Source organism: Pelobates fuscus, chromosome 12 (genome assembly GCF_036172605.1).
Source record: "Pelobates fuscus isolate aPelFus1 chromosome 12, aPelFus1.pri, whole genome shotgun sequence".
NCBI lineage: Eukaryota > Metazoa > Chordata > Amphibia > Anura > Pelobatidae > Pelobates > Pelobates fuscus.
The window spans coordinates 3,538,438-4,115,153 of NC_086328.1; the positions used below are offsets into that span (position 1 = coordinate 3,538,438).

The window sequence follows — 576,716 nt, forward strand, 5'->3', positions numbered from 1 at the left end:
TGATTTAACAGATGTTGGGCTCTTCCTATGGTCCTTATAGGTGTACTTCAACCACCATGACCACTTCTGCTGTATTAAGTAGTCATTGTATTAGAGCCTGCAAGGCGAAGCTCAAGCCTACTCTCACACTGATTGCAGCCCTCCCTCCTTATCCCATGCACTAAAATGTTGTATGCTCCCACTCTCTCCCCCTCCCTTTGCTGGTTCGGAGCACCCAGTTGCAATCTGCGTCCGTTAAATGGTCCAATCAAAGTCTAATACCCATCATTGCATGTATTAATCGTACAGAAGATATAAGGAAAAGCAATAGATGGTTCATTATTGCAAAAGACTCTAGAACAGGAGAGGCAGCATCTTCATGTACATTAAGAAGGTGACTAGCTCTAAAGCTTACCCATGCCTTGCAGGTTCCTGCTTTGATCCATGCTTTTTCAATGGGCAATATTTACTGATTGGACTAAGGTCCGACCTTCATATAGCATTATTGTCTAGGTGTCAGAGAAGACAGAGGCCACGTACAGTTTAGTAGAACTGTTCTGTCATCCCCTTCTACCTCCAGAAAACTCTCATAATAAATTGTTTTTTGCACCATTTGAGACCTTTCCTTTTTTTTTAGGGAGGGGAGGGGGCAGTCGGATCTAAAACAATGAATTACCTAATTGCTTCCTGTGCTGTGTGCTTACTGACAATATTTAGTCCATTCCTGACGTAAAACATGGCCATGAGAAGGGCATTCTGGTAAGGAGGGTAGAGAACTGGAATTGTATAAAATAAGTAGACATTAAATCCATGAATGTAAGTATTTTCAAAATGGCAGAATACATAACCAAGTCCAGCTGGGAAAGAAGAGATGACTGACTGCAGATTGGCAAAATCATGAACATCCGTATGGTATAAAATCACTCGCAGGAAGGAGACACAATGTGTCTTTTTCTTCTCCTACTTTGCAATGTGTGCCGGGACTGAATTGGAATATGATAAACGCCTAGTCACCTGGGGAGGGGGGGTTAATTTTTTATTTAGGGCCCCCACCCACCGCTCAGGGGTGGGGGCCAGGGGGGAGGACATTAGGTCCTCCCCCCTCATTCTAATTTAGGGCCCCCACCCACTGCTCAGGGGTGGGGGCCAGGGGGGAGGACATTAGGTCCCCCCCTAATTAGTATTTTAGGGCCCCCACCCACCGCTCAGGGGTGGGGGCCAGGGGGGAGGACATTAGGTCCCCCCCTAATTAGTATTTTAGGGCCCCCACCCACCGCTCAGGGGTGGGGCCAGGGGGGAGGACATTGGGTCCCCCCCTAATTAGTATTTTAGGGCCCCCACCCACCGCTCAGGGGTGGGGCCAGGGGGGAGGACATTAGGTACCCCCCCTAATTAGTATTTTAGGGCCCCCCCACAGGCTGCTCACTGTTTTTAATAGACATGCCCCTACTCGCGGTATAGCGAGTAGGGGCATAATTTACTAATACTAAGTAATCTTTACTTAGTGTTAGTAAATTTGGCTGAAAGACCAAATTAGGTCTTTCAGCCTTTTAGTAGATAACTCCCTAATACCGTGGGAATTAGGGAGCTATCTACTTATTCATTCCTGTCATTACATTGACTGGCTAAGTAACTTACATTTTATATGAATGTATGTTAATTGATTGTTGTAAGTGTTGCAAATGCTTACAGCTGAATCCTGGCTATGTTTGTATACTTTTTATTTAAAATTACTTTTTACTCTCCAAAGGGCCTTTGCCTCTGCTATGGGAGCAGTGTCGTCATCGTTCTCTTAGACGCTTGCACAGGCTCTTTTATTGCCCCCGGCGGCTACCCCTGCCCTACTGGGTACGGGACTCCCTTCTGCCCCTGCCTCGTCCAAGGCCTGTAAGGCTACGCCGAAGGCCAAACTCATCACCTCCCACTCCTCGATGCAGGTTTCGCCTGCCATGATGGACTCGCTTGAGGCAGTCAAAGATGGTGCGCAAAAGGGCCCCTGGTCGGGCAAAAACGACCAGATTGTGGAAACTGGCTAGATCCCGTGAAGAAGGGTCGGATACCGATCGGAGTGAGGAGAATGACTCTGAGGAGGTGGATTTTGCCACCTATGAGGCCGGCTTTGAGGAGGAAGCTCCCCCTGCCATGACCCCGCTGGGGTTGCCGCTCCCACTCAGGGTACTGTCGCTAGGGGGGGGGTGGATGGTGACCTGGGTCCTCAGGGTAAGCCCCTGTTTGATCCGGATGATCTGCGTCATCCCCACTTTGCTGAGTGGGAACCCCCTGGGCATATTGCTTGATAAATTGCGCATCGGATGCGCACTTCCCTCTCTAAAGAGGGCCTCGGTAAGCTGCAAGCTGAATGCCCTAGGCCTTCAGTGCCGGGCTCCGCATGTAAGGAGGTTGACCTCCAAATTGCCCAATTTCTCAACAAGTCGGGCTGGAAACCGAAAAAGGGTCTAGACTTCTCCCTGAGAAACTGCCAGGACAAAATCATGGATACTCTGGGGCCCTTGTCCAAAGTATACAGATTACTAGATTGTGCCAAGACTGGAGAATCAGAAATAGACTTGGATGTAGGTTGGGTACAATGGGCTATCTGCCTACTGGGCAACGCAAATATGACTGTGTCGGCCGAACGCCAGAAAGCAATTCTCCTTAAGATTGACCCCAAACTTGCTAGTATGGCAATATAGGAACCAGGTTTTCGGAGGGGCCCACCGTAGCAGGAGCCATCCACCCGGCCATGGATTCCGTGGGTCATTCAGAGTTAATCGAGGCTCCTTGTTTCCGTCATGGGTTTTCCACGAGCCCAAGACTCCTCCATTCTTCCCATCCAGATGGAACAATGGAATTCCCGCTACCCTAGAGGTGCCACGTCGGGTAGACGACCTTATGGTGAGTACCCCTTTTTTCCCTCATATTCACGAGCGGGTGGCTGACAGATTGGCCCAGTTTTACAACGGGTGGGCTGCCTTGACAGCAGACGCTTGGGTCCTCCAAGCTGTACGGGGTTACTGGCTAGAGTTTGTGTCCATGCCGTCCAACATTTTGTCCCCAGGGAGCTTTGCCTGTCTCAGGAACAGGAATCGACGGCCGATTGGAACTCACGTTATTTGAGAGACTCTGGAGACTGGCGCTTACACGCTTCGGCGTTCATGGGATTGGAACGGTTTTGGGGCCCGTTCGAGGTGGATCTGTTCGCATCCCGACTCTGTAGCGGAACCCTTTTTTGGCTGTCCCATCTATTGTTTTGTTTGTTGGCACTGCTGAGGTTTTTCATGCCTGGATTACACAGATTGACATTGCACCCTCTATGGACATACTTTGTTCGGTATACGAACAAAGTACCGAACAGTCGGACCACCCTGATGTACATTATTCATGCAATTTACCTCCCTGATCGTTTCTCTTATTCCCTTGGTTCATACGAATTCACTGCTGTATTCCCTGGGTGGCTGCCATTTCGGCAGCCGAACACGTGGCGGCGGCCATCTTAACCCCACGAACAGCAGTGTTTTGTCGTCGAGTGTCTGGAACTCAAAACGGACACTCGACTAGCCGAACACCGCTAAGACCTCCAGGACGGCAGAAAGTACCGAAAGCAACTCACGAATGGCCCGGCATTCGGTAGGATGAATCCCACGAACTAGGGGATTGATCCGGTTACCGTCTCCATTATGTGTGGCATAGCCTTTCGGGAGTTTTGGGGCACGAATAGAGACCGACCGCAGGGCCAGATTTCATGGAACTAATTTCGGCATCTTTACCCATGCGGCCGGTCAAAACTTTACCTTCCCATAACTCCCGAACCCCTGGTCTGATCTGGGTGATTTTTGGATATGTTGCTCACCCAGATCAGGGCTACCATATTTAAAGGTATATCACACATATTCGGGGTACATCTGGAAAGTGGGGAAACGTATGTACAGTATAATTATCTGTTAAGCCAAGGGGAGGAGATGTGTGGGAGGTAACGTCTATATGATTGGTGTAATGTGTAATTAATGTGAATCCCTCCCTTGCATGGGAGAATCTCATAAAAGCAGGAATGTTGCCATTAAACTTCAGTTCTACTCCTGATACTGTGTGTCGTCCAGTGATTGGGAAAGGTGATGGGATATTATTGGATTGTATTGCTGACTGTGCTGGATATTCTCTGGGATTTATTACTTGATCCTGCATTCTCTGGATATATTGGTGGAATTAAGCTGTGAGAAATCAGCTCTCTGCTACAGACTCAACGCCCAATTGCTGAGGTTCTACAGTTGGAGACCAGACCCGGCGGCTATGGCGTTCATTCAGGATTGGCCAGTGGCCTTGCCTTTCCCCCGTTCAACTTCAACGCAAAGGGAGGGGGGACCCTGAGGGGTTCTAAAGATGCTATAGTGTCAGGAAAATGAGTTTGTTTTCCTGACACTATAGTGATCCTGTAAGGGCAAAGGAGCCGATCTGGGATCATGTGGAGAATTTCTCCAGTTAAGCTATTTTGGACCTAAATTGGACCTCATTTTTGCCATTCAGATTTAATTCACTCTAAATCACAGTTTTTAACCTCTTAGCAGCGTTACCTTTTTGGAAAAATTTTCAGTTAAGCGATTTGGCCAAAATTAGTGAATTGGTGGATGTTTTCCAAATGGAGTCTGAAACGTGACATTCAGGTTGAGTTCCCAGTAATGTAATGCACACGCCTCGCTCCTGCTATCTGTACAGTGCCATATTGATATTAAATGGAAAGTTAGGGAGATAAAGAGTGTAAACTGTCACTGTATCCCAGCTCAATGTTCACCTTCCTGAACCTTCCTCAATAACCCCTTCAGCTAATCAGCCAGTGAAGGGAGTGTTTTCAAAGGGTGTTTTCTGTCTGTGTGGTTATTCTAAGCTGAAATGCCATAAACTGATTTCTGGAGATTTCCGATTTCTGGCAAAATCAGAGATAATTACTTTCCGAAGATCGAGGGGCGTGCCGCTTGGTGGTCTTCTGCCATGATGCCTGGCTTGTGCGGCATGTCAGTGCACGCCAGCTGCTGCGGACCCACGCAATTATATGGCCCCACGTCCGTCCACGGTGAAGACAAGGACGTGCGGGTGACGTCACGCAAAAGATGCACACTCATGTTTTGGGGTCAAGGGCTAGGTACAGCCAATCGGATCTGCAAAAGGGTTATTATAACCCAAATTACCTTTTGGTCAGTGCCCTGTCGTGGTTTCCCTTAGTTGGTTATCCAAGAGTGTGTTCCTGATCTCCTGCTCTGTAAATTTAACTTTAATCACCCACAGGGGGCTGCTGCAAGCCCTTGCAGGCATTTCACAGAGCAGGAGATACATTGTAAATTGAACAGAATGTGCAATAAGGGAATCTAAAGAAAGTTCTTTATTCAAGAATAATAAAAATGGACACAGTAGTGCAATACCTCCGTACATAAGCATGTATTCAGGTAAAGAAAGTCAACTCGTAGCCTACTTTAAAGCAGAAAATACAAAAAGTATTTAATCCCATGTCAATATCTTGATGTAGCACAAAGTATAAGAATTAAGTGTAACTTAGGCCTTTAAATATTCTTATTGTGAAGACAGTTTGCAGACTATCCTGTAATGTAGGGCATAAATCACTAACGTATTAAAGACAAAACGGGAATTGGGGCAAACCTGGAACATGCATTTTGTAGGAATGGTTCTGCCATAATGACCAAAATATATACATATTACAAATTAGGGAAGAGCGCACAGATAAAAATACATTTTTACATTTTACAGGGAGTGCAGAATTATTAGGCAAGTTGTATTTTTGAGGATTCATTTTATTATTGAACAACAACCATGTTCTCAATGAACCCAAAAAACTCATTAATATCAAAGCTGAATATTTTTGGAAGTAGTTTTTAGTTTGTTTTTAGTTTTAGCTATTTTAGGGGGATATCTGTGTGTGCAGGTGACTATTACTGTGCTTAATTATTAGGCAACTTAACAAAAAACAAATATATACCCATTTCAATTATTTATTTTTACCAGTGAAACCAATATAACATCTCAACATTCACAAATATACATTTCTGACATTCAAAAACAAAACAAAAACAAATCAGTGACCAATATAGCCACCTTTCTTTGCAAGGACACTCAAAAGCCTGCCATCCATGGATTCTGTCAGTGTTTTGATCTGTTCACCATCAAAATTGTGTGCAGCAGCAACCACAGCCTCCCAGACACTGTTCAGAGAGGTGTACTGTTTTCCCTCCTTGTAAATCTCACATTTGATGATGGACCACAGGTTCTCAATGGGGTTCAGATCAGGTGAACAAGGAGGCCATGTCATTAGATTTTCTTCTTTTATACCCTTTCTTGCCAGCCACACTGTGGAGTACTTGGACGCGTGTGATGGAGCATTGTCCTGCATGAAAATCATGTTTTTCTTGAAGGATGCAGACTTCTTCCTGTACCACTGCTTGAAGAAGGTGTCTTCCAGAAACTGGCAGTAGGACTGGGAGTTGAGCTTGACTCCATCCTCAACCCGAAAAGGCCCCACAAGCTCATCTTTGATGATACCAGCCCAAACCAGTACTCCACCTCCACCTTGCTGGCATCTGAGTCGGACTGGAGCTCTCTGCCCTTTACCAATCCAGCCATGGGCCCATCCATCTGGCCCATCAAGACTCACTCTCATTTCATCAGTCCATAAAACCTTAGAAAAATCAGTCTTGAGATATTTCTTGGCCCAGTCTTGACGTTTCAGCTTGTGTGTCTTGTTCAGTGGTGGTCGTCTTTCAGCCTTTCTTACCTTGGCCATGTCTCTGTCCTTGTGCTTTTGGGCACTCCAGTGATGTTGCAGCTCTGAAATATGGCCAAACTGGTGGCAAGTGGCATCTTGGCAGCTGCACGCTTGACTTTTCTCAGTTCATGGGCAGTTATTTTGCGCCTTGGTTTCTCCACACGCTTCTTGTGACCCTGTTGACTATTTTGAATGAAACGCTTGATTGTTCGATGATCACGCTTCAGAAGCTTTGCAATTTTAAGAGTGCTGCATCCCTCTGCAAGATATCTCACTATTTTTGACTTTTCTGAGCCTGTCAAGTCCTTCTTTTGACCCATTTTGCCAAAGGAAAGGAAGTTGCCTAATAATTATGCACACCTGATATAGGGTGTTGATGTCATTAGACCACACCCCTTCTCATTACAGAGATGCACATCACCTAATATGCTTAATTGGTAGTAGGCTTTCGAGCCTATACAGCTTGGAGTAAGACAACATGCATAAAGAGGATGATGTGGTCAAAATACTCATTTGCCTAATAATTCTGCACTCCCTGTATAAGGCTACCAAAAATCATCTATCTCGGCAAACAAACATGGGGATTCAGTTCCACCATATGACAATATTGTGCCAAGCCCACTCCTACGTCACAGTACCCCGGTATCGGTGGGTCCTACACTAATTCCAACATGGGAAACAAATTAAATAGTGCTAAGTAAGCTGAGATGTATTTAAATAATATATTGCAAGAGCATTGTGAATATACAGAATACAAAATTAATGTGATAAAAGCAATTTAAAAAAATGGTGTTGGGGCGGAACCTAACTGCCAAAGTGAACGGTCGCAAGTCACTGAAGCTCCAGGCATTAAGTGACGAAAATACCATTTATAGGGGCATTTACTCATCCTGACTGGCCCTCAGAGACCTCACCTGAATACACAAACATGGGACAAGCTGAAAAAAACCAAAAACGATCGACCCAACCTGGGGATGAATATCGTTGACTTGTGGAGGCAGTCACATGGCGCGAGTGGGTCCAAGATGGCCGCGCTCTCGGGAGTCTGCTCCGATTTCTCAGAAAACCTGTTCGTTGAAGGGGAAGAAGAACACCTACCAACACCCGTGAGGCCGCCATGGAACCGGACTCCTCTCCGGTCACTACATCTGTCCTGAAAAGGCTCCTGGCGGAACTGCAGATCAGCCCACAAGCAGACATAGCCACAATATGCGGGGGTCTGCATGGCCTGACAGGCCGCATTGGAGCACTCGAGGAAACCTCACACAAGGGCTCCCAACGAATAGAGTTGCTGGAACAGGCGGTGAGAGTCCTGCAGAGGCAGAATCAAGCACATGAACGCCACATCGCGGCACAGGAAGACCTCCGCCGCTGGAACAATCAGAAAATCAGGGGGATCCCTGAAGAGGTCCCCGAGGCGGAACTGCAGCATTTCATGAGGAGAATGCTGAGGGACTTGCTGCCACCACGACAGGTCAAAGCCGTGCTGGAAGGACTTTTTCATATCCCCAAACCGACCAAGGCACCTGCCACTGTCCCAAGGGACTTGATAATCCACTTTCGAAACGGAGCAGATAAGACGACAGTCCTGATGGCACTGAGGGGGAAACCCCACTACCAATTTCAAAACATGTCCCTGGCATTTTATGCTGACCTATCTAGCAGCACACTGGCCTGGCGATGGTCACTCAAGCCTCTTATCACACTTCTACAACACCGAAAAATTGGATACCACTTGTGCATGTCTCGCACACTCCGTGTGACACACGGGGACACCACATATCCTTTCCAGGACCTGCAAGAAGCAACAGAGCTACTACGGGACTTAGACCTACCGCAGAACTATCTAACCCGGACCCAGCCACTTCTAGGCCTCCATACAGAATCACTCCATTCACCCCACGACAGAACTGTATGCAGCAGCCATTACGCGAAGCCCCAAGACCTGCATACTGCAGGAATCCAGAATGTCACAGCTATGTTTACAGCCACTTAATTGACACCAATGTTATTATCACATTTTATGGTTTTTCTACTGTACACAACACATGACACTACATGCGGGCCGACAGGTATAGCTACTACACGATTCATTCCCTCCCCCCGCCTTAAGGCCACTCGCATTACACCACTATCCACTCCACAGACTAAAGAGGCGTAAAACCCCATAACTACCACCCTGCTTCAATGCAGCGCTGCCCATAACGCACACACTAGGTGCTAGTCTGTGTGGGGCAAGTCCCCTACACATCAAAGATCTTAGCATGCGGTATTGGACTCCCATTCTCACAAAACAAGTGGGCACACTCCATTATCTTTTATGATCTACACAATCAATTTCTACACACCACAAGTTTGCAACGTCCTGCTTTATGCTTTAACACACATTACATTTTTTAATACTGTGGTTATCCCTCAGTGGCAAAATGGGTGAGTTGTTCTTACGCACACAGTTGGACTCCCACTAATTAGGCTAAACATCCCTGATTTATTCTCATACTAGCCTGTTTATACACCACATGCCAATGTACTGGCAATAGCGGATTCATCGTTTAACGATCTATATAATCTACTCATCACATTTAGTGTGTCCAGAAGGTTTACCTAGTTATGAGCCTATATATATTTAACGATCTGGACGCATGTAGCAAGCCGGAATTAATCTTATTCTTAACAACAATGCACAAACATGTTTATTTAGCCCGTTTTATCATACAAATAAAACAAAAAATGAGGTATTACCAAACGCTTGTGAATTAACACGTCATATATGTGGTTCTCATATTTATATATTTCCTTTCTGTAACGTTTATAGTGCTCTGATCTATATACTCACAATGCATAAAGCCTATATCTGCTCTATGACAATTATAATAAAAGTGACATTAATTAAATATAGGGATAAGTAAATATAATATTAAATCCTGGAAATGTCTTTATTCCGTTCATTCCGCTGTATTCGTTAATGGAGCCAGGAGTGCACTGGCGCCCTCCCACTGTCATTTGCCAAATCATTTTAGAACAGCTCAACCAATTACCTGCCCATAGCACATCTAATCTCTCGCCGTAGGCAAAGCTGGATATCTCTCGCAGTTAAAGGGATTCTAATACAAATCTGTATTTCTTACACTAGCACCCTGGATTCATAACCACTACAGCGGTCTTAGTGAACACACCATGCTCTGTAATAAGATTATGTCATAGTGTTTGTGGCGGACCGCCTGGGTACCCCCGCCAAACACGCTTCCTAGTAAACACCAAGATACCATAAGCACTGCGCGGGGACACCATAAGCACTTCTAGTCCCTAGCCACCGCAGCTTGCCTGGAGTCTTGCCTCCTATTCCAACCCTAGACCAGGCTCCTGGATCCAGCTTTCAGTGGTTAGAGCTCTCCTAGCAGAAATGATAGCAGGTATAGCATTCCTCCCACACATTAGCCGAGACTTAATGCTGGGAGTAGACTGACTTTATTCTGGGCCACACACAGCCTTTTATGCATGTATGTACGTTGTGGGGAATCGCGATGCAGCCTAGTACATAAACTAACCCCATTCAACCCCCCAATAACGACAGACCACTTAGTATGGATGAAACAGGCCACAGCATTTATTATCACAAACTAAATTACTGCATAACACATCCATAACTTTATTAAATCTCTTCTTTTTCTGTAACCAAAAACGTTAGACATAAATAGGCATAAATTAACATAAATACATATATGACTCCACACATAGTGTTATACAGTGACCCAACCGTCCTTGACAAACATACAGTGGTTCCTCTCACCTCCCCCCTCGTCATAAAATCATATCCTTCCAATGCCCGCCATCAGCCGACCTTATCCACGCTCGATGGGCACGACACCTCAGGTAACTTAATGTTAACCGTTTGAAGCAGGGGAGGTGGAGACCTTAAAAACTTGTTCATCTCATTCCATATACTTAAACGTAACCCCTCAAACTCAATTGACAAGGACATACCCCCGCCACAACCCCGCTGTTTTACACCTAAAATCAGCAGGGGACCCCACCACAACCAGCCATGGCCTGTTCCACCACTTCTTGCAGCGCTAGATTAACATAGGCCTAGTCCGACCTCCAGCAAGCGCACCCATCCCCTCGAGATAACCAGGCCACGACCCGCTCAAAACCCTAAGGCGAACTGGAATCCCCCAAGACAAACCTAGAAACCCATCTCGTCCAAATTTCGACGACCCAGCCCCTGAGAACCTCTGGGAAGAAACAGAATGCGTAACATGTCCAGGTTTAAGAGCACTTAAATCCCAAACCGTCACCGAACCCAGGTCATTCCACCCAGGGATGACAAAACCCCCCGGTACCCCCAGGAGGCGGGACAGCTGATCCCGGATGAGGAGGAGCCACACCCCCCTCATGTATCTGGTGCCACACCACCGAACCTCCGCTCCGGAAGGCGTAAGAGCCAACCACTTGCCCCCCTGCCTCCTGGCCCAAATTACATATGAGCATCCCACCATCCCTATTCTGGGGGAGAGACTGTAACCACAGAGAAAAATCAATTCGGAGACCGGCAGGGTGAACCCAAGGAACCTACCACCCTGACTCCCACCATCCAAGCCCTTTGAACCAGTGGCGCAAGCACGCCAAGCCTGGCGGCGTCTGTAGCCGCCCCTAACCGAACTAAATGCACCCTGAACTCTCCACCATCCTTACCCAGGAATTTGAGCCCTAATTGGAGCACCCCAACGAGATGGACGCAGGAGAGAAAACCTGGCTTCGAGAACCAAACAAGGGGTGAGGAGACCGAATAACCCAGGGGCGGAATAGCCCTCACCGAAGGAAAACAGGACACATGTCAGAACCCGGCGCTCCCCCCAAACAGAACGGCATAATTCCAACTATCCTGGGAACCTAGTACATCCTGTTAGGAGCTTAACCATCACCCTGTGCATTCCATCTACCTCAAGAGAAAGCAGAAAAGGGACGGTCATATCAACCTCGCAACATCCAAGAATGGAACAGATTCTATTGATGAATCAGCCAACCGCTTCCAACTTACCCTTTCCAAATACAACAGCCGTCGAGCGGCGAAAGCCTGAAGGAAGTCCATTCCAATGCTTACTGGATTCAGCAAAACCCCTGCCCACCTGCAGATGACCGTAACATGAACGGAAAGCCGCCAAGGAAATGCTCTCATCCGGCCCGATCACACACACTTTACTGTAGCGGGTCCAACACCGCCTCGAAGAGCGACCCATGAACCAGCTTCATCAGCCGCTAGACCAAGAGGCCATGACTCCACTGCCTTATAATTTGGCCCCGCGGAGCCCCCGCCCGAAGTTCGTCCTACACTGAACCAGATAGAGCACCTACCAGTACCTAGTGAACCCCCAGGAAAACCACGCCTGACCAGACACTTCCAGACTCAAACACCGCCGAGTTAGGCGCCGCAACCAGAGTACCTCCCGGGTAAATGGTACTGTCACATGATAAAGACAGCCTGCACCACCTCACGATTGTCTCACTGGAAGAACTACCCACCTGTCCGTGAGCTGGGTACCCCACGCCTACCATTCAACCCGAATGGGAAGCTCCAAGACAGCTAGAATCTGTGAGAGCCCCGATGCTTGCCAGCTTACTGGGCAAGAGTCAGCACACTATGGAAAACCCAAAATGGCCCCCAAAAAGCCCCAAACCCGCTGCAGCGGCAACAGGTGGAAATCAGTGGAAGGGACTTAGGGGACCTGATTGAACAAGCCACCGTTAATTGAGGCCCAAAAGGAAACCCCGAGGGCAACACTGACAGGCAAAGCCCAGCTGACCCAGGAGAGCCCACGGGTAGCGCAGCTGAAACCCCCATCACCCCCAAAACCACCGACACCTTGCACCGGATGTCCTAAACCGCAGTCCAGGGCAACCGACGTTCTCCGGCCAGAATCGATCCCACTATCCAGGAGACTACTGCACGTATCCCGACCCACGGAACTCCGAAACGCTGAAACACTACCCCAAAAAAAAACACCACAGCAGCCGAGCGCGATGTGCAACACTGTCGGCCCTACACATAAGCGAAATTAAGAGCCACCCGTGCGGAGGCACATAGCCCCATACCACTGACCGTCAGAAATACGGCCCGGAAAACCATAACCTGCCGTGCGCATCAGCAGCACCCGGAAAACCGATTTCAGTGCTGCCTTTGTCAGCAAGGCCCCAGAGCCCTGCAGCACCAACCACGCGGACCATCGTGTCATGCCCTCCCATACCTTGGTAAGCTGCTCCCGCACCACCCGATGGAAGTCTCATATGGGCTGAAAGGTCCTGCTCGGAGAGCATCCACGTCCCCTATCCTGACAGATTGCCCGCATGAAAAACCGCGGGGGACGTGATGGACCCCCTGCGGCTGGAGCCCTCGTGCTGGAACGGCACGAGGACCCCATTTTCCTTTTTTTTTTCTTTTTTCTATTTTTTTTCTTTTTTTTTTATGCCACCAACCCAGCTCACCCTAGGAACAACATGCGTCCCAGAGAGTGTCCTGACCGAAGAACAACGTGGAGCATACGCGGGGAGCCCTCTCCCCGACAATGCTATCCAGAACATACGATGCCCTGACTCACTTTCCGCGCGTCATGGGGTGCAACCGATTACGGTATTTACCCCCCACGCCCCTCCTGGAGTCCCTCCCAAGTACGGGGCCCCCCGCAGCATGAGGGAACATATCACTAATAAACAACCCCATCACCACTGCTCCCTAGTATTTCGCGACATGCGCAAGTAAAGCAGGCCATACTAGTGCCCCGCAGCAGTACCCTGAGCCACCCTAACCCTGGTAAAAAATAAATAAAAAAAAAGAAGGAAAAAAGGTACACCGCCATCCCGGTTCCTTTTTTTTCTTTTATCTTTTATTTTTTGTGAATCTTTTATTTTTCATTCTATTCAGGCGTTTTGTTTTGTTGTTTTTTTGTTTTAAATTTCCCAATTTTTCTTTAATCATTTTTTTTTTAAATTTTTAACTTCACGTGCTATCCATGTATTCATTCATTTAGCTTTATTTTATTTAATTTTTTAATTAATTTTTTATTTATTTATTCTGTTTTTGGGGGGTTTTTTTGCGTGCCAAGACCCCCCCACCCCCCCCCCCCGGCACTAAAGGGACCCGACTGGATACAAGAAGGGACAACGTACTCACCAGCCAATGCCCGGTGCACTACCCGCAGCATAACAAGCGTAGAAGTCCAGGCAGAAGACATTGAAATCAGCTTATACTGTGTTCTTCCAAGGTGTTCCAGGCGCCACCTGCTGGGCATTTCTATGAATTGCAGCCAGGACCTGTGAGAAGGGCATGGAGAGGACGTGCCACCAGGAGGCAGCTGAGGTAAGTAACCAGCAGAGAGAAGAGCAGAGGGCAGAGAGAGAAGAGCAGAGGGCAGAGAGAGAAGAGCAGAGGGCACAGAGAGAAGAGCAGAAGGCAGAGAAGACCCAGGAACAGGTAAGAGCATGGGAAGGGGAATGGGGGGGGAGGGAGGACATAGAGGAGAGAAACAGAGAGAGGGGAAGAGAACAGAGAGAAGGGAAAAGGGGGGGAAAGAACAGAAGGAAAAAGAGGGGGGTGCAGGGGAGAGAGTCAGAGGAGGCCCCCAGGAGAGGTCTCCACCCACCCCCAACGGCATCGGAGCAATACTATCTCGGCCCCGCAGGGCTCACTCACCGCCGGCGCCCCGTCAGAAGGCCTCTGGCTGGCCACACAAGGCGCGGGACACGTCACCCGCCTCCTACTGCCTCCGGCGCGAATCCCACCCACACACTCTTTCCCAACCAATCCAATGCATCTATCCCCACACTCATACATGTGCTCTTGTCCACTTAGCTGCGCTATCTCCCCAGGGCCTTAGACCCCCGACATGAGGTTTCTCACACAAACATACAGGGTCTGATTATGTATGGATGTCTGTGTGGCAAACCTGGCCACTTAAGACTATGTTATATATAAGGGTTGCCTACAGGTTATTTTATGTGTAAGGGTTGTCTCCAAGCGATATGTGTGTAACCGTATGTTATATACTGGTTTGTATGTACTAGATAGCATTCGTATGCTGGCGGCACGAAAACCGCCAGCATTCATATGGCAGTTTCACGAACAGTGTATTTCAACACTGTTCGTGAAACGAACAAAGTACCGAATGGGAGACCACACAAATAGGGTCGTGTGTCTTCCATTAACTCTGGCAACAATGTATCCACCACTTGTTAATAGGTTTCAAGGTGGTCGCCGTTCGTGTACCGAACACGTAGCGGCGGCCATCTTTGATCACTCCAGCCCAGCGGTGTTTGGTCGTCGAGTGCCTGGAACTAAAATCGGCTACTCGACGGCACGAACACCACTGGACTTCCATACCGTTCGGGACAATAATTCTTTCAGTATTTTCATATAACCAGCCCATTCGTGTATTTCCGTGTGTGTTCATATTAAACTGTATTTTGTATGGCGTTCGGTTAATTGTGCAGGGATCTGAGCGGTATTTCACCAGATGGTGCGCTCAGATCCCAGCTATGTAAAAAGGTGTCATTCGGTTAAATATAATGAATGGTGTGGAAGTTATGTATTTTTCAGTAAAAAGTCATATTCTCTGCTGTACAGAGAGATAATTCAATTAACAGTGCATTCTGGGGTGATTATCTCTCTAGTACATCAGTGCATGATGGGAAATCAGCCTGTAAGCTAGGTCCCCCAAGTAGTCCACTACTGGATGCTGCGTTATGTGATTGTTACAATAGTGAGCGCGCGATGCCGCGTTATGTGATTGTTACAATAGTGAGCGCACGATGCAGCGTTATGTGATTGTTACAATAGTGCACGCGTGATGCCGCGTTATGTGATTGTTACAATAGTGCAAGCGTGATGCCGCGTTTTGTGATTGTTACAATAGTGCACGCGTGATGCCGCGTTATGTGATTGTTACAATAGTGCACGCGTGATGCCGTGTTATGTGATTGTTACAATAGTGAGCGCACGATGCAGCGTTTTGTGATTGTTACAATAGTGAGCGCACGATGCCGCGTTGTGATTGTTACAATAGTGAGCGCACGATGCCGCGTTGTGATTGTTACAATAGTGCACGCGTGATGCCGCGTTATGTGATTGTTACAATAGTGCAAGCGTGATGCCGCGTTTTGTGATTGTTACAATAGTGCACGCGTGATGCCGCGTTATGTGATTGTTACAATAGTGCACGCGTGATGCCGTGTTATGTGATTGTTACAATAGTGAGCGCACGATGCAGCGTTTTGTGATTGTTACAATAGTGAGCGCACGATGCCGCGTTGTGATTGTTACAATAGTGAGCGCACGATGCCGCGTTGTGATTGTTACAATAGTGAGCGCACGATGCAGCGTTTTGTGATTGTTACAATAGTGAGCGCACGATGCAGCGTTATGTGATTGTTACAATAGTGCACGCGTGATGCCGCGTTATGTGATTGTTACAATAGTGCAAGCGTGATGCCGCGTTTTGTGATTGTTACAATAGTGCACGCGTGATGCCGCGTTATGTGATTGTTACAATAGTGCACGCGTGATGCCATGTTATGTGATTGTTACAATAGTGAGCGCACGATGCAGCGTTTTGTGATTGTTACAATAGTGAGCGCACGATGCCGCGTTGTGATTGTTACAATAGTGAGCGCACGATGCCGCGTTGTGATTGTTACAATAGTGAGCGCACGATGCAGCGTTTTGTGATTGTTACAATAGTGAGCGCACGATGCCGCGTTGTGATTGTTACAATAGTGAGCGCACGATGCAGCGTTATGTGATTGTTACAATAGTGCACGCGTGATGCCGCGTTATGTGATTGTTACAATAGTGAGCGCGCGATGCCGCGTCATGTTATTGTTACAATAGTGCACGCGTAATGCCGCGTTATGTGATTGTTACAATAGTGAGCGCGCGATGCCGCGTTATGTGATTGTTACAATAGTGAGCGCGCAATGCCGCGTTATGTGATTGTTACAATAGTGAGCGCGCGATGCCGTGTTATGTGATTGTTACAATAGTGCACACGCGATGCCGCGTTATGTGATTGTTACAATAGTGCACGCGTAATGCCGCGTTATGTGATTGTTACAATAGTGCACGCGTAATACCGCGTTATGTGATTGTTACAATAGTGCACGCGTGATGCCGCGTTATGTGATTGTTACAATAGTGCACGCGTAATGCCGCGTTATGTGATTGTTACAATAGTGCGCGCGTAATGCCGCGTTATGTGATTGTTACAATAGTGCGCGTGTGATGCCGCGTTATGTGATTGTTACAATAGTGCACGTGTGATGCCGCGTTATGTGATTGTTACAATAGTGCGCGTGTGATGCCGCGTTATGTGATTGTTACAATAGTGAGCGCGCGATGCCGCGTTATGTGATTGTTACAATAGTGAGCGCGCATGATGCCGCGTTATGTGATTGTTACAATATTGATGCCGCGTTGTGATTGTTACAATAATGCACACGCGATGCCGCGTTATGTGATTGTTACAATAGTGCACGCGTGATGCCGCGTTATGTGATTGTTACAATAGTGCACGCGTGATGCCGCGTTATGTGATTGTTACAATAGTGAGCGCGCATGATGCCGCGTTATGTGATTGTTACAATAGTGAGCGCGCATGATGCCGCGTTATGTGATTGTTACAATAGTGAGCGCACATGATGCCGCGTTATGTGATTGTTACAATAGTGATGCCGCGTTATGTGATTGTTACAATAGTGCACACGTGATGCCGCGTTATGTGATTGTTACAATAGTGAGCGCGCGTTGCCGCGTTATGTGATTGTTACAATAGTGAGCGCGCGATGCCGCGTTATGTGATTGTTACAATAGTGCACACGCGATGCCACGTTATGTGATTGTTACAATAGTGAGCGCGCGATGCCGCGTTGTGATTGTTACAATAGTGAGCGCGCAATGCCGCGTTATGTGATTGTTACAATAGTGAGCGCGCGATGCCGCGTTATGTGATTGTTACAATAGTGAGCGCGCGATGTCGCGTTATGTGATTGTTACAATAGTGCACGCGTAATGCCGCGTTATGTGATTGTTACAATAGTGCACACGCGATGCCACGTTATGTGATTGTTACAATAGTGAGCGCGCGATGCCGCGTTGTGATTGTTACAATAGTGAGCGCGCGATGCCGCGTTGTGATTGTTACAATAGTGAGCGCGCAATGCCGCGTTATGTGATTGTTACAATAGTGAGCGCGCGATGCCGCGTTATGTGATTGTTACAATAGTGAGCGCGCGATGTCGCGTTATGTGATTGTTACAATAGTGCACGCGTAATGCCGCGTTATGTGATTGTTACAATAGTGCACACGCGATGCCGCGTTATGTGATTGTTACAATAGTGAGCGCACGATGCCGCGTTGTGATTGTTACAATAGTGTGCGCGCGTGATGCCGCGTTATGTGATTGTTACAATAGTGCAAGCGCAATGCCGCGTTGTGATTGTTACAATAGTGCACACGTGATGCCGCGTTATTTGATTGTTACAATAGTGCACACGTGATGCCGCGTTATGTGATTGTTACAATAGTGAGCGCGCGATGCAGCGTTATGTGATTGTTACAATAGTGCACGCGTAATGCCGCGTTATGTGATTGTTACAATAGTGCACGCGTGATGCCGTGTTATGTGATTGTTACAATAGTGAGCGCGCGATGCAGCGTTATGTGATTGTTACAATAGTGAGCGCACGATGCCGCGTTGTGATTGTTACAATAGTGTGTGGGCGATGCCGCGTTATGTGATTGTTACAATAGTGTGTACGCGACACCGCGTTATGTGATTGTTACAATAGGGTGTGCCCGATGCCGCGTTATGTGATTGTTACAATAGTGAGCGCACGATGCCGCGTTGTGATTGTTACAATAGTGAGCGCACGATGCCGCGTTATGTGATTGTTACAATAGTGAGCGCACGATGCCGCGTTGTGATTGTTACAATAGTGAGCGCACGATGCCGCGTTATGTGATTGTTACAATAGTGCACGCGCAATGCCGCGTTATGTGATTGTTACAATAGTGAGCACGCAATGCCGCGTTATGTGATTGTTACAATAGTGAGCGCACGATGCCGCGTTGTGATTGTTACAATAGTGCACGCACAATGCAGCGTTATGTGATTGTTACAATAGTGCACACGTGATGCCGCGTTATTTGATTGTTACAATAGTGCACACGTGATGCCGCGTTATGTGATTGTTACAATAGTGAGCGCGCGATGCCGTGTTATGTGATTGTTACAATAGTGAGCGCGCGATGCCGCGTTGTGATTGTTACAATAGTGTGTGGGCGATGCCGCGTTATGTGATTGTTACAATAGTGTGTACGCGACACCGCGTTATGTGATTGTTACAATAGGGTGTGCCCGATGCCGCGTTATGTGATTGTTACAATAGTGAGCGCACGATGCCGCGTTGTGATTGTTACAATAGTGAGCGCACGATGCCGCGTTATGTGATTGATACAATAGTGCACGCGCAATGCCGCGTTATGTGATTGTTACAATAGTGAGCACGCAATGCCGCGTTATGTGATTGTTACAATAGTGAGCGCACGATGCCGCGTTGTGATTGTTACAATAGTGTGTGGGTGATGCCGCGTTATGTGATTGTTACAATAGTGTGTACGCGACACCGCGTTATGTGATTGTTACAATAGGGTGTGCCCGATGCCGCGTTATGTGATTGTTACAATAGTGAGCGCACAATGCCGCGTTGTGATTGTTACAATAGTGAGCGCACGATGCCGCGTTATGTGATTGATACAATAGTGCACGCGCAATGCCGCGTTATGTGATTGTTACAATAGTGAGCACGCAATGCCGCGTTATGTGATTGATACAATAGTGAGCACGCAATGCCGCGTTATGTGATTGTTACAATAGTGAGCACGCAATGCCGCGTTATGTGATTGATACAATAGTGAGCACGCAATGCCGCGTTATGTGATTGTTACAATAGTGAGCGCGCAATGCCGCGTTATGTGATTGTTACAATAGTGAGCGCACGATGCCGCGTTGTGATTGTTACAATAGTGAGCGCGTGATGCCGCGTTATGTGATTGTTACAATAGTGAGCGCGCAATGCCGCGTTATGTGATTGTTACAATAGTGAGCGCACGATGCCGCGTTGTGATTGTTACAATAGTGAGCGCGTGATGCCGCATTATGTGATTGTTACAATAGTGAGCGCACGATGCCGCGTTGTGATTGTTACAATAGTGAGCGCGTGATGCCGTGTTATGTGATTGTTACAATAGTGCACGCACTGTGTTACACAATGACCTGGTGGTTAATACTTTGTACATTTTACTGAAATGGCTTAATCAGAACATGATTAACAAGAATGTTACGAATGAACAAGAAGCATTATATTATTGAAAAATTTATTAAACCGACTTGATTTTCTCAATTCCCATTTCTGCATTTGGCAATGCACTCGTAACACCTGAAGCATAGAGACCCCTTGAGAAATATACATCAGTCCTTCCATGTACAGATAATCTCTGCGTCTTCCAGGGCCCGCGTTAAGCTTCCTTCTTCATGCCGGAGTATTCCTGAACTTTAGGTGCTATCCACATTCTGCTTGTGTCATTATAAATAGAGGTGTATTTACATTTATACATGTAAATATATTTAATAGTGTCTTGTAATCCCGCACAGGTATCCAATTCAGAATCAAAATCAGATCCAATTAATATTCAGTTTGTGGAAGTTTTTAAAAACCGGTAAAAAGTGGTAATGATGAATAAAATCCAGGATCAGGCCTGTGCGGAGGCTGCGTTAGCAGGAGATCCTCTCCACTCCATAAAGCTGAAGAAGGCACTCGCACCATATGAGATCATCACCAAACAGCCAAAGAACTAAAAGAAAGAATAGAAAATAATGTGAGAATATTGCAGTTACAGGGGCAACAGTGCATATACCTGGGATTAGTACGTCCTGGTCAGTGGCGTACACACAACCCATGGGGCCCCGGTGCGAAAACTGACCCATGGCCTCCCCCCGCCCCCCCACACGCTTACTCTGTGCGGGCTGGGGCCGCAAAACATGGCGGCGGGCACCCGGTCGCAGGGCTGCGACCGCGGTATGTACGCCAGTGCATGCAGATACACATACACTTAAAGGACCACTACAGACACCCAGCTCAATGAAGTGGTCTGGGTGCCAGGTCCATCTAGGGTTAACCCTGCAGCTGAAAACATGTTTCAGAGAAACTGCTATGTTTACACTGAGGGTTAATCCAGCCTCTAGTGGCTGTCTCATTGACAGCCGCTAGAGGCGCTTCCGCGATTCTCACTGTGAAAAACGAGTAATGCTTTCCTATGGGCGGTTTGAATGCGCGCGCGGCTCTTGCCATTCGGAGCTGAGAGGCGGATCAGGGCGGATCTCACGAACAGATGCATACACACGAGCTATCAGACACACACATTTACTGACAGACACACACTCAGTGACAGACACTTACTCACCTAACACACACTCACTAACAGACGCACACAAACTAACACACTAAGTAACAGACACACACAGTAACACACTCACTGACACACACACACTCTAACACACACACTCACGTAAAAAAAAAATGAATCCCCCCCAGCCTCCTTACCTGTGGGAGTGCTGAGGGGATTCCCTGGGGTCCAGTGCTGTCACCCGGCGGGCGCGCGAGGGAGAACTCTCCCCTGAGTGCTTCCTCTTCAGCTCCCTCGCGCGCCGCGTACTGATAGTGGAGCCGGAATATGACATCATCTTCCAGGCTCTGGTATCCGTGCGGTGCGCGAGGGAGCTGAGGAGGAAGCACTCAGCCAGGGAGAGTGCTCTCTCGCGCACCCGCCAGCCTGTCCGCCAGGTGACAGCAGGGCCAGCCTCGGGGGGCCCTGAGGTGGCCAGCTCCTGGGCCCCCCAGTAGAAGAGGCTGGCCACAGTGGGTACATACCAGGTCGCAGGGCGGTCGGGCCGGGCCCAGGCGTAGCCGCGACCCCGATATGTACGCCACTGGTCCTGGTTACAGGGCCAACAGTGCATATACCTGGGATCACTACGTCCTGGTTACAGGGCCAACAGTGCATATACCTGGGATCACTACGTCCTGGTTACAGGGCCAACAGTGCATATACCTGGGATCACTACGTCCTGGTTACAGGGCCAACGGTGCATATACCTGGGATCACTACGTCCTGGTTACAGGGCCAACGGTGCATATACCTGGGATCACTACGTCCTGGCTACAGGGCCAACGGTGCATATACCTGGGATCACTACGTCCTGGTTACAGGGCCACACACCATGCCAGCCAGGACTGTCACACACACAGGGCCACTTACCACACACCATGCCAGCCATGACTGTCACACACAGGGCCACCTACCCCCATCCCTACCAATCTGTGTGTGCCCCATCCCTACCAATCTGTGTGTGCCCCACCCTACCAATGTGTGTGTGCCCCATCCCTACCAATGTGTGTGCCCCATCCCTACCAATGTGTGTGTGCCCCATCCCAACCAATGTGTGTGCGCCCCATCCCAACCAATCTAGGGTAGTAATAGTCCCCCTCACCGAGGCAGCAGCTCTCTTATTGTACGGCGAGGTTCCTTTATATGACCATGGGTCCACGGATGCAGCGCAGGTAAAGAACCCAGTGATATACAGCAGTAAGGCTGCCACATTATATATAAACAACTGTATGGGAATAATAGAGAGAGATGTTATACATAGCACTGCCCTATATAAATACTGTATAGATATCATTACATTTAATCAGACCCCTATATAAATACTGTATAGATATCATTACATTTAATCGGGCCCCTATATAAATACTGTATAGATATCATTACATTTAATCGGGCCCCTATATAAATATTGTATAGATATCATTACATTTAATCGGGCCCCTATATAAATACTGTATAGATATCATTACATTTAATCGGGCCCCTATATAAATACTGTATAGATATCATTACATTTAATCTGGCCCCTATATAAATACTGTATATATATCAATACATTTAATCGGACCCCTATATAAATACTGTATAGATATCATTACATTTAATCGGGCCCCTATATAAATACTGTATAGATATCATTACATTTAATCAGACCCCTATATAAATACTGTATAGATATCATTACATTTAATCAGACCCCTATATAAATATTGTATAGATATCATTACATTTAATCAGGCCCCTATATAAATACTGTATAGATATCATTACATTTAATCAGGCCCCTATATAAATACTGTATAGATATCATTACATTTAATCGGGCCCCTATATAAATACTGTATAGATATCATTACATTTAATCAGACCCCTATATAAATACTGTATAGATATCATTACATTTAATCGGGCCCCTATATAAATACTGTATATATATCAATACATTTAATCGGACCCCTATATAAATACTGTATAGATATCATTACATTTAATCGGGCCCCTATATAAATACTGTATAGATATTATTACATTTAATCAGACCCCTATATAAATAGTGTATAGATATCATTACATTTAATCAGACCCCTATATAAATACTGTATAGATATCATTACATTTAATCAGGCCCCTATATAAATACTGTATAGATATCATTACATTTAATCAGACCCCTATATAAATACTGTATAGATATCGTTCTATTTAATCGGGCCCCTATATAAATATTGTATAGATATCATTACATTTAATCGGGCCCCAATATAAATACTGTATAGATATCATTACATTTAATCGGACCCCTATATAAATATTGTATAGATATCATTACATTTAATCGGGCCCCTATATAAATACTGTATAGATATCATTACATTTAATCGGGCCCCTATATAAATATTGTATAGATATCATTACATTTAATCGGGCCCCTATATAAATACTGTATAGATTTCATTACATTTAATCGGGCCCCTATATAAATACTGTATAGATATCGTTCTATTTAATCGGGCCCCTATATAAATATTGTATAGATATCATTACATTTAATCGGACCCCTATATAAATACTGTATAGATATCATTACATTTAATCGGGCCCCTATATAAATATTGTATAGATATCATTACATTTAATCGGACCCCTATATAAATACTGTATAGATATCATTACATTTAATCGGGCCCCTATATAAATACTGTACATGACAGCCGGGGGGAGAGGGGTGGGTGTAACAAGGTTAACTTATAAAAGTGACATTTGCTATTGAAATCTGCACTTTTTGTAAAACTGAAAAAAGAGGCCACACTCTACACTTTAGGGGTCTGTCGTGTCACTTTAACCCCCACATTGCCGCCTATGGAGTAACTGAACAGAAGGGGAGTGCCAGTGGTCTCTCCTGGTAATTGTGGTAATAGTCTAGGGAGAAGCATTACACGTTTGTGGTATTACTTTAAATAAAAAAGCGACCAGGGATCTGTGTGCGGCGTGGCCCCCTCTCACTGGACCACCAGGTATCTGCATGCTCCCTCTCCCCCAGCAAACTTATAAAAGGGAGTAAATGGGATTTATTTTTTGTTTGACATTTTTTTTCCAATTATTAATTTAAACCCATATACAACCACTATATACACCCCCCTCACATACACACAAACATACTGCTCCCCTGCACTAACACACACTGCACCCCCTGAACTAACACACTGCACTAACACACAAACATGCTGCCCCCTGCACTAACACACTACACACACTGCACATACACACAAACATACTGCACCCCCTACACTAACACACAAACATACTGAACCCCCTGCACTAACACACAAACATACTGCACTAACACACAAACATACTGCTCCCCTGCACTAACACACAAACACATTGCACCCCCTGCACTCTCTGTACTAACACACAAACATACTGCTCACGTGCACTAACACACAAACACACTACACACACTGCAACCCCTGCACTAACACACACACACACACACTGCAACCCCTGCACTAACACACAATCATACTGCACCCCCTGCACTAACACACAAACATACTGCTCACGTGCACTAACACACTACACACACTACACACACTGCAACCCCTGCACTAACACACACTACACACACTGCAACCCCTGCACTAACACACAATCATACTGCACCCCCTGCACTAACACACAAACATGCTGCCCCCCCTGCACTAACACACTACACACACTGCACATACACACAAACATACTGCACCCCCTACACTAACACACAAACATACTGAACCCCCTGCACTAACACACAACCATGCTAAACACACTGCACCCCTGCACTAACACACAAACATACTGCACTAACACACAAACACACTGCACCCCCTGCACTAACACACAAACACACTGCACCCCCTGCACTAACACACAAACATACTGCACTAACACACAAACATACTGCTCCCCTGCACTAACACACAAACACACTGCACCCCCTGCACTCTCTGTACTAACACACAAACATACTGCTCACGTGCACTAACACACAAACACACTACACACACTGCAACCCCTGCACTAACACACACACACACTACACACACTGCAACCCCTGCACTAACACACACACACACTACACACACTGCAACCCCTGCACTAACACACACACACACTACACACACTGCAACCCCTGCACTAACACACAATCATACTGCACCCCCTGCACTAACACACAAACATGCTGCCCCCCTGCACTAACATACTACACACACTGCACATACACACAAACATACTGCACCCCCTACACTAACACACAAACATACTGAACCCCCTGCACTAACACACAGCCATGCTAAACACACTGCACCCCTGCACTAACACACAAACATACTGCACTAACACAAACATACTGCTCCCCTGCACTAACACACAAACACACTGCACCCCCTGCACTAACACACAAACATACTGCACTAACACACAAACATACTGCTCCCCTGCACTCTATGTACTAACACACAAACATACTGCTCCCCTGCACTAACACTCAAACACACTACACCTCCTGCACTTACACACAAAGACACTGCACAGACACTATACCCCTTATATACACACTATACCCCCCAGAACTCACATACACATAGTAAACACACTCGGTACCCCCTAAACATACACTGCACTCCCTACAGTCACATACTTTATACCCCTATAAACACACACATTACACCCCCCTGCATGCACACACACTAATTTATATCCCCTATAAATACACATTCTACACTCCCTGTACACACTACACCTATGCATACATTACCGCACCTTTACACATATGCTCTACAGCCCCTATATGCATACACACACTAGAGGCCCTAGATACAAACACACACTACATCTCCTAGGCCCACACACTAAATATGCCCTATAAACACACACACACTCTACAGCCCCTAGCCACGCGTAGTACGCCACAAACAGACCCTTTTACACACACAATACACCACAAACAGTCATTTGGTGGTGGGTGGGGTGAGTGTCAATGGTGGTGACATTACACGTCCCCTTTCTGGGCTCGCCCCTCCTACAGGGCTGCTCTGCCTTTAACTGAATCTTTGTCCCAGTCCTGCTCTGTCTGGGAGTACTGACTATCACTAGGTCTAGGGCAGGAAAAAGGAGGGGGCGTGTACCCAAATTGTAAGAGAGTGACTTCAATAATAAAGTTAAGACTTAGCGTTTAATGCGTCTTTAAGACGATACAGTAACACACAAGGAACAATAATAAAATATGACATCGCAGGGAGACGTCTATATAATTTGGAATCTCTCCCTCCCTGTGGTGTAATACTTTGTTATTATTACTCGTGTGTTACTGTATCTTCTTAAAGACGCATTACACGCTAAGTCTTAACTTTATTATTGAAGTAACCAAGTACGTATCACTCTCTTACTATAAATGCGTTAGTGATAGGAAACCCCTTCTGTCACTTACCGGAGTCCAGCACCGATATGCCTTAGCGGCAGCGCTGGTTCGGGTTGAGACGTCTGCCCAGGAGGGGAGGGGGGGGAGGGAGATAATGCACAAGAGCGGCATTGGCCGGGCTCGTATTAATATTTCCCCCATAGGAAAACCTGTATAATGCTTTCCTACGGGGTTTTACATGACGCTGAATGTCCTCACTCAGAGTTACCTAATGACCCGCATGTCCCTCTAGTCTGGTAGGCAGCCACTAGAGGTGGGGTTAACCTACAAAGGTAATTATTGCAGTTTATTAAAAAAAGGTTCAGGGACCTGGGACACTGCAATGAGCTGGAGAGATCTGGGTGCCTAGTGTCCCTTTAACCCTTTACCTGCTGCTTGCTTGAAGCAAAACTATCGACTATGAGACAGTGTGGTGGGCCAGTGGGAGATAGATGACTTGTTAAGGTGTGATGGTAGCCCAGCGGGTGGCTGCTGGGAGTGATGGGAGCTGGGGTACTTACCACTAAGTTCCAGGGAATGAACGTCATTTTCCTCTGTAGTTGCAGGATGAGCATCACATAGAGGATCAGGGTTACCAACCAGCAGAACACGCCAACAAATAACACGTACTCGTAGGGTGGGATAGAGAAATGGGGGCTGTCTGCCACTAGCGCCCACATCAGGAGCCCCAGGCACTGCAAGAGAGAGGGGGACACAGCGTTAACCCCTTCACTGATACTGTAAGGGAGAGGGGGACACAGCGTTAACCCCTTCACTGATACTGCAAGGGAGAGGGGGACACAGTGTTAACTCCTTCACTGATACTGCAAGGGAGAGGGGGACACAGCGTTAACCCCTTCACTGATACTGCAAGGGAGAGGGGGACACAGCGTTAACCCCTTCACTGATACTGTAAGGGAGAGGGGGACACAGCGTTAACCCCTTCACTGATACTGCAAGGGAGAGGGGGACACAGCGTTAACCCCTTTACTGATACTGTAAGGGAGAGGGGGACACAGTGTTAACTCCTTCACTGATACTGCAAGGGAGAGGGGGACACAGCGTTAACCCGTTTACTGATACTGAAAGGGAGAGGGGGACACAGTGTTAACTCCTTCACTGATACTGCAAGGGAGAGGGGGACACAGCGTTAACCAGTTTACTGATACTGTAAGGGAGAGGGGGACACAGCGTTAACCCCTTCACTGATACTGCAAGGGAGAGGGGGACACAGCGTTAACCCCTTTACTGATACTGTAAGGGAGAGGGGGACACAGTGTTAACTCCTTCACTGATACTGCAAGGGAGAGGGGGACACAGCGTTAACCCCTTCACTGATACTGCAAGGGAGAGGGGGACACAGCGTTAACCCCTTCACTGATACTGCAAGGGAGAGGGGGACACAGCGTTAACCCCTTCACTGATACTGTAAGGGAGAGGGGGACACAGCGTTAACCCCTTCACTGATACTGCAAGGGAGAGGGGGACACAGCGTTAACCCCTTTACTGATACTGTAAGGGAGAGGGGGACACAGTGTTAACTCCTTCACTGATACTGCAAGGGAGAGGGGGACACAGCGTTAACCCGTTTACTGATACTGTAAGGGAGAGGGGGACACAGTGTTAACTCCTTCACTGATACTGCAAGGGAGAGGGGGACACAGCGTTAACTCCTTCACTGATACTGCAAGGGAGAGGGGGACACAGCGTTAACCCCTTCACTGATACTGTAAGGGAGAGGGGGACACAGCGTTAACCCCTTCACTGATACTGCAAGGGAGAGGGGGACACAGCGTTAACCCCTTTACTGATACTGTAAGGGAGAGGGGGACACAGTGTTAACTCCTTCACTGATACTGCAAGGGAGAGGGGGACACAGCGTTAACCCGTTTACTGATACTGTAAGGGAGAGGGGGACACAGTGTTAACTCCTTCACTGATACTGCAAGGGAGAGGGGGACACAGCGTTAACTCCTTCACTGATACTGCAAGGGAGAGGGGGACACAGCGTTAACTCCTTCACTGATACTGCAAGAGAGAGGGGGACACAGAGTTAACCCCTTCACTGATACTGCAAGGGAGAGGGGGACACAGCGTTAACCCCTTCACTGATACTGCAAGGGAGAGGGGGACACCGCGTTAACCCCTTCACTGACACTGCAAGAGAGAGGGGGACACAGAACGTTAACCCCTTTACTGCAAGGCCATGCGGTTTATTTGCTAAATGGTGAATTGCGAATCAATTTCAGGCCGAAGTAGCAAAGGTTAGAGCAGGAGACGTTAATAAAGTCCTCTAGGTTGTTGAATAACCCCTGTAGTACGTTAATTGTGCCAGTTTAGTTCCTGTTATGAGATTATTTATAAAGCTTGTGACTAAATATTTTTTTTACGTTTTCTAATTAAATTTGATGATGTTTACACTTTGTAAAGGGTGGTATAATGCGGATTCTGTGTATTGCCTCCGTTTCATACTCACAGAGGCCTCGTGTGATATAAACGGTGTCTTTCTGCTCCCAGTATACTGGGCCGTCTTGTAAGGTCCCCTCGGAAAGGACTGATGGCAGTGATTGGGATCATATGGTTTTTACCAGCTCGTTTTACAGGTTTTATGGGAAGCCGAGATCGTTCTTTGTTTTTGCTTTGATATCCTAATTACATAGAACAGATGTCATGCAAACAGATTGTTAAAAAACGCCCTTGATGGAGATACATAGCGGAGTGTGTGGGCTCACCTACACTTTTTACATTTAAACCAACACACAGTGTGATATGTGCGTACACAACTTGTGTAATATTTCGTTATGTAAGAGCTATAAACATTCACAATCTAAATATAACCCGGCCATGAAATGCGCGTCTTTAAAATGCGTTTACACGTGCTCAAACTCTCCTCCTGCGTCCGTCACTGTGCAGAATATACGCATTGCCTGCGGAGGTTTATGTAAGAGACCTGCTGGAGGCCACGCTGTGGGGATCCTGGCAGTGTGATTAGTATTACACCCAAATAATGCACATCCCTAAACCAGTCTGTAATCCACAAACTTTCCATTTACTGAGAGCACTGTGGGCAGCCACACTATAGACGAGCAGTGTGGTGCAGTGCCCATGGGTGTCCACGGGGCGGGGGGGGGGGGGTAAGGGGGGGCACTTGCCCCCCCCCCCCCTGGATTTTTCAGCTTGTTCTGCTATTTTTGGTGTGATTTAAAATGAACTGCAATACCGGCGCCGGCCAGTAGGTGGCGCTGTGTATGGAGAGAGACAGGGACAGGAAGCTGCATCTATCCCTGCTTCTCTCTGCTGATTGAAACCGCAGGGGAGCAACACATGCAGCCAGAGACAGCCTACAGATCAGGGGAGTGAGGGTTAAAATAGCCTACAGATCAGGGGAGTGAGGGATGGGGGGGGGGCAGCCTATAGATGAGGCATGTGGGGGGGGCAGCTTATAGGTGAGTCATGTGGGGGGGCAGCCTATAGGTGAGGCATGTGGGGGGCATCTTATAGGTGAGTCATGTGGGGGGGCAGCCTATAGGTGAGGCATGTGGGGGGGGCAGCCTATAGGTGAGGCATGTGGGGGGGGGGGGCAGCCTATAGGTGAGGCATGTGGGGGGGCAGCTTATAGGTGAGGCATGTGGGGGGGCAGCTTATAGGTGAGGCATGGCGGGGGGGCAGCTTATAGGTGAGGCATGGCGGGGGCAGCTTATAGGTGAGGCATGGGGGGGCAGCTTATAGGTGAGGCATGGCGGGGGCAGCTTATAGGTGAGGCATGGGGGGGCAGCTTATAGGTGAGGCATGGCGGGGGCAGCTTATAGGTGAGGCATGGCGGGGGCAGCTTATAGGTGAGGCATGGCGGGGGCAGCTTATAGGTGAGGCATGGCGGGGGCAGCTTATAGGTGAGGCATGGGGAGGGGCAGCTTATAGATTAGGGAAGTGAGGCATGGGGGGGGGTGTGGGTGCAGCCTAAATGAAGAGTCTGCAAGGAGCAGAAAGGGACAGAAGGAGCACAAAGCTAAAGTAGGAGAAGGAGCAGAAAGGAGCAGAAAGGTAAAGGAGCAGAAGGAGCCAAATATAGAAGACCGTGTCAGAAGAAAAAGAAGACTGTCAAATGAAGGAGAGGTAAAGGAGATTGGAGCAGGAAGGACAAATTAAGTGAACCCTCCACTTTATTCTGGACACCACATCATAAGGCTTTGGTACCTGGGCCTGGCAGAGAAACTCTGGACCTTCTCATCTCCCCAGGTAAAAAAAAAATATCAGTGTTAATGTGTTCACTTTTATTTACTGAATGTCAGGAAGCACAGATTGCCGCCCGGTAGGGTGATTGGCTAGAGCGGTCAGCTGGCACTCTAAGCCAATCAGTAGCTCCACATTCATAAAAAAGTAAAAAAAAAAATTATAAACCGGGAACTAGCCATTTGCTTAGAGTGTCAACTCTAGCCAATCAGCGGCATCCATGCCTGACGTCAATCTGCACTTCCTGACACTCCGTTTCAGATGCCGAATTCCACTGAGGGACCTGGAGCAAGCCTTTGGGGTTAAACCATTTGAGAGCGGTTTAACCCCTTAAAGGAAAGAGCACCCAGGGGCTTCCTGGCATCATAGCATTTTCATTTAGATGAAGTTGTTATGGTGACCAGAATGTTCCTTTAATTTGCTTAAAGGAACACTATAGTGTCAGGAATACAAACATGTATTCCTGACACCTTAGTTGTGAAAACACTATTCACCCTGGCTTTATGTGATAATCACTATGCCCCTCCCCTTCATGACACTGTCAAAAAGGGGCCAGGCATAGATGTCATTACAATTATGCCCCCCCCCCCCTGGAAAAATTCCTGCGGACGCCCATGGCAGTGCCCCCTACAGGTGGCAATAGGGAAAGACATTAACTGTGTCATAACGCTGAGCTCGATCTGCGGAGGTATGATCAGTGCCCCCTATGGAGGGGGAGGGGGGCATAGCCAAAAGTGTGTGTGTGTATATATATAATATATATATATATATATATATATATATTGAGTATCTCTATCTAAATATATATATGAAACCAGGGGGCTGCACTCACCTGAACATGCATAAATGGGGTGCTGCTGGGGGCCAATTTATACAATACACAACATCCAGCGCACTCACTCATTCACTAAACAGAAATTGGAAGTTTTAAGGTAAAACTATTATATTCTGTAAAACTTCCAATTGCTGTTTAGTCAATGAGCGAGTGCGCTGTATATTTTGGCCCCAGCAGCACCCTATAATGTATGCATGTTCAGGTGAGTGCAGCCATCTTGGTTTCTTTTATATATTTTGGAGTCCGGGCCAACTCCTTGGCTTTGCCCCTCTCCCTGTCACAGGTGCCTTATTCCAGGACCCTATTTAGCCTTGACTTGCAGAGAGGCCCATGAGGAACCATTTCCCAAGGAAGTGGATTAATCTCATTAAAGCAGGCATTAGGCTGCTAGAGTAGGACCTGCCAAGAATGGGGTACATTGACGTTGTGGCAGGCTTATGCGATATTAGATCATATAATGTAACTAAACCCCCATTATTTTTATTATTATTGCCCAGATTGGGTGTTTTTAAATAAAACTATTACATTCTGTAAAACTTCAAATTGCTGTTTAGTGAATAAGCGAGTGCGCTGGATCTTGTATGTTATATATATCCACCTCCAAGCCCCTGCCTTGCAGTAAATTGAAGACAGGGCCCATGGGACACCATATTCCATCTCCAGCAGTGTCCTCTTGCAAGCTTCAGCTGTCGAATCGATTCTGCATGTTACCAACAATGCACAACCTGCATACGCTGCATACCCTGCATACGCTGCACACACTGCATCGAATACACACACTGCACAACCTGCATCCGCTACACAACCTGCATCCACTGCACAACCTACATCCTCAACCTGCATCCGCTACACACACTGCATCCATTGTACAACCTGCATCCAATACACACTGCATCCACTGCACAACCTGCATCCGCTACACACACTGCATCCACTGCACAACCTGCATCCATTGCACAACCTGCATCCGCTACACACACTGCATCCATTGCACAACCTGCATCCGCTACACACACTGCATCTGCTGCACAACCTGCATCCAATACACACTGCATCCGCTACACAACCTGCATCCATTGCACAACCTGCATCCAATACACACACTGCATCCACTGCACAACCTGCATCCAATACACACTGCATCCATTGCACACCCTGCATCCAATACACACACTGCATCCACTGCACAACCTGCATCCAATACACACACTGCATCCACTGCTCAACCTGCATCCGCTACACAACCTGCATCCATTGCACAACCTACATCCTTAACCTGCATCCGCTACTGTAACGGATCGCCTGGTACCCCGACTGAGTACCTCCGTTAATGGATGCTCCTAGCGCTTCCTGAGGACTCCAAGCACTCTGGCAGACACCACAATCACCGAACCGATGCAGCATATGAATCTTCTCAAGCATAGGAATGCTGTAGACCGTTGAATAGGAACCATACGAATAGGCTTACACTCCTAGCAGTCAACTGGAACAGCATGCAATAAATCCTTCCCCCAATAATGAGACGACACTTCACTTTGAGGGTAAAACCGGAACTCTGGACTGGCTCATCCAGCCTGGCTTTTATTACACTTGTACACTTACAGGCCACACCCAGGGGGAGGCATAAAATAACCAATCACATACATGGTTCAACCCACACATCCCCTCCCCTCAGATAACAGTAAACCCAATTATACGGTACACATTTTTAGCCAAGTTCTGGATGTACCCCAAAAACAAGCCCTTATTCAGGGGGACAACATATCCGAAAATCAGTTCATTCGGATAAACGGTTCGGGAGATATGGGGTTCCAAAGATTTGACCGACCGCATGGGTAAAGTATCCGAAAACAGTTCCATGCATTTTGGCCCTGCGGTCGGTCACAGACAAGGGAATGAAAACAGACGAATTGCCTGGGTTATGGAGCCTAAGGGGAATTCGAATGAATCCCTTAGTTCGTGGGGTTCTTTCTACCGAACGGCGGGCCGTTCGGTAGTTTCCATACGAACTTCTGGAAGTATGGAGGTCTCAGCGGTGTTTGCCTAGTCGAGTGTCCAATTTTAGTTCCAGACACTCGACGGCAAAACACCGCTGTTCGGGAGTTTAAGATGGCCGCCGCCACATGTTCGTTTCCCGAATGGCGGCCACCCAGAGGACAAAGAATACATTACACTGATTGTTGCAACCGGTAATTGGAGGCACACTTATTCCTGGGTGGTCTGGTTGTTCGGTAGTTTCACTCCATATAATGAATACCGAACAATCAGGTGAATGCTGCATACATATCCCAGGATAACTCAACATATAAATACATACATGATATTAAAGGATTAAAGGTAGCATTACTGTAATATGCTCCACAGTCCAAAAGTCCCAATATGTCCACAGATGATTTTAAAAGGGCCAGCAGCAGCAATATAAAGTACAACATGCCCAAATATAGTTCTTTAAACGTACCAATTTTCCAGGGGCCATAGTCAGCAGGTAGGAGGCAGGCAGCCAGGCCCCTCCAATGCCCAGTGGCGAGGCGGGTTCCGCCACAGCTACACACACTGCATCCATTGTACAACCTGCATCCAATACACACTGCATCCACTGCACAACCTGCATCCACTGCACAACCTGCATCCGCTACACACACTGCATCTGCTGCACAACCTGCATCCAATACACACTGCATCCGCTACACAACCTGCATCCATTGCACAACCTGCATCCAATACACACACTGCATCCACTGCACAACCTGCATCCAATACACACACTGCATCTGCTGCACAACCTGCATCCAATACACACTGCATCCGCTACACAACCTGCATCCATTGCACAACCTGCATCCAATACACACACTGCATCCATTGCACACCCTGCATCCATTGCACACCCTGCATCCGCTGCACACACTGCATCCATTGCACAACCTGCATCCAATACACACACTGCATCCACTGCACAACCTGCATCCAATACACACTGCATCCACTGCTCAACCTGCATCCGCTACACAACCTGCATCTGCTACACACACTACGTCCAATACACACTGCATCCATTGCACAACCTGCATCCACTGCACAACCTGCATCCACTGAACACACTCTGCATCCGCTACACAACCTGCATACACTGCACAACCTGCATCTTCAGCCTGCATGCGCTACGCACACTGCATCCATTGCTCAACCGGCATCCAATACACACACTGCATCCATTTCACAACCTGCATCCAATACACACACTGCATCCGCTGCACAACCTGCATCCAATACACACACTGCATCCATTGCACAACCTGCACCCACTGCACAACCTACATCCTCAACCTGCATCCGCTACACAAACTGCATCCATTGTACAACCTGCATCCAATACACACACTGCATCCACTGCACAACCTGCATCCGCTACACACACTGCATCCACTGCACAACCTGCATCCACTGCACAACCTGCATCCATTGCACAACCTGCATCCGCTACACACACTGCATCTGCTGCACAACCTGCATCCGCTACACACTGCATCCGCTACACACTGCATCCGCTACACAACCTGCATCCACTGCACAACCTGCATCCAATACACACTGCTTCCACTGCACAACCTGCTTTCAATACACACACTGCATCCATTGCACAACCTGCATCCAATACACACACTGCGTCCAATACACACTGCATCCGCTGCACACCCTGCATCCGCTACACACACTGCATCCACTACACACACTGCATCCATTGCACAACCTGCATCCACTACACACACTGCATCCGCTGCACACCCTGCATCCGCTACACACCCTGCATCCGCTGCACACCCTGCATCCACTACACACACTGCATCCATTGCACAACCTGCATCCACTGCACACACTGCACAACCTGCATCCTCAACCTGCATCCGCTACACACCCTGCATCCACTACGCACACTGCATCCATTTCACAACCTGCATCCAATACACACACTGCATCCGCTGCACAACCTGCATTCTCAACCTGCATCCGCTGCACGACCTGCATCCGCTACACACACTGCATCCACTGCACAACCTGCATCCGCTACACACACTGCATCCACTGCACAACCTGCATCCGCTACACACACTGCATCTACTGCATACACTGCACAACCTGCATTCTCAACCTGCATCCGCTACACACACTGCATCCACTGCACAACCTGCATCTAATACACACACTGCATACACTGCACACCCTGCATCCGCTACACACACTGCACAACCTGCATAGCTGCAGTTATAATACAGTGTGTGTGGGGAGACAGAAACATTCTTACAAGCCATAGGCATGGTGGCACCATAACCACTACATGGGTTTGCAGTTGTGGGCTTAGTGTTCTACGTGCAGACCGCCCGCTGTTATCTTTGTATAGTTGGCGATGTACAGGCTGTAAATGCTGTGATAGCCGGACACCGCGCTGGATTTGTAATAATCTCATTGTGACAGCGGACGCTTGGTTTAATCCCGGTGGATTTTGCTCCGTTCATGTTTTTTATTAATGCTTTGTTGCCGTGGCAGGAGTGTAATGTTTGGTGTATAATTGATGGGTGTTTTCCTGGCACCTGTGAACTCTACATGAGTTTTGGTAAGGGAACCTGTTAGACGGGCCTGTCCGCTGTTACAGGACGCCTTATTAAGAGACTCTGCCACCCTAAACGCTATTTAAAAACATTATTTTTCCTACACGTGAGAATTCTTGCCAGTTCCACTTTCTTTGTCAATAATATTTTTCCCAGAATCCTCCCCTTTCCATCCAGCGCTTCCTCCATAGCCTCGCGAAATTCTGAGCGCCACGCATGCTCTAGTCTGGGCATTCGCGGGAATTTGATGGCGGCGGTGAGGACTTGCCAGAACAGTGAAGATGGCGGTGCGCAGGAAACAGATTTCTCGATGTCACCATGAATCTGGTAACTTCAAATCGTGTTAAATAATTTGTTTCTTCCAGCCGAACAAAGTGATTATAACAGGAGAACAACAGCTGTGACTCTCCCCATGATTGGGCGGGGATAAGCAATACGATAAGAAATGGGACGATAAGCTGCACGATAAGAAATGGGACGATAAACTGCACGATAAGAAATGGGACGATAAGCTGCACGATAACAAATGGGACGATAAGCTGCACGATAAGAAATGGGACGATAAACTGCACGATAAGAAATGGGACGATACGCTGCACGATAAGAAATGGAATGATAAGCTGCACAATAAGAAATGGGACGTTAAGCTGCACGATAAGAAATGGAACGATAAGCTGCACGATAAGAAAAGGGACGATAAGCTGCACGATAAGAAAAGGGACGATAAGCTGCACGATAAGAAAAGGGACGATAAGCTGCACGATAAGAAAAGGGACGATAAGCTGCACGATAAAAAAAGGGACGATAAGCTGCACGATAAGAAAAGGGACGATAAGCTGCACGACAAGAAATGGGACGATAAGCTGCACGATAAGAAATGGGACGATAAGAAATGGAACGATCAGCTGCACGATAAGAAATGGAACGATAAGCTACACGATAAGAAATGGAACGATAAGCTACACGATAAGAATTGAAATGATAAGCTACACGATAAGAATTGAAATGATAAGCTGTAAGATAAGAAATGGGACGATAAGCTACACGATAAGAATTAAAATGATAAGCTGTAAGATAAGAAATGGGACGATAAGAAATCGAACGATAAGCTGTATAAATAGTAATGGTCTATGCAGTCTGATTTTGTATTTAATCAATTCCTAAATCTCACACACGTCAGACACCCTCTATGTAGTGTGTGTTAAGCTCAGTTTATAAAATATCAACTGACTCCTCAATGCTGTCTACATGTATCCCTCCTGCCCTGCTGATCCCCAGCACAATGCTCGCTCCCAGGGGACTGAACTCGGTAACAAAGACTGGGATTTTGTTGTTTAATCTTAATCAGCATCTCCATAACAACAGCGACCCTAAGGGAGAATCCTGTAACACTGTGACTGTGCCTGATCCTACCCATTCTGTAACACGGAGACTGTGCCCAATCCTGCCCATCCTGTAACACTGTGACTGTGCCCAATCCTGCCCATCCTGTAACACTGTGACTGTGCCCGATCCTACCCATCCTGTAACACTGTGACTGTGCCCGATCCTACCCATCCTGTAACACTGTGACTGTGCCAGATCCTACCCATCCTGTAACACTGTGACTGTGCCCGATCCTACCCATCCTGTAACACTGTGGCTGTGCCCGATCCTACCCATCCTTTAACACTGTGACTGTGCCCAATTCTGCCCATCCTTTAACACTGTGACTGTGCCCAATTCTGCCCATCCTGTAACACAGTAACTGTGCCCGATCCTGCCCATCCTGTAACACGGTGACTGTGCCCGATCCTGCCCATCCTGTAACACAGTGACTGTGCCCGATCCTACCCATCCTGTAACACTGTGACTGTGCCCGATCCTACCCATCCTGTAACACTGTGACTGTGCCCAATTCTGCCCATCCTGTAACACTGTGACTGTGCCCAATTCTGCCCATCCTGTAACACTGTGACTGTGCCCAATTCTGCCCATCCTGAAACAATGTGACTGTGCCCAATTCTGCCCATCCTGTAACACTGTGACTGTGCCCAATTCTGCCCATCCTGTAACGCGGTGACTGTGCCCAATTCTGCCCATCCTGTAACGCGGTGACTGTGCCCGATCCTACCCATCCTGTAACACGGTGACTGTGCCCGATCCTACCCATCCTGTAAAAAGATGACTGTGCCAATTCTGCCCATTCTGTAATAACGCGGTGACTGTGCACGATTCTGCTCATCCTATAACATGGTGACTGTGGACGATTCTGCCCACCCAGATATCCTGTAACACTGTGACTGTTGGCATTCCCAGGGTTAAAACATTCTTCTTGTATTTACAATGTTATGCAATTCATACCATCCTGGCAGTCACTGTGCTGGTATTCTCAGGGTTAATATATATTGACACTGTCCTTGCAGTCACAGGGTTAACACACAGTGGGCATTGCCGTCACTCTAGGGGTTAACATACAGTGGGCATCGCCGTCACTCTGGGGGTTAACTCACAGTGGGCATTGCCGTCACTCTAGGGGTTAACATACAGTGGGCATCGCCGTCACTCTAGGGGTTAACATACAGTGGGCATCGCCGTCACTCTAGGGGTTAACATACAGTGGGCATCGCCGTCACTCTGGGGGTTAACTCACAGTGGGCACTGCCGTCACTCTAGGGGTTAACATACAGTGGGCATCGCCGTCACTCTGGGGGTTAACTCACAGTGGGCATTGCCGTCACTCTAGGGGTTAACATACAGTGGGCATCGCCGTCACTCTAGGGGTTAACATACAGTGGGCATCGCCGTCCCTCTAGGGGTTAACATACAGTGGGCATCGCCGTCACTCTAGGGGTTAACATACAGTGGGCATCGCCGTCACTCTGGGGGTTAACTCACAGTGGGCATTGCCGTCACTCTAGGGGTTAACATACAGTGGGCATCGCCGTCACTCTAGGCGTTAACTCACAGTGGGCACTGCAGGCAGTCTTAGGGTTAACACACAGTGGACACTGTTTGCAGGTTTGCCCTGGTGTGGATGGCAGGGTGGGTACTCACGATTTCTACAAGCATTAAGATTCCTGGGATGGACCTCAGGAAGGCAAGGTCGGGGTTTAAGAAGCCCATTATGCCGTTTGATCCGGACGCCTCGGGAGTGCTGGTCTGGGTGCTGACTTTGGATGGAAATTCAGCCATGGTGAGGTGTAATTGGGATCCACTTGAGAACCAGTTTTTCAGGTCTATCCAGGTGACAGGAGGGAGGCTGTCTGCTGCTCGTTAAAGAACAATAGTACGGGGATTAATTTGGAAGTCAGTTCGGACTTGTGTGTGTCATGTCTCTCCACCAACGCCCCGTGATTCCCAGCGAGGTGCAGGGAGGCGTGTACCAACAGGTTAATCAGTAACTGGATCCCCTCATCCACCGGGCAAAGTCTGCCGTATCCTGACAGTGCCAATGCGTGTAGTACTCTGTGTTAACTCTTTCAACCCTCCTCCGATAATATCTGTATTCTCTCGTACAACGTCCGGCTCCCTGCCTGTCGCTGTTTGTGGAGAGTAACTATGCACACAGGACAATAGCCTACTACGATGTGAATAGCGAGTTACATTCCTCTAAATAAACACAATAAAAGGTTGTTACACATATAAAGGTTTGACTGAGAAAGGACAGCTAGCCTTACTGGGGCAGATAATAGTCTCTGTGCTGGCAGAGTGGAAATCAGCAGTTTAGAGCCATATAGGACCAGTGGACAGTCCGCCATGTTGAGAGTAACTGGAGTTCTTTGTCAAATAATTGGCAAATTTGTTGCTGCGCTACTGTCTGTGTGTTTCCAACTCCTGAGATCCATTGTAGGTTTATCAATCACACGCACATGTACAGCGCTGCATGGAGTTTCCCAGTTTGGCAAACCTGCATTCATTTATAGATTCCTGCAGAGAGAGTCTCTGTTCTGATTGGCTCTTTAGGGCTGATAATGTGCGTTTGGGGTTTTAGCTATATTTACGAAGCTAGAGGCATTTTCTTAATTAAAAATGAATACTTTTATTGATTTCATTTCAAGTGAAATTCATAATCGCTAATAAATATACAATATGTAACTTGTTACGATTGCCTCCGGTCTAGCAGGAGGTTGGATCGCTTGGATGTCCTGGTTCCCGAAGTCAGAGAGGCGAACGATGCTCCAGTCGGTAGAAACCTGCAAGTGTAGAATCTCCCACTAGCTATAGCAAAGCTAGGATTCCCGGATCCCTACAACACGAGTCGAGGCTGCGAGTTGAGGGTAAAACGAACTGACTTTACTGGCACGTAAACATGGCAATTTATGCAAGTCCCCAGGTCCAAGGACAGCCGCCTGTGGACCTGGTGGGTTACAGGTACAATGCAACAAGTCAACCAATCATAAGACATTGTATCATTTGAACTTGTTACCGCCCAGCTTGGAGATAATGAATCCAACGGTTACAGTAATACAATTATCTCCAAGCGCCCAAAACCCACGTTTATTTTACATACAGAAAACAGAATAAAAATACATAACTTCAACAGTTTAATAACTATTTCGGTACTTCCACCACTCAGTTTATAGCTCCAGTTCGTGTGTATTAGTTCCATGAATAGCGACTCAAACTCACAAACCCGCTGCTGTATTTCGTCGAGGGTAAGTCTGTTCGTGTGTTTGGGGACGCAAGCTGAAAATGGTGGCCATGTTTTCAGGTGTAACAATAGGCAGCGGGACCTCTGCATCAACTCGTGGAACCAATAATGGCTAGAGTTGTGCCCGAATTCCCGCTCTCTGGCTGGATGTCGTCACCATTCCAGATACGAATTTAGCCCGCCGTGAAGGGGCACTTAATCTGCGGTTAACCGCAACATTCCACATTCTAATTGAGGCCACACGCCAGATTGAAGGTGGTCCCTGTTCGTGCCTCTTTCGGTAGTTTAATCATCGGTAGGTAAGGCACGAACGGATATATACTGGGGCCGTCGATTAGCCTGCGGTTAACCGCAAACCGCAACCCCTGGGTGATCAATTGGTGGCACACGCTCTCAGCCGGGTGGTCGACTCTTCGGTAGTTTGAGAGGTGACCGGGGTTAAGTGGCGGCACACGCCAGGAGCCGGTTGTTCGTTTAACGAACTGGGGTATATATATTCCAATCGGGAGAGGGTGCAGCATTCATGTACCGAAGTCATAAGGTATAAAATAGTCAGTATAATCCTGGTTGGTAACAGTCTTGTAATATAACTATTAGACTATAAGTAAATAAGCTGTAATAGTACAAATCAATGCTCTCGATGAATGACGCTTGTGGCTGATTGGTGGCTCAGAATGATTCCATGACTAAGTAAATAAACAGAAACTCTCACACGTATTATCTGTTCGTATGGAATCTGTTCCAGACAGCTGTGATTTAGCAGCAAAATCTGTATAAAGAAATATGTACTGACCTCCCTGTACCATGCCACAACCACACTCCTGGTATCAGGGGCAACCTGGGGACTCCCTCTGCCTAACGTAGGCGTTTAAACTTTTCCTGCTCGTTTTATGAAGACTGCATTTATACAGCTGTAATCAAATTATTCAACTCCCACTGAAAATCAGGTTTATTTTCAAAATGTACAGACTTTCAGCGGTTTGCAATGAACAAATAGTTACATAGTTACATAGTTAGATAGCTGAAAAGAGACTTGCGTCCATCAAGTTCAGCCTTCCTCACACCTGTTTTTTGCTGTTGATCCAAAAGAAAAGAAAAAAAAAAAAAAAAAAAAAAAGAAAAAAACCCAGTTTGAAGCACAATTTTGCAACAAGCTAGGACAAAAAATTCCTTCTTGACCCCAGAATGGCAGTCAGATTTATCCTTGAATCAAGCAGTTATTACCCTACATTGAAAGATTATATCCTTGAATATTCTGTCTTTGCAAGTATGCATCTAGTAGCTGTTTGAACATCTGTATGGACTCTGATAAAACCACTTCTTCAGGCAGAGAATTCCACATCCTGATTGTTCTTACAGTAAAAAAACCTTTCCTTTGCCTTAGACGAAATCTTCTTTCTTCCAGTCTAAACGCATGGCCTCGTGTCCTATGTAAAGTCCGGTTTGTGAATAGATTTCCACACAATGGTTTGTATTGGCCCCGAATATATTTGTATAATGTTATCATATCCCCTCTCAGGCGACGTTTTTCTAAACTAAATAGGTTTAAATTTGTTAACCTTTCTTCATAGCTGATATGTTCCATTCCTTTTATTAATTTTGTAGCCCGCCTCTGCACTTTTTCTAGTGCCATGATATCCTTCTTTAGAACAGGTGCCCAAAATTGCACAGCATATTCAATATGTGGTCTTACCAGTGATTTATAGAGAGGCAAAATGATATTCTCGTCCCGAGAATGAATGCCCTTTTTCATGCATGACAATACCTTACTGGCCTTGGCCACTGCTGATTGACATTGCACATTGTTGCATAGTTTGTTGTCTATAACAATTCCCAAGTCCTTTTCGTGTGTTGTTATCCCTAATTCGCTTCCATTAAGGGTATACGTTGCTTGTGTATTCTTTACGCCGAAGTGCATAACTTTGCATTTTTCAACATTAAATTTCATCTGCCATTTGAGTGCCCAGTCCCCCAGTCTATCTAAATCCTTCTGCAGCAAAGTAATATCTTGCTCACATTGTATTATTTTACAAAGTTTTGTGTCATCTGCAAACACTGAAACATGACTTTCAATGCTGTCTTCAAGATCATTTATAAAAATGTTAAATAGAAGGGGTCCCAGAACAGACCCCTGAGGGACACCACTTGCCACCTCTGTCCAGCTTGAAAATTTACCATTAACAACAACTCTTTGTATTCTGTTTTTAAGCCAATGTTCTACCCAAGAACAAGCATTTTCATCGAGACCGATTTCCTTGAGTTTGAACACTAATCTTTTGTGTGGAACTGTATCAAATGCCTTGGCAAAATCCAAATAGATCACATCCACTGCAACACCCTGATCTATACTTCTACTTACTTCTTCGTAGAAAGCAATCAAGTTAGTTTGACACGACCTGTGCTTCATAAAACCGTGCTGATTTTTGCTGATAACCATATTCTTCTCAAGGAATTCTTGAATATTATCCCTTAATAACCTTTCAAATATTTTACCAGCCACAGAAGTTAAGCTCACAGGTCTATAATTTCCAGGCAAGGATTTTGAACCCTTTTTGAATATAGGAACCACATCTGCCTTCCTCCAATCCTCCGGAACACTTCCTGAAAGAAAAGAATCTTGAAAGATTAAAAACAGAGGTTCACTTATTTCTACACTTAGTTCCTTAAGTACACGTGGATGGATACCGTCAGGCCCTGGAGCTTTGTTTATATTAACTTTCTTTAGTTGCTGCAGCACATTGTCTTGAGTTAACCAATTACAATTATTCTGCAAGTTTTTAGTAGCAATCATTTGCACATCTATTGCCATGGGTTCTTCTTTAATATATACGGAGGAGAAATAGTTATTTAGAATTCCTGCCTTTTCTTGGTCTTCATTAACCAACACCCCCGTTTCAGTTTTAAGTGTACCTATACTTTCATTTTTGGGTTTTTTGGAATTTATGTACTTAAAAAATGCTTTGGGGTTGGTTTTGCTCTCTTTAGCTATCATTTTTTCATTTTGAAGTTTAGCAAGTTTAATTGCCTTTTTGCACGCATTATTTGCTTTCTTATATCTTTTATAAGATGCATCTGATTTGTCTGATTTAAATGCTTTAAATGCCCTTTTCTTATTTTTAATCTCTTGTTTTACTTCTCTACTAAGCCACATTGGTTTTAATTTGTTTCTTTTATACTTATTTCCCAATGGTACATACTGAGAAATGTACCTTTCTAATATTTGTTGGAAGATGATCCATTTATCCTCAGTGTTCTTTTCACTAAAGAGTTTATGCCAGTCAATATATTGTAAAGCTGCCCTTATCTTATTGAAATTGGCCTTTTTAAAATTATATGTTTTAGTACACCCCATGTGCTTTTGTTTTTTTGAGTTTATTTCAAAGGACACTATATTGTGATCACTATTTCCCAAGTGCTCACCTACTTGAATGTTGGTCAAAAGATCAACGTTGTTTGTTAAAACCAGGTCCAGACAAGCGTCCATTCTAGTTGGTGCTTGTACAAGTTGTGACATGAAGTTGTCATTTAACAAGTTTAAAAACCTAATTCCCTTTGCTGAGCTACTAGTCCCTATGTCCCAATTTATGTCCGGGTAATTAAAATCTCCAATAATTAAAGTGTTACCAAGATTTGCAGCTTTCTCAATTTGCTCAAACAGCTGTTGTTCCTCGTCAATATTAACATTAGGTGGTTTATAACATATCCCAACCAATAGTTGGTTTCCCTTCTTTTCCCCCAAGCAGATATTTACCCATAAAGCTTCCACATTTTCCTCATCGCATTCAATTTGCTTAAGATTTGGCTTTAAATCATGGTTGACATACAAACATACCCCACCACCCTTCTTGTTTTTCCTATCCTTCCTAAATAATGTGTACCCATTTAAGTTAACTGCCCAGTCATGTGTCTCATCCCACCATGTTTCAGTTATGCCTATTATATCATATTGTTTAGTGTATGCTAATGCCTCTAGTTCCCCCATTTTGTTATTTAGGCTCCTTGCATTAGTAAGCATACATTTAATATCATGCGTCTCTTGTTTATTTTGTGAATTACCAACATTACATAGCTTCTCTGTTCTGAGCTTGCCCCTCCCCCCGTCTCCACCCTCCTTATACTGTTCTAAAGCCCATCTCCTTTCTGTCCTATCTCCATTTTGTAGATTGCTATGACCCTCCCCCCCTACTACTAGTTTAAAATCTCCTCCAACCTTCTAGCCATCCTATCCCCCAGCACTGCAGACCCCCTTCCGTTTAGGTGCAATCCATCCCTACTATATAGGTTGTACCCAATCGCAAAGTCGGCCCAGTGCTCTAAAAACCCAAAACCCTCCTTCCTGCACCAAGACTTCAGCCACGCATTAACCTCTCTAATCTCCCGCTGCCTTTCATCATACTAAAACAATTGAAGTAGCTTAACACAAAAAATTCTTCAAGTGGTTTCCCCAAATTCAACTGAAAATGCAACTTATAATGACTTCTCCAGTCTCAATCATTCAACCTCTTCATGGCAAGCATCTTTAGTACGAAGTCGTGCACCCTTTTGCTGTTATGACCTGATGACGAGATACGTTGCCAGACACCAGCTTCTGACAGCGTTCCCGAGGAATCTTAGCCCATTGCTCACGAGCAATGGCCTCCAGTTTAGTAATCATCTTGGGTTTGGATGCTGTAACCGCCTTCTTCCAATCCCACCAGAGATTTTCTATGGGGGTCAGGGGACTGTGAAGGCCACTGTAGACTTTTCCAGGATTTCTTCTGCAACCAAACCTTGGTGGAATTTGAGACATGCTTGGGATCACGGTCTTGTTGGAAGGTCCACAGAAGCCCAAGCTTCAGCTTCCTCACAGACGGCATGACGTTTTCTCCCGTAATATCCGTATACTTCAATGAATCCATCTTGCCTTCCACATGCTGCAGGTTTCCAGTGGCAGAGGATGCAAAGCAGCCCTGGGGCATTACGGAGCCACCACCATGCTTAGCTGTAGGCAGAGTGTCCTTCTCAGTGTTTGCTTCATTCTTCTAACCCCAGACATAGCGCTGATTCATTGGGCTGCAAATTCACAGTTTTGTTTCATCGCTCCACAGAACAGAATCCCCAAACCCTCTGTGGCTTATTTGCATGATTTTGGAGCCGACTTTTCTTTTGGGTCAGTAGTGGTGTTTGTCTTGGAATTCTGGCATAGAAACCTTCTGCGATTAGTACGCGCCTTATCATGCTGACTGATATTTTAGAAATCTGGTTGCAGCCATTGATGGCTTCCGTTTTCTGCCCCATCCAAGTAGTATAACCACTGTTCCTTCAACTTTGAACTTACAAACTATGCTTCCAACGATGTCTCAAGGAACATTCAGTGCCTTCACTATCTTTTTGTATCCTGTTCCTTGTTTGTGAAGGGCGGTGATCTCTTCTCTTAACGTTGTGGACCATTCTTTTGACTGTCATATTTCTAACATGCAGTCAGACGTGACACTCAACAAACCCTTAGCCAGTTCAGGTATTTGAAGTGTTCCAACTCAAGCACACCTGGTGCAACTAATGAAACCCTTGATTAATTGCATCAGGTGTGCTTGAGAACTCCTGTTTTGCATATTTGCAGTTGTGAGGGATTCTATTCAGGGGGTTGAATAAATTGAAAACTGGTGAAGTCATTATAAGTTGCATTTTCAGTTACATTTGGGGGAACCACGTGAAGCATATGTCTTTCTGAGCTACTTCAATTGCTATTGTTTGATTTACTCATTACAAACTGTTTAAATTCTGTACATTTGAACAACAAACCTGATTTTCATAGGGGGTTGAATAATTGTGATTACAACTGTTTATGTTCCAGTTTTTATATAAAGTTTGTTGTTATCGGAGCGCGGCTGGTCTGTACGTATTATTGTTGTGTTATTCCTATTTAGTGTTTCGATTGAAGCACGCCATATTTTTACAGTAAAATGCGGACACAAAGGCATTGTGTATTAATGTTTATTGAGAGCGAGTGCGTCAAATGTTAGATTGCGATACATGTGGACACATTGTAATATATCTTATTATACACTATTCCACTGATTCCCAGGTGTCTCGGAACCCTCGGTTAGTGTCTCGGAACCCTCGGTTAGTGTCTCGGAACCCTCGGTTAGTGTCTCGGAACCCTTGGTTAGTGTCTCGGAATCCTTGGTTAGTGTCTTGGATTAAAAGCAAGGACTGCACCTCACAGTTTCTCTGGGTATGTGCATCCAAGCCTTCATGATCCACACGTTATACTGTCTGTGCCTTTGTGGGTTATAGTGATGTAGGTGAAGCATCACATTGGGTTTTATGTAACAATATTTTTTATTGTTTTTACATATAAAAGGTTACTGCAGTATGCAGCAATATAAGAATAGAAATCAATAGAAAATAAAAAACAAGAACCGTTTGTTTAGTTGGAATCTACATTGCATTATAAAGCGATCTATAAATAAGGAATACATTGTTGCGGACCGTTTCAGCATAAAAGGGGAAAAATCCGTTTAGGCGATAATCCCCTTTCTTAGAGACAGGCACAGCTACTGCAGAACACCAAACTCCCGATCTGGATACGAAATAATACTCCGAACTGGAACAGCTGAACAAGAAAAGCATACAATCCGCTTACACTCCTGGCAGTCAGCTTACAATCCAATTCCCCCCAAGAACGAGACGACACTTCATTTTGAGGGTTAAACAGGAACTCTGGACTGGCTCATCCAGCCTGGCTTTTATTTCCAACTCACACATACAGGCCACACCCAGGGGGAGGCATAAAAGAACCAATGACATAGATGTTACATCCCACACATCCCCTCCCCTTAGTGTGACACATAATCCCATTATGCATACAGTGTAAAATATACTTTTACACAACTTTCATAACTTTAAAACCATACATCACATTCACATAAAAACCACATATTCAGACTCAGCATACTTTAAACATAAACACTCTCAAAAATCATACCAATCCCTTCAGTAAATAAAAAGTTACACGGAAGTCCTTTTATGACTGACCGCAAGCACCTTTGTTTGCCCAAAATAGTTCCATGGATTTGGGCTGTGCGGTCGGTCCCTTCCTGGTATAAAAACGACTAAGTCCCGTTCGAAGTGTGTTCGGTACTTCGACTTTAGTCGAAGTGTCGAAGTGCAGTCGATGGTACGGGTCGGCGGTGTTCGAGTTAAAATGGCCGCCGCCACGTGGTCCTTTGTCCGATGTCGGTCACTTCGACGACTTCGACACCTTCGGTAACTTCGGCAACTTCGGCTGCATCCGAAGTGCCCTCTAGTAAGTGCCAATCCTTCTCCCATAGTCATTAAATGGGCGAACACTGTTCTTAAAGGGCCCAATCTCCCAGGGCCATAATCGCTGGGCAGGAGGCTAGCAACCAGGCCTCTCCAGTTCACAGTGGCGAAGCTGGTTTCGCCACATACATTGGAGACACATTGATGAAGAACAGCTCTGGACCTTTTTACTGTCACAAGTGGAATTAAATGATTCCCATTGAGAGAGACCCTTCCTGAGTAACTGGTGATTATTAGCAAACTTTGTGCGTCCTAAATTGAGTTCGCTCCTCATCTGTAAATTGTCTGACCTCTTTCTCACAATCTGTTCTCTAGTTTCGGAACAAACTGCAATGAAACCGTTTCTTGCCAGATATGTGTATCGCGAGCGAGTCTGGGTGATACTGTCGATACCCCAGGATGTGGCATCAAATGTTGCTAATCAAGGAATAGGCAACTCAACCAGACCTGTCTGCTCTGCAGTGTATGTGTTATACAGTTTGCAGCCTGTGTGTAATAGAGGTAAAGTGATTTATCTGTCAAACAGCTATACGTTTTGTAAACACAAATCCCAGCTGAGGGTTGGTGTTTGTGCTGGGTACAAAGAAAGGGGGGACCTGTTCAGAATACAGGCCTGGGGGGGGGGGGGGAGAGGGGTGCTGGTTGAGATTTGTGCTGGGGGGTTATTTGTACTTTGTCCCAGGGTATCGCGGAGTGCTGTGTCCCGGGTGCGGTTGTTTAATCTGTGGTTAAGATTGATGGTGACCATCCCACTGTTATTTTCCGATATCTAGTTTCACATTCCTGGGGACAAACCTGCTCTGTGAGGTGTTGGCAAACATTGGCCTCTCTGCTATTTAACCCTCTCCGGCAGGAAGTCTCCTAGGTTTCAGCCGCCGGTGTCCGGCCTGGCTGTCGGGGAGTGTATGCCGGATAGGGCTTTTGTGGGGCATTTATTGCACACCAGGCCCGTTCTCACTCTGTAGCCAGTTTTTCTCTGAGCTTTTGATACCCATTGTACAGCGCTGCGGACTTTGTTGGCACTATATAAATAATAATAAAGCCGGATTATACAGAGCTTCCCGTCCTATCCCCACCTTCCTTCTGACTGATTTCATTTACTTTGTATCTAACGTGGCACATTGCACCATAGCTGTTCTCTAGACACAGGGCTCTGTGGCAAGGTCCACAGATACCCGCACTTGGCATCGTTGGCATCATGTGAATGATCCTTTATCTACACATGACGTGTCTGGCCAACCTATATTACAAGTTATATATTTATACGCATTTTTTTATTTTTTACACCATCCAGAACGTTGCTTTTGTTGAATAAAATAACAACTAAAGTTTAACAATGAAATGTAAGGGATATGAGTCTTACGGAGGTTACAGATGCCACAATAAAAGCCAGTCATTGCGAAGTCGCAGGAAATGCTGATTATCCTGTAACATGAGGGAATGTCTCATGCCACGAGTCTCTCCGTATCCCCCCTCTCTCCCCCAATGCAAGTAGTTAAACCATTTTAGGACAGCTTGACCTCTTACTCAAGCTCCCCACCTTCTCTCAGCAGCTGGAAGCTTAGCTAAGCCTTGCAAGGCCTAGCTTGGCTCAAACAGCGAGTGTCCTACTCCTAGCCAGGCTGGCGGCTGCAGTGCAGGGGGGAAGCAGTGCACAGTTTGGCTTTTTTTTTATCTAATTTCCTGACAGTTCCCATTTTAGCAGATAGACTTGCGAGGAATGGACACCTGCAAATCACTGAACATTCATTTATTTTCAATATTACTCGGGTAATGAACCCATTTTCTATTTATTAATAAAATTACTTGTGATACAAACACCCATCCAGGGTCTGTGCCAGTGTAATGCTGTAAGTGTAATATATAAAACATTACTATTCGACATTAAATGAGAACACATTATTGAATGCCCAGTTTTGTGTTTAATCCCCGATTTGGCACAGTTATTATAGTTATTAGCCATTACTGCCCTATTCCTGGGCTGTGCTGAGAGATGCTGTGGGTTAAAGGGAATTTAGCTGATTGTGAGCGCCATCTACAGTTTGGAAACCGCTATTGTGCCTTTTAAATCACTCATAGGACAACGCACAGAGGGTATATCCAATGTGTAAAACTGTGCTGTCCTTAAGGGGGTGTATCTGTACTGTATGCGGTCTGTATCGGGTGTATCTGTACGGTATAGGACTGTATACGGTCTGTATCGGGTGTATCTGTATCGTGTAGGACTGTGCGTGGTCTGTATCAAGTGTATCTGTATCAGGCGTGTGAAGGAATAACTCCATCACTTTTGGCTCCTTTCGCAGAATTATGTTCTGTTCGTCTATATGGTTCGGTTCCCGCAACAAAGATCACCTCAGAGACCCATTAAAACGTGGAACGTTGAGTATCTTGTATGAAAACCGCAATGGAAAAATTAATAGAATGCTCCACTGGACCATTTTGCCTACCGAACACAGGCAGCGGGACTTGGTCGGCGAGTGCCTGGAACTAATTTTGGCTAGGCACTCCCGTGAACACCAGTCACCATGGGCCTGCTGCCCGTTCCCTTTCTGCTACACCTACATGAACGGCGTTTGGTAGTTACAGACTACCGAACACAGGGAGCATTCTACACTGGTCCATTTTCATCTAACTTGTGTGGTTTTCGTACAAAACCCCACGAACGGATACCGGCTTTTTGCCACAACCTCCCTGGAACTATTTTGGGATTCGACCTCGTGGCAGACCGGTCAGAACTTTGGCGATTCAAAAACTACCGAATGGATCTGGGTGATTTTTGGATATTTTGTTCACCCAGATCCCAGCTGTCCGGGGATATGACTTTTGTGGTGTTTCCATGTATTTCGGGGTGGTTAAAAATTGTTGTGATTTTCTGTCCCTGAGAGATAATGTAATTATAAATGTGTATTCAGATAATTATCTCTTAGGCACAGAGGATCCTGGTAGGGATTTCTCTGTATTTCTTAAAGAAACTCCATGTTGGGGCCTTTGCATAAAAGTCCGTGTGTGGTCCTGAATAAACCAGATTTCTCCCAGCATTCAGCCTCGGCTCATGTGTTGGGGGTTATGCGACACTGGCATCATTATGCCTCGTGGCTTATTGGCATTATTTTATTGGGAAAATAGCATCCGTGGCAGTGATACTTTGGCATACCGCAACATAGCGTATCTGTATCGGGTAGGACTGTGAGCGGTCTGTGTCGGGTGTATCTGTATCTGGTAGGACTGTGCGCCGTCTGTATTGGGTGTATCTATATCGGACTGTGGGCGGTCTGTTTTGGGTAGGACTGTGCACGGTCTGTGTCGGGTAGGACTGTTCGCGGTCTGTATCGGGTGTATCTGTATCGGGTAGGACTGTGCACGGTCTGTATCGGGTAGGACTGTGCACGGTCTGTATCGGGTAGGACTGTGCACGGTCTGTATCGGGTAGGACTGTGCACGGTCTGTATCGGGTAGGACTGTGCACGGTCTGTATCGGGTAGGACTGTGCACGGTCTGTATCGGGTAGGACTGTGCACGGTCTGTATCGGGTAGGACTGTGCACGGTCTGTATCGGGTAGGACTGTGCACGGTCTGTATCGGGTAGGACTGTGCGCGGCCTGTATCGGGTAGGACTGTTCGCGGCCTGTATCGGGTAGGACTGTTCGCGGCCTGTATCGGGTGTATCTGTATCATGTAGGACTGTGCGTGGTCTGTATCGGGTAGGACTGTGTGCCGTCTCTATTGGGTGTATCTATATCGGGTAAGACTGTGCGCAGTCTATATCGGGTGTATCTATATCGGGTAAGACTGTGCGCGGTCTGTATCGGGTAGGACTGTGTGCCGTCTCTATTGGGTGTATCTATATCGGGTAAGACTGTGAGCGGTCTGTATCGGGTGTATCTATATCGGGTAAGACTGTGAGCGGTCTGTATTGGGTGTATCTATATCGGGTAAGACTGTGCGCGGTCTGTATTGGGTGTATCTATATCGGGTAAGACTGTGCGCGGTCTATATCGGGTGTATCTATATCGGGTAAGACTGTGCGCGGTCTGTATCGGGTGTATCTATATCGGGTAAGACTGTGCGCGGTCTGTATCGGGTGTATCTATATCGGGTAAGACTGTGAGCGGTCTGTATTGGGTGTATCTATATCGGGTAAGACTGTGAGCGGTCTATATCGGGTGTATCTATATCGGGTAAGACTGTGAGCGGTCTGTATCGGGTGTATCTGTATCGTGTAGGACTGCGCGGTCTGTATCAGATGTTTCTGTATCGGGTAGGACTGTGCACAGTCTGTTTTGGGTGTATTTGTACCGGGAAGACCGTTTGCAGTCCATATGGTCTCTTATACACTGTGTGCACCAGTCAGTTCAACAAATAAAAAAAAGATGAAATTCATAAACTGCATAATTATCAGCCCTGATCTCACGCTTGAATTACAAGTTACAGAATTCATTTTACACTTGTCGACTGTAATGAAAATCCTTCCATAAGTGAGAGAGGCCAGGCCTTTTCTCCGCCTCCCACAGGGAGGATTCCCCATTAGCCTTACAGCTATCTCCCAGACTAGAGTTACTGCAACTCCCATCATGCAAATTGCAATCCAGTGCAGCCCTTGTCAGCAGAATATTATGTTTGTGGCTGATGTTCTTAATGTGTCTGGACTTAATGTAGTTTCTAGGTAAGTGCTTGTATTGCAGGCATGAGAGTAGTTGTACAGCGCTGCATCCTATGTTAGCAGCATCTAGGCAACAACATATTATTGTTATAAACACTGCCTGGGGTACGGTGTGTGTATGATCAGTGCTTTATCTCATACTGCTGCTGTTAGTCACCCAGCGAGGGCTACAGAGAACTCCACCTGCAGATACTCTGTGCCAGACGCCGATATCTCTGTGCGGGTTCCAAGTTCATTGTAGAGAGAATGCGGATATGATGATCATTGAGACAATGTAATGATGTTATCTTCTCTCTCAGCAGGAGGTTAAACAGCTGTTGGGTGGAAACATCCTGCTTTTACAGCAGACTACACATTCACCTTTTACCTGTGTGTGTGTGTGTTTATTTTACGATTTTAATGGCCGCAAGGCAGAATTGGTGATTTATTGTAATTAAAGTCACAGACAGCGAATCTACTCGTCAATATTTTTATTGAGGAAACGTAGTGAGTGCTGTACAACACAAGGCATCCTACAGCATAAAGTGACTTCACAGCCTGTGGTACAGATTACTTCATAATACTGCTCATTCCTTACCACGGTATTAAGGACAAGTCGCACAATATTGGGGCAAATTCCAACCCGTTTTACTATAAAACAAACATTAAAACACCAAGTCGTCTTAAAGCTATTTTCTTCATAAAATAAATACTGGGTAATAAGGCAATTATTTTATAATCTCTAAACCTGATTAATGATCGCCTTTGGTGCAATGGATAACATTCAAGATGAAGTTTCAGGCGGTTATTCTTTTGCTCTAAAACACGGGTACGTTATGTCAATACATGACAAGCGTCTCTCCAATTATCAGTCCCCCCTCCCAACTAGACCTTAAAGGGACTCCAGGAACCCACAGTTTGCGTGCATCGTCTTGCTTAGTCACTTTTTTCTTACGATTTCTTTTTTCTTAGTTTTGTGCCCTACGCTCACCCTCCCTCCCACCTTGCGATTACATGGGATGCCTAGTGGCAGTGCGGAGAGCGTCGTACAGAGACCGCTTCCTCATCAGCATGCAGACAGAGGGGATGGAAAATAAACTGCCCATCCGCGTTAGGAAAGTTGGTAAAAAAAAATGTTAGCATGTTTGTTGAGCCCTTTGTTAGGTAGATACCCAGGCCTGTAGGTGGTTGGTTGTCGCTGTTGAGAGCCTGGATTTTGCAAGCCATCCTTACTGGTGCCTGCTGTGCAGACATACTGGGGCTTAAAGGTCCACTCCAAACACACAAAGCACAGCTTGCGGAATATCGAGCATTAACAGCCATTTATAAAATACTCCTTTCAAAGCGACATCGGTACCTTTATAATTCAACACCTGCCTGGCTGGCAAAACACAGATTTGTTTTTTTTAACCTTTTTCGGTTAGCTCCAGTGGAAGGCTTGCAAAGGCTGCAGATATCAGGTGTGCAGCTTGTGAAAGCGGTTTCAGATATTTCCCCCGATGAAACATGCAGTAAAAATTCATATTCATATTTTTACTGGAGATATATCTAGCCCCTGCGCAGTGTTCCTTTAAACCATATGTAAATATACAGAGTGTGAGCTCTGGGATACTCTGACACATTGCTGTGATGTTTTAGTTCGTTGGAGCTCTGTGATTCTCTTACACATTGCTGTGATGTTTAGTTCGTTGGAGCTCTGTGATTCTCTTACACATTGCTGTGATGTTTTAGTTCGTTGGAGCTCTGTGATGTTTAGTTCGTTGGAGCTCTGTGATGTTTAGTTCGTTGGAGCTCTGTGATGTTTAGTTCGTTGGAGCTCTGTGATGTTTAGTTCGTTGGAGCTCTGTGATGTTTTATTTCCGTGGAGCTCTGTGATGTTTAGTTCGTTGGAGCTCTGTGATACACACACTGGGCGTTCCTGCAAGGTTTATTCAGTCTGACTCCCTGATCATGTATTAGATCAATGAAATCCCCAGCTGTGGAAACACTGGCAACCTCTGCAGTGCTTTTCACGGTGGTGTCATCCTGATTAGTGGTTTCAATGAATAGTTCTCTGCTAAACTTAGACCCCATGGCTTCAAATCACAGGGGACATACAAACACCTGCAGCAGGAAATCGCCCCAGGTGGAGTGTACGTCTGGAAGATTTAAGGTGTATGTAATGATCACCTTAACCTGAGTGAGCGTCCTGTGGGTTCGTTTTAATGAAGTGATATGTTAGAACTGGTGGAACTGAGAGCAAGCGTGTCATTATTGGTAACATTAGCTGGAGCCAGCTAGTCAGAGGGCAGGCCAGCCTAGCACACACAAAACAATGCCATTCAATGTCATAACTTCCTGTACAGAATGGAAAATGCTTAACAAATCCTCAGTCTCGTCCTCGCCCATAAAAGCAGTGGGGATCAAAACAGCCCAGTACAAAAAGTGGTTTTATTCCTTAAACACCAAATGGCAAAAGGAGGTCAAGTAACTGAATTTGAAGAATTCCAATCCCCTATACCCCGAGCTGGGCTATTTCCCATTTGGAGTTTAGTGTTTGTGTGCGTATAATGTAAGGCTAGTGATGTCAGAATTGGACGGGAATTCCGTAAGCACAATATACACGAGCTAAGCATTGTATTTCACACCCAGAAACATCCATGATTGCACAACAGGTAAAATCCACGTAGTTTGATCCAGGGCCTCTGACGTACTCACGACAAGTTTTACTAGAATGTGGCACTCTGACGTGTAGAATTCCTGCATGATTAGAGCCTCCTGGTCCTGCTTTCCCTACTGTAAAGAACCCCACCAGGAAGTGACTGGAAGCGGACATAGTGCCTTTGAGAGAGACTCTTTTATAAGAGCCACGTACTGTGGATACAACAGACCACGCAGCCCGAGAAGGGAACCATCCACTTTAGTGTAGTGCAGTCCAGTGTGGATAGAAGTGGTTAATTATTGCTGAATCCACAGTTGCTTACTTCTTCTCTGTAGCTGTACAAAGCGGTATCCACCTCACCCATTGGTTTCTGCAAGAGAGGTGCAATGGTCGTTCTGCTGACACTCCGGGTCCCACCACAGGGGGCAGCGAATTTACTGCTGAGCAGTCTCTCGCTGAGGAAGTCAGACGGACATTTCGGAGGATTTAGCCAATCCCAGCGCCTGCACCAGGTCCTCACTCAACCCGCTCTTCAAGGTCCGTCTCACTGTAAGACAAAGATCCAAAACTAGTGACGTTGCAGTGAGACAATTTAATAAGTGGAAAAAAACAGCTCATTGCAGTGGTTATGGTGCTATCATTGTAGGAGGTTCTTTTTTGGCCAAAAAAGCACGGCTCACCGACCTCTACAGATATCAGTCTTATGGAATATCTAATGGGAATCCATCCTTCTCTGGCTGGCGAGTTCGCTGCGGCCTATCAGTTCCAGCCATGCTGGTATGGATTCACACTTCATATCCCAAAAGTAAAAATACTCGCAGAGGGAACAACTTTGGGCGCCAGGAAGACTGCCCATTGATTCATAGCACCATAACCACTAGAATGAGCTAGAATATTACAATAAGCTACAGTGGTTATGGTGTCCCTCTAAAGGGCCATTACTGTCACCAAGTTGTCTCATTTGCAATTAATATAGACATTGCTTTCCAAAGTATTGGTTTCCTGTCAAATCTTTACTTGCCATTTCCATCTTTAGTTGCCTGTTAGGCAGTGAAGAAGAGAGGGCATGGCCGGGAGGCAGGTAAATTGCATGAAACAGTGATCACAGTGTCACCAACCCTTTATAAGCAGAGCAGGGAGTGAAACAGCAACACTGGGCTAGGAATGGAATCTGATTGAGAAGATAACACAGGTAACAAGTAACAGAAGGCGAGGGAGTCCTAGGGGCTCACCCCATGACTCTGGATTTATATACTTACAGGACTTCCTGTTTGCTCGGGATCGCTTGCGTTCCTTGGGGTTCACAACCCTCTGATTGGGGTTTTGTGTCACAGACTGGACCAGTCGATCCATGATCTCATCAGAAGCATCTGATGTGCCTCCTGGCTCTTCTTTATTGCCAGACAGGTCCGGAGGGCTGGATCGACCTAAACCTAGGGTTTAATGATAAAGAGAAGGGTTAATGTGTAACCTGCAGCTGTACTAGGACTGTATTTCATAGCAGCCCGGGTCTATGTACGGCTCATTATGAAACTAACTATGACCTTCTCAGTGCATAACTTGAACTCCCCCAACAGAGCAGGTTTTAGGATCTAACACAAGAGAACAGGTGGTTCTGTCAGTCACAGATCAGGCGTTGTCTAGTACGGAAGTCCTTACCGCCAGCCATACAGAGCACACATAGTGTTGTGTTACCACCTCGTACAGAGTTAGTCTAACTAGCTTGGTCCCTGTAACCAGCTCTTACTTCTCACTCCTCTGCTCCTCCTCGTCTGCTGATCTCCGCTAGAGATTAAGATATTCGTCATGTTTTCGTGGCCATCTTCAGATGACTGGCTGTGCAGCCTGGTACTGGTGATGGCTGGGCTATTTTCTGTAGTCCCCGCAGCGCTGGAGAACTTTGCAGTCTGTGGGAAAACGTAGATGGTCAGCTGAGCTAGAAGTATGGATTTAATGAGACGTTACATTCTATAAAACACCTGATCTCAGGGTCTTCAAATCAGCTTCTCAAGGAAGAAACAAAATGGGTTTATTCAATAAACTGGAAATTGTAAATATTAGACCAATATATGGGGGTGGGAGGGTGACACTATATATTGACTACCATTTGCATTTTCCTGGTAAATTCTGCTAAATTCTCAGCCTGCTGTTGGCATCCAAGTGAGCAAACTAAACGTTGATTTGAACAGAGCGTTATGGTTTGAAGCGGCATGGCCAAATCCAGTTGTTTTTTTTAACCCCCCCTCCCGACTCTACTACATCTAATTGTCCCCCTAGCTACCCCCGAATGTCCCTAAACCCCCCATCTTACCTATTTTATATTCTTTTTACTGCCCCTGATTGAAAATTCCAAAGAACTTTCCCACACTGTGTAAAATGACACAGAGCACTCTGATTGGTTGGCTTGAAATCCAACCAGAGTGCTGTGACTGGTAAATGTAGAGACTAATCATCCAATCAGAGTGCTCTGAGACGAATTGCAAGGCGTGGGAAGGCTTTATAAGCCTTTCCCCACCTTGCGGAGCAGAGTCTGTGCGGTGCCCTCCCTGGGTGAAGAGGCTTGGGGACCTCTAATCACCTGGGGGGTGGGGGGTATTTACACTTAGCCCCCACCTGTCACCCATGGGTGGGGGCAGGGGACAATAGGTCCCTGTCCCCCCCCCTCTCCGCATGGGTGATGGCCGGGGGGGGGGGGGTGTCGGAGAGGACAATAGGTCCCCCCCTTATTGCAAATTAGGGCCCCCACCTGCCGCTCATGGGTGGGGGCCGGACAATAGGACCACCCTTATTGTAATTACACCTGTGCCCCCACTCGCGGGGCACAAGTGGAAATTAATGTTTCCCCCAGGCTAGTTAAAAGATGCCCCACCATGGAGCCATTTATTTAAAAAAAAAAGATTAATTACTAATACCAACTAATTTTCACTTAGTGTTAGTAAAGTTGGCTGAAAGACCAATCTTGGTTTTTCAGCCTTTTGGTAGATGGCTCCCTAATACTGTGGGAATTATGGAGTTATCTACTAAGCGGCTGCAAGATGCAGCTGTAATGGCACCCCCAGGCATAAAAGGGGTTATCAGCCGTTTAGTAGATCTTCCCCTTCCAGAGACACAGGCACAGCTACTGCAGAACCCCAAACTCCCAAACAGGATACCAAGTACTACTCCAAACTCCCGAACTGGAACCTCACGAATAGCTGCTAGCAGCTGAACAGGAAAGCACCCAAGCGGCTTACACTCCTGGCAATCAGTCTCTAACAGCATACAGTAAATCCCCCGAAGAACGAGACAAAGCTCCGTGTTGAGGGTCAAGCAGTGAACAAACAGAGCTGTGGGTTTATTGTTCTTATATACACATTAGTACCCCCCACAGGGTTTTGGAAAACAACCAATAAACACGTACAATACACTCAGACACTCCCACACAAAATCCTCCCCTCTGCCTGTGATACAATTACCTTACACAATGGGTAATGTAATTATCACAAGCAGAGAAATACAGTTTTTCCACATTATTCATAACTTTAAAAGTATGCATCACATTCACATAACTTACATTTTCAGAATCAGCATACTCCAAATACAAACATACGTCAGATCGTAGTCCTTTGTGACCAAATGAAGCATGGCTTTTCTGCCCAAAACCTTTTATCCTGGAGATAATTGGGAAGTAATCCAATTATCTCCAAGGACAGAGGCAAAACACCATTGAACACATGGCAAAAAAAAAGACAATAAAATACATAAAAATATATAACTGTGCAGCCATTGCATAAACAGGTACATTCAACATATCCCCAGATAGCTTAGGTCTGAGCACACATTATTACTGAATGGCGCTCAGATCACACACATACAGTTCAATTACCATGGAGCCAAAGTCTTTCATTATACGAATGGGCTCCATGGTATAGCTATCTGGGGTATCACCGCTCAAATAGGGCAAGCACCGAATGACCCGGCTTTTGTGTCTTTGCAGGGGAAAATCAAGCGTTTCAACATGGGCCATAGTCTAAAGGCAGCAGGCGGGCAACCAGGCTCCTCCAATGCAATGTGGCGAGATTGGTCTTGTCACAGCAGCCACGGTAATGATAAGGATCGGAGTTTCATTCCTATCCAAACAAAGTCCTGAATTGCGTCCTAACACAAATGGACCAATTGATCTCATTCTGTTATGGCAAAATTCAGTAGTTTTGACGAGAACACGGAGGAAAGGTGAGAATTGTGGGAAAATTGCTCTGACCACCGGAAACGAAGCAGACTTTGGTCCTCCGCTGGTCAGAGATGGTCAGGCGTAGGAAACCTCCATAAGACAAGTAGTCCCTACTTTGTCTTATGTTTTAAAGAAAACTAGAGCAGACAGGAAGAAATGAAGAACAGAGCCTGAGAGAGGGAAAGCAGAGGAATCGATTGTGGAAAGGTACGTTTGGCATGACAGTGCCACTTTAATTTGATTCAGGGTCATTCATGTGTCTTTTTAAAAAAAAATTTCTAAAGGACGTCTGATTTCAGGCATTTTAGACTAAAACCTGAATTCACATCAATTTACCTCCCCCCCCCCCTTTTTTTTTAAGTAAGTAACCCTGCAAAATGCTGCTCTGACTCCTATAATGCAAATCCACCCGAATTCGCCCTGTGTGACTGACCTCGGTTATCATCCTGCCCCGGGTCTTGTTCCTCTCACGGTATGCTGCCCGTTTCTGCTTCTGTTGAAGCACACGATCCCGCGTCGTTCTGTACTCCAAGGCAAATTCGCTGATAATCTTACAGAAATAGGTGATCTTTGTGTCTCTGGCTGCAGAGTACGTGTACCCCAGATACAGGAGGAAGGATCGGAACCTGGCAGACAGATTATATACACAAACAAAAAACACAGTAATAAGCGTGGGCTTTTCAAAGACAAATACGAGGGATAGTGAAAAAGGTTGTGAAATTCTCCACCTGACAAGACTAGTTGAGGGTAATCCCACAAATAACAAAGAAAACAAGTTAAAGGGACACTACATACCATAACCACTACTGCATATGGTTACAGTGATTATGGTACAGTGCATTCTGAATTTCACCTTCATGTGGTTTACCCCAATGTGTGCACATGTTGTGCAGTGACAGTCTCTCCACTATGGGGTGTTGCAGGATTCGGTCATAAAATATCTCTACGGAGGTTCTGAGTCGCTGTTGAATGGTAAACCGTGAATTGAAGTACAGAAAGGGCTGCAGCACTCAATGCCAGCGATTACACAAAGCAAATATTTAAATATTTAAATGGAAACGGAGGGAAGTTGCTCATCATTACAACAATGGCGAAAGAGTGATGGAATCCATGCTTGAAATGGTTTGACAAAGACTGGACGGGCTGCACTATACCCTCCTGGTACCATAACCAATACAATACGCTGTAATAGTCATGGTGTTTGCAGTGTCCCTTAAAAAAACAAAACAGAAAAATCTGTATACCTTGGGAACAGAAACCATGGGGGTTCTCACCTGTTCAGCATCCGTCGGTGCACGATTTTCAGGATGACAATCTTCTCGGTGCAGCTCTTCAGGAAATCGTTCATCTTGTTCCTCAGACCAGATTTGGTTTCATGTTTTGAGATCACTTTCAGGCTGTCCCAGGACTCCCTGCACCTCCTCTCCAGCTCAATCAGGGTGTCTGCCAGCTCATCAAAGTCTACCTGCATGAACAGCACAGACCTGGCTGAGAGGTGTGCCCAACAATGCAATCTGACAAAGTTTTGTTTATACATACTTTTCTACGTTTTTCTTGCTTTATTTTGGGAAGTAAATTTGTTTAAAACCGTTTGCTTTCTGATTTAAGTACGAAATTGTCACGTGATGAATGTCCCTTTAACAAGGCAATGTTTGTGAATTGTTTAGTCCTGCGTTTAATGTTCAGGATTTATTTCTGATCTACGCAGAGCTCCCCATAAACCAGCTCTGGGGAAGATCTCTGAACGATACTCCTAGCTGGTGTAACTACAGAATGCACGCAATTCCCATCTTATTCTGTGCACAAGAAAGGAGTTTAATCACGCAACACCAAACCGGAAAGAATTGCAAAGTTTGGACAAATATAGCCAAATTTAAAAAAATATCTACAACTGTAAAAGGGGCATTTTTAAACCTTTCAGTGTTTGCTACATAAACATGTATATTCACTTATTTATTAGTAAAAATGTACGAGTCAGATTAAAAAGACAATTCTGAAATTTAAGGAAACATAAAGGGCATGAGTGGGTTCCTATAAGCTCGTTTGAACAGGGTCCTCATCACCCTATTGTTCCTGTAACATTTTGTAAATGTTCATTATTGTTTAATTTCCCCATTTTTATAATATTGTAAAGTGCTGCAGAATGTGCTGGTTATAGAAATACCAATAATAATATTCTTGTCTCTGCTTGTGAGTAGCCATTTAACCACCAGAGGGTGCCAGAGTATATCTGGAGGAAATGTCTGTGCAGTAACATTAACATTCCATTAGGGGGCAACATATAACACTGCATACAATAAGGTCTATTCCATGTATGGAGAGACTTACTTTAGATGACCTGGTGATGGCGGGTATCTCCGAGTAGAGGTCAGATGTGTCGGGGAATTTTTCGGTGACAAGGTTACACATGTGGTGAAGCAGGGTTTGTCTGTGCACGGTGTCCTTAACCTCAGACACTTTCTCCAGGTAGCTCAGATCAAAGCCTTTGGCCTAGGAAATGGCAAAGAAACGTCATGATGATGCTTAGACCGCCTTCTACTGGCTCATCCCTTCCTTAACCCCTTCATTTAAATCAACCCCATGAAAAGCTGCCAGTGGTGCGACCCTTGGGGGAGGGGCAGGATGGTGTCACACAACCGCCGTGGTGCCAGCAATACATTCAAATAACAGGAATAATTCTCCCTGAACACAGTGGGGAAAATTGTTGTACGGACCTTACCGTGTTACTGGCGTTCCAAAGGGATGTAATTAATGGTTACATTCCAAGCTGATAATCGGCTACTGAGTGATCAGTCAGATATACCATGAAAGGTACAAGACATATTAAACGGGTTCATTTAAAGGAACAAACACTCTGCGACCCATACCATCGCAGCTCATTTTTGTTTGGGGACCAACTCCCTTGTTAATGTCAAACCAAAACACGGGGCTCTCAGCGCCTACAGTCCGACCCTGTGCTGCAGCTTGGCTAATATACTACTTATAGTCCACGTGAACCTGTCCAGCTATGGCTGTCACTTGTAGGCTGAGAGCACTGGGAGTTGGACAGGCTAACATGTTAGACAAGGTGCTGGGAGAACCCCAGGTTCTGCAAACCTGTTGAGAAATAAGGAGAAGGTACACCATAACCACTACAATTAGTGAAAAACGGTCCTTCTCTAATCCTCCAACCATTATAGCAGCTCTTACTGCAATGCCTATGTTGTGCCTACCACCTGGCGATGAATGTACATGCTGTGCCAACTCACATTTGATCCATTTAGGAAGTTGCCCACTGCCAGGAGGGACGAAAGGATCAATTTGAAGGTCTTATTTTTGGAGAGTTGTTCCATTCCTAGTTTCAGGTCATAGAGCGGGTCAGCGATCTCCTGTGGAGGAGGGGGAATTATTACAGGTTAATTCTGTATTCTAGATTATCATTATTAGCATTTACATAGAACCAACAGCTTTATACACTCCAACCGTAACAATTCAGATATTAAATACGGTTTTAGCTCTGGTTTATTACGAGCGCAGTGTCCAGGAGATGTATAGATACGGGGGGATTAGAAGAATAAGTGTTTAGATCATTGTATCAGAGTGAAATCAACATGATGGCCATTTCCCCTAATTTCCCATTTATTAGTACTAGAATTAACCCATTAAACATCCTGCAAGTCCCAGCTCTCAGGCGCCACTTAGTGGTAACTAGCTACACTTACATTTCTCAAATCATATGGTCTTCCCTCCCATTACCTTCTCCATGGGCTCATAGTCCAGTTTAAAGGCCCAGAGCTGGAGCCGGGCTGCGAGACCACTAATGGAAGAAAGTGTCAGTAGGAACTGCTCAGCCGATCCCAACGGGACATCGGGCGTCGCAAGCTGGGCGTCCTGAATCTTCTGCTTCTCCTCTTCGGTCGGAATCATTGTGAGGATTTTCTAAACAGAGAGGGTTCATAAATGAGTAAACTGACTCAGCCGTCAGCATGGGCCATGGTTACCATGGCAACAACAAAATGTGACACAGAGGGCATCGAGATGCTTGACACGGCTGCACAAATTATTAAAACATTTCCCAAGATGCAGAAATTCAGTTCTTTGATCAGAAGACAGCTTGTGGTAATTGTTGCAGTCAGAAATCAGAGGTAAAGTGCCAAGGGAACCATCACTACTGCGGAGACTGGACCGACTGCTTGTCCACGAACATGGCCCAGCAAATGAAACGAGTTTTGTTGGAAGGTAATTTTAACCTGGGAAACAGCTCTCACAGGCTACACCACCAGATAGACTGAGAAGACTGGCAAAGCATCATGGGAGATGTAGTTCTAATACAACTGGGCATGTAGATTTTGGCCACAGTGTTTCTAGAACCTACCCATCCCTTGTATCTCTATGTATTGAAATATTCTGCAGTAGATCAGGGCAGGTAGTCAATGGGAGATTTACCTCAATTCCTTCCTTATTTATGGCATATTCGTCAAAGTTCAATATGGCCGTCTTAATGATGTGCACCGGGGGTAGCACAGTCAGTCCAATGTTGATTGCATTACTCCTCTTGGGGTCAAGTACTACCAGGGTCTGTTTCTTTAAGTCGGCTCCTTTCTGTAAACAGCAAGATCAGATATTACACCAACAGCACCAGCCTATGAAAGGAAGAAGCCACACCCCCGAGGAGCAACAGAAAGACCATTCTCCAATATTGACACAATGTATTTAGTCTAAAATTCCTCTAATGACTAATCAAAACTCTTTCAATAAAGACAAATGCAAGAAATATCTAGAGTTGGTGTTAAGTGCTACGTTCACATTGTGGGCAGATATTAAAGGGACACTACAGTCACCAAAACAACTTTAGCTTAAAGGACCACTATAGGCACCCAGACCACTTCAGCTTAATGAAGTGGTCTGGGTGCCAGGTCCACCTAGGATTAACCCATTCTGCTGTAAACATAGCAGTTACAGAGAAACTGCTATGTTTACTTTAGGGTTAATCTAGCCTCTAGTGGCTGTCTCATTGACAGCCGCTAGAGGCGCTTCCGTGCTTCTCACTGTGATTTTCACAGTGAGAATACGCCAGTGTCCATAGGAAAGCATTGAGAATGCTTTCCTATGGACTGGCTGGATGCGCGCGCGGCTCTTGACGCGCATGCGCATTCAGCCGATGACGGGAAAAGGAGGAGGAGAGTCTCCAGCACCGAGGGAGCCCGGCGCTGGAGAAAGTTAAATGTTTAACCCCTTCCTCTCCATCCAGCCTGGCGGCACCCTCAGGGCACTATAGTGGTCCTTTAATGAAGCAGTGTTGGTGTATAGATCATGTCTCTGCAGTCTTACTGCTCAATTCTTGGCCATTTAGGAGTTAAATCACTATGGTTTCTGTTTTTGCAGTCCTATCCACACGTCCTATGGCAGTGACTGACCTGATCTGCATGAGAGTAAAAAAAAGCTTTAATTTTAATGAGATGTTAACGATTTTAGATGTTTTTATCTCCTGATCTGTAAATTGAACTTTAATTACATACAGGAGGCTCCTGCAGAGTCTAGAAAGCTATTGACAGAGCAGAAGATAAGAAATTCTAGTAAACCGAATATGCAATAAAGGAAGTGTAAACATTAGATGACTCTTTACAGGAAGTGTTTATGGAAGGCTGTGCAAGTCACATGCAGGGGGAGGTGTGGCTAGAGCTGCATAAACAAAGTGATTTAACTCCTAACTGGCAGAGAATTGATCAGTGAGACTGCATGATCATGATGTACCAAAACTGCTTCATTAAGATAAAGTGGTTTTGTTGATCATAATGTCCCTTTAAACGTCCTCTTGCATGTCTGTAATATATCCAAGTTACACCATGATCTTATCAAATCAACCATGAATCTATAAAGCCAGGCATATTATACACAAAAATTATACAGCCTGGCATATTACAAACAGGGAAGGTATAAGATGGGGGTATTACACACAGGGAAGTTATTATACACAGGTGAATTTATACGATTGGGTTATTATATACAGGGAAGTTCTACGATTGGGTTATTATATACAGGGAAGTTCTACGATTGGGTTATTATATACAGGGAAGTTCTACGATTGGGTTATTATATACAGGGAAGTTCTACGATTGGGTTATTATATACAGGGAAGTTCTACGATTGGGTTATTATATACAGGGAAGTTCTACGATTGGGTTATTATATACAGGGAAGTTCTACGATTGGGTTATTATATACAGGGAAGTTATACGATTGGGTTATTATATACAGGGAAGTTCTACGATTGGGTTATTATACACAGGGAAGTTATACGATTGGGTTATTATACACAGGGAACTTATACGATTGGGTTATTATACACAGGGAACTTATACGATTATGGTAGTATATATAGGGAAGCTATATGATCAGTGTATTATATGGCCTGGCATATGACACACAGGTTGCCAGCCGTAGTCTCACAAATCTATCAACTGGCTATTCTCACCTACCTTGCTTGTAACCAATTCCTTGGCTTTGGACTCAAATAGATGTTCTAGTTTCTCAGTATCCACCAAAACCTTATCCAAAGATTCCCACACAGTTCCTTTACCAAATTTTCCCCGACTGGTGCCACTGGTATCTTTCATTTCTTTCCAGAAGAGTTTGACAGTCTTCCTCTTTTTATTGAAAGTACCCGTGCTGGACTCATGTGACATGCCTGTGAAGCTAGGAGGGGCAGGTGGTGGGGGTGGAAGGTGAGAAGCTCTAGCACTTGGAGGAGGTGGTGGAAGACAAGACAGTCCAGGGCATCCAAGCATGGGTGGAGGAGGAGGTGGAAAAGACATGCCAGAAAGAGGAGGTGGTGGAGGAACAAAGTTTGCAGCTGAAGCTCGTCCAGCTGACACATTTTCTGTGTTGTCAAAGTCTAGAACGTCAAAATCCTCTTCCTCGCACAGGTCAGAAAAATCCAAGTCTTTGATCTTTAGCTCCATTTGCTGTGGGGGTGCAGACTGTTCCCACAGAACTTCGGATGATTTCTTGAAAGGTATCATGAGGGTCTTCTCCAGGTTTTTAGCGTTGGTTTCGGCATCAATGCTGTACTGCGCTCTCAGGGCGGATGTGCGGTTTTCTAACACCACGTCAGTTGTGTTCTTTTTGGGAGAAATCTCATTTTCATCATTTTCTGCTTTGATTAAAGGAATCCTCCTCCTTTCTCTTGGGGACCTCAGTGGTTCATTGGATGGACAGCTTTTGGCACCAAGTACCTCAGTTTGTGGCTCTAACCCATTTTGTGTCTTGGGGTGCAGCATTTCCTTCATAAATGTTTTAGAAGTGGTCCTATCCATGGTGGGAGGGGGAACGCATGCAGGGCTCACTGCGAAAACAGAAAAATTAGCCATGAGACTACAATCCGGATCCAGGTTCAACATAGGACACGTTCACGGTGAACCAGTATGGTGCGGGTACTCCGTCCGTGCTATTAATAGATCATGCAACTAATTTTTATATACCAGGAGAAAAGCAAAGGGTTTAGTAGAATTAAACCCAGCTGTATATAGCGAGATAACGTGCAGTGTGCATCGTTTGTATTGATGGGTGCAGTAGCAATCTTCCAATACAAACAGGTTCATTCAGTAAACAGCTGAAGTCTCAATGGCCATGCTGTGACTATAACAAAGTTGGAGAATTTTCTGATTTTTTTTTATCCGAAATTTTGCCATTTGAATTTAATTTCAGTAGAATTTGGAGATTGTAGCAGGTAAACGCTTATTTACAAAGCTTCGAATCAGATGGCACATTGTGAGATCAGGATCATATTTACAAAGGACACCCCCTGCTTGAAATATCTTTCTACTTTATTTCTCACACTATTTCATGCAGTGTGTAGCAGGCAGAACAAGCTAAATATGAACGTTCTGGCCTCCTGTTTTGGAGCGGTTTGTCCCAATGTACGAGCTCATTTATTGAAGGCCAGAGTAAAGGTTACGCAAAGTCTCCCTGCTCCGCCCATTACAGTCTAGTGTAAGCATGCATCCCAACATTATCCCACTAGTGAAGACATTAATAATCAGTTTTTTTTTTTTTAAAACGAGTAATGTCTGAGCTGATTCACAATGTTGGGATTTCTGGAAAAAATGAAAAAACGGAATACAATAATAATAAAAACAAGTGCCCCCTCCTTCAAATTCCATGAGCAAGGGGTAAAATATAAATATTACATACAAAAGGTAAAAAACAAAGAGCAACGGGTTAAAAGAAAACAACCCAAATCTAAAACAACCCAAATCTATGAGCCAGGGTATAAAAATTCACACACTACCAGCCAGGGGGTAACAAGTCACACACTACCAGCCAGGGGGGTAACAAGTCACACACTACCAGCCAGGGGGTAACAAGTCACACACTACCAGCCAGGGGGTAACAAGTCACACACTACCAGCCAGGGGGTAACAAGTCACACACTACCAGCCAGGGGGTAACAAGTCACACACTACCAGCCAGGGGGTAACAAGTCACACACTACCAGCCAGGGGGTAACAAGTCACACACTACCAGCCAGGGGGTAACAAGTCACACACTACCAGCCAGGGGGTAACAAGTCACACACTACCAGCCAGGGGGTAACAAGTCACACACTACCAGCCAGGGGGTAACAAGTCACACACTACCAGCCAGGGGGTAACAAGTCACACACTACCAGCCAGGGGGTAACAAGTCACACACTACCAGCCAGGGGGTAACAAGTCACACACTACCAGCCAGGGGGTAACAAGTCACACACTACCAGCCAGGGGGTAACAAGTCACACACTACCAGCCAGGGGGTAACAAGTCACACACTACCAGCCAGGGGGTAACAAGTCACACACTACCAGCCAGGGGGTAACAAGTCACACACTACCAGCCAGGGGGTAACAAGTCACACACTACCAGCCAGGGGGTAACATGTCACACACTACCAGCCAGGGGGTAACAAGTCACACACTACCAGCCAGGGGGTAACAAGTCACACACTACCAGCCAGGGGGTAACAAGTCACACACTACCAGCCAGGGGGTAACAAGTCACACACTACCAGCCAGGGGGTAACAAGTCACACACTACCAGCCAGGGGGTAACAAGTCACACACTACCAGCCAGGGGGTAACATGTCACACACTACCAGCCAGGGGGTAACAAGTCACACACTACCAGCCAGGGGGTAACAAGTCACACACTACCAGCCAGGGGGTAACAAGTCACACACTACCAGCCAGGGGGTAAAAATTCACACACTACCAGCCAGGGGGTAACGAGTCACACACTACCAGCCAGGGGGTAACAAGTCACACACTACCAGCCAGGGGGTAACAAATCACACACTACCAGCCAGGGGGTAACAAATCACACACTACCCGCCAGGGGGCAACAATTCACACACTACCAGCCAGGGGGTAACAAGTCACACTACCAGCCAGGGGGTAACAAGTCACACTACCAGCCAGGGGGTAACAAGTCACACTACCAGCCAGGGGGTAACAAGTCACACTACCAGCCAGGGGGTAACAATTTGAAATTAATCCAATCATTGCAAGCAAGGTTTAAGAATCCAAATAGTACGTGCAAGGGGTAACAAACCCCCCAAATACTAGGGGCGAGGGGTAAAAACCTAAATATCTGGAAAGGAAGTAGTACAAAGCCAATCGTGTGACCGAGCTGTTACAGGTTTGTTCTCTCCATGCAGCCCCTTGCCTGGTTCATGTTCCTCTCTGTCTCCCCGCTCCTCTCGCTCCAACGTGCTGCTGGCCGACGAATCGCTGGAGCCTGAACACGCGTCCTTTTCATTTACACTTTCATTCTTCTCCTCCTTCTCACTGAGATCTCCCTGCCCTGCATCCAGGAGAGGCCACACATTACCCCTGCCAGCACCCACTGTGCACGTTTCAGAGAACAAAGGGGAGCAATAGATAAAGTGCACACCCGTGCCCTGGCTCAACCCTTACCCGTAACATAAAATACTCCTCCGAGTGTCAGCATAACTACTGGACTGATTAACACGGATTGTGATAAAAATCTGATTACTTTCAATTAATCGGTTTAATTATAAAACATCTCCTTGGCTTCACCAATATCACCGCTTTATACAAGTATTTAAATTATTTGGCCAGTGACACTAGTGGTTCTGGATGTTGCAGATTACTTGATATTCCTATCTGAATCATTATGTATATGTAACCCCCCCCCCCCCCCACCCCAACCATTTCATACCTTCAAACCACTCCCCACTTCGCCCCCGTGGCCGATACATAATCCCTCTCTGCTTTCCTCACTCATATACCCCCGGCCTAGCATTGCCCACCTCTCCTGATCACATACTTTTCTTGGTTGATGTTATCTCTGTTCCAGCTCACTTACCCTCTCTGGAACTGTCCTCAATGGACGCCTCCTCCTGGACGTTGGATGTTTCTTCTTCAGATTCTTTCTCCCCACCACGAACGGCTTCTGCTAAGATCTCCTGCCTGCCTTTGGATAACGCAGACATCTTCTCCAGCTCGGTGGCAGCCAAATTCTCCAAAAATCGGTTTCTAAGTGGAGTTTCAAATGACAAACAAATCCTTATTCCAACACCAGCCCAATGGTCAGTGTTCCCCAGTGCTGCCCATCCTGGCTATCATCGTAGTGTGCCGTGCTTCAAACCATAAGATATCGGGGTTAATATTACACACTTAATAAACCCCCAGTTAGTCCACAGCACAAACTGCTATCTATACCTCACTAAGGATTAAATGGGTTAATGATAGATTTTATACACCTTCCCAGGACTTAACACTTCATTTCACCGCACAGCAAATTTCCCCCCAAATTGTCAGTAAAGGGTTCCTCCTTATTGCGATTCAGTGCTATTCCATCATTCACACTAAAGACAATGTGTGACTGCCCACAGACACTATGTAATGGTAGAGACACTGGTTAGACCTGGTAATATTAGGTTACGCACTTTCCACGCCTTATAACATGCTAGAGTGGCTACAGCCGGCAAGCGGATACTTACTGGAAACGTTTCAAAATGGGCTTATCCCCAAACACATTCTTCTCCTCCCTGCAGGAAGAATGCGTTAGCGCCAAGTCGTGAAGGGCGGTGAGTCTGCATGCCCAGGGATTACACTCATATTGAACACAGCATGCATAACATTACCATGGCACTGTGTCCAGCTATACCATATGTCAATAAAAACTGCCTATCACCATGGCACTGTGCCCGGCTATACCATATGCCAGTTTGAGGTTTGTATTAGTATTGGTCATTCAGCACGTGCCAGTGTACACCATGCGTTTGCACCGGCACATCTCTAGGTTTAATGTTCACTTACTGGATTACATGGGAACACAAAGTGTAAATTCTCATTGACATGAAAGATTATATAAAAAGTCAGATAATTAGTCAGTGATGTAAGCAATCTTTTGTGCCCTGCAGCCGTGACTAGGAGCCGGCCGGCCTGCAGCCGCAACTAGGAGCGAGAGCTTGAGAACGATGGAATGGTAAAGTCACATACAGGGTGGATTATGGATTAAATTTACAGCAGCCTACAGCAAGCCTATAACGGCAGACCACTCCAAATCCTTCTCGTAACAAGGTCTGGAACAGACTCCATAAAACCATGAAAACAAAGCACACGGGTAACGCACAGGACAGAGAATTATAGTGAGAGGAGCACACAGCATACCAGAGCACGACAAGCACACTTACCAAACAGGGTCTGTTTGGTGAAGTCTGAAAAGAGAAAGGATTTCGATATATAGAGCAGAGTTTTCACATGCAGAATTATAGCCAGCAGTAAAGACAGGAGCACGCACGCTGCATAGGGCAGATTGCAAAGCATTTGTCCTGCGAGTTCATTTTGATAAAAGCCCCCCATCCGGGTGCACAGTGTCTGTAGCCCACCCTCCCCAGTGCAGCGCAGTGATTACCCATCATGCAAAGCGTCAGCAGTATTCCTGTGATTGAAAGTTATAATCTGAAATAACTGAAAGTTTACTATGTAACTGACTGACCTCTGGGGGGCGCTATACTGAGCGCAGAATGCAGGAACTGTGTCTCCATCCACCCGTAATACAAAGTGCTCTTACTCACGCCAGCCACGGCATTAATCTGCACTAAGCCTGAGAGCCCATTCTGTATAACGACACCCAGGCTTCAATGATTGCAGTTTGGGAAATCCACTGGTGTTATCTCTGCAGAGAAGTGACAGGTGAGTGATACTCACACAGAGCCAGCGAGTGAGTGGGGGATCTGTTAAAGTCCACTCACCCTACCTAGGAGAGACATGTCTGCTCGATAATCCTTCACAAACTCCATGAATCCACAGAAAAGGAGTGAAGTAATGGGATGCCAAGCCTCACTCATTACTATGGAAACCAGTGACAAAAAGCTCCCATCCCCCGTCTGTTCCTAACAGGGGACACAGCCTGTGTTTAACCCTTGTAAAACCTCACACTCTGGCTCTGAACTCAGACATGTGTACTATAGATTGACAGCTCTTTAGGTCAGACTTATTTCTTCCTAAATTATTTTGCAATAAATGTACTATTGATATTTTTTATACAAAAGACTAAAATCACATTTAAGAAAATAAAACTTTTTTTGGTTCCATGAAATGCCTGTGAAGATGGCTCTCTGGCTCAGGGTTTGCTGAAGTTTCTATTTAAAGTAATATATCCAGAGACCATGATGTCTAATGTCTTTTGTAGGAGTTATTGATATTAGTAACTCCTAAAGATTATAAAAGATACAAACAGCCTGTAATACCATACAGCGATACGCGGCAACCCGTCAATTAATATCATACAGCGATACGTGGCAACCCGTCAATTAATACCATACAGCGATACGTGGCAACCCGTCAATTAATATCATACAGCGATACGTGGCAACCCGTCAATTAATACCATACAGCGATACGTGGCAACCCGTCAATTAATATCATACAGCGATACGTGGCAACCCGTCAATTAATATCATACAGCGATACGTGGCAACCCGTCAATTAATACCATACAGCGATACGTGGCAACCCGTCAATTAATATCATACAGCGATACGTGGCAACCCGTCAATTAATATCATACAGCGATACGTGGCAACCCGTCAATTAATATCATACAGCGATACGCGGCAACCCGTCAATTAATATCATACAGCGATACGCGGCAACCCGTCAATTAATATCATACAGCGATACGCGGCAACCCGTCAATTAATATCATACAGCGATACGTGGCAAGCCGTCAATTAATATCATACAGCGATACGTGGCAACCCGTCAATTAATATCATACAGCGATACGCGGCAACCCGTCAATTAAATACCATACAGCGATACGCGGCAACCCGTCAATTAATATCATACAGCGATACATGGCAAGCAGTCAATTAATATCATACAGCGATACGCGGCAACCCGTCAATTAAATACCATACAGCGATACGCGGCAACCCGTCAATTAATATCATACAGCGATACGTGGCAAGCAGTCAATTAATATCATACAGCGATACGTGGCAACCCGTCAATTAATATCATACAGCGATACGTGGCAACCCGTCAATTAATATCATACAGCGATACGTGGCAACCCGTCAATTAATATCATACAGCGATACGCGGCAACCCGTCAATTAATATCATACAGCGATACGTGGCAACCCGTCAATTAATATCATACAGCGATACGTGGCAACCCGTCAATTAATATCATACAGCGATACGTGGCAACCCGTCAATTAATACCATACAGCGATACGCGGCAACCCGTCAATTAATACCATACAGCGATACGCGGCAACCCGTCAATTAAATACCATACAGCGATACGCAGCAACCCGTCAATTAATACCATACAGCGATACGCGGCAACCCGTCAATTAATATCATACAGCGATACGTGGCAACCCGTCAATGAAATACCATACAGCAATACGCGGCAACCCGTCAATTATATACCATACTGCAATACGCGGCAACCCGTCAATTAAATACCATACTGCAATACGCGGCAACCCGTCAATTAATATCATACAGCGATACGTGGCAACCCGTCAATTAATATCATACAGCGATACGTGGCAACCCGTCAATTAATATCATACAGCGATACGTGGCAACCCGTCAATTAATATCATACAGCGATACGTGGCAACCCGTCAATTAATATCATACAGCGATACGTGGCAACCCGTCAATGAAATACCATACAGCAATACGCGGCAACCCGTCAATTAAATACCATACTGCAATACGCGGCAACCCGTCAATTAATATCATACAGCGATACGTGGCAACCCGTCAATTAATATCATACAGCGATACGTGGCAACCCGTCAATGAAATACCATACAGCAATACGCGGCAACCCGTCAATTAAATACCATACTGCAATACGCGGCAACCCGTCAATTAATATCATACAGCGATACGTGGCAACCCGTCAATTAATACCATACAGCAATACGCGGCAACCCGTCAATTAATATCATACAGCGATACGTGGCAACCCGTCAATTAATATCATACAGCGATACGTGGCAACCCGTCAATTAATATCATACAGCAATACGCGGCAACCCGTCAATTAAATACCATACTGCAATACGCGGCAACCCGTCAATTAAATACCATACAGCGATACGTGGCAACCCGTCAATTAATACCATACTGCAATACGCGGCAACCCGTCAATTAAATACCATACTGCAATACGCGGCAACCCGTCAATTAATATCATACAGCGATACGTGGCAACCCGTCAATGAAATACCATACAGCAATACGCGGCAACGCGGCAACCCGTCAATTAAATACCATGCAGCGATACGCGGCAACCCGTCAATTAAATACCATGCAGCGATACGCGGCAACCCGTCAATTAAATACCATACAGCGATACGCGGCAACCCGTCAATTAAATACCATACAGCGATACGCGGCAACCCGTCAATTAAATACCATACAGCGATACGCGGCAACCCGTCAATTAAATACCATACAGCGATACGCGGCAACCCGTCAATTAATATCATACAGCAATACGCGGCAACCCGTCAATTAAATACCATACAGCGATACGCAGCAACCCGTCAATTAAATACCATACTGCAATACGCGGCAACCCGTCAATTAAATACCATACAGCGATACGTGGCAACCCGTCAATTAATACCATACTGCAATACGCGGCAACCCGTCAATTAAATACCATACTGCAATACGCGGCAACCCGTCAATTAATATCATACAGCGATACGTGGCAACCCGTCAATGAAATACCATACAGCAATACGCGGCAACGCGGCAACCCGTCAATTAAATACCATGCAGCGATACGCGGCAACCCGTCAATTAAATACCATACAGCGATACGCGGCAACCCGTCAATTAAATACCATACAGCGATACGCGGCAACCTGTCAATTAAATACCATACAGCGATACGCGGCAACCCGTCAATTAAATACCATACAGCGATACGCGGCAACCCGTCAATTAAATACCATACAGCGATACGCAGCAACCCGTCAATTAATATCATACAGCAATACGCGGCAACCCGTCAATTAAATACCATACAGCGATACGCGGCAACCCGTCAATTAAATACCATACAGCGATACGCAGCAACCCGTCAATTAAATACCATACAGCGATACATGGCAACCCGTCAATTAATATCATACAGCAATACGCGGCAACCCGTCAATTAAATACCATACAGCGATACGCGGCAACCCGTCAATTAAATACCATACAGCGATACGCGGCAACCCGTCAATTAATATCATACAGCGATACGCAGCAACCCGTCAATTAAATACCATACATACTTAAATATACTCCTGTCCCCAAGGGCAGCCAGCGGATCCGGATCAGACTTGGACAGCGAGAAATTGGAAGAGCTGTGATAATTGCTCCCATTTTCTGATCCCGGCCTGTGAATGACAGAATCAGTCAGTGTGAATTACAGCCCTCTCCAGTGGGTTAACGCTTCTAGATACATTGAACATTTCACATCAGAAGATTTATAAAAGAAAGTATTGATTGTGCGGATCTTCCTCTTCTATAGTAAAATGAATATAAAGCCACTCTGCCCCTGCCTTGTAAAGGGGTAAAATCAATGCAATTCATGCAATCCCACAATCCCCTTCTCATCGTAGAACACTTTCCAAAAGAAATCACAAATTGAATCGCTATTAAAGAAGCAGCAGAACATGTAGGATATAAATATTCATTATCCCTAACCGGGTGACAGCAATCAAACAAACTTGCAGTTTTCCTGGAGTCCAATATCCGGTTTATTTCAATCAGTTAAAATCATACAGATATCCTGAAACATTACCAGCAGAGTGAGCTCCACGCTGGGCTTCGGGCCCAGGATTAGGGCTTCAATCTACGGTGCACTTTATTTCTCTCCCAATTCTCCAGGATAATAATTATAACAAAGTATTTAACCAGGAAAGGTACATTCAGATTACTCTGGTTACCTTAGCCCAACATCCAGGGGTTGTTACTATTACCTAATTTAATGGTAAAAGACTGAAATAAACGGAGCCTGTTCTACAAACCAATCTTTAGTATTGGACCTTGACAGAAATGTCCTCCGTGAAGTCTGTGCTTCCCTGCCCCTTATCCTTGTAAAGTACATTATGAGATTAGTGTCTCAGTCTGACCGGCAGATTTCATTCAACATCCTATGTCTGAAATAGGCGTTTGTCGTGAGACCGCTTCGTTCTTTCTAGAAACAAGACATTACTAGCTGCCGGGGTAATGGTTGTGAGACCGCTTCCTTCTTTCTAGAAACACGACATTACTAGCTGCCGGGGTAATGGTTGTGAGACCGCTTCCTTCTTTCTAGAAACACGACATTACTAGCTGCCGGGGTAATGGTTGTGAGACCGCTTCCTTCTTTCTAGAAACAAGACATTACTAGCTGCTGGGGTAATGGTTGTGAGACCGCGTCCTTCTTTCTAGAAACAAGACATTACTAGCTGCCGGGGTAATGGTTGTGAGACCGCGTCCTTCTTTCTAGAAACAAGACATTACTAGCTGCCGGGGTAATGGTTGTGAGACCACTTCCTTCTTTCTAGAAACAAGACATTACTAGCTGCCAGGGTAATGTACTTACGGCTGTGCCTCTGTGCTCATATCTTGTGTGGGCTCGTCTGTATTTTCATCGACGGGGTCTGTTTGCCCAGAAGCTGGTGTCAGGGATGTGTCTTCTGCTGGTGGTTGTTTTGGTGGGGAGGGGGGTACAATGCATACTCCAGGAACTATGGGCGGTTTGCTAGCAGGGGAAACAGGGGAAGAGTTTTCACTTAATGGCTTTCCTGGTGCAGATGTGGAGTTTATTTTTGCCCAAGCCTCTGCACTGCTTCCAAGTGAACGCCTTGATCTCCGAACCTCCTCGACTCCTAGAGAGTTCTTCCTGCGATCCTTTCGAGAGCCGCCTGACGATTCCTCACTGTCTTCATCCTCGAGTTTTAAAGCGTTCTGCATTACATAAAGAGCGACAATATCATTCGGAAAGTCACAGATATTATGGATATTAAACTGAGACACAAAGGCTTAATAGAAAGTATCCCTGTAAATGCATATATATGGCAGAGTCAGAATACACTATTACAGCAAGAGTTGTTGATGCATGGAATACCCTCCCAGCACAGATGGTAGGCCTGATATAAAAGAATAGTCACAGTGCATTAGGAGCGGAGAGCCCTGAGGCAAGCTGATTTGTGTAAATTACGTTAAAGGTAAGCAGGGAGGCGAGTGCACTTTCTCACTAATTAAATACCCATCATCCTGCGTGTTGCCATCAGGACAGACAACACATGTAATCCCATTAAGTAATCTCCAGCAGAACGGTGAGCTTAATGCTTCAGGCCCAACTCAGGGAGAAATAAAGCCGTCCCTGCATCACTCTATTCATCAATATCCTAACAAGTAGAAAACATCCTCCTTACAAGAACATGGCTAAATATCTCAAATCAGTATACAGAGTGAGCGCACACCATCACGGTCACAATATGTCGCCACGTTCCTCAGTGTTCTGAAACAGGCAGGGGGTCTAGAACCAAATAACTGTCCCATGCAGTCAGCATCATTTATTTTATTTTATTATTTGCTTATGTCAAACATTTCCACAGCTGTTTAGAAACATGTAATTTGGAAAATTATGAATAGAGTTTCCTGCCAGAGCGTAAACACAGCTTTAAGTAATGGAGCGCAATATTCCGTTTTATATAACAGCATACTTGTGTACACTTCTGTGGATTTATCTTCTATTTGTTTTGACAAGTTTGTCATTTCTGAGGCTCAGCTTAATCAACATTAACTGCGTCAACATGGTTTCATCAAAATGCTTTTAATCCTACGTCTGTAAGCGCGCCATGTACTTGGAATGTTGCTATATAACGATACCTTAGCTCTGGGGTAAATATTCTGTCTGAGCGCAGAGAGATAAGGACTCTGATCATACTATGCTGTATGCAGTACAAGCCCAGAACATGACTATACACAATGACAACATTTAGACAAGCATTACACATCACTCATTTCTGGACCAGAGGAACAGATTTTTCTGTTGTATTTGTGGAATAATCAGTAATATTGACGCAGGGATTCCCTGGGGTTACATGGATAAGCTACGAGGAATCCCATGTAATTGGGAGCGAGTGAGCAAGGTTAGAAAAAGCAGGACGTGCCTCACACTGACCTCATACATGCCGAGTCGCTGCTTCAGGTCCGGGTCTGTCGCCTTGTTATTCAGAATGCGTTGAATGATCTTTTCCATTCCCTGCTGTTCGAGACAGTCAGTAACGTCGTAGAATGAATCCTGGTCAGGCAGAGCAGCCAGTGTCTGGGAAACAAACAGCAGCCATATTAGCAGGAACGAATCATGGACACAGGGGACGCAGGGAATGAGACTGTTAGCTCTTCTGCTTATTTATGTCTATAACAGACATCACCAATGTTAATCACCTGTTTAACGCCGCAATGACACACATCATTTCTAAACTCATCATCTAGACACATTATCTAACCGTTCAAGAAACAATGGCCGACAACGCTTTCTGACTTAATTCACACTTTAGTGAATAATGATGTTCATTATGCTGGGTATGTTCACATTAATCACTTTTTATTTCATTAATAGTTTGGTTCCATATCCTACACTAATACTGCTGTGCTAGATTCGATTAGACTGAGGTGGTTTCTAGGAGTTGTAGTCCGGCTGGAATTTTCAATAGCAGAGAGCTGGTAAGAGCTCACTGCAGACGTTCCACAGACTGGGAATTTGCAGAAAATGCAGGAAAGTCAAATAAGAGTAATATATTTAATTTATTGTGATTGCATACATTTTCACTGCATAATCTATATAATTAAATCATTAAAAACATCTACAGTGCAATTGGCCTCTGTCATCCCACGGGGCCACACATGGTCAGAGGAGACAAGCTGGGCTGGTGAGATTTGAAGACACCGACACAGGTTTTAGGTGCTATAAACAAAATCAGAGCAGGTCCTGTTCTCAAACAGGATATTGGAACTGTCTCAATGGGAGGCAGATAGAGGGCTCCTTTCTAATCGTAAATCTCTGTAAATATTCAGATCGTGTCACTTTGATAAATCTCTCCCGATATTCAGATCGTGTCACTTTGATAAATCTCTCCCGATATTCAGATCGTGTCACTTTGATAAATGGATAACATTTCGCTATCCATTTCTTGTCGCCAGAACCAGCATGAATAGTGCGTCAAACTGCTTCCAGCGCAGCATGGAATAGAATCTGGAGCGTGTGAAATAAATTGGGTGCACTGCGGGGACATATAATATAAAGCATTGACTGACCAGGGCCCTTACCTTGTTAATGAGAGTCATGGAAAAGACCAGCAACTCTGAATCTGCTCCGTTCTTCTCCTCGAGAATGTCTATGAGGTTTGACCAGCTTTTGGTACCTGGATAACAATACATTCAGTCCATTTAAACTCCCTTTCCATAACAAACTACACTCACACCCCTCGCTGACACTAGCGTGGCATTCCCTAATAACTTGTAAAAGTGTTTGTATTCATTTAAAATTCCATTTACGGACCGATCCAGCAGAGATATAAAAGTGTCTCATCCCTCTACAGTGTCCGGCTGAGGCATGCATGGGAGGGCTGAACCTTAGATACACCTCAATCACAAAAAGAGACCACAATATGGTGATAGCTCAGTGGTTAGTGCAACAACCTCTCCAAACCATAGTCGTCTTATCTCCCATCCAATCTATTGATTAATTTACTGATTAATGATAGCACTTAGATCATGAAATTTAGGAACGCTAAAGACTATGGCGTTGGCTCCTGATTATTCTGCCAGCCATATTGACAGCGGTGAATGTACGCTCAGTTGTTCGTTCTAGCCAGGGAAGATCCTCGGAGAGAACATGAAAGGGTTAACACAACTTACCACGGTTATGATCTACAGTGTTCACTGCTTTAATGAGCAGGGGCGCATTACTGTCAGCATACTCCACAAAAACTATCAGAAGCTTTAGTGCCGTTTTCACCACAAGCCGGTACTAGAAGAAAGAAGACAATCTACGATCACACCAAGTTTATGACTGCAGAAAGCAGCGCTGGGCATGGCGAGGCATGATAATATAATGCAGCACGCCAACATAACGCCAACTTACAACAAGTTATGTGTTTACATGTGGTGTGGACACCACCTTGATATCAGGTGTACGAGTATATCGCAGAGGGTAATGAGGTGTACGAGTATATCGCAGAGGGTGATGAGGTGTGAGTGTATCGCAGAGGGTGAGAGGGTATATTAGTGTATCACAGAGGGTGAGAGGGTATATTAGTGTATCGCAGAGGGTATATTAGTGTACCACAGAGGGTGAGAGGGTATATTAGTGTATCACAGAGGGTGAGAGGGTATATTAGTGTATCACAGAGGGTGAGAGGGTATATTAGTGTATCACAGAGGGTGAGAGGGTATATTAGTGTATCACAGAGGGTGAGAGGGTATATTAGTGTATCACAGAGGGTGAGAGGGTATATTAGTGTATCACAGAGGGTGAGAGGGTATATTAGTGTATCACAGAGGGTGAGAGGGTATATTAGTGTATCACAGAGGGTGAGAGGGTATATTAGTGTATCACAGAGGGTGAGAGGGTAATGAGTGTATCACAGAGGGTGAGAGGGTAATGAGTGTATCACAGAGGGTGAGAGGGTAATGAGTGTATCACAGAGGGTGAGAGGGTATATTAGTGTATCACAGAGGGTGAGAGGGTATATTAGTGTATCACAGAGGGTCAGAGGGTATATTAGTGTATCACAGAGGGTGAGAGGGTAATGAGTGTATCACAGAGGGTGAGAGGGTAATGAGTGTATCACAGAGGGTGAGAGGGTAATGAGTGTATCACAGAGGGTGAGAGGGTATATTAGTGTATCACAGAGGGTATATTAGTGTATCACAGAGGGTATATTAGTGTATCACAGAGGGTGAGAGGGTATATTAGTGTATCACAGAGGGTGAGAGGGTATATTAGTGTATCACAGAGGGTGAGAGGGTATATTAGTGTATCACAGAGGGTGAGAGGGTATATTAGTGTATCACAGAGGGTGAGAGGGTAATGAGTGTATCACAGAGGGTGAGAGGGTAATGAGTGTATCACAGAGGGTGAGAGGGTAATGAGTGTATCACAGAGGGTGAGAGGGTATATTAGTGTATCGCAGAGGGTATATTAGTGTACCACAGAGGGTGAGAGGGTATATTAGTGTACCACAGAGGGTGAGAGGGTATATTAGTGTATCACAGAGGGTGAGAGGGTATATTAGTGTATCACAGAGGGTGAGAGGGTAATGAGTGTATCACAGAGGGTGAGAGGGTAATGAGTGTATCACAGAGGGTGAGAGGGTAATGAGTGTATCACAGAGGGTGAGAGGGTAATGAGTGTATCACAGAGGGTGAGAGGGTATATTAGTGTATCACAGAGGGTGAGAGGGTATATTAGTGTATCACAGAGGGTCAGAGGGTATATTAGTGTATCACAGAGGGTCAGAGGGTATATTAGTGTATCACAGAGGGTCAGAGGGTATATTAGTGTATCACAGAGGGTGAGAGGGTAATGAGTGTATCGCAGAGGGTGAGAGGGTAATGAGTGTATCGCAGAGGGTGAGAGGGTATATTAGTGTATCGCAGAGGGTATATTAGTGTACCACAGAGGGTGAGAGGGTATATTAGTGTACCACAGAGGGTGAGAGGGTATATTAGTGTATCACAGAGGGTGAGAGGGTATATTAGTGTATCACAGAGGGTGAGAGGGTATATTAGTGTATCACAGAGGGTGAGAGGGTATATTAGTGTATCACAGAGGGTGAGAGGGTATATTAGTGTATCACAGAGGGTGAGAGGGTATATTAGTGTATCACAGAGGGTGAGAGGGTATATTAGTGTATCACAGAGGGTGAGAGGGTAATGAGTGTATCACAGAGGGTGAGAGGGTATATTAGTGTATCGCAGAGGGTATATTAGTGTACCACAGAGGGTGAGAGGGTATATTAGTGTATCACAGAGGGTGAGAGGGTATATTAGTGTATCACAGAGGGTGAGAGGGTATATTAGTGTATCACAGAGGGTGAGAGGGTATATTAGTGTATCACAGAGGGTGAGAGGGTATATTAGTGTATCACAGAGGGTGAGAGGGTATATTAGTGTATCACAGAGGGTCAGAGGGTATATTACTGTATCACAGAGGGTCAGAGGGTATATTAGTGTATCAGAGGATACACATTTTAATTTGATTATCTGCCGCGTTGCGCGATTACCAGTCAGCTCACCGGGCTGCCGCACAGCGTGTACAGCCACTGTATGGTATCGTTGTGATTGATGACCCCATTCATTCCATCCACAAACAACATGATCTGACTCAGAGCTGTGGGAAGGAAGCAAGACACCATTATCCACTGCGAGAGTATCACAGAGCTCTACAGCAATAAAACCCACAGTAATGTGCAGAATATGTATCACAGAGCTCCACAGCAATTAAACTCACAGTAATGTGCAGAATATGTATCACAGAGCTCCACGTCAATGAAACTCACAGTAATGTGCAGAATATGTATCAGAGCTCCACGTCAATGAAACTCACAGCAATGTGCAGTATATGTATCACAGAGCTCCACAGCAATGAAACTCTTTCAACTTTTGCTGTAAAGGTCTGGTATTCCCTCATACACCACCATTTCTAAGCCCCTCATAAGAAGCACACTTGGATCTGAAATGAGGGATTTGGGTCCTGTGGTGGGGTGTTACAAATCAACCCAAATTACTGAAAATGTGGCAGAGGTGTGAGCGGTGGAATCGTTTGGGCTCAGCGTCGGCAGACTCCATTCCTCCAGGCAGTAAAACGCAGCATGTCTAGTGATAGTCATTGGGGAGGAGCGACACGTTTCACCTACCTCTCAAGATGTAGTTTTGGTAGTTCTGGTCAGCCTCAGCCCCCACTTTGATCAAACATGTTAATCCCTCGGAGTTGACGAACTCAGGTACCAGATCTTTGTCTTCCTGGAGAAAGGGTTAGGAATTAAGAGAATATCACTCACCAACACTTCCATTCTCACCTGTAATAATAACCTTTGTTGTAACAGAGAGAGAATGTATCCATTAAATAGCCAATGGGATCAATCTATCAACGTATCAATCGATCGTTATCCACTAAAGTAAGAATTGCTGGAATGTCAAAGAGAATAGAACATATCAGACCAAAATAGCCAAACTAGGAACATATCTGACAGACTTATTGCAGCTGTGTTCGCTGTGAGTTTCCAGCCGTTCTCACTGTAGTAAATGCCGTGTTTAAAGCAGAAGTTATAGTGTCTGCTTGCAGGGAGACACCGTGTAAGACCACACAGCCGGTAATCCCCACCTGAAACAGCTGCTTCAGAGAGAAGAGGGATCTCCGCAGCTCTGGACCATTGGAATTGTAAAGCTTTTCTGAAAAAAATAAAAGAACAAGAGAATAATCCATGGACAGCGGGAATTTACACTATGATCAGTTACAGCCTGAATCACGTGCAACCAGAAGGAGCAGCCCAACTTCAATAAAATATTTTAAAAACTGACCACTTACCTAGAACTGCGTGCGCTTAAACAGCCTTACCTAGAACGGCGTGCGCTCAAACAGCCTTACCTAGAACGGCGTGCGCTCAAACAGCCTTACCTAGAACAGCGGGCGCTCTAACAGCCTTACCTAGAACGGCGTGCGCTCAAACAGCCTTACCTAGAACGGCGTGCGCTCAAACAGCCTTACCTAGAACGGCGTGCGCTCAAACAGCCTTACCTAGAACGGCGTGCGCTCAAACAGCCTTACCTAGAACGGCGTGTGCTCAAACAGCCTTACCTAGAACGGCGGGCGCTCAAACAGCCTTACCTAGAACGGCGGGCGCTCAAACAGCCTTACCTAGAGCAGCGGGCGCTCAAACAGCCTTACCTAGAGCAGCGGGCGCTCAAACAGCCTTACCTAGAGCAGCGGGCGCTCAAACAGCCTTACCTAGAGCAGCGGGCGCTCAAACAGCCTTACCTAGAGCAGCGGGCGCTCAAACAGCCTTACCTAGAGCAGCGGGCGCTCAAACAGCCTTACCTAGAGCAGCGGGCGCTCAAACAGCCTTACCTAGAGCAGCGGGCGCTCAAACAGCCTTACCTAGAGCAGCGGGCGCTCAAACAGCCTTACCTAGAGCAGCGGGCGCTCAAACAGCCTTACCTAGAGCAGCGGGCGCTCAAACAGCCTTACCTAGAACGGCGTGCGCTCTAACAGCCTTACCTAGAACGGCGTGCGCTCTAACAGCCTTACCTAGAACGGCGTGCGCTCTAACAGCCTTACCTAGAACGGCGTGCGCTCTAACAGCCTTACCTAGAACGGCGTGCGCTCTAACAGCCTTACCTAGAACGGCGTGCGCTCTAACAGCCTTACCTAGAACGGCGTGCGCTCTAACAGCCTTACCTAGAACGGCGTGCGCTCTAACAGCCTTACCTAGAACGGCGTGCGCTCTAACAGCCTTACCTAGAACGGCGTGCGCTCTAACAGCCTTACCTAGAACGGCGTGCGCTCTAACAGCCTTACCTAGAACGGCGTGCGCTCTAACAGCCTTACCTAGAACGGCGTGCGCTCTAACAGCCTTACCTAGAACGGCGTGCGCTCTAACAGCCTTACCTAGAACGGCGTGCGCTCTAACAGCCTTACCTAGAACGGCGTGCGCTCTAACAGCCTTACCTAGAACGGCGTGCGCTCTAACAGCCTTACCTAGAACGGCGTGCGCTCTAACAGCCTTACCTAGAACGGCGTGCGCTCTAACAGCCTTACCTAGAACGGCGTGCGCTCTAACAGCCTTACCTAGAACGGCGTGCGCTCTAACAGCCTTACCTAGAACGGCGTGCGCTCTAACAGCCTTACCTAGAACGGCGTGCGCTCTAACAGCCTTACCTAGAACGGCGTGCGCTCTAACAGCCTTACCTAGAACGGCGTGCGCTCTAACAGCCTTACCTAGAGCAGCGGGCGCTTTAACAGCCTTACCTAGAGCAGCGGGCGCTCAAACAGCCTTACCTAGAGCAGCGGGCGCTCAAACAGCCTTACCTAGAGCAGTGGGCGCTCAAACAGCCTTACCTAGAACTGCGTGCGCTCAAACAGCCTTACTTAGAACAGCGTGCGCTCTAACAGCCTTACCTAGAACGGCGTGCGCTCAAACAGCCTTACCTAGAACGGCGTGTGCTCAAACAGCCTTACCTAGAACGGCGTGTGCTCAAACAGCCTTACCTAGAACGGCGTGCGCTCAAACAGCCTTACCTAGAACGGCGGGCGCTCAAACAGCCTTACCTAGAACGGCGGGCGCTCAAACAGCCTTACCTAGAGCAGCGGGCGCTCAAACAGCCTTACCTAGAGCAGCGGGCGCTCAAACAGCCTTACCTAGAGCAGCGGGCGCTCAAACAGCCTTACCTAGAGCAGCGGGCGCTCAAACAGCCTTACCTAGAGCAGCGGGCGCTCAAACAGCCTTACCTAGAGCAGCGGGCGCTCAAACAGCCTTACCTAGAACTGCGTGCGCTCAAACAGCCTTACTTAGAACAGCGTGCGCACTAACAGCCTTACTTAGAACAGCGGGCGCTCAAACAGCCTTACCTAGAGCAGCGGGCGCTCAAACAGCCTTACTTAGAACTGTATGCGCTCTAACAGCCTTACCTAGAACGGCGTGCGCTCTAACAGCCTTACCTAGAACGGCGTGCGCTCTAACAGCCTTACCTAGAACGGCGTGCGCTCTAACAGCCTTACCTAGAACGGCGTGCGCTCTAACAGCCTTACCTAGAACGGCGTGCGCTCTAACAGCCTTACCTAGAACGGCGTGCGCTCTAACAGCCTTACCTAGAACGGCGTGCGCTCTAACAGCCTTACCTAGAACGGCGTGCGCTCTAACAGCCTTACCTAGAACGGCGTGCGCTCTAACAGCCTTACCTAGAACGGCGTGCGCTCTAACAGCCTTACCTAGAACGGCGTGCGCTCTAACAGCCTTACCTAGAACGGCGTGCGCTCTAACAGCCTTACCTAGAACGGCGTGCGCTCTAACAGCCTTACCTAGAACGGCGTGCGCTCTAACAGCCTTACCTAGAACGGCGTGCGCTCTAACAGCCTTACCTAGAACGGCGTGCGCTCTAACAGCCTTACCTAGAACGGCGTGCGCTCTAACAGCCTTACCTAGAACGGCGTGCGCTCTAACAGCCTTACCTAGAACGGCGTGCGCTCTAACAGCCTTACCTAGAACGGCGTGCGCTCTAACAGCCTTACCTAGAACGGCGTGCGCTCTAACAGCCTTACCTAGAACGGCGTGCGCTCTAACAGCCTTACCTAGAACGGCGTGCGCTCTAACAGCCTTACCTAGAACGGCGTGCGCTCTAACAGCCTTACCTAGAACGGCGTGCGCTCTAACAGCCTTACCTAGAACGGCGTGCGCTCTAACAGCCTTACCTAGAGCAGCGGGCGCTTTAACAGCCTTACCTAGAGCAGCGGGCGCTCAAACAGCCTTACCTAGAGCAGCGGGCGCTCAAACAGCCTTACCTAGAGCAGTGGGCGCTCAAACAGCCTTACCTAGAACTGCGTGCGCTCAAACAGCCTTACTTAGAACAGCGTGCGCACTAACAGCCTTACTTAGAACTGTATGCGCTCTAACAGCCTTACCTAGAACAGCGGGCGCTCAAACAGCCTTACCTAGAACAGCGTGCGCACTAACAGCCTTACTTAGAACTGTATGCGCTCTAACAGCCTTACTTAGAACAGCGTGTGCTCCAATAGCCTTACCTAGAACTGCATGCGCTCTGATTGCCTTACCAAGAAAAGCGTGCGCTTTAACTACCTTACCTAGAACAGCGTACACTCTAACAGCCTTACCTAGAATTGTGTGCACTCTCACTGACAGCTGGGTCCGCAGGATCAGAGTCGGTCGTCTGCCTTTGCTGTAAAGAAACAAAGAAAATGGTTTTGGGTTTGTGATGCCGAGTTTGAAGAGGGCAGTGCCCTGCGATGCTGGATGGTAGGAGGGCAGTGCCCTGCGATGCTGGATGGTAGGAGGGCAGTGCCCTGCGATGCTGGATGGTAGGAGGGCAGTGCCCTGCGCTATGATGCTGGGCGGGCAGAGGGCAGTGCCCTGTGCTGTGATGCTAGGTTTGAGGTGGGCAGCGCCCTGCACTGTGATGCCGTGTGTGAAGGAGCTAGTGCCCTGCGCTGTGATGCTGGGTGGGAAGGGGGCAGTGCCCTGCGCTGTGATGCTGGGTTTGAGGGGGGCAGTGCCCTGCGCTGTGATGATGAGTTTGAGGGGGGCAGTGCCCTGCGCTGTGATGATGAGTTTGAAGGGGGCAGTGCCCTGCGCTGTGATGATGAGTTTGAAGGGGGCAGTGCCCTGCGCTGTGATGATGAGTTTGAAGGGGGCAGTGCCCTGCGCTGTGATGCTGGGCTTGAGGGGGGGCAGTGCCCTGCGCTGTGATGCTGGGTTTTAGGGGGGCAGTGCCCTGCGCTGTGATGCTGGGTTTTAGGGGGGCAGTGCCCTGCGCTGTGATGCTGGGTTTTAGGGGGGCAGTGCCCTGCGCTGTGATGCTGGGTTTTAGGGGGGCAGTGCCCTGCGCTGTGATGCTGGGTTTTAGGGGGGCAGTGCCCTGCGCTGTGATGCTGGGTTTTAGGGGGGCAGTGCCCTGCGCTGTGATGCTGGGTTTTAGGGGGGCAGTGCCCTGCGCTGTGATGCTGGGTTTTAGGGGGGCAGTGCCCTGCGCTGTGATGCTGGGCTTAAGGGGGGGCACTGCATTCTGACGTACAGAATAAAAACAGCTGTTTCTGTGTTTAGGATGGAATGACTAAGATAGTGTTGATGTGTTCTTTGAGTGTTGATGTGTTCTTTCATTTGTCCATAAGGGGGAATGGAACACATGGGGCCCATTTACTTGGTAGTCACGTTGTAACCTGTGATGGACAATTCACCCTGGCACCATCTCTAGAGGGACACAGTGCATTGTAAGGGCAGATTTACATATTAATTAATAAAACTTTACAATCAGATTTCTGCCTGAGATCTTGATTATAAAAGCCAATGACATGAGATGAGGTTTTCAGGAATGAGGGTCCAGGGATAGGGGCTATAAATATGTTATATTACCGTGCAGGGAAACCTGATATTTCAGAGATCTCCTAAAAGTCCCTGGGTTTTGTGAATCATCTTTCATTGCAAGAACAAGGAATATTTCTTAACACAAACAAGACAGCTGGTCCATTCAGTCCTAGCAAGGACACTGAGCGAGGGCAGAGAAGCTGCTCCTACCACCACGTCTTCCCGGACACCTCCAGTCTGCATGCTGATGGGCCTCATATGAAAAGTGCTGCCCAGTAGTTCTCATCCTACAGGAAGATATCCATTCGTTAATCGGGCTTGCAGGAAACAGGTGAGCACATTTCATGTGAGGATCATCACACAGACAAGTGATGTGTCCAGGAAAATGTGGAGGATCTGGTAATCTTCAGGGGCCGTGAGCCTTAAACTAAGAGGAAAACAGACAGCAGAACATAGGATCACCCCATAACGGTGATCAACAGGATGGGGACATAATGCAGCATGTTTATGAAAGAGCTACAATGCAGGATATGTGGACATAATGAAGGAAGTCAATCGAAAAACGGGCACAAAGCATCGTTTGAATATCAGGAAGTAGTGTTATTACATCAATGTGCGCTAAGTGGCAGATTGCTGTGTTTACATTCCACATGATCCTCTCGGTTGGTGGCAGGGAGGTCTGGCTGCTGGTGATAGGAGTTGCTACCCCTCAGTAGGTGTCAGCACAAGACTCGTCCAGTGATTAAACAGCACAGAAAGAAATCAACTTCGATATAAATCTGACAAAACAGGCTTTGCTGATTTCCTAGGGACCTTATATTGGTTTAGGATTAGTTTGCTCTTTCATTTGTATCATAGTAATAATTATAGGGAGTGTTAAACCTTCAGAACCCACGATAATGTGCAATAAATTGTGATGCTGATTGTCCAGGGCTGTGTTTAGCTTGTGCTGGATCTGCCTCCTTGATAGTCACAGCCAATCCAATGCTTTCCTATGGGAAAGCATTGTGATTGGCTCAGATCACCACTTCTGATGATGTCAGCCAAGAAGGCAGATCAGGGGCAGAGCCAGCAGAAAACTGGAATAAAGGAATATATTTAGAGGGGTAATGGGGAGCTAGATGGTGTTTTTAACACAATAGGGTCAAAAATACAGTTTTGCCTTTCTGACCCTATAGTGTTCCAGTAATCATTGTAAACGTGGGTAGTTAGTCACTGGCCATTTAGACAGCGTTAACCCTATAGATTTCCGAGAAGGGAGCTTTCTCAGCTCTCCAGTGCTCACAGGGTAAAAATGTTGTGGCCATCTCCAGATCCATCATTAGCACAAGTTCTTGGCTTAATCTTGCAGGACGCGGCTTCCCACAGTGACTCAAGTCTTCTAAGAATACCAGCAATGACAGAGAGAGAAATATTATGACTCATTGCAGGAAACCAGGATGGAGAGTTCATCGGCCAGCAAGATCATTCACCGCTAGTGCAAGTTTTGCACTGTATTATTTCCAGGGATCTCCGATATCCATTCAGAAACAGCCTACTGGCTAGATCTCACCGGGCTTAACTATCCGACTGCTAGTGATGTGCCCACCCTATTACAAAGTACTCTGGCACTCAGAGGGTTAACACTGACCATGGCGTGTTGCCTGCCACAAGCAGAGCTTCATGGTTCAGCCCTGAGCACAGCAGACAGACACGTTTTACAGGCCACGATGCTTCTGGCATGACAGCCACTGTGGTTTATCCCACAAGCTGATCAGCATTTCCAATGATGCTGGGAGTGCTGGCGTTGGCTATAATTAGCTGTTTAATGGCACACACAGCTTCCATTGTACGCAGCTCCTGTAAACTGAACAGGTTTACGACTTTACCAAATAGTGCTGTGTACAGGGGTGTATCGGCTCCCCTCACCTGGTTTTCACAATCTCCGAATATGCCAGGAGAGATACTGTTACATGAATACAACATAAACTGGGTTTATAAAGTATCCATCTTGAAGCATCGTGTGCCAGCATTCTAAACCCTATCAAGATTAGAGGAGTGTAAGCTCTTGTGCATGCAGAATGCAGTGCTAGCGAGGTGTTTAATGTGTACATATACCCACATGTCTGGCACCGTGTTTGTTTTCTCTAGGAATCCGGTTTCCATGGCCAGTCTCCAACGTGAGGAACAGCAAGCGAGCGGCCCACACGCGTGACTTTTACTTTGTGTACCAAGTAAACACAGGAGACACACCTGGATCTGTGTGAATTCCCACCAAAGAGGGTGGGACGCAGAGAGCAGCGTAGGGTGGGGAAGACTGGTGCTGCCACCTCATGGAAGAGGATAATGTATGGCACAGATCTCTCAGAACATCCACCATCAGTGAAAAGGAGGAATAATCCCAACAGGTCCAACACCGGACTAAAAGAACCCACCTGCCAGGGACGTCTGCATCCAGAGAAAAATGCTTTGTATCCCTGCTGGTGAGACATCATTAAATGTCCTCGGCGTACCAGAAACAGATTGATTTGCACAGGATGGCTAATGACATTGAAAGAGTTTCTCCTGATTTATCTAATATAGACTAAACTTTTGGCTAGCACCAACTACAGTAAGTTTATTTCTGCCAACTCTTAGAATTCAGAAAACAAAGAAACCTCTGGGTGTAAATAAATATTGTACTCATTGAAACGTGAAATCATAGTACGAGATGTTAACGTTACACAATAAACCAGCTGGTGATCTGCAATGGAAACAATAAAAAAAACAGTATTACCAATAAACCCCCAAAATGATACACTACTTACAATTCGTATTTCAATAAACTCAATATATGCCCCTGTCATTAGAGCAAAGTGTTCCGCCTATGCTAAAATAAGAAATGTAACCAAATCTCTTTCAGCTCCATGTCTTCCACTCCCCCCCAGCAGGATGCAAAAATAAATGAGTGTCAGGAATGTCCAACTGGACCCAGCGGCATTAAAAAGGTTTCACTGCAAACCAGTACGGAAACTGAGCAGTACTAGGAGACACATACCGCCTCTGTTATAGAGTACGGGGACATTGAGCAGTACTAGGAGTCGCATACCGCCTCTGTTATAGTGTACAGAGACATTGAGCAGTACTAGGAGACACATACCGCCTTTGTTATAGTGTACGGAGACATTGAGCAGTACTAGGAGACACATACCGCCTTTGTTATAGTGTACGGAGACATTGAGCAGTACTAGGAGTCGCATACCGCCTCTGTTATAGTGTACGGGGACATTGAGCAGTACTAGGAGACACATACCGCCTCTGTTATAGTGTACGGGGACATTGAGCACTACTAGAGACACATACCGCCTTTGTTATAGTGTACGGAGACATTGAGCAGTACTAGGAGTCGCATACCGCCTCTGTTATAGTGTACGGGGACATTGAGCAGTACTAGGAGACACATACTGCCTCTGTTATAGTGTACGGGGACATTGAGCAGTACTAGGAGACACAAACCGCCTCTGTTATAGTGTACGGGGACATTGAGCAGTACTAGGAGACACATACCGCCTCTGTTATAGTGTACGGGGACATTGAGCAGTACTAGGAGACACATACCGCCTCTGTTATAGTGTACGGGGACATTGAGCAGTACTAGGAGACACATACCGCCTCTGTTATAGTGTACGGGGACATTGAGCACTACTAGAGACACATACCGCCTCTGTTATAGTGTACGGGGACATTGAGCAGTACTAGAAGACACATACCGCCTCTGTTATAGTGTACGGGGACATTGAGCAGTACTAGGAGACACATACCGCCTCTGTTATAGTGTACGGGGACATTGAGCAGTACTAGGAGACACGTACCGCCTTTGTTATAGTGTACGGGGACATTGAGCAGTACTAGGAGTCGCATACCGCCTCTGTTACAGTGTACGGGGACATTGAGCAGTACTAGGAGACACATACCGCCTTTGTTATAGTGTACGGGGACATTGAGCACTACTAGAGACACATACCGCCTCTGATATAGTGTACGGGGACATTGAGCACTACTAGGAGTCGCGTACCGCCTCTGTTACAGTGTACGGGGACATTGAGCAGTACTAGGAGACACATACCGCCTCAGTTATAGTGTACGGGGACATTGAGCACTACTAGAGACACATACCGCCTCTGTTATAGTGTACGGGGACATTGAGCAGTACTAGGAGACACATACCGCCTCTGTTATAGTGTACGGGGACATTGAGCAGTACTAGGAGACACATACCGCCTCTGTTATAGTGTACGGGGACATTGAGCAGTACTAGGAGACACATACCGCCTCTGTTATAGTGTACGGGGACATTGAGCAGTACTAGGAGACACATACCGCCTTTGTTATAGTGTACGGGGACAATGAGCAGTACTAGGAGTCGCATACCGCCTCTGTTACAGTGTACGGGGACATTGAGCAGTACTAGGAGACACATACCGCCTCTGTTATAGTGTACGGGGACATAGAGCACTACTAGAGACACATACCGCCTCTGATATAGTGTACGGGGACATTGAGCACTACTAGGAGTCGCATACCGCCTCTGTTACAGTGTACGGGGACATTGAGCACTACTAGGAGTCGCATACCGCCTCTGTTCTAGTGTACGGGGACATTGAGCAGTACTAGGAGACACATACCGCCTTTGTTATAGTGTACGGGGACATTGAGCAGTACTAGGAGACACATACCGCCTCTGTTACAGTGTACGGGGACATTGAGCAGTACTATGAGACACATACCGCCTCTGTTATAGTGTACGGGGACATTGAGCACTACTAGGAGTCGCATACCGCCTCTGTTACAGTGTACGGGGACACTGGTCAGTACTAGGAGACACATACCGCCTCTGTTATAGTGTACGGTGACATTGAGCAGTACTAGGAGACACATACCGCCTCTGTTATAGTGCACGGGGACATTGAGCAGTACTAGGAGACACATACCGCCTCTGTTATAGTGCACGGGGACATTGAGCAGTACTAGGAGACACATACCGCCTCTGTTATAGTGCACGGGGACATTGAGCAGTACTAGGAGACACATACCGCCTCTGATATAGTGTACGGGGACAGATAATTCAGAGAAAGTATGAGCCAACGGAAGAGCGAGTTTTTTTTTTTTATTATTTAAACATGTCCAGGTAATTAAAATGTTGCTGAGCCGCACAGATCTCCATGAATGGATGCTGCAGGTGTTCCTAACGAACGCTTGATTAGGAAGTCTCAGTGCCTCTGCTCAGACAAGTACAGTTTGGCTTCGGATTCCCCAAATACACATCGATGGAACGTAGCCTAGAGGATGAGGAGAGTCCAATTCCCCAAATATCAGCAGCTTCTGAGAGGAAGCAGCTATTCTGGGCCCCACCTTCCCCTTGCCCTGAGCAATTGCTGACCAAATCGTCATGGTTACAGCACTGCATTCAGACCGTCCTAAGAAAAAAGCTAAAGCAGGGACCCTGGGGTTGGATAGAGAGTGGGGTCAGCGCTGAAACAAGCAAACATGCCAAACAGGAGGTAAACACGCTGAATGGGATTTTAACAGAAAAGCTCCTAATTTACAAACACTGCAAGATAAATGTAAAAATATAATTTAAAAAAGGTCATAAAATAAATTAAAAAATGTTTTAAAAGTCCCCAATAGATTTTATAAAACCACAAGAAAAAAATTTGAATTGTCCCATGTTTCAGAAGCAAAGCAATTAAACGGAGGAAGATTCTATTCTATTGAAGGCAAGTGAAGGTCACATCCCACCAGCGAGGCAGGGTTTTTGCAGTGCCGTGTGTACACACAGAGGGAATGATTCTTACGATGTGGAGTAACGAGTGGGTGCACATTAAAGGAGTATTGGTTTGTTATGTTTTTACAGCTGGCCAACATATTCTGCAGCGCCGTGCATTGGGCAGCAAACATTATAGGGCACATGAGCTCACAATCTATAGAAAGTAAGGAATCCACAGATAAGCCTGTGCTGAATACAGGTCAGTAGACAGAACAGACTTCTGAAAAATAAGTGGTTCACCCGTAATCCTAAACCAGACAGTTCCTCCTCGGTGTGTTAATCCATTGTGTTCGGTGTTTGCAAATAAGACCACAGAACCACATACAATCCAAGATCACAGGAACGGCTCTATTTAAAACAGACAGCATACAGGAGAGGGAAAGAAATCTAAAAACCCTAATTTACCAATGTGGCGGAACCAGCCTCGCCACTGGGCATTGGAGAAGACTGATTGCCAGCCTCCTGCCCTGTGACTATGGCCCCATGTTGAACTGCTTGATTTTCCCCTGCAAAGACCCGAAAGCCGGGTCATTCTGTACTTTCCCTATGTGAGCAGTGTTACCCCAGATAGCTATGGAGCCCATTTGTATAACTAAAGACTATGTGAAAGACTTTGGCTCCATGGCAATTGAACTGTATGTATGTGATCTGAGCGCCATTCAGTCATAGTGTGCCCTCAGATCTAAGCTATCTGGGGATATGTTGAATGTACCTGTTTTATGCAATAGCTGCACAGTTATATATTTTTATGTATTTTATTGTATTTTGCAACCATGTGGCTAATGGAGTTTTGCCTCTGTCCTTGGAGATAATTGGATTACTTCCCAATTATCTCCAGGCTAGAAGACTCTGTGGAACTGGTTTTGGGCAGAAAAGCCATGCTTCATTTGGCCAAATAGCACTTTCCCTTAACTTTTTAACCCCTGTACCGATTGCCCTGATTTTTGAGTATGTGTATATTTTAAGCATGCTGATTATGAAAATGTATGTTTTATGTGAATGGCATGTATATTTTAGAAGTTATTAATATTTTGTAAAAACTATTTCTCTGCCTGTGATAATTACCCATTGTGTTCAGTAATCGTATCACAGGCAGAGGGGAGGATTTTGTGTGGGAGTGTCTGTGTGTATTGTACGGATTGATTGGTTGTATTTCAAAACCCTGTGGGCAGTACTATGTGTGTAGATTGTGAATAAAAGAGGCTGTATGTGCCAGTAGAGTCAGTTCTGCTTGACCTCAAAACAAAGTTGGATTGTATGCTGATTGCCAGGAGTGTAAGCTGATTGTATACTTTTCCTGTTCAGCTGTTTACAGCATTCATATGCTTGAGAGCATTTGTATGCTTCTCTGGTTCGGTGGTTGTGGTGTCTGCTGCAGTGCTTGGAGTTCTCAGGAAGCGCTAGGAGCATCCTTCAACGGAGGTACCCAGTCGGGGTGCCCATCGATCCGTTACAACCAAACTTACGGGAATAACAACAAACAGACATGCTCATAATTTTGACACACAAAGATGTTATAGAGCAGTCTAATGTACCAATTAGTGGGAACATTCCATTGGTTTCCACGGTGATTGTTTCAGCTGTAGAGCAATCAACAGGAACATTCCATTGGTTTCCATGGTGATTGTATCAGCTGTAGAGCAATCAGTAGGAACATTCCATTGGTTTCCATGGTGATTGTTACAGCTGTAGAGCAATCAGCAGGAACATTCCATTGGTTTCCATGGTGATTGTATCAGCTGTAGAGCAATCAGCAGGAACATTCCATTGGTTTCCATGGTGATTGTGTCAGCTGTAGAGCAATCAGCAGGAACATTCCATTGGTTTCCATGGTGATCGTATCAGCTGTAGAGCAATCAGCAGGAACATTCCATTGGTTTCCATGGTGACTGTTACAGCTGTAGAGCAATCAGCAGGAACATTCCATTGGTTTCCATGGTGACTGTTACAGCTGTAGAGCAATCAGCAGGAACATTCCATTGGTTTCCATGGTGACTGTTACAGCTGTAGAGCAATCAGCAGGAACATTCCATTGGTTTCCATGGTGATCGTATCAGCTGTAGAGCAATCAGCAGGAACATTCCATTGGTTTCCATGGTGACTGTTACAGCTGTAGAGCAATCAGCAGGAACATTCCATTGGTTTCCATGGTGACTGTTACAGCTGTAGAGCAATCAGCAGGAACATTCCATTGGTTTCAATGGTGATTGTTTCAGCTGTAGAGCAATCAGCAGGAACATTCCATTGGTTTCCACGGTGATTGTTCCACTATATGAATTTTGCTCCAGAATTGCTCTTTATACCCAAATATTATTAAAGCCTGCGTTAGCAGACTGGTAAGGACTTTTATAGTGAGCGCAGGACTGATGCCACAGATGGCATATGTTTACAGAGCATCAATGCCGGCCAATACCCAAAACAAAACAAATCCGAATTCTCAGAGACACTTTCCCACTGTGAGGCGTGAGGTCTCCATATAACAGAGTATACGAGGTAGGGAGATTATTATCAATAAAAGTGATAACCGTGCAGTATCGCACACAGGCCATGAGCCCTTCACAGATATCGCACACAGGCCATGAGCCCTTCACAGATATCGCACACAGGCCATGAGCCCTTCACAGATATCGCACACAGGCCATGAGCCCTTCACAGATATCGCACACAGGCCATGAGCCCTTCACAGATATCGCACACAGGCCATGAGCCCTTCACAGATATCGCACACAGGCCATGAGCCCTTCACAGATATCGCACACAGGCCATTAGCCCTTCACAGATATCGCACACAGGCCATGAGCCCTTCACAGATATCGCACACAGGCCATGAGCCCTTCACAGATATCGCACACAGGCCATGAGCCCTTCACAGATATCGCACACAGGCCATGAGCCCTTCACAGATATCGCACACAGGCCATGAGCCCTTCACAGATATCGCACACAGGCCATGAGCCCTTCACAGATATCGCACACAGGCCATGAGCCCTTCACAGATATCGCACACAGGCCATGAGCCCTTCACAGATATCGCACACAGGCCATGAGCCCTTCACAGATATCGCACACAGGCCATGAGCCCTTCACAGATATCGCACACAGGCCATGAGCCCTTCACAGATATCGCACACAGGCCATGAGCCCTTCACAGATATCGCACACATGCCATTAGCCCTTCACAGATATCGCACACAGGCCATGAGCCCTTCACAGATATCGCACACAGGCCATGAGCCCTTCACAGATATCGCACACAGGCCATGAGCCCTTCACAGATATCGCACACAGGCCATGAGCCCTTCACAGATATCGCACACAGGCCATGAGCCCTTCACAGATATCACACACAGGCCATGAGCCCTTCACAGATATCGCACACAGGCCATGAGCCCTTCACAGATATCGCACACAGGCCATGAGCCCTTCACAGATATCGCACACAGGCCATGAGCCCTTCACAGATATCGCACACAGGCCATGAGCCCTTCACAGATATCGCACACAGGCCATTATTTCTTCACAGATATCGCACACAGGCCATTAGCCCTTCGCAGATATCGCACACAGGCCATTAGCCCTTCACAGAGAGGCCTACATATTAGGACAGCACACACACATAGGTAGGAACTGGCAGTGGCAATGTGGGAGATAGCGGGGAGATTATCCCTAGGCTGGGATCTTGCCATTCTCCGATTTGGAAAGGACGCACACCTTGAAGTGATTACTCAGATTAACAAGAAACGTGATCCCTTGCTCCATGTATGGGAATACTCCAGGCTCCCACATGGAAATGATGTAAGCGGTCACAAAACGCAATGTATATCCAGTACCTGGCGCCCACTCAACCCCATTAAAGGGAACAACCAAAACGGCTCGATTCTTCCCCGTCACATGTCTGTGACCAGGCAGGAGCCCCGGAGTCTTTATCATAACTTGAGATATATATATATATATATATATATATCCCGAGACGCTCATCTAACATGTCCTGTACTCAGCATAGAGATACTGATTAGTTAAGCAGGATTACAGTGTCTTTTCCATTCCGTGGTATTTAAATAAATAGAAAACAGCTGGACACACTGGAACGGAGAGGAAGAAGGATCGGAGGCAGATAAATGTTAATACCTCTCAATCCTGACCTTCCCAAGACTAGAAAGCAACCCAAATATAAGTCATTACTAACACATAACCTTTAATAAACAGAACGTAAAATTGATTATAGAGTATACATCTCGTAATTAATCAGAGAATGCTAGCCTACACCAGGCTAATAAAACATAAAATAATGTGAAAAAAGGAAAATAGAAACCAAATAATAAATCAAAATAAATTAAATAAACAACCAAGCAAGCCGAAGCAGGAATTAAACGTGTAACTGAAACAAAGGTAACCGATGTAGTAACAGATTAAGAAGTATCTATCAGGGTGGGACTCCTACACTAGTTCTGTATCACAGCTGGACACACGGACCATGGACAGCCAATGATTTAATGTCTGACCTGCAACTATGCAATGAATTAATACAGGGTATCCCCAATCAATAATCAATAGTGAAACTGTTCTGCCAGGCCGTGCGTCTCCAGCACACTAGATTGCAGACAGATCTATCAGGCGGTGCCGGTCCCTGCCCGCGCGGTAGGCAGTCTCGGTGCCGGTCCCTGCCCGCGCGGTAGGCAGTCTCGGTGCCGGTCCCTGCCCGCGCGGTAGGCAGTCTCGGTGCCGGTCCCTGCCCGCGCGGTAGGCAGTCTCGGTGCCGGTCCCTGCCCGCGCGGTAGGCAGTCTCAGTGCCGGTCCCTGCCCGCGCGGTAGGCAGTCTCAGTGCCGGTCCCTGCCCGCGCGGTAGGCAGTCTCGGTGCCGGTCCCTGCCCGCGCGGTAGGCAGTCCCTGCCCACAGTAGATAGTTGTAACTGACCCTCCGTCAATCAATGCTCCTAATGCTTACCAAGGACCATCAGCACCGCACCAGACACCATAAGCACCACAGACCCCCACGAACCGCCGTAGCTTGGTTGGGGTCTTGCCGTCTCCTATCCATCCTGAACCTACGACAAGGCTCCAGGTTCCAGTGGGTGAACCTCTTTTTCCCCAGAGAGTGAAGCAGGAACAAGCTCTTACAAGAGCTTGGCGATTATTCAAGGGAGTACCTTAGGTAGTCTCAGTAATGGTGCCGGTGCCTGCCCACCTTAGGTAGTCTCAGTAATGGTGCCGGTGCCTGCCCACCTTAGGTAGTCTCAGTAATGGTGTCGGTCCCTGCCCACCGTAGGTAGTCTCAGTAATGGTGTCGGTCCCTGCCCATGATAGGTAGTCTCAGTAATGACGCCAGTCCCTGCCCACAGTAGGAGGTCTCCATAAATGGTGCCGGTCCCTGCACACGGTAGGTAGTCTCCATAATGGCGCCGGTCATTGCACAATGTAGGTAGTCTCAATAATGGCGCCGGTCCCAGCACACGGTAGGTAGCCCATGGTAGATAGTCTCAGTAATGGCGAGCCGGCAGAAATGCCGGGTTTTAGGGTGCTTGTTATGGCATTTTGTGGATTGACATTGAGCACCCCCATATCCATAGCCACCTACCCATATGTAGCAGTTTAAAGAGACATGGAGGTAAGACTAAATCCCCCCTATAACAGATCTCCGACATTAATGCTGTGCAAGATACGTTCAAAGTGCAACAAGTGGCGCAGTCACCATGGAAACAGAGTGAATATTCTAGTTGAAGCTACATTCCTATTTGTTATTACTGAGAGATCACACACAGAGCTACAGATACACAGGCCGGTTACGGAGATGATCAGATCGTTTCCCCACACACTAAGACTGTGTCCGTGTTATCGGAAAATGAGGTAAGAATGGGATATTTCTGACTGTGATTTATCCAAAGATTTGGAAAGTATAAATCCTCTCTCAATAACCTGTAAAGAGGAAACAATGCCCCCACGGGCCTTCAGGGTTTGAGAGGTACTGCACACACGACACGGGTCGGAAACAAAGTGGAAATCCCATTTTTTCACAATAAAGTGATTTAGGAAGAGTTTATCCTTCACAGTTATTTCCAGATGTATTGAGAAAGAGATGGGAATATGATGTACAGACATGTGACCTGACGTCTCCCCCAGGAATGACTCCGGAAAGAATGAGTGCTAAAACAGTGATGAACTGATCGTCCCGTGGAAAAACCAGGAAAGGGGCCTGTAGCGGAGTAATGTACATAGAAACACGGTCTGATCTGTTCATTACACTTTCATTGTACTTCTTCCTCTTCAGATCAGCAGCTAAATTCCCAGGGGTTTCACTTTATTTACTATCGAACACCCTAAAACCCAGCTGTGCTGAGTGGGTCCCGGCTAATGTCAACCAGGTGTCATGGTGGCAGTGACACGCGTCTGAAATCAGCTCAGCCGAATGTTTTCTTGTAGAACGCAGATTGTGAATAAATAAATGAAACACAGATCTAGGACTCGCTCGCACAGTTTGCCGGCACCTTTTTCACTTTCCAGGAAGCAGTAGCAGAGAGCTTCAGAGAAGACGCGATTCTAGGTAAATTATCACCAAGGGAACGTAATCTCCAGCCAGCAGCATGTAATCTGCCTCGGTCATACATGAGCAGCGCTATATGACATGTATTATAGAAACGGAGACTGGGGTTCGATAACTCTGGGAAGGGGTTACTATGTGTGTAGAAGGACAGGTTAAGTATTCACAGTCACTTGGCCAGGCTGACATATGTTTTATAAGACCGGACGTCATTCTCCTGTGCCTTCAGCGCCACTGTAATTCTTACTGCGAACAATGCATGACACTGTGATAGCAGGAATAAGCTGATAAGTCTGAACACGAAACCCTTCGCTGTCCATAGTCCCCTCCTGTCATCGGATACAGGACACGCACCAATAATACCAGCTTACCAAGCCAGGACTGGCCCCTAGCAGCTGCTCTCTCAGAGAATGACGCGTTCCATTCCAAACTGCTCTGAGCTCACCATGTGCCACTGTCTGATAGAAAGACTGGGAACAGGATCTGACAGTCCAATCCTAGTGAAGGTCTCACTGCTGGCCTGCCCACAGAATACCCACCCAACACCCAGCCCTGAACCAGATGCTGCCCACAGTATACTCAACATCCAGCCTTTACCCAGTGTTGCCCACAGTATACCCAACACCCAGCCCTGACCCTGTCCTAATCAGGTTACTCAATCAATAACGCTTCCTGGTCTATAGAGCACTCCTGCCGTGCTCCTATCTCAATAGACGGCTATTTCTGGTTAATGCAACGTGTATTTCTATATATAAATCAATAGTGCGAGAATCTCTGCATGTAAGGATCACTCACTCACACTGTGACATGATATTACAATGTAAGAAAAGACAATTCATAGCAGAGCCTGCCAGCTAGCAGTCATTTAATAAGCGTGCGGATTTCAAAGATAAATCACGTTTTCACACCCGCCCAGCAGTCTCAATACTTGTTCACTTTCAATGATAAATCAAGCTGGAAGCGACAGGCCGTGCCGATATCCGCCATTGATCACCTTCTCCATGGGCTGTAACTGATAGAAGTGTATGACTGGCCTGTCGCACGCAAGAGAGATTTGTCAATGAAGTCTGCGCTGGACAAAAAGGGGAATGCAGAAACGGGTATTGTACCCAATGCAAGCCAGCTTTTTCACCCCCATAAAAATATAAAAAATGTGTTTAGGGGATATCTACTAAACTGTATAGTTTCTGAGCCGCTAAACAGGTCACACAAAGCCTTATAAGATCAAATTGATATCCCTGAAAGGTTATTGATCTGATTGATTATCAATATTATTGCACTCTCATTGATCACACTGTAGAAAGATATTCCTGCTCTCTTATTGATCAGGTTGAGTATAGATTGATTTGCGGTGTCTTACTGCCATCACTGATAGAGCACAGAGCTGTCCTGGGACCAATCAATGATTTGCAGCTTGCATTGTTATCATAGCGAAAGGAAATATTGTATTATTAGAATGTCTCTTATCTTAATCAAGGAAAAGCTGACATACTAACACTTGGCCTGTATGTAAAGGACAGGAGGTGTCTGCTCATAGCGGGGCTATCACCTCGTACAATACAGAGTCACAGAAAGGGCAGGAGGTATCTGCTCATAGCGGGGCTATCACCTCGTAAAATACAGAGTCACAGAAAGGACAGGGGGTATCTGCTCATAGCGGGGCTATCACCTCGTACAATACAGAGTCACAGAAAGGACAGGGGGTATCTGCTCATAGCGCGGCTATCACCTCATACAATACAGAGTCACAGAAAGGGCAGGAGGTATCTGCTCATAGCGGGGCTATCACCTCGTACAATACAGAGTCACAGAAAGGACAGGGGGTATCTGCTCATAGCGCGGCTATCACCTCGTACAATACAGAGTCACAGAAAGGACAGGGGGTATCTGCTCATAGCGCGGCTATCACCTCATACAATACAGAGTCACAGAAAGGGCAGGAGGTATCTGCTCATAGCGGGGCTATCACCTTGTACAATACAGAGTCACAGAAAGGGCAGGAGGTATCTGCTCATAGCGGGGCTATCACTTTGTACAATACAGAGTCACAGAAAGGACAGGGGGTATCTGCTCATAGCGCGGCTATCACCTCATACAATACAGAGTCACAGAAAGGGCAGGAGGTATCTGCTCATAGCGGGGCTATCACCTTGTACAATACAGAGTCACAGAAAGGGCAGGAGGTATCTGCTCATAGCGGGGCTATCACTTTGTACAATAGAGAGTCACAGAAAGGACAGGAGGTATCTGCTCATAGCGGGGCTATCACCTCGTACAATACAGAGTCACAGAAAGGGAAGGAGGTATCTGCTCATAGCGGGGCTATCACCTCGTACAATACAGAGTCACAGAAAGGGAAGGAGGTATCTGCTCATAGCGGGGCTATCACCTCGTACAATACAGAGTCACAGAAAGGGAAGGAGGTATCTGCTCATAGCGGGGCTATCACCTCGTACAATACAGAGTCACAGAAAGGGAAGGAGGTATCTGCTCATAGCGGGGCTATCACCTCGTACAATACAGAGTCACAGAAAGGGCAGGAGGTATCTGCTCATAGCGGGGCTATCACCTCGTACAATACAGAGTCACAGAAAGGACAGGAGGTATCTGCTCATAGCGGGGCTATCACCTCGTACAATACAGAGTCACAGAAAGTGCAGGAGGTATCTGCTCATAGCGCGGCTATCACCTCTTACAATACAGAGTAACAGAAAGGACAGGGGGTATCTGCTCATAGCGGGGCTATCACCTCGTACAATACAGAGTCACAGAAAGAGCAGTAGGTGTAACGGATCCACTGGCACCCCGACTGGGTACCTCCGTTAAAGGATGCTCCTAGCGCTTCCAGAGGACTCCAAGCACTCCACCAGACACCATAAGCACCGCAGGCTGCAGCTATCTCCCTTCAGAATGAAGCAGGAACAAGCTCTTACAAGAGCTCAGTGATTATAGCAAGGGAATATGCCTAGCATAGCAATCCCTTGTAGCAGGTTCCCCCAATAAGAGACAGGACTCAAGTTGAGGGTAAAAATAGAACTCTCTGGCTGCTAGCTTGCAGCCCTTTTTATTAGGTGCTCCCATGAAGGGGAGGGACACACACAGTAACGTACATTAACCAATCACACAATAGTTACATCCCACACATAGCCCTCCCCTCTACCTGTAAACTAATTATCTGTACACACAGGAAAATACAATTATCATAGGTAGGGAAAATACAGTTTTTACACAACATTCATAACTCCCAAAATATACATCACATTCGTATAAAAATACATATTCACAATCAATCCATGCGGGGGAACAACATACTCAAAAATCATACGAATTGGACCAGGGGTTCAAAAGTTAGTACAAATGTGCATTTGACCTTCTGGAAGCATGGTTTTCCCAGCTCAAACTAGTTCCCCAGAATCCTCTATCCTGGAGACAATGGAGAAGCTGATTTAATTATATCCAGGGACAAACACAGCCTCCATTAAGCACATGTTACCAGCAACCAACAAAAGATATAAAAATACATAACTCCTGTTATACTAAACAGAACCCCCACATTCAGCCCATCCCCAGATGGCTTGGATCTGAGCGCTCAACATATCCAAACAGCGCTCAGATGCCACAAACACAGTTCAAACGCCATGGGGGTTTAAGTTTCGTATGGGCTGATGAGAGGGCCCATAATCCTGGGGCAGCCCAATAACCCACAGTATGCCCAAATACCGTGCATAAAGGGCCAAATCGCCCAGGGACCGTAGTCACAGGGTAAGAGGCGGGCAAGCAGCCCCCTCCAAAACACAGTGGCGAAGTGGCTTTCGCTACAGTAGGTATCTGCTCATAGCGGGGCTATCACCTCGTACAATACAGAGTCACAGAAAGGGCAGTAGGTATCTGCTCACAGCGGGGCTATCAACTCGTACAATACAGAGTCACAGAAAGGGCAGGAGGTATCTGCTCATAGCGGGGCCATCACCTCGTACAATACAGAGTCACAGAAAGGGCAGGAGGTATCTGCTCATAGCGGGGCTATCACCTCGTACAATACAGAGTCACAGAAAGGGCAGTAGGTATCTGCTCATAGCGGGGCTATCGCCTCGTACAATACAGAGTCACAGAAAGGGCAGGAGGTATCTGCTCAAAGTGGGGCTATCACCTCATACAATACAGAGGCACAGAAAGTACAGGAGGTATCTGCTTATAGTGGGGCTATCACCTCGTACAATACAGAGTCACAGAAAGGGCAGGAGGTATCTGCTTAAAGCGGGGCCCCGGGGCCATCACCTCACACAATACAGAGTCACAGAAAGGAAAGGAGGTATCTGCTCATAGCGGGGCTATCACCTCGTACAATACAGAGTCACAGAAAGGGAAGGAGGTATCTGCTCATAGCAGGGCTATCACCTCGTCCAATACAGAGTCACAGAAAGGGAAGGAGGTATCTGCTCATAGCGGGGCTATCACCTCGTACAATACAGAGTCACAGAAAGGACAGGAGGTATCTGCTCATAGCGGGGCTATCACCTCGTACAATACAGAGTCACAGAAAGGGCAGGAGGTATCTGCTCATAGCGGGGCTATCACCTCGTACAATACAGAGTCACAGAAAGGGCAGGAGGTATCTGCTCATAGCGGGGCTATCACCTCGTACAATACAGAGTCACAGAAAGGACAGGAGGTATCTGCTCATTGCGGGGCTATCACCTCGTACAATACAGAGTCACAGAAAGGGCAGGAGGTATCTGCTCATAGCGGGGCTATCACCTCGTACAATACAGAGTCACAGAAAGGACAGGAGGTATCTGCTCATAGCGGGGCTATCACCTCGTACAATACAGAGTCACAGAAAGGGCAGGAGGTATCTGCTCATAGCGGGGCTATCACCTCGTACAATACAGAGTCACAGAAAGGGCAGGAGGTATCTGCTCATAGCGGGGCTATCACCTCGTACAATACAGAGTCACAGAAAGGGCAGGAGGTATCTGCTCATAGCGCGGCGATTACCTCGTACAATACAGAGTCACAGAAAGGGCAGGAGGTATCTGCTTGTAGTGGGACAAGTCACTTGGCAATTAACTGCAGCTCAGCACAGTGGATCATTTATTGTAACGTGGATTATTCCATTTATGAAACATAACTACACACTTTACAAATGAACTATTTAACGCACAATGACATATCAGGCAAATTAACTTTCCCATGAGCCTCCCGTGCACCTAAGTTGGTTCAATGTCCATTTCTCCTATTTTTGTGAATGTGTCAGTATAAATTAATGAGAATATCACTTTTGAGTCCAATTTGCAGGAACTTGGGGAAAAAAAACTGATTACTTGGCATCAATCTTACCTAAACAAGTAAAAGTGGAATGTAACTTGATCAAAAATCACATGGAAAGGGCATTTGCTTCAAACACCTGGTGTTTGTTCCCTAATAAATTAACTGAAAATAGATTTTCAGAATTCGGACAGATTTGCTTTTGGCTTGATTGCAACTACCCCAAATCGGAGTAAACTTACACTAACTGAGACTGAACTTCTCACCGCTGTGATAAAAAATGTAAATATGTTTGTAGCACTCTCTGCCCCTGACACAGACAAGCCCTGAAGTCCCAGAGCAGCACAGAAGGGAGTCTGCTCCTGTCGGATATAAAGTGCATTCTGCAGGTGGGACGAGTTCAGGGTACCACGCAGTGCTTTGCACTCCTAACGATACATTCTCAACAGAAAGATGCACGTTGATATCTGTATCCAGAGACAGAAGTCTTCATTAACCAAATCTCACCATCATTTCAGATTTTTACATATTCAATAGGAGTTAGGGAAATGTAGTCATATTAAACCAACTCATGGAAAGAATAATAAACAGACCTAAACAGAAATGAATTTGATTTTTGGAGAATGATTTAGTACATGTCGGAATAATCTTGGAATAGTCACCCGGTTTGTCAATTCAGGAAGTCATGGCTCCGCAATCATTACAGAGGGCCCGGCAATTCTCCTGAATCCACGGCCCGAATATCAATTCCAAGCGAGAGTGAGATGAAGAGATAAAACAAGCCAAAGGAACCAACCCCCAGAGTGTAATACGGGGATTGTGTGTAGTATCCCCTCAGCAAATAAGTTAACGTACAGCGTGCACCATCCCAAAACGCCACATTCTGCCAATAAACAAACCGCTTCACAAAAAGGCATTTTAAGGCAGATATTGACAGAGTCAGACAAGCGGCACGGTGATAAATACATGGTGATTGCTTGGCGCAATCTATTTGGGATCCACGGCCACGTGGTAAATGGGGTTTACCATGCATCTCATTAAAACATCATATACCCCTGCAGAATCATATAGCGGAGAGCCGTAACATGTTCTGCTGCAGTACATGAAACGCATGGGACTGTGATATCCGACAGTTACGATACCCAGTAATATCCGACGGTTACGATACCCAGTAATATCCGACGGTTACGATACCCAGTAATATCCGACGGTTACGATACCCAGTAATATCCGACGGTTACGATACCCAGTAATATCCGACGGTTACGATACCCAGTAATATCCGACGGTTACGATACCCAGTAATATCCGACAGTTACGATACCCAGTAATATCCGACAGTTACGATACCCAGTAATATCCGACGGTTACGATACCCAGTAATATCCGACAGTTACGATACCCAGTCATATCCGACAGTTACGATACCCAGTCATATCCGACAGTTACGATACCCAGTAATATCCGACAGTTACGATACCCAGTAATATCCGACAGTTACGATACCCAGTAATATCCGACAGTTACGATACCCAGTAATATCCGACAGTTACGATACCCAGTAATATCCGACAGTTACGATACCCAGTAATATCCGACAGTTACGATACCCAGTAATATCCGACAGTTACGATACCCAGTAATATCCGACAGTTACGATACCCAGTAATATCCGACAGTTACGATACCCAGTAATATCCGACAGTTACGATACCCAGTAATATCCGACAGTTACGATACCCAGTAATATCCGACAGTTACGATACCCAGTAATATCCGACAGTTACGATACCCAGTAATATCCGACAGTTACGATACCCAGTAATATCCGACAGTTACGATACCCAGTAATATCCGACAGTTACGATACCCAGTAATATCCGACAGTTACGATACCCAGTAATATCCGACAGTTACGATACCCAGTAATATCCGACAGTTACGATACCCAGTAATATCCGACAGTTACGATACCCAGTAATATCCGACAGTTACGATACCCAGTAATATCCGACAGTTACGATACCCAGTAATATCCGACAGTTACGATACCCAGTAATATCCGACAGTTACGATACCCAGTAATATCCGACAGTTACGATACCCAGTAATATCCGACAGTTACGATACCCAGTAATATCCGACAGTTACGATACCCAGTAATATCCGACAGTTACGATACCCAGTAATATCCGACAGTTACGATACCCAGTAATATCCGACAGTTACGATACCCAGTAATATCCGACAGTTACGATACCCAGTAATATCCGACAGTTACGATACCCAGTAATATCCGACAGTTACGATACCCAGTAATATCCGACAGTTACGATACCCAGTCATATCCGACAGTTACGATACCCAGTCATATCCGACAGTTACGATACCCAGTCATATCCGACAGTTACGATACCCAGTCATATCCGACAGTTACGATACCCAGTCATATCCGACAGTTACGATACCCAGTCATATCCGACAGTTACGATACCCAGTCATATCCGACAGTTACGATACCCAGTCATATCCGACAGTTACGATACCCAGTCATATCCGACAGTTACGATACCCAGTCATATCCGACAGTTACGATACCCAGTCATATCCGACAGTTACGATACCCAGTCATATCCGACAGTTACGATACCCAGTCATATCCGACAGTTACGATACCCAGTCATATCCGACAGTTACGATACCCAGTCATATCCGACAGTTACGATACCCAGTCATATCCGACAGTTACGATACCCAGTCATATCCGACAGTTACGATACCCAGTCATATCCGACAGTTACGATACCCAGTCATATCCGACAGTTACGATACCCAGTCATATCCGACAGTTACGATACCCAGTCATATCCGACAGTTACGATACCCAGTCATATCCGACAGTTACGATACCCAGTCATATCCGACAGTTACGATACCCAGTCATATCCGACAGTTACGATACCCAGTCATATCCGACAGTTACGATACCCAGTCATATCCGACAGTTACGATACCCAGTCATATCCGACAGTTACGATACCCAGTCATATCCGACAGTTACGATACCCAGTCATATCCGACAGTTACGATACCCAGTCATATCCGACAGTTACGATACCCAGTCATATCCGACAGTTACGATACCCAGTCATATCCGACAGTTACGATACCCAGTCATATCCGACAGTTACGATACCCAGTAATATCCGACAGTTACGATACCCAGTAATATCCGACAGTTACGATACCCAGTAATATCCGACAGTTACGATACCCAGTAATATCCGACAGTTACGATACCCAGTCATATCCGACAGTTACGATACCCAGTCATATCCGACAGTTACGATACCCAGTCATATCCGACAGTTACGATACCCAGTCATATCCGACAGTTACGATACCCAGTCATATCCGACAGTTACGATACCCAGTCATATCCGACAGTTACGATACCCAGTCATATCCGACAGTTACGATACCCAGTCATATCCGACAGTTACGATACCCAGTCATATCCGACAGTTACGATACCCAGTCATATCCGACAGTTACGATACCCAGTCATATCCGACAGTTACGATACCCAGTCATATCCGACAGTTACGATACCCAGTCATATCCGACAGTTACGATACCCAGTCATATCCGACAGTTACGATACCCAGTCATATCCGACAGTTACGATACCCAGTCATATCCGACAGTTACGATACCCAGTCATATCCGACAGTTACGATACCCAGTCATATCCGACAGTTACGATACCCAGTCATATCCGACAGTTACGATACCCAGTCATATCCGACAGTTACGATACCCAGTCATATCCGACAGTTACGATACCCAGTCATATCCGACAGTTACGATACCCAGTCATATCCGACAGTTACGATACCCAGTCATATCCGACAGTTACGATACCCAGTCATATCCGACAGTTACGATACCCAGTCATATCCGACAGTTACGATACCCAGTCATATCCGACAGTTACGATACCCAGTCATATCCGACAGTTACGATACCCAGTCATATCCGACAGTTACGATACCCAGTCATATCCGACAGTTACGATACCCAGTCATATCCGACAGTTACGATACCCAGTCATATCCGACAGTTACGATACCCAGTCATATCCGACAGTTACGATACCCAGTCATATCCGACAGTTACGATACCCAGTCATATCCGACAGTTACGATACCCAGTCATATCCGACAGTTACGATACCCAGTCATATCCGACAGTTACGATACCCAGTCATATCCGACAGTTACGATACCCAGTCATATCCGACAGTTACGATACCCAGTCATATCCGACAGTTACGATACCCAGTCATATCCGACAGTTACGATACCCAGTCATATCCGACAGTTACGATACCCAGTCATATCCGACAGTTACGATACCCAGTCATATCCGACAGTTACGATACCCAGTCATATCCGACAGTTACGATACCCAGTCATATCCGACAGTTACGATACCCAGTCATATCCGACAGTTACGATACCCAGTCATATCCGACAGTTACGATACCCAGTCATATCCGACAGTTACGATACCCAGTCATATCCGACAGTTACGATACCCAGTCATATCCGACAGTTACGATACCCAGTCATATCCGACAGTTACGATACCCAGTCATATCCGACAGTTACGATACCCAGTCATATCCGACAGTTACGATACCCAGTCATATCCAACAGTTACGATACCCAGTCATATCCAACAGTTACGATACCCAGTCATATCCAACAGTTACGATACCCAGTCATATCCAACAGTTACGATACCCAGTCATATCCAACAGTTACGATACCCAGTCATATCCAACAGTTACGATACCCAGTCATATCCAACAGTTACGATACCCAGTCATATCCAACAGTTACGATACCCAGTCATATCCGACAGTTACGATACCCAGTCATATCCGACGGTTACGATACCCAGTCATATCCGACGGTTACGATACCCAGTAATATCCAACAGTTACGATACCCAGTAATATCTGATGGTTAAGATACCCAGGCTGATTCATACTGGTCATGTTTAATGAACAGAACTCTGCGTTGGCACATACAGGAAACACAAAGATGCCTGCCAATCCATATTACTGTCACAATACGAATCCCTGCTTGAAAGAATCAGAGTTCGGCCAAATGATAAAAAAACACAGCAACTAAACAACAAATCCACAGGTTAGAGAGATAGGACATGTGCCAACCACGCCACATTGCTGCGTTCCCTGATAAAGGAGGCATCGATGTTACAGAATGCCAGGCTCGCTGCAACAAACCATGAGAAATTCCAGCAGTGAACTCACAAAGCAGATCAATAAAATTAACAACACAAAATATGTCATCTCACAAATGAAACCCTCTGAATATCTAGCCACGCGTGCCCGAATCAGTCCGGGAATATTTGGAGGATGAATCAAATCGTATTTCCCAACTCTGCTAACTGTTAATAAGTTACCATAGTAACGCTCTCCGGCAGATCTTCAAGGACACGATTTGTAAAGGAATTGGTCCACAACTACCGAAAATGTTTGGATGTGACTTTTTATTTCACAGTAGATATTTTACGTCGACTTATAAGGGTTTATATAAAAATTATTTTAATTTACAGGGCCACGTTTTACCACTCTACTAGTAACCACAGAGCCACACATCACCTCTCTACCAATATCCACAGAGTCACACATCACCACTCTATCAGTATCCACAGGGCCAAAATCACCTCTCTACCAGTAACCACAGGGTCACACATTACCTCTCTACCAGTAACCACAGGACCACACATTACCTCTCTACCAATATCCACACGGCTACACATTACCTCTCTACCAGTAACCACAGGGCCACACATTACCTCTCTACCAGTAACCACAGGACCACACATTACCTCTCTACCAATATCCACACGGCTACACATTACCTCTCTACCAACATCCACACGGCTACACATTACCTCTCTACCAGTAACCACAGGGCCACACATTACCTCTCTATCAATATCCACACGGCTACACATTACCTCTCTACCAGTAACCACAGGGCCACACATTACCTCTCTATCAATATCCACACGGCTACACATTACCTCTCTACCAACATCCACACGGCTACACATTACCTCTCTACCAGTAACCACAGGGCCACACATTACCTCTCTACCAATATCCACAGAGTCACACATTACATCTCTATCAATATACACAGGACCACACATTACATCTCTATCAATATACACAGGACCACACATTACCTCTCTATCAGTAATCACAGGGCCACACATTACCTCTCTATCAGTAATCACAGGGCCACACATTACCTCTCTATCAGTAACCACAGGGCCACACATTACCTCTCTATCAGTAACCACAGGGCCACACATTACCTCTCTATCAGTAATCACAGGGCCACACATTACCTCTCTATCAGTAATCACAGGGCCACACATTACCTCTCTATCAGTAATCACAGGGCCACACATTACCTCTCTATCAGTAATCACAGGGCCACACATTACCTCTCTATCAGTAATCACAGGGCCACACATTATCTCTCTACCAGTAACCACAGGGCCACACATTACCTCTCTATCAGTAACCACAGGGCCACACATTATCTCTCTACCAGTAACCACACATTACCTCTCTATCAGTAATCACAGGGCCACACATTATCTCTCTACCAGTAACCACAGGGCCACACATTACCTCTCTATCAGTAATCACAGGGCCACACATTACCTCTCTATCAGTAATCACAGGGCCACACATTACCTCTCTACCAGTAACCACAGGGCCACACATTACCTCTCTATCAGTAACCACAGGGCCACACATTACCTCTCTATCAGTAATCACAGGGCCACACATTACCTCTCTATCAGTAATCACAGGGCCACACATTACCTCTCTATCAGTAATCACAGGGCCACACATTACCTCTCTATCAGTAACCACAGGGCCACACATTACCTCTCTATCAGTAACCACAGGGCCACACATTACCTCTCTATCAGTAATCACAGGGCCACACATTACCTCTCTATCAATAACCACAGGGCCACACATTACCTCTCTACCAGTAACCACAGGGCCACACATTATCTCTCTAACAGTATGTTGGAAGGATTGCAGTAAACTTTGCCGGGCAATAATGGGCTAACACAGTACGCTTCCAATAGAAGTGATTGGGTGAGAGCTGTGACTCCAACAGGTGTACCGTACCCTTCCCCAGAAATAAAGCATGCAGCCTTCGTAAGTAATGGGGAGAGCGCTGCAGGATGGCACCCTACCAGAGGCAGGCGAATGTGGAATGACACCAACAACAGGGTGGGAAGAGCACAGTTTCCCCAGAGAGGTGTCTGTATCTTCCATCCCCAGCGATAAAGAGATTGTCTGTACCTTATGTCATCAAAGAAAGCCTCCAGGTAATCTCTCTGCTCAGCCAGGGACAGCTCGATATCCAGATAATTCCCATTCGTGGATAACTGGAGGGTGCAGTCTTCGAGCTGCAGGGGAAATAAGAGAGGGATATGGTTACACATTCCCATACATTGCAGAAACACTTGACCTTGCCATGGGAAACTGTACGCATGGCAAATCCACAACTTCCAGGTTAACTCCACTTAATGGCTAATATCTCCCTGCAGCCACTAACCTCAAAAAGGCGGTCACATGGATTTAAACTGTGCAAACCAATTACATCAGTGTCAGGCAGGTGGGCAAAATACAGATCCCAATCTGTTACGCCTTAAAGGAAAATTGTCATCATTTGCTGGCAATTACTTACAATTATTTATTACATGTAATATAGCCTCTATTTTGTAATGCATACATATACATGACCACCTCTACTCAGGGAATCACTTGCTAACCTTTACTCCAAGTAGGCAGCCATGTTTAAATAGTGTCCTATATCCCACACCTTGGCAGGTGCCATTGTAACAATATAATCAATGTTATTAACTACACCTGTCAGTGGTGTTAGTGTTGTAGCTGATCAGTGTATATAGCGACAACATATTCTGCAGTGCCAAGTCATTTACAAACAGAATAGAACGGAGGCAAGAGGTGAAGAAGGCCCAGCTCTAACCATCTTCCAATCTATACAGGTTGAAATGCATCATGGGAGCGGGGGATCTAGATTTCGGCCAACCCTGGTACTATATGAAAGAAAGGAAAATGAACGTAGTGTGTTTTGAATTATAAGAGTATCTGAATCTCACCCATATGTGAGGAAGGCTGAACTTGATGGATGCAAGTCTCTTTTCAGCTATGTAACTATGTAACTATGAATCTGCTCTCTGGGAGAGGGGCATGGAGTGCTGGCAATGACTGAAAAAGTCACAATATTATAAGAATGTGTCAGTAATTCTGTTCCAATCTAATTACAGCCCAGGAATGTAAATACTCCTTCATTTAATAAGGACCCGGCCAATTCATGCATTCTTTACCTGGAGAATTGAGCATTTCTCAATCACCTTTGACCGGAATTAAACTTTACGTGGTGACGTGTATAGACGAAGCTAGCCTAAAACTGACCTACTCTGCGCCATCGTCATCCATTACGCACATTCATAGCCTGCAGGCAAGGCCTCATGGGAATGCTGTAAGTGCCGTGCCACGTTCAGGTTTTATATAAATATAAAAGGTAGAAACAATGATAATGGACAGGCATGCAAGGTGAACTTTGGCCAAAATATTGGAACTGAGAAAGCTCTCCAAATAAAGTCTGTATTCAGCGTGGTTATTAAAATCTTAAATTCATTCTCCGTTACAATCCATGGATCAGCAATCTGCAGTTTCACACACCGTCCATAGAACGCATGGTAACTGGTAATCACGGGAAATATGCAACCAGCAAAGTGCTTTTATTTATAGAGGTTAAACGAGTCACGAGCCTCGACCTTAACCCTTCAAGGGCCAAACTAATGCGGTAATATTTGGTGTTGGACTCATCACTCTGCACCTTGGCTGGAATCAGAAAATAGGCCCCAAAACGGCTCAAGCTGAATAAATACTGTTAATTGTTTTATAGTGAAGGAGGCCGCGGGCCACAGATTCAAAGCCAGAAACACAAAGGGATTAGTTAAACAGGAACGTCACGAGCTGGCTTATAAAGCATTGATCATTCTCTACAGATTAAACGAAAATCTTTTAATAGAGAAATCAGGAAAGCAGCCACGGTTCCAAAAAAAGAGCTTTAAACTAAGGGGACTGTACTGCATGCTGCTGCCAGTTAGACAGGCCGAGCCAGCAGGTATTGATATAGATATAGATATAGATATATAGAGAGAGAGAGAGAGAGAGAGAGAGAGAGAGAGAGAGAGAGAGAGAGAGAGAGAGTAACGAGAGGACTGTACTGCATGCTGCTGTCAGTTAGACAGGCCGAGCCAGCAGGTATTGATATAGATATAGATATAGATATATATATATATATATATATATATATATATATAGAGAGAGAGAGAGAGAGTGAGTAACGAGAGGACTGTACTGCATGCTGCTGTCAGTTAGATAGGCCGAGCCAGCGGGTGGGTAGATAGATAGATAGAGAGGGGGCTGTACTGCATGCTGCTGTCAGTTAGCCAGGCCGAGCCAGCGGGTATGGGTAGATAGATAGATAGATAGAGAACGTCTATTTACCCATGTGGAGTTGTGAATGGTGAGTTTCTGGCCTGGTGAGCGAGGGGACCCCCATTCTCTGCACACAGGATGTCTATTTACCCATGTGGAGATGTGAATGACTATGTTGTGGCTTGGTGCGCGAGGGGACCCCCATTCTCTGCACACAGGATGTCTATTTATCCATGTGGAGATGTGAATGACTATGTTGTGGCTTGGTGCGCGAGGTGACCTCCATTCTGTGCACACAGGACGTCTATTTACCCATGAGGAGATGTGAATGGTGAGGTTCTGGCCTGGTAAACGAGGGGACCTCCATTCTCTGCACACAGGATGTCTATGTACCCATGTAGAGATGTCAATGACTATGTTGTGGCTTGGTGCGCGAGGTGACCTCCATTCTGTGCACACAGGATGTCTATTTACCCATGTGGAGATGTGAATGACTATGTTGTGGCCTGGTAAGCGAGGTGACCTCCATTCTCTGCACACAGGATGTCTATGTACCCATGTAGAGATGTCAATGACTATGTTGTGGCTTGGTGCGCGAGGGGACCCCCATTCTCTGCACACAGGATGTCTATTTATCCATGTGGAGATGTGAATGACTATGCTGTGGCTTGGTGCGCGAGGTGACCTCCATTCTGTGCACACAGGACGTCTATTTACCCATGTGGAGATGTGAATGGTGAGGTTCTGGTCTGGTCAGCGAGGGGACCTCCATTCTCTGCACACAGGATGTCTATTTACCCATGTGGAGATGTGAATGGTGAGGTTCTGGTCTGGTGAGCGAGGGGACCCCCATTCTCTGCACACAGGATGTCTATTTATCCATGTAGAGTTGTGAATGGTGAGTTTCTGGCCTGGTGAGCGAGGGGACCCCCATTCTCTGCACACAGGATGTCTATTTACCCATGTGGAGATGTGAATGACTATGTTGTGGCTTGGTGCGCGAGGTGACCTCCATTCTGTGCACACAGGACGTCTATTTACCCATGAGGAGATGTGAATGGTGAGGTTCTGGCCTGGTAAACGAGGGGACCTCCATTCTCTGCACACAGAACGTCTATTTACCCATGTGGAGATGTGAATGGCGAGTTTCTGGCCTGGTGAGCGAGGGGACCCCCATTCTCTGCACACAGGATGTCTATTTACCCATGTGGAGATGTGAATGGTGAGGTTCTGGTCTGGTCAGCGAGGGGACCTCCATTCTCTGCACACAGGATGTCTATTTACCCATGTGAAGATGTGAATGGTGAGGTTCTGGTCTGGTGAGCGAGGGGACCCCCATTCTCTGCACACAGGATGTCTATTTATCCATGTGGAGATGTGAATGGCGAGGTTCTGGCCTGGTGCTCAGAGCAGCAGGGTCCAGGCAGACATGTAAAGCATTTTATAAGGATGCACATCTGATTCGAATTGAGTGAGCTTCCCTCAGTTTACTGAAAAGAATGGAAAAACAAATCGCTCATTAACACATTCATAGCTGGTCTGAACAGCACACGTCACGCAGGCAGAGAAAAACAGACCTGGATCTGAAGGGATCAGTAATAAATCCCTCCAGGTGTCTGTACAATGACTATACAGGGTTAAACCCGGCAAACTATCTATACGGTCTAACTGTTGCATTTAATTCCTCTCCTCTGAACACCAGCATGGGGCCTTGGGACTGTGTCTGATGGTTGTGCTGTGACTCTGGCGGGTCTCATACAACGTTCACTAAATCCAGGGACGCTGTACTGTTCAAGAAACTCGCAAGTTTGTCCTCTAACTAAAACCATGATCTCACAGCAGATATCTGGCAGAGCAAACAGGGGTCTCTAAACAGGAACACAGAGTTTCGCCAGCTTTATTTGGATGGAAAATGAAAAAACAGATACGGGAGAGAAGTCGAAGCATTACAATATTTGTACGTTTAAGCTGCATTCGTTGGCATTCATTGACATCGTGTTTATTACAAAGTACACAGAGGACAAAAGGGAGTTTATAAGGAAAGGTGAAGGAATCAGACACTTGATCTCCTAATAAACGGTTCTTAAAGTGACACTATAAGCACCAAAACAACATTCGCTTAATGAAGCAGTTTTGGTGTATAGATCATACCCCTGCAATGACACTGCTTAATTCTCTGCCGTTTAGGAGTTAAAGCACTTTGTTTATGCAGCACTAGTCACACCTCCCCGCAGGCGATAAGAAAATTTTAATTAAAGGGACACTATAGGCACTCAGACCATTTATTGTAATCGAGTTGCCTGGGTCCCGGGGGGAGGGGTGACCTAAACAGTGACTAGGGTACTATAACATCCTATATTTGTATTCCTAACTCTATAGCTTTCCTTAAAACACCCTGTGCTAAAAAAAGGTTTAATGATTAGATCGCTCTTTACAGGAAGTATGTAGGGAGACTGTGGAGGGAGGTGTGGCTAGAGCTGCATAAACAAAGGGATTTAATTCCTAAAAGGCAGAGAATTAAGCAGTGAGACTGCAGGGGCATGACTTGAAAACCAAAAAATGGCTTCATTACGCTAAAGTTGTTTTGGTGCTTAGGACGTCTTTTTAGATACTGCCTGAACAACTGTGATATTCCCATCATCAAATAGATTATCACAGAAAACTGAAACCTGAACCCAGAGACTTCCTATGAATATCATGGTATGTGGCTAAATCCTGGGCAATTATCTGGACTTCAAGAGTTTCAATCCTGTGGCAATGAGACAGATTGCCCAACAATGCTACAATAATAAAATCTGAGATACCTCAATTCCACAAATTAATCTCCATAAATGAGTTGTTCTTAAACGGTTATATAGTGTGTAAACAGATAGGAGCCATGGTATGATATTTAACCATAACGATCAGTTCATCAAACCGTTCCTATCATCATGTACTGGGATGAACTACTTACTACCAGGGCAGTTCCCAAAACAAGAACGAGATAATAGTCCCTCTGATTGTCCTATTCTGGTACGAACAGTTAGAAACGGGAAAATATGCAGTTATGAAGTAACAGCGCTTGAACTTTCTACCAAACGGTGTAGAGACACTAGAAATCTATAGAATATAAATACGATAAAAGCCGCACTGATAACGAGTCTGACTTCCGAATTACCTGGATCGGGAAAATGAGGTGTTTTGTATACGGTATGAAACATTTATAGGATTATAAAAACCCGTCCAATACAGAGCCGTTCGTGCAGATTCACGGTTTCCACGATTCACTAAGAAAGGCCATTGTGATGTAGATTAATACTGCATAGAGATGGGTAGAGTTTATTAAACGTCATTAACCTAGTATCTATGGCTTTCTAATTGCTGTAGGTAAAATAACTAACTGCACAGGTTAGACATCTACTATAATAAAGCAATAAAAGGTAAACATACAGAGCAGTAGGCTTGTACGGCTTGTTTTCAAACCCAGATAATACGAGTTTCCATATTAATCTTTAAAGGAACACTTTCACCCCCATAATAACTCACCTCCTCCTCTGCCTCCACCCTCAGCTTCCACCTCGGTCTTCTCACCCTCCTCCTCCACCTCCCTTCACCTCGGCCTCCTCCCTCCACCTCGGCCTCCTCCCTCCACCTCGGCCTCCTCCCTCCACCTCGGCCTCCTCCCTCCACCTCGGCCTCCTCCCTCCACCTCGGCCTCCTCCCTCCACCTCGGCCTCCTCCCTCCACCTCGGCCTCCTCCCTCCACCTCGGCCTCCTCCCTCCACCTCGGCCTCCACTCTTGCCCCATGCCACCTTCAATGTGCTGAAGTTGTTATAAGAGTGGGATGACTCCTTTATTAACCTACATTGTAAATAAAGTATACATTCTGTAAATATTAATCAATAATTAAATTAAGTATTTATCTAAATTTGGCAGTCTTGTTAAACTCAAATTTCTGTGAAAACTGGAGGAATTTACCGTACTAAAAATTTGACTTTGTAAAAATCCCTTTTATAACACTATAATAATAATAATATCATATATGATAATATATGGCACTCCTCCCCCAGAATGACTGCACAGGCTTAGATGGGAATATCAGAGCTAAGCCGTGACTCTGGGGTTACAAGAAGGGTAATACCACATGTTCTAAAGTCACTGTATCCCTCCCAGAATGCTTCACAGCTCGCACTATGACCTTTCTCGTGATTAGATGCCGGTATTTAGCCTGTTTAAGAACAGGTGCAGGACTCAGTACAGCATGGCTATTTCAAGGATAGGGGGTTCAACAAAGCGTATGCTGTTGAACAGGTGGATTTAATGGTTTTAGAAGACCGGAAAAAAACCTGTCAACTGTTAAAAATAGACTTTCTGCAGCTTCATATTCACTTGTTAAATTCACAATAAGTTTAATAGACAGTGCTATAAGTAAATGAGACAGGAAAACGGATTACAGGGAATACTTCAAAAGCGGGAATGTCAAAACGGTAGATCAGCTCCCATGATGTAGTGGTTGTGGTGCCTGATAAGGTCACTGCTGTGTCCCAGCTTTATGTTTGTGCCATTACACACATCAAGAAGCCAGGGGCTGCTAATGCTTCTAATAAACGTGCCAAGTGTAGCGAACACGTTTTCACACAATCTGAGCAGCACCAATTAATTGCAGCTCTCGTGCAAGAAGTGTTTATAGTGCTCGAAGTGTCCCGGTGCATTGCCTGCTTGCAGAGTAAGACATGCAAAGGAAATGTATGTCCACCGTAGCTCCAACATGGCAGTTCAGACGCCATGGTTTGGCATCCTGGACACAGGAACACGATAATTGTTAGAATGACGGAAACCCTGTGTGGTCGCTATCACTTTTTAAACCGTTCACACAGGAGGGGCCGAGATGGACAGAAACAGAGGGCGAACTGCATTACGCCCAGGTTAATATTAAATCCAGCAGTGAGCATATATAATATATTAATAGAAATGGTTACTGGTCGACGATTAGACGCTGTATAATAGCAGTTTGTTCTACAGGCAGAAACCATTGCTTTGAAACGTCTCTACTTTAAACCATGGAACTAGTCTAGCCTGTTTCTGTGGGATGAGAATATGAGCCCCGGGGCAAGCATAAAGGGAAAATCTATTCAGTCACAGGTAGTCATTCTGCATTAACCCTCTGGCAACCAGCACATTGTTAACACATTGGCCAAATGGTTAATGGGGAACGTGCAGCAAGATGGAAAACCCAAATGCGCGGCCAGGTTAGTCACGCATTAAGGAAACGTCATCTCCGTTTCTAGAAAGGAAACATTCCTCAGGGCTAAGAAGAAAATATAAATGACTGTTTAGCAGATATACCCCCAGTGAACATGCATGTGTTTTCCAAAACCTGTGTTCACTGGGGTATATCGTAAATGAGCTTGCAAAAGCTGCAGTTTTTACGATTTGTAGCCCTAGCACGCACCCCTTTCGGTTTCCTCATTGGGAAATCTTTAATTTATAAAATATTTTACCAGTAAGGACAGATTGAGATGACCCTATCAGAGGCTTCTCATTGAGAAACATCTGAAGCCATCCCCGCATAATGAATACTGGTCTGATCTCTGGTCTGAGAAGAGGAATGCGGGGGACGGACTCACGTAGAGCGCGCCCGCGACTTCCGTTAGCTCAGGGAAAAGATCAGGAGGAGGAAGTAAACTTCAATGGCTGATTGACAGCCAGGCCCTAATAACTTATTAAATAGTCATTATTTAATCATAAAAGCTATTAGAAAGGGCCTTTGAAATGGGATACTCCTGAAATGTAAATCACCTCAAAAGCGGCCGTGCATTATGGACACTGACAGGTCATTTAATAAACCATGTAGCCCATTTTTATTCGGATTTCTTCAGGAAGTCGCCAACACGGAGCCCAACAGATCTGCAAAGGTGTGTTAGACATGAGAGATCCCAGCAGCCATCTGTACACAGCTAGTACCAGCATGATAATCTGCTCTGTACTGTAGGGATGGCATATTACATTCAGGGAAGGCAACGTTTGTTTTATGAGTCAGTCACGGCATGTCAAGAAGGGGAAACCGAGCATTTAGCTTCTTATCGATTTTCTGAATTCACTACGAGCTGGGTAAAAAAAAAAAAATATAGGAAACTAAAACCATTCGCTTAAAGCAACATTTTCACACAATGTTATTGTACTGCACAAGAATCAGACATTCTACTTCAATCACTATTTAAAGTGTTAGAAGATACGGGTCTGTGAACACAAAACCCAACTGACAGCCCCAGGCTCATTCACTTAAATCAGAATTCCAGAAATTAACCCAAAATTAAAATAAAGCTGACCTGGCTATTCGGGCCTAAAATGTCAAGTTTTAGAGAATTCACATCTTGGTGAACAGCCCTGTTTGGTGCAAGAGAGCACCAGCGAGATAAGGAGAACGGAAGGATATTGACCCAAAGTGAATATTCAGATTAAGAGCAGTGCTTCCTTTGCAGTACAGCATTATTAGACACGTGAATCTGCTGCCGAGGAGTTTATCAGAAGCATACAGTCTGGTAAACTTGGTGAGCGGCCATAGGGTGATTTAATTCATCATACAGCTGCACCTAGCTCTCGGAATTCAAGGAATGTGTCAAGTGATTGCTCAGAATCCGCTGGGGTGCAAGGTGTCTGACGGCAGCCGCCTTGCTTTTAGTTTTATACCAGAACGCAGGGTAATTCCAGATCACGGGTTTTATCAGGGACTCTCACATTCTGCATTTAGGAGAGACTTCGATCAATTATTAGACAAAGTTCTGCCTGATCTGAACTGTATTATTACCATCAAGGGGTTAAATGCTAGAAGTCTGACTATTGCATAGCTCTGGTCTTTAACCCCTTCACTGCCGAGCACTTTTCATTTGAAAACATACCGGCATAACATTTATTTGAAGCAAGGGATACAAAGATAGCATATGAACATATCACAGCACAGCAATGTTGTGTATAATTTGCAAGTGTACAAAGACTGATAAGAGAGCACAATGAATGACAAAAGTTAAAATAATATAAGATATAAAAAAGCTGCTAAAATACACTTGAACCTTATTCTGTGTAGCAAGATACCCTTTCTACTCTCCAAATCACACACAGAAGAGAAAATAGCACAGTCAGTAAAAAAAAAAGGGGCCAAAACTTTTTTTAGATACATAAATGAGAAAAGTAAAGTAAAACAAGGATTAGTTTGATTAAAAACAAAAGGAAGGTATGTAGATGAGGATAAAGGTCTAGCCGACTGCCTCAATGAATATTTTTTTTCGGTATTTACAGATGAAAATGAAGGAAAGGGACCTCAGTTAGGAAAAAGGGCAAATGAGTCATTTATTACACGTGAGTTTACAGAGGAAGAGGTTCTATTTCAACTGTCAAAAGTAAAGACAAATAAGTCAGTGGGACCTGATGGAATACACCCAAAGCTATTAAAAGAGCTTAGTGGTGTACTAGCAAAACCATTAACAGATTTATTTAACCAATCATTGATAACAGGAGTAGTCCCAGAAGATTGGAAGTTAGCGAATGTTGTGCCCATTCACAAGAAAGGTAATAGGGAGGAGTCGGGCAACTATAGGCCAGTAAGCCTAACTTCAGTAGTGGGGAAAGTGATGGAAACCATGTTAAAGGATAGGATTGTTGAACATCTAAAAACACATGGATTTCAAGATCAGAGACAACATGGGTTTACTTCAGGGAGATCATGCCAAACTAATCTTATTGATTTTTTTGATTGGGTAACTAAAATTATAGATCAGGGTGGTGCAGTAGACATTGCTTACCTAGATTTCAGTAAGGCTTTTGACACTGTTGCACATAGAAGGCTTATCAATAAACTACAATCTTTGAGTTTGGATTCCAATATTGTTGAATGGGTAAGGCAGTGGCTGAGTGACAGGCAACATAGGGTTGTAGTCAATGGAGTATATTCGAAGCTTGGGCTTGTCACCAGTGGGGTACCTCAGGGATCTGTACTTGGACCCATTCTCTTTAATGTTTTTATTAGTGATATTGCAGAAGGTCTTGATGGTAAGGTATGTCTTTTTGATGATACCAAGATATGTAACAGGGTTGATGTTCCAGGACGGATAAGCCAAATGGCAAATGATTTAGGTAAACTAGAAAAATGGTCAGAGTTGTGGCAACTGACATTTAATGTGGATAAGTGCAAGATAATGCATCTTGGACATAAAACCCCAAGGGTAGAGTACAGAATATTTGATAGAGTCCTAACCTCAACATCTGAGGAAAGGGATTTAGGGGTGATTATTTCTGAGGACTTAAAGGTAGGCAGACAATGTAATAGAGCAGCAGGAAATGCTAGCAGAATGCTTGGTTGTATAGGGAGAGGTATTAGCAGTAGAAAGAGGGAAGTGCTCATGCCATTGTACAGAACACTGGTGAGACCTCACTTGGAGTACTGTACACAGTACTGGAGACCGCATCTTCAGAAGGATATTGATACCTTAGAGAGAGTTCAGAGAAGGGCTACTAAACTGGTTCATGGATTGAAGGATAAAAAAAACTTACCAGGAAAGGTTAAAGGATCTTAACATGCATAGCTTGGAGGAAAGACGAGACGGGGGGGAATGATAGAAACATTTAAATACATAAAGGGAATCCACACAGTAAAGGAGGAGACTATATTTAAAAGAAGAAAAACTACCACAACAAGAGGACAGTCTTAAATTAGAGGGGCAAAGTTTTAAAAATAATACCAGGAAGTATTACTTTACTGAGAGGGTAGTGGATGCATGGAATAGCCTTCCAGCTGAAGTGGTAGAGGTTAACACAGTAAAGGAGTTTAAGCATGCGTGGGATAGGCATAAGGCTATCCTAACTATAAGATAAGGCCAGGGACTAATGAAAGTATTTAGAAAACTGGGCAGACAAGATGAGCCGAATGGTTCTTATCTGCCGTCACATTCTATGTTTCTAAGTGTCACTGCTCAGTTCTCTGCCACTTAGGAGTGGGGAGGGGGGGGGGGGGGGATAAAGTACTAATATATCTTTTGTTTTGTATTTTTACTCCTAACCCCCACAGCACCCCTACCCTCCACACCCATACCACCCACAGCACCCCTAACCACCCACAGCACCCGTACCCCCTACACACAGCAACCGTGCCCGCCCACACACACCACTCCACACAGACACATACACTGCACCCCAATGCAGTATGTGTGTGTACTCAGCAGTCTGTCTGCGTGTGTACTCAGCAGTCTGTCTGCGTGTGTACTCAGCAGTCTGTCTGCATGTGTACTCAGCAGTCTGTCTGCATGTGTACTCAGCAGTCTGTCTGCATGTGTACTCAGCAGTCTGTCTGCATGTGTACTCAGCAGTCTGTCTGCATGTGTACTCAGCAGTCTGTCTGCATGTGTACTCAGCGAACTGTGTGTTTGTGTATGTATTTAGCGGACGGTGTGTGCGTATGTATTTAGCGGACGGTGTGTGTGTGTATGTATTTAGCGGACGGTGTGTGTGTGTGTATGTATTTAGCGGACGGTGTGCGTGTGTGTATGTATTTAGCGGACGGTGTGCGTGTGTGTATGTATTTAGCGGACGGTGTGCGTGTGTATGTATTTAGCGGACGGTGTGCGTGTGTATGTATTTAGCGGACGGTGTGCGTGTGTATGTATTTAGCGGACGGTGTGCGTATGTATTTAGCGGACGGTGTGCGTGTGTGTATGTATTTAGCGGACGGTGTGCGTGTGTGTATGTATTTAGCGGACGGTGTGCGTGTGTGTATGTATTTAGCGGACGGTGTGCGTGTGTGTATGTATTTAGCGGACGGTGTATGTATTTAGCGGATGGTGTGAGAATGTGTTCAGTAGTCTGTGTGTATGCATTGCATTTGTTGGAGATACTAATAAATATAAGCTTAATTGTATCTATTTATATCATTATTTAAAATTTGTATCATTGAACTCTCTGTTGTGTTCTTCTTTTAAAACAAAAGTTGTTAATTAGTTCGGACAACTGTACGAGTTGTTTTTTCTAAACTTAAACCTCAGTATTCAGGTTTAATTGCTGTGTTGGCACTTTGAGGGAAAAAAAGTTGGCATGTATTGCGGTTTGGGCACTCGGGCTCAAAAAGGTTCGCCATCACTGCTTTATAGGAAGTGTTTAGGAAGGCTGTGTGAGTTACATGCAGGGAGGTGTGACTAGGGCTGCATAACCACAGTGATTTAAGTCCTAAATGTCAGAAATTTGAGCAGGGAGACTGCAAGTGACTGATCTATACACCAAAAACTGCTTCATGAAGCTAAAAGCTGTTTTTGTCACTATAGTTTCCCTTTAAATGTACACAATTTTTATTTTTCCAAAAAGCTTTAGACAGAATACAGTAATCCTCCGTCTTGCAATAAATCACACAGTGTCTGAAATGTTAATATAAAAGTAAAAATACAATTTACTCACCAAACAGTAGATGTGATAAATCGTTCTCAATCTCTGCACTGCTCATGAAATGATAACTGTGAAATGGTAAAGTTCACCCCCCCCCTCCCCTGACTATACAAATGATATGACCCATTTAAAATTCCTGAACTGTTTGAAAGCAGCAGAGGGAGCGGACAATTTCAGCAAACCTGCAGGCATTATATTAGTGACTTCTGGCCAAGCCATTCTTTCCTCTATAAATCAGGGTGAATGAGGATCTATGGACTGGATTTCATTCTGCCAAATCCATGAAAATAAAACCATTTATATTCATTCCATTGAGGTAGCAAAATGGTTAATATGTCTCTGGGTGAAATCAATAACGGGTTCTTTAATCAATATTCGTACATTACAGCATTTCATTAATGTCTCATCTCTGGCCTTTAGCTTGGAAACAAACCTCTGTCACAATTAATCTGCAGAACAAAACGGCATTTAACACTTTAAACAAAAAAAAAATGGTTCTGTTAAAGAAGTAAAATAAATAAATAAAAGCTGCTTTGGCTTCTTTAAAGGAACGGTTAGTAATTAAAACCTATTTTCTATGATTTCATTTCCTTCTTCGAGCAAAGTCCAAAGACCTCTGCAGACAGCTCAGGCCGAGTAAATGTCAAATTGTGTCATCTTGTCAGACTGGTATCTACAGACACAGATCTTATTCCAATCCAAAGCAGACACACCAACTGTGCGTATCCAGAATGTGTCAGCAAGTAATGGTCTGATAAGAAGCAAAAAAACTAAACATTTATCAAAACACCAAACTTTATTTCTACAGATTTGGAGATTTCATATTTCGGCCATTTTAATGGAAGACCTGAAAGTGGGCACTGGGACTGGCCATCTCCTCTTCCTTTACCCCGCATGCAATCTGACCTATGACTAGTTGTCCATGCAGGGCTACTTTTCCTCATCAAACCTGCAGTTTGCCCTATGATTAGCTGCCCATTCCACAGAATGTTGCCACCACAAAGGGAAACCATACAATCTGTATATCAGATGGATTCTAGCCGATGGGAGGCTAAAGCCATCCTTTGGGGTTGGTCAGAGGTGGACTGTCTGCCCTCTGGTTGGAACCAGCCAGGCAAACTAATGGTAGAAGTAAGATAAACTGACACAACACATACAGTCATGTATTTTACTCCTGTGAGTGTTCCTTACACTTTGATGGATATTATGACTCATTTTTGACAACCGAAGGTCTTATTGACTCATTTGTACTTAAGCAATAATTTCCTTAGCAACTGGAGATGCTTGAGGTTGTTTTTTGGGAAGCGCAGATCTTGTCCGAGTGTCCTGATCATCTCATGTGATAATCACTGAGCACAGAGAGATTCTGTGAACTGAAATCATGCGATCTCTGGAATAACAATGTTTCACATCCTGGGTATCACACCCAACACCCTGTGTACGTTTATTAAATCACATGAATCTGGAGCATTATACTTCCTATTTTACATTAACATACAACTTACAGATTTAAAAGCTGCAAACAGTCACATCTTAGCAGCACTGGGAATAACATGCTACTCCATGGCCAACGTCACAACAGCGAGCCTGGCTCCAGCATGGTGGGCTATATCAAAGGTCGCTGCACAGTGAATGTGTAGGACGTGAGAACTACAGAAATTTTCTAAATGAGGACTTTACAAGAGGAAACACTTTATTTAACCAGAGCGATATAAAGAGTGAGTCGTCAGTCACCGAGATGTAAACATTTATCTGCTTAATAGTGGGATTCAGGCAAGGCAGGGCGCCAGGCCATTTCTCAATCCGGCTCCTGTGCCAGGGAAACTATCCTTGTACAGCACAGAATCTAAAAATGGGAACTGGCAGAGAGCATGCATAAACCACAACAGATGTTCCGGCTGAGAACCAGCCATGCTGTTTGCAAACACCAACAAAGCGAGGGTCGTAAACACATGTAAGGCAACACAGACTAGGGTTCCACTGTGTTATGGACCCCTGAGGACATCACAAGGGCTGCTCTTCATCTTACACGAGACACACATTCCTTATCAAGCCCAACCTGTGTGTCCATTATGATAACACCCCTGTTTTTTTCTGGTCATTCCTTGCTTGCTGCCTACCATTACCACATGGTGGACCAGCACCACCTGCCTCCCCCCTCCCCGTTTGCACCCATTGCCGCCTGGACCCCACCACGGCTGCACCCATTGCCGCCTGGTCCACACTCAGATTGGAAGATTGCGTCACCCTGTAAATGGGTGCATTCAGTGACACAAAACGCTTATTTATAGCTTAGGGTGCGGTGTTTGCTGGACCTGTCCACTTTACAGCAGATTTTATCACACAGGTACACAGAGATCCCTTTCCCCAAATTACTACCAGCTTATCTAAAGGAACTTCCGTAACTCAAATTATATCACATTGGCTTCCTTGGGCAGGGAGGGGGAGGTGAAGGGACAGCCATTCACATTTTTTTTTTTTTTTAGCAAATAAAGGAAATAAAACATTCACACAAGTTAAAAGGTACAAGCACAATTGAATTAAAATGTATTGTCCATTTAAACCAGTACCTCCCTCCCCCTGTGTATTGTGCAATGTTCATACACTGCATTCACGCACACAAGGAACAATTCACAATCACATTTTTTACATTCTTGTGACAGATAGAAACTCACCTAATCATAAAAGTGGAGATGTGGAACTGTTAATTAGCTAGCAAACAAAACTGCCAAACATGACCCTTAACCCCCTCCAAGACACAAACCAGTTCCTTCCCTGAGGGCAGCCATTTGTATTGTCTTTAAAAGGATGTGAGATATTGCAGCCTCCTCTGTGAGCAGCGAGGAATGTCTCCTCTGTGCAGGAATGTGCAGGGATCCACTAAACACCGCCGTGGCCAGTGACACTACCACACGCCAACACACAAACACACAAGGCTGTTTTGGGGTCAGTACACGGCCCACCACAAGGAACCACTTCAACTTATATATCCCAATCAAATTAAAGCCAAGGAAGACACCATGTGGAATGGATTTACAGAAATACCGATTACCAAGGGTTAAACATTATTTTATATGGAAATAGGAATTCAGCACGATGACGGAAAGTTGGTCGTAAAGTTGTGTTAATGTGCCCCAGAGAATTGGCCATTACAGCAATGGAACAAGCAATGTGTTTAAAGGGAAAATCAATAAATCATTGGACTTGTGAAACATCTTTAATGCCCAGCGTAAAACCGTACAGTCGAACATCGCAGGCTGCCAAAAACCAAACCTGGAAAACCTGGCAGACGTCTGACCCTCTAAGTGGTAACACCAACTCCTATCATCCGTGTGTGTTACACACCCGGCCTGATATCTACTTCCTCTACAGCTGTCTCTTTCCAGGTAAAAATGAAAAGAACAAGGCCGTAAGGGCCAATAAATAAAACTAGTAAACATTTTATGGCCGGGCTTCAGATTTCAAGAAATTATTGCAAAATCGCTATTTGGTTTAAAAGTTTGGATTGTTCCTTTAACCCTATAAGTGCCAGGCGCACCTCCCACCTTGCAAATAATATAAAACTTTTTTTTGCCCCAAATACATTTTTATTAACGTCAGGAATGTCATGTAACAAACAGTCAGCATGAGAAATGAAGCAGATTCAGAATTGGAAAGAGAATACAATAATACCCAGCAGCAAGTCCTCTATTGCTGTGAGACTGCCAGTGACAAGTCTCCCCCGCGTGAAAATTGGAGCAAGCACAGCCAATGCGCCACTCAAAAGCAACAATCGCCCAATAAAATGATTCTTATAGGGGAGCATTGATTGATGCTTCCCTATTAAAACAATCGTTCTCCTTAGCGCTCAGCTAGACTGCCGCAGGGTGTTCTTAAATCAATTCATAGAAGTCATTATTTCATTTTTCTGAACTGGGACAAGCCCCTCAGCTTTGGGGGTTTGGTGTGTCCCTTTAATGTAATTAAAGAGGAAACATTATTATAGACCGTGTATGTGCCAACTATATCAACTGCAACTTGCGTCAAGACATGAATTTTGGCTCCTACAAGCACCACTAAGAATACATTTCCTGTAATCAGACGGTCTGCCTTCATGCTTTGTATCGCACAGAAAGCATGTCACGTGTGATCCACAGGAAGTTGGATATTGCCATTAAAAGGGATTTATATTTATCAATGTTTCCCAGTACACCTGCCAGATTTTTTGTATAACCCAATAGCTAACTAGAAGTAAAAAAAAAAATTTATTTTTATAATTGTAAGTTTGTGCTATTGAAACATATAAATAAAACGTTAGGTTTCATACATAACTCCGCTGAAGAGCTGGGGATCCAAATATACGGAATGCTAACTATTATTTATAAAACGCCAACATATTCTACAGTGCGGTCCAAAGGGTGGACCAGCCACATGTGGACACAATGCGGAGGTGTAACTTGAGGAATTATTCATAAGTCAATTGCCAACTAAAATTTACCAATGTATTTTTTTTTTTATTTACATGGCCTGTCTGGCACAGCCTTGGCACAGTATGCAAATTAAATAACTTTGCTGTAACAGGACATGTTTGTCTTCCAGAAACAAGAAGGTGGAGGGGGCTCTGGCCAAATTAAATAACAGAATAGCGATTGTCTGAACCAGAGTACAGCATGAATGGTACTGGTTTATCAAAGCTTCCATAGTATTTTATATCCATGGCTTTAACACTTTGTTTATTGCTTTATAATCAGTCCTATTAAATGGGGCTGTTAGTCTTTTCTCGTCCGGTGAGTCTGATTTGACCATTAAACCTTACATTAATCCACTACTCACGGATTAATATTTAGTCTCTCACACAGGATACTCTGCACAATGTGTAATTAAGACTTACTCTGTTTATTATCAGCATTTCTCTGGGTGATTATTATTTATGTTCCTTTGTTGTAAGCAGGTGCAGTATTTGTCGATCTCCCTACGCTCCGTTCTTGTAGCGAGGGCACTGGTTTGGACCTGAGCCAGTGGGGCATTAGAAGTCGTTACTGAATTCCACCATGAGGGCATTGAGATCTCCAGATGACACCCCAATAAACATAACACCCATAAACAATGCCGTGAAAAAACAAAACACTAAGTCTAGATCCACAGTCAGCTTCCTAATGCCATAAATTCATTAGAAAAGGATGAAATACAACACAAAGTGAAGTGACTCACAAGCTTGTCCTGCAGGATATCTAGCAGTCACAATAGGAAGCAGCGCTAATCCTCTACAGAGAACCCAGATTAACAAACATCCCAAAACAAGAAAGAGCATAGAGGGGCTTCTTTACATAGAATATGCTCTTTACATACTATAGACCAGGACGCAGCCTATCCGTATTAAAGGACCACTCTAGACACCCAGACCACTTCAGCTTAATGAAGTGGTCTGGGTGCCAGGTCCCTCTAGGATTAACCCTTTTTTTTTTTATAAACATAGCAGTTTCAGAGAGACTGCTATGTTTATAATAGGGTTATTCCAGCCTCCAAATCCTCTAGTGGCTGTCTCACTGACCGCCGCTAGAGGCGCTTGCGTGATTCTCACAGTGAAAATCCGTGAAAAGCTCTTGCCGTGCATGCGCATTCAGCCGAAAGGGAGGATCGGAGGCGGAGAGGAAGAGGAGAGGTCCCCGCCCGGCGCTGGAATAAAGGTAAGTTTTAACTCTTTCCTCTCCCCAGAGCCCCGCAGGAGGGGGTCCCTGAGGTTGGGGGCACCCTCAGGGAACTATAGTGCCAGGAAACGAGTATGTTTTCCTGGCACTATAGTGGTCCTTTAATAATATGTCCCGTTACTATAGACCAGGCAGCAGCCTACCTGTATTAATATTACATCCCATTACTATAGACCAGGCCATAGCCTATCCGTATTAATAATATGTCCCGTTACTATAGAACAGGCCGCAGCCTGCCTGTACTAATGTCACATCCCGTTACTATAGAACAGGCCGCAGCCTGCCTGTACTAATGTCACATCCCGTTACTATAGAGCAGGCCGCAGCCTGCCTGTATTAATGTCACATCCCGTTACTATAGACCAGGCCGCAGCCTGCCTGTATTAATGTCACATCCCGTTACTATAGAGCAGGCCGTAGCCTACCTGTATTAATGTCACATCCCGTTACTATAGACCATGCCGCAGCCTGCCTGCATTAATGTCACATCCCGTTACTATAGAGCAGGCCGCAGCCTGCCTGTATTAATGTCACATCCCGTTACTATAGACCATGCCGCAGCCTGCCTGTATTAATGTCACACCCCGTTACTATAGACCATGCCGCAGCCTGCCTGTATTAATGTCACATCCCGTTACTATAGACCAGGCCGCAGCCTGCCTGCATTAATGTCACATCCCGTTACTATAGAGCAGGCCGCAGCCTGCCTGCATTAATGTCACATCCCGTTACTATAGAGCAGGCCGCAGCCTGCCTGCATTAATGTCACATCCCGTTACTATAGACCATGCCGCAGCCTGCCTGCATTAATGTCACATCCCGTTACTATAGAGCAGGCCGCAGCCTGCCTGCATTAATGTCACATCCCGTTACTATAGAGCAGGCCGCAGCCTGCCTGCATTAATGTCACATCCCGTTACTATAGAGCAGGCCGCAGCCTGCCTGTATTAATGTCACATCCCGTTACTATAGAGCAGGCCGCAGCCTACCTGTATTAATATTATATCCTGTTACTATAGACCATGCCGCAGCCTGCCTGTATTAATGTCACATCCCGCTAATAAGGATTTAGTAATGGGAGATCAGGCCGCAGCCTACCTGCATTACTACAAATAAGAGCTCTATAAAGTGGTGAGAGGAAGATATTTCTCCTTGCAAACCAGGGCTCAAATAAGCCTAGCATTTCTGACATGTTAGAATGATAGAAAAGGGTTCCTTGATAGATACTCCAGGAATCCTCAGTGTTCCATTTTTATTTCTCAATATGGAAATGTATAGTACATTTCCATATTGAGAAATAAAAACGGAACACCAATTTTCTCATAGCTCTGTGTAGACAACCCACACCAACTCTGTTTCGGACTGATGTAGTACAACATAAGACAGGTGCTATTCGAAGGAACGATAACTACCACCTGTACCTGCGCCCATGGGATCCTAACTGAATACCATCACTGCACTGGGCTGGTTTCAGTCCCACTCCATCCAGCGGACAACCTTACACGCAAAACTCTCAGACCATTCAGGTTACCACGTTCTTTGCACTATTTCATGTACAGCGCTACAGAATGTGTTGGTGCTGTATAATAATTCAATTTCTTTTCTAGAATTGCTATTTACATCTCCTTAGAGAAGGCCATCATAGTGAATTTTGTGGCATATATTACTTCCCAAAATCAACCGTTAGACGAACTGCTTTTTGTGTTACACCTCGCTCCATGCTGCCCATGTAATGTTCGTAAATAATAAAAATAGATCTGAGAAAGAGAAGCCGGGTGTGTCAGTTAGATACGGATTACCCACAGGTAATTTACAATAGGTCAATTAGGAGCTTTAGAGATCTTTAATAATCCCCAGGTAAACAAATAGCTGATGGCTTCAAAGCAAACAAAGGGGGAGGAAATGTTTAACCCTGTGCTGGCCAGCTCTGCGGGAATCCATAGAATGAATAATTGTATCTTGTGTGTAGTATGCTGTCAACACTGGAGCTCCTTGCTGAATGAGACAGGGTGCAAAACAAAACAAGGAACAATAAAAAGCACCATCTTTTAAACCTGGATTCACGACCAGTTTCACCAAGACTCATTGCCACAAGCCTTCTCAAAACCCATTCACCTTAGCACTTAAACAGGAGAACACAAGCATTTTATTGGCACTGAATGAGTTAAACTAAATGAGATCAAAATAATCTATGTGGCAAGGGCACATCCAAGGCACTGAGAGGTTTAGAGTAAATCAGAGAGAACATAGCAGGGGGAGAGTAAATCACACTGGCATATAATAGTGGGCACATCCTGGGCACTGACAGGGCTACTGCCATGCTGCAGGTGGAAGTGGGAATATCCTAGGCACTGAGGAGGTTTCATTAACTCAGTTTACACCTGTCAGGGGGCACATAGCTGGTTATAGTAAATCAAACTGCACAACGTAGAGGGCACATCCTGGGCACAGAGCGGTTATACTGACTCACTGCACAACAAAGAGGGCACATCCTGGGCACAGAGCGGTTATAGTAACTCACTGCACAACAAAGAGGGCACATCCTGGGCACAAAGCGGTTATAGTAACTCACTGCACAACAAAGAGGGCACATCCTGGGCACAGAGCAGTTATACTGACTCACTGCTCAACAAAGAGGGCACATCCTGGGCACAGAGCGGTTATAGTAACTCAATGCACAACAAAGAGGGCACATCCTGGGCACAGAGCGGTTATAGTAAATCACACCGCAGAGGGTACTGCACTGTGCCACGTTGGTCCATGTTATTTACCTACAACTGACAGAGCAAACACAATGCACAGCATTCTACCCGCAGACATTCCGGCCAATAACTAATGAACTAGTGAGTAAATGAAGGTATCCAAAGGATATTAGTCACGGTGACTCAGAGAAACCACAGGTGTATTTCACCAATAGTGAGCACGCTAAATGGTACTTTCTCTTGTAACGGGAGACCAAAAACGCGCGCTGCAGGTAATGTTTACTTAGAATCTCGTTTCACGACCTGATCCCACAAGGCAGTTTGTGGGTACACTCTTCCAGGGCCATCCCAGCCAGCAAGTAAGTACAGTCAGGGGGTACAGGGACTGCCTGGCATGGAACCTGAAACCACACTGAGCCAAGAGAGCTTTAACTAAAACCAGAGCAAGATCAAAGGGTCATCAGAGGAGCCAGACTGCACCGTGCTTGCCAAGACTTACTCCAGCTAAATTTGGGATAGTCGCATATATGGAATAAGGGCGTGCACATGTATTCCCAGACAGAAATCTTAACCCTTTCAACCTCACATCTGCTAGACTGCTCCATTCTCCACTGGTAAGGACGGTACAGAGAGTATGTTCCCCAAATATTGGCATAAACGCCAACATGTTTCTTTATCAACAGCCATTATCACTCATATTCTCGCCAATTACTGGACTGATACATTGAGAGAGGACTGTTTGTATACTCCATCCTTCACGAGATGTACCCCCAATTATCTACTCTCTACCAGCTGTGCCCCATTCCTCTATTCTCCGCCAGCTGTACCCCCCAATCCTCTATTCTCTGCCAACTGTACCCCCCAATCCTCTATTCTCTGCCAACTGTACCCCCAATCCTCTATTCTCTGCCAACTGTACCCCAATCCTCTGCCAACTGTATCCCCAATCCTCTATTCTCCGCCAGCTGTGCCATTATTCCTCTATTCGCTGCCAGCTGTCCCCCCCATTCTCTGCCAGCTGTCCCCCCCATTCCCTCATTCTCTTCCAGCTGTACCCCATTCTCTGCCAGCCTGTTGCTTGTCACTCCCCCATTCCCTGCCAGCTATACCCCCATTATCTGCCAGCTATACCCCCATTATCTGCCAGCTGTACCCCCATTATCTGCCAGCTGTACCCCCATTATCTGCCAGCCTGTTGCCTGTGACCCCCCCATTCTCTGCCAGCCTGTGACCCCCCCATTCTCTGCCAGCCTGTGACCCCCCCATTCTCTGCCAGCCTGTGACCCCCCCCATTCTCTGCCAGCCTGTGACCCCCCCCATTCTCTGCCAGCCTGTGACCCCCCCCATTCTCTGCCAGCCTGTTGCCTGTGACCCCCCCATTCTCTGCCAGCCTGTGACCCCCCATTCTATGCCAGCCTGTTGCCTGTGACCCCCCCATTCTCTGCCAGCCTGTTGCCTGGTACCCCCCCCATTCTCTGCCAGCCTGTTGCCTGGTACCCCCCCCCCCATTCTCTGCCAGCCTGTTGCCTGTCACTCCCCCATTCCCTGCCAGCTATACCCCCATTCTCTGCCAGCCTGTGACCCCCCCCATTCTCTGCCAGCCTGTTGCCTGTGACCCCCCCCATTCTCTGCCAGTGAGGTACAGTGATGGTACCTTGAGGGGGGCCTCCAGCAGTTTGTACACGGCGGGGATCTGCTCGCTGAGCGGGGAGCTCTCCGGGAAGGAGTAGACGGGCGGCCTCCGGGGCTCGGGGAAGTTGGTGCAGATAAAGGGATCCATATCATCCAGATACTGCACCCGGCACGGTAACCCGGCCATGGCTGCTGGGCGCTGGGACCGACACTGGCAGACTGCGGCCAGCTCGACTGGGGATAACCCCGCCCACTGACTGGACCCCGCCCCCTCCACACACAGCCAGGCAGCTCGACTGCAGCTGACCCCGCCCACTGACTGGACCCCGCCCACTGCACGGTGCCCCGCCCCCTCCAAACACAGCCAGGCAACTCGACTGGATCTAACCCCGCCCACTGACTGGACCCCGCCCCCTCCACACAAAGCAAGGCAGCTCGACTGGAGCTAACCCCGCCCACTGACTGGACCCCGCCCCCTCCACATACAGCCAGGCAGCTCAACTGGATCTAACCCCGCCCACTGACTGTATCAATCCCGTCCACAAATGCCAATCAATACTGGCAGCATGGCGATAGCCGTGACGTCATGATTGGCGGGAATCCGTGAGACAGAATTAGTGACAGCGCGAGACTGACTGAGACAGACTGACTGACTGAGAGACAGAGACAGACACTGACTGTGGGGGGGAGAGAGAGACAGACAGAATGACGGACTGACTGACACACTCAGAGACTGACTGACTGACACTGAGATACTGACTGACTGAGAGACTGACTGACTGACACACTGAGAGACTGACTGACTGACACACTGAGAGACTGACTGACACTGAGAGACTGACTGACTGACTGACACTGAGAGACTGACTGACTGAGAGACTGACTGACTGACACTGAGATACTGACTGACTGAGAGACTGACTGACTGACACTGAGAGACTGACTGACTGAGAGACTGACTGACTGACACACTGAGAGACTGACTGACACTGAGAGACTCACAGACTGACTGACTCACAGACACTGACTGACTGACACACTGACTGAGAGACTCACAGACTGACTGACACACTGACTGACTGACTGACACACTGACTGACTGACTGACACACTGACTGACTGACACACTGACTGAGAGACTCACAGACTGACTGACTGAGAGACTGACTGACTGACACACTGACTGAGAGACTCACAGACTGACTGACTGACCGAGAGACTCACAGACTGACTGACACACTGACTGACTGACTGACACACTGACTGAGAGACTCACAGACTGACTGACTGACCGAGAGACTCACAGACTGACTGACACACTGACTGACTGACTGACACACTGACTGAGAGACTCACAGACTGACTGACTGACTCACAGACTGACTGAGAGACTCACAGACTGACTGACACACTGACTGACTGACTCACAGACTGACTGACTCACAGACTAACTGACACACTGACTGAGAGACTCACAGACTGACTGACACACTGACTGACTGACTCACAGACTAACTGACTCACAGACTAACTGACTGACACACTGACTGACTGACACACTGACTGACTGACACACTGACTGACTGACACACTGACTGACTGACTGACACACTGACTGACTGACACACTGACTGACTGAGAGACACTGACTGACTGACTGACACACTGACTGACTGAGAGACACTGACTGACTGACTGACACACTGACTGACTGAGAGACACTGACTGAGAGACTGACACACTGACTGACTGACACACTGACTGACTGACACACTGACTGACTGACACACTGACTGACTGACTGACACACTGACTGACTGAGAGACACACACTGACTGACTGACACACTGACTGACTGAGAGACACACACTGACTGACTGACACTGACTGAGAGACTGACACACTGACTGACTGACACACTGACTGAGTGACTGACACACTGACTGACTGACTGAGAGACACACACTGACTGACTGAGAGACACACACTGACTGACTGACACACTGACTGACTGACTGAGAGACACACACTGACTGACTGACACACTGACTGACTGACTCACAGACACTGAGATACTGACTGACTCACACACACTGACTGAGAGACTCACAGACTGACTGACACACTGACTGACTGACTGACACACTGACTGAGAGACTCACAGACTGACTGACTGAGAGACTCACAGACTGACTGACTGACCGAGAGACTCACAGACTGACTGACACACTGACTGACTGACACACTGACTGAGAGACTCACAGACTGACTGACTGACTCACAGACTGACTGAGAGACTCACAGACTGACTGACACACTGGCTGACTGACTGACACACTGACTGACTGACTCACAGACTAACTGACTCACAGACTAACTGACACACTGACTGAGAGACTCACAGACTGACTGACTGAGAGACTGACTGACTGACACACTGACTGAGAGACTCACAGACTGACTGACACACAGACTGACTGACACACTGACTGACTGACACACTGACTGACTGACTCACAGACTAACTGACTCACAGACTAACTGACTCACAGACTGACTGACTCACAGACTGACTGACTCACTGACTGACTGACACACTGACTGACACACTGACTGACTGAGAGACACACACTGACTGACTGACTGACACACTGACTGACTGAGAGACACTGACTGAGAGACTGACACACTGACTGACTGAGTGACTGACACACTGACTGACTGACTGAGAGACACACACTGACTGACTGAGAGACACACACTGACTGACTGACACACTGACTGACTGACTGAGAGACACACACTGACTGACTGACACACTGACTGACTGACTCACAGACACTGAGATACTGACTGACTCACACACACTGACTGACACACTGACTGACTGACTGACACACTGACTGAGAGACTCACAGACTGACTGACTGAGAGACTCACAGACTGACTGACTGACCGAGAGACTCACAGACTGACTGACACACTGACTGAGAGACTCACAGACTGACTGACTGACTCACAGACTGACTGAGAGACTCACAGACTGACTGACACACTGGCTGACTGACTGACACACTGACTGACTGACTGACTCACAGACTAACTGACTCACAGACTAACTGACACACTGACTGAGAGACTCACAGACTGACTGACTGAGAGACTGACTGACTGACACACTGACTGAGAGACTCACAGACTGACTGACACACTGACTGACTGACACACTGACTGACTGACTCACAGACTAACTGACTCACAGACTAACTGACTCACAGACTGACTGACACACTGACTGACTGACACACTGACTGACACACTGACTGACTGACACACTGACTGACTGAGAGACACACACTGACTGACTGACTGACACACTGACTGACTGAGAGACACACACTGACTGACTGACTGACACACTGACTGACTGAGAGACACTGACTGAGAGACTGACACACTGACTGACTGACACACTGACTGAGTGACTGACACACTGACTGACTGAGAGACACACACTGACTGACTGAGAGACACACACTGACTGACTGACACACTGACTGACTGACACACTGACTGACTGACTGAGAGACACACACTGACTGACTGACACACTGACTGACTGACTCACAGACACTGAGATACTGACTGACTCACACACACTGACTGAGAGACTCACAGACTGACTGACACACTGACTGAGACAGACTGACTGACTCACAGGCAGACACTGACTGACTGACAAATACTGACTGACTTACTGATATAGACACTGACTCACAGACATAGACTGACACATAGAGTGATATACTAAAACAATAGTAGCAGATATCCAGGAGCTTCCTAGTAGAACGGGTATAATATAGGATCCTTAGTCTAAGATAACACACTTAGGTGATAAAAGGAGATAGCGTATAAAATATACAATTTGTATATAAATATCTTGAATATGTATGACAAAGGTGTCTAGAATCCTGGAGAAAAAAAATACCCCAGGGTGAATGAAACCTCTTGCCAAATATTATACTTCCATAAGGATATAATAATCAGAAGGCAATAGAATGCTGAAATGCTGACTATTAACAAACAGATATATTGTGCTGTCTGGAATAACCTAGAAATGGGGATGAGATAAGAAAATAGAATCGGTATACCGATTGAGGAAGCCGAGCGGCGAAACGCGTCATGGGCTGTCAGCAGGATTGAAGATTAATTGCACTATTATTGTTTTTAAACAGTTATTTTATTTTGTATAAGTGTTTTTACATTTTGAATACATTTAATTTTTACTCAACTTCTTCCTGTGGACGTGAGCATCCAGTGTTCCTGATATCTCCTATAGGGTTCTGTGTCCCCTCATTGACACACATACTATTATACTCAGAGCCAGGTCTTGGGCTCTGAATAAGGTGAGCAGTTCTGTTTACTTCACCATATATATTAGGATTCACCTTCATACTGCACTAAATGCATTTCTTTTCCTTTTAAAGGGACAGTATGACCTTCATCAACTGTAGGTTTCATGTGATCCCAAACAAGCTTGCCTAAGTGATCTGAGCCTGTCCTACTGAGGCTCAGCACCATGGGAGTGGTTCCATATATCTCCTTTACCACTCCACTGTTAATTAAAACGTATCACACCATTCTATTTTCTTATCTCATCCCCATTTCTAGGTTACTCCACAAAGCCTAAAAAGGGGGGTGAGTTATTTCTTTTTGAGCGCTCCACCTATTGACTTGTGTTGGTTTTTGAACCACACAGTCTATTATCACACTCTGTACATTTGTGTTAAATTGTGAGAGAACTACACATTGGTGGTAGCAGCACTATTCATTTTACTGATATATTAATTTTAAGTGCCTGTATACACAATACTTTGTTTGCGTGTTCTAAATTGTGGAATATAACTTAATAAAGCAATTCTGGCCTTCGTGTCAGGAGCAGTGAAGAAAGACAAGGAGTTAGACCATGGGTCATCAACCTGGTCCCTACCGTCCACTCGTGGGCGTTTCAGGATTCCAGGTGGGCGGTAGGGGGTTTGGCAGCACAACAAGCTGAATCCTCCTTCCATCGAGAGAGAGAGAGTGGGTGGGCGGGCGGGCGCGAGTGCACAAACGCGCATGAACGCGTAAATACGGGAACGAACTCCTGAGAACAAGAAAATGCGTGGAAGCGCGTGCGTGCCAACACAAGCGAGTGTAACACGTGGGAAGAGGAAGGGGACGAGTTGGAGCTGATGCACGGTAGCAGGGACAGGCAGAAGCAAAGGAGAGCACTTGTAAAATAGGAGAAAGAAAAGTTATAGGCAGGACAAGGAGAGAATTGTTGTTGGCTAATAATAATAAGTGGGCTAACTAGCTCAGCCTTACTTTTGGACATTGCCATAAGGAAGGTAAAAGAAAAGCATTTAAAAAAAAAGGGGGGGGGGGGAAGAAAAATAGAACAAGGGGATAAATAAAAGAGGAGAGAAATCATTGTTTAGAGTGGCTCATGTTTTGGCAAGTTAAGTTTTATCTTATAAAAGAAAGAAGGAATTAAATAAGTAAAGGAAGGAGAGGATAAAGAGAAGGGGAACAAGAGATCCCTGAGATATTGATATAATATAAGGAAGGTAAAGAAGCAAAAAAAAAGGGGGAATTTATTTTTATGGTGACACGTAATAAAATTGGCAGCTAATACAGCGTTGTTTTGGGTGTTTGTAATAAAAGGGAAAGGGGGGGAGCACTGTGTGGAGTGCAGATCAAAACGTGGTAAGAGTAAAAGTAGTTGTTAAATTGTGCAACAAATTTAGAGCCCACGTCTGAAAAAAAGAAATAAGCTCGTGGCTATTTACCAGAGTATCTGAAGACACTTGCGATAAAAAGTTTGAGTTACTGCAGCACTGGTGGGCGGTACGGAAATTTTACCATCAAGAGAGATGCATTAGTGGGCGGTAGGTCGAAAAAGGTTGACTACCCCTGAGTTAGACAATACATGCCTGTGTGCTTAGATCTGTCTGTTTTCTGATTGATTCTTCTGTTACTGAGTAAAAAATTTCGCTGTTATAGGAGCTAAGTAAAGGAAAATAAACATAATATGAAGCTTCCTACTATGAAGTAAAATTGAAATTCTAGTTAACATAATATGATGTGTTTAATGTTTTGCAGGCAGCTTCTTTTATGTGCAATCCCTGCTTGTGTGCCAGTGATATCACTCTGTGTTCATCACTTCATGTTTTTGCTTTAAAACAATCCAGGCACCATAACCACTTAAATTCCCCCGGTTCATTTTCAGAAGCTTCCAAACAGTTGAATCAAGGTCCTCAGGTGCCCACAGACCCCAATAGAGTGGCTAAAGAGGAGTTCTGCTCTGTCTCACTAAATACCAAATCATACTGGCAATTGCAAGCAGTGAGAGGCTGAGAGTTTCAGCTTACCTGTGTCCGTGTAATACTTCGAGAAAAACTTCATTTGGAACTCAACCGTAGTTGAAAGAATAAATTTGATACTGCCACTTTAAGAACCTTTGATTTGTTGCAATAAGTTATATTTGCTTTAACAATCTTCTGCAGCAATATAAACTGAAATGAATATTACATTTAGCAATGGTAATCTTGCTTAGAAATGCTTCACAGAAAAAATGGTATTCAAATAGCAACAAAATGAAATAAGGTAACTCCTTGATAGGAATAATGAATACAGTTCATTAGACTTTAAATAGAATACAGGAGAAACCGTTCATTCCTATTTTAGGAAAGTAACACAGTCTTTTAAGTTGCAACAGTAAATGCTGAAAATAAATAGAGCCTGAATTCGATAGTGGTTATAGTCCTTTCAGACACCAACAATTATGAATTAAATAAATTAGGACAGAGCCATCAGCTGTAAAAATAAATATGGGGGAATCCTGACAGTACCTCCCGCCCCCCTCCTAAGGAGCACACCCTGAGTGCTATTAATGAGGTTTACCAGGATATTTTTTATGGAGTGAGGCATGTATTTTTTCCTTGTCTTCCCATATGTCATCTTCAGGGCCATACCCTTTCCAACGGATTAAGTATTGGAGTTTTCCATTATGAAGTCGAGAATCCAAGACCCTATGGACTTCATATTCAGTTTCTCCATCAACCAGAACTGGGTCTGGAGGTTGTTGTTTATCTCTTGGAAATGGATCTGGAACGTAGGGTTTTAAAAGCGACCCGTGGAAAGCAGGATGGAGTTTCACCGTGGAAGGCAAAGTTAATTTGACAGCAACTTCATTGATAATTTTCTCTATAGGAAAAGGCCCAATGAATAAGGAACAAAGTTTTTTCGATGGTCTGTTTGTTTCGATATGTTTTGTGGAGAGCCAGATTATCTTTAACTTTATATTCAGGAGGAGGTCTTCACCTTTTGTCAGCAAATTTGTTTTGAATTGAGGAGGAAGATTTAAGATAACTTTTTAGGGTTTTGAACAAATTTGTCATTTCTTATATTTGAAAATTCACTTAAGGCCTGTGCTCACAGGAATCAACGGATAACGATTTCTAAATGTATACGTTACAGATTTATAAGATCCACACATTAATGCATGAAAATGATGAGGCATGCCCTATCGACCAAAGAAATGCCTGTATGGTATTCTGTAGCTTCTTTCTGTTATATCTGATTTTCATTTTATGTTATAAGTTAAAAAATACCAGGGAGAACAGGGAATCAGCTTTGTACTCTATGTTGTACACATTGCAGGATACATTGATACAGTAAAAGTTAGCTAGATATGTCAATCTATTGCTCTTAAAGGTTTACTGGGGATATGTCATACAAAATGTAACGACACCTTACAACGTATTGATATGTTATGTTTTCGATGTACTGTTCTACCTTGGAATAAATAAAGAATTTAAAAAAAAAAAAAAATTCACTTAAGGATTGGTACTACAAATGAGATCAGTAGGAAAAGAGGTTGAATGAAAACCATGATTGGAGTAAAAAGGTGTCATCTTGGTGCTTGACTGTAAAGAGTTGTTATAAGCGAATTCAGCCACAGGTAACCATGATGACCAATTATCTTAAAGATGAGTACAGAAACATCAAAGATACTGTTCTAGACATTGGTTTACTCTCTCGGTTAGCCCATTTGTCTTAGAGTGATACGAAGAGGAGAATTTATTTATAAATCCAAGACTTTTACATTATTCTTTCCAGAACTTAGATGTGAACTGTGATGCCCGATCTGAGATAATTTCATCGGGTAACCCATGAAGTCGTACAATATTAGAGATAAACAATTTGGATAATTCGAGTTAAGAAGGAATTTTTGAAATTGGAATAAAATTAGACATTTAAGTGAAACGATCCACAACCACAGGAATAGTGGTTTGTGTGACGAACTGAGCCTCGTCACGTGTTCTTGGAGGGGCCTGCAGGCCAGCCTCTTACCTCAGGACTATGGGCCAGGTCAGCGACTATAAAGACCCATATTTTATTCCCCCTGGTTCAGGACTTTCCATAGAACAAAACGCTAGCTCACCGTCAGACATTCGCATGGACCAAAACCGCAAATAAACTTCAGGGGGCCTTAGCCGCAAATGCCCTGGAACTATTTTCGGCATGAAAACTTTGCGGTTCCCAGTCGGTACCCCAGTGGCACTTAGCCGCGATTCTATGGAACTGTTTTGGGCATGGGACCATGCGTGCGGTCGGCCAAAACTATGACTTCCAGGAAATTCCTGAACCCCTGAACTGATCTGGGTGTTTTTTGGATATGTTGGTCACCCAGATCAGGGCTATCAGGGGATGTAACGTTTGTGGGGGTTTTGTGTGTTTTAATGTATTTTTGGGAGTTTGTAAAAATGTGTTTTTTTTTGTGTTTGGAGATAATTGAGTTAAGTATAGTGCTTGACTCAATTATCTCCCAGGCATAGGGAAGGGATGGACCTATTTTGTATGGGAGTGTCCTGGACCTGAGAGCCAATGTTATTGTGTATTTGTTAATACTGTGGTTTACTCCCAGGTTAAGGGGGGAGTGCCCCTTGCATGGGGACTGTCATAAAAGGCCAGTCGGGGCTACCATTATACAAGATTCGTTTTACCCTTCATGAAGTCTAGGCTCATGTTTGGGGGATGGGAGAGCTATATTCACACTCTAGGGATTGCTATAATCACTATACTCCCTTGGATCACAACACTTGCTCTTGTAAGAGCAGCCTTCTTCGCTCTCTGGACTAGGAGAGGTCTACCCACTGGACACTTGGGTCCAGGGTGGGTGGAGGACAGCGAGACCCCAACCAAGCTGCGGCGGTGTGTGTGGTTTATGGTGGTTATGGTGTTCCAGTGCAGTGCTTATTGTGCTCGCAAGTACTAGGAAGCAGCGACTTGACGGAGGTACCTGATCGGGGTGCCGGATGGTCCGTCACAGTTTGTTTTTGAGATATTGGCAGGTCAACAATAAAATCCATAGAGATGGATTACCATGGACGATCAGGACTAGGCAAATTCATCAATAATCCATAAGTATGTTGGAGGACAGGTTTAGATGTTTGACAGACGTGGCAGGAGGACACATAGGACGAAACAGTATTTACTAAATCAGGCCACCAAAAATGCCTGGTTGTTAGATGGTTTTCTTTATTCCCAAGTGTCCAGCAAGCGGAAGATCATGGACCATTTCTAATACTACGCTTCTTAGAGAAGGAGGAATATACAACTTGTCCCCTTCGAAATAGACACCTTCTTGTTCAGTTAGACGGGAATTTATAGGAATTTGAAGTTCTTCTTTATCAATTTGTTTTATTTTGTTTATAAATTGAGAAGTTATTCCAATATACTTAGAAGGTGATGTGATTAAAGTAGGTTCATTTGAGTTATCATCCTGAGAATGCATACGTGATAGAGAAAGAATCAGCCTTTTTATTCTTTGAACCAGGTCTATACACTATGTGAAACCTGAACCTTTGAAAGAACAGATTCTTTGTGCTGATAATGTTTTAGTAGTCTGTAGAAATTCAAGGTTTTTTTGGTCAGTGTAGACAAGTAAAGGTTTTTTACTTCCCTCAAGTAAATGATGCCAGTTTTCAAAAGAAGCTTTTATTCCTAAAATTATTTTTCTCCAATTGCATAATTATTTTCTCCTGGAGATAGGGTACGAGAAAAAAAGCAACAGGATGTAAAGGATCTTGAGGATTTATTTGTTGGGAATAAGAGAAGAACCAAATAATTAGTATTTAAAAAAAAATACAAAAACAAGTTCAACCTGGTTTGACCTAAAGCAAACCTGCACAACGTGGCAGTAGGTAGGGGCCAAAATTAAATATGCCAAACGTCTTCCGACTGCAGATAGGTTTTTAGTGCCTCACTTTACAAATTAAGTTATAAATGTACATATAAAAATACAGATACACACCACATAGGCAGGCATAAAGATACAAACACAGGAAGACATAGATACGCACACTGACAGACACAGAGATATATATATATACACACACACACACACACCTATAGATCCGCACACTGACAGACATACATATACACACACACACTGGGAGACCTATGGATACGCACACTGAAAGACAGACATACATATACACATACTGACAGATACAGAGATACATACACACACACACAGGAAGACATATAGATAGGCACACTGACAGACATACATATACACACACTGACAGATATATACACACTGACAGATACACACACACACTGACAGATACACACACACACACTGACAGATACACACACACAGGGAGACAGATACGCACACTGACAGACATACAGATACGCACACTGACAGACATACAGATACGCACACTGACAGACTTACAGATACACACACACACATGCTGGCTTTTGGGTGCTGTAGTGTGCCTTACCTTGTGTCTAGTTTACAGGTTGAGGATGTTGGGAGTTAGGGGCTGGCTCTTGCAGCCTACACCCCATCCTTTCCTGCCTTCTATTCTCTGCTACCTCTGTGCAGCTCCAGTCTCTCCCGGCCTAGCCTCCTACCCCTCTTTAGCGGCTCCGGTCTCTTGGAGGAAGTGACTCGCAGCACTCACGTCCTCCCAGCTGGCTGCCGATAAGCAAGGGGCTTGTTCACGCTGCTGACACATGCCCACTGGTTGGCCCTAAGTGCATGGGTCACCCGATGGGCCTCCTAAGTGTACGGGCCCCAATGCAGCACAGCGGTTGCACCAGTGGTAGTTCCTTGCAGGCCACCTGATATTATCTGGCGTGGTGCATGTTGTGCAGGTCTGCAGCACTGTATGCATGTAAATCCGTTTAAAGGACCACTATAGTGCCAGGAAAACATACTCCTTTTTCTGGCACTATAGTGCCCTGAGGGTCCCACTCCCGCTGGGCTCTAGGGGGGGGGAGTTAATCCATTACCTTTTTTCCAGCGCCGGGCTCCCTCGGCGCTGGGGACTCTCCTCCTCCTTTCTTTTTTTTTTAATTCTTTATTTTTGTTGTGCGGGTAGGTACAGAATATAATCAGGCGCCACAACAGCGTATTTCAAGAGTAACATACATTAGGTAGTGGCATGAGAATTCGCACATTTTTACAGTTTAAACAAGCTAAGTTAAACAATTATACTTTCAGCGTAATAGTGAGTAAAACAGGTGAGCAAAACCGATGCTTAACAGGTTTAGATTAGCTATGTTAGTGTCGGTGTGATGTGAGTAACATTGAGGTTTGCCTCGCCATAATGGCCGTATGCAACCACATATGCTAGTGAGAGTTATCTATTCTACATGTTATATGTTGGGCAGCGTTTAACACAGGCTGTTCCGAATATATAAGTAGGCAACTGTGAACACACGCAGTTTTGCCATGGGGCTGCGTAAGTGGCTGGGACGTTTAAGCCTGTGGGTAATCAGTAGAGCTAGGGCACATTTCTTAATATTTGCATATTAGGCAAGTTTGGAGCTTGCATTGCGCTGTAATCTGGGGCACAGTACAGAGGCATACAACATTTGCATCTAATATGTGCATACAACATTTGCCTGGAATTATGGGCTCGCTCAACATTACTAGTACGTTTCTAATAGTTGTGAGTTGCTAGCAAGAGATATAGGTTACACATGTTAAACAGGTAAGCAGGTTAAACAGGCTAAACAGGTTAAACATAGCGCAAGATATTCAGTGTAAGAAAGCGATTATATGGCATACTGGACCCGTGCATTTTCCAGAATAGCATTCATGAGGCACAGACTATCTAGTGTGGTAGTTTTCTGAGGTGAACAGCATAAGCCTCCGAGTCCCGGCTAGCATGAATCAGAGAGTTCTCGTAGTCTGAATGCCAGCATGGTAGATGGGCGTACTCATATACTGCAGTGGTATAGCCACCAGCAAGAGGCACACAATAGATGGAGGCATGGAATAAGGGTTTGTGCATATCTTGCCATTAGGGGTTCAAGAGGGGTTTTTCCACTTGGTGGCCATCTTGATTGACAGCACCACTGTGGGCGGAGCCAATCCCTGTTACCAGGAGGAGGGGCTTGGTATCCCCTTATTTGCTGCCGCGCGCTGCGCATGAACAATAGCTCCAGCTCCAGCATTTCAAACGTGGCCGTGACCACTGCACCTCAGCACTTTTATCATCATCATTTTGCACTTTGAACTTGCACTCTGCCCAGGCGGGGAAGACCGCGGGCATCACTGCTTATATTTGCATAAACCACCTATTTTTCCACTTGGTGGCCATCTTGATTGACAGCACCACTGTGGGCGGAGCCAATCCCTGTTACCAGGAGGAGGGGCTTGGTATCCCCTTATTTGCTGCCGCGCGCTGCGCGGAGCGCAGCGGGCGCAGGCGGCACTCCGGCGGCACGCCAGAGGGAAGCCCGTCTGTGCCAGTCCGTGCCCCGGACGGGCGGGACGGGCGGACCAACGACAATTTAATTACCTCTTATTTGTTTTTATTAATTTTCCCCCCTATTTTTATTTTCTTATTGTTTATCTATTTATTTTTTAATGCTGTTATTTTTATTTTTATTTTGGTAATTTTAGCCTGTCTTCAACTGTAAGTGTTACTCTTCGCATTTTTTGCTATTGATCATTTTTGCTAAAAGTTAAGATCGCATATTTTTGACAATTGGTAAACCTGGTCGTTATCTGTTATTGTTATATATAATCTGCAGATTGTGCATCAGTTGTTGAAGCTTTATAGCAACATGAGTAACTTGAATTACTCTGCCTCTGATTTGAAGGCTCTAAATACTAATGGCCCAATAGATATTCGTACTGCCCTCAAATTAAAGAAAAATAAAATATTATCTCACTATGGAAGCTCCCAGATTAAAACTATTCTTAATTTGGCTAGCAACCTTAGCAAGACTAATAATACTCTAAAGAGTAATCATGGCCCGTCTTTTAAGGGTGCTCTATTGAATGCCCGCTCAGCAATTAAGAACGCTGAGGCCATCAATATTGTAATTAAGGATAACAACCTTGATTTTTTGTTTTTAACAGAAACATGGTTTTCTCCCTCAACCCCACCTCGTCTTGATGAACTGGCCCCCCCTGGATATCACATACTTATGTGTAATCGGGCCACAAGAAGAGGCGGGGCGATTGCGATTATTTTTAAAAAACATCTTAAAATCAGTGAAATTGAGATGGAGGTGACATCCTTCACCACATTTGAATATCTCTCTCTCCTATGGCAGCGCACTGAGAGGGAAACGGCAGGTCTAGCTCTTATTTATCATCCGCCTAATACTAGTACCCCCGTCTTTATGGAGGAGATATCTGAACTGCTAACTACTATAAGTCTTAAGTTTACCTCCTCCATTATTTTGGGAGACTTTAACTTATGGGCTGATTCTCCTATGGACTCTCATGCCCAGAGTTTAATACTCTATGCTAAAACCATAGGGTATAACCAAGCAGTATCCGGCCCTACACATAGAACCGGACATACACTAGATTGGATTTTCCACAATGGGTTGATTTGCTCGACTGCCACTCCTCAACCCACGGCCTGGAGTGATCATAACTTGATCAAGTTTGAGGCAGTAGGTGTTGAAATGAAGAAAATCCCCCACATCCCAAAAAGAAATAATATCTGCTCATGGTCTCGAGATATTTCCAAAGTCACCGGACCTCTTCTTAGCACAACTTTTTCCAGCAAAATGGACCCTATTAAATTTCATGATCCTCCACACAGTAGAAGAGAAAATCTTACTGTTTAATTCAGTGATTGTAGAATCAATAGAACTTCTAGCCCCGATGAAAAAACTTGTCTAGTAAGACAAGTAGATAAAAACCCTCCCTGGTTTAATCAGGTGACCAGGGAGATGAAATGGCGATGTCGAGCAGCTGAAAAACGGTGGAGAAAAGATTACAATATCGACCTTAAATTGGAATATTTAAAATCTTTAAAATTATATAAATCTAGTATTAAAAATACGAAAAAACAATATTTTACAGATAAGATTACAAAAGCGAAAAACTCAGCGGCAGAGCTTTTTCGCACAACAAACCTCTTAGCAAATCCTAACTGTTCGCTTCCTCAAGAAGAAACATCTCAAAAGTTTTGTGAATCCCTTTCTCACTTTTTTAAACAAAAAATTGATCTAATTAGGAGCAACATAGTGGTGGAACCTGATGCAGAAATTCTTACACCCTATGATGGCTCGATGTTCTCGAATTTTAAACCCGTCAGTACATCTGAGATCTTGATCATCCTCAAATCTCTCAGGGCATCGTCCTCATCGCTGGATCCCTGCACTGCTCAGCTGGTGAAGGATGCCGCTGATGCTTTGGCCCCCTATATTGCAGACATTGTTAGTATGTCATTTGCCACCGGAGTTGTTCCTGGCATTCTGAAGCAGGCTGTGGTTATTCCTCTGCTGAAGACACCAACTGTGCCACGCTCCGAGTTGAGCAACAATCGACCTATTTCCACCTTGCCTTTTTTGGCCAAGATCATCGAGAGAGCGGCGGTATGGCAAATTCAGCCTCACCTGGAATCTAATCACATTCTGGATGACTTCCAATCGGGATTTCGACCTGGTAGAGGGACAGAGACTGCCCTGGTTAAAGTCCACGACGATCTCCTGTGGGCCTTGGACAGAGGGGAGGAAATTGCCCTGGTACTCCTGGATTTATCGGCGGCCTTCGATACCATCGATCATGATAGATTGACAGAGAGGCTACTTACTGTGGCTGGTGTGGATGACAGGGTGCTGGCTTGGGTGACCTCGTTTCTCCACGACAGGGTTCAAAGGGTAAAATTGGGGACATTTTACTCCTCTAACATCTCCCTGACGTGTGGAGTCCCCCAGGGTTCGGCTTTATCTCCAATCCTGTTTAACATCTATATGAGGCCACTGACCCATATCATCCGCCGCCACATGCTTCCCTATCATATCTATGCCGACGATACCCAGTTGTACTTTCGCCTGGCCAAGAAAAAGGAGGATCAAATCAATCTTTCTTCCTGCCTACAGGATATCCAGTCGTGGATGGGAGCCAATTATCTAAAACTTAATGGCTCCAAAACTGAATGCATCATCTTCAGTAACCAGGAGGTGAGCAGTATCTTTCCCTCATGGCCGGACTCGTTTTCTCCATCTCCGAGTCCTGCCACCAAGGTCAGAGATCTGGGAGTCATTTTCGACTCCAGGTTGACACTGAAGCCCCAGATTAATCAGGTGGTAAGCTCTTGCCACTACCACCTGAAGCTTCTGAGGTCTATTTTTAGATTCATTACCCCCTCCGATCAAATCTCGGTGGTCAACGCCATCATCGGTAGCCGATTGGACTACTGCAATGCTCTGTACCTTGGACTGCCTCAGAACATCATACACAAGCTACAGTTGATACAGAACGCAGCTGCAAGGCTACTTACGGGTGTGGCCCGCAATGACCATATCACTCCATCATTAAGAGCCTTGCACTGGCTGCCCGTTCGTGAACGGGTTCTGTTTAAAAATGGTTGTTTGGTATATAAGGCAATCCATGGTATGGGACCAGACTATCTGAAGGATAAATTCACACGCTATGCTCCCAGTCGATCCTTGAGATCGGCTGATTTAGCCTTATTGAAGATTCCAAATTTTAAAAAGAAAAAGTGCGGCGGGAGAACGAGTGATGTTCAGGGAGCGCAATTTTGGAACTCCCTGCCTCTGACATTAAGACTTGAGAATGATCTACTGAAATTCCGCCGGAGCTTAAAAACAGTTTTATTTGCTCAGGCGTATGGGATGACATGAAATTTTTAACTTGGTTCAAATGCATGTGATTATAATGCTGTGGTTTTGCTGGATATTGTTTTGTCTGTTTTTATTGCTGGTATGCGCATCGAGACCCTATGGGTAATAAGACTGCGTTTTCTTAAGAATTTTTAATAAATAAATAAATAAATAAGAGTCCGGGTCTGTGATTGCACAGGCTTTCTCCGTGCTCTGCCTCCGTGGCATGTGGGTGCATCTAGTGTCGCTCAGCCCACCCCACTTGCGGGCCAGGTTGCTGGTATCTCCGTTCGGGTTCCGTCTTCCGGGTCGCAGTTCTGTGGCTGATTTTGTCCCAGTGGGTACATTGAGAGGTTGTTGTGGCGTGTCTGTTCAGAGCCTCCAGCCCGGGCTACTGCGGGGGTCACGTCCCTGTGTCCTCGGGTCCCTGTACCATACACGGTGGGACCGTGGGCCCTCTGGGGCTCCGCTCTCCCGAAGCCCCTCCGGGTGTGTGGACGTTGGGTTGGATATCTATCCTGTATGGCTCCCAGCCCAGAAGGAGGTTCTTTACTCCGGGCAGTCGTTTGGGTACTTTGTGCGTGGTGGCGTGGTATCGTCGGCCTCGCATGCACTGAGAGTATCATGCAGCGGCCATTTTATGTCCCCCTCAGGGTGGTGTAGCTGGTCGGTCGCCATATTGAGCTTCGGTGCGTGGTTGCAAGCGCCTTTCCAGTTTAGGCCAAAATGCTTCAAAGTGTGCATCCAGCCTTGCCGCGTAGTCGGCTTGTGCTGTGCTGTGGACTGTTGATGTCGTCGTGCTCTCCCTGGGGCAGGCAAGTACCGTTGTAGCGGTAGTCCCAGGGGCACTACGTGTCTGCAGAATTTCAGGCTGTTTCACGGGGTTCTTTGTCCCCCGTGAGGACCGGGATATCCCCTACCGGCCCAGGGGGAGGAGGGGGCAGCAGGGCTGTTGTCGTTTCACGCTTGTGAGCTTGTTCCTTGCAGGGAGAGCAGCCGTCTCCCCCATGCATCAGGCTTCGTTCCAGGTTAGGCCGCATGGCCGGCTCTTGCCGTTGTGTTGTGTATCGCGTCCGGGCAGGCATCCCCGTGTTCCTCAGATCCTCCTGAGTCCCATTCCGAGCACCTCGAGCCATTTGCGTCGCTTGGTATCGGTAAAATTAGTGTGTTTTGCTCTCCGGTGCTGGAGCCCTCAGAAAACACAGTCAGCCATCTTGGCTGTCAGGCCCCGCCCCCCTCTCCTCCTCCTTTCTCAATGCTTTCCTATGGACGCTGGCGTCTTCTCACTGTGAAAATCACAGTGAGAAGCGCGGAAGCGACTCTAGCGGCTGTCAGTGAGACAGCCACTAGAGGCTGGATTAACCCTAATGTAAATATAGCAGTTTCTCTGAAACTGCTATGTTTACAGCAGGCAGGGTTAATCCTAGAGGGACCTGGCACCCAGACCACTTCATTAAGCAGAAGTGGTCTGGGTGCCTATAGTGGTCCTTTAAGAGAGAATGCAAAATATCAGGCCTGATTAACTGAACTGAAAGTATAGGTGAGACTGAGTATTTAGACCTAAAAGGGTTACTCCAACCACCGTGACCATTTCTACTTTCTGAAGTGGTTATGGTGATAGAAATCTGGATGTGCAGTCTTTCAGCTTAAAACACTGCATGTCCCAAGGTATTTGAATGTGTGTGCCGGGGGCTAGTTAATCCCTTGGCACATGTGACTTAGGAAACCCAGAACGCCGTCAGCGTGCACTGCACACTGGTTACAGACCTTCACTGCTGGAAAGCTCATGCCTCTCCTCCCACCTCCCTCCCTATCTCATCCTATAATATTTATTTTGCCTCCCGCCCTCCCGCCTCCTTTCCCTGACCACTCACTCTCCCCATCCCTTTGCAGGCTCAGAGCGTGCGCATGTGCTCCCAGACTTCTAGGAGAAGCCTTTGATTGGAACTCCACACGTCTGCTGTGACATCACAAAAGGGGCGTGCCGAGCGGCTCTGAGCTTTGCAAGAAAGGTAAGAAAAGCTTAGTTTAAAACGTTGTTTAGCCCTTTCTAGGGGGACCTAAAGAATAATGCTCAATAGGACATTATTCTAACAAAAAAGGGTTGGAGTAACTGCATAACCACGCAGAACCTTAATCTTCTTATTAGGGAACCGCCGTTTGCCAAACTTTTTAATACTATGTTTTCTTCTCCCGTGTATTTAACTAATATATGTTTTTTGGGGTTCTGAAAAATAAAGGTCAATGTAGAAATTGACACCACTGTAAAACCCTTAAAATGGATCACTCAAGAACTGTTAAATGGTGCATTCCAGTGACATCAGAACTACTGAACTGGCATGGATTGATTATGATGGCTCCATGAATTTACATTTATACTAAATCTAAGCATCATGTGAAAAAAGGGTAAACACACGTTATTATAATGATTTTCAATTCTTTATTCAGAAGTGTATTTTCCATAAAAAGCAAAGGTACTCCTTAAATGTTCTAAATCTGTTACTGGCATGCCCCGTCTGTGTTTTGACAGGTTAGCATTGAAAGAATTCCTGACCAATCACATACAAGTATCTAAGAATGAGAAATGATCTGTGTTATTTAAATGCTCAATGTGTAACAATAGCCCATGACAATGTGTTGTTACACAATGCTAGTGACCCTGCCATTTAGCGAGGAAATGTGGGCCTTGTCATAACAGCCTCACCTTGACAACCCCTTAGTGTACAGAGGATGTAGGTCTCTGCTTACCCTGTCATTAGCAGGGTAAATTAAAGGCACCTCACCCTCCCAGGGAATGCTTCCTGCTGAAAGGCTCTCTTATCAAAACGTCTCTGTTCAGACTGGAAGCGGGCATCTCCGTAAAGTATGTTACTGTTACAATGGGTTCTGCTGTATGTTATATAGTATCAGAGCTTACATGTATGTCTCAAGACACGTAGATTTTCCAATTCTACAAGGCTTGTATACACAGCAGCTATTCACTGAACCCTCAAGTGTCAGAAATCTAGCATTACATTTCAAATTTAAGGTCATAACTTCATTTGGAAAGTCTCGGACTCTGATTGCAGCTCAGCTATAAAACTGTAAATTGCCTTGTCATATCCCAAAAATGTATAGTTTAGTTTAACAAATTGAAACCTCTTTAGTTTAGAAAAAACGTTGCCTCAGAGGAGATATGATAATATTATACCAATATATCCAGGGCCAATACAAACCATTGTGTGGAAATCTATTCACAAACCGGACTTTACATAGGACACGAGGCCATGCGTTTAGACTGGAAGAAAGAAGATTCCGTCTAAGATAAAGAAAAGTTTTTTTTTTACTGTAAGAACAATCAGGATGTAGAAGTGGTTTTATCAGAGTCCATACAGATGTTCAAACAGCTACTAGATGCATACTTGCAAAAACAGAATATTCAAGGATATAATCTTTCAATGTAGGGTAATAACTGCTTGATCCAAGGATAAATCTGACTGCCATTCTGGGGTCAAGAAGGAATTTTTTTCCTAGTTTGTTGCAAAATTGTGCTTCAAACTGGTTTTTTTTGCCTTCTTTTGGATCAACAGCAAAAAACAAATGTGAGGAAGGCTGAACTTGATGGACGTCTCTTTTCAGCTATGTAACTATGTAACAACATTAATATTTAAAGGGAAACTATAGTGCCAGGAAAACAAACTCATTTACCTGGCACTACAGCTTGCCCCTCTGTCAAGCGTTGATGTCCCTCAGTGCTGGCTCAGCTCCGCCCACTCTCCTCCCCCACCCAATCGTTCGTATTAGGATCTCCCCATAGGAAAGCATTATTCAGTGCTTTCTTATGGGAATTCCGGTGACGCTGGAAGTCCTCATGCCTATCGTGAGGACGTCCAGCATCGTTTAGGCGACCACAGTCGTCGAAGCATCCAGAAGCCCCTCTAGTGGCTGTCTACCAGAGGAGTTAATCCTAGCAGGTTATTATTGCAGTTTATTAAAACTGAAATAATGAAATGCTCAGGTTTAAGGGCAATGGGCTGAAGTGGTCTGGGTACTTACAGTGTCCCTTTAATAACAGCCACTGCCTTGAATATAAATTATTTTTATTCAATGATGTGTGAGAACATCAGAGTACAGAAAGCACACGCAGGTTTACTGCCCTGTTACTTCCATAGTAATCTGACATACCATGTGCTTTATTCACTAATCTTCACATTGAAGCTAATTTGAATGGGGAAAGTTATTCTGAAATGGCCAACTGTAACTGGAGCTGAGTTGGGATTTTTTGGGCTCATTTAAGTAATTAAATCCCTATATGTTGCCCCACAGAGCGGGTATCATAATACAAAATGTTACCACAAATAATGTTTTGATTGTAAAATTAGTTCGGAATGGTTTGGTTGAGTGTAAGTGTGTGTAAGATTGCTATGTGACACAAACGTCGGTCTGTAGAATGATATCCAGACTCTGAGTGTTTACATTAAACGCTTGATTGAAATGTGTGAAAAAGCTTCATTAAATCATGGGGTTAGATCAGCAATATGAGTGCACATTAAAACTGCAATTTAGTCATCATGTCATTCGTAGTACTCAGCCATATTACTTACACGCGTTTTAAGAACTGAAAGTTCATCACAAGTGGCTCGCATGCCATGGGTATTATTAGAGGGGAATACAAGAATAGGAGATTTGTAAAGTAATATCTGGACAGCGTCACCGTGACTGATCAACGTCTTTCAGAGATAAATGGCAGGTGTGCAGTAGCTGGCACAAATATTCTAAAACACGTGGAAGATCGATGGGACATTTTGATTTTTGTGGATTAATCGGAAGGTTGTCTCTAGACAAGTTGTGGCATGTTGTGGCCAATATGTGCTCTGTGTGGAGCCTTTTCCATATCAATTTCCTGTATGTTATGTCATTCTGTCACGTTATACAATGTATTGATTGATGTATGAGTTAGTTCTGTTATATGGAGATGTGTAGAATGCTTGGAGACATGCATATTCAATGGAATAAGTTCCAATGTTACTTTGCTATCTAAAAAGTTATACAATATATCCCAGAACTATATATTTAATAGTCATTTCACACCCCCTCTGTACCCTCTGAGAATTTTTCTCTTGGTGGGTAGATATTTCACAAGTCTGTGTTTGTTTAACCAAGATTGACAAAGTTCAAATATGGGCCTTACATTTTTGGAAAACCCTTTTCTTCCAGGGCTAGAAGATACAAGTGTCAGCACCTCGCCTCTTTGCCACCTCTGTGTTACCACATTCCTTCCTTTTATACTCCTTTCAAAACGACCTGACCATAGTGGTGTGCAGTCATTTAGCAAAGTGTCATATTTAATTTAGCCATGCTTTATGTTTTTTTTGTTTCATTGGCTAGAACTTGACAAGAAAAAGCAGAAGTGGTCATAGTGGTTGGAGTAACCCTTTAATTACTAACCTAACTATACCTGACTAGTTTTCCAGGCACTATTGGGTTATTGGGTTCCCCCCTCCCTCTGGGCTGAAGGGGTTAAAACCTCAGAATCAAAAACTCCTGCAAAAGAAACCCATATATTTCTGGAAAGTACATCACCAGGCTATGTAACTAAGAGCATTTTGTCACTTTACATTTAATTCTTTTACTATGAACCTAGGTCAAGATGTTTAATTATTTCCCCAGCTCAAACAGTACAGAGGGTTCAATGAGCCGGGCATGTGATGCCCCACTACCATACTGGGCTATTTGTTAATAGACACACTGATCACATGGTTTGATTACCGTCAGAGCTCAATATTTACATTCCCAGTCTGCCTATACCCTTCAAAACCCTTATTTTTTAACATTTAAAACCGCTTGTATGTTGCAATGCCTCACTATTTTATATATCATATGTGACGAACCCTGCTGCATAGGCCTGTATTGCGGGTTCATCTGTTCTCCTTGGATTCGTGGATTTCCTGTCCGTACGCTGTTGTTTTTTCGTTTTCTAAAGTACCGAGTAAAACTACCGAACATCGGCCACCCAGGAGAGGAGTGTGCGGCTCATTAACACCTTGACCACAAATTAGAACGCTGTGGTTAGCCGCAAACACCTCTCCATTCCATCGTACGGGTGGTCGTCGTTCGTATGCCGACCACGAGGCGGCGGCCATTTTGGACACGAGGCGAATCAGCGGTGTTCGGTGCGAAACCCATGGATCTAAAAACGGACTCTTTATCTACCGAACACCGCTGGAGACGGCCGTCTCCCCTCCTATTCCCTGGGAGGCATACGAACCCTGTTCCGTTCGGGGGTTTCCTTCATCCGTAGGAACTTACCCAGATAGCCGTCCCATGGAGTCATTCGTGTACCGAAGGACTTATGAGAGACTTTGACTCCATGGCGATTGGACTGTGTACTTCGGATCTGAGCGCTATTCGGTAGGAATATGCCCTCAGATTCAGGCTATCTGGGGATATGTGACACGAACACTATGGATTCGGTACTTCGGATTTTATGTATTTTATTGCACTTTTTGTGTTTGTGTTTAAAATGGCGATGGTTCCTATCCTCGGAGTTAATTAGGTTTCTCCCTAATTATCCCCAGGATAGGAAGAGATGTATTATGGGTAAAATGGGGAGGGCTTGTGTTATAGCCACTGCGATTGGCTACTGTCTAATATATTTTACAGTCTTCCACCAGGTCCCCTAGGGGAGTGTCTACCTGGTGGAGACCTGCATAAATACTGGGCAGGTAGCCCCCATTAAACACATTCTGCTTGACCTTCAAAACGGAGCTTTGTCTCGTTTGTGGAGGGATTGACTATTGGGACAGCGTTTTCGTGTATTTATAGCTGTGGAAGGATTTCGGATGGATTGCTGATCGGGAGTTACCGTGTTCGTATGCTCCGGTCGGGAGTTTTATGATCGGCTATGCTGGAATTGCATTTCTGGAGAAAGGGGAATATCGACTAAACGGCGGCTTCACTCTCCAGGCGGTGAGTGTCGTAACAATTGGTGGCAAGCGACGGGATGAATCCCACCGCCCTGAAGGCCAGCTACACACCCCGGATTGGAAATGCAATATGAGGAGTTAAGGCGTGCTACCCTTAAAGACATTTTGGAGCGCAGAGGACGATCAGCGAGCAATCTCAAGAAAAGAGAGATTATTGCTATATTGGTGGAGATGGATACAGCACAGGGAAGGGAGATAGCTAATGTGCCTGGCCTGCTGGATCTAACACCCGAGGAAATAGCGTTTAACCGGGCAGTTCAGATAAGGCTGGCACACTTTGGCCCCAGCCCTGCAGCGGATATTGTGGTTCAAGTACAAGCCGCAGTAGCAGCACAACAGGCGCTCCAGAGAAGCGGAGCTGCAGCAGCAGAGGTACCCCATAATAACAATGGGAAGAAAAAGGTACCCTTTGCTGCTTTTAAAAACTTTATTGAGACTGAAGGAGAGATAGACGGGTTCCTGGCGGACTTTGAACGACAGTGTGCTTTACACCAGGTGCCCGCAGAAGAATGGGTTCCTATCCTCTCTGGGAAATTATCCGGCCGGGCCAGTGAAGCTTTTCGGGCCATCCCAGAGGAGGAACTCACTAGCTACCGGACAGTAAAAGATGCCCTTTTGACCCGGTACGCTGTTACTCCTGAGGCGTACCGGAGGCGATTCCGAGACAATAATAAGCAGGCTGGTGATTCCTATGTGGAATGGGCATGCCGGGTACACCGCACGGCAACCCACTGGATGGCAGGGTGTCGAGCGGTAACTGGGGAAGAGGTGCTGCAAGTGTTCCTGCTAGAACACTGCTTTGACAAATTACCTGCAGGAGTTCGAGAGTGGGTCAGGGACCGTAAACCCGCTACCTTCCATGAAGCTGCTCGTCTGGCTGACGAATACACTGATGCCCGTAAGCTCGATCAGACAGCAGCCAAGGTCCCTGCCCGAGTGGAATACAAACTGGCAGCACCTCCAACCACCAACCTATATCACCCCCCAGCACAACGTACCCCCGCTGTACCGCCAGCAACCAACCATGGGCAGTCAGCCCGATTCAACAAACGGGGTTACTCCAACCAGGTCCAGTGCTTTGGGTGCAAGCAGATGGGACATAAAAGACCAGAATGCCCTTTAAACCACGCCAACCAAGCACCATCCTGGAGAAACCCAGCCGGCGGAGCCCAGCAGCCACCTCAACCTTCTGCTCACTGCCTTGAGCAGGAGGAGTTTTGGGGTTTCCTACACGAAGCAGACCCAGTTCACGCAGCTCAGCAGGACAACCGCCAACACCACAGGCAGACCGTTAAGTTGAACGGGAAAGAGGTCACTGGTCTAAGAGACACCGGAGCTACTATGACCTTACTTCAAAAGAACCTGGTTTCGGAACACCAACACACCGGGAACACTGTGGCAGTAAGGGTGGCAGGAGGCGCCGTGTTCCGTCTGCCTGTTGCCCGGGTTCATTTGGACTGGGGAGCGGGAGCTGGACATGTGAATGTGGGGGTTATGAAGGACTTGCCTGCCGATGTTTTGCTGGGAAATGATTTGGCCCCTCTGATTTCTGCCTATGCTACTATGGGGCCTGGCGAAGCCAATCCCGTGACTACCCGTGCTCAGACCCGTGCTGCTGGAACCGGCCCACCTGCTGCTGAGACCCAGGTAAGACCCGATTCCCCGACTGACACCCCAGGGCAGACGTTAGCTAGTTGGGATTCCCCGGAGGAGTTCGGGAGGGAAACCCAGACAGATCCATCTCTCCAGAGGTATAGAGGCAGAGCAGACACTGGAGAGGAAGGAGCAGAGGGGGAGCGGTATGAGTGGGTGGGGGACAGGTTATATCGGATCCCTAAGCCGTCCCAGAAAAGTATTGCCCCTCCGCCGAATCGACAGCTGGTAGTGCCCGCGAAATACCGGCGGGAGATTCTGCGGATAGGGCATGATGTCCCGCTAGCCGGACATCTAGGGTCCCGCCGCACAGGCCATAGGATTATGCAGAACTTTTTTTGGCCAGGGATTAACCAGGCTGTGCGGATATATTGTAGCACGTGTGACACTTGTCAACGGGTAGGGAAGCGGGGGGACCACCCAAAAGGTAGGCTTATGTCGATGCCTATTATTGGGGAGCCCTTTGCCCGCATAGCCGTTGATATTGTGGGTCCACTGGCCAGGGCTAGTCCATCTGGTAAGAAATACATTCTCACCGTGGTGGGCTATGCCACTCGCTACCCAGAGGCAGTAGCGCTGTCTAACATAGAGGCAGAGACAGTTGCTGATGCCCTGGTTAGGATTTTTACCAGGGTCGGGTTCCCTCAAGAGATTCTCTCTGACCAGGGAACCCAATTTACCGCTGTGCTCACCCAGCAGCTGTGGAGGGTGTGCGGCATTAAACCGATACTTAGTTCCCCATACCATCCACAGACTAACGGTCTCTGCGAGCGATTTAATGGCACCCTCAAACAGATGCTGAGGACCTTTTCTGACACTTGCCGAGACTGGGAGCGATTCCTGCCTCATCTGTTGTTTGCCTACAGAGAGGTGCCCCAGGAATCTACTGGGTTCTCCCCCTTTGAGCTGCTTTATGGGAGAAGGGTCCGCGGACCTTTAGATCTCATTAGAGGCCACTGGGAGGGGGAGACAGAGCAGGAAGGTACCCCCATAGTACCGTATGTTCTAGAACTTCGGGACCGCATGGAGAAACTGTCTCTGATGGTAAGAGAGAACCTCCAGGTGGCCCAGGGGAGACAGAAGGAATGGTACGATCGGGGTGCCCGACAGCGAGTATTCCAGGTTGGGCAGAAGGTACTAGTGCTCAAACCTGTGAAAGCGAACAAGATGCAGGCATCTTGGCAGGGCCCGTATAAAGTATTAGCCCAGGTGTGCGATACTACGTACCTTATAGCCAGCTGTTCAGATGACAGGATCCAGCGATCCTTTCATGTGAACATGCTAAAGGAGTATCAGGAACGACCTGAGGATGTAGCCGCAGTGTGTGCCCCCGCTGCAGACGACACCGAAAGCTTGCCCTTACCCGACCTATTAGCCAGAGGTGCCCAGACGGATTTGACTGAGCTCGTGCAGCTAGGGGACAGGTTAAGCCCCGCGGAGAAGGAACAGGCGAAACAGCTTCTGTGGGAGAAGCAGGCGACGTTCTCCCAAGAACCCGGCTACACTACCCTAGCTGTACATAAGGTAGAGACCCCTGGACAGAACCCCTTACGACAGCCCCCTTACCGTATCCCTGAAGCAGTCCGAGAAGGAATGCGGAAGGAGATAGAGGAGATGACCCAGCTTGGGGTCATCGAGCACTCCGATAGCCCTTGGGCCTCCCCTGTAGTCCTGGTGCCTAAGAAAGATGGGACCACCCGGTTCTGTGTGGACTACAGGAGGCTCAACGAGCGGACCACCACTGACGCCTACCCGATGCCACGGGTAGACGAATTATTAGACCGCATTGCCAGGGGACGCTACCTGACCACCATAGACCTGTGTAAGGGCTACTGCCAGATTCCCCTGGCCAAGGACGCCATCCCCAAGTCGGCCTTCGTCACCCCCTTTGGCTTATACCAATTTAAGGTTATGCCATTTGGGATGAAGAACGCCCCAGCTACCTTCCAACGGATGGTGGATAGGCTCCTTGATGGCTTCCAGGAATTTGCTTGCGCATACCTGGATGATATTGCGATCTACAGTGAGTCCTGGGAGGAACACCTAGTACACGTAGGGGTAGTACTGGATAAAATTCGGGCCGCTGGCCTGACGTTGAAGCCAGAAAAGTGTCATCTAGATATGGCTGAGGTACAATACTTGGGTCACAGGGTGGGGTGTGGGAGCCAGAGACCAGAGCCGGCCAAGATAGAGGCAGTAGCGAACTGGCCCACACCTATCACTAAGACCCAGGTATTGGCCTTCCTAGGGACTGCAGGGTATTACAGACGCTTTGTCCCCGACTATAGCTCGATAGCTAAACCCCTGACAGACCTGACTAAGAAGAACCTCCCTAAGCAGGTCCTGTGGTCTCCAGCTTGTGAAGCTGCGTTTCAAGCACTTAAGCAGGCCCTCGTGAATGCCCCTGTCCTGGCTGCCCCCCTTCCTAACAAACGTTTTCTCGTCCATACAGATGCTTCCATGTATGGACTGGGGGCTGTGCTAAGCCAGGTCGGGGAGGATGGAGGAGAACACCCTGTCGCATATCTCAGTCGAAAGCTGTTACCCCGGGAAGTGAGTTATGCGGCAGTGGAGAAAGAATGTTTGGCCCTGGTCTGGGCATTGAAGAAATTGAGTCCCTATTTGTATGGACAGGAATTTTCCCTTATCACGGACCACAATCCCCTTGTTTGGCTTAACCGGGTCTCGGGAGACAATGGTAGACTGCTGCGGTGGAGTTTAGCATTACAACCATATAACTTCACCATCAGCTATCGACCCGGTAAGCAGAATGGGAATGCAGATGGATTATCCCGGCAAACCGACGTCCTTGCTACTTCCTAGTCCGGTCATCCCCACGTTGACCCGCTAAAGGGCCAAGCCGGGTCTGCCGGAGTGTTCCACAAGGGGGGAGCCGTGTGACGAACCCTGCTGCATAGGCCTGTATTGCGGGTTCATCTGTTCTCCTTGGATTCGTGGATTTCCTGTCCGTACGCTGTTGTTTTTTCGTTTTCTAAAGTACCGAGTAAAACTACCGAACATCGGCCACCCAGGAGAGGAGTGTGCGGCTCATTAACACCTTGACCACAAATTAGAACGCTGTGGTTAGCCGCAAACACCTCTCCATTCCATCGTACGGGTGGTCGTCGTTCGTATGCCGACCACGAGGCGGCGGCCATTTTGGACACGAGGCGAATCAGCGGTGTTCGGTGCGAAACCCATGGATCTAAAAACGGACTCTTTATCTACCGAACACCGCTGGAGACGGCCGTCTCCCCTCCTATTCCCTGGGAGGCATACGAACCCTGTTCCGTTCGGGGGTTTCCTTCATCCGTAGGAACTTACCCAGATAGCCGTCCCATGGAGTCATTCGTGTACCGAAGGACTTATGAGAGACTTTGACTCCATGGCGATTGGACTGTGTACTTCGGATCTGAGCGCTATTCGGTAGGAATATGCCCTCAGATTCAGGCTATCTGGGGATATGTGACACGAACACTATGGATTCGGTACTTCGGATTTTATGTATTTTATTGCACTTTTTGTGTTTGTGTTTAAAATGGCGATGGTTCCTATCCTCGGAGTTAATTAGGTTTCTCCCTAATTATCTCCAGGATAGGAAGAGATGTATTATGGGTAAAATGGGGAGGGCTTGTGTTATAGCCACTGCGATTGGCTACTGTCTAATATATTTTACAGTCTTCCACCAGGTCCCCTAGGGGAGTGTCTACCTGGTGGAGACCTGCATAAATACTGGGCAGGTAGCCCCCATTAAACACATTCTGCTTGACCTTCAAAACGGAGCTTTGTCTCGTTTGTGGAGGGATTGACTATTGGGACAGCGTTTTCGTGTATTTATAGCTGTGGAAGGATTTCGGATGGATTGCTGATCGGGAGTTACCGTGTTCGTATGCTCCGGTCGGGAGTTTTATGATCGGCTATGCTGGAATTGCATTTCTGGAGAAAGGGGAATATCGACTAAACGGCGGCTTCACTCTCCAGGCGGTGAGTGTCGTAACATCATACTTCATTTTATATTTTATGTTAACTTACGGTCATGTGACTGTGACGTCATATGATCATTATTTTCACATTTTCTACCTGCACAAGCCGCTCAGGTCCCTTTTTCTCTGTAATTACACATTTGATAAAGCCAGAAATTGGTGACACATTAAGTGCTTCAAATATTGTTATTTTATTGTTGTTCTGTTTTTTTTTAGTCAAGTACTTTTTTATTGGACCTATACACCTTGCTGCTGCTTGACTCCTGCTCTATATATCCTTGGTGGTGATAAATACCACCTACGCCCTCAGGAATGAGCAAATCGTTATTTGCTCTCTCATGTAAGTAGATTTGTAATTGTATTTACAGTTGTGGTGTGCACTATTTTTGTGTTTTATCTTTTCCTATTTCACTTCACATTTATCCTAGAGTGGGGATCATACCACTGTATGCGTTACCACAGAAGCCAATTTAGGAGGCTCCTTAACATGTGAGTGTATAATTGTATGCCAATCTACTTTCAAGATATTGTGTGCAAAATACTACACAATATTATTTTATCTGTTTTGCCCTATAGGTCCAACAATAATATCTCCCATTATCAGGCTGGTCTGCTGTACCATAACTACTTCATATCCTTAGACGAGGATCATTCTGCCCACGCGCTCAATTTGGAGCTGAGCTGAAGCTCCAGAAAAGTGTAAGTGTACATTTGACTTATTTAACTTCCTCCAAGAACATTAAGATAAACAACATTATCAGTTCCTGTTTGTTCTGCTTTTATCGTGAGATATATCTCCCAAGGTAAATCAAGGTGTCACACCAACCCCCTTGTTATATCTGACTATGAGACTACCGGAGAAGAAAAACACCAGACTTGGGTGTTAGGCTGCCTCTGTGAATTGTACTAGTTTCTCTAAGCGCTGAAGTCTTTCCTCTTTTTTTTTTACCAGTTATCAATTCCCATCACCAATCACTGGGCAGAGGGACAAGCAAGGAGATATCACCAGGGTTTTTTCAGACCCTGTAGTGTCTTCCTGATGCTGGGGGCACACTCAAAATTGCGTTGTATTTAAATGAATTGAAAGGGTCATGTGCAGATTTCACGGTGAACTCCTGAGACTCCTTGTTACCATCAGGTATCTAACCCTGCTGCTACTTTTAATGTATGACGGTGTATGTCATCAACAGGGATTTAAAGCCCTGCACTGCATAACAGCATGCCATACACCATCATGCGGTCCTTAAATGGTTAATTTACATATCATGTTTTCATTCTGTTAATGTCCCAAGCAATCAATGTGCCTTTCAGGTATATATTGCATTTTTATCTGCCACGTAATTATACCGCACTCCATTCAAGCTGGTTTCAGCGGGGCGCTAATCACCCTTTCCTGTATGTTATGCTGGTTTCAGCGGGGCGCTAATCACCCTTTCCTGTATGTTATGCTGGTTTCAGCTGGGCGCTAATCACCCTTTCCTGTATGTTATGCTGGTTTCAGCGGGGCGCTAATCACCCTTTCCTGTATGTTATGTTGGTTTCAGCGGGGCGCTAATCACCCTTTCCTGTATGTTATGCTGGTTTCAGCGGGGCGCTAATCACCCTTTCCTGTATGTTACGCTGGTTTCAGCGGGGCGCTAATCACCCTTTCCTGTATGTTATGCTGGTTTCAGCGGGCGCTAATCACCCTTTCCTGTATGTTATGTTGGTTTCAGCGGGGCGCTAATCACCCTTTCCTGTATGTTATGCTGGTTTCAGCGGGGCGCTAATCACCCTTTCCTGTATGTTATGTTGGTTTCATTGGGGCGCTAATCACCCTTTCCTGTATGTTATGCTGGTTTCAGCGGGGCGTTAATCACCCTTTCCTGTATGTTATGTTGGTTTCAGCGGGGCGCTAATCACCCTTTCCTGTATGTTATGCTGGTTTCAGCGGGGCGCTAATCACCCTTTCCTGTATGTTATGCTGGTTTCAGAGGGGCGCTAATCACCCTTTCCTGTATGTTATGTTGGTTTCAGCGGGGCGCTAATCACCCTTTCCTGTATGTTATGCTGGTTTCAGCGGGGCGCTAATCACCCTTTCCTGTATGTTATGCTGGTTTAGGCGGGGCGTTAATCACCCTTTCCTGTATGTTATGTTGGTTTCAGCGGGGCACTAATCACCCTTTCCTGTATGTTATGCTGGTTTCAGCGGGGCGCTAATCACCGTTTCCTGTATGTTATGCTGGTTTCAGCGGGGCGCTAATCACCCTTTCCTGTATGTTATGTTGGTTTTAGCGGGGCGCTAATCACCCTTTCCTGTATGTTATGCTGGTTTCAGCGGGGCGCTAATCACCCTTTCCTGTATGTTACGCTGGTTTCAGCGGGGCGCTAATCACCCTTTCCTGTATGTTACGCTGGTTTCAGCTGGGCGCTAATCACCCTTTCCTGTATGTTATGCTGGTTTCAGCGGGGCGCTAATCACCCTTTCCTGTATGTTATGTTGGTTTCAGCGGGGCGCTAATCACCCTTTCCCGTATGTTATGTTGGTTTCAGCGGGGCACTAATCACCCTTTCCTGTATGTTATGCTGGTTTCAGCGGGGCGCTAATCACCGTTTCCTGTATGTTATGCTGGTTTCAGCGGGGCGCTAATCACCCTTTCCTGTATGTTATGTTGGTTTTAGCGGGGCGCTAATCACCCTTTCCTGTATGTTATGCTGGTTTCAGCGGGGCGCTAATCACCCTTTCCTGTATGTTATGTTGGTTTCAGCGGGGCGCTAATCACCCTTTCCTGTATGTTATGCTGGTTTCAGCGGGGCTCTAATCACCCTTTCCTGTTGTTACGCTTTTTTCAGCGGGGCGCTAATCACCCTTTCCTGTATGTTACGCTGGTTTCAGCGGGGCGCTAATCACCCTTTCCTGTATGTTATGTTGGTTTCAGCGGGGTGCTAATCACCCTTTCCTGTATGTTATGTTGGTTTCAGCAGGGCGCTAATCAGCCTTTCCTGTATGTTATGCTGGTTTCAGCGGGGCGCTTATCACCCTTTCCTGTATGTTATGTTGGTTTCAGCGGGGCGCTAATCACCCTTTCCTGTATGTTATGCTGGTTTCAGCGGGGCGCTAATCACCCTTTCCTGTATGTTATGTTGGTTTCAGCGGGGCGCTAATCACCCTTTCCTGTATGTTATGCTGGTTTCAGCGGGGCACTAATCACCCTTTCCTGTATGTTATGCTGGTTTCAGCGGGGCGCTAATCACCCTTTCCTGTATGTTACGCTGGTTTCAGCAGGGCGCTAATCACCCTTTTCTGTATGTTACGCTGGTTTCAGCGGGGCGCTAATCACCCTTTCCTGTATGTTATGCTGGTTTCAGCGGGGCGCTAATCACCCTTTCCTGTATGTTATGTTGGTTTCAGCAGGGCGCTAATCACCCTTTCCTGTATGTTATGCTGGGTTCAGCGGGGCGCTAATCACCCTTTCCTGTATGTTACGCTGGTTTCAGCGGGGCGCTAATCACCCTTTTCTGTATGTTACGTTGGTTTCAGCGGGGCGCTAATCACCCTTTCCTGTATGTTATGCTGGTTTCAGCGGGGCGCTAATCACCCTTTCCTGTATTTTATGCTGGTTTCAGCGGGGCGCTAATCACCCTTTCCTGTATGTTATGTTGGTTTCAGCGGGGCGCTAATCACCCTTTCCTGTATGTTATGCTGGTTTCAGCGGGGCGCTAATCACCCTTTCCTGTATGCTATGCTGGTTTCAGCGGGGCGCTAATCACCCTTTCCTGTATGTTATGCTGGTTTCAGCGGGGCGGTAATCACCCTTTCCTGTATGTTATGCTGGTTTCAGCGGGGCGCTAATCACCCTTTCCTGTATGTTATGTTGGTTTCAGCGGGGCGCTAATCACCCTTTCCTGTATGTTATGCTGGTTTCAGCGGGGCGCTAATCACCCTTTCCTGTATGTTACGCTGGTTTCAGCGGGGCGCTAATCACCCTTTCCCGTATGTTATGCTGGTTTCAGTGGGGCGCTAATCACCCTTTCCTGTATGTTACGCTGGTTTCAGCGGGGCGCTAATCACCCTTTCCTGTATGTTATGCTGGTTTCAGCGGGGCGCTAATCACCCTTTCCTGTATGTTACGCTGGTTTCAGCTGGGCGCTAATCACCCTTTCCTGTATGTTATGCTGGTTTCAGCGGGGCGCTAATCACCCTTTCCTGTATGTTATGTTGGTTTCAGCGGGGCGCTAATCACCCTTTCCCGTATGTTATGCTGGTTTCAGTGGGGCGCTAATCACCCTTTCCTGTATGTTATGTTGGTTTCAGCGGGGCGCTAATCACCCTTTCCTGTATGTTATGCTGGTTTCAGCAGGGCGCTAATCACCCTTTCCTGTATGTTATGTTGGTTTCAGCGGGGCGCTGATCACCCTTTCCTGTATGTTATGTTGGTTTCAGCGGGGCGCTAATCACCCTTTCCTGTATGTTATGCTGGTTTCAGCGGGGCGCTAATCACCCTTTCCTGTATGTTATGCTGGTTTCAGCTGGGCGCTAATCACCCTTTCCTGTATGTTATGTTGGTTTCAGCGGGGCGCTAATCACCCTTTCCTGTATGTTATGCTGGTTTCAGCGGGGCGCTAATCACCCTTTCCTGTATGTTATGCTGGTTTCAGCGGGGCGCTAATCACCCTTTCCTGTATGTTATGTTGGTTTCAGCGGGGCGCTAATCACCCTTTCCTGTATGTTATGCTGGTTTCAGCGGGGCGCTAATCACCCTTTCCTGTATGTTATGCTGGTTTCAGCGGGGTACTAATCACCCTTTCCTGTATGTTACGCTGGTTTCAGCGGGGCGTTAATCACCCTTTCCTGTATGTTATGTTGGTTTCAGCGGGGCGCTAATCACCCTTTCCTGTATGTTATGCTGGTTTCAGCGGGGCGCTAATCACCCTTTCCTGTATGTTATGCTGGTTTCAGCGGGGCGCTAATCACCCTTTCCTGTATGTTATGCTGGTTTCAGCGGGGCGCTAATCACCCTTTCCTGTATGTTATGTTGGTTTCAGCGGGGCGCTAATCACCCTTTCCTGTATGTTATGCTGGTTTCAGCGGGGCGCTAATCACCCTTTCCTGTATGTTATGCTGGTTTCAGCGGGGTACTAATCACCCTTTCCTGTATGTTACACTGGTTTCAGCGGGGCGTTAATCACCCTTTCCTGTATGTTATGCTGGTTTCAGCGGGGCGCTAATCACCCTTTCCTGTATGTTATGCTGGTTTCAGCGGGGCGCTAATCACCCTTTCCTGTATGTTACGCTGGTTTCAGCGGGGCGCTAATCACCCTTTCCTGTATGTTATGTTGGTTTCAGCTCTGCGCTAATCACCCTTTCCTGTATGTTATGCTGGTTTCAGCGGGGCGCTAATCACCCTTTCCTGTATGTTATGTTGGTTTCAGCGGGGCGCTAATCACCCTTTCCTGTATGTTATGCTGGTTTCAGCGGGGCGCTAATCACCCTTTCCTGTATGTTACGCTGGTTTCAGCGGGGCGCTAATCACCCTTTCCTCTATGTTATGTTGGTTTCAGCGGGGCGCTAATCACCCTTTCCTGTATGTTATGTTGGTTTCAGCGGGGCACTAATCACCCTTTCCTGTATGTTACGCTGGTTTCAGCGGGGCGCTAATCACCCTTTCCTGTATGTTACGCTGGTTTCAGCGGGGCGCTAATCACCCTTTCCTGTATGTTATGCTGGTTTCAGCGGGGCGCTAATCACCCTTTCCTGTATGTTATGCTGGTTTCAGCGGGGCGCTAATCACACTTTCCTGTATGTTATGCTGGTTTCAGCGGGGCGCTAATCACCCTTTCCTGTATGTTACGCTGGTTTCAGCGGGGCGCTAATCACCCTTTCCTGTATGTTATGCTGGTTTCAGTGTGCGCTAATCACCCTTTCCTGTATGTTATGCTGGTTTCAGCGGGGCGCTAATCACCCTTTCCTGTATGTTATGTTGGTTTCAGCGGGGCGCTAATCACCCTTTCCTGTATGTTATGCTGGTTTCAGCGGGGCGCTAATCACCCTTTCCTGTATGTTACGCTGGTTTCAGCGGGGCGCTAATCACCCTTTCCTGTATGTTACGCTGGTTTCAGCTGGGCGCTAATCACCCTTTCCTGTATGTTATGCTGGTTTCAGCGGGGCGCTAATCACCCTTTCCTGTATGTTATGTTGGTTTCAGCGGGGCGCTAATCACCCTTTCCCGTATGTTATGCTGGTTTCAGTGGGGCGCTAATCACCCTTTCCTGTATGTTATGTTGGTTTCAGCGGGGCGCTAATCACCCTTTCCTGTATGTTATGCTGGTTTCAGCAGGGCGCTAATCACCCTTTCCTGTATGTTATGTTGGTTTCAGCGGGGCGCTGATCACCCTTTCCTGTATGTTATGTTGGTTTCAGCGGGGCGCTAATCACCCTTTCCTGTATGTTATGCTGGTTTCAGCGGGGTGCTAATCACCCTTTCCTGTATGTTATGCTGGTTTCAGCTGGGCGCTAATCACCCTTTCCTTTATGTTATGTTGGTTTCAGCGGGGCGCTAATCACCCTTTCCTGTATGTTATGTTGGTTTCAGCGGGGCACTAATCACCCTTTCCTGTATGTTACGCTGGTTTCAGCGGGGCGATAATCACCCTTTCCTGTATGTTATGCTGGTTTCAGCGGGGCGCTAATCACCCTTTCCTGTATGTTATGCTGGTTTCAGCGGGGCGCTAATCACCCTTTCCTGTATGTTATGTTGGTTTCAGCGGGGCGCTAATCACCCTTTCCTGTATGTTATGCTGGTTTCAGCGGGGCGCTAATCACCCTTTCCTGTATGTTATGCTGGTTTCAGCGGGGCGCTAATCACCCTTTCCTGTATGTTATGTTGGTTTCAGCGGGGCGCTAATCACCCTTTCCTGTATGTTATGCTGGTTTCAGCGGGGCGCTAATCACCCTTTCCTGTATGTTACGCTGGTTTCAGCTGCGCGCTAATCACCCTTTCCTGTATGTTATGTTGGTTTCAGCGGGGCGCTAATCACCCTTTCCTGTATGTTATGCTGGTTTCAGCGGGGCGCTAATCACCCTTTCCTGTATGTTATGCTGGTTTCAGCGGGGCGCTAATCACCCTTTCCTGTATGTTATGTTGGTTTCAGCGGGGCGCTAATCACCCTTTCCTGTATGTTATGCTGGTTTCAGCGGGGCGCTAATCACCCTTTCCTGTATGTTATGCTGGTTTCAGTGGGGTACTAATCACCCTTTCCTGTATGTTACGCTGGTTTCAGCGGGGCGTTAATCACCCTTTCCTGTATGTTATGTTGGTTTCAGCGGGGCGCTAATCACCCTTTCCTGTATGTTATGCTGGTTTCAGCGGGGCGCTAATCACCCTTTCCTGTATGTTATGCTGGTTTCAGCGGGGCGCTAATCACCCTTTCCTGTATGTTATGCTGGTTTCAGCGGGGCGCTAATCACCCTTTCCTGTATGTTATGTTGGTTTCAGCGGGGCGCTAATCACCCTTTCCTGTATGTTATGCTGGTTTCAGCGGGGCGCTAATCACCCTTTCCTGTATGTTATGCTGGTTTCAGCGGGGTACTAATCACCCTTTCCTGTATGTTACGCTGGTTTCAGCGGGGCGTTAATCACCCTTTCCTGTATGTTATGCTGGTTTCAGCGGGGCGCTAATCACCCTTTCCTGTATGTTATGCTGGTTTCAGCGGGGCGCTAATCACCCTTTCCTGTATGTTACGCTGGTTTCAGCGGGGCGCTAATCACCCTTTCCTGTATGTTATGCTGGTTTCAGCGGGGCGCTAATCACCCTTTCCTGTATGTTACGCTGGTTTCAGCGGGGCGCTAATCACCCTTTCCTGTATGTTATGTTGGTTTCAGCTGGGCGCTAATCACCCTTTCCTGTATGTTATGCTGGTTTCAGCGGGGCGCTAATCACCCTTTCCTGTATGTTACGCTGGTTTCAGCGGGGCGCTAATCACCCTTTCCTGTATGTTATGTTGGTTTCAGCGGGGCGCTAATCACCCTTTCCTGTATGTTATGTTGGTTTCAGCGGGGCACTAATCACCCTTTCCTGTATGTTATGTTTGTTTCAGCGGGGCACTAATCACCCTTTCCTGTATGTTACGCTGGTTTCAGCGGGGCGCTAATCACCCTTTCCTGTATGTTACGCTGGTTTCAGCGGGGCGCTAATCACCCTTTCCTGTATGTTATGCTGGTTTCAGCGGGGCGCTAATCACCCTTTCCTGTATGTTATGCTGGTTTCAGCGGGGCGCTAATCACACTTTCCTGTATGTTATGCTGGTTTCAGCGGGGCGCTAATCACCCTTTCCTGTATGTTATGCTGGTTTCAGCGGGGCGTTAATCACCCTTTCCTGTATGTTACGCTGGTTTCAGCGGGGCGCTAATCACCCTTTCCTGTATGTTATGCTGGTTTCAGCGGGGCGCTAATCACCCTTTCCTGTATGTTATGTTGGTTTCAGCGGGGCGCTAATCACCCTTTCCTGTATGTTATGTTGGTTTCAGCGGGGCGCTAATCACCCTTTCCCGTATGTTATGCTGGTTTCAGTGGGGCGCTAATCACCCTTTCCTGTATGTTATGTTGGTTTCAGCGGGGCGCTAATCACCCTTTCCTGTATGTTATGCTGGTTTCAGCAGGGCGCTAATCACCCTTTCCTGTATGTTATGTTGGTTTCAGCGGGGCGCTGATCACCCTTTCCTGTATGTTATGTTGGTTTCAGCGGGGCGCTAATCACCCTTTCCTGTATGTTATGCTGGTTTCAGCGGGGTGCTAATCACCCTTTCCTGTATGTTATGCTGGTTTCAGCTGGGCGCTAATCACCCTTTCCTTTATGTTATGTTGGTTTCAGCGGGGCGCTAATCACCCTTTCCTGTATGTTATGTTGGTTTCAGCGGGGCACTAATCACCCTTTCCTGTATGTTACGCTGGTTTCAGCGGGGCGCTAATCACCCTTTCCTGTATGTTATGCTGGTTTCAGCGGGGCGCTAATCACCCTTTCCTGTATGTTATGCTGGTTTCAGCGGGGCGCTAATCACCCTTTCCTGTATGTTATGTTGGTTTCAGCGGGGCGCTAATCACCCTTTCCTGTATGTTATGCTGGTTTCAGCGGGGCGCTAATCACCCTTTCCTGTATGTTATGCTGGTTTCAGCGGGGCGCTAATCACCCTTTCCTGTATGTTATGTTGGTTTCAGCGGGGCGCTAATCACCCTTTCCTGTATGTTATGCTGGTTTCAGCGGGGCGCTAATCACCCTTTCCTGTATGTTATGCTGGTTTCAGCTGCGCGCTAATCACCCTTTCCTGTATGTTATGTTGGTTTCAGCGGGGCGCTAATCACCCTTTCCTGTATGTTATGCTGGTTTCAGCGGGGCGCTAATCACCCTTTCCTGTATGTTATGCTGGTTTCAGCGGGGCGCTAATCACCCTTTCCTTTATGTTATGTTGGTTTCAGCGGGGCGCTAATCACCCTTTCCTGTATGTTATGCTGGTTTCAGCGGGGCGCTAATCACCCTTTCCTGTATGTTATGCTGGTTTCAGCGGGGTACTAATCACCCTTTCCTGTATGTTACGCTGGTTTCAGCGGGGCGTTAATCACCCTTTCCTGTATGTTATGTTGGTTTCAGCGGGGCGCTAATCACCCTTTCCTGTATGTTATGCTGGTTTCAGCGGGGCGCTAATCACCCTTTCCTGTATGTTATGCTGGTTTCAGCGGGGCGCTAATCACCCTTTCCTGTATGTTATGCTGGTTTCAGCGGGGCGCTAATCACCCTTTCCTGTATGTTATGTTGGTTTCAGCGGGGCGCTAATCACCCTTTCCTGTATGTTATGCTGGTTTCAGCGGGGCGCTAATCACCCTTTCCTGTATGTTATGCTGGTTTCAGCGGGGTACTAATCACCCTTTCCTGTATGTTACGCTGGTTTCAGCGAGGCGTTAATCACCCTTTCCTGTATGTTATGCTGGTTTCAGCGGGGCGCTAATCACCCTTTCCTGTATGTTATGCTGGTTTCAGCGGGGCGCTAATCACCCTTTCCTGTATGTTACGCTGGTTTCAGCGGGGCGCTAATCACCCTTTCCTGTATGTTATGCTGGTTTCAGCGGGGCGCTAATCACCCTTTCCTGTATGTTACGCTGGTTTCAGCGGGGCGCTAATCACCCTTTCCTGTATGTTATGTTGGTTTCAGCTGGGCGCTAATCACCCTTTCCTGTATGTTATGCTGGTTTCAGCGGGGCGCTAATCACCCTTTCCTGTATGTTACGCTGGTTTCAGCGGGGCGCTAATCACCCTTTCCTCTATGTTATGTTGGTTTCAGCGGGGCGCTAATCACCCTTTCCTGTATGTTATGTTGGTTTCAGCGGGGCACTAATCACCCTTTCCTGTATGTTATGTTGGTTTCAGCGGAGCACTAATCACCCTTTCCTGTATGTTACGCTGGTTTCAGCGGGGCGCTAATCACCCTTTCCTGTATGTTACGCTGGTTTCAGCGGGGCGCTAATCACCCTTTCCTGTATGTTATGCTGGTTTCAGCGGGGCGCTAATCACCCTTTCCTGTATGTTATGCTGGTTTCAGCGGGGCGCTAATCACACTTTCCTGTATGTTATGCTGGTTTCAGCGGGGCGCTAATCACCCTTTCCTGTATGTTATGCTGGTTTCAGCGGGGCGTTAATCACCCTTTCCTGTATGTTACGCTGGTTTCAGCGGGGCGCTAATCACCCTTTCCTGTATGTTATGCTGGTTTCAGCGGGGCGCTAATCGCCCTTTCCTGTATGTTATGTTGGTTTCAGCGGGGCGCTAATCACCCTTTCCTGTATGTTATGTTGGTTTCAGCGGGGCGCTAATCACCCTTTCCTGTATGTTATGTTGGTTTCAGCGGGGCACTAATCACCCTTTCCTGTATGTTATGCTGGTTTCAGCGGGTCACTAATCACCCTTTCCTGTATGTTACGCTGGTTTCAGTGGGGCGCTAATCACCCTTTCCTGTATGTTATGCTGGTTTCAGCAGGGCGCTAATCACCCTTTCCAGTATGTTATGTTGGTTTCAGCGGGGCGCTAATCACCCTTTCCTGTATGTTATGTTGGTTTCAGCGGGGCACTAATCACCCTTTCCTGTATGTTATGTTTGTTTCAGCGGGGCGCTAATCACCCTTTCCTGTATGTTATGCTGGTTTCAGCGGGGCGCTAATCACCCTTTCCTGTATGTTATGTTGGTTTCAGCGGGGCGCTAATCACCCTTTCCTGTATGTTATGCTGGTTTCAGCGGGGCACTAATCACCCTTTCCTGTATGTTACGCTTTTTTCAGCGGGGCGCTAATCACCCTTTCCTGTATGTTACGCTGGTTTCAGCGGGGCGCTAATCACCCTTTCCTGTATGTTATGTTGGTTTCAGCGGGGTGCTAATCACCCTTTCCTGTATGTTATGTTGGTTTCAGCAGGGCGCTAATCACCCTTTCCTGTATGTTATGCTGGTTTCAGCGGGGCGCTTATCACCCTTTCCTGTATGTTATGTTGGTTTCAGCGGGGCGCTAATCACCCTTTCCTGTATGTTATGCTGGTTTCAGCGGGGCGCTAATCACCCTTTCCTGTATGTTATGTTGGTTTCAGCGGGGCGCTAATCACCCTTTCCTGTATGTTATGCTGGTTTCAGCGGGGCACTAATCACCCTTTCCTGTATGTTATGCTGGTTTCAGCGGGGCGCTAATCACCCTTTCCTGTATGTTACGCTGGTTTCAGCAGGGCGCTAATCACCCTTTTCTGTATGTTACGCTGGTTTCAGCGGGGCGCTAATCACCCTTTCCTGTATGTTATGCTGGTTTCAGCGGGGCGCTAATCACCCTTTCCTGTATGTTATGTTGGTTTCAGCAGGGCGCTAATCACCCTTTCCTGTATGTTATGCTGGGTTCAGCGGGGCGCTAATCACCCTTTCCTGTATGTTACGCTGGTTTCAGCGGGGCGCTAATCACCCTTTTCTGTATGTTACGTTGGTTTCAGCGGGGCGCTAATCACCCTTTCCTGTATGTTATGCTGGTTTCAGCGGGGCGCTAATCACCCTTTCCTGTATTTTATGCTGGTTTCAGCGGGGCGCTAATCACCCTTTCCTGTATGTTATGTTGGTTTCAGCGGGGCGCTAATCACCCTTTCCTGTATGTTATGCTGGTTTCAGCGGGGCGCTAATCACCCTTTCCTGTATGTTATGCTGGTTTCAGCGGGGCGCTAATCACCCTTTCCTGTATGTTATGCTGGTTTCAGCGGGGCGCTAATCACCCTTTCCTGTATGTTATGCTGGTTTCAGCGGGGCGCTAATCACCCTTTCCTGTATGTTATGTTGGTTTCAGCGGGGCGCTAATCACCCTTTCCTGTATGTTATGCTGGTTTCAGCGGGGCGCTAATCACCCTTTCCTGTATGTTACGCTGGTTTCAGCGGGGCGCTAATCACCCTTTCGCGTATGTTATGCTGGTTTCAGTGGGGCGCTAATCACCCTTTCCTGTATGTTACGCTGGTTTCAGCGGGGCGCTAATCACCCTTTCCTGTATGTTATGCTGGTTTCAGCGGGGCGCTAATCACCCTTTCCTGTATGTTACGCTGGTTTCAGCTGGGCGCTAATCACCCTTTCCTGTATGTTATGCTGGTTTCAGCGGGGCGCTAATCACCCTTTCCTGTATGTTATGTTGGTTTCAGCGGGGCGCTAATCACCCTTTCCCGTATGTTATGCTGGTTTCAGTGGGGCGCTAATCACCCTTTCCTGTATGTTATGTTGGTTTCAGCGGGGCGCTAATCACCCTTTCCTGTATGTTATGCTGGTTTCAGCAGGGCGCTAATCACTCTTTCCTGTATGTTATGTTGGTTTCAGCGGGGCGCTGATCACCCTTTCCTGTATGTTATGTTGGTTTCAGCGGGGCGCTAATCACCCTTTCCTGTATGTTATGCTGGTTTCAGCGGGGCGCTAATCACCCTTTCCTGTATGTTATGCTGGTTTCAGCTGGGCGCTAATCACCCTTTCCTGTATGATATGTTGGTTTCAGCGGGGCGCTAATCACCCTTTCCTGTATGTTATGTTGGTTTCAGCGGGGCACTAATCACCCTTTCCTGTATGTTACGCTGGTTTCAGCGGGGCGCTAATCACCCTTTCCTGTATGTTATGCTGGTTTCAGCGGGGCGCTAATCACCCTTTCCTGTATGTTATGCTGGTTTCAGCGGGGCGCTAATCACCCTTTCCTGTATGTTATGTTGGTTTCAGCGGGGCGCTAATCACCCTTTCCTGTATGTTATGCTGGTTTCAGCGGGGTGCTAATCACCCTTTCCTGTATGTTATGCTGGTTTCAGCGGGGCGCTAATCACCCTTTCCTGTATGTTATGTTGGTTTCAGCGGGGCGCTAATCACCCTTTCCTGTATGTTATGCTGGTTTCAGCGGGGCGCTAATCACCCTTTCCTGTATGTTATGCTGGTTTCAGCTGCGCGCTAATCACCCTTTCCTGTATGTTATGTTGGTTTCAGCGGGGCGCTAATCACCCTTTCCTGTATGTTATGCTGGTTTCAGCGGGGCGCTAATCACCCTTTCCTGTATGTTATGCTGGTTTCAGCGGGGCGCTAATCACCCTTTCCTGTATGTTATGTTGGTTTCAGCGGGGCGCTAAAAACCCTTTCCTGTATGTTATGCTGGTTTCAGCGGGGCGCTAATCACCCTTTCCTGTATGTCATGCTGGTTTCAGCGGGGTACTAATCACCCTTTCCTGTATGTTACGCTGGTTTCAGCGGGGCGTTAATCACCCTTTCCTGTATGTTATGTTGGTTTCAGCGGGGCGCTAATCACCCTTTCCTGTATGTTATGCTGGTTTCAGCGGGGCGCTAATCACCCTTTCCTGTATGTTATGCTGGTTTCAGCGGGGCGCTAATCACCCTTTCCTGTATGTTATGTTGGTTTCAGCGGGGCGCTAATCACCCTTTCCTGTATGTTATGCTGGTTTCAGCGGGGCGCTAATCACCCTTTCCTGTATGTTATGCTGGGTTCAGCGGGGTACTAATCACCCTTTCCTGTATGTTATGCTGGTTTCAGCGGGGCGTTAATCACCCTTTCCTGTATGTTATGCTGGTTTCAGCGGGGCGCTAATCACCCTTTCCTGTATGTTATGCTGGTTTCAGCGGGGCGCTAATCACCCTTTCCTGTATGTTACGCTGGTTTCAGCGGGGCGCTAATCACCCTTTCCTGTATGTTATGTTGGTTTCAGCTCTGCGCTAATCACCCTTTCCTGTATGTTATGCTGGTTTCAGCGGGGCGCTAATCACCCTTTCCTGTATGTTATGTTGGTTTCAGCGGGGCGCTAATCACCCTTTCCTGTATGTTATGCTGGTTTCAGCGGGGCGCTAATCACCCTTTCCTGTATGTTACGCTGGTTTCAGCGGGGCGCTAATCACCCTTTCCTCTATGTTATGTTGGTTTCAGCGGGGCGCTAATCACCCTTTCCTGTATGTTATGTTGGTTTCAGCGGGGCACTAATCACCCTTTCCTGTATGTTATGTTGGTTTCAGCGGGGCACTAATCACCCTTTCCTGTATGTTACGCTGGTTTCAACGGGGCTCTAATCACCCTTTCCTGTATGTTACGCTGGTTTCAGCGGGGCGCTAATCACCCTTTCCTGTATGTTATGCTGGTTTCAGCGGGGCGCTAATCACCCTTTCCTGTATGTTATGCTGGTTTTAGCGGGGCGCTAATCACACTTTCCTGTATGTTATGCTGGTTTCAGCGGGGCGCTAATCACCCTTTCCTGTATGTTACGCTGGTTTCAGCGGGGCGCTAATCACCCTTTCCTGTATGTTACGCTGGTTTCAGCTGGGCGCTAATCACCCTTTCCTGTATGTTATGCTGGTTTCAGCGGGGCGCTAATCACCCTTTCCTGTATGTTATGTTGGTTTCAGCGGGGCGCTAATCACCCTTTCCCGTATGTTATGCTGGTTTCAGTGGGGCGCTAATCACCCTTTCCTGTATGTTATGTTGGTTTCAGCGGGGCGCTAATCACCCTTTCCTGTATGTTATGCTGGTTTCAGCAGGGCGCTAATCACCCTTTCCTGTATGTTATGTTGGTTTCAGCGGGGCGCTGATCAACATTTCCTGTATGTTATGTTGGTTTCAGCGGGGCGCTAATCACCCTTTCCTGTATGTTATGCTGGTTTCAGCGGGGCGCTAATCACCCTTTCCTGTATGTTATGCTGGTTTCAGCTGGGCGCTAATCACCCTTTCCTTTATGTTATGTTGGTTTCAGCGGGGCGCTAATCACCCTTTCCTGTATGTTATGTTGGTTTCAGCGGGGCACTAATCACCCTTTCCTGTATGTTACGCTGGTTTCAGCGGGGCGCTAATCACCCTTTCCTGTATGTTATGCTGGTTTCAGCGGGGCGCTAATCACCCTTTCCTGTATGTTATGCTGGTTTCAGCGGGGCGCTAATCACCCTTTCCTGTATGTTATGTTGGTTTCAGCGGGGCGCTAATCACCCTTTCCTGTATGTTATGCTGGTTTCAGCGGGGCGCTAATCACCCTTTCCTGTATGTTATGCTGGTTTCAGCGGGGCGCTAATCACCCTTTCCTGTATGTTATGTTGGTTTCAGCGGGGCGCTAATCACCCTTTCCTGTATGTTATGCTGGTTTCAGCGGGGCGCTAATCACCCTTTCCTGTATGTTACGCTGGTTTCAGCTGCGCGCTAATCACCCTTTCCTGTATGTTATGTTGGTTTCAGCGGGGCGCTAATCACCCTTTCCTGTATGTTATGCTGGTTTCAGCGGGGCGCTAATCAACCTTTCCTGTATGTTATGCTGGTTTCAGCGGGGCGCTAATCACCCTTTCCTGTATGTTATGTTGGTTTCAGCGGGGCGCTAATCACCCTTTCCTGTATGTTATGCTGGTTTCAGCGGGGCGCTAATCACCCTTTCCTGTATGTTATGCTGGTTTCAGCGGGGTACTAATCACCCTTTCCTGTATGTTACGCTGGTTTCAGCGGGGCGTTAATCACCCTTTCCTGTATGTTATGTTGGTTTCAGCGGGGCGCTAATCACCCTTTCCTGTATGTTATGCTGGTTTCAGCGGGGCGCTAATCACCCTTTCCTGTATGTTATGCTGGTTTCAGCGGGGCGCTAATCACCCTTTCCTGTATGTTATGCTGGTTTCAGCGGGGCGCTAATCACCCTTTCCTGTATGTTATGTTGGTTTCAGCGGGGCGCTAATCACCCTTTCCTGTATGTTATGCTGGTTTCAGCGGGGCGCTAATCACCCTTTCCTGTATGTTATGCTGGTTTCAGCGGGGTACTAATCACCCTTTCCTGTATGTTACGCTGGTTTCAGCGGGGCGTTAATAACCCTTTCGTGTATTTTATGCTGGTTTCAGCGGGGCGCTAATCACCCTTTCCTGTATGTTATGCTGGTTTCAGCGGGGCGCTAATCACCCTTTCCTGTATGTTACGCTGGTTTCAGCGGGGCGCTAATCACCCTTTCCTGTATGTTATGCTGGTTTCAGCGGGGCGCTAATCACCCTTTCCTGTATGTTACGCTGGTTTCAGCGGGGCGCTAATCACCCTTTCCTGTATGTTATGTTGGTTTCAGCTGGGCGCTAATCACCCTTTCCTGTATGTTATGCTGGTTTCAGCGGGGCGCTAATCACCCTTTCCTGTATGTTACGCTGGTTTCAGCGGGGCGCTAATCACCCTTTCCTCTATGTTATGTTGGTTTCAGCGGGGCGCTAATCACCCTTTCCTGTATGTTACGCTGGTTTCAGCGGGGCGCTAATCACCCTTTCCTGTATGTTACGCTGGTTTCAGCGGGGCGCTAATCACCCTTTCCTGTATGTTATGCTGGTTTCAGCGGGGCGCTAATCACCCTTTCCTGTATGTTATGCTGGTTTCAGCGGGGCGCTAATCACCCTTTCCTGTATGTTATGTTGGTTTCAGCGGGGCGCTAATCACCCTTTCCTGTATGTTATGTTGGTTTCAGCGGGGCGCTAATCACCCTTTCCTGTATGTTATGTTGGTTTCAGCGGGGCGCTAATCACCCTTTCCTGTATGTTATGTTGGTTTCAGCGGGGCGCTAATCACCCTTTCCTGTATGTTATGTTGGTTTCAGCGGGGCGCTAATCACCCTTTCCTGTATGTTATGCTGGTTTCAGCGGGGAGCTAATCACCCTTTCCTGTATGTTATGCTGGTTTCAGTGGGGCGCTAATCACCCTTTCCTGTATGTTATGCTGGTTTCAGCGGGGCGCTTATCACCCTTTCCTGTATGTTATGCTGGTTTCAGTGGGGCGCTAATCACCCTTTCCTGTATGTTATGCTGGTTTCAGCGGGGCGCTTATCACCCTTTCCTGTATGTTATGCTGGTTTCAGTGGGGCGCTAATCACCCTTTCCTGTATGTTATGCTGGTTTCAGCGGGGCGCTAATCACCCTTTCCTGTATGTTATGCTGGTTTCAGCGGGGCGCTAATCACCCTTTCCTGTATGTTACGCTGGTTTCAGCGGGGCGTTAATCACCCTTTCCTGTATGTTATGTTGGTTTCAGCGGGGCGCTAATCACCCTTTCCTGTATGTTATGCTGGTTTCAGCGGGGCGCTAATCACCCTTTCCTGTATGTTATGCTGGTTTCAGCGGGGCGCTAATCACCCTTTCCTGTATGTTATGCTGGTTTCAGCGGGGCGCTAATCACCCTTTCCTGTATGTTATGTTGGTTTCAGCGGGGCGCTAATCACCCTTTCCTGTATGTTATGCTGGTTTCAGCGGGGCGCTAATCACCCTTTCCTGTATGTTATGCTGGTTTCAGCGGGGTACTAATCACCCTTTCCTGTATGTTACGCTGGTTTCAGCGGGGCGTTAATAACCCTTTCGTGTATGTTATGCTGGTTTCAGCGGGGCGCTAATCACCCTTTCCTGTATGTTATGCTGGTTTCAGCGGGGCGCTAATCACCCTTTCCTGTATGTTACGCTGGTTTCAGCGGGGCGCTAATCACCCTTTCCTGTATGTTATGCTGGTTTCAGCGGGGCGCTAATCACCCTTTCCTGTATGTTACGCTGGTTTCAGCGGGGCGCTAATCACCCTTTCCTGTATGTTATGTTGGTTTCAGCTGGGCGCTAATCACCCTTTCCTGTATGTTATGCTGGTTTCAGCGGGGCGCTAATCACCCTTTCCTGTATGTTACGCTGGTTTCAGCGGGGCGCTAATCACCCTTTCCTCTATGTTATGTTGGTTTCAGCGGGGCGCTAATCACCCTTTCCTGTATGTTACGCTGGTTTCAGCGGGGCGCTAATCACCCTTTCCTGTATGTTACGCTGGTTTCAGCGGGGCGCTAATCACCCTTTCCTGTATGTTATGCTGGTTTCAGCGGGGCGCTAATCACCCTTTCCTGTATGTTATGCTGGTTTCAGCGGGGCGCTAATCACCCTTTCCTGTATGTTATGTTGGTTTCAGCGGGGCGCTAATCACCCTTTCCTGTATGTTATGTTGGTTTCAGCGGGGCGCTAATCACCCTTTCCTGTATGTTATGTTGGTTTCAGCGGGGCGCTAATCACCCTTTCCTGTATGTTATGTTGGTTTCAGCGGGGCGCTAATCACCCTTTCCTGTATGTTATGTTGGTTTCAGCGGGGCGCTAATCACCCTTTCCTGTATGTTATGCTGGTTTCAGCGGGGAGCTAATCACCCTTTCCTGTATGTTATGCTGGTTTCAGTGGGGCGCTAATCACCCTTTCCTGTATGTTATGCTGGTTTCAGCGGGGCGCTTATCACCCTTTCCTGTATGTTATGCTGGTTTCAGTGGGGCGCTAATCACCCTTTCCTGTATGTTATGCTGGTTTCAGCGGGGCGCTTATCACCCTTTCCTGTATGTTATGCTGGTTTCAGTGGGGCGCTAATCACCCTTTCCTGTATGTTATGCTGGTTTCAGCGGGGCGCTAATCACCCTTTCCTGTATGTTATGCTGGTTTCAGCGGGGCGCTAATCACCCTTTCCTGTATGTTACGCTGGTTTCAGCGGGGCGCTAATCACCCTTTCCTGTATGTTATGCTGGTTTCAGCGGGGCGCTAATCACCCTTTCCTGTATGTTATGCTGGTTTCAGTGGGGCGCTAATCACCCTTTCCTGTATGTTATGCTGGTTTCAGCGGGGCGCTAATCACCCTTTCCTGTATGTTATGCTGGTTTCAGCGGGGCGCTAATCACCCTTTCCTGTATGTTATGTTGGTTTCAGCGGGGCGCTAATCACCCTTTCCTGTATGTTACGCTGGTTTCAGCGGGGCGCTAATCACCCTTTCCTGTATGTTATGCTGGTTTCAGCGGGGCGCTTATCACCCTTTCCTGTATGTTATGCTGGTTTCAGCGGGGCGCTAATCACCCTGTTACGACACTCGCCGCCTGGAGAGTGAAGCCGCCGTTTAGCCGATAATCCCCTTTCTCCAGAAATGCAGTTCCAGCATAACCGATCATAAGACTCCCGACCGGAGCATACGAATGCGGTAACTCCCGATCAGCAATCCATCCGAAATCCTTCCACAGCTAGAAATAAACGAAAACGCTGTCCCAATAGTCAATCCCTCCACAAACGAGACAAAGCTCCGTTTTGAAGGTCAAGCAGAATGTGTTTAATGGGGGCTACCTGCCCAGTATTTATGCAGGTCTCCACCAGGTAGACACTCCCCTAGGGGACCTGGTGGAAGACTGTAAAATATATTAAACAGTAGCCAATCGCAGTGGCTATAACACAAGCCCTCCCCATTTTACCCATAAGACATTTCTTCCTATCCCGGAGATAATTAGGGAGAAACCTAATTAACTCCGAGGATAGGAACCATCGCCATTTTAAACACAAACACACAAAATGCAATAAAATACATAAAATCCGAAGTACCGAAGATATAGTGTTCGTGCAACGTATCCCCAGATAGCCTGAATCTGAGGGCATATTCCTACCGAATAGCGCTCAGATCCGAAGTACACAGTCCAATCGCCATGGAGTCAAAGTCTCTCATAAGTCTTTCGGTGTACGAATGACTCCATGGGCCGGCTATCTGGGTAAGTCCATACGGATGAAGAAAACCCCCGAACGGAACAGGGTTCGTATGCCTCCAAGGGAATAGAAGGAGGGACGGCCGTCTCCAGCGGTGTTCGGTAGATAAAGAGTCCGTTTTTAGATCCATGGGTTTTGCACCGAACACCGCTGATTCGCCTCGTGTCCAAAATGGCCGCCGCCTCGTGGTCGGCATACGAACGACGACCACCCGTACGAAATGGAATGGAGAGGTGTTTGCGGTTAACCACAACGTTCTAATTTGTGGTCAAGGTGTTAATGAGCCGCACACTCCTCTCCTGGGTGGCCGATGTTCGGTAGTTTTACTCGGTACTTTAGGAAACGAAAAACTAATAGCGTACGGACAGGAAATCCACGAATCCCATGGAAACAGATGAACCCGCAATACAGGTCTATGCAGTAGGGTTCGTCACACGGCTCCCCCCTTGTGGAACACTCCGGCAGACCCGGCTTGGCCCTTTAGCGGGTCAACGTGGGGATGACCGGACTAGGAAGTAGCAAGGACGTCGGTTTGCCGGGATAACCCATCTGCATTCCCATTCTGCTTACCGGGTCGGTAGCTGATGGTGAAGTTATATGGCTGTAATGCTAAACTCCACCGCAGCAGTCTACCATTGTCTCCCGAGACCCGGTTAAGCCAAACAAGGGGATTGTGGTCCGTGATAAGGGAAAATTCCTGTCCATACAAATAGGGGCTCAATTTCTTCAATGCCCAGACCAGGGCCAAACACTCTTTCTCTACTGCCGCATAACTCACTTCCCGGGGTAACAGCTTTCGACTGAGGTATGCGACAGGGTGTTCTCCTCCATCTTCCCCGACCTGGCTTAGCACAGCCCCCAGTCCATACATGGAAGCATCTGTATGGACGAGAAAACGTTTGTTAGGAAGTGGGGCAGCCAGGACAGGGGCATTCACGAGGGCCTGCTTAAGTGCTTGAAACGCAGCTTCACAAGCTGGAGACCACAGGACCTGCTTAGGGAGGTTCTTCTTAGTCAGGTCTGTCAGGGGTTTAGCTATCGAGCTATAGTCGGGGACAAAGCGTCTGTAATACCCTGCAGTCCCTAGGAAGGCCAATACTTGGGTCTTGGTTATAGGTGTGGGCCAGTTCGCTACTGCCTCTATCTTGGCCGGCTCTGGTCTCTGGCTCCCACACCCCACCCTGTGACCCAAGTATTGTACCTCAGCCATACCTAGATGACACTTCTCTGGCTTCAACGTCAGGCCAGCGGCCCGAATTTTATCCAGTACTACCCCTACGTGTACCAGGTGTTCCTCCCAGGACTCACTGTAGACCGCAATATCGTCCAGGTATGCACAAGCAAAGTCCTGGAAGCCATCAAGGAGCCTATCCACCATTCGTTGGAAGGTAGCTGGGGCGTTCTTCATCCCAAATGGCATAACCTTAAATTGGTATAAGCCAAAGGGGGTGACGAAGGCCGACTTGGGGATGGCGTCTTTGGCCAGGGGAATCTGCCAGTAGCCCTTACACAGGTCTATGGTGGTCAGGTAGCGTCCCCTGGCAATGCGGTCTAATAACTCGTCTACCCGTGGCATCGGGTAGGCGTCAGTGGTGGTCCGCTCGTTGAGCCTCCTGTAGTCCACACAGAACCGGGTGGTCCCATCTTTCTTAGGCACCAGGACTACAGGGGAGGCCCAAGGGCTATCGGAGTGCTCGATGACCCCAAGCTGGGTCATCTCCTCTATCTCCTTCCGCATTCCTTCTCGGACTGCTTCAGGGATACGGTAAGGGGGCTGTCGTAAGGGGTTCTGTCCAGGGGTCTCTACCTTATGTACAGCTAGGGTAGTGTAGCCGGGTTCTTGGGAGAACGTCGCCTGCTTCTCCCACAGAAGCTGTTTCGCCTGTTCCTTCTCCGCGGGGCTTAACCTGTCCCCTAGCTGTACGAGCTCAGTCAGATCCGTCTGGGCACCTCTGGCTAATAGGTCGGGTAGGGGTAAGCTTTCGGTATCGTCTGCAGCGGGGGCACACACTGCGGCTACATCCTCCGGTCGTTCCTGATATTCCTTTAGCATGTTCACATGAAAGGATCGCTGGATCCTGTCATCTGAACAGCTGGCTATAAGGTACGTAGTATCGCACACCTGGGCTAATACTTTATACGGGCCCTGCCAAGATGCCTGCATCTTGTTCGCCTTCACAGGTTTGAGCACTAGTACCTTCTGCCCAACCTGGAATACTCGCTGTCGGGCACCCCGATCATACCATTCCTTCTGTCTCCCCTGGGCCACCCGGAGATTCTCTCTTGCCATCAGAGACAGTTTCTCCATGCGGTCCCGAAGTTCCAGAACATACGGTACTATGGGGGTACCTTCCTGCTCTGTCTCCCCCTCCCAGTGGCCTCTAATGAGATCTAGAGGTCCGCGGACCCTTCTCCCATAAAGCAGCTCAAAGGGGGAGAACCCAGTAGATTCCTGGGGCACCTCTCTGTAGGCAAACAACAGATGAGGCAGGAATCGCTCCCAGTCTCGGCAAGTGTCAGAAAAGGTCCTCAGCATCTGTTTGAGGGTGCCATTAAATCGCTCGCAGAGACCGTTAGTCTGTGGATGGTATGGGGAACTAAGTATCGGTTTAATGCCGCATACCCTCCACAGCTGCTGGGTGAGCACAGCGGTAAATTGGGTTCCCTGGTCAGAGAGAATCTCTTGAGGGAACCCGACCCTGGTAAAAATCCTAACCAGGGCATCAGCAACTGTCTCTGCCTCTATGTTAGACAGCGCCACTGCCTCTGGATAGCGAGTGGCATAGTCCACCACGGTGAGAATGTATTTCTTACCAGATGGACTAGCCCTGGCCAGTGGACCCACAATATCAACGGCTATGCGGGCAAAGGGCTCCCCAATAATAGGCATCGACATAAGCCTACCTTTTGGGTGGTCCCCCCGCTTCCCTACCCGTTGACAAGTGTCACACGTGCTACAATATATCCGCACAGCCTGGTTAATTCCTGGCCAAAATAAATTCTGCATAATCCTATGGCCTGTGCGGCGGGACCCTAGATGTCCGGCTAGCGGGACATCATGCCCTATCCGCAGAATCTCTCGCCGGTATTTCGCGGGCACTACCAGCTGTCGATTCGGCGGAGGGGCAACACTTTTCTGGGATGGCTTAGGGATCCGATATAACCTGTCCCCCACCCACTCATACCGCTCCCCCTCTGCTCCCTCCTCTCCAGTATCTGCTCTGCCTCTATACCTCTGGAGAGATGGGTCTGTCTGGGTTTCCCTCCCGAACTCCTCCGGGGAATCCCAACTAGCTAACGTCGGCCCTGGGGTGTCAGTCGGGGAATCGGTCCTTACCTGGGTCTCAGCAGCAGGTGGGCCGGTTCCAGCAGCACGGGTCTGAGCACGGGTAGTCACTGGGTTGGCTTCGCCAGGTCCCACAGTAGCATAGGCGGAAATCAAAGGGGCCAAATCATTTCCCAGCAAAACATCGGCAGGCAAGTCCTTCATAACCCCCACATTCACATGTCCAGCTCCCGCTCCCCAGTCCAAATGAACCCGGGCAACAGGCAGACGGAACACGGCGCCTCCTGCCACCCTTACTGCCACAGTGTTCCCGGTGTGTTGGTGTTCCGAAACCAGGTTCTTTTGGAGCAAGGTCATCGTAGCCCCGGTGTCTCTTAGACCAGTGACCTCTTTCCCGTTCAACTTAACGGTCTGTCTGTGGTGTTGGCGGTTGTCCTGCTGAGCTGCGTGAACTGGGTCTGCTTCGTGCAGGAAACCCCAAAACTCCTCCTGCTCCAGGCAGTGAGCAGAAGGCTGAGGTGGTTGCTGGGCTCCGCCGGCTGGGTTTCTCCAGGATGGTGCTTGGTTGGCGTGGTTTAAAGGGCATTCTGGTTTTTTATGTCCCATCTGCTTGCACCCAAAGCACTGGACCTGGTTGGAGTAACCCCGTTTGTTGAATCGGGCTGACTGCCCATGGTTGGTTGCTGGCGGTATAGCGGGGGTACGTTGTGCTGGGGGGTGATATAGGTTGGTGGTTGGAGGTGCTGCCGGTTTGTATTCCACTCGGGCAGGGACCTTGGCTGCTGTCTGATCGAGCTTACGGGCATCAGTGTATTCGTCAGCCAGACGAGCAGCTTCATGGAAGGTAGCGGGTTTACGGTCCCTGACCCACTCTCGAACTCCTGCAGGTAATTTGTCAAAGCAGTGTTCTAGCAGGAACACTTGCAGCACCTCTTCCCCAGTTACCGCTCGACATCCTGTCATCCAGTGGGCTGCCGTGCGGTGTACCCGGCATGCCCATTCCACATAGGAATCACCAGCCTGTTTATTATTGTCCCGGAATCGCCTCCGGTACGCCTCAGGGGTAACAGCGTACCGGGTCAAAAGAGCATCTTTTACTGTCCGGTAGCTAGTGAGTTCCTCCTCTGGGATGGCCCGAAAAGCTTCACTAGCCCGGCCGGATAATTTCCCAGAGAGGATAGGAACCCATTCTTCTGCGGGTACCTGGTGTAAAGCACACTGTCGTTCAAAGTCCGCCAGGAACCCGTCTATCTCTCCTTCAGTCTCAATAAAGTTTTTAAAAGCAGCAAATGGTACCTTTTTCTTCCCATTGTTATTATGGGGTACCTCTGCTGCTGTAGCTCCGCTTCTCTGGAGCGCCTGTTGTGCTGCTACTGTGGCTTGTACTTGCACTACAATATCCGCTGCAGGGTTGGGGCCAAAGTGTGCCAGCCTGATCTGAACTGCCCGGTTAAACGCTATTTCCTCGGGTGTTAGATCCAGCAGGCCAGGCACATTAGCTATCTCCCTTCCCTGTGCTGTATCCATCTCTACCAATATAGCAATAATCTCTCTTTTCTTGAGATTGCTCGCTGATCGTCCTCTGCGCTCCAAAATGTCTTTAAGGGTAGCACGCCTTAACTCCTCATATTGCATTTCCAATCCGGGGTGTGTAGCTGGCCTTCAGGGCGGTGGGATTCATCCCGTCGCTTGCCACCAGTTGTTACGACACTCGCCGCCTGGAGAGTGAAGCCGCCGTTTAGCCGATAATCCCCTTTCTCCAGAAATGCAGTTCCAGCATAACCGATCATAAGACTCCCGACCGGAGCATACGAATGCGGTAACTCCCGATCAGCAATCCATCCGAAATCCTTCCACAGCTAGAAATAAACGAAAACGCTGTCCCAATAGTCAATCCCTCCACAAACGAGACAAAGCTCCGTTTTGAAGGTCAAGCAGAATGTGTTTAATGGGGGCTACCTGCCCAGTATTTATGCAGGTCTCCACCAGGTAGACACTCCCCTAGGGGACCTGGTGGAAGACTGTAAAATATATTAAACAGTAGCCAATCGCAGTGGCTATAACACAAGCCCTCCCCATTTTACCCATAAGACATTTCTTCCTATCCCGGAGATAATTAGGGAGAAACCTAATTAACTCCGAGGATAGGAACCATCGCCATTTTAAACACAAACACACAAAATGCAATAAAATACATAAAATCCGAAGTACCGAAGATATAGTGTTCGTGCAACGTATCCCCAGATAGCCTGAATCTGAGGGCATATTCCTACCGAATAGCGCTCAGATCCGAAGTACACAGTCCAATCGCCATGGAGTCAAAGTCTCTCATAAGTCTTTCGGTGTACGAATGACTCCATGGGCCGGCTATCTGGGTAAGTCCATACGGATGAAGAAAACCCCCGAACGGAACAGGGTTCGTATGCCTCCAAGGGAATAGAAGGAGGGACGGCCGTCTCCAGCGGTGTTCGGTAGATAAAGAGTCCGTTTTTAGATCCATGGGTTTTGCACCGAACACCGCTGATTCGCCTCGTGTCCAAAATGGCCGCCGCCTCGTGGTCGGCATACGAACGACGACCACCCGTACGAAATGGAATGGAGAGGTGTTTGCGGTTAACCACAACGTTCTAATTTGTGGTCAAGGTGTTAATGAGCCGCACACTCCTCTCCTGGGTGGCCGATGTTCGGTAGTTTTACTCGGTACTTTAGGAAACGAAAAACTAATAGCGTACGGACAGGAAATCCACGAATCCCATGGAAACAGATGAACCCGCAATACAGGTCTATGCAGTAGGGTTCGTCACACACCCTTTCCTGTATGTTATGTTGGTTTCAGCGGGGCGCTAATCACCCTTTCCTGTATGTTATGCTGGTTTCAGCGGGGCGCTAATCACCATTTCCTGTATGTTATGCTGGTTTCAGCGGGGCGCTAATCACCCTTTCCTGTATGTTACGCTGGTTTCAGCGGGGCGCTAATCACCCTTTCCTGTATGTTATGTTGGTTTCAGCGGGGCGCTAATCACCCTTTCCTGTATGTTATGCTGGTTTCAGCGGGGCGCTAATCACCCTTTCCTGTATGTTACGCTGGTTTCAGCGGGGCGTTAATCACCCTTTCCTGTATGTTATGTTGGTTTCAGCGGGGCGCTAATCACCCTTTCCTGTATGTTATGCTGGTTTCAGCGGGGCGCTAATCACCCTTTCCTGTATGTTATGCTGGTTTCAGCGGGGCGCTAATCACCCTTTCCTGTATGTTATGCTGGTTTCAGCGGGGCGCTAATCACCCTTTCCTGTATGTTATGTTGGTTTCAGCGGGGCGCTAATCACCCTTTCCTGTATGTTATGCTGGTTTCAGCGGGGCGCTAATCACCCTTTCCTGTATGTTATGCTGGTTTCAGCGGGGTACTAATCACCCTTTCCTGTATGTTACGCTGGTTTCAGCGGGGCGTTAATCACCCTTTCCTGTATGTTACGCTGGTTTCAGCGGGGCGCTAATCACCCTTTCCTGTATGTTATGTTGGTTTCAGCTGGGCGCTAATCACCCTTTCCTGTATGTTATGCTGGTTTCAGCGGGGCGCTAATCACCCTTTCCTGTATGTTATGTTGGTTTCAGCGGGGCGCTAATCACCCTTTCCTGTATGTTATGTTGGTTTCAGCGGGGCGCTAATCACCCTTTCCTGTATGTTATGCTGGTTTCAGCGGGGCGCTAATCACCCTTTCCTGTATGTTACGCTGGTTTCAGCGGGGCGCTAATCACCCTTTCCTCTATGTTATGTTGGTTTCAGCGGGGTGCTAATCACCCTTTCCTGTATGTTATGTTGGTTTCAGCGGGGCACTAATCACCCTTTCCTGTATGTTATGTTGGTTTCAGCGGGGCACTAATCACCCTTTCCTGTATGTTACGCTGGTTTCAGCGGGGCGCTAATCAGCCTTTCCTGTATGTTACGCTGGTTTCAGCGGGGCGCTAATCACCCTTTCCTGTATGTTATGCTGGTTTCAGCGGGGCGCTAATCACCCTTTCCTGTATGTTATGCTGGTTTCAGCGGGGCGCTAATCACACTTTCCTGTATGTTATGCTGGTTTCAGCGGGGCGCTAATCACCCTTTCCTGTATGTTACGCTGGTTTCAGCGGGGCGCTAATCACCCTTTCCTGTATGTTATGCTGGTTTCAGCGGGGCGCTAATCACCCTTTCCTGTATGTTATGTTGGTTTCAGCGGGGCGCTAATCACCCTTTCCTGTATGTTATGTTGGTTTCAGCGGGGCGCTAATCACCCTTTCCTGTATGTTATGTTGGTTTCAGCGGGGCTCTAATCACCCTTTCCTGTATGTTATGTTGGTTTCAGCGGGGCGCTAATCACCCTTTCCTGTATGTTATGTTGGTTTCAGCGGGGCGCTAATCACCCTTTCCTGTATGTTATGCTGGTTTCAGCGGGGAGCTAATCACCCTTTCCTGTATGTTATGCTGGTTTCAGTGAGGCGCTAATCACCCTTTCCTGTATGTTATGCTGGTTTCAGCGGGGCGCTTATCACCCTTTCCTGTATGTTATGCTGGTTTCAGTGGGGCGCTAATCACCCTTTCCTGTATGTTATGCTGGTTTCAGCGGGGCGCTTATCACCCTTTCCTGTATGTTATGCTGGTTTCAGTGGGGCGCTAATCACCCTTTCCTGTATGTTATGCTGGTTTCAGCGGGGCGCTAATCACCCTTTCCTGTATGTTATGCTGGTTTCAGTGGGGCGCTAATCACCCTTTCCTGTATGTTATGCTGGTTTCAGCGGGGCGCTAATCACCCTTTCCTGTATGTTATGCTGGTTTCAGCGGGGCGCTAATCACCCTTTCCTGTATGTTATGCTGGTTTCAGCGGGGCGCTAATCACCCTTTCCTATATGTTATGCTGGTTTCAGCGGGGCGCTAATCACCCTTTCCTGTATGTTACGCTGGTTTCAGCGGGGCGCTAATCACCCTTTCCTGTATGTTATGCTGGTTTCAGCGGGGCGCTAATCACCCTTTCCTGTATGTTATGCTGGTTTCAGCGGGGCGCTAATCACCCTTTCCTGTATGTTATGCTGGTTTCAGCGGGGCGCTAATCACCCTTTCCTGTATGTTATGCTGGTTTCAGCGGGGCGCTAATCACCCTTTCCTGTATGTTATGCTGGTTTCAGCGGGGCGCTAATCACCCTTTCCTGTATGTTACGCTGGTTTCAGCGGGGCGCTAATCACCCTTTCCTGTATGTTATGCTGGTTTCAGTGGGGCGCTAATCACCCTTTCCTGTATGTTATGCTGGTTTCAGCGGGGCGCTAATCACCCTTTCCTGTATGTTATTTTGGTTTCAGCGGGGCGCTAATCACCCTTTCCTGTATGTTAGGCTGGTTTCAGCGGGGCGCTAATCACCCTTTCCTGTATGTTATGCTGGTTTCAGCGGGGTACTAATCACCCTTTCCTGTATGTTACGCTGGTTTCAGCGGGGCGTTAATCACCCTTTCCTGTATGTTATGCTGGTTTCAGCGGGGCGCTAATCACCCTTTCCTGTATGTTATGCTGGTTTCAGCGGGGCGCTAATCACCCTTTCCTGTATGTTACGCTGGTTTCAGCGGGGCGCTAATCACCCTTTCCTGTATGTTATGTTGGTTTCAGCTGGGCGCTAATCACCCTTTCCTGTATGTTATGCTGGTTTCAGCGGGGCGCTAATCACCCTTTCCTGTATGTTATGTTGGTTTCAGCGGGGCGCTAATCACCCTTTCCTGTATGTTATGTTGGTTTCAGCGGGGCGCTAATCACCCTTTCCTGTATGTTATGCTGGTTTCAGCGGGGTACTAATCACCCTTTCCTGTATGTTACGCTGGTTTCAGCGGGGCGTTAATAACCCTTTCGTGTATGTTATGCTGGTTTCAGCGGGGCGCTAATCACCCTTTCCTGTATGTTATGCTGGTTTCAGCGGGGCGCTAATCACCCTTTCCTGTATGTTATGTTGGTTTCAGCGGGGCACTAATCACCCTTTCCTGTATGTTACGCTGGTTTCAGCGGGGCGCTAATCAGCCTTTCCTGTATGTTACGCTGGTTTCAGCGGGGCGCTAATCACCCTTTCCTGTATGTTATGCTGGTTTCAGCGGGGCGCTAATCACCCTTTCCTGTATGTTATGCTGGTTTCAGCGGGGCGCTAATCACACTTTCCTGTATGTTACGCTGGTTTCAGCGGGGCGCTAATCACCCTTTCCTGTATGTTACGTTGGTTTCAGCGGGGCGCTAATCACCCTTTCCTGTATGTTACGCTGGTTTCAGCGGGGCGCTAATCACCCTTTCCTGTATGTTATGTTGGTTTCAGCGGGGCGCTAATCACCCTTTCCTGTATGTTATGCTGGTTTCAGCGGGGCGCTAATCACCCTTTCCTGTATGTTATGCTGGTTTCAGCGGGGCGCTAATCACCCTTTCCTGTATGTTATGTTGGTTTCAGCGGGGCGCTAATCACCCTTTCCTGTATGTTATGTTGGTTTCAGCGGGGCGCTAATCACCCTTTCCTGTATGTTATGCTGGTTTCAGCGGGGAGCTAATCACCCTTTCCTGTATGTTATGCTGGTTTCAGTGAGGCGCTAATCACCCTTTCCTGTATGTTATGCTGGTTTCAGCGGGGCGCTTATCACCCTTTCCTGTATGTTATGCTGGTTTCAGTGGGGCGCTAATCACCCTTTCCTGTATGTTATGCTGGTTTCAGTGGGGCGCTTATCACCCTTTCCTGTATGTTATGCTGGTTTCAGTGGGGCGCTAATCACCCTTTCCTGTATGTTATGCTGGTTTCAGCGGGGCGCTAATCACCCTTTCCTGTATGTTATGCTGGTTTCAGTGGGGCGCTAATCACCCTTTCCTGTATGTTATGCTGGTTTCAGCGGGGCGCTAATCACCCTTTCCTGTATGTTATGCTGGTTTCAGCGGGGCGCTAATCACCCTTTCCTGTATGTTATGCTGGTTTCAGCGGGGCGCTAATCACCCTTTCCTGTATGTTATGCTGGTTTCAGCGGGGCGCTAATCACCCTTTCCTGTATGTTACGCTGGTTTCAGCGGGGCGCTAATCACCCTTTCCTGTATGTTATGCTGGTTTCAGCGGGGCGCTAATCACCCTTTCCTGTATGTTATGCTGGTTTCAGCGGGGCGCTAATCACCCTTTCCTGTATGTTATGCTGGTTTCAGCGGGGCGCTAATCACCCTTTCCTGTATGTTATGCTGGTTTCAGCGGGGCGCTAATCACCCTTTCCTGTATGTTATGCTGGTTTCAGCGGGGCGCTAATCACCCTTTCCTGTATGTTATGCTGGTTTCAGCGGGGCGCTAATCACCCTTTCCTGTATGTTACGCTGGTTTCAGCGGGGCGCTAATCACCCTTTCCTGTATGTTATGCTGGTTTTAGCGGGTCACTAATCACCCTTTCCTGTATGTTATGCTGGTTTCAGCGGGGCGCTAATCACCCTTTCCTGTATGTTATGTTGGTTTCAGCGGGGCGCTAATCACCCTTTCCTGTATGTTATGTTGGTTTCAGCGGGGCGCTTATCACCCTTTCCTGTATGTTATGCTGGTTTCAGCGGGGTACTAATCACCCTTTCCTGTATGTTACGCTGGTTTCAGCGGGGCGCTAATCACCCTTTCCTGTATGTTATGCTGGTTTCAGCGGGGCGCTAATCACCCTTTCCTGTATGTTATGTTTGTTTCAGCGGGGAGCTAATCACCCTTTCCTGTATGTTATGCTGGTTTCAGCGGGGCGCTAATCACCCTTTCCTGTATGTTATGCTGGTTTCAGTGGGGCGCTAATCACCCTTTCCTGTATGTTATGCTGGTTTCAGCGGGGTGTTAATCACCCTTTCCTGTATGTTATGCTGGTTTCAGCGGGGCGCTAATCACCCTTGTGCAGTGTTGCATGATATGTTAGCTAATTTCTAACTTGGTATTGGAGAACTGAAGCCTCATTGGTTGCAGTTTCCAAAGAAGGAAGATGGCTGCTCTCTGTGGCTATATTACTATTCAGGCTTTTCTTCAGTATCAAAGATTATAGATTAAAGTAACGGCTACTGTTAGCAGACACCATTCATGTAAAAAAACACTATTCTTTAACAATATTTATATTTTAAAACTTAAACAGTTCAGTGTTCTTTAGAAACAAGTGTCTCTTCAAAGTTGAATTGCCACAGATCCTGTTATATGAATTCCTGGAATTACCTTACACATGCAATCCTCTTTACTTTCTAAATGAGAATAAAAATCACTCTGGCGGATTCTGTACATCTGCTATAACGTTTAGTGATGAAAGCCGTTCGAAACTCTCAAGATATTATTAACCCCGTAAAAAAATTTGACTAAGAAATTACTGCATGCTTCATATAGAGCTACTTAAACAGTCCGGCAGCCATAGTGTATCTTTGGTAACCTAGAAGGAGTCCGTTCCTGTTCTCCACTCTAAATACTATTTTGCTCATGTTGCTGTGGTTATAAATAACCTGTTAGTGTTTAAGTGGCAGATGCACAATGTTCAATAAAAGGCCCTGTTACAGAATGGCCTCTGCACATCAGTTCCTTCAGCTGTAGCCAAACTTCCCCAGCAAGTGGGCTTAGACATATAAGTGCTATTTTGCCGTTTCATTCCTTCTTCAACCCTGCTTCCCGTTGAGTTGATAAACAAAGGAAGGAACAGCTGAAAAGATACTTTAACTTGTAATCATAAAGCCTGTGGCATTCCAAGGAGTGATAATTAACAGGAAATGTTTTCTCAAGCTTTGCGGTCCTTGTTTAAAGGGGGAAATACTTCAGGAAATTATAATTACTTGATGGCAGGTTTTGGCAGGTAAAGAAACGGCCCAAAAATATATATATATATATATCTGCTATAGTAAAATAAGTAAAGATTGTAATACATTTTCTCTCATTTCCAGCCTTTTATATGTTGTTTTCATGGGGTAAATTCTGTATGGACTGTAAGCTGCTCTAATCACAAACTGAAATGAACTCTGCACTTTGAAAGTGCTGCTTGACTTTATGGTGGGTGTCATGATCCTAGGGTGAAATCATTCAGCCAAACATAGAGCATTTGTTTGGGACCCAAACTGGTTATTTCATTTATTTCATATAAGTACCCGATCAATGCCACATACTGTTGGGCAGCACTTCCAAACCTTTCTCCACAGAATTCATAAGCAGTCATAAAAAAAATCATATTGGTAAACCTAACTAATCAACATAGCCAAGCTTTTTTTATTCCCCCCACCCCCCAGTAATTTAGAGAGGTTTCAGCTCCTATATGTAGTACACAGAGTCAATGGATGTTATAGGAGCTTTCACCATGACGTCACAACCATAACAGACGTTCTTCTGGGTGGCAAAAGCTGAAGCGTTCCACTAGTAAATTGCTTTATAACGGAGTCGCTCATAACATACATACCACTCATAACATGAGCGCGAACGGCAGGCTTTCTGCTCCCTCTTCTCATTTTGCTGCCATCCCTGAAGAGGCGCTTCCCTCCTGTCTTCCTGCACTGTGCGGCGGATCTCTGTCTGCTCGGTCTCCCCGGTACGAGCGCGGGCTGGCCTGTAGCAGACAGGCGGGATGAGTGATGTATGGTGACCGGCTGGGCGGGTGTGAGCTGCTGACGCCCGGGGCTGTCATGCTGACAGGCTGCGGGGGCCCCGGCCCTTCCCTGGCCGGTGACTGTGGGCATCCAGGGACAGGTCGCACGCAGCCCATCAGGGAGGGGCCGGCTGCCATGATCCTGGCTGGGGTGGGGGCTCCGGTCTCCCGGGAAGGGGGGTCCAGGGCTGCCATGCTCTCCACAGTGTCTGGCTGGGTGTCCAGTTAACCCATTCAGTGCCAGGGTTAACCCTTTTAGTGCCAGGTGGGTGCCCAGCGCTACACGGCCTTCTCTGGCACTCTTAGGATTAACTATATGTCAATACACAATGTGTGAAACCCTGGGGTGATGGGTTAACCTTTTAATTACCGGCTGGCTCAGCACATGGAGGGGTTGTAGTGGTGGTGTTTATCTCTGTCATGCCGGTGCTGTGCCCCACGCAGTGCTGGTTTGCCTGCGGTGAGCTGCGTGTCTGGGGCCCCATCCTGTCCCTAGCTCAGGGAGCAGCACCACGTGGTGACACACAGGATGGATTGGTGAATCATTAACCCCTGCTCGGGGCTACATCCAATCCATGCTACTAAATCACCATTTCGGCTACCTGGCGGTGGTTTGTGACCGGTAACAGGATTCTGGTTCCAGACATGAGCCTGGTGACGTTACTGTTCTTACCTTTCAGGTTCTGCAGGAAGGCAAGAGAGCTAGTATTGAGGGCTGACACTAGGGTGATATAGAGCAAGCTGCTCGCGTTCTGCCACCCGGAAGTATCTTGGTGCCTATTGTTTACAAACATTCTGAATCCGTCTATTGCATGTATGCTTGCTCTCATTAAGCCCGTATTCAGTGCACTGTACAAAGAAATTAGGGCAAAAGACACCGAGTTGCTCTCTTTAACTTCCTTTGAAGCAAAAAGCTTACTACCCATTAAAAATTAACTGCAACTAGCTGATTTTTTTGCACTACTGAAAATCCAACTACCAGTTAGCTAAAGGTGTCGTTATTATGCTTTAGTAAATAAATGGATAAAACAGATGTTAGCTTCATGGAGCGGTTTTGGTGTATAGCTCATGCCCCTGCAGTCTCACTGCACAATTTTCTGCCATTTAGGAATTATATAACTTTACTTTTGTTTATGCAGCCTTAGTCACACCTCCCTGCATGTGACTTACACAGCCTTCCTAAACACTTCCTGTAAAGAGAGATCTAATGTTTACACTTCCTTTACTGCAGATTCTGTTTCATTTAGAATTTCTTATCTCCTGCTCTGTTAATAGTTTGCTATACCCTGCAGGAGCCTCCTACATGTAATTAAAGTTCAATTTACAGAGCAGAAGTTAATAACTTCTAAAGCAAGTTAAAATGACACTATAGCTAAAACAACTTTAGTTTAATTAAGTAGTTTGTGTATAGATCATGCCTCTGAAGTTTCACTGCTCAGCTCACTGCCATTTAGAAGTTAAATCACTTTTGTTTCTGTCCATGCAGCCCTAGCCACACCTCCCCTGGCTGTGATTGACACAGTCTGCATGGAAACAAAATGGTTTCATTTTCTATCAGATGTTATCTCATTTTAAAAGTTATTTCCTTTTTCCCAGGGTCTAGCAAGCTATTAAGAGTGCAGGAGAGAAATTCTAAATTAAACAGATTTTGCAAAAAAGGAAATGTAAACATTAGATGACTCTTTAACCCCTTAAGGACCGGACTTTTTTTGCGATGTTGTACATTTGCGACCAGGCATCTTTTTGACACTTTTGTGGTGGTTGTGTTTAGCTGTAATTTTCCGCTCTCTCATTTACTGTTCCCATACAAATTATATATTGTTTTTTTCAGGACAAAATGGGCTTTCTTTACATACCATTATTTATATAATCTCATGTAATTTAATTTTTAAAAAATGAAAAAATATGATGAAAAATTGAAAAAAATACATGTTTTTTGACTTTTATGTAAAAAATCTTTTACTCATCTACAAAAGCGAATGAAAAAAACTGCTAAATAGATTCAAAATTTTGTCCTGAGTTTAAAAATACCCAGTGTTTACATGCTTTTTGCTATTTATTTGCATGTTATAGGGCTATAGGCACAAGTAGGATATTGAGGTTTCAAAACCTATATTTTTAAAATGTATCAATAGTGACATTGTAACACTATTATCTGTCATAAATCGCTAAATAACACCCCACATGTACATATTTTTTTTAAAGTAGACAACCCAGGGTATTCAATATGGGGTATGTCCAGACTTTTTTAGTAGCCACTTAGTCGCAAACACTGGCCAAAGTTAGCGTTCATATTTGTTTGTGTGTGAAAAAAGTAAAAAACTAAATTGAACGCTAATTTTGGCCAGTGTTTGTGACTAAGTGGTTACTAAAAAAGACTGGACATACCCCATTTGCAATACCTTGGGTTGTCTACTTTTGCAAATGGTATGCCATCATGGGGGTAATTCTCATTCCTGGGCTACCATACGCTCTCAAAGGCAACCTAACCAATCTGACAAATTTCAATGTAAAAATATGACCCATATATTTGACCCTGTAACTTTCAAAAACGCTATAAAACCTGTACATGGGGGGTACTGTTATACTCAGGAGACTTTGCTGAACACAAATATTAGTGTTTCAAAACTGGAAAATGTATCACAACAATTATATCATCAGTAAAAGTGCTGTTTGTGTGTGAAAAATGCAAAAAAAGTCACTTTCACTGACAATATCATCGCTGTGATATGTTTTACTGTTTTGAATCACTAATATTTGTGTTCAGCGAAGTCTCCCGAGTAAAACAGTACCCCCCATGTACAGGTTTTAGGGTGTCGTAGAACGTTACAGGGTAAAATACAGTGATAGCAAATTAAATTTGCTGTACTCTCGGCCTGGGTTGGCAGGCAGGTCCCTTAAATTGCAATCAATAAAATAACTTAATTATGTAAAAATATTACATAAATACGCACGTAGAATTTAAATATATATGCATATTTATATATTTGAAGTCTACGTGTATATTTATATAATTATTTATGTAATTTTGTATATGGACATATAAATAGTTCGTATTCTTTTTATTTATTTATATATACATAGATATATATACAATTTCATTCTAAGTGTATTTTGATATAAATATATATATATTAATATCAAAATACAGTTAGAATAAAATTTCGTATAGATATATAATTTTTTTTAAAATTTTTATTATTATTTTTAATTTTTTTAGTTTAATTTAAATTACTTATTATTTGTAGTTTATAATAATATATACACAATATATATAGTTATTATATATATTATATATATACACGTGTGTAATTTAATTATAAGTGTATTTTTATATTAATATATGTACATATTAATATAAAAATACACTTAGTATGACATTATATATATGATATATAGACATATATTATATAGGTATAATATATGTCTATATATCATATATACACACATATATAATTATAATTTTTATTTATTAACTTTAAACTTTATTTTTTTTATGATTTTACACTAAGCAGGGAGACTGCCTGTCAGCACAGACAGTCCCCCTGCAGGCTGAGACATGGACACCTATTGTGACCATGTGGTCGCCCTGTTGGGCGATCACATGGCCACAGGGGTCCTAATCCGCCATGGGGAGACTGTCTGGGCTGCAGGCAGTCTCCCCACAACGGGAGCACCGCCGATCGCCGCCGGGGGAACGACGGCGATCGGGTAAGTACATTGGACCGTTAGGACGGTTCAGGACCGTCCTCGGTCGGCAATGCAAAAATGCCGATGACGGTCCTGAACCGTCCTCGGTCCTTAAGGGGTTAAAGGAAGTGTTTGGAACGCTGTGTGAGTCACACGCAGGGAGGTGTGCCTAAGGTTCTATAAACAAAGTGATTTAACTCCTAAATGGCAGATAACTGAGTATGGAGACTGCAGGGGCCTGATCTATACACCAAAACTGCTTCATTACGTTAAAGTTGATTTGATACCTAAACAGTGCATTTAAATTTGCCCACAATGCAGGAGTGCAGGTGAAAACTATATGCTCCCTAATAGGTCCAGGGATTACTATGGGCTTTGGTTCCTATGCCCATAATCTTAACATCCTTCTGGTTTCAGGCTTTTATAGCTGCCTGGCAGTTTCTTTTTTTTTTGACATTCTTTATTTTTACATTATAAAATTGCAACATGTATATGTGTTACAGATCAACTGGTTACAACGTAAAAGCATAACAACATTGTGTTTAAATGCATTTGTGTGGTTGCTGCAAGGTATTGAGAGGTCGTTTCTGTTCATATAGCTTTTGCATAATAGTAGACATACTTGTATGTTATGTTATGACATTAAGCATTTTGTATAACGTATGGGTTGAATCAAAATGTAATAGGGAGTGTATGGGGATATCGGTTGTTCAGTGAGGGCCTGGGGGGCTGTCACACATCTTGCTCTAGCCTCACACGGTCATCATTATGGGGCCGACCAGCGTGTATGCCTCCATGGAATTATCAGATCCACGTCCTTTGTTGGCTTAATTAGGTGGGCGTTGGGGCTCAGTGAGTGATTGCCTGTCTTTTTCGTGTGGTGCCTCATGTTGTTTGTGGTTCCCTGGTTTGGTGGCTGTCTGTGTTGGCGTTCAATGCGGTTTCACTGGTCCCTAAGCGTTATACGTCGTGGTGGGTTCATGTCATCTAAATCAGGTTGGCGAGAGCCGTGCTACCTCTCCAGGCGTGATCTGTTAGCCTGTGTGTGCCGACCATCAAAGGATATAGCTAGGAGCTCTTATTTAGGGTCCTAAGCTGGTCAGGGCTGGTCTTGCGTGTGCGGTCAGGCCGCGGCGAGCCTTATGGAGTCGTGTATGGTCCAAGCTCTGGTGTAGGCCCTCTGTGTAACCCACTGAGCTGTATGACCTCCCACCGAACTCCCTGGGTGGTACCTTTGTTGGGTCCCTAGGGTTTGCCTGGCAGTTTCTAATACACTTTCTAGGTGTATGTTTATGCAAGAGTAAACTCTAAATACTAAGATTATTCCAGTATTTATTACATATCTAGGAAATGTGTGAAATGCTAATCCAGTTCTATTTTATGTTTCCAGTTAATCCAGTTTGCTACAGTAGAGGGCAGGATCTTGTAATATTTATGAATCCAGTCAGATTTGCAAGGCTGTTTTGTGTGATAACGTATTGGGGACATTATGCTGAGCCCCATTCAGTATATTTGGCCCAGCGCACCATCTGTTGCACAGACATACTGTAAACAATATCACTTTAAAATATGTAATTCACTGTCTCATAACCTCTGCAAAGAATTTACACATATCCTTATGTCTGGACTGCTTCTAATGGCAATAATATATTACTTTTATATGGCAGCTGGAATTCCCATGACTTTTTCTATATTAGATTACAATTTACTTAGTAAGGAACTATTATGTGTCACCTGCCAATACACAACCAATAATAGAAGTTTGGCAAACTATCCCATTATTATTATTTTAAGCATTTATATGGCTGCAACATTTTCTGCAGAATTTTTAATTAACAAACGGTAATTGGCAAAAATAATGTTGACAAACACAAGAGCTGAAGAACGCCCTGCTCAAACAAAGTTCTAACCTAGGAGCTGCCTACTTTCAAATTTGTACAGGAGTTACATTTAAAGTGGCTCTGTCACCCCCACCCCGAAAAATGAGAATTGACTAAAGATAGTCTCTGATGAAATCCTCTTTTAGACTGTGTTGGAATGTCACTGAAATTCCATCCCAGCCAAGAGATATACAGAGACAGAGTAGGGACTTCCTACGCCTGACACTTTTACACTGGGCAGAGCTACCACCATCTAGAATTGTCAATCCCCCAGCCGTCATCTGTGACTGCTGCAGGAAATTGGTTCCTTCTATGGGGGTTGCGTCGGTCTTGCAAATTATGCAAATTCCCCAGACGGTAAGAGTGCCGCTTTAAATCACAGTTCGATACAGAGTGAACTGATAAACTTGTTGGATAAACTAGAATGTATTGTAACAATATCATAAGTTTACCTATAAAAGTAATAAAAATGGGAAATGGTGTGTTTGTCCTGTAAGCAAGATGAATGTGTAACTGGATACGCCGTATCCCACCATCACTAATATGCTACTCAGTGACATACTCCAAGGCAATGGAGAGAAATCTTCCAGTTCCCATAATGCACCTGCTACCTGGCAGAAGCAAAGATGAGATTTCAAACACAAATTTCTCTTACAGACTCTCACCCCACGCCAGTAACAAAAAGGCCTGCTACCCCAAGATAGCTAGCAGTTTATATCACAGTGCATATAAATCGCAACGGTCACATTTAGGAGTTTGTGCATATTTTGTGCATTTGAGAGAGTACAACACTGAGGTCTCTGGACTATCCCACAAGAGCCTTCCTAGATCACGTCTCACGAGATGACACATGATTCCTGCTGGGATTGGACAAAAGGTGACAGAATTTACCACAATGCATGGTAGTCCACGGAGTCCCTACTTTGTCTTCTGGTATGTTTGGATTGACTTGGAATTTCAATGGAATACCAACACAGCATGAGAATTACATCTTTAGGAAATACTCAAAAGTGACAGAACTGCTTTCATTTTTTTAGTCTCTATTTATTTTATCATCCCACGTTGTGAAGTACAAAGTCAGTACAAGAAAAACCAGAGTCACTGTCCAAATACTTGTGGACCACAGTGTTTACAAAAAACACATTATTTAAAAACGTTATTTACTATTAACACAATCACCAGCACATTTTGCAGCAGGACGATTACTCTTCTAAATTGTAATCTATCTAGCACACATCAATCACCTAGTACAGCAATTAGCTTTTCTCGTATAAAAAAAATCATGCTGAAATATTGTATTTTTTTTTACGTTTCAGACAGCTGTTTTTGCTCTAGACATGATTGTTGCATCCTGTATAGTATCTGCTTCAACACATCGTTTATTATGTGTATGGATCATGAATAATGCATACAGTAAGAGAAATATTTCCTTTTTTATAGCTCAAGATTAGGTCAAATCAAGGTTCAAACCATATGGACAGGAACTTCCAATATCAAAAATCCAAAATTCTTCTCTCTTCCCCAACATTTTTCCTGCGTTTTCTTCTCTCTTCCCCATGTATACTTGATTTTGTGGCTTTTTTATTTTTTTACTGCTTGTGCCATGCGACATTGTGGCCTATGCAGTATAAATTCAGTTGAGTCAACTTGCGAAATACTTGCTGAAATATCCATTTTGGTGTCACATACACAGAGTTATTTACTACATGGAGAATTGTCGGAAATTCAAAGTCACAATTTACAAATTTTCTGTGACAGACCACCTGGTCACCTAGGATTGGTACTGTCTCCCAACCACATCTTTCCTCCAAAAAGGATATAATGACCACTATTTACCCCTCTAGCCAAGCACTCCTTTCTCACGGCCCAGGAGACCTCATAGGCCAGCCGGAGTCCCGCTGAGGTACAGTGTGCCTGACTGGCAGCAACCCTCAGACACTTTGGAAATCCTGATCGGATTGCGTAGTTGTCACGCTCCAGTACAACTTTGACGAGGGTGCTCTCGGTCCCTGAACCACCTATCAGTGCATTCTTTGGAGGGATGACAGAGGAGGTGGCAAGGTATCCAATGGCACCAAGAGGGAGCTCCATGTTCCGTCCGAAAACGCCATTATTTTAGATGACTGGGAATTATACGCAGTGCTCTGAAACTCGGTTATGATCACTTTTTGGACAGAATGTGTGATCAGAAGAGCGCTTCTCAGGGATGGCACTATTGTATGGATTTGGGCACGGGAACCCTTTTTTGTTAACCCGGTGCCAAGGTGTCTGCCCGCTAATTAAATTATCTGCTCAGATACAGACACCAAGGTGCCGGGGATGACACAATGCTATTGTTCTCCTGAGGACCTCATCTTGAGGCCACAGGTATACAAGTGTGATCATTGTGCCAATAAATCAGTTTTCCACTCTTCACTAAGTCTCAGCTAGTGTTTGGGTGAGACAGCGATACTACAGCGACATTGAACTATAACCACTATGAGATATAATCACAGGGGAAATGGTACTCGCAGTGACAACCTAGGTGTGATTAGCCCTGTAATCACAGGAGTAAACCTACAGGACCACTGCATCCGGCCATTCCATTAAATGAAGTGATCCTCTGACACTGTATTGGCTTTTACAAATTCGTCTGATTTCTTTCTGCTCAGTTATCCTGCTTTTAGTTATTACAATTCCTGTGTGGTTCACTGCATTCAGTATTAACCGAATGACAACCTAATTCAGCCAAATGGATCTTATTGCGGCAGTGAGTTTTATTTCAAAATAGCTCAGCTGATTTCTAAATGAATAGCAGGCCGACTGTCACTGAACATCCCTGCTACAAAATGCTGATAATGTAAAGATAGGATTTGGGGGATTTAAAGTTTGTGTGTCCTTATTGTTTTTAGGGGATTTTTAGGTGCAGTTTCCATGGTTTTTATTAGGGGAATTGGAACAACCAAATTAAGGCTATTTGTTAAGCCAGCCATTGTATGGAAACTTGACGGATTTTAATTGAACAGTGATCTACAGAAAATGGAAGTGCAAATGCAACTGAAATAACCAAAAGTGCCTTTTGCGAAAATCTGAATGGATTAAACCAGCGCTAACAACTAAAGAGCATTTACCTGCGTTTCCATGTTTAGTAAATACACCCCTTACTGTTTGTCTAGCTGGACCTCCTATCCTGCCTGTGCTGGCTTATTCTCTAATGCAGGAATTGTGCAAAATAACAAGGCATTATAGCTCCATGTCTGCTACCAAGGCCTACAGTTATTTCCCCATCATTCCTGGCTCAATGGACCCTTACAAATCCAGCATGGAAGCTCACAGGCTCCCTATAATTTAAGGTACACAGGGCATTATTGAGTAATCCAAGACCAGATGGGATCATTTCAAATATTATGCCAAATATGGCAACTTGTAAACATTCTACTTTTTAATTTGCTTATTATGGCACCAAATTTGCAATTCCTTTGTCAATTCTTGTTCATTTCCAGTTGAGTAAGGCACTCCATGGGATTTAAAAAACAACAAATAAATCCTTATTTAAAAATGTGACATGGTACCAGGAAAATAGCTTTGGAGTATCAGTGCTAGCTTAGACACCCCCTACAGGCCTCACTGGGAACTGTATATCTTCCATGCCTCTTGCTCAACGCATTATATAAATAGCTATTAGTATGCCAGGAGTGCAGTGGCGGGTCCCAATGTAAGCAGTCAGACCGTCTTAGAATGGTTTGACTTCTTACTAGAGTGCTGCTCCTTACCGCTTTCTTTTTGTCTAAGAGACTGCTAGGAGCTTCTATTTGTTCCTATGAGTTAAAAGAACACCCCAAACACCTAAAGCAGTTTAGCGTCCTGAAGTGCTATATGTGTAAAAACTGTCTCTCTCTTTTCTTTTCCATTTAACAAAAAGTGCAGATTTCAGTACGAATTTGTGTTCATATAAATTAACTTTGTTTAGAGGAACTAAACTCACGAGGCAGCAATTGCCCTAAGCTCCTGCCTTGCAAACACGTCTCCCTGAGCTGTATTGGGAGTCTGTGATTGGATAGCCACAGAAAGTCTGGGCGGGGTTAGAAGACGATGGTTTGCAAAGGCTGCAGACAAGAAATCTGCAGGTTTCGCCACCTGTTTAAGATATACTCCCAATTTTAAAAATGTATAATTAAACACATGCATGGTTTCATTAGGGGTATATCTACTAACTAGTGATTATTTTAAATGGACATTAGAATGTCCATTTACGCCCTGCAGCACAGAAACAGCTCATTGGCTGAGAGTGTGAGCTGATCTCTCTCAGCCAATGAGCTAAGCCATGGACTAATGGGCTTAGCGAAGAGGCAGGCAAACTCAAGGTAAGTCAAACCATTCTAAAACAGTTTCAATACTTACATTGAAGCTCACCAGGGCACGCTTGGCACCATTATTGCTACGCAGCACTTTAGTGGTTATGGTGTTTCCATGCTAACAGTTAAATTGAATGCAATGACATCACTGTTAACACTTTGATTGTGAAAGCAAACTCCACACTGCAGGCACTCAAGGGGTTAAATCTCTTAATACATCATTTCCACCCATTATCACCGAGTTATATTCTTGGCAGATATCATGGAAAGTAAATGCAGCCCTAGTAAGTGATTCCAAGCCAACCACCATGTTTAACAGAACAATTGATCTATTTTTTAGCTCTACTATTTTGACTGGTAATGTGCAAGATATGGATTACTAACAGCATGTTGGAATTAGGGGAGCTGGCACAAGGCAGAATTTTACAGAATTAAAATACTTTCAATATAATACATTTTATATCTCCTATAGACTCTAAGCTAGTCCTATAGACTGTAAGCTAGTCCTATAGACTGTAAGCTCGTCCTATAGACTCTAAGCTAGTCCTATAGACTGTAAGCTCGTCCTATAGACTGCAAGCTCGTCCTATAGACTGCAAGCTCGTCCTATAGACTGTAAGCTCCTCCTATAGACTGTAAGCTCATCCTATAGACTGTAAGCTCCTCCTATAGACTCTAAGCTAGTCCTATAGACTGTAAGCTCGTCCTATAGACTGTAAGCTAGTCCAATAGACTGCAAGCTCGTCCTATAGACTGTAAGCTAGTCCTATAGGCTGTAAGCTAGTCCTATAGACTGTAAGCTAGTCCTATAGACTGTGAGCTTGTCCTATAGACTGTGAACTCGTCCTATAGACTGTAAGATAGGCCTATAGACTGTAAGCTCCTCCTATAGACTGTAAGCTTGTCCTATAGACTGTAAGCTTGTCCTATAGACTGTAAGCTAGTCCTATAGACTGTGAGCTTGTCCTATAGACTGTAAGTTCCTCCTATAGACTATAAGCTCGTCCTATAGACTGTAAGCTCCTCCTATAGACTATAAGCTCGTCCTATAGACTGTAAGCTCCTCCTATAGACTCTAAGCTAGTCCTATAGACTGCAAGCTCGTCCTATAGACTGTAAGCTCATCCTATAGACTGTAAGCTCCTCCTATAGACTGTAAGCTAGTCCTATAGACTGTAAGCTAGTCCTATAGACTGTAAGATAGTCCTATAGACTCTAAGCTAGTCCTATAGACTGTAAGCTCGTCCTATCGACTGTAAGCTAGTTCTATAGACTGCAAGCTCGTCCTATAGACTGTAAGTTACTCCTATAGACTGCAAGCTAGTCCTATAGACTGTGAGCTCGTCCTATAGACTGTAAGCTAGTCCTATAGGCTGTAAGTTACTCCTATAGACTGTAAGCTCCTCCTATAGGCTGTAAGTTACTCCTATAGACTGCAAGCTAGTCCTATAGACTGTAAGCTAGTCCTATAGACTGTAAGCTAGTCCTATAGACTGTAAGCTCCTCCTATAGACTGCAAGCTAGTCCTATAGACTGTAAGCTAGTCCTATAGGCTGTAAGCTAGTCCTATAGACTGTAAGCTAGTCCTATAGGCTGTAAGTTACTCCTATAGACTGCAAGCTAGTCCTATAGACTGTAAGCTCCTCCTATAGACTGCAAGCTAGTCCTATAGACTGTAAGCTAGTCCTATAGGCTGTAAGCTAGTCCTATAGACTGTAAGCTAGTCCTATAGGCTGTAAGTTACTCCTATAGACTGTAAGCTTGTTTGAGCAGAGCCCTATTTAACCTATCGTTTCTGTAGGTTTTCTTGTAATTGTCCTATTTATAGTTAAATCCCCCCTCTAATAATATTGTAAAGTGCTACGGAATCTGTTGGTGCTATATAAATATCGATAATAATAATATTATCTTGAACCAACACATCCTAGAATTTTCCTCTATATTTAAAGGGATTCTATAATGCTGTTCTCCTGGCACTATAGAATCCTCTCTCGGCGCTGAAGGAGTTAAAACCCTTTGTCACTTACCTGAATCCAGCGCCGATTTCCAGGCTCCGCCCATGCTCCTCCCCCACAGACGTCACCTGGTGAGGGAGACCTAATGCGCAGGCACAGCAATGACCGCGTTTGCATTAGTATTTCCCCATAGGAAAGCATTATTCATTGCAGAGAGTAAGGACATCCAGCGTCAGTTAAAGAACCCAAGGTCCGTTACCCTGGATAGTAATTGTTGCAGTTACTCAATAACTGCAATCGTTACTTTTGCAGGGTTAATGGACATGGGACATTGCACCATAACCACTTCAATGAGCTGAAGTGGTCTGGATGCCTACAGTGTCCATTTAACACATTAATTTCTGGAGACGTGACCATTATATTTAAAAAAAAAACAAAAAAAAACCTCAAAAACAATTTTAAGGTCATATTTATTTATTTTTTTGCAGAAAAGGCACCTGGTGTAGTTTATACAAGTTCCCAGCAAAAGTGAGCAGCTTTGCCAGTATTATGGGAGATGTAGTCCACGGCACCTGGAGTGCCAAAGGTTGCCTGCCCCTGATCTATTCTCTTCCCTCTCCTTCACATTTATATAATCTCTTCATTAATTTCTATCTAACCTTCAGCCACCCAGGCCAACTCCTGGCTGTGATAATATGAAACCAGTGAAACTGCTTCCAATCAATGAATATTATTGTAAGAGATTGAGTCACCAAGTAGTGTGCTAAACTCACTGCGTGAAACCGCCCCATAGAATAACAATAATAGATTAATAAACACACAAAGAACAGATCTAATCTCTGTGTTCAAGCTATACAGGTAAACCTGGAAGGAATCAATACACAGAGGTGACTTGTCATTAATATAGTGGCCAGCAGAGGTCTTCAATTTTAACACAAAGTACGGTAACTGCTTTTAGCAACAACTGAAAGGAGATATGCAGGCAAACACTCAGTCTGCCAGAGAGACATGCATTTCTTTATTGGAGGAATGTAAATTAGTCCAAATTTTCAGTGATTAATTAATTAATAAAGAATTTACTAAATATGTTCATGCAATTCGTTAAATTCATAGTTTTAATTACTAGGATGGAGTGCTGTGATCCCTCTCCCTGACAGCCACAAGAGGCCACTTCTGCGAAAATCGCATGAAGGACACACTGGATGTACATAGGAAAGCATTGAGTAATGCTTTCCTATGGGCAGTTTGAATGCGCACGTGGCTCTGGCCGCGCATTTGGAGCGGACGTCTGCAGGGGATGGAGAGTTCCCCAGCACAGAGGGAGTCCGGTGCTGGATTAAGGTAAGTGGCTGAAGGGGTTTTAACCCCTTCAGCCCAGCAGGAGGGGGACCCTGAGGGAGGGGAGTCCCAATAACCCTTCAGTGCTAGGAATACGAGTTTGTTTTCCTGGCACTATAGTGCTCCGTTAATGGACACTATCCTGGCCCAGTAGTGCAAGATATTGGCAATCTGATACCACAAGCACAGAGCCCTGCCGTGCACAAAATGGCACCTACCGCGGCCTATTCCTGCCCTAGATCAAGGGGATATTAAAGCCTTACTTAATTACATGTATACAGCTTAATGTAGTTCTTATGGCGGCTGCATGCTTTTTAATGTAGACACTGCCTTTTCAGAGAAAAGGAAGCGTTTACATTAAAGCCTAAGGGCACCTTTAGTTGCCACTCCTCAGATGGCCCCTAGAGGTGCTTCCTGGGTACCCCTCTTTGGGCGTTGTTCCTGGCACTGTACCCCCTCTGGGTGTTGATACCGGCGCTATACCCCTCTCTTGGTGGTGTTCCCGGTGCTGTACTCCTCTCTGGGTGTTGTTCCTTGGTGCTGTACTCCTTCTTCGGCTCTCGCCACTGTACCCACTCTCTGGGGGGTGTTTTCGGTGCTGAACCCATTCTTTGGGCGCTGTAGCCCCTCTCTGGGTGTTCCCGGTGCAGTACCCCTTCTCTGGGTGCTTTACTCCTTTGGGTGTTCTCGGCGCTGTACCCCCTCTCTGGGCACTGTTCTTGGTGCTGTACCCCTTCTTTGGGTGCTGTACCCCTCTCTCTGGGTGTTGTTCCCGGTGCTGTACCCCCTCTCTGGGTGCTCCCGGCGCTGTACCCCTTCTTTGGGCGCTGTACTCTCCCCCCGGGTGTTGTTCTCGGTGCTGTACCCCCCCTCTCTGGGTGTTGTTCTCGGTGCTGTACCCCTTCTCTGGGTGCTGTACTCCCTTTCTGGGCGCAGTAACCCCCCCTCTTTCTCTGGGCGCTGTACCTCCCCCCCTCTCTCTCTCTGGGCACTGTAACCCCCCCTCTCTCTGGGCGCTGTACCCCTCTCTCTCTGTGGGCGCTGTACCCCTCTCTCTCTCTGGGCGCTGTACCCCTCTCTCTCTCTCTGGGCGCTGTACCCCCCCTCTCTCTCTGGGCGCTGTACCCCTCTCTCTCTCTCTGGGCGCTGTTCTCTGTGTTGTACCCCTCTCTCTGGGCGCTGTACCTCCCTCTCTCTCTCTGGGCACTGTTCTCGGTGCTGTACCCCCCTCTCTCTCTCTGGGCACTGTTCTCGGTGCCGTACCCTTCTCTCTGGGCGCTGTACCCTCCTCTCTCTCTGGGCGCTGTTCTCGGTGCTGTACCAATCTCGCTCTCTGGGCGCTGTACCCTTCTATCTCTCTGGGCGCTGTTCTCGGTGCTGTACCCCTCTCTCTCTGGGCGCTGTTCTCGGTGCTGTACCCCTCTCTCTCTCTAGGCGCTGTACCCCCCTCTCTCTCTGGGCGCTGTTCTTGGTGCTGTACCCCTCTCTCTGGGCGCTGTAACCCCCCCTCTCTGGGCGCTGTACCCCCCTCTATCTCTCTGGGCGCTGTACCCCCCCCTATCTCTGGGCGCTGTACCCCCCCCTCTCTCTCTCTGGGCGCTGTTCTTGGTGCTGTACCCCCCCACTCTCTCTCTGGGCGCTGTTCTCGGTTCTGTACCCCTCTCTCTGGGCGCTGTACCCCCCTCTCCCTCTCTGGGCGCTGTTCTCGGTTCTGTACCCCCCCCTCTCTCTCTGGGCACTGTTCTCGGTGCTGTACCCCTCTCTCTGGGCGCTGTACGCCCCCTCTCTCTCTCTGGGCGCTGTACCCCCCCTCTCTCTGGGCGCAGTTCTCGGTGCTGTACCCCCCCCTCTCTCTCTGGGCACTGTACCCCCCCTCTCTCTCTCTGGGCGTAGTTCTCGGCGCTGTACCCACTCTCTGGGCGCTGTACCCCCCCTCTCTCTGGGCACTGTTCTCGGTGTTGTACCCACTCTCTGGGCGCTGTACCCACCCCTCTCTCTGGGCGCTGTACCCCCCCTCTCTTTCTCTCTCTCTGGGCGCTGTTCTCGGTGCTGTACCACCCCTCTCTGGGTGCTCCTGGCGCTGTACCCCTTCTTTGGGCGCTGTACCCTCCCCCCGGGTGTTGTTCTCGGTGCTGTACCCCTTCTCTGGGTGCTCCCGGCGCTGTACCCCCCCCCTCTCTGGGTGTTGTTCTTGGTGCTGTACCCCTTCTCTGGGTGCTGTACTCCCTTTCTGGGCGCAGTAACCCCCCCTCTATTTCTCTGGGCGCTGTACCTCCCCCCCCTCTCTCTCTGGGCACTGTACACCCCCCCTCTCTCTGTGGGCGCTGTACCCCTCTCTCTCTGTGGGCGCTGTACCCCTCTCTCTTGGTGCTGTACCCCCTCTCTCTCTCTGGGCGCTGTACCCCCCTCTCTCTCTGGGCGCTGTACCCCCCCTCTCTCTGGGCGCTGTACCCCCCCTCTCTCTCTCTCTGGGCGCTGTACCCCCCTCTCTCTCTGGGCGCTGTACCCCCCCTCTCTCTCTGGGCGCTGTACCCCCCCTCTCTCTCTCTGGGCGCTGTACCCCCCCTCTCTCTCTGGGCGCTGTACCCCCCCCTCTCTGGGCGCTGTACCCCCCCTCTGGGCGCTGTACCCCCCTCTCTCTCTCTGGGCGCTGTACCCCCCCCTCTCTCTGGGCGCTGTACCCCCCCTCTCTGGGCGCTGTACCCCCCCTCTCTCTCTCTGGGCGCTGTACCCCCCCTCTCTCTCTCTGGGCGCTGTACCCCCCCCTCTCTCTCTCTGGGCGCTGTACCCCCCCCCTCTGGGCGCTGTACCCCCCCTCTCTCTCTCTGGGCGCTGTACCCCCTCCTCTCTCTCTCTCTCTGGGCGCTGTTCTCGGTGCTGTACCCCCCCTCTCTGGGCGCTGTACCCCCCCTCTCTCTCTCTGGGCGCTGTACCCCCCCCTCTGGGCGCTGTACCCCCCCCTCTCTCTCTGGGCGCTGTACCCCCCCTCTCTCTCTCTGGGCGCTGTACCCCCCCCTCTGGGCGCTGTACCCCCCCTCTCTCTCTCTGGGCGCTGTACCCCCCTCCTCTCTCTCTCTGGGCGCTGTACCCCCCCCTCTCTCTCTGGGCGCTGTACCCCCCCCCTCTCTCTCTGGGCGCTGTACCCCCCTCCTCTCTCTCTCTGGGCGCTGTACCCCCCCCTCTGGGCGCTGTACCCCCCCTCTCTCTCTGGGCGCTGTACCCCCCCTCTCTCTCTCTGGGCGCTGTACCCCCCCTCTCTCTCTCTGGGCGCTGTACCCCCCTCCTCTCTCTCTCTCTCTGGGCGCTGTTCTCGGTGCTGTACCCCCCCCTCTCTGGGCGCTGTACCCCCCCCTCTCTCTCTCTGGGCGCTGTACCCCCCCCTCTGGGCGCTGTACCCCCCCCCTCTCTCTGGGCGCTGTACCCCCCCTCTCTCTCTCTGGGCGCTGTACCCCCCCTCTGGGCGCTGTACCCCCCCTCTCTCTCTGGGCGCTGTACCCCCCCCCTCTCTCTCTCTGGGCGCTGTACCCCCCTCTCTCTCTCTGGGCGCTGTACCCCCCTCCTCTCTCTCTCTGGGCGTTGTACCCCCCCCTCTCTCTCTGGGCGCTGTACCCCCCCCCTCTCTCTCTGGGCGCTGTACCCCCCTCCTCTCTCTCTCTGGGCGCTGTACCTCCCCCCCTCTGGGCGCTGTACCCCCCCTCTCTCTCTGGGCGCTGTACCCCCCCCCTCTCTCTCTCTGGGCGCTGTACCCCACTCCTCTCTCTCTCTGGGCGTTGTACCCCCCCCCTCTCTCTCTGGGCGCTGTAACCCCCCTCTCTCTCTCTGGGCGCTGTACCTCCCCCCCTCTGGGCGCTGTACCCCCCCTCTCTCTCTGGGCGCTGTACCCCCCTCCTCTCTCTCTCTGGGCGCTGTACCCCCCCCCCCTCTGGGCGCTGTACCCCCCCTCCCTCTGGGCGCTGTACCCCCCCCCCCTCTCTCTCTGGGCGCTGTACCCCCCTCCTCTCTCTCTCTGGGCGCTGTACCCCCCCCCCCTCTGGGCGCTGTACCCCCCCTCCCTCTGGGCGCTGTACCCCCCCCCCCTCTCTCTCTCTCTGGGCGCTGTTCTCGGTGCTGTACCCCCCCCCCCTCTCTCTCTCTCTGGGCGCTGTTCTCGGTGCTGTACCCCCCCCCCCCTCTCTCTCGGTGCTGTACCCCCCCCCCCCTCTCTCTCGGTGCTGTACCCCCCCCCCCCTCTCTCTCGGTGCTGTACCCCCCCCCCCTCTCTCTCTCTCTCTCTCTCTCTCTCTCTCTCTCTCGGTGCTGTACCCCGGTGTGCGCCCCGCTCTCTGTGTCTATGCAGCAGCCAATGGACAGAGCAGCACGTGGCGAGTCTAACACACGGTCCCACGTGACTGCAGCTACCTGTCACTGGCTGCGCGCTGATTGGCTGGCTGTGTGACGTCACCGCCGGCTTTATCAGGAGCCGAGCTCGGGGAGCGGAGGAGATGCTGCTGCCGGGACTGTGCGCGCTGCCCCCCGTGCTGGGCTCCGTGCTGCCCCCGGGGGAGGAGGAGGGGGAGGGGGCCGGCTTCCAGGTGGTGCGCTGGGAATGGCACACTGTGCAGACTCCCTATCTGGTGGCTGTCTGGATCCTGGTGGCCAGCCTGGCCAAGATCGGTGAGCGATATGTACTAAGAGATCGGCACGTGGGAGAGCGGCCAGATCATCCCCACCACCACCGTCATCATCACCTTCACCATCAACCTCACCACCATCACCTTCACCATCAACCTCACCATCATCACCTTCACCATCATTAACCTCATCATCATCACCATCATCAACCTCACCATCATCACCATCATCAACCTCACCATCATCAACCTCACCATCATCACCACCACCATCACCTTCACCATCAACCTCACCACCACCATCATCACCTTCACCATCATCCCCACCACCACCACCATCACCTTCACCATCAACCTCACCATCATCCCCACCACCACCATCACCTTTACCATCATCCCCACCACCACCATCATCACCTTCACCATCATCCCCACCACCACCATCATCACCTTCACCATCAACCTCACCATCATCACCATCATCAACCTCACCATCATCACCTTCACCATCATCAACCTCATCATCATCAACCTCATCATCACCATCATCAACCTCACCATCATCACCATCAACCTCACCACCACCATCAACCTCACCATCATCACCATCAACCTCACCATCATCACCATCATCAACCTCACCATCATCACCACCACCACCACCATCACCTTCACCATCAACCTCACCACCACCATCATCACCTTCACCATCATCCCCACCACCACCACCATCACCTTCACCATCAACCTCACCATCATCCCCACCACCACCATCACCTTTACCATCATCCCCACCACCACCATCATCACCTTCACCATCATCCCCACCACCACCATCATCACCTTCACCATCAACCTCACCATCATCACCATCATCAACCTCACCATCATCACCTTCACCATCATCAACCTCATCATCATCAACCTCATCATCACCATCATCAACCTCACCATCATCACCATCAACCTCACCACCACCATCAACCTCACCATCATCACCATCAACCTCACCATCATCACCATCATCACCATCAACCTCACCACCACCATCAACCTCACCATCATCACCATCAACCTCACCATCATCACCATCAACCTCACCACCACCATCAACCTCACCATCATCACCTTCACCATCAACCACACCATCATCACCTTCAACATCACCATCATCCTCACCCTCACCATCATCCCCACCACCACCGTCATCACCACCACCATCATCCCCACCACCACCATCATCACCTTCACCATCAACCTCACCATCATCACCTTCACCATCAACCTCACCATCATCACCTTCACCATCAACCTTACCATCATCACCTTCACCATCAACCTCACCACCTTCACCATCAACCTCACCATCATCACCTTTACCATCAACCTCATCACCTTCACCATCAACCTCACCATCATCACCTTCACCATCAACCTCACCATCATCACCTTCAACATCACCATCATCCTCACCCTCACCATCATCCCCACCACCACCGTCATCACCACCACCATCATCCCCACCACCACCATCATCACTTTCACCATCAACCTCACCATCATCAACCTCACCACCATCAAACTCATCATCACCACCATCAACCTCACCTTCACCACCAACCTCACCACCATCAACCTCACCATCACCACCATCATCACCTTCACCATCAACCTCACCATCATCAACCTCACCACCATCATCAACCTCACCATCACCACCATCAGCCTCACCATCATCACCTTCACCATCATCAACCTCACGATGACCACCATCATCATCACCTTCACCATCATCAACCTCACGATGACCATCATCATCATCAACCTCACCATCATCACCTTCACCACCATCATCATCAACCTCACCATCTATATCATACTATTACTGTGTACCATCACCATCTATATCATACCATTACTGTTCACAATCACCATCTATAACATACCATTACTGTGCATCGCCACCATCTATATCATACCATTACTGTGTACCATCACCATCTATATCATACCATTACTGTGTACCATCACCATCTATATCATACCATTACTGTGTACCATCACCATCTATATCATACCATTACTGTGTACCATCACCATCTATATCATACCATTACTGTGCATCGCCACCATCTATATCATACCATTACTGTGCATCGCCACCATCTATATCATACCATTACTGTGCATCGCCACCATCTATATCATACTATTACTGTGTACCATCACCATCTATATCATACCAGTACTGTGTATCATCACCATCTATATCATACCATTACTGTGCATCGCCACCATCTATATCATACCATTACTGTGCATCGCCACCATCTATATCATACCATTACTGTGCACCGTCACCATCTATATCATACCATTGCTGTGTACCGTCACCATCTATATCATACCATTACTGTGTACCATCACCACCTATATCATACCATTACTGTGTACCGTCACCATCTATATCATACCATTGCTGTGGATCATCACCATCTATAACATACCATTACTGTGCATCGCCACCATCTATATCATACCATTACTGTGCATCGCCACCATCTATATCATACCATTACTGTGGATGATCACCATCTATATCATACCATTACTGTGTACCGTCACCATCTATATCATACCATTACTGTGCATCGCCACCATCTATATCATAGCATTACTGTGTACCATCACCATCTATATCATACCATTACTGTGCATAGCCACCATCTATATCATACCATTACTGTGCATCGCCACCATCTATATCATATCATTACTGTGCATCGCCACCATCTATATCATATCATTACTGTGCATCGCCACCATCTATATCATACCATTACTGTGCATCGTCACCATCTATATCATACCATTACTGTGCACCATCACCATCTATATCATACCATTACTGTGCATCGCCACCATCTATATCATATCATTACTGTGCATCGCCACCATCTATATCATACCATTACTGTGCATCGCCACCATCTATATCATATCATTACTGTGCATCGCCACCATCTATATCATACCATTACTGTGCACCATCACCATCTATATCATACCATTACTGTGCATCAACTGTATGACTCCGTACATCCCTTGTCATACTCTGTACTGTGCACAGCTCTGTGGGGTGAATCACTCTACCTGCTCTAATGCAATACATGCTTTATTCAGAAGTTGCTGAACTGGGGGAGGGGGTTGTTTATTTCACATTATGTTTCAAGGTATACAGAATGTTCTCCGGGTCTTGGTATTTTGCATGTTTTCACATAATAACTTTTCCTTAATCACTCTGTATAGTGCATTCTCAATCTCTGTGTTGTACACCCTCACAATGCCTCTCTCACTGCTTTTTCTATAAATCCTTGCTGTCAAGTGTGCTTTAATCATGAGTGCATTTATCGTGTCTCATAGTTTAACGAACAGGAATTAATGTAACATATGGTTTTCAGGTTTCATGTGTATGTGTTAATAGAACTAAATGACATAATGTAAGTGCACTGTATGTGAATATACATGGTGTGTATAGCACCCTGAAAGAACCAGCTCTGCATTTGTGAGCTCACCAGGTCCGATGCAGGGCTGTGCTCGTTGATGGAGAGTGCTCAGCTGATGCCCTTTGCCAGTGAGAGAAGCCCTGCATGGCCCTTGGTTATCTCAGTGGAGCTAACCGGATTCTCTGTAAGAGAAACCAGACGCAAGCATTCTTAAATAGTTAGACAGGGGCACTGCTGGCACCATAATCCCTATAGTGCCCCATCGTGCTTGGAGTGGGTGTTTTTCAGTGTTTTATGTTAAGGAGGAGAGAGGAATATAAAGTTTTCTTCTTAATGTGTACCTCACATGAATACTTCAAATGAGAGGGGAGCTCTAAGCAATAGAGCGCATCACACTCTCACGCTTTGTGAGCATGCTTATACTAACTAGGCCCCCAAACAAATAAATTAAGTTCAGCCCAAGGCACATTGCCCTGTTGTTCCTAATGTCCCAATATTGCATACCTTTCTTTGTGTATTGTTTTTTGGTATGGATCCGGCTTTATCTTGTCTTCTCTGTTTCCTTGGCTCCCTTAACTCCGCTCTTTTTCTCATTGTTGGGATTTTTTGGCTTCCTTTGACCTTGGCTTGTTTTGACGTTACTATTCTTCCTTTCATTTACTCTTTCTATCCGGCCAGTCTAATGACTTATTAAGAGACCTTTTCTCTGTCTCTATCGCTCTGGAGGGCTTACATCCTCTGCTCCCTTACCCTCAATATACCATCTCTCCAGAATATCCTCCTCTGCTCCCTTAACCTCAATATACCATCTCTCCATAATATCACCATCTGCTTGTTATGGTACTTTTTAGCAGTAAACCAAAATGTTTAAATGTCTATCTGTTCCTGTCCAAATTAATAAAATTGAATTGCGTATATACGCTGAAGTAATTAAGTCTGACACACAAGGTTCAGGTTAAAATAACTTCGAGAAAATTTATTGGCAAGTGCTTAAAAAGCGGGCGCGCAGGCCCTTTTAAGAGACATTTTACGTCATCATTGATTATTAGAAGATCAGCAAATAAACATCATTAATTGGATTAATTGTTAAGTGTCGGGATTAGTGTCCTCCTATCAATATTATTAATTGGCTCAAAAACTAAGTGGTTAGTCCCGTGCCCACCCACCAAGAGGTGGGATTGTTCTGGACACGGGTGGGGACAAGGGGGTCTTGAGCGTCATTTTACACGGTCGGTGATCTCAGGCCTCGTGGCCAGGTGCAAGGTCTCTTATGAATAGAACATTTCATTACTATTGTGTTCTCATGGCCTTCAAATTATACTATGTTGCAAGTTAAGGAAAAGTCAGCAATTCCTGTGTTAATCATGTCTTTGTTAGAACATACAGTCTTTGTCTTATTGTATTAGATGTGCTGGGAAATTCTGTCATGTAAGGTAGTTTTAAAATGAACAAGTTAGGTTATGAGGACAAAATGGAGGATTGAAGAAGTCAGGTTAGGAGGACAAAATGGAGGATTGTCACAGTTAAAATGGAGTTAGTGCAATAATTCAATACAAGTACAATAAAGATTTTTAATAATCCCACATCAGTCCCCCCTATGAAATGTTAGATTCTAAGAGATAAAAACTTTATTAGGTTAGTACCAGGAAGACGTGTTAACCCAAAGGCACAGAAACCCCGTGGCCGCTAGCTAGGTGTTAATGCAAAGTGCAAGACTGTCCCTAGATCTGACCCTGATAGGCTAACTCATCCGTCAGTATGGCTCTCGAACACTTCACACCCATGGGTGTCCCATGGCAGCTAACCCACCACTTCTCCACACGGGGCCTTTACCATTCACTGACAGATGCTGTCCCTAAGCTAGTCCCTTCCTAGAATTCCTGCACTTTATCAATAAAAGGGATTGTTTGCAGCGGCAGACAGGGTGAGTTGATGTCTTGGAAATCTTGGTCATCAACTTCGAGATGGGTGAAAGTGGGTGCCGCTTGGTCAACAGTCTTCATGAGGGACTTTCTCAGACATGGGAGGATACAACAAAAGAGAAGAGCAAAGATAAAAAGAAAAATTAGTATAGCCATACCAATATGCATTAAAGCCTTTTGCCATCCTGTCATCCAACCAAACCATCTTTCCCAGGGATCTTGTATCCCAGAATTCCTTTTTAACTCTTCAGACAGGTCATTTAATTTCTCAATGGCTAATGTAACTTTACCATTAGGGCCTGTGTTTTCTGGGATATAGGTACAACATGTCATGGTGTCGGACAAAATTTTACAAACCCCTCCTTTTTCGGCTAGGATCATGTCTAGGGCCATTCTATTCTGGAAAGCCATTTGGGATGTGGCCTGCAACTGTTCGGCCAACCCCTGGAGGGCGTCTCTGGTATAATTAACAAAACGCTGTTGATTATAATAAATGTAATTTATCCAATTTAAATTCTTGTTTGTGGTAACTATGGCAAAAAGTGATTCAAATCCTGCAGCAACTTCATCTCTTGCTTTAAACTCATTGGGTACCCCCCTAGGCACTCCAATGGCATCAATATACACATGAGGATCAAAACTTCCTTTCACTGGGGCGTCACGCTTAACCTTAGTGTGCCTGGACTCATGGGTGACGAGGTGTGTGTCAGAGATGATATGTATAGGCATAATGGCTTTAGCCAGAGTACACTCCCCCCACCACTCTTTGTCCATTCTGGATCTTAGCTGTAAATCCCCACACAACCAGTAAATATCCCCTAATGACCTGGTGTGAAACTGCAACAAGTTCATAGAGACATTTCTGTAGGTAGCACAATACCCCTTAGAGAAGTTACCTAAGAATTTACCAATTCCATCATAATTAGCATAACAAGTGTAATTACCTTTATACACGGTAATACCATCTGGGGGTTTGACATCCTTGGTTAGGAGAGGATACTCCTTTGTCCATGCAATACATATGGACCTGTTAAAATTATAGTGATAGGCAAAAAGGCTTAAAACACATTCCTCTACATCTACTGGCAGGATTAGAGGTACAGTACCCAGGTGAGGCCGGGCACCGCCACACATATAGCATGCGGTCTTATTATGCTTATTAGCATTATATTTCATCCATTCTAACCATAAATTTACATCATTAAAACCTGTTTCAGCGGCCATGGTATCTTCAAAGGTGGGGTTAGCAATGGCCATCATGTCTTGAAAGGTCTGGATATGAGGTTTTAATGGGTTAGGGACCATATGGGTAGCCCCTTGCCACTCAGAAGAGTTGCACATATCTTTGAGGTAGAAATGCCCTAATTTACGGTAGGAACCCTTTTTCCAATACATTCCCATCACATACTGGTCTGCATCTGTTGGGCTTGGATGCTCAATGTTAAGGATTAATTTCATAGGTGTACCCCCCCCAGGCTTTCTCAAAGTCATTCTCTGGAGAAGGGATCTACCATGATCATCTACTTTAGATAAGGCACTTTTTGGTTTGTAACCCCAGGCAGGCCCGGCATTCCATCCCGCCGCCCCCCAATGGTTACAATTGTGCCCCCATTGCTTGTCAACTACACAAACATATGGGTCTTTTGAATGAGGGATATCTCTATAGATACTCTGGATTTGTGATGTGGGAAATGGGCATTCTACGATATCACAATAGTCAAAGGTGTAAGTAGCCACATGGGTGCATGATGAATTGTACCAGAAGGTATACCCACTAATATCTTTGGTGATGGCTACTTGCTGGGCCTTTATGAGGCTAATTAAGGAGAAGGTGTACCAGAGGTACATGCTTGTGCGGTATCTGCTTCCTCGGGGACAGGAGATTTCTTGCAGTGGGAAGCGTGGATCCAATTTGGCCTACCGGCCAGTTTGACGGAGGTTGCGGTAATCAGGAGAACTTGGAATGGACCGTCAAATCTTGGTTCCAGGGTATTTTTCCGCACAAACTTCTTGACCAGAACCCAATCTCCGGGAAGCAGGTTATGGGTACCTGTATCCAATTCGGGATCTGGAATTGAAGAGAAAACTTGGGCATGTATTTTGTCTAAGGCATTTGCAAGTTCAGTTACATAGTCTACTAAAACATCTGATTGGAGCTGTAACTGCTGCGGATAATAACAACCTAGTCTGGGTGCTGTCCCAAATAGAATCTCATATGGGGACAGTGAATGCTTCCCTCTAGGTGTGTGCCTAACACTAAATAAAGCTATTGACAGGCTTTCTGGCCAGGGAATTTTTGTTTCTTGTGACATTTTTAACATTCTGGCTTTTAGAGTGCCATTCATGCGCTCTACTTTACCACTACTTTGTGGGTGGTAAGGGGTGTGGAAGGCTAGAGTCACCCCTAGAGCAGTCCAAATTTCTTTAGTCACTGTCGCTGTGAAAGCTGGGCCTTGATCACTTTCAATGACTTCTGGGAGTCCGAACCTACATACTATCTCTGTAAGTAGGCGTCTTGCGGTTGTCTTTGCAGTGATATTGGCCACTGGGTAGGCCTCTGGCCATCCTGAGAACATGTCCACTATGACTAGTGCATATTCATGGGGCCCACTCTTGGGCATTTGGATGTGGTCAATTTGAATTCGCTGGAAGGGGTACATGGGCTTTGCCAGGTGTTTTGCAGGCACCTTGATTGGTCTTCCTGGATTGCATTTTGCACAAATGACACAGGCCTTACAGAAGCTGCTGATCAATGTTGTGATTCCGGGTGCTTCATAATACTTCTGTATGAGGGCGGCCATCAATTCCTTTGACAGGTGTGCAGGCCCATGTGCCCATTGGACAACTGCTGGATATAAATTTTTGGGAAGACAAAATTTGAAGTTGTTGTAATATACTCCGTCCTTTTGGACAGCTCCTTTCTTTTTCCATTTCTGGATTTCTTCAGGAGTGACTGCAGCTTGTTGTTCTCGCAAAATTCGCAAATCAGTAGGAAGAGTTTGCAGAGCAAAAATAGGGACTTCTTCTTCTTCTTGTCCGGACACTTCTTCATCCACTTCCTGCAGATCCCTGGCTGCTAGCTTAGCAGCCTGATCAGCCAAATGGTTGCCCTTTGCTTCATCTGTATCCAATTTCCCATGGGCCTTTACCTTCAAAACGGCCACTTCTTTAGGGAGTAGGAGGGCATCCATTAGCTCCTTGATTGCAGTGCTATGCTTGACTGGTGTACCGGCGGTGGTAAGAAATCCTCTTGTCTTCCAAATTAGGCCGAAGTCATGTGCCACACCCAGAGCATATCTTGAATCTGTATAGATGTTGGCACGTTTTCCTTCGGAAATTTTGCATGCTGAAGTCAGAGCCTGTAATTCAGCTTCTTGCGCAGACATTGCTGGCGGTAAGGATGATGATTTGATAACTTCATCTGTTGTGGTTACGGCATATCCTGTATGATATCTTCCTTCTTCATCAGCATATCTTGAACCGTCCACAAACAGGGTAAAATCTGGATCTGGTAATGGATTCTCATGCACAGTTGGTAGGTGCACTGTCTCCATTTTCATCTGTTCAAAACAGTCATGAGGTGTTTCAGGGTCATAATCATTCACTATGACCAGATCTTGAAATTCTTTTTCTAGGAAGTGGCGTGGCCATGCTTCCAGAAGGTCAGTTGTTGGGTATTTGGCGATACCATTTTCCTGTAACTGTTCTTCATCCATGGTGGCCCATAGCTTTGCCATGGGCCCAAGATCATTCCATGACCTTGTCTTCAATTTGGTAACAGGAATATGTGGGATAGCAGTATCCCAATGGCGGTAGAGGTAGTTAAGTTGTTGAGGTAGTTGGACCAAGACCATGCTATTGCCTTCAGAGTCACAATAGAAATCTTGAGCAGTGAGCTTCACATCAGTCCAGTGGTAAAGCTCATCTTCATAGCAAGGTTCGGGAGTAATGTTTGGTTTGTACCACATGGTACAGAAGGCGTAATCTGGGCCTTCACAGAGAGGCTTTTCATCTTCATAAAATGTCAAATGTGGATGCATGACTTTCTTGATACATCCACAGAGCAGGTAAATGTAGGTTTCATCTGTGATAAATCCATAATAGATACCCCCCTCAGGGAGTGGAAGAAGAGTGGATGGGTTAAGAACTTGACATCTTTGGATGGAAATGTTGTCAGGTAGAAGAAGATGACACTGTAGGCGTAGGTGTCTGGCTGGAGACACGTGCTTGAGCTGGACTTGGTTGATGATGGCAGAAATGTCATGAGGGGCCAAAACAACCAGAGGGTGGCCAAGGACCAGGTCTGAGGTTCTTTATATGAGCTCTCTTGCAGCAAAAACAGCCCTGAGACAGGAAGGAGTCCCTCTGGCCACAATGTCCAGTTGACATGAGAAATATCCAATAGGCCTCTGGCGGCCTCTTAAGTCATTAGTTTGGGTGAGAACTCCTGTTGCATGGCCTTGTCTTTCAGAGACAAATAATTTGAAAGGTTTGGAGTAGTCAGGTAGGCCCAAGGCAGGAGCAGAAGCAATGGCACGTTTGAGAGCATTGAAATTGTCCAGAGCCTCATTAGTCAAACAGAATGGGTCAGACTTAAGTGCATCATAGAGAGGTTGCATAAGCAGAGAGGCTTCTGGGATCCATGCTCTGCAGTAGGAAATGAGGCCTAGGAAGGCATGAAGAGACTTTGAAGTCCTTGGAGGTGGAATGTCCAGTACAGCTCTTACCCGGTCCCGAGTAAGATGTCTGGTGCCTTGAGATAGGCAATGTCCAAGGAAAATTACTGAAGGTTGGCAGAATTGGAGCTTGATGAGCGAGGCTTTGCATCCTTGTTCTGCCAAATAGCAAAGGAGACTAATTGAGCAATTTTCAGTAGTGGGTATATCATCTCCACAAAGCAACAAATCATCCACATACTGGAGCAGAACAACTTCTGGGTGCTCGGCTTGCCATGGGTCAAGGATGGTGGCCATGGCCTTTGCAAATTGACTTGGAGAATTCTGTGCCCCTTGGGGCATGACAGTCCAGGTATACTGTTGCATTTCATGGGTGAAGGCAAACAGGTATTGACAAGATGGGTCCAGTGGAACACTGAAAAAGGCATTGGCCAGGTCTATGACTGTGAAAAATTTTGCAGATGGTGGGACTCCAGAGAGCAGAGTATGGGGATTTGGTACAAGAGGGGTGTCCAGGACGGTAGCTTCATTGACAGCACGGAGATCCTGAACCATCCTGTACTTCTCTGGCTCACCTTTTGGAGTTTTCTTTTTCACAGGGAATAATGGGGTGTTGCATTCAGATTTACATTTTACCAGGGCACCCTTCTCCAAGAGTGCCTTGATGTGGATAGAAATGGCAGCAGCCTGTGCTGGTTTCAATGGATATTGTGGCTTTCTTGGTAACTTAGCTCCTGGAATAAGCTTTACCACCACAGGGGGAACATTTAGGTGACCTATGTCCTCTGGGCCTGAGGACCATAGCTTGGCGGGTACCTGTGTTTTTAATACCTCTGGGAAATTGGACCTTAATTCTGCTGCTTTCTCACGGGGTTTTTCCAAATGCAGCATCAGAGGCAAGGAGCACAAGGCTGAGGTGTCTGATTCAGATAGAGGTGTAGTCATTTCTATTTGCCCATCTGGGGTGAAGGATGCTTGCAGGCGTGAGAGAACATCAGCACCTAACAGGTTAATTGGGCAAGTGGAGGATACCACAAAACGAGCAAGCAGGCTAGAGCCAACTCGTAGTGGAGTTGTTAAAGGGCTGTGTCTTGGCTGGCCATCCACTCCAACACAAGAGACATCAATATTGGACAGGAAAGATGGGTCTGGCAGGTCTTGTTCTCTCAGAACACTACGGGCTGCACCTGTGTCAACAAGAAATGTGGTTGGTTGGCCCTCAATGGGTAAAGTCACTGTAGCAAGTGGCCCCCCCTTATCCCCTGTAGACACTGCCATAACAGGGGTTAATGACACAGGCTTGCCAATTTCCTAATCATCTGGTTCCTCAATTATTGGAACCTCCTTCTCGGCCTTAGGGGCCGGGGCAGGCCTGGATGGCTTTCTTGGCTCTCTCCTGGGTTCCGGGCAATCACTTTTAAAATGCCCTTTGTCCTTGCAATTAAAACAAACACCATCCTCTGGTCTGGTACCCTTGGGAATAGGGGTAGTGCGTGCCACCATAAGAGGAGCAGAGCTTGGCCTTCTGGGGGTCTGGGCAGACTCTAGGCCCCTAGCAACTAGGAGTAAAGTATCCAGGGGAACAACCTTATATTCAGGGCGGGCAGCGATAATTCCCTTGCGTATTGGGTCTTTAACACCTTGGACAAAAGCACCGGACAGCATTTGTGAATGAATCTTGTCAGTAAGATCAAACCCCAAATCTGTGAACATTTGATACAGTCTTGCATGAAACCTTTCCACTGATTCTCCTTTATCTTGTATAACATCCGTAAGGCCAGCAGCCTGATCTGCAAGTTTGTCCTTAGCCCAATCTCTTAATTGGTTGCAAAAAGTTACTCCGGAGGGGTAATCAATGTCACTGCCGAGCAGATCTGTACTGAGGTGTCGGGCCATGCTTGGCCAATATGCATCCCCTGCTTTAATAGCACAAATGCTCAGTAGATCACGCCATGCGGCGGAATAAGTCTTTTGGATTTGAACTATCCCTCGGTAAAAGGGCATAGGCTGTTTTTCTGGGTCAGGGAGGGATTTCATTAAAGCACTAGCTTGAGTGGGGTTAAAAGCAACATACTTAGGAGGGGCCCGTTCTCCCCGACCCTTGTGGCCGAAGGGATCATCGATAGAACGATGAGCTGAGGCTCCCGCAGCAACCTCCGATGAGACATGGGAGACCCTGTCCTCCTCTTCGTCATCGAATTCTATGATATTGGCTCTCTTACATGGTGCAGGGCCCGCGTGAGGTGAAAGGATCGGGGGATGGGAAGGAGCCCCAGATGCAGGGGTGGCTAGCGAGTCATAACCTGGGGACAGGTAGTCACCGGGGATTACCGGCATCAGGGCTGAACTGGGGGCCGCCATATTGGAGGTGGGAAAAGGAGTTGCATTAGGATTAAGGGAGGAAGTGGCGGCCATGTTTGATATGGGCACTTCCGGGGCAGACTGAGCCGGACTGGGCATGACCGGAACCTGGGGAGTGGCTTGGGGAAAGGGAGGGTAACCGGGGTAGGGCAGGGCCATGGGATATGGGAAGGGGTAGGGCCAGGCAGGGGAGGGCAGTAGAGTAGGGTGGGTAGGTACATTTAAGGAGGTAGGGTATTGGACTGGGGTGGAGCTGGTTATGGGAGGAGACAGGACGGGATTGGTGGGGATGGGTGCAGAAGGAGGAGTCGGAGCAAGGGAGGGAGGGGTAGTTAGTTGGGCGGATGCTGATGGGAGGGGATTAGCTACGGAGAGGGATTGCAGGGAGGAAATGGCAGATGAAATGTTAGGATTAGGCATGGAAGGTAGCGTCGGGATGGATGAGGATGATGGGACTGTTAGAGACGGGGAAGGGGTAAAGAAGGATCCATCAGAATTCAGGACCGGGCAGACAGGGGAGGTGGTGGGATGGGATTCGGGAGGATTGGGAGTGGGGAACATAGTCAGCTGGCTATGACCTACTGCTGACTGAACCTTGGGGATAGACATCCCCTGGGCGCCATTTTGGGGCGCTGGCTGAGGGTAAACCCCAGCAACACAATTCTTATGATACTGTCAGGGTACCTGGAGTCTCTACCTTTGAGAGAGGTAGAGACTTAGAAGGTTATCCGTCCGGACGCCATGTCTCCTCGGTCTCACGCGGTTCACTCGGTCTTGCTAACGCCGGCCGCGAGGGAGTCACTTCCTTTTATAACAGAAGGACCGGAGGTAGACGTCATGACGCTAACCCGAAACATCCTGCCACTCAAATCTCGGGAGACGAATCAGGACTCGCCGGAGGCGTGTCTCCTCTCCCTAGCCAGGATACTTAACGGTGGTTCTCTCATTCACTCATTGCCCTGTCGTGGTTCTAGTCCGCCTAGTCACACAGTGCTTTGTGATTCTCTTGTCTTTTGGTTCTGACCCGGCTTTGTTGTTTACTCTCCTGCCTTTCTGTTATCCTTGACCCGGCTTGTCTCTCGCTTACCTGTCCTCTGTTATCCTCGACCTCGGCTTGTCTCTGACCATTCTATTGTAGTTCTACGTTAGTCCGGCCATTCTAAGGACCGGTATACGTATCAGCTACTCTTTGTACTCTGCGTGTTGGATCCCTGACCCGATCCTGACATTACGACAGGGCCATGGATCCTGCAGGTACAAATTGTCAGCTTGGTTCTCCTGATCCTAGGTTTGACGCCATGGATCATAGGATGGATCAGATGGCTTTGGCACTACAGGCGCTGCTGTCTCGCCCTATTAATCCACCTGAGGAGAGGCGTAACACTTCTGCTTCTTCTGTGGGTTCAGGGTTAGAGGTAACTACTGTAGGTGCTTCTTCCCGAGTTACCCCACCTGTACGTTATGCTGGTTCCCCTGAGAGGTGTCGTGGCTTTTTGAACCAGATCAGTATTCATTTCGAGCTACAGCCCCGTTCATACCCTACTGATAGGGCAAAGGTGGGATTTATTATTACCTTACTCATTGAGAAAGCTCTGAGATGGGCGAATCCGTTGTGGGAGAATGATAATCCATTAGTCTATAACTATAATTCCTTTGTAGCTGCTTTTAAAAGAACTTTTGACCCTCCTGGCAGGAAGGCCAATGCAGCCAGATTACTGTTGCGCCTTAGACAAAACAACCAAACACTTGTGGATTATGCACTAGAGTTCAGGTCTTTGGCGGCAGAGGTAAAATGGAATGAACAGGCCTATATAGACGTATTCTTAAATGGATTATCTGATGTAATACTTGATGAGGTAGCTACTAGAGAACTTCCCGAGAATCTGGAAGACTTAATTTCCTTTATCTCCCGTATTGACGAACGCCTAAGGGAGAGACAGAATACTCGAGATAGAACCGCTAAATCTTTCTCTAGACTAGTACCATCATTTCAAGTTGCTGAAACCAAAGATCCACAGGTTTCAGAACCTATGCAGTTAGGCCTTACTCGTCTCTCAGAGGAGGAGAGACAGTACAGGAGAAGAGAGGGACTGTGTATGTATTGTGGGTTCAGAGGTCATGTACGTTTGAGCTGTCCCAGCCGTCCGGGAAACGCTCGCACCTAAGTTTCTCTAGAGGACAGACCTTGGGTGTTTCGATTTTGTCCTCTACTCATAACTACAAAGAACATAGACTCCTTTTACCGGTCTCTTTAACTTGGGAGAAGGGTACTTTAGAAACTATGGCATTGATAGACTCCGGCGCTGCTGAGAGTTTTATCGACCAAAAGTTTCTCACTAAACACACTATCCCATCCCAGTTAAGGAAGACACCCTTGGCTGTTGAAGCCATTGATGGTAGACCTTTAGTTGAGCCTGTGATTTCCCGGGAGACCACACCTCTTTACTTAACTATTGGTATTCTACACAAGGAGGAAATATCCCTACTACTCATTTCATCCCCTTCTGTTCCCATAGTCCTGGGATACTCCTGGCTTAAGAAACATAACCCCGTTATAGATTGGAGATCAGGGGAAATAGTTTCTTGGGGCCAGAATTGTCAAGAGAGTTGTTTAAAGAAAGTGTCACCTCTTTGTAGTGTCAACCCAATTAATAACGCTACTGACTCTACCAAAGTACAGATACCGTCCTTGTATCAAGATTTAAAGGCAGTATTTGACAAAAGAAAGGCTGATACCTTACCACCACATAGGCCTTTTGATTGCAAAATTAATTTACTTTCTGGTACCATGCCTCCCAGGGGTCATGTATATCCTTTGTCCACGAATGAGAACTTAGTTCTAGAGGAGTATATTCGTGAAAACCTAGACAAGGGGTTCATTAGAAGATCCTCCTCTCCTGCTGGGGCTGGATTCTTTTTTGTTAAAAAGAAGGATGGCTCTTTAAGACCTTGCATTGACTACCGAGGTCTTAACAAGATAACCATCAGAAATGTTTATCCGATTCCCTTGATCACCGAGCTTTTTGACCGATTAAAAAGTTCTAAAATTTTCACTAAGTTAGACCTTAGAGGTGCTTATAATTTAGTGAGAATCCACGACGGTGACGAGTGGAAAACTGCATTCAATACTCGATATGGGCACTATGAGTATACGGTAATGCCTTTTGGTCTCTGCAATGCTCCGGCAGTATTTCAGGACCTTATTAATGAGGTTCTTAGGGAGTTTCAAGATGACTGTGTAATTGTATACCTTGATGATATTCTTATACATTCCAGGGATATTGAGACTCACCACAGGCAAGTCAGGAGGGTTTTACACAAACTTCTTCAGCATGGCTTGTACTGCAAACTAGAGAAATGCAGCTTTGACCAATCCCAAACTACGTTTCTTGGTTATGTGATTTCTGGGGAAGGGTTTGAAATGGATCCGGAGAAGCTCCAATCCATACTAGACTGGCCTTTACCTCAGGGTCTCAAGGCTATCCAGAGATTCATTGGTTTCTCTAATTACTACAGACGTTTCATTAAGGGATACTCCTCTATCATTGCTCCCATCACTAACATGACCAAACAAGGGGCTGAGACTAAGAATTGGTCTACTGAAGCTCTTCGGGCTTTTGAGACACTCAAAGAGCTGTTTGCTTCCGCACCAATTTTAGTTCACCCTGATACTACTCTACCTTTCCTACTCGAAGTAGACGCTTCTGAGACAGGTATAGGTGCTGTTCTGTCCCAAAGGTTGGGTGTAGATAAACCACTACATCCTTGTGGATACTTTTCCAAAAAATTGTCCGGTACTGAAAGCAGATATGACATTGGTGACAGGGAACTACTAGCGGTTATAATGGCCTTGAAGGAGTGGAGACATTTATTGGAGGGTACTTTGCATCCTGTTACTATTTTGACGGATCATAAGAACTTATCCTATATTGGGGAGGCTAAACGACTATCATCTAGACAGGTTCGTTGGTCCATATTTCTCACTCACTTCAACTACGTACTCACATATAGGCCAGGTTCTAAGAATTCTAAAGCCGACGCCTTATCTCGCCAATATGAACCTGCTGCCGTATCTGAGCCGGTTTTGTCCTCTATAGTACCCAAGTGTAACATTATCGCTAACACTACTCTCAAAGTTCATTCCCCGCTACTTGATCAGATAAGGAACTTGCAGCATCTGGCACCTAGACTGACTCCGGTTTCCAGACTTTTCGTTCCCCCTGAACTTCAATTGGAGCTCTTACAGTGTCTTCACGAGAGTAAGGTGGCTGGTCATCCGGGTGTCCGCAAGACGTATTCTTTGATCTCCAAGGATTTCTGGTGGCCGTCGTTACGGAAGGATATTAAGGATTTTATCGGGGTTTGTGTGGTCTGTACTAAAACCAAACTACCGCATACGCTTCCTTGTGGCCTTCTACAACCGCTGGAGATTCCTGACAAACCTTGGTCCTGTGTGGCAATGGACTTTATTGTGGATCTGCCGGTTTCTAAAAAACACACTGTTATCCTCACCGTAGTCGATAGGTTTACCAAGATGGCACATTTCGTACCTTTGCCTAAACTCCCGACTTCTCCTGAATTGGCAGAGGTCTTTGCTAAAGAGATTTTTCGTTTACATGGGATTCCTTCTGAGATCACTTCTGATAGAGGCTCCCAATTTGTTTCACGTTTTTGGAGGTCGTTCTGTTCTCAATTAGGCATCAAATTGAATTTTTCGTCCGCCTATCATCCTCAGTCTAACGGAGCTGCTGAACGAACTAACCAGAAGATTGAGCAATACTTACGTTGTTTTGTTTCCGAACACCAGGACGATTGGGTCGGTTTGATTCCTTGGGCAGAGTTTGCGCACAACAATCTTGTTTGTGACTCCACGCATTCAAGTCCCTTCTTCATGAACTATGGCTTTCATCCATCTATTCTTCCCCCGGTTTCTCCTTCCCAAGGAGTGCCGTCGGTTGATGTCCATGTGGCCAACTTGAGGAAGTTGTGGGATCAGACTCGACAGATTCTTCTACACAATTCTGTACTGGTAAAGAAACATGCTGACAAACGTAGAAGGGCGGCTCCGAATTTTGTTCCAGGCGATAGAGTGTGGTTGAGCACTAGGAATATTCGTCTTAAAGTTCCTTCCATGAAATTCGCTCCTCGTTATATTGGTCCTTACAGGATCTTGACTCGAATTAACCCAGTGGCATATCGTCTAGCTCTTCCAGCTACTTTACGCATCCCGAACTCCTTTCACGTGTCATTGTTGAAACCTCTAATCTGTAACAGATTCTCCTCCACAATCGCCCCTCCGCGCCCTGTTCAGGTGGAGGGTCAGGAGGAGTATGAGGTTAACTCCATTATTGATTCTCGTGTCTCCCGGGGACGAGTACAATATTTAGTTGACTGGAAGGGATATGGTCCTGAGGAGAGGAGTTGGGTACCACAAGAGGATGTTCATGCTCCTCGTCTTCGCAGGGCATTTCACTCCCGCTTTCCATCTCGCCCCGGCTCCTTCCGCCCGGTGGGCGTATCTGAGGGGGGGGGTACTGTCAGGGTACCTGGAGTCTCTACCTTTGAGAGAGGTAGAGACTTAGAAGGTTATCCGTCCGGACGCCATGTCTCCTCGGTCTCACGCGGTTCACTCGGTCTTGCTAACGCCGGCCGCGAGGGAGTCACTTCCTTTTATAACAGAAGGACCGGAGGTAGACGTCATGACGCTAACCCGAAACATCCTGCCACTCAAATCTCGGGAGACGAATCAGGACTCGCCGGAGGCGTGTCTCCTCTCCCTAGCCAGGATACTTAACGGTGGTTCTCTCATTCACTCATTGCCCTGTCGTGGTTCTAGTCCGCCTAGTCACACAGTGCTTTGTGATTCTCTTGTCTTTTGGTTCTGACCCGGCTTTGTTGTTTACTCTCCTGCCTTTCTGTTATCCTTGACCCGGCTTGTCTCTCGCTTACCTGTCCTCTGTTATCCTCGACCTCGGCTTGTCTCTGACCATTCTATTGTAGTTCTACGTTAGTCCGGCCATTCTAAGGACCGGTATACGTATCAGCTACTCTTTGTACTCTGCGTGTTGGATCCCTGACCCGATCCTGACAGATACACAAACAATTTCACACCTTTGTGATTTATTTCTTCCTCAACCCAACCTTCTAGCTGAATAGCCTTCGCTACTCTGTACCATGCTTCAGCAGTCTTTAATAAATCATTATCTGTAAGCTTGCCTTTCATTTCTGCCAGTAACTTGCGCCAGCTTTCTGGTTGCAATCTTCCACATGTCGGTACAGCAATTTTACATACTTTTGCAATCCTTTCAACACCTTTAACCATCTCCTCACCCTCTCTGTTCTCTACTAAATCACATGCTAACCAGCCCTTGCTGGGCTTATCTAAATCCTGTCCCATAGTCCCTTTACCCCTATACCAGCGTCCTAGATATAGAGAGAGAGAAGGAAAATTGAACAGGAACGTCTACAATGCTCGACTGCCACCCGAGAACCGTGGGACTTTCTCAGGTGCGTCTTCCCAAAACGTAGACTAGTCACTGAATCCGCCTACCCGGGGTGGTAGACACGGATTGGAGCGAGGTGAGAAGTGTGTGACCAATCACTTCTCTTTTAAGAGGAATGGGAGTGGATAGTATAACAATATAGGAAGTGTAGAAAAGATGAAAGGCAAGGAAAATCCTTAGAGACAGACACAGGAGTTCATGAGACTCCTCATTAAACAAACAAGACAACAATACAGTGGAAATACAGTGCATGCATCACAGTTCAAATGAAATCAACAGTAATTCCTTTCCTTTACTCGTGTGCTTACTCCAAAGTCACCTCCCTCAACCCCGTAGTGTCTCCGCTCGGAGAACAACTTTCATAAGTCTCACTACCAGCGGCCACGGAAAACAACTGACACCGGTCCGAGTTCCGTCAGCCTCCCTCTGCACAGTAGTCCACAAGAATGTGGCCACCTCTATCCTCACTCCCGTAGTGCCCCTATAAAACCCACTTATAAGTCTCACTACCACGTGATGCGGAAAACAAGCAATGCCCACTTGAATCCCCCCAGGAAACAGAGTCCCCTGCCACAAGACTAAGCCCCCCTCACAAATAAAACAGAAAACTGGAATTCCACCAGCCCCAGCGCTCAGGGTTGTGGTTACCAAAACCGGACTCCCCCCAGCCGAAGCTGTGGGTTACCAAAACCGGACTCCCCCCAGCCGAAGCTGTGGGTTACCAAAACCGGACTCCCCCCAGCCAAAGCTGTGGGTTACCAAAACCGGACTCCCCTCAGCCGGAGCTGTGGGTTACCAAAACCGGACTCCCCTCAGCCGAAGCTGTGGGTTACCAAAACGCTAGCTAGGCTGTAAAACAGGCAACAGAAGACCCAGGCAAATCCCCTCAGGTCCACCCCCCTTTATCCCAAAAGGGGTAAAATACAAACAGATAGACTAACAAACTGAAGACCCAGGCAAATCCCCTCAGGTCCACCCCCCTTTATCCCAAAAAGGGGAAAACAAGCAAGACAGAGAACCCCAGGCAAATCCCCCGCAGGTCCACCCCCCTTTATCTCAAAATGGGGAAACAGGCAAACAATTCAAACACACCCAGGCAACAGATAGACTAAAATGCAGGTAAACAAGTGAGTAACGAGGCACCGGGCAAGATATTACCTGTCTTTGATGTCCTCCCGGGAAGCAGTCACAGACACGTGGACGGGTCAATCAAAGGGGCCGGAACATACCGGTGGCTCTGCAGAAGTCTCTACCGTGTACCTGGAGGTGATCAATCTCCTTTCCTTCCCCCTGGATTCCTCCGTCCACCCTTGTCTTCCTTAGGACGGCTCACCGGCCGGACATAGCCCGATGCCCCACGTTGGGCGCCAAGTTGTTATGGTACTTTTTAGCAGTAAACCAAAATGTTTAAATGTCTATCTGTTCCTGTCCAAATTAATAAAATTGAATTGCGTATATACGCTGAAGTAATTAAGTCTGACACACAAGGTTCAGGTTAAAATAACTTCGAGAAAATTTATTGGCAAGTGCTTAAAAAGCGGGCGCGCAGGCCCTTTTAAGAGACATTTTACGTCATCATTGATTATTAGAAGATCAGCAAATAAACATCATTAATTGGATTAATTGTTAAGTGTCGGGATTAGTGTCCTCCTATCAATATTATTAATTGGCTCAAAAACTAAGTGGTTAGTCCCGTGCCCACCCACCAAGAGGTGGGATTGTTCTGGACACGGGTGGGGACAAGGGGGTCTTGAGCGTCATTTTACACGGTCGGTGATCTCAGGCCTCGTGGCCAGGTGCAAGGTCTCTTATGAATAGAACATTTCATTACTATTGTGTTCTCATGGCCTTCAAATTATACTATGTTGCAAGTTAAGGAAAAGTCAGCAATTCCTGTGTTAATCATGTCTTTGTTAGAACATACAGTCTTTGTCTTATTGTATTAGATGTGCTGGGAAATTCTGTCATGTAAGGTAGTTTTAAAATGAACAAGTTAGGTTATGAGGACAAAATGGAGGATTGAAGAAGTCAGGTTAGGAGGACAAAATGGAGGATTGTCACAGTATAAAGTTAAAATGGAGTTAGTGCAATAATTCAATACAAGTACAATAAAGATTTTTAATAATCCCACATCATGCTCCCATACCATCTCTACAGAATATCCCCATCTGCTCCCTTACCCTCAATATACCATCTCTACAGAATATCCTCCTCTGCTCTCTTACCCTCAATATACTATCTCTCCAGAATATCCTCCTCTGCTCCCATACCCTCAATATACCATCTCTCCAGAATATCCTCCTCTGCTCCCATACCTGCACTGTACCATCTCTCCAGAACATTGCCATCTGCTTCCTTACCCTCAATATACCATCTCTCCATAATATCGCCATATGCTCCCATACCATCTCCAGAATATCCCCATCTGCTCCCTTACCCTCAATATACCATCTCTCCATAATATCACCATCTGCTCCCATTCCATCTCTACAGAATATCCCCATCTGCTCCCTTACCCTCAATATACCATCTCTACAGAATATCCTCCTCTGCTCTCTTACCCTCAATATACTATCTCTCCAGAATATCCTCCTCTGCTCCCATACCCTCAATATACCATCTCTCCAGAATATCCTCCTCTGCTCCCATACCCTCAATATACCATCTCTCCAGAACATTGCCATCTGCTTCCTTACCCTCAAATAAACCATCTCTCCAGAACATTGCCATCTGCTTCCTTACCCTCAATATACCATCTCTCCAGAACATTGCCATCTGCTTCCTTACCCTCAATATACCATCTCTCCAGAATATCCTCCTCTGCTCCCGTACCCTCAATAGACCATCTCTCCAGAATATCCTCCTCTGCTCCCGTACAAGCACTGTACCATCTCTCCAGAATATCCTCCTCTGCTCCCGTACAAGCACTGTACCATCTCTCCAGAATATCGCCATCTGCTTCCGTACCCGCGCACTTTACCATCTCTCCAGAATATCGCCATCTGCTCCCGTACCCGCGCACCGTACCATCTCTCCAGACTATCGCCATCTGCTCCCGTACCTCCCATTACTGGGAGTATTATTGCTGTGGAGCTCTGTTATACACTCAGACACACCAACAATATGGAGATCATAGAAAAAAAGAGTTACAGAGGAATTTGGGTCCATAAATCGGGCTGCCCTTCCTAAATTGGGACACTTGGGAGTTATATTAAAGCACTGCCTTGAACTGTAACTCTGTCACTGAATTGCTGTCTGTCTATGTCCTTGCTCCAAGGCTAACATCTGTCATCCACATTATGCAGGCCTACATGCATGTGGCAGCATGTCTGTGTAATGGTAAATATGGAGAAATTTCTGAAAAAATGGCCAAGCTGTGACAGTATCAGTTAAAGACAACATTTAGCAATTCGTTTTATTTTTGTTCTTTCAATTTACTGTTTAGATCGCAAACCCCTCAGTGCATGTTCTGAATTCTGTATTTGAACTGTTGCAGAGTATGTTGCATTGTTAGTATCTATTTATTCTGAGATGAGAAATTTGCCCAGTCAAAGATTACAGCAGAGTTGCCACTTCTCTGGTAGTGAGTTTGTACTCCAATAAACACCATTATTAGTAGGATTTACTGGGTGTATTATACAGAACAGGTGTTTTATATCCACATGTGCATTTCCTTAGTAGGTGTGCATGGTGTGCATGGCAACCTATAACCTACCTTGTGTGAAACACAAGGTAGGTAGCATTAATAAAGCGAGCTGTAGGTGGACGCAAAGCGATGTCAGAAAGCGAGTGGGACACGGAGTTATTTGTATGAATTGGAAAGGGCTTTTCATGTATATGGAAAAGGTTTTAGTGCGCTACAAAGACTGTAATGTGGTAAACAAGATATCCAGGTTTATTTGTCCCATCCATTAATTACAGTGAACATTGTTTGCTGAAATAGCCAATCTATGAAAGTGTCTGAGTGGTAAAATTTGTAGATTGTGCAGTATCGCAGCCAGTTCTCTACAATTCCTGATTAGGCAATAACCTAGGATTGGGCACTGCGGGCAGATAGACTAACTTGCTAGGAGACATTAGTAGGAAACTGAACCACGGTAGAACAATCATCATGAACTGGCAGCACTGAAAGGGAAGGTTTCATATCATCATATCATTGCTCTGTGAGACAGAGGGCAGGTAAGTAAACAAGGAGAAGGGCAGGAGGATTCCTATGTACCTGCAGGTGGAATAGTGAAGATCGGTTAATGTCCAATATCCTTACCTAAGTAAAAGTGAAATGTAGATTGCTATAGATAACTGGAGACTGAGTATATAGCTAAAACTTAACTTTTAATGCTATTCTTAATAAAAAGATGGGACTACTCCCCTGTTATAATCCTAAGGAAAGGTATCACCTGAAAAACAATGAAAATCAATCAACAGAAAATATGTAATGTTAGTCAACGAAATAGTATCAGAGTATGTTGAGTACAGGTATTCGTATGCCAAACTAATACATAAAGTAGTAATATATTGGTGGGCAATGAACACCCCATTTAATTGTATAATATAGATTTATATAATAGGTCACCAGAATATTGATCTAACCAATCAAGGCTCTGATTAGTAACATTCGGGCCGTGGAATGTACTGTGTGTTAGGGCTAATCCTAGTATAACAAAGTTACACAGATCAAAATCTGTATCATCTAATGCCTTTGGGAATGGCTACAAAAGTATAAAACAGAGTATTGTTTAGTCTAATAATCCTAGTAGTATAATCCCCCTGTTGTGCCTTTTGAGGACACCCCTTTACAAAAGCTGTTCCTGTGTAGCAAGCAAACACCTGCCCAACGGATACCCGTATGAAAGGTAACTAGAAATTGAACTAACGATGTAGCTAGTTCCGTATAAACAGCTAGCGGTCATGGATTAAACAACGCGAGCGTCCGTCTGGTATCTTGGTCAGCATGTAATTAAGTGGAGCTGTTTGCGTGCCTGAATCCCTGACACGCGTTTCATCTTTCGGCTCATCAGAGGGAAACCGGACTTCGGAAGTTTCCAGTATTTAAATTGGTATATTGATCCTGATTGGATCCGGTGATTTTAAATGGACCAATCCCTACTCAGGAAAGAAAATCATGAAAAAAATCTGATTACTAAAATCAACAACTAAGAGAATTACAAAATGAGTAAGTTGCTAATGCCTTATGTTAACAACTATAGTTGTAGGTATAGAGACTTAAGGAAAATTGTTTATTGTACATGGATTTGATACCGGGAATATATTGATCACCATCAGTGTTTAAGCAAATCAATTCATTACATTTGTAACCCGACTGGGTACCTCCGTTGACGGATGCTCCTAGTGCTTCCAGAGGGACAATTTAAGATGGCCGCCGCCACATGTTTGAATCTGTTCCAGTTAAAAGTCCAAGGGGCAGAAACAGTACTTTTGAACATGGGTTATCACAGGGGCCATAGTCCCAGGGTAGGAGGCCGGCACAAAAACTCCAAAAACCATTGGCGAAGTGGATTTTGTCACAATATTACACCCTGTTCCAAATTATTATGCAAATTATATTTTTCTCATTTACCTAAATAATTTATGTAAATAACAGTCAGCATAATTCTCATGTTATCAACTATTAAGAGTACAATTCAAATTGTATTGAACAAACCTCCTAATGATAACAGTATTTTTTGTAAACATAAACGTACAATGCACTGTTCCAAATTATTACGCACAGTAAGTTTCAAAACACTATATAGGTTGTAAAGAACTGAAAATTGTCATTTGTTGTGTTTGCAACATATTTACTGAAATCAAAAGCTATTTCAAATCAAACTTATAACAATATTTTAACTTTTTAAACATTTTAACAGGTCACGTTATATTTTAACATAGGACCCCTTATTTGATAGCAGCTTCACAAGTCTTGCATCCATTGAACTTGTGAGTTTTTGGACAGTTTCTGCTTCAATTTGTTTGCAAGATGTCAGAATAGCCTCCCAGAGTTGCTGTTTGGATGTAAACTGCCACCCACCCTCATAGATCTTTTGCTTAAGGATGCTCCAAAGGTTCTCAATAGGATTAAGGTCAGGGGAGGATGGAGGCCACACCATGACTTTCTCTCCTTTTATCCCCATAGCAGCCATTGATGCAGAGGTATTCTTTGCAACATGAGATGGTGCATTGTCATGCATGAAGATGATTTTATTACGGAAAGCATAGTTCTTCCTTCTGTACCAGGGAATAAAGTGGTCAGTCAGAAACTCCACATACTTTGCAGAGGTCATCTTTACACATTCGGGGACCCTAAAAGGACCGACCAGCTCTCTTCCCATGATTCCGGCCCAAAACATGACTCCACCACCGCCTTGCTGACGTCGCAGCCTTGTTGGAACAGGGTGGCCATCCACCAACCATCCACTGCTCCATCCATCTCGGTTGCACAGCACTCATCAGTGAACAGGACTGTTTGAAAATTAGTCTTCATGTATTTTTCTGTCCAATGCAGCCGTTTCTGCTTGTGAGCATTGGTTAGTGGTGACCGAATAGAAGGTTTATGCACAGTTGCAAGACTCTGGAGGACTCTACACCTTGATGTCCGTGGGACTCCAGAGGCACCAGCAGCTTCAAATATCTGTTTGCTGCTATGTAATGGTATTTTAGCAGCTGCTCTCTTGATCCGATGCATGGATCTGGCAGAAATCTTCCTCAATGTGCCTTTATCTGCACGAACCCGTCTGTGCTCTGAATCAGCCACAAATCTCTTAATAGTGCGATGATCACGCTTAAGTTTTCGTGAAATATCTAATGTTTTCATACCTCGTCCAAGGCATTGAACTATTTTACTCTTTTCGGCGGCAGAGAGATCCTTTTTCCACCCCATATTGCATGAAAATGGTGCTCTGCTTAATAATGTGGAACACCCTCCTTTAGTAGTTTTTCCTTAAATTGGGCTCACCTGGCAATCTATTATCACAGGTGTCGAGATTTTTTTCAGTGATCAAAAGAGCCCTGAGATACAATGCCATCCATGAGGTAAACTACAAAACAAAATATTTAATCTTTGTGACACTTAAATAGAATTTGCATAATAATTTGGAACAGGGTGTATATAGGATAAACATTCAATAGTGGACTTGTAAGTTTAGAGGTCATTATTTTGTATAACCTATCTACTCCAAAGGAGTGCATATCGAGTCCAGTGGAATGATAGTAAATTATACTAGTGGGTTGTACTTAAATACTGTTATTGAATATTTGTTTTGGTGTTAGTAATATATTAATTCATCCTTCAATTGTGGTGTACATGTCCATAGTGCATAGTCCGTTTTGAGAATACTTTATTCCTACAGTGTAAAATGGCCATTTTTATTATGCTTTAGGTATTTTTCATAATGTCCTCAGCTATAATGTTATGCCAGCATGGCATCATTTCCAGATCTGTCCCGAGGATGAGCAGAACAATAAAAAGATGATAAAGATTAAAGTACCACATTTTAGGGGGAGTGATTCTATGGGTATAAGGCACAGACATCGCTGCTGTCACTATACGTATAACCAGCAGGAAAGGGTAGTAATTTACTGAACTATGTGCCGATTCATAGTAAGAAATTAAATTAAACGGAATGGGGAAAAAATAATCATTTATGCATTTTAGATGTATACAAATACATAGTGATGAATTTCATCGCTGTTCGTGAAACGATCAAACTGCCGAATGGGAGACCACACACAGGGCGTCGTGTGTCTTCCATTAAACTATTGCAACATTGTATCCCCAGCCAATTAATGTGGTTCGCGGGTGGCCGCCGTTCGTATGCCGAAAGCCCAGCGGTGTTTGGTCGTTGAGTGCCTGGAACTAGAAACGACTACTCTACTTCACGAACACCGCTGGACTTCCAGGCCGTTCGGGAGACTCGTTCTTTCGGCATATTAAAGCTCTCTATGCATTCTCATGTTACCATGCCTGTTCACCTAAAAGTGTCCTTCGCATGGCTTTCGTTTATTTCTGCAGGGATCTGAGCGGTATTTCACCAGATGGTGCGCTCAGATCCCAGCTACTCAATGATAAGTCATTCGGCTAATTCCACCCAGTATTCCACAAGTTATGGATTTTAATGTACAATTGTATGTTTTCTGTACGGAGAGATAATGTGATTATCAGTACATTCTTACTCCATTATCTCTCCTGTACAGCATGGCCTGATGGGAAATGACCTTGCATGGTCAGTTTCCCACACAGTCCCCTTGATTAAAACCCCTGTAACACCAGTCTAGAAACCCCTTGCCTGGGGACCTGTATAAATTGTCTGACATTGGAATAAAGCCTCAGTTGACTCCCAGACTATGTGTCGTCTAGTTCTTGGGATAAGGGATTATTACTGCGTTACCTGTGATTCTGTATGCTGAATTCTAACTACCAGCGGAGTATCGTGGACTAACCCCTGATACACCGCTCCAAAGAGCTTATACTAAGGGGAGTATTGTGATTATAGCAATCCCCAAGAGTGTAGTTATCCCATCCCCCAAACATGAGCCAAGACTTCATGAAGGGGTCAAGCAGGTCTGTTTAATGGAAGCCAGCACTCACAATTTATACAATTCCTCAGGCCAGAGGCATGCCCCCTGGACCTGGTGGAACACAGGCACACAAAGGACACAAACCCATAAGAACACTGCAATAATGACCGACACCCAAAGGAGTTCCTAAACAGAACGTCCCAGCTCGAGTCACAGATTCCATAGGGAATGAAAGTAATGCTTTCCAGGCATGGGGATCCACACAGGAGATAAGTATCTCTAATATCACTAATTACCTCAGCACCCCACAAGGCTAGTGCCTATCTGCACCCAATGTCCCTCAGACTACAAGCAATGCAAACCTAAAGTGTACATAGTGCTACCCATAAAGTGTCAAAGAAAAAAGTGACGAACTTCTACGTGCTCTCACGCCATTGTCAGGGGCAAGTGACCGAGCAAAATAAAATACTCTAACCATTAAAAAGGCATGTGTACTAGATCCAACCAACTGCAAGGGTCAAAGCGTCCATACAACAATAAGCTGAGGAGGCGGAGAGAGGTAGAGAGACCACAAAGGGTTGAACGGGGTTTACCCATTGTAAACCGCTATGGAATTTGTTGGCGCTATATAATAATAACAGAGAATGGATCCTCTCATTCACGTCCACAATCCATTATGGGAATCAGCCTGCAATTGTCCCACCCGGATTATGTCTAGGCAATCCCTAGTGAACAAGTCCGCCCATCTGCTCGCATGTATGTAGAGTTGCATAATGCAAGACCCACAAACGTGGGAGCTACTAGAGTCGCGTCTATCTGAGGTCGGCAATATAGGGGCCAAGCGGAATGGGAGGCATTCATCTCCTAAACATTGCGTGCAGTATTTCCAGGCCTCGTTAAATAAATTGATAGGTAGACATGGCTGCATTGCAACAAGAGTCCACATGTTCTCTTCATTGCCCAAACTCACGCATACAGGCAGCACAATAAATACTCCTGTTCTGCGATTAAACACGTCTGTTTAATGTATGTCTGTGAAGAGAGAAAATTGGCTGTGAAATCCCAGGGACACTCTGCCTGGTCTCTCTGTGTATACAGTTATTGCTTTGCTATCTCTGGAGAATTTATCCCCACTTCCCATCTTTTTTAGGACATCGCCAGGGCCTGCCTTAGAGGATCTGCAATGGCTGAACTAAAAAACCTATAACAACTTATGTCCCAAAAATGACTTCCTGCACCCGCACCACATTTCCACCAAATCTCTTCCCAGTGTGTAAAACAAGGGCTTATGTACGGCTCCTATGTGCATATGATGTACTAAAAGCCCTACCAAAATCTACTTCCATTAAATATCCTAAAATTCTATTTCAAATTTGCTATTGTGACGTGAAAGGGTTACTCCAGTCACCACAACCACTTCAGTGATTTGAAGTGGTGATGCTGGTAGTGATACCGGAGAAACTGACGGAAGCCAAGCACAGAGAGATGGACACAGGTTTCTTCAGGAAGGAAGAGATTCTTTATTGGATCACCGATCGGGACTCAGAGGGACTAGCGTCACCAAAATACAGCAAAGTCTGAGTACTGAATACATAGAGTACATTCCTTATATAGCACTGTAGCTCCTCCCACAATTAACTACACCCACACATACCCTTAACCTATTTAATAAATAGAGTCTAAACTCATCCATCCGGTCTAACCACGTGGCTCATCTGATACAAAGGAGAGGGACGCGTAATTCCAGTTCTTACATTCCTGCACCTGGTCAGTACAGTGATAACAGTATCTTAGCTACGTGTAATTAACTAACTGATACTACAAACACATATACATACATATGCCTTGTGGCAATCTTAGCCTGCTAAACTTGTATTTTACTGGAATTACATCACATTCCCCCCTTTGATGCCTCTGATATTTCACAATTACTTGAGGCATCACTTAACCTTGGTTTGCATATACCTCAGGTTACCATGAACCAGACCAGACTTATCTTATGATGTGAATCTTTTAACACTCATCTTCCTGCATTGGTTCTCCTTGATCTAGAGCCTTATACTTATATATCGCCATTATCTGTGCAGCAGCCTTCCTCTCTGCTATACTTCCTATCAGGCTTTGCACAGACCTAACTACTAAGGGTATAAGACACGGTAGGAGTAGACACAACAGTAAAATCAGTAGGACTCCACCTACCACTGCCTTAAGCCCTCCAAACCACTCATACCAGCTACCAAACCAACTACTTGGATTGTACCCTTTCCATACCTGAGTAGGCACATGCACTAGTTTAACCATATGGCTAGTAAGCTCAGCTATTGCTTGCCCTTCGTCATCTATTTGAAGACAGCAATTGCTCAGGTTAAACTTCCCACATACACCTCCCTCTACTGCCAAAAGGTAATCCAAGGCTAATCTATTTTGGTACACTGCCGTCCTCATCCTGGCATTATGCTTCGCTAGAAGATTGAGTGCTTGTGAGGTCTCATTAGTAATAATCTCAACCACCGCCTGTAATCTTATAATACGGTTGAGCATATAAATTGGGGTTCTATAACCAAAGGTACCATCTTCTGCCCACGTGGCTGGCCCATAATAATCTATGATACGCTGGGGAGGCCATTCATTATCTTCCCAGGTGCCTATCTCTAAGGGTCCCCTTTTCTTCCTATGATTCACATCATACACTTTAACACCTAAAGTCTCACCTGTTTCAATCGGTAACAAGAAGAAGGATGGTTTGAGCATACCCAACACACATGCCCCTTCCCAGTCCTGTGGCAACTCCGAATAGGCTTTCTTACCACAGATCCAGTACAAATTTGCTGGGGCTCTCCAGGTAGATGTGATGGATAAATCAAACCACACATCCTTTAAACTGGCATATCTAGCAAACGGGTTAGATGGTTCTGAGACATTTGAAGCCGACCACCAAGTTGTATTTTTAGTATCATCATCATAAGCTTTTTGCCCTAGACAAGTTAATTCTCCTACAGAAGTATTATACATTATTCCTTTCCTTGCTATGCAAACATAACCTATGATGGAGGTCTTTAATCTCCACTCAGATTTACCTCTAACACTCAAATGATAATCGGCTTGTGTAGATATTAGTTGGTCAACTGCCTCAGAACCGGACATTACCTCCTTTGCTTCCCAAGGCCATTGGTCTCCCATGTTAGTACCTCCACACACATAGCAGTTGGTAACATTAAGACTACCGGCAATACTTTCAGCTAGGTCAATGAACAGGTTTTTAGCGTTATGGGGGATCTTATTATCTATACTCATCTCTTCATAAAAGGAATGGTATACTTGATGAGTCTGGGAGGATACCGTATCAGTCTCTATTCCTATAAACAATAATGTCCCAGGATCTAAACCCGTCCCGTATATCTGAAACCCAAATAAATTTCCATACTTATCTAGGAACTTGTCGGGGTTATTAATAAGTATATGGACTGGGTTGCATTCCATAGACTTACAATAAGGGCTAGTCGGCAACTTAGTCACTATCATGTCTTTATCTACTGTCTGTCCCCAAGTCGCCCACCCCACACAAGACCAATATGGACAAAAGTTATAGTCTTTATTTGGGCATCTAGGACTCACATATTTATTTTTACTACTGGGACAAATATATTTATCATTAGACCCATACGTCCTCTCCCATCTAAGATCCCCACATACATTCCACGGTTTTCTACCACTTGATATCGCCTTACATGCATCAAATAGCAGAACACCCGAAGAATGTACGGATTCTAACACCGTCTTATTAATTAGGGTCCCCTGAGGATCTCCATTCCTGAGAGTCAACCAAATTGTACGAGGTTGATACTCTGGACTGAAGCACTTAGGTTCTCCTACTCCTAAATGGCACACACTATAGTCTATATTTAGGTATCTACATCTTGATACCTCTCCTTTACATTCGTATTGTGAATGCCAAATTAGGGTTTGGGAAATATGGTTACCTGTTCTCGTAGTCTTAATGCATACCTCACAGCTAGGAGTGTCGGTACCTCTACCTTCCTGAATATAAAAACACATATAAATAAACACAATCAAAAGCACATCTTTCGCCGTCATCCTCAGTCTTCGTCCGTGCGATGGAACCTCAGCTTCCAGGATGTGAGGGCTGCAGGGAATGGAGTTCTGCTCGTCTTCACAGGTGTCCCTTCGAGACTTTCCTGGCTTATACACTATGTGTTGGTAAGCGGACAGGCTTTATTATGGCCTTCTCACTCACACCTGTAACAATAAAATTTGTAATCCACAATAATTCCTCGTTACTCCGACTGAGTAGTGCGTTTCAACCGGATCTTGCAGGGATTCTCTGGATCTGCTGTAATTTGCCAAGAATCGACTGCTGCTGGTTTAACCCTGGAGTGATGTATCCACGGAGTTACTTCGGCTACTTTTATCGCTGTAGGGGTAGACAAAAGAACAACATAAGGACCTCTCCACTTGGGCCCTAACGGTACATTATTCCACTCTTTAATCCACACTTGGTCTCCTGGATGATAACTATGAACAGGGGGATAAATATTCACAGGTAATCTATCTTGTACCCATTTCTGTACCTCCTCCATAGTCTTACCCAACTCTACAACCTGCTGCCGGGTAATTCCTTCTCCCAACTGACTCAAGTCCCCCCTTAAGTTACCAAGTACGGGAGGTGGTCGCCCATACATGATTTCAAAAGGAGAGAGGCCCATCCTTCTGGTAGGGGTACTGCGGATTCGCAATAAAGCTATGGGTAAGAGAACGTTCCACTTAAGTTGGGTTTCCTGACACATTTTAGCCAACTGGTTCTTTATAGTTCTATTCATTCTCTCTACCTTACCAGAACTCTGGGGTCTATATGCAGTATGAAGCCTCCACTTTATACCAAGCATATGAGTCAGTTGTTGTAGGCACTGATGAACAAAAGCTGGACCATTGTCCGATCCTATAGAACAGGGTAGTCCATATCGGGGTATTATTTCTCGTAGCAGGAATCTTACAACTTCTCCTGCTTTCTCTGTACGAGTAGGACATGCTTCTACCCAGCCTGAATAGGTGCACACAATTACCAACAGGTAACGATGTCCACCCGATTTAGGCATTACTGTAAAGTCTATTTGTAGATCAGACATGGGGAGTCCCCCCATAAACTGGACTCCTGGTGGCTTTACTGGTCCTTGTCTTGCATTATTCTTAGCACACGTTACACATCTGCGTACAATGGCCTGAGTCAAGTTGGACAATCTTGGTATGTAGAAATGTTTCCTGAGAGATTCTTCAGTACTGTCTCTCCCAGAATGTGTCCCGTTGTGATAATTTTGGACAATTTCTACCGCTAGTGATGCTGGTATGACTATTCTTCCATCTTCTAGCTGATACCACTTGTTCTCCAAATACTTTCCCGGTTCAGTCTTTAACCACTCCTCTTCTTGAGCTGTATAAACTGGAGTCCATTGGGACAGTGGAGTTGGTATAAGAGCAGCTATATGCCCCACATACTCCTGTCTTCCTGATTCAGCAGCACGCTTAGCTGCACTATCTGCCATCCGATTTCCCTTGGTTACATCACCATCTCCTCTCAGATGCGCTCGACAATGTATGATACCGACTTCTTTCGGCTCCCACACTGCTTCCAATAGTTGTAGGATTTCAGCTGCGTACTTGATTTCTTTGCCTTCTGAATTCAGTAGTCCTCTTTCTTTATACAAAGCTCCGTGGGCATGAGTGGTTAAAAACGCATACTTAGAGTCCGTATAGATATTTACTCTTAAACCTTCAGCCAATTGTAACGCTCGTGTTAGTGCTATTAATTCTGCCTTTTGTGCTGATGTTCCTTTCGCCAGTGGCCGAGCTTCTATCACCTTGTCTATTGTTGTCACTGCATATCCTGCATAGCGGATCCCTTCTTTCACATAACTACTGCCGTCGGTGTAATATTGAACATCGGGGTTCTGGATGGGAAAATCACGAAGATCTGGTCTACTTGAAAATACTTCATCCATTACTTCCAAACAATCATGTTGACTTTCAGTAGGTTGCGGCAAAAGGGTAGCTGGATTTAAGGTGTTTACAGTCTCTAAATGCACTCTTGGGTTTTCACACAACATTGCTTGATACTTGGTCATACGGCTGTTACTAAACCAATGATTTCCTTTGTAATCCAACAACGTCTGTACTGCATGTGGGACTCGTACATAAAGTTCTTGACCCAGAGTGAGTTTATCGGCTTCAGCTACTAGCAGGGCGGCTGCAGCTACGGCTCTTAGACAAGGTGGAAGTCCGCTGGCCACTGCATCCAGTTGCTTAGACATGTAGGCAACAGGTCTTTGCCATGATCCCAAGTACTGTGTCAATACTCCCACAGCCATTCTTCTTTGCTCGTGTACATATAAGTAGAATGGTCGTGTGTGATCAGGTAGACCTAATGCTGGGGCACTCATCAAAGCCTTCTTCACATCTTCAAATGCCGTTTGCTGTTCTTGGGTCCATAAGAAGGGGTCGTGCTCTGTACCTTTGATGGCTGCGTACAGAGGTTTTGCCAGTATCGCATAGCTGGGAATCCATATCCTACAGAAGCCTGCTGCCCCCAAGAATTCTCGCACTTGTCTTCTATTCTTGGGTATTGGTATTTGGCAGACAGCTTCTTTTCTCTCTGGCCCCATAATCCTTTGACCTTCAGAGATATGGAATCCCAGATACTTGACAGTTGGCAAACACAACTGAGCCTTCTTCCTGGACACCTTGTATCCTGCCTTCCAGAGAATATGTAGTAGATCGTGCGTTGCTTGCTGACATTTTTCTTTTGTAACTGCTGCTATCAACAAGTCATCTACATATTGTAACAATACACATTCTCCTGGGATAGACTCGAAATCCAGTAGATCTTGACTTAGAGCTGAACCAAATAGGGTAGGTGAATTTTTAAACCCTTGGGGCAGTCTTGTCCAAGTCATTTGGCGTTTTGAGCCCGTTACAGCGTTCTCCCATTGGAAAGCGAAAATACATTGGCTTTCTGCGGCAATTCGGAGGCAAAAGAAGGCATCTTTGAGATCTAAGACTGTGAAGTAAGTAGCCCCGCCCGGAATTAAAGCAAGCAGGTTATATGGATTGGGTACAACTGGATGTATGCTAACAACCGCATCATTGACTGCTCTTAAGTCCTGTACAGGTCGATACTCATCTGTACCGGGCTTTTGAACAGGCAGCAATGGGGTGTTCCAGGGGGAAGTACAGAATTTTAGGATACCATACCGTATGAACTTATCCAGATAGGATTGGATGTTCTTCTTAGCCTTCTGCGGAATGTGATATTGTCTTAGGCTCACTGGATAAACCCCATGTTTCAGTTCAATTTTTATTGGTGGAATATTGCGGGCCAGTCCTGGTGGGTTGTTCTCTGCCCAAACTCCTGGTATGTTAAACAATGTCTCATCACTCCTAGGGTTTTGGCTAGTCAACACTGTATAAAGTCGCCACTCTTCTTCCTTTGGTACGGATAAAGTCATAATACCTGAAGGTCCATTAAACTTTAAGGATGTTGTTCCATTTGGTAGGAACGTAATCTGCGCTTGTAATTTTGATAGCATATCACGTCCCAGCAATTGGACTGGACATTCAGGCATATAAAGGAATTGGTGTTTTACTACGTGGCCTCCCAATGTACAGAGTCGACTTTTAAGAACCGGTTTTTCAGCACTTCTTCCAGTTGCTCCTATCACAGTAATAGTCCTTCCAGATGGAGGAGCAACTAGATTAGTCACCACTGAATGTTCAGCACCAGTGTCGATCATGAACGCACTCCTTTTCCCCCCTATTGATACATCGACCATAGGCTCCGCTCGACCAAGGGGGATGGAGCCCGGTCGGTATCAATAGTCCTCCATGACAGTGTCAGCCAATCCTACAAAGTCCCTACCTTCTCTATCGCGGGACCTTTGCGCTGCTGGAATATACCTGTCTTCCCTAACACTTCCTCTGTTCCCATTACTCCCTCTATAACCATTACTCCCTCCGGGGCCTCCTCTACCTCTCGCTCTACCTCTAAAGTTTCCGTAGCCTGCCCTGGGTTGGTCTCTCTCGTACTGCTCTCTTTGCGGACATTCGTTCCTCCAATGCCCTTCTTCCTTGCAATACGCGCATTGATCCCTACTCAAAGGCTCCCTACTCCATCTATTATTGCCTCTATCTGGGCCCCGTTTATCTACGCCTGCGATCGCTACCGCTAGCATATCAGCCTTTTTACGCATCTTGCGCTCTTCCTCTTTCTTACTTTCTGTATCCCTGTTCATATAGACCTTATTTGCTACCTCCATTAGTTGGGTGATGGACATACCTGCAAACCCTTCTAACTTTTGTAGCTTGCGCTTAATATCTCCGTATGCTTGGCTGACAAAGGCGGAGTTAACCATTCGGGAATTGTCTGCGTCTTCCGGATTAAAGGGGGTATACAAGCGGTATGCCTCCAATAATCGGTCATAAAAGACACTGGGCGCTTCATCGCTTTTCTGGATCACCTCAACTGTCTTCGACATGTTAATGGCTTTCTTTCCTCCGGCTTTCATGCCAGCAATTATAGCGTCTCTATAGGCTCTGAGTTGAACCATATCAGCACCATTTACGTTCCAATCGGGATCGGTGTTGGGATAGTGTGTCGCGGCCCATGCTGCTGGATTGGCTTGGTTCAAAGCACGGGCTCTATCCTCTAATGCTTTAATGGCTGCTTGATTTATTCTTGTCCTTTCCTCATTGTTAAATAAAGTCATTAGTAACTGCTGGCAATCAGCCCATGTCGGATTATGCGTCTGTACTATTGAGGTGAACAGATCAGTCATAGCTTGTGGTTTCTCAGTATACGAGGAATTATGGGTCTTCCAGTTTAAAAGATCGGTTGTGGTAAATGGGACATATACGAAGACTGGGTCAGCGTGTGCCATTTGACCTGCGGCATCGATATAAGCTGACCCGGGATTCAGACGAAGAGGCATCTGATAGTGCTTTAATTGTTGGGCACCAGTCAACTGTCGGGTTTGGATGGGGCTACGTAGAGAGGCGTCAGTCATGGGTTCCGGTCGGGGAGAGATAGGGTATGGGGATGTGGGAGGTCGGTTTTGGGAAAAGGTCGTAAATAAAACACTTCGAGCCGAGCTAGATGAAGCTTGACCGGAAGTCTGAAGTGGCGCCAAATCAGGATATTCGTTTCTAATGGGGGTGGATTCTGGTTCCGGAAGGGGAGATTTAGTACGAGGGGGGGTGGATCCTGTACTGGAGGAGGAAGCGGAAGTGGATGAGGGTAATGAGGGGAGGGGTGCAGGACTTCCTGCGTTTGCGTCACTTCTTCTTAACGGAAAGTAAGGGGGCGGCAAAGGGATCTCGGACTCAGGGGGCGTGTCCAAAATGGGCCTAACACCAGTCCTAGTGGACGAGCAAGTCCTAGCTACCATGAGGCGACACTGCTCCTCGTGGCATGTCTGGAGCCATTTTGGCGAGTCATTTACGGCCTGTCTCCAACAGTCAATATAAGGAAACTGGCCGTAAAGTTCAGGCCTACCCGATACAGCCACGTGTAAGCGCTGTACCAGAGTTGGATCCAAACTGCCACGTGGCGGCCATGCCGCAACCAAAGTAGGCCACTCCCTAGTACACAAAGTGACCAAACGTACAGGAGACATCTTTACCCCAAAATCACAAACTTTGAATCCCTTTTTAAAATTCTTAACCATACATCCTAAGGGATCCGGAATCGTTGACTGCGACGCACCCATACTTAACAATGGAACGTCGTCGACAACGAATACTATACACGCGTACTATTCAACAGTCACACCCGTTTCCTCTGGCAACAGCACCACGTGGTACGGTTACCAAGTGAAACGTACACAATAACAATAAACACTCAGGGAATTCCCGTACACACACAGCTGTTACACCAGTCACTATATAATCAATATTATGCCCTTTGGCGTAACTATACAGTCACCCACGCTATAATTCTCTATATACGAATTACCCGTCTATAACACACCCCAGTAACATCGTCTTTTACAAATAGCGGTTACAGTACGGTTAGCATAGGTCAAAGCACAAGTTAAGGTCACAATACAATTATTAGTGGTTATGGTGTTAAACATGCAATGGACGACAATGATTAGTACTTATTATATAATGTCAGTAAATATACAGGGTTATGGTACCGTGCACTATAATACAGCAACACACTATTAACACTCTCGCTAGACGGCTGAGCTCGCGCTATCTAACAAGATATACACTTTACTAAAACAATCGTTAACACATTTACAATTCCCAACTAAACTATTGGCCAGTACCTTGAATGGACTACCTAAAACTATATACACCCGTTTTGGTTAGCCACACTGCCCAATCACCACATATATAGCGAGCTAGAGAACCGAATTTACACAGGCGCCTCTTAGTCGCACTATCAAAAGTCTAGTGGGTTCCAAATTTACACGCCTTCCCACTTAGCCCAGATAGGATGAGAACTAGCGAACCGAATTTACACAGGCGCCGCTTAGTCTCCCGGTCCCTCCGACCTAGCGAACGTAATATACACCCTAGAACGCTAGTCTAGACAAGACACCGGTGTCCGGCTAGGGCTATTTACACCAGGACCCCGCCTGACTAACCAAATCAAACGGTCTGACTAAAGAGCGTTCGATCGAGCGGTGCGCCTTCGCTCCTTCCCTCCGACAGAGGGGGCAGATACACAGATTCAAAACCCCTTTGGGCCTACCGCACAATCGGTATACCCCTAGTGGGTCCTGCCGTCTAAAACAGCAGTTGTCTTACCTCCTCGTTCCTGAACCTGAGTTCACACTCATCGACGGGGACACCCCAGCACTTCTCACGTAGAGGCCGATGATCTCCTGGACAACAGACCAGTGGCGCCGAGACGAAGGGAGGTCCACGCAGAAGTTCAGGGGTGCAGCCGTAGAGAACGTGGGCAAAGATAGACCGTCTCACGCCTCTGCCTCTCAGCTACCGTTGAACGATGAGCTTCCCGGCCAATGCACCAAATGATACCGGAGAAACTGACGGAAGCCAAGCACAGAGAGATGGACACAGGTTTCTTCAGGAAGGAAGAGATTCTTTATTGGATCACCGATCGGGACTCAGAGGGACTAGCGTCACCAAAATACAGCAAAGTCTGAGTACTGAATACATAGAGTACATTCCTTATATAGCACTGTAGCTCCTCCCACAATTAACTACACCCACACATACCCTTAACCTATTTAATAAATAGAGTCTAAACTCATCCATCCGGTCTAACCACGTGGCTCATCTGATACAAAGGAGAGGGACGCGTAATTCCAGTTCTTACATTCCTGCACCTGGTCAGTACAGTGATAACAGTATCTTAGCTACGTGTAATTAACTAACTGATACTACAAACACATATACATACATATGCCTTGTGGCAATCTTAGCCTGCTAAACTTGTATTTTACTGGAATTACATCACAGTAGGAGTCAGTATGTGCAATTTGTCTGGTTGAAACACTGCAAATCTATAGTTATTTTTAATTGTGTGCTAGGGGCTAGTTCAGTGGCAAATCCAAGGGGGGGCCTGCCTCTGCCGGCCCTGCTGTGTGCCTTCATGGACCAGAGACTCAAATGTGGCAGCCAGCAGGAAAAGAAGAGGACACGGGGGCTGTAGTTCTGCTGTATTCTCTTCTCGCGAGCTTGGAGCGTTACTGCGGTTACCTTGGCAACGCTCAGATCTTGCGTGAGTGAACTCTAGCCTCAGGAGCTGCAGGCTTGAATTCACTCACCACCGTACCACCAGGGCTTCAGCACTAGGACCACCTAGGCAAAGGTAAAAAGGGAGGGGGAATATAAGGTTTTTAAAATAACTTTTTAATAAAAAAAAATAAAAACGTATACATATATATTTATAAGTTTATTTTAAATGATTATATATATTTGTCCCCTTCCACACAATACAGTCCTACACACACACATTGCACCTTATATCCACACTGCACCCCATCACACACACATACACTGCACCCTTCACACACATACATACATTGCTCTCCTCACACACACACTGCACCCCACCCCACTCACTGCACTCTTCACACACTCCTTCACTCCTCAAACACTTATAATGCTCCCCTCATACACTGCACTCCTCACACACACACAATGCCCCCATCACACACACACACACACACACACTACTGGCCATCCCTTACTACAGGACTTATCCCTGCAGATCCCTGGTAAGTTGTCAAACTGTTCTTAAACTGTTTGACTAGTTAATCTGGGAGGTCTCCACGGCACTCCTGACACCATAGCCACTACAGAGGGGTGTAGTGGTTATTGTACTTGGATTGTTCCTTCAAATAATCTACCAGTGCCTCTCCCGAGATTAGGTTCTGGATCAGCCCTTGGGCTAGTTACACAACTTGTACACCCCAAAACTCTCTACCGGGCTGCCTAACGTCAATTCTGTGCATATTTTATGTCTGTCAGCACGCACAAGCAATAGGTGTAATTATATTCCTCCTTGCAGGCAGAGCACCTCTCACTGCGCTCTCCCCCACCTTCCTCCATTGCTTTTTTTTTTGTTTTTATAAGTTAAAACTACCACCCTCTCACAGCACTCCCCTTGGATCCTCAAATTGCATGATTCTGCTGGGGGACGGCAAAATTGTCCAATCACGGATTGCTGTATGCCAAGCCTGTGATTGGAGCGCTTGAGGACCCTGTGATGATAGATGGAGGAGGGATATCAGTTCCAGGAGCTTTGTCCAGGCGCTGGTTTGCAGGTTTATTTTTTAAGTTTGTTAATTTTTTAACTATTAGGGGGAGGCGGGGGGGGGGGGGGGGGGTCATATAGTCACTCCGTCTTGGATATAGTCACCCAGTCGTGGACATAGTCATATAATCACCCTGTCTTGGATATTGTCACCCAGTGCGGAAAATAGTCCACTTTCTTGGATATTGTCACCCAATGCTGGATATAGTCACCCAGTCCTGGATATAGTCAAATAGTCACCCCCCACATCCTTAGTGGTCCTTTCCCCCTCCTCCACCCGCTCCCCCCAGTGGTCCTTAACCCCCCTCCCCCCCCCCCCCCCCCCCCCCTTGGTGGTCCTCCCTCCCTTTTGTGCCTCCTACCTATGTAACGTGGCCGGGCGGCGTAGACCGCAGTAGGGAACTTCTGTTTCCTGTACCACTGTACCACTGAGTGAGCACTTCCTGTCTTTCTGCTGGCGGCCAGGTACAGGAAACAGAAGTTATATAGTCAACCAGTCCTGGATATTGTCACCCAGTGCGGTATATAGTCACCCAGTCCTGCACATAATCATAGTCACCCAGTCCTGGATATGGTCATAGTCACCCAGTCCTGGGCAATTGGGCATAGTCATATAGTCACCCAGTAGGATATTGCTCTCCTTGCTATCAGCTGTAGGTGCACTAGGTAGTTGTGTTGACCGTGGCTATGTCTTTGTGTAATAGACACAGGCCCTGGATGTGCTGTGACTTGTGACAGTTGATGTAAGTCCCCTGCAGTAATGAGTGTCACTTAATGTTTTGTTCTGGGGCGACTGTAACTCGATCCCAAGACATAAAGCTCTTGGTAAGCTTTGTGTCATACCTTGTAAACCTTGTAACTGTAGACTGCAGAATAGCTGTGCTGTCTCATACAGCAGACGGAACGTGTCCTTGTATATTCAATGTTACCATGGTGCGAATTCAGCAAACACAGAATTATTTATCACATTCTGCTATGACTGTGCTTTTCACATCAGCTCTTTTTAGTAGCAAGGAACGTGGACTTAGCTTTACAAAAGGTGATGTTTAAAGCTGAAGGGAGTGTAGTTTCTACATGAGGAATGAAGGCTCTGAGTATTACACCCAGTGATACCTTTCATCTTCAAACCCATGGAGATTGTCTAGCAATAATACTCCCGGTAATGTGTCTCAGTGTATAACAGCTCCACAGCAATAACACTCCCAGTAATGTGTCTGAGTGTATAACAGAGCCCCACAGCAATAATACTCCCAGTAATGTGTCTGAGTGTATAACAGAGCACCACAGCAATAATACTCCCAGTAATGTGTCTGAGTGTATAACAGAGCCCCACAGCAATAATACTCCCAGTAATGTGTCTGAGTGTATAACAGAGCCCCACAGCAATAATACTCCCAGTAATGTGTCTGAGTGTATAACAGAGCTCCACAGCAATAATACTCCCAGTAATGTGTCTGAGTGTATCACAGAGCTCCACAGCAATAATACTCCCAGTAATGTGTCTGAGTGTATCACAGAGCTCCACAGCAATAATACTCCCAGTAATGTGTCTGAGTGTATAACAGAGCTCCACAGCAATAATACTCCCAGTAATGTGTCTGAGTGTATAACAGAGCCCCACAGCAATAATACTCCCAGTAATGGGTCTGAGTGTATAACAGAGCCCCACAGCAATAATACTCCCAGTAATGTGTCTGTGAATAACAGAGCTCCACAGCAATAATACTCCCAGTAATGTGTCTGTGAATAACAGAGCTCCACAGCAATAATACTCCCAGTAATGTGTCTGAGTGTATAACAGAGCTCCACAGCAGTAATACTCCCAGTAATGTGTCTGAGTGTATAACAGAGCCCCACAGCAATAATACACCCAGTAATGTGTCTGAATGTATAACAGAGCTCCACAGCAATAATACTCCCAGTAATGTGTCTGAGTGTATAACAGAGCTCCACAGCAATAATACTCCCAGTAATGTGTCTGAGTGTATAACAGAGCTGCACAGTAATAATACTCCCAGTAATGTGTCTGAGTGTATAACAGAGCCCCACAGCAATAATACTCCCAGTAATGTGTCTGAGTGTATAACAGAGCTCCACAGCAATAATACTCCCAGTAATGTGTCTGAGTGTATAACAGAGCTCCACAGCAATAATACTCCCAGTAATGTGTCTGAGTGTATAACAGAGCCCCACAGCAATAATACTCCCAGTAATGTGTCTGAGTGTATAACAGAGCTCCACAGCAATAATACTCCCAGTAATGTGTCTGAGTGTATAACAGAGCTCCACAGCAGTAATACTCCCAGTAATGTGTCTGAATGTATAACAGAGCTCCACAGCAATAATACTCCCAGTAATGTGTCTGAGTGTATAACAGAGCTCCACAGTAATAATACTCCCAGTAATGTGTCTGAGTGTATAACAGAGCTGCACAGTAATAATACTCCCAGTAATGTGTCTGAGTGTATAACAGAGCCCCACAGCAATAATACTCCCAGTAATGTGTCTGAGTGTATAACAGAGCTCCACAGCAATAATACTCCCAGTAATGTGTCTGAGTGTATAACAGAGCTCCACAGCAATAATACTCCCAGTAATGTGTCTGAGTGTATAACAGAGCCCCACAGTAATAATACTCCCAGTAATGTGTCTGAGTGTATAACAGAGCACCACAGCAATAATACTCCCAGTAATGTGTCTGAGTGTATCACAGAGCTCCACAGCAATAATACTCCCAGTAATGTGTCTGAGTGTATCACAGAGCTCCACAGCAATAATACTCCCAGTAATGTGTCTGAGTGTATAACAGAGCTCCACAGCAATAATACTCCCAGTAATGTGTCTGAGTGTATAACAGAGCCCCACAGCAATAATACTCCCAGTAATGGGTCTGAGTGTATAACAGAGCCCCACAGCAATAATACTCCCAGTAATGTGTCTGTGAATAACAGAGCTCCACAGCAATAATACTCCCAGTAATGTGTCTGTGAATAACAGAGCTCCACAGCAATAATACTCCCAGTAATGTGTCTGAGTGTATAACAGAGCTCCACAGCAGTAATACTCCCAGTAATGTGTCTGAGTGTATAACAGAGCCCCACAGCAATAATACACCCAGTAATGTGTCTGAATGTATAACAGAGCTCCACAGCAATAATACTCCCAGTAATGTGTCTGAGTGTATAACAGAGCTCCACAGCAATAATACTCCCAGTAATGTGTCTGAGTGTATAACAGAGCTGCACAGTAATAATACTCCCAGTAATGTGTCTGAGTGTATAACAGAGCCCCACAGCAATAATACTCCCAGTAATGTGTCTGAGTGTATAACAGAGCTCCACAGCAATAATACTCCCAGTAATGTGTCTGAGTGTATAACAGAGCTCCACAGCAATAATACTCCCAGTAATGTGTCTGAGTGTATAACAGAGCCCCACAGCAATAATACTCCCAGTAATGTGTCTGAGTGTATAACAGAGCTCCACAGCAATAATACTCCCAGTAATGTGTCTGAGTGTATAACAGAGCTCCACAGCAGTAATACTCCCAGTAATGTGTCTGAATGTATAACAGAGCTCCACAGCAATAATACTCCCAGTAATGTGTCTGAGTGTATAACAGAGCTCCACAGCAATAATACTCCCAGTAATGTGTCTGAGTGTATAACAGCGCTCCACAGAAATAATACTCCCAGTAATGTGTCTGAGTGTATAACAGAGCTCCACAGCAATAATACTCCCAGTAATGTGACTGACTGTATAACAGAGCTCCACAGTAATAATACTCCCAGTAATGTGTCTGAGTGTATAACAGAGCTCCACAGCAATAATACTCCCAGTAATGTGTCTGAGTGTATAACAGCGCTCCACAGAAATAATACTCCCAGTAATGTGTCTGAGTGTATAACAGAGCTCCACAGCAATAATACTCCCAGTAATGTGTCTGAGTGTATAACAGAGCTGCACAGTAATAATACTCCCAGTAATGTGTCTGAGTGTATAACAGAGCCCCACAGCAATAATACTCCCAGTAATGTGTCTGAGTGTATAACAGAGCTCCACAGCAATAATACTCCCAGTAATGTGTCTGAGTGTATAACAGAGCTCCACAGCAATAATACTCCCAGTAATGTGTCTGAGTGTATAACAGAGCCCCACAGCAATAATACTCCCAGTAATGTGTCTGAGTGTATAACAGAGCTCCACAGCAATAATACTCCCAGTAATGTGTCTGAGTGTATAACAGAGCTCCACAGCAGTAATACTCCCAGTAATGTGTCTGAGTGTATAACAGAGCTCCACAGTAATAATACTCCCAGTAATGTGTCTGAGTGTATAACAGAGCTCCACAGTAATAATACTCCCAGTAATGTGTCTGAGTGTATAACAGAGCTCCACAGCAATAATACTCCCAGTAATGTGTCTGAGTGTATAACAGAGCTCCACAGCAATAATACTCCCAGTAATGTGTCTGAGTGTATAACAGAGCTCCACAGCAATAATACTCCCAGTAATGTGTCTGAGTGTATAACAGAGCCCCACAGCAATAATACTCCCAGTAATGTGTCTGAGTGTATAACAGAGCTCCACAGCAATAATACTCCCAGTAATGTGTCTGAGTGTATAACAGAGCTCCACAGCAGTAATACTCCCAGTAATGTGTCTGAGTGTATAACAGAGCTCCACAGTAATAATACTCCCAGTAATGTGTCTGAGTGTATAACAGAGCTCCACAGTAATAATACTCCCAGTAATGTGTCTGAGTGTATAACAGAGCTCCACAGCAATAATACTCCCAGTAATGTGTCTGAGTGTATAACAGAGCTCCACAGCAATAATACTCCCAGTAATGTGTCTGAGTGTATAACAGAGCTCCACAGCAATAATACTCCCAGTAATGTGTCTGAGTGTATAACAGAGCTCCACAGTAATAATACCCCCAGTAATGTGTCTGAGTGTATAACAGAGCTCCACAGCAATAATACTCCCAGTAATGTGTCTGAGTGTATAACAGAGCTCCACAGTAATAATACTCCCAGTAATGTGTCTGAGTGTATAACAGAGCTCCACAGCAATAATACTCCCAGTAATGTGTCTGAGTGTATAACAGAGCTCCACAGCAATAATACTCCCAGTAATGTGTCTGAGTGTATAACAGAGCTCCACAGCAATAATACTCCCAGTAATGTGTCTGAGTGTATAACAGAGCTCCACAGCAATAATACTCCCAGTAATGTGTCTGAGTGTATAACAGAGACCCACAGCAATAATACTTAGTATTAATGTTTACCATACAGTACTGGGACCCATATGACCTGCTAGGTCATTGTTGCTTGGTTACTTATTGATTACTGGGAATAACAAAGGTTAAACCAAACAGATGCAGAGAGTCAGTCTGCTAATCAGCGTGGCAGAGAGTCAGTCTGCTAATCAGCGTGGCAGAGAGTCAGTCTGCTAATCAGCGTGGCAGAGAGTCAGTCTGCTAATCAGCATGGCAGAGAGTCAGTCTGCTAATCAGCGTGGCAGAGAGTCAGTCTGCTAATCAGCGTGGCAGAGAGTCAGTGCCCTAATCAGCATGGCAGAGAGTCAGTCTGCTAATCAGCGTGGCAGAGAGTCAGTGCCCTAATCAGCGTGGCAGAGAGTCAGTCTGCTAATCAGCATGGCAGAGAGTCAGTCTGCTAATCAGCATGGCAGAGAGTCAGTCTGCTAATCAGCGTGGCAGAGAGTCAGTGCCCTAATCAGCATGGCAGAGAGTCAGTCTGCTAATCAGCATGGCAGAGAGTCAGTCTGCTAATCAGCATGGCAGAGAGTCAGTCTGCTAATCAGCGTGGCAGAGAGTCAGTGCCCTAATCAGCATGGCAGAGAGTCAGTCTGCTAATCAGCATGGCAGAGAGTTAGTGCCCTAATCAGCATGGCAGAGAGTCAGTCTGCTAATCAGCGTGGCAGAGAGTCAGTGCCCTAATCAGCATGGCAGAGAGTCAGTCTGCTAATCAGCGTGGCAGAGAGTCAGTGCCCTAATCAGCATGGCAGAGAGTCAGTCTGCTAATCAGCGTGGCAGAGAGTCAGTGCCCTAATCAGCGTGGCAGAGAGTCAGTCTGCTAATCAGCGTGGCAGAGAGTCAGTCTGCTAATCAGCGTGGCAGAGAGTCAGTCTGCTAATCAGCGTGGCAGAGAGTCAGTCTGCTAATCAGCATGGCAGAGAGTCAGTCTGCTAATCAGCGTGGCAGAGAGTCAGTCTGCTAATCAGCATGGCAGAGAGTCAGTCTGCTAATCAGCGTGGCAGAGAGTCAGTGCCCTAATCAGCATGGCAGAGAGTCAGTCTGCTAATCAGCATGGCAGAGAGTCAGTCTGCTAATCAGCATGGCAGAGAGTCAGTCTGCTAATCAGCGTGGCAGAGAGTCAGTCTGCTAATCAGCATGGCAGAGAGTCAGTCTGCTAATCAGCGTGGCAGAGAGTCAGTGCCCTAATCAGCATGGCAGAGAGTCAGTCTGCTAATCAGCGTGGCAGAGAGTCAGTGCCCTAATCAGCGTGGCAGAGAGTCAGTCTGCTAATCAGCGTGGCAGAGTCAGTCTGCTAATCAGCATGGCAGAGAGTCAGTCTGCTAATCAGCATGGCAGAGAGTCAGTCTGCTAATCAGCATGGCAGAGAGTCAGTCTGCTAATCAGCATGGCAGAGAGTCAGTCTGCTAATCAGCGTGGCAGAGAGTCAGTCTGCTAATCAGCATGGCAGAGAGTCAGTCTGCTAATCAGCGTGGCAGAGAGTCAGTCTGCTAATCAGCGTGGCAGAGAGTCAGTCTGCTAATCAGCGTGGCAGAGAGTCAGTCTGCTAATCAGCGTGGCAGAGAATCCAAATGGCTAAATTGAGGTTAAAAAAGCAGGGGTTTAGAAGGATTTTGGTTCGCTTTAGGGACTGTCCCTCCTCAATAGGGAAACTTGGGAGGTATGACACTGGATCTACTTTAATAACTTAGCTGCAGAGCCGAGTAAAGCCCTGACCCTGAAACCTGAGTGAGTGACCTCGAGCTTTCAATACACTCATACCAGCCCGGGTTCAAATCATTATTATGTTATTATAATTCACAGGTTTAACCACATCCCATGGAAGTACAGGAAATATTTCACGGGGATGATGCCATCTGTGGATTGAAATGTTAGATACCAAGACCTGCCTGTTAAAAAGGCACAGAGATTCTGTAATATATTCACATATTTGGGATTTCTACCATTTAATTGCATTGTCTGCAGGCTAGAGAGGCTGACCTAAAAATGTAAAGAAACAAAGAATGTGGATTTCTCCCATTTACCATTTTCTTGTAACGGGTCACTTGGCTAGCAGTCCTGTAATCTGTGCTGGGTCTATGCCACCACTACGGTTTGCCCTGCTATAATCTGGGACTAACCATGTCAAGCAGGAAAATATTTTTTTATTTTTTTCTTTACCCTGGTCATTCCTTCCCAATGCAATCAAACCTGCAACCAAAACGGCTGTTTTTCCGCTGAATCAGGAATTGTAAATACATGGCCCGGGAAATTCAAATGTTAGGCCAGAGAAGTTGAACTCGAGAAATGATAAGTGTGCTCTGGTCTAAAATGTGCATGCAGGTCTCTCATCACTTCACGTTTTAGTGGATAAACCCCATTGTTTTACTCAACAGAATGAAAAAAGACTCTGAATTGCTTAGAAGAATCAAATAAGCTTTATGCTTTATCTCCTCCCTTTGTCTGACAGTGAAAGGGTTAAGCTTGGCAGTGAGTTTGGTAACTAGGGAAACGGATTCTTATTTTAGGAGCTTGTAATTAGCCCTAATGTCATGTTAGCGCAGCTACGTTACTTAATACGCTTCTTGGTGACAAATGAAATGGATTCCTTAGCATTTCCTTATAGTGTGAGGTTATCATTTACCTCCTTTCATAGCTACACAGCTTCCAGCATTGCTTGTCGTTTCTCTTAGTAAATATCAATAATGCATTGCTGATTCTTATAAAGTAACCTGTGCCTTACGGAACGCCCTGAACTTCTCACAACTTGGGTTTGAAGCGCATGTTGATTTAGTTCAGAAATGCTTAAAACGTGATAAAGCTTGTCTATCCAACATTCTGTGTTGCAATATAAAATGGTATTACAATTATCTGTTATTTTACACACATATATATAATTCCATTAATTCTTGTTAGGTGTGATGCTGATACCTGAACAAGTTGTCTTGGGCTATTCTCTCCCAGGAGTTAGGTAGTATTGGGGAGAATGGATTAACCCCTGGGGCTCAGAATCACCTCGCCAGTATTCATTGTAGCACATACTTCCTATATATGCCATAACAGAGAAATTGTGTAAAGTTCTATGAGAGAGGGAAAGTACATAGTAAAATACTGTTATGTTATACGTTAATTTTTTATGATCACCTACTGTAGTAAAGCTGCTCTGGAAATCCTCTCTGGGTGGCTATTCCAGTACATGCTCAGTAACTTCTCTCTTGTCTTGTCTTTCAGTGTTCCATTTGTCCCGAAAGGTGACTACCGTAGTTCCTGAGAGTTGCCTCTTGATTATCCTGGGTCTGGCCCTTGGTGGGATTGTCCTGGCTATAGCGCAGAGGGCGGAGTTTCAGCTGGAGCCTAACATGTTCTTCCTCTTCCTGCTGCCCCCAATTGTCCTGGACTCCGGATACTTCATGCCCAGTCGACTCTTCTTTGATAATTTCGGTGCCATTCTAATGTATGCTGTGGTGGGCACAGTTTGGAACTCCTTCGCCACAGGAGTCGCTCTCTGGGGTATTCATTTATTGGGCTTTATGGGTAAGTATAAAAAATTGTAAGTATACAAAATCGTAATAACTGTCATATTACTGAAGCCACAAGCAAATCCATGTAGATTATTTATAACATGTAAAGGAGCATTATAGAAAAACAAAAATGCATTAGTAACACTAGAGTGTTATACTATCTACTTCGATTATGGCCCCCCCAAAAGTCAAATAAAAAAACAAAAAGATGCATAGTGTCACTTTAAAGGGATACTAAAGGCACTAAATAAACATTATCTTAATGAAGCAGTTTTGGTGTATAGATCATGCCCCTACAGTTTCAATGCTCAGTTCTCTGCCATTTAGGAGTTCAATTACTTTTTTTTCTTTTTATGCAGCCCTAGCTGCACGTCCCCTGGCTCTGACCGATAAAGCTTGCATGAATATAAAATGTTTTCATTTTTCAATTAGATGTTAACTTGCTTTAGAAGTTTTAATCTCATGCTCTGTAAACAGAACTATAATCACACGCAGGAGGCTCCTACAGAGCCTAACAAGCAATTAACAGAGCAGGAGATAAGAAATTCTAAATTAAACAGACTGTGCAATAAAGGAAGTTTAACCTTTAGATGATTCTTTACAGGAAGTGTTTGGCAGGCTGTGTAAGTCACATGCAGGGAAGTATGGCTAGGGTTACATAAACAAAGTGATTTAACTCCTAAATGGCAGAGAATTGAGCAGTGAGACTGCAGGGGTATGGTCTATACACCAACACTGCTTCAGTTTTGACTGAAGACCTAGTGTAAGGATTTTCTCTTTTACTTGGAGCAGTAGGATTTAATTTTTTTTTTTTTTAAATTAACAATAAATAAATGAACCATACAATTCCTCTTGCTTTAATAGTTTGTTTAATCAAGTTATTTTCCCAGCAGAACTCATGTTTAATTGAGGATTATTTCCCTGTGAGCCAGCATAGTCCCCATGTTCCTGAATCTGAGTCTGAGTTTGCCATCCAGGGTTGATACTACCTCATAATTTCTACTAGCTCATAATTGCTATGGCCCCTGTCAAGGATACTACATCATTATGAAACACTTGTGGTAAGCTCTGAAGGGAAAGAGCAATAAAAACTAAAAAACTCAACCCTCTCTCTCTTTCCTTGTCTTTTATAAAGGATAGAGCGTAGGGGAGCCACGAGAATGTAATGTTAATGTCTGGGATGCTTATTCACACCTGCATTGTCCAAAAACTAGCATAAAGCTCCAAAAACTAGCACAAACGAGACATGCTTTCTGAAGAAGCTGACGCTCTCAGCTGAATATTTAAAGTTCAGACTTTGATGTCGGGGGCTGTAAGTTGTGAGGAGGGAGTGGGCGTAATGTTTGACAGAAGTACGATGTAGCTGTGCTGAACAGTGTGTTCCGTACAATATCCACCCGGCTGTGAATACAGACATGGTTTGCGGCTTGGACAGGGACAGTAACTCTACATATTGCATTTGTACCTGGCACAATATAATCGTAGGTCAGTATCACAATAACAGCTGCTTGCAATGAGAACAAATCTAACTTTCTCCACAAAGCTGTCTTCTTGCAGCCTGAATGACATACCCGTCCAGTTAAATTGTCCGCTACTTGCTTCAGACTCTTGTGGTTGTAACACTGTGATACCAGATTTGGAGACACAGTTTAGGAACTTAAGTGACATCTATGAGTGCCAAGAGTAACTAGATAAACCTCAGGTGCACGGTCTCCCACCGGCTATGTGGAATATCCCAGTATAGACTCATTGAGTTGACTTACTCTGCAAGCTATCAGACAACGCCATGCCATCCGTGGGGAAAAAACACACTGAGCTAAAGTGAGGACTTTATCTGAATGTTAATATTGCAGTGCAATAACACATTGATCTAGAAACAAATAGAAAATACTGGTGTTTAATGACGGACATCCAGTTACAAACTTTTCATGTGTCATTGGTTTTCTATTTTTCGCTTTATAAATGAAAGAGAGCCACAGTGGTAGTAGGACTAATAGCTGCACAGAAGGATCATGGGATAAGAAGGTATGCTATACAGAGGCCATATGTTAACAGTACTGTCAAGGCTTCTAAATAGGATGACATGTATAATGAGTTTTGTTTTGAACCATCTGATACACTCAGGTTAAAGTAATAGGACTATTTTGCTGACGCTTTTATAATTTCAGTCACTCCAAGTGTGAGGAGTGTTATCTGTGAAACTGTTTTGCACCATGAGTTGGATAACGATGTTTCTGTTTGGAACCATTCTTAGAATCGTCCCAGTGACCAAGTTTCATTGTGTGCCACAGACCCCAGGGTGGAAGCTGGCTTGATGGACTTCCTGCTGTTTGGTAGCTTGATTTCAGCCGTGGACCCAGTGGCCGTGCTAGCCGTGTTTGAGGAAGTCCACGTGAATGAAACCCTGTTTATCATTGTATTTGGAGAATCGCTGCTCAATGATGCTGTGACTGTGGTAAGAATAGCACAAACCTTTCCAACTACACCATTAACAGGAACTCCAAGCTGGGATTCATCCATCCTCTTTTATGCAGGGTTTATTAATATTTATTGCAGGAGTCAGAGTCCTTCAGGACCTTTCTATCACACTTTACAAAGTAGCACTTTTATCCTGCACATTCTGGCAGAGCTGCGTTTCAGTTATCAGTTATTAATTATGGAGCTATCTGCATTTCACAGAAACCTTTGCTTGTGCTCCGTGATGGTGTGTAGAACTGTGTTATTATGGAGAAACCAATAACCACATTAAAATTACCACCAAACACATCGTGTATCCCCTCAATACACTCACACTAAACCAAAAAAGTTTATTAAAACAAATAAAAAAGCAGACATTGTAGGTGCTGATGAAAGATAGAACAAACAGTCTTAATTAATTAATTAAAACAAATATATTCCCTAGTGTAGTGGGTAACTATGGAGAAACAATACAGGTTAACAGCGAGGGGTGAGATCACGTATGCTGGTATGCTAACAGTGTTAAATGGAGGAATTAGAGATCAGTCTTTTTTTTTTTTTTTAAATCAATCTATGCATTTACTGGAGTGCACAGGGTTAATTATACGCCATGGAAGGAATATAACTCTATGTATCATTTACGGAGTGTCTCGGAAACGCGCAGGGTTAATTATACGCAATGTACAGGGTTATCACTCTATGTATCATTTACAGCGTGTCTCAGAAACGCGCAGGGTTAATTATACACAATGCACAGGGTGATCACTCTATGTATTATTTACAGCGTGTCTCAGAAACGCGCAAGGTTAATTATACGCAATGTACAGGGTTATCACTCTATGTATCCTTTACTGAGTGTCTCAGAAACGCGCAGGGTTAATTATACGCAATGTACAGGGTTATCACTCTATGTATCATTTACTGAGTGTCTCAGAAACGCGCAGGGTTAATTATACGCAATGTACAGGGTTATCACTCTATGTATTATTTACAGCGTGTCTCAGAAAAGCGCAGGGTTAATTATACGCAATGTACAGGGTGATCACTCTATGTATTATTTACAGCGTGTCTCAGAAACGCGCAGGGTTAATTATACGCAATGTACAGGGTGATCACTCTATGTATTATTTACAGCGTGTCTCAGAAACGCGCAGGGTTAATTATACGCAATGCACAGGGTGATCACTCTATGTATTATTTACAGCGTGTCTCAGAAATGCGCAGGGTTAATTATACGCAATGTACAGGGTGATCACTCTATGTATTATTTACAGCGTGTCTCAGAAACGCGCAGGGTTAATTATACGCAATGTACAGGGTGATCACTCTATGTATTATTTACAGCGTGTCTCAGAAACGCGCAGGGTTAATTATACGCAATGCACAGGGTGATCACTCTATGTATTATTTACAGCGTGTCTCAGAAACGCGCAGGGTTAATTATACGCAATGCACAGGGTGATCACTCTATGTATTATTTACAGCGTGTCTCAGAAACGCGCAGGGTTAATTATACGCAATGCACAGGGTGATCACTCTATGTATTATTTACAGCGTGTCTCAGAAACGCGCAGGGTTAATTATACGCAATGCAAAGGGTGATCACTCGATGTATTATTTACAGCGTGTCTCAGAAACGCGCAGGGTTAATTATACGCAATGCACAGGGTGATCACTCTATGTATCATTTACTGAGTGTCTCAGAAATGCGCAGGGTTAATTATACGCAATGTACAGGGTTATCACTCTATGTATTTACAGCGTGTCTCAGAAAAGCGCAGGGTTAATTATACGCAATGTACAGGGTGATCACTCTATGTATTATTTACAGCGTGTCTCAGAAACGCGCAGGGTTAATTATACGCAATGCACAGGGTGATCACTCTATGTATTATTTACAGCGTGTCTCAGAAATGCGCAGGGTTAATTATACGCAATGTACAGGGTTATCACTCTATGTATTTACAGCGTGTCTCAGAAAAGCGCAGGGTTAATTATACGCAATGTACAGGGTGATCACTCTATGTATTATTTACAGCGTGTCTCAGAAACGCGCAGGGTTAATTATACGCAATGCACAGGGTGATCACTCTATGTATTATTTACAGCGTGTCTCAGAAACGCGCAGGGTTAATTATACGCAATGCACAGGGTGATCACTCTATGTATCATTTACTGAGTGTCTCAGAAATGCGCAGGGTTAATTATACGCAATGTACAGGGTGATCACTCTATGTATCATTTACTGAGTGTCTCAGAAATGCGCAGGGTTAATTATACGCAATGTACAGGGTTATCACTCTATGTATCATTTACTGAGTGTCTCGGAAGCGCGCAGGGTTAATTATACACAATGCACAGGGTGATCACTCTATGTATCATTTACTGAGTGTCTCGGAAACGCGCAGGGTTAATTATACGCAATGCACAGGGTGATCACTCTATGTATCATTTACTGAGTGTCTCGGAAACGCGCAGGGTTAATTATACGCAATGCACAGAGTGATCACTCTATGTATCATTTACTGAGTGTCTCAGAAACGCGCAGGGTTAATTATACGCAATGCACAGGGTGATCACTCTATGTATCATTTACTGAGTGTCTCGGAAACGCGCAGGGTTAATTATACGCAATGCACAGGGTTATCACTCTATGTATCATTTACTGAGTGTCTCAGAAACGCGCAGGGTTAATTATACACAATGCACAGGGTGATCACTCTATGTATCATTTACTGAGTGTCTCGGAAACGCGCAGGGTTAATTATACGCAATGCACAGGGTGATCACTCTATGTATCATTTACTGAGTGTCTCGGAAACGCGCAGGGTTAATTATACGCAATGCACAGAGTGATCACTCTATGTATCATTTACTGAGTGTCTCAGAAACGTGCAGGGTTAATTATACGCAATGCACAGGGTGATCACTCTATGTATTATTTACAGCGTGTCTCGGAAATGCACAGGGTTAATTATGCCTCTCAATGACAATGATAATGACGCCTATTTAGTTATTTTAGATAAAAGAGATCAATAAAGAGGATAATATCAGAATAGGACATTATGGGGTTAAATCAGAAGAGTCTTGTTGCAGTTGTACAAACAGGCAGCTTGCTGTAGGGTGAGGACAGAAGGATAGGATCATGTAACATGCGGCATCTCACATTTTATAAACATTGTGTCAATTTCTACTTCCCAACCTTCCGCTAAGGACCACAGTGCCATTCTTTCCATCTAGAGCAGATGTCATCCTATACTGCCATCCTCTTCAATCTAGCTTTTGCCCCCTCCACTTTACTGAGACTGCTCTTAAAGTTACAAATGACCTAATCACAGCCAAATCCAAAGGCCACTACTCCATAGTAATTCTTCTTGACTTCTCTGCTGCCTTTGACACTGTTGATCATGGCCTCCTTCTCCTAACTCCTCAATCTTTTGGTCTTTGTGACACAGCCCTCTCATGATTTTCCTTTTATCTCTCCCAACGCTCCTTCAGTGTCTCTTTGTCCAATGACACCTCCTCTCCTCGTCCTGTCTAAGTCAGAGTCCCTGAAGGTTCAGTTCTTGGTCCCCTTTTGTTCTCTCTCTATACTGCCTCTCTTGGCAAACTTATTACCTCATTTGGATACCACTACCACCTGTACGCTGACGACACCCAGATATATCTCTCCTCCCCTGACCTTTCCCCTGCTGTCCTACAACGTGTCACTAATTGCCTATCTTCTATCTCTGAAAGGATGTCCTCCCACTTTCTGAAACTCAATCTCGCTAAAACTGAATTTCTTATTTTTCCTCCTCACAACACTGATCCTACTCATTCACTCTTCCTGCAGGTTGACGGTACCTGCCTAACCACATCCTATCAAGCTCGCTGTCTTGGTGTCACTTTTGATCCTGGCCTCACCTTTGTGCCTCATGTCCAATCTGTTGCTAAAACCTGTCGATTCCAACTTAAAAACATTGCCCGCATACACCCCTTTGTTACGCAAGATGCTGCCAAGGAGCTTGTTCATGCTCCAGTAATCTCTCACATGGATTAGTGAAATTCTCTCCTAATTGGTCTCCCCAGAAGTCATACTGCCCCCTACAAACTGTGGTGAATGCTGCTACCAGGCTGATCTTTCTCTCATGTAGCTCCTTTCACACCTCACCCCTCAATCCTTACACTGTCTTCCTGTACCCTACAGGTGTCAACTTAAAATACTAACCCTTACCTATTAAGCCCTAACCAACTCTAGCCCTTCTTACATTTCTTCACTGATTCATAGTTATGCCCCCTCTTGGTCTCTCCGCTCTACCGGAGACCTTCTCTTGTCTGCTGCTTGCACCCTTACTGCAAATTCACGACTGCAGGACTTCTCATGGGCGGCTCCTTTCCTTTGGAACAGCCTGCCTACCCCTGCCAGACTCTCCCCTAGTCTTCAATAATTTAAAAAGTCCCTCAAAAACCCATTTTTTTAGGATTGCTTACTCCAAGAGTAACTTCTATCTCTCAAACATTCCTCTCGCTCTCTCCTAAAGGGCCACACTCCACTCTCACCTCCAGGTCTGCTACTTTCCCTCCATGTCCATTTGCCGTCTCTCTCAGTACCCTTCCTATTGTGTTTTTATACCCCACCTCCTCTAGACTGTAATCTTGTTTGAGCACGATCCTCATCTACCCATTGTTCCTGATACATTTTGTTATTGTCTCATTTGGTAAATTCCCCTCTTATTGTAAAGCACTGCGGAATAAGCTGGCGATATATAAATACCAATAATATAATAATCTGTACCTCAGTTATACAGTGCTACCTCAATATACAGTGCGTGTGACATCATATCTTTACCTCATTATATAGTGCGTGTGAAATCATGATGTCTCTACCTTGATATACAGGGCATGTGACATTATGATATCTACTTTATTATACAGTGCGTATGATATCTGTATCTCAATATACAGTGCGTGTGACATCATGATATCGCTACCTCAATATACAGTGCGTGTGACATCATGATATCGCTACCTCAATATACAGTGTGTGTGACATCATGATATCTGTACCTCAATGTACAGTGTGTGACATCATGAAATCTGTACCTCAGTATACAGTGCCTGTGACATGATAATATATCTATCTCATTATATAGTGCATATGACATCATGATATCTACCACGATATACAGTGCGTGTGACATCATGATATCTGTACCTCATTATACAGTGTGTGACATCATGATCTCGCTACCTCAATATAGACTGCATGTGCCATTATGATATCTGTACTTCATTATACAGTGCGTGTGACATCATGATATCTCTACCTCATTAGACAGTGTGTGATATCATAAATGAGAAAATAAATAGTTGCGGCGCACTCAGACTACAAAAAATATAACACAAAGAAGGCTACTAAAATGCCTATCTAAGAATAAATATGGGGATTTGGTTCCACCATATGGCCATATGTTGTTAAGCCCACCACTACTTTCAAAGTACCCCAATATCAGTGGGTCCTACGCTAAAATGTGGGGGACAAATTAAACTAGTGTTAAATTAAATCCTAGTAAGAGTATAGTGAGTATACAAAAATAAGTGATGAAAGCAATTAAAAACAGTGTTAAAACTAAACAATTAACGTGGTGTTGCTAAAATGAGTATACTCACTATTGCAGATGATATCTGTGCTGACTGGAGACAATAATAAAAGTGACCTGACTATTGAAAAACTCCTCCTATATATACACCTGTGGCCACCTCTAAAGGAGCCTCTGAAGCTGGGGGGCTTGGGCGGGGTGCTTAACCCCAAAGGAATTCCACCATATGGCCATATGATGGAACCAAATCCCCATATTTATTCTTAGATAGGCATTTTAGTAGCCTTCTTTGAGTTATATTTTTTGTAGTCTGAGTGCGCCGCAACTATTTATTTTCTCATTTATGAAGTTTGGTCACTGCGGCAGCACCTTTCATGCAAAATGCAGGTCTCGGGTGTGCCCCCAATTCTTTCTCAGTGTGTGATATCATGGCATATCTACCTCAATATACAGTGCATGTGACATGATATCTGTACCTAATTTTACAGTGCATGTGACATCATATCTCTCTCTACCTCATTCTACAGTGCATATTACATCATATCAGTGTGTGACATCATGATAGTTCTACCTCATTCTACAGTGCATGTGACATCATAATATCTGTACTTTATTATACAGTGCGTGTGACATCATGATATCTACCTCATTTTACAGTGCATGTGACATCATATCTCTACCTCATTATACAGTACATGTGCCATCCTAATATCTGTACTTCATTATACAGTGCATGTGATATCATATATCTACCTCCGTATACAGTGCGTGTGACATCATGATATCTGTACCTCAGTATATAGTGCGTGTGACATCATGATATCTCTACTTCGATATATAGTGTGTGACATCATGATATTGCTACCTCATTATACATTGCGTGTGACATAGAAACATAGAAACATAGAATGTGACGGCAGATAAGAACCATTCGGCTCATCTAGTCTGCCCAATTTTCTAAATACTTTCATTAGTCCCTGGCCTTATCTTATAGTTAGGATAGCCTTATGCCTATCCCACGCATACTTAAACTCCTTTACTGTGTTAACCTCTACCACTTCAGCTGGAAGGCTATTCCATGCATCCACTACCCTCTCAGTAAAGTAATACTTCCTGATGTTATTTTTAAACCTTTGTCCCTCTAATTTAAGACTATGTCCTTTTGTTGTGGTAGTTTTTCTTCTTTTAAATATAGTATCCTCCTTTACTGTGTTGATTCCCTTTATGTATTTAAATGTTTCTATCATATCCCCCTGTCTCGTCTTTCCTCCAAGCTATACATGTTAAGATCCTTTAACCTTTCCTGGTAAGTTTTATCCTGTAATCCATGAACCAGTTTAGTAGCCCTTCTCTGCACTCTCTCTAAGGTATCAATATCCTTCTGGAGATACGGTCTCCAGTACTGCGTACAATACTCCAAGTGAGGTCTCACCAGTGTTCTGTACAATGGCATGAGCACTTCCCTCTTTCTACTGCTAATACCTCTCCCTATACAACCAAGCATCCTGCTAGCATTTCCTGCTGCTCTATTACGTTGTCTGCCTACCTTTAAGTCATCAGAAATAATCACCCCTAAATCCCTTTCCTCAGATGTTGAGGTTAGGACTCTATCAAATATTCTGTACTCTGCCCTTGGGTTTTTACGTCCAAGATGCATTATCTTGCACTTATCCACATTAAATGTCAGTTGCCACAACTCTGACCATTTTTCTAGTTTACCTAAATCATTTGCCATTTGGCGTATCCCTCCTGTAACATCAACCCTGTTACATATCTTAGTATCATCAGCAAAAATGCATGCCTTACCATCAAGACCTTCTGCAATATCACTAATAAAAATATTAAAGAGAATGTGTCCAAGTACAGATCCCTGAGGTACCCCACTGGTGACAAGCCCAAGCTTCGAATATACTCCATTGACTACAACACTCTGTTGCCTGTCACTCAGCCACTGCCTTACCCATTCAACAATATTGGAATCCAAACTTAAAGATTGCAGTTTATTGATAAGCCTTCTATGTGCAACAGTGTCAAAAGCCTTACTGAAATCTAGGTAAGCAATGTCTACTGCACCACCCTGATCTATAATTTTAGTTACCCAATCAAAAAAATCAATACGATTAGTTTGGCATGATCTCCCTGAAGTAAACCCATGTTGTCTCTGATCTTGAAATCCATGTGTTTTTAGATGTTTAACAATCCTATCCTTTAACATGGTTTCCATTACTTTCCCCACTACTGCAGTAAGGCTTACTGGCCTATAGTTGCCCGACTCCTCCCTATTACCTTACTTGTGAATAGGCACAACATTCACTAACTTCCAATATTCTGGGACTACTTCTGTTATCAATGATTGGTTAAATAAATATGTTAATGGTTTTGCTAGTACACCACTAAGCTCTTTTAATAGCTTTGGGTGTATTGCATCAGGTCCCATTGACTTATTTGTCTTTACTTTTGACAGTTGAAATAGAACCTCTTCCTCTGTAAACTCACATGTAATAAATTACTCATTTATCCTTTTTCTTAACTAAGGTCCCACTCCCTTTCATTCATTTTCATCTGTAAATACCGAACAAAAATATTCATTGAGGCAGTCAGCTAGACCTTTATCCTCTTCTACATGCCTTCCTTCTTTTGTTTTTAATCTAACTAATCCTTGTTTTACTTTTCTTTACTCATTTATGTATCTAAAAAAAGTGTTGTCCCCCTTTTTTACTGACTGTGCTATTTTCTCTTCTGTGTGTGATTTGGAAGCTCTTATAACTTGCTTAGCCTCTTTCTGTCTAATCTTATAGATCATTCTGTCTTCCTCACTCTGTTTTTTTTTATAATTACTAAATGCTAACTTTTTGTTTTTTACTATTTTGGCTACATCTGCGGAGTACCACAGTGGTTTCTTGAATTTTTTGCTTTTACTGACAAGCCTAATGCAATTTTCTGTTGTCTTCAGTAGTGCAACTTTTAAATAATCCCATTTCTCTTGGACTCCATTTAAATTGCTCCAGTCTGATAATGACTCCTTTACACATATTCTACTTTTAGAAAAGTCTGTTTTTCTAAAGTCTAAAACTTTTGTTTTTGTGTGGTGTGACTCAGTCACTGTTCTTATATTAAACCACACTGACTGATGATCACTGGATCCTAAACTTTCACCTACAGTAATATCGGATACCAAATCTCCTTTTGTTAACACTAAATCTAGTATGGCCTATTTACGAGTTGGCTCCTCAACGACTTGTTTTAGAGACAATCCCAGTAGGGAGTTTAGCATATGTGTGCTCCTGGCACAAGCAGCTATTTTTGTTTTCCCAATTCACATCAGGAAGATTTAAGTCACCCATGGTGATAACTTCCCCCTTCATTGTCATTTTAGCTATTTCCTCAACTAGTAGATTATCTAACTCTTCAATTTGTCCTGGGGGCCTATAAATCACACCTACACGAGTTACTGTGTGATTACCAAATTCTAACGTAACCCAAACAGACTCTATGTTCGCCTCACTACCTTTTATTAGGCTAGATTTTATGCTATCCTTCACATACAGGGCCACCCCTCCCCCTTTGCTGCATTTCCTGTCTTTTCTATATAAAGAGTACCTTGGTATTGCTATGTCCCAGTCATTTTTCTCATTATACCATGTCTCAGTAACAGCGACTAAATCTACACTATCAGTTGCCATTATTGCCACAAGTTCATGGATCTTATTCCCTAAACTGCGAGCATTTGTAGACATGACTCTAAGCTTACCATTTTTTAACACTTGCTACAGGCACCACTCTCCAGAATATCTCCAACCACACACTTAGAAGCAGCACTCTCCAGAATATCTCCAACCACACACTTAGAAGCAGCACTCTCCAGAATATCTCCAACCACACACTAAGAAGCAGCACTCTCCAGAATATCTCCAACCACACACTTAGAAGCAACACTTAGATGAAGCAACCAAGCTATATTAGCCAAGCTAATGACAACAACCCTTATATACTCCTAAAATCACCACCCACTAGGAATGTTTAACACCTGGGTAGGCCTCTGCTTATTTGCAAACAATAGCTAATTAAACAGCAATCAATAGCAAGTAGCTAACTAATCAAATCAAATGCCTTATAATTACCAACAGGAAATTAAACCTTGTGCAATCAGTCAGGGCCGCCACCAGAAATTTTGGGGCCCCTCACAAAGCACAAGGTCTGGGCCCCCCGCCCCACCCCCCCGGCCCACCCACAAGTCCGCCCACAGGACTCTTACCTAGTCCGCAGACAATGATGCAGGACTGAATGTGGTGTGTATAGTGGAATTAGAATGTGTGTAATGGATGTAGTGTTTGTGTGTATTAGATACTGTTTGTGCAGTGAATGCAGAGTGTGTGTTTGTGTAGCGGATGCAGTGTGTGTAGTGGATGTAGTGTGTTTGTCTAGTGCAGGGGTAGGCAACCTTTTAGCAGCACTGTGCCGATATAGGATTGTGATGTCCCGTAGCGTACCGATCCTCAGGCTACCAGGCAAGCTAACCAAGCAATTGCTTGGGGCCCCGAGCTGGCCTGGGCCCCCAAGCAGGGCCGCCCATTTCTATAAAGCTGCAGCCGCCTGAGCGCTCTATAGAGAGCCTCAGGCGGCTGCAGCACTGCCTCTCTCGTCATCTCCCCTTCCCTGTAGCTACAGGGAAGGGGAGGTGAGAAGAACATAGGGAGGGAGGGAGGGAGGGGGGGGGAGTAAAAAGAACATAGGCGGGGGAGTAAGAAGGACACGGGGGAGGGGAGTAAAAAGGACATAGGGAGGGGAGTAAGAAGAACATGGGGGGAGAGTAGTAAGAAGAACATAGGGGGGAGTAGTAAGAAGAACATAGGGAGGGGGAGGAGTAAGAAGAACATGGGGGCAGAAAGAAGAACATAGGGAGGGGGAAGGAGCAAGAAGAACACTGAGGGGGAGGAGTAAGAAGAACACAGGGGGGGTGAGGAGATGAGGAGAACACAGGGAGAGGGGAGGTGAAGAGAAGGGGAGATTAGGAGAACACAGGGAGGGGGGAGGTGAGGAGAAGGGAAGATTAGGAGAACACAGGGAGGGGGTGGTGAGGAGAAGGGGAGATTAAGAGAACACAGGGAGGGGGGTGAGGAGAAGGGGAGATGAGGAGAACACAGGGAGGGGGGTGAGGAGAATACAGGGGGGGGTGAGGAGAAGGGGAGATGAGGAGAACACAGGGAGGGGGGTGAGGAGAAGGGGAGATGAAGATAACAGGGAAAGGGGGTGAGGAGAAGGGGAGATGAGGAGAACACAGGGAGGGGGTGAGGAGAAGGGGAGATGAGGAGAACACAGGGAGGAGGGTGAGGAGTAGGCGAGATGAGGAGAACACAGGGAGGAGGGTGAGGAGAAGGGGAGATGAGGAGAACACAGGGGGGGTGAGGAGAAGGGGAGATGAGGAGAACACAGGGGGGGTGAGGAGAAGGGGAGATGAGGAGAACACAGGGAGGGGGGTGAGGAGAAGGGGAGATGAGGAGAACACAGGGAGGGGGGGGTGAGGAGAACACAGGGAGGGGGTGTGAGGAGAAGGGGAGATGAGGAGAACACAGGGAATTTTCAATTGTTGAAAATGTTCAAGTTTTATGCACATTATATGCAACAGCAGTATTTGCACTGTAAACCATTTTTATTTATATAAAGTGTGGGTGAACTTAAACTGTATGGCTATGCTGAGGTTCCTGTGTAGGCTTTGCGTGCGGGGGGTGGGGGGGTACCATGTCCATTTTGCTTGGGGCCCCCAAATTCCTTCAAACAGCCCTGCCGATCCTATTTTTTAAATTGAGGTGTGTATGCTGCCGTATTCTGCTTGTTATTTATACTGTAATTGCTTTGTTTCGTTGTATTTGTGCGTATATGAGCTATTATATTGTATATGTTCATTAGTAGTTTATGGTATCGTGTATGATACATATGAATGTGGGCTGTGTATGAGGGCTGCTTGTGGAATTGTGTGTAGATGGATATGTCACATTGTGTGTTAGGTAGTGTATGGGGCTGTTTGGGGTTTTGCACGTGAGAGGCTGCATGTGGGATTGTGTGCATGTACGTAGATTGTTAGTGGTGTTGCGTTTGTGGGGATTGTGCGTATGTTTGTGTGTGGGCTGTTAATATTATTTGTATGAGGGGAGGCTTATTCTGCAGGTCTGTGTATATCTAGCAGTGTGGGTGGCTTCCCTGGGTTCCAGTGGGGACCAGCCTGGGCAGGTACAGGTCAAGGACAGGAGCTGCAACATCAGCTGTGGGCTGCTCTACTACAGTGTGGATTCCCATTCACAAGGGCTGGGAGGAAGTGATCTGAGATCACTTACTCTATATGCTGCAATACATACATTGAGGATTGTCCTTAACTACCTCTTTGTATTAGCAGATATCTGCAGTTTCACTGAGACTCCTGAGAGGCCAGACCCTGTTTGGCTCTAGCAGCCTTGAGTGCCGTGGAAAGACACCTCGAGTGCCGTGCATGGCACTAGTGCCGCAGGTTGCCTACCCCTGGTCTAGTGGATGTAGTTTTTGTGTGTACTAGATGCAATGTGTTTAGTGGATGTAGTGTGTGTTTTAGACGCAGTGTCTCTGAATAGTGAATGCAGAATGTTTAAATGTGTGGTGGATGTAGTGTGTGTACTGTGAATACAGGATGTTTGTGTAGTGGATGCTGTGTGTATAGTTAATGCAGAGTGTGTGTCAGTGTAGTGAATGCAGAGTGTGTTTCAGTGTAGTGAATGCAGAGTGTGTGTTAGTGTAATAAATGCAGAGTGTGTGTGTCAGTGTAGTGAATGCAGAGTGTGTGTGTTAGTGTAGTGGATGCAGAGTGTGTGTGTAAGTGTAGTGGATGCAGAGTGTGTGTGTAAGTGTAGTGGATGCAGAGTGTGTGTGTAAGTGTAGTGGATGCAGAGTGTGTGTGTAAGTGTAGTGGATGCAGTGTGTGTGTGTTAGTGTAGTGGATGCAGTGTGTGTGTTAGTGTAATTAATGCAGTGGGTGTGTCGGTGTAGTGAATGCAGAGTGTGTGTCGGTGTAGTGAATGCAGAGTGTGTCAGTGTAGTGAATGCAGTGTGTCAGTGTAGTGAATACAGTATGTGTGTGTTAGTGTAGTGGATGCAGAGTGTGTGTTAGTGAAGTGAATGCAGTGTGTGTGTGTTAGTGTAGTGGATGCAGTGTGTGTGAGTGTAGTGAATACAGTGTGTTAGTGTAGTGGATGCCGTGTGTGTTAGTGAAGTGAATGGAATGTGTGTGTTAATGTAGTGGATGCAGTGTGTGTGTTAGTGTAGTGAATACAGTGTGTGTGTCAGTGTAGTGGATGCATAGTGTGTGTCAGTGTAGTGGATGCAGAGTGTGTGTCAGTGTAGTGGATGCAGAGTGTGTGTTAGTGTAATGAATGCAGTGTGTGTGTTAGTGTAATGAATGCAGTGTGTGTGTTAGTGTAGTGAATGCAGTGTGTGTTAGTGTAGTGAATGCAGTGTGTGTGTGTGTCAGTGCAATGAATGCAGAGTGTGTGTTAGTGTTGTGAATACAGTGTGGGTTAGTGTAATGAATGCAGTGTGTGTGTTAGTGTAATAAATGCAGTGTGTGTGTGTTAGTGTAATAAATGCAGTGTGTGTGTGTTAGTGTAATAAATGCAGTGTGTGTGTTAGTGTAATTAATGCAGTGTGTGTTAGTGTAATTAATGCAGTGTGTGTGTTAGTGTAATGAATACAGTGTGTGTGTTAGTGTAGTGAATACAGTGTGTGTGTTAGTGTAATGAATGCAGTGTGTGTGTGTTAGTGTAATGAATGCAGTGTGTTTTAGTGTAATGAATGCAGTGTGTTTTAGTGTAATTAATGCAGTGTGTGTGTTAGTGTAATTAATGCAGTGTGTGTTAGTGTAATTAATGCAGTGTGTGTGTTAGTGTAATTAATGCAGTGTGTGTGTTAGTGTAATTAATGTAGTGTGTGTGTTAGTGTAATGAATGCAGTGTGTGTGTGTTAGTGTAATTAATGCAGTGTGTGTGTTAGTGTAATGAATGCAGTGTGTGTGTGTTAGTGTAATGAATGCAGTGTGTGTTAGTGTAATGAATGCAGTGTGTGTTAGTGTAATTAATGCAGTGTGTGTGTGTTAGTGTAATGAATGCAGTGTGTGTGTTAGTGTAATGAATGCAGTGTGTGTGTGTTAGTGTAATTAATGCAGTGTGTGTGTTAGTGTAATTAATGCAGTGTGTGTTAGTGTAATGAATACAGTGTGTGTGTTAGTGTAATTAATGCAGTGTGTGTGTTTGTGTAATAAATGCAGTGTGTGTGTTAGTGTAATTAATGCAGTGTGTGTGTTAGTGTAATTAATGCAGTGTGTGTGTTAGTGTAATGAATACAGTGTGTGTGTTAGTGTAATGAATACAGTGTGTGTGTTAGTGTAGTGAATACAGTGTGTGTGTTAGTGTAATGAATGCAGTGTGTGTGTGTTAGTGTAATGAATGCAGTGTGTGTGTTAGTGTAATTAATGCAGTGTGTGTGTTAGTGTAATTAATGCAGTGTGTGTTAGTGTAATTAATGCAGTGTGTGTTAGTGTAATTAATGCAGTGTGTGTGTTAGTGTAATTAATGTAGTGTGTGTGTTAGTGTAATTAATGCAGTGTGTGTGTGTTAGTGTAATTAATGCAGTGTGTGTGTTAGTGTAATGAATGCAGTGTGTGTGTTAGTGTAATGAATGCAGTGTGTGTGTGTTAGTGTAATGAATGCAGTGTGTGTGTTAGTGTAATGAATGCAGTGTGTGTGTGTTAGTGTAATGGATGCAGTGTGTGTTAGTGTAATGAATGCAGTGTGTGTGTGTTAGTGTAATTAATGCAGTGTGTGTGTTAGTGTAATGAATACAGTGTGTGTTAGTGTAATTAATGCAGTGTGTGTGTTTGTGTAATAAATGCAGTGTGTGTGTTAGTGTAATTAATGCAGTGTGTGTGTTAGTGTAATGAATACAGTGTGTGTGTTAGTGTAATGAATACAGTGTGTGTGTTAGTGTAATTAATGCAGTGTGTGTGTGTGTTAGTGTGTTTATTAGTGTATGTATGTAATGTAATGAAAGGTATTCCCCCCTCCCTGTTTCTTACCTTGTTCAGGGAGGGGGGAAGATCCTTTGATCCCTGGTGGTCCGGTCCGGTGGCATTCTGGGCCCCCCGGCTCCCTGTATTTGCAGAGGGGGCCCAGCGGACTGCAGGAGCACTTTCCAGGATTTCCCTGCGTCTAACTCCCGCGAGATGTGGTGTGCGCGCCGCGCGCCGCGCGGAGCGTTGCCATGGTAACCCATGGCAACGCTCTACCGACAGCACATCTCGCGGGAGTTAGACGCAGGGAAATGCTGGAAAGTGCTCCTGCAGTCCGCTGGGCCCCCTCTGCAAATACAGGGAGCCGGGGGGGCCCGCGGCTGCACATATATATAGCGATGATCGCTATATATATGTGCAGAGTGTAATTGTGGGGCCCTGGACTGCCAAAGCAGTCCGGGCCCCCAGGACCGCCGGGCCCGTGACAACCGTCACGGTTGTCACCCCCTGATGGCGGCCCTGCAATCAGTAACCTTTTCCTACAGATTAATCTTACCTGTAACAGTAAAAATGAAAACTCTTAGACAGTTGAAGCTTCTGTAAAACTATCCAGAATATCTCCAACCACACATTTAGAAGCAACACTTAGATGAAGCAACCAAGCTATATCTGTACCTATATACAGTGCGTGTGACATATCTCTACCTCATTATACAGTGTGTGTGACATCATGATATCTCTACCTCATTAGACCGTGCATATGATATGGTATATTTACCTCAATTTACAGTGCGTGTGACATCATGAGATGTGCTTCTGTGCATGTGACGTCATATCTCTACCTCATTCTACAGTTTGTATTACATCATATCTGTACTTCATTATACAGTGTGTGTGTGTGTGTGTGTGTGTGACATCATGTCTTTATGTCAGGATACAGTGCATGTGACATCATGATATCTCTACATCATTATACACTGAGTGTGACATGATATTTCTACCTCATTATACAGTGCATGTGCCATCCTATCTCTACCTCATATACAATGTGTGTGACATCATGATATCTCTAACTCATTATACAGTGCATGTGACATCATATCTCTAACTCATTATATACACAGTGTGACATCATGATATCTCTAACTCATTATATAGTGCATGTGACATCCTATCTCTACCTCATATACAATGCATGTGACATCATGATATCTCTAACTCATTATACAGTGCATGTGTGATATCATGATATCTCTAACTCATTATACAATGCATGTGTGACATCATGATATCTCTAACTCATTATACAGTGCATGTGATATCATATCTCTAACTCATTATACAGTGCATGTGCCATCCTATCTCTACCTCATATACAATGCATGTGACATCATGATATCTAACTCATTATACAGTGCATGTGCCATCATATCTCTAACTCATATACAGTGCATGTGACATCCTATCTCTAACTCATTATACAGTGCATGTGACATCATATCTCTACCTCATATACAATGCATGTGACATCATGATATCTCTAACTCATTATACAGTGCATGTGACATCATATCTCTAACTCATTATACAATAGGAAAGGGGGTTGGGGAGTGTGGTGAAGTAGACAGTAACAAAGTTCTGTTGTTTTAATGAGCACCTTTGTATCTTGTAGAAGGACAGCTGTTTATGTATTACTCTATGAAGGTTGAATGTAGCATATTCTCTATAGTCTGAATAATACAAAGATGATTCCTTACAATCGATCTGTGCACTCCACGTAGATATACCCATTCTGGCGAATTATGTGACCAGCGGTAACCGGCTTGGAAGAAAAGGCATTGAGTCCTTTTGTTACTAGTAGCCTAGATGGAAGTTTGTATTTAATACTTACCATTTCTGGTCTTATTAACCCTGTCTTTCAATTTAAATCAAGCCACAGTTTTTCTGAAATTCTGTGGCTGATAATCTACACTGTGATTATAGCTAAGAAACCGTTTCAATAGCTAAGGGATTCACATTTCCTAAGCTTGTCTGGGTCTTAAAGTATTGGTTTGAGATTTATTTTCATTGTTGAATATTGACTTTGACGAGGTGCCCTAGATTTGGAGCCTCAGTGAGCGAACAGTACTCCTTTTTAACACCTTCCATTAACGCCTGTTACAGTTCGTGCTGCTATATAGCACATGCTGTGTTTTGTGACATATTACATGAAAGGGTTATATAAACCATTTAATTAACAATGTGGAACTTTGAACGGCTGGATACCAAACAGCAGTTCAGGTACAAAGGGCTGAGGATACATACAGAACCTGTGATTTCTTACTCAGTAACATAATAGCAGCCATCCATTAATTGCAGAATAATTAACGTGCAGTGTGAACGGAGCAAATCACATGTCCTAATGTAACAGAAACGAGACCTGGTAATCCTCTGCTGCTTGGATGCCCTCCGCCGGCCTGGATTTTATTTCTAGATACTAATATATAATTATTCCTTCTCATAGCTGGTTGTTTCCCATCTCTTGCAGGTTCTGTATAAAGTGTTTAATTCTTTCGTTGAGATGGGCCCAGGAAATGTGAAAGCCACGGATTATGTTAAAGGAGTTGGTGAGCAGATATAAAATTAAATCAATATCAATGTCAGCTTTAGCAAATCACTAGGTCACTATTGGCCTTCATGTGCTTTTTATTTACACTGTATAATAATTCTCACATTTTATATAAAGAGCCATTCTGTGCAAAAGGTTAAAAGTGGAGCATTCCGCTGCTGCATCCCATCGGTTTCCATGGTGATTGCTTAATTTTTAGTATTTATCCCAGCATTATTCTCTATACAGAACTCCCGTAGGATTTCAGTAAATAAACGCTCGCAGTAAGCTGCAGAAAGTGCTGTGCATGCTGTTTATTGAATCGAAGTAAAATTAGGTCAGAGCTCCCTCCCTGGGTTGAATCCTTAACACAGTGCCTAGTACAATAGATAAAACCACCAGGCAACGTGTGTGTGTTAATTCATTTCATACTGCCAGCTATAGTAAATACTATACAGATTGCCCTTGGGCTGTCACTAGGCTGTCTGGGATGGGTGGTTAGTGCTCGAACTGTTAAAGCAGCAGGGTCTGTTCAGCTTTTAGCCACAGTTGGTTTAGTTTAAAGATGTTGTGGTGCTAAAATCTGCCCACTGTACCCCATGTACTCCATCTCTGTTGCAGTGTGAGGTCATGCCCTGATCAACACCATAAACCCATTGCTGTACGTGAATAGGAAGCAACAACCACTTCAAAGCTCCCCTACTTGTTACCCAATGACACCCCAAGTTAGTAGGGTATAACGTGGGATTAGTTAGCAGGTTATAACTTGGGGTTGGTTAGCAGGTTATAACTTGAGATTAGTTAGTAGGTTATAACTTGGGGTTGGTTAGCAGGTTATAACTTGAGATTAGTTAGTAGGTTATAACTTGGGGTTGGTTAGCAGGTTATAACTTGAGATTAGTTAGTAGGTTATAACTTGGGGTTGGTTAGCAGGTTATAACTTGGGGTTGGTTAGCAGGTTATAACTTGAGATTGGTTAGTAGGTTATAACTTGAGGTTGGTTAGCAGGTTATAACTTGAGATTAGTTAGTAGGTTATAACTTGGGGTTGTTAGCAGGTTATAACTTGAGATTGGTTAGCAGGTAAGAACTTGAGATTAGTTAGTAGGTTATAACTTGAGGTTGGTTAGCAGGTTATAACTTGATATTAGTTAGTAGGTTATAACTTGAGGTTGGTTAGCAGGTTATAACGTAAGATTGGTTAGCAGGTAAGAACTTGAGATTAGTTAGTAGATTATCACTTGAGGTTGATTACTAGGTTAAAACGTTTTGGTTAGTAGTGTATAATTGGTTGTGGAGGGCTATATCCGATCACCAGCTCATTCTATTCTACCTCAAACTTATCATTGTTGTGGTAAAAGAAAAAAAAATCTGCTTTCCTTGCTGCTGTACAAATCGTGTTAATTTGTGCATTAATTGGATGTCTTTGTAGCTCACTGTATCGCATAAGTCCTATAAAGACTGTTGTCATTGTGACCTCTCTCTGCTGCAGGTTCCTTCTTCGTGGTGAGTCTGGGAGGCACAGCTATTGGCCTGGTGTTTGCGTTCCTTCTCTCCCTAATCACCAGATTCACAAAACGTGTGCGTATCATAGAGCCGCTCTTCGTCTTTCTCATTGTCTACCTGGCCCACCTCACGGCAGAGATGGTCTCACTATCCTCCATCTTAGCGTAAGCATTGCTGTCAATGGGCCTTTATTTCATACACAAATGTGCGTGTTATTTAATTTAATAATGTCAAATTCATTAACCTGGAATGGTACACTTAGCGTGTCTCCAGTTTCCATTTATATCTTTGATTTGAACTCCAGAAGAGATCTGAGAGTCTCTCCGCAGGACAAAAAGGATGAGGTTAGTCGTAGCGAGAGGGATTAGTATGAGGCGGACAATGAGAGTGTGGGAAGTGAATAGCTTGTTACCAAATGAGTATCTTTCACAAGGACAGCGGGTCATGTTGCAGTGCCCCGTGTCGCCCTGCCTATACAGCCAATAGAAATGACATGCCACGTCTAACTATTATCCAAATAGCCGATTCTTCCAGTGGGTTCCCTGTTAGAATGAGTAATACAGTATTAGTACTGCTTAGTATTAATGCTTTCCGTAAAGGCACATTATAGTCACCAGAACAACAACAGCTTAATGTAGTTGATTTGGTGTCTGTAGCTTGTCCCTGCAGACGTTTTGCTGTTAACACTGCCTGTACTGTTCCTTTACTGGTACTGAAGCCAATTGTCAAGTGTTTGCGCAATAAATAATTTGTTGAAAGCACACACCTGTGATACTTTAAGCAGAGGTGCCCAGTAGGTGCATCCCCAGATGTAGATGATGTGCAACTCCCATGATGCTTTGTATGTGTGTAGAAGCTGCACATTTTAAAAAAACTGGGGATCTTAAGGCAACCCTGACTTAAAAGGACACAAATATATAAAATAAATAAATCAGAATATATATATATATAATTGGTGTCCCTTTAAGTATATATAATATATATTTGTTTACTATGTATACGTTAATGAAAATATACATGCTTGTAAAAAATGCAGATCTCTTGTCTGCAGCCTTCACAAGCCCTCCCCTCTAACTCCGCCCAGACTTTCTGTCTCTGTCCAATCACAGACTCCCAATGCAGCTCAATGAGAGGTCTTTACAAGGCAGGTTGAGTAATTGCTGCCTTTTGATTTTATGTCCACAGAGCTCACCAAACCAGGAAGTACTAGGACCAGTTGACTGACTGCAGTGTAGGGGTGTAACAAGGTTACTATAAAAGTGCCAATTTCTCTTGAAATCTGCACTTTTTATAATATAAAAAAAGAGGACACACACTTAACACGCTTAACTTCAGTAGCACGTCATGTGTTGTTCTGTTCGGTGCATTTTATACTGGACTCAAATAGAACTTAACTATTGCATAAGAAGACTGTGTGATGCCTAGTGCAATATGGAGGACTTTACAACAGCTTCTTTTCTGGCCGTGATGGTTTGTATCAACATTAAATTCCAAACCGTGTATTTCCACCTGGTGCTGTCTCCATGAATGCTGCCTATGACCTCATATCTACCTGATATCTCCGGTCCTTTCACTGACTAGTCAGCGTCACCAGCTCTGGATTTGGTGGCAAATTGCCCCATCTAGAGGCTGCTCTGTAAAAGGTCTTATAGCTTATTGTGTATAAGAAAATATTCCAGGTATGTTTATCACATACATAGGTGAATGACACGATAACAACAAGAATAGAACTCATTTTTGAGGGTGTTAGATTATATATTTTTTGGCAATCTTTATTCATAGAAATAGAAAAATATCACCACAAAAATAAATGTGAGAATAGTGTGAAAAAGTATATAATATACTTATCTAATATAAAACAGGACAGCCTCCCACTGATCACATCCCAGATGGTAATCTTACATCAACCAGAATAGAAACTACAAAACATGTGGGAAACTGCTGTATATTCTAAAAGAGAACATAAAACGAAAATAGTGTAATACAGTTTAACGTTATATGAACGCGCTGTTACTCAGTGCACTCACAGAATGGCGATGTTTAAACGCGCTCAGAGGGTGCCTCCCCGATGGTGATGAGGGGCTATTGACCCACGCCTCAGTCCGAGTGTATTGCTGGAAGCTAGATAGATGGTAAAATAATTGTGGCTTTATTTTGAATAAGAGGTGTATATTTTAGAATATACAGCTGTTTCCCACATATTTTTGTTGTTTCTATTATTATTTATAGAAATGTAAGATTTTACATTAGCCAAGAAAAAAAGATAACATCAAATCACCCAGACAACATAAAATCTGCTGTACATTACGTTATGATAGACATGTAGAAATATATATTGCCTGACCTTCATTTTGGACAGATGTGCTTTGAGAGAGAGCTCATCGCTTATCATCCAATATTGCTGGATTAATCTTTTATTTTAATGTCCATTACGAGGTTGGTAGAGAATTACCCATTTCTGACTTGGCTGGTCCACGTTTGAGTGGTTTATATTTTCCACATATTTTCCACATATCAATTGAATACTCTGCTTGACACAGTGCAGCCTAATGAGTGCATCAGGCCATAGAGACGGCCAATCTCCCGGCCTGGAGCAACCTGGGCCCCAGTGGAGTCGTTCTGGTGGCCTGTCTCCCCCTTCCCAGTTGATCCCAGTCTACACCTTGGAGGTCCTACTGCTTTACCAAGACTACGCAGTATTGCTGCATGATTGAGCAGACAGTGTCTCACTGAAATAGCGGATGCCACATGGTCATCTGTGCAGTGAATGTCAAAGCTAGACAAAGTCTTGCACCGTGTCAAAGCTAGACAAAGTTTTTGAGGATGTGTGAAGGAAGCTGAACAATAGTCTGCACCGACCTGCTCAACAGGGGCTGAGTGGCCACTCACCCCAGAAATTACTGATGAGAGTTCAGCATGAGTCAGCGGCTCCAATCCTAGAATGAACCTGAAAATGGCGGTGGCAACTAGAGCACCTCAAGACATAAGAGGCTGAGTATAGTCCACTATCGGGCCTCGGTCCACATCTTGGGACTTCTCGGGAGATTGGGATACAAGGGGGACATCGAAGTCATCACAAGGCCAGTCTTACCACCCCAACTGGATAACACATCTTGTTTCATGTGGGCTACCATGCTTTATCATTCTTCACTATGTATTGCCACTGGACGGTGGTTGACTGATCTGGATTCTGAGACTAGGACTCTTGCTATCACTCATCAGCAAAAGGCAATGTAGAGCAAGCATATTATTTTATGTTGGTTTTCTATTTTTATTTATTTATTTGATTGATTGACCTGTTGAATTGTATATCAGGTTTGCCTTTTGTTAATACTCTGCACATTTGTTCACTAATAGATCATCACAGGGGTCTCCTGGGTGGATTATTATGCTGAATACTCGACTGAACACTTATATTACTATATAATTTAAAATATTGTACTTGCTTTCAGTGTAGATCTTTGTGCACTTCTCTCTCGCCTATAACGTGTGCACCTGCCTAATTTTCGGTACTTCCAATATGCTTAAATACCATTGCCATGTGGTAGCAGAGTGTGTAGGTTAGATCATTCACCACCTAGCCATGTTTGTTTGAAATTAAAAGTATCTTGTCTGGTTTCTAGTGTTGCTTTGTATTGTTTGGGGCAGGGTGTTGCAGCTATGATTGCGTTCGATTCTGATCAACTAATGCAGCAGATTTTCATTTCTCCCCAGAGTTACATTTTGTGGCTTGTGCTGCAAGAAGTATGTTGAAGCAAATATCTCGAACAAATCTCGTACTACAGTGAAATACACCATGAAAACTCTGGCTAGCAGCTCGGAGACCATTATCTTCATCTTCCTGGGCATATCTGCTGTGGACACGTCTAAGTGGATGTGGGACTCTGCTCTCGTCTTGTCTACACTATTCTTTATCTTGGCATTCAGAGCAATCGGTAAATTCTGTTGCACCTTGTGATGTTGTTTTTGAATTGACGTGTTGGCCTTTCTCAGTTTGATAAATTCTTAGACCTTCTTTACATTGTGAGGTTATAGTAATTAGTGAATGCTTTGAATTTGTCTGAATACTCCAGTCAGGACAAAGAGAGTGCTACATTGTTACACCCTTTTTATTAATGTGACAGGCAGACGTTTCAACTAATCTACTGGGGTTTGTTACCAGTGACTGGTGAGTGGACTAACAGGAACCAGCTGCTCTGTTTACATTGTTTTGTAGTAAGAAGTTTGCGGCTATCCATTCAGAGTTTGCAGTCTAATACATTAACATGTACATGATTCTTAAAGTATGTTTCTGGTGTTTACATGATGTGTCGATTGATTACCCCAATCTATATAGCCAGCACAAACCATATCATTAGCTATATGTGGCTAATCTACTGATCACCCAAGTCCCCCTACCTGTCCAGGATTTAGGGATTACCCTGTTGTGTCCAAGGTGTTTTTAAAAAGAAAACACTTTAGACACAACTGGGTAATCCCTAAATCCTGGACTGGTGGGGGGTACTTGAGGACTGGGTTGGGAACCCTGGACCTTAGTGACAAACGTTTCGGGTTTAACCATTTTTCAATGTGCGATGCCCCAATACAAAAAAATGAATATTTACACAGTATATATAGATAACAAATATCGTTACCCGGCAACCAATGCAAACCCTGGCCATCTTAAAGAGTGGCCATGTGCTGGTGAAAAACTTGTGGCAAAAATATCAGCGCTAAGGTTGTGAAAGCAAGTTCATGAAGACAAAGGAAACAAATTATCCTATTGTGGTGGTCCGCCAAGCTATCACCGCCACGGATTCCCTTTTCCCCGAATAAAATAACGCCAATAATCTTGAAGTTAAATATATCGCCAGTATCGCATAACCCGCCACACATGAGCCAAGGATTAATGCTGGGAGAAAACTGTTTAATTCAGGGACACACACAGCCTTTTATGACAAAGCCCATGCAAGGGGTTTCTTACACAAAACAGCAGGGTAATCCCTTCCCTGTACCTGGGAGATAATTGAGTCAGGAGCTGTACAAACTCTACCTCCAGGTAGCGAAAAACACATAATTTACAGATACCCCAAAAGAACCCCCAAAGTACCATGTACCAGGGCTATAGACAGTATAGAAATAACTGACGTTTTCAAGAATGTCACACAAACATCCCTGTGAGACAACCACTGCCTTTGTAGCAGAAGGAACGCTTGCCAGACACTTTTTATTCCTCTTTTTAGGCTGTCTTTATCCCCTGTAGCAGAACTTTTTTCCTTGTTATTTCGTGTGGTTCCGGTTTTCCGGTTGGGATACTTAATACGAACACAATAGCTTCATCTCCCGAACGGGGACCACCCCTGTGCCCCACTAGAACGTTGACACCAATCACTTAAGTGCAAAACCGCAAGGGAAACAAGTAATAAGTGCTTTCCTTGGGTGGCCGCCAGTTCGTATAACCGAACACGTGGCAGAGAGCATGGTGGCCATCTTGTCTCCCGAACGTGGGGAGAGATACTTGGTCGTCGAGTGCCTGGAACTCTCGACTAGGCACTCGCAGGAACGCCGGTAGACCTCAGACCACTTCCTGTTCCATTTCCCGAACGACGTGTGGGAGATACGAACTACCGAACATGGGGAGCATTCATATCCTGAAATAAGGAGATTCCCCTGTATGGTGTTCGCACCAGAACCTCACGAACGGAGACCGGCTAGGGCACCAATTCCCCTGAAACTGTTTTGGGCTAGCGCCTCGTGTCTGGTCGGTCAAAACTTTACTTTGATGCCATTCCCGTTCTGCAATACCGATCTGAGTGATTCTTGGATATGTTGAACACTCAGATCGGGGCTATCGGGGGAATTTACTTTTCCTGGGGTTCTGGGGTATGGTTGAGGTACTTTTGGGGTACAGGCTATTTTGTTGGATTTTCTGTACCTGGGAGATAATTAAATTCGAGGTATTTTCTCAAGCAATTATCTCTCAGGCATATAGGATCCTGCGATTGAAAACCCTTCATTATTGTATGTGAAACCCCTTGCGTAGGACTGGGCATAAAAGCCGTGTATGTGCCAATAAACTTCAGTTGTACCTCCAGAGCTGAGTGTCGTCCAGTTACTGGGGAGGAGGTGGGAGATTCTTTGACTATTTTTCTGCTTTCTGATTGTACTTTGATGTATCCAGCGTAGGAGAGTCCCTGATAGGACTAGGAATCCGCTACAGCCTTGTTGTAGGATAGTGGGTAACCTGGGGAAGGTGGAGCAGTCTGAATCTAGAACAAGAGTAGGAAAGGGATGTTATGTTGGAAAGTGTCTTGCAAGCTATAATGTCCTGTGTTTTCCTTTTTATCCTGTAGGTGTCGTCCTACAAACGTTTGTTTTAAATCGCTTTCGACTCCTCCCGTTGGACAAGATCGACCAAGTAGTGATGTCATATGGTGGACTGCGTGGGGCTGTGGCCTTTGCTTTAGTAATTCTGCTAGATGATGCCAAGGTGAAGGCCAAGGATTACTTTGTGGCAACGACCATTGTTGTGGTATTTTTCACCGTAATGTTTCAGGTCTGTAAAATATCTTCCGGATACTTTAAATATTTCAAATATCTATATTTACCCAGGCAGTGTCTGTGTGTATAACACTGTGTGTGTTAGTGTAACATCTGAACAATTGTGGGAAAACCCAGCATCCTGGCCCTCACAGCATTCACCCCGGCCCTCACAGCATCCACATCCCTGCCCTCATAGCATCCACATCCCGGCCCTCATAACATCCACATCCCGGCCCTCACAGCATCCACATCCCGGCCCTCACAGCATCCACATCCCGGCCCTCACAGCATCCACATCCCGGCCCTCATAACATCCACATCCCGGCCCTCACAGCATTCATCCCGGCCCTCACAGCATCCACATCCCGGCCCTCACAGCATCCATCCCGGCCCTCACAGCATCCACATCCCGGCCCTAACAGCATCCACATCCCTGCCCTCACAGCATCCACATCCCAGCCCTCACAGCATTCACCCCGGCCCTCACAGCATCCACATCCCGGCCCTCACAGCATCCACATCCCTGCCCTCACAACATTCATCCCGGCCCTCACAGCATCCACATCCCGGCCCTCATAACATCCACATCCCGGCCCTCACAGCATCCACATCCCGGCCCTCACAGCATCCACATCCCGGCCCTCACAGCATCCACATCCCTGCCCTCACAGCATCCACATCCCTGCCCTCACAGCATCCACATCCCAGCCCTCTCAGCATTCACCCCGGCCCTCACAGCATCCACATCCCTGCCCTCACAGCATCCACATCCCGGCCCTCACAGCATCCACATCCCGGCCCTCACAGCATCCACATCCCTGCCCTCACAGCATCCACATCCCGGCCCTCACAGCATCCACATCCCGGCCCTCACAGCATCCACATCCCGGCCCTCATAACATCCACATCCCGGCCCTCACAGCATCCACATCCCTGCCCTCACAGCATCCACATCCCTGCCCTCATAACATCCACATCCCTGCCCTCACAGCATCCACATCCCGGCCCTCACAGCATCCACATCCCGGCCCTCACAGCATCCACATCCCGGCCCTCATAACATCCACATCCCGGCCCTCACAGCATCCACATCCCTGCCCTCACAGCATCCTCATCCCTGCCCTCACAGCATCCACATCCCTGCCCTCACAGCATCCACATCCCAGCCCTCACAGCATTCACCCCGGCCCTCACAGCATACACATCCCGGCCCTCACAGCATCCACATCCCAGCCCTCACAGCATTCATCCCGGCCCTCATAATATCCACATCCCGGCCCTCACAGCATCCACATCCCGGCCCTCACAGCATCCACATCCCTGCCCTCACAGCATCCATATCCCTGCCCTCACAGCATCCACATCCCTGCCCTCACAGCATCCACATCCCGGCCCTCACAGCATCCACATCCCGGCCCTCACAGCATCCACATCCCGGCCCTCACAGCATCCACATCCCAGCCCCCTCAAATCATCCACATCCCGGCCCTCACAGCATCCACATCCCGGCCCTCATAACATCCACATCCCGGCCCTCATAACATCCACATCCCGGCCCTCACAGCATCTCCCGGCCCTCATAACATCCACACCCCGGCCCTCACAGCATCCACATCCCGGCCCTCACAGCATCCACATCCCAGCCCTCATAACATCCACATCCCTGCCCTCACAGCATCCACATCCCGGCCCTCATAACATCCACATCCCGGCCCTCACAGCATCTCCCGGCCCTCATAACATCCACACCCCGGCCCTCACAGCATACACATCCCGGCCCTCACAGCATCCACATCTTGGCCCTTACAGCATCCACATCCCGGCCCTCACAGCATCCACATCCCGGCCCTCACAGCATCCACATCCCGGCCCTCACAGCATCCACATCCCTGCCCTCACAGCATCCACATCCCTGCCCTCACAGCATCCACATCCCGGCCCTCACAGCATCCACATCCCGGCCCTCACAGCATCCACATCCCTGCCCTCACAGCATCCACATCCCGGCCCTCACAGCATCCACATCCCTGCCCTCACAGCATCCACATCCCTGCCCTCAAAGCATCCACACCCCGGCCCTCACAGCATCCACATCCCGGCCCTAACAGCATCCACATCCCTGCCCTCACAGCATTTACATCCCTGCCCTCAGCACCCACACCCCGGCCCTCACAGCACCCACACCCCGGCCCTCACAGCACCCACACCCCGGCCCTCACAGCACCCACACCCTGGCCCTCACAGCATCCACACCCCGGCCCTCACAGCATCCACACCCCGGCCCTCACAGCATCCACATCCCGGCCCTCACAGCATTCACATCCCGGCCCTCAGCACCCACACCCCGGCCCTCACAGCACCCACACCCCGGCCCTCACAGCACCCACACCCTGGCCCTCACACCATCCACACCCCGGCCCTCACAGCATCCACACCCTGGCCCTCAAAGCATCCACACCCCGGCCCTCACAGCATCCACACCCCGGCCCTCACAGCATCCACATCCCGGCCCTCACAGCATTTACATCCCTGCCCTCAGCACCCACACCCCGGCCCTCACAGCACCCACACCCCGGCCCTCACAGCACCCACACCCCGGCCCTCACAGCATCCACACCCTGGCCCTCACAGCATCCACACCCCGGCCCTCACAGCATCCACATCCCGGCCCTCACAGCATTCACATCCCGGCCCTCACAGCATTCACATCCCGGCCCTCACAGCATCCACATCCCGGCCCTCACGGCATCCACACCCCGGCCCTCACGGCATCCACACCCCGGCCCTCACGGCATCCACATCCCTGCCCTCACGGCATCCACATCCCTGCCCTCACAGCATCAACACCCCGGCCTTCACGGCATCCACACCCCGGCCTTCACGGCATCCACACCCCGGCCTTCACGGCATCCACACCCCGGCCTTCACGGCATCCACACCCCGGCCCTCACGGCATCCACATCCCTGCCCTCACGGCATCCACATCCCTGCCCTCACGGCATCAACACCCCGGCCCTCACGGCATCCACACCTCTGCCCTCACGGCATCCACACCTCGGCCCTCACGGCATCCACACATCCCGGCCCTCATAATCACATCGCAATAGAAGGAGCAAAGTACAAACACTTGTTTTAATTAAATAGAAAATGGTGGTACTGGAGCCCACCATTTTCCCCTATATTGGAGTTCTACCATTTCTTAAATGTATTTCAATGTATTATTTATACATGTTATTACAGCAGCATCTTCAAGGCTTAATGTAGATACAAACTGGTCTATTCACACACAACATCAGGAGGAGTTTTGTGTGACAGCCAGGCAAAACATGTTAAGTAAAATTTGCCACGTTGAATCTATTAGATGTATGCTTCAGTATCCAAACATGGCCCCTAGAGGTCAGCACTGTACTGGTTTAGGAGATGCTAAGTGTTGCTGAATTTGGTCCTATGATGTTTACTTTCCGAGCTGAGCAGGAAGGATGTCTGTCCCAGGAGACCTTTATTTCTGTAGAAAATATTTCAAGGCACGTGCTGTGTATTATTGCCATAGAAGGGTGGATGCCCCAAACGCAGTTATCACGGTTAATCCAGCTATGTGAGAGTTATAAGGCTGATTCCACATTTCACTAATTAGCCTTCTTCTAGCTGACAGCCCCACGGCAGCGTTAATACTGGAGAAATGTCATACATCATCACACATCAAGCTTTAAATTAAACACAAATGTAACATTAAGGACAAGCCTTGGGTCAGCCGTAATCCAAGCTATATTACTGTGCGAGAGATTGATACAGAAATCGGACACCTCAAGCAGTGTCCAGGCTCAGGCCAACTACTTCCCCTATAAAGCCCCTCATTGGCTTTATGGAGGGATGGACTGATAGATACAGCAGCATTACTCTCGCTGAAAGTACAGTAATTATCCTAGACAGACCCTCTGCTCCTTCTCTTTACCTACATCACCGTATGTAACCGGAGTGACTCGTAACCGGAGTGTGTCCACACGTACTGCTCATAGAGCTGTGTGCATTATCCTAGACAGACCCTCTGCTCATTCTCTTTACCTACATCACCGTATGTAACCGGAGTGACTCGTAACCGGAGTGTGTCCACACGTACTGCTCATAGAGCTGTGTGCATTATCCTATACAGACCCTCTGCTCCTTCTCTTTACCTACATCACCGTATGTAACCGGAGTGACTCGTAACCGGAGTGTGTCCACACGTACTGCTCATAGAGCTGTGTGCATTATCCTATACAGACCCTCTGCTCCTTCTCTTTACCTACATCACCGTATGTAACCGGAGTGACTCGTAACCAGAGTGTGTCCACACATACTGCTCATAGAGCTGTGTGCATTATCCTAGACAGACCCTCTGCTCCTTCTCTTTACCTACATCACCGTATGTAACCGGAGTGACTCGTAACCAGAGTGTGTCCACACGTACTGCTCATAGAGCTGTGTGCATTATCCTAGACAGACCCTCTGCTCCTTCTCTTTACCTACATCACCGTATGTAACCGGAGTGACTCGTAACCGGAGTGTGTCCACATGTACTGCTCATAGAGCTGTGTGCATTATCCTAGACAAACCCTCTGCTCCTTCTCTTTACCTACATCACCGTATGTAACCGGAGTGACTCGTAACCGGAGTGTGTCCACACGTACTGCTCATAGAGCTGTGTGCAATATCCTAGACAGACCCTCTGCTCCTTCTCTTTACCTACATCACCGTATGTAACCGGAGTGACTCGTAACCGGAGTGTGTCCACACATACTGCTCATAGAGCTGTGTGCATTATCCTATACAGACCCTCTGCTCCTTCTCTTTACCTACATCACCGTATGTAACCGGAGTGACTTGTAACCAGAGTGTGTCCACACGTACTGCTCATAGAGCTGTGTGCATTATCCTATACAGACCCTCTGCTCCTTCTCTTTACCATCATCACCGTATGTAACCGGAGTGACTCGTAACCGGAGTGTGTCCACACGTACTGCTCATAGAGCTGTGTGCATTATCCTAGACAGACCCTCTGCTCCTTCTCTTTACCTACATCACCGTATGTAACCGGAGTGACTCGTAACCGGAGTGTGTCCACACGTACTGCTCATAGAGCTGTGTGCATTATCCTAGACAGACCCTCTGCTCCTTCTCTTTACCTACATCACCATATGTAACCGGAGTGACTCGTAACCAGAGTGTGTCCACACGTACTGCTCATAGAGCTGTGTGCATTATCCTAGACAGACCCTCTGCTCCTTCTCTTTACCTACATCACCGTATGTAACCGGAGTGACTTGTAACCGGAGTGTGTCCACACGTACTGCTCATAGAGCTGTGTGCATTATCCTAGACAGACCCTCTGCTCCTTCTCTTTACCTACATCACCGTATGTAACCGGAGTGACTCGTAACCAGAGTGTGTCCACACATACTGCTCATAGAGCTGTGTGCATTATCCTATACAGACCCTCTGCTCCTTCTCTTTACCTACATCACCGTATGTAACCGGAGTGACTTGTAACCGGAGTGTGTCCACACGTACTGCTCATAGAGCTGTGTGCATTATCCTAGACAGACCCTCTGCTCCTTCTCTTTACCTACATCACCGTATGTAACCGGAGTGACTTGTAACCGGAGTGTGTCCACACGTACTGCTCATAGAGCTGTGTGCATTATCCTAGACAGACCCTCTGCTCCTTCTCTTTACCTACATCACCGTATGTAACCGGAGTGACTCTTAACCGGAGTGTGTCCACACATACTGCTCATAGAGCTGTGTGCATTATCCTAGACAGACCCTCTGCTCCTTCTCTTTACCATCATCACCGTATGTAACCGGAGTGACTCGTAACCGGAGTGTGTCCACACGTACTGCTCATAGAGCTGTGTGCATTATCCTAGACAGACCCTCTGCTCCTTCTCTTTACCTACATCACCGTATGTAACCGGAGTGACTTGTAACCGGAGTGTGTCCACACATACTGCTCATAGAGCTGTGTGCATTATCCTAGACAGACCCTCTGTTCCTTCTCTTTACCATCATCACCGTATGTAACCGGAGTGACTCGTAACCGGAGTGTGTCCACACGTACTGCTCATAGAGCTGTGTGCATTATCCTATACAGACCCTCTGCTCCTTCTCTTTACCTACATCACCGTATGTAACCGGAGTGACTTGTAACCAGAGTGTGTCCACACGTACTGCTCATAGAGCTGTGTGCATTATCCTAGACAGACCCTCTGCTCCTTCTCTTTACCTACATCACCGTATGTAACCGGAGTGACTCGTAACCGGAGTGTGTCCACACGTACTGCTCATAGAGCTGTGTGCATTATCCTAGACAGACCCTCTGCTCCTTCTCTTTACCTACATCACCATATGTAACCGGAGTGACTCGTAACCAGAGTGTGTCCACACGTACTGCTCATAGAGCTGTGTGCATTATCCTAGACAGACCCTCTGCTCCTTCTCTTTACCTACATCACCGTATGTAACCGGAGTGACTTGTAACCGGAGTGTGTCCACACGTACTGCTCATAGAGCTGTGTGCATTATCCTAGACAGACCCTCTGCTCCTTCTCTTTACCTACATCACCGTATGTAACCGGAGTGACTCGTAACCAGAGTGTGTCCACACATACTGCTCATAGAGCTGTGTGCATTATCCTATACAGACCCTCTGCTCCTTCTCTTTACCTACATCACCGTATGTAACCGGAGTGACTTGTAACCGGAGTGTGTCCACACGTACTGCTCATAGAGCTGTGTGCATTATCCTAGACAGACCCTCTGCTCCTTCTCTTTACCTACATCACCGTATGTAACCGGAGTGACTTGTAACCGGAGTGTGTCCACACGTACTGCTTATAGAGCTGTGTGCATTATCCTAGACAGACCCTCTGCTCCTTCTCTTTACCTACATCACCGTATGTAACCGGAGTGACTCTTAACCGGAGTGTGTCCACACATACTGCTCATAGAGCTGTGTGCATTATCCTAGACAGACCCTCTGCTCCTTCTCTTTACCATCATCACCGTATGTAACCGGAGTGACTCGTAACCGGAGTGTGTCCACACGTACTGCTCATAGAGCTGTGTGCATTATCCTAGACAGACCCTCTGCTCCTTCTCTTTACCTACATCACCGTATGTAACCGGAGTGACTTGTAACCGGAGTGTGTCCACACATACTGCTCATAGAGCTGTGTGCATTATCCTAGACAGACCCTCTGTTCCTTCTCTTTACCATCATCACCGTATGTAACCGGAGTGACTCGTAACCGGAGTGTGTCCACACGTACTGCTCATAGAGCTGTGTGCATTATCCTAGACAGACCCTCTGCTCCTTCTCTTTACCTACATCACCGTATGTAACCGGAGTGACTCGTAACCGGAGTGTGTCCACACGTACTGCTCATAGAGCTGTGTGCATTATCCTAGACAGACCCTCTGCTCCTTCTCTTTACCTATATCACCGTATGTAACCGGAGTGACTCGTAACCGGAGTGTGTCCACACGTACTGCTCATAGAGCTGTGTGCATTATCCTAGACAGACCCTCTGCTCCTTCTCTTTACCTACATCACCGTATGTAACCGGAGTGACTCGTAACCAGAGTGTGTCCACACGTACTGCTCATAGAGCTGTGTGCATTATCCTAGACAGACCCTCTGCTCCTTCTCTTTACCTATATCACCGTATGTAACCGGAGTGACTTGTAACCGGAGTGTGTCCACACGTACTGCTCATAGAGCTGTGTGCATTATCCTAGACAGACCCTCTGCTCCTTCTCTTTACCTACATCACCGTATGTAACCGGAGTGACTCGTAACCGGAGTGTGTCCACACGTACTGCTCATAGAGCTGTGTGCATTATCCTAGACAGACCCTCTGCTCCTTCTCTTTACCTACATCACCGTATGTAACCGGAGTGACTCGTAACCAGAGTGTGTCCACACGTACTGCTCATAGAGCTGTGTGCATTATCCTATACAGACCCTCTGCTCCTTCTCTTTACCTACATCACCGTATGTAACCGGAGTGTGTCCACACGTACTGCTCGAAGAGCTGTGTGCATTATCCTAGACAGACCCTCTGCTCCTTCTCTTTACCTACATCACCGTATGTAACCGGAGTGTGTCCACACATACTGCTCATAGAGCTGTGTGCATTATCCTAGACAGACCCTCTGCTCCTTCTCTTTACCTACATCACCGTATGTAACCGGAGTGACTTGTAACCGGAGTGTGTCTACACGTACTGCTCATAGAGCTGTGTGCATTATCCTAGACAGACCCTCTGCTCCTTCTCTTTACCTACATCACCGTATGTAACCGGAGTGACTTGTAACCGGAGTGTGTCCACACGTACTGCTCATAGAGCTGTGTGCATTATCCTAGACAGACCCTCTGCTCCTTCTCTTTACCTACATCACCGTATGTAACCGGAGTGACTTGTAACCGGAGTGTGTCCACACGTACTGCTCATAGAGCTGTGTGCATTATCCTAGACAGACCCTCTGCTCCTTCTCTTTACCTACATCACCCTATGTAACCGGAGTGACTATTAACCAGAGTGTGTCCACACGTACTGCTCATAGAGCTGTGTGCATTATCCTATACAGACCCTCTGCTCCTTCTCTTTACCTACATCACCGTATGTAACCGGAGTGACTCGTAACCGGAGTGTGTCCACACGTACTGCTCATAGAGCTGTGTGCATTATCCTAGACAGACCCTCTGCTCCTTCTCTTTACCTACATCACCGTATGTAACCGGAGTGACTTGTAACCGGAGTGTGTCCACACGTACTGCTCATAGAGCTGTGTGCATTATCCTAGACAGACCCTCTGCTCCTTCTCTTTACCTACATCACCATATGTAACCGGAGTGACTCTTAACCGGAGTGTGTCCACACATACTGCTCATAGAGCTGTGTGCATTATCCTAGACAGACCCTCTGCTCCTTCTCTTTACCATCATCACCGTATGTAACCGGAGTGACTCGTAACCGGAGTGTGTCCACACGTACTGCTCATAGAGCTGTGTGCATTATCCTATACAGACCCTCTGCTCCTTCTCTTTACCTACATCACCGTATGTAACCGGAGTGACTTGTAACCAGAGTGTGTCCACACGTACTGCTCATAGAGCTGTGTGCATTATCCTATACAGACCCTCTGCTCCTTCTCTTTACCATCATCACCGTATGTAACCGGAGTGACTCGTAACCGGAGTGTGTCCACACGTACTGCTCATAGAGCTGTGTGCATTATCCTAGACAGACCCTCTGCTCCTTCTCTTTACCTACATCACCGTATGTAACCGGAGTGACTCGTAACCGGAGTGTGTCCACACGTACTGCTCATAGAGCTGTGTGCATTATCCTAGACAGACCCTCTGCTCCTTCTCTTTACCTACATCACCATATGTAACCGGAGTGACTCGTAACCAGAGTGTGTCCACACGTACTGCTCATAGAGCTGTGTGCATTATCCTAGACAGACCCTCTGCTCCTTCTCTTTACCTACATCACCGTATGTAACCGGAGTGACTTGTAACCGGAGTGTGTCCACACGTACTGCTCATAGAGCTGTGTGCATTATCCTAGACAGACCCTCTGCTCCTTCTCTTTACCTACATCACCGTATGTAACCGGAGTGACTCGTAACCAGAGTGTGTCCACACATACTGCTCATAGAGCTGTGTGCATTATCCTATACAGACCCTCTGCTCCTTCTCTTTACCTACATCACCGTATGTAACCGGAGTGACTTGTAACCGGAGTGTGTCCACACGTACTGCTCATAGAGCTGTGTGCATTATCCTAGACAGACCCTCTGCTCCTTCTCTTTACCTACATCACCGTATGTAACCGGAGTGACTTGTAACCGGAGTGTGTCCACACGTACTGCTCATAGAGCTGTGTGCATTATCCTAGACAGACCCTCTGCTCCTTCTCTTTACCTACATCACCGTATGTAACCGGAGTGACTCTTAACCGGAGTGTGTCCACACATACTGCTCATAGAGCTGTGTGCATTATCCTAGACAGACCCTCTGCTCCTTCTCTTTACCATCATCACCGTATGTAACCGGAGTGACTCGTAACCGGAGTGTGTCCACACGTACTGCTCATAGAGCTGTGTGCATTATCCTAGACAGACCCTCTGCTCCTTCTCTTTACCTACATCACCGTATGTAACCGGAGTGACTTGTAACCGGAGTGTGTCCACACATACTGCTCATAGAGCTGTGTGCATTATCCTAGACAGACCCTCTGTTCCTTCTCTTTACCATCATCACCGTATGTAACCGGAGTGACTCGTAACCGGAGTGTGTCCACACGTACTGCTCATAGAGCTGTGTGCATTATCCTAGACAGACCCTCTGCTCCTTCTCTTTACCTACATCACCGTATGTAACCGGAGTGACTCGTAACCGGAGTGTGTCCACACGTACTGCTCATAGAGCTGTGTGCATTATCCTAGACAGACCCTCTGCTCCTTCTCTTTACCTATATCACCGTATGTAACCGGAGTGACTCGTAACCGGAGTGTGTCCACACGTACTGCTCATAGAGCTGTGTGCATTATCCTAGACAGACCCTCTGCTCCTTCTCTTTACCTACATCACCGTATGTAACCGGAGTGACTCGTAACCAGAGTGTGTCCACACGTACTGCTCATAGAGCTGTGTGCATTATCCTAGACAGACCCTCTGCTCCTTCTCTTTACCTATATCACCGTATGTAACCGGAGTGACTTGTAACCGGAGTGTGTCCACACGTACTGCTCATAGAGCTGTGTGCATTATCCTAGACAGACCCTCTGCTCCTTCTCTTTACCTACATCACCGTATGTAACCGGAGTGACTCGTAACCGGAGTGTGTCCACACGTACTGCTCATAGAGCTGTGTGCATTATCCTAGACAGACCCTCTGCTCCTTCTCTTTACCTACATCACCGTATGTAACCGGAGTGACTCGTAACCAGAGTGTGTCCACACGTACTGCTCATAGAGCTGTGTGCATTATCCTATACAGACCCTCTGCTCCTTCTCTTTACCTACATCACCGTATGTAACCGGAGTGTGTCCACACGTACTGCTCGAAGAGCTGTGTGCATTATCCTAGACAGACCCTCTGCTCCTTCTCTTTACCTACATCACCGTATGTAACCGGAGTGTGTCCACACATACTGCTCATAGAGCTGTGTGCATTATCCTAGACAGACCCTCTGCTCCTTCTCTTTACCTACATCACCGTATGTAACCGGAGTGACTTGTAACCGGAGTGTGTCTACACGTACTGCTCATAGAGCTGTGTGCATTATCCTAGACAGACCCTCTGCTCCTTCTCTTTACCTACATCACCGTATGTAACCGGAGTGACTTGTAACCGGAGTGTGTCCACACGTACTGCTCATAGAGCTGTGTGCATTATCCTAGACAGACCCTCTGCTCCTTCTCTTTACCTACATCACCGTATGTAACCGGAGTGACTTGTAACCGGAGTGTGTCCACACGTACTGCTCATAGAGCTGTGTGCATTATCCTAGACAGACCCTCTGCTCCTTCTCTTTACCTACATCACCCTATGTAACCGGAGTGACTATTAACCAGAGTGTGTCCACACGTACTGCTCATAGAGCTGTGTGCATTATCCTATACAGACCCTCTGCTCCTTCTCTTTACCTACATCACCGTATGTAACCGGAGTGACTCGTAACCGGAGTGTGTCCACACGTACTGCTCATAGAGCTGTGTGCATTATCCTAGACAGACCCTCTGCTCCTTCTCTTTACCTACATCACCGTATGTAACCGGAGTGACTTGTAACCGGAGTGTGTCCACACGTACTGCTCATAGAGCTGTGTGCATTATCCTAGACAGACCCTCTGCTCCTTCTCTTTACCTACATCACCATATGTAACCGGAGTGACTCTTAACCGGAGTGTGTCCACACATACTGCTCATAGAGCTGTGTGCATTATCCTAGACAGACCCTCTGCTCCTTCTCTTTACCATCATCACCGTATGTAACCGGAGTGACTCGTAACCGGAGTGTGTCCACACGTACTGCTCATAGAGCTGTGTGCATTATCCTAGACAGACCCTCTGCTCCTTCTCTTTACCTACATCACCGTATGTAACCGGAGTGACTTGTAACCGGAGTGTGTCCACACATACTGCTCATAGAGCTGTGTGCATTATCCTAGACAGACCCTCTGTTCCTTCTCTTTACCATCATCACCGTATGTAACCGGAGTGACTCGTAACCGGAGTGTGTCCACACGTACTGCTCATAGAGCTGTGTGCATTATCCTAGACAGACCCTCTGCTCCTTCTCTTTACCTACATCACCGTATGTAACCGGAGTGACTCGTAACCGGAGTGTGTCCACACGTACTGCTCATAGAGCTGTGTGCATTATCCTAGACAGACCCTCTGCTCCTTCTCTTTACCTATATCACCGTATGTAACCGGAGTGACTCGTAACCGGAGTGTGTCCACACGTACTGCTCATAGAGCTGTGTGCATTATCCTAGACAGACCCTCTGCTCCTTCTCTTTACCTACATCACCGTATGTAACCGGAGTGACTCGTAACCAGAGTGTGTCCACACGTACTGCTCATAGAGCTGTGTGCATTATCCTAGACAGACCCTCTGCTCCTTCTCTTTACCTATATCACCGTATGTAACCGGAGTGACTTGTAACCGGAGTGTGTCCACACGTACTGCTCATAGAGCTGTGTGCATTATCCTAGACAGACCCTCTGCTCCTTCTCTTTACCTACATCACCGTATGTAACCGGAGTGACTCGTAACCGGAGTGTGTCCACACGTACTGCTCATAGAGCTGTGTGCATTATCCTAGACAGACCCTCTGCTCCTTCTCTTTACCTACATCACCGTATGTAACCGGAGTGACTCGTAACCAGAGTGTGTCCACACGTACTGCTCATAGAGCTGTGTGCATTATCCTATACAGACCCTCTGCTCCTTCTCTTTACCTACATCACCGTATGTAACCGGAGTGACTCGTAACCGGAGTGTGTCCACACGTACTGCTCATAGAGCTGTGTGCATTATCCTAGACAGACCCTCTGCTCCTTCTCTTTACCTACATCACCGTATGTAACCGGAGTGACTTGTAACCGGAGTGTGTCCACACGTACTGCTCATAGAGCTGTGTGCATTATCCTAGACAGACCCTCTGCTCCTTCTCTTTACCTACATCACCGTATGTAACCGGAGTGACTCTTAACCGGAGTGTGTCCACACATACTGCTCATAGAGCTGTGTGCATTATCCTAGACAGACCCTCTGCTCCTTCTCTTTACCATCATCACCGTATGTAACCGGAGTGACTCGTAACCGGAGTGTGTCCACACGTACTGCTCATAGAGCTGTGTGCATTATCCTAGACAGACCCTCTGCTCCTTCTCTTTACCTACATCACCGTATGTAACCGGAGTGACTTGTAACCGGAGTGTGTCCACACATACTGCTCATAGAGCTGTGTGCATTATCCTAGACAGACCCTCTGTTCCTTCTCTTTACCATCATCACCGTATGTAACCGGAGTGACTCGTAACCGGAGTGTGTCCACACGTACTGCTCATAGAGCTGTGTGCATTATCCTAGACAGACCCTCTGCTCCTTCTCTTTACCTACATCACCGTATGTAACCGGAGTGACTCGTAACCGGAGTGTGTCCACACGTACTGCTCATAGAGCTGTGTGCATTATCCTAGACAGACCCTCTGCTCCTTCTCTTTACCTATATCACCGTATGTAACCGGAGTGACTCGTAACCGGAGTGTGTCCACACGTACTGCTCATAGAGCTGTGTGCATTATCCTAGACAGACCCTCTGCTCCTTCTCTTTACCTACATCACCGTATGTAACCGGAGTGACTCGTAACCAGAGTGTGTCCACACGTACTGCTCATAGAGCTGTGTGCATTATCCTAGACAGACCCTCTGCTTCTTCTCTTTACCTACATCACCGTATGTAACCGGAGTGACTCGTAACCGGAGTGTGTCCACACATACTGCTCATAGAGCTGTGTGCATTATCCTAGACAGACCCTCTGCTCCTTCTCTTTACCTACATCACCATATGTAACCGGAGTGACTCGTAACCGGAGTGTGTCCACACGTACTGCTCATAGAGCTGTGTGCATTATCCTAGACAGACCCTCTGTTCCTTCTCTTTACCTACATCACCGTATGTAACCGGAGTGACTCGTAACCGGAGTGTGTCCACACGTACTGCTCATAGAGCTGTGTGCATTATCCTAGACAGACCCTCTGCTCCTTCTCTTTACCATCATCACCGTATGTAACCGGAGTGACTCGTAACCGGAGTGTGTCCACACGTACTGCTCATAGAGCTGTTAAGAAAGCTCATTCACCATTTCAGGTTTTGCTATCCCCTAATTAATGATAGACTATGGAAGCTATTTACTAAAAGGGGCAAGGGGAGAATTCACAAGGGAACCAAATATTTTTTTGCCAGAATAGCGAACGGTATTAATAATTCTAAGGCCTGTCATCCAGGTCCAGAAATGTACTGACAGGTAGAACGCAGAGTGCTGATTAATTTCTAAATTCCGTATTAAAATGAAGGTGGGTATCACCGTTGATTTGAATTTGGGAAATCGTTAGGATCCTGTACTGTTTTGTATGAACACAGCAGTTCTGCACCCGGCCCTCTCAGTTACCGCAGTAATTAATCGAGTTTGGATGGTAATTCGCCGTGATCTCTTTCTTCCCACTGTCCAACTTACTCATCCATTATGCTGTGTACGCAGTTTCAGTGAATTACCCGGCGCTCGGACAGAGATATAACTGCTGGATAATTACCTTTTATCTAACAGACGTTCCCCAGGATTCCCATTAGCTGGGACTGGATGTTAAAATCAGATCTGTATCTAATTCTCTTGTTATTTACATTTTTAGAAACATCACCGCCGGCTTCTGACGTGATTTCATTATTATTACTATTCAGAAAATGGAATCAGTAACTGTTTTAGTGCTCGTCAGCACTGCTTGTCGGCTGTCAGTGTATCGAACCTGTCGCAGGCTGTTACATATTAACTTCTAAGAGAACTCCAGCTGGCTGTGACAATGTGGCTGCCACTCAAGTCTCATCATCTGAATAGAGAGCGGGATATAGTGCGACAGTCTGTCACTCACAACCGAGATTAATAACACCCACTATCTGTCTATTCAGCCATTATAGCGCTGGAGAATATCATTTTAGAGATGTTGCCTGGTATCCGTGTGGTGGTTTTTCACTAAACTGAAAATTGGGGACAAATTATAAAGGGATTACAGATTATGACCAGCTTGTCTATTTTGCTTTAAAATTACAGTTCCCTGTACAGCTTTACTAATCTTTATCTTCTTTAAAAATGTTTTTGTGAATAAACCATTTTAGTTGACTAGGATAAAAACCACTTGAATGCAGAGGGGTGAAACAAGCAAAATCCATTCTATGAGCAGGATCACAGAGAGAGTCTATTAAATTATGGCTTTGATACAGATATAAAAGTAAGGGTGATGATTAATTCTTGTAATCCACAGTTATCTGGAAATTCCTGAGACCCTGAAACACAATTTAAGCCTTTCTTCATATGGTTGAAATATAGAGTTTTCTCACATCTGGTGTCCAAGTCAGTATCCTCACCCCCCATGATTTAGAGCAGGGGTGTCAAACTCAAATTCATCGGGGGCCGCATCAGCAGTTTGGTCACCCTCAAAGGGCCGGTTGTATCTGTAGGACTATGTGTCCACTCTTTATTATCATAAATTATTACACACACACACACTGACAGAGACATACGCACACACTGACAGACATACACACACACTGACAGACAGACATACACACACACACTGACAGATACATACACACACACACACACACTGACAGACAGACATATACACACACACTGACAGAGAAAGACACACACACACACACACTGACAGACAGACATATACACACACAGACTGACAGACATACACACACACACTGACAGACATACACACACACTGACAGACAGACATATACACACACATACACACACACACACTGACAGACAGACATATACACACACACACACTGACAGAGACATACACACACACACTGACAGACAGAGACATACACACACACTGACAGACAGACATACACACACACACAGACTGACAGACATACACACACGCACTGACAGACATACACACACACTGACAGACAGACATACACACACACACACACTGACAGAGACATACACACACACACACACACTGACAGACAGACATATACACACACACACACACACTGACAGAGACATACACAGACACACTGACAGAGACATACACACACACTGACAGACAGACATATACACACACACACACACACACTGACAGACATACACACACACACTGACAGACATACACACACACACTGACAGAGACATACACACACACTGACAGACAGACATACACACACACAGACTGACAGACATACACACACACACACTGACAGACATACACACACACACTGACAGACAGACATATACACACACACACACTGACAGAGACATACACACACACACACACACTGACAGACAGACATATACACACACACACTGACAGAGACATACACACACACAGACACACTGACATATACATACACACACACACACACACACACACACTGACAGACAGACATATACACACACACACACAGACTGACAGACATACACACACACACACTGACAGACATACACACACACTGACAGAGACATACACATACAAACACACACACTGACAGACATACACACACTGACAGACACACACACACACACTGACAGACAGACATACACACACTGACAGACATACACACACTAACAGACATACACACACTGACAGACAGACACACACTGACAGACAGACATACACACAGACATACATACACACACACACAGACAGACATACACACACAGACAGACAGGTTCAGGAGGGTGGCTTACCTGGGATCCAGAGTGCTGCCTGAGGTAGTTGGGAGTTGGAGGAGCTGGTCCTGCCCAGCCCCCCTCCTCTCTGCCCTCTGCTGTCTTCTTGGGAGGACTTCCTCCCAGGCTGACGTGAGGGGGCCGGCGGTAGCTCCGCCCCTGCTGGGCGCCAGCCGCGCTGTGTGCTACAGAGGGAGCATTGATATGACGTGTTCATATCCCCGCCCCCTCCACACAGTCCGCGGCACTGCAGCTTGGCGCTCGGCCACGCTACAAGAAGTGACCGGCAGGAGAGGGGAGCTGTGCGCTTCCCTCCTGCCGGTCACCCGGACATTTGCGCCCCTGGGCCAGTGCGCCCTAAGGCGGCCGCCTGAGCCGCCTTATGGACGCGCCGGCCCTGGGTGAAGGCTGCCGGCCGGCGGCGGCTACACGGGCCACATGACTAGGTCTGGCGGGCCGGATTCGGCCCGCGGCCTTGTGTTTGACACCCGTGATTTAGAGGAAGCTCCGTTCAGCAGTAAAAGGGTTACTTATTTTATTAACTAGGATGGTCAGACTTTGAAGACTTCAAAAAGTCCTAAAATATAATAAAGGATTGTGTGAATGAATCACCAGGCTCTGAATGTCAGATTGGCAGGAAAATGAATTGCTGACTGTGCGGCTTTAGGGAAAGTGTGGTGGATTCAGAAGAAGTTAGTAACTAATTTCAAACAGCTCGCTATACAGAGACAAAATAACCACAAGTTCCCACATGATATGGCATCATTTAATAGAGTCAATCCAGCTGTTTTTTGGTGAGCATCGGTTTATTTATATACTTCAGGGTGTGTTCCAAATTACCAAAACTTTACATTCAACGCTTTTATAAACAGGGACACAAACGTGGGAGATTCTCCTGGTGAGAATCACAACCATTGCTCCTTCACAGTAACTCCAGCAAGACTATTGTAGAGAATACATCCTAATGATGGTCTGGGCTGTATTCACTAGAGACGGGTTGGAAGCAAATCTACAGTTCAGCAATTGTGTATATATATTATATGACAATTAACATAAGGAGAAACACAAAGAAAGAAAAACAACCCAACTAAGGGAGGATGGGAGGGTAAATAGTCACCTCCTGTCATTACTAAAACTAAGATTATAGGTACACCAAAGCTAGCATAATCTTAACGTTTACCTCATCACAGAAGCCTTTTGCTTTTTTTAATGCTCCGACATAAATGAAAACGACTGTGAGAGGTTAAAAGTAAAATAAGTATTCTCACTAGTCCAGTGCGCCGAGTATAAAATATCAGAGAGGGAACCACCTGCGGAAATGGCTTTAGATACAACCACACCTGTAACAAAATGAGCCCCAAAAGACATCTCGATGCCGTTGAGGGACAAAATCCAGCAAGCAAAAGTGGTAGGAAACACTGGTTTGTGAGGTAGGACACAATGTATGTAGGACACAAGGAGCTGGTCCATCCACAAGGGATGAAGGGAAGCCGTATTGTCTATGTAATAAAGAGAATTGTAGAGATGACACAACGTTTAGAAACATCCCGAAAGGCAGGATAAAAACTGAAGCTGAATCAGAATGTGTCCTAAGTGAAATCTAAAATGTGACACACTCCGGAGAACATGTGAAACAATCCACGTCGAAAACACGAACATCCGATACGCATCTAAATGAGTCCAGACACAGTATTAAAGTATACTTAGCCGACAATTGATGTAGAGCTAGATCCTCGTTGACCAGCTAGTTGCTAAGAAAGCATAACACCAGCTCCACATCCCACAGGTGTGGATACGTAGGAGAGGAGCCATACGGGATCAATACCCCTTTCCATACACCAGTTACTCCTTGAATACCAAAGAGAATAGGTAACATCTGCGAGTACCAGGGGCCCACAAATACCATAGGAGGTCTCTAACTCCTTGTGATAACCCGTGGTCACTCCAGGACCCCCAGAAATAATCCAGGCCACCAGATTCCCTTGAGGATTGCGGAGAAGGAGAGGGTCAGTTCCAACAGGTTAGGAAACCAGGCCTGACTCTGCCAGAGCAAAGAGATCAGAAGAAGACACACCTTCTGAATTCACATGTGATGAGGGACCCTCGAAATCATGGTGAACAGAGAAAAATGCAAGCGACTATGAGAGGCCAAGTTTGTAGAAATGCGTCTACCACTGGACAGTCTGGATCTGGTAGCCAGCGGAAGAAGTTTGCAACCTGATGTGTCGTCATCAAATAGACCCTGGACAGAGTTGAGTGGATGGAACACCGTACCTCCAATATTGCAATAACCGGTCCACCATGAGATTGGTCGCCCCTGAGAGGTATTCCTCTCGAAGAGTAATGTTGCGGCTGAAACGGGGACAGATAGGGCATAGGGCACACAAGGATTAGCAATAAAACAGCCTGATAAACCAAGACAAAAAATTGGAACTTAGAATGGAAATAAGTAGGATCACAGAAGCCAAAACTCGACCTGCGCTGATGCTGGAGCAGAAAAGGAATGGGGTTCTGGGTGCGAGGGCTTATATATCAGAGCTATGGAATTTGTCGGCGCTTTATAAATAATACAATCATTTTTACCGCCTGCTTGTTTTTGATTGGTTGATGTTTTCTTTATTATTATTATTATTATTATTATTATTTTATTATTTATATAGCGCCAACAAATTCCGTAGCGCTGTACAATGGGTGGACTAACAGACACATAATCAGACCACTGGGCGTACAGGAACAGAGGGGGTTGAGGGCCCTGCTCAATGAGCTTACATGCTAGAGGGAGTGGGGTATAGTGACACAAACGGGTTAAAGTAGGGGAATTAAATAGTTTGTTAGAGAAGGGTTTATTGAGTGCTTGGTAGGTCATTTTTGACAGTTGCAGGAAAGGAGTCATGGGGTGGGGGATGAGAAGCCTGCTGACAGTTTAATTGATACGCTTTAACGAAGAAGTGAGTTTTCAAAGATTTTTTGAAGGAGTGGAGGCTGGGTGAAAGTCTGATTGAGGAGGGAAGGGAGTTCCACAGAATAGGTGCAGCCCTAGAGAAGTCTTGAAGGCGAGCGTCAGAGGTGGGGATCTGGGCAGAGGATAGGCGTAGGTCTTGGGATGAGCGCAGGGGTCTCGACGGGACATACTTGTGTATGAGGGAGGATAGGTATGTTGGAGCAGCATTATGTAGGGATTTGTAAGCAAGTGCCAGAATTTTGAATTGGGCCCTATATCTAACTGGAAGCCAATGCAGGGACTGACAGAGCGTGGAGGCGTGGGAGGTGCGACCGGACAGGAAAATAAGCCTCGCAGCCGCATTCATTACAGATTGCAGCGGTGCAAGCTGGGAACATGTAAGACCGGTCAGAAGGGGATTGCAGTAGTCGAGGCGAGAGAGAACAACAGCATGAACCAATATCTTAGCCGCGTCTGGCATATGGGCGGATGCGCGCTATGTTCTTGAGTTGGAAGCGACAGGATTTGACTATCGATTGGACATGGGGAATAAAAGAGAGGTCAGAATCGAAAAGAACCCCTAGGCAGCGAGCCTGCGGGGTAGAGGTGATAGTAGCGCCGTTGACTTGGATGGAGACAACAGGAGTAGCAGCACTTGAGGGAGGAAAAACTAGAAGTTCTGTTTTGGACAGGTTGAGTTTAAGGAAGTGAGCAGCCATCCAGTTGGAAATAGCAGAGAGGCAGTCAGAAACACGAGTCAAGGTGGGCGGAGAGAGATCAGGGGAGGACAGGTAGATTTGCGTATCATCTGCATATAAATGATATTGGAAACCAAAGGAGCTGATGAGTTTACCATTTATGATCCTTGTTTCTGTTGGAGTTCGGTAACGAGAGTTTAGCAATATATGAAGATTCCTGTCATGTGGTGAAATTAGACAAACTGAATGGAACTTTTGTTATTACTATAAATTAAGCAGTATTTAATGAGCCTGGTTATTGCAGAATAGCAGAGTGTTTGATATATATCTGTACTTTGTAAATGTCCTTAATCACCCAATTTGTCCCTACAAAGACCTTCTCAGCCGCTATCCGGGCTCATGCCTGCATCCGCTGTGCTAGTGTGTGCAGTGCTTAGTAAATAGCATTTTTTGGTTCGTTTATAGAGAACGAAGACGGGTGTTACGGAAGGATACGCTGTGCCTTGCAGAAAGGTCAATGTTAGTTTGTGTTTCAGGGAGGCTGCATGGAGTCTCTGAATGCAGCAGTCATGATTTGAGCTGTTTACTATAAGCATGGGGCTCCTGTGGTGAGCAAATTATGTGTGCGGTGAAGGTGTTAGCATTGGTGTTTGTGACTGTGAGTAATAATTCTGGTTATTCTGGTTTATAGAGCATTATTAATCAAACTGTGCAATATATATTTTACATTTCTTTAGTGTCACTTGTTACAGTGATGTTAAAACGTGTGTGGGATAATTGCCCATTCACTGCCTTGTTGTAATAGGTGGACACGGAGAGCTGATCATTATGAACCTTAGTAACCGTGTTTCCTTCTCCTCAATGATCCTCTGATTACCGATAGATGTTAGCATTGCACTGACATTGTCATGCAATCCCACTTCTAATTGTTTTATAAAATCCATCCTTTCATTAGGCCACAGCACACATCAAACGTAATGATTAAATTAATTAATTAATTGACTGGCATGTTTTGGAGGAAAAAATAATAATATTTATTTTCAATTAGCCATCTCAAATCAATAAACATCTCTTTCAACAAATATATCTTCTGCACTCTGTTTTCATATATTGTTTATAATGTACACGGGGCTAACCCATACTCATTATATATTTACACAAAGTGGGCTTAAGGGACCACCTTACTTTGCTTCTTCAAAACAGGGACTTACTATCAAGCCTCTTGTGAAATGGCTAAAGGTGAAGAGGCGAGATCATCACAAGCCAAACCTGAATGAGGAACTGCATGAGCATGTAAGTGTCCCTTATTCCTCTCTGTGCCTACCCCCACTGTGAATGCAGGGAGTAACACGGGGGTCTCTATGTTGTGTACAGGGCGTCCCTCTGATAATGGGAGATTTTACTGTATTGAGTACTAGTTATAGAGTTATTTATACGAGTTCCATTTCCAGCAAGCTAATTAAAAGAAATGTTTTATCATATGATTAAAGGGACACTGTAGTCTCTATAACCATTTCCTCTAATTGAAGTGGTTATGGTGCTAGGATTCCCCTGGCACTGTCCCGCCATTCAGGGTTAAACCATAAACCGCCCCCACTGGAGGTGTGGCTAAGGCTGAGATTACACACTTCCTTATAACCATACCAATTCATACCAGCAATGGATACTGTAATAGAGTGAAAGCAGTCTGCTGACATTCTCAGCCTATAACAGCCGCCTATTGCTGATCAGGCTAATGCTTCCTAATCAGCCCAAGCAGCACAGATTGGATAGGTTGTTGGGAACTCTCATTTAATATTAATAATGGTTTAATGCTGAATGTAAAGATGGAGCCAAAGGGGACTCCAGACACTATAACCACTTCAATGAGATGAAGTAGTAACGTTGCTTACAGTGTCCCTTTAATTAATATGGGCGTTTACTCCAGAAACACGCAGGTAATATAGTAAATATCTCATACTCGGCCTTGGTGATATTTAGAAACTCTGTTTTCACCTCATTGTATGTCACTGTGCTATTGACTACATGACTTCTTGGGCAATAGAAGATGCAGAAGATAATGTTTTGAAAATTATTTTCCAGGTTTACCTACTTTTATCTTTCTATTCAAGGCTTTCGATCACATCATGGCAGCCGTAGAGGACATAGTGGGACATCACGGATATCATCACTGGAGAGACAAGTATGTTTACCATGCTGATCCCTCTAATCACAGGAGTAGCAGCAAAGCTTTCTGGGAGGGGGATGAGGTTACTGTCCCCCTGGTTGCCGGGTCATTTCACATATCCTGATTCAAAGATTCTGTAGGTTCTAACATCATATTCACTAATCAGTATAAAGACGTTATTGTCACTTGGATGGCACTGAGCTGTGTATAACATGTTTGTTTTTGCACTATATATATGTTATACTCTCTTAGAATAATTATTTTGGGGTAAAAGTCAGCAAGTGATCGTGGCCAATTATACAGATGATATATATATATATTTTAACGGTTTTGACTTTTGGTGACCTGCCTGTTCTGCCCTTGTCTGGCCTGTAACGTGACAGCACATTTATCTTTCTGTCCAACAGATGGGAACAGTTTGACAAGAAATACCTGAGCCAGTGGTTAATGCGGAAATCTGCCTATAGGATCAAGGACGAAATTTGGGAGGTTTGCTACAAACTCAACATCCGTGATGCTCTGAGTCTAGCAGACCAGGTAAGCAGGTTTTATTTAACTATTTTTGTGCCTCTCTTTGCACAGAAAGCTATATTTATTCACATTTGTTATATGCTCGGGAGCATGACTGCTGATTCCTCAGGGGATCTGTCAAGAAACAAAGTGTCAGCGGCAGTAGGGGATGGAAACAGCTGCTGTGTCTCTTAATATCGCATCATTTAATACTCATCCCTCTGGCGTCCTCCCTCCTTAGAACACAAAGACATAAATCAACAAGAAATCAGATCAGAGATTTGTATTTATCTTCACACCCTACCATGCACCATTAGAGTACATGTTTTGAGGATTTATGTGTAAGATTTGGGGAGAAAAAGGTGACTATCATTTCACTTTTCACTTTTCACTAGCAGGCGGCATATTAATTAACAAAGTATTCAGAATGTAATAAATAACAAATAAATAATAATAAAAATGGAATTCCCTAAATAAATAGGTTTTATTTATTAGGGTATATGGCACCCTCTGTGGAGTTACCCCTCTCTGCCAAAAATGTTGCTGTAAATATTGTGCTATGACTCTATTTTATTTTTAATTTTGTTATTATTTCTGGACAATTGAGAACATTGGTACAGTCTGGTTGATATTATGAAATTGGAAGGGTAATCGCTGTGCTAAATATATACAAAACATTTTCCATGCTACCAAGTCTGACCGTGAGAGGTGAGATATTGTCAAATCTGAAGTCCTGAAGGGCAGCAATACAGCAGTGACACAGGTAAACCTAGATCGGTGAGTGAGGGTCAACGTGGCCAAGCTGGGGGGAAAATACCAAAACAGGTTGTGAAGTATCATAAAGCATCAGGGCTTATGGGTCATTGAAATAATAGAGGCAGAGGCCCCCGTGTGTGAGGTACAAGGGTTATGTGTTTATAGGATGTGGTTACTAGCTCTTCCACATGTCTAAAATCCTTAACTTTGGCATACCATTCCACAAGGGTTTGTTAGATCTTTCACCACTGGTTGAGGAGAGAGAAATTCCCTGTTTTATCTCCCATTTCTCTGCAAAGAGAGGAATAGCTGGGACTAGAAAGATCTGCAGTAGTTGGAGATTAAAGAGAGGAGGTGAGAGGTCTGTGCGCAGACAGATAGCCTGGTTGGGGTTTCACATAGTGTGTGAGGCGAAGGTGATGAAAGGTAAGGGAGGATGATTGAGATTCCAGTCAAACAAAGTCTACTAATGGACTGAATGACTATCTTTTCAGAACTCTGATGGATACGTAGAGGCCCCTGTAACACACATGGAGAGCAGCGGAAGACAAACCCTCGGGCAAACAACACTTGTGTCAAAGAGGAAAGAGAGGGGAGATAGAAGGGGAAGAATTATGAATATGCTTAAACACTACAACACTACATTTCTGCTAATTTAGCACAAACACATAGCCAATTAATCTGAGCTACAGGCTGTGCTGTGATTCTTTAAACATCTTTATTGTTTTATTTTATTTGCTTTGCTAGGTAAAGCATGTAAATAAATTAACTCTTGCTATGCTGTACACATTGTGTGTTTGTGCGTATGGCACTGCTAGAGAAAATGCTGAGCGAGCACTACATTTCTTTGTTAGCATAAAGTGACCATTATTAATGCCTACAGAATGCTGGAGGAAAGGCATGGGTTTCCTGTGACTCACAGGCAGCCGCCGAGCATGTACTATGCAATATTCATTCTCCACCCGAGAATGGGCAGCAGCACATTGCCTGTTAATCTCACAGCTGCACACTGTGCGCATCCTGAGCAGGCATGTGGAGCCCTATCCAAGCCACCAAATCTAAAATAGCTTTCTGGAAGTGTTATTGCATGAATCAGGCCTCGGACCGAGAAATGATCTGTGAAGGTCCCGTACCAGGCCAGGTATCGTGTTATATATCCAGGCCAGCCCACCACTATCTGCTGTGTCACCATTTATAAGAAATATGGGAACCAGCAGCTATACCCCCATCCATGTGACAGAGGAGACCAGTTTAGTGATCGTAAACAAGTAGTAATAATGTCAGGAACTGCAGAGGATCCTCAGCAAGATATAAACCAAAAACCTATCAAATGCACATTGGGAGTGAATGAAAGGTTTATTACTGGACCTTAGTGTGGCTGGACTTCACACCGAGGATGAAGAAGTAATTATCAGATCTAAATATTACTATAATCAAGGTCAGGGAAACCTTAATCAGGAACAAATCTGGGTCAAATAATGAGGAGACATAGAGAGCATGGACTGCTGACTGATAGATAAGAAGGGCTTAGGAGGACATGACTATGTGGACATGTTGTTTACTGTGATTGTAAATGTACCCGCTCTTAACTGGCTATATTTCCTGGTGTATTTCATAGGGTGGTCACATTGTATCCCCTGACAGGCTGTCCCTGCCATCAATGCCAAGTCGAGCCTCTATGTCCGAGACCTCTGTGACCAATCTCCTGTAAGTATCCCCACCTTCCACGTCACTGCAAATTTGTCGAAAAGTAAGGATTAGTCCTGTATGTTACAGACTCATGCTGCTTCGTTCATCACCAGCTTGGATTTAAAACGGACTCTGTTTTGAGCTCCTTCGTTATTCCTCCAAGCATGCGCAATTTGTGATCTCTGTGGACATGGCTTTATTCAGACAATATCAGTCATATTTATACAGCAACCTTTATTCCAGCCTCCAGAATTTACAGACGCAAACGGTTCTTTACTAAATGAATTGCTGAAAATGTTTATTTCACATTTTAGGCCAAAATAGTGAGCATTTTTTTCAGTTTTTTGTCTAAAATGTAAATTTTTTGTTGAATTCCCAGCAATTCATACTTTAAGTTTTATTCTGTAAACTGCAAGTTGCCGTATTAAATGAGCACTCCAAGCGCCATAACCACTACAGTTGCTCTGTTGTGGTTATGGTTCCAGGAGTATTTTGGTGCCCACCTATCGTAAGTATTTAACCCAGTGGTTCCCAAACATTTTAGGTTCAAGGCGCCCTTAATATTTTAATATTTTTCCAAGGCGCCCCAAGTCAAAGCCATTTTCTAGGTTGTATATATGTACAGCACTGCAGCATATACTGGGCCCCTGTTCAGCAGAATGCTTGCCGTTTTAGGCGGAGATCCAGAACGTAATCTTGGGAGGGGCACTGGTAGATTATTTAAAGAAACAATCCAAGCACAATAACCATGGCTCAAGTCCTGCAGGAACACGTGCACTTTTTCCACAGCAGAAACGCCATTCGTGTTAGTAGTCCTGCAGAGGCGGCTCTCTAATTAGATGATTTAGGCGGCCACCTAAGGCCTCGCACTGATTGGGGCCTTGCGGCCGCCTAAATCACCTTAGGGCATTGTGACATTTCGGGTCCTCAGTCAGAAACCGAGGCCCTGACACAGGAGGGGGCCCGGCGGCTTGCCCTTTATGCCGCCGGGTGCAAGGCCCCTCCACACTGCCTGCCCTGGGGTACCACCAGGGAAAGCTGCCCACCGGACCACCAGGAAATAATTACAGAGAACTAAAGGTATTAACCTTTTCACAACCCCCTACCCATCTTACAGCCACCTCTACCCACCTTACAGCCCCTCTACCCACCTTACAGCCCCTCTACCCACCATACAGTCCCTCTACCCACCTACAGTCCCCCTACCCACCTACAGACCTCTTACCCACCTCACAGCCCCCCTACCCATCTACAGTTCCCTACCACCTTACAGAACCCCTACCCACTCACAGCCCCCCTACCCACTATACAGGTCCCTATCCACCATACAGGTCCCTACCCACCATACAGCCCCCGTACCCACACAGTCCCCCTACCCACTTATAGCCCCTCTACCCACCTTACAACCCCCCTACCCACACAGCCCCCCTACTCACCTCACAGCCCCCCTAACCACCATACTGCCCCCCTACCCACCTCACAGTCCCTGTACCCACCTCACAGTCCCTCTACCCACCTTACAGAACCCCTACCCACTCACAGCCCCCCTACCCACCAACCCACCTTTCAGAACCCACCTCACAGCCTCCCTACCTACCTCACAGCCTCCTTACCCACCTTACAGAACCCCTACCCACCTCAGTCCCACTACCCACCATACAGCCCCCTTCCCACCTCAATCCCCCTACCCACTATACAGCCCCCCTACCCACCATACAGCCCCCCTACCCACCTCACAGTCCCTCTACTCACCTCACAGTCACCCTACCCACTCACAGCCCCCCTACCCACCAACCCACCTTTCAGAACCCACCTCAAAGCCTCCCTACCCACTTTACAGTACACATACCCACCTCAGTCCCACTACCCACCATACAGCCCCCTTCCCACCTCACAGTCCCCCTACCCACCTTCCCACCTCACAGTCCCCTTACCCAACTTACAGCCCCATGACCCACCTTACGGAACCCCTACCCACTCACAGCCCCCCTGCCCACTTATAGCCTCCCTACCCACCTCACAGTCCCTCTACCCACCTTACAGAACCCCTACCCACCTCAGTCCCACTACCCACCATACAGCCCCCTTCCCACCTCAATCCCCCTACCCACCATACAGCCCCCTTCCTACCTCACAGTCCCCCTACCCACCTCCCCAGCTCACAGTCTCCCAACCCACCTTAGAGCCTCATTACTTACCTTACGGAACCCCTACCCACTCAGAGCCCCCCTACACACCATACAGGTCCTTACCCACCATACAGCTCCCTACCCACCATACAGCCCCCGTACCCACACAGTCCCCCTAACCACTTATAGCCTTTCTACCCACCTTACAACCCCCCTACCCACACAGTCCCCCTACCCACCATACAGCCCCCCTACCCAACTCACAGCCCCCTTACCCACTCACAGCCACTACCTTTTCATAGCCCATTTACCTTCTCACAGCCCCCCACTCTCTCATAGCCTTCCTACCCACACCTTGTCACAGCCATCCCCACCCTTTCTCCCCACACACCGTCACAGCCACTCCCACACATTGTCACAGCCCCCTCACACACCCTGTTACCTCTTCACACACACATTCTGTCACCCCCCCATACACGCACCCTGTCACCCCCACATACACTCTATCATCCCCATATACACATTGCCACCCCCTCCATACAATATCACCATCCTCAACCACTTTCAGCCCCCCTACACTGTCACCCCTTCACCCAGCTTTATATATCCATACGAGCGTATTATAATATTTTTTTTTGGGTGGGGGTGGGGGATGGATCTTGGGTGAGTTCCCATACTTCTCCCCCCAGGACTTGACCCCTGACAATAACCACCACATCACTTTGTAGTGATTATGGTGCCAGTATTGCCCTCCCAGGGTAAGTAGTCAGTTTGACAACTTACTTGGGATCTGCCGGGATAGGAGCTGTAGTGTGTGTGTGTGTGTGTGTGTGTGTGTATGGGAGGGATGCAATATGTGTGTGCGAGGGGTGCATTGTGTTTCTGAAGGATGTAGTGTGTATGAGGGGTGCTGTGTGTGTGTATGTGGGGCAGTATGTGTGTGAGGAGTGCAGTGTGTATGGGGGGTAATTGTATGTATGGGGGGGCAGTGTGTGTGTAGGGGGGGCTGTGAGGTAGGAGAGCCAATTCATAAATATATAGATATATAACTTTTTATTAATTCAAAATTATTTTCATATCCCCCCCATCCCATCTTACCTTTGCCTGGGGGCAGTACAAGGCAATCCCTGGCAGTGCGATGGAGAAGCCCTGGTGGTCCAAATGGTTAGAGTGAACTCTAGCAGCCTCAGGCGCAGCTCGGAACTCGCGAGTGGAGAACCTGGCGGAGCTGCAGGTTAGAGCTCCCCTGGGTCCTCTTTCCCTACCTCCCCTGCCAGCTGCAGCATTACACTGCTAGCGGGGCGGTGAGGAAGATCTTTGATCTCCCCTCAGATCCTGCAGGGTAGAGTGAGGCACAGCATGATTTTCTCTGTGCTGTGATCATATGATCATAGCACTGGGGATATATTTTGCGGTGCCCCTGTTTAAGAACAGTTTGACCTCCTACTTGGGGTCTGCCACGTGCTGCTCCCCGCCATCACTACTTCTGATGGAGAGTCAGAAGCTCTCTGAGCTAAGCATAGCCTTACAGGGCTTAGCTCATTGACTGAGAGCGACTATTTGAGCTGGCCGGCACTGCTGGGCTTAACCCAGGAGAGCTAATGGAAGCTCCTAAGCAGGATTTTCTGGCTCTCTGTTGTCTGTATTAGAGGTGGGGAGTGGTGTGTGGTTTGACTGCTTACATCGGGTGGGGACACCATAACCACTGCAGAGCCTAATATGTTCCATTAACAGAAATAGATTTTGGTTTAGAAGTTCTCCAGTTCAGCTCTAGGTAGGCTGTTTTGGCCTAAATTTTACAATTCAGTTTTCAATTCATTAGATTTTTTTAGTTGTAAATAAACCCCTTTACTGAATTGCCCTGACAGTGTCATGAAACCTGGTTTATTCTCATTCCAAGGCGAGAGAACGGCAGCAAGACATGTCTGGACCTGCAGGCCATAGACACGGTGCGCAGTGGGAGGGACAGAGAAGACGCTGTGATGCATCATTTTCTAACCGGGAGTCTCTATAAACCTCGCCGCAGGGTGTGTACCTTTTCATACCATTACTGTACATACTGTGTAATGAAAATTAATGTGGAAATAATGTTGAATGGCTGCTACATTATATCACTAGATCAGATTTTATAATAATATATTACTAGGCTCAAAACTTCCACTCCCACTAGCCACTTATGAGCGAAACTGTAGGCCTGGCAAGTAGAAATTCACCTGTGGCGATTGTGTCATGGACCCTTCCGGCTTGCAGTGGCAAGAAACCTTTAGGCCTGTTTACTTGGTTGGACTTGACATTTTGAGCCTCTCTAAATTGTGAATCATATGGAAGTGACTAGGGAATTGCAAATGTTGAGCTAAAATAACAACATTGGAATTTCTGGGTTTTCAATATCCAGGTACCAACACAACTTTAAGGACAACCGTCATCAAATTTTCACTTTTCAATTTTAACAGTGTGTTATATTTAATGAAATGTTCTGATTTCTTTTTAATGATGTATATTGGTACTTTGATAAAACGTTTCACAGCTCACACTGATCTCTCATTGTGTGCCTTCCTATTCGATAGGTTTTGTGAAATAAGATATGACTAAGTTGATAGGATGATGTTGCCATGAGTTACCCAGTGTTATTTACCAAGACTGGCGGTATCATGATTTGTCATTATTCTACAGTGTAAAGCCAGTTATAGCCGCCATTTCATGACCCCAGACGAGCCCAGCCGCCAAGAAAAGGAGGTTTTTCAGCAGAACATGAAGAGGCGTCTGGAGTCTTTCAAATCCACCAAACACAATATCTGTTCATCAAAGTCACGCGCCAAGAAAGATGGACGCAAAAAGGTAAAGAATAATATTACTACACCTTATTACACCTAGTCTGGGATACGTACTCTGTATTACACCTAATCTGTGATACGTACTCTTTATTACACCTAATCTGGGATATGTACTCTGTATTACACCTAATCTGGGATACGTACTCTATATTACACCTAATCTAGGATACGTACTCTGTATTACACCTAATCTGGGATACGTACTCTGTATTACACCTAATCTGGGATACGTACTCTGTATTACACCTAATCTGGGATACGTACTCTGTATTACACCTAATCTAGGATATGTACTCTGTTCAGCTCAGTTATATTTTATCTCAAAAATATGTCAAGATGGATCAGTGGGTATATTCACTTAGTAATGAGTTTTGATGAAAACAGACGTTAAAACAAACAGAGATTAACCCCAGTTAAGAAAGCTGGTATGGAATACCCCATCACTAGTAGGAAACTTTAAAACCTTTTGTTTTCATCCGTTAGGGAGTTATTGTATCCGAACCCAGTTGGTTCGACTCCCGAATGAAGACCACCCCAGTACCTCAATAGAACCCTGGAAACCATTAACATACGTGCAAAACCGCAAGGGAAGTAATTGAGTGCTTCCCCTGGGTGGCCGCCATTTTGTGTAGCTGAACACATGGCGGCCATCTTGTTTCCCGAACGCAAGGAGGCGGTCATCTTGTCTCCTGAACGCAGGCGGCGGTACTTGGTCGTCGAGCCTGGAACACTTTTCGGCTATGCACTCGCACGAACCCCTGTATAGATTGTACCAGTGCCCATCCTACTTCCCATCCAGCTGTTCGAATGACGTTTAGGAGATATGAAATATCAACTGGGGGGAGCATTTACGACCTAAAAGCAAGGAATACTTTGCACAGTGTTCGCACATGAACCCCCGAACAGAGACTGGCCAGGGTGACCATTTCCATGGAACTGTTTTGGGCTTTCACTGTGTGGCCGGCCGGTCAGAACTTTACCCCGGTGGCAATTCTATTCTACCGAACGGATCTGAGCGATATTTGGCCAACTTGGGCATTTAGATCAGGGCTATCTTGTGGGGTTCCTGTTGATTTTAGGGATACTTTTGTAATTTATACAAATGTTAAGTTTCCTGTAGCTGGGAGATAATTGAATTACCAGTTTTAGGACTCAATTATCTCCCAGACACAGAGACTCCTGGGAGGAGGTTATGTTATTCTCTATGATGACCCCATTCTTGGGGTCTGTGTATAAATACTGGATGTGTTGGCTGAATAAAACAGATCTACTCCCAACATTAAGTCTCAACTAATGTATGGGGGGAAAGCTATACCAGCTATAATCACTTCAACGGTTGGAGAGAGCTACTTCACATTGGGAAAGGGAGTCTGTGGCGGCTATACTCTGGTGGTCCGCCACACTGGTAATACAGACACTTGGAGAGTTTTACAATCCGTCAACTCAACCATTTTTTTTAATTTTTTTTTAAATTCTTTATTTTTGTATTGACATATAAATACAGACATTTGTCAAGGTAATACATTTGATTTGTAACAAAAACAGTTTGCGAACAGCTGTCATATATATCCATTTGTTGGGTATTGCCTAGTCTGATGGTACATGAATGTAAAATTATCGTACCCATTTCGCAAGCCCCATGCGTGCGGCTCATATCTGTCTCTTCGGTTGCATTATGATGGTCAATACTATTTTTGTTTTATCTGGGACATGATAAAGTATGAGTTAGGGGAAGCGCTTTGTTATGCCTCAACCAATGTGATCCCACTGGGACTATTGAGTGCTAATTCTGTGTCAGAAGTCATCAGATGTCGTGTCTGAGCTCAATATCTGCGCGTTTTCCATATGAGTATTCCTTTGGTCAACCATTTAGTTAATGAAGCCCTTTATATATCCGTTTCTCTCTCCAAACAGGAATAGGAGGTTCCTTATGATTATTAGTCCTGTTTTCACAGAAACCCAGGTTTTTCCATTGTGTAACTCTGTATTTAGCAAACACTGTTTCATATTAAGCTCTTGCTGGTCCCAGTCACAGTATCTGTGGTTTTTCTATCCCGATCATTTTAAAGTCAGTTATGTTGAGATTTTCCCTGCTTTCCTGGCCAAAGCAGAGTATTAAAATAAAACCTCAAGCCTTGAGTGAGCGCCGCAAGATGAGGGTTCACCAGCCCTGCTACAGACAGATACAGTCTCCAGTGACGGAACCTGTGGAGCTCTCAGGCTTGCTGAGCATTGAGGGCAATGTAGTTCCAGAAGGTTTGGTATATATCACTGATCTAGACCTACATATACAGCCTGTGTGGCTGACATACCGTAAAATAGGCTCCCTGTGGGTAACTCACTTATTACTGAAATGGTTTAAACCTTGCGTAACAAGGGGCTAAGAAAATCTTTCATTATATGTCATAGGATTCCTGGCACACTTTGTCCTCAATGGGTAACAAGGGCTTTGTGATAACCAGAGACAGAAGGATTGGAAAATATAACTAAATTAAAACAGTAAACGTGTCAGGATACAGTAATATGCACAACACGCAGAACTTAAGTAAAAATAAAGAAAACCCTAAGGCGTATTGCCGGGCCTTAGAACAGCCGGATTTAATGTATAAAAAGAAAAGTACAAGACAGGCTGAGGTCAAGAATACAGATATTACGTAAACGATATGTAAGCCAAAGGTGTGAGGGGAGGAGTGCCTGTCAGTGGACAGTAGGCATCGCAGGAGGAGGTAAGTGATCGGCGGCATTCCCATTACCACGTGAGAATGCCGCCACAATGAGATGCCGGCGTGCGCCTTGAGACAGGGTGAGTATTCGGTGGCATGCAATGTGGGAATGATGCTGCAACGAGGCGTGCCTGCCGGAACCCATACCGCTCTCTGGCAGGAGCGGATCCAGCAGACGGTGTGACAAAACTGATCCACGTATACTGCAAGCATTTTTTTTTTTACAAGTTTAGTGGTATATAAGGTGATAAACATATTCTATTACCTGTCCTTTGGCAAATATATAATGTTTGTGGGTCCTTCTAACACATATCCAGGATTAGAATAAAATGTCCCTTACCATGAGCACACGTTTGTGTGGATATCACTTTAAGAGCACTTACAGCACTGTGATGCCTGGTGCGTGGCTGGCTACAGAACATTAGCGAGACGGCGGGGTTACTACATAGAACCTCTGACCTTACCACCCTGAGAGTAGCTGCAATGGGCCCCCCCGGATTAGTGCAAGCCTTCAAAGATCTTTCCCTTTGTACCTACTTTCTGTGAATTGTGAGCTTTAATGTTAAGCTGCCTTTCCACATGATCAGCACCATATTTACCTGCTGCATCATGTAGTGCATGCCATTCACATGCAGTGTGCTTTGTGATTAGGAGACTCTGTTTTGGGATTTTATGGCAGTTGTGAACTTGGAGCACGCTTCTTGTATTGCAATTAAATCCAAACCATCAATATTCTGCTCACAGATTCATTCAGGATAAAGTCAGCATGTGAAAACGACCTACCACATACCTCTCACTAGCAGCTACTTAGTCAGCTTTCCTCCTGCACATATGCGCTTATTATTGTATAATATCCAGTACCCGAGACCTGCCAGAGCCGCCAAAAAGGAAACCAGAAAAATATGATGCGGAGAGCAATACGTGTCCAGAGCCCAACTTGCCAGCACTGGTCTTACAGCCATGTTTTTCCAATCATTCCTGGGGCTTGAAAGCCTAATTTCCTACAGACTTGGAGTCTTTACAAGGCAGCAGTAATATATGCAAACAGGGATTGCTGCTGTGGGTTAAATAATCGTTAGATCTGTTAAATAATGCTGACTACGTTAGATGAACCATATTTTCCGAAGCCATCAACATCACTGGTCCAGTGGGGAGTCTGGCAGGAATCACTCTCTCCTCTCGCTATGGCCACGGTCTCTCTCTCTCGGAGTATGTTCTTTATTGGACGGTATCCTGAGCACACTATCATGAGTGTGTTTACAGGCCGTGATGGAAAGACAGCCCAATTGGTCCCATGTCACTGGGTATTATATTGGATGACAGTCGGGGAGCTCTTTGGAAAATACAATACGTCATTGATTAGATGGCCTTCACTTTTAGGAAAAAGTCCACACTCTGACTTCACCCCAGAGACTCCAGAATGCCGTAATTCTCTCCAAAACATTACAGAGTCCCAATAATCCCCCTTAGCAGGAGAAATGCCCTCACCCCCTACTGTATGGAAATAGTCTACCGACACTTGGTACCACATCACGTCATGTCACAGAAAATGGCAGTATTAATGAAATAGTCATGTTTTCTGATTTCCTGTTTTGCATGCAACATTTATACTTTATTTTATGTTATCTCAAATCTGGTCTGCCCAGGGCTATGGATACCATTCCATTTATTATAAAGTTATTGTATATGGTTTGGGGGTTTTACTGTAAGGGAAAGATCTAAGGTGTATATACCTAAGAGTTGGTTTAATCAGAGTCTGTACAAATGTCTGAACAGCAACTAGAGAAATCCTTGCAGAGACCTAATATTCAGGGATATATATTTTAATTAGTGGGGTAATAAGGGATTTTTCCTAGTTTGAAAAACGCTTCAGACGGGGTTTTTATGCCTTCATTGGATCAACAGCAAAACAGATGTGAGAAAAGCTAAACTTGATGGGCACATGTCTTTTTTCAGCTATGTAGCTATATACAGGCACTGAGCATTTAAAAAATGCATCCGAATGGTTACAAATTCCTCCCTTTTTCTTCTAAATGTGTTCAGAACATTAGTGAGTAGCCCTTTAAGTGACCTGTCCGGATTGTTGTCCTTGACTTGGCAATCATTATTAATCTGCCCTTCTCTTTAAAGACGTGATGATTTTATTTATTTATTTGAAACGTTTGTGGTTTTGTGTTTGCTTGTGCAGAGACGATGCAGTCTGGAAAACGAGTTCCGAAATGGGAGACAGAGCAAAGCTGTTAGCTGGGAAAACGCAGGTAGGTTTTCACTGGCTGTCGCAGGGCACCATTGGCTGCCTGTTCTAATCACGTTGAATGCAAATCCGCACAGGTCATGAATGCCAGGAAATCATCTGTCTATGTAAATCTCTCCTGCTGCATTGATCTGAATCCCCATTAACGCTTTCACTGGTTAGTCACAGGACTGCCAGCCTCAGCCAAATAATTTATTGTAACGAAAAAATAGAATATACCCACCAATATTTCACCGGTATCGTGTCCAAACACTGCTGGGTTTCTGGCTGATCAAACCACACTAGTTGCTGAGCTGTGCTATTATTTTTTCTTTATACCTCTTGTCAGTCATGGACGAGTTCCACTGTTCTGTTCACTTTGCAGCTTCCATCATTGTCACAGCGGATTCAGAAAGCGAACATTCAGATATAGAAATTGGCGATGACGAGGGAATAACATTTATTGCCAGAGCAACAGATGAGATTCTCCAAGGCGTTAAAATCTCAGGTAATAAAAAATGGCAACCCGTTCATTTACATAGCTCATACTCGCAAACAATTTCTGTGGAAAATAAAATACATTTATTACTATTATCATATTTTATCACTTACCGATTTCATTTATGCTAATCCTTCAATGTGTTGTCACCTAGCCTTTTTAGTTCAACTACTTATTCTCTGCCCTTAAAGGGAAACTTTTTTATCCACAATGCAGATTTTAATGCATATAATTGTTGCAAAAATGCATTTATTAAAATTTATTAAAATAAGTACAAATATTTCCCGAGCTTTAAAAAAACGTACCTTTCATTAGCTGCAGCCAATGAAGAGCCACCCACTTTATACCCAGCATGTACTTCCTGGTTAGTGCTGGACATTGTCCAATCAAATGCCTCTAATAGACAAGTATTGAGAACAAATGTCCACTCCATAGCTTTGCAAAGTGATGGATGATTTCATTGGGATTTAAAGATTTGTACAAAAATGAACTATTTAGGGCTGTATTAGTTTAAGGCCTTCTTTTAACCCCTTAAGGACCAAACTTCTGGAATAAAAGGGAATCATGACATTTCACACATGTCATGTGTCCTTAAGGGGTTAAAGAGACACTATAGTCACCAAAACAACTTTAGTTTAATAAAGACGTCTTAGTGTATAGATTTATGCAGCCCTAGCCACACCTCCACTGGCTCTGCCTGACACAGCCTGCATGAAAAATGGTTTCATTTTCAATCAGATGTTCATTTTCTTTGGCCGTTTTTATCTCCTGCTCTGTAAATCGAACTTTATTTTTACTTTTTTATTCTTTTTATTAGTTTTATAGCATACATATAAACAGTAAAAAACATGGACATGTTACAAACAGTGACATTAGATACATATAATATAGTTTAGTATATTTCTCAGGTATAACACTTATGAGAATATATTTGAGCACAGCATATCAAGCTATTTGAGTTTAAAGGGAAACTCCAGTGCCAGGAAAACAATCAGTTTTCCTGGCACTGCAGGTCCCCTCTCCCTCCCACCCCCCAATCACCGGTTGCTGAAGGGGTGAAAACCACTTCAGTAACTTACCAGAGGCTTACCACATCGCTGCTTCTTCCTCTGCCGCCGCTCCTCCCAGTGATTGCGTCGGCCGGTGGGCGAGACTGATCCCGCCCACCGGCCGGGGACACCTGATGCGCAATGCTTTCCTATGGGGAAATGAGCGACACTGGAGGTCCCCACACAGCGTGAGGACGTCCAGCGACGCTCTAGCACAGGTTTCCTGTGCTAGGGACACGGAAGTGCCCTCTAGTGGCTGTCTAGTAGACAGCCACTAGAGGTGGAGTTAACCCTGCAAGGTAATTATTGCAGTTTATAAAAAACTGCAATAAATACACTTGCAGGGTTAAGAGTAGTGGGAGTTGGCGCCTGGAGTGTGCCTTTAACGTTCAGATAAAGATCTTTTAAGGAATTTATTCTGTTCATCCAATATACATAATTATGGATATAATTTAAATTGTTGTTTAAATAAGAAATTCAAATTTCAAGTTGGTAAATGGGCATTAAAATTTGTTTCCAATGTCTCGCGATTATTATTGTAAATTGAACTTTAATTACAGACAAGAGGCTCCTGCAGGGTCTAGCAAGCTATTAACAGAGCTGCAGACGTTCTAAATTAAACAAAATTTGCAATAAAGCAAGTGTAAACATTAGATGAATCTTTACAGGAAGTGTTTATGGAGGCTGTGCAAGTCACATGAAGGGAGGTGTGGCTAGGGTTATATAAACAAAGTGCTCAATTCTCTGCCATTCAGGAGTTATATCAGTGAGACTGCAGGGCCATGATCTATACACCAAAACTGCTTCATTAAGCTAAAGTTGTTTTGGTGACTATAGTGTCCCACTTCAGTAAGATAAAGTGCATGGTGCTTAGAGTAATCCTTTAATCATTGTTTTCTCACCACTAATCCTGTGAACCACCAATGTCTGAAATGTGAAGAAATAAATTCTGCGTCCTGGCTCATTACTTTAGCATGTGATGCTGATTATTCATGGGTTTGTTTGTTTTTTGTTTTATTTTGTATTGGGGTGGGGGGTACCTTTGAAGCAGGTCTTGTGTTGGCAGGAAGAGGTAAGTGTCCTCTTCTTTCAGGTGAGATCTGTCTTTAAGCATTGTTTGCGTTGCATACTGTGTATACAAATAGAAGTGTGGCTGGTGGTTTATAGTAATCGTTGATGTTTAATAGATGAAGGATTTGTTAAACTCTGCAGAGAGAAAAAAAATACCATGTATAACAAGGAAACAATGCAACCAATGGGACGAGCTGTAAAATGGAGTGAATCAGAATGTAGCTTGATATTAAAGGGACAGCTCACTCCTCGCCTGTCTCACATTATATTTTCATCGGAATAGACTGATCACTATCAATCTTTGGCTGATGTTTATGGAATCCTGCTTAAGTTTCCACAGTGGAATACATGAGCCTTACCTGGCTCGACACTACATCTTGAGCGGACTGGCCCTGAGACACCTGTATTAACCGATACTACTAGCTTACACGTTTGTATACCTCTACTTAAACAAAAAACCTCATTCCACACTCCTCTATCTGGGCAATAGGGCAGACACCTCCTCATACACTGTCCTGCAATAATGTTTACATCATATATTACAATCTGACTTTACACGTTACTGTAATCGCTCCAAAAATACATGGAATGAGAAAAATAAAGAATTAGATGTAAAAAAAAAATAATAGGTTTCCACAGTGGATGCTTCATGTGCATTTAAGATACAGGCAGACTGCGGCCTCAGAGCACTCTTTGTTTTAATTTTAAAATGGTTACTTTCTATCTGCAGGCATGCTGGGCGTCTGTCAGAGCCCACGGATTGTCCCACCGTCCCCAACGCTAGCCGAGAAAGTTCTACCATGGAAAAGAGAACCTGATGAAAACACAGTCTGCATCTCCTCTGAGACCACCAAGATTGTCCCCGTGGACCTACAAAGATCTTGGAAGCAGAGCATCTCTTCCCTAGAGAGCGTTGGTTCACCTCCTGTTTCTGAGCACCACCAAGATGGAGGAAGGCTGCTGAGGCAGGATGGCAGAAGCCCTCCTGTCCTTCAGACCCTACCTGAGACTTGTAGCTGCTTTCCTTTTTCAAACTCCCCTGGACAAAGTGATCTAGGATCCAGCACAATTCAGCTGCAGGAACTCCAGCCTCTCATGCCAAGAGCAGAATGTTTTAGAATGAGTCCCCTGTCTACAAGACAAAACCCTAGCAAGAGGTTAAAACCGTTGCACAGACCCTCCAAAATCTGACTTTCCGAGAACCTATTAATTTTGGCCAAGCAGGGCATTTGAGGGCCCATTATTTCTGGCCAAGCAGGGCATTTGAAGACCCATTATTGTTGGCCAAGCAGGGCATTTGAAGACCCATTATTGTTGGCCAAGCAGGGCATTTGAGGACCCATTATTTCTGGCCAAGCGGGGCATTTGAGGACCCATTATTTCTAGGCAAGCGGGGCATTTGAGGACCCATTATTTCTGGCCAAGCGGGGCATTTGAGGACCCATTATTTTTGGCCAAGCGGGGCATTTGAGGACCCATTATTTTTGGCCAAGCAGGGCATTTGAGTACTTATTTTTGGCCAGAGGATCAACTCACTGAGGTTCTTTATAAAGTCTGTGTACATTGAAATGGAGATGGGTATTGAGCTAATTGCCACGGTACAGGATATTATAAATGCCCTGCCGTGGGATCTACAGAATAACTGCACCCACAGTAAATGAATGGAACTGATATTCAAAGTCAGTTTGCTCAGCTGGATATTGACAAGGGAATAAACTAGGCCTTTATATTTCTTGCAATCTGTGAATTAGAGTGCCAACATATATGCTGTTTAATTTTTGTGCCAGCTTATTGAACCTGTAGGTTCTGATCCTAAAATTGCTTAGGTAGGTGCCTTTAGCTGGAGAGCCAGAGCTGGTACTGCCATGAGTGGGATTCTCCAGGTGTCGCTGTATTGTGGGAATATCTCCTGCTACGAGTCATGTACACCCTCTCATTGCTTTAATTACCCAGGGCTGATCATGACAAGCTATTAGGTCTCAGCGGCCCCTTCTTTCAGGGGGTAGGACTTACTCCAGGCTTGTGGTCTCATCCCCTTTCTTGGCTTTGTGTATTTCATGTATTTACATTTCATGTACAGTCATACTGAGCTTGGGAATCTGCACTGATACCTGAAGCTCCAGTTACTGCAATCTGTAGCTATACTAAACTCATTTACTAAAAAGAGAATCTTGTACATTTGTTTTTCATAAATGTTCCATTTGTTAAGAAATGCGTTTGATGGCTGAATTATTTCACTTGAGTGTGTCTGGGTTTATATGTTCCAAAGTGTCAAATCTTAGTGTAATATTGCATTACTGTGTGAAAAAGTAACTATTAGCGAAAAAGGTAATAGAGTGATGCAGACAGGAGTACTCTGACAGAGAGAGAGATGCCCGCGGGAGTACTCTGACAGAGAGAGATGCAGACGGGAGTACTCTGACAGAGAGAGAGATGCCCGCGGGAGTACTCTGACAGAGAGAGAGATGCAGACGGAAGTACTCTGACAGAGAGAGAGAGATGCAGACGGAAGTACTCTGACAGAGAGAGAGAGATGCAGACGGGAGTACCCTGACAGAGCGAGAGATGCAGACGGGAGTACTCTGACAGAGAGAGAGAGATGCAGACGGGATAACTCTGACAGAGAGAGAGATGCAGACGGGGGTACCCTGACAGAGCGAGAGATGCAGACGGGAGTACTCTGACAGAGAGAAAGAGATGCAGACGGGATAACTCTGACAGAGAGAGAGATGCAGACAGTGGTACTCTAAGTAACAGACAGAGAGAGAGAGACGCAGACAGGAGTACTATAAGTAACGGAGAGAGAGAGACGCAGACAGGAGTACTCTAAGTAACAGAGACGCAGACAGGAATACTCTCTGTAACAGAGAGAGACGCAGACAGGAGTACTCTGACAGAGAGAGAGCGATGCAGACAGGAGTACTCAGTAAGAGAGAGAGAGACACACACAGACAGGAGTACTCTAAGTAACAGAGAGAGAGACACACAGACAGGAGTACTCTAAGTAACAGAGAGAGAGAGAGACGCGCAGACAGGAGTACTACAAGTAGTATATATAGGTGGTGGAAGTGCACTCATTCCTAAGTCATGGGATTCAGGGTGCTCCATGGATAAGTCCCAGTACCAAAAAGGACCAATTGTAGTATTGAATATAAAAGATAATCCAGGCACTCCAATGAATTCCAAAACAGAGGCAAATTTTTATTGGAACAAGAAACCAATAAGCAACGTTTTGACCCCTAAGGGCCTTTGTCAAGCTTGACAAAGGCCCTTAGGGGTCAAAACGTTGCTTTTTGGCTTCTTGTTCCAATAAAAATTTGCCTCTGTTTTGGAATTCATTGGAGTGCCTGGATTATCTTTTATATTCAGGAGTACTATAAGTAACAGAGAGAGAGAGACGCAGACAGGAGTACTCTCAGTAACAGAGAGAGAGAGACGCAGACAGGAGTACTATAAGTACCAGAGAGAGAGAGAGAAACGCAGACAGGAGTACTCTCAGTAACAGAGAGAGAGACGCAGACAGGAGTACTCTCAGTAACAGAGAGAGAGACGCAGACAGGAGTACTATAAGTACCAGAGAGAGAGAGAGAGACGCAGACAGGAGTACTCTCTGTAACAGAGCGAGAGACGCAGACAGGAGTACTCTCAGTAACAGAGAGAGAGACGCAGACAGGAGTACTCTCAGTAACAGAGAAAGAGACGCAGACAGGAGTACTATAAGTAACGGAGATAGAGAGAGAGACGCAGACAGGAGTACTAGAAGTAACAGAGAGACGCAGACAGGAGTACTCTAATAACAGAGAGAGACGCAGACAGGAGTACTCTCAGTGAGAGAGAGAGACGCAGACAGGAGTACTCTAAGTAACAGAGAAAGACGCAGACAGGAGTACTATAAGTAACGGAGAGAGAGAGCCGCAGACAGGAGTACTATAAGTAACGGCGAGAGACGCAGACAGGAGTACTATAAGTAACCGAGAGAGAGAGAGACGCAGACAGGAGTACTCTCAGTGAGAGATAGAGAGAGACGCAGACAGGAGTACTCTAAGTAACAGAGAATGAGAGAGACGCAGACTGGAGTACTATAAGTAACAGAGAGATATGCCGACAGGAGTACTCTCAGTAACAGAGAGAGATGCAGACAGGAGTACTCTCAGTAACAGAGAGAGAGACGCAGACGGGAGTACTCTCAGTAACAGAGAGAGACGCAGACAGGAGTACTCTCAGTAACAGAGAGAGACACAGACAGGAGTACTCTCAGTAACAGAGAGAGATGCAGACAGGAGTACTCTCAGTAACAGAGAGAGATGCAGACGGGAGTACTGTACTGCCTGATTTCTCCAGGACACACTGCTGACAATTGGATGTTATTTTGGAGCACCAGCTATCTTTGGTTTATTGAACATTAGTATTTACTGTGAACTTGTTGTTATGGTTCTTCATTAGAACAGCTTCCATGTGGTCGGTAAGTTACGGTGAACCTCCTTTAACCCCTCAGTTGCCAGAGAGGACTGCTCTGTTAAGCGTGGGTGGTTTGCCAACGGTGGAGTTGTGTTTTAAGCCAGTTCAGCCAAAGGTTGCAGTGCACAGAGCTGCTGTAAATAACGCCATCTGATTATTGTTTTTCTAGGCTGCTCTGTGACTCACTGTGTGCTGGGAAATAACTCTCAGGCTTTACAGGGGATTGGCAAATACCTTGTCACCACCTGCACAAAGCCAGCACTGTTGCCTGGTGTAGTTTGGATGTTATCAAGTTATCCGTGAGCGAGTACTGCTGCAGAGTTCCAGTCACCCAAGGCTTGTTGGATGGTTTGCTGGCCTCTAGCTTTCTCTCTTGAGGGGTTTCTATATCTGAGATTTTATTGTGGGGTAAGTCTTCCATATAAATTACAGGGGCCAAGCCCACTAGACATGTGCAAACAAATCAACACCCAAAATTTGGTTTGTTCATAAATGAACCATATCATCTAAGTTAATATCTTTTTTTAAAGGATTTTATTTTGGACAATTTAGATTGTTTATGAGTGAACCAAATTTTTGGAGTTGATTCATTCAACGATTACCAGGAATTTTATTTGGACAAATGGCTTAAAACTAATTTTTGCACGTCTAGCAGTCACCATGGAAACCAATGGAATGTTCCTGCTGATTGCTCTAAAGCTGTAACAATCACCATGGAAACCAATGGGATGTTCCTGCTGATTGCTCTAAAGCTGTAACAATCACCATGGAAACCAATGGAATGTTCCTGCTAATTGCTCTACAGCTGATACAATCACCATGGAAACCAATGGAATGATCCTGCTGATTGCTCTACAGCTGATGCAATCACCATGGAAACCAATGGAATGTTCCTGCTGATTGCTCTACAGCTGAAACAGTCACCATGGAAACCAATGGAATGTTCCTGCTGATTGCTCTACAGCTGAAACAGTCAACATGGAAACCAATGGAATGTTCCTGCTGATTGCTCTACAGCTGAAACAATCACCATGGAAACCAATGGAATGTTACTGCCGATTGCTCTACAGCTGTAACAGTCACCATGGAAACCAATGGAATGTCCCTGCTGATTGCTCTACAGCTGAAACAATCACTGTGGAAACCAATGGAATGTTACTGCCGATTGCTCTACAGCTGTAACAGTCACCATGGAAACCAATGGAATGTCCCTGCTGATTGCTCTACAGCTGAAACAATCACTATGGAAACCAATGGGATGTTCCTGCTGATTGCTCCACTTTTTAGCAATGGCCTATAAAGACTGAGATTGAACATGCTATTTCCAGCAGTGGCTATATGGAGCAGTGATTGTAATGCAGGGAGTTTGTGTTTATAATTCTGTGAAACATGGAAGACACACTGTATTCTTGTGTGGTTTTTAGATTCAGTCTGATCTATTTCCTGTTAAACTGACCATTGTAATCTTCCAAATTCCATATATTTTTTACAAAATGCAATTAATCCTGTTTCTCTCTTTGTTTGTAAATGATTAAATTGCCTCATATCACTGCCTGTGATATGGCGGAAACATTTACGGAGTTGATTCTGTTATTAATTGCTTTAAATAGAGTACGCTATATTTTGATGAGTTCTTAACCATGTGCTGTGCGTTGTATGAAATGCACAGGGTGGGTTTATAACGTGCACACTCTTTGATGATGCGTTTAAAGGAAAGTGTAGTATTAAAACAGAGTGCAGAGTGGGATTTATATAAATGCAGCGAGTGCATTGTGGGATTTATATAAAGGCAGTGAGTGCAGTGTTGGATTTATATAAAGGCAGTGAGTGCAGTGTTGGATTTATATAAAGGCAGTGAGTGCAGAGTGGGATTTATATAAAGGCAGCGAGTGCAGAGTGGGATTTATATAAAGGCAGTGAGTGCAGTGTGGGATTTATATAAAGGCAGTGAGTGCAGAGTGGGATTTATATAAAGGCAGCGAGTGCAGAGTGGGATTTATATAAAGGCAGCGAGTGCAGTGTGGGATTTATATAAAGGCAGCGAGTGCAGTGTGGGATTGATATAAAGGCAGTGAGTGCAGAGTGGGATTTATATAAAGGCAGTGAGTGCAGAGTGGGATTTATATAAAGGCAGCTAGTGCAGTGTGGGATTTATATAAAGGCAGTGAGTGCAGAGTGGGATTTATATAAAGGCAGCGAGTGCAGTGTGGGATTTATATAAAGGCAGCGAGTGCAGAGTGGGATTTATATAAAGGCAGCGAGTGCAGTGTGGGATTTATATAAAGGCAGCGAGTGCAGAGTGGGATTTATATAAAGGCAGTGAGTGCAGTGTGGGATTTATATAAAGGCAGTGAGTGCAGTGTGGGATTTATATAAAGGCAGTGAGTGCAGTGTGGGATTTATAGTGAGAATACAATTCGATTGAAGGCAGAGGGTGTAGTGAGGGATATATTTAGTGTAGTGCAGTGACATATTTAGATGTAAGGCAATGTAGGGATATACAGTTGTGCTCAAAAGTGTGCACACCCTGGCAGGAATTGTGAATTTTGCATTTGCTTTTGAAAATATGACTGATCGGGCATAAACTGTCTTTTATTGAAGGATAGTGATCACATGAAGCAATTTATTATCACAAAGTTGTTTGGCTCCTTTTAAAATCCTAATAACAGATAACATAAATCACCCAAATGTCCCTGATCTAAAGTTTACATACACAAGGTGACACACACAGGTTAAAATGGCAATTAAAAGATTAGTTTCCCACACCTGTGGCTTTTTAAATTGTAATTAGTGTCTGTGTATAAATAGTAAATTTTTTTGTTAGCTCTCATGTGGATGCACTGAGCAGGCTAGATACTGAGCCATGGGGAGCAGAAAAGAACTGTCAAAAGACCTCCGTAACAAGGTAATGGAACTTAATAAAGATGGCAAAGGATATAAAAATGCCAGTCAGTACTGTTCAATCACTTATTAAGAAGTGGAAAATTCGGGGATCTCTTGATACCAAGCCAAGGTCAGGTAGACCAAGAAAGATTTCAGCCACAACTGCCAGAAGAATTGTTCAGGATACAAAGAAAAACCCACAGGTAACCTTAGGAGAAATACCGGCTGCTCTGGAAAAGACGGTGTGGCTGTTTCAAGGAGCACAATACGACGATACTTGAACAAAAATTAGCTGCATGGCCGAGTTGCCAGAAAGAAGCCTTTACTGCGCCAATGCCACAAAAAAGCTGGTTACAATATGCCCAACACCTTGACACACCGCACAGCTTCTGGCACGCTGTAATTTGGAGTGACAAGGCCAAAAAGAGCTTTATGGTCACAGCCATAAGAACTATGTTTGGAGAGCGGTCAACAAGGCCTATAGTGAAAAGAATACCATCCTGTCAGGGACCAGGAACCAGACAGAGACAGAAGTAGATGCAAACACACCTTTATTAATAAATAACAAATAATAAACAAAAGCAAAGTCCAGGAATCAAGCAGGGGTCAGTCACCAGAGCGGGTAGTCAGACAAGCCAGGATCAGGAGCACGGAGAGCAGCGGAGTCAGGAACAAGGCCGGAGTCAGGAACCAGGAGCAAACAGGAAACACAGGAACAAGGTCGGAGTCAGGAACCAGGAACAAACAGGAAACACAGGAACAAGGAGACTTCTGGGGAACAGGAAACCACGCAAGGGCAAGGAGGTTCTGGGCTTAGCTGCTTAAATAGGCAGAACTAATTAGCAGCAGGGTTGATTACTACTCACAGGTGAGTAACCGTGGCAACAAGCAGAAGGAGCTCATAGTAATTGCAACTGAAACTCAATCACTGAAACAGAAAAGGGTTGCTGTTTAAAACAGCAAAGAAACCCTGACAGTACCTCCCCCTCAACGACTCCCCCCATCTCTGTTGGTGGGTCCGGGCTTCATGGGGAAGCGGGCGTGATATGAACGAAGGAGGGATGGTGCATGGACATCAGAGGCAGGAACCCAGGAGCGTTCCTCTGGGCCGTATCCTTTCCAGTGCACCAAGTATTGGATCTGTCCTCTGAAGACCCGTGAGTCAATGATGCTGCGTATTTCATATTCCTCATGATTGTCAATCAGAACAGGACGTGGACGTGGCACTGAGGTGGTGTAGCGATTACAAACCAACGGTTTCAAGAGGGAAACATGGAAAACATTTGAGATGCGCATGTTAGCAGGAAGGTCAAGTGCATAAGCTACAGGGTTAACCCTTCGAAGTATACGAAATGGCCCAACGTATCGGGGTGCCAGTTTTTGTGAGGGAACACGGAGGCGTAGGTTGCGGGAAGACAGCCAGACCCTCTCTCCGACCTGATAGGTAGGTGCAGGAAGGCGTCTGCGGTCGGCCTGGAGTTTGTAGTTCTGCATTGCGCGTTGCAAAGAACTCTGGACCTGCACCCAAGTGGAACGGAGTTCCCTGAGATGTTCCTCCAATGCCGGTATCTCCTGTGGCAAGAACGTATCAGGCAACATGGACGGTTGAAACCCATAGTTTGCCAGGAATGGGGATAGCCGGGAGGAGGCATTAATCGCATTATTGTGGGCAAACTCCGCCCAGGGTAGCAGATCAGACCAGTTGTTCTGGTGGTCAGAAATGTAGCAACGCAGAAACTGTTCCAGTGTTTGGTTAGCTCGTTCCGCTGCACCATTGGATTGCGGGTGGTAGGCCGAGGAGAAGGAAAGCTGAATTCCCATTTGCTTACAAAAAGCTCTCCAAAATCTGGACACGAACTGGCTACCCCTATCTGAGACTATCACTTTGGGTAACCCATGCAAACGAAAGATCTCCCGAGCAAAAATTGTTGCAAGTTCCTGGGAAGTTGGTAGTTTTTTCAAGGGAATGCAATGCGACATCTTCGAGAATCGGTCAACAACCATGAGAACGACTGTATTGCCACGGGAGACCGGAAGATCTACGATAAAATCCATGGACAAGTGGGTCCAGGGTCGTTCACCATTAGGTATGGTTTGTAGGAGACCCACTGGAGGGCGTCGTGGGGTTTTATTTTGAGTGCACACAGGACAGGCAGCTACAAAAGCGGTGACATCCGAACGGAGACCAGGCCACCAAAATTGCCGGGATACGGACCAGATTAACTGGTTTTTGCCTGGATGTCCAGCTGCTTTGGGGTCGTGGTATGTACTCAATAGTTTCGTACGGAGGTTAATAGGTACAAAACAACGGCCATTAGGTTTCTCTGGAGGAGCATTACTTTGTGCAGCCAGAATCTCCTCGCCTAGGGGTGAGGTGAGGTTAGTACGGATGGTTGCCAGTATATGGTCCGGAGGAATCACAGGAGTAGGGGTTATCTCCCCTCTAGATGGAGGGGAGAACTGTCGAGACAAGGCATCAGCCCGAATGTTTTTTGTACCGGGCAAGTAAGAAACCACATAATTGAATCTTGATAGGAAGAGAGCCCATCTAGCTTGCCGGGGGGAAAGTCGCTTAGCTTCCGAAAGATATGTTAGATTCTTGTGGTCTGTGAGTATGAGGATTGGCACTGAAGTACCCTCAAGAAGGTGCCTCCATTCTTTGAGAGCTAAAATTATGGCTAGAAGTTCTCTATCACCAATCTGGTAATTGCATTCCGCCGGGTTCAATTTCCTCGAGAAATACCCGCACGGATGCCTGGAGCTCTCTGGGTTAGGACGTTGAGACAGGAGGGCGCCCACTCCTGTCTCAGACGCATCGACCTCAAGAATGAATGGTAAGGCAGGGTTAGGGTGTGCCAGTATAGGAGTAGCAGCAAAGGCGACTTTGAGAGACTCAAAGGCAGTAATGGCTTCCTGTGACCAATGCTGTGGATCAGCATCTCTCCTGGTCATGTCCGTGAGAGGTTTAACCAAGGAAGAAAAGTTGCGTATGAACTTCCGATAATAATTGGCGAAGCCCAGAAAACGTTGTATAGAGCGAAGACCCGTAGGTCGAGGCCATTTTAGTACAGCCGAAAGTTTCTCCGGATCCATAGAGAATCCAGCATCTGAGATAACATATCCCAAGAATGTGACCTGTTTGCAGTGAAACTCACATTTCTCCAATTTGCAGAACAGATTATTCTCTCTAAGTCTCTGTAGAACACGAGAAACGTCTGCGTGATGGTTCTCGAGAGATGTGGAATGGATCAGAATATCATCAAGATAAACCACCACGCATTGCTGCAGCATATCTCGCAGGACGTCATTTATAAATTCTTGGAAAACCGCCGGAGCATTGCAAAGACCAAAGGGCATTACTAGGTATTCGTAATGGCCGCTCCTGGTGTTAAATGCGGTTTTCCATTCGTGGTCCTCTTTTATCCGGACGAGATTATATGCCCCTCTCAGATCAAGTTTGGTGAAGACCGTTGCTCCCTTGAGGCGGTCAAATAACTCCGTGATTAATGGAATGGGGTAGGCATTCTTAATAGTAATGCGATTGAGACCCCTATAGTCGATACAGGGTCTCAACTCGCCATCTTTTTTCTTTACAAAGAAAAAGCCGGCCCCGGCAGGAGAAGATGACTTCCGAATAAAACCCTTAGACAGTGCATCGGTAACATACTCCTCCATGGCTCGATTCTCTGCTACAGACAGTGGGTAAATCCGGCCCCGGGGAGGATTGGTACCCGGTTGGAGTTCGATACCACAGTCATACGGACGGTGTGGTGGCAGAACGCTGGCTTGACCCTTGTCAAATACATCTTGGAATTCTTGGTACTCAGCGGGTAAGGAAGAGGAAGAACATGCGCCCAAAACTTTGACCGGTTTCTGGAGACAGGACAATGTGCATTGCTGGGACCATGATAATATCTCAGCTTTGCGCCAATCAATTGTGGGGTTATGCTTCTGTAACCAAGGGTATCCCAAAACAACCTGGTAATATGGAGAGGAAATTACCTGGAATTGGATCGTCTCATGATGTAGAGCCCCTACAGCCAGAGATATGGGCACGGTTTCTTGGGTCACGTGGGTTGGCTGTATTGGTCTGCCATCGATGGCTTCGAAGGCTAGTGGGAAGTTGCGAGACTGTAAGGGTATAGAGTGCTTTGCTGCAAATGCACAATCTATAAACAAGCCTGCGGCCCCAGAATCAAGAAATGCCCGGGTCTCAATGGATGAATCAGGCCAGGAGAGGATAATAGGCACCAAGGGTTTGCCCACACATATCTCTGGGTCTGCAGAAAGACCACCCAAGATCTGCCCCTGACAGTATCTTGGGTGCGGACCCTTTGCCGGACGGATCGGGCAAAACTTTAACATGTGACCGTGGTGTCCGCAGTATAGGCACAGGCCCTCCCTCCTCCTAAAGGCTCTCTCCTCGACCGAGAGGCGTGAGAAGCCTAACCGCCTTGGCTCCACACAGACAGAGGACTCAGGCCCAGGAGGCATAGTAGGTGAGGGAGGTTTGGGTGGGCAAGAAAAGCTTGGTGCCAAATATACAGGAGGCCTCCGCCGGCGCTCCCTGGATGAGGATCTCTCTCGGAGTCTGATGTCAATGAGGGTGACAAATGAGATCAGTTCCTCGAGATCTTTAGGTAACTCTCTGGCTGCAATCTCATTTTTAAACACATCGGAGAGACCCTGTGCAAAGGCAGCCACGAGAGTCTCGTTGTTCCAGTCACCCTCTGCTGCCATGGTACGGAATTCACTGGCATACTCGACAATAGTTTTTGTGCCCTGAGCATTAGGCATGAGTAGTTCGGCAGTAGGGGTGGAGGGAGCTGGAATATCAAAAACCCTTTTAAAGGACGCAACAAATTCAGGGTAATTGTAAATAATAGGCCTCTCTGCCTCCCAGAGAGGTTTTGCCCAAGCTAGGGCCTTTCCAGACAGCAAAGAAATCATGAAGTGAACTTTGTCACTGTCTGTAGGAAATGCCTGGGGCAGGGTATCCTTTAACTTGATTTATAAATTCTCTGCACTGAGCTGGGTTGCCCCCAAAATACTGAGGGAGCGGGACAGACCCAGTCATTTCTCTAGCCGCTACAGGTTTGGAGGCTACAACCGGTGCTAGAACAGGAAGTGAGGCAGAGGCGGCCGCAATCGCAGGCTGGCCGGGTACTGGATCCAGATGGGCATACTGGTCCAAATGGTGGTTCTGCTGGTCCCACCGGGTAAATAGGTTAGGTATAGGTGTCTTGCCTGTACCATCTGTATTCATGGCCCTTTGCGTAATGTCAGGGACCAGGAACCAGACAGAGACAGAAGTAGATGCAAACACACCTTTATTAAGAAATAACTAATAAATAACAAAAGCAAAGTCCAGAAATCAAGCAGGGGTCAGTCACCAGAGCGGGTAGTCAGACAAGCCAGGATCAGGAGCACGGAGAGCAGCGGAGTCAGGAACAAGGCCGGAGTCAGGAACCAGGATCAAACAGGAACAAGGAGACTTCTGGGGAACAGGAAACCACGCAAGGGCAAGGAGGTTCTGGGCTTAGCTGCTTAAATAGGCAGAACTAATTAGCAGCAGGGTTGATTACTACTCACAGGTGAGTAACCGTGGCAACAAGCAGAAGGAGCTGATAGTAATTGCAGCTGCAAACTCAATCACTGAAACAGAAAAGGGTTGCTGTTTAAAACAGCAAAGAAACCCTGACACATCCCCACTGTCAATGCATGGTGGTGGTTCACTGATGTTTTTAGCGGGGGTGGGGGTGAATCTTGTGAAAATTGATGGCAAGATAAAAGCAGCATGTTATCAGAAAATACTGGCAGACAATTTGCATTATTCTGCACGAAGGCCTTTCATGCTAAGGACTTTCCAGCATGACAATGGCCATAAGCACAAGGCCAAGTTGACCCTCCAGTGGTTACAGCAATAAAAGGTAAAGGTTCTGGAGTGGCCATCACAGTCTCCTGACCTTAATATCATCGAGCCACTCTGGGGAGATCTCAAACGTGCGGTTTATGCAAGACAACCAAAGACTTTGCGTGACCTGGAGGCATTTTGCCAAGATGAATGGGCAACTTTACCACAAGCAAAATTTAACACAACTGTTTCTAGAGTGTAGTGCAGTTATAATATATTTAGATGTAATGTAATAATTTAAACAATACATTTATCAAACAAATTAAAAAACTACTCACCAGTATGAGAGGTCGGTCTGGGAGAATATATAGCATAATCACCAGGATTGAGAGCGATCTTTAGGTGATAATCAGGTTACTTTGAATAGTTTTAGGGGAAATCCAGAAGGTCTGTTACAGTCCAATCTGGTTCGGCAACAGTAAATCAGTCCATAGGAATATCCAGGAGAAGGGTCAAATCCAATCCGGTTCGGTAACAGTAAATCAGTCCATAGGAATATCCAGGAGAAGGGTCAAATCCAATCCGGTTCGGTAACAGTAAATCAGTCCATAGGAATATCCAGGAGAAGGGTCAAATCCAATCCGGTTCGGTAACAGTAAATCAATCCATAGGAATATCCAAGAGAAGGGTCAAATCCAATCCGATTCGGTAACAGTAAATCAGTCCATTGAAATATCCAAGAGAAGGGTCAAATCCAATCCGGTTCGGTAACAGTAAATCAATCCATAGGAATATCCAAGAGAAGGGTCAATCCAATCCGATTCGGTAACAGTAAATCAGTCCATAGGAATATCCAAGAGAAGAGTTAAATCCAATCCGATTCAGTAACAGTAAATCAATCCATAGGAATATCCAGGAGAAGGGTCAAATCCAATCCGATTCGGTAACAGTAAATCAGTCCATAGGAATATCCAAGAGAAGGGTCAAATCCAATCTGGTTCGGTAACAGTAAATCAGTCCATAGGAATATCCAAGAGAAGGGTCAAATCCAATCCGGTTCGGTAACAGTAAATCAATCCATAGGAATATCCAAGAGAAGGGTCAAATCCAATCCGATTCGGTAACAGTAAATCAGTCCATAGGAATATCCAAGAGAAGGGTCAAATCCAATCCGATTCGGTAACAGTAAATCAATCCATAGGAATATCCAGGAGAAGGGTCAAATCCAATCCGATTCGGTAACAGTAAATCAGTCCATAGGAATATCCAAGAGAAGGGTCAAATCCAATCTGGTTCGGTAACAGTAAATCAGTCCATAGGAATATCCAAGAGAAGGGTCAAATCCAATCCGGTTCGGTAACAGTAAATCAATCCATAGGAATATCCAAGAGAAGGGTCAAATCCAATCCGATTCGGTAACAGTAAATCAGTCCATAGGAATATCCAAGAGAAGGGTCAAATCCAATCCGGTTCGGTAACAGTAAATCAGTCCATAGGAATATCCAAGAGAAGGGTCAAATCCAATCCGGTAACAGTAAATCAGTCCATAGAAATATCCAGGAGAAGGGTCAAATCCAATCCGGTTCGGTAACAGTAAATCAGTCCATAGGAATATCCAAGAGAAGGGTCAAATCCAATCCGGTTCGGTAACAGTAAATCAGTCCATAGGAATTGTGGTGTATTACCAAACTCTATAAATTATTATGTACGCATACACATATAAACTCTGGTCCGTCTACTTTAACAAATATTTATTCAGAGACAAAACAACAACAACATGCAAATAATGACACACAATCTAACTAACTATACCAACAACAACAACAACAACAGCAACAACAACCTAACTAACAATAACAACTAAATCTTATAAAATCACCAGATCCCACTCACAGTTCACCATGATAAAAATTAGCCCATGTCTGCTTAAGGGTCTGCTTAGTAGCACAGCCAAGAAGGAACAGAAAGGAATGGGGATAGGGGGAGTGGTTATCTCTTTCCTGACCTGTAAAGGTATTGAATTACCATATCAAAGGTAAAGCTTATCCCACTGTGAGAAAGGCATACATGAGCTTGGTCACATGACCCCTGGTCACCATATTAGTTTGATGACAGAATGTCACCACAGGAATAACCAAGAGAAGGGTCAAATCCAATCCGGTTCGGTAACAGTAAATCAGTCCATAGGAATATCCAAGAGAAGGGTCAAATCCAATCCGGTTCGGTAACAGTAAATCAATCCATAGGAATATCCAGGAGAAGGGTCAAATCCAATCCGGTTCGGTAACAGTAAATCAGTCCATAGGAATATCCAAGAGAAGGGTCAAATCCAATCCGGTTCGGTAACAGTAAATCAGTCCATAGGAATATCCAAGAGAAGGGTCAAATCCAATCCGGTTCGGTAACAGTAAATCAATCCATAGGAATATCCAAGAGAAGGGTCAAATCCAATCCGATTTGGTAACATAAATCAGTCCATAGAAATATCCAAGAGAAGGGTCAATCCAATCCGATTTAGTAACAGTAAATCAATCCATAGGAATATCCAGGAGAAGGGTCAAATCCAATCCGATTCGGTAACAGTAAATCAATCAATAGGAATATCCAGGAGGTCCCCTGGTGTGTCTCCGTACTTCCCAAAAGCGGACAATCAAGACTTCCAACATGGACAGGGTAGCACCATCCTAGCCAGATTGTTTGGGACCCCCAGCCCTGCAATTGCGGAAATCACAACAGAGGACATCCCACCCAAATTAAAAGCCTTCCCCAAACTCAATAGACAGGAGACACTCCTAGACACTATGGGCAAGGCACAACTGACCAACTTCCTGACCCATTCAGTCGTCCCGATTTGGCGCAAGAGAGACAAGACCCCGTTCGAACAACTATGCTCACAGGGAAACGCTACCAAACGACCATTATCTACCATTTATGCCATTCTACAGGCAGACACAGGGAAACAACCTAGACCAGGGGTAGGCAACCTTTTAGCAGCACTGTGCCGATATAGGATTGTGATGTCCCGTAGCGTACCGATCCTCAGGCCCGTCGCTACCAGGCAAGCTAACCAAGCAATTGCTTGGGGCCCCGAGCTGGCCTGGGCCCCCAAGCAGGGCCGGCCATTTCTATAAAGCTGCAGCCGCCTGAGCGCTCTATAGAGAGCCTCAGGCGGCTGCAGCACTGCCTCTCTCGTCATCTCCCCTTCCCTGTGGCTACAGGGAAGGGGAGGTGAGAAGAACATAGGGAGGGAGGGAGGGAGGGGGGGGGAGTAAAAAGAACATAGGCGGGGGAGTAAGAAGGACACGGGGGAGGGGAGTAAAAAGGACATAGGGAGGGGAGTAAGAAGAACATGGGGGGAGAGTAGTAAGAAGAACATAGGGGGGAGTAGTAAGAAGAACATAGGGAGGGGGAGGAGTAAGAAGAACATGGGGGCAGAAAGAAGAACATAGGGAGGGGGAAGGAGCAAGAAGAACACTGAGGGGGGAGGAGTAAGAAGAACACAGGGGGGGTGAGGAGATGAGGAGAACACAGGGAGAGGGGAGGTGAGGAGAAGGGGGGATTAGGAGAACACAGGGAGGGGGGAGGTGAGGAGAAGGGAAGATTAGGAGAACACAGGGAGGGGGTGGTGAGGAGAAGGGGAGATTAAGAGAACACAGGGAGGGGGGTGAGGAGAAGGGGAGATGAGGAGAACACAGGGAGGGGGGTGAGGAGAATACAGGGGGGGGTGAGGAGAAGGGGAGATGAGGAGAACACAGGGAGGGGGGTGAGGAGAAGGGGAGATGAAGATAACAGGGAAAGGGGGTGAGGAGAAGGGGAGATGAGGAGAACACAGGGAGGGGGTGAGGAGAAGGGGAGATGAGGAGAACACAGGGAGGAGGGTGAGGAGTAGGCGAGATGAGGAGAACACAGGGAGGAGGGTGAGGAGAAGGGGAGATGAGGAGAACCCAGGGGGGGTGAGGAGAAGGGGAGATGAGGAGAACACAGGGGGGGTGAGGAGAAGGGGAGATGAGGAGAACACAGGGAGGGGGGTGAGGAGAAGGGGAGATGAGGAGAACACAGGGAGGGGGGGTGAGGAGAACACAGGGAGGGGGTGTGAGGAGAAGGGGAGATGAGGAGAACACAGGGAATTTTCAATTGTTGAAAATGTTCAAGTTTTATGCACATTATATGCAACAGCAGTATTTGCACTGTAAACCATTTTTATTTATATAAAGTGTGGGTGAACTTAAACTGTATGGCTATGCTGAGGTTCCTGTGTAGGCTTTGCGTGCGGGGGGTGGGGGGGTACCATGTCCATTTTGCTTGGGGCCCCCAAATTCCTTCAAACAGCCCTGCCGATCCTATTTTTTAAATTGAGGTGTGTATGCTGCCGTATTCTGCTTGTTATTTATACTGTAATTGCTTTGTTTCGTTGTATTTGTGCGTATATGAGCTATTATATTGTATATGTTCATTAGTAGTTTATGGTATCGTGTATGATACATATGAATGTGGGCTGTGTATGAGGGCTGCTTGTGGAATTGTGTGTAGATGGATATGTCACATTGTGTGTTAGGTAGTGTATGGGGCTGTTTGGGGTTTTGCACGTGAGAGGCTGCATGTGGGATTGTGTGCATGTACGTAGATTGTTAGTGGTGTTGCGTTTGTGGGGATTGTGCGTATGTTTGTGTGTGGGCTGTTAATATTATTTGTATGAGGGGAGGCTTATTCTGCAGGTCTGTGTATATCTAGCAGTGTGGGTGGCTTCCCTGGGTTCCAGTGGGGACCAGCCTGGGCAGGTACAGGTCAAGGACAGGAGCTGCAACATCAGCTGTGGGCTGCTCTACTACAGTGTGGATTCCCATTCACAAGTGCTGGGAGGAAGTGATCTGAGATTACTACCTCTACGTGCTGCAATGCATAAATTGAGGATTGTCCTTAACTACCTCTTTGTATTAGCAGATATCTGCAGTTTCACTGAGACTCCTGAGAGGCCAGACCCTGTTTGGCTCTAGCAGCCTTGAGTGCCGTGGAAAGACACCTCGAGTGCCGTGCATGGCACTAGTGCCGCAGGTTGCCTACCCCTGACCTAGACCCTCATTCCAATGCAAGTGGATGAGAGGTCTGCACATTCACATGACCAACGAGGATTGGTCACACATTATGACCTCAGGGATGAAAACCCCGATTAGCATAGCTCGCAAAGAGACCTTTTACAAGAGAGACACTAGATGGTATAGAACTCCAGAACAGCTACACACCTACTGGCCTACAGTCAGTGACTCCTGCTGGAGATGCGAGGAAGCACGGGGGGACATGGAGCACATTTGGTGGGGTTGTAGGTTCATTGCGCCCTACTGGACGCAAATATTGACAGACATTAAAAATATAATGCTTATGTCATCGAGGCCTTCCCCCTCCCAGGTGCTATTGGGTTGGCCACGATCATTCAAAGAAACTTCCAAACAGCAACTCCTGAACACACTCATGGGGGAAGCCAATGCCCTAATCCCAATGTACTGGAGACAAACCAATGTGCCATCTAGGGAACAATGGGTGCAGAGGGTAGAAATGACGAGGGAACTAGAGGAGATCCACTGGTCGACTCTGGGGAAGAGGGATAGATATCTCAAGACCTGGGACCCATGGCTCGATTTCTGGAAAACCCCCACATAGGGAATACCACCCTTGGTCACTCTAAGTCAACCGAACTTAAGGAACATAAGACAACCGTATATAGCCATGAGAGTTTTCTTAATGTCACCGCTGAAGGAGATCAATTTCTACACAACTTAGTATACAGCAGGACACCCCCCCCCCCCACCCCCTCCCGCCTTCCTCTATACCTCCCTGTCCTACCACTCCTATCCAGAACCTTAAGCCACAAGTGCAGCATTGGTAACACAATATAGAAATACCGAAGGACTTGTAAGGTTTAAATGTTACATGGCATGTTACCGATCCCCACTATGTTATACTTGTGATTATCCCTATTTTTATTCTGTACCCCTTTTCATTCTGATCTTTGATTAAAACAATAAAAGATATTAAACAAAACAGGAATATCCAGGAGAAGGGTCAAATCCAATCTGGTTCGGTAACAGTAAATCAGTCCATAGGAATATCCAGGAGAAGGGTCAAATCCAATCCGATTCAGTAACAGTAAATCAATCCATAGGAATATCCAGGAGAAGGGTCAAATCCAATCCGATTCGGTAACAGTAAATCAATCCATAGGAATATCCAAGAGAAGGGTCAAATCCAATCTGATTCGGTAACAGTAAATCAGTCCATAGGAATATCCAGGAGAAGGGTCAAATCCAATCCGGTTCGGTAACAGTAAATCAGTCCATAGGAATATCCAGGAGAAGGGTCAATCCAATCCGATTCGGTAACAGTAAATCAGTCCATAGGAATATCCAGGAGAAGGGTCAATCCAATCCGATTCGGTAACAGTAAATCAGTCCATAGGAATATCCAAGAGAAGGGTCAAATCCAATCCGGTTCGGTAACAGTAAATCAATCCATAGGAATATCCAAGAGAAGGGTCAAATCCAATCCGGTTCGGTAACAGTAAATCAGTCCATAGGAATATCCAGGAGAAGGGTCAAATCCAATCCGGTTCGGTAACAGTAAATCAATCCATAGGAATATCCAAGAGAAGGGTCAAATCCAATCCGGTTCGGTAACAGTAAATCAGTCCATAGGAATATCCAGGAGAAGGGTCAAATCCAATCCGGTTCGGTAACAGTAAATCAATCCATAGGAATATCCAAGAGAAGGGTCAAATCCAATCCGGTTCGGTAACAGTAAATCAGTCCATAGAAATATCCAGGAGAAGGGTCAAATCCAATCCGATTCGGTAACAGTAAATCAGTCCATAGGAATATCCAAGAGAAGGGTCAAATCCAATCCGGTTCGGTAACAGTAAATCAATCCATAGGAATATCCAAGAGAAGGGTCAAATCCAATCCGGTTCGGTAACAGTAAATCAGTCCATAGGAATATCCAGGAGAAGGGTCAAATCCAATCCGGTTCGGTAACAGTAAATCAATCCATAGGAATACATACCTGCCCTGGTATTCATGGTGTGTATATATATTGATACATACCTGCCCTGGTATTCATGGTGTGTATATATATTGATACACATCTGCCCTGGTATTCATGGTGTGTATATATATTGATACATACCTGCCCTGGTATTCATGGTGTGTATATATATTGATACATACCTGCCCTGGTATTCATGGTGTGGATATATATTGATACATACCTGCCCTGGTATTCATGGTGTGTATATATATTGATACATACCTGCCCTAGTATTCATGGTGTGTATATATATTGATACATACCTGCCCTAGTATTCATGGTGTGTATATATATATATTGATACATACCTGCCCTAGTATTCATGGTGTGTATATATATTGATACATACCTGCCCTGGTGTTCATGGTGTGTATATATATTGATACATACCTGCCCTAGTATTCATGGTGTGTATATATATATATTGATACATACCTGCCCTGGTATTCATGGTGTGTATATATATTGATACATACCTGCCCTGGTGTTCATGGTGTGTATATATATTGATACATACCTGCCCTAGTATTCATGGTGTGTATATATATTGATACATACCTGCCCTGGTGTTCATGGTGTGTATATATATATATTGATACATACCTGCCCTGGTGTTCATGGTGTGTATATATATTGATACATACCTGCCCTAGTATTCATGGTGTGTATATATATTGATACATACCTGCCCTAGTATTCATGGTGTGTATATATATTGATACATACCTGCCCTGGTGTTCATGGTGTGTATATATATTGATACATACCTGCCCTGGTATTCATGGTGTGTATATATATTGATACATACCTGCCCTGGTGTTCATGGTGTGTATATATATATTGATACATACCTGCCCTAGTATTCATGGTGTGTATATATATTGATACATACCTGCCCTAGTATTCATGGTGTGTATATATATATTGATACATACCTGCCCTAGTATTCATGGTGTGTATATATATTGATACATACCTGCCCTAGTATTCATGGTGTGTATATATATTGATACATACCTGCCCTAGTATTCATGGTGTGTATATATATTGATACATACCTGCCCTAGTATTCATGGTGTGTATATATATTGATACATACCTGCCCTAGTATTCATGGTGTGTATATATATTGATACATACCTGCCCTAGTATTCATGGTGTGTATATATATTGATACATACCTGCCCTAGTATTCATGGTGTGTATATATATTGATACATACCTGCCCTAGTATTCATGGTGTGTATATATATTGATACATACCTGCCCTAGTATTCATGGTGTGTATATATATATTGATACATACCTGCCCTGGTGTTCATGGTGTGTATATATATTGATACATACCTGCCCTGGTATTCATGGTGTGTATATATATTGATACATACCTGCCCTGGTATTCATGGGGTTAGCACACTAGTTATGTCAAGGAAGGCCTGGCTTGCTCTCTCTATTCAGATGAGGAGGAGAGTGATGGAGTAGGGGGAGGCCCAGGGTAAGCTGACACTATATGATTCATGTTAGACCTACAATTATTCCTGCTGCAGTTCTCCTTCTCTTTCTCCTTCCAGCTGGTGAAATATCAGGATCCAAAGATTGTCCCAGTCTGGCTGATGGTGGCAATCTGTCTGGCTGAGGGTGGCAGTCTGTCTGGCTGAGGGTGGCAGTCTGTCTGGCTGAGGGTGGTGAGCAGTGATCTCAGTAAGTTACTCCTGCATGTTTAAAGTCTGGGTCAGCCTGTATGGCTGGCAGAGAAATGGTTAGACTTAGAATTATATTTACAAGCAATGCAGTCACTGTGTTATGTGTAGCAATCAGTGTGTCAGTCCTTTAGTTACTATTGATATGTAGTATAATCATCCATCCACATTAATCTGACATTTCAGATATACATATACACACACTTTGTGACCCCACTTCTGTAGCTCTGTCCCTAGATTGAAAGCTCAGTGGCCCTAGGCTGTGTATGTTGTGTTCTTACGCCAGGGTGATCCATGTATCATATCATTACACTGGGGAAGTTGTAAAGGTGCATTTTAGCCCCTCCTTTCACTGGGGGCATGATGGTTAAATAGGTGAAATAATATATGTGTACGTCTCAGAATGCCACTGAGCCTCTCTCCCAGGCAGCTCTTTGTTGTTTGTAGTAATGCCTGTTTGATGGTTTGAGCAGCTGTTGGGGGGGGGGGGAGATTCCTATGAATGTTGTCATTGTAAATACCTCCTTCACAGACACTTTCAATTCCGTAGCGCTGTACAATGGGATTGAATCTCCTTCACTCACTGTAAAGCCGTGTTAGAACCCTGTCAGCCTCTGTGCTCCCTTCCCTTTAACCCCTTAAGGAGCAAACTTCTGGAATAAAAGGGAATCATGACATGTCACACATGTCATGTGTCCTTAAGGGGTTAATCTCTCATCAGGCAGTTTCCTTATTCTCATAAAATGTATCAAACCCATTATTTACCACCTTGGATACTGAGTATCTATAGACAGACTGAAGTCATAATAACTGGAATAATGCTTTATGAACCCCATTCGGCTCCGTTACATCTCATTCCCAGGATCTCAGAGTTATTATGAGCTCGGTTTCTGATTATACAAGGAAGCTGACAGAGAGTAGGACTCGGTGATAGCAGCTAGACTGAGCAATTAAACCACTACTTAGATTGTCAGCAGTGTGGTCACAATTCTCCTGGTACCTTGATTACTTTCCTAGAAATTGAATTGTTTATGTACAGAAATATTAGAAAATAATAGTTTTTCCTCCAATGAGAACAGCCTTGGAGTGTTGGTACAAATGCAGAGAAACTTGACAAATTAGTGCCATGGATGGACTGATCCGACACTGAGGCTCGCCTCAAACAAGGCCCCAGGCTGTGCTCCAGGTATAGGAAGCAGACTGCAAGGGATTCTGGGAAATTAGCCTCCACACTTCTCTTCATGTAGAGAGCAATCTGGACCCCAAAACCCGAACATTCTATTACAGATAGTTTATTGTTGTTGTGGGGCTCTATAGTTCTCTCATACACAACACACATTACTGCGAGTTGTACTGCTTGGGAGCTGTGTGATACACTCTTACTGGACTTTACTGTGAGTTTTATTGTTTTGGAGCTCTGTGATCGTCATTATTACTATCGGGCCGGTGCGCGGCCACCTAGGGCGCATCGGCCTGCAGGCCACACGGTGTAATTACAGGGTGACCGGCAGGAGGTGATGCTCTCCCCTCCTGCCGGTCACAGAATGTAGCGTGGCCGAGCAGGCAGACCACGGTTCCCCTACCCGGTCTGACAGGAATTGCTCACAGAGAGCACATGATTGATTCCTTTCAGACCAGCTACAGTGAGCAGGAGCTCCTCCACACGGTCTGCCTGCTCGGGCTACAGCAAGGTACAGGGAGAGCTGGGGGGGACTAATGGAACACATGGAAGGGGGGGAGCTAATGGGACACCTGAGGGATGGGGGGGGGGGGACTAATGGGACGGCTGGGGGGGGGGGGGACTAATGGGACGGCTGGGGGGGGAAACTAATGGGACACATGGGGGCTGGGGGGAGACCAATGGGACACCTGGGGGCTGGGAACTAATGGGACAACTGGGGGCTGGGGGGAAAACTAATGGGACACATGGGGGCTGGGGGGAGACCAATGGGACACCTGGGGGCTGTGAACTAATGGGACAACTGGGGGCTGGGGGGAAAACTAATGGGACACCTGGGGGCTGGGGGGAAAGCTAATGGGACACCTGGGGGCTGGGGGGAAAACTGATGGGAAACCTCGGGGTTGGGGGGGGGGAAACTAATGGGACACCTGGGGGTTGGGGGAGAACTAATGGGACACAAGGGGTCTGGGGGGACAACTAATGGGACACCTGGGGGTTGGGGGAAACTAATGCGACATCTGGGGGGTGGGAAACTAATGGGACACATGAGTCTGGGGGATTAATGGGACACATTGGGGATGGGGGGGGGGGCAATAGGGACACAAGGGCTGGGATGGGGTATAGGGACACACAAAGGGCTGGGAGGGGGTATAGGAACACGCGAAGGGCTGGGATGGGGTATAGGGATACATGAAGGGCTGGGATGGGGTATAGGGATACATGAAGGGCTGGGATGGGAGTACAGGGACAAAAAAAGGTCTGGGAGGGGGTATAGATGCATGGAGGGACTGAGGGAGATAATAAGGCACATGGAGGTATGGGGGGTTAATTAGATACATGGAGGGCTGTGGGGAATGGATTGACACACATAGAGGATTGGGGGGATGGATTGAGAAACATGGAGGGGTGGGGGGCTAATGAGACACATGTAAGGCTGGAGGGGGTTGAATGAGACACATGGAAGGGTGGGAGAGGGGGCTATACGGACACATGGAGGGCTGTGGGTCTAATAAGACATATGGAGGGGCTAATAAGACATATGGAGGGACTGAGGGAGCTAATGAGACACATGGAGGTCTGGTGGGATGACTGGAGACACGTGGATGTCTGGGGGGTGGATTTAGAAGCATGGAGGGGTGACGGGGGTAATGATACACATGTAAGGCTGGAGAGGGTGGAATGAGACACATAGAAGGGCAGGGGAGTAAAAAGACCCATGGAGAGGCTGGGGAGAAAAAAAGACATGAAGGGGTTTGGGGAGAAAGAGACAGAGGAGCTGGAAAAGGGGAACAGGAGACACACAGAGTGGCTGGGGAAGAAGAGAATGAGACACACAGAGGAGCTGTGAGGAAATATACACATAGAGGTGCTGGGGCCTGGGAAAGAGACTCACAGAAGGGATGGGGAAGGGGAGAAAGAGACAAAGGGGCTGGGGCTAAGAGACACATGAAAGGAGTTTGGGGGAGAAAGACAAACAAAATGCATCTTCAGTTGTGTCTCCTGCTCTCCCTGTAATTTAGAGTCAACCGGTGAAAGAAAGACATTGTAGTAAAGGGACACTAAAGTCACCAGCATTTCTACAGTTTAATGTAGTGGTTCTGGTGTCTATAGCCTGCCCCTGTAGGCTGAGCACTGTAAATGCTACCTTTTCAGAGAAAAGGCAGTGTTCACATTGCTGCCTAGGAACATCTCTAGTGACTAGTCACTCAGACGACCACTAGAGCCGCTTCCTAGTCCAGTGCTGCACAGTGTGCAGCACCTATGTTGAGCATCTCCACTCTCTGCATGGAAGCACTGAATGCTCCCCATAGAGATGCAATGAAGCAGTTTATCTCTATGAGGAGATGCTGATTGGTGCGGTGAAGCACAGCGTTTTGCCACACATGCGCAATAGCCTCCCAATGCTTTCCTATGGGAATTAAATTGGTGTTGCCAGTTGTCAGCCAAAGTGAAGAGCACTCTCTTGATACTTCAAAATAAACAAGATAACGTCATTTTTTTTACTGCTGTGCCATAACATACATTCACAATTTCAGTCCAAATAACCAAACGTTCCTTAATATATTTATAAGGAAATGGACTGAAACATTGATTATATGCAAATACACGCCTGCTTACAATAAATCCGCTCTTTTGTTTATTATGAAGCCCTATGAGTGCTTTCTTTCATGTTTGAGTGATAGTTCTCAGGTTTTTTTCCTGCTTCCATATCTGCACACCAGGCTGGTGCGATGCATTACGGGGCTGGGATAGAATTTCTTTCCAGGGCTGCTTTCCATTCCCAGTCCGGCCCTGTCTATGATATAGTCATATTGCACATTACTGTGAGCTTTATTGCTGTGGAGCTCTGTGATACACATACAGTTGCACGTGTGGGGTGTCAGCAGTGTGTTTGAGGCACAAGGAGCAAGGCTCTAGCGGTTAATGTCTGTGGTGCCATATCTCTTTCACTCCATTGAAGCATTTAAGAGGTTAAAAGAATGAGAAAGTGTTCAAGTCTGAATATCCACTCAGAGACAGATCCCAAAACCTTCAGAACAAATCATTCTTTATACTTACTAAGCCCCCACGCAAGATGTTCTTACATAACCACAAGTATTTCAGTCTGTGGTCTAACTGTGTCTCCTTCACCTGTAATTAAGCAGGAATATTTTAAAACACTCGGTGTGGAGAAAACAGGGATCGCAGAGTACATCAAATAGACATAAATGTGTCATTTAATATATCCTTTATATAAAAGATATTGACAAATTCTAATTAATAAAAGAAAGAGCTAAAATTGGAGCGTTGGTGTCCATGGTGACTATTTCAGAGCAATCAGTAGGAACATTGCTTAGGTTTCCATGGTGATTGTTTCAACTGTAGAGCAATTAGCAGGGACATTCCATTGGTTTCCATGGTGATTGTTTAAGTTGTAGAGCAATCAGCAGGAACATTCCATTGGTTTCCATGGTGATTGTTTCAACTGTAGTGAAATCAGCAGGAACATTCCATTGGTCTCCATGGTGATTGCTCCAGTTTTAGCACTTTGCCTTGAAGTAGCACTTTATACAGAAACCCCATTGAAACAAAACTATTTATGTTATATAGATACTGAGTGTCATCCTGTGTGCAGTAGTTTTGGTGCATATATGCTGTCCCTTTAGCCAATAGAGCCATTACCACTTAAAGGAACAATCTAGGCACTATAGACACTTTCTACACTTTGTAGTTATGGTGCCTAGAGTCTCCGGTCTCTGTTCATCTGTAGCTTTTTAAACCATTTTTTTTTTTTATGATTTAACACTAAATGAGAGACCTCATCAGCCAACAGTGCACCTCCTCTCTGCTGCTCTGACCTACGCTTCTGTGTTATCCTGAGCAGTGAGGGCGTCAGGGACTGGATGACTATTGGTATGGCTATAAGGTAGTGTATAATCTCTGTATTATCCTGAGCAGTGAGGGTGGCAGTGACTGGATGACTATTGGTATGGCTAGAAGGTAGTGTATGATCTCTGTATTATCCTGAGCAGTGAGGGCGGCAGTGACTGGATGACTATTGGTATGACTAGAAGGTAGTGTGTAATCTCTGTATTATCCTGAGCAGTGAGGGCGGCAGTGACTGGATGACTATTGGTATGGATAGAAGGTACTGTATAATCTCTGTATTATCCTGAGCAGTGAGGGCGGCAGTGACTGGATGACTAGTGGTATGGCTAGAAGGTAGTGTAAAATCTCTGTGTTATCCTGAGCAGTGAGAGCGGCAGTGACTGGATGACTATTGGTATGGCTAGAAGGTAGTGTGTAATCTCTGTATTATCCTGAGCAGTGAGGGCGGCAGTGACTGGATGACTATTGGTATGGCTAGAAGGTAGTGTATAATCTCTGTATTATCCTGAGCAGTGAGGGCGGCAGTGACTGGATTACTATTGGTATGGCTAGAAGGTAGTGTATAATATCTGTATTATCCTGAGCAGTGAGGGCGGCAGTGACTGGATGACTATTGGTATGGCTAGAAGGTAGTGTGTAATCTCTGTATTATCCAGAGCAGTGAAGGCGGCAGTGACTGGATGACTATTGGTATGGCTAGAAGGTAGTGTATAATCTCTGTATTATCCTGAGCAGTGAGGGCGGCAGTGACTGGATGACTATTGGTATGGCTAGAAGGTAGTGTGTAATCTCTGTATTATCCTGAGCAGTGAGGGCGGCAGTGACTGGATGACTATTGGTATGGCTAGAAGGTAGTGTGTAATCTCTGTATTATCCTGAGCAGTGAGGGCGGCAGTGACTGGATGACTATTGGTATGGCTAGAAGGTAGTGTGTAATCTCTGTATTATCCTGAGCAGTGAGGGCGGCAGTGACTGGATGACTATTGGTATGGCTAGAAGGTAGTGTATAATCTCTGTATTATCCTGAGCAGTGAGGGTGGCAGTGACTGGATGACTATTGGTATGGCTAGAAGGTAGTGTGTAATCTCTGTATTATCCTGAGCAGTGAGGGCGGCAGTGACTGGATGACTATTGGTATGGCTAGAAGGTAGTGTCTAATCTCTGTATTATCCTGAGCAGTGAGGGCGGCAGTGACTGGATGACTATTGGTATGGCTAGAAGGTAGTGTCTAATCTCTGTATTATCCTGAGCAGTGAGGGCGGCAGTGACTGGATGACTATTGGTTTGGCTAGAAGGTAGTGTCTAATCTCTGTATTATCCTGAGCAGTGAGGGCGGCAGTGACTGGATGACTATTGGTATGGCTAGAAGGTAGTGTCTAATCTCTGTATTATCCTGAGCAGTGAGGGCGGCAGTGACTGGATGACTATTGGTATGGCTAGAAGGTAGTGTGTAATCTCTGTATTATCCTGAGCAGTGAGGGCGGCAGTGACTGGATGACTATTGGTATGGCTAGAAGGTAGTGTGTAATCTCTGTATTATCCTGAGCAGTGAGGGCGGCAGTGACTGGATGACTATTGGTATGGCTAGAAGGTAGTGTCTAATCTCTGTATTATCCTGAGCAGTGAGGGCGGCAGTGACTGGATGACTATTGGTATGGCTAGAAGGTAGTGTCTAATCTCTGTATTATCCTGAGCAGTGAGGGCGGCAGTGACTGGATGACTATTGGTATGGCTAGAAGGTAGTGTGTAATCTCTGTATTATCCTGAGCAGTGAGGGCGGCAGTGACTGGATGACTATTGGTATGGCTAGAAGGTAGTGTATGATCTCTGTATTATCCTGAGCAGTGAGGGCGGCAGTGACTGGATGACTATTGGTATGGCTAGAAGGTAGTGTGTAATCTCTGTATTATCCTGAGCAGTGAGGGCGGCAGTGACTGGATGACTATTGGTATGGCTAGAAGGTAGTGTCTAATCTCTGTATTATCCTGAGCAGTGAGGGTGGCAGTGACTGGATGACTATTGGTATGGCTAGAAGGTAGTGTATAATCTCTGTATTATCCTGAGCAGTGAGGGCGGCAGTGACTGGATGACTATTGGTATGGCTAGAAGGTAGTGTGTAATCTCTGTATTATCCTGAGCAGTGAGGGCGGCAGTGACTGGATGACTATTGGTATGGCTAGAAGGTAGTGTGTAATCTCTGTATTATCCTGAGCAGTGAGGGCGGCAGTGACTGGATGACTATTGGTATGGCTAGAAGGTAGTGTGTAATCTCTGTATTATCCTGAGCAGTGAGGGCGGCAGTGACTGGATGACTATTGGTATGGCTAGAAGGTAGTGTATAATCTCTGTATTATCCTGAGCAGTGAGGGTGGCAGTGACTGGATGACTATTGGTATGGCTAGAAGGTAGTGTGTAATCTCTGTATTATCCTGAGCAGTAAGGGCGGCAGTGACTGGATGACTATTGGTATGGCTAGAAGGTAGTGTGTAATCTCTGTATTATCCTGAGCAGTGAGGGCGGCAGTGACTGGATGACTATTGGTATGGCTAGAAGGTAGTGTGTAATCTCTGTATTATCCTGAGCAGTGAGGGCGGCAGTGACTGGATGACTATTGGTATGGCTAGAAGGTAGTGTGTAATCTCTGTATTATCCTGAGCAGTGAGGGCGGCAGTGACTGGATGACTATTGGTATGGCTAGAAGGTAGTGTGTAATCTCTGTATTATCCTGAGCAGTGAGGGCGGCAGTGACTGGATGACTATTGGTATGGCTAGAAGGTAGTGTATAATCTCTGTATTATCCTGAGCAGTGAGGGTGGCAGTGACTGGATGACTATTGGTATGGCTAGAAGGTAGTGTCTAATCTCTGTATTATCCTGAGCAGTGAGGGCGGCAGTGACTGGATGACTATTGGTATGGCTAGAAGGTAGTGTGTAATCTCTGTATTATCCTGAGCAGTGAGGGCGGCAGTGACTGGATGACTATTGGTATGGCTAGAAGGTAGTGTGTAATCTCTGTATTATCCTGAGCAGTGAGGGCGGCAGTGACTGGATGACTATTGGTATGGCTAGAAGGTAGTGTCTAATCTCTGTATTATCCTGAGCAGTGAGGGCGGCAGTGACTGGATGACTATTGGTATGGCTAGAAGGTAGTGTCTAATCTCTGTATTATCCTGAGCAGTGAGGGCGGCAGTGACTGGATGACTATTGGTATGGCTAGAAGGTAGTGTGTAATCTCTGTATTATCCAGAGCAGTGAAGGCGGCAGTGACTGGATGACTATTGGTATGGCTAGAAGGTAGTGTATAATCTCTGTATTATCCTGAGCAGTGAGGGCGGCAGTGACTGGATGACTATTGGTATGGCTAGAAGGTAGTGTGTAATCTCTGTATTATCCTGAGCAGTGAGGGCGGCAGTGACTGGATGACTATTGGTATGGCTAGAAGGTAGTGTGTAATCTCTGTATTATCCTGAGCAGTGAGGGCGGCAGTGACTGGATGACTATTGGTATGGCTAGAAGGTAGTGTGTAATCTCTGTATTATCCTGAGCAGTGAGGGCGGCAGTGACTGGATGACTATTGGTATGGCTAGAAGGTAGTGTATAATCTCTGTATTATCCTGAGCAGTGAGGGTGGCAGTGACTGGATGACTATTGGTATGGCTAGAAGGTAGTGTCTAATCTCTGTATTATCCTGAGCAGTGAGGGCGGCAGTGACTGGATGACTATTGGTATGGCTAGAAGGTAGTGTGTAATCTCTGTATTATCCTGAGCAGTGAGGGCGGCAGTGACTGGATGACTATTGGTATGGCTAGAAGGTAGTGTGTAATCTCTGTATTATCCTGAGCAGTGAGGGCGGCAGTGACTGGATGACTATTGGTATGGCTAGAAGGTAGTGTGTAATCTCTGTATTATCCTGAGCAGTGAGGGCGGCAGTGACTGGATGACTATTGGTATGGCTAGAAGGTAGTGTATAATCTCTGTATTATCCTGAGCAGTGAGGGTGGCAGTGACTGGATGACTATTGGTATGGCTAGAAGGTAGTGTCTAATCTCTGTATTATCCTGAGCAGTGAGGGCGGCAGTGACTGGATGACTATTGGTATGGCTAGAAGGTAGTGTGTAATCTCTGTATTATCCTGAGCAGTGAGGGCGGCAGTGACTGGATGACTATTGGTATGGCTAGAAGGTAGTGTGTAATCTCTGTATTATCCTGAGCAGTGAGGGCGGCAGTGACTGGATGACTATTGGTATGGCTAGAAGGTAGTGTCTTATCTCTGTATTATCCTGAGCAGTGAGGGCGGCAGTGACTGGATGACTATTGGTATGGCTAGAAGGTAGTGTCTAATCTCTGTATTATCCTGAGCAGTGAGGGCGGCAGTGACTGGATGACTATTGGTATGGCTAGAAGGTAGTGTGTAATCTCTGTATTATCCTGAGCAGTGAGGGCGGCAGTGACTGGATGACTATTGGTATGGCTAGAAGGTAGTGTATGATCTCTGTATTATCCTGAGCAGTGAGGGCGGCAGTGACTGGATGACTATTGGTATGGCTAGAAGGTAGTGTGTAATCTCTGTATTATCCTGAGCAGTGAGGGCGGCAGTGACTGGATGACTATTGGTATGGCTAGAAGGTAGTGTCTAATCTCTGTATTATCCTGAGCAGTGAGGGTGGCAGTGACTGGATGACTATTGGTATGGCTAGAAGGTAGTGTCTAATCTCTGTATTATCCTGAGCAGTGAGGGCGGCAGTGACTGGATGACTATTGGTATGGCTAGAAGGTAGTGTCTAATCTCTGTATTATCCTGAGCAGTGAGGGCGGCAGTGACTGGATGACTATTGGTATGGCTAGAAGGTAGTGTCTAATCTCTGTATTATCCTGAGCAGTGAGGGTGGCAGTGACTGGATGACTATTGGTATGGCTAGAAGGTAGTGTCTAATCTCTGTATTATCCTGAGCAGTGAGGGCGGCAGTGACTGGATGACTATTGGTATGGCTAGAAGGTAGTGTCTAATCTCTGTATTATCCTGAGCAGTGAGGGCGTCAGGGACTGGATGACTATTGGTATGGCTATAAGGTAGTGTATAATCTCTGTATTATCCTGAGCAGTGAGGGTGGCAGTGACTGGATGACTATTGGTATGGCTAGAAGGTAGTGTATGATCTCTGTATTATCCTGAGCAGTGAGGGCGGCAGTGACTGGATGACTATTGGTATGACTAGAAGGTAGTGTGTAATCTCTGTATTATCCTGAGCAGTGAGGGCGGCAGTGACTGGATGACTATTGGTATGGATAGAAGGTAGTGTATAATCTCTGTATTATCCTGAGCAGTGAGGGCGGCAGTGACTGGATGACTAGTGGTATGGCTAGAAGGTAGTGTAAAATCTCTGTGTTATCCTGAGCAGTGAGAGCGGCAGTGACTGGATGACTATTGGTATGGCTAGAAGGTAGTGTGTAATCTCTGTATTATCCTGAGCAGTGAGGGCGGCAGTGACTGGATGACTATTGGTATGGCTAGAAGGTAGTGTATAATCTCTGTATTATCCTGAGCAGTGAGGGCGGCAGTGACTGGATTACTATTGGTATGGCTAGAAGGTAGTGTATAATATCTGTATTATCCTGAGCAGTGAGGGCGGCAGTGACTGGATGACTATTGGTATGGCTAGAAGGTAGTGTGTAATCTCTGTATTATCCAGAGCAGTGAAGGCGGCAGTGACTGGATGACTATTGGTATGGCTAGAAGGTAGTGTATAATCTCTGTATTATCCTGAGCAGTGAGGGCGGCAGTGACTGGATGACTATTGGTATGGCTAGAAGGTAGTGTGTAATCTCTGTATTATCCTGAGCAGTGAGGGCGGCAGTGACTGGATGACTATTGGTATGGCTAGAAGGTAGTGTGTAATCTCTGTATTATCCTGAGCAGTGAGGGCGGCAGTGACTGGATGACTATTGGTATGGCTAGAAGGTAGTGTGTAATCTCTGTATTATCCTGAGCAGTGAGGGCGGCAGTGACTGGATGACTATTGGTATGGCTAGAAGGTAGTGTGTAATCTCTGTATTATCCTGAGCAGTGAGGGCGGCAGTGACTGGATGACTATTGGTATGGCTAGAAGGTAGTGTATGATCTCTGTATTATCCTGAGCAGTGAGGGCGGCAGTGACTGGATGACTATTGGTATGGCTAGAAGGTAGTGTGTAATCTCTGTATTATCCTGAGCAGTGAGGGCGGCAGTCACTGGATGACTATTGGTATGGCTAGAAGGTAGTGTATGATCTCTGTATTATCCTGAGCAGTGAGGGCGGCAGTGACTGGATGACTATTGGTATGGCTAGAAGGTAGTGTGTAATCTCTGTATTATCCTGAGCAGTGAGGGCGGCAGTGACTGGATGACTATTGGTATGGCTAGAAGGTAGTGTGTAATCTCTGCGTTATCCTGAGTTGGAACTCCAGGCACTGTAACCACTTCAATGAGATTAAGTCGTTACAGTAGTGTGGCAAACCTAGCCACTTCTGGACTATATGTATTGCAGGTTGTCCATAGGCTGAAAGTATACTGTATGTCCTTACCTGTATAAGTGCTGTGTTATGGCCGTTCGCATGCTGGCAGCCGTACGCTGCCAGCATACAAATAATTCGTTCGACGAAACACGGCTATCCCAGCCGTTCGCCGTACGAATGCGGGCTCCCCAGGTAGACCACACATTCACAAGTCGTGTGGCACCAATTAACCGATTGCAACAATGTTGCAATCGGTAATTAAGGGCTCTCCTAGGTGGCCGCCATCCTGCTACCGACCATGCGGCGGTCGGCCATCTTGGATCCTTTGTCTCTGCAGCGGTGTTCGGTCGTCGAGAGCCTGGAACTGAAAACGGCTACTCAATGATCCGAACACCGCTGGACTTCTAGAGCGTTCGGGAGTTCCGCGTTCGGCACATTCTGTTCCCCATAGATGTTCGGTACTTTTAAACCGAACTCAATGTTTTAATGTAATTTGTGCGGCGTTCGGTTAGTTTAGCTGGGATCAGAGCGGTATTCTCACTAAATGTGCCCGCCGACCCCAGCTATCTACCGAACGGTCATTCGTCTAAAAGCGAGCAAAAATGTATAAAATATGGATTTCTGTATAAATTGTCGGTTTTGCTCCACGAGGGGATAATCCACTTAATCGCCCATTTTAGTGGGAGTATCCCTCTCGTGTAGCAATGCCTGTTGGGATAATTACAATGCCTGATGGGAGAAATCCCCTGTAACAGCTGTAAGGAAACCCCTTGCAAGGGGAACTGCATAAATATGGAAGTCTGTGAATAAAGCAAGTTAGTTGACTCCCAAACTGTGTTTCGTCCGGTTATTGGGAGGATGGGGAATATTGCCGTGCTTTCTGCTCTGACTGTGGATTTCCTGAGAATACCAACGGATATCGTGGACTAATATACTGCATTCCGTTACAATTGGTGGCAAGCGACGGGATCCGAACCTTACAGCCGAAAAGAGGAGTTCGTGTAACTGGAACTACCGAACAAGGAAAGCAAAGGCAATTCGTATGGAGATTGATTATACCATACTGAAACGACAGACTTTAAAGGAACTACTAGAAGCCAGAGGGAAAGTAGCCAGCAGCAAAACCAAGGCTACCCTAATCGCCGAGCTGATGGAGGGAGACCAAGCCCGCAGCGCTACACCCCCAGTAGTTATGGAGGAAACCCTCTATGAAAGAGAGATGAGGACCAGGCTAGCATTTTTGCCGCAGCCTATATCGGATGCCATGTTGAACCTGGTGATGGCAAATGTGCAGGAATATGTTATGGCACACAGCCCGCAACACACCTTGACTCGAACCGAGTCCAACCCCGGGTCTCTTTACAACCCGGTAAAGCCCAAGATCCCGTACCAGGCCTTCAGAGCTTTTTGCGAGGAAAAGGACAAAATAGATGGGTACTTGCAGGACTTTGAAAGACTGTCTGATCTGCATGAGCTACAACGGTCAGTATGGGTGCAACTGCTAGCAAGCAAACTAGCAGGTCGGGCAGCCGAAGCGTACCGTGCTGTGCCCAGTGAGGACAGCAAAGATTATGAAAAAGTAAAGCGCGCAATCTTGGAGAGGTATGCCATTACCCCAGAGGCATACCGGCGCAAGTTCAGACACTTACGCAAACCAGAGCGAGATTCGCACGCAGAATGGGCACACAAATTAGATCAAGCCTCCCAAGGGTGGATACAGGCCAGCAACGCCACCACCATGGAGGAATTGCGTCAGATGATGTTGCTGGAACAATTTTTTAACGGATTGTCACCGGAGACTCAAGAATGGGTGCGGGACAGAAAACCCCTCACCCTAACCGAAGCGGCTAGATTGGCCGATCAACACTTTGATGCCCGGAGGCACCAGGGACCTATAGCCAAAAGCTACTCCCGACCCACAGGACTACCTAGCGCTACACCATCTCTAGCGCCCACAGCCGCTCCGTTCCGTCCCTCACAAGGACAGATACCGCCACCCTCCAGATACAACGGGCGGGCCAACATCCAGTGCCATTCCTGTAAACAATGGGGGCATATGGCCCGAGAATGCACCCAGAATCGCGGCAGGCCCACCTGGAATCAGGGGCGTCCAAACCCCGCACCCAGGGCGGCTGCTCACCATTACCAGAGGGAACCAGCCACTCAGGATTTGTGGAGTGTTCATGCGGAGGAACCCCTGGGTATATTGCACGAAGTAATGTCGGTCCGAGCCACCGATAACCGGCAGCATCACCGGCAGCTGGTAACCCTTGAGGGGAACGAAGTTCAGGGACTGCGGGATTCGGGGGCTACCTTAACCCTAATAGCACCCCATTTGGTATCGGAGGGCACGCATACCGGCGGATCTGTGTCTGTTCGGGTAGCCGGGGGAGCTGTATACCGACTACCCACGGCAAAAGTACATTTGAACTGGGGTGCGGGAGAGGGGACAGTAGAAGTGGGACTAATGCAGAACTTACCCGCAGATGTTGTGCTAGGGAATGATTTGGGTCAGATGACCTCTGCCTTTGTTCCACAGGCCCCCTACCAGGAAGCCCATCCAGTAACCACACGGCAACAGGCTCGCACCACGGCTACCCCGATACACTCTGAGGCTCAGGTAAGAGACCATGACCCCCACCCGACTCCCATATCCTGGGATACCCCGACTACCTTTGTCACTGAAGTACAGACCGATCCCACTCTACAAGTCTATAGGGACCGGGCCCAAGCTGACCAGACAGGGTTAGAGGGGGAGCATTACACGTGGGAGAAAGAGTTGTTGTACCGTGTCACGGCCAAGGACGTGGGGGGGTCTGTCACCTTGACTAACAAACAGTTAGTAGTACCGCGGAAGTATAGGCAGGAGCTGCTCAGAATTGCTCACGATATCCCCTTGTCAGGACACCTAGGGATGACCCGTACCCGATACCGCCTGACGCATGCGTTTTTCTGGCCCGGAATCTCACAGGATGTGCGACAGTATTGCACCTCCTGCGACGTTTGCCAGCGAGTAGGTAAACGAGGGGATCGCTACAAGGCCAAGTTATGTCCCCTACCCATTATTGCCGAACCCTTCAGCAGGGTAGCAGTGGACATAATAGGGCCCCTGCCAAAACCCAGTCCCTCTGGTAAAAAGTATATTCTAACCGTGGTGGACTACGCCACCAGGTACCCCGAAGCTGTGGCTCTCCCTAACATTCACGCTGAAACCGTAGCTGAAGCCCTAATGAAAGTATTTTCCCGGGTAGGGTTTCCCCAGGAAATAATATCCGACCGGGGCACCCAATTTACTGCCGAGGTCACCCAACATATGTGGAAGGTATGTGGCATTAAGCCAATCGTCAATTCCGCCTACCACCCCCAGTCCAATGGACTATGTGAAAGGTTTAATGGGACGCTGAAGCAGATGCTTCGGACGTTCGGGGAAACCCACAAAGACTGGGAGAGGTTTCTGCCTCACCTGCTCTTTGCATATAGAGAGGTTCCCCAAGAATCAACCGGGTTCTCCCCATTTGAACTATTGTTTGGGAGAAGAGTACGGGGACCCTTAAACTTGATTAGGGAACACTGGGAGGGGGAGAGTACAGCTAGCGAAACCCCTATCGTATCATATGTACTGGAGTTCAGGGATCGTCTGGAGGCGCTAACTCAGGCTGTGCACACCAACCTCCAGGCGGCTCAGCAACGTCAGCGACGCTGGTACGATAGAGGAGCCAGGGACCGCAGCTTTCAAGTGGGACAGAAGGTTTTAATTTTAAAACCTGTCCGCACAGACAAGCTGCAGGCCATCTGGCAAGGCCCATACCAGGTAGTGGAGCAGCGATGCGACACTACCTATGTAATCGGCCCCTGCTCAGGGATGGGGAAGAGACGCATGCTTCACGTAAACCTGCTCAAACCCTACCATGAGAGGATAGAAGATGTGACGGCAATCTGTGCCTCCGCCTTAGAAGATCAGGAGAACTTGCCCCTACCTGATCTACTAGAACCGGAAGAACCGGTAGAGCCTTCCCGGGGAGTTCAACTGGGGGAGCGGCTAAACCCTCACGAGCGTGCCCAGATACAGGCGCTGATCGTAGCTAAAGGGGCTACCTTCTCAAATTTACCTGGGTACACTCCGCTGGCCACACACCGAGTTGAAACCCCGGGACAGCTACCTATGCGACAGGCGCCATATAGGGTTCCGGAATCCGTCCGGACCCATATGAAGGCCGAGTTGGATGAAATGCTGCAGCTAGGGGTTATCGAACCCTCAGATAGCCCCTGGGCATCACCGGTAGTCCTGGTGCCTAAAAAGGATGGCACTACCCGATTCTGCATTGACTACCGGAGGCTGAATGACAAGACAGTGTCTGATGCCTACCCGATGCCCCGGATAGACGAGCTGTTAGATAAGATGGCCCGGGGTCAGTATCTCACTACCATTGACTTATGTAAGGGATACTGGCAAATTCCTTTAGCCGATGATGCCATCCCCAAGTCGGCGTTTGTCACTCCGTTTGGCCTGTACCAGTTTAAAGTCATGCCCTTCGGAATGAAAAACGCTCCGGCTACTTTTCAGCGGATGGTAGATCGGCTACTGGACGGCTTCCAGGACTATGCCTGTGCCTATCTGGATGACATAGCCATCTTCAGCCAGACCTGGGAAGATCACCTAGATCATATAGGGGCGATCTTAGACCGTATTGGGGAAGCTGGGTTAACTTTAAAACCGAGTAAGTGCCACGTAGGTATGGCCGAGGTGCAGTATCTGGGACACCGAGTAGGATGTGGGCAGCAGAGACCCGAGCCAGCCAAAATTGAGGCCGTAGCTAAGTGGCCTACCCCCAGGACCAAAACCCAGGTGCTAGCGTTTCTAGGGACTGCAGGGTATTATAGGAAATTTGTACCCGACTACAGCACCCTGGCCAAACCCCTGACGGACCTGACCAAAAAGAACCTTCCTCGACTGGTTGTCTGGGCCCCAGAGTGTGAGCAGGCATTCCAACAACTCAAGACCGCCCTAACTAATGCTCCCGTGTTAACTGCTCCTGATCCAACTAAAAGATTTCTTGTCCACACAGACGCTTCAATGTTTGGATTGGGGGCAGTGCTGAGTCAAGTGGGAGCCGATGGCGGAGAACATCCCGTAGCCTACTTAAGCCGCAAGTTGTTGCCCCGTGAAGTGAGCTACGCCGCTATTGAGAAGGAATGCCTGGCCGTGGTGTGGGCCCTTAAAAAGTTACAGCCGTATTTGTATGGACAACCTTTTTCCTTACTCACAGATCACAACCCGTTGGTGTGGCTAAACCGTGTATCTGGGGACAACGCCCGGCTGCTGCGCTGGAGTTTGGCACTGCAGCCCTTTGACTTTACCATCCACTACCGGCCAGGAAAACAAAACGGTAACGCTGACGGGTTATCCAGACAGACTGAACTAGAGAAGTGATCTGTGAGTACTCCCCCGGACATCCCCAAGCCGATCCGTTGGGATCAGACTGTGTATGCCGGCTTGGTTCTGGGGGAGCATTGTGGCAAACCTAGCCACTTCTGGACTATATGTATTGCAGGTTGTCCATAGGCTGAATGTATACTGTATGTCCTTACCTGTATAAGTGCTGTGTTATGGCCGTTCGCATGCTGGCAGCCATACGCTGCCAGCATACAAATAATTCGTTCGACGAAACACGGCTATCCCAGCCGTTCGCCGTACGAATGCGGGCTCCCCAGGTAGACCACACATTCACAAGTCGTGTGGCACCAATTAACCGATTGCAACAATGTTGCAATCGGTAATTAAGGGCTCTCCTAGGTGGCCGCCGTCCTGCTACCGACCATGCGGCGGTCGGCCATCTTGGATCCTTTGTCTCTGCAGCGGTGTTCGGTCGTCGAGAGCCTGGAACTGAAAACGGCTACTCAATGATCCGAACACCGCTGGACTTCTAGAGCGTTCGGGAGTTCCGCGTTCGGCACATTCTGTTCCCCATAGATGTTCGGTACTTTTAAACCGAACTCAATGTTTTAATGTAATTTGTGCGGCGTTCGGTTAGTTTAGCTGGGATCAGAGCGGTATTCTCACTAAATGTGCCCGCCGACCCCAGCTATCTACCGAACGGTCATTCGTCTAAAAGCGAGCAAAAATGTATAAAATATGGATTTCTGTATAAATTGTCGGTTTTGCTCCACGAGGGGATAATCCACTTAATCGCCCATTTTAGTGGGAGTATCCCTCTCGTGTAGCAATGCCTGTTGGGATAATTACAATGCCTGATGGGAGAAATCCCCTGTAACAGCTGTAAGGAAACCCCTTGCAAGGGGAACTGCATAAATATGGAAGTCTGTGAATAAAGCAAGTTAGTTGACTCCCAAACTGTGTTTCGTCCGGTTATTGGGAGGATGGGGAATATTGCCGTGCTTTCTGCTCTGACTGTGGATTTCCTGAGAATACCAACGGATATCGTGGACTAATATACTGCATTCCGTTACAAGTAGCTCTTTATTTCTAACGTTCGTATTCCTTTAAGTAAAGCTACCAGTAAACATTGAGGTAGTGCCCAAAGTATGCCCACCCAGCATGGTACAGCACAGATGGTAATCACAGGCTCTGTTTTGGCTAAAGCCAACGTGACTTTATATGGTGAGAAAAACATTTCCAAACCCTGTTAGTATTTGAAGCCATTCCACACACTGGTCACTAGCTGTGCCCCCTCCAATGCCATGTGAAGCTGCACTAACACCCTCCAGGGGGCCTACACCAGTGCTAAGCTGAGAAAGGCTTTAATCATTAGCTGCAGAATCGGAAAGCTGTTCTGTTTAACCTACTGATTGCCGGCGTGGTGTGGAGCCTGGCAAAGGGTGGTGATTGTGAATCCATTCATACCGTACCCTGCCCGTACACATTCTCCGCTCACACCCTCTGTATGGCCATGTTCAGCCAGTCTGCGAGTAATGGCCATGGAACCCTGCCAGGTATTAGTGCAGTCACTAACTTGTAATCTGTTTTCTGCCTCAGCGAAGCTCCACCTCACATCGATCACATCACCAGCCCCTAGCAATATTTATTATAACTCTGCTGGGGCCTGTTAACCCTTCATTGCCTGCAGTCCTCCAGGGTGGCACCGGGTAAGCTGGGTGCCAGGATGCCATGTATTGATATGTTCAGTATCGGCAATAAAAGCTCTGTGTGTGAAAGCTGACGTGGTTACCCATAGACTCCTTTCCTTCATCTGATGGTGTGCGCACTGTGTGAGGCATAAATAGTACAACAATACTTATCACAGGTCTCCACTGTCTACAGCCAATAGGAGTAGTTAGAGAAATAATCTAAGCACAATATTCACACATCCTGGGCCTCTGATACTTGCTATCTGTGCACTGAATTCTACTGATTGTTACTGGCTGGCACTGGATAGCTGGCTGGCACTTGTTGGCACTGGATAGCTGGCTGGCACTGGATAGCTGGCTGGCACTAGTTGGCACTGGATAGCTGGCTGTTACTGGCTGGCACTGGATAGCCAGCTGTTACTGGCTCTGCACTGGATAGCTGGCTGGCACTGATTGGCACTGGATAGCTGGCTGTTACTGGCTCTGCACTGGATAGCTGGCTGTTACTGGTTGGCACTGGATAACTGGCTGTTACTGGTTTGCACTGGATAGCTGGCTATTACTGGCTGGCACTGGATAACTGGCTGCTACTGGTTGGCACTGGATAACTGGCTGTTACTGGTTGGCACTGGATAACTGACTGTTACTGGCTGGCACTGGATAACTGGCTGTTACTGGTTGGCACTGGATAACTGACTGTTACTGGCTGGCACTGGATAACTGGCTGTTACTGGTTGGCACTGGATAGCTGGCTGTTACTGGTTTGCACTGGATAACTGGCTGTTACTGGTTGGCACTGGATAACTGGCTGTTACTGGTTGGCACTGGATAGCCGGCTATTACTGGTTTGCACTGGATAGCTGGCTATTACTGGTTGGCACTGGATAGCTGGCTATTACTGGCTGGCACTGGATAGCTGGCTATTACTGGCTGGCACTGGATAGCTGGCTATTACTGGTTTGCACTGGATAGCTGGCTATTACTGGTTGGCACTGGATAGCTGGCTATTACTGGCTGGCACTGGATAACTGGCTGTTACTGGTTGGCACTGGATAGCTGGTTGTTACTGGTTTGCACTGGATAACTGCTATTGCTGGCTGGCACTGCATAGCTGGCTATTACTGGCTGGCACTGGATAACTGGCTGTTACTGGTTGGCACTGGATAACTGGCTGTTACTGGTTGGCACTGGATAGCTGGTTGTTACTGGTTGGCACTGGATAACTGGCTGTTACTGGTTGGCACTGGATAACTGGCTGTTACTGGTTTGCACTGGATAGCCGGCTATTACTGGTTGGCACTGGATAACTGGCTGTTACTGGTTGGCACTGGATAGCCGGCTATTACTGGTTGGCACTGGATAACTGGCTATTACTGGTTGGCACTGGATAACTGGCTGTTACTGGTTTGCACTGGATAGCTGGCTATTACTGGCTGGCACTGGATAACTGGCTGTTACTGGTTTGCACTGGATAGCCTGCTATTACTGGTTGGCACTGGATAACTGGCTATTACTGGCTGGCACTGGATAACCGGCTGTTACTGGTTGGCACTGGATAGCCGGCTATTACTGGTTGGCACTGGATAACTGGCTGTTACTGGTTGGCACTGGATAGCCGGCTATTACTGGTTGGCACTGGATAACTGGCTATTACTGGCTGGCACTGGATAACTGGCTATTACTGGCTGGCACTGGATAACTGGCTGTTACTGGCTGGCACTGGATAACTGGCTGTTACTGGCTGGCACTGGATAGCTGGCTATTACTGGTTGGCACTGCATAGCTGGCTGTTACTGGTTGGCACTGGATAGCCGGCTATTACTGGTTGGCACTGGATAACTGGCTGTTACTAATTGGCACTGGATAGCTGGCTTTTACTGGTTGGCACTGGATAGCCGGCTATTACTGGTTGGCACTGGATAACTGGCTGTTACTGGTTGGCACTGGATAACTGGCTGTTACTGGTTTGCACTGGATAGCCGGCTATTACTGGTTGGCACTGGATAACTGGCTATTACTGGTTGGCACTGGATAGCCGGCTATTACTGGTTGGCACTGGATAACTGGCTGTTACTGGTTGGCACTGGATAACTGGCTGTTACTGGTTTGCACTGGATAGCCAGCTATTACTGGTTGGCACTGGATAACCGGCTGTTACTGGCTGGCACTGGATAACCGGCTGTTACTGGTTGGCACTGGATAGCCGGCTATTACTGGTTGGCACTGGATAACTGGCTGTTACTGGTTGGCACTGGATAGCCGGCTATTACTGGTTGGCACTGCATAGCTGGCTATTACTGGCTGGCACTGGATAACTGGCTGTTACTGGTTGGCACTGGATAACTGGCTGTTACTGGTTTGCACTGGATAGCCGGCTATTACTGGTTGGCACTGGATAACTGGCTATTACTGGCTGGCACTGGATAACCGGCTGTTACTGGTTGGCACTGGATAGCCGGCTATTACTGGTTGGCACTGGATAACTGGCTGTTACTGGTTGGCACTGGATAGCCGGCTATTACTGGTTGGCACTGGATAACTGGCTATTACTGGCTGGCACTGGATAACTGGCTGTTACTGGCTGGCACTGCATAACTGGCTGTTACTGGCTGGCACTGGATAGCTGGCTATTACTGGTTGGCACTGCATAGCTGGCTGTTACTGGTTGGCACTGGATAGCCGGCTATTACTGGTTGGCACTGGATAACTGGCTGTTACTAATTGGCACTGGATAGCTGGCTATTACTGGTTGGCACTGCATAGCTGGCTGTTACTGGTTGGCACTGGATAACTGTCTGTTACTGGTTGGCACTGGATAGCTGGTTGTTACTGGTTTGCACTTGATAACTGGCTGTTACTGGTTGACACTGGATAACTGGCTGTTACTGGTTGGCACTGGATAACTGGCTATTACTGGTTGGCACTGGATAGTTGGCTATTACTGGTTGGCACTGGATAACTGGCTATTATTGGTTGGCACTGGATAACTGGCTATTACTGGTTGGCACTGGATAACTGGCTATTACTGGTTGGCACTGCATAGCTGGCTATTACTGGCTGGCACTGGATAACTGGCTATTACTGGTTGGCACTGGATAACTGGCTGTTACTGGTTGGCACTGGATAACTGGCTATTACTGGTTGGCACTGGATAACTGGCTATTACTGGTTGGCACTGGATAACTGGCTATTACTGGTTGGCACTGCATAGCTGGCTATTACTGGCTGGCACTGGATAACTGGCTATTACTGGTTGGCACTGGATAACTGGCTATTACTGGTTGGCACTGCATAGCTGGCTATTACTGGCTGGCACTGGATAACTGGCTGTTACTGGTTTGCACTGGATAGCCGGCTATTACTGGTTTGCACTGGATAGCTGGCTATTACTGTCTGGCACTGGATAACTGGCTGTTACTGGTTGGCACTGGATAGCTGGCTATTACTGGTTGGCACAGGATAACTGGCTGTTACTGGTTGGCACTGCATAGCTGGCTATTACTGGCTGGCACTGGATAACTGGCTATTACTGGTTTGCACTGGATAGCCGGCTATTACTGGTTGGCACTGCATAGCTGGCTATTACTGTCTGGCACTGGATAACTGGCTGTTACTGGTTGGCACTGCATAGCTGGTTGTTACTGGTTGGCACTGCATAGCTGGCTATTACTGGCTGGCACTGGATAACTGGCTGTTACTGGTTGGCACTGCATAGCTGGCTATTACTGGCTGGCACTGGATAACTGGCTGTTACTGGTTGGCACTGGATAGCTGGCTATTACTGGCTGGCACTGGATAACTGGCTGTTACTGGTTGGCACTGGATAGCTGGTTGTTACTGGTTTGCACTGGATAGCTGGCTATTACTGGCTGGCACTGGATAACTGGCTGTTACTGGTTTGCACTGGATAGCCTGCTATTACTGGTTGGCACTGGATAACTGGCTATTACTGGCTGGCACTGGATAACCGGCTGTTACTGGTTGGCACTGGATAGCCGGCTATTACTGGTTGGCACTGGATAACTGGCTGTTACTGGTTGGCACTGGATAGCCGGCTATTACTGGTTGGCACTGGATAACTGGCTATTACTGGCTGGCACTGGATAACTGGCTATTACTGGCTGGCACTGGATAACTGGCTGTTACTGGCTGGCACTGGATAACTGGCTGTTACTGGCTGGCACTGGATAGCTGGCTATTACTGGTTGGCACTGCATAGCTGGCTGTTACTGGTTGGCACTGGATAGCCGGCTATTACTGGTTGGCACTGGATAACTGGCTGTTACTAATTGGCACTGGATAGCTGGCTTTTACTGGTTGGCACTGGATAGCCGGCTATTACTGGTTGGCACTGGATAACTGGCTGTTACTGGTTGGCACTGGATAACTGGCTGTTACTGGTTTGCACTGGATAGCCGGCTATTACTGGTTGGCACTGGATAACTGGCTATTACTGGTTGGCACTGGATAGCCGGCTATTACTGGTTGGCACTGGATAACTGGCTGTTACTGGTTGGCACTGGATAACTGGCTGTTACTGGTTTGCACTGGATAGCCAGCTATTACTGGTTGGCACTGGATAACCAGCTGTTACTGGCTGGCACTGGATAACCGGCTGTTACTGGTTGGCACTGGATAGCCGGCTATTACTGGTTGGCACTGGATAACTGGCTGTTACTGGTTGGCACTGGATAGCCGGCTATTACTGGTTGGCACTGCATAGCTGGCTATTACTGGCTGGCACTGGATAACTGGCTGTTACTGGTTGGCACTGGATAACTGGCTGTTACTGGTTTGCACTGGATAGCCGGCTATTACTGGTTGGCACTGGATAACTGGCTATTACTGGCTGGCACTGGATAACCGGCTGTTACTGGTTGGCACTGGATAGCCGGCTATTACTGGTTGGCACTGGATAACTGGCTGTTACTGGTTGGCACTGGATAGCCGGCTATTACTGGTTGGCACTGGATAACTGGCTATTACTGGCTGGCACTGGATAACTGGCTGTTACTGGCTGGCACTGCATAACTGGCTGTTACTGGCTGGCACTGGATAGCTGGCTATTACTGGTTGGCACTGCATAGCTGGCTGTTACTGGTTGGCACTGGATAGCCGGCTATTACTGGTTGGCACTGGATAACTGGCTGTTACTAATTGGCACTGGATAGCAGGCTATTACTGGTTGGCACTGCATAGCTGGCTGTTACTGGTTTGCACTGGATAGCCGGCTATTACTGGTTTGCACTGGATAGCTGGCTATTACTGTCTGGCACTGGATAACTGGCTGTTACTGGTTGGCACTGGATAGCTGGCTATTACTGGTTGGCACAGGATAACTGGCTGTTACTGGTTGGCACTGCATAGCTGGTTGTTACTGGTTGGCACTGCATAGCTGGCTATTACTGGCTGGCACTGGATAACTGGCTATTACTGGTTTGCACTGGATAGCCGGCTATTACTGGTTGGCACTGCATAGCTGGCTATTACTGTCTGGCACTGGATAACTGGCTGTTACTGGTTGGCACTACATAGCTGGTTGTTACTGGTTGGCACTGCATAGCTGGCTATTACTGGCTGGCACTGGATAACTGGCTGTTACTGGTTGGCACTGCATAGCTGGCTATTACTGGCTGGCACTGGATAACTGGCTGTTACTGGTTGGCACTACATAGCTGGTTGTTACTGGTTGGCACTGCATAGCTGGCTATTACTGGCTGGCACTGGATAACTGGCTGTTACTGGTTGGCACTGCATAGCTGGCTATTACTGGCTGGCACTGGATAACTGGCTGTTACTGGTTGGCACTGCATAGCTGGCTATTACTGGCTGGCACTGGATAACTGGCTGTTACTGGCTGGCACTGCATAACTGGCTGTTACTGGCTGGCACTGGATAGCTGGCTATTACTGGTTGGCACTGCATAGCTGGCTGTTACTGGTTGGCACTGGATAGCCGGCTATTACTGGTTGGCACTGGATAACTGGCTGTTACTAATTGGCACTGGATAGCAGGCTATTACTGGTTGGCACTGCATAGCTGGCTGTTACTGGTTTGCACTGGATAGCCGGCTATTACTGGTTTGCACTGGATAGCTGGCTATTACTGTCTGGCACTGGATAACTGGCTGTTACTGGTTGGCACTGGATAGCTGGCTATTACTGGTTGGCACAGGATAACTGGCTGTTACTGGTTGGCACTGCATAGCTGGCTATTACTGGCTGGCACTGGATAACTGGCTATTACTGGTTTGCACTGGATAGCCGGCTATTACTGGTTGGCACTGCATAGCTGGCTATTACTGTCTGGCACTGGATAACTGGCTGTTACTGGTTGGCACTACATAGCTGGTTGTTACTGGTTGGCACTGCATAGCTGGCTATTACTGGCTGGCACTGGATAACTGGCTGTTACTGGTTGGCACTGCATAGCTGGCTATTACTGGCTGGCACTGGATAACTGGCTGTTACTGGTTGGCACTGCATAGCTGGTTGTTACTGGTTTGCACTTGCTGCATTCTACCTATTAATATATCTGGAATCACCATTTACCCTGTAATATTTAAAGTCCTGGTTATTTCACTTTCACTTCTGAAATATATATTCGTTATATATTAACCTTTGGATTTTAGAAAGAATATAGTCACGTCCATGTTTGTCTGCTGTCAGATAGCTTTTGGAAGCAAATTAAGATCTGATTTGAGAGGAGAATATTAGAATAAATGAACCAGTCTTTAGACACAACAGAGAAATGAGTCCTTGGATTTTGGAAGAGATAAGAGACATATGGGTTAAATGAATATTTGCTGAAGGAGTGGGCCAGACATTGGGTGGCACATTCACTTCCATATTGTGTATAAAACTTTAACTCCACCCTTTACGCACTGACCGTTTCTTTTCTGACTCTCTGCATCAAAGTAACCACAGCTCTTTTTTCCCGATAATTATATAATTTATTTCATTCACAAGTTAAGACAAATGATTATTATTAGGAAAAAAAGGTGCAATCAGATATATTTCTTACAAAGTAAATAAAAGGCAGAATGAAGGAGCCCCTTCCCTGTCACGTTAAATGCGCCAATCTGGGGGAAAGCGGGGGAAAGATTTGTCAAAAATATTTTTTTGTTTGACATTTTCACCTATTTTGTAAACCATGAAAGTCACACATTTGTGAATAGAAAAGAAATAACCAAAATTAGCAGGAAAATAATGACATAGGGGACACACTGAGGGATATTTGAGTGAAAATAAGGGAATAAATAAAAAATGACAAGACGTGAATTGGACACCTTTTATTAGCTTTTGTTTGTTTAATGTGCATCTTCTGGGACCAATAATTAGCAAGCATGTCTATTGCTCTAAAGCCAGGGCATGCAGTAATGTGCCCATCCTAACACTAGAGGCAGTGTGGAGCTAAACAGTTCTTATCAGGTCTGATGCACAGTACCAGTCAAAATGAGTTAACCTGTTTAAAGCCAGACTTTTACAATAATCTGTGCTTTAAAAACTGTATAAATATATCTGAGTTTGAAGATCAAGTCAGCGTTAAATGTGGAAGCAATGCGGTTCTCTAACCGCTTTTAATATATGAATTTCTAATATATACAGTGAGAACTTTTCATAACTATAACTCCTGGAGCCAAGACCGTCAAACAGTTTGAAAAAACTGATAAAGACTAAACAATGTCGTAGAAGCCACAGATTCAGAGAAAAGCCTTATTCAAGTTCGTAGCGAAGGACTAGCGGCCTGAAAACACAGACTGAGCTAAATGCTAGAATAGTTCCAGACGTTTCAGATCTCCTGCGCGGTGGAGATTATGTGAAGATGGCGTGACTGGAAGAATTTCTTCAAATTATGCCTTAATAGGTCAGAACCAGTGGAGCACGTAAACCGGACCTTTGTGTAGTGGAAGTACTAGGCTCTCTTAGCAATCTCAGATATCTGGGTTTACTCTTATATGAGTGTGCGCCGATAGGTTCTGCCTGTCTGGCTCCCTCAGTTAAGAATGATTGAGGTGGTTTCACGGTTCGATTCTGCTGTGTCGTTGAGTTGGTGATTCTGAGGCCAATCATTCTATCAGAACCCCGGCTGGTTGGGCCGCCTTAATTCTTCACTAAGATAATGATCAGAACCTATCTCGGAGCTGTACAGGAGCTGTTTAAAGTAGATCCCAGTCCGATAAAACTAAAAAGGGATGAACCGGGTTTAGGAGCCACAGCCAAGCTATGCCGAGTTTTCTAAATCTCTGGGAATAGCTGTGTCATGCCGAGACCTGTCAACAGAAATACCTTGTGTATGTGAAACGTGCCTATTATATGCAATCAAAGAGTGAGAGACCGCGTCATTGTTCATGAAGAATGCTCTGTAACTTTGTGAAGCATGTTTTCGAATATTATTTTAAATGTAAAGCTTGATCTGCTACTGTCCATCAAGTACCCTCAAACTTTTCACAAAATATAATTTTACCAAATTAAATGCACCGCCTGGTTAATTAGGATCTCTTGTTCAGCATGCTCATTGCGTGGCTGCAAGCAGTGTCACACTAACACATCTCAGAGGATTTTCATGGGAAGACGTGTGTCAGTGTATAATGGAAACTAAAGCAGGATATCACTGGACAATCCGCCAACTTATCTATTATTAGCAGGAAACGCAGGATTTTATGATTCACCTGCAGGTCGTATTCAGGACCCCCTACAGCGTGGGATCACAGAGTCTCTACACAGGATGCTGTGCAATAAAAATGGTATTATTATAATTAGTCTCATGCAAGGGAAGGAGAAAGCAGGTCCCTTTGGCTTTGAGGGCCATTACTTCCTTAGTGTCCATTTGTTAATGCCGTGTAGATGCCATTTCTACAGGTGTTGTAGCGAGTTTATAGTTGTTGCGCTTTCACACAATCCCGAATCAATATGCACATTAAAATACCTGGAGTATTTTTAATATCACTAAAATGGCTATTAAATTGTAAGCTCGCCTGCCACATCTAGCATTAATATCCCTAACAATTCACCTTGTTTCTTTCAGCTAAAAGGTAAAATCTCTAAATAGACAGAGAGGGGTGTTTTCCTTAACCCGTAAATACTTATTAACCCTTAATATGGAACACATGGGATGGGTGGCATCAGGACCGCCATGAGTGGGTGATAACCATGACGGTTGTCACAGGCCTGGGGGGCCAGGCCGTCTGGGCCCCATATGTAGTGGCAGAATTCCGCCGGTGCAGTTGCACTGGGGCCAACACGCTGATGGCCAATGCACTTTGAGCCACCCAATGGGCCCTATATCTTCAGAGGCTCGGTCAGCCATGTGGCCGTCTATTAACGCAACTGGGCCCATTTAAAAATATTAGTCTCAACTAGTTACTTCCTCCCAGCTCACTCCACGTGGGAGGGAGGAGAGACCGAACGAAAGCCGTAAGGAGGGAGAGCCAGACCGACTCCCATCAGCCCCAGCCACCCTCCTGCAACGAAAGGGTAAGAATCAAGAGGGTGGCTGAAAAATTAGCAGCATGTGTGTGTCATTGTGTATGTATGTATGTATGTGTGTCCACGTACGTATTTATATGTGTATGTCACATACAAATGTATGTGTGTGTTTCTGTATGTGTTTGTATGTATGTGTGTTTCAGTATGTATTTGTATGTCACCGTTGCAAGCCTGGAGAACACGCAGCACACTGACCAGGGCTGAATGCTCACTCTCAAATGGCGATAGTCAGTGCTGCTGCCCAGGAGTAGTGGGCGTTTTAGCACAGGACTTAATTATGTATGTTTGTATTTACTTTTATATCACACAGCCATGTTACATTGATGCCACTTAGGGCCGACATCAGAAATTTTGGGACCCCTAACACAGCTCAAGGTCTGGGCCCCACTCTCCAAATCCGCCCACAAGGAAGCAGTGTTTGTAGAGTGGATACAGGGTGTGTTTGTGTATGTGTAGTGGATGCACTGTGTGTATATTGTGTGTATATTATGTATGATATATATATAACCGAGTCCAACATTACTAACCAAGTCCAACATTGGTTAGTAATGGACTTGGTTAGTAATGGACTTTGTTAGTAGTGTTGAACTCGGTTAGTAATGTTGGACTTGGCTAGTAATGTTGGACTTGGTTAGTAATGTTGGACTTGGTTAGTAGTGTTGAACTCGGTTAGTAATGTTGGACTTGGTTAGTAATCTTGGACTCGGTTAGTAATGTTGAACTCGGTTAGTAATGTTGAACTCGGTTAGTAATGTTGGACTTGGTTAGTAATGTTGGACTTGGTTGGTAGTGTTGGACTTGGCTAGTAATGTTGGACTTGGTTAGTAATGTTGAACTCGGTTAGTAATGGACTTGGTTAGTAGTGTTGAACTCTGTTAGTAATGTTGGACTTGGTTGGTAGTGTAGGACTTTTAAGTCCTTGAGGAATTTTAAGATCTGCCTTATGGAATTAATCACTAGACATGAGATGCAAAAAATGTCTAGCAAATGAGTCCTTAAATGTAGCTTTGGCTATTGCTGGCGACAAAAGGGTTAATTATTTACCAGAACTGTTGTCTGTCCTCATAAAGAGCTCTGTAAATAGAGACCAAATACAATAATGACATTTTTCTTTGTTTAGTTTGATCTGTTTGCAGGGTGAGAGCCTCACCTGTATAAATAGAATTACAAATCAATGTTTGCAAATGCCACAATCAGAATAAAAAGGGCAGTGAGTGTGCACAGTCAGCGGGGGTTTACAACTCGGGCACTTCCTTGGCAGTCCTGCCATGTGGGTAGTGTGATAGGTGTTGAACACACTGGGTTATTTATAGAGGGTATAGCTGCTATACAGTGCCCCTTCAGAGAGGGTATAGCTGCCATACAGTGCCCCTTCAGAGAGGGTATAGCTGCCATACAGTGCCCCTTCAGAGAGGGTATAGCTGCCATACAGTGCCCCTTCAGAGAGGATATAGCTGCTATACAGTGCCCCTTCAGAGAGGGTATAGCTGCCATACAGCGCCCCTTCAGAGAGGATATAGCTGCCATACAGCGCCCCTACAGAGAGGGTATAGCTGCCATACAGTGCCCCTTCAGAGAGGATATAGCTGCCATACAGAGCCCCTACAGAGAGGGTATAGCTGCCATACAGCGCCCCTACAGAGAGGGTATAGCTGCCATACAGCGCCCCTACAGAGAGGGTATAGCTGCCATACAGCGCCCCTTCAGAGAGGGTATAGCTGCGATACACTGCCCCTACAGAGAGGATATAGCTGCCATACAGCGCCCCTTCAGAGAGGGTATAGCTGCCATACAGCGCCCCTACAGAGAGGATATAGCTGCTATACAGTGCCCCTTCAGAGAGGATATAGCTGCCATACAGCGCCCCTTCAGAGAGGGTATAGCTGCGATACAGCGCCCCTACAGAGAGGGTATAGCTGCCATACAGCGCCCCTACAGAGAGGGTATAGCTGCGATACAGCGCCCCTTCAGAGAGGATATAGCTGCTATACAGAGCCCCTTCAGAGAGGATATAGCTGCCATACAGCGCCCCTTCAAAGAGGATATAGCTGCCATACACTGCCCCTACAGAGAGGGTATAGCTGCCATACAGTGCCCCTTCAGAGAGGGTATAGCTGCCATACAGTGCCCCTTCAAAGAGGGTATAGCTGCCATACAGTGCCCCTTCAGAGAGGATATAGCTGCCATACAGTGCCCCTACAGAGAGGGTATAGCTGCCATACAGCGCCCCTACAGAGAGGATATAGCTGCCATACAGTGCCCCTTCAGAGAGGGTATAGCTGCCATACAGTGCCCCTTCAAAGAGGGTATAGCTGCCATACAGTGCCCCTTCAGAGAGGGTATAGCTGCCATACAGCGCCCCTTCAAAGAGGATATAGCTGCTATACAGTGCCCCTTCAAAGAGGGTATAGCTGCCATACAGCGCCCCTTCAAAGAGGGTATAGCTGCCATACAGTGCCCCTTCAGAGAGGATATAGCTGCCATACAGTGCCCCTACAGAGAGGATATAGCTGCCATACAGAGCCCCTTCAGAGAGGGTATAGCTGCCATACAGCGCCCCTTCAAAGAGGATATAGCTGCCATACAGTGCCCCTACAGAGAGGATATAGCTGCCATACAGCGCCCCTTCAGAGAGGGTATAGCTGCCATACAGCGCCCCTTCAAAGAGGATATAGCTGCTATACAGTGCCCCTTCAAAGAGGGTATAGCTGCCATACAGCCCCCCTTCAAAGAGGGTATAGCTGCCATACAGTGCCCCTTCAGAGAGGATATAGCTGCCATACAGCGCCCCTTCAGAGAGGATATAGCTGCCATACAGCGCCCCTTCAGAGAGGATATAGCTGCCATACAGTGCCCCTACAGAGAGGGTATAGCTGCCATACAGCGCCCCTTCAGAGAGGATATAGCTGCCATACAGTGCCCCTTCAGAGAGGATATAGCTGCCATGCAGCGCACCTTCAGAGAGGGTATAGCTGCCATACAGCGCCCCTTCAGAGAGGGTATAGCTGCCATACAGCGCCCCTTCAGAGAGGGTATAGCTGCCATACAGCGCCCCTTCAGAGAGGGTATAGCTGCCATACAGCGCCCCTTCAAAGAGGATATAGCTGCCATACAGTGCCCCTACAGAGAGGATATAGCTGCCATACAGCGCCCCTTCAGAGAGGATATAGCTGCCATACAGAGCCCCTTCAGAGAGGGTATAGCTGCCATACAGTGCCCCTTCAGAGAGGGTATAGCTGCCATACAGTGCCCCTTCAAAGAGGGTATAGCTGCCATACAGTGCCCCTTCAGAGAGGATATAGCTGCCATACAGTGCCCCTTCAGAGAGGGTATAGCTGCCATACAGCGCCCCTTCAAAGAGGATATAGCTGCTATACAGTGCCCCTTCAAAGAGGGTATAGCTGCCATACAGCGCCCCTTCAAAGAGGGTATAGCTGCCATACAGTGCCCCTTCAGAGAGGATATAGCTGCCATACAGCGCCCCTTCAGAGAGGATATAGCTGCCATACAGCGCCCCTTCAGAGAGGATATAGCTGCCATACAGTGCCCCTACAGAGAGGATATAGCTGCCATACAGCGCCCCTTCAGAGAGGATATAGCTGCCATACAGTGCCCCTTCAGAGAGGATATAGCTGCCATACAGCGCACCTTCAGAGAGGGTATAGCTGCCATACAGCGCCCCTTCAGAGAGGGTATAGCTGCCATACAGCGCCCCTTCAGAGAGGGTATAGCTGCCATACAGCGCCCCTTCAGAGAGGGTATAGCTGCCATACAGCGCCCCTTCAGAGAGGATATAGCTGCCATACAGTGCCCCTTCAGAGAGGATATAGCTGCCATACAGCGCCCCTACAGAGAGGATATAGCTGCCATACAGCGCCCCTACAGAGAGGATATAGCTGCCATACAGAGCCCCTTCAGAGAGGGTATAGCTGCCATACAGTGCCCCTTCAGAGAAGATATAGCTGCCATACAGCGCCCCTTCAGAGAGGATATAGCTGCCATACAGCGCCCCTTCAGAGAGGATATAGCTGCCATACAGCGCCCCTTCAAAGAGGATATAGCTGCCATACAGTGCCCCTACAGAGAGGATATAGCTGCCATACAGCACCCCTTCAGAGAGGATATAGCTGCCATACAGCGCCCCTACAGAGAGGATATAGCTGCCATACAGCGCCCCTTCAGAGAGGATATAGCTGCCATACAGCGCCCCTTCAAAGAGGATATAGCTGCCATACAGCGCCCCTTCAGAGAGGATATAGCTGCCATACAGCGCCCCTTCAGAGAGGATATAGCTGCCATACAGCGCCCCTACAGAGAGGATATAGCTGCCATACAGCGCCCCTTCAGAGAGGATATAGCTGCCATACAGCGCCCCTTCAAAGAGGATATAGCTGCCATACAGCGCCCCTTCAGAGAGGATATAGCTGCCATACAGTGCCCCTACAGAGAGGATATAGCTGCCATACAGCACCCCTTCAGAGAGGATATAGCTGCCATACAGAGCCCCTTCAGAGAGGGTATAGCTGCCATACAGCGCCCCTTCAGAGAGGATATAGCTGCCATACAGCGCCCCTTCAGAGAGGATATAGCTGCCATACAGCGCCCCTTCAAAGAGGATATAGCTGCCATACAGTGCCCCTACAGAGAGGATATAGCTGCCATACAGCACCCCTTCAGAGAGGATATAGCTGCCATACAGAGCCCCTTCAGAGAGGGTATAGCTGCCATACAGCGCCCCTTCAAAGAGGATATAGCTGCCATACAGTGCCCCTACAGAGAGGATATAGCTGCCATACAGCGCCCCTTCAGAGAGGGTATAGCTGCCATACAGAGCCCCTTCAGAGAGGGTATAGCTGCCATACAGTGCCCCTTCAGAGAAGATATAGCTGCCATACAGCGCCCCTTCAGAGAGGATATAGCTGCCATACAGCGCCCCTTCAGAGAGGATATAGCTGCCATACAGCGCCCCTTCAAAGAGGATATAGCTGCCATACAGTGCCCCTTCAAAGAGGGTATAGCTGCCATACAGTGCCCCTTCAGAGAGGATATAGCTGCCATACAGTGCCCCTTCAGAGAGGATATAGCTGCCATACAGTGCCCCTTCAGAGAGGGTATAGCTGCCATACAGCGCCCCTTCAAAGAGGATATAGCTGCTATACAGTGCCCCTTCAAAGAGGGTATAGCTGCCATACAGCGCCCCTTCAAAGAGGGTATAGCTGCCATACAGTGCCCCTTCAGAGAGGATATAGCTGCCATACAGCGCCCCTTCAGAGACGATGTAGCTGCCATACAGCGCCCCTTCAGAGAGGGTATAGCTGCCATACAGCGCCCCTTCAGAGAGGATATAGCTGCCATACAGTGCCCCTACAGAGAGGGTATAGCTGCCATACTGTGCCCCTTCAGAGAGGATATAGCTGCCATACAGCGCCCCTTCAGAGAGGGTATAGCTGCCATACAGCGCCCCTTCAGAGAGGGTATAGCTGCCATACAGCGCCCCTTCAGAGAGGGTATAGCTGCCATACAGCGCCCCTTCAGAGAGGGTATAGCTGCCATACAGCGCCCCTTCAGAGAGGATATAGCTGCCATACAGTGCCCCTTCAGAGAGGATATAGCTGCCATACAGAGCCCCTTCAGAGAGGGTATAGCTGCCATACAGTGCCCCTTCAGAGAGGATATAGCTGCCATACAGTGCCCCTTCAGAGAGGGTATAGCTGCCATACAGTGCCCCTTCAGAGAGGGTATAGCTGCCATACAGTGCCCCTTCAAAGAGGGTATAGCTGCCATACAGTGCCCCTTCAGAGAGGATATAGCTGCCATACAGTGCCCCTACAGAGAGGGTATAGCTGCCATACAGTGCCCCTTCAGAGAGGGTATAGCTGCCATACAGTGCCCCTTCAGAGAGGGTATAGCTGCCATACAGTGCCCCTTCAGAGAGGATATAGCTGCCATACAGTGCCCCTTCAGAGAGGGTATAGCTGCCATACAGTGCCCCTTCAGAGAGGGTATAGCTGCCATACAGTGCCCCTTCAAAGAGGGTATAGCTGCCATACAGTGCCCCTTCAGAGAGGATATAGCTGCCATACAGTGCCCCTACAGAGAGGGTATAGCTGCCATACAGCGCCCCTTCAGAGAGGGTATAGCTGCCATACAGTGCCCCTTCAAAGAGGATATAGCTGCTATACAGTGCCCCTTCAAAGAGGGTATAGCTGCCATACAGCGCCCCTTCAAAGAGGGTATAGCTGCCATACAGTGCCCCTTCAGAGAGGATATAGCTGCCATACAGCGCCCCTACAGAGAGGGTATAGCTGCCATACAGCGCCCCTACAGAGAGGGTATAGCTGCCATACAGCGCCCCTTCAGAGAGGGTATAGCTGCCATACAGCGCCCCTTCAGAGAGGGTATAGCTGCCATACAGCGCCCCTTCAGAGAGGATATAGCTGCCATACAGTGCCCCTTCAGAGAGGATATAGCTGCCATACAGTGCCCCTACAGAGAGGATATACCTGCCATACAGCGCCCCTTCAGAGAGGGTATAGCTGCCATACAGTGCCCCTTCAGAGAGGGTATAGCTGCCATACAGTGCCCCTACAGAGAGGGTATAGCTGCCATACAGCGCCCCTTCAGAGAGGGTATAGCTGCCATACAGTGCCCCTACAGAGAGGGTATAGCTGCCATACAGTGCCCCTACAGAGAGGGTATAGCTGCCATACAGTGCCCCTTCAGAGAGGATATAGCTGCCATACAGTGCCCCTTCAGAGAGGATATAGCTGCCATACAGCGCCCCTTCAGAGAGGGTATAGCTGCCATACAGCGCCCCTTCAGAGAGGGTATAGCTGCCATACAGCGCCCCTTCAGAGAGGGTATAGCTGCCATACAGTGCCCATACAGAGAGGGTATAGCTGCCATACAGTGCCCCTTCAGAGAGGGTATAGCTGCCATACAGCGCCCCTTCAGAGAGGGTATAGCTGCCATACAGCGCCCCTTCAGAGAGGGTATAGCTGCCATACAGCGCCCCTTCAGAGAGGGTATAGCTGCCATACAGTGCCCATACAGAGAGGGTATAGCTGCCATACAGAGCCCCTTCAGAGAGGATATAGCTGCCATACAGTGCCCCTACAGAGAGGGTATACCTGCCATACAGTGCCCCTTCAGAGAGGGTATAGCTGCCATACAGCGCCCCTTCAGAGAGGGTATAGCTGCCATACAGCGCCCCTTCAGAGAGGGTATAGCTGCCATACAGCGCCCCTTCAGAGAGGGTATAGCTGCCATACAGTGCCCCTACAGAGAGGGTATAGCTGCCATACAGTGCCCCTACAGAGAGGGTATAGCTGCCATACAGTGCCCCTTCAGAGAGGATATAGCTGCCATACAGTGCCCCTTCAGAGAGGATATAGCTGCCATACAGTGCCCCTACAGAGAGGGTATAGCTGCCATACAGAGCCCCTACAGAGAGGATATAGCTGCCATACAGTGCCCCTACAGAGAGGGTATAGCTGCCATACAGTGCCCCTACAGAGAGGGTATAGCTGCCATACAGAGCCCCTTCAGAGAGGGTATAGCTGCCATCAGAGGCGTAACTACACCCCGTTCGAAATTATTATACAAATTATATTTTTCTCATTTACCTAAATAATTGATGTAAATAAGTCAGCATAATTCTCATGTTATCAACTATTAAGAATACAATTCAAATTTTATTGAACAAACCTCCTAATGATAACAGTATTTTTTGTAAACATAAAAAACTTACAATGCACTGTTCCAAATTATTACGCACAGTAAGTTTCAAAACACTTTCATTCCATTGGTTTCCATGGTGATAGTATCAGCTGTAGAGCAATCAGCAGGAACATTCAATTCATGGGTGTCCAACCATTTGGTTTCCCCGGGTTGCTTTGAGTGCTGAGGAATTGTCTTCGGCCACACATAAAATCTATAATATAATTAATTCATATAATACAACTTTTCTTAAATTTGTTTAGTAGATAACTCCCTTATGTGTTATCATTGTGTGGGATAGCAACGTAGGGAACTATCTACTAAACACTTTCACATGTATATACATATACACACACACACAATCACAGACCTATACAGAGTCACAGAAACATACACATACAATCACAGACCTATACACACAGTCACAGAAACACACATACAATCACAGATCTATACACAGTCACAGAAACACACACATACAATCACAGACCTATACACACAGTCACAGAAACACACACATACAATCACAGATCTATACACAGTCACAGAAACACACACATACAATCACAGATCTATACACAGTCACAGAAACATACACATACAATCACAGACCTATACACACAGTCACAGAAACACACACATACAATCACAGACCTATACACACAGTCACAGAAACACACACATACAATCACAGATCTATACACAGTCACAGAAACACACACATACAATCACAGATCTATACACAGTCACAGAAACATACACATACAATCACAGACCTATACACACAGTCACAGAAACACACACATACAATCACAGATCTATACACAGTCACAGAAACACACACATACAATCACAGATCTATACACACAGTCACAGAAACACACACATACAATCACAGATCTATACACAGTCACAGAAACACACAGACCCACACAATCACAGATCTATACACACAGTCACAGAAACACACACATACAATCACAGATCTATACACACAGTCACAGAAACGCACACATACAATCACAGATCTATACACACAGTCACAGAAACACACACATACAATCACAGATCTATACACACAGTCACAGAAACACATACAATCACAGATCTATACACACAGTCACAGAAACACACACATACAATCACAGATCTATACACACAGTCACAGAAACACACACATACACTCACAGATCTATACACACAGTCACAGAAACACACACATACAATCACAGATCTATACACAGTCACAGAAACACACACATACAATCACAGATCTATACACAGTCACAGAAACACACAGACCCACACAATCACAGATCTATACACACAGTCACAGAAACACACACATACAATCACAGATCTATACACACAGTCACAGAAACACACACATACAATCACAGATCTATACACACAGTCACAGAAACACACACATACAATCACAGATCTATACACACAGTCACAGAAACACACACATACAATCACAGATCTATACACAGTCACAGAAACACACACATACAATCACAGATCTATACACACAGTCACAGAAACACACACATACAATCACAGATCTATACACACAGTCACAGAAACACACACATACAATCACAGATCTATACACACAGTCACAGAAACACACACATACAATCACAGATCTATACACACAGTCACAGAAACACACACATACAATCACAGATCTATACACAGTCACAGAAACACACACATACAATCACAGATCTATACACAGTCACAGAAACACACAGACCCAGACAATCACAGGCATACACACAGACTCCCCACACTCTCACACAAAAATCACAGACACATTTATAGGGCTCTCGGAGGGCTGGAATGGATCCTTTGTCCCGGGTGGCTAGCGGTTGCTGCTAGGCTGGGACCTCCGTGTTCCTCCTGGACAGCTCCCTTGCGCGCCCAGCAGTGATGCCGATGCCGGGATAACGTTATATCCCAGCTGCCGGCTCACTGCAGGACACACAGGGAGCTGTCCAGGAGGAACACGGTATGTAAAGTGCTCCCTGCCGCCCGGCAGCACAGACGGCAACCTGGCCCCACTGCTAGCGGTCCAGGGCCGTGGGTTGGATACCCCTGATTTAATTAGTTTCCATGGTGATTGATCCACTATTAGAAAATTGCTTCCTTTAACTCCTGTTGGGCATTCCTCTAGTTCACTGGTTCCCATCCCAGTCCTCAAGTAAACCCTAACAGTCCAGGATTTAGGCATTACCCGGTTCTGTCTAAGGTGTTTTTAGAAAGAAAGAAGAAAAAAAAAAAACCACTTTAGACACAACAGGGTTATCCCTAAATCCTGGACTGGTAGGGGGTACGTGAGGACTGGGTTGGGAACCCCTGGTCTAGTCAGTGTCCAGAGTAGCATAGCTTTGTGCATACAATCCTGGATGGCCCTTCATTAATGAAATGGTTAACAGGATCTGAACTTGGCAGGGTTTGATATTGGTTTCTGGGGATGGAAGGCCTGTGTGTGGGAAACGGTAGGCAAAATCCTGCATATAAACAGGCCATTACACTGTGGCAAAATCAATCACATTCTATTTGTGGGGACAAACCTTACACCCCATTAACGTATCACTGTATTATGGAGCACTGAAGAGGTTAATGCCAGACTGGTAGGAGAGGTCTGATAGGCCGCTGTTACCAGCATACGGTTTGCTGAGAATGACAAAGAGAAGGGAATAGCAAATGTTAGGCAAAATAGATTGGCAGAGTAATGACTATATTGGAGGATTTTTCTAATTAGCCAAATAATTTCACATTCCATCTTAGTGAATGCAGGTCGCTGTAGATTAGATAAATCGTATAACCTCCAGACTTTATCTGCTGCTAGAGCTGGATGGGAGACTACAGATTGCAAGCTTATGTGACAAGCCGAAACGGACACGTTTAGGAGCTAGACTGCACTCCTCCCAACATTTCAAATTGGCTAAGCCGCCGGACACTTACATTTTTAGGGTGTGAGTGGGGGTTTGGCCAGAGAAGAGGGACAGAAGGATTTTCCATAATAGGGACTGTCTGTCCTAAATAAGGACACTTGGGAGTTATGATACTCAGCCAGGTAGAGATACAGAGAGATAAATTAACACAAAAAGTATTTATAAATAGTTTATTCACTAAATAGCCAACTGTAGAAAGCTGCATTTCAATAAACTAAATTCAGCTAAAAAAAAAAGCAGAATTTGGAATAATTCCTCCTTTCGCTAATGATGTATTAGTCTGTTTGCAATGAAGCCATGGATTACAGAGCTCATACATTATGGTGATTGGGTTTCTGTAACATCGTGTCACTACTCTGGCCTTGTCATATAGAGGGTCAATGTTAAATCTGACTTTATCATCTCCAGACCTTTCCTTTTGGGAGCTTGTCACTAATACATTTTTGTGTTTCTGCCAAATCGCACAATTTAAAACTCCCTCCCTTCCTGTTGGACTGTGAGCAATATAAAGTTTTCAATGATACCCAACTCTCATCCGTAGGGAATAGATTGCACACCAAATGAAGGGGTTAATAAGATGACAATATAAAACCTTGGCTACGAAGGGGTTAATAAAGATGACTATATAAAGCCTTGGCTATGAAGGGGTTAATAAGATGACGATATAAAACCTTGGCTACGAAGGGGTTAATAAAGATGACTATATAAAGCCTTGGCAATGAAGAGGTTAATAAGATGAAGATTATAAAACTTTGGCTATGAAGGGGTTAATAAGATGGCGATATAAAACCTTGGCTATGAAGGGATTAATAAGATGACGATATAAAACCTTGGCTACGAAGGGGTTAATAAAGATGACTATATAAAGCCTTGGCAATGAAGGGGTTAATAAGATGAAGATGTAAAACTTTGGCTATGAAGGGGTTAATAAGATGACACTATAAAGCCTTGGATATGAAGGAGTTAATAAGATGACACTATAAAGCCTTGGCTATGAAGGGGTTAATAAGATGACGCTATAAAACCTTGGCTATGAAGGGGTTAATAAGATGACGATATAAAACCTTGGCTACGAAGGGGTTAATAAAGACGACTATATAAAGCCTTGGCAATGAAGGGGTTAATAAGATGAAGATATAAAACTTTGGCTATGAAGGGGTTAATAAGATGACACTATAAAGCCTTGGCTATGAAGGGGTTAATAAGATGACACTATAAAGCCTTGGCAATGAATGGGGTTAATAAGATGGCGATATAAAACCTTGGCAATGAATGGGGTTAATAAGATGGCGATATAAAACCTTGGCAATTAATGGGGTTAATAAGATGACTATATAAAGCCTTGGCAATGAAGGGGTTAATAAGATGACGATATAAAGCCTTGGCAATAAAGGGGTTAATAAAGATGACTAAATAAAGCCTTGGCTATGAAGGGGTTAATAAGATGACTAATTATAACCTTGGTGATGAAGGGGTTAATAAGATGACTATGTAAAGCCTTGGCAATGAATGGGGTTAATAAGATGACTATATAAAACCTTGGCAATGAAGGGGTTAATAAGATTATTATTGCCATTTATATAGCGCCAACAGATTCCGTAGCGCTTTACAATATTATGAGAGGGGGATTTAACTATAAATAGGACAATTACAGGAAAACGTACAGGAACAACAGGTTGGAGAGGACCCTGCTCAAACAAGCTTACAGTCTATAGGAATGACAATATAAAGCCTTGGCAATGAAGGGGTTAATAAGATGACTATATAAAAGCATTTCGAGCCCTGGTTTTTGTAATGGTTTGCATCCTGTATAGGGCAAGATGTAGATGTGACCTCTCTATGGCCTATGTGGGCGCCAGCATCGGTCCTGGTTGCTTTTAATAAACATCTTACTGTCCTGAACTTCCACTGAACACGTTGACCACTGCCACTACGCACACATGGAGACTGACTGGGCACATTCAACATTTAAAGGCACATACACTAAAGTCAAATATTAAAATCTGGTGGTTAATGTCACAGTCTGGGCCAAGGTGATTATACGGGCATTAAACAGCACTGAGGAAATGTGGCCGAGAATTGAGCAGTGAGACTGCAGGGTATCATCTATACACCAAACCTGCTTCATTAAACTGAAGTTGTTTTGGTGCTTATAGCGTCCCTTTTTATTTAGCTACCGCCCATTTAAGAAACTAGTGACGCGATCTTTCAGAAATAAATACAGAGGCGGGAGGTCCCAGACCCCCTGCTATCTATCACACATCGTAGGCAGCCGTGTGAGCGTTATTGCTAATATCGCTATTTGTCTATTTTATTGACACCTTTTTATAGCAAGTTGCTGTTTGGGCCGCACCCCGATTGGCTAAAGCCTTACCGTGTATTTCTTGTTAGCATCTGATAATCACTGATAGCATCTGATAATCACTGATAGCTACCTTGATTCAATTGGGATCTGAACAAACTGCAAATTCAGAACTGGGTTCTAGCATTCAGTGCTTTCATTCTGAATAAACACACAGCGATACCTGATTAATATACAGCGATCTTAGTGGATATACCTGATTAATATACAGCGATCTTAGTGGATATACCTGATTAATATACAGCGATCTTAGTGGATATACCTGATTAATATACAGCGATCTTAGTGAATATACCTGATTAATATACAGCGATCTTAGTGGATATACCTGATTAATATACAGCGATCTTAGTGGATATACCTGATTAATATACAGCGATCTTAGTGGATATACCCGATTAATATACAGCGATCTTAGTGAATATACCTGATTAATATACAGCGATCTTAGTGGATATACCTGATTAATATACAGCGATCTTAGTGAATATACCTGATTAATATACAGCGATCTTAGTGGATATACCTGATTAATATACAGCGATCTTAGTGAATATACCTGATTAATATACAGCGATTTTAGTGGATATACCTGATTAATATACAGCGATCTTAGTGGATATACCTGATTAATATACAGCGATCTTAGTGGATATACCTGATTAATATACAGCGATCTTAGTGGATATACCTGATTAATATACAGCGATCTTAGTGGATATACCTGATTAATATACAGCGATCTTAGTGAATATACCTGATTAATATACAGCGATCTTAGTGGATATACCTGATTAATATACAGCGATCTTAGTGGATATACCTGATTAATATACAGCGATCTTCGTGGATATACCCGATTAATATACAGCGATCTTAGTGAATATACCTGATTAATATACAGCGATCTTAGTGGATATACCTGATTAATATACAGCGATCTTAGTGAATATACCTGATTAATATACAGCGATCTTAGTGAATATACCCGATTAATATACAGCGATCTTAGTGGATATACCCGATTAATATACAGCGATCTTAGTGGATATACCCGATTAATATACAGCGATCTTAGTGAATATACCTGATTAATATACAGCGATCTTAGTGGATATACCCGATTAATATACAGCGATCTTAGTGGATATACCTGATTAATATACAGCGATCTTAGTGAATATACCTGATTAATATACAGCGATCTTAGTGAATATACCTGATTAATATACAGCGATCTTAGTGGATATACCTGATTAATATACAGCGATCTTAGTGAATATACCTGATTAATATACAGTACAGCGATCTTAGTGGATATACCTGATTAATATACAGCGATCTTAGTGGATATACCCGATTAATATACAGCGATCTTAGTGAATATACCTGATTAATATACAGCGATCTTAGTGGATATACCCGATTAATATACAGCGATCTTAGTGAATATACCTGATTAATATACAGCGATCTTAGTGGATATACCTGATTAATATACAGCGATCTTAGTGAATATGCCCGATTAATATACAGCGATCTTATTGAATATACCTGATTAATATACAGCGATCTTAGTGGATATACCCGATTAATATACAGCGATCTTAGTGAATATACCTGATTAATATACAGCGATCTTAGTGGATATACCTGATTAATATACAGCGATCTTAGTGGATATATCCGATTAATATACAGCGAACTTAGTGGATATCCCCGATTAATATACAGCAATCTTAGTGGATATACCTGATTAATATACAGCGATCTTAGTGGATATACCTGATTAATATACAGCGATCTTAGTGGATATACCTGATTAATATACAGCGATCTTAGTGAATATACCTGATTAATATACAGCGATCTTAGTGGATATACCTGGTTAATATACAGCGATCTTAGTGAATATACCTGATTAATATACAGCGATCTTAGTGGATATACCCGATTAATATACAGCGATCTTAGTGGATATACCCGATTAATATACAGCGATCTTAGTGGATATACCCGATTAATATACAGCGATCTTAGTGGATATACCCGATTAATATACAGAGATCTTAGTGGATATACCTGATTAATATACAGCGATCTTAGTGGATATACACGATTAATATACAGCGATCTTAGTGAATATACCCGATTAATATACAGCGATCTTAGTGGATATACCCGATTAATATACAGAGATCTTAGTGGATATACCCGATTAACCCCTTAAGGACCAAACTTCTGGAATAAAAGGGAATCATGACATCTCACATGTCATGTGTCCTTAAGGGGTTAATATACAACATTCACATTGTATGTACCAAATTAATATGGCTGTCCACCCTCTCGTGCAATATCTGTCCACTCCCACGGTGTTCCCCAGTTTCAGTGCCCTTTTTTCAGTCTCTTTACTCCCCTGATATTTCCACATGCAGTCTCTGTCCCCCGTGATGTCCCCCCTGTTTGTACACTATCTGTGTCCTCCCGTTCAGTCTCTGTACCCCCCCGGTGTCCCCCTGTTAAGTCTGTCACCCCCCCCCCCGTTCAGTCTCTGTCACCCCCCGGTGTCCCCCCGTTCAGTCTCTGACACCCCCCGGTATCCCCCCGTTCAGTCTCTGTACCCCCCCGGTGTCCCCCCATTCAGTCTCTGTCCCCCCCATTAAGTATCTGTCCCCCCCGTTCAGTCTCTGTCCCCCCCCAGTTCAGCCTCTGTCCCCCCCCAGTTCAGCCTCTGCCCCCCTCAGTTCAGCCCCTGTCCCCCCTGTTCAGTCTCTGTCCCCCCGTTCAGTCTCTGTTCCCCCGTGTTCCCCCGTTCAGTCTCTGTTCCCCCGTGTTCCCCCGTTCAGTCTCTGTCCCCCCCGTGTTCCCCCGTTCAGTCTCTGTTCCCCCCCGTGTTCCCCCGTTCAGTCTCTGTCCCCCCGTGTTCCCCCGTTCAGTCTCTGTCCCCCCCGTGTTCCCCCGTTCAGTCTCTGTCCCCTTGTGTTCCCCCGTTCAGTCTCTGTCCCCTTGTGTTCCCCCGTTCAGTCTCTGTCCCCTTGTGTTCCCCCGTTCAGTCTCTGTCCCCTTGTGTTCCCCCGTTCAGTCTCTGTCCCCCACGTGTTCCCCCGTTCAGTCTCTGTCCCCCCCGTGTTCCCCCGTTCAGTCTCTGTCCCCCCCGTGTTCCCCCGTTCAGTCTCTGTCCCCCCGTTCAGTCTCTGTCCCCCCCGTGTTCCCCCGTTCAGTCTCTGTCCCCCCGTGTTCCCCAGTTCAGTCTCTGTCCCCCCCGTGTTCCCCCGTTCAGTCTCTGTCCCCCCGTGTTCCCCAGTTCAGTCTCTGTCCCCCCGTTCAGTCTCTGTACCCCCCCCGGTGTCCCCCTGTTAAGTCTGTCACACCCCCCCGGTATCCCCCCGTTCAGTCTCTGTACCCCCCGGTGTCCCCCCATTCAGTCTCTGTCCCCCCCATTAAGTCTCTGTCCCCCCCATGTTCCCCCGTTCAGTCTCTGTCCCCCCGTGTTCCCCCGTTCAGTCTCTGTCCCTCCCCGTGTTCCTGCGTTCAGTCTCTGTCCCCCCGTGTTCCCGCGTTCAGTCTCTGTCCCCCCCGTGTTCCCGCGTTCAGTCTCTGTCCCCCCGTGTTCCCGCGTTCAGTCTCTGTCCCCCCGTGTTCCCGCGTTCAGTCTCTGTTCCCCCGTTCAGTCTCTGTTCCCCCGTTCAGTCTCTGTCCCCCCGTGTTCCCCCGTTCAGTCTCTGTCCCCCCCGTGTTCCCCCATTCAGTCTTTGCCCCCCCGTGTTCCCCCGTTCAGTTTCTGTCCCCCCCGTGTTCCCCCGTTCAGTCTCTGTCCCCCCGTGTTCCCCCGTTCAGTCTGTCCCCCCGTGTTCCCCAGTTCAGTCTCTGTCCCCCCGTTCAGTCTCTGTACCCCCCCGGTGACCCCCTGTTAAGTCTGTCACACCCCCCCCACCGTTCAGTCTCTGTCACCCCCCCGGTGTCCCCCCGTTCAGTCTCTGACACCCCCCCTGTATCCCCCGTTCAGTCTCTGTATCCCCCGGTGTCCCCCCATTCGGTCTCTGTCCCCCCCATTAAGTCTCTGTCCCCCCCGTTTTCCCCCGTTCAGTCTCTGTCCCCCCTGTGTTCCCCCGTTCAGTCTCTGTCCCCCCCGTGTTCCCCCGTTCAGTCTCTGTCCCCCCCGTGTTCCCGCGTTCAGTCTCTGTCCCCCCCGTGATCCCGCGTTCAGTCTCTGTCCCCCCGTGTTCCCGCGTTCAGTCTCTGTCCCCCCGTGTTCCCGCGTTCAGTCTCTGTCCCCCCGTGTTCCCGCGTTCAGTCTCTGTCCCCCCGTGTAGTCTCTGTCCCCCCGTGTTCCCCCGTTCAGTCTCTGTTCCCCCGTTCAGTCTGTCCCCCCGTGTTCCCCCGTTCAGTCTCTGTCCCCCCCGTGTTCCCCCGTTCAGTCTCTGTCCCCCCCGTGTTCCCCCGTTCAGTCTCTGTCCCCCCGTGTTCCCCCGTTCAGTCTCTGTCCCCCCGTGTTCCCCCGTTCAGTCTCTGTCCCCCCTGTGTTCCCCCGTTCAGTCTCTGTCCCCCCGTGTTCCCCCGTTCAGTCTTTGTCCCCCCCGTGTCCCCCCTTCAGTCTCTGTCCCCCTGTGTTCCCCCGTTCAGTCTCTGTCCCCCCCCCTGTTCCCCAGTTCAGTCTCTGTCCCCCGTGTTCCCCCGTTCAGTCTCTGTCCCCCCCGTGTTCCCCCGTTCAGTCTTTGCCCCCCCGTTCAGTCTCTGCCCCCCCCCCTGTTCCCCAGTTCAGTCTCTGTCCCCCCGTGTTTCACAGTTCAGTCTCTGTCCCCCCCCGTGTTCCCCAGTTCAGTCTCTGTCCCCCCCCGTGTTCCCCAGTTCAGTCTCTGCCCCCCCCGTGTTCCCCAGTTCAGTCTCTGCCCCCCCCCTGTTCCCCAGTTCAGTCTCTGTCCCCCCGTGTTTCACAGTTCAGTCTCTGTCCCCCCGTGTTCCCCAGTTCAGTCTCTGTCCCCCCCCCGTGTTCCCCAGTTCAGTCTCTGCCCCCCCCGTGTTCCCCAGTTCAGTCTCTGTCCCCCCCCGTGTTCCCCAGTTCAGTCTCTGTCCCCCCCCGTGTTCCCCAGTTCAGTCTCTGTCCCCCCCCCGTGTTCCCCAGTTCAGTCTCTGCCCCCCCCGTGTTCCCCCGTTCAGTCTCTGTCCCCCCCCCGTGTTCCCCAGTTCAGTCTCTGCCCCCCCGTGTTTCCCAGTTCAGTCTCTGTCCCCCCCATGTTCCCCAGTTCAGTCTCTGTCCCCCCCATGTTCCCCAGTTCAGTCTCTGTCCCCCCAATGTTCCCCCGTTCAGTCTCTGTCCCCCCCATGTTCCCCAGTTCAGTCTCTGTTCCCCCCCGTTCCCCCGTTCAGTCTCTGCCCCTCCCCCAGGTCCCCAGTTCAGTCTCTGTCCCCCCCCCGTGTTCCCCAGTTCAGTCTCTGTCCCCCCCCCGTGTTCCCCAGTTCAGTCTCTGTCCCCCCCCCGTGTTCCCCAGTTCAGTCTCTGTCCCCCCCCATGTTCCCCAGTTCAGTCTGTCCCCCCCATGTTCCCCAGTTCAGTCTCTGTCCCCCCCATGTTCCCCAGTTCAGTCTCTGTCCCCCCCATGTTCCCCCGTTCAGTCTCTGTCCCCCCCATGTTCCCCAGTTCAGTCTCTGTTCCCCCCCATGTTCCCCCGTTCAGTCTCTGTCCCCCCCATGTTCCCCAGTTCAGTCTCTGTTCCCCCCCGTTCCCCCGTTCAGTCTCTGCCCCTCCCCCGGGTCCCCAGTTCAGTCTGTGTCCCCCCCCCGTGTTCCCCAGTTCAGTCTCTGTCCCCCCCCCCCGTGTTCCCAGTTCAGTCTCTGTCCCCCCCCATGTTCCCCAGTTCAGTCTCTGTCCCCCCCATGTTCCCCAGTTCAGTCTCTGTCCCCCCCATGTTCCCCAGTTCAGTCTCTGTCCCCCCCATGTTCCCCCGTTCAGTCTCTGTCCCCCCCATGTTCCCCAGTTCAGTCTCTGTTCCCCCCCGTTCCCCCGTTCAGTCTCTGCCCCTCCCCCGGGTCCCCAGTTCAGTCTCTGTCCCCCCCCGTGTTCCCCAGTTCAGTCTCTGTCCCCCCCCGTGTTCCCCAGTTCAGTCTCTGTCCCCCCCCGTGTTCCCCAGTTCAGTCTCTGCCCCCCCCCATGTTCCCCAGTTCAGTCTCTGTCCCCCCCATGTTCCCCCGTTCAGTCTCTGTCCCCCCCATGTTCCCCAGTTCAGTCTCTGTTCCCCCCCGTTCCCCCGTTCAGTCTCTGCCCCTCCCCCGTGTTCCCCAGTTCAGTCTCTGTCCCCCCCCCGTGTTCCCCAGTTCAGTCTCTGTCCCCCCGTGTTCCCCAGTTCAGTCTCTGTCCCCCCCCCCGTGTTCCCCAGTTCAGTCTCTGTCCCCCCCCCGTGTTCCCCAGTTCAGTCTCTGTCCCCCCGTGTTCCCCAGTTCAGTCTCTGTCCCCCCCCGTGTTCCCCAGTTCAGTCTCTGTCCCCCCGTGTTCCCCAGTTCAGTCTCTGTCCCCCCCCGTGTTCCCCAGTTCAGTCTCTGTCCCCCCCCGTGTTCCCCAGTTCAGTCTCTGTCCCCCCGTGTTCCCCAGTTCAGTCTCTGTCCCCCCCCGTGTTCCCCAGTTCAGTCTCTGTCCCCCCCCCGTGTTCCCCAGTTCAGTCTCTGTCCCCCCGTGTTCCCCAGTTCAGTCTCTGTCCCCCCCCGTGTTCCCCAGTTCAGTCTCTGTCCCCCCCCGTGTTCCCCAGTTCAGTCTCTGTCCCCCCCCGTGTTCCCCAGTTCAGTCTCTGCCCCCCCCCGTGTTCCCCAGTTCAGTCTCTGTCCCCCCCCCGTGTTCCCCAGTTCAGTCTCTGTCCCCCCCCATGTTCCCCAGTTCAGTCTCTGTCCCCCCCATGTTCCCCAGTTCAGTCTCTGTCCCCCCCATGTTCCCCAGTTCAGTCTCTGTCCCCCCCATGTTCCCCCGTTCAGTCTCTGCCCCCCCCATGTTCCCCAGTTCAGTCTCTGTTCCCCCCCATGTTCCCCCGTTCAGTCTCTGTCCCCCCCATGTTCCCCAGTTCAGTCTCTGTTCCCCCCCGTTCCCCCGTTCAGTCTCTGCCCCTCCCCCGGGTCCCCAGTTCAGTCTGTGTCCCCCCCCCGTGTTCCCCAGTTCAGTCTCTGTCCCCCCCCGTGTTCCCAGTTCAGTCTCTGTCCCCCCCCATGTTCCCCAGTTCAGTCTCTGTCCCCCCCATGTTCCCCAGTTCAGTCTCTGTCCCCCCCATGTTCCCCAGTTCAGTCTCTGTCCCCCCCATGTTCCCCAGTTCAGTCTCTGTTCCCCCCCGTTCCCCCGTTCAGTCTCTGCCCCTCCCCCGGGTCCCCAGTTCAGTCTGTGTCCCCCCCCCGTGTTCCCCAGTTCAGTCTCTGTCCCCCCCCGTGTTCCCAGTTCAGTCTCTGTCCCCCCCCATGTTCCCCAGTTCAGTCTCTGTCCCCCCCATGTTCCCCAGTTCAGTCTCTGTCCCCCCCATGTTCCCCAGTTCAGTCTCTGTCCCCCCCATGTTCCCCCGTTCAGTCTCTGTCCCCCCCATGTTCCCCAGTTCAGTCTCTGTTCCCCCCCGTTCCCCCGTTCAGTCTCTGTCCCCCCGTGTTCCCCAGTTCAGTCTCTGTCCCCCCCCGTGTTCCCCAGTTCAGTCTCTGTCCCCCCCCGTGTTCCCCAGTTCAGTCTCTGTCCCCCCGTGTTCCCCAGTTCAGTCTCTGTCCCCCCCCGTGTTCCCCAGTTCAGTCTCTGTCCCCCCCCCGTGTTCCCCAGTTCAGTCTCTGTCCCCCCGTGTTCCCCAGTTCAGTCTCTGTCCCCCCCCGTGTTCCCCAGTTCAGTCTCTGTCCCCCCCCCCCGTGTTCCCCAGTTCAGTCTCTGTCCCCCCGTGTTCCCCAGTTCAGTCTCTGTCCCCCCCCCGTGTTCCCCAGTTCAGTCTCTGTCCCCCCGTGTTCCCCAGTTCAGTCTCTGTCCCCCCCCTGTGTTCCCCAGTTCAGTCTCTGTCCCCCCCCGTGTTCCCCAGTTCAGTCTCTGTCCCCCCGTGTTCCCCAGTTCAGTCTCTGCCCCCCCTGTGTTCCCCAGTTCAGTCTCTGCCCCCCCCCGTGTTCCCCAGTTCAGTCTCTGTCCCCCCGTGTTCCCCAGTTCAGTCTCTGTCCCCCCCCGTGTTCCCCAGTTCAGTCTCTGTCCCCCCCCCGTGTTCCCCAGTTCAGTCTCTGTCCCCCCCCCCGTGTTCCCCAGTTCAGTCTCTGTCCCCCCCCCCGTGTTCCCCAGTTCAGTCTCTGTCCCCCCCCCCGTGTTCCCCAGTTCAGTCTCTGTCCCCCCCCGTGTTCCCCAGTTCAGTCTCTGTCCCCCCCCCGTGTTCCCCAGTTCAGTCTCTGTCCCCCCCCCGTGTTCCCCAGTTCAGTCTCTGTCCCCCCCCCCGTGTTCCCCAGTTCAGTCTCTGTCCCCCCCCCGTGTTCCCCAGTTCAGTCTCTGTCCCCCCCCGTGTTCCCCAGTTCAGTCTCTGTCCCCCCCCCCCGTGTTCCCCAGTTCAGTCTCTGTCCCCCCCCCCCCGTGTTCCCCAGTTCAGTCTCTGTCCCCCCCCCGTGTTCCCCAGTTCAGTCTCTGTCCCCCCCCCGTGTTCCCCAGTTCAGTCTCTGTCCCCCCCCCCCGTGTTCCCCAGTTCAGTCTCTGTCCCCCCCCCCCGTGTTCCCCAGTTCAGTCTCTGTCCCCCCCCCCGTGTTCCCCAGTTCAGTCTCTGTCCCCCCCCCCCCGTGTTCCCCAGTTCAGTCTCTGTCCCCCCCCCCCCCCCCGTGTTCCCCAGTTCAGTCTCTGTCCCCCCCCCCCCCGTGTTCCCCAGTTCAGTCTCTGTCCCTGTCCCCCCCCCCCCCCGTGTTCCCCAGTTCAGTCTCTGTCCCCCCCGGGTCCCCCGTTGTTCAGTCTGTGTCGGGTGTCAGAGCGCCCCTCCCCCCCATCCCAGACAGTGTTTGGGGGCGTGGCCGGACGGTGTGGGCGGGGTCAGGCTCAGTGTGTGGGCGGGGCCAGGCTCGGTGCTACACACAGTCCGGTTATTCACTCAGTGCGGCTGATGGCAGCGAAGTGACCGGGAGAGCGGCAAATGGAGCTAGCCTGGCATGGTAAGGGGGGTACATGGAGCCAGCCTGGCATGGTAAGGGGGGTACATGGAGCCAGCCTGGCATGGTAAGGGGGGTACATGGAGCCAGCCTGGCATGGTAAGGGGGTACATGGAGCCAGCCTGGCATGGTAAGGGGGTACATGGAGCTAGACTGGCATGGTAAGGGGGGTACATGGAGCCAGCCTGGCATGGTAAGGGGGGTACATGGAGCTAGACTGGCATGGTAAGGGGGTACATGGAGCTAGACTGGCATGGTAAGGGGGGTACATGGAGCCAGCCTGGCATGGTAAGGGGGGTACATGGAGCCAGCCTGGCATGGTAAGGGGGTACATGGAGCCAGCCTGGCATGGTAAGGGGGGTACATGGAGCTAGACTGGCATGGTAAGGGGGGTACATGGAGCTAGACTGGCATGGTAAGGGGGTACATGGAGCCAGCCTGGCATGGTAAGGGGGGTACATGGAGCCAGCCTGGCATGGTAAGGGGGGTACATGGAGCCAGCCTGGCATGGTAAGGGGGTACATGGAGCCAGCCTGGCATGGTAAGGGGGTACATGGAGCCAGCCTGGCATGGTAAGGGGGGTACATGGAGCCAGCCTGGCATGGTAAGGGGGGTACATGGAGCTAGACTGGCATGGTAAGGGGGGTACATGGAGCCAGCCTGGCATGGTAAGGGGGGTACATGGAGCTAGACTGGCATGGTAAGGGGGGTACATGGAGCCAGTCTGGCATGGTAAGGGGGGTACATGGAGCCAGCCTGGCATGGTAAGGGGGGTACATGGAGCCAGCCTGGCATGGTAAGGGGGTACATGGAGCCAGCCTGGCATGGTAAGGGGGTACATGGAGCCAGCCTGGCATGGTAAGGGGGGTACATGGAGCCAGCCTGGCATGGTAAGGGGGGTACATGGAGCCAGCCTGGCATGGTAAGGGGGGTACAGGGAGCCAGCCTGGCATGGTAAGGGGGGTACATGGAGCCAGCCTGGCATGGTAAGGGGGGTACATGGAGCCAGCCTGGCATGGTAAGGGAAGGGGGTACATGGAGCTAGCCTGGCATGGTAAGGGGGGTACATGGAGCCAGCCTGGCATGGTAAGGGGGGTACAGGGAGCCAGCCTGGCATGGTAAGGGGGGTACATGGAGCCAGCCTGGCATGGTAAGGGGGGTACATGGAGCCAGCCTGGCATGGTAAGGGGGGTACATGGAGCCAGCCTGGCATGGTAAGGGGGTACATGGAGCCAGCCTGGCATGGTAAGGGGGGTACATGGAGCCAGCCTGGCATGGTAAGGGGGGTACATGGAGCTAGCCTGGCATGGTAAGGGGGGTACATGGAGCCAGCCTGGCATGGTAAGGGGGTACATGGAGCCAGCCTGGCATGGTAAGGGGGTACATGGAGCTAGACTGGCATGGTAAGGGGGGTACATGGAGCCAGCCTGGCATGGTAAGGGGGGTACATGGAGCTAGCCTGGCATGGTAAGGGGGGGATAAATGGAGCCAGCCTGGCATGGTAAGGGGGGTACATGGAGCCAGCCTGGCATGGTAAGGGGGGGCTACATGGAGCTAGACTGGCATGGTAAGGGGGGTACATGGAGCTAGCCTGGCATGGTAAGGGGGGTACATGGAGCCAGCCTGGCATGTTAAGGGGGTACATGGAGCCATCCTGGCATGGTAAGGGGGGATACATGGAGCCAGCCTGGCATGGTAAGGGGGGATACATGGAGCTAGACTGGCATGGTAAGGGGGGCTACATGGAGCCAGCCTGGCATGGTAAGGGGGGATACATGGAGCTAGACCGGCATGGTAAGGGGAGGGGGTACATGGAGCTAGGCTGGCATGGTAAGGTGGGTACATGGAGCTAGACCGACATGGTAAGGGGAGGGGGTACATGGAGCTAGACTGGCATGGTAAGGTGGGTACATGGAGCTAGACTGGCATGGTAAGGGAAGAGGGTACATGGAGGTAGACTGGCATGGTAAGGGGAGACGGTACATGGAGCTAGACTGGCATGGTGTAGAGGGGGTACATGGAGCTAGACTGGCATGGTGTAGAGGGGGTACATGGAGCTAGACTGGCATGGTGTAGAGGGGGTACATGGAGCTAGACTGGCATGGTGTAGAGGGGGTACATGGAGCTAGACTGGCATGGTAAGGTGGGTACATGGAGCTAGACTGGCATGGTAAGGGGAGAGGGTACATGGAGGTAGACTGGCATGGTAAGGGGAGAGGGTACATGGAGCTAGACTGGCATGGTGTAGAGGGGGTACATGGAGCTAGACTGGCATGGTGTAGAGGGGGTACATGGAGCTAGACTGGCATGGTAAGGTGGGTACATGGAGCTAGACTGGCATGGTAAGGGGAGAGGGTACATGGAGGTAGACTGGCATGGTAAGGGGAGAGGGTACATGGAGCTAGACTGGCATGGTGTAGAGGGGGTACATGGAGCTAGACTGGCATGGTGTAGAGGGGGTACATGGAGCTAGACTGGCATGGTGTAGAGGGGGTACACGGAGCTAGACTGGCATGGTGGAGGGGGAGGGGGGGGACCCTAAAGCTGACCCATAACTTGATACAAGTGAAGTATAGCATCGCTCACTCTGGTGCAGGATTACAGCTGGATCTGTTCCCTCCCACTGTAAGGATTACAGGTGGATCCCCCTCATCCAGTGCAGGAGTACAAGTGGATCCCCCCCATCCAGTGCAGGAGTACAAGTGGATCCCCCCCATCCAGTGCAGGATTACAAGTGGATCCCCCCATCCAGTGCAGGATTACAGGTGGATCCCCCCCATCCAGTGCAGGATTACAGGTGGATCCCCCCCATCCAGTGCAGGATTACAGGTGGATCCCCCCCCCATCCAGTGCAGGATTACAGGTGGATCCCCCCCCATCCAGTGCAGGAGTTCAGGTGGATCCCCCCCCATCCAGTGCAGGATTACAGGTGGATCCCCCCCCCCATTCCAGTGCAGGATTACAGGTGGATCCCCTCCCTTCCAATGCAGGATTATAGGTGGATCCCCCCTCCCCTTCCAGTGCAGGATTATAGGTGGATTTCCCCCCCCCCCCCCATCCAGTGCAGGATTACAGGTGGATCCCCCCCCCTTCTAGTGCAGGATTATAGGTGGATTTCCCCCCCCCCCCCAATCCAGTGCAGGATTACAGGTGGATCTCCCCCCCCCCTTCCAGTGCAGGATTACAGGTGGATTTGCCCCCCCCTTCCAGTGCAGGATTACAGGTGGATGTGCGGACAGACTGTGCCCCATACACAGACAGACTGTGCCCCATACACAGACAGACTGTGCCCCATACACAGACAGACTGTGCCCCATACACAGACAGACTGTGCCCCATACACAGACAGACTGTGCCCCATACACAGACAGACTGTGCCCCATACACAGACAGACTGTGCCCCATACACAGACAGACTGTGCCCCATACACAGACAGACTGTGCCCCATACACAGACAGACTGTGCCCCATACACAGACAGACTGTGCCCCATACACAGACAGACTGTGCCCCATACAGAGACAGGCTGTGCCCCATACAGAGACAGGCTGTGCCCCATACACAGACAGGCTGTGCCCCATACACAGACAGGCTGTGCCCCATACACAGACAGGCTGTGCCCCATACACAGACAGACTGTGCCCCATACACAGACAGGCTGTGCCCCATACACAGACAGGTTTCTGTAGCTGCTACGGTAGTACTTGGTGTATAATATTCACACTGTTCTATAGGTGTTTGTGTTACGTGTTTAATAACATATTGCTGGTCAGACAGCTTTCCTCCCTCCTAACTGGAAGCAGAGAAAGCCAAACCGTGTCTCCGATGTTGAAAGAAAGTGTTAATTAATGCAGTGTTTTATTAGTGATTCTGTGTTTAATCATTTCTTTGTAACCATGCTATAATTTATAACCGGCAATATTCCCTGTCTATGGATCCCATACCCATCTTTGTGATGAGGGAGGGTATTTACTAATTTGATAAATACACTGATTTTTATTATTATTGTGAAAATGTGTGTCTGCGAATTTCCTTTCACTGTGTAAACACGTGGGATCTGAGTAGTATTCGTTGATACTCAGCGGTGCTATAGATTGCTGCCGCAGGTTGTTGTCTCTGATCGTTACCAACAGGTGTTGGTTTTTAATCAGACGTATTTGCATATTGTGTATTTTATTGTGACATAACAGACCCATTTTAACCCTCCTCACCTGCCAGAGGGTCTTGAATTTAGTGAAAAAAGTGATGAAAACTTCTGGAATAAAAGGGAATCATGACATGTCACACATGTCATGTGTCCTTAAGGGGTTAAACGACAAGCAGGTGTTAAGGGAAGTGTTAAAACATGCCTGCAGTTTAATAATGGGTTATATCGGGGCCGTGGGATGGAGAGGGCTCTTTGATGCTGTTGGGGTCAGACTCACAGGAGGTGTTAAGTGAAGATATGTCTGGTATACGTGTATTTATTTAATGGGGGAGAGTACGGGTTTTTTTGGGGGGCGGGGAGCCATCTTGTTTTTGGAGTTGACATTGTCAGTATCACAATTTACTAGTGAGAGAGGTTTTTGGCCGTTTTAAATGGCAGGAAAACCCTTTACAATGCAATTTATTTATACATATTTTCCTGAGAGAAAATCTGTCTGTGAAAAAAGATTGAAGAATTCTTTGTAGAAGTTTGATTTCCACGATGGACAATATTACGCTGTCCTGGCAAATTCAGGTGATTTAAGCCCACAGTAGCTAATCTGGAAACATTCTCAAGTCAGATCGGCTACTTTGTCCTTAAAGTTTAAATTCTCTTTGAATTACAGACAATCCTCACGTCGGTGAATAACCCTGTGTAAGAGTGATATAAAAAGGCAGAATGAATCTGTTATCCTTTACCACTCATTATTTTTCATTGTTATCCTTTGCTGCTCCCGTGGAAGCTTATTCTATTTATCTGTGGCACGTTATGGTATTTTGCACAGTGGCCATGCTCCATCCGTGGCTCGATTCCCGTGTACCCCTTGCGTGGCAGGTTGGTGCTGCAGAGGCCATTTTCACGCTGTAACAGCCCGTGGGAAGGTTATTCTATTTATCTGTGGCATGTTATGGTATTTTGCACAGTGGCCATGCTCCATCCGTTGGCTCGATACCCGTGTACTTCCTGCGTGGCAGGTTAGTGCTGCGGAGGCCATTTTCATGCTGTAACAGCCCGTGGTAAGGTTATTCTATTTATCTGTGTCACGTTATGGTATTTTGCACAGTGGTCATACTCCATCCGTGGCTCAATACCCGTGTACTCCCTGCGTGGCATGTTGGTGCTGCGGAGGCCATTTCCACGCTGTAACAGTCCGTGCAAAGGTTATTCGATTTATCTGTGGCATGTTATGGTATTTTGCACAGTGGCCATGCTCCATCCGTGGCTCGATACCCGTGTACTCCCTGCATGGCAGGTTAATGCTGCGGAGGCCATTTTCATGCTGTAACAGCCCGTGGGAAGGTTATTCTATTTATCTGTGGCATGTTATGGTATTTTGCACAGTGGCCATACTCCATCCGTGGCTCAATACCCGTGTACTCCCTGCGTGGCAGGTTAATGCTGCGGAGGCCATTTTCATGCTGTAACAGCCCGTGGGAAGGTTATTCTATTTATCTGTGGCATGTTATGGTATTTTGCACAGTGGCCATGCTTCATCCGTGGCTCGATACCCGTGTACTCCCTGCGTGGCATGTTGGTGCTGCGGAGGCCATTTCCACGCTGTAACAGTCCGTGCAAAGGTTATTCGATTTATCTGTGGCATGTTATGGTATTTTGCACAGTGGCCATGCTCCATCCGTGGCTCGATACCCGTGTACCCCTTGCGTGGCAGGTTGGTGCTGCAGAGGCCATATTCATGCTGTAACAGCCCGTGGGAAGCTTATTCTATTTATCTGTGTCATGTTATGGTATTTTGCACAGTGGCCATGCTCCATCCGTGGCTCGATACCCGTGTACTCCCTGCGTGGCAGGTTGGTGCTGCGGAGGCCATTTTCATGCTGTAACAGCCCGTGGGAAGGTTATTCTATTTATCTGTGGCATGTTATGGTATTTTGCACAGTGGCCATGCTCCATCCGTTGGCTCGATACCCGTGTACTCCCTGCGTGGCAGGTTAGTGCTGCGGAGGCCATTTTCATGCTGTAACAGCCCGTGGGAAGGTTATTCTATTTATCTGTGTCACGTTATGGTATTTTGCACAGTGGCCATGCTCCATCCGTTGGCTCGATACCCGTGTACTCCCTGCATGGCAGGTTAATGCTACGGAGGCCATTTTCATGCTGTAACAGCCCGTGGGAAGGTTATTCTATTTATCTGTGGCATGTTATGGTATTTTGCACAGTGGCCATACTCCATCCGTGGCTCAATACCCGTGTACTCCCTGCGTGGCAGGTTAATGCTGCGGAGGCCATTTTCATGCTGTAACAGCCCGTGGGAAGGTTATTCTATTTATCTGTGGCATGTTATGGTATTTTGCACAGTGGCCATGCTCCATCCGTGGCTCGATACCCGTGTACTCCTTGCGTGGCAGGTTAGTGCTGCAGATGCCATTTTCACGCTGTAACAGCCCGTGGGAAGGTTATTCTATTTATCTGTGGCATGTTATGGTATTTTGCACAGTGGCCATGCTCCATCCGTGGCTCGATACCCGTGTACTCCTTGCGTGGCAGGTTAGTGCTGCAGATGCCATTTTCACGCTGTAACAGCCCGTGGGAAGGTTATTCTATTTATCTGTGGCATGTTATGGTATTTTGCACAGTGGCCATGCTCCATCCGTGGCTCAATACCCGTGTACTCCCTGCGTGGCAGGTTAGTGCTGTGGAGGCCATTTTCATGCTGTAACAGCCCGTGGGAAGGTTATTCTATTTATCTGTGGCATGTTATGGTATTTTGCACAGTGGCCATGCTCCATCCGTGTACTCCCTGCGTGGCAGGTTAATGCTGCGGAGGCCATGTTCGTGCTGTAACAGGCCGTGGGAAGGATGGCTGCTCTGGCAGGCCCCTGTTTTGGAAGGAAAGAAGCAGGTTTATTTTGGGAACATGCCAGTAAGAAATGAAGGAATAGGTGACCTGTTGTGACTCTCTGGAAGTTTCACTCCAGACGCGCTGAATTGAGGCGGTGGAACAGATAAGCCTCGTCTGGTTTGTTGTAGTTTTAACTGAGGGGTTCGGTGTAATTAAAGGGGCAGTGACCGTTGGTAAGTGAGCTGTGAAGTGTTGAGTGGTTCTGGAGGTGGTCCAGGCCGTTTCTTACTACCTGCTCCTTATATCAGGAGTTCTGGGACCTATGGACGGCTGGAATGACATTCCACTATGGTGTCTGGAGCCAGGGACTAAATCTTGTTTCCCTCTGGAATTCCAACAATAAAAACCTTTTTACTTGCCCTTTAACGGATTCTGGCACTTTGTCAGATTGAAATAGATTTTTTAATTTTAGCCTAAATTCCTCACAATTCTCCTTTTTAATGAATAATAATCTGCATTGTTTTACCAGCGTAGAAAGTTTATACAGATTGTAAGTCATATATCGGTATCCAATATAGCCAGGATCGGGCCTATAGCTGCTACAAACTCGGTCCCCCCTGCCACTCGCTTAACAGGGCATGGAATGAAAGTGTTAATGGGTGGGCACCACCGCCGTTACTCGGATTAATAACTTGCTTACTTTAACATATTGCAGGCAGATTCCGTGGACAGGCGTAGTTTGTAAATGGGCCATGACGTGGCTGGTTAACTGACGTTCTGGGGTGAACGTTACTGTATCACTGGGCTAGTATTAGACACCAGGAGTAGCCCTCCAATGGAAAGACCATTCGGGTGTATTCACTAAGATATGAAGTCTGGAGAATTGACCATGGAATAGTGATCTGCATAAAACCTTCAGGCACGCTGTTTTCCACCCCCTTGGCTATCTAGGCCAATAATGTGCAATTTCCTTTTTTGTTGTCCACAGTTCTTGGCCTAGTGAATAAACCACTAATAGATTTAAGACGATTAAAAACCCGATTTGTCACATTTTAAGAAATCAGCTTGAATGTTTGGAGTAAATTAGCAAGTTTTAGTTTGTGTGTTTGTTTTTTCATTTAATTTACCAGATGCTCTGTTAGCACCATAAACGCTCTGTCTGCGGGCCTCCCAAACACCAATGTATTATTTAATGTGTTTGATTTTCAGTGATGGGCTGAGAGTGCTGGGTGTGGGTTACAGTGATGCTGATACAGTGAGCTGGAGTGGTTATGGTGCTCGGCGGTGGCTGATCTGTGACAGAGAGGCCGTACAGTGAGCAGGAACCGTCCAATAACGTGTAATGATACAATGAGCTGGAGTGGTTATGGTGCTCGGCGGTAGCTATCTGTGACAGCGAGCAGGAACCGTCCAATAACGTGTAATGATACATTGAGCTGGAGTGGTTATGGTGCTCGGCGGTAGCTATCTGTGACAGCGAGCAGGAACCGTCCAATAACGTGTAATGATACATTGAGCTGGAGTGGTTATGGTGCTCGGCGGTGGCTGATCTGTGACAGAGAGGCCGTACAGTGAGCAGGAACCGTCCAATAACGTGTAATGATACAATGAGCTGGAGTGGTTATGGTGCTCGGTGGTAGCTATCTGTGACAGCGAGCAGGAACCGTCCAATAACGTGTAATGATACATTGAGCTGGAGTGGTTATGGTGCTCGGCGGTGGCTGATCTGTGACATAGAGGCCGTACAGAGAGCAGGAACCGTCCAATAACGTGTAATGATACATTGAGCTGGAGTGGTTATGGTGCTTACATTGTCCCTTTAAGTATATTGACATTTAAAGTGTAGAATTTAGGAAAGTGACAGAGTCCCTGTGTGTTCCCACTATGAATGTCTGTGGGTATATTTATCGGAAGCGAGTGCTCATGGGATTTCAGACCTAAATATAAACCTTTATCTGTGACTGGTTTGGAAAAGCGTGTCTGGACCAGTGACAACGAGAGAAGGTTTAGGCATTCGTTCAGTAAGTTGGAGCAGTTGGTATTGCAAGGTTTATATCCTGGGTTTAACCCATACAGTGCCAGAGCGCTGTCTGCTAGGGGGTTTAATAGGCATTCCATGTGACGCGGTGCATGGTGGGTAACGTGCTGGTGGCAGTGAGTAGGTCAATCTTTATCACACCTGCTCAGTCACCTCTATGCCTGGGCAGCCAATGGCAATCCCTGCAACCTCTCCTATGATCCTCAGCCAGTATGTTCACACCAAGTGCTGGCTAAGGATTGTGTGAGCTGTAGTTGAATCTGTCCTGACCACAGGCTTGCATCTCATGACTGTCTCTCTATATAGAGCAGGTTAGAGAATACGGTTTAGATCTTACACCTTGTTCCCTGTAATTGTGAATGGGATATTTAGCTGTTTTTAGGGTCCAGCCCTCTGTGTTCTGCAGACCCTCCCCGCAGACGCTGCCAGTATTTGCATCTGGACTGTGTGTTTGTATTGGGGAAGCGCTGCCTGGGATTAACCCCTTCACACACCAAGTGCAGCCGATGGCAGCGCCTGTCTGTTTTTTTTTCATTGTGTTAATACCAAACACAAGCACTAGAGAGGAACATTGTTTTAAAAGGGCCGTACTCCCAGTTTTTAGTCATTATTATGTTTTGTGTTGTATATCTGTAACCCAGACTGGCCTGTCTCCAAACTTCACAGAGCGATACTGTAATGGGATCCTGTAGACGGTTTACAGGGGGACGATTCATGCATGCCACCCTACCAGGGCACTGCCCATAGATTAATAACACAACGGGTAATGTTCGTGGGAGCAAAGTGTTTTATTATAGGGGTTCACTAGACAGTTGGTGGCTTAATGGATTTCACAATACGCTGTCAATAAACCATTCAGTGTAATGCTTGTATAGAATATACCCCTACTCTGAAAAAATCCGAAAGGCTGCAATTTAATGCCGTGTCCCCCCCATTTAATGCCGTGTCCCCCCCCCCCGGGTGCCGCCAAGCAGCACTCAGGACAGAGTTTCCGGGCCCTGATAGCCAATGTTGGGTGCGGCTGGCGTGGGCGAAATGGGTATTCTCCAGAACGCTGATGCTGCGTTTTAGTTTCTCGCCTCTCCGCACATTTAAACCCACCCTTCTCAATGTGTAACTGGGAGGAAAAATCCTTCCCCTGTAACGGCTCATTGTCTGAGTGCTCCCAGTTCTGATGGCTCTGCAGATTGTATTGCTCCCACAATTAACCCACCCCAGACCTCCACAAAGTGCTTTTTTCCTTTTTCCTGGCCTTCTGAAACATTACGGGTTACTGAGCTCCGGAGTTTCAGAAAGCAGGGGAAGCAAACTGATTGAATAGCAGTCCTGCAGGTCAGTCGAGCCGGGGTTTATATAATATTCTGGGTATTTACTGACATTCGAGAGTTTGGTGACAGGTGACAGTTTGGTGTCTGGTGGCACACTTTGTCATTTCACAATGGTAGACGCTCGCCATGATGGGAAGAACATGGTGTCTGGTACATAACCCTCCCATTACCCCATCCAGCTCTGCCAGTCTGCCAAACCTCCCTGTCACATGGGACATAGTCACTGGCTCCTGCAGCTCATATAACCCTCCTATTTACCCCATCCAGCTCTCCCTGTCACATGGCACATAGTCACTGGCTCCTGCAGCTCCTATAACCCCCCTATTACCCCATCCAGCTCTCCCTGTCACATGGCACATAGTCACTGGCTCCTGCAGCACCTATAACCCTCCTATTACCCCATCCAGCTCTCCCTGTCACATGGCACATAGTCACTGGCTCCTGCAGCACCTATAACCCTCCTATTTACCCCATCCAGCTCTCCCTGTCACATGGCACATAGTCACTGGCTTCTGCAGCACCTATAACCCTCCTATTACCCCATCCAGCTCTCCCTGTCACATGGCACATAGTCACTGGCTCCTGCAGCACCTATAACCCTCCTATTTGCCCCATCCAGCTCTCCCTGTCACATGGCACATAGTCACTGGCTCCTGCAGCACCTATAACCCCCCTATTACCCCATCCAGCTCTCCCTGTCACATGGCACATAGTCACTGGCTCCTGCAGCACCTATAACCCTCCTATTTACCCCATCCAGCTCTCCCTGTCGCATGGCACATAGTCACTGGCTCCTGCAGCACTTATAACCCCCCCTATTACCCCATCCAGCTCTCCCTGTCACATGGCACATAGTCACTGGCTCCTGCAGCACCTATAACCCTCCTATTTACCCCATCCAGCTCTCCCTGTCACATGGCACATAGTCACTGGCTCCTGCAGCACCTATAACCCTCCTATTAACCCATCCAGCTCTTCCTGTCACATGGCACATAGTCACTGGCTCCTGCAGCACCTATAACCCTCCTATTACCCCATCCAGCTCTCCCTGTCACATGGCGCATAGTCACTGGCTCCTGCAGCTCCTATAACCCTCCTATTAACCCATCCAGCTCTCCCTGTCACATGGCACATAGTCACTGACTCCTGCAGCTCCTATAACCCTCCTATTTACCCATCCAGCTCTGCCTGTCAGCCAACCCTCCCTGTCACATGGCACATAGTCACTGGCTCCTGCAGCTCCTATAACCCTCCTATTAACCCATCCAGCTCTCCCTGTCACATGGCACATAGTCACTGGCTCCTGCAGCTCCTATAACCCTCCTATTACCCCATCCAGCTCTGCCTGTCACATGGCACATAGTCACTGGCTCCTGCAGCTCCTATAACCCTCCTATTACCCCATCCAGCTCTCCCTGTCACATGGCACATAGTCACTGGCTCCTGCAGCTCATATAACCCTCCTATTACCCCCATCCAGCTCTGCCTGTCAGCCAACCCTCCCTGTCACATGGCACATAGTCACTGGCTCCTGCCGCACCTAAAACCCTCCTATTTACCCATCCAGCTCTGCCAAACCTCCCTGTCACATGGCAATTAGTCACTGGCTCCTGCAGCGCCTATAACCCTCCTATTACCCCATCCAGCTCTGCCTGTCAGCCAACCCTCCCTGTCACATGGCGCATAGTCACTGGCTCCTGCAGAGCCTATAACCCTCCTATTACCCCATCCAGCTCTCCTTGTCACATGGCACATAGTCACTGGCTCCTGCAGCTCCTATAACCCTCCTATTACCCCATCCAGCCCTCCCTGTCACATGGCACATAGTCACTGGCTCCTGCAGCACCTATAACCCTCCTATTTACCCCATCCAGCTCTCCCTGTCACATGGAACATAGTCACTGGCTCCTGCAGCTCCTATAACCCTCCTATTACCCCATCCAGCTCTCCCTGTCACATGGCACATAGTCACTGGCTCCTGCAGCACCTATAACCTTCCTATTACCCCATCCAGCCCTCCCTGTCACATGGCACATAGTCACTGGCTCCTGCAGCGCCTATAACCCTCCTATTACCCCATCCAGCTCTGCCTGTCAGCCAACCCTCCCTGTCACATGGCGCATAGTCACTGGCTCCTGCAGCGCCTATAACCCTCCTATTACCCCATCCAGCTCTCCTTGTCACATGGCACATAGTCACTGGCTCCTGCAGCTCCTATAACCCTCCTATTACCCCATCCAGCCCTCCCTGTCACATGGCACATAGTCACTGGCTCCTGCAGCGCCTATAACCCTCCTATTACCCCATCCAGCTCTGCCTGTCAGCCAACCCTCCCTGTCACATGGCACATAGTCACTGGCTCCTGCAGCTCCTATAACCCTCCTATTACCCCATCCAGCTCTCCCTGTCACATGGCACATAGTCACTGGCTCCTGCAGCACCTATAACCCTCCTATTACCCCATCCAGCTCTCCCTGTCACATGGCACATAGTCACTGGCTCCTGCAGCGCCTATAACCCTCCTATTACCCCATCCAGCTCTGCCTGTCAGCCAACCCTCCCTGTCACATGGCACATAGTCACTGGCTCCTGCAGCTCCTATAACCCTCCTATTACCCCATCCAGCTCTCCCTGTCACATGGCACATAGTCACTGGCTCCTGCAGCACCTATAACCCTCCTATTACCCCATCCAGCTCTCCCTGTCACATGGCACATAGTCACTGGCTCCTCCAGCTCCTATAACCCTCCTATTACCCCATCCAGCTCTCCCTGTCACATGGCACATAGTCACTGGCTCCTGCAGCACCTATAACCCTCCTATTTACCCCATCCAGCTCTCCCTGTCACATGGCACATAGTCACTGGCTCCTGCAGCGCCTATAACCCTCCTATTACCCCATCCAGCCCTGCCTGTCAGCCAACCCTCCCTGTCACATGGCGCATAGTCACTGGCTCCTGCAGCGCCTATAACCCTCCTATTACCCCATCCAGCTCTCCCTGTCACATGGCACATAGTCACTGGCTCCTGCAGCTCCTATAACCCTCCTATTACCCCATCCAGCTCTCCCTGTCACATGGCACATAGTCACTGGCTCCTGCAGCACCTATAACCCTCCTATTAACCCATCCAGCTCTCCCTGTCACATGGCACATAGTCACTGGCTCCTGCAGCACCTATAACCCTCCTATTACCCCATCCAGCTCTGCCTGTCAGCCAACCCTCCCTGTCACATGGCGCATAGTCACTGGCTCCTGCAGCTCCTATAACCCTCCTATTACCCCATCCAGCTCTCCCTGTCACATGGCACATAGTCACTGACTCCTGCAGCGCCTATAACCCTCCTATTACCCCATCCAGCTCTCCCTGTCACATGGCACATAGTCACTGGCTCCTGCAGCGCCTATAACCCTCCTATTACCCCATCCAGCTCTCCCTGTCACATGGCACATAGTCACTGGCTCCTGCAGCTCCTATAACCCTCCTATTACCCCATCCAGCTCTCCCTGTCACATGGCAATTAGTCACTGGCTCCTGCAGCTCATATAACCCTCCTATTACCCCATCCAGCTCTCCCTGTCACATGGCACATAGTCACTGGCTCCTGCAACTCCTATAACCCTCCTATTACCCCATCCAGCTCTCCCTGTCACATGGCACATAGTCACTGGCTCCTGCAGCTCCTATAACCCTCCTATTACCCCATCCAGCTCTCCCTGTCACATGGCACATAGTCACTGGCTCCTGCAGCTCCTATAACCCTCCTATTACCCCATCCAGCTCTCCCTGTCACATGGCACATAGTCACTGGCTCCTGCAGTTCATATAACCCTCCTATTACCCCATCCAGCTCTCCCTGTCACATGGCACAGTCACTGGCTCCTGCAGCGCCTATAACCCTCCTATTACCCCATCCAGCCCTCCCTGTCACATGGCAATTAGTCACTGGCTCCTGCAGCTCATATAACCCTCCTATTACCCCATCCAGCTCTCCCTGTCACATGGCACAGTCACTGGCTCCTGCAGCTCATATAACCCTCCTATTACCCCATCCAGCTCTCCCTGTCACATGGCACATAGTCACTGGCTCCTGCAGCTCATATAACCCTCCTATTACCCCATCCAGCTCTCCCTGTCACATGGCACAGTCACTGGCTCCTGCAGCTCATATAACCCTCCTATTACCCCATCCAGCTCTCCCTGTCACATGGCACATAGTCACTGGCTCCTGCAGCTCCTATAACCCTCCTATTACCCCATCCAGCTCTCCCTGTCACATGGCACAGTCACTGGCTCCTGCAGCTCCTATAACCCTCCTATTACCCCATCCAGCTCTCCCTGTCACATGGCACATAGTCACTGGCTCCTGCAGCTCCTATAACCCTCCTATTTACCCCATCCAGCTCTCCCTGTCACATGGCACAGTCACTGGCTCCTGCAGCTCCTATAACCCTCCTATTACCCCATCCAGCTCTCCCTGTCACATGGCACATAGTCACTGGCTCCTGCAGTTCATATAACCCTCCTATTACCCCATCCAGCTCTCCCTGTCACATGGCACAGTCACTGGCTCCTGCAGCGCCTATAACCCTCCTATTACCCCATCCAGCCCTCCCTGTCACATGGCAATTAGTCACTGGCTCCTGCAGCTCATATAACCCTCCTATTACCCCATCCAGCTCTCCCTGTCACATGGCACAGTCACTGGCTCCTGCAGCTCATATAACCCTCCTATTACCCCATCCAGCTCTCCCTGTCACATGGCACATAGTCACTGGCTCCTGCAGCTCATATAACCCTCCTATTACCCCATCCAGCTCTCCCTGTCACATGGCACAGTCACTGGCTCCTGCAGCTCATATAACCCTCCTATTACCCCATCCAGCTCTCCCTGTCACATGGCACATAGTCACTGGCTCCTGCAGCTCCTATAACCCTCCTATTACCCCATCCAGCTCTCCCTGTCACATGGCACAGTCACTGGCTCCTGCAGCTCCTATAACCCTCCTATTACCCCATCCAGCTCTCCCTGTCACATGGCACATAGTCACTGGCTCCTGCAGCTCCTATAACCCTCCTATTTACCCCATCCAGCTCTCCCTGTCACATGGCACAGTCACTGGCTCCTGCAGCTCCTATAACCCTCCTATTACCCCATCCAGCTCTCCCTGTCACATGGCACATAGTCACTGGCTCCTGCAGCTCCTATAACCCTCCTATTACCCCATCCAGCTCTCCCTGTCACATGGCACATAGTCACTGGCTCCTGCAGCTCCTATAACCTTCCTTTATTTGGCCTATCTCTCCTTTCCTAATGGGAAGAAATCTCTCCGATCCACTGATATATGGGTTCACTGAGTGTACATTGATATTATCTGTGCACGACGTTAACCCATTACTGACCGCTTGTTGATGCAGCAGTTTCTGTGGCTCCTAGTTACCTACGCTGTTTATTTGTTTTAACATTTTATCGCCATGGTAATTGGATCGAGTCCTCATCTTGTTATGACTGATAATAAAGACCTATTTCTTTGCACTGCCAATAAGCATTGGGTGGCAGTTAACCCTCTCATGGCTCCCAGATTGGAGATATTGGTGTATGGGTCAGGACGCCTGGGGTGACTAACCTTCCCTGAATTCAGGGAATGGTGCCCTCTCCAACTATTTTAAAGAAAGGAGTGGAGGGTTGGGGGAGTTCTTCTCTCTGACCCACAATCAGTGCTTTGTTTGCTCCCGGGACCCCTGCCAGTATGTGGGCGCCCTCCACTTCAGAAAGTTTTGGAAAGTAATTGCAGGGTGACCAGCATGCCAGTCACTGGGAGAGACCCCACTTCTATGCTGTATCCCAGCCGGGCGGGGGAGATCTGTGCGGCAGAGGGGCACAGCTAGCGAGATTAGCAAGTCATGGCATAGTATTCTTACACACGCAGCCAACTTAAGTAACGTATGGCTCTTAACACTCTAATAAACACCGGATTTAACGTTCCAAGAAATTACACCGCACGCGGAATACAATTACAGTATTGTAGGGGAAAGATGGCTGCGTTAGAGAACTCACCCAGTTTGGGTGCTATTACTTTTGCAATTTCTGGTTTATTGAATGAAATCCTTAAAGGATTATTCACTAAACTCTATATTGCAGCAATCTCAAACACGACTTGCAAAACTAAGACTAAATCAGCCGAGTTGTGAATAGAGCTGAGTTTGTGTATTTTTCTGGGTCAACTATTGTGGCCTAAATGTTGCCACTCTGATTTTAATTTTCCACAATTGGAGGTTTAGTAAATAAAGTCTTGTGGTGCTTGTGCTGATACCCTAAGTACCTGGATAAAGATATGTGTGCGGGTGAATTGCTATCAATACTAGATTAAACGTGCCGAGCTGTGACTGTAGCTGGTTATTGTCTGTCTTTACATACCGGCTAGCATTACATTTTGGAGTTTGGCGAATAAACCCCACGGCTTAGAGATCACCAAAGATATCATGTGGCTTATTGACTAAACACTGAAATTATAGCCAATGGGAAAACTCAATTGCAAAATGTGGCCTTAAATAGTTTATTTTAACACTATACTCCCAGCTTGGCTGAACTAGTCAGAATTTTACAATCTGGAATAAATCCCCAGGGCTTGTCACATGTAGAGAACGCGCTGTTTAGTAAATTAACCCTATCCCACCCTCTTTGTGAACTCCCATGTTTTTGAGGGGTAGCAGATAATCCCAGCGATGGGGGCTGCTGGTGGGTCACCCAGTCAGTATTGGCAGCTCCACGCTAGACCCATCCGACCGGTTTCAGTGGCTGACACTCCGCTTGATCTGAGATTAAACACACTGGTATTACCCTTATTGTGTGGGTACAGCTCTTAACACACAATAATGTTTGTTAGATCTCAGAACCGCAGAGCACGGTTACTCCAGATATTTGGAAGAGAAGTTTATCACAGTCAGTCCTGCGTGAGTCGGTTACTGGTATTACTGGATGGACACATGGACCTAGTCCCACTTTGCTTTAATGAATAATAAATGTCACAGTTTGGCTGGTTCAGGGCTTTCTAAGCTTCATGTTGATAATTGCTTTTACGTTAAAATCCTTTAAAATAAGCCATATGTGTGTTTTACATCCACTTGTCATACAAGGGGAGTTATTCACTAAACAGTGAGTTGTTGTCTGATTTACCCAGAATGTGCAGCTTGTTAGCCCAGGGATATTATTTAATTCCTGGCTATTTCAGTCTGTGTTCTGTAAATCACTCCACTTTCAGCGTGACCCCCTGGCACAGGTGAATGTCTAAACATGCAGTTTGTCTGGTGTCTCGCACAATGTGCCACAGGCAGATTTTAGTGGTTGGTTCGTTCTTTAATGCACCATGCGGTTTTCAGTGCAGTGAATTCCCCAACCTTCGTGAATAGCTGCCCCCGTTGACCTTGAAGCTGGGTTAGTTAGTACTCTGATGGTGAGACAGTGGGTGGGATGCTGTAGGAAGAGAAACAAAGTGATTAGCGCTGTAGACAGGGGAGACTTTGCTTACAATGCCTTGGTATTTGATGCAGGTGCCACTGGCAGGCGATGGGTTAAGTTTTGCATATCCATTTCCATATTCCGTGGTGCAGGCGTGGGCGGCCATGTCTCACATTCAGGGAAATATTTGTCTGGGGAAATACGTGTGAGGTACATGCTGGTTGGGTCTGCGGTGATTTGGATAGCTCCCTCCTTTCACACATGGACGGGGCTTATTCACTAGACTGTGATCTGGGGAGACAGGTAGAAATTCTTCACTTGGGCTATTATTCCTCTCTGTGTCCTGAAACCTGCAGTACGGTCAGCTCTCCCTAGTTCCCTGTTTAGGGGATAGGACCCCAAGTGTGATTAGGACCCCACTAGAATCACCTCACTGGGGGGCTTGGCTTGCTAGCTGAGCAAATGTGTGTTTCCTGGGCTCCTGCAAATCTTACCGATTTTGGGGTGCTAACTCCGATCGAGAAAAGAGACTCGCAGCTCTGCACTACCTTAGTTGGGGTTGCTTGCCCGACCTCACGGAGACTTTAATAGCGACTATCACCCCCCCGGGCATAATGCTTAGGCCTACTCAGGACAGAGTCCCTGCTCCTTCACCCACTACTTGGAACTGCTGTGCTCCTGCCCCCCTCCTCTTCCCCCCCTCCCCCCCCCCTTCTGGACCCGTGGGGGATATCCCGGTCCCCACTGGACGCCCTGAGACTGCTAACTTGGCTTGTGCATCGTGATTCTACTGGAAGATCAGTGACGCATAGTCAGGGCTGTGGGTCCAAAATGAAGACTGCCAATCCACCAGGCACGCAGGCCCTGGACCTAACTCACAGACCCCACTATGGCTCCTTGGAACACACCTTGTTGCCCCTAGATGAGCTGTTTGACACCTTCTGGCAGAAAATACAAAGGCGTGCTCACGCCAATCTATGTGAGCAGCAAGAGGAAAGCGGGAGTGACTTGCTAATGAAGCGGGACGGGACCTCTCTGGGCAATCAACCCACACAACCAACTACTCACCTCCTGGGCCAAGAGCCTCTCGAGGCACTGCCTCCCTGCATCTGCCACACAAGCGGAGGATCATCCGCCATAAGCGGCGTGGAACACCATGACCCTCTGCACACCCCAGACAGAGGAAGGATGTGGTCCTGAAGTGCACCCAAGTCCATGGACCAGTGATGCTGGCCCTCACACAGGCCTGGGGCTGGAGGTTAGCCCTGTACTGCTGCATTTGGGTAGATACTACTCACTGCACTGAGACCTTCCTACACTGGAACCACCTCTCCCGCTGTTGGGGGATCGGCTAACCGGGTACCCAAACCTGCAACCAGAGACACAGAGTAACATGCTATGCCCAACATGAGACCCTTAATTCTTTGCGGATGAAAAATGTACTTTTGTTTCTTCGTTTGTTTGTTCACATGTGATTTTACACAGCTCTCATTGCCAAGCATTGCTGTAGTATTGATTGAGTGCCCAAAGTCCAGCGGATTTTAATGCTATCTGAAGCTTTCCGGTCTATGTAGGCTTAATTACCATACTAACCCCAACGAGGAGTAGGCTAGTTATATGAAACCGATCTGTCAAAACAAATGTTTAGTTTGCCGAACACCCTCACTTTGCTGCTTCACACCACATTTACACATCCTGGTATCCAAGCTTGCATGGTCTAACATACTGACTCACCTTTACCTGCCTAGCTAGCATGATAATCTACTCACATTTACCTGTCTAGCTAGCATGATAATCTACTCACATTTACCTGTCTAGCTAGCATGATAATCTACTCACATTTACCTGTCTAGCTAGCATGATAATCTACTCACCTTTACCTGCCTAGCTAGCATGATAATCTACTCACCTTTACTAGCCTAGCTAGCATGATAATCTACTCACCTTTACCTGCCTAGCTAGCATGATAATCTACTCACATTTACCTGTCTAGCTAGCATGATAATCTACTCACCTTTACCTGCCTAGCTAGCATGATAATCTACTCACATTTACCTGCCTAGCTAGCATGATAATCTACTCACATTTACCTGCCTAGCTAGCATGATAATCTACTCACCTTTACCTGCCTAGCTAGCATGATAATCTACTCACATTTACCTGCCTAGCTAGCATGATAATCTACTCACCTTTACCTGCCTAGCTAGCAAGATAATCTACTCACCTTTACCTGTCTAGCTAGCATGATAATCTACTCACCTTTACCTGTCTAGCTAGCATGATAATCTACTCACCTTTACCTGCCTAGCTAGCATGATAATCTACTCACCTTTACCTGCCTAGCTAGCATGATAATCTACTCACCTTTACCTGCCTAGCTAGCATGATAATCTACTCACCTTTACCTGTCTAGCTAGCATGATAATCTACTCACCTTTACCTGCCTAGCTAGCATGATAATCTACTCACCTTTACCTGCCTAGCTAGCATGATAATCTACGCACCTTTACCTGCCTAGCTAGCATGATAATCTACTCACCTTTACCTGTCTAGCTAGCATGATAATCGACTCACCTTTACCTGCCTAGCTAGCATGATAATCGACTCACCTTTACCTGCCTAGCTAGCATGATAATCTACTCAACTTTACCTGTCTAGCTAGCATGATAATCTACTCCCCTTTACCTGTCTAGCTAGAATTATAATCTACTCACCTGTGCATACTCACCTACACATAGCTAGATAGGATTGGCCTAGCTCGCATTAATCCTTGCTTAAACTACTCTCGGACCATCTCATTCTACTAGAACTAAAAACGTGCATTATTTACCCCTTAATGGGGCAGAAGGATATGTTATTTACCCCTGAATGGGGCAGAAGGATATGTCATTATTTACCCCTGAATGGGGCAGAAGGATATGTCATTCTTTACCCCCTGAATGGGGCAGAAGGATATGTCATTCTTTACCCCCTGAATGGGGCAGAAGGATATGTCATTCTTTACCCCCTGAATGGGGCAGAAGGATATGTCATTCTTTACCCCCTGAATGGGGCAGAAGGATATGTCATTCTTTACCCCCTGAATGGGGCAGAAGGATATGTCATTCTTTACCCCTGAATGGGGCAGAAGGATATGTCATTCTTTACCCCTGAATGGGGCAGAAGGATATGTCATTATTTACCCCTGAATGGGGCAGAAGGATATGTCATTATTTACCCCTGAATGGGGCAGAAGGATATGTCATTATTTACCCCTGAATGGGGCAGAAGGATATGTCATTATTTACCCCTGAATGGGGCAGAAGGATATGTCATTATTTACCCCTGAATGGGGCAGAAGAATATGTCATTATTTACCCCTGAATGGGGCAGAAGGATATGTCATTATTTACCCCTGAATGGGGCAGAAGGATATGTCATTATTTACCCCTGAATGGGCAGAAGGATATGTCATTCTTTACCCCCTGAATGGGGCAGAAGGATATGTCATTATTTACCCCTGAATGGGGCAGAAGGATATGTCATTCTTTACCCCCTGAATGGGGCAGAAGGATATGTCATTCTTTACCCCCTGAATGGGGCAGAAGGATATGTCATTCTTTACCCCCTGAATGGGGCAGAAGGATATGTCGTTATTTACCCCCTGAATGGGGCAGAAGGATATGTCTGTATTTACCCCCTGAATGGGGCAGAAGGATATGTCGTTATTTACCCCCTGAATGGGGCAGAAGGATATGTCATTATTTACCCCCTGAATGGGGCAGAAGGATTTGTCTGTATTTACCCCCTGAATGGGGCAGAAGGATATGTCGTTATTTACCCCCTGAATGGGGCAGAAGGATATGTCTGTATTTACCCCCTGAATGGGGCAGAAGGATATGTCATTCTTTACCCTCTGAATGGGACAGAAGGATATGTCATTATTTACCCCTGAATGGGGCAGAAGGATATGTCGTTATTTACCCCCTGAATGGGGCAGCATGCTTGTATTAATGGGGTTTTAACTATGGTTTCCAGGTAGCATCTGGTGCCCGTAGTAGGTGTTACTTATTATTATTTTAGCCCGTCAATGGACAGTGAAAGGTGCAGAAGGCTTTGCAAATATTTACGGCTGAATAGGGCAGTTGCTGTGTGACAGTTTACCCCCCCCGCACCCCCTCTCCCAATGTGGCTGGTTGCTGGTATTTACCATCGAGTGAAGCAGAAGGAGGTGTCAGTATTGTATGAATAGTTATTGATGGTTTCCTGCTGGCCGCCATCCCTCTGATCATTGAGTTCATGGGAAATAAAATTTGCTATAAAAACACAGAATGTTTGTTTGGGGTCTGAATAAATGTCACCGTAACAGTAAACAATTGTTCAGCAAAGTGATGGGTCTCCTTATCCACGTCATGGCTTCGATTCCACCCCTGCAGTGAAATACCACAGCTTACTTACTCTGTGCCCCTTTATGTAGCAAGCAGTGAGAAATGTTGATTGGACTGACAGCCCTTCCTGTGTGTTCTACCCAGGATATTCCCAGGATTCATTGTATCGCTGTAAATGAATAATCTGTCAGGTTGACGCCCATCGCGGTTCACGTGTAGACACCATTATTTACGAAGATCATCTAACAGCTGGCGGCATGTTGTCATGGCACAGACAGCGTCCCTTGTCTGGTGACTGTCACACGGCGAGTGTTATGGCTGCAGACAGCGTCCCTTGTCTGGTGACTGTCACACGGCGAGTGTTATGGGCGCAGACAGCGTCCCTTGTCTGGTGACTGTCACACGGCGAGTGTTATGGGCGCAGACAGCGTCCCTTGTCTGGTGACTGTCACACAGTGAGTGTTATGGGCGCAGACAGCGCACCTTGTCTGGTGACTGTCACACGGCGAGTGTTATGGGCGCAGACAGCGTCCCTTGTCTGGTGACTGTCACACAGCGAGTGTTATGGGCGCAGACAGCGTCCCTTGTCTGGTGACTGTCACACAGTGAGTGTTATGGGCGCAGACAGCGTCCCTTGTCTGGTGACTGTCACACAGTGAGTGTCATATGCGCAGACAGCGTCCCTTGTCTGGTGACTGTCACACAGTGAGTGTTATGGGCGCAGACAGCGCACCTTGTCTGGTGACTGTCACACAGTGAGTGTCATATGCGCAGACAGCGTCCCTTGTCTGGTGACTGTCACACAGTGAGTGTTATGGGCACAGACAGCGTCCTTGTCTGGTGACTGTCACACAGTGAGTGTTATGGGCACAGACAGCGTCCTTGTCTGGTGACTGTCACAAAGTGAGTGTTATGGGCCTTACTTGGCACCGAGTGACTGGCTGCTAACTCACACTCCTGTCCAGAATCCTAATGCTTCATTTCACACTCTCTAACGTGTGAAATATGTCCATCTGCTCGGCCAGCGTGCCGCTGAGGGTGTGGGGGAAGGAGTGTGCCAGATACACGGCTGGGGGGGGGGGGGGTATGCACGAAGGGCCCAAATATGCAGCTAATGTGACATGGCCCCATGTTTGCGGCTGTGACGAACTGAGCCTCGTCATGTGTTCTTCGAGGGGCATGTTTGCCAGCCTCCTACCAAAAGACTATGGGCACTTTAAAAAAACTAAGTGAACCGGTTCAAGGGATTTTATATTTGGTTTTGGAACCGAACAAGGGCACAAACCTCAGACCACCCGAGAGCTTGTTAAGCCTAATTGACAGTTTAACACTTTCCACCGCAGTGTTCTAAGTGTTCGTCTGAGTGGCCCCTGTTCGACCATGAGGTAGTGGTGTTTAGTCGTTGTTTAGTCGTCAAGTTCATGGAACTGTTTTCGGACACTGATACTCCCGAACACCGCTGGACTTCCAGGATCACCTTTGTTCGATTCTACACAACTTAGAAGGGTGCTGTTTGGTGGAAACGTTCCCACAAATAAGGTGAACAAGCTCCAGGGTAAGACTATTGAATATGTTCGGTAGTTTGTTCGGGTTTTACACTACTGAACTAGACCGACCGCAAGCCCTGATTCTCTGGAACTGTTTTGGGCAGAAGCCTCATGTGCGGTCGGTCAAATTATGACTTCCATGGAAATCCCGAACCCCTAGACTGATCTGCCTGATTTTTTAATATGTTGGTCCCCCAGATCGGGGCTATCGGGGGATATGACGTTCGTGGGGTTTTCATGTGTTTTGGGGGAACTTTTTGGGTATTGTAAAATGTATGTTTTCTGTGCCTGGAGATAATTGAGTTTAGTACAGTTCCTGACTCAATTATCTCCCAGGCACAAGGGAAGGATTATCTTATTTTGTGTGGGAGTGTCCTGGACCTGAGAGACAATGTAATCATGTGTATGTTTTACTGTAGTCTACTCTCAGGTCCAGGGGGGAGTGCCCCTGGAATATGTAACCGGAAACCCCTTGCATGGGGACCTGCATATAAGGCCAGTTGTGGCTGCCATTATACAGAACGTCTTGCCCCTTCATGAAGGGCTCATGTTTGGGGGATTGGAGAGCTATATTCACTCTGCTATAATCACTACACTCCCTTGGATCACCATACTTTCTCTTGTAAGAGCAGCCTGCTTTGCTCTCTGGACTAGGAGAGGTCTAGCCACTGGAAGTTGGGTCCAGGGTTGGTGGAGGACAGCGAGACCACAACCAAGCTGCGGCGGTTTGTGGGGTTATGGTGGTTTTGGCGTCCTGTGCGGTGCTTATGGTACTAAAGGATTACTAGGAAGCAGCGATTAACGGAGGTACCCAGTCGGGGTGCCAGGCAGTCAGTCACAACGGCTATGGTGTGAGAGGGGCCCCATGTTTAAAGGGATATTACACATTGTGCTCAACTTTTTTTTATTTTTAATATTTTTAAGCATATGAAAGATTGAGCTATTGGAGTGACAATCCATTTCAGTCCTGGCACTATCAGGGCACACATTGCAGCTGAGGAGAGGCTCTCTAATCTGACACAGGTGCAAAGGGCGGAGCTTATAACAATGTTTGACAGGGATCCAACCATCTGTGTGGTCTCTGGGTTCGCATCATTTAATCACCGACCACCCCTGGCTGCTAACCACAAATTGCTTGTTAAAGAAAGTGTTTCCCCTGTGTGGCCGCCATTAGTATTAGGGCCATTTTGTCTCTCGAACATGGGCAGCGGTACATTGTCATCGACTACCTGAAACTAATTTCGGCTCCTCTACCCCACGAACACCCGGTAAACTGATACTGCTGCTCATTCGACTTCCCGAACCAGTAAGAGAGCGGCGTTCAGGAGACCTAAACTACAGAACAGAGGGAACATTCGTATGCTAACAGCTAGGGGGAGCCTTCGTTGGTATTCATATGAGAACCCCCGAAAGAAGACAGGTCGAGCCTGAATTTCCCTGGAACTGTTTTGGGGCTTCACCTTGTGGCCAACTGGTCAAAACTTCACTCTAATGGCGTTCCCAAACCACCGAATGGATCTGAGTGATATTTTTACAACGTGGGCGCTCAGTTCCCAGCTATTCGGTGATGTGACTTTCGTGGGGTTCTGAAATATTAAAATGTGTTTTATGATGTATGCAAATATTGTATATTTTCTCTACCTGGGAAATAATCAAATTAAAGAGTTGTTCTTACTCCATTATCCTTCAGGCACAGAGGAGGAGTCTGTGAACGGTTTACTTGTCCCCTTTCAGGTCCCAGAGGCGTGGGTCGGTATAGCTGCCCTACCTTGTGTTTAGTTTTCACACATTGTGAGGGCGTTACATTGTATTCCTTGCAACCTGGATGGACCGATTTGGGGATCGATGTGGCTCCTGACTGTTACTGATTTATTTTTATTTTTTTTTAATATTGATCTGAGACTTGTAAAGACAATCTCCTGGCCAGAGTGTTGGTGCTGGCCAGGAGATTGTCTTTACAAGTCTCTGCGTGTTGGTGCTGGCCAGGAGATTGTCTTTACAAGTCTCTGCGTGTTGGTGCTGGCCAGGAGATGGTCTTTACAAGTCTCTGGGTGTTGGTGCTGGCCAGGGGATTGTCTTTACAAGTCTCTGGGTGTTGGTGCTGGCCAGGAGATTGTCTTTACAAGTCTCTGCGTGTTGGTGCTGGCCAGGAGATTGTCTTTACAAGTCTCTGGGTGTTGGTGCTGGCCAGGAGATTGTCTTTACAAGTCTCTGGGTGTTGGTGCTGGCCAGGAGATTGTCTTTACAAGTCTCTGCGTGTTGGTGCTCGATACAATTGAGCACTAGGCATTGTGGCACAGGTGGGTGCCATCACACATGCCCACTAATTCTAGTAATCTCTGATAAAAGCAGAATTAGTCTCATATTGTTGCTGCTGAGAATTCGCAGCAGAACGGGGAAAGTCCTGATCTTTTTATCAATGAACACTGTAAGCTTGGGGGCAGTCAGTTTAACATATCGCTGTAGGAAATGATAACTGAAAGCATGTGTGTGTTTAATTAACAATATACTGTTGAAGTATGGGACAGGTGGTCATGAGTGGAGGGAAGGAATTTGGTATGTAGGGGGAGACCCTATATAATAGTGCTGCTCCCTTAGGCAGGCCAGGTGGAGCACCATATTCTGTGTGTACAGGGTGTTTGAAACCACCACACCTGTAGCAGGTAATGAAGGCTGAACTTGATGAAAAGTCTCTTTTCAGCTATGTAACCTCCATGAGCATATCTCATTGCGACTGTGAACGAAAGTAATTAAAATATGTAACCAGAGCCCTCCCTCCCTCCTGCTCATTGTTTCAGTGGAAGACATTAATTGTAATATCATATTGCTGAGGGTCTTTGTCTGAAGGTGTCACATGGGTCTGGGAACGTGACTTCAATGATAAGTTAAGGATTGTTAGTGCATGGAGTGCGCTCGCAAGAACTGTAAACCCTGCGGGGGTAAGCAATCTATTAAACACATTTAAGATTATTAAAAGCAAAAAATAAAAAGAGGAGGGTCTGTAATATCACCTGCACTCAGAGAGCCTTTTAATAATGTGGATTATAACTTTAATTGGTGTAGAATTAGCGCGGTGATGTCACTGCGCTGTATATATCGTAATGTAACATGGCAGAGAACCCGGTGATGTCACTGCGCTGTATAGTAATGTAACATGGTAGAGAACCCGGTGATGTCACTGCGCTGTATAGTAATGTAACATGGTAGAGAACCCGGTGATGTCACTGCGCTGTATATATCGTAATGTAACATGGCAGAGAACCCGGTGATGTCACTGCGCTGTATATTCTGTCTACACCGGATGTTCTTCATTCTTTAATTCATGTTGTCCCTCTCTGACCCCGTACCGTCTTCCCCTCTGGCCCCGTGCTTCCTCCTTTTGCCTCTCACTGAACCCTCTAGCAGAATGCTTCGCTCATCCTTGTTTTCCCCTTGTTATGGCACTAGTGCTGTTTGGAGCAGGACATGCTGGGTCCAGTATGTCCCTTGTTGGAAGCCTAGCTGGGCTTTCTCCATTTGGAAGAGATGATGTAAGCAGTTTTGTCCTTGTCTTTCTCTGTAGGATTCCGAATCTCTAGACAGTTGTATCCAGAAGACGCTCTCCTCCTTGTACCCGCCGTTCGAGCTGACCGCTGCCACAGTGTTGTGCCAAGTCCTGGATGTGGTGGAAAAGACGTACCGTGGGGACGGTCTCAGTTATCTCATCGATTTCCTGATCCCTGCCAAACGCATCCTGCAGGGGTTACAGCAAGAGGCCTGTGTGAGTCTCACATGACTGTTTATTGACCTTATACTTTGCTAAGTGAAGGGTTAATTTAATTGTGTAGAGTCCCACAGTGCCCAGTTATCCTATAAAACCCGTGGGATAGGGTTTACTAACATGCAATTCCTGTGAGCGTGTGCGGTTATTCACTTAACTGGGAATGATGAAGAACTGACAAGTGAATTCGACCAAAACAGCTGGAAAAATTCACGGCTATTTCTACTCAGCATAAACCATGCCGTTCTCCAGAATTCCCAGATTGGTGAATCAGCTGCAGTACAATGGCAGGTTTGGGGTACAATATAGAGCTACTCTAAGGTCCATGGGGGAGGTAAACATTGTAATATGTAACTAGAGGGAGGTAAACATTGTAATATGTAACTAGGGGGAGGTAAACATTGTAATATGTAACTAGGAGGAGGTAAACATTGTAATAAGTAACTAGGGGGAGGTAAACATTGTAATATGTAACTAGGGGGAGGTAAACATTGTAAAATGTAACTAGGGGGAGGTAAACATTGGGGGAGGTAAACATTGTAAAATGTAACTAGGGGGAGGTAAACATTGGGGGAGGTAAACATTGTAATAAGTAACTAGGGGGAGGTAAACATTGTAAAATGTAACTAGGGGGAGGTAAACATTGTAATATGTAACTAGGGGGAGGTAAACATTGGGGGAGGTAAACATTGTAAAATGTAACTAGGGGGAGGTAAACATTGTAATATGTAACCAGGGGGAGGTAAACATTGTAAAATGTAACAAGGGGGAGATAAACATTGGGGAAGGTAAACATTGTAATATGTAACTAGGGGGAGATAAACATTGTAAAATGTAACAAGGGGGAGATAAACATTGGGGGAGGTAAACATTGCAATATGTAACTAGGGGGAGGTAAACATTGCAATATGTAACTAGGGGGAGGTAAACATTGGGGGAGGTAAACATTGTAAAATGTAACTAGGGGGAGGTAAACATTGTAATATGTAACCAGGGGGAGGTAAACATTGTAAAATGTAACAAGGGGGAGATAAACATTGGGGGAGGTAAACATTGTAATATGTAACTAGGGGGAGATAAACATTGTAAAATGTAACAAGGGGGAGATAAACATTGGGGGAGGTAAACATTGCAATATGTAACTAGGGGGAGGTAAACATTGCAATATGTAACTAGGGGGAGGTAAACATTGGGGGAGGTAAACATTGTAATAAGTAACTAGGGGGAGGTAAACATTGTAATAAGTAACTAGCGGGAGGTAAACATTGTAATAAGTAACTAGGGGGAGGTAAACATTGTAATATGTAACTAGGGGGAGGTAAACATTGTAATAAGTAACTAGGGGGAGGTAAACATTGTAATAAGTAACTAGGGGGAGGTAAACATTGTAATAAGTAACTAGGGGGAGGTAAACATTGTAATATGTAACTAGGGGGAGGTAAACATTGTAATATGTAACATGGGGAGGTAAACATTGTAATATGTAACTGGGGGAGGTAAACATTGGGGGAGGTAAACATTGCAATATGTAACTAGGGGGAGGTAAACATTGTAATAAGTAACAAGGGGGAGGTAAACATTGCAAAAATCGGGGAGGTAAACATTGTAATATCTAACAAGGGGGAGGTAAACATTGCAAAATGGGGGAGGTAAACATTGTAATATGTAACATGGGGAGGTAAACACTAATATGTAACATGGGGAGGTAAACACTAATATGTAACATGGGGAGGTAAACACTAATATGTAACATGGGGAGGTAAACACTAATATGTAACATGGGGAGGTAAACACTAATATGTAACATGGGGAGGTAAACACTAATATGTAACATGGGGAGGTAAACACTAATATGTAACATGGGGAGGTAAACACTGTAATATGTAACAAAGGGGATGTAAACATTGTAATATCTAACAAGGGGGGGGTTAAAATTGTAACATGCAACATGGGGGAGGTAAACATTGTAACATGTAACTAGGCGGGAGGTAAACATTGTAACATGTAACTTGGCGGGAGGTAAACATTGTAACATGTAACTTGGCGGGAGGTAAACATTGTAACATGTAACTAGGCGGGAGGTAAACATTGTAATATGTAACATGGGGGAGGTAAACATTGTAACGTAATATGGGGGGAGGAAAACATTGTAACATGTAATATTGGGGGGAGGTAAACATTGTAACATGTAACATGGGGGAGGTAAACATTGTAACATGTAATATGGGGGGAGGTTCAGGGGGAGTCCAGGCTCTGTGCTTGGAAGGTGGATTGCCCGGCTCTGTATAATCACTGAGATTCTCTATAATCTCTCTGTGTAATTAAATCAGACACGTCAGGTGAACTGGAAAAGCTGAATAAGATGCTTTGCATCAAACGTTATTCCTCTGATTTCCATTGTTGTTTTTCTCTCTGTGCCTGCTTGTAGATACTTATTATGGTTGGTGTTTAAGTAGATGACTAGGATTCAAGAAAAGTTTTTCACCAGTAACCTTCGCTCTCTCTTTCCCTCTGACAGCTGCAGTATTGCGGGTTGCTGTTTCGGCACGCCGGCTGGCCGCTCTGCATTCAGGACAAGATTGTATTGCAACTGGCATCAATAGACTGGAGGCTCCTCCAGCCGGGGGACTTTTACCTGCAAGTTGTGCCTTATCTCAGGAAGACTCCACGTGTTGTTCTGAAATGCCTTGCTCATGATCAGCATAACGTCGAGGAGCTGGTTCTCCCAGACGTGTCTTACAGCTCCATCTTCACCTTGGAATGGCTGGAGTTCATCAATTCTGGCAGAATGGGGACGTCTCTGGAAAACTGCCTCTTGACGTCTGACGAGCAACTTTTCAGGGTGCCATGGGATAGCATTGTGCACCCAGAGTTTATTGAAAAGACAACTACAATCTCTGACACCTGCCCTGCAGCCCACGAAGAGGCACCTCTGCTACGTGGGGAGAACTTGACCATCCATCATAAGGAAGATGAGGCGAACCACATTACCATGGACCCCAGTTTGGATATAAAACTAGAGAACTCAAATAGTGATATTGAAGGAGAATATGTAGAATTGGCGGATGTCTCTGTGCCCCGTTTAGGACCACAGCTGGGCTCTCTTACCCAGTCTATTGCCTTAAATTTCAAAAACAAACACAAAGCGCTCAACCAAAGGACACAGAGTGGAGATGGCAGTTCACACAACAAAAAAATGGTTTGCCCATCTCTGGCTCAAACACATTGCCCTCTACTACCTGCAAAAAGGGCACCTTTTATGGGCACACACCTGATCCATCGGAACATGGATACTAAAGAAAATATAGTGGAATATAACCGTCTATTCAGGCAAACACTGAAAGAAGAATGTAAGGAAGAAGAGCCCACGTTTCAGGAGCCTGCAGACATATCTTATGGCCCATCAAACCATTTCCACCACACACTTATTGACAAAAACAAACTCCAGAGTAAAAGTGATCACAGGGAAACTGGCGTCAACACACAGAACTGTGAACAGACAAGTTCAACGAAAGATCATTTTAACACGTCATTGTCTCTACAGGAATGTAAAAGGCACTCTATAGACTGCAGTAAGAAGTCCTTGCAGGATCCTGCCACGGAGCGGTCACCGACACCACAAAGTGTGATAACCGAGCAATCTCACCACATGCTCTCCCATAGCCATGTCTGTCGGACTAGTATTGACCAAACTGTATCCTTGGTGAGAAGTTCGGTAGCTGATGAGAATGGTCTGGCAGAAAACTTTCAGAAAAATGTTTCATCTCTCACAGATTCAAACGACTCTGACCATAAAGGGGAAAATGAAGCCTCCAAAGTCTGCTGTGTTCTAGAAAAGTCTGGGCTTGTGGCTGCAGAGGGAGGACATTATCCACGGAACACTATTGCTTACAGTGTGTATGCGCAGACTGATGAAAGGGTTAATGGGGAATCAGAGGGTATCCTGGGTGAAGGTAATTTATCTGTAGAGACAGGAGTTTACATTAACTCAGGCCCATGTATATCTTCTACTGAGGATCATTACGCCATTAGTGATTGTGTCCCAGTTTGCCCACAGTCTGACACCAGCGGCACGTTATCCGAGACAGAAGCAGCGCAGCAGCCATTAGAAACACTGCTCGTATCGACAGACGAAGATCAACCCAATAACGGACCCACGGACACTGGGAGACTTGCTAAAGGCAATAATGAACCCACCGACACTGGGAGACTTGCTGAAGCCAATAATGAACCCACCGACACTGGGAGACTTGCTGAAGCCAATAATGACCCCACCGACACTGGGAGACTTGCTGAAGCCAATAACGGAGCCACAGACACTGGGAGAAATGCTGAAGCCAATAACGGAACCACAGACACTGGGAGAAATGCTGAAGCCAATAACGGACTCACAGACACTGGGAGACACGCTGAAGCCAATAACAGAACCACGGACACTGGGAGACATGCTAAAGCCAATAATGAACCCACCGACACTGGGAGACTTGCTGAAGCCAATAACGGAACCACAGACACTGGGAGACACGCTGAAGCCAATAACGGACTCACAGACACTGGGAGACACGCTGAAGCCAATAACGGACTCACAGACACTGGGAGACACGCTGAAGCCAATAACGGACTCACAGACACTGGGAGACACGCTGAAGCCAATAACGGACTCACAGACACTGGGAGACACGCTGAAGCCAATAACGGACTCACAGACACTGGGAGACCTGTTGAAGCCAAAAACGAAACCACTGACACTGGGAGACATGCTGAAGCCAATAGCAGAAGCACAGACACTGGGAGAGCTGCTGAAGTCATCTCTGTAACAGGTAAAAGCAGGGTATGCACAGCACTTCATCATAGGGTATTATATCTAGAGTGACCTTGTAGATTACTCACTGTTTAATTCCTGTCTTTATACTCAACAATTGGCTGAGTAGGGTACAGACAAAACCTGTGTTTTATCTGTGTGAGGTCTCTTTATAATAGTAATTTGTGTTAAGGTAATACAGATTCTTTATTCACCACCCTTGGTAGAAGTGCATATGGTGCAAAGCCCTCACTTGGTATAGCTTGGCGGTGGAGGTTTTATTGTGTTAACGAGACACTGTAGCCACCAAAACAACTTTAGATATTGAAGCAGTTTGGGTGTATAGATCATGGCCCTGCAGTCTCTCTGCTCAATTCTCTGCCATTGAAGAATTAAACTTTGTTAATGCAGCCCTAGTCACACCTCCCTGCATGTGACCCACACAGCCTCCTAAACACTTCCTGTAAAGAGTTATCTAATGTTTACACTTCCTTTATTGCACAGTCTGTTTAAAGGATCACTATAGAGTCAGGAACACAAACATGTATTCCTGACCCTATAGTGTTAAAACCACAATTTAGCCCCCCTGGGCCCCTCTTGCCTCCATAAATATAGCGAAAACTGACTGTATTCAAGGCCTGAAGCTGTAACTCTGCATGCTGTAAGACTCAGAAAAACAAGCAGTCTGCTGACATCATCAGAAGTGGTGGCCTGATCCAATCACAGTGCTTCTCCATAGAATTGGCTAAGACTGACAAAGAGGCAGATCAGGGGCAGAGCCAGCATGATTTAAACACAGCCCTGGCCAATCAGCATCTCCTCATAGCGATGAATTGAATCAATGAATCTCTATGAGGAAAGTTCAGTGTCTGCATGCAGAGGGTGGAGATACTGAATGTGTGGATGCATTTTAGGCAGCCATGACCCAGGAAGGATCTCTAACAGCCATATGAGGAGTGGCCAGTGAAGTTATCACTAGGCTGTAATGTAAACACTGCATTTTCTCTGAAAAGACAGTGTTTACAGCAAAAAGCCTGAAGGTAATGATTCTACTCACCAGAACAAATTCAATAAGCTGTTGGTGTTCTGGTGACTATAGTGTCCCTTATTTCTGATACCCTGCTCTGTTAATAGCTTGCTAGACCCGGCAGGAACCTACTCTGCATGATCAAAGTTCAATTTACAGAGCAGGAATTAAAAACTTCTAAAATAAGTTACATCTGATTTAAAAATGAAACCATTTTGTTTTCATGCAGGCTGTGTCAGTCACAGCCAGGGGAGGTGTGGCTAGAGCTGCATTAACAGAAACAAAAGTGATTTAACTCCTAAATGGCAGAGAATTGAGCAGTGAGACTGCAGGGGCATGTTCTATACACCAAAACGGCTTCATTAAGCTAAAGTTGCTTTGGTGACTATGGTATCCCTTTAAAGTATTCTGAATATTATTACGAATCAGACCGCATACTGTCCTGGCTGTTAATAACCTTCTTGTATACATTTTACTGATTGTGCGTTGTCGTTTTCATTGTGGACTGTGAGTGCTCCGGGAGTCCTGTGTTCTATTTTTGAAGATGACAGAACGTATGTCTCATAGCCAGCGTTGTACTAGAGCCATCAGTCAGTAAATCCCACCAATCTTGGCCAATGTTAGAAATAAATTCAGCCTTAAAGATTGAGGTGGCCATGGTGAATGAATCCCTGCCATGGGATCTGTAGTAATCTGTCACAGGACGTCTCCAGCCCCCACTCCCACCCCTCCTGGGCTCCCACAAGCAGGCATTAGGCAGTTCGACAGGGTCTCTTTCTGCATTTTTCCTAATGTACTCAGGGCATGTACAGGTGTAAGACGCTACGTTATAGAGCCTATCGTGAAAAGCTGTATATTGGGGTAGAAAACTGGTTTCACTATATTGGGGATTGTGGGAGTGGCAGTACACACCTGCTGGCTGTCCCATGACAATTTCCCATAATGCTATGCTGCGTTCCATGCTGTTATTAAGCCATGGCTCAGTAAATATATGGATTACATTGGCAATATGTGTGATTGTCTGTCCTGGGATCTATACGTCTGATCTGTAGCACGCTATCCTATGCAGTAAACGGAATAGTTCAGCAGCTGTGGGAATAGATGAGGTTCACTTTATTGTTGGCTAAATATCTTTCCAGCTGTGTGTGATCCTACCTATCCTTCACATCAATGGGAAAAGGCCATTTCGTCCTAAACTAGGGAGGATGTGAAAAACAGATGGGGATTAACCCCTGCTGTATCACACACCGTTCATGGTGGAGGGATTCACACACCAGTCCTTGAACATTTTCCAGTAGGCCGTGTTTTATATTACATTCCAAATCCTGACTGGTGGGTGCACACAAAGGGATTTACCGCTCACAGTGCCGGGGGGCCGTGCTCACAGTGTGGGGGGTGGGTGGGCATGCTCACAGTGCCGGGGGGCCGTGCTCACAGTGTGGGGGGTCGGTGGGCATGCTCACAGTGCCGGGGGGCTGTGCTCACAGTGTGGGGGGTGGGTGGGCATGCTCACAGTGCCGGGGGGCCGTGCTCACAGTGTGGGGGGTGGGTGGGCATGCTCACAGTGCCGGGGGGGGCTATATTTCTCTATATTCATGTTATGTCACGTTCTGCCTGTATAAAGATGTAGTTTATTACTCTATATCACCAGATAGGTGGTTACAGAGACCAAGGAGAGAATGTTAGTCTCTGCTGTCATTGCTAGTCACCATAAGGTAACCATCATTACTCATTCACTGTTAATCACCACATACTCCATTACTGGGCATTACATTTAATGGATCAATGATTTTATGAGTATGAGTGCGACAGGATGGGGTAGAGTGCAGTGGGTATACTGCTGTTATTGTCACAGGGGGGAGTGTAACAGAATGTAAGGGGTGATTGTTACATGGGGGAGTGTAACAGAATGTAAGGGGTGATTGTTAAATGGGGGAGTGTAATAGAATGGGGGGTTTATTGTTACATGGGGGAGTGTAATAGAATGGGGGAGTGTAACAGAATGGGGGGTTATTGTTACATGGGGGAGTGTAACAGAATGTAAGGGGTGATTGTTACATGGGGGGAGTGTAACAGAATGGGGGGTTATTGTTAAATGGGGGAGTGTAATTGCATGGGGGGGTTATTGTTACATGGGGGAGTGTAACAGAATGTGGGGGGTGATTGTTACATGGGGGGTTATTGTTACATGGGGGAGTGTAACAGAATGGGGGGTTATTGTTACATGAGGGAGTGTAACAGAATGGGGGGTTATTGTTACATGGGGGAGTGTAACTGAATGGTGGGTTATTGTTACGTGGGGGAGTGTAATAGAATAGGGGGGGTGTAAGAGAATGGGGGGGTTATTGTTACATGGGGGAGTGTAATTGAATGGGGGGGTTATTGTTACATGGGGGAGTGTAACAGAATGTAAGGGGTGATTGTTACATGGGGGGGGTGACCGAATGGAATGTGGAAATATCTGGCGGGGTGTGGGGTTAATTCTCTCTAAATGGAGGTTTTTAGTTTCCCTCTTATATTCCCTGTATATCGTATGCAGAAAAGGTGGATTTGCAGCAAAAGTCGACAGAGGACACTGCTGTGTGCGTTTCTTTGCTGTCCTGGTGGCAGAGCCCTGTGTCCTCCCCCGTGATCAGAAACCCCTGCCAGACCCCACTGACCCTGGGGAACGATGTAAACCTGGAGATTCTAATGAGCGGGCTCTTGTACTTCCCCGGTGAGTCGGAAATAAATCCCACAATGCACCTCTGTGATAGTGACTGCCATTAATTCATTCCCTTTTATTTTACAATTCTCGATCATTGCAAACCTGGCAGGTCGTGTCACGGTGATAAAGTCAGAATATTGAAAGCCACTCTGTGTGTTTTGAGCATCAGAGGGACTAAAAGTCTCTGTAAGGATAATGGGATTAGTTGTCCCACCTCTTTTGGTGTGCCTGCCCACTGTTATTTCTGTTAACTGGCATGAAGGCCATGTTTATCCCAATATTAACTGTCTGTCCTGTAATACAGGAACGCGGGACCGAAGCGGGCGAGCTGTAGTGATCATTAACACAAGAAACACAGGCTGGCTGAATCCGCATTGTAATGCTTCTGAACTGGGGCGCCTCTTGCTATACTTCCACAAGATCCCACGGTAGGTCAATGCCACAAATCATCGTGTAATGGTATGGGAGTCCCTCGGTACGTGGCAGTGATTTGTGGGTCCTGCCGTGGCAGTGTGTGGGATCACCACCTGAACCCCAGTACCAGTCAGGATATGCATAGTGTGCGTTCCATTCTATTGAAGGAGCTCCGTGTTACACCACGTATCAGACACGTAGAGACACGTTGATTTTATTCATACTTCCCAGGAGCACAGTCAAACGGATACATTGACATTCAGACAATAGCTGACTTTATCTATGTATGAATAACTTTTTATTATTTCATTTGTGAAAGTTGGCTGAATTGGTGTATATTCATTATTCTGCTAATTCTGCACAGGATCTGGCTCTTTCTTGCAATAAATATTTCAGTTCCTGCATTCTTTTTTTCATTTAAACAAAGTGACAAACCTTTATTGTGTTCTCATCACTGACAACGTTTTGATCTTGCTCAGGGCTGTCTGAAAACATAAACAATATACATTAAATGACATTAACAAGCAGGCTGTTGGCTATTTACTGCCTTAAAGTAATCGACAAATAACAAACGTTTCTGTTTGTGCTGCATTGTATAAACTTATTGTACAAAGTTACTGCTAATACGTGCTATAGTATAAACCATATCATCACTAAAATGTCAAAACAAAGCATCGAACGTCTTAAAGTCACAGTGTCCTAGTGCACTAATACCTGAATGGAAAGAAACGGTTTCTATATATATATATATAGAGAGAGAGAGAGAGAGCGCCTCGAAATGCAATCTGTTCTGTATAATGCACACATTTTCAGGTGGCTATTTTTCTCTAGTTCTAAGTGTATGCGTTTCTGTGTCTGTAGGAGAGATTGCCAAACCCTGGGGCTCACACTATTAGTGGATGCACGGCGCTGCTCCCCGGTACCTGCACTGTTTAAAGCCTTTCATCTGGTCCAGGTCTGTATCAAGTCCAAGAACTGGATTTACTTATAAGGCGAGAAAGTGTAGGAGACAAGAACGGGGGAAATGCAATAGTATATCGTGACATATAAGGTAAAAACCAAGCGAGACTCACTGAACTTATCAGACAGGCGTGTTCTCTGTACAATGAAGGGAGACAAATAATGGGCACAATACATAATCAGGGGGCACAATACATAATCAGGGGGGCGCAATACATAATCAGGGGGGCGCAATACATAATCAGGGGGGCACAATACATAATCAGGGGGCGCAATACATAATCAGGGGGGCGCAATACATAATCAGGGGGCGCAATACATAATCAGGGGGGCGCAATACATAATCAGGGGGCGCAATACATAATCAGGGGGGCGCAATACATAATCAGGGGGGCGCAATACATAATCAGGGGGCGCAATACATAATCAGGGGGCGCAATACATAATCGGGGGCGCAATACATAATCAGGGGGCACAATACATAATCAGGGGGCACAATACATAATCAGGGGGCGCAATACATAATCAGGGGGCGCAATACATAATCAGGGGGGCACAATACATAATCAGGGGGCGCAATACATAATCAGGGGGCGCAATACATAATCAGGGGGCGCAATACATAATCAGGGGGGCGCAATACATAATCAGGGGGGCGCAATACATAATCAGGGGGGCGCAATACATAATCAGGGGCGCAATACATAATCAGGGGGCACAATACATAATCAGGGGGCACAATACATAATCAGGGGCGCAATACATAATCAGGGGGCACAATACATAATCAGGGGGGCGCAATACATAATCAGGGGGGCGCAATACATAATCAGGGGGGCGCAATACATAATCAGGGGGGCGCAATACATAATCAGGGGGGCGCAATACATAATTAGGGGGCGGGGGGAGTGGATTCTGACAAGATTTAAAACTTTTTTTTTATTTTTTATGTTGGGGTTATTTGGAGAGATTGTGATTAGCATTAACCTTTCACATGCCGATGAAGTCCCCTGCAGGGAAGTGCATTGGGTTTGCTACTTGCTTTAACCTGCCTGTGTTAGATTCAATAAATGGGCATTGTGCTGTTGGCTGTATTCCTCTATTTACCACCTTCTTGCAGGCTGGGCAGCTTTACAGTAATTATAGTCATTCTGTCTTATTCATTAGTTCTACTATATATGTGTTTCATTTGAAGAATTGCCGGGCCTGCGTTTTGGCGTTGCTGGCCCTGCGTTTTGGCGTTGCTGGCCCTGCGTTTTGGCGTTGCTGGCCCTGCGTTTTGGCGTTGCTGGCCCTGCGTTTTGGCGTTGCTGGCCCTGCGTTTTGGCGCTGGTAGCCCGGTGTTTTGGCGTTGCTGGCCCTGCGTTTTGGCGTTGCTGGCCCTGCGTTTTGGCGTTGCTGGCCCTGCGTTTTGGCGTTGCTGGCCCTGCGTTTTGGCGTGGCTGGCCCTGCGTTTTGGCGTTGCTGGCCCTGCGTTTTGGCGTTGCTGGCCCTGCGTTTTGGCGTTGCTGGCCCTGCGTTTTGGCGTTGCTGGCCCGGTGTTTTGGCGTTGCTGGCCCTGCGTTTTGGCGCTGGTAGCCCTGCGTTTTGGCGTTGCTGGCCCTGCGTTTTGGCGTTGCTGGCCCTGCGTTTTGGCGTTGCTGGCCCTGCGTTTTGGCGTTGCTGGCCCTGCGTTTTGGCGTTGCTGGCCCTGCGTTTTGGCGTTGCTGGCCCTGCGTTTTGGCGTTGCTGGCCCTGCGTTTAAAGCTGCTGGCCCTGCGTTTAAAGCTGCTGGCCCAGTGTTTTGGCGTTGCTGGCCCTGCGTTTAAAGCTGCTGGCCCAGTGTTTTGGCGTTGCTGGCCCAGTGTTTTGGCGTTGCTGGCCCAGTGTTTTGGCGTTGCTGGCCCTGTGTTTAAAGCTGCTGGCCCTGTGTTTTGGCGCTGCTGACCCTGTTTGTTCTGGTGTTGTTGCAGGCAGCAGTCCCTAATTGTATCCATGGAATTCTCCTCCTGGTAGAGAAAGAACTTACCTTGTCGGCAGAGAAACCTCATGGCGTACAGGTAAGAAGGCTCCACGCCAGGCTGGAAAGTTTAGACTCTCAGTCCCTCATGATGAATCCATTTTTCCACATCCATGTAATAGCATTGATACCATCATATTAGAGCAGGCACAATGGTGGATCTCCTCAAAGCCTCATGGGAGTTGTTGTTTTGTAACAGCCGAGGATATACCTTTTGGCCACCCCTGCTCTAAGTTGGATAACATGCCAGTACCTAGCTCATTCCCAGAGCTGGGAAATGCTCTCTAACCAGCAGACACGCTGTGCCACTTGTTCACACTCCCACAGAAACTCCTGCAAACTACCTGCTGGTCCTTGTACTAATAAATATGTCGCAGCAGACGCCACTTGTCAGACACTTCAATTAGAATTGTTTACTCTGTTATCCCAAAGTGTTTTGAAATCAAATCTTTCTGTCCTTAGTGCCCATTTTGTTTTGTGACTTAATTATGGCAAAGCATATGGAGCTCTGTGATGGCAGGCTGTGTGCTGGGGCGTCTCCAGGGGCCCTGCCTGCAGCGAGGTCAGAATTAGCATTGCTTTGAGTCTGACCTTTCATTCTGAGGCCACCGGCAACAAAAAGGCCTTGATGGCCCAGTGACAGGCTGCAGCTCTGGTAGGGGCTAATTTGGTAGCCTTCATAAACAGATACTGTTCTTGGATCATTAGCCCAAAATAACTGAGAACAATGTCTGACTGTGACCTCTGACCTGCAAAACACACAGCTCCCAACTAAGGATTTAAATGCTGGCTATTTCCTGCACACAATCTAAGAAGAGGCTGTCATGAAAGGGACGGGATCCAATACAAATAGGCAGAAGAGGAACCGCTCATCTATCTCTTCTTTCAGGAACAAAACATTTTCTGTAATGTGTCAAATTACATCTTCAGGATGTGTCTGTAGTGACCCCACAGATTTATTCATTAATTACGAGGGAGACTTTCTATTCTAACCTGCGGTTAGACGAGGTTCAGTTTAATGCTTGTTTTATCTATTGAGCTAAAATATGCTGCTGCCCGTCCATTTATTGCCATATTGTGTGACCCCCTCTTTAGCTGCCAAAACCCCATACTCCTTCTAAAACCGGTTTCTCTGTGAGTGGAGTGTCTGACAGCTGTTTTTTGTTGCTGACCCATTGGTACCCAGGATTTCTTTGTTCTAATGTCTTTTAATTTACGTTATTTTTCTGCAGTTCGATCTTTTAACATCAACCAAATCCTTGCACAAGCATATAGACGCCTCACAGCTCCCACCTGAGTTCGATGGGTCATTTCCATACTGTCACAGGGACTGGCTGGCATTTCGAATGGTGAGTGAAACCTCTCTCTTTCTCTAACCATACCCCTCCTCATCCTGCCACAACTTCCTTCATTGTGCTTCTCTGTGCCCTGATTACAGAAATTAGAGCACCTGCAGGAGGCGTGCCGCGATGCTTGCATTTTTCTACAGAATGCAATCAGGAACCTGCATGTTGGCGCACTGCCGGACAAGGCTACGGTGAGGAACCATTTATTAACTGCTGGGCTAGAAAGGATGACTCCCTCCCCCTGCAGTTACAGACTGATGAATCCGGGGGATAGGATGGGTTTACATTCACTGACTGATACTAGGGCGGTTAGTAGGGGTTTGCATTCACTGACTGATACTAGGGCGGTTAGGAGGGGTTTACATTCACTGACTGATACTAGGGCGGTTAGAAGGGGTTTACATTCACTGACTGATACTAGGGCGGTTAGGAGGGGTTTACATTAACTGACTGATACTAGGGCGGTTAGGAGGGGTTTACATTCACTGACTGATACTAGGGCGGTTAGGAGGGTTTACATTCACTGACTGATACTAGGGCGGTTAGGAGGGGTTTACATTCACTGACTGATACTAGGGCGGTTAGGAGGGGTTTACATTCACTGACTGATACTAGGGCGGTTAGGAGGGTTTGCATTCACTGACTGATACTAGGGCGGTTAGGAGGGTTTACATTCACTGACTGATACTAGGGCGGTTAGGAGGGTTTGCATTCACTGACTGATACTAGGGCGGTTAGGAGGGGTTTACATTCACTGACTGATACTAGGGCGGTTAGGAGGGTTTACATTCACTGACTGATACTAGGGCGGTTAGGAGGGTTTGCATTCACTGACTGATACTAGGGCGGTTAGGAGGGGTTTACATTCACTGACTGATACTAGGGCGGTTAGGAGGGTTTACATTCACTGACTGATACTAGGGCGGTTAGTAGGGGTTTACATTCACTGACTGATACTAGGGCGGTTCGGAGGGTTTGCATTCACTGACTGATACTAGGGCGGTTAGGAGGGGTTTACATTCACTGACTGATACTAGGGCGGTTAGGAGGGTTTACATTCACTGACTGATACTAGGGCGGTTAGAAGGGGTTTACATTCACTGACTGATACTAGGGCGGTTAGGAGGGTTTACATTCACTGACTGATACTAGGGCGGTTAGGAGGGGTTTACATTCACTGACTGATACTAGGGCGGTTAGTAGGGTTTACATTCACTGACTGATACTAGGGCGGTTAGTAGGGTTTACATTCACTGACTGATACTAGGGCGGTTAGTAGGGGTTTACATTCACTGACTGATACTAGGGCGGTTAGGAGGGTTTGCATTCACTGACTGATACTAGGGCGGTTAGTAGGGTTTACATTCACTGACTGATACTAGGGCGGTTAGGAGGGGTTTACATTCACTGACTGATACTAGGGCGGTTAGGAGGGTTTACATTCACTGACTGATACTAGGGCGGTTAGGAGGGGTTTACATTCACTGACTGATACTAGGGCGGTTAGGAGGGGTTTACATTCACTGACTGATACTAGGGCGGTTAGGAGGGGTTGCATTCACTGACTGATACTAGGGCGGTTAGGAGGGGTTTACATTCACTGACTGATACTAGGGCGGTTAGGAGGGGTTTACATTCACTGACTGATACTAGGGCGGTTAGTAGGGGTTTGCATTCACTGACTGATACTAGGGCGGTTAGGAGGGTTTGCATTCACTGACTGATACTAGGGCGGTTAGGAGGGGTTTGCATTCACTGACTGATACTAGGACGGTTACAGACCGTAAAATCTGGGGGGGTTCATCTTAGTTCATCATTCACTGACTGCAATATCAGGTGATTACTATTATTACTGGTATTTATAAAGCACCAACATATTCCGCAGCGCTGTACAGTTGGGCAAGAAAGACGATACAATATAGACAAACTCATGCAGACGTAATAGAGGACTCTGCCTGTTAGATTAGCATTTAGAGTCCTTTTATACAAAGCACTGCGCTAGATGGATAGTGAGCGTACAATCTAAAGGGATATACCAGGCATCTGAGGGTGTAAAGTGTGTTACCCTCACTCAAGCAGGGCTCCATCACCGTTATATAATCCCACCAGTACAATATGCGTATAGGTTAGTGGTTTCCAAATCTCGGGGAAGGTGTAAATAAAATGATCTAACAGGCCTGGTGTATCCACCCAATCTCCAATCACTGTCACAATGTATCAGATTATCTGTCACTGTTTGGCCCCCAGGAAGCCAATCAAATGCTGCAGAGATTTGGGCATTTGATGAGGACGGTGCTAGAGGACACCCGATTGGTGAAGCTGCAGACAGAGGGCGGAGCTATCCTTGCCAGACTGAGGAAGGAGGAATCGTGTGTGACTCTCACAGATGATTACAGGTGAGACGACTGTTGGCAAAGCTGATTTATTATGACAGTCCCTACAGCTTCAGGTAATGACTGCTCCATAGGAATCGATGTAGCCAGCAAACTCGCCTTATCTTTATTCTCCAGTGACGTGCGCTATCTAGTGATTAATTGTACAATAGTTAATATAATAACTGAGAGATGTGTAAAAATGTAGTATTTTCTTCTTAACTCTCAGTACCTTGTTAATTAGTCCTTTGATGTTGCACAGGCAGCATAGAGCAAGTCCTAGAGGGCTCAGCTTTTAGGGTGTTGCACTGCTGGCTTTCCTGCTGGTGATGTGATAAGATCCACATTTCTCTTCTCACTGTTGGTACAGCATTGCTATTATTATTATTATTATTATTATTTATAAAGCGCCAACAAATCCCATAGCGCTGTACAATGGGTGGATTAACAGACAAATATTAGCAACAAGACAAATTGGACGCACAGGAACAGAGGGTGCTGAGGGCCATGCTCAATGAGCTTACGTTGCAACGACAGACTCTGCGAGCTCGGTATTTTAGGACTCTGCTATACAGCCCATGATTTGAAATGGTTATAGTCCTTGTAGAGTCTGTTTAAATCTGCGCCCAAACTTATAAAAACTACAACTATTTTTGAAACCACAGTGCAGAACTCCGCAATCCTCACCGCAGCATATTACAGCGAAGAGGATTGCTTTAGCAGTGAAACGGTTACCGGGTTTGACATAAAAACATTTATTGCTATCGAGAAGGTTCTCACTGCCCTTGTTTACTGGGTGTCGGTTTCCGGGTGTGGCGAAAGTAACATCGCCACTGGTTTTTGGAGGGGCCTGTTTGCCAGCCTCCTGCCCTGCGACTATTGCCCTTCTAGGAACTGATTTGGGCATAATTGATTTTTATATTGCTGTTTCTTGCCCTTTAATTCCCAGAGAAAGGATTTGTACTTTTAAACTGGCACTTCGGATGCAGTCGAAGTGCCCAAGTCGTCGCCATTCGAAAACCGAACACGTGGCGTCGATTTTAACTCATTCGAACGCGGTCAGCGGTGTGTGCAGCCAAATCTATGGAACTGTTTTAGGCTACCCAATTGCACGAACACCGCTGACCCGTACCTTCTACTCTACTTTGACACTGCGGCTGGAGACTAAGTCCCGTTCGAAGATTCGAACGCACATTCGAATGGGACTTTTTCTCATTTTCATTCATTCAGTCATTTTCTCATTCATTCAGTCATTTTCTCAGTGTAAAATAGACCGACCACACAGCCCAAATCCATGGAACTGTTTTGGGCATGAAAATGTGCTTGCGGTTGGTCAAAAGTGACTTATATCGGGGGGCGGAGCCTGCGCCTAAACCGGAGCGGTCGCCATTAACACCAGTTCCGCAACATTTCCTCCAAAACCCCTCAAAAATAAGCCAAAACACCCACACTCAAAAGCAACCCACCCGAAAGCGCAGAGGACACAACCCCGACACGCCATATGCCGTTCTTCCAGGCGGCTAAAACGCCCAGGAAAAAACGGAAAACCGGGGCCTACCTCACCACTCAAAGCCTGGACCTGGCGGCACTGTTTGGCGCCTACACTCAGCCGGGTACGTCCGGGGAGAGGCCGGCACCACAAGCTGCAACACCCGCCGAGATGGGACGTAAGTCACCAAGATCACCCCCACAGACCACATCAGACGGGACGCAGAACTCAGAGCCTATGCCCCAACAGCAGCCACCATCTAAAATGGCGCCGCCGTGGTACAACGGGTCTGCAGAGATCATGGAGGGCCCCCCCCCCACAACAAAGACACACTCACAGCCCGCCCGGCCACACACTGGGCTCACCACACCAGCTGCAGGGGAGGGCTCTGCTCCAGTCACCCAGCGGGACTTCCAAAACCTGGTGGGAGAAATCAAACACTTCTAGCATCCAACGTGGCAGCAATACAGGCAGACATACAAAAAGTCAGTGACAGAGTGCGAACAGCAGAGGGGGATATTGCCGACCTCTCAAACAAGGTATGAACTTGGTACAAGACACTATTCAACACCTACAAACCATGCAACAAGCACTCTCCCTGCACCAAGCCACACTGGATGACAGGTCCAGGAGGAATCATCTCAAAATAAGGGGCATCACAGTGACCCCTAGAAGAACTCCCCCACTATGTGAGACGACTGGTGGCCACCATCCTACCGGCTGCACAAGCCAAAAAAGTCACCTTGGACGGGACATACCGCCTAGCTAAGTCCAGCAGAGCCCCAGCAACGGCTGTACAGGATGCCATAGTCCGATTCTCACACTCCCACGACAAAATATCTATCGGTCAGCACTGCAGGACAAGACCCCACTCATCTTCGAAGGCACTAGCTTTACCTTCTATCAGGACCTCACGAGGTCCACCCTGCAGTGGAGGAGATCCCTTCAACCTCTTACAAGCCAATTGAGAACAGCTGGCATCAAATATCGCTGGATGTCCCCCAGACTACTGGTGGTGAATCACAAAGGGACAGTACACAAAATCTCGTCGCCGGCTGACGCCCCGACCCTCCTCGTGGCACTGGGCCTACCGTCCCAAGCGATGACAGATGATGGACGGGCAAACACCCGCAGCTGTAACCCCTCCCGAGTGGTCCCGTTCGTACCAGCCGCTAGACCGACCACGCATTTAGGGACCTGAACACCCAGGAAACTGAAAACCTGCTAGCTACATTTTATTCCAGAACTTGTTTTATGTTGCCCACAGTTATTGCTTACATGATACAGAGTCACACATACACGAGAGGCCTCCAAGGAGGTCCCACTACACCTCAACCCCCACTACAACAAAACGGGGCACTGCAAGACAGGTGCCCAGCCACACACCGGCCAGCTCTCTCCCCCCCGCCACCCCCTTGGTAATACCTACGGAGGGCCAGTTCACACACCAGCAACAATCACTCTACACGCGATAGCTCCACAAAGAACAGCCCGACCTGACCCCTTCTTCACACCACTCCAAATAAAATACCTCGCAACTCACTACTACAAGCCTCACGCTCACATCTAATCCCATCACCCATCCCATATACACAACAACACACATGTTCAAACTGTTTTTAAAAAAAAAAAAAGTGCAAAACAATTATCGTTATATTTGTTTTATCCACACAAATGTTTTATGTTGGTCAACCCCGCTGTAGCTGTTGGGGCACAGCGGTATATTATGTTGGATGTTATCCATAATGTGCACAACAAAAATAAAGATTTTTTTTTTTAAAAAGTGACTTATATCTATCTACTGAACGGCGGAACAGATTCAAATGATTTTTGGGTATGTTTGTATTTGAAATGTGCTGATAAATAATATGTTACTATTATTATTAATATTGGATGTTTAGTTTTAGAGTTATGAAAGTTGGGTAAAAAGTATGTTTTAAACTGTACGGCTAATTGTGCTACCTCTCAGGTAGAGGGGAGGAGATTTGTGGGATGTAACCAGTGCGTGATTGGGTAATCCATAATTGTCTGGGGGCGTCTCCCTTGCACGGGAGAATTGCATAAAAGCAGAGTATGTGTTATTAAACCAGAGTTGTTCTTCATCCTCCATCTAGAGTCCTGTCTCTTATTGGGGGAATTGCTCTATCACTACAAGGGATTGCTATGCTCTGCATGCTCCCTTGGATAATCACTTCTAAGCTCTTTCAAGAGCTTGTTCCGGTCTTGCTCTCGGAAGGCGTCTACGGTGGTTATGGTGTCGGCTGGAGTGCTTGGAGCCCTCAGGAAGTGCTAGGAGCATCCAATAACGGAGGTACCCAGTTGGGGTGCCAGGTGATCTGTTACACCAGGTGTCCCGGCAGAGTGACGGTCACCGGGTGTCCGGGCAGAGTGATGGGTTACTCATTAAACCACAAAATTGTAACCAATTGAGTGTTTTTTCTTAGGCTAAACATAGACAGGAAAGAGAATTTGGTGACAATGAAGAGAATAAAGTGACTCTGACACATGTACGCCGGCACAATTGTAATAAAATGGCTTCCGTGCAGCTGTGTGATCACCTGCAGTTTTTGTAGTCATGGGTGGTATGTATTGTGCAGGATTGTTTAATGTCCTGATAATAATTGTTTATTCTGGGGGTCCTTCTTCAGAGCCCAAACTGTGCAGCATGTTTCTATGAGAATAGAGGCAGGTGAACCTTCTTCCTGGAATTTTCTATTGCTTTGGTTTAAGTAAGGCCAACCTGACATTATGGCTCTGCCTATCTCTGGATCCTTCTGCTGAACCCACTTTCCGCCCGCCCCCCCCCCCTTGCTGTGATTCGCCCCCACCCCTAGCGCACACCAGTCACGTGACACATTCAGCTCTCTCTTTTCAGTGCTGATGTTGGGGACACCGAAACCTGCAGAATTGAGATGTCCAGAGTAGATATTGTAAAGCGATGCAGAATAAGTTGGCGCTATATCAATACCAATAATAAATATATCTTAGACTAGTGAGTTCACAGTTTGTGGCTCCTTAAAGGGACACTGTAGGCACGCAGACCACTTACCTGTACTGCTTATTGAAGTGGTCTGAGTGCCCACTCCCATCACCCTTAACCCTGAGCGTTTTTATAAACTGCAATAATTACCTGCTAGGATTAACGCCTCCTCTAGTGGCTGCCTACCAGACAGCCACAAGAGGGACTTCTGGATGCTTAGACTTCTTTTGGTCATGTAAACGACGCTGGACGGCCTTGCGCTGTGTCACTGGAATCCCCATAGGAGAGCATTGAATAATACTTTCCTATGGGGAGATCCTAATGTGCAGAGTATCATATTGGACACAAAGACTCCAAACATCATGAGCACTTAAAATGACAGAAGTGGTTATGGTGCTTGGAGTTACCCTTTAAGGTAAGCTGTTCATTGTGTGTATCGAGATTTGTAGAATAACAATGGGATTTAGGGCTTTTCCTCAACTTTCTATTTTTCTTTTAGAATGTTTTTGCTTTGAAAAGGTGCATGTTATCTCTGTAGACCCAGGTTCCATTAACTTGGATTATGGAATTAATTTATAATGAATATACAGCCTTATGCTTCATAACGAATCCCTATTTCATGCTGACTCACCTGCCAAATATAATGTATCTTAAATAGAAGGCTATTTTCCTTTAAAAGCATTGCATTTGAAGAAAACCCATTTTAAAAAAAAATGATGATAATCTGATTTAATTAAAAAAAAAAACATATATATATATATATATATATATATATATATATATATATATTTATATTGTACCATCTCCCATCCTGGCTCCATCTCAGACTAGTCAAACATACCATTCCCATGTGCTCATTGCCTGTGAATCTGGTTCTGTATTTAGACTTCCCACAGCCCTTTCTGCCTGACTGCTTGCAGTCCGTGAGAGGCTCGGGTGACTTTAGGACAAAGTAACTATTAACCTGTAACTGTGTGCTGGTTTTACATAGTGTGACGGTCATTCCGTAGTTTGACTTATGATTAAGACTCCTCTCCTCCACTGATGAAATCGGCTTTGTTTTATTCTCTGACTGTAGAATTTGGTGAGTGATTGATTGGTGTGACAATGTAATCCCATCGGCAGGCTTTGTGCGTTATTTATTGGTACTACCCTGCAACTTGGATCCCATCGCTGCCACTTTCTATATATAAAACAAAATAATCTGTGCAAAGTAGGCGCTTTAGAATCAAATTAGAACAAGTGCTCTTTGATGCAGCTGCTCACACACAAAAAGTGGGACCTCTCCAATCCCTCCAAATTTAGAGAATACAAAGTACACTATTTGCACAACCCGTGTGTAGTAGTGAAGGTGTGTAGCGCTATAAAATATTTACTTACTCCCCAAATTGCTTTAGGGGTGTGGATAGTCTCCTGGTAGCTAGAAGAAATGTAAAAGTACATAGTGTATTCCAATTTATCAACTAATTATACACCTTGTGATTAAGAAGCACTCACATGGTTTAGAGCCTATTCGGATTGGCTCTAATCACTTTCACTTTGTGTCATTCAGGTGACACACACCTCGGCATCCAGATAGAGTATATTCCTCAGAGAGGGAAACAAAAACATGGGGGAGAACAGGAAGAACTCGCCCTGGGGTTGAAATCCTTATGGACACAGTATAGTAATAGTATATATATAAAAGTAAGGGTTACTCCTCACCTGGTTAAGAGCCTGTAACCTGGCTCCCGGTATAATAGTATATGAGCTAGTTCAGGGACAGCTCTCTCCCTTCTTTCAGCAGGATAGATGAAACTTCAAATGCATATATTTCAGCTTTAAGAACATTTATTACATAAACATATAAAATTAATCTGATACATACATTCAAATAGTCCAAAACGCGTTCGCCGATTCCGTTCGGCTTTCTCAATTGGTGTCTTCTGGATGAAAAATGGAATCTAAGACAAGGGAGGTTCGGTTATAGATCCGTGGAACAAGAAGTGAAACTGAAAAACGGACCTAACTGGATGTGCAATAGAGGGGATACTACTCTCCCAGGTTCCCGGAAGTGACGTCACACGCACGGTCACTTGTGGGTGCGTGATGGCGTCACTACTATGGGATAAAGTAATACAGCTGTGAAAACACACCCTCCCCCATAATAACGCCTGTGATTGGTTGAAAAGTGATTTGTGGCCACCAATCAGAGCGGAAAGTGGGAAATTTAACCGGAACGAAGCAGGTTAGAAGACACCAATTGAGAAAGCCGAACGGAATCGGCGAAACGCGTTTTGGACTATTTGAATGTATGTATCAGATTAATTTTATATGTTTATGTAATAAATGTTCTTAAAGCTGAAATATATATGCATTTGAAGTTTCATCTATCCTGCTGAAAGAAGGGAGAGAGCTGTCCCTGAACTAGCTCATATACTATTATACCGGGAGCCAGGTTACAGGCTCTTAACCAGGTGAGGAGTAACCCTTACTTTTATATATATACTATTACTATACTGTGTCCATAAGGATTTCAACACCAGGGCGAGTTCTTCCTGTTCTCCCCCCCTGTTTTTGTTTCCCTTTCTGAGGAATATACTCTATCTGGATGCCGAGGTAGCTGCCACTTTCTATGTCTGACTGACCCAGCATTCTCCCTGTGATAGCCACAATTTATTGTTGCAGGTAACATTGCCCAACAGACTTTATTTAACACCAGTTTGGGTGACTGAAGCTGAAGGCGCCCCTCTACTGTCTGCCATGGGGATATGATGTCACGATAAAGATATTTACAAACATTTGTGTATATTTCTGTCTGTCCCAGGAATATCTCCCAGGGTAACCTGATCTTGTGCTGTCTTGTGTTAGGGATGCTGTAGAATCTGCTACGGATCTCTATAACAAAGTGGATGAAGGGGTGCACAGCTTGGTGAAGTTGTCAAACAAGCGCATACAGGACATGGAGATGGTCATAGAGTTTGAGGCATTTGAGGAACGGTTTCAAGAGGTAAGGACCTTAACAGAATTGCTATTGTACTCTGGAATATCGAGACCTTAACCTGTACTCACCTCTTAGTCAAGACAGGCTATGACATGGGGCTAAGAACGTAATCGTGATAATATTTAGATACACTATTGGTTGTTCTTGTACAGGAGCTACTGTGCTGGCAGCCTCTGCATGTGAAATGAAAGGAGCATTCAAGAGCCCAGTCCCTGGTGAATACCTTCTAGAGCCATGTCCCTGGTTACTTATCGTTCTTAGATTATATTCTAGAGCCCTGTCCCTGGTTAGATTCTGTTCTAGAGCCCTGTCCCTGGCTACTTATCGTTCTTAGATTATATTCTAGAGCCCTGTCCCTGGTTAGATTCTGTTCTAGAGCCCTGTCCCTGGCTACTTATCGTTCTTAGATTATATTCTAGCGCCATGTCCCTGGTTAGATTCTGTTCTAGAGCCTTGTCCCTGGTTAGATTCTGTTCTAGAGCCCTGTCCCTGGCTACTTATCGTTCTTAGATTATATTCTAGAGCCCTGTCCCTGGTTAGATTCTGTTCTAGAGCCCTGTCCCTGGCTACTTATCGTTCTTAGATTATATTCTAGAGCCATGTCCCTGGTTAGATTCTGTTCTAGAGCCCTGTCCTTGGCTACTTATCGTTCTTAGATTATATTCTAGAGCCCTGTCCCTGGTTAGATTCTGTTCTAGAGCCCTGTCCCTGGCTACTTATCGTTCTTAGATTATATTCTAGAGCCATGTCCCTGGTTAGATTCTGTTCTAGAGCCCTGTCCCTGGCTACTTATCGTTCTTAGATTATATTCTAGAGCCCTGTCCCTGGTTAGATTCTGTTCTAGAGCCCTGTCCCTGGCTACTTATCGTTCTTAGATTATATTCTAGAGCCATGTCCCTGGTTAGATTCTGTTCTAGAGCCCTGTCCTTGGCTACTTATCGTTCTTAGATTATATTCTAGAGCCCTGTCCCTGGTTAGATTCTGTTCTAGAGCCCTGTCCCTGGCTACTTATCGTTCTTAGATTATATTCTAGAGCCCTACCCCTGGTTAGATTCCGTTCTAGAGCCCTGGTTAGATTCCGTTCTAGAGCCCTGGTTAGATTCCGTTCTAGAGCCCTGGTTAGATTCTGTTCTAGTGTTCCTGGTTACTTATTTTTCTTAGATTATATTCTTGAGCCCTGTCCCTGGCTAGAATACATTCTAGTGTGCTGTGCCTGGTTAGATTACATTCAAGAGCCCTGTCCCTGGTTAATCCCTTCTAGAGCCCTGTCCCTGGTTAATCACTTCTAAAGCCCTGTCCCTGGTTAATCACTTCTAGAGCCCGGTCCCTGGTTAGGCCCTTCTAGAGCCCGGTCCCTGGTTAGGCCCTTCTAGAGCCCGGTCCCTGGTTAGTCCCTTCTAGAGCCCGGTCCCTGGTTAGTCCCTTCTAGAGCCCGGTCCCTGGTTAGTCCCTTCTAGAGCCCGGTCCCTGGTTAGTCCCTTCTAGAGCCCGGTCCCTGGTTAGTCCCTTCTAGAGCCCGGTCCCTGGTTAGTCCCTTCTAGAGCCCGGTCCCTGGTTAGTCCCTTCTAGAGCCCTGTTCCTGGTTAACCTCCTTTGTAGAGCCCGGTCCCTGGTTAGTCCCTTCTAGAGCCCGGTCCCTGGTTAGTCCCTTCTAGAGCCCGGTCCCTGGTTAGTCCCTTCTAGAGCCCTGTTCCTGGTTAACCTCCTTTGTAGAGCCCGGTCCCTGGTTAGTCCCTTCTAGAGCCCGGTCCCTGGTTAGTCCCTTCTAGAGCCCGGTCCCTGGTTAGTCCCTTCTAGAGCCCGGTCCCTGGTTAGTCCCTTCTAGAGCCCGGTCCCTGGTTAAACTCCTTTGTAGAGCCCTGTCCCTGGTTAGTCCCTTCTAGAGCCCGGTCCCTGGTTAAACTCCTTTGTAGAGCCCTGTCCCTGGTTAGTCCCTTCTAGAGCCCGGTCCCTGGTTAAACTCCTTTGTAGAGCCCGGTCCCTGGTTAGTCCCTTCTAGAGCCCGGTCCCTGGTTAAACTCCTTTGTAGAGCACTGCTTTCTGGTTGAATTCCCTCCTAGAGCTTTGATTCCTGGTTACCAGTGATATATCCAGATTCCTTTGTACGGCAAATAACAGCAGGGCCTATAATTTACGCAAAGTCTTAATCTGCAACAGTGTCTTTGCCATCTCCAGAAATTACATTTTGAATTTAATTTATTTTTTGGCAAAATTTATAAAAACAAATTTGTCCAGTTACTTGGCACGTTTATCACTTTAATAAACTAGTAACTGATGGAAAACCTCTGCATCTCCTTCTGAATCCGGTGAACGTTTTAACCTACAACCTGCGAGAGGCAAGCGGTGAATCTGTCGCTGAAAGGAGAGCAGACGTCTCCTGGTGGGGTATTTAGAGCATGTGACACCTTTTTAGAACATCTGATCTTCTGATTTGAGATTCTAAATGCTGCTTCCCGTCTGGAATGGAAACTTCTTGTTTTTAATAACCAAAGCCATAATAAGCAGGATACATTTCGGCAAGTTCTTTATATTTATTTACATCTTTAAGGGAAATCTTTATCTGCCACAGATAGGATGCGTTGTGAGGATAAATCCATTGCTTTATGCAGACAGAGATGGATTATATACAAAGTGCTCTAAACATTATTATTCTGTTTTTCTGTCTCACCGTGTTCCCCACAGATCAGCGGCTGGATCGAGACAGTGGGCATGCGTTTGCTGGGAGAATGCAGCGATACACAGGATTCTCTGGAAGTCGTCCTTCAAGCACAGAGACACTTCAGGGAGTTTGAGAGTGTGGCCTGTGTAAGTCATTGTGAGCGTAACCCATGGCTTGTGTGATGTTCGAGCCGCTATATTCGTTTATTAGAGATACAGTGTTTGTTTCGTGGTAGGAGTACTGCCGACGTGGCCGGGAGATTCTGCAGCCGATGGAGCGATGGGAGAATGTGCTATTGTCTTTGGAGGTTAAGAAGTACCTGCTAAAGTTACAGAAATGTAAGGAGAAGGTGGGGGAATTCTCTGCACGGCTGGAAGAATCCCGCCAACGCCTGGAGAGGACCGTCCGGCTCTATCAGTTCTTTGACAAGGTGAGTGCAAAATAACTGCAGTAACTACCCCAAAACACCACCAAGTGTTCCATGTAAGCTGTCTGACATGTCCTCCGGGTCGTACATGTGCTGTGTATGGGTTACCTCTTAGTACAGGATTCCGGGATTAACCCTTCATTCGCCGTGTTAGTGTCAGACACTGCTTTAGTTTTGTATAAAGTGTATGTGGGTGATTAATCATCTGATTCATACACACAATCAGTCTTATCCCTACTAACCCTTTCCGTACTTAGCGCAGTGAAGAATCTCGACTGTGCCAGTTTGCTCCCTCCTCAATCTATTCTAAAACTCATATCATAATAACATTTTTACAAAAACTTAGCAAATTTGTATTGTGCTTGATAAACGAAAAATAATAATAAAAAAAAAACTGGTATCATAGTTTGCGAGTCTTAAGGGAGTTCCACTGAAGAGAAGGAAGCAGGAATACTGTCCACTAATCCCACCGCAAGCACAAAAATCAATTATCAACTGGTTCTGCTTGCCCTCTGCTGGATAGTGCTGGTATTGCTGAAATGATTGATAACCCACACAGTGCTGTCATTGCTGGAGTTTGCATGGTTTTTAGCTAGGAGTTATTCCGGAGATATCTAAAGACAAATTGATTGTGATCTTTCTGTCAAACACATTCAGTATAAAGCTCTGTTACCTCTGACCTGTACGGTGCGTATAAAGATCTGTTACCCCCTGACCTGTACGGTACGTATAAAGATCTGTTACCCTCTGACCTGTACGGTGCGTATAAAGATCTGTTACCCTCTGACCTGTACGGTGTGTATAAAGATCTGTTACCTCTGACCTGTACGGTGCGTATAAAGATCTGTTACCCCTGACCTGTATGGTGCGTATAAAGATCTGTTACCCTCTGACCTGTATGGTGCGTATAAAGATCTGTTACCCCTGACCTGTACGGTGCGTATAAAGCTCTGTTACCCCCTGACCTGTACGGTGCGTATAAAGCTCTGTTACCCCTGACCTGTACGGTGCATATAGAGATCTGTTACCTCTGACCTGTACGGTGCGTATAAAGATCTGTTACCCCCTGACCTGTACGGTGCGTATAAAGCTCTGTTACCCCTGACCTGTACGGTGCGTATAAAGATCTGTTACCCTCTGACCTGTACGGTGCGTATAAAGATCTGTTACCTGTGACCTGTACGGTGCGTATAAAGATCTGTTACCCCTGACCTGTACGGTGCGTATAAAGCTGTTAGCCCTGACCTGTATGGTGCGTATAAAGATCTGTTACCCCTGACCTGTACGGTGCGTATAAAGATCTGTTACCCTCTGACCTGTACAGTGGGAATAAAGATCTGTTACCCCTGACCTGTGCGGTGCGTATAAAGATCTGTTACCACTGACCTGTACGGTGCGTATAAAGATCTGTTACCCCTGACCTGTACGGTGCGTATAAAGATCTGTTACCCTCTGACCTGTACGGTGCGTATAAAGCTCTGTTACCTCTGACCTGTACGGTACGTATAAAGATCTGTTACCCCTGACCTGTACGGTGCGTATAAAGATCTGTTACCCCTGACCTGTACGGTGCGTATAAAGATCTGTTACCCCTGACATGTACGGTGCGTATAAAGCTCTGTTACCCTCTGACCTGTATGGTACGTATAAAGATCTGTTACCTCTGACCTGTACGGTGCGTATAAAGATCTGTTACCCCTGACCTGTACGGTGCGTGTAAAGATCTGTTACCTCTGACCTGTACGGTGCGTATAAAGATCTGTTACCCCTGACCTGTACGGTGCGTGTAAAGATCTGTTACCTCTGACCTGTACGGTGCGTGTAAAGATCTGTTACCCTCTGACCTGTACGGTGCGTATAAAGATCTGTTACCCCTGACATGTACGGTGCGTATAAAGCTCTGTTACCCTCTGACCTGTATGGTACGTATAAAGATCTGTTACCTCTGACCTGTACGGTGCGTATAAAGATCTGTTACCCCTGACCTGTACGGTGCGTGTAAAGATCTGTTACCTCTGACCTGTACGGTGCGTATAAAGATCTGTTACCCCTGACCTGTACGGTGCGTATAAAGATCTGTTACCCCTGACCTGTACGGTGCGTATAAAGATCTGTTACCCCTGATCTGTACGGTACGTATAAAGATCTGTTACCCCTGACCTGTACGGTGCGTATAAAGATCTGTTACCCCTGACCTGTACGGTGCGTATAAAGCTCTGTTACCTCTGACCTGTACGGTGCGTATAGAGATCTGTTACCCCTGACCTGTATGGTGCGTATAGAGATCTGTTACCCCTGACCTGTACGGTGCGTATAAAGATCTGTTACCCCTGACCTGTATGGTGCGTATAAAGATCTGTTACCTCTGACCTGTACGGTGCGTATAAAGATCTGTTACCTCTGACCTGTACGGTGCGTATAAAGATCTGTTACCCCTGACCTGTACGGTGCGTATAAAGATCTGTTACCTCTGACCTGTACGGTGCGTATAAAGATCTGTTACCCCTGACCTGTATGGTGCGTATAAAGATCTGTTACCCCTGACCTGTACGGTGCGTATAAAGATCTGTTACCCCTGACCTGTACGGTGCGTATAAAGATCTGTTACCCCTGACCTGTACGGTGCGTATAAAGATCTGTTACCCCTGACCTGTACGGTGCGTATAAAGATCTGTTACCTCTGACCTGTACGGTGCGTATAGAGATCTGTTACCTCTGACCTGTACGGTGCGTATAAAGATCTGTTACCCCTGACCTGTACGGTGCGTATAAAGATCTGTTACCCCTGACCTGTACGGTGCGTATAAAGATCTGTTACCCCTGACCTGTACGGTGCGTATAAAGATCTGTTACCCTCTGACCTGTACGGTGCGTATAAAGATCTGTTACCCCTGACCTGTACGGTGCGTATAAAGATCTGTTACCCCTGACCTGTACGGTGCGTATAAAGATCTGTTACCCCTGACCTGTACGGTGCGTATAAAGATCTGTTACCTCTGACCTGTATGGTGCGTATAGAGATCTGTTGCCTCTGACCTGTACGGTGCGTATAAAGATCTGTTACCCCTGACCTGTACGGTGCGTATAAAGATCTGTTACCCCTGACCTGTATGGTGCGTATAAAGATCTGTTACCCTCTGACCTGTACGGTGCGTATAAAGATCTGTTACCCTCTGACCTGTACGGTGCGTATAAAGATCTGTTACCCCTGACCTGTACGGTGCGTATAAAGATCTGTTACCTCTGACCTGTACGGTGCGTATAAAGATCTGTTATCCCTGACCTGTACGGTGCGTATAAAGCTCTGTTACCCCTGACCTGTACGGTGCGTATAAAGATCCGTTACCTCTGACTTGTTGTTCTGTCAATTTATCTTTAAAAAAATACCGCTTTTCTGCTCTAGAACGAGGACACTGATTGTCCAACCAACACCAGCCCATTAGGACATTGCAAACATTAGAATGTTTGGATTAAAGACCCAGCTTGGAATATAATTTGTTCTGTTTGGTTCATAAAGAGTTTTTTTTGTTTTTTTGCACATGGTACATTTTAAACTCTTTTTTTTGTGGCTTGTTAGATGAGGTGTCAAGCTCCTGGGTTTCGTAGCATCAGATATTATGTGCACTATGTGGAGAGTAGCAGTGTTTAGTTTCAGAAAAGTTGTGTGATCAGAGGGAGGTTGAGTGTGGGATCAGAGGGACGGTGAGTGTGTCCCAGAAAGTGTGTGGGATCAGAGGGAGGGTGAGTGTGTCCCAGCAGGTGTGTGGGATCAGAGGGAGGGAGGGAGGCTGAGTGTGGGATCAGAGGGAGGGTGAATGTGTCCCAGCAGGTGTGTGGGATCAGAGGGAGGGAGGGAGGCTGAGTGTGTGATCAGAGGGAGGGTGAGTGTGTCCCAGCAGGTGTGTGGGATCAGAGGGAGGGAGGGAGGCTGAGTGTGTGATCAGAGTGAGGGTGAATGTGTCCCAGCAGGTGTGTGATCAGAGGGAGGGTGAGTGTGTCCCAGCAGGTGTGTGGGATCAGAGGGAGGCTGAGTGTGTGATCAGAGGGAGGGTGAGTGTGTCCCAGCAGGTGTGTGGGATCAGAGGATAGGGTGAGTGTGGGATCAGAGGGAGGGTGAGTGTGTCCCAGCAGGTGTGTGGGATCAGAGGGAGGGAGGGAGGGTGAGTGTGTGATCAGAGGGAGGGTGAGTGTGTCCCAGCAGGTGTGTGGGATCAGAGGGAGGGAGGGTGGGTGAGTGTGTCCCAGCAGGTGTGTGGGATCAGAGGATAGGGTGAGTGTGGGATCAGAGGGAGGGTGAGTGTGTCCCAGCAGGTGTGTGGGATCAGAGGGAGGGTGAGTGTGTCCCAGCAGGTGTGTGGGATCAGAGGGAGGGTGAGTGTGGGATCAGATGGAGGGTGAGTGTGTCCCAGCAGGTGTGTGGTATCAGAGGGAGGGAGGGAGGCTGAGTGTGTGATCAGAGGGAGGGTGAGTGTGTCACAGCAGGTGTGTGGGATCAGAGGGAGGGTGAGTGTGTCACAGCAGGTGTGTGGGATCAGAGGGAGGGAGGGAGGGCGAGTGTGTGATCAGAGGGAGGGTGAGTGTGTCCCAGCAGGTGTGTGGGATCAGACGGAGGGAGGGAGGGTGAGTGTGTGATCAGAGGGAGGGTGAGTGTGTCCCAGCAGGTGTGTGGGATCAGAGGATAGGGTGAGTGTGGGATCAGAGGGAGGGTGAGTGTGTCCCAGCAGGTGTGTGGGATCAGAGGGAGGGTGAGTTTGGGATCAGAGGGAGGGTGAGTGTGTCCCAGCAGGTGTGTGTGTGTGTGTGAGATCAGAGGGAGGGCGAGTGTGTCCCAGCAGATGTGTGATTATAGGGAGAGTGAGTGTTTGCTAGGTCGTGTGTGCCTGGAGCGAGGGTGAGTTTGAGTGAACTGTTGTCCTGCCATGGCTGGATTGTGTACGTCCCCATAAAATAATAGGCTGGGAGTAGTGTGGTGTGAAATGAAGGGCCCTCCTCCCCCCACTCACACTTTTGGACTGGTCCCATCCCCCCTATTCTTTGCCCATCTGCTTGGCTGCCTCACATTTGCCTGTGAATAGCAGGGCTTGGTAGGGAGCAGTGTCTGGGCGCCACAATCTTGTTTCTTCTGCCGACCGATCATGAGAAGAGGGGAGCAGAGACTGAGGGTCGGACATGCTGCCTGCAGACTTACAGGTAGCAGTATATATTTTTATTTTAATATTGCCCGTATCTGGAGGCCACCTCATTATTTTCTACTTATTCAAAACGTCCCAGATCTGAACACCAGGATTCGCTTTTAGATCGGCTGAAAATGCAAATATTTCATTGCTTTTCAAATATTATTTTCCCATTATATTTTGTTTGCATCAAGTGACATGTTAAAAACCTTATCTTCACCTACTGAGCTCACATTGTAAAGGATCTTTGTGTCCTGGTACAAAGAGCTTGCAATCTAATGGGATTGTTGCTTCAATATAAAATGCACGTTTCTGTTTTATCGTGTGGGTTACACGGTGTGTTACTATGCAGTTGTCTTTGTGCATGGAATGGAAGAATAGTAGTCCCAAGAGCTTGCAATCCGGAATGTGGGCACAGATTCCTTACATGCCAGCTGTAGAGGGTGGGTGTCCACTCCCCAGCCGGGCATGCTGCTGTCTCTGTAGAGATTTTCTCAATGTTCTACTTGGAACCGATGTATTCTTCTATGGGTTTAACCCCTGCAGTTCCAGGCAGTGTTTTGCAATGTTTCTACCCGTATAACGATGGTTCAGTGTGCAATCCTATAAAGAACATTTATATCTTTAGTAGTTTTTTTTTTTTGTATTGTGTTATAGTGAATAGAACACTAACCGCTCCAGACACATTGTATTTACAGCCGGAGTCAGTGCTGCCCTGGCGATACGATTATATCTTTTACCATATATAGTAGACTCTGTATTGTGCAGTTTGTAAATAGCAGCCCTGAGGGTGAGTGCGGCTTATATAGAGAGCTCTCAGTAGGATAGTGAGGGTGAGTGCGGCTTATATAGAGAGCTCTCAGTAGGATAGTGAGGGTGAGTGCGGCTTATATAGACAGCTCTCAGTAGGATAGCGAGGGTGAGTGCGGCTTATAGAGAGAGCTCTCAGTAGGATAGTGAGGGTGAGTGCGGCTTATATAGAGAGCTCTCAGTAGGATAGCGAGGGTGAGTGCGGCTAATATAGAGAGCTCTCAGTAGGATAGCGAGGGTGAGTGCGGCTAATATAGAGAGCTCTCAGTAGGATAGCGAGGGTGAGTGCGGCTTATATAGAGAGCTCTCAGTAGGATAGTGAGGGTGAGTGCGGCTTATATAGACAGCTCTCAGTAGGATAGCGAGGGTGAGTGCGGCTTATAGAGAGAGCTCTCAGTAGGATAGTGAGGGTGAGTGCGGCTTATATAGAGAGCTCTCAGTAGGATAGCGAGGGTGAGTGCGGCTTATATAGAGAGCTCTCAGTAGGATAGCGAGGGTGAGTGCGGCTTATAGAGAGCTCTCAGTAGAATAGCGAGGGTGAGTGCGGCTTATATAGAGAGCTCTCAGTAGGATAGCGAGGGTGAGTGCGGCTTATAGAGAGCTCTCAGTAGGATAGCGAGGGTGAGTGCGGCTTATATAGAGAGCTCTCAGTAGGAAGCGAGGATGAGTGCGGCTTATATAGAGAGCTCTCAGTAGGATAGCGAGGGTGAGTGCGGCTTATATAGAGAGCTCTCAGTAGGATAGTGAGGGTGAGTGCGGCTTATATAGAGAGCTCTCAGTAGGATAGCGAGGGTGAGTGCGGTTTATCGAGAGAGCTCTCAGTAGGATAGCGAGGGTGAGTGCGGCTTATAGAGAGAGCTCTCAGTAGGATAGCGAGGGTGAGTGCGGCTTATATCGAGAGCTCCCAGTAGGATAGCGAGGGTGAGTGCAGCTTATATAGAGAGCTCTCAGTAGGATAGCGAGGGCGAGTGCGGCTTATAGAGAGCTCTCAGTAGGATAGCGAGGGTGAGTGCGGCTTATAGAGAGAGCTCTCAGTAGGATAGTGAGGGTGAGTGCGGCTTATAGAGAGAGCTCTCAGTAGGATAGCGAGGGTGAGTGCGGCTTATAGAGAGAGCTCTCAGGATAGCGAGGGTGAGTGCGGCGTATATAGAGAGCTCTCAGGATAGCGAGGGTGAGTGCGGCTTATATAGAGAGCTCTCAGTAGGATAGCGAGGGTGAGTGCGGCTTATAGAGAGAGCTCTCAGTAGGATAGCGAGGGTGAGTGTGGCTTATATAGAGAGCTCTCAGTAGGATAGCGAGGGTGAGTGCGGCTTATAGAGAGCTCTCAGTAGGATAGCGAGGGTGAGTGCGGCTTATATAGAGAGCTCTCAGTAGGATAGCGAGGGTGAGTGCGGCTTATAGAGAGCTCTCAGTAGGATAGCGAGGGTGAGTGCGGCTTATATAGAGAGCTCTCAGTAGAATAGCGAGGGTGAGTGCGGCTTATAGAGAGAGCTCTCAGTAGGATAGCGAGGGTGAGTGCGGCTTATATAGAGTGAGGATGAGGTAGATTGTATAACAATGACTGACAGGGAGCTAAGATGGAGGTGGCTCTCTCTATTCTGACTGCCACGTGTAATGGGCGGAGCTTATAACAATGATTGACAGGGAGCTAAGATGGAGGTGGCTCTCGCTATACTGACTGCCAGGTGTAATGGGCGGAGCTTATAACAATGATTGACAGGGAGCTAAGATGGAGGTGGCTCTCTCTATACTGACTGCCAGGTGTAAAGGGCGGAGCTTATAACAATGACTGACAGGGAGCTAAGATGGAGGTGGCTCTCTCTATTCTGACTGCCAGGTGTAAAGGGCGGAGCTTATAACAATGACTGACAGGGAGCTAAGATGGAGGTGGCTCTCTCTATACTGACTGCCAGGTGTAAAGGGCGGAGCTTATAACAATGACTGACAGGGAGCTAAGATGGAGGTGGCTCTCTCTATACTGACTGCCAGGTGTAAAGGGCGGAGCTTGTAACAATGATTGACAGGGAGCTAAGATGGAGGTGGCTCTCTCTATACTGACTGCCAGGTGTAATGGGCGGAGCTTATAACAATAATTGACAGGGAGCTAAGATGGAGGTGGCTCTCTCTATACTGACTGCCAGGTGTAAAGGGCGGGGCTTATAACAATGACTGACAGGGAGCTAAGATGGAGGCGGCTCTCTCTATACTGACTGCCAGGTGTAAAGGGCGGGGCTTATAACAATGATTGACAGGGAGCTAAGATGGAGGTGGCTCTCTCTATACTGACTGCCAGGAGTAAAGGGCGGAGCTTATAACAATGACTGACAGGGAGCTAAGATGGAGGCGGCTCTCTCTATACTGACTGCCAGGTGTAAAGGGCGGGGCTTATAACAATGACTGACAGGGAGCTAAGATGGAGATGGCCCTCTCTATGCTGACTGCCAGGTGTAAAGGGCGGGGCTTATAACAATGACTGACAGGGAGCTAAGATGGAGATGGCCCTCTCTATGCTGACTGCCAGGTGTAAAGGGCGGAGCTTATAACAATGATTGACAGGGAGACGAGATGGAAGCGCCCAGCTGCAGGTCAAGAGGTGTGGATTCCCACATTCTGGGAATTGACAAATTCCTTAAATGAATTACAATTTATGCCAATTACTAACAGTCTGCCATCGTACTGGTTATTGACTGCGTACTGTAAAAGCTGGGATGTACTATACATAGCAAAGTATACTTCTGGTATCATTCTTCTTTACCAGATGGTAGTTTAGTATCCCCGGAGCTGTGGTCGTTCTGTATCTCTGTTTAATTTTGCCCTTTAGGAGGGTTCTGTTTTGAAAAACTACATCCCAAATGTGTCTGACTTGGTGTTTATAGAGTGTATGTAAAATATCATTTATAATGAATATGCAATGAGATTTATTGTGATTTGCGCAGTGTTTATATAAAGGGATTTAATGTGATTATATAATGTGGTTTAGTGATTATATTCCTGGGATCTGTCTGATGTTATAAGCACGTATCCCGGTCTCTGAGTATGTTTTTCTCGATTCCCCCAGAGCACAGAATCCGATCTCCCGTTAGGGTCTCCTGTTGGCTAATTCCTTTGAGCTGAATTAAAATTCCAGCCACGCAGAACCTTATTTGTCCTGTCTCTGAGCATTGGTCATTGAAGCAGAACACAAAAAGTGACATGAAAAGGAGAACACTTGGTGCTGCGTGTTAACCTTCTGTGCGCTGGCTGTAAAATCCCGTCCTGTGGAATGTAATCACGCCAAACGCATAGCGCAGTTATTACGGACAGTCGCTGCGTGTTTGACTTGAAACAGTCTTAGAGCGATTTCCCAGCTTTGATAATGAGGGCACAGCGGCCATGTTCGTAGTGTATAGCCGCTGATTCTGACACTGGTCTTGAGAGCCACCAGTCCTGTTTGTCACCTTCCAGTCAGCCAGGTGAGCGACTATGCAGGCCGCACAGGTCAGATTCTCCTCTTTTGATAGGCCCTTTGTTTCAGTTGATGTTCTCTGTGTTGATAGGTCCATCTCAGCGGCAGCTGTTACAGGTCAAGACCTTTTTTGGCTTGCTTTACATGTTGCATATAAAGTGAGTCCGCGTCCACGACTTCCATGAAGCTGAATGGGAATGAATAGCACACACATCTGTCCGCTTGTCTAAAACATTATTACCATACAAGAGGACAGTCCGACTGCCCGGGATATGAGCTACTCTCCTTGCAGATACATTGTTACAGGGATTGCACAATCGTCCGCCGAGAACTAGCTAATCCACCCACACCACATTGCTTTCCCATGGTACAGGCAGTACACACAATGCAGGGAGGCAATGCTTCGACTTACCCTAGCAGCAAGAACACCTCGGCCATGTCCACTTTACATGGGACAGGCCCAGATTAGATGTGAGATCAGTCCTTCCAGCTCCACTGGCCTTCCCTCACCACCTAATCCAGCCAGATAAAGCCATGCAGGACTCGTCTGCTGTCATGAAGTTACTTGGCTAGTTAATCCCAAGGGAATTTGCAAGGTACAAAGAGATATTAAAAAGCTGTGAAAAGCAGATGTAACTGGGATCTGGAGAGCATAGGAATAACATCTGCAGCTTGCCTGCTCTGCGGGGCAGGAAACCAAATGAAGAATAAACCGTCCACCCAGGGATATTGTGCATTTACTGCGACATACGTTATAGATCCAGAATGAAACACGCCAAACCTGATTCCATATATCTTCGATATAAAATGTTATCATTAGACCGAACTCTGCCATTTTCACACCAGCTGTTTTTCTAGTTGCGTGGGACGTTCCGTCTCCAGCCATTGTCATTCCAGTTAATTATTTATTGTCTGGTAAACTGGGAATATACAGAGACGGACATTGATAATACCCTGTGCTGGGGAGGTAGGAGAGGCAACGTGACCACTACAGCGGATTAATGGCGAGTTTTTCTTAGCATGTCTGGCATCGGATAGCATTTACTCCTATACCTATACCGCCAGTCACAATTAAACGATCCGCCCAGATAGTTGTGAGTAGGGATATGGGGGACACTTATTGCCCACTCCCTGGGGTCTTTCCATGTATATTTATAGAACATAAGGAAGAAGAAAATGGTAAACTCAGGAGAAAATATCGTTCATCTACACACATGGTTGTAATGTATTGTACAGTGTGCGCATTACATGTTAGTATTTTATCATACCTGACACACCGTGTCAAAGTCTAAGCTGGAGAGATATCTATAACTGGGCGAATACATTTACAGATATTACAGCAGGGGTTTCTGGGAAATGAACATTGTCTGTGTTGTGTCTGTTTGTAGGGCGACCGTGTTATGATACTGTAATACTCCGTGAATCTGGCATTACTGATAATCTGTCAGGTTGATGCCCATAGCTGCCTGCTGTGCCCCCCTCGTGTTTGTAAAGATCCCCCAGAGCTGGCGGTCTGGGTGACCCATGTTGGATGGTACACGGCTATCCAGTTCCCACATGAAGAGAACCCTTTTGTTCTCGTGGTCGGTGGCACTGTTCTGCTGCTGTACAATGACTGCCTCTTAACTCCTGCATAGCTTCATTCCTGCAATGCACTATGGGCAATCCCAGAGTGTATCTGTAATCGCTAGCCGTGCCGCCTGTGATCAAATACGTGTTTTGCCAATAGGGATTATTTATCAAGGACAGTTCTGGGGTAAAATGCTAAACGTGGAGCAATCTGCAGATTTCCACTGTTGGTTGCCATGGCAATAGCTAAATTTCCATTGAGCACTTCCTAAAACATGACTTTTGGTTAGTTAAATGTTCAGTGTCCGTTGATGCATTGTGTAAATGTTGATCTGAGCTCAGGACTTGTCATTGCTCTGTGCATTCCTTGCAGATAAACTGTGGCACTATTTTGACACACGTGGAGTTAAATCGAGATAGTTGTGTAATTTTGTATATTAAAATTGTTGGTTAGATAAAATGCACAGTCGCCAGTGGGGGGTTGAGAGTCTGAGAACAGCCCCCGGTGATAGTCCGTACACACAGTGAGCTGGCCGGCCAAGCTGCGATCATAAAGATTCATTTGTTTCTGAGATGTTCATATGGGAGGGAGACAGAGCTCTTCCAGTACCCGAGCTGTGCAGCAAGACCATCCTCCACTCCCCGGCCCTCCCCGGCCAGCCATTCTCCTCAGAAGCTGACAATCATTTTACATTTTCTGTTGTTCCAAGTGGAAGACCGAGGCTTTTGTTCTTATGGTAATAGAAATATATGCTCTTACTAAAATATTCTGATTGCTGTCTCTTGTAATTTCTTCTAATGACTAATAATTTCTGTTTTAATTGTGTGGTTTACAGGCATACGAGTGGGCTCTGGATGGAATGCGGCATTTAGCCTCCATTAGCCTGGACGATTGCAATTCCCCTGATCTGTGCGGGGTGGCCCTAGAGAGCCTGGAGAGGTACCAGGTGCAGCACGCCGAGATCGATGAGAAAGTGTTTGTGGAAATGAGAGAACTGGCATGCGAACTGAACAGTGAAAGTGGGGCAAAGCAGTGGAAGTTTGCCTGGTCAAAGTGCCAGGAGGCCAGACATGTGTTTGAAAAGAAAATGGAGGCTGCACTTAGGACGAAAAAGTTGGCAGCAGCAGAGCAACATTGTTCTGGCTCCATGTGTCCTCGCAGGCTCTCAGAGAGCATGGGTGAAAAGATGCATTCCAACACAGATAGCAATCTGTCCCATTTCCAAAACCAACCACTAGCTTCCCCGCTCGGCCCTAGGGAGAGGAGGCTTGGGAGAGTACTTGGTAACCGACCAGAGTTTGGGAACATTACAGAGCAGGCTCCCTATAAAAGCAGCCCCCTGTCAGGTGTCAGTTCATTGGTGTCCTCCGCATTCAGGACACGTAAAATGTCCCTACAAAGCATCCCTGGAGACGAACTTCGCCTTGACTTCCAGCACCAAGATTCATCGATCTCCTCCATTGCAGCCGCCACTTCTCGTCCTCTTACCAGACGGTTACTGAGAAAGGCTCAGAGCTTTGACCTTCCAGGAAGCGAAGGTGGCTCCCACGGGTGCCAGCGAAGGCTGAGTGAGCCCGGCCGGCGTGGTAACACAGGAGTGTTCATCAAAGGACTGGAAGTGAGCAGTACAGAACTTGCAGAGCGTGCATGCAGTCCCCGCCAACCGCCCCCATTGGATTGGTCAGCAGATCGGATGGTCAGCGAACGGCGGAGCAGCATCTCTTCACCAGACGGGAGAAGCCGCAGCAGGTAGTAAATCGTATGACTGCAATCCTGAAACTCCCAATCAGTATGTCTCATAGTTTGGTTTTAAAGGGGTTTTAGGAGTGAATTGGCCGATAACCAAGGGGGGCGTTTTGGCTGCAGTTATTGGAATGTGAGGTGCTGGGTCTTGTCAAACTATTTCATGAATATCATACTTAAAATTGAATAGCCTCCTCTCCCTCCTGAAATAAAACATTTGTACCTAAAGCTACATCCAGTAATTGCAACAACACAAAATGACATCGGGATTTGACAGCTTAGTCTAAAATCACTGAATTTGAAGAAGTTCTCTTTCTGCTATTTCAGCTAGAATTTGCAATTAAACTTAAGGGTCAGTTCATGAATAACCTCTAGTATTTGTCTATTATCCAATCATTAGTGGAATAGATTGGGGTTTGCCCCCTCCCCACCCCAGTTTCAATCCATTATGGGGATTATGCATTAACATACAGAAAGCGTGACTGATATCTCTGAATGTCCGTCATTTCATCCCATAATGTTCATTGGGGGAGCTTTGTCCTATAAGCAGCAGAGGGTTATGGTTCACAGAAGGCTGTCCAGGTGCGTGGTGATACCAACAAGTGGGTCTGTACGCCATGCTGTTTTTACTCTTAAATATGGATTGCCTTTTCAGCTTGTTTAAATAAAGGAGAATTGGTATTAATATTACTGCAACAGCAGTCGTTTTTTTTATTTTGAGAAATTGTGATGCTCTATTGTGGATTTAGCTACTGAGTCTACTGGGCTTGTGAATGGGAAACTGCCAAGAGCATGACCGACCATGAATATCAAAGTATGGAGCGTTCCAGGACATAGGTTCAAGTAATAACAAACATAAGTGAGAAGTAAGCATCTAATACAGCTCACTGCTTTTGTCTTCTAGTAAACTGCGGCATATCATTGATGAGATGGTGACCACTGAGAGGGAGTATGTCCGTTCGCTGTGGTATATAAGTGAAAATTACTTTCCTGAAATGGAGCGACTTGACCTCCCTCAGGACCTCCGCGGGAAGCGGGGGATTATTTTCGGTAACCTGGAGAAGCTGCGGGATTTCCACAGTCAGTACTTCCTGAAGGAACTTGAGAGCTGCTGTAATCACCCACTGCGAGTCAGTCACTGCTTCCTCCGACATGTAGGTGACCACAAATCCCAAACACTGCCATTAGGCCATGGCTCTCCTAGTGATACTCTGAACGTGTTAGTCAGTCACTGCTTCCTCCGACATGTAGGTGACCACAAATCCCAAACACTGCCATTAGGCCACGGCTCTCCTAGTGATACTCTGAACGTGTTCGTCAGTCACTGCTTCCTCTGACATGTAGGTGACCACAAATCCCAAACACTGCCATTAGGCCACGGCCCTCCTAGTGATACTCTGAACGTGTTAGTCAGTCACTGCTTCCTCCGACATGTAGGTGACCACAAATCCCAAACACTGCCATTAGGCCACGGCTCTCCTAGTGATACTCTGAACGTGTTAGTCAGTCACTGCTTCCTCCGACATGTAGGTGACCACAAATCCCAAACACTGCCATTAGGCCACGGCTCTCCTAGTGATACTCTGAACGTGTTCGTCAGTCACTGCTTCCTCCGACATGTAGGTGACCACAAATCCCAAACACTGCCATTAGGCCACGGCCCTCCTAGTGATACTCTGAACGTGTTAGTCAGTCACTGCTTCCTCCGACATGTAGGTGACCACAAATCCCAAACACTGCCATTAGGCCACGGCTCTCCTAGTGATACTCTGAACGTGTTAGTCAGTCACTGCTTCCTCCGACATGTAGGTGACCACAAATCCCAAACACTGCCATTAGGCCACGGCTCTCCTAGTGATACTCTGAACGTGTTAGTCAGTCACTGCTTCCTCCGACATGTAGGTGACCACAAATCCCAAACACTGCCATTAGGCCACGGCTCTCCTAGTGATACTCTGAACGTGTTCGTCAGTCACTGCTTCCTCCGACATGTAGGTGACCACAAATCCCAAACACTGCCATTAGGCCACGGCCCTCCTAGTGATACTCTGAACGTGTTAGTCAGTCACTGCTTCCTCCGACATGTAGGTGACCACAAATCCCAAACACTGCCATTAGGCCACGGCTCTCCTAGTGATACTCTGAACGTGTTAGTCAGTCACTGCTTCCTCCGACATGTAGGTGACCACAAATCCCAAACACTGCCATTAGGCCACGGCTCTCCTAGTGATACTCTGAACGTGTCAGTCAGTCACTGCTTCCTCCGACATGTAGGTGACCACAAATCCCAAACACTGCCATTAGGCCACGGCTCTCCTAGTGATACTCTGAACGTGTTAGTCAGTCACTGCTTCCTCCGACATGTAGGTGACCACAAATCCCAAACACTGCCATTAGGCCACGGCTCTCCTAGTGATACTCTGAACGTGTTAGTCAGTCACTGCTTCCTCCGACATGTAGGTGACCACAAATCCCAAACACTGCCATTAGGCCACGGCTCTCCTAGTGATACTCTGAACGTGTCAGTCAGTCACTGCTTCCTCCGACATGTAGGTGACGTCTTTACCACAAATCCCAAACACTGCCATTCGGCCACGGCTCTCCTAGTGATACTCTGAACGTGTCAGTCAGTCACTGCTTCCACCGACATGTAGGTGACGTCTTTACCACAAATCCCAAACACTGCCATTAGGCCACGGCTCTCCTAGTGATACTCTGAACGTGTCAGTCAGTCACTGCTTCCTCCGACATGTAGGTGACGTCTTTACCACAAATCCCAAACACTGCCATTAGGCCACGGCTCTCCTAGTGATACTCTGAACGTGTTAGTCAGTCACTGCTTCCTCCGACATGTAGGTGACCACAAATCCCAAACACTGCCATTAGGCCACGGCCCTCCTAGTGATACTCTGAACGTGTTAGTCAGTCACTGCTTCCACCGACATGTAGGTGACCACAAATCCCAAACACTGCCATTAGGCCACGGCTGTCCTAGTGATACTCTGAACGTGTCAGTCAGTCACTGCTTCCTCCGACATGTAGGTGACGTCTTTACCACAAATCCCAAACACTGCCATTAGGCCACGGCTCTCCTAGTGATACTCTGAACGTGTTAGTCAGTCACTGCTTCCTCCGACATGTAGCTGAAACTCAAGCCACGCATCACAAATCATCCACTGGATGTCTGAGATAGCCGGAGGGGCACAGTCTGTAATTTGGAGAGCTGATATTATATACCACAAAAACCAGAGCAGGTCTTCTAAATTATATATTTCAGAAACCATCTATTTACCATAATCTTTAATCTGGAACTATATTCAGTTTGTTTGTGTTAAAGGCATACTATAGTCACCAAAACAATTTTATCTTAAAGGGACACTATAGTCATCCAGACCACTTCAGCTCAATGAAGTGGTCTGGGTGCCAGGTCCCTCAGGTTTAACCCTTTCCATGTAAACATAGCAGTTTCAGAGAAACTGCTATGTTTACATTGCAGGGTTAATCCAGCCTCTAGTGGCTTTCTTCCTGACAGCGTGCTGTTTGAATGCACGCGCGGCACATGCGCATTCCGCTCCACTCGGGAGCTGACGTCAGCGAGGGAGGAGAGGTCACCAGTGCCGAGGGGGCCCGGCGCTGGATTAGGGTAAGCTGCTGAAAGGGTTTTAACCCCTTCAGCGCCACGGGAGGGGGACCCTGAAGGTGAGGGTACCCCAAGGATGACATAGTGTCAGAAAAACGGGTTTGTTTTCCTGACACTATAGTGATCCTTTAATGTAGCGGTTTTGGTGTATAGATCATGCCCCTGCAGTCTCACTGTCCAATTCTCTACCATTTAGGAAATCAATCACGTTTGTTTCTGTTTCTGCAACCCTAGCCACACCTCCACTGGCTGTGACTGACACAGCCTGCATGAAAACAAAATGGTTTCATTTTCTATCAGATGTTAACTGGCTTTAGAGGTTTTTATCTCCTGCTCTGTAAATGAAAATTTAATTACTCAAAAAAGGCTCCTGCAGAATATAGCAAGCTATTAACAGAGCAGGAGATATAAATGCTTAATTAAACAGACTGTGTAATAAAGAAAGTGTAAATATTAGATCTTTCTTTACAGGAAGTGTTTAGGAAGGCTGTGCAAGTCACATGCAGGGAGGTGTGACTAAGGCTGTATAAACACATAATCTATACACCAAAACTGCTTCATTAATCTAGTTGTTTTTTTGGTGACTATAGTGTCTTTTTAAGTGAATTCTTTGAAATGTTCTACTCTGAATAGAATTGGCCAGAAAACTATTTTGTAATGAAAGGTTTAATTATTTCAGGGTTTCATATCTAATAGTTCTCTTCTCTCTCCAGAAAGATCAGTTTGGGATGTATGCTTTATACAGCAAGAATAAACCTCGGTCTGACCAGTTACTTGCCAGCCATGGGAACATATTTTTTAAGGTGAGAAATTGATGGCAGCAAGATAAATTCTATTTCAGATGAATGAGCGAGCTCCTGCTGACACACACATATCATCTCACAGAAACTCTGACATATGTTTTAATGGGCAATTTCATTTCCTTACTTGTTTACTTGCATCGTTAGGGGTATAGATCTGTTATTTCCTGTCCACTCTTTTAACCGGATTCTGTATTTGCTCCATTGATGACTTCAGAATAAACAGCGACAACTGGGTGATAAGATGGACCTTGCGTCATACTTGCTGAAGCCTATTCAAAGAATGAGCAAGTACGCTCTGCTCCTAAAGGACCTGATTAAAGAGTGCGGGGAGGCGCAGGAGCAAGAGCTGGCTTATCTGCGAGCAGCCGAGGAGATGGTGAAGTTTCAGCTGCGTCACGGAAATGACTTGCTGGCTATGGATGCGATCAGAGACTGTGATGTAAGTACCTGGAGCATAAAGCATCGCTCGTTTAACTATTATTAATCGTTACCACCCTACCTAAACAGTTACTCTAACCACTTCTGTGACTTGAAGTGGTCATGCTCGTAAGTCTGTATGTGCAGTGTTTCTGGTTAAAATGCTGCACATTCATTGAAATTCGCATTTATTTGCTGGTGGTTAGTTACACGCCTGGTACATGTGATTTTGGCGGCCTGGACCTCTGTTCTGGACTAGCAAATGTCAATTCTGTGCATAAGATATGTCAGTCTTCAGCACACACTGCATGCTGACATATTAAGCTTCTCCCTGCCTCCCTATCCGTTTCCCGATCTCCCTCCCTCTCCCCTTACCCTTGGGGGAGCTTGTGATTGGACTGCAAGGCCCTGGCTGATTTTGGAGGAGGTGTGGAAGACAGCGCCGGTAGCTTCATTCGGCGTTGGATTCCAGGTAAGTAACAACTTTTTTTCCTTTTTTTTTGTACTAGGACCTAATAAATAGTGCCAAACGGGACATTTTATGTAGAATAAGACCCCGCCCCCCAAAAAAGTTGGAGTAATCAATGAATTTGTCTGGCGTGCTTTCTCTCCATAAATCGGCTTAAGAAGTAACTTTCCTTTGTGTGTGTATTTGGGTAACAGGTGAATTTGAAGGAACAAGGCCAGTTGGTCAGACAGGATGAATTCACAGTGTGGCTGGGTCGCAAGAAATGCCAGAGACACGTCTTCCTTTTTGAGGATCTCATCTTATTCAGCAAGCCCAAGAGAATTGAGGGGGGACTGGATGTCTACATTTACAAGCGCTCTTTTAAAGTAAGAATTACACCCACACTTCCTTGAAGGGACACAAGCTTTGTAACGCATTGAGTGGATAAATGAAACTGCTTAGACAATGATAATCACCTCTGATCTCTGCTAGCCATCCATACGGGCGATCTACTGGTTTCAGCTCATTGCAGTTATAATACACTGTGAGCAGGGACACCGGATCTCATTATAACAAGGAATACACTTTGTTCTGGTAACTGTAACATTTATCTATTGCTCACACTGCCAATGAAAGCTGCCGACTGCTAATACTTACTGGATTTACCTTGTACCACTAATTCCAGGTTCTCCACCCAGAAATCATTTATTCTACAACTAGCTGGCCTCCAGTGGATGGAGCTGGTACCATAAGTGTAACGGTTGATGTCCGAGGACATGGGTCTCATTTGACTCTAAATTGGGCGATTCCTGATCTATATAGAGTAATGTGTTTCTCTGCTCATTTGCAGACAGCAGACATTGGGTTGACGGAAAATTCAGGTGACAGCGGTTTGCGCTTTGAAATCTGGTTCCGGAGACGCAAATCTAATGATACGCACGTCCTACAGGCAAGCAGCCCTGAGACCAAGCATGCCTGGACCTGCAATATTGCCAAAATCCTGTGGCAGCAAGCTAACAGGAACAAAGGTAAGGCGTGCAGAGCTCTCTGTGTTCATTAGGGGCATTTTAGGGAATTGTTGGCAATAGGAAGCCAATGCCTAAATGGGATTTGCTGGGGGAGGAAAAGTGATGCTGAACTAGTAACTAATTGGGGCTTCTATACTAAAGCAGCAACTCTAGAGAATTAATGAAGGAACTACACATTTATAGCCGTGCAATTTCCAAATATTTTGCGGTTTCCTTCTCAATTCTCCACAATTCTTGTTTTAGGGATAAACCTTTAGCATTTTAATTGACATCAGAAGTTACTTAATAAATCTGCAAACCCTCAGTTTATAAATGATGTTGGTATTTTCTCTCTCTTTCTGTGTTTATATAAAGTCACTGAGGCAGAAGGGAGGCCATTCTGTACAGCGAGATTAAGTGACTGCACAGGACACATTACTAGAAGGTCCGCGATAATAGGATTTAGGATGGTTTTTATCAACGTCTGTTTGTTCTGGTTTCCCAGAGATCCGCATGCAGGAAATGGTATCGATGGGAGTTGGTAACAAGCCGTTCCTGGATATAACTCCAAGTGATGCGGCAATTAATAATCGTGCCATTGATTACATCATGAAGGGCAGAGGTATGTCAATAGCTGGGAGAGTGCAGAACGAGCCTCTGGGCTGATATGTAGTCGGTACTTTGTGGAGCGAAGTCTGGACGCCTTTAACCGCTCCTGGATTAATAGAATTGCTGAATTAAAACTTTCACTTCTCCTTTATCTAGGAGCTCGAACCAGGGCATCTATTGCGGTTTCTTTATTTGACCACTCAGACCCTTACAAAAGAACCCAAGCACCCATCACATGCACCTCTGCGCCCTCTGCCTGCGGGCCTTCGTCTGCTTCATTATTGGGGCCCCTCAATCTGCACATGTACGTCAATCAGACTCTCTTGCCAGGAGTTTTGTCCCCAAATAGAGCGTTTGAGACCAGTAGCTGCCTGGAAGAGGATGAATTAGAGAATGAGACCAGCTGCAGCCAGCCTTCCATGAGTAAGTGTACCCAGCAGTGTCCATTCTTTCATACAGAAAGAAAGGACGTGTATTGATTACTTGTCTCTTGTTCCAGCTACAGAGAGCTCAGGGTCTTCCCAGTGCATGTCCGCTGCTGGATCCAGTGGCTCTGATAGTGGCTGTGTATCTGGGATTCCACAGGATAACCTGTCTGAAGATGCTACATCTCCATGTGATGCGTCCGCACCGTACTCTCTTCATGGAGCCAGACACCATTCCAGCCTATTGTCCCCAGCCATGCAGAAAGCGAAGTTCAGAAACCAGCAATACATATCTGCGGTAAGAAAGGTATTTGTTTTTAATAAGAATGAGACAGTGAATTCCTTGTAGAAAATGCCTGAGGGGCTTTGCCAGGGTTTTGGTGAATTTCCTGTAAACGTGGGACTGTCAGGGCTGACACGGGCTTTGCCGGGATTTTGGTGAATTTCCTGTAAACGTGGGACTGTCAGGGCTGACACAGGCTTTGCCGGGATTTTGGTGAATTTCCTGTAAACGTGGGACTTTTAAGGCTGACACGGGCTTTGCCAGGATTTTGGTGAATTTCCTGTAAACGTGGGACTGTCAGAGCTGACACAGGCTTTGCCGGGATTTTGGTGAATTTCCTGTAAACGTGGGACTGTCAGGGCCGACACAGGCTTTGCCGGAGTGAATTGGAAACGTGTAGTGATGGATTCCAATACAAAGACTTGTAATACAATTGCTTTACCAGCATTGCCCCATTTTGGGGGCTATTAACCAAACCACATTACACTCTTGGGGCTATTTACTAAAGTGAAAATTGCTGGGAATTCAAATAAAAGCCAAATTAGAAACATTTCCCAAGTCACCTGTGTTTCACTTTGGCTGTTTTAGCCTTTAATATGAATTCCCAACAATTCTCACTTTAGTAAATAAGCCCCAAGAGTGTAATGGAGGAACAAAAAGGGTAATCTGGGCAACGTGCTACGAGTGGAGCAATCAGCAGGGACATTCCATTGGTTTCCATGGTGATGGTTTCAGCTGTAGAGCAATCAGCAGGAACATTCCATTGGTTTCCATGGTGATGGTTTCAGCTGTAGAGCAATCAGCAGGAACATTCCATTGGTTTCCATGGTGATGGTTTCAGCTGTAGAGCAATCAGCAGGAACATTCCATTGGTTTTCATGGTGATGGTTTCAGCAGGAACATTCCAATGGTTTCCATGGTGATGGTTTCAGCAGGAACATTCCATTGGTTTCCATGGTGATGGTTTCAGCTGTAGAGCAATCAGCAGGAACATTCCATTGGTTTCCATGGGGACTGTTTCAGCTGTAGAGCAATCAGCAGGAACATTTCATTGGTTTTCATGGTGATGGTTTCAGCAGGAACATTCCATTGGTTTCCATGGTGATGGTTTCAGCAGGAACATTCCATTGGTTTCCATGGTGATGGTTTCAGCTGTAGAGCAATCAGCAGGGACATTCCATTGGTTTCCATGGTGATTGTTTCAGCTGTAGAGCAATCAGCAGGAACATTCCATTGGTTTCCATGGTGATGGTTTCAGCTGTAGAGCAATCAGCAGGAACATTCCATTGGTTTCCATGGTGATGGTTTCAGCTGTAGAGCAATCAGCAGGAACATTCCATTGGTTTCCATGGGGACTGTTTCAGCTGTAGAGCAATCAGCAGGAACATTTCATTGGTTTCCATGGTGATTGTCCGATGTAGCGCATTCCATGGTGATTGCTCAATGATTGTTCCATTTTTTTGAAATTTGCTTTAGAATTACTTTTTGTGCTGAGTGCTCATCATTTGCACTTTCTACGCCCTCTTGTAAGGCTTTGCCTGGAATAGTGTGTCCAGTTCTAGTAATGCAGCAGATAATGGGCACAGTCTGTGGAAAGACTGAAATGCTTTATATAAAGAGCTTGGACCAGAGGAAGGCTGACGTGACGTGAAAATAGTCCAAACCAGGCCCATCCATCTTCCCTCTGAATGATCATTTACAGGGTTCGGCTGCACGTTATGGGGCCACATATAGTCCTAATACAGAATTGGGCCCCTGTGCATCCTGTGATGTGTTTCATGTGTCTATTTAGAGCGAATGTATTGTGTGTGTGAACATTTCTGAGACACGGTAGAAAGGTCAGTTTGCACCTCTGTGTAAAACAAACAAGAGACGTGTAGTTAGAGCTGTCATGGTGATCGGATCTTTACCCTGATGTGTTTGTTTGTAGGAGCTGAATTCTAACCCAGCACTAACCCCTGATTCTCTCCCCAGAACGCCAGCCACCTACCCCTAAGCCCTTCCACCATAGTGTGACATACCTGTAACCCGTAAGTGCAATCATTTCTATCCTTTACTGCTCTCACTACAACTATAGAACCGTGGAAGAATGTATCTATTATTACCGTTTACACTGATGTCAATCATTTGCAGAGTGAAGGGAATGAAAAGGGATATGTTTGTGGAGTAACGAGGAAATGTAGTGAGGTGTAGAGTTAGTGAGGGCTTTGTAGGTTAGTGTTTCAGTTTGAAGGGTACAGGAATCCAATATAATGATTGGTAAAGGGGTGAGGTGTGGAGTTAGTGAGGGCTTTGTAGGTTAGTGTTAGCAGTTTGAACGGTACCGGAATCCAATGTAATGATTGGTAAAGGGGTGAGGTGTGGAGTTAATTGAGGGCTTTGTAGGTTAGTGTTAGCAGTTTGAAGGGTACAGGAAGCCAATGTAATGATTGGTAAAGGGGTGAGGAATGAAGTTAGCGGTCAGATAAGAAGGTTAGCCTGGTTGCAGCATTCATTACATGTAGATAGGCTATGCGGGTATTTAGAAAGCTGATGACCAGTGAGTTGCAATAGTCTATTCGGGAAATAAAGAGCACATGAGCAAGTGCCTTAGCTGTATCTTGAGTTAGAAAATGGTGAATGTGGGCATTCTTTCTAAGGTGAAAGTTACACCAAGGCAGCTAGTTTGAGGAGTTGAGGTAATAGATGTCCCGTTGACTTGCAGGGAGATTGATGGAGGAGGACTATTTGAGGGGGAAGATAAGTTCAGTTTAGAAAACCAGAAGACATCAAGTTACAGATACAAGAGAGGCAGTTTGTGACATGTTCCAGGAGAGTGGTCAGGGAATGAGACGTAAATCTGAGTACCGTTGGCATATCGATGGTACTGAATTCCTAAAGAGTTAATAAAGTTACCGAGAGAGGCAGGGTAGATAGAGAATAGAAGAGGACCAAGATCAGAGCCTTGGGGAACACCAACCGAGATGGGCAGCAGGGAGGAGATGGCTCCAGAGAAAGAAGCACTAAATGAGAGTTCAGAAAGCATGACAACCAGGAAAACACTGTGTCACAGAGTCCAAGGGTCTGAAGACGACGAGTGGTCAGAAGAGAGTTTAAGGATTAAAAGAGAGCAATGGCCTTCAGATTTAGCACTAAGTCATTGGTCAGTTTATTAAGGGCAGTTTCAGTAGAATGGAGGGAGCGGAAGCCAGGTAATCTATGGGCAGTTTCAGTGGAGTGGAAGCCAGGCGATCTATGGGCAGATTTAGTAGAATGGAGGGAGAGGAAGCCAGGTAATCTATGGGCAGTTTCAATAGAATGGAGGGAGAGGAAGCCAGGTAATCTATGGGCAGTTTCAGTAGAATGGAGGGAGAGGAAGCCAGGTAATCTATGGGCAGTTTCAGTAGAATGGAGGGAGAGGAAGCCAGGTAATCTATGGGCAGATTTAGTAGAATGGAGGGAGAGGAAGCCAGGTAATCTATGGGCAGTTTCAGTAGAATGGAGGGAGAGGAAGCCAGGTAATCTATGGGCAGTTTCAGTAGAATGGAGGGAGAGGAAGCCAGGTAATCTATGGGCAGTTTCAGTAGAATGGAGGGATAGGAAGCCAGGTAATCTATGGGCAGTTTCAGTAGAATGGAGGGAGAGGAAGCCAGGTAATCTATGGGCAGTTTCAGTAGAATGGAGGGAGAGGAAGTCATGTAATCTATGGGCAGTTTCAGTAGAATGGAGGGATAGGAAGCCAGGTAATCTATGGGCAGTTTCAGTAGAATGGAGGGAGAGGAAGCCAGGTAATCTATGGGCAGTTTCAGTAGAATGGAGGGAGAGGAAGCCAGGTAATCTATGGGCAGTTTCAGTAGAATGGAGGGAGAGGAAGCCAGGTAATCTATGGGCAGTCTCAGTAGAATGGAGGGAGAGGAAGCCAGGTAATCTATGGGCAGTTTTAGTAGAATGGAGGGAGAGGAAGCCAGGTAATCTATGGGCAGTTTCAGTAGAATGGAGGGAGAGGAAGCCAGGTAATCTATGGGCAGTTTCAGTAGAATGGAGGGAGAGGAAGCCAGGTAATCTATGGGCAGTTTCAGTAGAATGGAAGGAGAGGAAGCCAGGTAATCTATGGGCAGTTTCAGTAGAATGGAGGGAGAGGAAGCCAGGTAATCTATGGGCAGTTTCAGTAGAATGGAGGGAGAGGAAGCCAGGTAATCTATGGGCAGTTTCAGTAGAATGGAGGGAGAGGAAGCCAGGTAATCTATGGGCAGTTTCAGTAGAATGGAGGGAGCGGAAGCCAGGTAATCTATGGGCAGTTTCAGTAGAATGGAGGGAGAGGAAGCCAGGTAATCTATGGGCAGTTTCAGTAGAATGGAGGGAGCGGAAGCCAGGTAATCTATGGGCAGTTTCAGTAGAATGGAGGGATAGGAAGCCAGGTAATCTATGGGCAGTTTCAGTAGAATGGAGGGATAGGAAGCCATGTAATCTATGGGCAGTTTCAGTAGAATGGAGGGAGAGGGAGCCAGGTAATCTATCTGGTTTTCGGTTCATTCCAATTTACTGTTTCTGAGCGGGGTGGGGGTCAGGGCGAGCTCTTATTCTCATATTGTGAGCACTTGGATTCCTTTCTCGTACAGCTGGGTTTTGCATTTCTGTTTTTCACCTTAATTTGGTAATGTGTTATTGTCCTTATTCGGATCAGAGAATAGCTGGAGATGGTTATACGCTACCCTGAACATTAACAGCATTTTAAATGTAGGAAGACCTAGAACAAGTCTGCTAATTTCTAGTTTCGTTAATAATTCCTCTAAATGTCTCCATTTTCTTTCCCATGCTCCCATCATGATCACCTAACTACCCATGTTTAACAAAGTTTGGGATCTGTACGTTAATGGTTATATCGTGTAGACCGACCCCCTGTATACTGACAGTTTATGTGGTTAGAGTTACAATGAAGAATGTCTGGTAATATCACGTAAAGCTGGGCTCGGCCATGTGCTGACACGGACATTCTGTATAATATATATATTCTATTGCTCTGTATAAATATTGTGTTAATCCTGGAATCCTTTATTTAAAAGGAATGTATTGCTTCCTCTCTGGTTTACAGCACAGACAGCCAGAAATGGCTTGCGCAGTCAAACTGTGGGGTAATTAATTTGCCTGGATAGCTTGCTTCACTAAATATCTGCTTTAGATCCTGCTAGCACACTATAGTTTGTGTAAGAATTTGATGTTCCCCAAAAGCTTGGCGCGGGCAGTGCTGCTCCCCAGTGTTCTGAATGGTCTGTCCCCTAAATTCCGAGCTGTCATTGTCATGCATGTGGTTATTGTTTAACCCCTTAAGGACACATGACGTGTCTGACACGTCATGATTCCCTTTTATTCCAGAAGTTTGGTCCTTAAGGGGTTAACAGATTAAATGGAATGTTATTATTCCCACTTTAACCGTTACCTATCTCTGCTCTAGGTTTGACCGGATGGCGTCATTGTTGGATTACGGCATCCACCATTTTCAGAAGGACCAGCTGCTTCCAGAGCAATATTTTGTTTTAGAGTAAAAGTGCTAAGGAGACTAGTTGATTTTTAACCCATGTAATATTGCGAATACTGTACATAGTTTGATAAACACTGTTTGTTATACTTTGTTATAATCAGAGTGCGTCAAGATTCCAGGAATCCTCTGAGACTGATAGAAATTAGTTTTTAAGCTTAACAGTTTGTAAAAAAACAAAACAAAAAAAAACGACATTTGTAAAATATATATTTAAAGAGCCAGAAAAACAAAGAAAATGCTTTTCTATTCACTTTCCATGTTACATTGATTAGTGTCGCTCCCCAATTAGATATAATTTATTTACTGGAGGTAAAATAAAGAAGATTTCAGATGTTGCATTAGTGTGTCTTTATCCCTGTGTGGAAAGAAATCGGCGTTTCGGGGGGTGAGCTCGTCCAGACTAGTTTGTCTTTCAGTTCAGTGAAATCGACAAAGTCGGCACGGTGTGTACCTTCACTAGTCCATGGCACCCCTGGGTCATTACACCGTAAAATCCTGTATGCATCGGATACCTTCATCTCTTGTTTATTGTGACTGCAGCGCCTCCTTCAGGACAGAACGAGAAACTGATTTGTAGCACGGAGCATGATCTGCAGACAGTGACTGTACTTCCATGGATAGGGTAGAGTAATCTGAAAACTGAGAGGACAGTGATTAAGTCACATAGTCCTGGCCACTGATTTACTACAGTGCAGGATTTTGGCTTCAGTCACACCTTGGATATTGGCATCTAGAGTGATTTAACTCCTAAATGACAGAGAATTGAACAGTGAGACTCCAGGGGGTGCGTTCTGTACACCAAAACTGCTTCATTAAGCTAATGCCCCTTTAACCTGACAGTGGGCTGCAGTGGTTATGATATTTGGAGTATTTCTTTAAAGTAGTACTTTTTACTAATTTTACCATACAAAAGAAATATGAAGACAAGTGAGAGCACTGCTTTAATTGAGAAACAATTTAACACGTATATCACACACAGGGGAGTCCGTGATACCCATACGTTTTAGGGAACGTTTTAGTTCCCTCATACTACAAATTGTCCCTTTCCCCCATACAGTAAGTTATTGGGTATAAACTGGAGGTGGACACGCTCACAGAACAAGGTAAGTTAATGAGTTCAATAAACCCCTTTGGAATGTACATGGGCTGCATCAGGTTCAGTCATGTAAACTGCACATCCAATGCTGGCCCACCAGAGGTGCTTTATCCAGAGAATGGCACCAAGATCTGCAAAGAGAGATGGCATTACTTTACTATACCACCTGCGTTATACAGCGCCAACATATACCATGACGTAGTAAAACACAGACAAGGGCTGAGTGTGTGGGCTTTTTGGAGAGGATCGCTATAAATAACAGAAAAAAATAAAGTCTTGGCTATTGAAATTAAAGGGCCAGTCTAAGTTTCTAACATTTTGCCTTCGATGCACCGTGTTTTCAGGGACACCTATCACGGCACACTGCGCCCCGACATGCTGACTGACTAGCCAGACACGGCCTAGCTATAGGTTGCAAATTACATCGGAAATACAGTTCATTCCCAATCACAGACTGAGCACCCAACCCACACAGGAAGTGCTTGGCATAAACCCTCTGGACAGCTTCCTGTTTGGGTACTGGCTGGCGAGGTGGCACAGGTATGGAGCTTATCACAAAGCTCTGCAGCAGTAAAACTCAGTAATTTGCAGTTTGTATAAGTGGATCACAGAGCTCCACAGCAATAAAACTCACAGTAATGTGCAGTGTGTATGAGGGTATCACAGAGCTCCACAGCAATAAAACTCACAGTAATGTGCAGTGTGTATGAGGGTATCACAGAGCTCCGCAGCAATAAATCTCACCGAAATGTGCAGTGCATATGAGTATCCCAGAGTGATATAGCCCAGATTAATAACCATGGAGGAGTACCAGAGCTCCACAGTTATTTGCAGTTTGTATGAGCATATCACAGAGCTCCGCAGCAGTAAAACTCTCAGTAATGTGCAGTGTGTATGAGCATATCACAGAGCTCCGCAGCAGTAAAACTCTCAGTAATGTGCAGTGTGTATGAGGGTATCACAGAGCTCTGCTGCAATAAAAGCAAACACAGGCAGGATAATATAAAAATGATCCACAGTGATAAAAACTAATTCTGCCCCTTGTACAAATTGTATACCCACATACACAAGTGTAAAACCATGAAAATATTTAAAGATAAGGACTCTCTCTCTAGAGCTCTCTCTCTCTCCCACAGTGTGTCTCTCTCTCTCTGTATAGAGCTCTCTCTCTCCCACAGTGTGTGTGTCTCTCTATATATAGAGCTTTCTCTGTATAGAGCTCTCTCTATATACAGCTCTCTCTCCCCCCCACAGTGTATCTCTCTGTATAGAGCTCGCTCGCTCTCCCACAGGGTGTCTCTCTGTATAGAGCTCTCTCTCTCTGTATAGAGCTCTCTCTTCCAGTGTCTCTCTCTGTATAGAGCTCTCTCTCTGTATAGAGCTCTCTCTCTGTATAGAGCTCTCTCTTCCACAGTGTCTCTCTCTCTGTATAGAGCTCTCCCTCTCTCTATATACAGCTGTCTCTTTCCCCCAGTTTCTCTCTCTCTGTATAAAGCTCTCTCCCCCCACAGTGTATCTCTCTGTATAGAGCTCGCTCGCTCTCCCACAGGGTGTCTCTCTGTATAGAGCTCTCTCTCTCTCTGTATAGAGCTCTCTCTTCCACAGTGTCTCTCTCTCTGTATAGAGCTCTCTCTTCGTATAGAGCTCTCTCTTCCACAGTGTCTCTCTCTCTGTATAGAGCTCTCCCTCTCTCTATATACAGCTGTCTCTTTCCCCCAGTTTCTCTCTCTCTCTGTATAAAGCTCTCTCCCCCCACAGTGTATCTCTCTGTATAGAGCTCGCTCGCTCTCCCACAGGGTGTCTCTTTGTATAGAGCTCGCTCTCTCTCTGTATAGAGCTCTCTCTTCCACAGTATCTCTCTCTCTGTATAGAGCTCTCTCTCTGTATAGAGCTCTCTTCCACAGTGTCTCTCTGTATAGAGCTCTCTCTCTGTATAGAGCTCTCCCTCTCTCTATATACAGCTGTCTCTTTCCCCCAGTTTCTCTCTCTCTCTGTATAAAGCTCTCTCTCCCCCACAGTGTATCTCTCTGTATAGAGCTCGCTCGCTCTCCCACAGGGTGTCTCTGTATAGAGCTCGCTCTCTCTCTGTATAGAGCTCTCTCTCCCACAGTGTCTCTCTCTCTGTATAAAGCTCTCTCTCCCCCCACAGTGTATCTCTCTGTATAGAGCTCGCTTGCTCTCCCACAGGGTGTCTCTCTGTATAGAGCTCTCTCTCTCTCTGTATAGAGCTTTCTCTTCCACAGTGTCTCTCTCTCTCTGTATAGAGCTCTCGCTCTCTCTCTGTATAGAGCTCTCTCTCCCACAGTGTGTGTGTCTCTATATATATAGAGCTCTCTCTGTATAGAGCTCTCCCTCTCTATATAAAGCTGTCTCTTTCCCCCAGTTTCTCTCTCTCTCTCTCTCTGTATAAAGCTCTCTCTCCCCCACAGTGTATCTCTCTGTATAGAGCTCGCTCGCTCTCCCACATGGTGTCTCTCTGTATAGAGCTCGCTCTCTCTCTGTATAGAGCTCTCTCTCCCACAGTGTCTCTCTCTCTGTATAAAGCTCTCTCTCCCCCCACAGTGTATCTCTCTGTATAGAGCTCGCTCGCTCTCCCACAGGGTGTCTCTCTGTATAGAGCTCACTCTCTCTCTGTATAGAGCTCTCTCTCTGTATAGAGCTTTCTCTTCCACAGTGTCTCTCTCTCTGTATAGAGCTCTCGCTCTCTCTCTGTATAGAGCTCTCTCTCTCCCACAGTATGTGTGTCTCTCTATATATAGAGCTCTCTCTGTATAGAGCTCTCCCTCTCTATATAAAGCTGTCTCTTTCCCCCAGTTTCTCTCTCTCTCTCTGTATAAAGCTCTCTCTCCCCCACAGTGTATCTCTCTGTATAGAGCTCGCTCGCTCTCCCACAGGGTGTCTCTCTGTATAGAGCTCACTCTCTCTCTGTATAGAGCTCTCTCTGCCACAGTGTCTCTCTCTCTGTATAAAGCTCTCTCTCCCCCACAGTGTATCTCTCTGTATAGAGCGCTCTCTCTCTGTATAGAGCTCGCTCGCTCTCTCTCTCTCTGTATAGAGCTTTCTCTTCCGCAGTGTCTCTCTCTCTGTATAGAGCTTTCTCTCCCAGTGTCTCTCTGTATAGAGCGCTCTCTCTCTCCCACAGTGTCTCTCTCTGTATAGAGCTCTCCCACAGTGTGTCTCTCTGTATAGAGCGCTCCCTCTCCCAGTGTCTCTCTCTCTGTATAGAGCTCTCTCCCACAGTGTGTCTCTCTGTATAGAGCGCTCTCTCTGCCACAGTGTCTCTCTCTGTATAGAGCTCTCTCCCACAGTGCGTCTCTCTGTATAGAGCACTCTCTCTCCCTGTATAGAGCTCTCTCTGTATAGAGCTCCCTTTCTCTCCCACAGTGTGTCTCTCTCTCTGTATAGAGCTCTCTCTCCCACAGTGTCTCTCTCTCTGTATAGAGCTCTCTCTCTCCCTGTCTCTCTCTCTCTCTGTATAGAGCTCTGTCTCTCTCTCCCACAGTGTGTCTCTCTCTCCCTCTCTCTGTATAGAGCTCTCTCTCTGTATACAGCTATGTCTCTCTCTCCCAGTTTCTCTCTCTCTGTATAGAGCTCTCTCTCTGTCTCACTCTCTCTCTCTGTATAGAGCTCTCTCCCAGTGTCTCTCTCTCTCTGTATAGAGCTCTCTGTCTCTCTCTCTGTACAGAGCTCTCTGTCTCTCTCTCTGTACAGAGCTCTCTGTCTCTCTCTCTGTACAGAGCTCTCTGTCTCTCTCTCTGTACAGAGCTCTCTCTCCCACAGTGCCTCTCTCTCTCTGTACAGAGCTCTCTCTCTCTGTATAGAGCTCTCTCCCAGTGTCTCTCTCTCTGTATAGAGCTCTCTCCCAGTGTCTCTCTCTCTGTATAGAGCTCTCTCCCAGTGTATCTCTCTCTGTATAGAGCTCTCTCCCAGTGTATCTCTCTCTGTATAGAGCTCTCTCCCAGTGTATCTCTCTCTGTATAGAGCTCTCTCCCAGTGCATCTCTCTCTGTATAGAGCTCTCTCCTAGTGTATCTCTCTCTGTATAGAGCTCTCTCCCAGTGTATCTCTCTCTGTATAGAGCTCTCTCCCAGTGTATCTCTCTCTGTATAGAGCTCTCTACCAGTGTATCTCTCTCTGTATAGAGCTCTCTCCCAGTGTATCTCTCTCTGTATAGAGCTCTCTCCCCCGGTGTATCTCTCTCTGTATAGAGCTCTCTCTCCCGGTGTCTCTCTCTCTGTATAGAGCTCTCTCCCAGTGTCTCTCTCTGTATAGAGCTCTCTCTCCCAGTGTCTCTCTCTCTCTGTATAGAGCTCTCTCCCAGTGTCTCTCTCTGTATAGAGCTCTCTCCCAGTGTCTCTCTCTGTATAGAGCTCTCTCTCCCACAGTGTTTCTCTCTGTATAGAGCTCTCTCTCTCTCTCCCACAGTGTCTCTCTCTCTGTATAGAGCTCTCTCTCTGTATAGAGCTCTCGCTCTCTCTCCCACAGTGCCTCTCTCTGTATAGATCTCTCTCTCTCCCACAGTGTCTCTCTCTCTATGTGTCTCTCTCTGTATAGAGCTCTCTCTCTCCCACAGTGTGTCTCTCTCTGTATAGAACTCTGTCTCTCTCTCCCACAGTGTGTCTCTCTCTCTCTCTCTGTAGTGAGCTCTCTCTCCCCCACAGTCTCTCTCTCTCTCTATAGAGCTCTCTCTCCAACAGTGTGTGTGTGTCTCTCTCTCTGTATAGAGCTCTCTTTCCCACAGTGTCTCTCTCTGTGTATAGAGCTCTGTCTCTCTCTCTCTCCCACAGTGTGTGTGTCTCTGTATAGAGCTCTGTTTCTCTCTCCCACAGTTTCTCTCCCTCTGTATAGAGCTCTCACTCTCCCACAGTTTCTCTCCCTCTGTATAGAGCTCTCACTCTCCCACAGTTTCTCTCCCTCTGTATAGAGCTCTCACTCTCCCAGTTTCTCTCCCTCTGTATAGAGCTCTCACTCTCCCACAGTGTATCTCTCTGTATAGAGCTCGCTCGCTCTCCCACAGGGTGTCTCTCTGTATAGAGCTCGCTCTCTCTCTGTATAGAGCTCTCTCTGCCACAGTGTCTCTCTCTCTGTATAAAGCTCTCTCTCCCCCACAGTGTATCTCTCTGTATAGAGCGCTCTCTCTCTCTGTATAGAGCTCGCTCGCTCTCTCTCTCTCTGTATAGAGCTTTCTCTTCCGCAGTGTCTCTCTCTCTGTATAGAGCTTTCTCTCCCACAGTGTCTCTCTGTATAGAGCGCTCTCTCTCTCCCACAGTGTTTCTCTCTGTATAGAGCTCTCCCACAGTGTGTCTCTCTGTATAGAGCGCTCCCTCTCCCAGTGTCTCTCTCTCTGTATAGAGCTCTCTCCCACAGTGTGTCTCTCTGTATAGAGCGCTCTCTCTGCCACAGTGTCTCTCTCTGTATAGAGCTCTCTCCCACAGTGCGTCTCTCTGTATAGAGCACTCTCTCCCTGTATAGAGCTCTCTCTGTATAGAGCTCCCTTTCTCTCCCACAGTGTGTCTCTCTCTCTCTGTATAGAGCTCTCTCTCCCACAGTGTCTCTCTCTCTGTATAGAGCTCTCTCTCTCCCTGTCTCTCTCTCTCTCTGTATAGAGCTCTGTCTCTCTCTCCCACAGTGTGTCTCTCTCTCCCTCTCTCTGTATAGAGCTCTCTCTCTGTATACAGCTATGTCTCTCTCTCCCAGTTTCTCTCTCTCTGTATAGAGCTCTCTCTCTGTCTCACTCTCTCTCTCTGTATAGAGCTCTCTCCCAGTGTCTCTCTCTCTCTGTATAGAGCTCTCTGTCTCTCTCTCTGTACAGAGCTCTCTGTCTCTCTCTCTGTACAGAGCTCTCTGTCTCTCTCTCTGTACAGAGCTCTCTCTCCCACAGTGCCTCTCTCTCTCTGTACAGAGCTCTCTCTCTCTGTATAGAGCTCTCTCCCAGTGTCTCTCTCTCTGTATAGAGCTCTCTCCCAGTGTCTCTCTCTCTGTATAGAGCTCTCTCCCAGTGTATCTCTCTCTGTATAGAGCTCTCTCCCAGTGTATCTCTCTCTGTATAGAGCTCTCTCCCAGTGTATCTCTCTCTGTATAGAGCTCTCTCCTAGTGTATCTCTCTCTGTATAGAGCTCTCTCCCAGTGTATCTCTCTCTGTATAGAGCTCTCTCCCAGTGTATCTCTCTCTGTATAGAGCTCTCTCCCCCGGTGTATCTCTCTCTGTATAGAGCTCTCTCCCAGTGTCTCTCTCTGTATAGAGCTCTCTCTCCCAGTGTCTCTCTCTCTGTATAGAGCTCTCTCCCAGTGTCTCTCTCTGTATAGAGCTCTCTCCCAGTGTCTCTCTCTGTATAGAGCTCTCTCTCCCACAGTGTTTCTCTCTCTGTATAGAGCTCTCTCTCTCCCACAGTGTCTCTCTTTCTCTGTATAGAGCTCTCTCTCTGTATAGAGCTCTCGCTCTCTCTCCCACAGTGCCTCTCTCTGTATAGATCTCTCTCTCTCCCACGGTGTCTCTCTCTATGTGTCTCTCTCTGTATAGAGCTCTCTCTCTCCCACAGTGTGTCTCTCTCTGTATAGAGCTCTGTCTCTCTCTCCCACAGTGTGTCTCTCTCTCTCTCTCTGTAGTGAGCTCTCTCCCCCACAGTCTCTCTCTCTCTCTATAGAGCTCTCTCTCCAACAGTGTGTGTGTCTCTCTCTCTCTCTCTCTGTATAGAGCTCTCTTTCCCACAGTGTCTCTCTCTGTGTATAGAGCTCTGTCTCTCTCTCTCTCCCACAGTGTGTGTGTCTCTGTATAGAGCTCTGTTTCTCTCTCCCACAGTTTCTCTCCCTCTGTATAGAGCTCTCACTCTCCCACAGTTTCTCTCCCTCTGTATAGAGCTCTCACTCTCCCACAGTTTCTCTCCCTCTGTATAGAGCTCTCACTCTCCCAGTTTCTCTCCCTCTGTATAGAGCTCTCACTCTCCCACAGTTTCTCTCCCTCTGTATAGAGCTCTCACTCTCCCACAGTTTCTCTCCATCTGTATAGAGCTCTCTCTCTAGCTTTCTCTGTATAGAGGTCTCTCTCTCTAGCTTTCTCTGTATAGAGGTCTCTCTCTCTGTCTCTCTCGGTCTGTCTGTGTCTCTGTCTCTCTCTTTCTCTCTGTCTGTGTCTCTGTCTCTCTCTTTCTCTCTGTCTGTGCCTGTCTGTCTGTGTCTCTGTCTACCTGGCTGTCTGTGTCTCTGTCTCTCTCTTTCTGTCTCTCTGTCTGTGTGTCTCTCTCTGTCTGTGTCTCTGTGTCTGTGTCTCTCTCTCTCTCTCTCGGTCTGTGTCTCTCTCTCTCTCTCGGTCTGTGTCTCTCTCTCTCTCTCTCGGTCTGTGTCTCTCTCTCTCTCTCGGTCTGTGTCTCTCTCTCGGTCTGTGTCTCTCTCTCTCTCTCTCGGTCTGTGTCTCTCTCTCTCTCTCGGTCTGTGTGTCTCTCTCTCTCTCTCTCTCTCGGTCTGTGTCTCTCTCTCTCTCTCGGTCTGTGTCTCTCTCGGTCTGTGTCTCTCTCGGTCTGTGTCTCTCTCGGTCTGTGTCTCTCTCGGTCTGTGTCTCTCTCTCTCTCGGTCTGTGTCTCTCTCTCTCTCGGTCTGTGTCTCTCTCGGTCTGTGTCTCTCTCGGTCTGTGTATCTCTCTCTCTCTCTCGGTCTGTGTCTCTCTCTCTCTCTCGGTCTGTGTCTCTCTCTCGGTCTGTGTCTCTCTCTCTCTCTCGGTCTGTGTCTCTCTCTCTCTCTCTCTCTCTCGGTCTGTCTCTCTCTCTCTCTCTCTCTCGGTCTGTGTCTCTCTCTCTCTCTCTCTCGGTCTGTGTCTCTCTCTCTCTCTCGGTCTGTGTCTCTCTCTCTCTCTCTCGGTCTGTGTCTCTCTCTCTCTCTCTCGGTCTGTGTCTCTCTCTCTCTCTCGGTCTGTGTCTCTCTCTCTCTCTCGGTCTGTGTCTCTCTCTCTCTCTCGGTCTGTGTCTCTCTCTCTCTCTCTCTCGGTCTGTGTCTCTCTCTCTCTCTCTCTCTCGGTCTGTGTCTCTCTCTCTCTCTCTCTCTCGGTCTGTCTCTCTCTCTCTCTCTCTCTCTCGGTCTGTGTCTCTCTCTCTCTCGGTCTGTGTCTCTCTCTCTCTCGGTCTGTGTCTCTCTCTCTCTCGGTCTGTGTCTCTCTCTCTCGGTCTGTGTCTCTCTCTCTCTCTCGGTCTGTGTCTCTCTCGGTCTGTGTCTCTCTCTCTCGGTCTGTGTCTCTCTCTCTCTCTCGGTCTGTGTCTCTCTCTCTCTCTCTCGGTCTGTGTCTCTCTCTCTCTCTCTCGGTCTGTGTCTCTCTCTCTCTCTCGGTCTGTGTCTCTCTCTCTCTCTCGGTCTGTGTCTCTCTCTCTCTCTCGGTCTGTGTCTCTCTCTCTCTCTCTCTCGGTCTGTGTCTCTCTCTCTCTCTCTCTCTCGGTCTGTCTCTCTCTCTCTCTCTCTCTCTCGGTCTGTGTCTCTCTCTCTCTCGGTCTGTGTCTCTCTCTCTCTCGGTCTGTGTCTCTCTCGGTCTGTGTCTCTCTCTCTCGGTCTGTGTCTCTCTGTCAGTGGGATGAATAATGTGCCAAGTCTTAGAAACACCTACACTGCTAACCCCGCCCACACACAGCCCTGTGTGCGCTAACTCCCAGCATGCTCAGCCAGCCCTGTGTGCTATAGCTCTCAGCACGCTCAGCCAGCCCTGTGTGCTATATCTCCCAGCATGCTCAGCCAGCCCTGTGTGCGCTAACTCCCAGCACGCTCAGCCAGCCCTGTGTGCTATATCTCCCAGCATGCTCAGCCAGCCCTGTGTGCGCTAACTCCCAGCATGCTCAGCCAGCCCTGTGTGCTATAGCTCCCAGCACGCTCAGCCAGCCCTGTGTGCTATAGCTCCCAGCACGCTCAGCCAGCCCTGTGTGCTATATCTCCCAGCATGCTCAGCCAGCCCTGTGTGCGCTAACTCCCAGCACGCTCAGCCAGCCCTGTGTGCTATATCTCCCAGCATGCTCAGCCAGCCCTGTGTGCGCTAACTCCCAGCACGCTCAGCCAGCCCTGTGTGCTATATCTCCCAGCATGCTCAGCCAGCCCTGTGTGCTATATCTCCCAGCATGCTCAGCCAGCCCTGTGTGTTATATCTCCCAGCATGCTCAGCCAGCCCTGTGTGCTATATCTCCCAGCATGCTCAGCCAGCCCTGTGTGCTATATCTCCCAGCATGCTCAGCCAGCCCTGTGTGCTATATCTCCCAGCATGCTCAGCCAGCCCTGTGTGCTATATCTCCCAGCATGCTCAGCCAGCCCTGTGTGCTATATCTCCCAGCATGCTCAGCCAGCCCTGTGTGCTATATCTCCCAGCATGCTCAGCCAGCCCTGTGTGCTATATCTCCCAGCATGCTCAGCCAGCCCTGTGTGCTATATCTCCCAGCATGCTCAGCCAGCCCTGTGTGCTATATCTCCCAGCATGCTCAGCCAGCCCTGTGTAAGGTGAAGACCGGGTAGATCCTGTAACTCACAGCATTCTCATCTAACCCCATGGGAGTGAATAAGGGATGAGCAGACACTATCTGTACATATCTCCATTTATAATCTGACAGTCTGCAGCTTCAACTCCCATCACTCTCAGAGGTTAACATTCCAGACCAGACTAATAAATCCAGAGTTACATTTCAGACCAAACTAATAAATCCATAGTTTAACATTCCAGACCAGACTAATAAATCCAGAGTTACATTTCAGACCAAACTAATAAATCCAGAGTTTAACATTCCAGAGCAAACTAATCAATCCAGAGTTTAACATTCCAGACCAAACTAATCAATCCAGAGTTTAACATTTCAGACCAAACTAATAAATCCAGAGTTTAACATTCCAGACCAAACTAATAAATCCAGAGTTTAATATTTCAGACCAAACTAATAAAGCCAGAGTTTAACATTCCAAACCAAACTAATCGATCCAGAGTTTAACATTTCAGACCAAATAAATCCAGAGTTTAACATTTCAGACCAAATGAATAAATCCAGAGTTTAACATTTCAGACCAAATGAATAAATCCAGAGTTTAACATTCCAGACCAAACTAATCAATCCAGAGTTTAACATTTCAGACAAAATTAATCAATCCAGAGTTTAACATTCCAAACCAAACTAATCAATCCAGAGTTTAACATTCCAAACCAAACTAATCAATCCAGAGTTGAACATTTCAGACCAAATAAATCCAGAGTTTAACATTTCAGACCAAATGAATAAATACAGAGTTTAACATTTCAGACCAAACTAATCAATCCAGAGTTTAATATTCCAGACCAAACTAATCAATACAGAGTTTAATATTCCAGACCAAACTAATCAATCCAGAGTTTGACATTTCAGACCAAACTAATAAATACAGAGTTTAACATTTCAAACCAAACGAATAAATCCAGAGTTTAATATTTCAGACCAAACTAATCAATACAGAGTTTAATATTTCAGACCAAACTAATAAATCCAGAGTTTAACATTTCAGACCAAATGAATAAATCCAGAGTTTAACATTTCAGACCAAACTAATCAATCCAGAGTTTAACATTCCAGACCAAACTAATCAATCCAGAGTTTAACATTTCAGACCAAACTAAGCAATCCAGAGTTTAGCATTCCAGACCAAACTAATCAATCCAGAGTTTAACATTCCAAACCAAACTAATCGATCCAGAGTTTAACATTTCAGACAAAACTAATCAATCCAGAGTTTAACATTCCAAACCAAACTAATCAATCCAGAGTTTAACATTCCAAACCAAACTAATCAATCCAGAGTTGAACATTTCAGACCAAATAAATCCAGAGTTTAACATTTCAGACCAAATGAATAAATACAGAGTTTAACATTTCAGACCAAACTAATCAATCCAGAGTTTAATATTCCAGACCAAACTAATCAATCCAGAGTTTAATATTCCAGACCAAACTAATAAATCCATGAGTTTAACATTTCAGACCAAACGAATAAATACAGAGTTTAATATTTCAGACCAAACTAATCAATCCAGAGTTTAACATTTCAGACCAAACGAATAAATCCAGAGTTTAATATTTCAGACCAAACTAATCAATACAGAGTTTAACATTCCAGACCAAACTAATAAATCCAGAGTTTAACATTCCAGACCAAACTAATAAATCCAGAGTTTAAACATTTCAGACCAAATGAATAAATAGAGTTTAGCATTCCAGACCAAACTAATAAATCCAGCCAGAGTTTGACATTTCAGACCAGAGTAGTCAAAGTGGAAGCCCAGTAAGATGGACATATTTGGCTATTTTGGCCTGCAATGTGGGTTTAGTGATAGCCGTGCAGGGCCAGGAAACATGGCGGCTGTGCTGACTGAGTGGGAGTGGGAGGGCGTGGGTAGCCGGGATACTCCCAGGATCTGTTGTATGAAGCTGTAACGGTTGTCATGACGCCGTTAATACTTTGTTTGGTAAATGCTTTAACTACTCCAACTGTCAGCCAGCCCATTTGACTCCCAGCAGCAGGCATGCAGCATCTCCTGCAATAAACCTCCACGACACGTCCGCTATGATGGCAGAGAGTCAGCGCAGGGGGAAGGACAGCCATTCTACAAGCTTTGATTTCTCATGGAAGGACTGCAAGTCCCAGCAGGCAGCCAACAGGGAGACCCTAAGGTAAGACTGGGAGCAGGTAGGCTGTAGGCAGGCTGGTGGCAGTTTTACAAGGCAGGGTTAAGGGAACGTTGAGATAACGTGGGCTGGGTGACTCTCCCGGGTTAGCCCCCCCATATTGTATTAGAATAATTGTGAGTACAGTGAATCACAGCATTGACAGTCTGTATCTCAGTGTGCGGATACCCCAACAACCAACAGTCAGAACCAGCAAGACGTCATCTCACAATGAATATATTGCAATAGGAGGAAATCCCAGAATAAACGGCCAGTACAGACCGTGACAGAGGACTAGGAGTTAGTGTGTTACTGTGAATGATTTGCGTTATGGAGAGGGTGAGTGCGAATCTGTGATAACAGGACATTCTGCTTTTTGTAGAGACAACACCGCAAAATACAAGGTGTTCGGGGAGAGTCCCCCACCGGAGAGCTTCACTGACCGACATTCACAGAATCCGACAGGTGAGGGATTGACAAGGTGACGTCACACGGGGTATGTTTCTATCAGTGGGCTAACCCACTAACCCCAGCACCACTCAGGGAATTGTCTGTCTTTCTGTCCATTCACCTATGTGTCTGTCTGTCCATCCAGTCTGATCTTATCCTGTTTTAGAACTGTCCGGGACAGACCAGCAGCAGCACCTGAAGCCCAGGGACAGTGTAAGAAGCCTTTTATCCCCGTATAAAGCCATGGTCAGTATAGGCTGTATCAGCCATTTAAATTCCGTGTCTTGCTAAAAGCAGTCCGTATATTCCCTATACCTCCTGTGCTTCCTCTTCCAGGCAGCAGAGAGCCGCTCACAGCTACAGGAGTCAAACGACTTCGAAGACGGTAAGACTATGTTTACCATGTACATAATGCTGCATCGTATAAAATCCCAGTGTTTTGTAACCGTATAAAGGCGGGAGTGTAGTAAAGTGCTGAGATTATTTTCCTGCCATGCAGAGTACCATCCATTACCGTCACCGACGCGTTCATCGATGCGCTCCCCTGGAAAAGGCTCACCTGCGCGGGCTCGCGTTACCTTCGCTGACAGTAGCCCTCTGGATCCTTTCCCGAAAACTGATCTTTTTATAAACCGTTCAGGACACGAAGATCCCATCTCCACCAGAATTCCAGAGTACGGATCGGGAAAATTATCTGTGTCCATCGATGGAGGCTTCAGGAACTCCTACCTCACATCAACGCCTCTTACAAAAGAGAATTTGGGCAGCAATGAGCCAGCCAAGGGTGAGCCCGGTAGCCATGGGCAAGCAGCCGATCACTTGGACGAGTCCAGCAGTGAGCGTTTATTACGGCTTAGTTCTGGTAAATAATAGCCTAATGCAATCGAATGTGATATTAATAAATGGATCGTGTTAAACATGTTTGTGTTAATTGTAACATTTTCTTTTAATATACTTTTTAGACCTTTATGTCACCACTCATCTGAATCACCCCCACTTGTCAACGTCTTCATCCACATGGAGAAACGGCTTCAACAACATCTCAAAATCCTACACCTTACCCAACAAACCCTCCATAGGAAACCATCACTTCTATACAAAGGCCGAGATTTGTCCAGAAAACAGCAGAAACTACAAGGCTTGGAATCCCGAAAAAGACTTTGGATTGGCCGTTCACAACATGTCCATCGGTCAGAGTGGGATAAAAAGATCCAGCAGTCTGAACTCATTAACTACAACCGCAAATGCACGCGCTGACAGATATGTGAGTAGGCTTACACTGACACAGTAACAGAGGGATTGAGGCCCTGCTCAGGGAGTTTACATGTTAGAGGGAGTGGGGTATAGTGACACAGTAACAGAGGGATTGAGGGTCCTGCTCAATGAGCTTACATGTTAGAGGGAGTGGGGTATAGTGACACAGTAACAGAGGGATTGAGGGCCTGCTCAGTGAGTTTACATGTTAGAGGGAGTGGGGTATAGTGACATAGTAACAGAGGGATTGAGGGTCCTGCTCAGTGAGTTTACATGTTAGAGGGAGTGGGGTATAGTGACACAGTAACAGAGGGATTGAGGCCCTGCTCAGGGAGTTTACATGTTAGAGGGAGTGGGGTAAAGTGACAGTAACAGAGGGATTGAGGCCCTGCTCAGTGAGCTTACATGTTAGAGGGAGTGAGGTATAGTGACGCAGTAACAGAGGGATTGAGGGCCTGCTCAGTGAGTTTACATGCTAGAGGGAGTGGGGTATAGTGACACAGTAACAGAGGGATTGAAGGTCCTGCTCAGGGAGTTTACATGTTAGAGGGAGTGGGGTATAGTGACAGTAACAGAGGGATTGAGGCCCTGCTCAGTGAGTTTACATGCTAGAGGGAGTGGGGTATAGTGACACAGTAACAGAGGGATTGAGGGCTCTGCTCAGTGAGTTTACATGTTAGAGGGAGTGGGGTATAGTGACAGTAACAGAGGGATTGAGGGCCCTGCTCAGTGAGTTTACATGTTAGAGGGAGTGGGGTATAGTGACACAGTAACAGAGGGATTGAGGCCCTGCTCAGTGAGTTTACATGCTAGAGGGAGTGGGGTATAGTGACACTGTAACAGAGGGATTGAGGGCCTGCTCAGTGAGTTTACATGTTAGAGGGAGTGGGGTATAGTGACACAGTAACAGAGGGATTGAGGGCCTGCTCAGTGAGCTTACATGTTAGAGGGAGTGGAGTATAGTGACACAGTAACAGAGGGATTGAGGCCGTGCTCAGTGAGTTTACATGTTAGAGGGAGTGGGGTATAGTGACAGTAACAGAGGGATTGAGGGCCTGCTCAGTGAGCTTACATGCTAGAGGGAGTGGGGTATAGTGGCACAGTAACAGAGGGATTGAGGCCCTGCTCAGTGAGCTTACATGTTAGAGGGAGTGGAGTATAGTGACACAGTAACAGAGGGATTGAGGCCGTGCTCAGTGAGTTTACATGTTAGAGGGAGTGGGGTATAGTGACAGTAACAGAGGGATTGAGGGCCTGCTCAGTGAGTTTACATGCTAGAGGGAGTGGGGTATAGTGACACAGTAACAGAGGGATTGAGGGCCTGCTCAGTGAGCTTACATGCTAGAGGGAGTGGGGTATAGTGACACAGTAACAGAGGGATTGAGGCCCTGCTCAGTGAGCTTACATGTTAGAGGGAGTGGAGTATAGTGACACAGTAACAGAGGGATTGAGGCCGTGCTCAGTGAGCTTACATGTTAGAGGGAGTGGGGTATAGTGACACAGTAACAGATGGATTGAGGGCCTGCTCAGTGAGTTTACATGCTAGAGGGAGTGGGGTATAGTGACACAGTAACAGAGGGATTGAAGGCCCTGCTCAGTGAGTTACATGTTAGAGGGAGTGGGGTATAGTGACACAGTAACAGAGGGATTGAGGGCCTGCTCAGTGAGCTTACATGTTAGAGGGAGTGGGGTATAGTGACACAGTAACAGAGGGATTGAGGCCGTGCTCAGTGAGCTTACATGTTAGAGGGAGTGGGGTATAGTGACACAGTAACAGATGGATTGAGGGCCTGCTCAGTGAGTTTACATGCTAGAGGGAGTGGGGTATAGTGACACAGTAACAGAGGGATTGAAGGCCCTGCTCAGTGAGTTACATGTTAGAGGGAGTGGGGTATAGTGACACAGTAACAGAGGGATTGAGGGCCCTGCTCAGTGAGTTTACATGTTAGAGGGAGTGGGGTATAGTGACAGTAACAGAGAGATTGAGGGCCCTGCTCAGTGAGTTTACATGTTAGAGGGAGTGGGGTATAGTGACACAGTAACAGAGGGGTTGAGGGCCCTGCTCAGTGAGTTTACATGTTAGAGGGAGTGGGGTATAGTGACAGTAACAGAGGGATTGAGGGCCCTGCTCAGTGAGTTTACATGTTAGAGGGAGTGGGGTATAGTGACAGTAACAGAGGGATTGAGGACCTGCTCAGTGAGCTTACATGTTAGAGGGAGTGGGGTATAGTGACACAGTAACAGAGGGATTGAGGGCCCTGCTCAGTGAGGTTACATGTTAGAGGGAGTGGGGTATAGTGACACAGTAACAGAGGGATTGAAGGCCCTGCTCAGTGAGTTACATGTTAGAGGGAGTGGGGTATAGTGACACAGTAACAGAGGGATTGAGGGCCCTGCTCAGTGAGTTTACATGTTAGAGGGAGTGGGGTATAGTGACAGTAACAGAGAGATTGAGGGCCCTGCTCAGTGAGTTTACATGTTAGAGGGAGTGGGGTATAGTGACACAGTAACAGAGGGGTTGAGGGCCCTGCTCAGTGAGTTTACATGCTAGAGGGAGTGGGGTATAGTGACACAGTAACAGAGGGATTGAGGGCCTGCTCAGTGAGTTTACATGTTAGAGGGAGTGGGGTATAGTGACAGTAACAGAGGGATTGAGGGCCCTGCTCAGTGAGTTTACATGTTAGAGGGAGTGGGGTATAGTGACAGTAACAGAGGGATTGAGGGCCTGCTCAGTGAGCTTACATGTTAGAGGGAGTGGGGTATAGTGACACAGTAACAGAGGGATTGAGGGCCCTGCTCAGTGAGGTTACATGTTAGAGGGAGTGGGGTATAGTGACACAGTAACAGAGGGATTGAAGGCCCTGCTCAGTGAGTTTACATATTGAACGCACCTGCATGTATAAGTAAATGGTAAAGAATACTAATGATATTAATAAACCTCCATTAATTGCTAATCCATTGCTTTACATGCAGACTGCTGATGCCACGTTGGCCACTAATGGACTCCAGGAAAGAGAGAGCATGGCAGGGGCTCAGCAGGGTCCTATCACCCGTGTTCTACAGCAGCTCGTGGACCTTGTGGACCGTTACTGGAACGGATCAGGCTCACTCCTGCAGAACCAGAAATTCATGCGTAAGTTACATGACGCAATAATCGACATCATGGGGAGAATCTCAACAGCCATGTGCTAACCAGACATTGCTGAAATTAACCTCTCAATGTCACATGCCCAACCTGAGTCACAGCTAGCCTCTCAATGTCACATGCCCAACCTGAGCCACAGCTAGCTGCTCGTCACATGCCCAACCTGAGTCACAGCTAGCCTCTCAATGTCACATGCCCAACCTGAGCCACAGCTAGCTGCTCGTCACATGCCCAACCTGAGTCACAGCTAGCCTCTCAATGTCACATGCCCAACCTGAGTCACAACTAGCGCCACTCAATGTCACATGCCCAACCTGAGTCACAGCTAGCCTCTCAATGTCACATGCCCAACCTGAGTCACAGCTAGCCTCTCAATGTCACATGCCCAACCTGAGTCACAGCTAGCCTCTCAATGTCACATGCCCAACCTGAGCCACAGCTAGCCACTCAATGTCACATGCCCAACCTGAGTCACAGCTAGCCTCTCAATGTCACATGCCCAACCTGAGTCACAGCTAGTCACTCAATGTCACATGCCCAACCTGAGCAACAGCTAGCCGCTCAATGTCACATGCCCAATCTGAGTCACAGCTAGCCACTCATCACATGCCCAACCTGAGCCACAGCTAGCCGCTCATCACATGCCCAACCTGAGCCACAGCTAGCCGCTCGTCACATGCCCAACCTGAGTCACAGCTAGCCACTCAATGTCACATGCCCAACCTGAGTCACAGCTAGTCACTCAATGTCACATGCCCAACCTGAGTCACAGCTAGCCTCTCAATGCCACATGCCCAACCTGAGTCACAGCTAGCCACTCAATGCCACATGCCCAACCTGAGTCACAGCTAGCCAATGTCACATGCCCAACCTGAGTCACAGCTAGCCTCTCAATGTCACATGCCCAACCTGAGCCACAGCTAGCCACTCAGTGTCACATGCCCAACCTGAGCCACAGCTAGCCACTCAGTGTCACATGCCCAACCTGAGCCACAGCTAGCCGCTCAATGTCACATGCCCAACCTAAGCCACAGCTAGCCACTCAATGTCACATGCCCAACCTGAGTCACAGCTAGCCACTCAATGTCACATGCTCAACCTAAGCCACAGCTAGCCACTCAGTGTCACATGCCCAACCTGAGCCACAGCTAGCCGCTCAATGTCACATGCCCAACCTAAGCCACAGCTAGCCACTCAGTGTCACATGCCCAACCTGAGCCACAGCTAGCCACTCAATGTCACATGCCCAACCTGAGCCACAGCTAGCCGCTCAATGTCACATGCCCAACCTGAGCCACAGCTAGCTGCTCAATGTCACATGCCCAACCTGAGCCACAGCTAGCCACTCAATGTCACATGCCCAACCTGAGTCACAGCTAGCCACTCAATGTCACATGCCCAACCTGAGTCACAGCTAGCCACTCAATGTCACATGCCCAACCTAAGCCACAGCTAGCCACTCAATGTCACATGCCCAACCTAAGCCACAGCTAGCCACTCAATGTCACATGCCCAACCTGAGTCACAGCTAGCCACTCAATGTCACATGCCCAACCTGAGTCACAGCTAGCCACTCAATGTCACATGCCCAACCCGAGTCACAGCTAGCCACTCAATGTCACATGCCCAACCTGAGTCACAGCTAGCCACTCAATGTCACATGCCCAACCCGAGTCACAGCTAGCCACTCAATGTCACATGCCCAACCTGAGTCACAGCTAGCCGCTCAATGTCACATACCCAATCTGAGCCACAGCTAGCTGCTCAATGTCACATGCCCAACCTGAGTCACAGCTAGCCACTCAATGTCACATGCCCAACCCGAGTCACAGCTAGCCACTCAATGTCACATGATTTCTAGGGGTCGTGAGAAAGTTCCCTTTTCAGTAAGAATGTGACCCATCTTATGTCTTCCTTAGAGCCGGCACGTGAGTTACTGTCTGAGCTCCTGACGGCCCACTCAGACCCCCGGGCAGCGGATCGTGACAGCAGGCACCTGGTAAATAACACAACCACGAACATCCTGTGGACTGTCACAGTGACCATCTCAATCAGGAGAAGGGCTTTAAGCACTACAAGTGGAGCAATCGGCAGGAACATTCCATTGGTTTCCATGGTGATTGTTTCAGCTGTAGATCAATCAGCAGGAACATTCCATTGGTTTCCGTGGTGATTGTATCAGCTGTAGAGCAATCAGCAGGAATCAGCAGGAACATTCCATTGGTTTCCGTGGTGATTGTTTTAGCTGTAGAGCAATCAGCAGGAACATTCTATTGGTTTCCATGGTGATTGCTCCACTTTTGCCTCCGAATTAAAAATGTTTTGGTTAAAACCCCTGTTTACCCTTCTTTATAGACTGCAGAACCTAATGCACCGACCTGTCCAGGATATAGTTATGGATTTTCATTTGAGGGTAAAGTTTCGATGTGTGGATTGGTTCTCGTGTTGATTAAGAGGAATTTAATTAACTTGCGCACAAGTCTAACGATCACCAGGGAAATATTTAACTCTGGTTTCATAGAAGTTACCCCTAGTATATAAAAGATAGTCGAAGCGTTAGCAAGACGTCACTAACAGTAAACAGAGCAATTACTGAATATTGGAACCAGTGGTTTCCATAGTGACTGTCCCATTTACAGATCCCCCTATCGGAAGCACTGGGGGAGGAGAGGATTTAATGATACCACCTGTCCCACAAGGGCTAGATCCAAATCTTACCTTAATCTTCTGGGCTATTTAGACCAACACCGATTAGATTTTACTTTTCAATCCTTGCCATTTTTCTGCTATTGTTCATTTTAGGAATCTTTAAGGCAGCAACTACTTAAAGTCACAGAGGAAAACTGCAACCTTCAGGGCAAAATGTCCCGAGTGGCACTCACTGAATCAGCAGGCACCAAGGCGGTCTCATTAGGTAATGACCATTATACCAAACTGCTCAATCGTGTCACCATGGACCCAGCATTAATTACACTGAGGGATTGGACTTTCCAACTTTGGGTCAAAATAGTTAAACCACAAAATTAGAGCTCTCACATTCTTTGGTCCAAAACGTGCAATTCCCTTGTCAATTTGCCACAATTCCTGCTCCAGGGAATGCGGCTCCAGTCTTGCTACATTGCTGTCCACAGTAAGCTGGTGCCACCCGCGTCTTAGAGCAGAATATCCACTCCTTCGTGTAACTAACACTTTTTGTTCTCTAGAAGAACTGGCAGAGAGATACAGAAAGCTGGATTCCCAGGTAACTCTCTTAGAACAGCAGCAGCGGAACCATTCCCATCACCAGCAAGACACAGTGAGCCTTCTACACGAGTCTCAGCGGTGAGTGCGACCCAACACCCACTGGCATTATCAGAACCGGGTTTTGTAAGATGTTCCTTTACAGCTTTAGAATACTGTGCCCCTTTTTAAATGACAATATCTCTTAAACCCACTAATTACCACAGTCCGACCAAGCTTGGATCGGTGTGACACATCGTGCATGCGCAGTCATCACTATCTGCCAACCCAGGCCTTGAGAAGTGGACACACAATGTCAGGTTTGAGAATATTTTGTGTAAAATAGATTCAGTATCGGATTCTGTTTGTGTCTGACAGCCTCGAGTAGGCGTGGGCATTGCAAAATGAAAAGAGTGCGGTATCTTAGAGACTCTTCCTGTGTCACACAGGTTAAAGTCAAACCATACTATGTACAGCAAATGCAGATCAACATATCAATTAACGTAGGTAGTGTATGCATAGTGACCATAAAACCACGCCAATCACAGGAGATGAACCCCTACAACACACCCGAATACATAGAGCCTAGAACCTGCATAAAGGATAGAACTGGATCATTCCATAGACCAACAGGGTTATATAGCAAAGTGGGAATGGTCAGGAATTCAACGTAAATTTAAAAACTAGGCCGAAGTAGCCGAATTAGAACACTATGTTGCCATTTTTGCCTGAAAATGGCAAGTAACCCTGATACTGCCACCAGAGTAGGCAACCTTTGGACTACATCTCCCATAATGCATGCCTACAACATCTGGAATGCCGAAGGCTGTGTACCCCTGCCCTAGAGCAATACATGAAATCACAGCCCCAGCATCAGAAACAAGCAAAGTGTATGCCGTTATTAATCTCAGTCCATAGGAAAGGCTTATACAGCATTGCTTTATTGGGGCTTTGTCTTGCAGGGCTCTCGTCTCCACCAATGAATATCTCCTGCAGCAGCTGAATAGAGGCTCCACCACCTACCGCTCCAAGGTACTAGCTTCACCAAACGGTAATACAGACAAACCATCATTCCTGGACCCAGGACCCACATCTGCCTTACCGGTCCACAGAACCAGTCCTTACCGCAGGCCGGAGCAGCTTAGCCAATGCCCACTGTAAGGAGGAACAAAGCCTTTCTGCACGCTCAGAAACAGACCTTTAAATAAAATTCAAAGTTATGATATAGGGAAAGGTTTGTTCTCACAGAGCGCATGCCTCAATTCTGCATAAATTATTGATTTATTATGAGTTGGTGCAATTTCTAATTTAATAAATTTTTACTTTTATTAGAATGTTTTACTATTTAAGTCGGGATATTTGTGTTTATTGTGGTAACATACAGAATGTTTAATTTGCCGTGATTAAGGGCTGAGAAAATGATAAAATGTAGAGTATTGAAACAGATGTACAAACCAACACAATGTCCTGGCCATTCACAAGCCTCCTGGAATTATTTGGGAATAAGCCTGAATCCCAAAACACAGCACTAGCCCAGCAATGGCATAAAGAGGTAAGAGGGGCAATTCGTGAATATTACAACTGTAGAGGAGATTGCTGGGATGAGTGTTAATAGGGACAGTGAGGAGGGGGAGACAGTCATGGAATTTGGAATTTTTTATTTTTAATTCCTTTGATTGAATACTTGACCAGGCTAATCGAAAAGCATAGAATACCAAATCTACTTGCAAGCAAACGAGGGAAGCCAGCGTGACTGCAGTTTACAGTGTGTATATCAAACCAATAAGTGTCACAACAGAACAAGTCAGCGAGTAAAGGATCATGGGACATTAAACGCTACTATCATCATCGCCATTTATATAGCACCAACAGATTCCGTAGCGCTTACTATGAGCTATTGCAAAGAATCAGGTCAATTCTCTTAGTGACCTGAATGCCAAACTGATTAATCTAGAGAGGCCAGAGTGGAGCTCTAATTAATAAAACGGGACAAGATCTATCCAGATCAGTATGAAAAATCAGTAGTTTTCACTATTAACATCCACTTACCTGCAGTGTGTCCTATAAGGTTAGAGATTTAAAACAAAAACAAAAAAAAAACACAGAACATTTGATTCCTTAAAGGACCACAATAGGCACCCAGACCACTTCAGCTCAATGAAGTGGTCTGGGTGCCAGGTCCATCTAGGATTAACCCTGCCTGCTGTAAACATGGTGTCAGAGAAACTGCTATGTTTACAATAGGGTTAATCCAGCCTCTAATGGCTGTCTCACTGACAGCCGCTTGAGGCGCATCTGCGCTTCTCACTGTGATTTTCATTGAGAATGCTTTCCTATGGACTGGCTGAATGCGCGCGCGAGAGTCCCCAGCGCCGAAGAAAGGTGAGTGTTTAACCCCTTCCTCCCCCTTCAGCCCGGGGGGGAGGGGGATCCTGAGGGTGGGGGCACCCTCAGGGCACTATAGTGGCAGGAAAATTAGTTTGTCCTTTAAAATGTGTACAGCAGATGTTCGTGGGAGCTGTATTCTAGTTGTCAGCTTTGTGGGAAATGGTCCCAACAGTCACGAGCCATTCATTTTCATGCCCTGCTGGTAGTTCATCTCAGTTGGTTTCACTCAGGTTTAAAAAGTGGATTGCAGTTGTATTACAGCCACCAGCATCATCCACAGCTGGAAAGGAACGCACTCTGTAGCAGTACATTGGATGCTTAGAGACGGTATGGTCACCAGAACCTCTACAGCTTAATAGATTTGTTCTGGTGTCCAGATCTGGTCCCTGTAAGCTTTAGTGTAAATTAAGAATTTCACATTGCTACCTAGTAAAATATCTAGTGGCAGTCACTCACAGCAACTAGAGGGGCTTCCTGCGTCAGTGCTGCACAGGCGTTCTGGGGAGCTAAACAGCCATATCAGGACTATGGTGTTTATTATAAATGCAATGGATTTTGTTTCCTCCTTTGCCGTCCATTCTTCATTTTAAAGCTGCAGTTATAAAACACTGTGCAGGGAGACAGGGGACCTCCTTACACCATAACCTTATAGCTGCCGTTATAATACACTGTGTGCGGGGAGACAGGGGACCTCCTTACACCATAACCTTATAGCTGCCGTTATAATACACTGTGTGCGGGGAGACAGGGGACCTCCTTACACCATAACCTTATAGCTGCAGTTATAATACACTGTGTGCTGGAGACAGGGGACCTCCTTACACCATAACCTTATAGCTGCAGTTATAATACACTGTGTGCTGGAGACAGGGGACCTCCTTACACCATAACCTTATAGCTGCAGTTATAATACACTGTGTGCGGGGAGACAGGGGACCTCCTTACACCATAACCTTATAGCTGCAGTTATAATACACTGTGTGCTGGAGACAGGGGACCTCCTTACACCATAACCTTATAGCTGCAGTCATAATACACTGTGTGCGGGGAGACAGGGGACCTCCTTACACCTTAACCTTATAGCTGCAGTTATAATACACTGTGTGCGGGGAGACAGGGGACCTCCTTACACCATAACCTTATAGCTGCAGTCATAATACACTGTGTGCGGGGAGACAGGGGACCTCCTTACACCATAACCTTATAGCTGCAGTTATAATACACTGTGTGCAAGGAGACAGGGGACCTCCTTACACCATAACCTTATAGCTGCAGTTATTATACACTGTGTGCGGGGAGACAGGGGACCTCCTTACACCATAACCTTATAGCTGCAGTTATAATACACTGTGTGCGGGGAGACAGGGAACCTCCTTACACCATAACCTTATAGCTGCAGTTATAATACACTGTGTGCGGTGAGACAGGAGACCTCCTTACACCATAACCTTATAGCTGGAGTTATAATACACTGTGTGCTGGAGACAGGGGACCTCCTTACACCATAACCTTATAGCTGGAGTTATAATACACTGTGTGCGGGGAGACAGGGGGCCTCCTTACACCATAACCTTATAGCTGCAGTTATTATACACTGTGTGCGGGGAGACAGGGGACCTCCTTACACCATAACCTTATAGCTGCAGTTATAATACACTGTGTGTGGGGAGACAGGGGACCTCCTTACACCATAACCTTATAGCTGCAGTTATAATACACTGTGTGCGGGGAGACAGGGGGCCTCCTTACACCATAACCTTATAGCTGCAGTTATAATACACTGTGTGCGGGGAGACAGGGGGCCTCCTTACACCATAACCTTATAGCTGCAGTTATAATACACTGTGTGCGGGGAGACAGGGGACCTCCTTACACCATAACCTTATAGCTGCAGTTATAATACACTGTGTGCTGGAGACAGGGGACCTCCTTACACCATAACCTTATAGCTGCAGTTATAATACACTGTGTGCGGGGAGACAGGGGACCTCCTTACACCATAACCTTATAGCTGCAGTTATAATACACCGTGTGCAGGGAGACAGGGGACCTCCTTACACCATAACCTTATAGCTGCAGTTATAATATACTGTGTGCAGGGAGACAGGGGACCTCCTTACACCATAACCTTATAGCTGCAGTTATAATACACTGTGTGTGGGGAGACAGGGGACCTCCTTACACCATAACCTTATAGCTGCAGTTATAATACACTGTGTGCGGGGAGACAGGGAACCTCCTTACACCATAACCTTATAGCTGCAGTTATAATACACTGTGTGCGGGGAGACAGGGGGCCTCCTTACACCATAACCTTATAGCTGCAGTTATAATACACTGTGTGCGGGGAGACAGGGGACCTCCTTACACCATAACCTTATAGCTGCAGTTATAATACACTGTGTGCGGGGAGACAGGGGACCTCCTTACACCATAACCTTATAGCTGCAGTTATAATACACTGTGTGCTGGAGACAGGGGACCTCCTTACACCATAACCTTATAGCTGCAGTTATAATACACCGTGTGCGGGGAGACAGGGGACCTCCTTACACCATAACCTTATAGCTGCAGTTATAATACACTGTGTGCGGGGAGACAGGGGACCTCCTTACACCATAACCTTATAGCTGCAGTTATAATACACTGTGTGCGGGGAGACAGGGGACCTCCTTACACCATAACCTTATAGCTGCAGTTATAATACACTGTGTGCGGGGAGACAGGGGACCTCCTTACACCATAACCTTATAGCTGCAGTTATAATACACCGTGTGCGGGGAGACAGGGGACCTCCTTACACCATAACCTTATAGCTGCAGTTATAATACACTGTGTGCGGGGAGACAGGGGACCTCCTTACACCATAACCTTATAGCTGCAGTTATAATACACTGTGTGCGGGGAGACAGGGGACCTCCTTACACCATAACCTTATAGCTGCAGTTATAATACACTGTGTGCGGGGAGACAGGGGACCTCCTTACACCATAACCTTATAGCTGCAGTTATAATACACTGTGTGCGGGGAGACAGGGGACCTCCTTACACCATAACCTTATAGCTGCAGTTATAATACACCGTGTGCGGGGAGACAGGGGACCTCCTTACACCATAACCTTATAGCTGCAGTTATAATACACCGTGTGCGGGGAGACAGGGGACCTCCTTACACCATAACCTTATAGCTGCAGTTATAATACACTGTGTGCGGGGAGACAGGGGACCTCCTTACACCATAACCTTATAGCTGCAGTTATAATACACTGTGTGCGGGGAGACAGGGGACCTCCTTACACCATAACCTTATAGCTGCAGTTATAATACACTGTGTGCGGGGAGACAGGGGACCTCCTTACACCATAACCTTATAGCTGCAGTTATAATACACCGTGTGCGGGGAGACAGGGGACCTCCTTACACCATAACCTTATAGCTGCAGTTATAATACACCGTGTGCGGGGAGACAGGAGACCTCCTTACACCATAACCTTATAGCTGCAGTTATAATACACTGTGTGCGGGGAGACAGGGGACCTCCTTACACCATAACCTTATAGCTGCAGTTATAATACACCGTGTGCGGGGAGACAGGGGACCTCCTTACACCATAACCTTATAGCTGCAGTTATAATACACCGTGTGCGGGGAGACAGGAGACCTCCTTACACCATAACCTTATAGCTGCAGTTATAATACACCGTGTGCGGGGAGACAGGAGACCTCCTTACACCATAACCTTATAGCTGCAGTTATAATACACCGTGTGCGGGGAGACAGGGGACCTCCTTACACCATAACCTTATAGCTGCAGTTATAATACACTGTGTGCGGGGAGACAGGGGACCTCCTTACACCATAACCTTATAGCTGCAGTTATAATACACTGTGTGCTGGAGACAGGGGACCTCCTTACACCATAACCTTATAGCTGCAGTCATAATACACTGTGTGCGGGGAGACAGGGGACCTCCTTACACCTTAACCTTATAGCTGCAGTTATAATACACTGTGTGCGGGGAGACAGGGGGCCTCCTTACACCATAACCTTATAGCTGCAGTTATTATACACTGTGTGCGGGGAGACAGGGGACCTCCTTACACCATAACCTTATAGCTGCAGTTATAATACACTGTGTGTGGGGAGACAGGGGACCTCCTTACACCATAACCTTATAGCTGCAGTTATAATACACTGTGTGCGGGGAGACAGGGGGCCTCCTTACACCATAACCTTATAGCTGCAGTTATAATACACTGTGTGCGGGGAGACAGGGGGCCTCCTTACACCATAACCTTATAGCTGCAGTTATAATACACTGTGTGCGGGGAGACAGGGGACCTCCTTACACCATAACCTTATAGCTGCAGTTATAATACACTGTGTGCTGGAGACAGGGGACCTCCTTACACCATAACCTTATAGCTGCAGTTATAATACACTGTGTGCGGGGAGACAGGGGACCTCCTTACACCATAACCTTATAGCTGCAGTTATAATACACCGTGTGCAGGGAGACAGGGGACCTCCTTACACCATAACCTTATAGCTGCAGTTATAATATACTGTGTGCAGGGAGACAGGGGACCTCCTTACACCATAACCTTATAGCTGCAGTTATAATACACTGTGTGTGGGGAGACAGGGGACCTCCTTACACCATAACCTTATAGCTGCAGTTATAATACACTGTGTGCGGGGAGACAGGGAACCTCCTTACACCATAACCTTATAGCTGCAGTTATAATACACTGTGTGCGGGGAGACAGGGGGCCTCCTTACACCATAACCTTATAGCTGCAGTTATAATACACTGTGTGCGGGGAGACAGGGGACCTCCTTACACCATAACCTTATAGCTGCAGTTATAATACACTGTGTGCGGGGAGACAGGGGACCTCCTTACACCATAACCTTATAGCTGCAGTTATAATACACTGTGTGCGGGGAGACAGGGGACCTCCTTACACCATAACCTTATAGCTGCAGTTATAATACACCGTGTGCGGGGAGACAGGGGACCTCCTTACACCATAACCTTATAGCTGCAGTTATAATACACTGTGTGCGGGGAGACAGGGGACCTCCTTACACCATAACCTTATAGCTGCAGTTATAATACACTGTGTGCGGGGAGACAGGGGACCTCCTTACACCATAACCTTATAGCTGCAGTTATAATACACTGTGTGCTGGAGACAGGGGACCTCCTTACACCATAACCTTATAGCTGCAGTTATAATACACCGTGTGCGGGGAGACAGGGGACCTCCTTACACCATAACCTTATAGCTGCAGTTATAATACACTGTGTGTGGGGAGACAGGGGACCTCCTTACACCATAACCTTATAGCTGCAGTTATAATACACTGTGTGCGGGGAGACAGGGGACCTCCTTACACCATAACCTTATAGCTGCAGTTATAATACACTGTGTGCTGGAGACAGGGGACCTCCTTACACCATAACCTTATAGCTGCAGTTATAATACACTGTGTGCGGGGAGACAGGGGGCCTCCTTACACCATAACCTTATAGCTGCAGTTATAATACACTGTGTGCGGGGAGACAGGGGACCTCCTTACACCATAACCTTATAGCTGCAGTTATAATACACTGTGTGCGGGGAGACAGGGGACCTCCTTACACCATAACCTTATAGCTGCAGTTATAATACACTGTGTGCTGGAGACAGGGGACCTCCTTACACCATAACCTTATAGCTGCAGTTATAATACACCGTGTGCGGGGAGACAGGGGACCTCCTTACACCATAACCTTATAGCTGCAGTTATAATACACTGTGTGTGGGGAGACAGGGGACCTCCTTACACCATAACCTTATAGCTGCAGTTATAATACACTGTGTGCGGGGAGACAGGGGACCTCCTTACACCATAACCTTATAGCTGCAGTTATAATACACTGTGTGCTGGAGACAGGGGACCTCCTTACACCATAACCTTATAGCTGCAGTTATAATACACTGTGTGCGGGGAGACAGGGGGCCTCCTTACACCATAACCTTATAGCTGCAGTTATAATACACTGTGTGCGGGGAGACAGGGGACCTCCTTACACCATAACCTTATAGCTGCAGTTATAATACACTGTGTGCTGGAGACAGGGGACCTCCTTACACCATAACCTTATAGCTGCAGTTATAATACACCGTGTGCGGGGAGACAGGGGACCTCCTTACACCATAACCTTATAGCTGCAGTTATAATACACTGTGTGCGGGGAGACAGGGGACCTCCTTACACCATAACCTTATAGCTGCAGTTATAATACACTGTGTGCGGGGAGACAGGGGACCTCCTTACACCATAACCTTATAGCTGCAGTTATAATACACTGTGTGCGGGGAGACAGGGGACCTCCTTACACCATAACCTTATAGCTGCAGTTATAATACACCGTGTGCGGGGAGACAGGGGACCTCCTTACACCATAACCTTATAGCTGCAGTTATAATACACTGTGTGCGGGGAGACAGGGGACCTCCTTACACCATAACCTTATAGCTGCAGTTATAATACACTGTGTGCGGGGAGACAGGGGACCTCCTTACACCATAACCTTATAGCTGCAGTTATAATACACTGTGTGCGGGGAGACAGGGGACCTCCTTACACCATAACCTTATAGCTGCAGTTATAATACACTGTGTGCGGGGAGACAGGGGACCTCCTTACACCATAACCTTATAGCTGCAGTTATAATACACCGTGTGCGGGGAGACAGGGGACCTCCTTACACCATAACCTTATAGCTGCAGTTATAATACACCGTGTGCGGGGAGACAGGGGACCTCCTTACACCATAACCTTATAGCTGCAGTTATAATACACTGTGTGCGGGGAGACAGGGGACCTCCTTACACCATAACCTTATAGCTGCAGTTATAATACACTGTGTGCGGGGAGACAGGGGACCTCCTTACACCATAACCTTATAGCTGCAGTTATAATACACTGTGTGCGGGGAGACAGGGGACCTCCTTACACCATAACCTTATAGCTGCAGTTATAATACACCGTGTGCGGGGAGACAGGGGACCTCCTTACACCATAACCTTATAGCTGCAGTTATAATACACCGTGTGCGGGGAGACAGGAGACCTCCTTACACCATAACCTTATAGCTGCAGTTATAATACACTGTGTGCGGGGAGACAGGGGACCTCCTTACACCATAACCTTATAGCTGCAGTTATAATACACCGTGTGCGGGGAGACAGGGGACCTCCTTACACCATAACCTTATAGCTGCAGTTATAATACACCGTGTGCGGGGAGACAGGAGACCTCCTTACACCATAACCTTATAGCTGCAGTTATAATACACCGTGTGCGGGGAGACAGGAGACCTCCTTACACCATAACCTTATAGCTGCAGTTATAATACACCGTGTGCGGGGAGACAGGGGACCTCCTTACACCATAACCTTATAGCTGCAGTTATAATACACTGTGTGCGGGGAGACAGGGGACCTCCTTACACCATAACCTTATAGCTGCAGTTATAATACACTGTGTGCTGGAGACAGGGGACCTCCTTACACCATAACCTTATAGCTGCAGTCATAATACACTGTGTGCGGGGAGACAGGGGACCTCCTTACACCTTAACCTTATAGCTGCAGTTATAATACACTGTGTGCGGGGAGACAGGGGGCCTCCTTACACCATAACCTTATAGCTGCAGTTATTATACACTGTGTGCGGGGAGACAGGGGACCTCCTTACACCATAACCTTATAGCTGCAGTTATAATACACTGTGTGTGGGGAGACAGGGGACCTCCTTACACCATAACCTTATAGCTGCAGTTATAATACACTGTGTGCGGGGAGACAGGGGGCCTCCTTACACCATAACCTTATAGCTGCAGTTATAATACACTGTGTGCGGGGAGACAGGGGGCCTCCTTACACCATAACCTTATAGCTGCAGTTATAATACACTGTGTGCGGGGAGACAGGGGACCTCCTTACACCATAACCTTATAGCTGCAGTTATAATACACTGTGTGCTGGAGACAGGGGACCTCCTTACACCATAACCTTATAGCTGCAGTTATAATACACTGTGTGCGGGGAGACAGGGGACCTCCTTACACCATAACCTTATAGCTGCAGTTATAATACACCGTGTGCAGGGAGACAGGGGACCTCCTTACACCATAACCTTATAGCTGCAGTTATAATATACTGTGTGCAGGGAGACAGGGGACCTCCTTACACCATAACCTTATAGCTGCAGTTATAATACACTGTGTGTGGGGAGACAGGGGACCTCCTTACACCATAACCTTATAGCTGCAGTTATAATACACTGTGTGCGGGGAGACAGGGAACCTCCTTACACCATAACCTTATAGCTGCAGTTATAATACACTGTGTGCGGGGAGACAGGGGGCCTCCTTACACCATAACCTTATAGCTGCAGTTATAATACACTGTGTGCGGGGAGACAGGGGACCTCCTTACACCATAACCTTATAGCTGCAGTTATAATACACTGTGTGCGGGGAGACAGGGGACCTCCTTACACCATAACCTTATAGCTGCAGTTATAATACACTGTGTGCGGGGAGACAGGGGACCTCCTTACACCATAACCTTATAGCTGCAGTTATAATACACCGTGTGCGGGGAGACAGGGGACCTCCTTACACCATAACCTTATAGCTGCAGTTATAATACACTGTGTGCGGGGAGACAGGGGACCTCCTTACACCATAACCTTATAGCTGCAGTTATAATACACTGTGTGCGGGGAGACAGGGGACCTCCTTACACCATAACCTTATAGCTGCAGTTATAATACACTGTGTGCTGGAGACAGGGGACCTCCTTACACCATAACCTTATAGCTGCAGTTATAATACACCGTGTGCGGGGAGACAGGGGACCTCCTTACACCATAACCTTATAGCTGCAGTTATAATACACTGTGTGTGGGGAGACAGGGGACCTCCTTACACCATAACCTTATAGCTGCAGTTATAATACACTGTGTGCGGGGAGACAGGGGACCTCCTTACACCATAACCTTATAGCTGCAGTTATAATACACTGTGTGCTGGAGACAGGGGACCTCCTTACACCATAACCTTATAGCTGCAGTTATAATACACTGTGTGCGGGGAGACAGGGGGCCTCCTTACACCATAACCTTATAGCTGCAGTTATAATACACTGTGTGCGGGGAGACAGGGGACCTCCTTACACCATAACCTTATAGCTGCAGTTATAATACACTGTGTGCGGGGAGACAGGGGACCTCCTTACACCATAACCTTATAGCTGCAGTTATAATACACTGTGTGCTGGAGACAGGGGACCTCCTTACACCATAACCTTATAGCTGCAGTTATAATACACCGTGTGCGGGGAGACAGGGGACCTCCTTACACCATAACCTTATAGCTGCAGTTATAATACACTGTGTGTGGGGAGACAGGGGACCTCCTTACACCATAACCTTATAGCTGCAGTTATAATACACTGTGTGCGGGGAGACAGGGGACCTCCTTACACCATAACCTTATAGCTGCAGTTATAATACACTGTGTGCTGGAGACAGGGGACCTCCTTACACCATAACCTTATAGCTGCAGTTATAATACACTGTGTGCGGGGAGACAGGGGGCCTCCTTACACCATAACCTTATAGCTGCAGTTATAATACACTGTGTGCGGGGAGACAGGGGACCTCCTTACACCATAACCTTATAGCTGCAGTTATAATACACTGTGTGCGGGGAGACAGGGGACCTCCTTACACCATAACCTTATAGCTGCAGTTATAATACACTGTGTGCTGGAGACAGGGGACCTCCTTACACCATAACCTTATAGCTGCAGTTATAATACACCGTGTGCGGGGAGACAGGGGACCTCCTTACACCATAACCTTATAGCTGCAGTTATAATACACTGTGTGCGGGGAGACAGGGGACCTCCTTACACCATAACCTTATAGCTGCAGTTATAATACACTGTGTGCGGGGAGACAGGGGACCTCCTTACACCATAACCTTATAGCTGCAGTTATAATACACTGTGTGCGGGGAGACAGGGGACCTCCTTACACCATAACCTTATAGCTGCAGTTATAATACACCGTGTGCGGGGAGACAGGGGACCTCCTTACACCATAACCTTATAGCTGCAGTTATAATACACTGTGTGCGGGGAGACAGGGGACCTCCTTACACCATAACCTTATAGCTGCAGTTATAATACACTGTGTGCGGGGAGACAGGGGACCTCCTTACACCATAACCTTATAGCTGCAGTTATAATACACTGTGTGCGGGGAGACAGGGGACCTCCTTACACCATAACCTTATAGCTGCAGTTATAATACACTGTGTGCGGGGAGACAGGGGACCTCCTTACACCATAACCTTATAGCTGCAGTTATAATACACCGTGTGCGGGGAGACAGGGGACCTCCTTACACCATAACCTTATAGCTGCAGTTATAATACACCGTGTGCGGGGAGACAGGGGACCTCCTTACACCATAACCTTATAGCTGCAGTTATAATACACTGTGTGCGGGGAGACAGGGGACCTCCTTACACCATAACCTTATAGCTGCAGTTATAATACACTGTGTGCGGGGAGACAGGGGACCTCCTTACACCATAACCTTATAGCTGCAGTTATAATACACTGTGTGCGGGGAGACAGGGGACCTCCTTACACCATAACCTTATAGCTGCAGTTATAATACACCGTGTGCGGGGAGACAGGGGACCTCCTTACACCATAACCTTATAGCTGCAGTTATAATACACCGTGTGCGGGGAGACAGGAGACCTCCTTACACCATAACCTTATAGCTGCAGTTATAATACACTGTGTGCGGGGAGACAGGGGACCTCCTTACACCATAACCTTATAGCTGCAGTTATAATACACCGTGTGCGGGGAGACAGGGGACCTCCTTACACCATAACCTTATAGCTGCAGTTATAATACACCGTGTGCGGGGAGACAGGAGACCTCCTTACACCATAACCTTATAGCTGCAGTTATAATACACCGTGTGCGGGGAGACAGGAGACCTCCTTACACCATAACCTTATAGCTGCAGTTATAATACACCGTGTGCGGGGAGACAGGGGACCTCCTTACACCATAACCTTATAGCTGCAGTTATAATACACTGTGTGCGGGGAGACGGGGGACCTCCTTACACCATAACCTTATAGCTGCAGTTATAATACACTGTGTGCTGGAGACAGGGGACCTCCTTACACCATAACCTTATAGCTGCAGTTATAATACACTGTGTGCTGGAGACAGGGGACCTCCTTACACCATAACCTTATAGCTGCAGTTATAATACACTGTGTGCGGGGAGACAGGGGACCTCCTTACACCATAACCTTATAGCTGCAGTTATAATACACCGTGTGCAGGGAGACAGGGGACCTCCTTACACCATAACCTTATAGCTGCAGTTATAATATACTGTGTGCAGGGAGACAGGGGACCTCCTTACACCATAACCTTATAGCTGCAGTTATAATACACTGTGTGTGGGGAGACAGGGGACCTCCTTACACCATAACCTTATAGCTGCAGTTATAATACACTGTGTGCGGGGAGACAGGGAACCTCCTTACACCATAACCTTATAGCTGCAGTTATAATACACTGTGTGCGGGGAGACAGGGGGCCTCCTTACACCATAACCTTATAGCTGCAGTTATAATACACTGTGTGCGGGGAGACAGGGGACCTCCTTACACCATAACCTTATAGCTGCAGTTATAATACACTGTGTGCGGGGAGACAGGGGACCTCCTTACACCATAACCTTATAGCTGCAGTTATAATACACTGTGTGCGGGGAGACAGGGGACCTCCTTACACCATAACCTTATAGCTGCAGTTATAATACACTGTGTGCGGGGAGACAGGGGACCTCCTTACACCATAACCTTATAGCTGCAGTTATAATACACTGTGTGCGGGGAGACAGGGGACCTCCTTACACCATAACCTTATAGCTGCAGTTATAATACACTGTGTGCGGGGAGACAGGGGACCTCCTTACACCATAACCTTATAGCTGCAGTTATAATACACTGTGTGCTGGAGACAGGGGACCTCCTTACACCATAACCTTATAGCTGCAGTTATAATACACCGTGTGCGGGGAGACAGGGGACCTCCTTACACCATAACCTTATAGCTGCAGTTATAATACACTGTGTGTGGGGAGACAGGGGACCTCCTTACACCATAACCTTATAGCTGCAGTTATAATACACTGTGTGCGGGGAGACAGGGGACCTCCTTACACCATAACCTTATAGCTGCAGTTATAATACACTGTGTGCTGGAGACAGGGGACCTCCTTACACCATAACCTTATAGCTGCAGTTATAATACACTGTGTGCGGGGAGACAGGGGGCCTCCTTACACCATAACCTTATAGCTGCAGTTATAATACACTGTGTGCGGGGAGACAGGGGACCTCCTTACACCATAACCTTATAGCTGCAGTTATAATACACTGTGTGCGGGGAGACAGGGGACCTCCTTACACCATAACCTTATAGCTGCAGTTATAATACACTGTGTGCTGGAGACAGGGGACCTCCTTACACCATAACCTTATAGCTGCAGTTATAATACACCGTGTGCGGGGAGACAGGGGACCTCCTTACACCATAACCTTATAGCTGCAGTTATAATACACTGTGTGTGGGGAGACAGGGGACCTCCTTACACCATAACCTTATAGCTGCAGTTATAATACACTGTGTGCGGGGAGACAGGGGACCTCCTTACACCATAACCTTATAGCTGCAGTTATAATACACCGTGTGCGGGGAGACAGGAGACCTCCTTACACCATAACCTTATAGCTGCAGTTATAATACACCGTGTGCGGGGAGACAGGAGACCTCCTTACACCATAACCTTATAGCTGCAGTTATAATACACCGTGTGCGGGGAGACAGGGGACCTCCTTACACCATAACCTTATAGCTGCAGTTATAATACACTGTGTGCGGGGAGACGGGGGACCTCCTTACACCATAACCTTATAGCTGCAGTTATAATACACTGTGTGCGGGGAGACAGGGGACCTCCTCACAATATAACTTTGTATGCTAAGGTTATAGTAGCTTTTCCCCCCCCCCCCCCCCCCCCCCCCCCCATTAACCAAAATACACGATCGCTAGGGCATTAGTAATATCGTAATTACTTGACATTTTACAATGCAGAACCTTTATAGCAAAACTTGGAATAAATGTCCAGACAGTAAAGGGATCCTATTCAGCTCAGTTTTACCATTTTATTAAATCCAACCAAATAAAAACAAGTCCAAAACTGCCGATCTTTAAAGAAATATTGCAATGTTGGATCATTTCTCTGCCTAATGCCCACTACAGTTCAATGGACAGTTTAGCCACAGAAAGGTAGCAATACGATGCAGGGAAGATTGGAATTTGTGATTAAGACTAAGTGCTAGATGGAGCGTTAATATATTTACAATTTTATAGCCTATTTACAAAAACAAAAATAAAATAAAAGCATTTTAAAACCATTAAATACTACCAACCGTTATTTGTAGTGTGCATGGAGCTTAGCATCTCTAAACAAAAGATACACCCCCAACCGTTCCTCTGTACAGCAAGGCGCCATCTTGGATTCAGTGTCCCAAACAAACCCATGGGGTCCATCAGCAGTCCTACACCAAGGACCAGCAAGCTGGAGAATAGCACACATGCAGCTCCTGTAGCATAGCACCTTACATTCCGCAAGCCGATACACGCCGGCACACTCTCCATACAAATAGTCTGCGCCCAGGTGCTTAGAATGGAAAACTCAATTAGGGGCACGAGATTAAGACAAGGTTTGAATTAAAACATTTTGCAGAAGTGGCGGCAATCCATGAGGAAATGCTAAACTCAGACTGATGTAGGAGAGGGCCATTTTCTTTAATACAGTCAGCGCCATGATAAAAGTGTACCAAGTCCAGGTATTGCCCTAGGCCTGCAGAGCGTTCTCCTCTTTGCTGAATGGTAAGACAGAGCCAGGCTTCACCCAAGACAATCCGGTTACATTGGAACTTTTCATTTGTTCTTCTGACTTTTTCTGGAAAGAAAGAAACATTAAAGTTTATAAGTGAAAACAGTAAGATGGTTTAAAAGTGTGAAAGCATGCACGTAAACGCTCACACAGAACGCAGGCTAGCAACACACAGAACGCAGGCTAGCAACACACGCACGTAAACACTCACACAGAACGCGGGCTAGCAACACACGCACAACGCGGGCTAGCAACACACAGAATGCAGGCTAGCAACACACGCACGTAAACACTCACACAGAACGCGGGCTAGCAACACACGCACGTAAACACACACAGAACGCAGGCTAGCAACACACGCACGTAAACACTCACACAGAACGCAGGCTAGCAACACACGCATGTAAACACTCACACAGAACGCAGGCTAGCAACACCCGCACGTAAACACTCACACAGAACGCAGGCTAGCAACACACGCACGTAAACACTCACACAGAACGCAGGCTAGCAACACACGCACGTAAACACTCACACAGAACGCAGGCTAGCAACACACGCACGTAAACACTCACACAGAACGCAGGCTAGCAACACCCGCACGTAAACACTCACACAGAACGCAGGCTAGCAACACCCGCACGTAAACACTCACACAGAACGCAGGCTAGCAACACCCGCACGTAAACACTCACACAGAACGCAGGCTAGCAACACACGCATGTAAACACACACGCAGAATGCAGGCTAGCAACACACACACACACGGATTGCCGGGCTAGCAACACACACGCACACTTAAGGGGAACATACTTTTTGTGCCAACATCTTTTCTCTAGCTTCATCATGCAATCCTGGATTCCAGGGAGAAAAACTGAAAAAAAAAAATATATATATATATATAAGTTGGTTAATATAGGTTTTGAGTGAGCCCGCTGTATAATTAAGGACACCCATACAGTTGTGGTTGTATAAAAGGGACAGATATATGATGGCATATGTGAATACATCAAGGCACACCGACTGAAATCTGGGGGTTTATTCAAAGTTAGAGAATAACGTGCGGAAGGGAGACATGTTAAGGGGTAACTGAGTATCACCAATTTTGACCCAAATTTTGCTATTCTCTCCCCAATTCTCAGTTCAGTTAAAAAAAAAAAAAAAGGAATAAAAAAAAAAAGTAAAAAAACAACTGGCCAGACTCACTATTTTTTTCTAGCTCATTCCTTTTTTTCTATAACTCACTATTTTTTTCTAGCTCATTCCTTTTTTTCCTCTAACTCACTATTTTCCTCGTTGTGTGTAGCTGTAGTATACGTTATGCCCAGGGAGGGAGGGCACTGTACTCACATAATTGCATAGGAATCCTCTATTTTCGGCTGATCGAATAAGTGACTGTTGCATAGACGAACACTTTCTACCACCTTGCTTTTGAAAAGCTGAACATCCTTCTCATATCTGTTGAAAGATAAAATAGGCTTGGTTAACCCCTGAAGGACACCGCTTCAAAAGCAAGTCTTACCCTTAAGGACACAAGCCATTTTTTGCAACTGAAAAAAAAACAAAACATTTTTTTCACCACAGTTTTGGCAATAAGTGTGGGCATAATATTTCCAGCTTACGAAAATTAATTTATGTGTCTTGATTTATAGAGTGCATAATAGGTGTAGGATTTCAGCTTATTTTGAAAGTTACAGGTCACAAAATACAAGGACTAAAACAACATTTTAATGCGAAACAATTTTAGAATTTGGTATTTGTCCTGTAGGTTTAGTAGCCACAGAAAAATAAATTGCCACACAAAGTATATATTTATATAAATTGGACATCACAGGCCATTTACCCCTTGGGCTATTTTGACACTTTTTACGAAGCCATTTCATCGCCAATCTCGCTAAATCGCTAAATATTGGAGTAAAATTGTGTTTCTCCATTTTGGCATATACACAACAGTTTTTGTAATGTGTATTTTGTAAAGCTGGTGTGTGCTATTCCTGCACAGAACCCCATATTGAGTTCAGCTATAATATTTTTACATACATGTTGCATTTTTGATGAGTATTTCTTACACTTTATATGTGCCAGTCATAAAATCCTCCAAACTATGCTCAGTTACATCTGAGTTAAACGATATGCCCAATGTATGACCTACACCATATTTTGTGAAGTTAGAGATGTAAAGAGAGACGTGGCACGTTCAGGTTTTTAAGTGTGAATTTTCATGGAGGGTTTTGATGTGACCGTGTCCCACTTTGGAGCACTTGAGCAGGCTACATATTCCAACTACACCATAAAGGCATACCATTTCTTAAAGAAGACATCCCAGGGTATTTCAAAAGGCATATTTTGAACCTTAGCGTGGGATCATTTTTCCGCTAGCTTGTACCAAGTGTAGTGGTAATAAGCGTTTTTTTCTGCTTTTTGACACACAAAGTGAGTTTGCACAGTATATTTTGCAAACCTTATGTAGTATTATTCAGTCGTGGCACACATATGTTGCTCAGCTATGTCATCTGAGTACAGCAAAAGTATGTACGTTTGCTAGGTATATGTGGATGTTGAAGGGGCACATTTGAGACGCAGCCAGTTTTTTTCTAACTTTGAAGTTTTACGCTGTGACCATGTTCCATTTTGTTTTAAATAGGTTTTTATTTAGTTGGTAACAGTCTAACCATCATATAGCAAGGGTGCAAGTTGTTGCAATGTAGCCTACGCAGAGGCTCATCACGGCAATTTTATGGTGGGCTCGCATGTGCCTTCGCAGAGGCCAGGATTGCAGCGCCATACAGCAGTAAACATATACAACATATGCATATAGGTACAGATCTACGTATGCATAGTACAAGTTCTCTCTTTAGTATGACTTTCCTAAATTGTTTGTCCATGTTCCAATTTGGAGTAGTTTAGATGGTTGGTTATTAAAATTCCCCACAAACACATACTATTTATTAAAGAATACACCCTGGGGTAATTCAAAAGGCATATTTTGAACCTTAGCGTGGGATCATTTTTTCTCTAGTTTGTTCCAGGTGTAGTGGTAACCTCTTAATGACAACTTCTGGAATAAAAAGGGAATCATGACGGAATATTTCCGTCATGTGTCCTTTTTATATGTATTTTTTTTACTTTTTTAAACTAGCTTTCAAACTGTTTTGCTTATTCATTTTTTTTTAAAACTTTCTTAAAGCTTTTTTCCAGATTTAAACATTTCTATAAGTTTTTTTTTTTTTTTTTTTACAGTTGACCCCTAACTAGCAGTAAACATCACTAACTGTAAATTCCCCAATTTCCCATAACCCACCCCAGCTAGCAAAATAGATCATTTTAAAATATTTAAATTGAACCTGAGGGTTAAAAAAAAAAAAAAAAAAAAAAAAGAGAAATAGGTTAACCCTAAGGTATTATACTGTGATCTGTATTTTGATCACTGTAAGTAGTGATCAACTGGCAGGGAAGGAGTTCATTTTTATTTGGACTGGGTCAAGGAAGGCGGGACTTTTTTTTTTACTTTAAAAAAAAAAAAAAATTCACCTTTAAAGTTTACCCCTAGCTAGCCTAACACCAAATTTCCCAATTGCCCACTAACTTCCACCCACCCCAGCTACCTAAATAGATCATTTTAATATATTTAAATTAATTAAGTAAAATTAATCCCTGAGGGTTACAAAAAAATAAAAGTTGATCCTCAGGGGTTAATTTATTTTTTTTTTTTTAAATTCAGATCACAGTAAAATGTAGTCCATGCCAATTGATCACTGTAGTCTGATCAATTGGCAGGGAAGGGGTTAATTTATTAAAGAAAATGGGTAAAGGGGGTGGGATTGTAATTTAATTTATTTTTACCACACAGGGAGATCACTGCTGATCCGTCTCCCTGCACTTCACAGAACCCGGAAGCGCAGGGAGGTGGATCGAGAGTCCCTGCAGCACGTGCTCTCTGACAGCCTGCAGGGACAGCGTGATCAGGTGCTCCTGGTCTGGCTCTAATACAGAGGCAGACTGGAGGAGCGTTAACCCCTCGATCGCTGCGATCTGGGGTTAACTTTACCGCATGACGGACCTGGTCCGTCATTCATTATTAACAGTTTCCTCGCCATGACTGACCAGGTCAGTCATTCGTCAGGAAGGGGTTAAGCAATAACTTCTTACTTATCTTCAGGACATATGTTTACGCCATTTTGTCCCAGACAAATTACATTAACAATAATGCATAAACAAGCTTCAAGGCTATGCCTCTGTCAGTACATAATATACCGCGGTAACCCTAAGTAGATAAAGATGTTCAGACTTTAAGATGCCATCTTGACCTAAGTCAGGAACATTTCCATGACGTATGCACCCTTTAGTTATGGCCTTGTATGTTTGCCAAATTAAGGGAGGTCCTAAAATGAATAAAGTAAAAGTTATTTTCATATATGAACTATGGTGACCCTAAAATGGAGACACCCAAGGTATAAATAGGTGTACTTTTAAATGTTAAGAGACGGAGGAGAGACTCTGAGACAGACGCTGCTCCATCTTAAAATGACAGGTTGACATGACGACATGTTCAGGAGGGTATGTTAACCTATTAATGATATTTGCAAGCATTTAGTTTAATCTTATAAACTCTGCTATAATGGATTTTATATGTCTATTTATATAATAAATATCTAAAAGACAAAACTATTGCTTCCAAGACAATCCTTATTTTATATTGTATTCTCAATTATTTATATATTTTAAATAGAGGATCTCTTACACTAACTATATAAAATTATGGCTAAGATATGTATGGTTAGCCCTGTTAAAGCATAGAACTTAAGACGTTATAGTGGTAAATAAGGGAGCCAGCCGCGGTTACAGTAGGGTACTAGAAAATGTACTTTTCTGTAGTATGGTAGTTGCTGCCGCCCAAGAGTAGTGGGAGTTTGAGCGCAGTACTTTTGTATTGGGATACAAGACATGCCACGCAGACTGGGATACATACACACCAAGATAATGCACTAAGACATGCCACGCAGACTGGGATACATACACACCAAGATAATGCACTAAGACATGCCACGCAGACTGGGATACATACACACCAAGATAATGCACTAAGACATGCTCCGCAGACTGGGATACATACACACCGAGATAATGCACTAAGACATGCCACGCAGACTGGGATACATACACACCAAGATAATGCACTAAGACATGCCACGCAGACTGGGATACATACACACCAAGATAATGCACTAAGACATGCCACGCAGACTGGGATACATACACACCAAGATAATGCACTAAGACATGCCACGCAGACTGGGATACATACACACCAAGATAATGCACTAAGACATGCCACGCAGACTGGGATACATACACACCAAGATAATGCACTAAGACATGCCACGCAGACTGGGATACATACACACCAAGATAATGCACTAAGACATGCCACGCAGACTGGGATACATACACACTAAGATAATGCACTAAGACATGCCCCGCAGACTGGGATACATACACACCAAGATAATGCACTAAGACATGCCACGCAGACTGGGATACATACACACCAAGATAATGCACTAAGACATGCCACGCAGACTGGGATACATACACACCAAGATAATGCACTAAGACATGCCACGCAGACTGGGATACATACACACCAAGATAATGCACTAAGACATGCCACGCAGACTGGGATACATACACACCAAGATAATGCACTAAGACATGCTCCGCAGACTGGGATACATACACACCAAGATAATGCACTAAGACATGCCACGCAGACTGGGATACATACACACCAAGATAATGCACTAAGACATGCCACGCAGACTGGGATACATACACACCAAGATAATGCACTAAGACATGCCACGCAGACTGGGATACATACACACTAAGATAATGCACTAAGACATGCCCCGCAGACTGGGATACATACACACCAAGATAATGCACTAAGACATGCCACGCAGACTGGGATACATACACACCAAGATAATGCACTAAGACATGCCACGCAGACTGGGATACATACACACCAAGATAATGCACTAAGACATGCCACGCAGACTGGGATACATACACACCAAGATAATGCACTAAGACATGCCACGCAGACTGGGATACATACACACTAAGATAATGCACTAAGACATGCCCCGCAGACTGGGATACATACACACCAAGATAATGCACTAAGACATGCCCCGCAGACTGGGATACATACACACCAAGATAATGCACTAAGACATGCCCCGCAGACTGGGATACATACACACCAAGATAATGCACTAAGACATGCCCCGCAGACTGGGATACATACACACCAAGATAATGCACTAAGACATGCCCCGCAGACTGGGATACATACACACCAAGATAATGCACTAAGACATGCCCCGCAGACTGGGATACATACACACCAAGATAATGCACTAAGACATGCCCCGCAGACTGGGATACATACACACCAAGATAATGCACTAAGACATGCCACGCAGACTGGGATACATACACACCAAGATAATGCACTAAGACATGCCACGCAGACTGGGATACATACACACCAAGATAATGCACTAAGACATGCCACGCAGACTGGGATACATACACACCAAGATAATGCACTAAGACATGCCACGCAGACTGGGATACATACACACCAAGATAATGCACTAAGACATGCCACGCAGACTGGGATACATACACACCAAGATAATGCACTAAGACATGCCACGCAGACTGGGATACATACACACCAAGATAATGCACTAAGACATGCCACGCAGACTGGGATACATACACACCAAGATAATGCACTAAGACATGCCACGCAGACTGGGATACATACACACCGAGATAATGCACTAAGACATGCTCCGCAGACTGGGATACATACACACCAAGATAATGCACTAAGACATGCCACGCAGACTGGGATACATACACACCAAGATAATGCACTAAGACATGCCACGCAGACTGGGATACATACACACCAAGATAATGCACTAAGACATGCCACGCAGACTGGGATACATACACACCGAGATAATGCACTAAGACATGCTCCGCAGACTGGGATACATACACACCAAGATAATGCACTAAGACATGCCACGCAGACTGGGATACATACACACCAAGATAATGCACTAAGACATGCCCCGCAGACTGGGATACATACACACCAAGATAATGCACTAAGACATGCCACGCAGACTGGGATACATACACACTAAGATAATGCACTAAGACATGCCCCGCAGACTGGGATACATACACACCAAGATAATGCACTAAGACATGCCACGCAGACTGGGATACATACACACCAAGATAATGCACTAAGACATGCCACGCAGACTGGGATACATACACACCAAGATAATGCACTAAGACATGCCACGCAGACTGGGATACATACACACCAAGATAATGCACTAAGACATGCCACGCAGACTGGGATACATACACACCAAGATAATGCACTAAGACATGCCACGCAGACTGGGATACATACACACCAAGATAATGCACTAAGACATGCCACGCAGACTGGGATACATACACACCAAGATAATGCACTAAGACATGCCACGCAGACTGGGATACATACACACCGAGATAATGCACTAAGACATGCTCCGCAGACTGGGATACATACACACCAAGATAATGCACTAAGACATGCCACGCAGACTGGGATACATACACACCAAGATAATGCACTAAGACATGCCACGCAGACTGGGATACATACACACCAAGATAATGCACTAAGACATGCCACGCAGACTGGGATACATACACACCGAGATAATGCACTAAGACATGCTCCGCAGACTGGGATACATACACACCAAGATAATGCACTAAGACATGCCACGCAGACTGGGATACATACACACCAAGATAATGCACTAAGACATGCCCCGCAGACTGGGATACATACACACCAAGATAATGCACTAAGACATGCCACGCAGACTGGGATACATACACACCAAGATAATGCACTAAGACATGCCACGCAGACTGGGATACATACACACCAAGATAATGCACTAAGACATGCCACGCAGACTGGGATACATACACACCAAGATAATGCACTAAGACATGCCACGCAGACTGGGATACATACACACCGAGATAATGCACTAAGACATGCTCCGCAGACTGGGATACATACACACCAAGATAATGCACTAAGACATGCCACGCAGACTGGGATACATACACACCAAGATAATGCACTAAGACATGCCACGCAGACTGGGATACATACACACCAAGATAATGCACTAAGACATGCCACGCAGACTGGGATACATACACACCGAGATAATGCACTAAGACATGCTCCGCAGACTGGGATACATACACACCAAGATAATGCACTAAGACATGCCCCGCAGACTGGGATACATACACACCAAGATAATGCACTAAGACATGCCACGCAGACTGGGATACATACACACCAAGATAATGCACTAAGACATGCCACGCAGACTGGGATACATACACACCAAGATAATGCACTAAGACATGCCACGCAGACTGGGATACATACACACCGAGATAATGCACTAAGACATGCTCCGCAGACTGGGATACATACACACCAAGATAATGCACTAAGACATGCCCCGCAGACTGGGATACATACACACCAAGATAATGCACTAAGACATGCCACGCAGACTGGGATACATACACACCAAGATAATGCACCAAGACATGCCACGCAGACTGGGATACATACACACCAAGATAATGCACTAAGACATGCCACGCAGACTGGGATACATACACACCAAGATAATGCACTAAGACATGCCACGCAGACTGGGATACATACACACCAAGATAATGCACTAAGACATGCCACGCAGACTGATCAACACTTACAGCACTGCAGCTTCAGGATTTAAAGGGGCTGTTGTGTCAATCTTGTAGAAGATCCTTCGTGCGTACATTAGCACCTGCCAGATGTGATTGTGGTTCCTCCTAATAAAAAAAAAAATTACACAATGAACTTTAAAAGCTCTGCATCCTGCAAGTGGTAATTTCCAGCTAGGGTTCAATAACCTCTTAGAGCTTATTGGTATTTATATAGCGCTTTACAATATTACAGTGAAAACGGTCATTTTATTATTTCTGAATATAAAAGATCCGATGCAACGTAGCGCAGATGCAAAAAGTACCAGCGCTAATATTCATAGATTTTAGTACAACAATCTGTTAAAAGGTTATAAACCAGCTGCTATATCACCTTATCATATAATATAGAAATTGGAACAAGTGTGATGGGGAAGCGCTATATTAATATACAGTAGAAGCTCTGTATACAAGAACTATACAGTGCAGTATAGTGTGTATATCTCTATCCATTGCCTTACTTTGGGATCCTAGTATTTTATGTGTTTCTTTAAAACAAACAAAAGACCATATCATAGCACAGACTAAAAAAGGTTTAACAAATAAAAGGTAAAGTCAAGTCAAGCTAGAAAGTTTAGCTCAGTTTATGTGCTTTTTGGGGTCCGTAGAGACTACCCTTTTCCTTTGTTGAATGGTTTTCTGGTAGCTCTTGTCCTATATAATATTACAAGAAAAAGCGCACATGGTGCAATATTGTGGTTTTCATAGATATATAATGGAAGAAAAATGGGGTACTCACAAACCCGGAGCCTTCCAAATAGCCTCAAGTACAGTAGCATATGTGGATATATACATACAATTAAAAAAACAAAAACACTAATTTAGCAATAGAAGTCCAATGTTTCAGAGTCTATTCCTCAGTTCCCACGCGCATTTTCTTGTATTATATAGGACAAGAACTACCATTCAAAGAAGGGAAAGGGTCGCCTCTACAGACCCCAAAAAGCACATAAATTGAGCTAAACGTTCTAGCTCTAAAAATTGTGACGGGAGACTTGACTTTACCTTTTATTTGTTAAAAAGTTTTTAGTCTGTGCTATGATATGGTCTTTTGTTTTAAAGGAACAACACATAAAATGCTAGGATCCCAAAGTAGGAGACAGACACACACACAGTATAGTTTTTTTGTTTGTTTTTTTTAATTCTTTATTTTGTCTTGACACGACATGTTACATACATAAACTGGCACGGAATACACATGAGTTAGCAGGTGACATGAGTTAACATAGGGCAACATAAGCCTAGTGTGGGCCCACCCCCGACAAGCCGCAGGCTCTCTAGGTTTACTTTACAAGCATGTTTACATTGCGAATAACATTCTGGGGTTGCCCCCCAACTTGGCCTACAAAACTGTCTCTGGTCATTGCGGCCCCCTCCTTTTTGTGTTAGTGCTGGGTGAGTTATGCGCCTCGTCCGCGGTAGGCCCTGTTGAGTTGTGGCGGCCTAACCCGTCGCCTCCCTCCAAGTTGTTGAGGTGCCATATGTTCTATGTATCTGTTTCCGTGAGAGCTGTGCGTTGGTCAATTGTGTTAAAGTAGCCGAGAAAGCTTGAAGAAAAGGAAAGAGATAGAAAAAACATATAGAGAAGAAGAGGGGAGGAGGGGGGGTCCACTGCTGGTAGGCTGCCATTGGGGACCTGCTGAGCGTTAGTCGCCCAGATTGGAGTTTTCCCAGATCTTTTGAAATGTTTGGGTGCCTCGTATTCTAGCTGTCAGGTCGTCCATTAGGTGGACTTCTTTTATTCTGTTAATGACCCCTACAATAGACGGTGTGCCTGGTTTAAGCCAGTCTGAGGCCATGGCCCTCCTTGCTACTAAGGTTATCTTATGAAGTAGCTTTTGCTCCTGCCTAGACCAGCCGTCCAGCGTCCTGCTTAATAGGAATAGCCAAGGGTCTAGGGCTGGTGCTCTGCCAAAGACCTGTGCTAGTATTGTCTGTACCCCTTTCCAGAATGTGAGCATCAGAGGGCATTCCCACCACATATGGACGTATGTCCCCCTCAGGCCGCACCCCCTCCAGCATTCGTCTGTGGGGATCTTGTGCATTTGGTATAATTTGACTGGTGTGGTGTACCATCGGAGCATCGTTTTTATCGATTGCTCCTGGAGAGTAACGCACACTGATGATGTATGATTTGCCTCCCAGATCTCTTGCCACTCTATGCCTTCCAGTGTGTCCCCTAGATCTCTCTCCCAATGATCTGTATAGGCTAGTTTGCCCCAGTCCCTAGCTTCGGAACAGAGGTGGGCGTACATGAGTGTTATCATGCCTTTGGGTATACTGTATAGTTCTTATATACAGAGCTTCTACTGTATATTATAGCACTTCACCATCACACTTGTTCCAATGTAGCGTAGATGCGGGTTTTCGAATGAAAATATTTTAACTTTATTATGAATGGAATTGCCTCTTCAATGCATCCCTTGGCTTCCCCTTGCTCTGTGTGGCTAGCCATCTCTACAGACTAAATATGACTTACAGGGAAACTAAAAAGGTGCCCAGACTATTGCCCTCAATGATACGGACTGGGTGCAGTGCCCTTGTTTTATTCCTGCAATCTAAAACATCATTAAGTAGATCTGGCAATGTTTTCATTGCATGGCTAAACACCACTCTCCTGGCTGACTTCCTGATCACCACTAGAGGGCGCTTCCACGGCAATTACTGCATGGACTTGTCCCCAGTGTTTCTCTATGTGGGACTAGGTCACTGGAGGTGGAGCGGGAGATGCATTGAATAGAAGGAGTTACATTCACTAGAGGCATTTCCATAAAAATAACTTCTATATCTTTTACAAAACACATACAGACAAAGTGTGAAAACAGCACAAAGCGTCAAAAAGCTGTTCATGTACAACTAACCTTCACATTAAACCACTAAACAAGTTGAAAGCTACTGAAATCAGTCCCACCTTCCTAACTTTTAAATAGATTACAGAGAATCAGAAAATTAACAAGTTTATTGTTCTAATTGTGGAAAACAAAATGCTGCTCATGGCTAGTTGTATAGAAACTGATACCGGCTGATATTTCTGTAAATTTAGATTCCCAAATCGCCACTAGAATGTCAAAATGTGTTAATGGCATCAGAACACACAGTAGCTGCCTAATTGGTATAAGATTATTGCAGGATACTACTGCACTCGGCGTCCTCCCACCCACTCTCCTGGCTGGTAGGTTTGCAGTCTAAGCCTTTACACACACGCCAATCACTATATTCTCACTAGTGGACTCACCTCCACTTCGCAAATGCTCGCTTAACATCCAGCTCGCCGGACTCTGGGTCAACCAAGGGATGGAAGACTGGCATGTCAAAGACTAGGCGCTGGAAGAGAAGAGTAGGTGAATGTTAAACAAAATCGTAGGTTAGTATTTAGTGCCAATATCCTTCCACAAGCACTCTTACAGTAAGCGAGACACAATTAGAGTCCTAACTGGCATTGCAAACAAGGGTTTATGGAGAATGCAGTTTAGCTCCCACTGCAAATCCATTTATGACAGTTTACGCTTAGTGCAATTACTCCCATCATACCCAGCACAACCTGCTGCAGTGATGTCAGGTGTACCCAGGCACGGCTCCCTGGTAATTTGACACATTTTATATTAGCTAATGATAAGTATGGACACAATATCACCTCCCAAAGTAGCAGCAGGTCCCACGAAAGCTGGCACACGTGGAGCAGGTAAGTGCATGACGATGAGAGAACATATGAGCTACTTACCGGACATTCCCCATCAGGATAGTTATCAGGAATATACACAGTGAATTTAAACACCCCGTCCTGGTACAGTCCATGCCTGATGAAGATCACCCCAAACCACACTAAAAAGGTAAAAAATAATCAAATAGGCACTTTAAGAGAAAGTCATCAAGAAGAACATATATATATACTTTCATTTTTTTTATACACACACTTTCATGATTTAAAAATAAAAAAGGTTCACCCTAATAATTATGGGATTGTGGAACCTGATTTAGCCAATAATCACAGAGCATACAAAGCTCCCCTGCCGCCTGGGATTCTGGGTAATAACCTGCCTGCATACAAAGCTCCCCTGCCGCCTGGGATTCTGGGTAATAACCTGCCTTCACACATAGCTCCCCTGCCGCCTGGGATTCTGGGTAATAACCTGCCTTCACACATAGCTCCCCTGCCGCCTGGGATTCTGGGTAATAACCTGCCTTCACACATAGCTCCCCTGCCGCCTGGGATTCTGGGTAATAACCTGCCTTCACACATAGCTCCCCTGCCGCCTGGGATTCTGGGTAATAACCTGCCTTCACACATAGCTCCCCTGCCGCCTGGGATTCTGGGTAATAACCTGCCTTCACACAGAGCTCCCCTGCCGCCTGGGATTCTGGGTAATAACCTGCCTTCACACAGAGCTCCCCTGCCGCCTGGGATTCTGGGTAATAACCTGCCTTCACACAGAGCTCCCCTGCCGCCTGGGATTCTGGGTAATAACCTGCCTTCACACAGAGCTCCCCTGCCGCCTGGGATTCTGGGTAATAACCTGCCTTCACACAAAGCTCCCCTGCCGCCTGGGATTCTGGGTAATAACCTGCCTTCACACAGAGCTCCCCTGCCGCCTGGGATTCTGGGTAATAACCTGCCTTCACACAGAGCTCCCCTGCCGCCTGGGATTCTGGGTAATAACCTGCCTTCACACAGAGCTCCCCTGCCGCCTGGGATTCTGGGTAATAACCTGCCTTCACACAGAGCTCCCCTGCCGCCTGGGATTCTGGGTAATAACCTGCCTTCACACAGAGCTCCCCTGCCGCCTGGGATTCTGGGTAATAACCTGCCTTCACACAGAGCTCCCCTGCCGCCTGGGATTCTGGGTAATAACCTGCCTTCACACAGAGCTCCCCTGCCGCCTGGGATTCTGGGTAATAACCTGCCTTCACACAGAGCTCCCCTGCCGCCTGGGATTCTGGGTAATAACCTGCCTTCACACAGAGCTCCCCTGCCGCCTGGGATTCTGGGTAATAACCTGCCTTCACACAGAGCTCCCCTGCCGCCTGGGATTCTGGGTAATAACCTGCCTTCACACAGAGCTCCCCTGCCGCCTGGGATTCTGGGTAATAACCTGCCTTCACACAGAGCTCCCCTGCCGCCTGGGATTCTGGGTAATAACCTGCCTTCACACAGAGCTCCCCTGCCGCCTGGGATTCTGGGTAATAACCTGCCTTCACACAGAGCTCCCCTGCCGCCTGGGATTCTGCGTAATAACCTGCCTTCACACAGAGCTCCCCTGCCGCCTGGGATTCTGGGTAATAACCTGCCTTCACACAGAGCTCCCCTGCCGCCTGGGATTCTGGGTAATAACCTGCCTTCACACAGAGCTCCCCTGCCGCCTGGGATTCTGGGTAATAACCTGCCTTCACACAGAGCTCCCCTGCCGCCTGGGATTCTGGGTAATAACCTGCCTTCACACAGAGCTCCCCTGTAGCCAGGGTTGCTGGGTAATAACCTGCCTTCACACAGAGCTCCCCTGTAGCCAGGGTTGCTGGGTAATAACCTGCCTTCACACAGAGCTCCCCTGCCGCCTGGGATTCTGGGTAAAAACCTGCCTTCGTCCAACTTTACACAGGTTGCTGCAGCAGATATTCCAATAATATATAGTTACAATAGGATCTCTCTCCAGCACCATTTATCGCCTGTGTTTGGGAATCCCTGAAACAATGTATATAGTCTGATCCGTTATGGGTTATGACTTGGCAATCAGGTATAGCTGAAGTAACCCCAGCTGGGATTCAGGATCTTAGGGATTATGTTTTGAATGATGTAATGCCATTGAATGCACAGAGTGCAGAACATTGAGACTATATGCAGCTCACCATCTGTATTAATGTAAGTCTACATATCTCTTAATATCAGACTGATTCATTGTTAAGGTATTAGAATTGGTGTCAGAGCAACCCTTCTTATATTCTAGACATTCCAATTAGAAGAAGAAATCTTACTGAGCGCTGACTGGTACGAGGGCTGGACATAGACTCCCGGCAGCTTCTGCTTTACCACCAGAGTGCTGACAAAAAGTATAAGCTGGTAGTTAGTCATCAATAGATTTACTAAGAAAATCAATACATTTGTTAAATCCAATTAGAACAGATTCTTGAGCCTCAGTTTGAATGGGTGCGGGCTACATTATGGAGACATTTACCCCATTGCAGACTAGCAGGATTATTTACTTCAAGGGACACAATCTGCACAAAAAAAACCTTTATCTTAATGAAGCAGTTTTGGTGTATAGATCAGGCCTCTAGCCTCACTGCTCAGTTCTCTGCAATTTAGGAGTTAAATCCCTTTGTTTATGAACCCTAGTCACACCTCCTTGCCCATGACTTACACAGCCTTCCTAAACACTTCCTGTAAAGAGTCATCTAATGTTTACACTACAGTCTGTTTAATCTAGACTTGTATTTATTTTTTATCTTCTGCTCTATTAGACTGGTAAAGGCTGCAGGAGCCTCCTGCATGTAATTAAATTTCAGAGATTAAAGAGAGCAGGGGATAAAACCTTCTAAAGTAAGTTAACATCTGGTTAGAAAATGAAACTTGTTTTTCATGCAGGCCATGTCAGTCACATCCAGCAGAGGTGTGCCCAAGACTGTATAAACAAAAATTATTCAATTGCTATATTACAGAGAATTGAGCAGTGAGACTGCAGGGGCCTGATCTGTACACCAACACCGCTTCATTAAGTGAGAGGGACACTATAGGAATGAAAGACTTTTGGTGTCAGTTAAGAGTTCATTTAAAAAAAAAAAAAAAAAAGGGGTACTTACAACTCAGCGAGGAGGGAATACTCTAGATAGAAAGGACCATATGAAGCATGTGTCCCATTTGTAGACTGCACGGATTGGGTTGGGGAGGTGGGCTTGGTGATTGGTATGGCATTTTTCGGGATGGATGGAAGCTGCTTTTTGTTTGAGGAGGAACGAGAAGGACTAATCTTTTGATCTCCTGTGCCAAGCTTCTCCTCATCTGGTCTCTGAAAAAAAAAAAAATCCATGAAACATTTAGCTACAAACCTGCACTATTGGGGTTAAACAGGACATAACCATATCAAGGTCTTTACCCCAACAAAACCCTGTAACCAGTGTCAATAAGAACACAAAACTTTAGGGCATTTATGATGGCGTTGACAGTTTTTCATTAGTAAACACAGACGGGTAACAGCTCCTACCTTCCTCAGAGAGGCAGCTGGCATGCCCCAGAAAGAATTCATTATTTCAGTTCCACCAACAAACCGGTCAGCCGTCGGAGGTCCTCACTGCAACACAAACACACATTGGTTAAATGTGACAAGGATATGACGGCTCAGTATGCAGATCAATAACACATTCACAGCATAACGAGGCGACTGGTACGGCTTTTTCTCTATGTGAGCTCATTGTGTGAAGAAAGACTCCATTCTTAGGATCATATCACTCCATGCCAACATCTAATAATCACCTCTTACCTTACTAAGAAGCTTAGCTTCACGAAAGGTCTGCAGGGTTTCTACACCACTGCCTGGCCAAGGGAAAATAACCCAAAATACTGCCCACTGCAAGGTCTAGCTCACAGACATTAACCATAAAAGGTTAGGCTGTCCTGAAGGGGTTAAAAAGCTAAAAGGATTGCAATATCAGAAGAAGCACAGAGACTACCTGCATTAATAAGAGGCGCAGTGCGGTGACTAAGCAATACAGAAAGGATAGTTTGGGAACTGCACATTCGTAAACCACGTGGAATGCACTATAAACGGAGAGTCCCCTGTACCAGCAGCTGGGTTGGAAGGTTAAGGAATGCCTTTGTGTGGAATAAGGTTAACCCTTGAGGAAACCAGGGCAAGGAGAGCTCTTTGAGCAGAATACTGCAGATGTCGGATTACCTACAGTCATGGAGACGGGCTGGTACCACGCACATTCATATGGTGCAGATTTTAATTATTGGAGAATGGGTTTGAACTGAAGTAAATTAGACAGACAGTCTGAATCTACTGTAAAGAGGTTTCTAAAAATGAGGAGGGTTGGTCACAGACTGAGAATTAAGGGTGGTATAAACTCCTGGAATCTGTCAGCCAATAGAAAAAACAGTACATCAACACTAAAATGTATAGAAATCTAAATAATCTTTATGTTATATACCATCTGCACAATGACATTGTTTTAAGAAATCCCTTGACTGCCTAGCTCACTTCCTTTTACCGACAGCTGAAATCAAACACTAGGTGCACGTATGTAGCTATCTGATCCCATGCTCACTATTTTGCAGAGGTCTATTGCAGAGAGACCACGCAATGGTGAACATTGGCAGGGATAACAGACAATCTGATGGAAGGTGCAGGAGGGTGGCTGTAGGAGAGAGGGAGCAGGAAAGGTAGGCATGGGATATCGTCAAACATTTTAATATAAATTAGAGGGGGGTTATAAAAAAAAAGTACAACAATGATTATGAGATTTAGATGACAGTGTTCCTGTAAATCCACCATATCTAACCCCAGATGCCCCATACCAAACCAGTGACACTGGAGAGTCCTCACAGCGTGTCAGCACAGAGCATGCTCCCTAGACACCCATAGGTCAGAGGTTTCATGCTGTAAACCCGAGCAGTGTCGATCTGCCAAGGAGATTATTAGATCCGGATATGGCATCAGACGGAAAGGCAGGCAGAGGAGACTCAGCTATTGCATTACAGCAGCCAATAAATTCTTCATCTCCCAGGCTTAACCAATAGACAGGGAAGGACTTCACAAGCAAGTAGAGACAGCTCTGTGAACACCACAAAATCACATACAGACTGACTACAAAACTCTACACAGAAAGATAAAGAGGCACAGGATGACTCATGTCCAAAGAATAAATCAGACAATTGTAAAAAGCTATTCTGGAAAGCAACAGGGCAATGTAGATCTGTCACATACTGGGGAGGGAGGCTGTCAGACCCAGCTTGTGCCAATGAAATATCTCAATGTCACTGCCCTTTGTCCCCAGAACAGATCTCAATCACTAGTCCTCAATGCAACCTGGGGGAGGGGGGTGCATACAGACACAGCCAGCTCTGCTCAACACAACATGGAGAGGGGGGCATACAGACACAGCCAGGTCTGCTCAACACAACCTGGGGGGAAAGGGGGGGGAGCCATACAATCTCAGCCAGGTCTGCTCATCACAACCTGGGGGGGGGGGGGGAAGCCATACAATCTCAGGGGCATACAGACACAGCTAGGTTTGCTCAAACACTGCTTGACAAGCTTTTTAGAAGATGCACAAGCAAGGGGTGATATACTAAATATGCACTTTTTAACAATCACCCAAACATATTAAACAGGTACAGTAAGCATGTAAAAAGGGACATAACACATAATTATATGTGCTTATCCAGGTGTGTCTACTACAACAGCACACCTTGTGTTATTACTCACAAACGCAGGCCTATAACCTGGTAGCTCCTTATACTGCACGGTCTATGAAACCAATAACTCACAGCTGCTAAACAGATAGGCAGACATCTATGGGACATGAACAGAGCCCTAACAGCCCTACAGATTTCTTGTCTGCAGCCTTTGCAAGCCCTCCCCTTCTAGCCCCACCCAGGCTTATTGTGGCTGTCCAATCACAGACTCCCAGTGAATCTCAATGATAAGTGTTTTCAGGGCAGGTGCATGACAACTGCTGCCTCTTGAGTTGGAGGGGGGGGGGAGGGAGGGTTAAACAAGGTTCATTTGAGTGTAAAGAGAGATATAGATATAGATATATAGATATATATATTAAATGTATATTGAAATCTCCACTCTTTGTTTAGACAAAATAAAACAAATGAACTACACTTCACACAGAACATTTCAGCAAGCCAGCGTTCGTTAAGAGTCTGGAGTGTCCCTTTAACACTCTTATTTAAATGATATGTACATCTCTAACAATACTAACATCGGGTAAATTAATCTGTAAATAACATCACATGGTAAACACAGTGAATAGACCTTGTCCATCAGCCATAGAGTATTGAGATGGATTTTGGCAATGAATAGGGATTGCTCCTATATTGACAATAATAAGCAATATAAATGGCTGTCCCTGGAGGCATTGTATACAGCAGATAAAGCAATCCGTTAATACAGAGCTCTATATGGCACTCAGTAACTCACCAGGGAAGCTATAGCCACCAAAACAGTCACCTTAGTGAAGCAGTTTTGGTGTATAGAACATGGCCCTGCAGACTCCCTGCCAGTTAGGAGTTACATTACTTCTTGAAACAAAAGCGACGTAAACAATTTGTTTGCGCTTTATAAATAAGCTGTACACTATACAATAAGCTGTACACTATACAATAAGCTGTACACTATACAATAAGCTGTACACTATACAATAAGCTGTACACTATACAATAAGCTGTACACTATACAATAAGCTGTACACTATACAATAAGCTGTACACTATACAATAAGCTGTACACTATACAATAAGCTGTACACTATACAATAAGCTGTACACTATACAATAAGCTGTACACTATACAATAAGCTGTACACTATACAATAAGCTGTACACTATACAATAATGCTGTACACTATACAATAATGCTGTACACTATACAATAATGCTGTACACTATACAATAATGCTGTACACTATACAATAATGCTGTACACTATACAATAATGCTGTACACTATACAATAAGCTGTACACTATACAATAAGGCTGTACACTATACAATAAGGCTGTACACTATACAATAAGGCTGTACACTATACAATAAGGCTGTACACTATACAATAAGCTGTACACTATACAATAAGCTGTACACTATACAATAAGCTGTACACTATACAATAAGCTGTACACTATACAATAAGCTGTACACTATACAATAAGCTGTACACTATACAATAAGCTGTACACTATACAATAAGCTGTACACTATACAATAAGCTGTACACTATACAATAAGCTGTACACTATACAATAAGCTGTACACTATACAATAAGCTGTACACTATACAATAAGCTGTACACTATACAATAAGCTGTACACTATACAATAAGCTGTACACTATACAATAAGCTGTAGTTTTGGTGACTATAGTGTCCCTTTAATCATAACAGGCATAGCCAATAGAGAGTTGCTATACAAGAAAAGCCAGCATCACTGCAGATATAGCCTGCCCTAAATTGGTACAAGTCCTCTACTACTCTACACAACATGGGTTTGCGTTACAGTGTAACATTCTACCTTGTGAATGGTACACAAACACACCATCACCAACAAGCAAAGTGCAGGCAGAGTGCACCAAACTCTCCAATCAGACTAAACAATTCACAATTCAACAATTCAATCCCCCAGTGTTTTCTGCTTTCATCCCTTAGCTTACTCTAAACCATTTAAAACAATTAAAATAAACACATCAAAGCTTTGTTTAGTCCACTAAAATTGTAACAAAGTTTACAGTAGTTCATATCATGACTGGAGTTACTGAAAGAAATTGAAAATGAAGCATTAACAGTTTTTACGGTACAGAGTTTCTGTATAACAAAAGGTGATACCAGAGTTTACCAGCCAGCCAGTCTCTCTCTCTCTCCCCCCCCCCTCCTGCAGCCAGTCTCTCTCTCTCCCCCCCCCCTCCTGCAGCCAGTCTCTCTCTCTCCCCCCCCCCTCCTGCAGCCAGTCTCTCTCTCTCCCCCCTCCTGCAGCCAGTCTCTCTCTCTCCCCCCCCCCTCCTGCAGCCAGTCTCTCTCTCTCCCCCCCCCCTCCTGCAGCCAGTCTCTCTCTCCCCCCCCCCTCCTGCAGCCAGTCTCTCTCTCCCCCCCCCCTCCTGCAGCCAGTCTCTCTCTCTCCCCCCCCCTCCTGCAGCCAGTCTCTCTCTCTCCCCCCCCCCCTCCTGCAGCCAGTCTCTCTCTCTCCCCCCCCCCCTCCTGCAGCCAGTCTCTCTCTCCCCCCCCCCTCCTGCAGCCAGTCTCTCTCTCTCCCCCCCCCTCCTGCAGCCAGTCTCTCTCTCCCCCCCCCCCTCCTGCAGCCAGTCTCTCTCTCTCCCCCCCCCCTCCTGCAGCCAGTCTCTCTCTCCCCCCCCCCTCCTGCAGCCAGTCTCTCTCTCCCCCCCCCCTCCTGCAGCCAGTCTCTCTCTCCCCCCCCCCTCCTGCAGCCAGTCTCTCTCTCCCCCCCCCCTCCTGCAGCCAGTCTCTCTCTCTCCCCCCCCCCTCCTGCAGCCAGTCTCTCTCTCTCCCCCCCTCCTGCAGCCAGTCTCTCTCTCTCCCCCCCTCCTGCAGCCAGTCTCTCTCTCTCCCCCCCTCCTGCAGCCAGTCTCTCTCTCTCCCCCCCCTGCAGCCAGTCTCTCTCTCTCCCCCCCCCCTCCTGCAGCCAGTCTCTCTCTCCCCCCCCCCTCCTGCAGCCAGTCTCTCTCTCTCTCCCCCCCCCCTCCTGCAGCCAGTCTCTCTCTATCCCCCCCCCTCCTGCAGCCAGTCTCTCTCTCTCCCCCCCCTCCTGCAGCCAGTCTCTCTCTCCCCCCCCCCTCCTGCAGCCAGTCTCTCTCTCCCCCCCCCTCCTGCAGCCAGTCTCTCTCTCCCCCCCCCTCCTGCAGCCAGTCTCTCTCTCTCCCCCCCCCTCCTGCAGCCAGTCTCTCTCTCTCCCCCCCCCCTCCTGCAGCCAGTCTCTCTCTCTCTCCCCCCCCCTCCTGCAGCCAGTCTCTCTCTCTCCCCCCCCTCCTGCAGCCAGTCTCTCTCTCTCCCCCCCCCTCCTGCAGCCAGTCTCTCTCTCTCCCCCCCCCTCCTGCAGCCAGTCTCTCTCTCTCCCCCCCCCTCCTGCAGCCAGTCTCTCTCTCTCCCCCCCCCTCCTGCAGCCAGTCTCTCTCTCTCCCCCCCCCTCCTGCAGCCAGTCTCTCTCTCTCCCCCCCCCCTCCTGCAGCCAGTCTCTCTCTCTCCCCCCCCCTCCTGCAGCCAGTCTCTCTCTCTCCCCCCCCCTCCTGCAGCCAGTCTCTCTCTCTCCCCCCCCCCCTCCTGCAGCCAGTCTCTCTCTCCCCCCCCCCCCCCTCCTGCAGCCAGTCTCTCTCTCCCCCCCCCCCTCCTGCAGCCAGTCTCTCTCTCCCCCCCCCCCTCCTGCAGCCAGTCTCTCTCTCCCCCCCCCCCCTCCTGCAGCCAGTCTCTCTCTCCCCCCCCCCCTCCTGCAGCCAGTCTCTCTCTCCCCCCCCCCCCTCCTGCAGCCAGTCTCTCTCTCTCCCCCCCCCCTCCTGCAGCCAGTCTCTCTCTCTCCCCCCCCCCTCCTGCAGCCAGTCTCTCTCTCTCCCCCCCCCTCCTGCAGCCAGTCTCTCTCTCTCTCCCCCCCCCCCTCCTGCAGCCAGTCTCTCTCTCTCCCCCCCCCCCCTCCTGCAGCCAGTCTCTCTCCCGCTGTCAGTCAGTCAGGCCCCGGCGGGCCGGATATGGCGCTGTGTGGTCCCTGTCACCCACCTCCCCCGGGGTCGCGGTGTCCGATACGTTGAGGCTCTATGATGCCCCAGAAGGCGCTTTATCGTCTCCCTCTCGCGTCATCCCGCAGCCGCCATCAGCTTCCGCCCAAAAACGGAAATCATTCCCGCCCAGCTGATTGGCTATCCCGCCCCGAGCCGCTGATTGGGTCATTTAATCTGAGCCGCTGATTGGTTCTCCGGCTCCGGACCGCCCACTGACTGTCTGTTCCAGCTCATCCGATTGGCTCAATGGATGTCACTCAAGAAGGAGGCGCGACCAATGGCGTGACAGGAGAGGGCAGGACTTCGCTCAGCTGCGGAAAGGGGCGGGGCTAAGCTCTTATGACATCTTTCATACCTGCCAAGTGTCCCTATTTAAGGGAGCAGTCCCTATTTTACACCCAAATCCCTCTGTCCCTCTTTTTTTTTTTAGGATTTTCCACATTGCTGGTGTGTCTGAGTGTATAACAGAGCCCCACAGCAATAATACTCCCAGTAATGTGTCTGACTGTATAACAGAGCCCCACAGCAATAATACTCCCAGTAATGTGTCAGAGTGTATAACAGAGCTCCACGGCAATAATACTCCCAGTAATGTGTCTGAGTGTATAACAGAGCCCCACAGCAATAATACTCCCAGTAATGTGTCTGAGTGTATAACAGAGCTCCATAGCAATAATACTCCCAGTAATGTGTCTGAGTGTATAACAGAGCCCCACAGCAATAATACTCCCAGTAATGTGTCTGAGTGTATAACAGAGCCCCACAGCAATAATACTCCCAGTAATGTGTCTGAGTGTATAACAGAGCTCCACAGCAATAATACTCCCAGTAATGTGTCTGAGTGTATAACAGAGCCCCACAGCAATAATACTCCCAGTAATGTGTCTGAGTGTATAACAGAGCTCCACAGCAATAATACTCCCAGTAATGTGTCTGAGTGTATAACAGAGCCCCACAGTAATAATACTCCCAGTAATGTGTCTGAGTGTATAACAGAGCCCCACAGCAATAATACTCCCAGTAATGTGTCTGAGTGTATAACAGAGCTCCACAGCAATAATACTCCCAGTAATGTGTCTGAGTGTATAACAGAGCTCCACAGCAATAATACTCCCAGTAATGTGTCTGAGTGTTTAACAGAGCTCCACAGAAATAATACTCCCAGTAATGTGTCTGAGTGTATAACAGAGCCCCACAGCAATAATACTCCCAGTAATGTGTCTGAGTGTATAACAGAGCCCCACAGCAATAATACTCCCAGTAATGTGTCTGAGTGTATAACAGAGCTCCACAGCAATAATACTCCCAGTAATGTGTCTGAGTGTATAACAGAGCCCCACAGCAATAATACTCCCAGTAATGTGTCTGAGTGTATAACAGAGCTCCACAGCAATAATACTCCCAGTAATGTGTCTGAGTGTATAACAGAGCCCCACAGCAATAATACTCCCAGTAATGTGTCTGAGTGTATAACAGAGCTCCACAGCAATAATACTCCCAGTAATGTGTCTGAGTGTATAACAGAGCCCCACAGTAATAATACTCCCAGTAATGTGTCTGAGTGTATAACAGAGCCCCACAGCAATAATACTCCCAGTAATGTGTCTGAGTGTATAACAGAGCTCCACAGCAATAATACTCCCAGTAATGTGTCTGAGTGTATAACAGAGCTCCACAGCAATAATACTCCCAGTAATGTGTCTGAGTGTATAACAGAGCTCCACAGAAATAATACTCCCAGTAATGTGTCTGAGTGTATAACAGAGCCCCACAGCAATAATACTCCCAGTAATGTGTCTGAGTGTATAACAGAGCTCCACAGCAATAATACTCCCAGTAATGTGTCTGAGTGTATAACAGAGCTCCACAGAAATAATACTCCCAGTAATGTGTCTGAGTGTATAACAGAGCCCCACAGCAATAATACTCCCAGTAATGTGTCTGAGTGTATAACAGAGCCCCACAGTAATAATACTCCCAGTAATGTGTCTGAGTGTATAACAGAGCTCCACAGCAATAATACTCCCAGTAATGTGTCTGACTGTATAACAGAGCCCCACAGCAATAATACTCCCAGTAATGTGTCAGAGTGTATAACAGAGCCCCACAGCAATAATACTCCCAGTAATTGTGGTGGAATCTCGGTAAAAATAAATTTAGTAGGCCGAGATTACCACGTGGCATGTGTACGTGCATATGCTGACGTATCGATCAGTTGGTTGCACGAGGCAAGATACGATCAGTAGTGTACGGAGCATGTGCAAGAATACAGGATGTAGTATTCCCCCTCCTCCATTGTGCTGGACAAGCCATGCGGTCAAGCAGGAAGTTAATTCTTATTTGTATTGATTGGTTAAGAGAATGTGCGAGTGGAGCTTAATATGGGAGGAGTTATGTGCCTATATAAGGAGCCTGCACTATTGTCCGGGGCTCAGAACTTGTGGTATTTTGGTGACGCTAGTCCCTCTGAGTCCTGATCGGTGATCCAATAAAGAATCTCTTCCTTCCTGAAGAAACCTGTGTCCATCTCTCTGTGCTTCGCTTCCGTCAGTTTCTCCGGTATCATTTGGTGCATTGGCCGGGAAGCTCATCGTTCAACGGTAGCTGAGAGGCAGAGGCGTGAGACGGTCTATCTTTGCCCACGTTCTCTACGGCTGCACCCCTGAACTTCTGCGTGGACCTCCCTTCGTCTCGGCGCCACTGGTCTGTTGTCCAGGAGATCATCGGCCTCTACGTGAGAAGTGCTGGGGTGTCCCCGTCGATGAGTGTGAACTCAGGTTCAGGAACGAGGAGGTAAGACAACTGCTGTTTTAGACGGCAGGACCCACTAGGGGTATACCGATTGTGCGGTAGGCCCAAAGGGGTTTGAATCTGTGTATCTGCCCCCTCTGTCGGAGGGAAGGAGCGAAGGCGCACCGCTCGATCGAACGCTCTTTAGTCAGACCGTTTGATTTTGTTAGTCAGGCGGGGTCCTGGTGTAAATAGCCCTAGCCGGACACCGGTGTCTTGTCTAGACTAGCGTTCTAGGGTGTATATTACGTTCGCTAGGTCGGAGGGACCGGGAGACTAAGCGGCGCCTGTGTAAATTCGGTTCGCTAGTTCTCATCCTATCTGGGCTAAGTGGGAAGGCGTGTAAATTTGGAACCCACTAGACTTTTGATAGTGCGACTAAGAGGCGCCTGTGTAAATTCGGTTCTCTAGCTCGCTATATGTGGTGATTGGGCAGTGTGGCTAACCAAAACGGGTGTATATAGTTTTAGGTAGTCCATTCAAGGTACTGGCCAATAGTTTAGTTGGGAATTGTAAATGTGATAAAGATTGTTTAGTAAAGTGTATTTCTTGTTAGTTAGCGCGAGCTCAGCCGTCTAGCGAGAGTGTTAATAGTGTGTTGCTGTATTATAGTGCACGCAGGGCCGGCCTTAGGGGTGTGCGAGCTGTGCGGCCGCACAGGGCGCCATGGAGCAGGTGGCGCCGTGCGGCCGCACAGCCGATTAAAAAAAAAAAAAAATTATTATTATTTATTTATTTTTAAATTTACAGCGGGGGCGGAGCTTACCGTGCAGCGGGGGCGGAGCTAAAAGCGCCGGAAAACTGCTGCAGGGGAAGCAGGAAGGAGTCCCTGCTTCCCCACCAAACAGTCACCAGGAGCTGCACTGCCTCAACAATGAACTCCACAGGTAACTGTGTGATTGTCAGGTGAGTGTGACTCTCTGCCTGTGTGTATGACTGTCTGCCTCTGTGTGTGTGTGTGTATGACTGTCTGCCTCTGTGTGTGTGTGTGTGTGTATATGACTGTCTGCCTCTGTATGTCTGTGTGTGTGTGTGTATATGACTGTCTGCCTCTGTATGTCTGTGTGTATGACTGTCTGCCTCTGTGTGTGTGTGTGTGTATGACTGTCTGCCTCTGTGTGTGTGTGTGTGTATGACTGTCTGCCTCTGTGTGTGTGTGTGTGTGTGTATGACTGTCTGCCACTGTGTGTCTGTGTGTATTACTGTCTGCCTCTGTGTGTTTGTGTGTATTACTGTCTGCCTCTGTGTGTGTGACTGTGTATGACTGCCTCTGTGTGTATGACTGTCTGCCTCTGTGTGTATGACTCTCTGCCTCTGTGTGTCTGTGTGTATGACTGTCTGCCTCTGTGTGTCTGTGTGTATGACTGTCTGTGTGTGTGTGTATGACTGTCTGTGTGTGTGTGTATGACTGTCTGCCTCTGTGTGTATGACTGTGTGTGTGTCTGTGTGTATTACTGTCTGCCTCTGTGTGTGTCTGTCTGTATTACTGTCTGTGTGTGTCTGTGTGTATGACTGACTGTCTGCCTGTGTGTATGACTGTCTGCGTGTGTGTGTGTGTGTGTATGACTGTCTGCCTCTGTGTGTGTGTGTGTGTGTATGACTGTCTGCCTCTGTGTGTGTGTCTGTGTGTATTACTGTCTGCGTCTGTGTGTATTACTGTCTGTGTGTGTCTGTGTGTATGACTGACTGTCTGCCTGTGTGTGTCTGTGTGTGTGTGTGTGTGACTGTCTGCCTGTGTGTGTGTGTCTGTGTGTGTGTGTGTGTATGACTGTCTGCTTGTGTGTGTGTGGATGTCTTCCTGTGTGTGTATGGCCGTCTGACTCTGTGTGTGTGTGTGTGTGTGTCACATACAACCAATACACACATATTACACACTGTTAATATACCCATTACAAATATCACACATAGCATACATATCACACACAGTCATCACATGTACTATTACATACACAGACAACACAAACATAACAGCATACATGGATGCCGGGGGGGGTGGGGGGGGCGCTGTGAAGATTTTTCGCACAGGGCGTCTAAATGCCTAAGGCCGGCCCTGAGTGCACGGTACCATAACCCTGTATATTTACTGACACTGTATATAAGTACTAATCATTGTCGTCTATTGCATGTTTAACACCATAACCACTAATAATTGTATTGTGACCTTAACTTGTGCTTTGACCTATGCTAACCGTACTGTAACCGCTATTTGTAAAAGACGATGTTACTGGGGTGTGTTATAGACGGGTAATTCGTATATAGAGAATTATAGCGTGGGTGACTGTATAGTTACGCCAAAGGGCATAATATTGATTATCTAGTGACTGGTGTAACAGCTGTGTGTGTACGGGAATTCCCTGAGTGTTTATTGTGTTATTGTGTACGTTTCACTTGGTAACTGTACCACGTGGTGCTGTTGCCAGAGGAAACGGGTGTGACTGTTGAATAGTACGCGTGTATAGTATTCGTTGTCGACGACGTTCCATTGTTAAGTATGGGTGCGTCGCAGTCAACGATTCCGGATCCCTTAGGTTGTATGGTGAAGAATTTTAAAAAGGGATTCAAAACTTGTGATTTTGGGGTTAAAATGTCTCCTGTACGTTTGGTCACTTTGTGTACTAGGGGGTGGCCTACTTTGGTTGCGGCATGGCCGCCACGTGGCAGTTTGGATCCAACTCTGGTACAGCGCTTACACGTGGCTGTATCGGGTAGGCCTGAACTTTACGGCCAGTTTCCTTATATTGATTGTTGGAGACAGGCCGTAAATGACTCGCCAAAATGGCTCCAGACATGCCACGAGGAGCAGTGTCGCCTCATGGTAGCTAGGACTTGTTTGTCCACTAGGACTGGTGTTAGGCCCATTTTGGACACGCCCCCTGAGTCCGAGATCCCTTTGCCGCCCCCTTACTTTCCGTTAAGAGGAAGTGACGCAAATGCAGGAAGTCCTGCAACCCTCCCCTCATTACCCTCATCCACTTCCGCTTCCTCCTCCAGTACAGGATCCACCCCCCCTCGTACTAAATCTCCCCTTCCGGAATCAGAACCAACCCCCATTAAAAACGAATATCCTGATTTGGCGCCACTTCAGACTTCCGGTCAAGCTTCATCTAGCTCGGCTCGAAGTGTTTTATTTACAACCTTTTCCCAAAACCAAGTTCCCACATCCCCATACCCTATTTCTCCCCGACTGGAACCTATGACTGACGCCCCTCCACGTAGCCCCATACAGACCCGACAGTTGACCGGTGCCCAACAATTAAAACACTATCAGATGCCTCTTCGTCTGAATCCTGGGTCAGCCTATATCGATGCCGCAGGCCAAATGGCACATGCTGACCCAGTCTTTGTATATGTCCCATTCACGACAACCGATCTCTTAAATTGGAAGACCCACAATTCCTCGTATACTGAGAAACCACAAGCTATGACTGATCTGTTCACCTCAATAGTACAGACACATAACCCGACATGGGCTGATTGCCAGCAGTTATTAATGACTTTATTCAACAATGAGGAAAGGACAAGAATAAATCAAGCGGCTATTAAAGCGCTAGAGGATAAAGCCCGTACTTTGAACCAAGCTAATCCAGCAGCATGGGCCGCAACACATTATCCCAATACCGATCCCGACTGGAATGTAAACGGTGCTGATATGGTTCAACTCAGAGCCTATAGAGACGCTGATGTGGAATTATTAAAAATTATTATTGTACTTGTATTGAATTATTGTACTAACTCCATTTTAACCCTATATTGTGACAATCCTCCATTTTGTCCTCCTAACCTGACTTCTTCAAATCCTCCATTTTGTCCTCATGACTTAACTTGTTCATTTTAAAACTACCTTACGTGACTGAACTTCTCAACCCAATTAATACAGTAGACAAAGACCGTGTTTCCTACAAGGACAAGTACCAGGAGGTGCTGGCTACTCCTTAAGACTTGTAAGATAGTATAGTTTGAAGGCCACGAGAACACAGTAGTAATGAAATGTTCTATTCATAAGAGACCTTGCACCTGGACATGAGGCCTGATATCACTGACTGTGTAAAATGACGCTCAAGCCCCCCTTTCCACCGAGTAAACCTCATGCTGGGAAAGATGGCGCCTGAGCCTTCTGTCCACACCCTTGTCCAGAACAATACCACCTCCCGGTGGGAGGACACCTAGCTGGTCACTCAAACCCCTGAGCCAATTAATAATATTGGTGGGTGGACACGAAGTTAGTCACATAATGTTTAATCCAATCAATGATGTTTATTTGTTATTATCTGATATTCAATGATGATGTCATTTTGCTTTTAAAAAGATCTGCACAACTGTTTTCCAACCAGATTGTATTAAATTTTCTGAAGTGCTTTTAACCTGAACTCCATGTGTCAGTGTGAGCTTACTTCTGCGTATACGCAATTTAATCATCTCAGATTTGGACAGGAACAGATAGACTTTGAACATTTTGGTTTACTTTCAAAAAGTACCATAACAACTTGGCGCCCAACGTGGGGCATCGGGCTATGGCCTCTGGCCGGTGAGCCGTCCTAAGGAAGATGCTGTTGGACGGGGGAATCCTGGGGGTAGGAAGGGAGATTGATCACCTCCAGATACACGGTAGAGACTTCTGCAGAGCCACCGGTACGTTCCGGCCCCTTTGATTGACCCGTCCACGTGTCTGTGACTGCTTCCCGGGAGGACATCAAAGACAGGTAATATCTTGCCCGGTGTCTCGTTACTCACTTGTTTACCTGCATTTTAGTCTATCTGTTGCCTGGGTGTGTTTGAATTGTGTTTGAATTGTTTGCCTGTTTCCCCATTTTGAGATAAAGGGGGGGTGGACCTGCAGGGGATTTGCCTGGGGTTCTGTCTTGCTTGTTTTCCCCTTTTTGGGATAAAGGGGGGTGGACCTGAGGGGACTTGCCTGGGTCTTCAGTGTGTCTGTCTATCTGTTTGTATTTTACCCCTTTTGGGATAAAGGGGGGTTGACCCGTGGATGTGTTCCTGGGGGGTCTTCTGTTGCCTGTTTTACCTCTTTTAGGAACCACGGTGCTGTGGTTGTAAGGAAAAAGAGGGGTTGACCCGTGGATGTGTTCCTGGGGGGTCTTCTTTGCCTGTTTACTTCTTTTAGGAGCCTCGTGGCTGTGGCTGTAAGGAAAAAGAAGTTTGTGGAACTGTGGGATCTGTGTAGAATCACAGTTTCCCTGTGATCCCGTTTTGTGTCACTTTGATAGCCTAGCTAGCTTCACTGTGCGCGTTCGGACTATCCAGCTCTGGTTGAGTTGGGGACGTCCTGACCCGGACCATCCAGCTCTAGTTGAGTTGGGGACGTCCTGACCCGGACCCTTCGGCTCTAGTTGAGCTGAGGGCCCACCGATTATTTAATTGTGGTAGGAGACTTAGCCTTGTGGCAGGGGACTTTGTTTCCTGGGGGAATTCAGGCAGGTATTGCTTGTTTTTCGCATCACGTGGTAGTGAGACTTATAAAGTGGGTTTTATAGGGGCACTACGGGAATGAGGATAGACGTGGCCACATTCTTGTGGACTGCAGAGTAGAGGGAGGCTGGAAAGGATTTCGGACCGGTGTTAGCTGTTATCCTTGGCCGCTGGTAGTGAGACTTATGAAAGTCGTTCTCCGAGCGGGGACACTACGAGGTTGAGAAAGGTGACTTTGGAGTAAGCACATGTAGAAGGAAAGGGATTACTGTTGATTTCATTTGAACTGTGATGCATGCACTGTATTTCAACTGTACTGTTGTTTGTTTAATGTGGAGTCATTTAAACTCCTGTGTCTGTCCCTAAGGATTTTTTTCCTTACTCTTTACCTTTTCTATACTTCCTATATTATTATTCTATCCTCTTCTATTTCTATTGTGAGAGAAGTGATTGGTCACACACTTCTCACCTCCAATTAGTGACTAGTCTACGTTTTGGAAAGACGCACTGGGGGGGGACCCACCCCTCTCGAGTGTCAGTCCACCATTGTAGACACTGTTTAAAACCTTTCCCCCCTATATCTGGGACGCCTGTATAGGAGGGGAATGGAACAGGGTTAGAAAAGCCCAATAAGGGCTGGCTAGCGCGTGTGATCTAGTTGAAGATAGAGATTGCTAAAGTGTGTAAAATTGCTGTGCCTTCATGTGGTAGATTACTGACAGAGAAGAAAGCAAGCTTACTGGTACAGAGTAGCAATGCTATTCAGCAGGAAGGTAGGGTTGAGGAAGAACTAGATCACAAAGGGTTAAGAATGTATGTATATTATAATAATTGTTTTTGTATTTTGTGTTAGCCATTACCCTGGTAGAGGGTGGGGGTTTTGTATTGAGTTTCACTAAAGAGTATTATTAAATGTTGTGTTTTTGTGTCCCTTTGCTTTTGCAATAATTGTAACGTAACTGTCTTTCCAGCGCTGACATGGTTAAAAAACTTCATGCTGGCTCTCTCCTTGCCTTCTGTGAGACGCGAGGGGGGAGAGGGAGGGGTGACATTCCTGGTTTTTCAGTTCAGCGTTCAGTAAAATTATTCAGAAACTAATAAGATTTAGCAATGGAACAAAGTATTTTCTCCAAGACTGTTGTATAAGATAAGGAGTCAGGGATGTAGCTCAGTGTTTATTACGAAGGTTAGGAAAGTGAATCTGATACAGGAATAGAGAATTATTTGGACGAGTTAAAAATGTAAAGGCAAGTGTGATTTGTTGCATTGCTATGCAATGTGGATAGAGGGAATATGCAAAGTTGTTAAGCTAGATTGTGAAGAGGAAAAGTGATTAATGGCTGTAAGTATATTGTTTGCATTCCGTGAGTTTATTTATTTATTTTATTTATTTATTTTCCGCCCGTGTATTGTGTCATGCTCACCCTATCTTAAAGACATGCTGTCTTCCTTAATTCCCATATATTATGAACAAAAAGGTTACGGTTACTAGGATTATCCTGCTATTAGTTTCCCTGTGTCAGGAAGGTGTCTGTGACAAGTATTGGTTAATATGTAGATAGAATATATATGTCTATCGTTTCATGTATAAGTAACAAGTGTGTTTTAGCTTTGTGTACAAAGATTGATAACATGCTGAAAGAAGGGTTATCTTAAAGAACATTTACTAAAAGAAAGTTCTAATAAACCAAGATTTCTTGAACAAATGAATAAGCCAAGTTTAAAGACTGACTAACATAATTTTTGTTGTAAGCCCAGATATTTTATTATTGCATATGCGTAGGAATTGAGACTTTGGGCATTATAGTATATTAATTCTAGATCTGTTACTAGCAGCAAGTGCTTAGCCTTATGCCTATCCCACGCATGCTTAAAACACTTCTACTGAGTTAACCTCTACCACTCCAGTTGGAAGGCTATTCCATGCATCCACTACCCTCTCAGTAATGTAATACTTCCTGATATTATTTTTAAACCTTGGTCCCTCTATTTTTGAGACTATGTCCTCTTGTTATGGTAGTTTTACTTCTTTTAAATATAGTCTCCACTTTTACTGTGTTGTTTCCCTTTATGTATTTAAAAATGCTTTTATCATATTTCCCCTGTCTCGTCTTTTCACCAAGCTATACCTGTCAAGATCTTTTAACCTTTCCTGGTGAATTTTACCCTGCAATCCATGAACCAGTTTAGTAGCCCTTCTTTGAACTCTCTCTAAGGTATCCATATCCTTCTGAAGAATATGGTCTCCAGTACTGTATCCAGTACTCTAAGTGAGGTCCCACCAGTGTTCTGTACAATGGCATGAGCATTTCCCTCTTCCTACTGCTAATACCTCTCCCTATGCAACCAAGCATTCTGCTAGCATTCCCTGCTGCTCTATTACATTGTACATTGTCATTAACAGCCAGAAACTGGAGTACAAGAAATGTGAATTAATGTATAGCCATTTATAAGCTTAACAAAATCTCCATTATCTTTTCCATTTATTTTGCAGAAGGCAATGTTATTTGTCTATTTTGTATGTTTTAAAAATACATTATCAGTAAAGAGTAGAATAAATTTTATCCCATTTACGAGACATAAAATTGTGATACTGTATATTTGTGATATAAGTAGAAATTACATTTTGAGATGTTAGATTATAAATTATTAAATTAAGAACGAGAGTCAGGGATAGCGTCTGTCTCCGCGGGCACAAGACCCCGTGTGGAGAAGTGGTGGGCAAGCCATCATGGGCCACCCATGGGAGTGAAACGTTCGAGGCTTGTGGAGACAAGATGAGCATGTTAGCCTTTTATTATTTTTCTCTAGGGAAAGCATAGGGCCAGTTAATAGTTGTTGTACATGGGCTATTTGCAGCCTCCATTGCATTTCTACCTAGTCTTGATTTCTGATGTATCCTCCATTGCTACATCACCTGTCTGCTCCCTTACCTGCCCACCCCCGCTTATTCCTCCCACCGATCCCTCCCCTTCATCTGCAGTCCCCCACTTTCCCCTACTGCCCCTCCCTCTACTCCACCTTCTCCTCCTCCTACTCCTCCTTCCTGCTCTTACTCCTCCCCCTCTTCCTACTCCTCCCTCTACTCCACTTTCTCCTCCTACCCCTTCCTCTACTCCACCTTCTCCTCTCTCCTCCTACTTCTCCTCTTCTCCTCCTCCTACTCCTCCCTCTACTCCACCTTCTCCTCTCTCCTCCTACTTCCCCTCTACTCCTCCTTCTTCTTCCTACTCCTCCCTCTACTCCACTTTCTCCTCCTACTCCTCCCTCTACTCCACCTTCTCCTCTCTCCTCCTACTTCCCCTCTACTCCTCCTTCTTCTTCCTACTCCTCCCTCTACTCCACTTTCTCCTCCTACTCCTCCCTCTACTCCACCTTCTCCTCTCTCCTCCTACTTCCCCTCTACTCCTCCTCCTACTCCTCCCTCTACTCCACCTTCTCCTCTCTCCTCCTACTTCCCCTCTACTCCTCCTCCTACTCCTCCCTCTACTCCACTTTCTCCTTCCACTCCACCTTCTCCTCTCTCCTCCTACTTCTCCTCTACTCCTCCTTCTCCTCCTCCTACTCCACCTTCTTCCCTCTCACTCTATCCGCTACTCATTCTTCCATCTCCCCACCACCATATCTGTATCCTTTATATGCTTCCTCCCTTCTTATTCCTTACCAATTTCCTCCACTCATAGACGACTCTGCCTCTACCTGACAACATTATATTTTGAAGAAAAGTTGCTCTGGCCACTCTTCCGCCACTTCCCAGGGGGGAATACCACACTAACGAAAAATTAAAATTATTCAGACATGAAAGAACTGTTTTGGGCACTCTCAAGGAAATAGTGCGGTCCTGACCCAGATTCCCATGGAAGTAAGACACCTGTAAGGGAGGTGGCTGTCCCTCATGTTTTTTTCTACACTAAGTCCCCAGAAATCTCATGAAAGGAACCTGACTCATTAGAACAAAACATGAACATTCAACTTACAGATCTCTACAGAGGGGGGTCAGCAAGAGAACTGTGAATAGAAAGACAAATACCCCCCAATCTCACACAGAAATAGGTGAGGAAACCTCTTCTACTGCTCCTTATGGTTGCTTTGAACAGATGAAAGAAGAAACAAGACACCTTTCAACAGAGCATGCAGTAGCTTTACCAGATCCTGACTCCACTCTGTTTGCGGATAAAGAGGAAAGGTACCATACTGGATTTGCTGTTGCTACAGAAGATCAGGTACGTCAAGCACCTTCACTTTCCTCACTCACATCTGCTCAAGACGCTGAATTGACAGCCTTCTCAGTGGCATACAAAATGCCTGAAGGAAGACATGCCAATATCTACACTGACTCAAGACATGCCCTGGGTGCAGCACATTATTTTGGATCAATCTGGAAGATAAGAAGCACCACTCAGCTGCCCAAAAGCTGCCAACCAAGCCACAAGTGCACCAAGGGAAGTGGACGGAAGGGTGTCCGCTAAAGAAACTTCTATACTCACCATGTAGATCCTACCCACAGATTTCAAGCTTCTGAAAGAATGACAAGCAGCTGCTGACCCTGAAGAAATACAAAGCTGGAAAAACAGAAAGGGGCAACCCTTGAAGACGGGCTGTACTCCAACGCTCTTAAGCTCTGTTTACCCAAAAACATGTACTGGGCAGTGAGCCCATGGAACTTTATACCTATCCAAGACCCTCATGAACTCTTTGATCTCTAAAATACCCCTAAGCACCTAGCTAACTCTCAATATCCCTTTCAAGAATCCAGGTGACAAAGAGCTACTGGGTCAAATATGCACTAGTTATCATAGACATTTTGTCAGGATGGCCAGAAGCCTAGCCGGTCATCAATGTGACATCCAAGACCATATACCCAGTAATGCATTGTGAAAGTTGCAGAGATCACTCAGTGGATTCATTGTTCCAGATTCAAGACTCTCTCTGCAACATGAGAAGTGACATTTGTTGATTTTGACACACTTTTGACTCTAAAGAAAAAAAAAAACAAAAAAATGACTTGTTAAATAAAAAGATACCAGCAAGTAGGTGTTTGATGGCCATAATAATGCCTGACCACCTGCCATCGATGGAAAGCCGAGGACCCCAAAAGGAGACCTCGTGAAGCTAAAAAGATCCAAACGCCAAGCTCCCTCAGGATTATTTGCCCATCCTGAGTTTGTGGTGATATTAATATTGACTAAATGATCCGAGTCCACCTACGCTGATGTAGCGTGGGACAGGTTTAATACTACAATGCATAAGCAAATGCGCCCTAGCCAAGGTTATTATGTCCATACACATAATACATGACAAGGTACTCTTGACACACCACATTCATGCTTCAGAACATAAAGAGGAGCACCCCTCTAAAGGGAAAGTTTGATTGATATATATATATTGATGCCATAGGTGTGCCAAGGGGGGTACCAGATGATTTTGCAGTAAAAGGAAAGTTTGAGTCCATTTTCCCAACCGTCACTGCTAATAATAATAATAATATTTTGATTTGCATTTATTATATCTATTGCAACCAACAACGTTTACCTGTCACCATGACTACTTGTGCCTATATTCCAGATAACACAAGTCCATATGGTAATGTAAGCTTGTCTATTTATGATGTCCCTCTGAAGAACTAAGAAGACTTTGAGAACCGTTACTCCAGTCATTTTTGTGCCTTTGGGTTAACACGTCTTCTGATACTAACATAATAAAGTTTTATCTCTTAGAATCTAACATTTCATAGGGGGGACTGATGTGGAATTATTAAAAATTATTATTGTACTTGTATTGAATTATTGTACTAACTCCATTTTAACCCTATATTGTGACAATCCTCCATTTTGTCCTCCTAACCTGACTTCTTCAAATCCTCCATTTTGTCCTCATGACTTAACTTGTTCATTTTAAAACTACCTTACGTGACTGAACTTCTCAACCCAATTAATACAGTAGACAAAGACCGTGTTTCCTACAAGGACAAGTACCAGGAGGTGCTGGCTACTCCTTAAGACTTGTAAGATAGTATAGTTTGAAGGCCACGAGAACACAGTAGTAATGAAATGTTCTATTCATAAGAGACCTTGCACCTGGACATGAGGCCTGATATCACTGACTGTGTAAAATGACGCTCAAGCCCCCCTTTCCACCGAGTAAACCTCATGCTGGGAAAGATGGCGCCTGAGCCTTCTGTCCACACCCTTGTCCAGAACAATACCACCTCCCGGTGGGAGGACACCTAGCTGGTCACTCAAACCCCTGAGCCAATTAATAATATTGGTGGGTGGACACGAAGTTAGTCACATAATGTTTAATCCAATCAATGATGTTTATTTGTTATTATCTGATATTCAATGATGATGTCATTTTGCTTTTAAAAAGATCTGCACAACTGTTTTCCAACCAGATTGTATTAAATTTTCTGAAGTGCTTTTAACCTGAACTCCATGTGTCAGTGTGAGCTTACTTCTGCGTATACGCAATTTAATCATCTCAGATTTGGACAGGAACAGATAGACTTTGAACATTTTGGTTTACTTTCAAAAAGTACCATAACAACGCTATAATTGCTGGCATGAAAGCCGGAGGAAAGAAAGCCATTAACATGTCGAAGACAGTTGAGGTGATTCAGAAAAGTGATGAAGCGCCCAGTGTCTTTTATGACCGATTATTGGAGGCATACCGCTTGTATACCCCCTTTAATCCGGAAGACGCAGACAATTCCCGAATGGTGAACTCCGCCTTTGTCAGCCAAGCTTACGGAGATATTAAGCGCAAGCTACAAAAGTTAGAAGGGTTTGCAGGTATGTCTATCACCCAACTAATGGAGGTAGCGAATAAGGTTTATATGAATAGGGAAACAGAAAGTAAGAAAGAGGAGGAGCGCAAGATGCGTAGAAAGGCTGATATGCTAGCGGTAGCGATCGCAGGCGTAGATAGACGGGGCCCAGATAGAGGCGATAGTAGATGGAATAGGGAGCCTTTGAGTAGGAATCAGTGCGCGTATTGCAAGGAAGAAGGGCATTGGAGGAACGAATGTCCACAAAGAGAGCAGTACGAGAGAGACCAACCCAGGGCAGGTTACGGAAACTTTAGAGGCAGAGCGAGAGGTAGAGGAGGCCCCGGAGGGAGTAATGGTAATAGAGGGAGTAATGGGAACAGAGGAAGTGTTAGGGAAGACAGGTATATTCCAGCAGCGCAAAGGTCCCGCGATAGAGAAGGTAGGGACTTTGTAGGATTGGCTGACACGGTCATGGAGGACTATTGATACCGACCGGGCTCCATCCCCCTTGGTCGAGCGGAGCCTATGGTCGATGTATCAATAGGGGGAAAAAGGAGTGCGTTCATGATCGACACTGGTGCTGAACATTCATTGGTGACTAATCTAGTTACTCCTCCATCTGGAAGGACTATTACTGTGATAGGAGCAACTGGAAGAAGTGCTGAAAAACCGGTTCTTAAAAGTCGACTCTGTACATTGGGAGGCCACGTAGTAAAACATCAATTCCTTTATATGCCTGAATGTCCAGTCCAATTGCTGGGACGTGATATGCTATCTAAGTTACAAGCGCAGATTACGTTCCTACCAAATGGAACAACATCTTTAAAGTTTAATGGACCTTCAGGTATTATGACATTATCCGTATGTCACGGTAATATACCCCAACACGCAGGAATAGTTCACAGTCAAGAGACAAGAAACAGTGTTCGTCTTACCGGACCTTAGAATGGCCGGACTTGGACGAGAGAAAGACAGAGTCAGAACAAGCCGAGGTCAAGGGAACTGAGAGACAGCGTAACGTAGAACAAGCCGAGGACTGGTACACAGAGGACAAAACAGCGGATAAGCAAGCAAGGATAAGGAGAGAGCGGAGTCAGGAACAAAGCCAAGGTCAAGCACCAAAAAACCAACTGAACGATACAAGCACTAAAGGGAACTGGACAGAAACCACGATAGGGCAAGGAGCAAGGGGAAACAGGTGAGTATAAAAACCCTAAGGTTCACTTTGATTGGCTCCTGTCATATCCACGCCCCCAAAACGTGAGTGAATGGGGAATGTGGCCTGACAGGGGCCAATGGGAGACTGATTCTAATTTAGTCTCCCACTGTCCCTTTAAGAGCGCGCCCGAGACGCGCGGCGCGCTCTTAGTGTCGGGCGGGACATGTGACCGCTTCTCGCGGTCACTGCCCGCCTGACTGATCCCATCGTTGGCTGAGCCGCGCGCGGCTCGTGCAGGAGCAGGACCGCGCGCGGCGAGAAGGGAGGACCCCGGCCGGCCCCTGGAGAGGGTAAGTACCGCTACAGTACCCCCCCCTGAAGACACGCCCACCGGGCGGGGAGGAGCAGGCCTGGCAGGAAAACGAGCGTGGAAAGAACGCACAAGGCGAGGAGCGTGAACAGCGTCAGCGGAAATCCAACTGCGTTCCTCAGGCCCATAGCCCTTCCAATGTACCAGATATTGGAGGCGACCCCGAAGCAAGCGAGAGTCAATTACAGCCGCCACTTCAAACTCCTCATGGCCCTCCACCGAAACCGGAGGAGGAGGGGGGACATGCCGAGTAAAACGGTTGCACAGGAGGGGTTTTAACAAGGAGGTATGAAACACGTTAGGAATGCGTAGATTTTTTGGAAGATCCAATGCATACGAGACAGGATTAACCACATGCAAGATACGAAAAGGACCAATAAAACGAGGGGCCAACTTCATAGAAGGCACACGAAGACGAATATTGCGAGTAGAAAGCCAAACCCGGTCTCCCACCGCATAGGATGGAGCCGCCCTGCGATGCTTGTCAGCGTGAACCTTCTGGCGAGCAGCTGAGGCCACCAAAGAACACTGAACCTGCTCCCAAGTATTACGTAGACTAGCCAAATGTTCGTCCAGAGCTGGCATGCCCTGTAAGGAGAATGCAGCTGGAAGAACCACGGGATGCCGGCCATAAACAACGTAAAAAGGGCTGTTACCTGAGGATTCATGAGCAGCATTATTACGAGCAAACTCAGCCCAAGGAAGCAGGTCAGCCCAATTGTTCTGATGGTGGGACACGAAACAGCGAAGATACTGCTCCAGAGATTGGTTGGCACGTTCAGCAGCTCCATTAGACTGGGGGTGGTAGGCTGAAGAAAACGAGAGGGAGATACCCATCTCTGCACAAAACGCTCTCCAGAATCTGGAAATAAACTGGCTACCCCTATCGGACACGATCGAAGTGGGAATACCATGCAACCGAAACACCTCCCCGGCAAAGATAGAGGCAAGTTCCTTGGATGATGGCAATTTGACAAGAGACACAAAATGAGCCATCTTAGAAAAACGATCCACAATCATCAGGATGACAGTTTTACCATTAGAGGGAGGTAATTCAACAATAAAATCCATGGATATATTGGACCATGGCCTCTCGGGTATGGGCAACGGATGCAACAACCCACAAGGAACTCTGTGGGAGGACTTCATACTGGCACAAGTGCTACAGACATTAACGTAGTCGGTGACGTCCTTGCGCAAGGAAGCCCACCAGAAATATCTAGAAACTGCTGAGACTGTCTTAGAAATACCAGGGTGTCCAGCAGTTCTAGTGTCATGATATAATGACAAGATGTCTCGTCTCTCTGGTATATCAACGAATAGCTTATCAGCAGGCCTCTCCTCAGGAGCCAAGTTTTGTTTAGCCTGAATAGTCTGTAAGAGAGAAGACGAAATAGAAAGAACAGTAGTCGCTATTATTCTGTCAGGCGGAATGACAGGGGTAACATCGACCTCGAGTTTGTCAGTAGTCTCGAATTGTCTGGACAGAGCGTCAGCTTTAGTATTACGATCACCCGGTCTGTAAGTGATTATGTAATTAAAACGAGACAAAAACAGAGACCACCTGGCCTGCCTAGAAGACAATCTTTTTGCTTCACTAAGGTATGAGAGGTTTTTGTGATCCGTTAAAATGAGGATAGGATCCCTGGTACCCTCTAGCAGATGTCTCCATTCCTTGAGCGCCAAAATGATAGCAAGGAGTTCACGATTGCCTACATCATAATTCCTCTCTGCTTTGGACATCTGTCTGGAAAAGAAGCCACAAGGGTGTAACGGCTTTTCAGGTGAATCTCTTTGAGACAAGATAGCACCTACCCCTATCTCAGAAGCATCAACCTCAAGAATAAAGGGCAGTGAAGGGACAGGATGCTGTAAAACAGGAGCAGAGGCAAAAGTAGCTTTCAAGAATTCAAAGGCCTCGAGTGCTTCTGGTTTCCAGACATGAGTATTACCATCCTTCTTGGTCATTCTGGTTATAGGCGCTACAATGGCAGAAAACCCTTTAATAAAACGCCTATAATAATTAGAGAACCCCAGAAAACGCTGAATGGCTTTCAAACCCTGGGGCAGAGGCCATTCCATAATGGCAGACAGTTTCTTGGGATCCATACGAAAACCCTTGGCAGAGATTATATAACCCAAGAATTGGACTTCAGATTGATCAAATGAACATTTTTCGAGTTTGCAATAGAGACCGTTAACCAGAAGAGTTCTCAACACTAATTTAACATGCATGTGATGAGTCTGTAAATCATTAGAATAAATTAATATGTCGTCCAAGTATACTATAACTAATGTATGTATAAATTGACGTAGGACATCATTAATAAATTCTTGAAAAACTGCTGGGGCGTTACAAAGACCAAAGGGCATCACAGTGTACTCGTAGTGGCCACTCCTGGTATTGAAAGCAGTCTTCCACTCGTGATCCTTTTTGATACGTATGAGGTTGTAAGCACCCCTAAGGTCCAATTTAGTAAAAACTGTGGCCTGTTTAAGCCTATCAAAAAGTTCTGTGATCAAAGGTATGGGGTACGCATTTTTGACGGTGATTTTATTAAGGCCCCTATAGTCAATACAAGGCCTTAATTCGCCATCTTTCTTAGACACAAAGAAGAACCCAGCCCCTGCCGGGGAAGAGGATCTTCTTATAAATCCCTTCTCTAGAGATTCCTTGATATATTCCTCCATAACCAGATTCTCCTGAGGAGATAAAGGATATATTCTCCCTTTGGGAGGCATCGTACCAGGTAATAAATTAATTGCACAATCGTAAGGCCTGTGAGGTGGCAATCTTTCAGCCTCCCTTTTATCAAAAACAGATTTAAGAGACAGGTACTGAGAGGGTATGACCGTAGGCACGGGAGGAATATGAGTAGAATTCAAAGGGGTGACTTTAACAACACAAGACTCTTGGCAAGAATCACTCCAAGAAACTATTTGTCCTGACTCCCAATCAATGGTGGGATTATGAGTACGTAACCAAGGATACCCTAACACGAGGTGAGAGGAAGGAGAAGTAATGATCTGAAACCGAATGGTCTCAGAGTGTAACACCCCTGTAGACATATGTAGGGGAACAGTCTCATGTGTGATAATAGGAGAGCATAATGGTCTACCATCTATGGCCTCAACGGCCAAGGGTGTCTCCTTCTCTCTGGTGGGTATGTTATTCTCCTTGACAAAACTGGAATCAATAAAGTTTTCGGCCGCTCCGGAATCAACCAGGGCTAGTATATTCCCTGCTATGCAGTTACTATCAAGGTGCAGGGAAACAGGAAGAAGTAACTTATTAAGAGGCAAATGTGAGGACTGTGATGTCACACCCAAGGCCAGTCCTCTATACGGTCTTAGGTGCGATAGTTTCCCGGACGCACGGGACATTCTTGTCTCATATGACCCCTCCTACCACAATAAAGACAAAGTCCCTCCTTTCTCCTATAAAGCTTTTCAGCGTCGGTAAGTTTAGCAACCCCTAACTGCATAGGTTCCTCCTCAGAACCTTTAGATCCCTCGGGAGTCTCAGCTCTAGGGGAGTTAAAGGGAACAAAATGTCTATTTCTAGACCTGGTATATAACCTGTCACAGATCCTGTTATCTATATCGATAAGATAGTCAATCAGGTCCTCCAGGGGTACAGGGAGGTCCTTAGCTGCTACCTCATCTAAGATAGTATCAGACAGACCTTCCATAAAGGCAGTAGTAAGGCCATTATTAGTCCAATCTACCTGTGAGACAAGGGTCCGGAACTGAATAGCATAATCGGCTACAGATTTAGATCCTTGCTTTATTCTCATTAATGCCCTGGCGGCATTTTTTGACCTTTTAGTCGTGTCAAATGTTCTACGGAACGCTGTGAGGAAGCTATTAAAGTCGTGTACCATAGGCCCATTAGCCTCCCAAATAGGATTTGCCCATTCTAGTGCCTTATCCGTAAGCTGGTGCATAAGAAAACCCACCTTAGATCTGTCAGTGGGAAATGAACGTGGGTACATTTCGAAGTGGAATTCCACTTGATTAAGGAATCCCCTACATGTCTTAGCGTCCCCTCCATACCTAGGTGGCGGGGTTAGATGTGCAGAAGCATTAGACATATTAGCTGTGTCCGGTATAGGGTTTACAGGAGGCGTAGGTACAGGTACCGGAACAGATCTGGATAACAGTGTCTGGATGGCTTGAGCCATTTGATCCATACGGTGATCCTGTTCTGCGAATCTAGCCTCATGAGTGGCCATCTGTTGACCTAAACCTGCGGGGTCCATGGCCCTATCGTAATGTCACGGTAATATACCCCAACACGCAGGAATAGTTCACAGTCAAGAGACAAGAAACAGTGTTCGTCTTACCGGACCTTAGAATGGCCGGACTTGGACGAGAGAAAGACAGAGTCAGAACAAGCCGAGGTCAAGGGAACTGAGAGACAGCGTAACGTAGAACAAGCCGAGGACTGGTACACAGAGGACAAAACAGCGGATAAGCAAGCAAGGATAAGGAGAGAGCGGAGTCAGGAACAAAGCCAAGGTCAAGCACCAAAAAACCAACTGAACGATACAAGCACTAAAGGGAACTGGACAGAAACCACGATAGGGCAAGGAGCAAGGGGAAACAGGTGAGTATAAAAACCCTAAGGTTCACTTTGATTGGCTCCTGTCATATCCACGCCCCCAAAACGTGAGTGAATGGGGAATGTGGCCTGACAGGGGCCAATGGGAGACTGATTCTAATTTAGTCTCCCACTGTCCCTTTAAGAGCGCGCCCGAGACGCGCGGCGCGCTCTTAGTGTCGGGCGGGACATGTGACCGCTTCTCGCGGTCACTGCCCGCCTGACTGATCCCATCGTTGGCTGAGCCACGCGCGGCTCGTGCAGGAGCAGGACCGCGCGCGGCGAGAAGGGAGGACCCCGGCCGGCCCCTGGAGAGGGTAAGTACCGCTACACCGTACCAAAGGAAGAAGAGTGGCGACTTTATACAGCGTTGACTAGCCAAAACCCTAGGAGTGATGAGACATTATTTAACATACCAGGAGTTTGGGCAGAGAACAACCCACCAGGACTGGCCCGCAATATTCCACCTATAAAAATTGAACTAAAACTTGGGGTTTATCCAGTGAGCCTAAGACAATACCACATCCCGCAGAAGGCTAAGAAGAACATCCAATCCTACCTGGATAAGTTCATACGGTATGGTATCCTAAAATTCTGTACTTCCCCCTGGAACACCCCATTGCTGCCTGTTCAAAAGCCCGGTACAGATGAGTATCGACCTGTGCAGGACTTGAGAGCAGTCAATGATGCGGTTGTTAGTATACATCCAGTTGTACCCAATCCATATAACCTGCTTGCTTTAATTCCGGGCGGGGCTACTTACTTTACAGTCTTAGACCTCAAAGATGCCTTCTTTTGCCTCCGAATTGCCGCAGAAAGTCAATGTATTTTCGCTTTCCAATGGGAGAACGCTGTAACAGGCTCAAAACGCCAAATGACTTGGACAAGACTGCCCCAAGGGTTTAAAAATTCACCTACCCTATTTGGTTCAGCCCTAAGTCAAGATCTACTGGATTTCGAGTCCATCCCAGGAGAGTGTGTATTGTTACAATATGTAGATGACTTGTTGATAGCAGCAGTTACAAAAGAAATCTGTCAGCAAGCAACGCACGATCTACTACACATTCTCTGGAAGGCAGGATACAAGGTGTCTAGAAAGAAGGCTCAGTTGTGTTTGCCAACTGTCAAATATCTGGGATTCCATATCTCTGAAGGTCAAAGAATTATGGGGCCAGAGAGAAAAGAAGCTGTCTGCCAAATACCAATACCCAAGAATAGAAGACAAGTGCGAGAATTCTTGGGGGCAGCAGGCTTCTGTAGGATATGGATTCCCAGCTACGCGATACTGGCAAAACCTCTGTACGCAGCTATCAAAGGTACAGAGCACGACCCCTTCTTATGGACCCAAGAACAGCAAACGGCATTTGAAGATGTGAAGAAGGCTTTGATGAGTGCCCCAGCATTAGGTCTACCTGATCACACACGACCATTCTACCTGTATGTACACGAGCAAAGAAGAATGGCTGTGGGAGTATTGACACAGTACTTGGGATCATGGCAAAGACCTGTTGCCTACATGTCTAAGCAATTGGATGCAGTGGCCAGCGGACTTCCACCTTGTCTAAGAGCCGTAGCTGCAGCCGCCCTGCTAGTAGCTGAAGCCGATAAACTCACTCTGGGTCAAGAACTTTATGTACGAGTCCCACATGCAGTACAGACGTTGTTGGATTACAAAGGAAATCATTGGTTTAGTAACAACCGTATGACCAAGTATCAAGCAATGTTGTGTGAAAACCCCAGAGTGCATTTAGAGACTGTAAACACCTTAAATCCAGCTACCCTTTTGCCACAACCTACTAAAAGTCAACATGATTGTTTGGAAGTAATGGAGGAAGTATTCTCAAGTAGACCAGATCTTCGTGATTTTCCCATCCAGAACCCCGATGTTCAATATTATACCGACGGCAGTAGTTATGTGAAAGAAGGGATCCGCTATGCAGGATATGCAGTAACAACAATAGACAAGGTGATAGAAGCTCGGCCACTGGCGAAAGGAACATCAGCACAAAAGGCAGAATTGATAGCACTGACACGAGCGTTACAATTGGCTGAAGGTTTAAGAGTGAACATCTACACGGACTCCAAATATGCGTTTTTAACCACTCATGCCCACGGAGCTTTGTATAAAGAAAGAGGACTACTGAATTCAGAAGGAAAATAAATCAAATACGCAGCTGAAATCCTACAACTATTGGAAGCAGTGTGGGAGCCGAAAGAAGTCGGTATCATACATTGTCGAGCGCATCTGAGAGGAGATGGTGATGTAACTAAGGGAAATCGGATGGCAGATAGTGCAGCTAAGCGTGCTGCTGAATCAGGAAGACAGGAGTATATGGGGCATATAGCTGCTCTTATACCAACTCCACTGTCCCAATGGACTCCAGTTTATACAGCTCAAGAAGAGGAGTGGTTAAAGACTGAACCGGGAAAGTATTTGGAGAACAAGTGGTATCAGCTAGAAGATGGAAGAATAGTCATACCAGCATCACTAGCGGTAGAAATTGTCCAAAATTATCATAACGGGACACATTCTGGGAGAGACAGCACAGAAGAATCTCTCAGAAAACATTTCTACATACCAAGATTGTCCAACTTGACTCAGGCCATTGTACGAAGATGTGTAACGTGTGCTAAAAATAATGCAAGACAAGGACCAGTAAAGCCACCAGGAGTCCAGTTTATGGGGGGACTCCCCATGTCCGATTTACAAATTGACTTTACAGTGATGCCTAAATCGGGTGGACATCGTTACCTGCTGGTAATTGTGTGCACCTATTCAGGCTGGGTAGAAGCATGTCCTACTCGTACAGAGAAAGCAGGAGAAGTTGTGAGATTCCTGCTACGAGAAATAATACCCCGATATGGACTACCCTGTTCTATAGGATCGGACAATGGTCCAGCTTTTGTTCATCAGTGCCTACAACAACTGACTCATATGCTTGGTATAAAGTGGAGGCTTCATACAGCATATAGACCCCAGAGTTCTGGTAAGGTAGAGAGAATGAATAGAACTATTAAGAACCAGTTGGCTAAAATGTGTCAGGAAACCCAACTTAAGTGGAACGTTCTCTTACCCATAGCTCTATTGCGAATCCGCAGTACCCCTACCAGAAGGATGGGCCTCTCTCCTTTTGAAATCATGTATGGGCGACCACCTCCCGTACTTGGTAACTTAAGGGGGGATTTGAGTCAGTTGGGAGAAGGAATTACCCGGCAGCAGGTTGTAGAGTTGGGTAAGACTATGGAGGAGGTACAGAAATGGGTACAAGATAGATTACCTGTGAATATTTATCCCCCTGTTCATAGTTATCATCCAGGAGATCAAGTGTGGATTAAAGAGTGGAATAATGTACCGTTAGGGCCCAAGTGGAGAGGTCCTTATGTTGTTCTTTTGTCTACCCCTACAGCAATAAAAGTAGCCGAAGTGACTCCGTGGATACATCACTCCAGGGTTAAACCAGCAGCAGTCGATTCTTGGCAAGTTACAGCAGATCCAGAGAATCCCTGCAAGATCCGGTTAAAACGCACTACTCAGTCGGAGTAACGAGGAACTATTGTGGATTACAAATTTTATTGTTACAGGGATTTGGTGAAGTGAGTGTTTTTAGACGGCCATAATAAAGCCTGTCCGCTCACCAGCACATAGTGTATAAGCCAGGGAAAGTCTCGAAGGGACTCCTGTGAAGACGAGCAGAACTCCATTCCCTGCAGCCCTTACATCCTGGAAGCTGAGGTGCCTTCGCACGGACGAAGACTGAGGATGACGGCGAAAGATGTGTTTTTGATAGTGTTTATTTATGTGTGTTTTTATATTCAGGAAGGTAGAGGTACCGACACTCCTAGCTGTGAGGTATGCATTAAGACTACGAGAACAGGTAACCATATTTCCCAAACCCTAATTTGGCACTCACAATACGAGTGTAAAGGAGATGTATCGAGATGTAGATACCTAAATATAGAATATAGTGTGTGCCATTTAGGAGTAGGAGAACCTAAGTGCTTCAGTCCGGAGTATCAACCTCGTACAATTTGGTTGACTCTCAGGAATGGAGATCCTCAGGGGACCCTAATTAATAAGACGGTGTTAGAATCCGTACATTCTTCGGGTGTTCTGCTATTTGATGCGTGTAAGGCGATATCAAGTGGTAGAAAGCCGTGGAATGTATGTGGGGATCTTAGATGGGAGAGGACGTATGGGTCTAATGATAAATATATTTGTCCCAGTAGTAAAAATAAATATGTGAGTCCTAGATGCCCAAATAAAGACTATAACTTTTGCCCATATTGGTCTTGTGTGGGGTGGGCGACTTGGGGACAGACAGTAGACAAGGACATGATAGTGACTAAGTTGCCTACCAGCCCATATTGTAAGTCTATGGAATGTAATCCCATCCATATATTTATAAATAACCCCGACAAGTTCTTAGACAAGTATGGCAATTTATTTGGGTTTCAAATATACGGGACGGGTTTAGATCCTGGGACAGTATTATTTATAGGGATAGAGACTGATACGGTATCCTCCCAAACTCATCAAGTATACCATTCCTTTTATGAAGAGATGAGTATAGATAATAAGATCCCCCATAATGCTAAAAACCTGTTCATTGACTTAGCTGAAAGTATTGCCAGTAGTCTTAATGTTACCAACTGCTATGTGTGTGGAGGTACTAACATGGGAGACCAATGGCCTTGGGAAGCAAAGGAGGTAATGTCCGGTTCTGAGGCAGTTGACCAACTAATATCTACACAAGCCGATTATCATATGAGTGTTAGAGGTAAATCTGAGTGGAGATTAAAGACCTCCATCATAGGTTATGTTTGCATAGCAAGGAAAGGAATAATGTATAATACTTCTGTAGGAGAATTAACTTGTCTAGGGCAAAAAGCTTATGATGATGATACAAAGAATACAACTTGGTGGTCGGCTTCAAATGTCTCAGAACCATCTAACCCGTTTGCTAGATACGCCAATTTAAAGGATGTGTGGTTTGATTTATCCATCACATCTACCTGGAGAGCCCCAGCAAATTTGTACTGGATCTGTGGTAAGAAAGCCTATTCGGAGTTGCCACAGGACTGGGAAGGGGCATGTGTGTTGGGTATGCTCAAACCATCCTTCTTCTTGTTACCGATTGAAACAGGTGAGACTTTAGGTGTTAAAGTGTATGATGTGAACCATAGGAAGAAAAGGGGGCCCATAGAGATAGGTGCCTGGGAAGATGATGAATGGCCTCCCCAGCGTATCATAGATTATTATGGGCCAGCCACGTGGGCAGAAGATGGTACCTTTGGTTATAGAACCCCTATTTATATGCTCAACCGAATTATAAGATTACAGGCGGTGGTTGAGATTATCACCAACGAGACATCACAAGCGCTCAATCTTCTAGCGAAGCATAACACCAGGATGAGGACAGCAGTCTACCAAAATAGATTAGCCTTGGATTACCTTTTGGCAGTAGAGGGAGGTGTATGTGGGAAGTTTAACCTGAGCAATTGCTGTCTTCAAATAGATGACGAAGGGCAAGCAATAGCTGAGCTTACTAGCCATATGGTTAAACTAGCGCATGTGCCTACTCAGGTATGGAAAGGGTATAATCCAAGTAGTTGGTTTGGTAGCTGGTATGAGTGGTTTGGAGGGCTTAAGGCAGTGGTAGGTGGAGTCCTACTGATTTTAATGTCGTGTCTACTCCTGCCGTGTCTTATACCCTTAGTAGTTAGGTCTGTGCAAAGCCTAATAGAAAATATAGCAGAGAGGAAGGCTGCTGCACAGATAATGGCGATTTATAAGTATAAGGCTCTAGATCAGGGAGAACCAATGCAGGAAGATGACTGTTGAAGATTCACATCATAAGATAAGTCTGGTCTGGTTCAAGGTAACTTGCGGTGTATGCAAACCAAGGTTAAGTGATGCCTCAAGTAATTGTGAAATATCAAGAGGCATCAAAGGGGGGAATGTGGTGGAATCTCGGTAAAAATAAATTTAGTAGGCCGAGATTACCACGTGGCATGTGTACGTGCATACACTGTGTGCAGAATTATTAGGCAAATGAGTATTTTGACCACATCATCCTCTTTATGCATGTTGTCTTACTCCAAGCTGTATAGGCTCGAAAGCCTACTACCAATTAAGCATATTAGGTGATGTGCATCTCTGTAATGAGAAGGGGTGTGGTCTAATGACATCAACACCCTATATCAGGTGTGCATAATTATTAGGCAACTTCCTTTCCTTTGGCAAAATGGGTCAAAAGAAGGACTTGACAGGCTCAGAAAAGTCAAAAATAGTGAGATATCTTGCAGGGGGATGCAGCACTCTTAAAATTGCAAAGCTTCTGAAGCGTGATCATCGAACAATCAAGCGTTTCATTCAAAATAGTCAACAGGGTCGCAAGAAGCGTGTGGAGAAACCAAGGCGCAAAATAACTGCCCATGAACTGAGAAAAGTCAAGCGTGTAGCTGCCAAGATGCCACTTGCCACCAGTTTGGCCATATTTCAGAGCTGCAACATCACTGGAGTGCCCGAAAGCACAAGGTGTGCAATACTCAGAGACATGGCCAAGGTAAGAAAGGCTGAAAGACGACCACCACTGAACAAGACACACAAGCTGTAACGTCAAGACTGGGCCAAGAAATATCTCAAAACTGATTTTTCTAAGGTTTTATGGACTGATTAAATGAGAGTGAGTCTTGATGGGCCAGATGGATGGATTGGTAAAGGGCAGAGAGCTCCAGTCCGACTCAGACGCCAGCAAGGTGGAGGTGGAGTACTGGTTTGGGCTGGTATCATCAAAGATGAGCTTGTGGGGCCTTTTCGGGTTGAGGATGGAGTCAAGCTCAACTCCCAGTTTCTGGAAGACACCTTCTTCAAGCAGTGGTACAGGAAGAAGTCTGCATCCTTCAAGAAAAACATGATTTTCATGCAGGACAATGCTCCATCACACGTGTCCAAGTACTCCACAGCGTGGCTGGCAAGAAAGGGTATAAAAGAAGAAAATCTAATGACACGGCCTCCTTGTTCACCTGATCTGAACCCCATTGAGAACCTGTGGTCCATCATCAAACAAGGAGGGAAAACAGTACACCTCTCTGAACAGTGTCTGGGAGGCTGTGGTTGCTGCTGCACGCAATGTTGATGGTGAACAGATCAAAACACTGACAGAATCCATGGATGGCAGGCTTTTGAGTGTCCTTGCAAAGAAAGGTGGCTATATTGGTCACTGATTTGTTTTTGTTATGTTTTTGAATGTCAGAAATGTATATTTGTGAATGTTGAGATGTTATATTGGTGTCACTGGTAAAAATAAATAATTGAAATGGGTATATATTTGTTTTTTGTTAAGTTGCCTAATAATTATGCACAGTAATAGTCACCTGCACACACAGATATCCCCCTAAAATAGCTATAACTAAAAACAAACTAAAAACTACTTCCAAAAATATTCAGCTTTGATATTAATGAGTTTTTTGGGTTCATTGAGAACATGGTTGTTGTTCAATAATAAAATTAATCCTCAAAAATACAACTTGCCTAATAATTCTGCACTCCCTGTATGCTGACGTATCGATCAGTTGGTTGCACGAGGCAAGATACGATCAGTAGTGTACGGAGCATGTGCAAGAATACAGGATGTAGTATTCCCCCTCCTCCATTGTGCTGGACAAGCCATGCGGTCAAGCAGGAAGTTAATTCTTATTTGTATTGATTGGTTAAGAGAATGTGCGGGTGGAGCTTAATATGGGAGGAGTTATGTGCCTATATAAGGAGCCTGCACTATTGTCCGGGGCTCAGAACTTGTGGTATTTTGGTGACGCTAGTCCCTCTGAGTCCCGATCGGTGATCCAATAAAGAATCTCTTCCTTCCTGAAGAAACCTGTGTCCATCTCTCTGTGCTTCGCTTCCGTCAGTTTCTCCGGTATCATAATGTGTCTGAGTGTATAACAGAGCCCCACAGCAATAATACTCACAGTAATGTGTCTGAGTGTATAACAGAGCTCCACAGCAATAATACTCCCAGTAATGTGTCTGAGTGTATAACAGAGCTCCACAGAAATAATACTCCCAGTAATGTGTCTGAGTGTATAACAGAGCCCCACAGCAATAATACTCCCAGTAATGTGTCTGAGTGTATAACAGAGCCCCACAGTAATAATACTCCCAGTAATGTGTCTGAGTGTATAACAGAGCTCCACAGCAATAATACTCCCAGTAATGTGTCTGAGGGTATAACAGAGCTCCACAGAAATAATACTCCCAGTAATGTGTCTGAGTGTATAACAGAGCTCCACAGTAATAATACTCCCAGTAATGTGTCTGAGTGTATAACAGAGCTCCACAGCAGTAATACTCCCAGTAATGTGTCTGAATGAATAACAGAGCACCACAGCAATAATACTCCCAGCAATGTGTCTGAGTGTATAACAGTGCTCCACAGCAATAATACTCCCAGTAATGTGTCTGAGTGTATAACAGAGCTCCACAGCAATAATACTCTCAGTAATGTGTCTGTGTGTATAACAGAGCTCCACGGCAATAATACTCCCAGTAATGTGTCTGAGTGTATAACAGAGCTCCACAGCAATAATACTCCCAGTAATGTGTCTGACTGTATAACAGAGCCCCACAGCAATAATACTCCCAGTAATGTGACTGAGTGTATAACAGAGCTCCACAGCAATAATACTCCCAGTAATGTGTCTGAGTGTATAACAGAGCTCCACAGCAATAATACTCCCAGCAATGTGTCTGACTGTATAACAGAGCCCCACAGCAATAATACTCCCAGTAATGTGTCTGAGTGTGTAACAGAGCTCCACAGTAATAATACTCCCAGTAATGTGTCTGAGTGTATAACAGAGCTCCACAGCAATAATACTCCCAGTAATGTGTCTGAGTGTATAACAGAGCTCCACAGCAATAATACTCCCAGTAATGTGTCTGAGTGTGTAACAGAGCTCCACAGTAATAATACTCCCAGTAATGTGTCTGAGTGTATAACAGAGCCCCACAGCAATAATACTCCCAGTAATGTGTCTGAGTGTGTAACAGAGCTCCACAGTAATAATACTCCCAGTAATTTGTCTGAGTGTGTAACAGAGCCCCACAGCAATAATACTCCCAGTAATGTGTCTGAGTGTATAACAGAGCTCCGCAGCAATAATACTCCCAGTAATGTGTCTGAGTGTATCACAGAGCTCCACAGCAATAATACTCCCAGTAATGTGTCTGAGTGTATAACAGAGCTCCACAGCAATAATACTCCCAGCAATGTGTCTGACTGTATAACAGAGCCCCACAGCAATAATACTCCCAGTAATGTGTCTGAGTGTGTAACAGAGCTCCACAGTAATAATACTCCCAGTAATGTGTCTGAGTGTATAACAGAGCCCCACAGCAATAATACTCCCAGTAATGTGACTGAGTGTATAACAGAGCTCCACAGCAATAATACTCCCAGTAATGTGTCTGAGTGTATAACAGAGCTCCACAGAAATAATACTCCCAGTAATGTGTCTGAGTGTGTAACAGAGCTCCACAGTAATAATACTCCCAGTAATGTGTCTGAGTGTATAACAGAGCCCCACAGCAATAATACTCCCAGTAATGTGACTGAGTGTATAACAGAGCTCCACAGCAATAATACTCCCAGTAATGTGTCTGAGTGTATAACAGAGCTCCACAGAAATAATACTCCCAGTAATGTGTCTGAGTGTGTAACAGAGCTCCACAGCAATAATACTCCCAGTAATGTGTCTGAGTGTGTAACAGAGCTCCACAGTAATAATACTCCCAGTAATGTGTCTGAGTGTATAACAGAGCCCCACAGCAATAATACTCCCAGTAATGTGACTGAGTGTATAACAGAGCTCCACAGCAATAATACTCCCAGTAATGTGTCTGAGTGTGTAACAGAGCTCCACAGTAATAATACTCCCAGTAATGTGTCTGAGTGTATAACAGAGCCCCACAGCAATAATACTCCCAGTAATGTGACTGAGTGTATAACAGAGCTCCACAGCAATAATACTCCCAGTAATGTGTCTGAGTGTATAACAGAGCTCCACAGAAATAATACTCCCAGTAATGTGTCTGAGTGTGTAACAGAGCTCCACAGTAATAATACTCCCAGTAATGTGTCTGAGTGTATAACAGAGCCCCACAGCAATAATACTCCCAGTAATGTGTCTGAGTGTATAACAGAGCTCCACAGCAATAATACTCCCAGTAATGTGTCTGAGTGTGTAACAGAGCTCCACAGTAATAATACTCCCAGTAATGTGTCTGAGTGTGTAACAGAGCCCCACAGCAATAATACTCCCAGTAATGTGTCTGAGTGTATAACAGAGCTCCGCAGCTATAATACTCCCAGTAATGTGTCTGAGTGTATCACAGAGCTCCACAGCAATAATACTCCCAGTAATGTGTCTGAGTGTATAACAGAGCTCCACAGCAATAATACTCCCAGTAATGTGTCTGAGTGTATAACAGAGCTCCACAGCAATAATACTCCCAGTAATGTGTCTGAATGTATAACAGAGCCCCACAGCAATAATACTCCCAGTAATGTGTCTGAGTGTATAACAGAGCTCCACAGCAGTAATACTCCCAGTAATGTGTCTGAGTGTATAACAGAGATCCACAGCAATAATACTCCCAGTAATGTGTCTGTGGCGAAACCAGCTTCGCCACTGTGAACTGGAGAGGCCTGGTTGCTAGCCTCCTGCCCGCTGACTATGGCCCCTGGACATATTGCACTTTCAAAACTATAATTGGGCATGTAATGATTTATATTGCTGCTACTGGCCCTTTAAAATCAGCGATGGACATTTTGGGACTACTGTCCCTTTAAGACTGTGAAGCATATTCGATTGTACTGCCTGTATATTGTATATGTATTCATGTGTTAAGTTTAACCTGGGTGATATGTATGCAGCATTCAACTGATTGTTCGGTAGAATCACTCCATTCATTATATTGAGTGAAACTACCGAACAACCAGACCACCCAGGAATAAGTGTGCCTCCAATTACCGTTTGCAACAATGTTGCAAACAGGTAATTGGCAATCCATGTAATGTATTCTTTGTCCTCTGGGTGGCCGCCATTCGGGAAACAAACACGTGGCGGCGGCCATCTTAAACTACCGAACAGCGGTGTTTTGCCGTCGAGTGTCTGGAACTGAAATCGGACACTTGACTAGGCAAACACCGCTGAGACCTCCATACTCCCAGAAATTCGTATAGAAACTACCGAATGACCCACCGTTCGGTAGAAAGAAACATACGAACTAGGGGATTCATGCGAATCCCCCTTAGTCTCTATAACCCAAGTAATTCGTCTGTTTCATTCACTTGTTTGTGACCGACCGCAGGGCCAAAATGCATGGAACTGTTTTCGGATACTTTACCCATGCGGTCGGTCAAATCTTTGGAACCTCATATCTCCCGAACCATCCATCCGAATGACCTGATTCTTGAATATGTTGTCCCCCTGAATAAGGGCTATCAGTGGATACCTGTTTTGGAGGTGTAGCATATGTATTTGGGGTACATCCAGGAATTGGGGAAAAAGGTGTACGGTATAATTATGTTAAGTGCTAATCTAAGGGGAGGAAATGTGTGGGAGGTACATCCATGTGATTGGTTAAATTCATCCTCCCCCTGGGAGTGTCCTGTATGTACTTGGTTGTAATAAAAGCCAGACTGGGTGTCCCAGTCCAGAGTCTTGCTTAACCCTCAAAGCGATGTGTCGTCTCGGTCTTTGGGGGAATGGGATTGTATGCTGACTGCCAAGAGTGTAAGCCGAGGTCTGCTTTTCTTGTTCAGCTGTTCCAGTGTTCGTGTGGTTCCAGTCGGGAGAATGGTGTTTGCAGTAGCTGTCTGTGCATCTGGAAAGGGGATTATCGCCTAAACTGGGTTTTATCCTCGTGTGTGTGAAACAGTCCGTTACAGTGTCTGAGTGTATAACAGAGCTCCACAGCAATAATACTCCCAGTAATGTGTCTGAGTGTATAACAGAGCTCCACAGCAATAATACTCCCAGTAATGTGTCTGAGTGTATAACAGAGCTCCACAGCAATAATACTCCCAGTAATGTGTCTGAGTGTATAACAGAGCTCCAAAGGAATAATACTCCCAGTAATGTGTCTGAGTGTATAACAGAGCTCCACAGCAATAATACTCCCAGTAATGTGTCTGAGTGTATAACAGAGCTCCACAGCAATAATACTCCCAGTAATGTGTCTGAGTGTATAACAGAGCTCCACAGCAATAATACTCCCAGTAATGTGTCTGAGTGTATAACAGAGCTCCACAGCAATAATACTCCCAGTAATGTGTCTGAGTGTATAACAGAGCCCCACAGCAATAATACTCCCAGTAATGTTACTGAGTGTATAACAGAGCTCCACAGCAATAATACTCCCAGTAATGTGTCTGAGTGTATCACAGAGCTCCACAGCAATAATACTCCCAGTAATGTGTCTGAGTGTATAACAGAGCTCCACAGCAATAATACTCCCAGTAATGTGTCTGAGTATATAACAGAGCTCCACAGCAATAATACTCCCAGTAATGTGTCTGAGTATATAACAGAGCTCCACAGCAATAATACTCCCAGTAATGTGTCTGAGTGTATAACAGAGCTCCACAGCAATAATACTCCCAGTAATGTGTCTGAGTATATAACAGAGCTCCACAGCAATAATACTCCCAGTAATGTGTCTGAGTATATAACAGAGCTCCACAGCAATAATACTCCCAGTAATGTGTCTGAGTATATAACAGAGCTCCACAGCAATAATACTCCCAGTAATGTGTCTGAGTGTATAACAGAGCTCCACAGCAATAATACTCCCAGTAATGTGTCTGAGTGTATAACAGAGCTCCACAGCAATAATACTCCCAGTAATGTGTCTGAGTGTATAACAGAGCTCCACAGCAATAATACTCCCATTAATGTGTCTGAGTGTATAACAGAGCCCCACAGCAATAATACTCCCAGTAATGTGTCTGAGTGTATAACAGAGCTCCACAGCAATAATACTCCCAGTAATGTGTCTGTGTATAACAGAGCTCCACAGCAATAATACTCCCAGTAATGTGCCTGAGTGTATAACAGAGCTCCACAGCAATAATACTCCCAGTAATGTGTCTGAGTGTATAACAGAGCTCCACAGCAATAATACTCCCAGTAATGTGTCTGAGTGTATAACAGAGCTCCACAGCAATAATACTCCCAGTAATGTGTCTGAGTGCCCACAGCAATAATACTCCCAGTAATGTGTCTGAGTGTATAACAGAGCTCCACAGCAATAATACTCGCAGTAATGTGTCTGAGTGTATCACAGAGCCCCACAGCAATAATACTCCCAGTAATGTGTCTGAGTGTATAACAGAGCTCCACAGCAATAATACTCCCAGTAATGTGTCTGAGTGTATAACAGAGCTCCACAGCAATAATACTCCCAGTAATGTGTCTGAGTGTATAACAGAGCTCCACAGCAATAATACTCCCAGTAATGTGTCTGAGTGTGTAACAGAGCTCCACAGCAATAATACTCGCAGTAATGTGTCTGAGTGTATCACAGAGCCCCACAGCAATAATACTCCCAGTAAT

The 576,716-nt window shown here is 46.3% G+C and overlaps 6 protein-coding genes across 13 annotated transcripts in view; 3 read left to right on the forward strand and 3 right to left on the reverse strand.

The window, feature by feature from the left end:
- Positions 1-20,152: 20,152 nt before the first annotated feature.
- Positions 20,153-39,718, reverse strand: PLLP (plasmolipin). Its single transcript, XM_063438804.1, has 4 exons — positions 39,389-39,718; positions 27,202-27,375; positions 22,343-22,465; positions 20,153-20,646 (listed from the first exon to the last, which is right to left on the reverse strand). Exons 1-4 carry the CDS (start codon positions 39,524-39,526, stop codon positions 20,545-20,547), a joined length of 537 nt encoding a protein of 178 aa, XP_063294874.1. The 5' UTR covers positions 39,527-39,718; the 3' UTR covers positions 20,153-20,544.
- A 15,969-nt stretch (positions 39,719-55,687) lies between these two features.
- On the reverse strand, positions 55,688-136,253 carry FHOD1 (formin homology 2 domain containing 1). Of its 3 annotated transcripts, XM_063437954.1 has the most exons (25): positions 136,035-136,253; positions 113,412-113,518; positions 87,185-87,249; positions 83,681-83,748; positions 83,214-83,319; positions 82,593-82,687; positions 80,212-80,323; positions 79,621-79,715; positions 78,473-78,616; positions 76,886-77,250; positions 75,588-75,692; positions 71,457-71,480; positions 70,761-70,808; positions 70,124-70,293; positions 69,461-69,598; positions 66,239-67,104; positions 64,206-64,361; positions 63,516-63,698; positions 63,029-63,148; positions 62,109-62,270; positions 61,055-61,245; positions 60,214-60,406; positions 57,318-57,477; positions 56,830-57,003; positions 55,688-56,117 (listed from the first exon to the last, which is right to left on the reverse strand). In XM_063437954.1, the coding sequence occupies exons 1-25, from the start codon at positions 136,197-136,199 to the stop codon at positions 56,035-56,037; spliced, it is 4,095 nt and encodes a 1,364-aa protein (XP_063294024.1). In that variant the 5' UTR covers positions 136,200-136,253; the 3' UTR covers positions 55,688-56,034. The 3 variants fall into 3 exon arrangements, with proteins under 3 accessions (XP_063294024.1, XP_063294026.1, XP_063294025.1); XM_063437956.1 differs by lacking the exon at positions 69,461-69,598; XM_063437955.1 differs by lacking the exons at positions 70,761-70,808; positions 71,457-71,480.
- A 17,817-nt stretch (positions 136,254-154,070) lies between these two features.
- On the forward strand, positions 154,071-332,863 carry SLC9A5 (solute carrier family 9 member A5). Of its 3 annotated transcripts, XM_063438806.1 has the most exons (17): positions 154,071-154,185; positions 165,351-165,473; positions 264,265-264,567; positions 266,846-267,009; positions 284,149-284,227; positions 285,700-285,877; positions 289,428-289,648; positions 292,046-292,248; positions 314,107-314,196; positions 315,015-315,085; positions 315,478-315,607; positions 317,955-318,043; positions 322,055-322,181; positions 322,828-322,992; positions 327,900-327,969; positions 328,330-328,452; positions 331,294-332,861. In XM_063438806.1, the coding sequence occupies exons 3-17, from the start codon at positions 264,393-264,395 to the stop codon at positions 331,752-331,754; spliced, it is 2,346 nt and encodes a 781-aa protein (XP_063294876.1). In that variant the 5' UTR covers positions 154,071-154,185; positions 165,351-165,473; positions 264,265-264,392; the 3' UTR covers positions 331,755-332,861. The 3 variants fall into 3 exon arrangements, with proteins under 3 accessions (XP_063294876.1, XP_063294877.1, XP_063294875.1); XM_063438807.1 differs by lacking the exon at positions 154,071-154,185 and having other exon boundaries at positions 165,345-165,473; XM_063438805.1 differs by lacking the exons at positions 154,071-154,185; positions 165,351-165,473 and adding an exon at positions 215,328-215,539 and having other exon boundaries at positions 331,294-332,863.
- A 2,091-nt stretch (positions 332,864-334,954) lies between these two features.
- LOC134579012 (uncharacterized) lies at positions 334,955-482,623 on the forward strand. Of its 3 annotated transcripts, XM_063438151.1 has the most exons (25): positions 402,742-402,783; positions 404,541-404,565; positions 430,092-430,289; positions 432,808-435,109; positions 438,657-438,833; positions 439,129-439,252; positions 440,100-440,193; positions 442,151-442,237; positions 443,430-443,546; positions 443,636-443,734; positions 445,791-445,939; positions 453,235-453,373; positions 456,050-456,172; positions 456,262-456,456; positions 468,288-469,201; positions 470,100-470,349; positions 473,549-473,638; positions 473,853-474,077; positions 474,719-474,889; positions 475,354-475,531; positions 476,016-476,132; positions 476,276-476,542; positions 476,619-476,842; positions 478,802-478,857; positions 482,259-482,623. In XM_063438151.1, the coding sequence occupies exons 2-24, from the start codon at positions 404,563-404,565 to the stop codon at positions 478,841-478,843; spliced, it is 6,285 nt and encodes a 2,094-aa protein (XP_063294221.1). In that variant the 5' UTR covers positions 402,742-402,783; positions 404,541-404,562; the 3' UTR covers positions 478,844-478,857; positions 482,259-482,623. The 3 variants fall into 3 exon arrangements, with proteins under 3 accessions (XP_063294219.1, XP_063294220.1, XP_063294221.1); XM_063438149.1 differs by lacking the exons at positions 402,742-402,783; positions 404,541-404,565 and adding an exon at positions 334,955-335,429; XM_063438150.1 differs by lacking the exons at positions 402,742-402,783; positions 404,541-404,565; positions 478,802-478,857 and adding an exon at positions 334,955-335,429.
- A 12,258-nt stretch (positions 482,624-494,881) lies between these two features.
- Positions 494,882-504,381, forward strand: LRRC36 (leucine rich repeat containing 36). Its single transcript, XM_063438869.1, has 11 exons — positions 494,882-495,088; positions 495,465-495,547; positions 495,699-495,778; positions 495,869-495,917; positions 496,032-496,394; positions 496,495-496,796; positions 499,760-499,919; positions 501,851-501,930; positions 502,734-502,845; positions 503,135-503,252; positions 504,113-504,381. Exons 1-11 carry the CDS (start codon positions 494,982-494,984, stop codon positions 504,309-504,311), a joined length of 1,653 nt encoding a protein of 550 aa, XP_063294939.1. The 5' UTR covers positions 494,882-494,981; the 3' UTR covers positions 504,312-504,381.
- Positions 504,382-518,850: 14,469 nt separating this feature from the next.
- Positions 518,851-576,716, reverse strand: part of AKTIP (AKT interacting protein) — a 72,383-nt gene continuing 14,517 nt past the window's right edge. Inside the window, exons 1-10 of one of the 2 annotated variants that reach the window (XM_063438418.1) lie at positions 541,980-542,105; positions 535,743-535,829; positions 535,342-535,547; positions 534,517-534,581; positions 532,271-532,371; positions 531,785-531,873; positions 528,520-528,618; positions 520,963-521,070; positions 520,426-520,486; positions 518,851-519,678 (exon numbers count right to left, since the gene is read on the reverse strand). In XM_063438418.1, coding sequence (XP_063294488.1) covers positions 519,571-519,678; positions 520,426-520,486; positions 520,963-521,070; positions 528,520-528,618; positions 531,785-531,873; positions 532,271-532,371; positions 534,517-534,581; positions 535,342-535,547; positions 535,743-535,784 — 879 coding nt within the window. In that variant the 5' untranslated portion in view covers positions 535,785-535,829; positions 541,980-542,105 and the 3' untranslated portion in view covers positions 518,851-519,570. Of the gene's footprint in view, positions 519,679-520,425; positions 520,487-520,962; positions 521,071-528,519; positions 528,619-531,784; positions 531,874-532,270; positions 532,372-534,516; positions 534,582-535,341; positions 535,548-535,742; positions 535,830-541,979; positions 542,106-576,716 lie in introns of those variants that run through there. The other variant, XM_063438419.1, reaches the window with a different exon arrangement.

Coding starts and splice junctions, on each gene's coding strand:
- FHOD1 (XM_063437954.1), bottom strand. CDS start 136,199: ATGGCCGGGTTACCGTGCCGGGTGCAGTATCTGGATGATATGGATCCC. Junction 82,688..83,213: donor CCAAAACTACATCTTGAGAG/GTAGGTGAAACG, acceptor TCCTTCCCACAG/CTCTGAGTCAGATCATGTTG. Junction 80,324..82,592: donor ACACGCTGTGCGGCAGCCCG/GTGAGCTGACTG, acceptor TCTTTCTTCTAG/TACCGGCTTGTGGTGAAAAC.
- LOC134579012 (XM_063438149.1), top strand. CDS start 335,367: ATGGTTTGCTGGCCTCTAGCTTTCTCTCTTGAGGGGTTTCTATATCTG. Junction 438,834..439,128: donor CGGGCTCTTGTACTTCCCCG/GTGAGTCGGAAA, acceptor CCTGTAATACAG/GAACGCGGGACCGAAGCGGG. Junction 475,532..476,015: donor GCAAGCTAACAGGAACAAAG/GTAAGGCGTGCA, acceptor CTGGTTTCCCAG/AGATCCGCATGCAGGAAATG.
- PLLP (XM_063438804.1), bottom strand. CDS start 39,526: ATGGCTGAATTTCCATCCAAAGTCAGCACCCAGACCAGCACTCCCGAG. Junction 27,376..39,388: donor TCTTAATGCTTGTAGAAATC/GTGAGTACCCAC, acceptor TCTCTCTTGCAG/TGCCTGGGGCTCCTGATGTG. Junction 22,466..27,201: donor TCATTCCCTGGAACTTAGTG/GTAAGTACCCCA, acceptor ATTCCCATACAG/TTGTTTATATATAATGTGGC.
- LRRC36 (XM_063438869.1), top strand. CDS start 494,982: ATGATGGCAGAGAGTCAGCGCAGGGGGAAGGACAGCCATTCTACAAGC. Junction 495,548..495,698: donor ACATTCACAGAATCCGACAG/GTGAGGGATTGA, acceptor ATCCTGTTTTAG/AACTGTCCGGGACAGACCAG. Junction 496,797..499,759: donor ATGCACGCGCTGACAGATAT/GTGAGTAGGCTT, acceptor CTTTACATGCAG/ACTGCTGATGCCACGTTGGC.
- SLC9A5 (XM_063438805.1), top strand. CDS start 215,368: ATGCTGCTGCCGGGACTGTGCGCGCTGCCCCCCGTGCTGGGCTCCGTG. Junction 284,228..285,699: donor GGATTATGTTAAAGGAGTTG/GTGAGCAGATAT, acceptor TCTCTGCTGCAG/GTTCCTTCTTCGTGGTGAGT. Junction 328,453..331,293: donor CCAAGGCGTTAAAATCTCAG/GTAATAAAAAAT, acceptor TTCTATCTGCAG/GCATGCTGGGCGTCTGTCAG.